At 47.3% G+C, this 576,716-nt stretch overlaps 3 protein-coding genes across 10 annotated transcripts; 2 read left to right on the plus strand and 1 right to left on the minus strand.

The window, feature by feature from the left end:
- Nucleotides 1-34,582: 34,582 nt before the first annotated feature.
- LOC138267440 (microtubule-associated protein futsch-like) lies at nucleotides 34,583-199,289 on the minus strand. 4 transcript variants are annotated; one of them, XM_069216377.1, is made up of 11 exons: nucleotides 199,163-199,289; nucleotides 154,145-154,299; nucleotides 152,470-153,162; nucleotides 121,428-121,539; nucleotides 93,283-93,575; nucleotides 78,842-78,950; nucleotides 77,727-78,071; nucleotides 64,150-64,478; nucleotides 55,718-55,832; nucleotides 36,049-36,525; nucleotides 34,583-34,786 (listed from the first exon to the last, which is right to left on the minus strand). In XM_069216377.1, exons 2-10 carry the CDS (start codon nucleotides 154,290-154,292, stop codon nucleotides 36,081-36,083), a joined length of 2,589 nt encoding a protein of 862 aa, XP_069072478.1. In that variant the 5' UTR covers nucleotides 154,293-154,299; nucleotides 199,163-199,289; the 3' UTR covers nucleotides 34,583-34,786; nucleotides 36,049-36,080. The 4 variants fall into 4 exon arrangements, with proteins under 4 accessions (XP_069072478.1, XP_069072479.1, XP_069072476.1 ...); XM_069216378.1 differs by lacking the exon at nucleotides 199,163-199,289 and adding an exon at nucleotides 157,648-157,713; XM_069216375.1 differs by lacking the exon at nucleotides 199,163-199,289 and adding an exon at nucleotides 157,580-157,666.
- Nucleotides 199,172-321,482, plus strand: LOC138267441 (SURP and G-patch domain-containing protein 2-like). 4 transcript variants are annotated; one of them, XM_069216381.1, is made up of 9 exons: nucleotides 199,172-199,262; nucleotides 222,240-222,282; nucleotides 234,990-235,033; nucleotides 248,443-248,543; nucleotides 251,993-253,489; nucleotides 256,430-256,541; nucleotides 257,327-257,607; nucleotides 292,617-292,725; nucleotides 320,299-321,482. In XM_069216381.1, exons 4-9 carry the CDS (start codon nucleotides 248,450-248,452, stop codon nucleotides 320,678-320,680), a joined length of 2,475 nt encoding a protein of 824 aa, XP_069072482.1. In that variant the 5' UTR covers nucleotides 199,172-199,262; nucleotides 222,240-222,282; nucleotides 234,990-235,033; nucleotides 248,443-248,449; the 3' UTR covers nucleotides 320,681-321,482. The 4 variants fall into 4 exon arrangements, with proteins under 4 accessions (XP_069072482.1, XP_069072480.1, XP_069072481.1 ...); XM_069216382.1 differs by having other exon boundaries at nucleotides 199,260-199,483; XM_069216379.1 differs by lacking the exon at nucleotides 234,990-235,033.
- A 129,596-nt stretch (nucleotides 321,483-451,078) lies between these two features.
- Nucleotides 451,079-488,563, plus strand: LOC138268074 (SURP and G-patch domain-containing protein 2-like). Of its 2 annotated transcripts, XM_069217434.1 has the most exons (11): nucleotides 451,079-451,216; nucleotides 452,567-452,668; nucleotides 452,927-454,336; nucleotides 455,104-455,404; nucleotides 455,515-455,981; nucleotides 456,855-456,966; nucleotides 463,866-464,293; nucleotides 465,239-465,297; nucleotides 466,553-466,608; nucleotides 481,063-481,120; nucleotides 488,347-488,563. In XM_069217434.1, exons 2-10 carry the CDS (start codon nucleotides 452,569-452,571, stop codon nucleotides 481,094-481,096), a joined length of 2,967 nt encoding a protein of 988 aa, XP_069073535.1. In that variant the 5' UTR covers nucleotides 451,079-451,216; nucleotides 452,567-452,568; the 3' UTR covers nucleotides 481,097-481,120; nucleotides 488,347-488,563. The 2 variants fall into 2 exon arrangements, 1 of the variants encoding a protein (XP_069073535.1); XR_011199919.1 differs by lacking the exon at nucleotides 465,239-465,297.
- The last annotated feature ends 88,153 nt before the right edge of the window (nucleotides 488,564-576,716 follow it).

Genomic DNA, 576,716 nt, shown 5'->3' on the forward strand with positions numbered 1-576,716 from the left:
ATGAAACGTGATGTAGAAATGGTGAGTGAAGATCAGATTTTGCAAATGAAATGTGGGTCCTCGAATGGTCCGATCGAAACAATATTGGTGAATTGGTTAAAATTCTGTTTGATTCTGGGGCAAAAATAACTCTGATACCAAAAACATTTTACGACCAACATTTGAGAGGGAAGGTCAAGTTGATGAAGCCAGATGTAAAACCTAAAGTGTATGGTGGAGAACCAATTACACTGCTAGGGTACTTCTGGGGAAGCATTGAATTTAAAGAACACATTATACCTGCAAAGATTTATATTTCTGTAAGACTCGCTGATCAGTTGGTTTCATCAGCGTGACCTATATGTGTATCTGGATCCAAATGAAGATCCACCTGGCAAACTTAAAGATATTCCCAAAGTTAAATATGTGTTAGAGGATGGGAGTAGGTGGGTGAACAAATTCCCTGATGTATTAAGTACAGATTTAGGTGTCTCAAGAATTATGTGCATGAGATCAGACTTACCTAATGCTCAACCAAAAATGAGGTGTCCTGTTAATAGTGAAAGAAAATATTAAGGAAGAGATTGATAAATTGTTTAAAAACTGTATAATTCAGGACGTTGAGGCATCGGAATGGCTAGCACCAATGGTAATGGCACGGAAAGCTAACGGAAAGGCCAGACTGTGTGTTGACCTGATAGAAATAAATAAGTCTATGATTGTGGACCATTATCCCCTTCCAAATATTAGTGAAATGTTATGCTCACTCAGTGGTGCCAAACATTTCTCAACACTTGATCTAACATCAGCATACCATCAGATAAGGTTGCACCCCTCTTCCCAAGAACTCACCGCCTTTGTTACAAAGTTTGGCACATTCAAATTTCTTAGGATGCCTTTTGGCCTGATATCAGCAGCCTCTGTTTTTCAGAGAGCAATGGAAAAGATATTGAAAGGAATAAAAGGGGTTAAGGTATACCAAGATGATCTTCTGGTGTTTGGGGTTGATTTGAATAAACATGGTCAGAGGTTGGAGGAAGTTTTGAGCAGGCTAAAGACAAGTGATATGGGTTGAAATCTGAAAAGTGTAAAATCAATGTGTTAAGGATAGAATATTTAGGTCATGAAATTTCTGAAATGGGCGTTTGACCAAGAGCTGGATTAGTTGATACTATTGAGAATCTGCCTGTCCCAGAGAACAAAGAAGAGTCGGTGACATTTCTGGGAATGGCAGAATTTTACAATATGTTTGTGTCCAAATGCGCAGAAAGAACGGGGTGCATGAGAATGATGTTGAACAAAGGGAAAGAAGTTAACTGGAGTGAACAGTGTGAGAGAGAATTTCAAGAATAGTCTGCAGAAAGCATCCAACTTGGGAAGCTTTGATACGAAAGAAAAGACTGTTAATGACTGATGCCAGTTCTAAGGGACTGGGTGCTGTTGTGATGCAGAAATTGAAAGGGAAAAGTAGGACAATACCTTTCATATTGAGAAGTCCGAAGGGAACTGAATGTAACTATTCGGTTGTGGATAAAGAGGCACTAGGAATATACTGGACAGTTAGCAAATTAAGGAAATTTCTGTGGGGACGCAAGTTCAAAATAATAACTGACCACAAAGCCCCTCAAGGCAGTATTTATGAAAAAATGAATTGATATGGTATCATATAGGATTTCAAAATGGGTCGTAGCTCTACAAACGTTTGAGTATGAAGTTTCTTACATGCCAGGAGTGGTGAATGTACAAGTGGATTGTCTCTCAAGATTATGTGGAGAACATGATCTCAAAGATATAGAAGATTGGGACAATGTAGATGAAGATTACTTTGCTGGTGAAGATTTAGATGAAGAGGTGAAGGTGTGTCTGATAACGATTGCAGTAATTCAGGAGTCGGAGTGGAAGGGTAATAAAGGATGATAAATTACAGAAAGTAATGGAAATGATACCAAGTGGATATGGTACTAGACAAAACTGTGAAGGTGACTTGTTAGCTGATCTGCAAGTTAGAAATGAGTTGGCTGTCATGGATGGAGTATTGGTGAGGGTCAGCAAATTGATTCCACCTTATAGTTTAAGAAAGAAATTAGTAGACCATGACCGTGCCAATCACATGGGTATTTCTAAAACCAAAGAGCGGGTTGGAGCTACTTACTGGTGGCCAGCAACAGATGTCACAATAGAGAGAGAGGTGAGAGATTGTCAGATGTGTGCCCAATCTGACAAAACTTTAAACTGCAGGATGCAACCAATGGTTATAAGGGGAAAAAACTTCAGGGCCTTGGGTTCACATAGCTTTAGATATACTAGGTCCAGTCAGATTAAAATCAGCTGATCGCTAGTTCATAGTGTGCACTGACATGTACTCGAGGTGGCCGGAGGTTTAGGTAGTGAACTCTTTAGAGTCAAAAGACGTAATTTGCTTTCTTGAGGAACTGATTGAGAGGGAGAGCTTTCCTTCTTCTATCCTCACGGATAATGTGTTCAATTTACCTCTGAATCAGTGGAATCTTTCTTGAGGAATAGAGGCATCATGCATAAACAAGCATTTGCAATGCAACGGGTCTCGCATTTCTCCAAGTTAGAGCTATTAGCAGTTGTAAACTCCCAACAGGACTTTATTTGCCTCATTAAATGAAAAGAAAAAAAAATAGCGCGATCGCTGTGCTAAACAAGCGAGATCGAGCTGTGAAAAAAAAGAGAAAAAGTAGCCCACAAATTGGACGGAAAACAGCGAGCCTCGTTTGTTTTCAGTACTTGGTCGCTGCGCTCGAGGAGAGCTAACCACCGGAAAAGGCATGACATATGCATGCCTTCCACTAATGAAAGCAAGCAGATTTTAAAAGGCAAGCCCACGAACCAATGAAAGACACTGACGTGACATGGACGGGGCTCTGAGCCCTTTTCTAACTACTACAGCGTCTCGCAATCGCATGCTACGCAGGCTCGACCCTAAAAAGCGCTGTTGTACCATTCTTAATCCAATGGGGTGATTGAGTGTTTCATCAAGCGACTGAAAGAGTGTTTACAACTAGCTCAAGTACAAGGAGTGGAGTTGGAATGTGTAATCAGGAGGAAAGTACGCAAGTTTTGGATGACACCACATTCCACCAATGGGGTAACATCCTTTCAGTTGTTCAGATGTAGGTTGCCAAGTAGTGAGGTTGCACCTGGATGGATACAGGAGAAAAGAAAGGAAATTGATGATCATGTAGATAATATAGAATGGTGGAGAGAAAGAGAAAATAAAATAAAGAAACAAAAGAATGATACATTATGATGTAGGTAAAGCTGTAAAAGAAAACACTGTGAGCGTGGGTAATTGGGTAACAATAAGGTCTCCAAGGCCTGAGAAGAAATCTTCTAAGTTTAGAGGATTTTTTAGTCATAAAGGTATTTAGAAATGCAGTGAAAACAAGTGATCACGGAATTTGGAACCTTCACAGCGTAGCAAAATGCGAATTCATTGATCCAAGCACTAGTACTTTGCCAGAGTTTAAAGTGGGTAGTGAGGTCAGCTTTAGAACAAAGAAATGTAAGGACGCCAGTGCATTTACAGGACTATGTGTAATTTTATCTAATTGCTGGTATTATTTATTGAGCAATGTATAGGCATGTGTAATATATCATAGTTCATGTTCAATGTTCCATAAAGTAATTAATACATTTAGGTTATGCTGTGGGAACGTATGGTGAGGGAGGTGCTGTGGTAACCAGATACAGAGCTTACTGTGTCCATGGAAACTGGGTAACTGTAGGAAAGTATCCTCTTTTTGGCATGGTTATCCCCACTTTTTGCCTGCTCTCAGTGTGTTTTAACTGTGTTCACTGGGATCCTGCTAAACAGGACCCCAGTGACTGTGCTCTCTCCCTCTAAATGTGGTTGCTTAGTACTGAGCACACCCCAGAATTGGCATACTGGTGCCCACATATAAGTCCCTAGTATATGGTACGTCGGTAATCAGGGCATTGGGGCACCAGGGGTTCCCCATGGGCTGCATCATGCATTATGCCACCCATGGGAGCCCATGCAAAATGTCTGCATGCCTGCCATTGCAGCCTGCGTGTAAAGGTGCATGCACCCTTTCACTACAGGTCACTGCAAGTCACCCCTATGGTAGGCCTGTGGAATCGCATTTTACAGTTCTTAGGTATGCTATGCCTTGTGGCCACTGTGATACACAATGAGAATCTCTGCACAGGCCTATCATTAAGTAAAGAGGCCTACAAATGTAATTCGCTACTGCTAGGAACGCATTATGTTGCAAGGCTTGCTCTCTGAACAGCCATCATGAAATATCATCGTCATTGCATGCTAGCTGAAGCAATCTCCCTTCTGGAAAGTACCAGTCTGAGTACGTGATGTTCTCAAGTTCTGTCACAAGATGGACCATGTGATATTAGGCACGTAGGCCACTTTGTGTAAAATCCTTTTCTATGCTTTTTGTTACTATATATGGTATGATAGGAAAAACTACCTTCAGCCATAATGGAGAAGTAGTCATACGTCAATGCCAAAGAACCAATAAGACGTTGAATTATGTTTGTGGTTTAATACTATAAAAGATCGTGTATTACTTCCTTGTATTAGGCTGTTCGTGTACACTAGTACAGAGCATCCTCCATGTACATGTCTTTCTATTCTATCCCTAATAAATTCATTATGTTTATCTAGAAGAGCTGGCTAACGGTCGTTTGTATCCTGAATGGGTGCTGAATAATTAGGCTTCTACAGGCCCTCCTAGCCCAGAGGGCAGGTTGCAGGTACCTGTGTGTGAGGGGAACATGCATGAGCAGAGATGCCCCTACAAACTCCAGCTCCATTACAATGGACTTCGTAAGTGCTGGGAAGCCATTTTACCCGTGTACTGGACACAGGTCACCACATGTGTCGGGCTACATAATGGTAACTTCGAACCTGGGCATGTTTGGTGTCAAACATGTCGAAATCATACCCCAATACTGTTGACAGTATTGGTTGTATGATTCCATGCACTATGGGGGCTCATTAGAGGACCCCCAGCATTACTTCTACTAGTCTTCTGGGGTTTGGCTGGCAGCCCGCGCTGCTGCCACCCTTCAGACAGGTTTCTGCCCTTCTGCTGCTTCACCAGCTTGGGCAGAGGAAGATAGAACAAAGGTTTTCCTGTGAGAGATTTCTCCCTCGGAAATAGGTGTTACATGGCTTGGGAGAGGTAGCCTCCCAAAGCTACCGGTTTGCTTTGGAGGGCACCTTCTTACATAAACCCATTTGCACCAGTCCAGAGACTTCCCGTCCCTGCTCTGGTGCGAAACTGGACAATTGAAAGGGGAGTGACGACTCCCCTATCCATCACATACTTTCAACAGTATTGGACTATGATTCCGACATGTTTGATACCAAACATGTCCAGGTTCAGAGTTACCATTATGTAGATGGACATAGGTAGTGACCTATGTCCATTACACGCGTAAAATGGCATCCCCGCAGTCACACAGTCCAGGAAAATGGATCTGGAGTTTGTAGGGGCACGTCTGCTAGTGCAGGGGAGCCTTCGCACACAGGTACCTGCACCCAGCCCTCTGGGCTGAGAGAGCCTTCCATAGAGGCGACTTACAGTGACCAGGTGCAGTGACCTGTAGTGAAAAAGGGTGGATACACCCGTTTCGCGCGGGCTGCAATGGCAGGCCTGTAGAACCCTTCGCATGGGCTCCCTATAGGTGGCAGAATAACTGCTGCAGCCAATAGGGATCCTCTGGAACTCCAATGCCCTGAGTACCTAGGTACCATGTACTAGGGACTTACCTGGGGGGACCAGTATACCAATTGTGGGAAGAAAAAAGTACAGTTTTCATTAAAGAGCAAAGATACTGGGGTCCTTGTTAGCAGGATCCCAGTAGACAAAGTCAAACATACTGACAAAAGGCAGAAAATGGGGGTAACCATGCCAAGAAAGAGGGTACCTTCTTGCAGTAGTTATCAACATCCTCCTCTCTGACAGTAAGGAGCCTATCCCTACCCCTGTCAGAGAAAGAGAGCCAAGGGATAGCAGCCCACTGTCTCTGGGGGACCACCTGTACTTTATAAGTCCTCTCCAGAGCAGAAACCACTTATGGGTGTCATCCCCCACCTTGTGGTGGGGGGGGAAATCAGCTTTACTAAGGGTTCCGAAATCAGGAGTGTTCTCTGACCCTAGGCTCCCTGAAACCAAAGTTGCTGCTGCCACCATAGGTCACTAACCCCAACGACTGCCTATCTCTTTCTACTGCCAAGGCCTCCATATCTAGGGCTAGCTGTTGCTATTGCAGCCTCAGCTTGGCCTCCTCCAGTCTCTGTTTCCTGACCTCCCTGTCTACGGAGTCTTCTTCTGAAGTTGAGCAGCATGTACCCTCAGATACCGAGGTGATATGTGAGTGTCCAGAGGAGGATCTGTCCCTAATTTTACAAACCTTCTGGACTAGTCCTCTGGGTACAAAGGGGGACCTACTAACATGGCTTCCCCTCAAACTACCTGTAGTGTTCCTGGCTGCACTATGGGGTTTACTGGGGACCCTGTGGTCCTCTGAGGGACCCTCCTGACCTTCCTCAGTGTCCAGATCTTCTCTTTTGAACACTGGGGGATAGTCTACATCCTCCTCCCCCTCCTCCTGGCCACCAGGTTGGTCCTGGTCATCCTGGAAGAGAAGGCCTAGGAGCAGACAGTTGGTAGGGTTCCTCCCTGTCTTCAGGTTCCACTTTTTGCACTTCTACCTCAACTCCTGAAAGGTGAGGCTCACATAAGGAGCGTCCATAGCCTGACATGTGCTTTGTCCTGAAGACATGTTTTTGTTAGAGTGGTGTATGGTGTGCCTAACCTCCCTAACTTCTAGTCTCTCTCTGAGAGAAGTTTGGAGCAAGGGCTATGCCTAGACCCCTCTCTTACCCAAACCCAAGAGACTGTTTCCTGAAACTAGGTATAAGTGTAGATCCCTAGCTAGTAAGTGGTCTTTCCTGTGGAAAGTACCCAGTGACAGAGTGGTAAAGCAATTCCAAGTGTTTATATCACCGCTGCACCACAATGTAGGAAGCTGGCCTGGTGTGCGGTGGGTAGCCAAGGTACTTACACCTTATATCTGATATACCCTCTTAGTGAAGTGTAGGCAGTGTCTAGAAGCCAGGCTCTCTAGAGGTAGCTGTGGATGAGCAGCCAAGGCTTATCTAGGAGACATGCAAAGCTCATGCAATACCACACTTAGTAATCACACACATGAAAGGAAAAATTCAGGCCCTCATTTTGAGATTGGCAGTAAAAAACGTGTACCATCGCCGCGATGGCCACCAAAAGACCTACGCCGCGGCTATCAGCCATCTGCTGTATTATGACCACAGCCAGATTTCCACCAGAAGAATTGCGGAAATCCGGCTGTGGCCATGCCGGCGGATGGCAGTAAGGTGGTGCTGCTGCCACTAGCAGCGCCACACCAGTAGTCTGCCGCAAGGCGTATTATGACAAATAATATGGCCTGGTGGTGTTCTGCTGGCGGGCGTGCTGGTGGCAGCAGTGCCCCATCCCGTCTCCAGCCGGAGAACTCCCTGAACACAAGTCGGTTCTCGACAGGGGAGGTGGTGAGGGGCGTTGTGTGCATGGATGCGGGTGTGTGTGCATGTATGGAGGTGTGAGTGCGTGTATGTTGTGTTATGTGAATGCGTGTATGTATGAAAGTGTGCAGATGTGTGTGAATGAATTTATGCATGTGTGCATGCATGTGGGAATGGGTGTGTGTATGCGTGTGTGAAGGGGTGGTCGTGAATGTAGGGGGGTGGGTTTTTTTTGGAGAGGTGGAAGGGGTCGGGGGGCTAACTGGAGCGAGGTGGGAGACCCCTATCAGTGACAGGGATTTCCTTCCCTGTCACTGATTGTGCCTACCGCCATGGTTTTTGTGGCATTAAGGAAGCCATGGAAACCATAGCGGTAAGCGGGGCTGGAGATGGATATATCCAGCCTGGCGGCTGTTGCCGTGGCGGTCAGTGTGGTACATTGGCGGGTTGGCTTCATAATATGTCATAATATGGCGGTAAGTACCACCAGCCTGTTGACAGTACTTACTGCCATACTAACACCGACCGCCGGGGTCGTAATGACCCCCTCAGTGTTACAAACATAAAGGTACTTTGTAATTGTGATAGTAATAGTATTTATACAGCGCTTACTACCCCGGACGTGGCATCAAAGCATTTTTCGGCAAGTAGCTCGCTACTCTGGAACCCGAAAGGAATTAGTGGTGGATTAGTGTAGGGAAATATGAGTAGTTTTAGTATTATTTTATGAGTTAATTTGAGCCGCAGATATGCAAGTTTGTTAGTTGGATTGACTGGAATAATGGAGGGGTGGAGGAGGGAAGAATCCAGAAGTGTTAATTGGGAGTTTATATTAATAGGATTTAGGCTTGGGATGAGTAAAGGGGGGATGGAGGAGGGAAGAGTCTGTGGAAAGGTTTAAGGAGATCATAGTAGCAGGAGGGGTTTTGGATGAGTTAAAGGTGAGATACATGAGGGAGAATTTAGTAGGGTTGCTTGGGAGATCGTTGTAGTAAACTGAAGTTTGGGTGAGTAAGATGTGGAAGAGGAGGGAAGAGCTTCGGCAGGGTTATTTAGGAGTTGAAAGTAGTAGAATGGATTTGGGATGAGTGGGAATGGGAGATAGATTGACAGAGACATGACATATGGTGATGGGTAGACAAAGTAAAGCTTACAAGAGTAAAAATATTATTTTTTATTTATATTTTTTTTATATATATATATAGACAAACATTTTTGATCATTTCTATTTAATTTATTTCTTTATTATTAATATATATATTGATTTATTAGAATTGTATTTATAGATTTTATTTTATTTTTTTCTCTAGTACAGTAGGACTAGAGTAATAAATAGATATGTAAGTACATAGTAAGGGAATATGTCCAAGAAATATATTATAATATAAGAGGAAAAGTAGTATTGTATAAACACAGACTTTCAAGATTTGTAATATTTGAAGTTAATAAGTGTACTTTTCTAACATTTACTTATCTTTACTCTATTTGTGAATAGTCAGATACCTATGATAATAAACATTTGATCAGTGTGATATAAAATAAGAGCAGGGATTCATAAGTATCTAATATAACAACTTATCTCCGAGCTATGCAATGGCCTATGAACATGTTAAGCATAGAATAACTTATATGGAAAATGTCACTTACCCAGTGTACATCTGTTCGTGGCATGTTGCGCTGCAGATTCACATGCTGTGCTGTGCACTGTTCCTGCCATCTAGTGTTGGGCTCGGAGTGTTACAAGTTGTTTTTCTTCGAAGAAGTCTTTTCGAGTCACGGGACCTCCCTTTCAGCTCCATTGCGCATGGGCGTCGACTCCATCTTAGATTGTTTTCCCCGCAAAGGGTGAGGTAGGAGTTGGTGAAGTAAGGATACTATAGGTGCCCATGCAATGGAGTGTACCTATATGTACATATGGTGTAGTAAAGGAATATTTATTTACATATTTACAAATTATAATTTTTATGCAACTAAAACGCCTACAGGCTCCCGGGGAGGTGGGAGGGCTCATGTGAATCTGCAGTGCAACATGCCACGAACAGATGTACACTGGGTAAGTGACATTTTCCGTTCGATGGCCTGTGTAGCTGCAGATACACATGCTGTGCATAGACTACATAGCAGTAATCTCCCCAAAAGCGGTGGTTAGCCTGTAGGAGTTGAAGTTGTCTGAAATAATGTTCTTAGTACAGCCTGTCCTACTGTGGCTTGTTGTGCTGCTAACACATCTACACAGTAATGCTTAGTAAATGTATGAGGCGTAGACCAAGTGGCTGCCTTACAAATTTCTGTCATTGGTATATTACCAAGAAAAGCCATTGTGGCACCTTTCTTTCTAGTGTAGTGTGCCCTTGGAGTAATGGGTAATTCTCTTTTAGCTTTTAGGTAACAGGTTTGTATGCATTTGACTATCCATCTGGCAATGCCCTGTTTGGATATAGGGTTACCTGCATGTGGTTTTTGGAAAGCTATGAACAATTGTTTTGTTTTACGAAATTGTTTTGTTCTGTCAATGTAATACATTAGCGCTCTTTTTATGTCTAACGTATGTAATGCCCTTTCTGCTACTGAGTCTGGCTGTGGGAAGAAGACTGGGAGTTCTACCGTTTGGTTTGGATGAAACGTGATATGACTTTTGGTAAGAATTGTGGATTTGTACAGAGAACCACCTTATGTTTATGTATTTGTATAAAGGGTTCTTGAATAGTAAGCGCTTGTATTTCGCTAACTCTTCTAAGTGAAGTGAAGTGATGGCTATTAGAAAGGCTACTTTCCAAGTTAAAAATTGGATTGGACAAGAATGCATGGGTTCAAATGGTGGGCCCGTGAGTCGTGTTAATACAATATTAAGATTCCACGAAGGCACTGGTGGTGTCCTTGGGGGTATGATTCTTTTTAGTCCTTCCATAAAGGCTTTAATAACTGGGATTCTAAAAAGCGATTTTGTATGTTTAATCTGCAGATATTGCAGTGAGATGTATTTTAATGGAAGAGAAGGCCAGATTGGATTTTTGTAAGTGTAGTAAGTAACTTAAATTGTTTTGTGTGGAGACGTCTAGTGGCGTAATCTGATTAGCCTGGCAGTAACAAACAAATCTTTTCCATTTGTTAGCGCAACAATGTCTGGTTGTGGGTTTTCTTGCTTGTTTAATGACCTCCATACACTCTTTAGAAAGGTTTAGATATCCAAATTCAGGAGCCAGATTGCTAGGTTGAGCGATGCTGGATTTGGGTGTCTGATCTATTGTTTGTTTTGTGTTAACAGATCTGGTCTGTTTGGTAGTTTGATGTGGGGTACCACAGATAGGTCCAACAGTGTGGTGTACCACGGTTGGCGAGCCCACATTGGTGCTATAAGTATCAGTTTGAGTTTGTTTTGACTCAGTTTGTTGACCAGATAAGGAATGAGCGGGAGAGGGGGGAAAGCGTAAGCAAATATCCCTGACCAGCTGATCCATAGAGCATTGCCCTTGGATTGAGGGTGTGGGTACTTGGACGCAAAGTTTTGGCATTTTGCGTTTTCTTTTGTTGCAAATAGATCTATGTTTGGTGTCCCCCAGTGGTAGAAGTGATCTTGTAGAATCTGGGGATGTATTTCCCATTCGTGAGTTTGCTGTTGATCTCGACTGAGATTGTCGGCCAACTGATTTTGAATGCCTGGTATGTATTGTGCTATCAGGCGAATGTTGTTGTGAATTGCCCAATGCCAAATTTTGTGTGCTCAGAGACACAGCTGTGACGAGTGTGTCCCCCCGTTTGCTTAGATAATACATTGTTGTCATATTGTCTGTCTTGACAAGAATGTGTTTGTGGGCTAGAAGTGGCTGAAACGCTTTTAATGCTAGAAATACCGCTAGCAGTTCCAAGTGATTTATGTGGAGTAGTTTTTGTTGATTGTCCCATTGACCTTGTATGCTGTGATTGTTGAGGTATGCTCCCCACCCAATCATGGAAGCGTCTGTTGTGATAATGGCGTGAGGCACGGAGTCTTGCAAAGGCCGCCCTTTGTTTAAATTTACAGGGTTCCACCATTGAAGCGAAGAGTGTGTTTGGCGGTCTATCAACACTAGATCTTGGAGTTGACCCTGTGTCCATTGTTTTGCTAGGCACTGCTGTAAGGGCCCCATGTGTAGTCTTGCGTTTGGGACAATAGCTATGCATGAGGACATCATGCCTAGTAGTTTCATCACAAACCTTACCGTGTATTGTTGGTTTGGTTGCATGCTTGATCTTGCATTTTGAAACGACTGAACTCTTTGTGGACTTGGAGTGGCAATTGCTCTTTGTGTGTTGAGTGTTGCTCCAAAGTATTGTTGTATTTGGGATGGTTGTAGATGTGATTTTTGGTAATTTATAGAAAACTCTAGTTTGTGTAGAGTATCTATGACGTATTGCATGTGAAATTGACATTGTTGCTGAGTGTTGGCTTTTATTAGCCAATCGTCTAAATATGGGAATACGTGCATCTGCTGTCTTCTTATATGAGCTGCTACTAAGGCTAGGCATTTTGTAAATACTCTGGGGGCTGTTGTTATTCCAACGGTAGCACTTTGAATTGTTAATGTTTGCCTTGTATTACAAACCTGAGGTATTTCCTGTGAGATGGATGTATGGGTATGTGAAAATACGCATCCTTGAGATCCAGTTTTGTGATGTATTCCCTTTTTTTTTAGTAAGGGAACAACGTCCTGAAGTGTTACCATGTGGAAATGATCTGATTTAAGGAAGAGATTCAGTGTTCTGAGATCTAAGATAGGCCTTAGTGTTTTGTCATTTTTTGGAATAAGGAAATACAGGGAGTAAACGCCTGTTCTCTTCTGGTGATAGGGTACTAGCTCTATGGCTTGTTTTTGTAGCAGTGCATGGACCTTTATTTGTAATAGGTCTAAGTGTTGTTGAGACAATCTGTGCGGTTTTGGTGGAACATCTGGAGGGAATGTTGTGAATTCTATGCAATAACCATGTTGGATAATTGATAGGACCCACGTGTCTGTGGTAATGTGTGTCCAATTGTGGTAGTATTTGGTTAGCCTCCCCCCCACTGGTGACAAGTGTTGGGGGAAGTGTGACATTGAAGTCACTGTTTGCTAGGGCTTGGTTTGGAGGGCTGGAATTTCCCTCTTCCTCTTGGGAAATTGTCCTCTGTAGGAACCACAAAACCACCCCTCTTGGGTACTTCGCCTACTTGTTTGGGAGGTGGATGGTTCAGATGTCGGTTGTCGAAACCCTCCTCTAAACTGTGGTTTCCTAAATGTGCCTCTGTATTGTGAGGAGTAGAGCGCGACCATGGCTTTGGCCGTGTCCGTGTCTTTTTTCATTTTCTCGATTGCGGTATCCACCTCCCAAACAACTGATGTTGATTAAACGGCATATTCAGTACCGCCTGTTGTATTTCTGGTTTAAATCCAGAACTTCGCAGCCATGCATGCCTTTGAATTGTTACAGCTGTGTTGACAGTCCGTGCAGCTGTATCTGCAGAGTCTAGGGAAGACCGTATTTGGTTGTTTGATATGGCCTGTCCCTCTTCAACCACTTGTTGGGCACGTTTTTGGTGTTCCTTGGGCAAATGCTGGATGATGTCTTGCATTTCGTCCCAGTGTGCCCTGTCGTAGAGTGTAAATAGGGCGTGCAAGTTTGCAATTCGCCATTGATTGGCTGCTTGTAATGCCACTCTTTTCCCCGCTGCGTCGAACTTCCGACTCTCTCTATCAGGGGGTGGGGCATCCCCTGATGATTGTGAATTCGCCCTTTTTCTTGCAGCCCCTACAACCACTGAGTCCTGAGGGAGCTGTTGAGTTATAAACACTGGGTCTGACGGGGCGGTTTATATTTCTTTTCGACCCTTGGCATGATGGTCCTCCCTTTTACAGGCTCTTGGAAGACCTGTTGTGCGTGTTTGAGCATGCCCGGTAGCATTGGTAAAGATTGGTAGGATGCATGCGTGGATGCCAGAGTGTTGAACAGGAAGTCATCCTCCACTGGTTCAGAGTGCATTGTTACGTTGTGGAACGTAGCTGCCCTGGCTAGTACTTGCGTATATGCTGTACTGTCCTCTGGTGGTGAAGGCTTGGTTGGATAACACTCTGGGCTGTTGTCCGATATAGGTGGGTCGTATAGATCCCAGGGATCCGCATCATCTTGAGTCATCCCAGTATGTGTGGGTGACTGTGCCATCGGTGTACCCACTGGTGACAAGTGTGGTGATTGCAGTGGGGATGGTTGTGGTGAGAACTGTGGTGGTGGTGATTTATCTCTAACCACTTTGGCCTTCGGTTGCATTTCAGTCTCTTGAAAAGCTAATTTTCTTTTAGATTTGAGTGGAGGGATGGTTTGTATCTTCCCTGTGTCCTTCTGGATTTCTAACCTTTGTTGTGTTTGGTCATGTTCTTCTAAATCCAGATCTTGCTCAAACCTGTGCTTTTCTTTGAGCTGCATAGAAAGCCCTTGTTCTTCAGTGTAGGAAGAGCGTTTCGGCTCCAAAGCCGTTTTTTTCGGTACCGAAATTCCCAGTGAAATTGTCTTTTTCGGCTCCGATAAGCTCTTTCGAGGCTTTCCCGACTCTATTACTCTATGCCGACTTTTTTTGGTGCCGGATTCTCGACTGGAGTCGGAAGTCTTCGGCAAATCTTTGGCTTTTTTCAGTGCCAATGTTATTTGGTCACATTCTTTTCTGTGGGTAGAGCCATGGCCTGCTCGTGGTGGCGTCCCCGTGGCCTTGAGTGTGGGACAGGGCAGGTGTACTCACTGTTTGCCGCGTTGAAGGTCGATCACCGTCGGATTAATCGGAGTCCGATTCTTGGATGGAAATTCTCATTTCCTCTTCCTCAACGTCGAGATGTTGTTTCGGCTTCAACGCCATTTGTAGTCGTCTTGCGCGTCGATCCCTTAAGGTCTTCTTGGATCGAAACGCTCTGCAAGCTTCACAAGTATCCTCTCTGTGTTCGGGCGACAAACACAGGTTACAGACCCGATGCTGGTCTGTATAAGGATACTTGGCGTGACACTTAGGACAGAAACGGAAGGGGGTCGGGTCCATTAGTCTACGACGACGGGTGTGTTCGGGCCGACCAGGCCTAGTTGGAATGCGGAAGCCCCAAAGGCCCGCCGAAGCGGTCTTGATGTCGGTGCCGATGCGATAAACTAAACCGGTGCCGAACGTAAACAATACCAACGATTTTTCGATTCTTTTCTAAGTTTCCCGATTCGAAATACGGAACGAAGAGGAAGAAAATAAGTTACTTATCTGTAACTGTAGTTCTCCAGTATTGGAATCTTTCATAGATTCACATGCTTGAATCATTCCCTGTTGTCGAGATGGGAGTCCCCGGTACAATTTACACAAGTAGTGTCAAGATATATTAACAAAGGAAAGGCCCTAGGCCTCTTCAATTTAACAGTCTATCAGAGTCATTTTGTGAAAAGGACCAAACTTGAGCATCCACCAATCAGGCAACAGCACCCTCTAGAATCCTCCTGAGAGAAGCTCCAGCACCTCAGATTTTCCAAGCACAAGTGCGTACAATATAGGAAAAAAAGAGAGAGAGAGATGTGAAGTGAGCTTCTGCGGGGAGGCGGGTGGGTCGCATGTGAATCTATGAAAGATTCCAATACTGGAGAACTACAGTTACAGGTAAGTAACTTATTTTCTTACTCCAGTATTGGAACTTTCATAGATTCACATGCTTGAATCAGAGTAGAGAGCAGTAGCTATGCACATTGTAGTATAATAACATATTTGATCGAAAACACCTTGATAAATGAAACCTCATATTCCTGCATATAAATCTATGTAACTATAAAGGTATACACCTATATATATAACATTATATATATACGTACACATATAGATATCCAGAATGACAGAGCAAAAAGTATCCCAAAACACGTATGTAATATGAATACTATCCTTAAAATGACCACTTATCTGTCTATCACAATGTTGTCTTACTCGTTTACTTTTTTTTTTTTTTTTTACTGTGTAAGCGAATATAAGGGATATAAACAATGTGCATACCTGTTCTAGGATGGAGGGCTGGAGAAGAGATGGATCACCTTCACCTGAAGAGATTCCTGAGAACCGCTTGACCCACTGCTACCTCTCCCTGAGATACAGATTCCAAGCAGTAGTGTTTTGTGAATGTATGACAGCTCCTTCATGTTGCTGCTCTACATATGTCTTGTAGTGAAACTCCGGCGAACAGCGCCGCTGACGATGAGACTGCCCTCGTGGAGTGAGCATGTACAGGTGAGTGCAGAGGTTTGCCCGCTGCTTGATGGCAGAAGAGAATGGCCGAGGTGATCCATCTGGAAATACTCTGCTTGGAGAGTGGATGTCCTTTCCTAGGAGCACTGTATGCTACGAATAGCTGATTAGAGCGTCAAAGATCTAGTCCTGTCCAAATAGAATTGAACACATCTTTTAACGTCTAAGGAGTGTAATGCCCTCTCAGCCGGAGTAGATGGATGAGGAAAAAAGGATTTGATGACTAAAGGTTCATTGATGTGAAAGTCTGAAGGAACCTTTGGAATAAAATGCGGGTTAGTGTGCATTATCAGTCTGTCGTGTTTAAGCTGTAGGAATGGCTCTTGAATGGAGAGAGCTTGCACCTCACTGACTCGCCTAGCTGATGTGAGAGCTACCAATAAAGCAACCTTCCATGAAAGGAACTTGAGAGAAGCACGATGGATCGGCTCAAACGGATGTTTCATCAGGTGTGCTAAGACGATATTTAGTTTCCACGAAGGAGGTGGTGGTCTGAAAGGAGGGAAAACTCTTAAAAGCCCCTTCAAGAACCTCTTAATCAGACGAGAGGAGTAGAGGGAGGGTGAAGCATCCGAACGTCTGTATGCAGCTATCGCTGCTAGGTGAACTTTAATGGAAGAATATGCCAGGCCAGCTTGAGCTAGCTGCAGTAGGTACGGTAATATTTCCTCTGGTAGTGAGACTAATGGGTCAATCTGTCGTTGATGACACCAGACACAGAATCGTCTCCATTTACAATAATAAGTTTTATTAGTGCTATCCGCTCTGGCTTTTGACAAAATATCCCTACACTCCTGTGGGATATTCAAATGTGCGAACTCCCTGTGGTCAGGAGCCATGCTGATAAACGCATCGACTTCGGATCCGGGTGCCAAACCTGGCCTTTGTTCATTGTTAACAATTGGGGTAATGGCTCCAGCGGAATGTGAGGCTTGATTGACAGAAGAAGAAGCTCCACGAACCAATGCTGACGCGGCAAGTATGGAGCTATTAATATCAGAGTGCACGGCTCTGCTTTCATCTTCGTGAGGACCCGTGGGATCAACGGAATTGGAGGAAAGGCGTAAGCAAAGATGTCTGACCAGACTATCGAAAACACATTCCCCCAAGATCCCTTCTGGTGATGCCAACTTGCGAAGAACTGGCATTTGGCGTTGTGCTTGTTTGCAAACAGGTCTACTGTTGGTGTTCCCCACTGGGAAAAAATGTGGTCCACTATCGACTGGTCTAGCTCACACTCGTGGCAGCTTGACTTCTGCCTGCTGAGTGCATCTGCTGTCTTGTTGTTTATTCCCGGCAAGTGTACCGCTGATAGTGTGATGCCTTGCTGCGAGGTCCAATTCCAAATTGTTTGGGCTTCTCTGGAGAGAGTGAGCGATCTTGTGCCTCCTTGTTTGTTGAGGTAATGCATCGTGGTGGTGTTGTCTGTCCTTATTACCACTTGCGATCCTGAGATCTTGGGAAGAAACACCTGTAAGGCCAGGTGCACTGCTCTGAGCTCCAGCCAATTGATATGCATTGATGCCAGATGCGGTGGCCATTTGCCACTTATTTGCAGATCCTGAAGCACAGCTCCCCAGCCTTCCAGGGATGCATCCGTCGTTATGGTCCACAGAGCTGGCTGCTGTAGAAACAAAATGCTGATTGATAGATGATGGCTTAGAGACCACCATCTCAGAGCCCTGAGCATTGTTGGAGTTATATGTATCTGATCCTCGAAAGTGCCTGACACTTAGAGCCATTGACAATTCAGTTGCTCCTGTAAGGGGTGCATCTTTAGACAGCATAGAGGAACTAGAGGTATGCATGAAGACATCATGCCCAACAGACTTGAACAGACGGACAGTAACCTTGCTTCTTTTCTGTATGGAACCTGTTAGAGTCAGTAAACTTTGTTGCCTCTCTAATGTGGGACATGCCATGGTGGATTGTGTGTCCAGTTTGCCCCTAGAAAGGTAATATTGTGTGCTGGCAGAGGCTTGGATTTCTCCCAATTGATGGTGAGTCCGAGGTTGGTTAGCAAGGAAATGCACTTTTTTGTTGGTCTGTGCGCTCCTGCGTAGGTCTTTGCCTTTATGAGCCAATTGTCTAAGTATGGAAACATTTGGTGTTTTCTCCTTCTGAGAAAGGCTGTGATTGGTGCTATACATTTGGTAAATATTCTGGGAGCTGATTTCAGTCCGAAAGGAAGGACACGGAATTGAAATGGCTGCCGGCTACGGTGAATCTCAGGTATTTTCTGTGGGCAGGGTGGATGTCTATGTGGAAGTATGCGTCTTTCAGGTCTAGCGTAGACATAAAATCTCCCTGGTTGAGACGCAGGAGGACGTCTTGTAGGCTGATCATACGGAACGATTGCTTTTTAAAGTAGGCATTTAGCTCCCTTAAATCGAGGATCGGCCTCCAATCCTTCCACTTTTTCCAAATGAGGAAGAACCTGGAATAAAATCCTGTTCCCCGCTGGGCTCGAGGTACCTTCTCTATAGCTCCTTTGAGAAGCATTTTGTCGATCTCCTTTTTGAGTTGTTGAGGGTATCTTGAAGGAGTCCTGCGGGAGGGGGGTTGGAGGGAGGTAGTTGTGTAAATTCTAAAGTATGGCCCAGTTTCACTAATTGTAGGACCCACTTGTCTGATGTGATGGCTTGCCATTGTTTGAGGAATAGAGATATCCTCCCGCCCAGAATGAAAGGAGGAGAATTGGACGTAGCCGGAGCCTCGGATGCATCAGGCTCTACGAGCCGAATCTTTGGCCGGGCGGTTTGAGCGTCCACGACCTTCAGGTCTACCATAGGCTGGTTGTGGCGGCTGCCTCTGTGAGTAGTATTGGCGATATTGTTGGGAAGAGAAAGGATAGGTGGAATATCTGTGCTGTTGATATCCTCCTCTGTATGAGGGTTGGCCACGCCCTCTAGGTCGAAAGGAAGACTTTAGATATTGCAGGGTCCCTAGTGACCTTGCTGTGTCTATGTCCGATTTGATGGATTGTAAGGCGTCATCAATGTGTTTCCCAAATAACGCCTGGCCATCAAAAGGTAAGTCCAAGATTTTATTTTGCACCTCTGGACGGAAAGAGGTAGCTTTAAGCCAACCTTGCCTTCTAAGCACTGCTGCACCGGCGAGCTGTCGGAAAGCAGTGGTTGCTATGTCCATTGCACAGACGATAAGTTCTGCAGACGTGCGTTGACCCTCCTGTACAGTTTTGTTTGCCTCTGATCTTGTATCTTCCGGCAACTGGCTAATATAAGGTGCAATGTCCGCCCAAAGTTGCCTATCAAACCTAGCCAGTATACCCAAAGAGTTGGCAGCTCTTACCACTACGCTAGCCATAGAGGAAAATCTTTTACCTATATTATCTAGCCGTCTACCCTCTTTGTCTGGGGGTGCGGAAATCGGGGCAGAAGGATTCTTAGATCTACTTTGTGCTGCCTGAGCTACCACCGAATCCGGAGGAGGGTGTCCAGTTAGACATGTTGGTGCATCGTCCGGTGCTTTGTATTTCTTATCTAAACGAGGCAGTACTGCAGTAACTGTAGCCGGATTATGCATGACTTTAAGACCCTCTTCCCACAGGTAGTTAACCATCGGGATAGATCGCACGGATTTCTGAAAAGGCTCCTTAAAGTCGTAAAGGAAACAGTCTGTTTGCTTGGTTGGCATTTGTAAAGAAATGGCTCCCTGTTGCAGTTACCCCCCACTTTTTGCCCGATACTGATGCTGACTTGACTGAGAAGTGTGCTGGGACCCTGCTAACCAGGCCCCAGCACCAGTGTTCTTTCACCTAAAATGTACTTTTGATTCCACAATTGGCACACCCTGGCATCCAGGTAAGTCCCTTGTAACTGGTACCCCTGGTACCAAGGGCCCTGATGCCAGGGAAGGTCTCTAAGGGCTGCAGCATACCTTATGCCACCCTGGGGACCCCTCACTCAGCACAGACACACTGCTTGCCAGCTTGTGTGTGCTGATGAGAACAAAACGAGTAAGTCGACATGGCACTCCCCTCAGGTGCCATGCCAACCTCACACTGCCTATGCAGTATAGATAAGTCACCCCTCTAGTAGGCCTTACAGCCCTAAGGTAGGGTGCACTATACCATAGGTGAGGGCACCAGTGCATGAGCACTATGCCCCTACAGTGTCTAAGCAAAACCTTAGACATTGTAAGTGCATGTAGGAAGTTGGCTCTGTATGTGCTATTTCAAAGTAAGGAATAGCATGCACAGAGTCCAAGGGTTCCCCTTAGAGGTAAGATAGTGGCAAAAAGAGATAATACTAATGCTCTATTTTGTGGTAGTGTGGTCGAGCAGTAGGCTTATCCAAGGAGTAGTGTTAAGCATTTGTTGTACATACACATAGACAATAAATGAGGTACACACACTCAGAGACAAATCCAGCCAATAGGTTTTTGTATAGAAAAATATCTTTTCTTAGTTTATTTTAAGAACCACAGGTTCAAATTCTACATGTAATATCTCATTCGAAAGGTATTGCAGGTAAGTACTTTAGGAACTTCAAATCATCAAAATTGCATGTATACTTTTCAAGTTATTCACAAATAGCTGTTTTAAAAGTGGACACTTAGTGCAATTTTCACAGTTCCTAGGGGAGGTAAGTATTTGTTAGGTTAACCAGGTAAGTAAGACACTTACAGGGCTCAGTTCTTGGTCCAAGGTAGCCCACCGTTGGGGGTTCAGAGCAACCCCAAAGTCACCACACCAGCAGCTCAGGGCCGGTCAGGTGCAGAGTTCAAAGTGGTGCCCAAAACACATAGGCTAGAATGGAGAGAAGGGGGTGCCCCGGTTCCGGTCTGCTTGCAGGTAAGTACCCGCGTCTTCGGAGGGCAGACCAGGGGGGTTTTGTAGGGCACCGGGGGGGACACAAGCCCACACAGAAATTTCACCCTCAGCGGCGCGGGGGCGGCCGGGTGCAGTGTAGAAACAAGCGTCGGGTTCGCAATGTTAGTCTATGAGAGATCTCGGGATCTCTTCAGCGCTGCAGGCAGGCAAGGGGGGGGTTCCTCGGGGAAACCTCCACTTGGGCAAGGGAGAGGGACTCCTGGGGGTCACTTCTCCAGTGAAAGTCCGGTCCTTCAGGTCCTGGGGGCTGCGGGTGCAGGGTCTCTCCCAGGTGTCGGGATTTTGGATTCAAAGAGTCGCGGTCAGGGGAAGCCTCGGGATTCCCTCTGCAGGCGGCGCTGTGGGGGCTCAGGGGGGACAGGTTTTGGTACTCACAGTATCAGAGTAGTCCTGGGGTCCCTCCTGAGGTGTCGGGTCTCCACCAGCCGAGTCGGGGTCGCCGGGTGCAGTGTTGCAAGTCTCACGCTTCTTGCGGGGAGCTTGCAGGGTTCTTTAAAGCTGCTGGAAACAAAGTTGCAGCTTTTCTTGGAGCAGGTCCGCTGTCCTCGGGAGTTTCTTGTCTTTTCGAAGCAGGGGCAGTCCTCAGAGGATGTCGAGGTCGCTGGTCCCTTTGGAAGGCGTCGCTGGAGCAGGATCTTTGGAAGGCAGGAGACAGGCCGGTGAGTTTATGGAGCCAAGGCAGTTGTCGTCTTCTGGTCTTCCTCTGCAGGGGTTTTTCAGCTAGGCAGTCCTTCTTCTTGTAGTTGCAGGAATCTAATTTTCTAGGGTTCAGGGTAGCCCTTAAATACTAAATTTAAGGGCGTGTTTAGGTCTGGGGGGTTAGTAGCCAATGGCTACTAGCCCTGAGGGTGGGTACACCCTCTTTGTGCCTCCTCCCAAGGGGAGGGGGTCACAATCCTAACCCTATTGGGGGAATCCTCCATCTGCAAGATGGAGGATTTCTAAAAGTCAGAGTCACCTCAGCTCAGGACACCTTAGGGGCTGTCCTGACTGGCCAGTGACTCCTCCTTGTAGCTTTCTTTGTTCCCTCCAGCCTTGCCGCCAAAAGTGGGGGCCGTGGCCGGAGGGGGCGGGCAACTCCACTAAGCTGGAGTGCCCTGCTGGGCTGTGACAAAGGGGTGAGCCTTTGAGGCTCACCGCCAGGTGTTACAGCTCCTGCCTGGGGGAGGTGTTAGCATCTCCACCCAGTGCAGGCTTTGTTACTGGCCTCAGAGTGACAAAGGCACTCTCCCCATGGGGCCAGCAACATGTCTCTGGTGTGGCAGGCTGCTGGAACTAGTCAGCCTACACAGACAGTCGGTTAAGTTTCAGGGGGCACCTCTAAGGTGCCCTCTGGGGTGTGTTTTGCAATAAAATGTACACTGGCATTAGTGTGCATTTATTGTGCTGAGAAGTTTGATACCAAACTTCCCAGTTTTCAGTGTAGCCATTATGGTGCTGTGGAGTTCGTGTAAAACAGACTCCCAGACCATATACTCTTATGGCTACCCTGCACTTACAATGTCTAAGGTTTTGTTTAGACACTGTAGGGGCACAGTGCTCATGCACTGGTACCCTCACCTATGGTATAGTGCACCCTGCCTTAGGGCTGTAAGGCCTGCTAGAGGGGTGTCTTACCTATACTGCATAGGCAGTGAGAGGCTGGCATGGCACCCTGAGGGGAGTGCCATGTCGACTTACCCATTTTGTTCTCACTAGCACACACAGGCTTGTAAGCAGTGTGTCTGTGCTGAGTGAGGGGTCTCTAGGGTGGCATAAGACATGCTGCAGCCCTTAGAGACCTTCCTTGGCATCAGGGCCCTTGGTACTAGAAGTACCAGTTACAAGGGACTTATCTGAATGCCAGGGTGTGCCAATTGTGGATACAATGGTACATTTTAGGTGAAGGAACACTGGTGCTGGGGCCTGGTTAGCAGGGTCCCAGCACTCTTCTCAGTCAAGTCAGCATCAGTATCAGGCAAAAAGTGGGGGGTAACTGCAACAGGGAGCCATTTCTTTACACAAGCCCCCCCCAGCCCACAGGCCAGGAGACTCAGCCCAAGCTGGGAGAGTCTTCCTAGTCTGTCAGGCGAGGAAGAGTAGGAGAAATAGGCTGGTTAGTTGCAGGGCCTACTCTGCCTTACATCCTTCTGTTCAGGTCATTCCCTTTGGGGAACTGACCTACTTCCACAGTGATAGGACCTAGTCTGAATTGCCTCTTGTCTGCCTCTTCAATGTCTCCACCCATTCTTTCTATTTTGGTCTTAGAGGTATCCACCTCTGCTAACCTTATCTTGGCCAGGGTTACCCCTAGCTTACCCAGAGAGGTTACCCAGAGCTGGAGTAACCCCACCATGACTAATAGGGTCAGGGGGCCTAACTTGCTATTTGGCATGGGGTCAGACCACCATGCTAAGGATAGTGCAGCCATAAAGGCTAACACCCAGCAGAGGCCACTGACAGCTGTCAGTGCCCAGAACCACACCTTTAGCTCTTCACCTAAAAGGGAAGGGGCTAAGTTACAGGCCTCTTTGGGTTCAGGTTGCCGGTCTGCTGTATTAGAGTGGGGGGTTACCACATCTTGTAGTAAACACCCTTCTTCCACTCTTTCTTCTGTTAGCTGAGGAGCCACCCACTCAGGTTTAACAGTTGCCTGACTAGCCAGGACTTCTTGTGGGTCAGGTTGGACTTTATCAGGGCCATTTTTGGAGTTCTCCCCTACTGGAGTAGAATCTCCTTGGCTTGCTGTAACCTTGGCTAAAGGTTGTCCACCCTTCCTACTCTGTTTTCTTTTCTTCTTCTTCTGGGGCCTGCTTGCATTTACTGCAGAGGCAGGACTTCCAGAATCCTTGGGAGAGGACTGGCACTGGACCAGTTCCTCTCTTGGGCTCTGACTAACCTCTGGGTAGTCATTTCCAAGGAGACAATCAAGGGGGAGGTCTGTACTGACTACTACCCTTCTCCAGCTAAGAGTGCCACCCACTTCTTTGGGCACTAAAGCCACAGGCCTCTTAGTGACCCTGTCTAGGCTAACTCTTACCCTGGCAGTCTCACCTGGGATGTACTGGTTTGAGAGCACCAGCCTGTCATGCACAATAGTGTGACTGGCACAAGTGTCTCTCAGGGCAGTGGTTGGGATTCCATTCACCAGTAGGTGGTGGAAGTGTCTACTTCCCTCTGGAATCTCCAACTCACCTGTTGGGCCCTGTTTCCAGTTGAAGGCTAGGAAGACCTCCTCATCTGAGGAGTCATCTCCCATGGCTACACTGGTTACCCCTGGAATTTTGTTCTGGGGTTTGTTTTTGGGACAAGAAGTGTCCTTGGTGTGGTGCCCAGACTGTTTACAGTTGTGGCACCATGCCTTAGTGGCATCCCAGTTCTTACCCTGGTACCCACCCTTGTTTTGGGTGGTGTCTTGGGGCCCACCCACCTGTTCTGGTTTTTGGGGGCCTACAGAGGACTCTTTTTCTTTGTTTCTAGTGTCACCCACTTTCTCCTGGGGAGTTTTTGTAACCCCTTTCTTTTGGTCACCCCCAGTGGAAGTTTTGGTTACCCTAGTCTTGACCCAGTGGTCTGCCTTCTTTCCCAATTCTTGGGGAGAAATTGGACCTAGGTCTACCAGATACTGATGCAACTTTTCATTGAAGCAGTTACTTAAAATGTGTTCTTTCATAAACAAATTATAAAGCCCAACATAGTCACACACTTCATTTCCAGTTAACCAACCATCTAGTGTTTTTACTGAGTAGTCTACAAAATCAACCCAGGTCTGGCTCGAGGATTTTTGAGCCCCCCTGAATCTAATTCTATACTCCTCAGTGGAGAATCCAAAGCCCTCAATCAGGGTACCCTTCATGAGGTCATAAGATTCTGCATCTTTTCCAGAGAGTGTGAGGAGTCTATCCCTACACTTTCCAGTGAACATTTCCCAAAGGAGAGCACCCCAGTGAGATCTGTTCACTTTTCTGGTTACACAAGCCCTCTCAAAAGCTGTGAACCATTTGGTGATGTCATCACCAGCTTCATATTTTGTTACAATCCCTTTGGGGATTTTTAGGATGTCAGGAGAATCTCTGACCCTATTTAAGTTGCTGCCACCATCGATGGGACCTAGGCCCATCTCTTTCCTTTCCCTTTCTATGGCTAGGAGCTGCTTTTCCAAAGCCAATCTTTTGACCATCCTGGCTAACAGGGGGTCATCTTCACTGAGAGCATCCTCAGTGATTTCAGAAATGCTGGACCCTCCTGTGAGGGAAGCAACATTTCTGACTATCATTTTTGGAGACAGGGCTTGAGAGGCCCTGGTCTCCCTATTTAGGACTGGAAGGGGGGAATTGCCCTCCAAGTCACTAATTTCTTCCTCTGTGAAGTCATCCTCAGAGGGGTTGGCTTTTTCAAACTCTGCCAACAGCTCCTGGAGCTGAATTTTGGTAGGTCTGGAGCCAATGGTTATTTTCTTTATATTACAGAGAGACCTTAGCTCCCTCATCTTAAGATGGAGGTAAGGTGTGGTGTCGAGTTCCACCACATTCATCTCTGTATCAGACATTATTTTGCTAAAAGTTGGAAGGCTTTTTAAAGAATCTAAAACTGTTTCTAGAATCTAATTTCAAACTTTTAACAAACTTTTAAACTCTAAAAAGAAATGCTAAACAGGATCTAACACAAGGCCCTAGCAGGACTTTTAAGAATTTAGAAAAATTTCAAATTGCAAAAATCAATCTCTAATGACAATTTTGGAATTTGTCGTGTGATCAGGTATTGGCTGAGTAGTCCAGCAAATGCAAAGTCTTGTACCCCACCGCTGATCCACCAATGTAGGAAGTTGGCTCTGTATGTGCTATTTCAAAGTAAGGAATAGCATGCACAGAGTCCAAGGGTTCCCCTTAGAGGTAAGATAGTGGCAAAAAGAGATAATACTAATGCTCTATTTTGTGGTAGTGTGGTCGAGCAGTAGGCTTATCCAAGGAGTAGTGTTAAGCATTTGTTGTACATACACATAGACAATAAATGAGGTACACACACTCAGAGACAAATCCAGCCAATAGGTTTTTGTATAGAAAAATATCTTTTCTTAGTTTATTTTAAGAACCACAGGTTCAAATTCTACATGTAATATCTCATTCGAAAGGTATTGCAGGTAAGTACTTTAGGAACTTCAAATCATCAAAATTGCATGTATACTTTTCAAGTTATTCACAAATAGCTGTTTTAAAAGTGGACACTTAGTGCAATTTTCACAGTTCCTAGGGGAGGTAAGTATTTGTTAGGTTAACCAGGTAAGTAAGACACTTACAGGGCTCAGTTCTTGGTCCAAGGTAGCCCACCGTTGGGGGTTCAGAGCAACCCCAAAGTCACCACACCAGCAGCTCAGGGCCGGTCAGGTGCAGAGTTCAAAGTGGTGCCCAAAACACATAGGCTAGAATGGAGAGAAGGGGGTGCCCCGGTTCCGGTCTGCTTGCAGGTAAGTACCCGCGTCTTCGGAGGGCAGACCAGGGGGGTTTTGTAGGGCACCGGGGGGGACACAAGCCCACACAGAAATTTCACCCTCAGCGGCGCGGGGGCGGCCGGGTGCAGTGTAGAAACAAGCGTCGGGTTCGCAATGTTAGTCTATGAGAGATCTCGGGATCTCTTCAGCGCTGCAGGCAGGCAAGGGGGGGGTTCCTCGGGGAAACCTCCACTTGGGCAAGGGAGAGGGACTCCTGGGGGTCACTTCTCCAGTGAAAGTCCGGTCCTTCAGGTCCTGGGGGCTGCGGGTGCAGGGTCTCTCCCAGGTGTCGGGATTTTGGATTCAAAGAGTCGCGGTCAGGGGAAGCCTCGGGATTCCCTCTGCAGGCGGCGCTGTGGGGGCTCAGGGGGGACAGGTTTTGGTACTCACAGTATCAGAGTAGTCCTGGGGTCCCTCCTGAGGTGTCGGGTCTCCACCAGCCGAGTCGGGGTCGCCGGGTGCAGTGTTGCAAGTCTCACGCTTCTTGCGGGGAGCTTGCAGGGTTCTTTAAAGCTGCTGGAAACAAAGTTGCAGCTTTTCTTGGAGCAGGTCCGCTGTCCTCGGGAGTTTCTTGTCTTTTCGAAGCAGGGGCAGTCCTCAGAGGATGTCGAGGTCGCTGGTCCCTTTGGAAGGCGTCGCTGGAGCAGGATCTTTGGAAGGCAGGAGACAGGCCGGTGAGTTTCTGGAGCCAAGGCAGTTGTCGTCTTCTGGTCTTCCGCTGCAGGGGTTTTCAGCTGGGCAGTCCTTCTTCTTGTAGTTGCAGGAATCTGATTTTCTAGGGTTCAGGGTAGCCCTTAAATACTAAATTTAAGGGCGTGTTTAGGTCTGGGGGGTTAGTAGCCAATGGCTACTAGCCCTGAGGGTGGGTACACCCTCTTTGTGCCTCCTCCCAAGGGGAGGGGGTCACAATCCTAACCCTATTGGGGGAATCCTCCATCTGCAAGATGGAGGATTTCTAAAAGTAAGAGTCACTTCAGCTCAGGACACCTTAGGGGCTGTCCTGACTGGCCAGTGACTCCTCCTTGTAGCTTTCTTTGTTCCCTCCAGCCTTGCCGCCAAAAGTGGGGGCCGTGGCCGGAGGGGGCGGGCAACTCCACTAAGCTGGAGTGCCCTGCTGGGCTGTGACAAAGGGGTGAGCCTTTGAGGCTCACCGCCAGGTGTTACTGCTCCTGCCTGGGGGAGGTGTTAGCATCTCCACCCAGTGCAGGCTTTGTTACTGGCCTCAGAGTGACAAAGGCACTCTCCCCATGGGGCCAGCAACATGTCTCTGGTGTGGCAGGCTGCTGGAACTAGTCAGCCTACACAGACAGTCGGTTAAGTTTCAGGGGGCACCTCTAAAGTGCCCTCTGGGGTGTGTTTTGCAATAAAATGTACACTGGCATTAGTGTGCATTTATTGTGCTGAGAAGTTTGATACCAAACTTCCCAGTTTTCAGTGTAGCCATTATGGTGCTGTGGAGTTCGTGTAAAACAGACTCCCAGACCATATACTCTTATGGCTACCCTGCACTTTACAATGTCTAAGGTTTTGTTTAGACACTGTAGGGGCACAGTGCTCATGCACTGGTACCCTCACCTATGGTATAGTGCACCCTGCCTTAGGGCTGTAAGGCCTGCTAGAGGGGTGTCTTACCTATACTGCATAGGCAGTGAGAGGCTGGCATGGCACCCTGAGGGGAGTGCCATGTCGACTTACCCATTTTGTTCTCACTAGCACACACAGGCTTGTAAGCAGTGTGTCTGTGCTGAGTGAGGGGTCTCTAGGGTGGCATAAGACATGCTGCAGCCCTTAGAGACCTTCCTTGGCATCAGGGCCCTTGGTACTAGAAGTACCAGTTACAAGGGACTTATCTGAATGCCAGGGTGTGCCAATTGTGGATACAATGGTACATTTTAGGTGAAGGAACACTGGTGCTGGGGCCTGGTTAGCAGGGTCCCAGCACTCTTCTCAGTCAAGTCAGCATCAGTATCAGGCAAAAAGTGGGGGGTAACTGCAACAGGGAGCCATTTCTTTACAGCAGGGTAGCCATAAGAGTATATGGTCTGGGAGTCTGTCAAAAACGAACTCCACAGCTCCATAATGGCTACACTGAATACTGGGAAGTTTGGTATCAAACTTCTCAGAATAATAAACCCACACTGATGCCAGTGTTGGATTTATTAAAAAATGCACACAGAGGGCATCTTAGAGATACCCCCTGTATTTTACCCAATTGTTCAGTGCAGGACTGACTGGTCTGTGCCAGCCTGCTGCTGAGAGACGAGTGTCTGACCTCATGCGGTGAGAGCCTTTGTGCTCTCTGAGGACAGAAACAAAGCCTGCTCTGGGTGGAGGTGCTTCACACCTCCCCCCTGCAGGAACTGTAACACCTAGCAGTGAGCTTCAAAGGCTCAAGCTTCGTGTTACAATGCCCCAGGGCACTCCAGCTAGTGGAGATGCCCGCCCTCGGGCCACGGCCCCCACTTTTGGCGGCAAGGCCGGAGAAAATAATGAGAAAAACAAGGAGGAGTCACTGACCAGTCAGGACAGCCCCTAAGGTGTCCTGAGCTGAAGTGACTCTAACTTTTAGAAATCCTCCATCTTGCAGATGGAGGATTCCCCCAATAGGATTGGGGATGTGACCCCCTCCCCTTGGGAGGAGGCACAAAGAGGGTGTACTCACCCTCAGGGCTAGTAGCCATTGGCTACTAACCCCCCAGACCTAAACACGCCCTTAAATTTAGTATTTAAGGGCTTCCCTGAACCTAAGAATTGAGATTCCTGCAACTTACTGAAGAATTAGACTGCTGAGCTGAAAACCCCTGCAGAAGAAGAAAGAAGACACCAACTGCTTTGGCCCCAGTCCTACCGGTCTGTCTCCTGCCTTCTAAAGAACCCTGCTCCAGCGACGCTTTCTCCAGGACCAGCGACCTCTGAATCCTCAGAGGACTGCCCTGCTTCCAAGAGACCAAGAAACTCCCGAGGACAGCGGTACTGCTCCAAAAAAGACTGCAACTTTGTTTCGAAGGAGCAGATTTAAAGACCCCTGCAACTCCCCGCAAGAAGCGTGAGACTTGCAACACTGCACCCGGCGACCCCGACTGGACTGGTGGAGAACCAACACCTCAGGGAGGACCCTCCGGGGACTCCGAGTCCGTGAGTAACCAAAGTTGTCCCCCCTGAACCCCCACAGCGACGCCTGCAGAGGGAATCCCGAGGCTCCCCCTGACCGCGACTGCCTGAACTCCATTTCCCGACGGCTGGAAAAGACCCTGCACCCGCAGCCCCCAGCACCTAAAGGAACGGAACTCCTGTGCAGGAGTGACCCCCAGGAAGCCCTCTCCCTTGCCCAGGTGGTGGCTACCCCGAGGAGCCCCCCCCTGGCCTGCCTGCAACGCTGAAGAGATCCCTTGATCTCTCATTGATTTCCATTGAAAACCCGACGCTTGTTTCTACACTGCACCCGGCCGCCCCAGTGCCGCTGAGGGTGTACTTTTTGGGGGGACTTGTGTCCCCCCCGGTGCCCTACAAAACCCCCCTGGTCTGCCCTCCGAAGACGCGGGTACTTACCTGCTAGCAGACCGGAACCGGGGCACCCCCTTCTCTCCATTGAAGCCTATGCGTTTTGGGCACCTCTTTGACCTCTGCACCTGACCGGCCCTGAGCTGCTGGTGTGGTAACTTTGGGGTTGCTCTGAACCCCCAATGGTGGGCTACCTTGGACCCAAACCTGAGACTTGTAAGTGATTTACTTACCTGACAAAACTTACCTCCCCCAGGAACTGTGAAAATTGCACTAAGTGTCCACTTTTAAAACAGCTTATTGTGTTTTATATAAAAAGTATACATGCTAATGTAATGATTTAAAGTTCCTGAAGGACTTACCTGCAATACCTTTCAAATGAGATATTACATGTAGAATTTGAACCTGTGGTTCTTAAAATAAACTAAGAAAAATATATTTTTCTATAACAAAACCTATTGGCTGGATTTGTCTCTGAGTGTGCGTTCCTCATTTATTGCCTGTGTGTATGTACAACAAATGCTTAACACTACTCCTTTGATAAGCCTACTGCTCGACCACACTACCACAAAATAGAGCATTAGTATTATCTCTTTTTGCCACTATCTTACCTCTAAGGGGAACCCTTGGACTCTGTGCATACTATTCCTTACTTTGAAATAGTGCATACAGAGCCAACTTCCTACAGCATTGATAAAGCAAAACGTTTGGCAGCTCTTTCTAGAAGATTGTGAAACCCTCCTATGTCTTCTGGTGGGGACTCCACCTTAGATTGAGAAGGAGAAGGAGGAGCAAGGATGATGTATTCGTCCCACTCGGAGTCAGTGTCCAGGAGCTCCCCTTCTTCCTGATCTCCCTCTGAGATGTCCGTATCCTGAGGAAGTGTCATATCAGGAGTAGCCACATTCGTGAGAGGTAAGGAAGTTGGCCTCTGATATGGAGTGATAACCCCAGAGACGGGCAATGGGGGAGGTTGTTCTTCTTGAGGGGGAAACTGCCTGCTGTAATCAGCCAACATCGCTCTGAGGTCAGTCAATAGGAGGACGGAATATATGCTCCCTGTTAGTATTGCTGTTGTTCTGTATAAAATTGGGGGTCATAGGCTTCCTCATACTCCTCCTCTTCCTGATACTTTACGTTCAGTTGGGATGAACTGTGGGCTGTTCCAAATGGCCCCTCATCATCTGAGTCTTCGTCTCCCTCTAAAAGGTGCACTGGAACAAGGGAGGACACCTTACTAGGTGATGTATGAGTCAGCGTCAGCTTTTCCACACTTTTTTGATGTTTCTCCCTCGTCGACGGTGTCGTTGATGGCGCATACATAGACTTCGTCATGGACGGTGTCGTAGACACTGGGCGCATGGAGATTTAAAATAGAAGAAAGTCTCGTCGACGGTAGGGCTGACACTGACATCAGCGCCGTCGCCGATGACGATGTGTAGACGGTCGTCGACGCTGATGTCGTAGCTGCAGTTCTCATCGACGGTGGGGTACCTGTCCTCATTGACGTTGTCGCCGGCGGAGCAGTCGACGGTGGAAGCGCAGAACTGGATGTCGTCGTCGGAAAAGTACTCACTGGCGGTACTGTCGACGATGAATCCGTCGTCGACTGCTTTTTTCCCCCAGTTACAGAGGATAGCTTCTTAAAAGGCACAGATGGTGGTACAGAGGAAGATTTTCTGTGCCACTCTGAACTGGTAGAATGACTACTCCCCTCTTTCCTGGAAACTGTCTTAGGGGAGGAAGATGGGCTGCGGCCCTTATAAGACCCTGAAGCAGTCTTTTTGTGGGCTTTTCTTAAGAGTTAAGAGGGAGATCTTGAGCCTGATCCCGCCCTCTTTGATGATCTCTTGAATGTTGAAGATTCATCACTCTCAGAATCAGAAACTGGATTTTTTCTGTGTTTTAGTTTCTGCAGCCATATCAATAATAATCTGCCTTCCCTGTCCTTTAATGTTTTAGAGGAAAAGGTACAACAAATCTTACAGTCTTTAGCTGAATGGTCTGGGTAGAAGCAGTAAATGCAGTCCTGGTGAGGGTCTTCAGAATGAAGCCTTTTCTTTCCACAAGTCTTGCAGTCTCTGAAAAGACCCTTCTTCTCCTTGTCAGACATAGTTGGAAAATAGTTGACAAACCAAGTTAGATAAGTTTCTCTGAGAGGAATTGTTGAAAAGGTGTGAAGAAAGAGCAGAGCTCTGAGGAGACTCTCTAGCATGACGTGCGTTAGAAAATCTGAGGTGCTGGAGCTTCTCTCAGGAGGATTCTAGAGGGTGCTATCGCCTGATTGGTGGACACTCAAGTTTGGTCCTTTTCACAAAATGACTCTGATAGACTGTTAAATTGAAGAGGCCTAGGGCCTTTCCTTTGCTAATATATCTTGACACTACTTGTGTAAATTGTACCGGGGACTCCCATCTCGACGACGGGGAATGATTCAAGCATGTGAATCTATGAAAGTTCCAATACTGGAGTAACACGTCCTAACCCGATGGCAGAAAGAAAACAATCTAAGATGGAGTCGACGCCCATGCGCAATGGAGCCGAAAGGGAGGAGCCACTCTGTCCCGTGACTCGAAAAGACTTCTTAGAAGAAAAACAACTTATATATATATATATATACACACACACACACACACATATATGTACTTACACATACATATTTAAACCATGAGTAAATATACATTAGTTAAACAGGTTTAAATAGTATGTGTGTAGTTTATTGTTATGACATAGTAGCAATACATATTTTCTAAAGAACTATATATAACTAGAAAATACACATAATCAGATACAAATATCAACACAGGCATATGCAGTCCATAGCTGTTTGGATATGGTGCTTATGAAGGAAAGAGCCAACTCTTGAGTAGTCTTCTGAAGACAAGATAGTTATCTGTGGATCTTATAGTTGTGGGTAATGAATTCCATAGTTTGGCTGCTTGAAAGGAGACAGATGTACCACCTATAGTCTTTTTCTTGTATGGTGGTGTTCTAAGGTGGGGTGCCAATCTTGAACTGAGGTTTCTTTGTTGAATGTATTTGGTTATTTTGTTTCTGATAAAAAGCGGTCTTGTTCCATGGATAGCTTTGTGGGTGATACAAAGCATCTTCTGGCAACAGGTAGCAACAGGAAACCAGTGTAGTGCTCTCAAGGCAGTGGAGATGTGGGCTTGTGGCTTTTAATGTAAAAGTAGCCTGGCTGCGGAGTTCTGAATATGTTGTCGTTTTTTCATAATAGATAGAGATGATCCACGGTAGAGGCCATTGGCATAATCCAGTTTGGATAGTACAAGCGAGATAGTAGCCTGCACCTTGTGTGGAAATTCGAGGTGGGTGAAGATGCGTCGTAGAGTCTTCAAGGTGATGAAGCTTGTTCGTGCCAGTGTGTCCACTTGGGTATTCATTGTTAACTTGGAGTCCATGGTGATTCCAAGGTTTTTAACTTCCTTGCATAACTGAGGAGGTGGTCCAAGATAGTCAGGCCAGGCGCACAGTGGGTCATAATTTTTCCAGTCACCATATGAGTATTTCTGTTTTGGAGACATTTAGTTTGAGATGGCTCCAAGACATCCACTGATCAACGGCTCTTAGGCAACTGAAGATTAGTGAGTTTTCAATGTTTTGGGGGCATTCTAGTTTTAGTAGTAATTGTGTGTCATCTGCACAGTTGTAGAATGTGAAAGGAAAATCATTGATCAGTTCTGGTAATGATATCATGTAGATGTTTAAAAGCAAAGATGAGATGATTGATCCTTGGGGGACCCCTGCTTTTCTGAGGTAGGGTTTGGACGAGAAGGGGGTAGAATAGATATTAGTTCTTTTTTGAAGGTAGGATGTAATCCAGTCGAGAGCAGTCCCTTCTGTGCCTGCTTCGTGGAGTCTTTGAATTAGGGTGTCATGGTCAACCATATCAAAGGCAGCCGAGAGGTCCAAGAGAAGTAGTGCAGCAACTCCATTGCGGTAGACTGTGTTTGTCAAATCATCCCAGTTTGCTATAAATGCCGATTCAGTGCCGGGTCAGAGAAGGAATTTGCTGGCCTCTGGAAGAAGCCTGAGATTTTGACAGCTTTAGGTTGTCTGGGAATTCAAGAGCTTCGCCTCATCTACCCTTCAGATGATTGAGGGCTGCAAAGAGCCACCATCATGTTAAGCTCTTAGGCACCACATACACAAGGAATGTAGGTCACAGAGCAACATTTGCCCTACAGCAGTCAGAACACAGCTTAAATCTTCCGGATTTACAAACTGACTAATTCTATTTTCTGGCAAAGAGAATGGAAAAGAGAGTGAAAAATACAACAGCCTGCCAAGTTCTGATAATCACAGTGTTGGAAACAGCAAAAAACAGAAGCGGACATCACCACTGGCATGTTACCTACCAGACTGGCAACTAGTGTTGCAGCGACTCCCCATCGTGCCAGAAGAGTGAATTGCTTTTAAAACCTTTTACCGTGTGCTGTGGGAAAGAGTTAGAATGATCTTGTGTTTAAGGATAAGTGGTTGGGTGTTAAGACCTATTGAGACACCACTCACTAGATGAGACCTATCAGGACATCTGTCACTAGTTGAGATCACCTGAAAGTCAATGGACCCTTTCTAATGTTACTGAAGAATTGGCTCGACTTGACACCATTTACTCAGTAAGACCTACTGTGACCCAATTACCCTGCCCCTTTTTGTCTACATGTCAGGCATATCCATACTATCTCAGAAAAGTTAACTGCTGAAGTCAACTCTGTGTTCCTATCAACTGGACAATCAAATATAGCGTTTTAAAATGGGAGTCCAGCAAAACATTTAGGAAAAAAAAAAACGGCACAAAAGATGTGGGCGTTTCTTAAATGTATACGCTGAGGAGCATTAGCTGAATTCAGTGATGGTCTTTTATTCACATGAATTGGTTTCCTAGAAATTTAATCATCTTTATAGAATGAGGTGTTTAAATTGATGCGCAGACACAGGTTTGTGTATTTTCAGTTTTATTAAAACCATGCATTGCCATACAATGACCACTCCAGGTTTGTTGTCAATGTGAAGCAAACAGAGATACAAAACAAGCTGTTCAAATATAACAAAATTAACAAACTTTGGTTCAAACCAAAGTCTACGTACATGACTGGCGGAAAATTCTGAGTTTTCAAGGGTTTAGTCTTCACGGAAGAGATCCTGTAACAAAAAAAAAAAGCCATTTGTTCAAGTTATTTGCATGTACATTTAATTTCATTTAACTGTGTCATATTAGGTCCTGCCCCATCTTTATTGCGATATTTGAGAGCAGAGGCACACTAGTGTGATCAGACTACTGCTGATAGATTAATTTAGTGACCGACTGGTGCTTTTTAGGGAGTCCACCCACATTTCATCAAACAAAAGTAATTGGTCTATTACATCTGGACGAGAGGGAGTCAGTGGAGCTTGGATGGACAGCAATCAGAAAGCCCCCTGCTGGAGGTAAATGAATAACAAGGTAATGAAAGTATTTCACCCTGCCTCAATTGTTGAGGTGCTCCACCCTTTCCCAGTATCATGACCAAGTGATTTGGGAGCCCATTTTTTTTAAAGCAAAATGACGCTGGTCCCACACACCAAATCAAGTCACCTCATGTGGCTCCTAAATAGATATTATAATACTATAAGGTTGTCAGCGCTGCATGGTCAGTGCTTTACAATATTGATACTGAAAAGAAAATAATTAATGGGGGTACTATTTTTTATTTCAGTCCTTGTACATTATCACCCTCAGATTACATACTGCAGAATCGTATACAACTGAATCGATTTAAAACATTTAGTTTTTATTTTTGTATATCGTTACGATAGGGAGATGGGTACTTCAGAGCACTTGGCGAATGGAAAAAGTGGGCTGAGGAGGTCTAAGACTTATAGCACTTGCTCAAGGTCATGAGCTTTGAGGAAGAGTTGCGTTTTCTGATAATTTGGGAAGATTTGAGTTTCTCCCCCAGGTGATGAGGCGGAGGTAAAGAGTTCCAAATACATTTTAATTTATGGAAAAGACACTGTATTCCATTTTTGGATGGGCGTTTTAAGACGGCTTGTTTTGAATCAGCAGTTTCAGAAACAGTTATTAGCTGTATATTTTTGCACAGAACCCACCAAGCTCTTCTGGCTCAAACTCCATTTCTACTTGAGTTCTGGAAACTCCTCTTCAGACACAAGTGAATTGTGAGACATGAGCTCCGAAGATCGACATAAAGCATTACTGGATCCCTGAGCTTTAGGCCTCTATCTTGAGCATGAGGCGTGGGATCCTAGGGCATGATGCATAACTCTACCTTTGGGAATAGGGTGTGGAGCCACTGGCTATTGTGGATAGAGGGGTAAGGCGTTTAATCCTGGGGTACAAGATATAGATGCTTACGGTCCTGGGGTGAAAGTGGTTGAGGACACGGATATAACTTAAGACTTACGATCTTGGCGTGCAGAGCGCTGAAACTTCAAATCACGGGTTTTCCGAATCTTCATCATCTGAACAACAGCTAACCATAATAGAGTAGTCTGGTTCAGGCTCTGGGGGCTCAGAGCTCTGGGGCATTTCCTGTACAGCCTCCAAAGGCTGTTGTGCTGACTGCAGCGGCTCAGCAGCTTGTGGCACAATCTCTACAGGCTTCGAGCACTGTGGTGCAGGCTGTGCAGGGGCAGGCCGCGGTGGTGCAGGCTCTTCTGGCTCAACGATATAACAGTCGTCATCACTGTCTTCCAATACCAGAGGTTGGACAGCTGGAGGTGTGGGATCTGGGTCTTTCGAAGTCTGTGATTCCAAATCTTGAAGTGCAGCTTTACCGAGGTTGTTGGTTTTCTCTGGATCCGGCCTCCAGTTGTTGCGGAATTCTGTGTGCTTCATTTCATAAAATTTATAAGCAGAACTATGTTTCTCATTCAAAAACCTGTGGAGCAAACAAAATGAAAAATGTTTAGCTACAAAAAGCTATATATATATATATATATATATATATATATATATATATATATATATATAATTTCGCAGAAGGGCAGGAAGAAGACTGTTGGAGAAGCATGTCAACCTAAGTGAGAGTGAGTGAGTGGTATATGGTGCACATCAGGCACGTAAGCTGATCAAGTGATTCTGACACTGCTAAAGCCATCCCTGCATGTCGAGGGATATTTTGCTGGACTGATTAATTCATGCGTGTGAACCTTTGTGCAGACAACCCTGGTGTATGGGACAGGGACACCCTTGCACAAATGATCTTTATTTTCTGGGTGACGCTTACCTCAACTCATTCCTTCACAACATGAGCCCAGCATGTCAGGGAGTCCTGCTTATTTAGTTAACCTCTGCACCTTTTAAAGAATTCATGCTCTTCATTAACCTACCATAAGTTCGCCTGAACACTCGACTATGAAGAAAGGAGAGGTTTCTCATTAAAATGAGAGCAGGCTATGGCCCTTACTCTCTACGTTTACTGAAACCAAAATAAAATCATTCCATCTTTAGAAAAAAATTACAAGCTTTGGCAAAGTCAAAATGTCTTACCTTCTAAATGTTGCCTTTGCCAATGCTATGGAGCATCGGACAAAATAAATCTTTTAGGCGACACTGTGCACCATTGCCAAAAAATAAAAGAAAAAAGGGGAGATAATGTGAACTTGCACATGCTTCACAAGATGCTGCGACCATTGTGTATGTGGCTGCATGCGTGATGACACGTGCATGCGTTCAACACACATGCGCACATATGAATTGAAGCAGTAGGTGTTTTTTTTTTTTTTTGGTTCAAAGATGGTACATGCCAGCTGGAGTAGTAAATTTAAGAAAATATTTTCTACTTCCGCATTTATGAAAATACAGTGACGCAGTAGTAAATGGCAGCTGCCAAGCCCCCAAGACAACTGAAAAACAAGATTGGGTTGGAATGGGACAGGTGGGGGAGTAACACACAAACTAGTGTGGAAGAATTCAATGCTGAGGGGTGGGGGGGCAGCAGTGGGAAGGAGAGGAGAACACGTTTAAAATGATGAAATAACCTGGTGGGAGAGAGGAAGAAAGTGGAGGCGAGACAGAGGGACCCGGGACATGTAGAGGAAGAGGAGGCAAGACAGAGGGACCCGGGACATGTAGAGGAAGAGGAGGCAAGACAGAGTGACCCGGGACATGTAGAAGAAGAGGAGGCAAGACAGAGGGACCCGGGACATGTAGAGGAAGAGGAGGCAAGACAGAGGGACCCGGGACATGTAGAAGAAGAGGAGGCAAGACAGAGGGACCCGGGACATGTAGAAGAAGGAGGCAAGACAGAGGGACCCGGGACATGTAGAAGAAGAGGAGGCAAGACAGAGGGACCCGGGACATGTAGAAGAAGAGGAGGCAAGACAGAGGGACCCGGGACATGTAGAGGAAGAGGAGGCAAGACAGAGGGACTCAGGAGATGTAGAGGAAGAGGAGGCAAGACAGAGGGACCCGGGACATGTAGAAGAAGAGGAGGCAAGACAGAGGGACCCGGGACATGTAGAGGAAGAGGAGGCAAGACAGAGGGACTCGGGAGATGTAGAGGAAGAGGAGGCAAGACAGAGGGACCCGGGACATGTAGAAGAAGAGGAGGCACGACAGAGGGACCCGGGACATGTAGAGGAAGAGGAGGCAAGACAGAGGGACCCGGGACATGTAGAGGAAGAGGAGGCAAGACAGAGTTACTCGGGACATGTAGGCAAGATAGAGGGGCCCGGGACATGTAGAGGAAGAGGAGACAAGACAGAGGGACCTAGGACATGTAGAAGAAGAACAGGCAAGACAGAGCGGCCAGGGACGTGTACAGGAGGCTAGACAGAGGGACCCGGGAAATGTAGAGGAAGAGGAGGTAAGACAGAGGGACCCGGGACATGTAGAGGAAGAGGAGGCAAGACAGATGGACCCGGGGGCATGTAGAGGAAGAGGAGACAAGACAGAGGGACATGTACAGGATGAGGTGGCAAGACAGAGGGACCCAGGACATGTAGGCCAGACAGAGGGACCCTGGACACGTAGAGGAAGAGGAGGCAAGACAGAGTGACGTGGGACATGTAGAGGAAGAGGAGGCAAGACAGAGGGACCCGGGACATGTAGAAGAAGAGGAGGCAAGACAGAGGGACCCGGGACATGTAGAGGAAGAGGAGTCAAGACAGAGGGACACGGGACATGTAGAGGAAGAGGAGGCAAGACAGAGGCACCCGGAACATGTAGAGGAAGAGGAGGTAAGACAGAGGGACCCGGGACATGTAGAGGAAGAGGAGGCAAGACAGAGGGACCCAGGACATGTAGAGAAAGAGGAGGCAAGACAGAGGGACCCGGGACATGTAGAGGAAGAGGAGGCAAGACAGAGGGACCCGGGACATGTAGAGGAAGAGGAGGTAAGACAGAGGGACCCGGGACATGTACAGGAGGCTAGACAGAGGGACCCGGGACATGTAGAGGAAGAGGAGACAAGACAGAGGACCCGGGACATGTAGAGGAAGACGAGGCAAGACAGAGGGACCCGGGACATGTACAGGAGGCTAGACAGAGGGACCCGGGACACGTAGAGGAAGAGGAGGCAAGACAGAGGACCTGGGACATGTAGAGGAAGACGAGGCAAGACAGAGTGACCGAGGGCATGTAGAGGAAGAGGAGGAAAGACAGAGGGACCTGGGACATGTAGAGGAAGAGGAGGCAAGACAGAGGGACCCGGGACATGTACAGGAGGCTAGACAGAGGGACCCGGGACATGTACAGGAAGAGGAGACAAGACAGAGGACCCGGGACATGTAGAGGAAGACGAGGCAAGACAGAGTGACCGAGGGCATGTAGAGGAAGAGGAGGAAAGACAGAGGGACCTGGGACATGTAGAAGAAGAGGAGGCAAGACAGAGGGACCCGGGACATGTAGATGAGGGGGATTAGCAGAATGTGTGGGAGAGCGCAAGAAAACATGGGCACTCCCACGGAATAATAAAAGAAAAGTTACTTCACACTGTAGATGTGAGAGAGCAAGAAAACATATAGACCCTCATGAAGTGCTAAAGGAAAAAGGGAGCTGCCTGAATGCGAGCAGTGAAAGGACTCAAGTTATCCAATCAAAAGGATGGTATAGAGGCTGTGCTCCACTGGAGGGACAAACACAAGAAGAGGAAGGGAAGGTATTGAATAAGAAGCAAGAATGAGAGTGACAAGAAAGCCATCCAATAGTATGCGATGGGATAGAGCTCTGAGCCCACTGTACGTTTCTGGTATTGTCCACAAAAGGTCTGTTTGACAAAAGGCAGCTAAATGCTGTCTGTAGGCTAGACCAACCAAATTAACGTGTTTAAAACTCATCTTTGCACTGGTCTCCCGAGTACGGCAAAATATTTTCGCCCCAGTGATAGGTTTTTCCCCTGCTCCACCATCAAGAATTCCATATAGGCATATAAAATGATGATAAACCGGAAAACACATGCCAGTCCACCTGACAGTCTGGATGCACCAGCACCGTGAAAGACCATGAAAACCAAGGAAGTTCCTCGGAATGCCCATGAAGAGCCCCCCCACATACTGGGAGAAAGCTCTCAGCACCTCGCACAGACTTGTATTGTACTGGCAACATAACCCCACTTTAGAACGACACAGTCTGTACTCATATGGTGGTGGTAATTCCATCATGCTGAAAAGACTAGGGACTAGGTGCAACTGTTGCCACAGGATCCTTCCCTTAGGTGGCTGATAAACATGGGTCAATCTATGTTTATCTAAGGCATACCTTCTGGTTATATCACCGACTTCCTGAACATCTGCCAACAATGCCTATGTTTTGGGCATCTAACAATAAGAATAATGCCAGACATGTTCAACATCTAACGCCGAAAAGACGGAACACAGTTCGTAACTTGAGTCCCATACATATAACCATAAACATTCTTTGGCAAAGCAGCTAACGGTTAGCAGCGCTATGCACCATCTTGCCTTAAGAGAATGTTCACCTTCATTTCTTATATAATTGCAAACTAAGGGAAAAGTGTTTATCTTGAAGCTACTGACTACATTCCCAACCAGCTTTAGTGGGTGCTAAATGAAGCTGCTGGCTGACTTAAGGAGTGGGACCATGTTTCAGCAACTTAACTTAAGCTATGCTGGTTATTAGTGTGTAGAAAAGTGCAAAGTGCTCAAGATTGCTCTCATCTTCGTAAAATCAGAATGATGAAATGTAACTAAGTGGTAAGGAGAAACAAATAGATTTCTTGTCAGTTGGCAATAACCATTTAGAAAGTACGGATTTCTTGAAGACATTTCTCATTTGGGAATACTCTTTCTTTAAAATTAGTACAAAATGTACATTAATCAAGAAATGCCATCTTGCCAGCTTTATCTACAAGAAAGTGCCTTCCCCTCTCCATGCCATATAACTGTATTTGCAAACCCGATTTGCCTAAGGTCATCCATCAAGACACACACACACTGGTCTCCCTCCCACCTGAACATACCTTCTGTTGAATATGGATTAGTTACTTACCTGTAAATCCTAGTTCTCTTCCAGGGGTATCCTCATCAAAGTCATAAACATTGAATATTCCCGCCCTTGTGCGGGGACCCCGGAGCATATATATATAAAATACATACATATTATCATGTGTAAAACAGCAATGCAGGCTATAATCATAAATAGGCTAAAATGCTTTATTTCTATGCAAGTTTTTTTTTTTTTTTTTTTTATATTATAAAATCACAATAGATCATAAATATCTACCTAAGCCCCAAAAACTGGACTTAGGGAAGTAAACAGCAGTAAATATCAGAGAAAAATAGAAAAAACCACATTGAAAAACAATGAAGCATTCTTAGCCAATAGGCTGCATGCAGGTTAACACAGGAGAACCATAAAAACTTTGGCACCGTGCCTTTAAGACCCTGAGCACCTCCAGTATCCCACCATGCCTCAGGGGTGAAGGGAAGGTGACAGTTGGTTCACAGTTAGGTCAGTACTTTTTTACGGTGACAATCTGTGTAACTGATCAGAAAGATAATCTGTCCTGCACTTCTAGGAGACTTAAGTCCGGGGAGGAGGGTGGGTTGTTTATGACTTTGATGAGGATACCCCTGGAAGAGAACTAGGATTTACAGGTAAGTAACTAATCCTTCTCTTCCAGGGGATCCTCATCAATAGTCATAAACATTGAATAGATTAGCAAGCCCATCCCTAAACTCTGCGGACTGTCCGAAAGAAGTGCAGGAAAGAATACATATTCATGCAAATAGATTTCTAAGAGAGGCCTGCCCCACCTGGGCATCCGCTCTTGCATCCGAGTCTAAACAGTAATGCTTAGTAAAGGTATGCACAGACTTCCATGTAGCAGCCTTACAAATCTCGGAAATTGGTACATTGTTAAGGAGGGCAGCAGTAGCCGCTTTTCCCCTTGTGGAATGCGCTTTTGGCCTAGCCAGTAATTGCTTATTAGCCAGTTGGTAAGTGTTAACAATACAAGACACAATCCATCTTGATATAGTTCGTTTAGACGCTGCCTCTCCTGTTCTTAAATGACCATAATTCAGAAACAAATGGTTAGAATGTCTAATCGGTTTTGTTTTGTCCAAATAGAATTTCAGCACTCTTTTTAAGTCTAAAGAATGCAATGCTTTCTCAGCCGGAGTCTCCGGATTGGGAAAGAAAGTCGGTAAAGATATAGTCTGATTGATATGGAATTCTGACACCACCTTCGGAAGGAAAGATGGGTGAGTTCGCAGAACCACTCTATTATCGTGAAAAACCGTGTACGGTTCTCTGCAAGACAGAGCCTGAATTTCGCTGACCCTCCTCGCTGAAGTAATGGCCACCAAAAAAGCCGTCTTCCACGTAAGGTGCTGTAAAGAGGCCTTGTGGATATGTAAAGAAATGGCTCCCTGTTGCAGTTACCCCCCACTTTTTGCCTGATACTGATGCTGACTTGACTGAGAAGAGTGCTGGGACCCTGCTAACCAGGCCCCAGCACCAGTGTTCCTTCACCTAAAATGTACCATTGTATCCACAATTGGCACACCCTGGCATTCAGATAAGTCCCTTGTAACTGGTACTTCTAGTACCAAGGGCCCTGATGCCAAGGAAGGTCTCTAAGGGCGGCAGCATGTCTTATGCCACCCTAGAGACCCCTCACTCAGCACAGACACACTGCTTACAAGCCTGTGTGTGCTAGTGAGAACAAAATGAGTAAGTCGACATGGCACTCCCCTCAGGGTGCCATGCCAGCCTCTCACTGCCTATGCAGTATAAGTAAGACACCCCTCTAGCAGGCCTTACAGCCCTAAGGCAGGGTGCACTATACCATAGGCGAGGGTACCAGTGCATGAGCATGGTACCCCTACAGTGTCTAAACAAAACCTTAGACATTGTAAGTGCAGGGTAGCCATAAGAGTATATGGTCTGGGAGTCTGTCAAACACGAACTCCACAGCACCATAATGGCTACACTGAAAACTGGGAAGTTTGGTATCAAACTTCTCAGCACAATAAATGCACACTGATGCCAGTGTACATTTTATTGTAAAATACACCACAGAGGGCACCTTAGAGGTGCCCCCTGAAACTTAACCGACTGTCTGTGTAGGCTGACTAGTTCCAGCAGCCTGCCACACCAGAGACATGTTGCTGGCCCCATGGGGAGAGTGCCTTTGTCACTCTGAGGCCAGTAACAAAGCCTGCACTGGGTGGAGATGCTAACACCTCCCCCAGGCAGGAGCTGTAACACCTGGCGGTGAGCCTCAAAGGCTCACCCCTTTGTCACAGCCCAGCAGGGCACTCCAGCTTAGTGGAGTTGCCCGCCCCCTCCGGCCACGGCCCCCACTTTTGGCGGCAAGGCTGGAGGGAACAAAGAAAGCAACAAGGAGGAGTCACTGGCCAGTCAGGACAGCCCCTAAGGTGTCCTGAGCTGAGGTGACTCTGACTTTTAGAAATCCTCCATCTTGCAGATGGAGGATTCCCCCAATAGGGTTAGGATTGTGACCCCCTCCCCTTGGGAGGAGGCACAAAGAGGGTGTACCCACCCTCAGGGCTAGTAGCCATTGGCTACTAACCCCCCAGACCTAAACACGCCCTTAAATTTAGTATTTAAGGGCTACCCTGAACCCTAGAAAATTAGATTCCTGCAACTACAAGAAGAAGGACTGCCTAGCTGAAAAACCCCTGCAGAGGAAGACCAGAAGACGACAACTGCCTTGGCTCCAGAAACTCACCGGCCTGTCTCCTGCCTTCCAAAGATCCTGCTCCAGCGACGCCTTCCAAAGGGACCAGCGACCTCGACATCCTCTGAGGACTGCCCCTGCTTCGAAAAGACAAGAAACTCCCGAGGACAGCGGACCTGCTCCAAGAAAAGCTGCAACTTTGTTTCCAGCAGCTTTAAAGAACCCTGCAAGCTCCCCGCAAAAGGCGTGAGACTTGCAACACTGCACCCGGCGACCCCGACTCGGCTGGTGGCGATCCAACACCTCAGGAGGGACCCCAGGACTACTCTGATACTGTGAGTACCAAAACCTGTCCCCCCTGAGCCCCCACAGCGCCGCCTGCAGAGGGAATCCCGAGGCTTCCCCTGACCGCGACTCTTTGAACCTAAAGTCCCGACGCCTGGGAGAGACCCTGCACCCGCAGCCCCCAGGACCTGAAGGACCGGACTTTCACTGGAGAAGTGACCCCCAGGAGTCCCTCTCCCTTGCCCAAGTGGAGGTTTCCCCGAGGAACCCCCCCCTTGCCTGCCTGCAGCGCTGAAGAGATCCCTTGATCTCTCATTGACTTCCATTGCGAACCCGACGCTTGTTCTAACACTGCACCCGGCCGCCCCCGCGCCGCTGAGGGTGAAATTTCTGTGTGGGCTTGTGTCCCCCCCGGTGCCCTACAAAACCCCCCTGGTCTGCCCTCCGAAGACGCGGGTACTTACCTGCTGGCAGACTGGAACCGGGGCACCCCCTTCTCTCCATTATAGCCTATGCGTTTTGGGCACCACTTGGAACTCTGCACCTGACCGGCCCTGAGCTGCTGGTGTGGTGACTTTGGGGTTGCTCTGAACCCCCAACGGTGGGCTACCTTGGACCAAGAACTGAACCCTGTAAGTGTCTTACTTACCTGGTAAAACTAACAAAAACTTACCTCCCCCAGGAACTGTGAAAATTGCACTAAGTGTCCACTTTTGAAATAGCTATTTGTGAATAACTTGAAAAGTATACATGCAATTGAAATGATTCAAAGTTCCTAATGTACTTACCTGCAATACCTTTCAAACAAGATATTACATGTTAAATTTGAACCTGTGGTTCTTAAAATAAACTAAGAAAAGATATTTTTCTATAACAAAACCTATTGGCTGGATTTGTCTCTGAGTGTGTGTACCTCATTTATTGTCTCTGTGTATGTACAACAAATGCTTAACACTACTCCTTGGATAAGCCTACTGCTCGACCACACTACCACAAAATAGAGCATTAGTATTATCTATTTTTACCACTATTTTACCTCTAAGGGGAACCCTTGGACTCTGTGCATGCTATTCCTTACTTTGAAATAGCACATACAGAGCCAACTTCCTACATTGGTGACAGCGGTGGGATACAAGACTTTGCATTTGCTGGACTACTCAGCCAATACCTGATCACACGACAAATTCCAAAATTGTCATTAGAAATTCATTTTTGCAATTTGAAATTTTTCTAAATTCTTAAAAGTCCTGCTAGGGCCTTGTGTGTTAGGTCCCTGTTTAGCATTGTCTTTTAGAGTTTAAAAGTTTGTTAAAGGTTTGAAATTAGATTCTAGAAACAGTTTTAGATTCTTTAAAAAGTCTTCCAACTTTTAGCAAAATAATGTCTGATACAGAGATGAATGTGGTGGAACTCGACACCACACCTTACCTCCATCTTAAGATGAGGGAGCTAAGGTCTCTCTGTAATATAAAGAAAATAACCATTGGCTCCAGACCTACCAAAATTCAGCTCCAGGAGCTGTTGGCAGAGTTTGAAAAAGCCAACCCCTCTGAGGATGACTTCACAGAGGAAGAAATTAGTGACTTGGAGGGCAATTCCCCCCTTCCAGTCCTAAATAGGGAGACCAGGGCCTCTCAAGCCCTGTCTCCAAAAATGATAGTCAGAAATGTTGCTTCCCTCACAGGAGGGTCCAGCATTTCTGAAATCACTGAGGATGCTCTCAGTGAGGATGACCCCCTGTTAGCCAGGATGGTCAAAAGATTGGCTTTGGAAAAGCAGCTCCTAGCCATAGAAAGGGAAAGAAAAGAGATGGGCCTAGGTCCCATCAATGGTGGCAGCAACTTAAATAGGGTCAGAGATTCTCCTGACATCCTAAAAATCCCCAAAGGGATTGTAACAAAATATGAAGATGGTGATGACATCACCAAATGGTTCACAGCTTTTGAGAGGGCTTGTGTAACCAGAAAAGTGAACAGATCTCACTGGGGTGCTCTCCTTTGGGAAATGTTCACTGGAAAGTGTAGGGATAGACTCCTCACACTCTCTGGAAAAGATGCAGAATCTTATGACCTCATGAAGGGTACCCTGATTGAGGGCTTTGGATTCTCCACTGAGGAGTATAGAATTAGGTTCAGGGGGGCTCAAAAATCCTCGAGCCAGACCTGGGTTGATTTTGTAGACTACTCAGTAAAAACACTAGATGGTTGGTTAACTGGAAATGAAGTGTGTGACTATGTTGGGCTTTATAATTTGTTTATGAAAGAACACATTTTAAGTAACTGCTTCAATGAAAAGTTGCATCAGTATCTGGTAGACCTAGGTCCAATTTCTCCCCAAGAATTGGGAAAGAAGGCAGACCACTGGGTCAAGACTAGGGTAACCAAAACTTCCACTGGGGGTGACCAAAAGAAAGGGGTTACAAAAACTCCCCAGGAGAAAGTGGGTAACACTAGAAACAAAGAAAAAGAGTCCTCTGTAGGCCCCCAAAAACCAGAACAGGTGGGTGGGCCCCAAGACACAACCCAAAACAAAGGTGGGTACCAGGGTAAGAACTGGGATGCCACTAAGGCATGGTGCCACAACTGTAAACAGTCTGGGCACCACACCAAGGACACTTCTTGTCCCAAAAACAAACCCCAGAACAAAATTCCTGGGGTAACCAGTGTAGCCATGGGAGATGACTCCTCAGATGAGGAGGTCTTCCTAGCCTTCAACTGGAAACAGGGCCCAACAGGTGAGTTGGAGATTCCAGAGGGAAGTAGACACTTCCACCACCTACTGGTGAATGGAATCCCAACCACTGCCCTGAGAGACACTTGTGCCAGTCACACTATTGTGCATGACAGGCTGGTGCTCTCAAACCAGTACATCCCAGGTGAGACTGCCAGGGTAAGAGTTAGCCTAGACAGGGTCACTAAGAGGCCTGTGGCTTTAGTGCCCATAGAAGTGGGTGGCACTCTTAGCTGGAGAAGGGTAGTAGTCAGTACAGACCTCCCCCTTGATTGTCTCCTTGGAAATGACTACCCAGAGGTTAGTCAGAGCTCAAGAGAGGAACTGGTCCAGTGCCAGTCCTCTCCCAAGGATTCTGGAAGTCCTGCCTCTGCAGTAAATGCAAGCAGGCCCCAGAAGAAGAAGAAAAGAAAACAGAGTAGGAGGGGTGGACAACCTTTAGCCAAGGTTACAGCAAGCCAAGGAGATTCTGCTCCAGTAGGGGAGAACTCCAAAAATGGCCCTGATAAAGTCCAACCTGACCCACAAGAAGTCCTGGCTAGTCAGGCAACTGTTAAACCTGAGTGGGTGGCTCCTCAGCTAACAGAAGAAAGAGTGGAAGAAGGGTGTTTACTACAAGATGTGGTAACCCCCCACTCCAATACAGCAGACAGGCAACCTGAACCCAAAGAAGCCTGTAACTTAGCCCCTTCCCTTTTAGGTGAAGAGCTAAAGGTGTGGTTCTGGGCACTGACAGCTGTCAGTGGCCTCTGCTGGGTGTTAGCCTTTATGGCTGCACTATCCTTAGCATGGTGGTCTGACCCCATGCCAAATAGCAAGTTAGGCCCCCTGACCCTATTGGTCATGGTGGGGTTACTCCAGCTCTGGGTAACCTCTCTGGGTAAGCTAGGGGTAACCCTGGCCAAGATAAGGTTAGCAGAGGTGGGTACCTCTAAGACCAAAATAGAAAGAATGGGTGGAGACATTGAAGAGGCAGACAAGAGGCAATTCAGACTAGGTCCTATCACTGTGGAAGTAGGTCAGTTCCCCAAAGGGAATGACCTGAACAGAAGGATGTAAGGCAGAGTAGGCCCTGCAACTAACCAGCCTATTTCTCCTACTCTTCCTCGCCTGACAGACTAGGAAGACTCTCCCAGCTTGGGCTGAGTCTCCTGGCCTGTGGGCTGGGGGGGGCTTGTGTAAAGAAATGGCTCCCTGTTGCAGTTACCCCCCACTTTTTGCCTGATACTGATGCTGACTTGACTGAGAAGAGTGCTGGGACCCTGCTAACCAGGCCCCAGCACCAGTGTTCCTTCACCTAAAATGTACCATTGTATCCACAATTGGCACACCCTGGCATTCAGATAAGTCCCTTGTAACTGGTACTTCTAGTACCAAGGGCCCTGATGCCAAGGAAGGTCTCTAAGGGCGGCAGCATGTCTTATGCCACCCTAGAGACCCCTCACTCAGCACAGACACACTGCTTACAAGCCTGTGTGTGCTAGTGAGAACAAAATGAGTAAGTCGACATGGCACTCCCCTCAGGGTGCCATGCCAGCCTCTCACTGCCTATGCAGTATAGGTAAGACACCCCTCTAGCAGGCCTTACAGCCCTAAGGCAGGGTGCACTATACCATAGGCGAGGGTACCAGTGCATGAGCATGGTACCCCTACAGTGTCTAAACAAAACCTTAGACATTGTAAGTGCAGGGTAGCCATAAGAGTATATGGTCTGGGAGTCTGTCAAACACGAACTCCACAGCACCATAATGGCTACACTGAAAACTGGGAAGTTTGGTATCAAACTTCTCAGCACAATAAATGCACACTGATGCCAGTGTACATTTTATTGTAAAATACACCACAGAGGGCACCTTAGAGGTGCCCCCTGAAACTTAACCGACTGTCTGTGTAGGCTGACTAGTTCCAGCAGCCTGCCACACCAGAGACATGTTGCTGGCCCCATGGGGAGAGTGCCTTTGTCACTCTGAGGCCAGTAACAAAGCCTGCACTGGGTGGAGATGCTAACACCTCCCCCAGGCAGGAGCTGTAACACCTGGCGGTGAGCCTCAAAGGCTCACCCCTTTGTCACAGCCCAGCAGGGCACTCCAGCTTAGTGGAGTTGCCCGCCCCCTCCGGCCACGGCCCCCACTTTTGGCGGCAAGGCTGGAGGGAACAAAGAAAGCAACAAGGAGGAGTCACTGGCCAGTCAGGACAGCCCCTAAGGTGTCCTGAGCTGAGGTGACTCTGACTTTTAGAAATCCTCCATCTTGCAGATGGACGATTCCCCCAATAGGGTTAGGATTGTGACCCCCTCCCCTTGGGAGGAGGCACAAAGAGGGTGTACCCACCCTCAGGGCTAGTAGCCATTGGCTACTAACCCCCCAGACCTAAACACGCCCTTAAATTTAGTATTTAAGGGCTACCCTGAACCCTAGAAAATTAGATTCCTGCAACTACAAGAAGAAGGACTGCCTAGCTGAAAAACCCCTGCAGAGGAAGACCAGAAGACGACAACTGCCTTGGCTCCAGAAACTCACCGGCCTGTCTCCTGCCTTCCAAAGATCCTGCTCCAGCGACGCCTTCCAAAGGGACCAGCGACCTCGACATCCTCTGAGGACTGCCCCTGCTTCGAAAAGACAAGAAACTCCAGAGGACAGCGGACCTGCTCCAAGAAAAGCTGCAACTTTGTTTCCAGCAGCTTTAAAGAACCCTGCAAGCTCCCCGCAAAAGGCGTGAGACTTGCAACACTGCACCCGGCGACCCCGACTCGGCTGGTGGCGATCCAACACCTCAGGAGGGACCCCAGGACTACTCTGATACTGTGAGTACCAAAACCTGTCCCCCCTGAGCCCCCACAGCGCCGCCTGCAGAGGGAATCCCGAGGCTTCCCCTGACCGCGACTCTTTGAACCTAAAGTCCCGACGCCTGGGAGAGACCCTGCACCCGCAGCCCCCAGGACCTGAAGGACCGGACTTTCACTGGAGAAGTGACCCCCAGGAGTCCCTCTCCCTTGCCCAAGTGGAGGTTTCCCCGAGGAACCCCCCCCTTGCCTGCCTGCAGCGCTGAAGAGATCCCTTGATCTCTCATTGACTTCCATTGCGAACCCAACGCTTGTTCTAACACTGCACCCGGCCGCCCCCGCGCCGCTGAGGGTGAAATTTCTGTGTGGGCTTGTGTCCCCCCCGGTGCCCTACAAAACCCCCCTGGTCTGCCCTCCGAAGACGCGGGTACTTACCTGCTGGCAGACTGGAACCGGGGCACCCCCTTCTCTCCATTATAGCCTATGCGTTTTGGGCACCACTTGGAACTCTGCACCTGACCGGCCCTGAGCTGCTGGTGTGGTGACTTTGGGGTTGCTCTGAACCCCCAACGGTGGGCTACCTTGGACCAAGAACTGAACCCTGTAAGTGTCTTACTTACCTGGTAAAACTAACAAAAACTTACCTCCCCCAGGAACTGTGAAAATTGCACTAAGTGTCCACTTTTGAAATAGCTATTTGTGAATAACTTGAAAAGTATACATGCAATTGAAATGATTCAAAGTTCCTAATGTACTTACCTGCAATACCTTTCAAACAAGATATTACATGTTAAATTTGAACCTGTGGTTCTTAAAATAAACTAAGAAAAGATATTTTTCTATAACAAAACCTATTGGCTGGATTTGTCTCTGAGTGTGTGTACCTCATTTATTGTCTCTGTGTATGTACAACAAATGCTTAACACTACTCCTTGGATAAGCCTACTGCTCGACCACACTACCACAAAATAGAGCATTAGTATTATCTATTTTTACCACTATTTTACCTCTAAGGGGAACCCTTGGACTCTGTGCATGCTATTCCTTACTTTGAAATAGCACATACAGAGCCAACTTCCTACAGGATAGGTTCAAAAGGAGGGCCCATAAGTTTTGACAGGACTACATTCAGTTCCCATGGAGGAGAAGGTCTCCGAATGGGAGGAAAAACCTTTTTCAAGCCTTCTAAAAAATCCTTGACTACAGGTATCGTAAAGAAGGATTCCTGAGAAGGCGACTTACGATACGCTGTAATTGCAGACAAATGAACCTTAATAGAAGATACCTGCAGACCAGACTTCGCCAGATGAAGTAAATAGGATAGTATGACGTCCTCCTGAGCTCGTATGGGATTTATACCTTGTTGAGAGCACCAGATGTAAAATCTCTTCCACTTAAAAGCGTAAGAACGCCGCGTGGAAGGTCGTTTTGACTCTTTCAAGATGCTCATGCACTCCTGTGAGAGCCCTAGGTGCCCATACTGTAGGAGTTCAGGAGCCATGCTGTCAAGCTCAGAGAGGGAAGGTTGGGATGTAGGATTCTGCCTTCCATTCTGCTCAGGAGATCCGGTCTGCACGGCAACCTCCTGTGAGGTCTTTCCGATAAGTTGAGTAGGTCCGTGTACCAGAATTGGCGGGGCCATTGTGGCGCTATCAGAATCATTCTGGTTCTGGAGTTGTAAAATTTGTTGATTACTGCCGGTATGAGGGGAATCGGTGGAAAGGCGTAGAGAAATGTCCCTGACCAGTTGATCAACAGGGCATTCCCTTGAGATCCCGGACGGCAGAACCTGGACGCGAAGTCTGGGCATTTCTTGTTTGTTTCGTCTGCAAAGAGATCCAACTGAGGTCGACCCCATTGACCGAAGATGTCCTCGACGACTTCGTGTAGCACCCAGTCGTGCGCGTCTTCCAGATGTCTCCTCAGGAAATCTGCCTCTACGTTTTGCTGACCTGGCAGGTGTACCGCTGTGATAGACATTCCCCTGGCCAGGAGCCAATGCCATATCGTTTGGGATTCTCGAGACAGAGGTAGTGATCTTGTTCCCCCCTGTTTGTTCAGGTAATACATTGTGGTTGTATTGTCTGTCTGAATTAGGATAGATTTCCCCTGAACCAATGGAGAGAAAGATTTGAGAGCCAGATGGACTGCTCTGAGTTCCAGTAGATTTATGTGATAGTTCTTTTCCTTGTCGGACCACAGACCCTGAGCTTGGAAGGAACCCAGATGAGCACCCCAACCCTGAAGAGACGCATCCGTTACCAGAGTGTCGACTGGAATTGTCTGGTGAAACGGAGAACCTATCGACAGGTGAGGTCTGTGCATCCACCATTGTAGTGATTGAAAAGCCACTGCTGGTAGTCGAACTCTGTCCTCCCAGTGACCAGTCTTTTGGCTCCAATTGTTCTCTAATGCCTCCTGAAGGGGCCTCATGCGTAGCCTGGCATTCGGGACAATGAAGATGCATGAAGCCATGGAGCCCAGAAGCGATGTCACCTGACGAGCTGTAGGTGCATCGGCTGTTAATAGATGTTGACACTTCCTGTGGATTGATAAAAGTCGTTCCTCCGAAGGATACACTCTTTGGAGCTCTGTGTTTAGTATCGCTCCCAGGTAGTGGAGGTTTTGTGTTGGAATCAAGGTTGACTTGTCGTGGTTGATTTGAAGACCTAGAGACTCGAAAGTTCTTAGAACGATATCTCGATGTTTTCTCGCCTGATCCGGAGATGAGGCCTTCACTAGCCAGTCGTCCAGGTAGGGGTAGACGAATATTTTTTGTCTTCGAAGGTGTGCCGCTACCACTGCTACACATTTTGAAAAGACTCGGGGTGCAGACTTCAGGCCGAATGGAAGGACTCTGAATTGGTAGTGCTGTGACGCTATCTGGAAACGTAAAAATTTCCGATGTTTGGTTGCTATTGGGATGTGAAAATATGCATCCTGTAGGTCGATGGAGCACATCCAGTCTCCCTGATGCAGTTGCGGGACAATCTGGTGAAGGGCTAGCATCCTGAACTTTTGTTTTCTTATGTACTTGTTCAGGAGCCGTAAGTCCAGAATTGGTCTGAAGAGGCCCTGTTGACCTTTTTTCGCCACCAGAAAGTAACGGGAGTACACCCCTTTTCCTTTTTGTGCCGGAGGAACCTTTTCTACAGCTTTCTTTTGTAGGAGTGCGAGAACTTCCTTGCGTAGCAGGCTGAGATGAGAAGGAAAACACCTTGCTGGCGGCAAGTGTGGAGGAGGTTTTTTGAAAAGGAGAGAATAGCCATGTTCGACAATATTGAGCACCCATTTGTCTTTTGTGATTGAGTGCCACTCGCGAAGATGATGCGTAACACTTCCCCCCACCGGAGTGGTGCACAGTGCTGAGGGAAGCAATGCCTCATTGCTTTGATGGTGTCTTTGCTGTAGACTGTTGAGGTCTACTTGACCCTCTGTCTCTTGTGGGTCTACGTGCCTGAAACAGGGGACGTCCCTGTCGTTGTTGTGGCCTTTGAGACCAGTGAGGGGTTTGAACCCTCTGCTGGAATGGTCGTCTGTCATACGGCCTGTACCTCCGCCTGAAGTCTTTTTTACGTTCCAGGCCCACTGCCCTCATCGTGTCGACTTCCGTTTTCATTCGGGCCATCTCTTCATCCGCGTGGGTACCGAACAACGAACTCCCGCTGAATGGGAGGTTCAAAATGCGCTGCTGTGCTTCCTGTTTCAGACCCGTGAGCCGTAGCCAGGAAGACCTCCTAGCGCAGATTCCGTGCGCATACCCATGCGCAGCCAAATCCACCCCGTCCGCCGCCGCGCTGATGACCTGGTTAGATACTAGGCCCCCTTCCTGCAAGATTTCCTGGAAGTCCTGTCTATCTTCCCTGGGCAACTTTTCTGTAAATCTGTGGAGTGAGTCCCACAGAGAGCGGTCATATCTGCCCAGAAGTGCTGAGGCGCTGGAGACCTTCATAGCAGATGCCGCCGTACCGCACATCTTTCTCCCCAGAGAGTCTAGGTGTCTGCTCTCCTTATCCGGGGGGACTGTGGAAGATGATGCCACAGAGTGTGTTTTTCTAGCTGCGGCTAAGATCACAGAGTCCGGTGGCGGATCCTTCCGCAGGAATAAAGGATCTTGTTCCGGAGCTTTGTATTTCTTTTGAATCCTAGCCGGGGCAGACTTGAGAGTGGCTGGAGACAGAAAAGTGTCCATAGTCGGTTGCAGCAAACCCGGTACTAGTAGCAGCAGTTTTCTCGAGACTGATCTGTGTTGTAGGGTCTCAAAGATAACCGAGGATGAGGTGGCCGGCTCCGGTACCTCAATATTTAGCTTCTGCGCTCCCCTTAGAAGAACCTCATTAAAAGTGGTGATATCATCCACCGGGGAAAACCTAGCAGGTGGAGAATCTGTGAGTGTGGGGGAGTAGCGCCCCACAGACGATCCTGAAGAAGACCAAGAAGGTGATCTTCTGCGTGGTGTTCGTGACCTGGTTCTCCTTCGGGAACGGGACCTGCTCCGAGAGGCTGTAGCAGAGTGTGCAGGTCTTGTGGTCGGCTGACGAGAAGCAGAACGAGCCCGTCCTGCTCTAGCTGTAGGCGATGGCGTTCTCGGTAATGAGGCAGTAGGAGAATACATCCTCGAGTATTGTGAATCCGGGGATGCTGTGATGGGAGAAACATGCCCCGATGCTCTGGAATGGGATGATGCACTCCTTATAGAGACCACCGGTGAGGGAGCTTTGTCCGCTGGCTCTACTGCCTGTGACACAGCTGAAGGTTGTGTCGACGTCGATTGCATCCTCGACGTCGAAGGTTGCGATGGCTGGTCTGCTCTCGACGTCGAAGGTCTTGACGTCGGAGGTCTTGCCGTCGAGTGTCTTGACGCCGATCGCCTATCGCGGGACCTGGACCTACTCGCCGTCGTGTGTCTCGACGTTGAGTGGCGAGTGGTCGACGGCGGATGTTCATGCCGTCGAGGTGTTTTTGGTGTCGTGTCCTTCGACGCCAAGGGGTGAGACGTTCTCAACGGCGAACGGGAGCGCCGGAGATGACTCGACGCCGAACGGCGGCCTGCCGTCGACGGAGATGTACCCCTGTGTCCATGCTTCGACGTTTTGTCCCTCGACGTCGGTCTGGTCGCCGTCGACGGCGATCTATGCCGGTGAGACGGTGGTGCCGATGACGTCGATGGAGAACAAACAGGTACAATCCTACCTGTCGACGTCGATCGGGCCATTCCTTCTGCTGTAGGTCTGGGAAGTGAAGAGGATGTTGACTTTTTCCTCTCCTGAAGCCCATGTAGCCTGATCTTCTCTCTGTCTTTGAGAGTCCTCCTTGACATGTTCTTACAATACTTGCAGGTGTCAGGACAGTGACTCTGTGGCAGGCAGACAATACACAGAGAGTGTGGGTCTGACTGGGCTTTCTTCTTCCCACAAGAGGGACATTTTACAAAAAGAGATGGCATTTTTCTGTCAGAAAAAACCTTCCTAGCTCAGACAAAGATGTTACTTGTCGAGTGAAAAGTGAAAAAACGCTTTTTTAAAGAATTTTTCTGAGGAAAACTCAGAAAAACTGAGAGCTCAATGCTCCAGGATCCTCTCAGAAGAAGCCGGAAAAAAGAACTGACCTAACTGTGAACCAACTGTCACCTTCCCTTCACCCCTGAGGCATGGTGGGATACTGGAGGTGCTCAGGGTCTTAAAGGCACGGTGCCAAAGTTTTTATGGTTCTCCTGTGTTAACCTGCATGCAGCCTATTGGCTAAGAATGCTTCATTGTTTTTCAATGTGTTTTTTTCTATTTTTCTCTGATATTTACTGCTGTTTACTTCCCTAAGTCCAGTTTTTGGGGCTTAGGTAGATATTTATGATCTATTGTGATTTTATAATATAAAAAAAAAAAAAAAAAAAACTTGCATAGAAATAAAGCATTTTAGCCTATTTATGATTATAGCCTGCATTGCTGTTTTACACATGATAATATGTATGTATTTTATATATATATGCTCCGGGGTCCCCGCACAAGGGCGGGAATATTCAATGTTTATGACTATTGATGAGGATCCCCTGGAAGAGAACCACTCTGTCCTAAAATGTCACCACAGGGAGTGGGGTGGGCAATGCATAGGGGGCTGGAGTGGAGCAGCACATTTGCCTGGCACAAGAAGATTGTCTTTAATACTCACCAGAACTCTGGGTTTTTGGAGAGCAGGTTTAAATCAAAGCCGCCTTCAATACTGGGCCCAACTTCAACAACAAACCGAGCCAGATTTTCTGCAGTTTCTTTGATTCTGGCATCAACTGTGAGAAATGGCAAAATATATATGTCAACATTTCTAAACAACATATATGTATATTAATTATTACCGTCCTCCAAAAGGTAACTGCAGAACTTACGCTTAAAACAAAATACAATGGAAATCCAGGCCTAGCATTCACCCTGAAAAAGCTTCAAGCTGGTCTTGGCTTTACACAGTTAACTTTTTGCAGTTTCCAGATTCTGATAGCCAACCATTAAAACTAAAATGCTGGCTCTTACCTACACTAGTACAACCTACTAAATGTACAGAAGAATGAGTTACTTACCTTCGGTAACGACTTTTCTGGTGGATACATTAGCTACCTGTGGATTCCTCACTCATTGAATTCTCCCCCTTGCGCCAGCATTCAACGGAAATCTTCTTCCTAGCTTCCGCACGTCGACGAGGACGTCACAATTGCCCACGCGACGCCGTCTGACGTCATACAGGCAATAAGAGGTCCTCGCCGACGTGCCAACGTCAGTACCAACATTTTTTACGTGCCTCTGAGACGAATAGGCCATTGAAACAATCAATCATGTAACAATATTTATTAACATTAAAAGATAAAAACATCATTCCAAAATGTCAATTTTTTTTATTTTTTTTTTTAGAACATAAATATATACATTATATCTGAAGGCCCTCAAATACCAAGAGGAGCACACCCAAGGATAGCTTGGTAAGACCAGACAGGCAACGGGGAGGCGGGAGGGACCGTGAGGAATCCACAGGTAGCTAATGTATCCACCAGAAAAGTTGTTACCGAAGGTAAGTAACTCGTTCTTCTGATGGATACAACTACCTGTGGATTCCTCACTCATTGAATAGAGTCCCAAAGCAGTACCGCACTCGGTGGAGGGTGCCTGAATGGTCAAACCAAGAAATCCTGCAGCACTGACCATGCAAAATGGCCATCCCTCCTAACCTCCGAATCCAAGCAGTAATGCTTCGCAAAAGTGTGGAGGGATGACCAAGTTGCGGCCTTGCAAATGTCAACCACAGGAACACCCCTAGCCAAGGCCGAAGAGGCCGACTTAGCTCTGGTGGAATGAGCTCTTATTCCATCAGGGGGTTCTTTCTTTGCCAGAGAATAACACAGCTTAATGCAAAGAATGACCCACCTGGAGAGTGTTCTCTTGTGGACTGCCCTTCCTCTCCTCTTTCCCACGTACCCGATGAAGAGTTGATCCTCCAACCTAAACTCCTTTGTTCTGTCCACGTAGAAGCTCAGCGCTCATCTCGGTTCTAAACGATGCAGTCTTTCAACCTCTTTCGAAGGATGAGGTGGAAGATAAAAAGAGGAAAGGGTAAGGCCCAGGACCATAGCCGCAGAGCTTCTCTGCAGAGAAGGTACGACCCTACTCCTCCCTGTTTGTTTATATACCATATCGCAGTAGTATTGTCCGTCAGGACCTGAAACGACTGACTGCGAATGGAAGGGAGGAAGGCCTTGAGAGCCAAACGTATCGCCCGCAACTAACAGATTTTATATGAAACATCTGTTCCACTGGAGACCAATGACCTTTGACCTCCAGGTCCCCCAGATGAGCTCCCCACCCTAGAGTGGAAGCATCCGTTATTACTGTGGTCACTGGCGGAGGTTGTGAAAACGGTCTTCCTTGAGAAAGATTGCCGTCCGCAATCCACCATCTTAGATCCGCTGCAGCGTCCCTGGAGATCTTTACTGATCCCCCAAGATCCCCTTTGTGTTGAGACCACTGCTTCCGGAGGCACCACTGAAGAGCCCTCATGTGCCAGCGAGCGTGAGTGACCAACAGAATGCAAGAAGTGAACAGACCGAGCAGACGCAGGACCTTGAGGACTGGAATGACCGCTCCACTTTGAAACATTGGAACCAACGCCTGAATGTCCTGAATCTGCTGAGGCGGAGCAAAGGTGCGATTCAATGTTGTATCCAGTACTGCCCCTATGAACAGGAGGCGCTGAGAGGGCTCTAGGTGAGATTTGGGCACATTCACAGAAAAACCCAGGTCGAACAACAACTGGGTTGTCGACTGTAGGTGACGCAGCACGAGCTCCGGAGACTTGGCTTTTATCAACCAGTCGTCCAGGTAAGGAAATACCGCTATCCCCTTCCTTCTGAGCTCTGCCGCAACCACCGCTATCACCTTTGTGAAGACTCGAGGTGCTGAAGTAAGACCAAACGGGAGGACCGCAAACTGATAGTGCTGCGACCCCACCACAAACCGGAGATACTTCCTGTGCGTCTTGAGTATCGGGATATGAAAGTAAGCATCCTGCAAGTCGACAGACACCATCCAATCTCCATTGTTCAACGCCAAAAGCACCTGAGCTAGGGTCAGCATCTTGAACTTCTCCTGTTTGAGAAACCAATTCAAGATCCTCAGGTCCAGGATTGGCCTCAAACGACCATCCTTCTTGGGGATCAGGACGTATCTTGAGTAACAACCCTGACCCCTCTCCTGCTCTGGAACCAACTCCACTGCACCCTTTGAAAGGAGGACTTGAACCTCCTGTTCTAGTAACAGGAGATGCTCTTCTGAACAGCAGGAAGGGCGGGCGGGATGGGGGGAGGAAACTCCCGAAAGGGAAGGGCATACATAGCCTTTCCCCACAATGCTGGTGACCCAGGAGTCTGATGTTATAACCTCCCACTTGCGGAGAAAGTTCAATAACCCCCCCCCCCCCCCTACAGGAGTGGTATGAGAAGGAATTGCTGGAAGACTAAGGCTGCTTCCCATGCTGCACCCCTCCAGAGGAAGAGGAAGAGGCAGAGTGCTGCTGGACGGCTCCCCTGGTTCGGATCCTACCCCTCCCCCTGTACGATCTGTAGGAGAGAGCAGTGGAGGGTTGTTGCTGAAATCTGCCTCGAAAGGAGGAGGATGAACCACGACCAAACCCCCTAAATCTTCTAAAGAGTCTGGACGAACCAGAAGAGGAGGCCTGCAAGCCTAAAGACTTCGCCGTGGCCCTACTCTCCTTAAACCTTTCTAGGGCAGAGTCCGTCTTGGAGCCAAATAGTTTATCCCCATCGAAGGGAAGATCCAACAGGGCTGACTGGACATCCGACGAGAAACCAGAGCTACGAAGCCAGGCTTGCCTCCTTGTAGTAACAGCAGTACCCATAGCCCTGGCTACAGAGTCAGTCGTATCCAGCCCAGACTGGATCACTTGGGTCGCCGCAGCTTGAGCATCTGAGACCAGGCTCAACACCTCCTGAGGCACCTCAGCATGAGACGACTTTATTTAATCCATCAGGGCATAGATGAATCTTCCCAAAATACATGTAGCATTAGTACGTTTTAAAGCCATGCTGCATGAAGAAAAAGCCTTTTTGGAAGAATGATCCATCTTCTTTGAGTCTCAGTCTGAAGGCACACCCGGAAAAGAACCTGGGGCAGACTGGGATGAACATGAAGCCTGAACCACCAGGCTCTCAGGGGTTGGGTGCCTGGACAGAAAGTCTGGGTCCGCAGGAGCCACTCGATATCTGCGAGCCACCGATCTATTAACTGCCGAAGGTGACACCGGCTTCTTCCATATTTCCAGGATTGGATCTAACAGCACCTCATTAAAAGGCAGAAGTGGCTCTGCAACCGTTGAAGCAGGATGTAATACTTCTGTTAAAATATTAGGCTTAGGCTCAGACACCGGCAAAGGAAGGTCCAAAAAATCAGCTGCTTTCTTTATAACTGAGTGGAATGAAGCAGCCTCCTCTGTATACTCTCCAGGCGATGTTAAGTCCCATTCTGGAGAGGTGTCCAAACCACTAGCTGTATCTAAACCATGGAGGTCCCCCAGAGGTTCCTCAATCTCTCCTTCCTCCAATGCCTGCTTATGATATTCCTGCTCCTCAAGAAGGCGAAGAGCAAGCCTCCTCGAATGCAACCTGGCCTCAATTCTAGGCGTCGACATGGCTTCAGCAGACGTCGAAGCTTAGCGCCGATCCTCGGATCCATCTGACGCCGGATCCATCGGCGCCGTGGACTTCTTCGGCGCCGTATGAGGCAGAGGGCGGACAGGAGAAAGCCTGCAGATCTACTCGGCGTCACCGACTGTGAAGCGGACGCCATAGGAGCCGGCGCCGAGCTAACACTTCCCATAGGAAGGAAGGGCATGAAAGGTGCCGGTCGTAACGGAGCCGGAGCACCCATCTTGAAGGCCAAGGGGCCAGAAGGACCAGCTGGTTCACCACCTGGAGCCATCTGCTGAAAGATAGCAAACATCACATTCAAAAATGCAGAACTGTCGGCTCCTGGGGCCGGGAAAGCCGGATACTGAGGAGCCTGGGCTCGAGGTGACATCGGCGCCGGCCCCGGCGTCTGAGAAGCTGGTGAGAATTCCTGACGCTGAGGAACCTCAAACACAGATGATGGATTCACAGGCGACGTCGGCGAAGCTGGTGAAGCTGGTGATGCAAGAGGCGTCTGCGGCTGTGGAGAGATGGTGGTGCTAACTTCCCATGTTTTTCGGCGTCGAGCTGAAGGCGGGATCGAACGCGATCTCTCCCTACTCGACCGGCGCCGAGATTCACGGCGACGCTGGGAGTCACGATGACGCCAAATGGGACTTCGGAGAGGATGACTTGCGTCGATGCCGCTTTTCTTTTTTCTTGGACTTTGCCAAAAAGAGCTTTGCCTCTCGCTCCTTTAACGCCTTCGGATTCATCCGTTGACAAGAGTCACATTTGTCAACGTCGTGGTCGGAGCTGAGACACCACAAACAGTCTGTATGTGGGTCCGTCACCGACATTTTGCCTCCGCACTCATTGCAGGGCTTAAAACCAGACTTTCTTTGAGACATTCTTTCTTTCTCAAAGAAAGAAACAGTAACAATAACTGTAACTACGCAGAGTAGCAACAGTAGCTCCCTCGAAGAATAACCATCGTTAGAATGGCACGGAAAAAAGGGAACTGATGGCACGTCGGCGAGGACCTCTTATTGCCTGAATGACGTCAGACGGTGTCGCGTGGGCAATTGTGACGTCCTCGTCGACGTACGGAAGCTAGGAAGAAGATTTCCGTTGAATGCTGGCGCAAGGGGGAGAATTCAATGAGTGAGGAATCCACAGGTAGTTGTATCCATCAGAATGTTGTGATACAAGAGACTTCCTCTGAAGATTAACAATCTATAAAAATAACTGCCTGGCCCAGATTGGACTTGCAAAGCTTTCACTACTTTCAGGGAGGTCAAGGTGTCGTCAGCGTGAAAGTAAAGCAAATAACAGCTCAATCCAGGATATCAACGTGATGCCTCTTCTTGTAAAAGCACAATCTACAATATCAGTTTTGACCAAATTTCTCAGTTACCTGAGGTAACTATTACTTGTTAATTTCAGTTTAATATATATATATTATATATATATATATATATATATATATATATACACACACACACACACATACATATACATACATATATATATATATATTTATTTTTTTCACTGAACAAAACAAAGATTACAGAGACATAGTTGGGTTCTGAATTTACTTGTACAAAACCACAAAAATTCAGCAGCTATAGTCAGAGTTACTTCAAGTAACTATAACTCGCGCCCTTGTCAAGCACATTTTTCTTATCAATAATTGTATTGCAAATGTTGCAGTCATAATATCAAAGATGCCATACAAGATGCAGTCAATTATATAATAGGCGGAGTAATTAGCTGTACATTGCAAAGGCGCAAATTATAGTTACCTTAGCTATAACTGCTGAATTTCTATGTTTTGTATGAGTAAATTCAGAACCTAACTACAACGTCCCTATAACCTTTGTTTTTTTCCCAGTGAATTTCTATGTTTGTTTTAAATGTAAATTAATTTTAATTACTATATGTTATTCCAACCCCGACGCACACAGCCATGTAGCCAAGCCCTTATAACCACCCAACCCTGCACCACGCACAGCCTTTGGCCTTGTGCAGCAGAGGTTGTCCACAGGGCCTGTCGCTGTCAAGGCATCTGTGAGTGGGTGCATGAGTATCTAAGTGGGTCTGAAAGTGGATGTGTGAGTCTATGAGTAGGTCTGAGTGGGTGCGTGAGTGTCTGAGTGGGTGTGCGAGTCGGCGCATGAGTGAGTGCATGTATAATCAAATAAATTAGTGTATGAATTTAAAAAAAAAGTTTTTTTGCATATTCGCAAATATCTTTGAATATTCGAGGATATCCTCGAATATTCAAGGATATCACGCATGGTGAAGAAAAATCGTTTTAAACCCATAATTTGATCCTAAAACACCCCTATATCACACCACTGGGTTCAGGGTACCTTTACCTAAACCCTTATGCCACTTATTTCTATTTTCAGACCGAAGACCCTCTCCAATAACATAAAACGGCAGCCACAAGTTTCTAGTCAGGTTGTGGCTAGCCAATTACAGCACTTCTACTTGCGCGTGCATTTGTGAAAATTCGCAAATGTTCACGATTTATGCACAAAGGATCCGCACCCCAAGATACACAAATGTATTTTCTCTTTAATATCTCAGAAACTACTGAACAGATTTACACCAGATAAGCGAAAGCGTGATCTGCGTATTGAAAGCTGTCTTTCTGCCGAATTTCGTGTCATTCCGTCCAACGATTTAGGCTGTAGTTATGTCTAAATGTCCTATGGGAATTAACAAGGTAAACACAACTTTTTTGACCCTCCCTTTTTCTCGAACCCCGCTTGACAGAGATCACCCTGAAACTTTTCATGCACAACAAGACTCACTGGGGCACTTTTTTTTTGTAGAAACTTTCGTGAAGATTTGTCAAATGGTTCCAAAGATACAGGCAAGTAAAAAAACACTTTTTCTATGGAAACATGGTCCTAACTATAACAACCTAGTGACGACTGCCACTATGTAATGAATAGATATATATTTGTACTCTCTGAATAAAGTTGAGATTAAGGAGTCAGATAGAGACAGGTTGTTATACCTATTAAGGAAACTGTGTAGCAGAAGCGCAGTAATGCCTTTGCTGCATTCTAAATTTTCTTAAAATGTCATGAACACTAATAATCTGAAAAACATTTTGGCCCTTACTGAAGCTAACTTGTTCCTGTTGATGTTTCTCTACCCCTTAATCCCCAGGCTCACATTGAAAGTGCTTCCTTGTCATGCATGCTAGTTCTTCCATATGCTCACTTGCCTTTCAGTTGTGTGCTGTGCACTCGTTTGTTGCTTTCTCTATATCACCCCGCTGCCCCGTCCTACATGTATCCTATGATGTATTGTGCTGCTACCTCTACACGCTGTGTTCCCTGAACTCTTGTCAAGCTTTTGCAGCTTCTGACACTGGCAGACTTCTGCTTTCATATGCATGACTTCGGGGCTCCCAAAACGGAGCACAGCCAATTAAGCAGGAAATAAACAAGCAGGCAAAAGGTCTCGCCTAGGCGGGGTATAGACTTTGTCAATGTGTTTAGCCATGTTGTACAGCAGAATGGACAACGGAAGGACAAATGGGTAGGGGCAAGCAACACAGACAATGCGAGTAGCAAGAGAGTGGGAGGATCACAGAGGGTGGAGAAGTACATGAGGGTGCTGGCTGAAGAAGATACGTGCTGGTAGATTGCTTAACCACAAAGAAAAAAGAAGCACCTACAAAATGAGCAGCAGGAGGACACAAGTAATCCCTTCATGCTCAAAGGGCGGGAAAAATACACGAAGAGGAAGGGAGCTTAGAGCACCTGACCAATAAGAAGCTAACAAATAAGAATGAAAATGAAGCCAAACAATGAGACGCAATGGGCAGCCTCTAAGTCCACTGTTAGAAAACTGTATGTCTTAGGCGAGACCTACAAATGGCAGTGGAATCTGAACAACCCTTGATGATCACAAAGGAAAAGCTTTCCAGGTAAACCATTATTAGCAAACCCAAGAGTTAATTGGTGTCCAATTGGGATCCTTGTGTTGTCTGCTGGCACCAGGCTTATTAATGCCCACTAATCATTAAGCATAGGTGTGTTGGTCTTTTCCTAATCGTGCAAGAGAAATGGGAGTAGTTACTGGAATGCCCGCTGTTTGAAAGGTGTCCCTAGTGAAAGTAAACAAAAACAGCCAGAATGGAGAAGTAAGAGATAAGCAACATGCTTATCAAAACTGTCCAGCATCCCTTCAGTCTGCACAGCGATGAAACAAGACTGAGCTGTGGGAGGAAGAAGTCAATTTGCCACAAAGGCTTCTGAGACCAGATCTCACTCTAAGGCCAGTGTTGAACCAAGGGAGGACGCGGCACATATGAAACTTAAGGAGTCAGACATTCAACAGTAAAAACCTATGCACGTGATGTCCCACTTACACTGACAAATACTCTTAAAATGAAAACAATAACTATACCACATACCATCTGAGAACTGCAGCTGAAGCGCCGACTCTGGCTTCACAGGAGTTTTTCGGGTCATGTTTTTCAGCTTTTTTACCTTGGCGGGAGGCCTTTGCTTTCGAGCGGAACTTTTAACGCTGACTTGCACCTCTTTCGGCGAAGGCTCTTTGAGCTCAGTCTGCGTCCCTATGGTTGTTCTGGTCATTCTTTTCTTCTTCGAGGTAGCAATGTCTCGAGCTAGTTTCTTCTTCACTGCTCCGATTTTACTTGCAAGGATTATGACTCTCACCGAGTAATTTGCGAGCTCGTCAGCTGACCTCAAGTATTTTTGCCATTCTAATACCTTTGACCTATAATTTTTATATTATACAAGAAAATAAAGAGTTGGATTTTTCAGATAGGCATACATTTATAGAACTATGTACATACATCATTTATTCAGTGAGCATTCAGGAAAAAATACATTATGAATGTTGCCTCCAAACGATAAAGTTACCTTTAAGTATTCAAACGATATTTGCCTATTTTCAGTCTGTGACACTGTTGAGATAAGAAACCGCTGCAAAGAACGGTTAAAACCAAAGCTGTGCCTCACTAACTTTAGCATCCATACTTATTGTGCAGGTTTAGAACACCAAAAAATCTATCAGAGAGAAGAGGGGGGAACCCACAACTTCCAAGTAGTAATCTGAAAATAAGATTATCAAAAATCTAATTGAGGTGGATCTGTGCCAGAATGAAGAATATATTCATGAGATTATGTCAACTAACATTACACGTGCAAGAGCCGCAAAACAATTACTTTGGGAAGAAAACTCATCTAAAAATCCTAATGGATACCAACCCTGATCTTTATCTTGGCCACAATGCTATGAAAATCTAAACCGGTGCTAACTGAACCATGCGACAGCCCTCGAATACACACAACTCCAACTCTACGCTAACCCATCCTGGTTTGTACCTTGTCCTTTTTAAACAATCATTCCCTCTTGTATGCCACATTGCTTTCTTTACGGCCATAAAAAATGATTTCAGCATTATTTTATTTTTGTTAATGTTACCACAATATTATGTGTCTGAGTACATTTCTTCGCAATGGTTTCTTCGAACTGGCATTTATGCATCAAAGGGTCCTTGTAGGGGACACCAACCGATGAGCTGCACTTTTACTGCAGCAGTTCAAAGCAGGGACACTATCTCATCAGAGCTCTTCAAATGCCCAGCCAACCTTTAGTATCGTTAGCCACAGAAAAGAGCCCCCACTGCGAGTATTAACATGGGCCCCCGAGGGAGGTGCATAAACGTTCTATCACTGGACCGTGCTGCACCACAAAGGCTCGCCGGGCCACCTGGGCCACCGCCTCCAACTCGTCTCTTCAGTTACACCAAAGTGAATCCAGCTGAACTGAAAGATCAGAGCAAGCTTAAAGAGACTACCAGCAGCACAATGATGGGATGTGAGCAGCTCACGGTTTCCAGTGTGGAGGGTTTGCTACACCTTGGCAGTGAGGTGCAAACTAACTGCCTCAATAAGAATATTATAGTAGGTAGGAACCAGCTTTGCACCTCACTGCAAAAAAGCAGTGCATGCATGGGACAACAGATCTCCATCCCAGCATTAGCTTGGGATAGTGTAGGAAGTTGGCTCTGTATGTGCTATTTCAAAGTAAGGAATAGCATGCACAGAGTCCAAGGGTTCCCCTTAGAGGTAAAATAGTGGTAAAAATAGATAATACTAATGCTCTATTTTGTGGTAGTGTGGTCGAGCAGTAGGCTTATCCAAGGAGTAGTGTTAAGCACTTGTTGCACATACACATAGACAATAAATGAGGTACACACACTCAGAGACAAATCCAGCCAATAGGTTTTTACATAGAAAAATATCTTTTCTTAGTTTATTTTAAGAACCACAGGTTCAAATTCTACATGTAATATCTCATTCGAAAGGTATTGCAGGTAAGTACTTTAGGAACTTCAAATCATCAAAATTGCATGTATACTTTTCAAGTTATTCACAAATAGCTGTTTTAAAAGTGGACACTTAGTGCAATTTTCACAGTTCCTAGGGGAGGTAAGTATTTGTTAGGTTAACCAGGTAAGTAAGACACTTACAGGGCTTAGTTCTTGGTCCAAGGTAGCCCACCGTTGGGGGTTCAGAGCAACCCCAAAGTCACCACACCAGCAGCTCAGGGCCGGTCAGGTGCAGAGTTCAAAGTGGTGCCCAAAACACATAGGCTAGAATGGAGAGAAGGGGGTGCCCCGGTTCCGGTCTGCTTGCAGGTAAGTACCCGCGTCTTCGGAGGGCAGACCAGGGGGGTTTTGTAGGGCACCGGGGGGGACACAGGTCCACACAGAAATTTCACCCTCAGCGGCGTGGGGCGGCCGGGTGCAGTGTAGAAACAAGCGTCGGGTTCGCAATGTTAGTTTATGAGAGATCTCGGGATCTCTTCAGCGCTGCAGGCAGGCAAGGGGGGGATTCCTCGGGGAAACCTCCACTTGGGCAAGGGAGAGGGACTCCTGGGGGTCACTTCTCCAGTGAAAGTCCGGTCCTTCAGGTCCTGGGGGCTGCGGGTGCAGGGTCTCTCCCAGGCGTCGGGACTTTAGGTTCAAAGAGTCGCGGTCAGGGGAAGCCTCGGGATTCCCTCTGCAGGCGGCGCTGTGGGGGCTCAGGGGGGACAGGTTTTGGTACTCACAGTATCAGAGTAGTCCTGGGGTCCCTCCTGAGGTGTTGGATCGCCACCAGCCGAGTCGGGGTCGCCGGGTGCAGTGTTGCAAGTCTCACGCTTCTTGCGGGGAGCTTGCAGGGTTCTTTAAAGCTGCTGGAAACAAAGTTGCAGCTTTTCTTGGAGCAGGTCCGCTGTCCTCGGGAGTTTCTTGTCTTTTCGAAGCAGGGGCAGTCCTCAGAGGATGTCGAGGTCGCTGGTCCCTTTGGAAGGCGTCGCTGGAGCAGGATCTTTGGAAGGCAGGAGACAGGCCGGTGAGTTTCTGGAGCCAAGGCAGTTGTCGTCTTCTGGTCTTCCTCTGCAGGGGTTTTCAGCTAGGCAGTCCTTCTTCTTGTAGTTGCAGGAATCTAATTTTCTAGGGTTCAGGGTAGCCCTTAAATACTAAATTTAAGGGCGTGTTTAGGTCTGGGGGGTTAGTAGCCAATGGCTACTAGCCCTGAGGGTGGGTACACCCTCTTTGTGCCCCCTCCCAAGGGGAGGGGGTCACAATCCTAACCCTATTGGGGGAATCCTCCATCTGCAAGATGGAGGATTTCTAAAAGTCAGAGTCACCTCAGCTCAGGACACCTTAGGGGCTGTCCTGACTGGCCAGTGACTCCTCCTTGTTGCTTTCTTTGTTCCCTCCAGCCTTGCCGCCAAAAGTGGGGGCCGTGGCCGGAGGGGGCGGGCAACTCCACTAAGCTGGAGTGCCCTGCTGGGCTGTGACAAAGGGGTGAGCCTTTGAGGCTCACCGCCAGGTGTTACAGCTCCTGCCTGGGGGAGGTGTTAGCATCTCCACCCAGTGCAGGCTTTGTTACTGGCCTCAGAGTGACAAAGGCACTCTCCCCATGGGGCCAGCAACATGTCTCTAGTGTGGCAGGCTGCTGGAACCAGTCAGCCTACACAGATAGTCGGATAGGTTTCAGGGGGCACCTCTAAGGTGCCCTCTGGGGTGTATTTTACAATAAAATGTACACTGGCATCAGTGTGCATTTATTGTGCTGAGAAGTTTGATACCAAACTTCCCAGTTTTCAGTGTAGCCATTATGGTGCTGTGGAGTTCGTGTTTGACAGACTCCCAGACCATATACTCTTATGGCTACCCTGCACTTACAATGTCTAAGGTTTTGTTTAGACACTGTAGGGGTACCATGCTCATGCACTGGTACCCTCACCTATGGTATAGTGCACCCTGCCTTAGGGCTGTAAGGCCTGCTAGAGGGGTGTCTTACCTATACTGCATAGGCAGTGAGAGGCTGGCATGGCACCCTGAGGGGAGTGCCATGTCGACTTACTCGTTTTGTCCTCACTAGCACACACAAGCTGGCAAGCAGTGTGTCTGTGCTGAGTGAGAGGTCTCCAGGGTGGCATAAGACATGCTGCAGCCCTTAGAGACCTTCCTTGGCATCAGGGCCCTTGGTACTAGAAGTACCAGTTACAAGGGACTTATCTGGATGCCAGGGTCTGCCAATTGTGGATACAAAAGTACAGGTTAGGGAAAGAACACTGGTGCTGGGGCCTGGTTAGCAGGCCTCAGCACACTTTCAATTGTAAACATAGCATCAGCAAAGGCAAAAAGTCAGGGGGCAACCATGCCAAGGAGGCATTTCCTTACACAACCCCCCCCCAAACGAAAGAGGATGAGACTAACCTTTCCCAAGAGAGTCTTCATTTTCTAAGTGGAAGAACCTGGAAAGGCCATCATCATTTGTTTGGGACAAAACCGCCCCTATCCCATGTTCAGAGGCATCAGTCTGCACAATGAACTGCTTAGAATAATCTGGAGCTTTGAGAACTGGTGCTGAGCACATTGCTTGTTTCAGGGTGTCAAAGGCCTGTTGGCAGTCCACAGTCCAGTTCACTTTCTTGGGCATTTTCTTGGAGGTGAGCTCAGTGAGGGCTGTCACAATGGATCCATATCCCTTCACAAACCTCCTGTAGTACCCAGTCAAGCCAAGGAATGCCCTGACTTGAGTCTGGGTTTTTGGAGCTACCCAGTCCAGAATGGTCTGGATCTTGGGTTGGAGTGGCTGAACTTGGCCTCCACCTACAAGGTGGCCCAAGTAAACCACAGTTCCCTGCCCTATCTGGCATTTGGATGCCTTGATAGAGAGGCCTGCAGATTGCAGAGCCTTCAAAACCTTCTTCAGGTGGACCAGGTGATCCTGCCAGGTGGAGCTAAAGACAGCAATATCATCAAGATAAGCTGTGCTAAAGGACTCCAAGCCAGCAAGGACTTGATTCACCAACCTTTGGAAGGTGGCAGGGGCATTCTTTAAACCAAAGGGCATAACAGTAAACTGATAATGCCCATCAGGTGTGGAGAATGCTGTCTTTTCTTTTGCTCCAGGTGCCATTTTTATTTGCCAGTACCCTGCTGTCAAGTCAAAGGTACTTAGAAATTTGGCAGCACCTAACTTATCAATGAGCTCATCAGCTCTTGGAATTGGATGGGCATCTGTCTTGGTGACAGAGTTGAGCCCTCTGTAGTCCACACAAAACCTCATCTCTTTCTTTCCATCTTTGGTGTGAGGTTTGGGGACTAAGACCACTGGGCTAGCCCAGGGGCTGTCAGAGCGCTCAATCACTCCCAATTCCAGCATCTTGTGGACTTCCATCTTGATGCTTTCCTTAACATGGTCAGACTGTCTGAAGATTTTGTTCTTGACAGGCATGCTGTCTCCTGTGTCCACATCATGGGTACACAGGTGTGTCTGACCAGGGGTTAGGGAGAAAAGCTCAGGAAACTGTTGTAGGACTCTCCTACAATCAGCCTGCTGTTGGCCAGAGAGGGTGTCTGAGTAGATCACTCCATCTACTGTGCCATCTTTTGGGTCTGATGACAGAAGATCAGGGAGAGGTTCACTCTCTGCCTCCTGATCCTCATCTGTTACCATCAACAGATTCACATCAGCTCTGTCATGGAAGAGCTTAAGGCGGTTCACATGGATCACCCTCTTGGGGCTCCTGCTTGTGCCCAGGTCCACCAGGTAGGTGACCGGACTCTTCCTTTCTAGTACTGGGTAAGGGCCACTCCATTTGTCCTGGAGTGCCCTGGGAGCCACAGGCTCCAGAACCCAGACTTTCTGCCCTGGTTGGAACTCAACCAGTGCAGCCTTTTGGTCATACCAAAACTTCTGGAGTTGTTGGCTGGCCTCCAGGTTTTTGGTTGCCTTTTCCATGTACTCTGCCATTCTAGAGCGAAGGCCAAGTACATAGTCCACTATGTCCTGTTTAGGCTCATGGAGAGGTCTCTCCCAGCCTTCTTTAACAAGGGCAAGTGGTCCCCTTACAGGATGACCAAACAGAAGTTCAAAGGGTGAGAACCCTACTCCCTTCTGTGGTACCTCCCTGTAAGCGAAAAGCAGACATGGCAGGAGGACATCCCATCTCCTTTTGAGTTTTTCTGGGAGCCCCATGATCATGCCCTTTAATGTCTTGTTGAATCTCTCAACTAAGCCATTAGTTTGTGGATGGTAAGGGGTAGTGAATTTATAAGTCACTCCACACTCATTCCACATGTGCTTTAGGTATGCTGACATGAAGTTGGTACCTCTGTCAGACACCACCTCCTTAGGGAAACCCACTCTGGTAAAGATACCAATGAGGGCCTTGGCTACTGCAGGGGCAGTAGTCGACCTAAGGGGAATAGCTTCAGGATATCTGGTAGCATGATCCACTACTACCAGGATATACATATTTCCTGAGGCTGTGGGAGGTTCCAGTGGACCAACTATGTCCACACCCACTCTTTCAAAGGGCACCCCCACCACTGGAAGTGGAATGAGGGGGGCCTTTGGATGCCCACCTGTCTTACCACTGGCTTGACAGGTGGGGCAGGAGAGGCAAAACTCCTTAACTATGCTGGACATATTGGGCCAGTAGAAGTGGTTGACTAACCTCTCCCACGTCTTGGTTTGTCCCAAATGTCCAGCAAGGGGAATGTCATGGGCCAATGTTAGGATGAACTCTCTGAACAGCTGAGGCACTACCACTCTCCTAGTGGCACCAGGTTTGGGGTCTCTGGCCTCAGTGTACAGGAGCCCATCTTCCCAATAGACCCTATGTGTTCCATTTTTCTTGCCTTTGGACTCTTCAGCAGCTTGCTGCCTAAGGCCTTCAAGAGAGGGACAGGTTTCTTGTCCCTTACACAGCTCTTCCCTTGAGGGTCCCCCTGGGCCTAAGAGCTCAACCTGATAAGGTTCAAGCTCCAAAGGCCCAGTTCCCTCAGAGGGCAGAACTTCTTCCTGAGAAGAGAGGTTCCCTTTCTTTTGCTGTGTTGCAGTTGGTTTCCCAACTGACTTTCCTGTTCTCTTGGTAGGCTGGGCCATTTTTCCAGACTCCAGCTCTACTTTTTCACCCTGTGCCTTGCATTGTGCTCTTGTTTTCACACACACCAGTTCAGGGATACCCAGCATTGCTGCATGGGTTTTTAGCTCTACCTCAGCCCATGCTGAGGACTCCAGGTCATTTCCAAGCAGACAGTCCACTGGGATATTTGAGGAGACCACCACCTGTTTCAGGCCATTGACCCCTCCCCATTCTAAAGTAACCATTGCCATGGGATGTACTTTTCTCTGATTGTCAGCGTTGGTGACTGTGTAAGTTTTTCCAGTCAGGTATTGGCCAGGGGAAACCAGTTTCTCTGTCACCATGGTGACACTGGCACCTGTATCCCTCAGGCCCTCTATTCTAGTCCCATTAATTAAGAGTTGCTGTCTGTATTTTTGCATGTTAGGCGGCCAGACAGCTAGTGTGGCTAAATCCACCCCACTCTCAGAAACTAGAGTAGCTTCAGTGTGGACCCTGATTTGCTCTGGGCACACTGTTGATCCCACTTGGAGACTAGCCATACCAGTGTTACCTGGATGGGAGTTTGGAGTGGAACCTTTCTTGGGACAGGCCTTGTCTCCAGTTTGGTGTCCATGCTGTTTACAGCTATGACACCAGGCCTTTTTGGGATCAAAGTTTTTACCCTTGTACCCATTGTTTTGTGAAGAGGCTCTGGGCCCACCCTCCTGTGCAGGTTTTTAGGGGCCTGTAGAAGACTCTTTACTATTTTTAGTTTTGGTTGTCTCATCACCCTTCTGCTGGGGAGTCTTTGTGACCCCTTTCTTTTGGTCACCCCCTGTTGAAGTCTTGGACACCCTTGTCTTGACCCAATGGTCCGCCTTCTTTCCCAATTCTTGGGGAGAAATTGGTCCTAGGTCTACCAGATGCTGATGCAGTTTATCATTGAAACAATTACTTAACAGGTGTTCTTTCACAAATAAATTGTACAGCCCATCATAATTACTTACACCACTGCCTTGAATCCAACCATCTAGTGTTTTCACTGAGTAGTCAACAAAGTCAACCCAGGTCTGGCTCGAGGATTTTTGAGCCCCCCTGAACCTAATCCTGTACTCCTCAGTGGAGAATCCAAAGCCCTCAATCAGGGTACCCTTCATGAGGTCATAAGATTCTGCATCTTGTCCAGAGAGTGTGAGGAGTCTATCCCTACACTTTCCTGTGAACATTTCCCAAAGGAGAGCACCCCAGTGAGATCTGTTCACTTTTCTGGTTACACAAGCCCTCTCAAAAGCTGTGAACCATTTGGTGATGTCATCACCATCTTCATATTTAGTTACAATCCCTTTGGGGATTTTCAACATGTCAGGAGAATCTCTGACCCTATTTATGTTGCTGCCACCATTGATGGGTCCTAGGCCCATCTCTTGTCTTTCCCTCTCTATGGCTAGGATCTGTCTTTCCAAAGCCAATCTTTTGGCCATCCTGGCTAACTGGATGTCCTCTTCACTGGAGTTATCCTCAGTGATTTCAGAGTTGTTGGTCCCTCCTGTGAGGGAACCAGCATCTCTGACTATTATTTGTGGAGTCAGGGCTTGAGAAGCCCTGCTCTCCCTAAGTAGGACTGGAGGGGGGGAATTTCCCTCCAAGTCACTATCTTCATCCTCTGAGTTGCCATCCTCAGAGGGGTTGGCCTTTTCAAACTCTGCCAAAAGCTCCTGGAGCTGTACTTTGGTAGGTTTGGGGCCCATTGCTATTTTCTTTAGTTTACAGAGTGACCTTAGCTCTCTCATCTGTAGATGGAGGTAAGGTGTGGTGTCGAGTTCCACCACATTCACATCTGTGCTAGACATTATGCTTCTAAAAGTTGGAATACTTTTTAAGAAACTAAAACTGGTTCTAGAATCTAATTCAAACTTTTACCAAACTTTTAAACTCTAAAAGAAATGCTAAACAGGATCTAACACAAGGCCCTAGCAGGTCTTTTAAGAATTTAGAAAACTTTTCAAATTGCAAAAATCAATTTCTAATGACAATTTTGGAATTTGTCGTGTGATCAGGTATTGGCTGAGTAGTCCAGCAAATGCAAAGTCTTGTACCCCACCGCTGATCCACCAATGTAGGAAGTTGGCTCTGTATGTGCTATTTCAAAGTAAGGAATAGCATGCACAGAGTCCAAGGGTTCCCCTTAGAGGTAAAATAGTGGTAAAAATAGATAATACTAATGCTCTATTTTGTGGTAGTGTGGTCGAGCAGTAGGCTTATCCAAGGAGTAGTGTTAAGCACTTGTTGCACATACACATAGACAATAAATGAGGTACACACACTCAGAGACAAATCCAGCCAATAGGTTTTTACATAGAAAAATATCTTTTCTTAGTTTATTTTAAGAACCACAGGTTCAAATTCTACATGTAATATCTCATTCGAAAGGTATTGCAGGTAAGTACTTTAGGAACTTCAAATCATCAAAATTGCATGTATACTTTTCAAGTTATTCACAAATAGCTGTTTTAAAAGTGGACACTTAGTGCAATTTTCACAGTTCCTAGGGGAGGTAAGTATTTGTTAGGTTAACCAGGTAAGTAAGACACTTACAGGGCTTAGTTCTTGGTCCAAGGTAGCCCACCGTTGGGGGTTCAGAGCAACCCCAAAGTCACCACACCAGCAGCTCAGGGCCGGTCAGGTGCAGAGTTCAAAGTGGTGCCCAAAACACATAGGCTAGAATGGAGAGAAGGGGGTGCCCCGGTTCCGGTCTGCTTGCAGGTAAGTACCCGCGTCTTCGGAGGGCAGACCAGGGGGGTTTTGTAGGGCACCGGGGGGGACACAGGTCCACACAGAAATTTCACCCTCAGCGGCGCGGGGGCGGCCGGGTGCAGTGTAGAAACAAGCGTCGGGTTCGCAATGTTAGTTTATGAGAGATCTCGGGATCTCTTCAGCGCTGCAGGCAGGCAAGGGGGGGATTCCTCGGGGAAACCTCCACTTGGGCAAGGGAGAGGGACTCCTGGGGGTCACTTCTCCAGTGAAAGTCCGGTCCTTCAGGTCCTGGGGGCTGCGGGTGCAGGGTCTCTCCCAGGCGTCGGGACTTTAGGTTCAAAGAGTCGCGGTCAGGGGAAGCCTCGGGATTCCCTCTGCAGGCGGCGCTGTGGGGGCTCAGGGGGGACAGGTTTTGGTACTCACAGTATCAGAGTAGTCCTGGGGTCCCTCCTGAGGTGTTGGATCGCCACCAGCCGAGTCGGGGTCGCCGGGTGCAGTGTTGCAAGTCTCACGCTTCTTGCGGGGAGCTTGCAGGGTTCTTTAAAGCTGCTGGAAACAAAGTTGCAGCTTTTCTTGGAGCAGGTCCGCTGTCCTCGGGAGTTTCTTGTCTTTTCGAAGCAGGGGCAGTCCTCAGAGGATGTCGAGGTCGCTGGTCCCTTTGGAAGGCGTCGCTGGAGCAGGATCTTTGGAAGGCAGGAGACAGGCCGGTGAGTTTCTGGAGCCAAGGCAGTTGTCGTCTTCTGGTCTTCCTCTGCAGGGGTTTTCAGCTAGGCAGTCCTTCTTCTTGTAGTTGCAGGAATCTAATTTTCTAGGGTTCAGGGTAGCCCTTAAATACTAAATTTAAGGGCGTGTTTAGGTCTGGGGGGTTAGTAGCCAATGGCTACTAGCCCTGAGGGTGGGTACACCCTCTTTGTGCCCCCTCCCAAGGGGAGGGGGTCACAATCCTAACCCTATTGGGGGAATCCTCCATCTGCAAGATGGAGGATTTCTAAAAGTCAGAGTCACCTCAGCTCAGGACACCTTAGGGGCTGTCCTGACTGGCCAGTGACTCCTCCTTGTTGCTTTCTTTGTTCCCTCCAGCCTTGCCGCCAAAAGTGGGGGCCGTGGCCGGAGGGGGCGGGCAACTCCACTAAGCTGGAGTGCCCTGCTGGGCTGTGACAAAGGGGTGAGCCTTTGAGGCTCACCGCCAGGTGTTACAGCTCCTGCCTGGGGGAGGTGTTAGCATCTCCACCCAGTGCAGGCTTTGTTACTGGCCTCAGAGTGACAAAGGCACTCTCCCCATGGGGCCAGCAACATGTCTCTAGTGTGGCAGGCTGCTGGAACCAGTCAGCCTACACAGATAGTCGGATAGGTTTCAGGGGGCACCTCTAAGGTGCCCTCTGGGGTGTATTTTACAATAAAATGTACACTGGCATCAGTGTGCATTTATTGTGCTGAGAAGTTTGATACCAAACTTCCCAGTTTTCAGTGTAGCCATTATGGTGCTGTGGAGTTCGTGTTTGACAGACTCCCAGACCATATACTCTTATGGCTACCCTGCACTTACAATGTCTAAGGTTTTGTTTAGACACTGTAGGGGTACCATGCTCATGCACTGGTACCCTCACCTATGGTATAGTGCACCCTGCCTTAGGGCTGTAAGGCCTGCTAGAGGGGTGTCTTACCTATACTGCATAGGCAGTGAGAGGCTGGCATGGCACCCTGAGGGGAGTGCCATGTCGACTTACTCGTTTTGTCCTCACTAGCACACACAAGCTGGCAAGCAGTGTGTCTGTGCTGAGTGAGAGGTCTCCAGGGTGGCATAAGACATGCTGCAGCCCTTAGAGACCTTCCTTGGTATCAGGGCCCTTGGTACTAGAAGTACCAGTTACAAGGGACTTATCTGGATGCCAGGGTCTGCCAATTGTGGATACAAAAGTACAGGTTAGGGAAAGAACACTGGTGCTGGGGCCTGGTTAGCAGGCCTCAGCACACTTTCAATTGTAAACATAGCATCAGCAAAGGCAAAAAGTCAGGGGGCAACCATGCCAAGGAGGCATTTCCTTACAGATAGCATTTCAATCAATGTCCCTTAAAGATATAGCGGTCACAATGCCACAAAAAGTAGCAAGTTACAAACTGGACATTGTTGAGGGCATGCTGTGGTTCTTGGCACAGCAGTCTGGACATGGCCACGGCCTCCACGTGCACTGTATAGGTTGCCCCCAGGTAGTCTGTAGCCACTCAACTCTCTCTGACCGCACCAATAGTCGCGGGTGATAAACCGCTCCGCTGCCTCCCACCCTTTGTGACTCACAAGGGTTTGCAATGTGTACCCTGCAATTCAAAATGAAGGTTACAGATTACAAACTACTTTTGTGCATCGCAATTAGGACTTTGTATCTGCTGTAGCTTTATCTCCTGCCTATTAGGCTTGTTGGCGTCCAGGTGGAACTTCAACTGCAACTTTGTTTTGTCATTAGTGACCTGGGGTTGCCTCTTTCAGGAGCTGAGCAAAAGCTGATGATCAGAGGGCGAGTCCTACACATGAGTTTAAGTTTGCTGAAGAAATGGGTGCACTGTATGGCTGAATTGCTGCTAAGCGAATTCCATGTGCTGCATCTTGGGGTGATGAGTTTAGGGTGAGGCAGCACTGGAGTCTCATACAAATAGTGCCACATTTTCTCTCATCTTTATTTTAAAACTGATATTAACCTGTGTTTGGCCAGGACTGAGCTGCCACGTGTGAGGGCTTCTTTGCGCTGCTCAGTGGGGCCTTTTATCTACTGCTTTGAATTGGCCCCTGTTCAGAGCCAAATGTCTGCTGTGTATTCTCAGCTGGACTGAAGATCTTTCGTTTCTGCATTTAGAGGTGTCCCTGAAACCCTGACCACACGTGCTGTCTTGGCATTATTTCTAACACATGCCTTGTCTTCCACCTGCATGACAATTCAGACCCTTGTGCTAACATGCTCGCCTGTGATCTAAAGTACCTAGAGCAGTGGTTCCCAACCTTTAGACATCTCTGGACCCCCACTTTATCATTACTGGAGCCTGGGGACCCCCACTGAATCTTTATTGGTACCTGGAGACCCCCCACTGAGTCATTACTGAAAGCTGGGGACCTAATCTGTAAATATTACTTAATTTTCTAAGCAGTCGCGGGCCCCCTGAGGAGGCTTCGCCGACTCCCAGGGGTCCCCTGGCCACAGGTAGGGAACCACTGACCTAGAGAGACATATATTCAAGAAAAGCATCCACTGAAAAAGCAGGTAATTTATTCTAGCTGTAGCATCCAAAGTGAGATGGTGTACAATCAAAGTTATTATAGGTCTCATCGCTTATAGCTGCTACCTCCTTGTGCTTAACCTCAGGTCACAGCGTAGGAGGCTCAGTGAGGCCATAGTACAAACGTAGCCCTTTTATTGTCCCATTCAAAATATACTCATACTGAAAATATACTGCCCTTTTCCTTGTGGTAAACCTCACTAAATCACCATTCAGGTGCCACCAATATACTGATGGCCATCAGCTGCGGGTGTGTATTTGTGGAACTACTCGATTTCAAAAAATTCCCAAAGACTCAACTCTTGTGCAAAGTTATGCTGCCTTGTTGAACTAACCTGCCTGCATTCCTGCCATGGCCACACAGTTGGTTAAGCATACCAGAACACACGAGTGTTACACGTGGTCCTGTATAAAGGTGTATAACTGTACGGCAGCGATGCCGAAGCCTTTGCTTTCTATCACGCTCAGGTGGAAAGATGCCATAGTTTGAAAATAGAGTAGAGACAAAAGATACACTTTACAGAATAACTAGTGCATGTTACTGATCAGTTCAGATAAAGGTAGAAGTAACATCATAGCAACCTGATGCCTACACGTGGATCATGCTTAGAAGACGTCCGCTTAGTGTCTGAAGAAATCCTTTTTGAGCGAGATTTGCGGCGGCGACGGCCTCGCTGCCCACCATTTTGTGATACATCGTCTTTAGACTCAGAATCTTCCTCGTCTGAATCATAGATCTGAGACAGCAGCAGCAGTGCACTGCGGGGCTCTGCGGCTTGGTCAGTAGGACTTTGAGATTTGGAGCTGGACTTAGTTGGCACAGGACTTTTCGAACTAGGAAGCTCACCCGCTTGCTTGGCCTTGCTAAACTCTGCTAACTTCATTTGGTAGAATTCATATGCTGGGTGGTCTTTTTGATTTAGAAACCTATGAAACAGAAAAAGCATCAAGCAGTTATACATTCCTCCATACATAAGGAGCTAGGTAAAAATCTAATTAACACAACAATGTGATCTAAGATTGCATTCATATACAACAACCAATAAAAGGGTGATTAGATGTTATTTAGGGCACATAACAAGTACACCTTAAGGATGATATATTTTAAACCAGTAGTCTTTAATATGTGAGCCTCCCAATACCCACCACCTATTGGTACTGGCACGTGAATTGAAACTTTTAGAGTAACTTCTAATGTTTCAAAGACAAAACAATGGCACTGAGCTAATATGCGCAGCAACATTTTCATTTCAAAAGATAAAACAAATTTTCTCCAAGATGTCTCCTCTGTTCTAACCTGAAATATTTTGGGGTGCTCACAATATTCGTCATTTTATGTAATAATTTACAGAAAATAGGCCGATTTGTTTTGCAGGACCTCTGACTAAATACAGCTGGTCAGTAACTAATAGAGGAACACGACTGATATATGAATCCATGAACTTCATTTCTCAAAGACAATACACTTGGGTGAAAGACTGCTGTGGCCCTGGGTAAAACCTGCCATCATAGAGCTAGCTCAGCATCCTTCTGACAACAGCACAAGCATCTTCCACTGAGCGCGGCGACTGTAAACTGTAGAATTTAAGAAGCCCAGCTCACTTTGTGGGGTGCACTGGCACAAATATTGTTATCATCCTATCCCAGAGGAGATGAGCACTGAACAAACCAACTACAAAGGCACTAGGGCTACTTACCAAAATTGTGGGTTAGCAGCTTCGGCTTTAGTAAATCGTTCTTTTTCTGGTCCCATCCTAACAATGAATCGAGCCAATTTCTCTGCAGCGTCCCTAGTTTTAGCATCAACTGCAAATGAAATTAAAAAAAATATTTTTGAGCGCTTCAACATGTTAACAGCACAAATGCTTGGAAATAGCAACCAACGTAGCTGAAAAATGCCTGCTGATGCTGCAAGCTGAACATGCACAATGCAGGATCATTTACTGGCATGGGAGGATGCTGTGGCAACGGCTGGGGGAGCAAAAAAGTATATAAAATTACAAATACACAGCATTGCCTGAGAACCAGGTGAAAGGTTACAGGGCTTTTCAACACTGCTCACTTCACTGTTTATGAACTGCAGTGCTAAAGAATGGACTGCTCTCTTAGTCTGTACTCATGTGCTGCTTGTAAACTGCTTTCTACCACTCTCTGCATGAAGTGTGTCGTTGCAGTCACTGGACAGATACTGCAGTGATTACATACTGTTCACCGAAAGGTCCCCTCCATATGCATTATTCACTCACAGGCCCCACGCACTCACACTTCACTGCTAATAACTATTCAGTTAGCCTCTGGACCTCTTGAGAAATGTTACCTTATAAAGCCTCTGCTTCTGTACTGCACTGCGTATTGAAGGTTTACTTGTAAAGCATCTGAACCGATGCTGCACTGAAGGAGCTGCTTGCCTCTGCCCTCTCACTGCACTGCTTATTAAATGTTTACTTGTAAAGCAGCAGATTCTGAACTCATGCTACAGTGCGTATACGCTGTTTACTTATCTCTGCACTCATGCTACACTGTATGAGCTGTTTACTTATCTGCACTCACACTGCACTGTTTATTAAAGCAGCAGATTCTGAACTCATGCTACAGTGCGTATACGCTGTTTACTTATCTCTGCACTCATGCTACACTGTATGAGCTGTTTACTTATCTGCACTCACACTGCACTGTTTATTAAAGCAGCAGATTCTGAACTCATGCTACAGTGCGTATACGCTGTTTACTTATCTCTGCACTCACTGCACTGTTTATTAAAGCAGCAGATTCTGCACCCACACTGCACGTCGTTTACTTACTTTCTGCCGTAAGACTGCACTGCTTATGGACAGTAGTTATACATCCTCTGTACCTGCTTACTTACATCTCCTTTCTATTTGTAGTGCAGTTTTTTACTACAGACTGTGCACTCACACTGCACCGCTTCTGAACTCTTCCCTTACAAGCCAGCTACACTCACACTGCACTTGCTGGTTACTATGCCCGGCTTTATAGCTTTTCGCTTCTGTCCCTCCACATCATGTGCCAAGAAATCCAAGCCACCTGCTGCAATCCTGCCGACATCTATTCTATCGGTGTAGGAGCCGCCACTCTCGGTTATTCCATCTCCAGATTCAGCTCAAAAAACAACAGCTACTCTAAAGCGTTCTGGCTCTCAGAGGCCAGAAAATCAACGATGAGTGCAATGATCTCTCATCCTGGTAATCGGAGCCATGCAACCTCTGCTGCCTGCGTTTGCATGCTGTTCCTTCTGTTTGAAAACGCTGCAGTCAGTGGTTTGTTCTGCAGAGGGCTGGAGGGAGCCTCCACACCAAAGACCTGGATGCTTCTCCTGTGCCTTGGCATTGTCAGCAGAGTCAGCAGCAGAGAGCAACGAGAGGGAGAAGGCGGCAGCGACAAGCAGCTTGGGAGAGACCCGTGATCGAGCGAGACTGCGATGGGTGGAAGCCTCAGGAGCGCGGGGCCTGCAGATTGTGGGTGGAGTGGTCCATGAAGATTCTCTCCTGATCGGGCTGATGGGCGCAAGACTGGGACATACCCCGGAGGCAGGCTACCTCTGGCAATCTCCCTCTCAAAAGACAGGACCAGAGGGGAGGAGGAGATGCTGAACTGGAGAGTCCCGTATAGGCCAGAACCCCAGGTCTAGTCCTGGTCCAACCCTGGATGGAGGATGCTTCCTCAGACTGAAGATACAGGATGGAGCGGTGCATGGCATATCTGTACAACACCTCGATAATGAGAATTACGAAAAAACGCAAATCTACACATCCGAATCTGCAGATGCATGGAATTTCTTTATAAGTGCCCACCAATTCCAGCACTTAAATGTTCCACTAATGGTTTACCTGCAGACGTCAGAGGTGATGCGAGACATCTTTGCCTGACTGCGAAGCCTAAGCCTACAGTGCTATAGTTCAACCTCAGACAAACTTCTAACAACACGCACCATGAGCAGACTTCAGTGGAGCCAAAAGGCTGCCATGTTTCAAAAGCAATAAAAAGCTTAATACAGCTTTGATATTAGAATGATATTTCCAAAACGCGTAGCATTGCCCTGTTTACGTACTTTTTAAAATTATTCTACGTTGCCCAGTTTGGTCACCTGATTTCACTTATTTGCTCTATTTAAACCGTGTAGTTGAATTATTGTGACCTCCTTTGCAAGAAGCTCGATCCTGGGTTACACTGCAACCGCACAGGGAGCAGCTTTCAATAACATCTACATTGGCACACGTATGGCAGGGTGGGGGCATCTGTTACTTGGCAGCAGTGCTGTGGGAATCACAAAACCCAAGGGATGGGAATATGTTTACCAAACTCCCCTGTGTGTGGCTGCTTGTCTGAAAGGTTGGAGACTCCAGGGAGGCGCTTCACCCCAGACACCCTTATTTTAGAATGCATTATTTTCAGTAACGTTTTACGTAAGCTATACTGTAGTCTTCCTTCTGGTAAACTCACTGAACATCCCCTAAGCCACGGATGTATCTGCCCTTCAAAGCACACGGTCCCCATGCATCTGTCCCTGAGAATGCACGGCCCCCATGCATCTGCCTGTGAGAATGCATGGTCCCCATGCATCTGTCCCTGAGAATGCATGGTCTCCATTCATCTGTCCATGAGAATGCACAGTCCTCATGCATCTATCCCTGAGAATGCACGGTCCCCATGCATCTGTCCCTGAGAATGCACGGTCCCCATGCATCTGTCCCTGAGAATGCACGGTCTCCATGCATCTGTCCATGAGAATGCACAGTGCCCATGCATCTGTCCCGGAGAATGCACAGTCCCCATGCATCTGTCCCTGAGAATGCACGGTCCCCATGCATCTGTCCCTGAGAATGCACGGTCCCCATGCATCTGTCCCTGAGAATGCATGGTCTCCATTCATCTGTCCATGAGAATGCACAGTCCTCATGCATCTATCCCTGAGAATGCACGGTCCCCATGCATCTGTCCCTGAGAATGCACGGTCCCCATGCATCTGTCCCTGAGAATGCACGGTCCCCATGCATCTGTCCCTGAGAATGCACAGTGCCCATGCATCTGTCCCTGAGAATGCACGGTCCCCATGCATTTGTCCCTGAGAATGCACGGTCCCCATGCATCTGTCCATGAGAATGCACGGTCCCCATGCATCTGTCCATGAGAATGCACAGTCTCCATGCATCTGTCCATGAGAATGCACGGTCTCCATGCATCTGTCCATGAGAATGCACAGTGCCCATGCATCTGTCCATGAGAATGCACAGTGCCCATGCATCTGTCCCAGAGAATGCACAGTCCCCATGCACCTGCCTCTAAGAACGCACGTCCCCATGCATCTGCCCCGCAGAATGCACGTTCCTCATGTATCTGTCCCTGAGAATGCACGGTCCCCATGCATCTGTCCCTGAGAATGCACGGTCCCCATGCATCTGTCCCTGAGAATGCACGGTCCCCATGCATCTGTCCCTGAGAATACACGGTCCCCATGCATCTGTCCCTGAGAATACACGGTGCCCATGCATCCGTCCCTGAGAATACACGGTCCCCATGCATCTGTCCCTCAGAATACACGGTGCCCATGCATCCGTCCCTGAGAATACACGGTGCCCATGCATCCGTCCCTGAGAATACACGGTGCCCATGCATCTGTCCCTGAGAATACACGGTGCCCATGCATCTGTCCCTGAGAATGCACGGTCCGCATGCATCTGTCCCTGAGAATGCACGGTCCCCATGCATCTGTCCCTGAGAATGCACGGTCCCCATGCATCTGTCCCTGAGAATGCACGGTCCCCATGCATCTGTCCCTGAGAATGCACGGTCCCCATGCATCTGTCCCTGAGAATGCACGGTCCCCATGCATCTGTCCCTGAGAATGCACGGTCCCCATGCATCTGTCCCTGAGAATGCACGGTCCCCATGCATCTGTCCCTGAGAATGCACGGTCCCCATGCATCTATCCCTGAGAATACACAGTCCCCATGCATCTGTCCCTGAGAATGCACAGTGACCATGCATCTGTCCCTGATAATGCACAGTCACCATGCATCTGTCCCTGAGAATGCACGGTCCCCAGAGAATGCACGGTCCCCATGCATCTGCCCCTGAGAATGCACGGTCTCCATGCATCTGCCCCTGAGAATGCACAGTGCCCATGCATCTGTCCCTGAGAATGCACAGTCCCCATGCATCTGTCCATGAGAATGCACGGTCCCCATGCATCTGTCCATGAGAATGCATGGTCTCCATGCATCTGTCCCTGAGAATGCACGGTCTCCATGCATCTGTCCATGAGAATGCACAGTGTCCATGCATCTGTCCCTGAGAATGCACAGTGCCCATGCATCTGTCCCTGAGAATGCACAGTGCCCATGCATCTGTCCCAGAGAATGCACAGTCCCCATGCATCTGCCTCTAAGAACGCACAGTCCCCTTGCATCTGCCCCGCAGAATGCACGGTCCTCATGTATCTGTCCCTGAGAATGCACGGTCCCCATGCATTTGTCCCCAGAGAATGCACGGTCCCCATGCATCTGTCCCTGAGAATACACGGTGCCCATGCATCTGTCCCTGAGAATACACGGTGCCCATGCATCTGTCCCTGAGAATGCACGGTCCCCATGCATCTGTCCCTGAGAATGCACGGTCCCCATGCATCTGTCCCTGAGAATACACGGTCCCCATGCATCTGTCCCTGAGAATACACAGTCCCCATGCATCTGTCCCTGAGAATGCACAGTCACCATGCATCTGTCCCTGAGAATGCACGGTCACCATGCATCTGTCCCTGAGAATGCACGGTCACCATACATCTGTCCCTGAGAATGCACGGTCCCCATGCATCTGTCCCTGAGAATACACGGTGCCCATGCATCTGTCCCTGAGAATGCACGGTCCCCATGCATCTGTCCCTGAGAATGCACGGTCCCCATGCATTCGTCCCTGAGAATGCACAGTCCCCATGCATCTGTCCCTGAGAATGCACGGTCCCCATGCATCTGTCCCTGAGAATGCAAGGTCCCCATGCATCTGTCCCAGGGAATGCACAGTCCCCATGCATCTGCCTCTAAGAACGCACAGTCCCCTTGCATCTGCTTCTAAGAACGCACAGTCCCCTTGCATCTGCCCCGCAGAATGCACGGTCCTCGTGTATCTGTCCCTGTGAATGCACAGTGCCCTTGCAAGGGCACTGTGCATTCTCTGGGGAGATTCATCTGCCCCTGAGAATGCAGAGTCCCCTTGCATCTGCCCCTCAGAATGCACGGTCCTCGTGTATCTGTCCCTGTGAATGCACAGTGCCCTTGCATCTCCCCAAAGAATGCACAGTGCCCTTGCATCTCCCCAGAGAATGCACAGTGCCCTTGCATCTGCCCCTGAGAATGCAGAGTCCCCTTGCATCTGCCCCTCAGAATGCACGGTCCTCGTGTATCTGTCCCGGTGAATGCACAGTGCCCTTGCATCTCCCCAGAGAATGCAGAGTGCCCATGCATCTGCCCCTCAAAACGCACGGTCCTCATGTACCTGTCTTTCAGAATGCACAGTTCCCATGTGTCACAGCCCTTCAACAGTGCGCACTCCCCAAGAGCTGGGCTCACTGCTGGAATTAAAGGGTCGCTGTGGGACCAGGCTGATGTTTGCTGGCAGAACTCAGTGTTGTGTCGGTAATCTAGCAGCAGAAGAGCTGAGAACAGTGTGTAAAGCTCACTATTGGTGTGACGGAGGCCTGCAGATTAGAGTAGTGGAGCATTAGTAAAGCTGCGTGTGACTAGGGCAAAACAATAAGGATGTGAGAAAAATATCTGACGTTTTGTGGAAAAACAAATCCACATTTCAATACAAACTAAATCAGAGGTGTCAGGCGCAGGCCGAGAGCTCGATTCATGCCAGATTTTCTGGCTATCTGACCGTTCATATAATCATTCTAAATGGAGCTCATGTATAAAGTCTGCCGCATTGATGCAGCGCTTAGAGGTTTATTCGGTACCTCTGAATCAATGCACAGAATTCATCCAGGCAGACACCTTGCTGGATAGAACCCTCTTGTGGCTGTGCCAGTACCACAGAAAGTTGGCAAACAATAAACAAAGCTGTTAAAGGGTTCATCCACAATAGGTCTGCAAGGCAACTAGAACGATGAATGGGATTTGAGAAGCGAAGACTGACCAGCAAGACCGTAGCACTAGCACAGTGGCCTGGCTGGCCGAAGTGTGCCCCCACATGGAGATGAACAGCATGTGAGCATCCAGAGCAGAGGCCTTCATTTCTGCTGATATATCCAAAGTTTAGAGGGCTGTGGGTCTTCCAGAAGGTGGAAAAAATTCCGCCATCTTAGTCTTCGAAAACATGCACGTTTCTTTATTATGTGTAGTGTGATTCTGCTTCAGTGTACGGTCGATGGGTCAGGCAGCGCCTTCCCTCCCACCATGGAAGGTGGCAGGCCTCAAGTTACGAGGGGCACATATGGCTTTATTATTTTCCGAAGCCATGTGGCAGTGTGTGGACAGGTGGCTGTGTAGATGTTTACTGTGGTTTCAAACTTGATTCTTTGCTGGATAGTGAGTGTGTGGTGCTTCTTTACGAGAGCTATCGACCTGGGAGAATTTAGGGTTCCAGTGACCAGTATAGGTACACCGATGTTGGCCTTTTATTGCTGATGAATGTGTTTTTTGTTATTCAAAGATAGATTAAGGGTGATGACTGCTGGTACAATTGCAACTTTCTTTCTCCCCAAGGAAGCCATGAATTTTCTCTGGGGACTTTAAGTGTTAGTGGCAACTTTGGGAGACCTTTAATTCTTCCGAGGATCCTGTAACACTTTACTAGTTTACCAGTTTGGCTGCCACTGCATCTATTTAAAGGCACAGATGACGCTTTGCTAGACCTACCATCGAGCTACCACAGGTACCATTTCACAGATGCCAGCTCTATGCCGAAGGGTGGAGTAGGCATCTCAGATTATGAACCTTATTACATTGCCATCCAGCTCCAGTGGACTACAAGATGGCTTGCAGACCCTCCTCTCCCTCCCAACCTTTCAACAATAATCGATAAAGCATGCATGGCGCAGGAGGACATAACAGAATGATGCTGCCACATAAATTAAGTAGAAGAATACTCAAGGAATGTTAAGAGTCTCTATACAGCTGGATTAGATGTTTGACAAAGATAGGCCTGGGAGAGTTGTACTCCCTGAATGTATCAAGTCGCTGCATGATTGGAAAGTGTAGTCAGAGCAGATTAAAGACGAATACCCCGAATAACGACAGACAGTCACTGTGTTGTTAAATGCAGGAGCACATGCCATCTGATTTTACGTATTCCAGAACTGTGGGCTGCAAGATGTGAATGAAGATTACTGTAATAATTAGGAATCATAGCGAATCTTTGTGTATATTATGGTCTCTGGAGTGTTGCAGGGGAGCTAAAAGGATTGAATGAAGGCAGCGAGTTGCAGACTTCTCATGTCAGTCACTGACTTTTTAGGTTGAGTGCACAAGCTCTTTTTGACCTGTTTTAAGAATTCTGTGGGCTTTTAACAACACCCATGACTTTCACTTGTTCATGAGCTTACGTTTGTCCCGTCTTGAGGCGGTTTTGCTACCGCCTTGCAGACTGATCCTGTTACATGGATTATTGCACGATTGCCGACATACTTTAGCATGGGTGAACTATTTATTTATTTTGTCTCGCCCCTTGGTGCTCTCCATGGCGGCCATGGGGCTCACAGCACGAACAGCGCAGAACGATGTGAACTCCATCGGTGGTATTGAAACGTTGGTCACATTGTTCACACTGTTACCTAATCAGAGTAATTTCTTTTGGCTCTCCCCTTCACGCTCCATAGCTTTCACAAAAACACTCGTAATTGATAAATGCTTTACATTAAAAAAAACACAGAAATCCTCAAAGGGGCTCTCTTGACATAGCGGGAGACCTGATACAACAATATTCACTGCACTTGGGAAACTTGCCCCATAATGCTTTGCAGGCCATTACTTTTAGAAAACATTTGTGCTCATAACTCGGCCTTTGGCGGTCCTAGGACAATGGAACCACCTTCAAAACACCCACAACAATGTGTTCTTTCTGTCTACATCTCTGGGTCACCACACCAGGTTAGTGGGGAGCCTAAAATAATAACCCCTCCCACCATTCAGAGTCTGTTTAAGCTCTCTCGTGTCTTTTGTTTTACAGGTGAGAGCAGTCTGTGTTTTATGGGCCTTGCTTGTAATATCATTACAGTAGGCCTGTTAGCTCAGAAAATGTGTAAAGCACTATGCCTTCTAGGAGCTAAATATATGGTTACACTGCATTACCTGCTGCCATTTTCTTTTCATGTGGTTATGCCCTCTGGGGGCTAACTATATGGTTCCATGACCATGTTTCATACAAATGCTATTTTCATTGTGGTGTCCTCTAGGGGCTGTTCTAAGCATTACAGTCAACATATCAACATAGTACAATATTCACAGCACGGGAACTCATCCCATAATGCTTTGCAGGGCATTGCTTTTACAAAATATTTTTGCTCATAATTCAGCCTGTTGTTGTCCTAGGACAATGGGACCACCTTCAAAACGTTCACGACAATGTGCTCTTTCTGTCTTCATCATCTCTGGGCCCCCACACTAGGTTAGTGCGGACCCAAAATTAATGACCCCTCCCACCATTCAGTATCTTTTTAAGCGCTCTCATGGTTGTAACTTTTGTTTTACAGCTGAGAGCAGTTTGTGTTAAACGGCCTTGTTTGTAATTTCATGGCCTGTTAACCCTAAAAATGTGTAATGTGCTACTCCCTCTAGTGGCTAAATATATGGTTACAGTGCATGACTGTCATTTTCGTTTCATGTGGTTATGCCCTCTAGAGGCTAACTATATGGTTACATAACCATGTTTCTTACAAATGCAATTTTCATTGTTGTGTCCTCTAGGGGCTATTCTGGGAATTGCAGTCTAATGCTGTAAGGAAATGCCTCCTTGGCATGGTTGCCCCCTGACTTTTTGCCTTTGCTGATGCTATGTTTACAATTGAAAGTGTGCTGAGGCCTGCTAACCAGGCCCCAGCACCAGTGTTCTTTCCCTAACCTGTACTTTTGTATCCACAATTGGCAGACCCTGGCATCCAGATAAGTCCCTTGTAACTGGTGCTTCTAGTACCAAGGGCCCTGATGCCAAGGAAGGTCTCTAAGGGCTGCAGCATGTCTTATGCCACCCTGGAGACCTCTCACTCAGCACAGACACACTGCTTGCCAGCTTGTGTGTGCTAGTGAGGACAAAACGAGTAAGTCGACATGGCACTCCCCTCAGGGTGCCATGCCAGCCTCTCACTGCCTATGCAGTATAGGTAAGACACCCCTCTAGCAGGCCTTACAGCCCTAAGGCAGGGTGCACTATACCATAGGTGAGGGTACCAGTGCATGAGCATGGTACCCCTACAGTGTCTAAACAAAACCTTAGACATTGTAAGTGCAGGGTAGCCATAAGAGTATATGGTCTGGGAGTTTGTCAAACACGAACTCCACAGCACCATAATGGCTACACTGAAAACTGGGAAGTTTGGTATCAAACTTCTCAGCACAATAAATGCACACTGATGCCAGTGTACATTTTATTGTAAAATACACCCCAGAGGGCACCTTAGAGGTGCCCCCTGAAACTTAACCGACTATCTGTGTAGGCTGACTAGTTTTAGCAGCCTGCCACAAACCGAGACATGTTGCTGGCCCCATGGGGAGAGTGCCTTTGTCACTCTGAGGCCAGTAACAAAGCCTGCACTGGGTGGAGATGCTAACACCTCCCCCAGGCAGGAATTGTCACACCTGGCGGTGAGCCTCAAAGGCTCACCTCCTTTGTGCCAACCCAGCAGGACACTCCAGCTAGTGGAGTTGCCCGCCCCCTCCGGCCAGGCCCCACTTTTGGCGGCAAGGCCGGAGAAAATAATGAGAAAAACAAGGAGGAGTCACTGGCCAGTCAGGACAGCCCCTAAGGTGTCCTGAGCTGAAGTGACTCTAACTTTTAGAAATCCTCCATCTTGCAGATGGAGGATTCCCCCAATAGGGTTAGGATTGTGACCCCCTCCCCTTGGGAGGAGGCACAAAGAGGGTGTACCCACCCTCAGGGCTAGTAGCCATTGGCTACTAACCCCCCAGACCTAAACACGCCCTTAAATTTAGTATTTAAGGGCTACCCTGAACCCTAGAAAATTAGATTCCTGCAACTACAAGAAGAAGGACTGCCTAGCTGAAAACCCCTGCAGCGGAAGACCAGAAGACGACAACTGCCTTGGCTCCAGAAACTCACCGGCCTGTCTCCTGCCTTCCAAAGATCCTGCTCCAGCGACGCCTTCCAAAGGGACCAGCGACCTCGACATCCTCTGAGGACTGCCCCTGCTTCGAAAAGACAAGAAACTCCCGAGGACAGCGGACCTGCTCCAAGAAAAGCTGCAACTTTGTTTCCAGCAGCTTTAAAGAACCCTGCAAGCTCCCGGCAAGAAGCGTGAGACTTGCAACACTGCACCCGGCGACCCCGACTCGGCTGGTGAAGATCCGACACCTCAGGAGGGACCCCAGGACTACTCTGATACTGTGAGTACCAAAACCTGTCCCCCCTGAGCCCCCACAGCGCCGCCTGCAGAGGGAATCCCGAGGCTTCCCCTGACCGCGACTCTTGGAATCCAAAATCCCGACACCTGGGAGAGACCCTGCACCCGCAGCCCCCAGGACCTGCAGGACCGGACTTTCACTGGAGAAGTGACCCCCAGGAGTCCCTCTCCCTTGCCCAAGTGGAGGTTTCCCCGAGGAACCCCCCCCTTGCCTACCTGCAGCGCTGAAGAGATCCCGAGATCTCCCATTGACTTCCATTACGAACCCGACGCTTGTTTCTACACTGCACCCGGCCGCCCCCGCGCCGCTGAGGGTGAAATTTCTGTGTGGGCTTGTGTCCCCCCCGGTGCCCTACAAAACCCCCCTGGTCTGCCCTCCGAAGACGCGGGTACTTACCTGCAAGCAGACCGGAACCGGGGCACCCCCTTCTCTCCATTCTAGCCTATGTGTTTTGGGCACCACTTTGAACTCTGCACCTGACCGGCCCTGAGCTGCTGGTGTGGTGACTTTGGGGTTGCTCTGAACCCCCAACGGTGGGCTACCTTGGACCAAGAACTAAGCCCTGTAAGTGTCTTACTTACCTGGTTAACCTAACAAATACTTACCTCCCCTAGGAACTGTGAAAATTGCACTAAGTGTCCACTTTTAAAACAGCTATTTGTGAATAACTTGAAAAGTATACATGCAATTTTGATGATTTGAAGTTCCTAAAGTACTTACCTGCAATACCTTTCGAATGAGATATTACATGTAGAATTTGAACCTGTGGTTCTTAAAATAAACTAAGAAAAGATATTTTTCTATACAAAAACCTATTGGCTGGATTTGTCTCTGAGTGTGTGTACCTCATTTATTGTCTATGTGTATGTACAACAAATGCTTAACACTACTCCTTGGATAAGCCTACTGCTCGACCACACTACCACAAAATAGAGCATTAGTATTATCTATTTTTACCACTATTTTACCTCTAAGGGGAACCCTTGGACTCTGTGCATGCTATTCCTTACTTTGAAATAGCACATACAGAGCCAACTTCCTACAAATGCCAACAGTTTATTTCTGATAAAGGGATTTATTGGGTTTACATATAATTGTATATGTTTTAATAATCTCTCCTTATTGCAATTATGACCATGATTCAGGCCAACTTAACATCCTTATTACACTATGACTGTTTGAACACTCTTAATAGGTTTGGGTGACCCTTCTAGTTTATTTCTTTTGTTACTCCTCTGTGGCTGTCTTGTGTCTTTTTTGGGGGAATTGTGTTAGCCAGCCAGCAACTCTGATGGTGGGGTGGTGAAAGTGCTATTCTACTGGAATTAGCATGGCAGATTTAAATTAGGATGCTAAGTGGTAACGTTTTCATTTTTGGCTGCAGAGAGAGGAAGAAGGTAAATGGAAGTGCTTTAGTTATACGCAAGGCCACTGGAATTGTGTGGCAGTCAAACACAAAATTATGAGGAAGTGTTGACCAATTTAGGTGACAAGAAAAGTCCAGTTTTTAATTTACAACACCAATAGCTCTCACTCAAGAAAATGTGAGACAATTTGCATTGCAAATGATGTTTTATTTTTTGTCGATTGCCATGCCCACTGTAAGGTTTCTTGTAAGGGAGTAGAGAGAACTTGTGATGGCAAAAAAAGTATAAGGGTTGTGTCTGGAAGTATGCTGTGCATCATTTCACTTTAAGCTTTGGCTGTGCTGGTCAGGTACTAACGCATTTAGCAAATTGCGCATAAAAGTGCTAATTGACAATTTCAATTAAGTCTTTCAGTAATGGTTAAAATGGGCAGACTTCTGTTTAGGGTGTAGAGCTGTAATTTCAAACACACTACAATTACACAGTTTGATTTTATCATGAATGGAAAAAGAGTCAAACTAATTGGGATCTCTGAGTGGCCTTTTGAGTCTACGCCTTACCAGCACCATTGGCACCATTTTTTGTGTAGACCTTTTTGTAGAAGCAAAAAATTAACAATACCAAGATCCTGCTGTTTTCACCAGAAGATATACATTATGCATTAAACACTGGAGAGACTGGTAGAAAGAGTCACACCAATATGATTTGTTTGAATACACTTTATCAGGACAGAGATTGGTGATGTCGTGTTGTCTGCCTACTTCTGGTAAGACTGAGCTTGCAAGATGAACCACTCCATCTGGAGCTTTGCAAAGATGCAGGTGCAGAAGGAGATCATATGGAACTGCTAAACATCGGACTAACTGCTCTGGAATCCTTCTGTGTGTGCAAAGGGCTGAAACAGTGCCTCCTCTCCTGCCAGTCTCCCTCCTCCATTCACTAGGCCACTTTTACTGGCCCTTTTGCATTGGTTCAGAAATCTATGTATCCTGCTCTTCCTCACTGGTTCTCTCAGTGGGCTACATGGCCGCCGCTTCATCCAGTCCCAGGGCCTAGACGGGGCCAAACAGAAGAAATTATTTCAGGCTGCGGCAAGGTGGTTGCGAGTAGACCAAACTTGTTATAAGGGCAATTGGATGCCATCTCGAAGGGTTGGGCATCTGATAAGGCTGGGACAGAGTTAAGGATACTGTAAGGTGTTTTATCAAGTCTCGACAGGTCTACAAGTTGGGTATTTTTCCTGGTCCATGATCTACAGGATAAGTTTAAGGGTGATATCTGTGGGAATAGTGATCTTACCCATCTCAAATTAAATAACCATAAGGGAAGGCTAGAAGAAACTCCGTAACTCAGACATTATCTCCATTACCCGATAGTCTATCGTCCTCCAGGCCAACATGATGGAAATACTATAAGAAAACCGTGCAGAGTGGAACATTTGTAGAGGCCAAATGAAATAGGGCATTAAAGATGGTGTTTAAAACAATAGGAACCTGAGAAGTTCTCTTACTCCTGTTCACAGGAAAGATAACAATACAGAACAGCTGATAACAGCTTTGAGGCATGGATAAAGTGTACGAGGTGCTCAACACCTTATGGAAGGGGAAGGACAGAACGTAAACGCGCTGAACCCAAAGGATCCTTCACCCATATACTCAGGAAATCTCCCTCTTCGAATGCAACTCAGTGGAATGTCCCACACCTCCTACGGCATGACTTCAGCACTAGTATGAGAACTACTAAGCCCTGAACAACTGTGGGGGAAACTAGGAGGTAACTGCTTCAGCACCATGCCACCACACCTTACATTCAACACTCTGTGACACATATGAACCTGCGCTCTTAGTAACACAAGTGGGTGCCTACCACACAGCCTTCTTCCCTCCACTGCTGTGCACAACCCTGGAACACTGATCTCAAAGGGGGTCTTTATCCATAGCCACCCTTGGCAGTACAAAAACGGGAAGCACTTGCAAAAACAGTCAGAAAATATTTGCGTGTTCATATGTTATCTTTTTTTAAACTGTGGATTTGTGTAAATGAATTGATTATTTGAAGCTTATTTTACATATGTGACTCATGTAGAAAGACTATCCCCAACCAGGGCACAGACAAAAGAAGAAAGTTGGTATAAATGAGAGGAGATTAATGAGCCAAGACACTTTGAGCAGAAACACTTACCTTTCAGGGTGAGGGTGTCCTCTTGAGGAATCTTCTTAACTGATGCTGCAGGAGCATCAGGAGTTGCTTTTCTTTTGCGTGGAGGGGGAAGCGTTGGGGGAGTGAAGCAGTCGGTTTGCGGGGTGGTGGCAGAGTCAGAGCTTTTTTGAAGAGCCTGCGGAGATTCCGGTATTGGTTCTTTCGATTTGGAATCTTCTTGTTTGATTTGCGCAGAAGAGCTAAGCGACTCCCGAAATTCAAATAACTTTGCCTTAAGGAGTTCGTAAGCTGCAGTCCGACCTGCTTTTAGGAATCTGTGAAACAGACACATGGAACATACTTAATAATATACAGCACTCCATTTGAGCCTTATATTTCTGTGCTTGGAGAAGACCATAAGCATACTGAGAGGCAATACCAGAAAATAAGTTGCTGAAATTAATTTAATTAAAGAGGTGAATAGAATAAGGAGGCCAAGGACAAGCAATTGCCTTTCCTGCAGACGTTCACATATGACAACATACAAACACCACAAGGTGTCGCTGTGCAGTGCATGAGTGAGGAACTATAGCCGTCTGTGGTTGATTTCAGGAAGCCAACCTGCCTCATCTTCCTGGGTATTGCAGTAGACTCCTTCCCAGACCATATGCATAAAGGGTGCCCAGATTTGGGGCTGGTACACATTATGTGACGCAGAGAAAAATATCCTATGTCTTTGCTGTTTCTGTCACAGTTTAGCAAATTAACAAAGATGCCTGCTTCAACACCCCTACCCTCAAGCCCTGCATATGACTACATCACTTTGATGTTCCTTGATCACACTCTCAATCTGAAATACTGTCTCACATGCCATCTCCTTCGCTTCTCATCTTTGTTCTTTTTTCATCTCGTTTCTACAAAACGTGTAGCAATGTCGTGTGGAAAGGACATTTCTTTCCACACGACAAAAAAGCCTGAATTGCAGGACATTTTTATGTTGGCTTCAAGGCCTTGGTCACCAAATCGAAAACAATCCCCTCTTACTTCTTCCCTTGTTTTATAACTTTTATATTTTAACACAAATTAATCTTGAATTGTTTCATCGGTCTAAGTTCTAAATTTGCAAGTGGACTTCAGTTTTCTTAGACTTGTTAAATAATCCTCAACAGATCTTCTCTCTACCTCAATCCAAAATTATACTTCTCAAGTATCAGACTGAAACAAGGTAAAACAACAGGCTGGCGGTGCTCCCATGGGCATTCTGACCGCGGAAACGGAAAACCGGCGGTGTACCGCCGGTTTCCCGCTGCCCTGGGGAATCCTCCATGGTGGCGCAGCTTGCTGCGCCGCCATGGGGATTCCTAGCCCCATACCGCCATCCTGTTCCTGGCGCTTTTGGCCGCCAGGAAGAGAATGACGGTATGGGGTGTCGTGGGGCCCCTGGGGGCCCCTGCAGTGCCCATGCCATGCGTAACAGGGCCCCACAAAGATTTTCAGTGTCTGCCATGCAGACACTGAAAATCGCGACGGGTGCAACTGCACCCGTCGCACCCCTTCCACTCCGCCGGCTCCATTCGGAGCCGGCATCCTCATGGAAGGGTGTTTCCCGCTGGGCTGGCGGGTGGCCCTCTGGCGGTCGCCCGCCAGCCCAGCGGGAAACCCAGAATACCCGCGGCGGTCTTTTGACCGCGCAGCGGTATTCTGGCGGGCCCCGCCAGGCCGGCGGCTACTGCCGCCGGCCAGGGTCAGAATGAGGCCCTGTATGTCTAATGGATGAATGCATACTTTATAATCGTTTAAAGTTCTTATTTCCGCTGCCCTTTAGTACCTAATCAATGTAATAATAAAAATTTATTTCACTCTGCACTTAAATTTGTCCCACCTACTGGTGTATAGTTCGCAAATATTTTTTTCTACTAGCCTCATCATAGTGTTGGTTCACCAGGCGCGGGCAGTGTCACATTTTGCATTGTTCCTTGGTCTTACTATCCAATTTTAGATTGCACCTGATCTATCATGTTTAATCACAAAAAATCATCACTTGCTTTCTGTTGCTTGGGCAATATTCAAGGCACTCAGCACGGTCCACAGAGCTTCCTAAGGAAAATGACTGCTATACCTACAAGTTAAAGTCAAGCAATACTAACCAACAGTACACTGCGCCAAAGCTTGCACCACTTATCTTCATACCACCTTACCATAAGAATCCGAAGGAGGCACTGCTTTCTCAGTAGAAGTCACCAAGCTCTGGAACTCAGTACCAACCAGCATTAGAAGCAACCAGGAGCATAAACACTTCTGAAGACACTTGAAAACGTAGTTGTTTTCTAGATAACTGCCCCTCCTGCATCCAGGCAACAGCGCCCAGAAAACAGCTGCACCCTGAGGGCGAAACTCAGCTTACAACCCAAGAATTGCAAACAACTCAACTAGCAAACTGCTTTTGATATGCAGGTAAGCTGAGAAGGGCTGAACAATGCTTCGCTGTGGCAGTTTCTGGTTACTGCTCTGGTTTAAAACAATGCCAAAGAATGCAGCACGCTCAGTCTAAGTAATTCATTTATTAAGGCACTTCCCAGATATCAAATAGAAGGCACACAAATATATGAAAATAAATATAGAACTCAAATGAAGTAAAATGTGTGTATATACAAGAATATTCACAACAGCTAAGCACTCAAAGAAAGAATGTGCAATGCATCAACACTTAAAAATATATATATATATATATGGAAAATGTCACTTACCCAGTGTACATCTGTTCGTGGCAAGTAGTGCTGCAGATTCACATGCTATGCATAGCTCTTCCGACATCTAGTGTTGGGCTCGGAGTGTTACAAGTTGTTTTTCTTCGAAGAAGTCTTTTTGGAGTCACTGGATCGAGTTACTCCTCCTCTCGGTTATAGTGCATGTGGGCATCGACTCCATTGTTAGATTGTTTTCCCACAGAGGGTGAAGGAAGGAGTGATAGACTATAGAAATACAAAGAGATATCCATGCTAATGTAAATGTATATACATATGTACCCATGTTAAAAACTTAAAGGACTACAGGCTTCCGTGGAGGAGGGAGGGTGCATGTGAATCTGCAGCACTACATGCCACGAACAGATTACACTAATGTAAGTGACATTTTCCGTTCCATGGCATGTGTAGCTGCAGATACACATGCTATGCATAGACTACAAAGCAGTCAGTCCTCCCAAGAAGCGGTGGCTAGCCTATAGGAGTTGAAGTTGTTTGAAATAATGTCTTAATGCCTACAGTGGCTTGTTGCTGTGAGAAAACATCAACACAGTAGTGTTTTGTAAATGTATGGGGAGTTGACCATGTAGCTACCTTACATATATCAACCATTGGTATGTTTCCTAAAAATGCCATTGATGCACCTTTCTTTCTTGTAGAATGTGCTTTAGGAGTGATCAAAAGTTGTCTTTTTGCTTTGATATAGCATGTTTGCATGCATCTAACAATCCATCTTGCTAAACCTTGTTTTGATATAGGATTGCCTGTATGTGGTTGTTGGAAAGCAACAAAAAGTTGCTTTCTTTTCCTAAAATCTTTAGTTCTGTCTATATAGTACATAAGAGCTCTTTTGAGATCTAGGGTATGAAGAGCTCTTTTTGCCACAGAGTCTGGCTGTGGAAAGAAGACTAGCAATTCCACTGTTGGGGTTGATGTGAAATGGAGATACTACTTTTGGTAGAAATTTTGGATTTGTTCTAAGTACAACCTTGTGTTTGTGCACTTGGAAAAAAGGTTCTTCAAGAGTGAATGCTTGTATTTCACTAACTCTTCTAAAAGAAGTAATAGCTACAAGGAAGGCGACCTTCCATGTTAAAAATTGAATTTGACAAGAGTGCATGAGTTCAAAAGGTGGGCCCATGAGTCTGGCAAGTACGATATTTAGATTTAACAATGGAACAGGTGGTGTTCTAGGTGGAATAATGCGTTTTAATCCTTCCATGAAGGCTTTAATAACAGGAACTCTAAACAGAGAAGTATGTTGAATAGTCTGTAAGTATGCAGATATTGCAGTAAGGTGCATCTTGGTGGATGAGAAAGCTGAATGTGATTTCTGCAAATGAAGTAAATAGCATACAATATCGTGTATAGATTCTGTAAGTGGATCTGTGTTTTTAGATTGACAGGAGTAGACAAATCGTTTCCACTTGTTTGCGTAGCATTGTCTAGTAGTAGGTTTACATGCTTGTTTAATTACTTCCATACATTCTGGTGGAAGATTTAGGTAACCAAATTCTATGACTTCAGGAGCCAAATCGCTAGGTTGAGAGCATTGGGGTTTGGATGCCTGATTTGACCTTTGTTTTGTGTTAAAAAATTTGGTCTGTTTGGGAGTTTGGAATGAGGTACTACAGACAGATCTAGTAGTGTTGTGTACCAATGCTGGCGTGCCCATGTTGGTGCTATGAGTATCATGGTGAGTGACGTTTGATGTAGTTTGCCGACTAGAAAGGGAAGGAGTGGGAGAGGGGGAAAGCATAAGCAAATATCCCTGACAAATTGATCCATAGAGCATTGCCCTTGGATAGGGGGTGTCTGGATGCGAAGTTTTGTCATTTTGTGTTTTCGCTTGTTGCAAATAGATCTATGTCTGGTGTTCCCCACTTTGGGAAGTACTTTCGAAATACTTGGGAGTGAATCTCCCATTCGTGTGTTTGTTGGTGATTTCTGCTGAGGAGATCTGCCAACTGGTTGTCTATACCTGGAATATATTGTGCTAGTAAAGTAATTTGATTGTGAATTGCCCATTTCAAAATTGTTTGGCTAGAAGGGACATCTGAGATGAATGTGTCCCTCCCTGTTTGTTGAAATAATACATGGTTGTCATGTTGTCTGTTTTTATGAGAACATTCTTCTGTTTGAGAAGAGGTTGAAACGCTTTTAGGGCAAGAAACACAGCTAGTAATTCTAAGTGGTTTATGTGTAGCTATTTCTGTTTGACATCCTATTGCCCTTGAATGGTCTGATTGTTTAGGTGAGCTGTTGTAATTATGGTCTGAGGCACAGGGTCTTGAAACGACCACCCCTTCTTTAGATTGTTGTGATTCCACCATTGAAGGGACATATGTGTTTGGCGGTCCATCAACACTAGATCTTGAAGTTGACAGTGTGCTTGTGACCATTGTTGTGCAAGGCACTGCTGTAAGGGCCTCATGTTTAGTCTTGCATATGGGACTATTGCTATGCAAGATGCCATCATTCCTAGAATCTTCATGATAAATCTTACATTGTATTGTTGATTTGCTGTATGAGTGGTATTAGATTTTGGAAAGCTTGTATCCTTTGTATATTTGGATAAGCTAGGGCTAGTTGAGTATTTAGGATAGCACGAGGTACGGTTGTACTTGTGCTGGCTGAAGGTGTGACTTTTGGTAGTTTAGAGAGAACCCCAGGGTGTGCAGGGTTTCTATCACATAACGAGTATGTTTTAGGCATTGTGTAAGATTGCTTGATTTTATCAGCCAATCGTCTAGATATGGAAAGACATGGCTGTGTTGTCTTCTTAAGTATGCCGCTACTACTGCTAGACACTTTGTGAACACCCTTGGAGCTGTTGTTATGCCAAATGGCAACACCTTGAACTGGTAGTGTTTTCCTGCTATGACAAACCTGGGGTATTTTCTGTGAGCTGGGTGGATGGGTATGGAAAATGTCACTTACCCAGTGTACATCTGTTCGTGGCATGAGTCGCTGCAGATTCACATGCTGTGCACAGTCCGCCGTCTGGTGTTGGGCTCGGAGTGTTACAAGTTGTTTTTCTTCGAAGAAGTCTTTTTGAGTCACGAGACCGAGGGACTCCTCCCACTTCGATTCCATTGCGCATGGGCGTCGACTCCATCTTAGATTGTTTTCCCCGCAGAGGGTGAGGTAGGAGTTGTGTAGTAATAGTGCCCATGCAATGGAATGAATACGTATGTACATAATAAAGGTTAAAGTAATATATTTACAAATGTACAAATGTTGAAGATCTACTTCTAAACGGCTACAGGCTCCCGGGGAGGCGGGTGGGCGCATGTGAATCTGCAGCGACTCATGCCACGATCAGATGTACACTGGGTAAGTGACATTTTCCGTTCGATGGCATGTTGTAAGGAAATGCCTCCTTGGCATGGTTGCCCCCTGACTTTTTGCCTTTGCTGATGCTATGTTTACGATTGAAAGTGTGCTGAGGCCTGCTAACCAGGCCCCAGCACCAGTGTTCTTTCCCTAACCTGTACTTTTGTATCCACAATTGGCAGACCCTGGCATCCAGATAAGTCCCTTGTAACTGGTACTTCTAGTACCAAGGGCCCTGATGCCAAGGAAGGTCTCTAAGGGCTGCAGCATGTCTTATGCCACCCTGGAGACCTCTCACTCAGCACAGACACACTGCTTGCCAGCTTGTGTGTGCTAGTGAGGACAAAACGAGTAAGTCGACATGGCACTCCCCTCAGGGTGCCATGCCAGCCTCTCACTGCCTATGCAGTATAGGTAAGACACCCCTCTAGCAGGCCTTACAGCCCTAAGGCAGGGTGCACTATACCATAGGTGAGGGTACCAGTGCATGAGCATGGTACCCCTACAGTGTCTAAACAAAACCTTAGACATTGTAAGTGCAGGGTAGCCATAAGAGTATATGGTCTGGGAGTTTGTCAAACACGAACTCCACAGCACCATAATGGCTACACTGAAAACTGGGAAGTTTGGTATCAAACTTCTCAGCACAATAAATGCACACTGATGCCAGTGTACATTTTATTGTAAAATACACCCCAGAGGGCACCTTAGAGGTGCCCCCTGAAACTTAACCGACTATCTGTGTAGGCTGACTAGTTTTAGCAGCCTGCCACAAACCGAGACATGTTGCTGGCCCCATGGGGAGAGTGCCTTTGTCACTCTGAGGCCAGTAACAAAGCCTGCACTGGGTGGAGATGCTAACACCTCCCCCAGGCAGGAATTGTCACACCTGGCGGTGAGCCTCAAAGGCTCACCTCCTTTGTGCCAACCCAGCAGGACACTCCAGCTAGTGGAGTTGCCCGCCCCCTCCGGCCAGGCCCCACTTTTGGCGGCAAGGCCGGAGAAAATAATGAGAAAAACAAGGAGGAGTCACTGGCCAGTCAGGACAGCCCCTAAGGTGTCCTGAGCTGAAGTGACTCTAACTTTTAGAAATCCTCCATCTTGCAGATGGAGGATTCCCCCAATAGGGTTAGGATTGTGACCCCCTCCCCTTGGGAGGAGGCACAAAGAGGGTGTACCCACCCTCAGGGCTAGTAGCCATTGGCTACTAACCCCCCAGACCTAAACACGCCCTTAAATTTAGTATTTAAGGGCTACCCTGAACCCTAGAAAATTAGATTCCTGCAACTACAAGAAGAAGGACTGCCTAGCTGAAAACCCCTGCAGCGGAAGACCAGAAGACGACAACTGCCTTGGCTCCAGAAACTCACCGGCCTGTCTCCTGCCTTCCAAAGATCCTGCTCCAGCGACGCCTTCCAAAGGGACCAGCGACCTCGACATCCTCTGAGGATTGCCCCTGCTTCGAAAAGACAAGAAACTCCCGAGGACAGCGGACCTGCTCCAAGAAAAGCTGCAACTTTGTTTCCAGCAGCTTTAAAGAACCCTGCAAGCTCCCCGCAAGAAGCGTGAGACTTGCAACACTGCACCCGGCGACCCCGACTCGGCTGGTGGCGATCCAACACCTCAGGAGGGACCCCAGGACTACTCTAAGACTGTGAGTACAAAAACCTGTCCCCCCTGAGCCCCCACAGCGCCGCCTGCAGAGGGAATCCCGAGGCTTCCCCTGACCGCGACTCTTTGAATCCTAAGTCCCGACACCTGGGAGAGACCCTGCACCCGCAGCCCCCAGGACCTGAAGGACCGGACTTTCACTGGAGAAGTGACCCCCAGGAGTCCCTCTCCCTTGCCCAAGTGGAGGTTTCCCCGAGGAACCCCCCCCTTGCCTGCCTGCAGCGCTGAAGAGATCCCGAGATCTCTCATAGACTAACATTGCGAACCCGACGCTTGTTTCTACACTGCACCCGGCCGCCCCCGCGCCGCTGAGGGTGAAATTTCTGTGTGGGCTTGTGTCCCCCCTGGTCTGCCCTCCGAAGACGCGGGTACTTACCTGCAAGCAGACCGGAACCGGGGCACCCCCTTCTCTCCATTCTAGCCTATGTGTTTTGGGCACCACTTTGAACTCTGCAGCTGACCGGCCCTGAGCTGCTGGTGTGGTGACTTTGGGGTTGCTCTGAACCCCCAACGGTGGGCTACCTTGGACCAAGAACTAAGCCCTGTAAGTGTCTTACTTACCTGGTTAACCTAACAAATACTTACCTCCCCTAGGAACTGTGAAAATTGCACTAAGTGTCCACTTTTAAAACAGCTATTTGTGAATAACTTGAAAAGTATACATGCAATTTTGATGATTTGAAGTTCCTAAAGTACTTACCTGCAATACCTTTCGAATGAGATATTACATGTAGAATTTGAACCTGTGGTTCTTAAAATAAACTAAGAAAAGATATTTTTCTATACAAAACCTATTGGCTGGATTTGTCTCTGAGTATGTGTACCTCATTTATTGTCTATGTGTATGTACAACAAATGCTTAACACTACTCCTTGGATAAGCCTACTGCTCGACCACACTACCACAAAATAGAGCATTAGTATTATCTATTTTTACCACTATTTTACCTCTAAGGGGAACCCTTGGACTCTGTGCATGCTATTCCTTACTTTGAAATAGCACATACAGAGCCAACTTCCTACATTGGTGGCAGCGGTGGGATACAAGACTTTGCATTTGCTGGACTACTCAGCCAATACCTGATCACACGACAAATTCCAAAATTGTCATTAGAAATTCATTTTTGCAATTTGAAATTTTTCTAAATTCTTAAAAGTCCTGCTAGGGCCTTGTGTGTTAAGTCCCTGTTTAGCATTGTCTTTTAGAGTTTAAAAGTTTGTTAAAAGTTTGAAATTAGATTCTAGAAACAGTTTTAGATTCTTTAAAAAGTCTTCCAACTTTTAGCAAAATAATGTCTGATACAGAGATGAATGTGGTGGAACTCGACACCACACCTTACCTCCATCTTAAGATGAGGGAGCTAAGGTCTCTCTGTAATATCAAAAAAATAACCATTGGCTCCAGACCTACCAAAATTCAGCTCCAGGAGCTGTTGGCAGAGTTTGAAAAAGCCAACCCCTCTGATGATGACCTCACAGAGGAAGAAATTAGTGACTTGGAGGCCAATGTCCCTCCTCCAGTCCTAAATAGGGAGAACAGGACCCCTCAAGTCCTGTCTCCAACTGTGTTAGTCAGAAATAGTGAGTCCCTCACAGGAGGGTCCCACATTTCTGAAATCACTGAGGATGCTCTCAGTGAAGATGACCTCCTGTTAGCCAGGATGGCCAAAAGATTGGCTTTAGAGAGACAGCTCCTAGCCATAGAAAGGGAAAGACAAGAGATGGGCCTAGGACCCATCAATGGTGGCAGCAATATAAATAGGGTCAGAGATTCTCCTGACATGTTAAAAATCCCCAAAGGGATTGTGACAAAATTTGAAGATGGTGATGACATCACCAAGTGGTTCACAGCTTTTGAGAGGGCTTGTGTAACCAGAAAAGTGAACAGATCTCACTGGGGTGCTCTCCTTTGGGAAATGTTCACTGGAAAGTGTAGGGATAGACTCCTCACACTCTCTGGAAAAGATGCAGAATCTTATGACCTCATGAAGGGTACCCTGATTGAGGGCTTTGGATTCTCCACTGAGGAGTACAGGATTAGATTCAGGGGGGCTCAAAAATCCTCGAGCCAGACCTGGGTTGACTTTGTTGACTACTCAGTGAAAACACTAGATGGTTGGATTCAAGGCAGTGGTGTAAGTAATTATGATGGGCTGTACAATTTATTTGTGAAAGAACACCTGTTAAGTAATTGTTTCAATGATAAACTGCATCAGCATCTGGTAGACCTAGGACCAATTTCTCCCCAAGAATTGGGAAAGAAGGCGGACCATTGGGTCAAGACAAGGGTGTCCAAGACTTCAACAGGGGGTGACCAAAAGAAAGGGGTCACAAAGACTCCCCAGGGGAAGGGTGATGAGACAACCAAAACTAAAAATAGTAAAGAGTCTTCTACAGGCCCCCAAAAACCTGCACAGGAGGGTGGGCCCAGAGCCTCTTCACAAAACAATGGGTACAAGGGTAACAACTTTGATCCCAAAAAGGCCTGGTGTCATAGCTGTAAACAGCATGGACACCAAACTGGAGACAAGGCCTGTCCCAAGAAAGGTTCCACTCCAAACTCCCATCCAGGTAACACTGGTATGGCTAGTCTCCAAGTGGGATCAACAGTGTGCCCAGAGCAAATCAGGGTCCACACTGAAGCTACTCTAGTTTCTGAGGGTGGGGTGGATTTAGCCACACTAGCTGTCTGGCCGCCTAACATGCAAAAATACAGACAGCAACTCTTAATTAATGGGACTAGAATAGAGGGCCTGAGGGATACAGGTGCCAGTGTCACCATGGTGACAGAGAAACTGGTTTCCCCTGGCCAATACCTGACTGGAAAAACTTACACAGTCACCAACGCTGACAATCAGAGACAAGTACATCCCATGGCAATGGTTACTTTAGAATGGGGAGGGGTCAATGGCCTGAAACAGGTGGTGGTCTCCTCAAATATCCCAGTGGACTGTCTGCTTGGAAATGACCTGGAGTCCTCAGCATGGGCTGAGGTAGAACTAAAAACCCATGCAGCAATGCTGGGTATCCCTGAACTGGTGTGTGTGAAAACAAGAGCACAATGCAAGGCACAGGGTGAACAAGTAGAGCTGGAGTCTGGAAGAATGGCCCAGCCTACCAAGAGAACAGGAAAGTCAGTTGGGAAACCAACTACAACACAGCAAAAGAAAGGGAACCTCTCTTCTCAGGAAGAAGTTCTGCCCTCTGAGGGAACTGAGCCTTTGGAGCTTGAACCTTATCAGGTTGAGCTCTTAGGCCCAGGGGGACCCTCAAGGGAGGAGCTGTGTAAGGGACAAGAAACCTGTCCCTCTCTTGAAGGCCTTAGGCAGCAAGCTGCTGAAGAGTCCAAAGGCAAGAAAAATGGAACGCATAGGGTCTATTGGGAAGATGGACTCCTGTACACTGAGGCCAGAGACCCCAAACCTGGTGCCACTAGGAGAGTGGTAGTGCCTCAGCTGTTCAGGAAGTTCATCCTAACATTGGCCCATGACATTCCCCTTGCTGGACATTTGGGACAAACCAAGACGTGGGAGAGGTTAGTCAACCACTTCTACTGGCCCAATATGTCCAACAGGGTTAAGGAGTTTTGCCTCTCCTGCCCCACCTGTCAAGCCAGTGGTAAGACAGGTGGACATCCAAAGGCCCCCCTCATTCCACTTCCAGTGGTGGGGGTTCCCTTTGAAAGAGTGGGTGTGGACATAGTTGGTCCACTGGAACCTCCCACAGCCTCAGGAAATATGTATATCCTGGTAGTAGTGGATCATGCTACCAGGTATCCTGAAGCTATTCCCCTTAGGTCGACTACTGCCCCTGCAGTAGCCAAGGCCCTCATTGGTATCTTTACCAGAGTGGGTTTCCCTAAGGAGGTGGTGTCTGACAGAGGTACCAACTTCATGTCAGCATACCTAAAGCACATGTGGAATGAGTGTGGGGTGACTTATAAATTCACTACACCATACCATCCACAAACTAATGGCTTAGTTGAGAGATTCAACAAGACATTAAAGGGCATGATCATGGGGCTCCCAGAAAAACTCAAAAGGAGATGGGATGTCCTCTTGCCATGTCTGCTTTTCGCTTACAGAGAGGTGCCACAGAAGGGAGTAGGATTCTCACCCTTTGAACTTCTGTTTGGTCATCCTGTAAGAGGACCACTTGCTCTTGTTAAAGAAGGCTGGGAGAGACCTCTCCATGAGCCTAAGCAAGACATAGTGGACTATGTACTTGGCCTTCGCTCTAGAATGGCAGAGTACATGGAAAAGGCAACCAAAAACCTTGAGGCCAGCCAACAGCTCCAGAAGTTTTGGTATGACCAAAAGGCTGCACTGGTGGAGTTCCAACCAGGGCAGAAAGTCTGGGTTCTGGAGCCTGTGGCTCCCAGGGCACTCCAGGACAAATGGAGTGGCCCTTACCCAGTACTAGAAAGGAAGAGTCAGGTCACCTACCTGGTGGACCTGGGCACAAGCAGGAGCCCCAAGAGGGTGATCCATGTGAACCGCCTTAAGCTCTTCCATGACAGGGCTGATGTCAATCTGTTGATGGTAACAGATGAGGATCAGGAGGCAGAGAGTGAACCTCTCCCTGATCTTCTGTCATCAGACCCAAAAGATGGCACAGTAGATGGAGTGATCTACTCAGACACCCTCTCTGGCCAACAGCAAGCTGATTGTAGGAGAGTCCTACAACAGTTTCGTGAACTCTTCTCCTTAACCCCTGGTCAGACACACCTGTGTACCCATGATGTGGACACAGGAGACAGCATGCCTGTCAAGAACAAAATCTTTAGACAATCTGACCATGTTAAAGAAAGCATCAAGGTGGAAGTCCACAAGATGCTGGAATTGGGAGTAATTGAGCGCTCTGACAGCCCCTGGGCTAGCCCAGTGGTCTTAGTCCCCAAACCTCACACCAAAGATGGAAAGAAAGAGATGAGGTTTTGTGTGGACTACAGAGGGCTCAATTCTGTCACCAAGACAGATGCTCATCCGATTCCAAGAGCTGATGAGCTCATAGACAAATTAGGTGCTGCCAAATTCTTAAGTACCTTTGACTTGACAGCAGGGTACTGGCAAATAAAAATGGCACCAGGAGCAAAAGAGAAAACAGCATTCTCCACACCTGATGGGCATTATCAGTTTACTGTTATGCCCTTTGGTTTAAAGAATGCCCCTGCCACCTTCCAAAGGTTGGTGAATCAAGTCCTTGCTGGTTTGGAGTCCTTTAGCACAGCTTATCTTGATGATATTGCTGTCTTTAGCTCCACCTGGCAGGATCACCTGGTCCACCTGAAGAAGGTTTTGAAGGCCCTGCAATCTGCAGGCCTCTCTATCAAGGCATCCAAATGCCAGATAGGGCAGGGAACTGTGGTTTACTTGGGCCACCTTGTAGGTGGAGGCCAAGTCCAGCCACTCCAACCCAAGATCCAGACTATTCTGGACTGGGTAGCTCCAAAAACCCAGACTCAAGTCAGGGCATTCCTTGGCTTGACTGGGTATTACAGGAGGTTTTTGAAGGGATATGGATCCATTGTGACAGCCCTCACTGAACTCACCTCCAAGAGAATGCCCAAGAAAGTGAACTGGACTGTGGAATGCCAACAGGCCTTTGACACCCTGAAACAAGCAATGTGCTCAGCACCAGTTCTCAAAGCTCCAGATTATTCTAAGCAGTTCATTGTGCAGACTGATGCCTCTGAACATGGGATAGGGGCAGTTTTGTCCCAAACAAATGATGATGGCCTTGACCAGCCTGTTGCTTTCATTAGCAGGAGGTTACTCCCCAGGGAGCAGCGTTGGAGTGCCATTGAGAGGGAGGCCTTTGCTGTGGTTTGGTCCCTGAAGAAGCTGAGACCATACCTCTTTGGGACTCACTTCCTAGTTCAAACTGACCACAGACCTCTCAAATGGCTGATGCAAATGAAAGGTGAAAATCCTAAACTGTTGAGGTGGTCCATCTCCCTACAAGAAATGGACTTTATAGTGGAACACAGACCTGGGACTGCCCATGCCAATGCAGATGGCCTTTCCAGGTTCTTCCACTTAGAAAATGAAGACTCTCTTGGGAAAGGTTAGTCTCATCCTCTTTCGTTTGGGGGGGGGTTGTGTAAGGAAATGCCTCCTTGGCATGGTTGCCCCCTGACTTTTTGCCTTTGCTGATGCTATGTTTACGATTGAAAGTGTGCTGAGGCCTGCTAACCAGGCCCCAGCACCAGTGTTCTTTCCCTAACCTGTACTTTTGTATCCACAATTGGCAGACCCTGGCATCCAGATAAGTCCCTTGTAACTGGTACTTCTAGTACCAAGGGCCCTGATGCCAAGGAAGGTCTCTAAGGGCTGCAGCATGTCTTATGCCACCCTGGAGACCTCTCACTCAGCACAGACACACTGCTTGCCAGCTTGTGTGTGCTAGTGAGGACAAAACGAGTAAGTCGACATGGCACTCCCCTCAGGGTGCCATGCCAGCCTCTCACTGCCTATGCAGTATAGGTAAGACACCCCTCTAGCAGGCCTTACAGCCCTAAGGCAGGGTGCACTATACCATAGGTGAGGGTACCAGTGCATGAGCATGGTACCCCTACAGTGTCTAAACAAAACCTTAGACATTGTAAGTGCAGGGTAGCCATAAGAGTATATGGTCTGGGAGTTTGTCAAACACGAACTCCACAGCACCATAATGGCTACACTGAAAACTGGGAAGTTTGGTATCAAACTTCTCAGCACAATAAATGCACACTGATGCCAGTGTACATTTTATTGTAAAATACACCCCAGAGGGCACCTTAGAGGTGCCCCCTGAAACTTAACCGACTATCTGTGTAGGCTGACTAGTTTTAGCAGCCTGCCACAAACCGAGACATGTTGCTGGCCCCATGGGGAGAGTGCCTTTGTCACTCTGAGGCCAGTAACAAAGCCTGCACTGGGTGGAGATGCTAACACCTCCCCCAGGCAGGAATTGTCACACCTGGCGGTGAGCCTCAAAGGCTCACCTCCTTTGTGCCAACCCAGCAGGACACTCCAGCTAGTGGAGTTGCCCGCCCCCTCCGGCCAGGCCCCACTTTTGGCGGCAAGGCCGGAGAAAATAATGAGAAAAACAAGGAGGAGTCACTGGCCAGTCAGGACAGCCCCTAAGGTGTCCTGAGCTGAAGTGACTCTAACTTTTAGAAATCCTCCATCTTGCAGATGGAGGATTCCCCCAATAGGGTTAGGATTGTGACCCCCTCCCCTTGGGAGGAGGCACAAAGAGGGTGTACCCACCCTCAGGGCTAGTAGCCATTGGCTACTAACCCCCCAGACCTAAACACGCCCTTAAATTTAGTATTTAAGGGCTACCCTGAACCCTAGAAAATTAGATTCCTGCAACTACAAGAAGAAGGACTGCCTAGCTGAAAACCCCTGCAGCGGAAGACCAGAAGACGACAACAGCCTTGGCTCCAGAAACTCACCGGCCTGTCTCCTGCCTTCCAAAGATCCTGCTCCAGCGACGCCTTCCAAAGGGACCAGCGACCTCGACATCCTCTGAGGATTGCCCCTGCTTCGAAAAGACAAGAAACTCCAGAGGACAGCGGACCTGCTCCAAGAAAAGCTGCAACTTTGTTTCCAGCAGCTTTAAAGAACCCTGCAAGCTCCCCGCAAGAAGCGTGAGACTTGCAACACTGCACCCGGCGACCCCGACTCGGCTGGTGGCGATCCAACACCTCAAGAGGGACCCCAGGACTACTCTAAGACTGTGAGTACAAAAACCTGTCCCCCCTGAGCCCCCACAGCGCCGCCTGCAGAGGGAATCCCGAGGCTTCCCCTGACCGCGACTCTTTGAATCCTAAGTCCCGACACCTGGGAGAGACCCTGCACCCGCAGCCCCCAGGACCTGAAGGACCGGACTTTCACTGGAGAAGTGACCCCCAGGAGTCCCTCTCCCTTGCCCAAGTGGAGGTTTCCCCGAGGAACCCCCCCCTTGCCTGCCTGCAGCGCTGAAGAGATCCCGAGATCTCTCATAGACTAACATTGCGAACCCGACGCTTGTTTCTACACTGCACCCGGCCGCCCCCGCGCCGCTGAGGGTGAAATTTCTGTGTGGGCTTGTGTCCCCCCTGGTCTGCCCTCCGAAGACGCGGGTACTTACCTGCAAGCAGACCGGAACCGGGGCACCCCCTTCTCTCCATTCCAGCCTATGTGTTTTGGGCACCACTTTGAACTCTGCACCTGACCGGCCCTGAGCTGCTGGTGTGGTGACTTTGGGGTTGCTCTGAACCCCCAACGGTGGGCTACCTTGGACCAAGAACTAAGCCCTGTAAGTGTCTTACTTACCTGGTTAACCTAACAAATACTTACCTCCCCTAGGAACTGTGAAAATTGCACTAAGTGTCCACTTTTAAAACAGCTATTTGTGAATAACTTGAAAAGTATACATGCAATTTTGATGATTTGAAGTTCCTAAAGTACTTACCTGCAATACCTTTCGAATGAGATATTACATGTAGAATTTGAACCTGTGGTTCTTAAAATAAACTAAGAAAAGATATTTTTCTATACAAAACCTATTGGCTGGATTTGTCTCTGAGTGTGTGTACCTCATTTATTGTCTATGTGTATGTACAACAAATGCTTAACACTACTCCTTGGATAAGCCTACTGCTCGACCACACTACCACAAAATAGAGCATTAGTATTATCTATTTTTACCACTATTTTACCTCTAAGGGGAACCCTTGGACTCTGTGCATGCTATTCCTTACTTTGAAATAGCACATACAGAGCCAACTTCCTACACATGTGTAGCTGCAGATACACATGCTGTGCACCGACTAGTAAGCAGTTATCTCCCCAAAAGCGGTGGTTCAGCCTGTAGGAGTTGAAGTAGTTTGAAATAATGTTCTTAGTACAGCCTGACCTACTGTGGCTTGTTGTGCAGTTAACACATCTACACAGTAGTGCTTGGTAAATGTATGAGGCGTAGACCATGTTGCTGCATTACATATTTCGTTCATTGGAATATTTCCTAGAAAGGCCATGGTAACCCCTTTCTTTCTGGTTGAGTGTGCCTTTGGTGTAATAGGCAGCTCTCTCTTTGCTTTAAGATAGCAGGTTTGAATACACTTAACTATCCACCTAGCAATGCCTTGTTTTGAAATTGGATTTCCTGTATGAGGTTTTTGAAAGGCAATAAATAGTTGTTTTGTTTTTCTAATTAGTTTCGTTCTGTCAATGTAGTACATTAGTGCTCTTTTGATGTCTAATGTATGTAGTGCTCTTTCAGCTACAGAATCCGGTTGTGGGAAGAACACTGGTAATTCCACTGTTTGATTCAAGTGGAACGGTGAGATAACCTTTGGTAAAAATTTAGGATTTGTTCTTAGAACTACTTTATTTTTATGTATCTGAATAAATGGTTCTTGTATGGTAAATGCTTGAATCTCGCTCACTCTTCTTAGAGATGTGATGGCAATCAAAAATGCAACTTTCCACGTTAAGTATTGCATTTCACAAGAATGCATGGGCTTCAAAGGTGGACCCATTAGTCTTGTTAAGACAATGTTGAGGTTCCATGAAGGAACAGGTGGTGTTCTTGGTGGTATGATTCTCTTTAAGCCTTCCATAAACGCTTTAATGACTGGTATTCTAAATAGTGAAGTTGAATGAGTAATTTGTATGTAAGCTGATATTGCGGTGAGATGTATTTTTATGGAAGAGAAAGCTAGATTTGATTTTTGCAAATGTAGCAAATATCCTATTATATCCTTTGGAGATGCGTGTAATGGCTGAATTTGATTATTGTGGCAGTAATACACAAATCTTTTCCACTTGTTTGCGTAGCAGTGTCTAGTGGTAGGTTTTCTAGCTTGTTTTATGACCTCCATACATTCTTGTGTGAGGTGCAAGTGTCCGAATTCTAGGATTTCAGGAGCCAAATTGCTAGATTCAAAGATGCTGGATTTGGATGTCTGATCTGTTGTTTGTGTTGTGTTAACAGATCTGGTTTGTTGGGTAGTTTGATATGAGGTACTACTGACAGGTCTAGTAGTGTAGTGTACCAAGGTTGACTCGCCCATGTTGGTGCTATTAGTATGAGTTTGAGTTTGTTTTGACTCAACCTGTTTACTACATATGGAATGAGAGGGAGAGGGGGAAAAGCGTATGCAAAGATCCCTGACCAGTTCATCCATAGAGCATTGCCTTGGGATTGATCTTGTGGGTACCTGGATGCGAAGTTTTGGCATTTTGAGTTTTCCTTTGTTGCAAATAGATCTATTTGAGGCGTTCCCCAAATTTGAAAGTAATTGTTTAGTATTTGGGGGTGAATTTCCCATTCGTGGGTTTGTTGGTGATCTCGAGAGAGATTGTCTGCCAACTGGTTCTGAATCCCTGGAATAAATTGTGCTATTAGGCGAATGTGGTTGTGAATCGCCCAATGCCATATTTTCTCTGTTAGGAGGCACAACTGTGTCGAGTGTGTCCCTCCTTGTTTGTTTAGATAATACATTGTTGTCATGTTGTCTGTTTTGACAAGGATGTATTTTTGTGTTATTATGGGTTGAAATGCTTTCAGCGCTAGAAATACTGCTAACATTTCCAAGTGATTTATGTGAAACTGTCTCTGATGTATGTCCCATTGTCCTTGGATGCTGTGTTGATTGAGGTGTGCTCCCCACCCTGTCATGGAAGCATCTGTTGTTATGACGTATTGTGGCACTGGGTCTTGCAAAGGCCGCCCTCGGTTTAAATTTGTACTGTTCCACCATAGAAGCGAGATGTATGTTTGGCGGTCTATCAACACCAGATCTAGAAGTTGACCCTGTGCTTGTGACCATTGTGATGCTAGGCACTGTTGTAAGGGTCGCATGTGCAATCTTGCGTTTGGGACAATGGCTATGCATGAAGACATCATGCCTAGTAGTTTCATTACCATTCTGACTTGTATCTTTTGTGTTGGATACATGGCCTGTATTACTTTGTGAAATGTTTGAACCCGTTGTGGACTTGGAGTGGCAATCCCTTTTGTTGTGTTGATTGTCGTTCCTAAGTATTGCTGCGTTTGACACGGCAAAAGGTGTGACTTCGTGTAGTTGATGGAGAAACCTAGCCTGTGAAGGGTTTGTATGACATATTTTGTGTGCTGTGAACACTGTTTTGCGTGTTGGTTTTGATTAACCAGTCGTCTAAGTACGGGAACACATGTATTTGCTGCCTTCTGATATGTGCAGCTACTACTGCCAGGCATTTTGTAAAAACTCTTGGCGCAGTTGTTATTCCGAATGGCAACACTTTGAATTGGTAATGTATTCCTTGGAATACGAACCTTAGGTATTTCCTGTGTGAAGGATGTATTGGTATATGGAAATACGCATCTTTTAGATCTAATGTTGTCATGTAGTCTTGCTGTTTGAGCAGTGGGATTACGTCTTGTAATGTGACCATGTGAAAGTGGGAAGTGTGGCTCAATGGTTAGAGCGGCAGACCCTGAAGCAGAGATCTGGCTCAAGACCAGGGTTCAAGTCCCGCTTCGGCAGGTCTTGGGCTCAATTCCCCTTGACCAGATAATTCTCGCCTCGGTGCCTAATCTAATTCATGGGTCCCACTCTGCAACTCTGGGCAATAGCTTGCTTAATCTCCACAACGGCCCCAACAGCGCTTGGATGCCTGGCTTCACCCTGGGGGTGCTCAGGAGTGGGCGCCTCACAGGGAAAAGCCAGGAGGGGTTCCATAGTGGTATGAGTACAGCGCCTTGAGACCCTAACGGGTGAGTAGTGCGCTATACAAGTGCTAATTTACATTTTTTTTTACATTTTAGTTATTTAGTGTTCTGAGATCTAGTATTGGTCTCAGAGTTTTGTCCTTTTTGGGTATTAGAAAGTACAGTGAGTAAACTCCTGTGTTTTTTTGTTGAATTGGTACTAATTCTATTGCGTCCTTTTGTAGCAATGCTTGAACTTCTAGTCCTAGAAGATCTATATGTTGTTTTGACATATTGTGTGTTTTCGGTGGGACGTTTGGAGGGAATTGGCGAAATTCTATGCAATAACCATGCTGGATAATTGCTAAGACCCAAGTGTCTGTTGTTATTTCCTCCCAAAGTTTGTAAAATTGGCTTAGTCTTCCCCCCACAGGTGTTATGTGATGGGGTTGTGTGACTTGTGAGTCACTGCTTATTTTGAGGGGTTTTGGGGCCTTGGAATTTTCCTCTATTTTTTGGGAATTGGCCCCCTCTAAATTGCCCCCGAAAACCTCCCCTCTGATATTGACCCTGGTAGGTAGGCCTTGTTTGTGAGGTTGTGGTTTCTGTGGGTTGACCTCGAAACCCTCCCCTAAAAGGTGTTTTTCGAAATGTGCCTCTGCTCTGCGGGGAGTAGAGTGCGCCCATGGCTTTGGCTGTATCGGTGTCCTTTTTGAGTTTTTCGATGGCAGTGTCTACCTCCGGCCCAAACAATTGCTGTTCATTAAACGGCATATTGAGCACAGCCTGCTGGATTTCCGGTTTGAACCCAGAAGTGCGCAGCCATGCGTGCCTTCGTATTGTGACTGCAGTGTTTATTGTCCTTGCAGCTGTATCTGCTGCATCCATGGAAGACCGTATCTGATTATTTGAGATACTTTGTCCCTCTTCCACCACCTGTTGCGCTCTTTTTTGGAACTCCTTGGGTAAGTGTTCGATGAAATGTTGCATTTCATCCCAACGAGCCCTGTCGTATCTTGCCAAAAGTGCTTGTGAATTGGCAATACGCCACTGATTTGCTGCTTGTGCTGCAACTCTTTTTCCCGCAGCATCAAATTTGCGGCTCTCTTTGTCTGGAGGTGGTGCGTCACCTGAGGTATGAGAGTTGGCTCTCTTACGAGGTGCCCCCACAACTACTGAGTCTGGTGTTAGTTGTGTTATAATATATATTGGATCCGTGGGCGGTGGCTTATATTTTTTCTCCACCCTCGGAGTTATGGCTCTGCCTTTAACTGGATCCTGAAAAATTTGTTTTGAATGTCTTAGCATTCCTGGGAGCATGGGAAGGCATTGATACTGGCTATGGGTGGAGGATAGGGTGTTAAAGAGAAAGTCATCCTCAATTGGTTCCGAATGTAAGGAGACATTGTGAAACTCAGCTGCCCTTGCGACCACCTGTGTATAGGATGTACTGTCCTCAGGTGGTGACGGTTTTGTAGGATAAGAGTCTGGGCTATTGTCAGACACTGGAGCATCGTAGAGGTCCCATGCATCGGGATCATCCTGACTCATTGTGGTATGAGCTGGTGAATGCATCAGTGGTGGAGTTGTTGCTGGTGATGCATGTATTGATGGTGGTGGAGACGGTGGTGGGGTTGTTTTCCTTGCCACCTTTGCCTGTGGTTGCTTGTCCTTTTGTTGAAAGGCAAGTTTCCTCTTTATTTTGATTGGGGGAAGAGTGGTTATCTTCCCTGTGTCCTCATGAATATGAAGCCTTCTTTGTGTGTAGTCAGGCTCTACAGCTTGAAGCTCCTCTCCAAATCTATGTAATTGGGAGGTTAATCCTTGTTCCTCTGTATAGGAACTACTTTTCGGCTCCGAAGCTGGCTGTTTCGGAACCGAAACCTTTTCGGAAGTCTTTTTAGGCTCCGAAGAAACCTTCTTTGTTTTCGGCGTGGTGTCTCGGTGCCGAAATTCTTCGGTGCCGCTGTCTCTGTGCCGAAGTTTCTCAGAGCCGCTGTCTCGGCTCCGAGGTTGCTGTGTGGCGGTATCTCGACCGGAGTCGGATGTCTTCGACACCAGCATGCCCTTTTTCGGTGCCTTGGATGGGTCACCTATTTTTCGGGTTAAGCCATGGCATGTTGGCGGTGTCGTCCCCTGGGCTTTTGTAGACTTCTCGTGAGTCTTGATTTTCGACGTCTTACTCACGGTTTTGGTTGTTTCTTCGGCGTCGAGTTCTTCCGAATCCGACTCGCGGACGGAGAAAGCTTCTTCTTCCTCCACGAAACGATCTTGACCTGTCGGCGTGGACGCCATTTGTAGTCTCCTGGCTCTTCGGTCTCTCAGCGTCTTTCTCGACCGAAACGCTCGACAGGCTTCACAAGTATCCTCCTTGTGCTCGGGGGACAAGCACAAGTTACAGACCAGATGGTGATCCGTATACGGATACTTGTGATGGCATTTTGGGCAGAAACGGAATGGGGTCCGTTCCATGAGCCTTGGCCACGTGGCCACGTGGCCGGGCCGACCAGGCCCCGACGGGGGATCGAAAAAACCCCGAAGGGCCACCGGAGCTCTTCAAAATTCGGTGTCGATTTGTTCTAACTAACCCGATACCAAACGCAAACTATACCGACGTTTTTTTTCTCCCCGAGATTCTAACTAACTTTCCGACCCGAAACACGGAGCGAAAAGGAACACGTCCGAACCCGATGGCGGAAAAAAAACAATCTAAGATGGAGTCGACGCCCATGCGCAATGGAATCGAAGTGGGAGGAGTCCCTCGGTCTCGTGACTCGAAAAGACTTCTTCGAAGAAAAACAACTTGTAACACTCCGAGCCCAACACCAGACGGCGGACTGTGCACAGCATGTGTATCTGCAGCTACACATGCCATCGAACGTGGAAATACGCATCTTTGAGATCTGGAGCAGTCATGTAATCTTGTTTTTGCAGTAGTGGAATAACATCTTGCAGAGTTACCATGTGAAAATGCTCTGACAGGATGTATAGATTGAGGTGCCTGAGGGTGCCGTCTTTTTTGGGAAATAGGAAGTATAGTGAGTATAGTCCTGTTCCTTGTTGAGAACGGGGAACTAATTCTATTGCTTGTTTTAATAGTAGAGATTGTACCTCTTGTTGTAACAGAACTGTATGTTCGGGAGACAATTTGTGATATCGTGGTGGAGATTAATTCTAGGCAATAGCTATTGTGTATAATTGATAATATCCAATTGTCTGTGGTGATATTTTGCCAATGAGAGTGGAATTGCTGTAGTCTTCCCCCCACAGGAGATGTGTGGAGTGGAAGAGAGGGAAGGAAGTCAGTGTTTAGGTTGTGTTGTCTGTTTAGAGGTTTAGAATTTACCTCTATTTCTGAAATATTGACCTCTATAAGGATCCTCAAAAACCCACCTCGTTGATACCGGGTTTGTTGTCCCTGTTTTATTTGGGAGGTGGAAGCCTCTGAGGATTGTGGCTTAAAACCTCCTCCAAACTGTGGTTTGCGAAAGGAACCTCTATATGGGGTGGTGTATAAAGCTCCCATCGCTTTCGCAGTATCGGAGTCCTTCCTCAGATTTTTAACAGTGGTGTCCACTTCTGGGCCAAAGAGGTGCTTTTTATCAAAAGGCATATTAAGTATTGCCTGTTGAATTTCTGGTTTAAAACCAGAGGGGCGCAGCCATGCATGTCTTCTGATTGTGATGGCAGTGTTTACACTCCTTGCAGCTGTATCAGCAGCATCAAGGACAGATCTTATCTGATTATTGCTGATTGCTTGACTCTCTTCTATTACTTACTGTGCCCTTTTCTGGTGCTCTTTCGGGAGATGCTGTATAAAATATCTTGCATTTCATCCCAATGGGCCCTATCATACCTGGCTAGAAGTGCCTGAGAATTTGCAATTCTCCATTGATTCGCTGCTTGAGTAGCAACTCTTTTCCCTGCTGCGTCAAATTTTCTACTCTTGTTATCAGGAGGCGGTGCGTCTCCAGAAGACTGGCTATTTGCCCTCTTTCTTGCTGCACTGACTACCACTGAGTCTGGAGGGACCTGGTGAGTGATGTAATCTGGGTCAGAAGGTGCAGGCTTATACTTCTTATCAATTCTAGGGGTGATAATCCTAGCTTTTACAGGCTTGATAAAAATTTGGTCTGCGTGTTTAACCATTCCTGGTAACATTGGGAGACACTGGTACTTGGAATGTGTATAAGACAGTGTATTAAATAAAAAATCTTCTTCTAATGGCTCAGAGCGCATGGTTACTTCATGATAAGCTGCTGCCCTGGATATTACGTGGGTGTATGCAGTGGTGTCTTCTGGAGAAGGTTTTGATGGGTAAATGCCTGGATCATTGTCTGGGATGGGATCAGGGTCATATAGATCCCATGGTCTGCTGTATCTCCATGTGAGTATAAAGAATGTGTTGGAGAAGGCAGTGGTGGTGGGCTGTTCTGAGGTGAGAAAGAGAGCTGTGGATATTGAGGAGTAGAAGTATGGAGAGGTAGTGGCTTCTCCTTTTGTTTTTGCACCTTTGCTGGTGGCTAGTTCCTCTTGGAAAGCCAGCTTTCTTTTGGTTTTTAGAAGGAGGTGCAGTGAAGATTCTTCCTGTCTTCTTATGAATATGGATTGTGGACTGTTTCTCATCCATAACTTGTAAAATTGGTTCAATCTCAGGCTCTTCCTCAGAAATCTTACGAGATTCCATGATTGGTCTTTTATTCTGTCTTAATTTTTTGGAAAGTCCTTGTTCCTCTGTATATGAGGATTTTTTTCGACTCCAAAGTGTGTAGTTTTTTTCAGTCCCGAAAAGGTAGTTGAAGGTCTCAGCTCCGAAGCCGATTGCCAAATTTTTAACTCTGAGGAATGGGTTCTTTTACTGGAGTCCGAAACGGTGCCTTTAACAGATTTGCTCGACTCCGAAGTGGACGGAGGAGTGGCCTTTTTTGGCGCTGACCCCGAAGGACAGTCACCAACAGTCTTTTTTCGGGCTGAACCATGGCCTTCCGGCAGTCGTGTACCCAAGGCCTTTAAATGTCTTTTGTGCAGGGGTGTAGGGGAAGACGTACTCACATGCTGGCCAACTGTGATGGGTCTGTCTGCTTCCGAATCCTGTTCGGAGTCTGCGTCTCGGATGGAGACTGCTGTCTGCGCCTGCTCTTCTTCCATGACGTCGAGATGTTTGCTGCTTTTCAACGCCATTTCAAGTCTTCGGGCTCTGTGATCTCGGAGAGTCTTCTTTGATCGAAAAGATCGACAGGCCTCACAATCTTCCTCCTGATGGTCTGGAGAAAGGCACAAGTTACAAACCAAATGTTGGTCTGACTAGGGGTACTTCGCGTGGCACTAAAGGCGGAATCGGAATGGAATCCGATCCATCAGGCTTTCCACGCGGTAGGCCCGAGCAGGCCAGAGTTGGGTGCATGCGCCCCGGAGGGCGGAAAATTAAGGTTCCGACGGTACTACCGGTTCGATGCTAGATGGGAAACGCGATCGAAACAATACCGACGAATAAGAAGGTTTTGTGTGGTTTTCCTAATCGAAATTTCATCGAGGAAACACGTTCGAACCCGACCGCAGAAAGAAAACAATTTAACAATGGAGTAGATGCCCATGCGCAATGGAACCGAGAGGAGGAGTCACTCGATCCCGTGACTCCGAAAAGACTTCTATGAAGAAAAACAACTTGTAACACTCCGAGCCCAAATCTAGATGTGGAAGAGCTATGCATAGCATGTGTATCTACAGCTACACATGCCATTGAACACATATATATATATATATATATATATATATCCTAAATAATCATAAATGCATCACCAATTATTTTTTTTCATCATCCTCGCTAGCAAGAATGGGGAACCCAGAATCAGCCAAGGCAGGAGACTCTCAAATTGAGATCATAGAGATCCTGGGCAGCGAGTCCGCTCCACAGGTGAGTTCCTGTCTTGGTGCCAAATCTCTCTGTCTGTTATACCTTAAAACAAGCTCCAGGAGAGACTTCTAGAAACCCCCTCCCCTCTGTTATGAAATAAATTAAACTCTGGCGGTTCTTTGTCTGCGTTGAAAACATGCAAGAGAGTTAGCCAGCCTTGTCATACTTATTTCTGAAGCATAACTGTACATTCCTCTCATAGGAACATTCTCAGCCTTGTGCACTCATACGGAGTCTGCATCCCGCATAATATGTTCCAGCATGGTATGAGAAGAGTGCTCTGTGGAAAACAAGGTCCTTGTGGAAGAACATCGACTGCATATGAAGCAGGCAACAAAATTGAATCACTCACACAAAATGGAGTTGATGGTCAAACATGGAGTCGGTGGTTGAATACACATAGCATTACATATGGTTATGTACTTGCATATATAACAGTTATGGCCCACTGTGATACTAGCAATACGCAGTGCTCAGCAACAAATAATAACGTATATCTTTTAAATTCACACAAGACACGTCTGCTATGTGGCTTGGCCATCACCGTACCACCAAAAACAGACATTACCACATGAACAGGCATGGAATAGCAGAAGAGATCTGTCACATATGGCTGGACAATTCAGTACTCTAATATAGTCCACCAATTCAGGTCCCAAATATCTATACAATCTGACGGCGTCTTTACATTTCATAAAGACACTCAGATATGGGATGATGAAAAAAAATGTCTCGACAGATTCCCTCCACTTCTCTCTCCCTCCAACTATGCCAGCTGAGAACCACAACTATACACAAAATCTCAGATTGAACAACCCAATACATTAACCAACTAAGCAGACTCTGTCATAAGAAGGGAGCCTCAAAGCTGTTCAAAGCTACCAGCATATTGAAAACCTTAAAACTGCCTGTCTGTCTCTCACACTTCAGCATCCAACACACTGCTATATGCTGCATCCCATAACACGATAAATGCACCTTGGTGGTCATCATGAACAAAATATGGAAACACTTCCCACACAGGATCAAAACACAGACAATATCCTTCCAACCACATAGCCTACACGGTGTAGCATGCTACTCATATAGGCAAGCACTTCAGCGCCCCACGTAGGCGTGGTAAGCGCTATATAAATTATGCAATACAGGAAGCATCAGTGGAAGGACACAAACTGTGACAGCCATGAGAATAAAGGGACAAGAACAGCAAAAAATAGCATTACTATGTGAAACTGTTAACTTTCATAACCACAGTCTCCAAGATAGGACAGGGCAAAGCAAGCTTAAGTATGATTACAGCACAGAAAACAGAGACCAACACACCATTTTGGTAGGTTTGGAGACCAGACTACTGTCTTCTCCATAGATTCCCAGGGAAACCCAGCTCTCACAACAAAGTTGTAAACTGTGATGTCTAAGTTTTTCCACAAGGAAGTGAGGTTGCACAAATAATTATTATCCAGCAATATTTCAATTAAGTCTACCCATAACCTAATTGTATTAGGCCTAAATAGAGTTCACATAGCTACAGAAAGTTTCTTATCTAATGATAATAAAAGATCAATTGCAAAGTGTTTACATATCTAGCACTCCAAACTACACCAATTACTGACATCACCCACCTTTGGATTAACCCAAAATAAAAATATAGTGGGGGCTGATGCAATTGTGGTTAATACTACACCCAGTTAGACCAAATTTCCCTTTCCGTGTTTATCTGTTCATATGGATCTTCAGTGTTTTTTAGCTTGTTTGTAACATTACAGGGAAGGACGAGCCATATGCAAATCAGTTGGGAGAACAGCAAAGGGGGCATTCAGCCCAAACTTGCAGGCAATGCCCTGTTACGCGTACAAAACAGTGAGACATGAACAGGCTAACCTTTACATGTTACATACACTACAAGTATAGATAAAACTGCCATGGATATATGTAACTAAGGGCCAGATGAAGCAAAATGCTAATTTGCGACTTGCAAATTGCGAGTCCCTGCGACTCGCAATTTGCAACTCGCAAATTGGTATGCAGTACGGTGTCTCAGACACCGTCTGCGACTCGCTATGGGGTCGCAATGACCCACCTCATTAATATTCATGAGGTGGGTCGCTAATTGCGGCCCCATAGCGAGTCTAGGCACTCGCAAACATGGAGGCCTGCTGTCGTCAGCAGACCTCCATGTTCGTGACTGCTTTAAATAAAGCAGTTTTTTTTTTTTTTAAGTGTAGCCCGTTTTCCTTAAAGGAAAACGAGCTGCACTTAAAAAAAAAAACGAAACCTTTCGTTTCGGTTTTCTTTCAGGGCAGGTAGTGGTCCCTTGGACCACTACCTACCCTGAAAAAATATTTGTGGGTCCATTCACAAAGTGGAAGGGGTCCCATGGGGACCCCTTCCAATTTGCGAGTGGGTTACCATCCACTTGAAGTGGATGGTAACTGCGACACCATTTGCGACCGCATATCCGCATATGCGGTCGCAAATGGTATTGCATACCACTCAGAATCGCAAATAGGAAGGGAACACCCCTTCCTATTTGCGATTCTGAAATGCATATTGCGAGTCGGTACCGACTCGCAATATGCATTTCTGCATTGGGAAATGCGAATAGCGAGTCGCAAACGGCAATTTGTGCCGTTTGCGACTCGCTATTTGTTTCCTGCATCTGGCCCTTACTGAAGAAAATATACAAAGATTGTATCAGCATATATTTCGGAGCCATGAAATGAAATGCCATGCCAAAGATTCCACAATTATTGCAGTGCAGCCATGGCAAACCTAGATAGATGCTGTCAAGTGAAGTACATCAAAACCATCTCTACGAAGGCGGGGATGGGCAAGCACAATGCATGGTCTACTTACGAAAAATGTGGGTTATTTGCCAGCTTATCTGCATGGAATGCATCCATTCCAAGTCCCATATCCACCACAAACCGGGCAAGTTTCTCAACGCAATCCTTGGTATTTTCATCTACTGCAGGTAACAAAAAAAATCATGGTCAAATATGGAATTTTTCTCAACTTCTCATAGAGAAAATTACAGCTTGGGATATTTTGCCAATTTATTGCATCTTCATCGAAAAATATAACATCCAAGAAGTTTGCATAGCCCTTTGTTGACACTGAAGAGCACCAGAAGAAAATCTGGTCACTAATCACAATACATCCATTTGTTTCAATTTCAAAACAGATGATATATATGGAAAATGTCACTTACCCAGTGTACATCTGTTCGTGGCATGAGTCGCTGCAGATTCACATGCTGTGCACAGTCCGCCGTCTGGTGTTGGGCTCGGAGTGTTACAAGTTGTTTTTCTTCGAAGAAGTCTTTTCGAGTCACGAGACCGAGGGACTCCTCCCACTTCGATTCCATTGCGCATGGGCGTCGACTCCATCTTAGATTGTTTTTCCCGCAGAGGGTGAGGTAGGAGTTGTGTAGTAATAGTGCCCATGCAATGGAATGAATACGTATGTACATAATAAAGGTTAAAGTAATATATTTACAAATGTACAAATGTTGAAGATCTACTTCTAAACGGCTACAGGCTCCCGGGGAGGCGGGTGGGCGCATGTGAATCTGCAGCGACTCATGCCACGAACAGATGTACACTGGGTAAGTGACATTTTCCGTTCGGTGGCATGTGTAGCTGCAGATACACATGGTGTGCACCGACTAGTAAGCAGTTATCTCCCCAAAAGCGGTGGTTCAGCCTGTAGGAGTTGAAGTAGTTTGAAATAATGTTCTTAGTACAGCCTGACCTACTGTGGCTTGTTGTGCAGTTAACACATCTACACAGTAGTGCTTGGTAAATGTATGAGGCGTAGACCATGTTGCTGCCTTACATATTTCGTTCATTGGAATATTTCCTAGAAAGGCCATGGTAGCCCCTTTCTTTCTGGTTGAGTGTGCCTTTGGTGTAATAGGCAGCTCTCTCTTTGCTTTAAGATAGCAGGTTTGAATACACTTAACTATCCACCTAGCAATGCCTTGTTTTGAAATTGGATTTCCTGTATGAGGTTTTTGAAAGGCAATAAATAGTTGTTTTGTTTTTCTAATTAGTTTCGTTCTGTCAATGTAGTACATTAGTGCTCTTTTGATGTCTAATGTATGTAGTGCTCTTTCAGCTACAGAATCCGGTTGTGGGAAGAACACTGGTAATTCCACTGTTTGATTCAAGTGGAACGGTGAGATAACCTTTGGTAAAAAGTTAGGATTTGTTCTTAGAACTACTTTATTTTTATGTATCTGAATAAATGGTTCTTGTATGGTAAATGCTTGAATCTCGCTCACTCTTCTTAGAGATGTGATGGCAATCAAAAATGCAACTTTCCACGTTAAGTATTGCATTTCACAAGAATGCATGGGCTCGAAAGGTGGACCCATGAGTCTTGTTAAGACAATGTTGAGGTTCCATGAAGGAACAGGTGGTGTTCTTGGTGGTATGATTCTCTTTAAGCCTTCCATAAACGCTTTAATGACTGGTATTCTAAATAGTGAAGTTGAATGAGTAATTTGTAGGTAGCTGATATTGCGGTGAGATGTATTTTTATGGAAGAGAAAGCTAGATTTGATTTTTGCAAATGTAGTAAATATCCTACTATATCCTTTGGAGATGCGTGTAATGGCTGAATTTGATTATTGTGGCAGTAATACACGAATCTTTTCCACTTGTTTGCGTAGCAGTGTCTAGTGGTAGGTTTTCTAGCTTGTTTTATGACCTCCATACATTCTTGTGTGAGGTGCAAGTGTCCGAATTCTAGGATTTCAGGAGCCAAATTGCTAGATTCAAAGATGCTGGATTTGGATGTCTGATCTGTTGTTTGTGTTGTGTTAACAGATCTGGTTTGTTGGGTAGTTTGATATGAGGTACTACTGACAGGTCTAGTAGTGTTGTGTGCCAAGGTTGCCTCGCCCATGTTGGTGCTATTAGTATGAGTTTGAGTTTGTTTTGACTCAACCTGTTTACTACATATGGAATGAGAGGGAGAGGGGGAAAAGCGTATGCAAAGATCCCTGACCAGTTCATCCATAGAGCATTGCCTTGGGATTGATCTTGTGGGTACCTGGATGCGAAGTTTTGGCATTTTGAGTTTTCCTTTGTTGCAAATAGATCTATTTGAGGCGTTCCCCAAATTTGAAAGTAATTGTTTAGTATTTGGGGGTTGTAGGAAGTTGGCTCTGTATGTGCTATTTCAAAGTAAGGAATAGCATGCACAGAGTCCAAGGGTTCCCCTTAGAGGTAAAATAGTGGTAAAAATAGATAATACTAATGCTCTATTTTGTGGTAGTGTGGTCGAGCAGTAGGCTTATCCAAGGAGTAGTGTTAAGCATTTGTTGTACATACACATAGACAATAAATGAGGTACACACACACTCAGAGACAAATCCAGCCAATAGGTTTTGTATAGAAAAATATCTTTTCTTAGTTTATTTTAAGAACCACAGGTTCAAATTTAACATGTAATATCTTGTTTGAAAGGTATTGCAGGTAAGTACATTAGGAACTTTGAATCATTTCAATTGCATGTATACTTTTCAAGTTATTCACAAATAGCTATTTCAAAAGTGGACACAGTGCAATTTTCACAGTTCCTGGGGGAGGTAAGTTTTTGTTAGTTTTACCAGGCAAGTACGACACTTACAGGGTTCAGTTCTTGGTCCAAGGTAGCCCACCGTTGGGGGTTCAGAGCAACCCTAAAGTTACCACACCAGCAGCTCAGGGCCGGTCAGGTGCAGAGTTCAAAGTGGTGCCCAAAACGCATAGGCTCCAATGGAGAGAAGGGGGTGCCCCGGCTCCAGGCTGCCAGCAGGTAAGTACCCGCGTCTTCGGAGGGCAGACCAGGGGGGTTTTGGAGGGCACCGGGGGGGACACAAGCCCACACAGAAATTTCTCCCTCAGCGGCGCGGGGGCGGCCGGGTGCAGTGTTAGAACAAGCGTCGGGTTCGCAATGGAAGTCAATGAGAGATCAAGGGATCTCTTCAGCGCTGCAGGCAGGCAAGGGGGGGCTTCCTCGGGGAAACCTCCACTTGGGCAAGGGAGAGGGACTCCTGGGGGTCACTTCTGCAGTGAAAGTCCGGTCCTTCAGGTCCTGGGGGCTGCGGGTGCAGGGTCTTTTCCAGGCGTCGGGACATAGGTTTCAGAGAGTCGCGGTCAGGGGAAGCCTCGGGATTCCCTCTGCAGGTGGCGCTGTGGGGGCTCAGGGGGGACAGGTTTTGGTACTCACAGTCGTAGAGTAGTCCGGGGGTCCTCCCTGAGGTGTTGGTTCTCCACCAGCCGAGTCGGGGTCGCCGGGTGCAGTGTTGCAAGTCTCACGCTTCTTGCGGGGAGATTGCAGGGGTCTTTAAAGCTGCTCCTTTGGATAAAGGTGCAGTCTTTTTGGAGCAGGTCCGCTGTCCTCGGGAGTTTCTTGTCGTCGTCGAAGCAGAGCAGTCCTCAGAGGATTCAGAGGTCGCTGGTCCCTTTGGAAGGCGTCGCTGGAGCAGAGTTCTTTGGAAGGCAGGAGACAGGCCGGTGAGTTTCTGGAGCCAAGGCAGTTGTTGTCTTCTGGTCTTCCTCTGCAGGGGTTTTCAGCTAGGCAGTCCTTCTTCTTGTAGTTGCAGGAATCTAAATTCTAGGTTCAGGGAGAGCCCTTAAATACTAAATTGAAGGGCGTGTTTAGGTCTGGGGGGTTAGTAGCCAATGGCTACTAGCCCTGAGGGTGAGTACACCCTCTTTGTGCCTCCTCCCAAGGGGAGGTGGTCACATCCCTAATCCTATTGGGGGAATCCTCCATCTGCAAGATGGAGGATTTCTAAAAGTTAGAGTCACCTCAGCTCAGGACACCTTAGGGGCTGTCCTGACTGGCCAGTGACTCCTCCTTGTTATTCTCATTATTTTCTCCGGCCTTGCCGCCAAAAGTGGGGGCCGGGGCCGGAGGGGGCGGGCAACTCCACTAGCTGGAGTGTCCTGCGGTGCTGTGACAAAGGGGTGAGCCTTTGAGGCTCACCGCCAGGTGTTACAGCTCCTGCCTGGGGGAGGTGTTAGCATCTCCACCCAGTGCAGGCTTTGTTACTGGCCTCAGAGTGACAAAGGCACTCTCCCCATGGGGCCAGCAACATGTCTCTAGTGTGGCAGGCTGCTGGAACCAGTCAGCCTACACAGATAGTCGGTTAAGTTTCAGGGGGCACCTCTAAGGTGCCCTCTGTGGTGTATTTTACAATAAAATGTACACTGGCATCAGTGTGCATTTATTGTGCTGAGAAGTTTGATACCAAACTTCCCAGTTTTCAGTGTAGCCATTATGGTGCTGTGGAGTTCGTGTAAAACAGACTCCCAGACCATATACTCTTATGGCTACCCTGCACTTACAATGTCTAAGGTTTTGCTTAGCCACTGTAGGGGCACAGTGCTCATGCACTGGTACCCTCACCTATGGTATAGTGCACCCTGCCTTAGGGCTGTAAGGCCTGCTAGAGGGGTGTCTTACCTATACTGCATAGGCAGTGAGAGGCTGGCATGGCACCCTGAGGGGAGTGCCATGTCGACTTACTCATTTTGTTCTCACTAGCACACACAAGCTGGTAAGCAGTGTGTCTGTGCTGAGTGAGGGGTCTCTTAGGGTGGCATAATACATGCTGCAGCCCTTAGAGACATTCCCTGGCATCAGGGCCCTTGGTACCAGAGGTACCAGTTACAAGGGACTTACCTGGGTGCCAGGGTGTGCCAATTGTGGAATCAAAAGTACAGGTTAGGGAAAGAACACTGGTGCTGGGGCCTGGTTAGCAGGCCTCAGCACACTTTCAATTCAAAACATAGCATCAGCAAAGGCAAAAAGTCAGGGGGTAACCATGCCAAGGAGGCATTTCCTTACAGGGGTGAATTTCCCATTCGTGGGTTTGTTGGTGATCTCGAGAGAGATTGTCTGCCAACTGGTTCTGAATCCCTGGAATAAATTGTGCAATTAGGCGAATGTGGTTGTGAATCACCCAATGCCATATTTTCTGTGTTAGGAGGCAAAACTGTGTCGAGTGTGTCCCTCCTTGTTTGTTTAGATAATACATTGTTGTCATGTTGTCTGTTTTGACAAGGATGTATTTTTGTGTTATTATGGGTTGAAATGCTTTCAGCGCTAGAAATACTGCTAACATTTCCAAGTGATTTATGTGAAACTGTCTCTGATGTATGTCCCATTGTCCTTGGATGCTGTGTTGATTGAGGTGTGCTCCCCACCCTGTCATGGAAGCATCTGTTGTTATGACGTATTGTGGCACTGGGTCTTGCAAAGGCCGCCCTCGGTTTAAATTTGTACTGTTCCACCATAGAAGCGAGATGTATGTTTGGCGGTCTATCAACACCAGATCTAGAAGTTGACCCTGTGCTTGTGACCATTGTGATGCTAGGCACTGTTGTAAGGGTCGCATGTGCAATTTTGCGTTTGGGACAATGGCTATGCATGAAGACATCATGCCTAGTAGTTTCATTACCATTCTGACTTGTATCTTTTGTGTTGGATACATGGCCTGTATTACTTTGTGAAATGTTTGAACCCGTTGTGGACTTGGAGTGGCAATCCCTTTTGTTGTGTTGATTGTCGCTCCTAAGTATTGCTACGTTTGACACGGCAAAAGGTGTGACTTTGCGTAGTTGATGGAGAAACCTAGCCTGTGAAGGGTTTGTATGACATATTTTGTGTGCTGTGAACACTGTTTTAGCGTGTTGGTTTTGATTAACCAGTCGTCTAAGTACGGGAACACATGTATTTGCTGCCTTCTGATATGTGCAGCTACTACTGCCAGGCATTTTGTAAGAACTCTTGGCGCAGTTGTTATTCCGAATGGCAACACTTTGAATTGGTAATGTATTCCTTGGAATACGAACCTTAGGTATTTCCTGTGTGAAGGATGTATTGGTATATGGAAATACGCATCTTGTAGATCTAATGTTGTCATGTAGTCTTGCTGTTTGAGCAGTGGGATTACATCTTGTAATGTGACCATGTGAAAGTGGTCTGATTTTATGTAGGTATTTAGTGTTCTGAGATCTAGTATTGGTCTCAGAGTTTTGTCCTTTTTGGGTATTAGAAAGTACAGTGAGTAAACTCCTGTGTTTTTTTGTTGAATTGGTACTAATTCTATTGCGTCCTTTTGTAGCAATGCTTGAACTTCTAGTCCTAGAAGATCTATATGTTGTTTTGACATATTGTGTGTTTTCGGTGGGACGTTTGGAGGGAATTGGCGAAATTCTATGCAATAACCATGCTGGATAATTGCTAAGACCTAAGTGTCTGTTGTTATTTCCTCCCAAAGTTTGTAAAATTGGCTTAGTCTTCCCCCCACAGGTGTTATGTGATGGGGTTGTGTGACTTGTGAGTCACTGCTTATTTTGAGGGGTTTTGGGGCCTTGGAATTTTCCTCTATTTTTTGGGAATTGGCCCCCTCTAAATTGCCCCCGAAAACCTCCCCTCTGATATTGACCCTGGTAGGTAGGCCTTGTTTGTGAGGTTGTGGTTTCTGTGGGTTGACCTCGAAACCCTCCCCTAAAAGGTGTTTTCCGAAATGTGCCTCTGCTCTGCGGGGAGTAGAGTGCGCCCATGGCTTTGGCTGTATCGGTGTCCTTTTTGAGTTTTTCGATGGCAGTGTCTACCTCCGGCCCAAACAATTGCTGTTCATTAAACGGCATATTGAGCACAGCCTGCTGGATTTCCGGTTTGAGCCCAGAAGTGCGCAGCCATGCGTGCCTTCATATTGTGACTGCAGTGTTTATTGTCCTTGCAGCTGTATCTGCTGCATCCATGGAAGACCGTATCTGATTATTTGAGATACTTTGTCCCTCTTCCACCACCTGTTGCGCTCTTTTTTGGAACTCCTTGGGTAAGTGTTCGATGAAATGTTGCATTTCATCCCAATGAGCCCGGTCGTATCTTGCCAAAAGTGCTTGTGAATTGCCAATACGCCACTGATTTGCTGCTTGTGCTGCAACTCTTTTTCCCGCAGCATCAAATTTGCGGCTCTCTTTGTCTGGAGGTGGTGCGTCGCCTGAGGTATGAGAGTTGGCTCTCTTACGAGCTGCCCCCACAACTACTGAGTCTGGTGTTAGTTGTGTTGTAATATATATTGGATCCGTGGGCGGTGGCTTATATTTTTTCTCCACCCTCGGAGTTATGGCTCTGCCTTTAACTGGATCCTGAAAAATTTGTTTTGAATGTCTTAGCATTCCTGGGAGCATGGGAAGGCATTGATACTGGCAATGGGTGGAGGATAGGGTGTTAAAGAGAAAGTCATCCTCAATTGGTTCCGAATGTAAGGAGACATTGTGAAACTCGGCTGCCCTTGCGACCACCTGTGTATAGGATGTACTGTCCTCAGGTGGTGACGGTTTTGTAGGATAAGAGTCTGGGCTATTGTCAGACACTGGAGCATCATAGAGGTCCCATGCATCGGGATCATCCTGACTCATTGTGGTATGAGCTGGTGAATGCATCAGTGGTGGAGTTGTTGCTGGTGATGCATGTATTGATGGTGGTGGAGACGGTGGTGGGGTTGTTTTCCTTGCCACCTTTGCCTGTGGTTGCTTGTCCTTTTGTTGAAAGGCAAGTTTCCTCTTTATTTTGATTGGGGGAAGAGTGGTTATCTTCCCTGTGTCCTCATGAATATGAAGCCTTCTTTGTGTGTAGTCAGGCTCTACAGCTTGAAGCTCCTCTCCAAATCTATGTAATTGGGAGGTTAATCCTTGTCCCTCTGTATAGGAACTACTTTTCGGCTCCGATGCTAGCTGTTTCGGAATCGAAACCTTTTCGGAAGTCTTTTTAGGCTCCGAAGAAACCTTCTTTGTTTTCGGCGTGGTGTCTCGGTGCCGAAATTCTTCGGTGCCGCTGTCTCTGTGCCGAAGTTTCTCAGAGCCGCTGTCTCGGCTCCGAGGTTGCTGTGTGGTGGTATCTCGACCAGAGTCAGATGACTTCGACACCAGCATGCCCTTTTTCGGTGCCTTGGATGGGTCACCTATTTTTCGGGTTAAGCCATGGCCTGTTGGCGGTGGCGTCCCCAGGGCTTTTGTAGACTTCTCGTGAGTCTTGATTTTCGACGACTTACTCACGGTTTTGGTTGTTTCTTCGGCATCGAGTTCTTCCGAATCAGACTCGCGGACGGAGAAAGCTTCTTCTTCCTCCACGAAACGATCTTGACCTGTCGGCGTGGACGCCATTTGTAGTCTCCTGGCTCTTCGGTCTCTCAGCGTCTTCCTCGACCGAAACGCTAGACAGGCTTCACAAGTATCCTCCTTGTGCTCGGGGGACAAGCACAAGTTACAGACCAGATGGTGATCTGTATACGGATACTTGTGATGGCATTTTGGGCAGAAACGGAATAGGGTCCGTTCCATGAGCCTTGAAGTCGCACGTGGCCGGGCCGAACAGGCCCCGACGGGGGATGGAAAAAACCCCGAAGGGCCACCGGAGCTCTTCAAAATTCGGTGTCGATTTGTTCTAACTAACCCGATACCGAACGCAAACTATACCGACGTTTTTTTTTTCCGAGATTCTAACTAACTTTCCGACCCGAAACACAGAGCGAAAAGGAACACCTCCAAACCCGATGGCGGAAAAAAACAATCTAAGATGGAGTCGACGCCCATGCGCAATGGAATCGAAGTGGGAGGAGTCCCTCTGTCTCGTGACTCGAAAAGACTTCTTCGAAGAAAAACAACTTGTAACACTCCGAGCCCAACACCAGACGGCGGACTGTGCACAGCATGTGTATCTGCAGCTACACATGCCATCGAACATATATATATATATATGTATATATATCCCTTCTATATTCGCCTGTTGAAAAACGTTATAAAATGAAATCAGACACCTGACGGCAGCAATAACTGGGGTGTACTTCAAGCCACCAACTACTACTCTTAATCTGAGTAAGACGAGACAGCTGGTGTGGATTTTAACCTGCAGTTGTGTAACAGTTTTAAGGTCTCCTTGAAAGTGGGAAGATATTCATCTTGCAGCTAATGTGAAGGAGCTGAAACCGCTACTAATAAAACTGCAAAATCAAAGATCCTGGATGACAGAGTGGAATAAGTGTTAGCAAAGCCAATAGGTCTCGCCTTTGAAAGGCATTAATTAATGTTTTAGATTTCACGCTGCTTGTTTTTGAAGCTGAACAGCATCGCCAAAAAGGAAAAAAAGGAAAAATGATCATCCTTGGTAAAGAAGAACATAGGCACAATGTCCTGACTCGATGTGATGATATATATATTCATCACCATGCATGCACACATATGCGTTATAATGTTGGTGTGTCCTTTTTTGTTTAGTTTGAATGAACTATTCCAAGTTCGGGGACACCCATCATGGAGCTGAAAATTAAATAAGACAAAAGGCGAGTGTGCATTACAGAGGCAGGACTGGCCCAGTGGCAATTTTCAGTTGCTAGGCCATCCAGAAAAGAAGAAAACAAAATTTACAACTGTGGGATAATGAATAATATTGTGCTCAAATTATACTGCTCTGCAGGATGGGTTATATTATTGTGCAGTGCAGCATCTATTCCTATGTATTACACAAAGAAAACACAAGTAAACAGAATTGCACGTTCCAATGGACCAAACCAAGCAAAAAGTAACCCTTGTTAGACATGATATCACCAACGTGTCCTGACTTTGTGCGCAAAAGCAGGTAGTCCCCTCCTTATAATGGGAAGTATTAAACTACAAGCCTGGGATTGCAGTCTGCTGCTAGTCTGAAGCCCAGGATAGCATCAGGTGTCCTTATCATGTCAGGCCACTTGGCAACTATTTCATGGTGCCACAGATTGGGCAGGTAAATAATTCCAGCTGGTAAAGTCATGTTGGCTAAAAAGCTATGACTGGCTGAAGGTGTTGTGTATGAGGCCCCATTGCAGTTATGCCATCGGCATACTAACCACTCTGACTCAAGCTAGGAAGTGCCTGAAGTTAATTCAAATCATGGTTTGGAACACCCTCATCTAAAAATAAACAACATTCTTATTAAAATAAAATGCAATTTTTAACGGCTCTTACACAAGAGAAAGTATGTGAGGTGGTTCTGCTCTTTGGTAATGAGAAAATCAGTTGCCTTTTTTTCCTGTTTGTAATGGGCAATAGTTGAGTTCCTTAAGGAAAGGAATATTACTGTTAAGACAGCCCAGGGCTAGGCATCCGCCGTGTCACAAGAAACTCGAGTGCTGCTTGTTTGTTACTAAGGAGAAAAGCCAGGGTCAGCGTGGCTGGTTGCTACTGTAGAGCATGATGCTATTTATCTGACCATCAGAAAATTTGCACAGATTTGATTAGCTGTTTATCAGTGATTGTACACAGCACCTGCAGTGATATTTGTATTTTGAGCACTGACTCCGGTCGCACCACTTTGCACTTGGCTTAGCTGTCCACCTGACGGTCACAAGTTAAAGACTCAATTTTGTATTCAGCTTAGCCTTAGCTTCACTACCACGTTAAAAGGTGCAAGTATTTTTCTGTACAAAACACATTATGCAATGTGCTTTCTCATTCACGTTTATTCTGCGTGTCTGTGTGTTCTTTCTCCCCAAGGGCTAGGACATAACGGGGACGAGTAAGTCAGTCAGCAGGATAAGGATGTACTAGGATGATGTTTATGGTACGGCAGGGAACGGTTTAGTTTTGGGAGGGACACCTTATGAACTTGGCCATTTCCAACGTGTTTCTTTCAAAGCTGACCTGAAGTAGCTCTGAATAACAGGGAGCGGGGGAGGTTTTCTAGAACTCCCCCCTCTGGCTTGTTTTAGGTATATAAGAGACCCAGCATTGACAGTGGGAGATTCAGAGACTTCGGTCAGGATTTTAACGTTGAATGTCTGACACCCCATGAAGGTAGATCTCTCTCTCTTCCGCAGCCGATCTCGGAGTCTTCGGCTTGAAGCTACTGAAGAAAGATGAAGAACCAGATGGGCCCCATGGTGATGAATTTTTATTAATTATTTGCTTTGCATTGTGTGTGTGAGATATATAATATATATATATATATATATATATATATATATATATATATATATATATATAGGTATTTGTATCTTTGCATGTATATACTTGCTGTTTATAGATTGAAGATTCTTTGTACATGTTCTCACTTTATTGTTGCGCACATTTTAATGGTACACCTTCGGTTGCACTGACCTTCCTGACGAGCCTTGCAGAGTGATTTAAAAAATGTGTTCTTTAGACTAAGAAGTGCATTCCAGAGATTCATTTTGACTCTTTTCAGTGTGTTTATTTAGCTCGATCAGCACGAAAGCAAAAACACTTTGGCGTAGGTCGGCCGGGGGGAAGGAATTATAAGTTGAAAGTGTACGTTTAAAAGTGAAAATATGTTTGGAAAGAAGTCTAAAGCATCTGCACCAAAAAACGTGTGTGAAAAGAGTGTTTCTCAAATTCCTGGAAGGTGCCAGGGACCCTACGATGTATTAGCTAATTAATTAGCTATTTTATCTGAGAAATGGGATGAATGCTTCAATAAAGCAGAACCATCAGATCTTTTGTCTTGTTTAAGAAAAGTTCCTGTTGAAGAGAATGATCTTTCAGTTCTTGGCAGACGGGGTGGATACTTTTGTCTGCCTACAGGAAAATGCATGAAAAATGTAAACAGAGAGAGAGAACCAACAATTAGAAAAGCAACTTGTTGACTCAAAAAATACTGTAACCATGTTGTCTTGTCAGAATAAATTATTGCAAGATAAGGCAGATATGTATCAAACCATCGCAGAACGTGCTGCAGTCAAAGTGGCTCAAAATAAATATCGTAAACGTAGAGGAAGGATATATCAGAAAAAAGGTTCATTTAGTCATTGCTAATGCTGGCTTGGACTGTTGCCCAGATTCGTCTTGGGATACCGACATTTGGACTGGCAGTGACCTTTCAAACTCTAGAGATGAGGAGAGTAAAAGAGGTGGGGGCCAGGGGGACCTAGAGAAGCAGAATGCAGTGCGTGCACAGCCAATATTTAGACGAAAATTGCAGCACTCGACACAAAATCCGGCAGGGGTTGAAATGAATTCCTTAAAAGATTACACACAGCAAGAAATCAATGATATCATAGAAGGATTTAAGAAACGGGCGGGAGAGTCAGTACTTACCTGGATGGTGCGATTGTTCGATTGTAGCGCTTCGAGGTTGATGCTTGATATAGGAGACTCTTCAAATGTTGTACTCATAGCTCAGACCCCCTCATAAGAGAGCAGTTTAGAAGTTTTCAGAGTCTACACCAAATCACCCTGCTGCAGTTAGCCTCTGAGGGGTGTAACCATAAGTACCCAACAGAATCAGATTAGCCACCTAATGATAAGCCCTGGTACACCTTAAGACACGCAATGCAAAGTCTTAAAGAGGAAAGTATGAAAGCTGCAATTTTCCTGAATAATACACACCATCTGCTAGATGGAAAACTCGCTGTTTCAGTGCGCAACAGAATTATTCGCCTTGCTCCGCCAGCCTACAAACAAGTAATCATGACTTTCCTAATTAATCAGACAGGGGAGGCTTTTAAAGCTGTGCTAGAGGCTGTCAGAGAGTTAGGGGATTTAAGACAATGGGACAAACCTGAGAGATCTTCAAGATCTGAGGGTCGAACTGATAACAATAGAGTGTCCAGGACAGACATGTTTATGGCATTACTAAACGATGGTGTCAGCAAAGAACAGGGAGATGTAACGTAAAAGGAGTTTGGATTGTAAGGAAGGTAGCAGAAAGATAAACAAGCAAGATAATAAACATGGAACGCAGAGCCAGCCACCGTTACCAGAGGAAGGAAAAGAAAGGGAGAGAAATGTTTCCTCACAAGAGAGGGAGGAAAATGTGGACAGTCACTGGTTAACTCTTGAGAACAGGGATGGAGGCGAGCTTGCTCGCAAATGTGAAAGCATATATCTAGACCTCGCTTGGGCAAAAGTTGACAGATTTAAAATCAGACTAGGAAACTGGCCAAGCTCAGGTAAAAAGTTGGGCTTGTCAAGATAACAGACCTCATGTTGATTTAGAAATACACTGGAGACATAAAAATGTGCGAGCCTCAGTTGACACCGGGGCGGAGGCCCCTTTGATTTATGGAAACCCTAGAAAGTTTAATGGACTGCATTACACTATCACAGGGTTGGGGGAAAGGCATACCCCTGCTGGGCAAACTACAGTACAAATGAAAATAGGGAGAACACCAAAAAGAGACTATACCTTGTTGATTGTACCTCTTTTAGAGTACATACCGGGAATTGACATTTTGAAAGGAATGACTGTATCTAGATGATGGTTATCATCAATTTGGAACAAAAAGATACAGTTCAGTGGCAGCTATAAGAGTGGGTTGTTTAAAAATTCCCCCAGTCAAGGTGCCCCCAGCCACCAAAGTAATTTGTTTGAAACAATACCATAGTCCAGGAGGGCATGATGAAATAAGTGAAACCATAAAGACATGATTGAGGCTGGCATAATAGCTCCAACTACTACTGAATGGAACAGTCCCTTATGACCTGTGCGTATATACCTAACGGGTGGAACAGGATGACAATTGATTACCATGAGCTGAATAAACATACACCCCCTTTGACAGCCGCGGTCCCAGACCCCATCACTTTGACTGAACGAATACAGAAACATACAGGGACACGGTATGCCACCATTGATATTGCCAATGTGTTCTCCTCTATACCCTTGGCGCCAGAATGTCAGGAACAAGTCTCATTTTCGCATGGCGGTAGACAATTCCGCATGCTATCTTTGAGACCTGAAATACCAATGATGTAGTGGGTGAGGAGTTCATCTAACTCGCACACTAAAGGACATGCACAAGAGGCTAGTATCATATGATGGAAATGGTACATACAAGACAGGGCTCAAGTAGGACCGGCAGGCATTGTAGCCCTATATGAACAGGGGTCACAAGCCCCTCTACAGGATGATCAGAGGGTGCAGGAGGTCCCACAGGTAAGAGTCACCAGTGAGATGGGGTACGCCATTTGAATCCTTGTCCTCTGAGGATAGGAAGCATGTATGGTTTACTGATGGTTCATCCAAATACATGGGTACCAAAAGACATTGGAAAGCGGTGTCATATAATCCAGTTACCAAAAAGTTGTTGACCACTACAGGAGAAGGGAAAAGTAGCCAATATGCAGAGTTGTATGCTGTGTATCAGGCTCTAACGCAAGAGCTACCTGGAATTTGTCATATTTACACTGATTCTTGGTCCACTGCCAATGGTTTAGCCACCTGGCTTCCCACATGGCATGCACATAACTGGTTTATCCACTCAAGGAGGTGTGGGGCAAAGAGTTGAGGCAAGAAATTTGGGAAATGCTAGAACAAAGTACAGTTACTGTATATCAAGTAGAAGTTCCTTGTCCCATTGATTCACTAGAATGCTGGGTCACTTCCCTTGCAGACGACAAAGCCAAAATCTCAGAGACAGACGTGGCAACACAGGATTCTGACTTGGTGGAGATGGCTAAATGGGCGCACCAAAAATGTGGACACCTGGGAGAAAAAGCCACTTATAGGTGGGCAGAGATTAGAGCAGAGGTCTTCAAACTGGGGGGCCTCAAGTGATCCCAGGGGGGGCGCCAAACTCTGGCCAAAAGAAATATTATACAGGTAACATGCCTTTGTTTTAAGCAAAAGCATGTTATTGCAGTTTAAAAAAGGTAACAGTACTTAACTGCAATGTTTAAATAGGTCTAGACATACTTAAACATTGCCATCTTTCTAAAATAATTGTGAAAAATTCTGAGGGGAGCCCCAAAGATTTAGATTTTTCAACTGGGGGGGCGCGGCATTAAAAAGTTTGAAGACACCTGGATTAGAGGAATGCACATTCCCCTAGTTGTGATAAAAACTGTGATTTTGCAATGTCCTATTTGTCAGCACACACAAGAGATCTGTCCCGCAAACAGTCAAAGGTCAATTGGGGAGAGGAAAGTTACCAGGATAGATAAGGCAAATTAATTACACTGGACCACTACTAATTAGTCTCGGGTGTCAATACGCCTGCACCATAGTGGACACTTACTCTGGGTACCTGATTGCTGTCCCTTGTAAACGTGCCACTCAGCACAACACCATCAAAACGTTTGACTTGTTAATGTTCTACTATGGAGCACCACTCCAGGTCCAGAGTGACAATGGGTCACACTTCAAAGGAAAATTGGTGCAGGTCTACTGTTCTCAGCACAATATCGAGTGGATGTTTCATATCCCTTATTATCCACAAGCCTCAAGACTGATTGAGAGAATTAATGGTTTACTGAAAGCTCAGTTGCGAATATTATCTGATGGAACTTTGAAAAACTGGAGAGAGCATTTAAATGAAGCCCTCCAGGTTCTGAATAACAGCCCATTGACAAATGCTGAAACACCCCTGATGTGAATGTTAACTCCAACTTTGCAGATATAACCACGTGACCACCAATACCATCACGTACTGGGAAATAAAACCTGGAGCTTTAGCTCCTTACAGAGCCACACCCAAATCTGCAGGTCTTGACGTACATGCTTTACAAGCTTACAGACTGAATTCACGAGACATGGCACTGTGTGAGACAGGTGTTTGAATACAGATTCCCCCGGAGCATTTCGGATTGATTGCTCCCAGATCTGGGTTGGCCCTCAAAGGTATTCAGATCTTAGGGGGAGTGATTGATGCAGATAATCAAGGAGAAATCAAAGCTATTCTGTTGAATATTGGAGAAGTTGATTTATTCATACAGATCGGAGACAGAATTGCCCAACATGTCATAGTTCCAGTGTATGGAGGATTGGTGAGGAAGGGGACTGCCTCAGCCCATCTTACTGTAGGTGGGGAGGGAGGTTTTGGTTCAACTGACAAAAAACACTGGTGCTGAAACGTGGGTGGAATCCCCAAATGGCCCTGCAGAAATTATAGCAAAGGGCCCCAATAATGTCCTGCTGATCATGAAACCAGGAAACTAAAAATGGGAACATATTCCAGCTGACAAATGTTATTTGCAAGAATGATCATACTTGTTTCTTTTACAGATCATACTACAGCTTGCCTTTGCCGTGAGGTCTCCTTTCTGGCGTGTGCGGTGGGGAGGGGCCCAACACCCCCAACTTCAACCTGATTGATCGATCATTTTGTGCAACACCTTTACTACATCTGAACGACAATATATGATTTATTTGGCGTAAACCGTGCTCAACAGATCTGACTTCTGCATGGGCACCATGAGAAGCACTGTGGATGTTTTGCCAACCTGTTTAATCGCCATGCCAACACCAACAAGCATCTTGTTCGAAATGTTCAATGCCACTAACCAGGATAAAGATGTGCAAGAACATGGTGTGGAAACCCACTTCAGTCCCTATGAGTATTGTAAGGACTGTCAGGAGGCAATCGATGAGAAGTTGGACAATCTCAATAAGATAACTACATACAACATTACTACCGGTGATATGTGTTACTACATGTCCTGCAATTCTCGTGATGTTGGGGAATGCATTCAATTGCGTTTAGAAAAGGAAACATCAACTTCTCAAGACCTATGGTGGGAACACAAAGTTTTGTGCTTTTACCGAACTGATCAACATTGCAAGAATATGTCCAATCATATGGCTTGTTATCATGTGGTGACTGCTGCCAGTCACATTAAACATGTCAAGTTGCCAGTTGGCTGGCTGTTCTCGTGTGGGAACCTCACTTTTACCTACATTCCAGCTAACGTAACAGGCGGACCGTGTACTTCTAGACGCCTGGGACTCACAATGTTTCCATCTAACTCTATACATACTCGTTATCCTAGAGACGCTATGCAATTAAATGAAGATTGTGATTCAGATATTCAATTATTATCCAAATTCAAATATATTAGCTTAAGTCTTTCTATTGTAGGCGTGCCTGGCTTAGTTGTATATAACACCAGACTGATCAACAGGTTAGCATGTCTAATAGCTAATAACATTACCTGTACTTCTATTGCTTTATCTGAATTTTTATTAGAAGTGCATGGTACTCGAAAAGCTGCATTACAAAACAGGGCTGCCATAGATTATCTGTTGTTGAAACATAATCATGGTTGTACAGAATTTGAAGGCATGCGTTGTTTTAACATTTCGGACCACTCTAAATCTATTTAGGCCCACACTGATACACTACATACATTAGTGAAAGGAGTAAAACAGGATGTGGATCAGGGATGCTGGGACTGGTTGTTTCAGTGGTTACCTGATTTTGGACAACTGCGAAAAGGTTTGGGTGGAATTTTTGAGGTAATAGCTCATATCATTATGTTGCTGTGTACAATGTATCCCTAATTTACTTGCAATGTTTAGACCGAAAAAAAGTTGATTTTAAACCTATAGGTTATGAGAGCCATTGGTCAAATGATGGAGTGCAGTGATATTTGTATTTTGAGCACTGACTCTGTGTCGCACCACTTTGCACTTGGCTTAGCTGTCCACCGTCACATTAGCGGTCACAAGTTACAAACTCCATTTTGTATTCAGCTTAGCCTTAGCTTCATCACCACGTTAAATGTGCGAGTATTTTTCGGTACAAAACACGTTATGAAATGTGTTTTCTTGTTCATGTTTTTATTCTGCGTGTTCTTTCTCCCCAAGGGCTAGGACATAACGTGGAGGAGTCAGTGAGCCAGTAAGATAAGGATGTACTAGGATGATGTTTATGGTACGGCAGGGAACGGTTTCGTTTTGGGAGGGACACCTTGGGAACTTGGCCATTTCCACCGTGTTTCTTTCAAAGCTGACCTGAAGTAGCTTTGAATAACAGGGAGCGTGGGAGGTTTCCTAGAACTCTCCCCTCTGGCTTAAGGTATATAGGAGACCCTGGATTGACAGTGGGAGATTCAGAGACTTCGGTCAGGATTTTGACGTTGGATGTCTGACAACCCAATGAGAGTAGATCTCTCTCTTTCTTCTGCAGCCGATCTCAGAGTCTACGTCTTGAAGCTACTGAAGAAAGATGAAGAATCAGATGGGCCCCATGGTGATGAGATTTTTACTAATTATTTGCTTTGCACTGTGTATATATATATATATATATATATATATATATATATATATATATATATATATATATATAGGTATTTGTATCTTTGCATGTATATATTTGCTGTTTATAGATTGAAGATTCTTTGTACATGTTTTCACTTTATTGTTGCGCACATTTTAAAGGTGCACTTTCGATTGTACTGATCTTACTTCACGAGCCTTGCAGAGAGATTTAATAAATGTCTTCTTTAGACTAAGAGGTGCATTCCAGAGATTCTTTTTGACTCTTTTCAGTGTGTGTATTTTGGCTCGGTCAGCAATAAAGCAAAACAGCACTCAATGCTACTGTTTTTTGTCCTTTCTAAGCGTTGCAAAGATTAGGTGTTCCAATGAAGAAGATTGGTGATGCAATGCAGTTTATCAAAAGAAAGTGCAATGCACTAGGATGTTAGCAGTGTTACAGAAGTGTAGCACCTACTATCAATTTCAGTGAGAAAATGCAGAGTTTCAGGTCTCTTTCAGAAGAAACGAGCTGACGGGGCTTTTTGTAGTCAGATTAGCACATGAACACGAGGCTGCTTATCATGGCACTGTAAGGTTTGGAGGAGGAAGCAACGTCTTGCTGTTGTTTGTAGTGTTAAACAGTGTACACGTTATTGATTCATGGTGTGCACAGAGGGTGCTGTCCGAGTATGGAGTGAGCATTTATTCCATCCCATTATCTACTGTTGTTACCATCACTGTTGCATAGTAAAACTATGGACAATGCATTTTGCAGTGAGTGCTGGACACATTTTTCTGTGTTTCAGAATATAAGAGCCTTCAATTTGCAAGAAAACTTTAAAATGTTCCCAGCAAAATCAATGCAGCTAGCAGTTGCTATGGTAGACATGCTGGGACGGTGTTGCCGCTGCAACATCCTGTGATTCTGGGCAAGTCACTTATCTCTACGTACCTAACTTTAAAGTTAGCCACAAGCGCACTGCAAATGTAACAAGATAGGAATAAGGTTTAAAGGCCTGTTTACAGAAAACGAATTTGTGGAAGAATGCAGTGAACACAGCTTGGCAATGGGATTGAGGAAATGAAACATAGCTTTGGCAATGGGAGGGAAGAAGATAACCTGGAGTGCCTAGCCAACAGATAGAAATCCTGGAAATGTGACTTACAAATGACAATGTCAACGACAAGCAACAGGCGAAATGCATTCCTAGGTCAACTTTCTGAATCTCCCCGAGATGTCTTTAGCATACGTCGACAGTTTTGCTGTCTGGTAGGCTGCGACCTACAAATGTGAGGGATGCTCAGGAGATACAACATTCTGGTGGGTAGCTTTTCCAGATAGTGAGGGGTGAGTGCACACATCCGTTCAATGAGTATGGCTACAGAAACTGGCTGACGTCCTTGAAGGGACTCAAGTTTCTTTACTGTAAAAAGAGTGTTTAGGGGACCATCAACAAAACCTCATCTGGGCCCCAAAGTGCAACTGTGCTAAAAAGAGCTGAGGTCCTGAAGGATCAGTTGTGTAAAAAAAGGTGTAAATAAGAGAGCTTATGTGAATATGGACTTGATACAAACCTGGAATGAGTAGTGTAAGTGCATAGATCCAAACCGCTTAAGTTTGTTTCAAAGACAGCCTACAGGACTTTGAGAGACCACTAATGTAGGAAGTTGGCTCTGTATGTGCTATTTCAAAGTAAGGAATAGCATGCACAGAGTCCAAGGGTTCCCCTTAGAGGTAAAATAGTGGTAAAAATAGATAATACTAATGCTCTATTTTGTGGTAGTGTGGTCGAGCAGTAGGCTTATCCAAGGAGTAGTGTTAAGCATTTGTTGTACATACACATAGACAATAAATGAGGTACACACACTCAGAGACAAATCCAGCCAATAGGTTTTTATATAGAAAAATATCTTTTCTTAGTTTATTTTAAGAACCACAGGTTCAAATTCTACATGTAATATCTCATTCGAAAGGTATTGCAGGTAAGTACTTTAGGAACTTCAAATCATCAAAATTGCATGTATACTTTTCAAGTTATTCACAAATAGCTGTTTTAAAAGTGGACACTTAGTGCAATTTTCACAGTTCCTAGGGGAGGTAAGTATTTGTTAGGTTAACCAGGTAAGTAAGACACTTACAGGGCTTAGTTCTTGGTCCAAGGTAGCCCACCGTTGGGGGTTCAGAGCAACCCCAAAGTCACCACACCAGCAGCTCAGGGCCGGTCAGGTGCAGAGTTCCAAGTGGTGCCCAAAACACATAGGCTAGAATGGAGAGAAGGGGGTGCCCCGGTTCCGGTCTGCTTGCAGGTAAGTACCCGCGTCTTCGGAGGGCAGACCAGGGGGGTTTTGTAGGGCACCGGGGGGGACACAAGTCCACACAGAAATTTCACCCTCAGCAGCGCGGGGGCGGCCGGGTGCAGTGTAGAAGCAAGCGTCGGGTTTTCAATGTTAGTCTATGAGAGATCTCGGGATCTCTTCAGCGCTGCAGGCAGGCAAGGGGGGGATTCCTCGGGGAAACCTCCACTTGGGCAAGGGAGAGGGACTCCTGGGGGTCACTTCTCCAGTGAAAGTCCGGTCCTTCAGGTCCTGGGGGCTGCGGGTGCAGGGTCTCTCCCAGGCGTCGGGACTTTAGGTTCAAAGAGTCGCGGTCAGGGGAAGCCTCGGGATTCCCTCTGCAGGCGGCGCTGTGGGGGCTCAGGGGGGACAGGTTTTTGTACTCACAGTCTTAGAGTAGTCCTGGGGTCCCTCCTGAGGTGTTGGATCGCCACCAGCCGAGTCGGGGTCGCCGGGTGCAGTGTTGCAAGTCTCACGCTTCTTGCGGGGAGCTTGCAGGGTTCTTTAAAGCTGCTGGAAACAAAGTTGCAGCTTTTCTTGGAGCAGGTCCGCTGTCCTCGGGAGTTTCTTGTCTTTTCGAAGCAGGGGCAGTCCTCAGAGGATGTCGAGGTCGCTGGTCCCTTTGGAAGGCGTCGCTGGAGCAGGATCTTTGGAAGGCAGGAGACAGGCCGGTGAGTTTCTGGAGCCAAGGCAGTTGTCGTCTTCTGGTCTTCCTCTGCAGGGGTTTTCAGCTAGGCAGTCCTTCTTCTTGTAGTTGCAGGAATCTAATTTTCTAGGGTTCAGGGTAGCCCTTAAATACTAAATTTAAGGGCGTGTTTAGGTCTGGGGGGTTAGTAGCCAATGGCCACTAGCCCTGAGGGTGGGTACACCCTCTTTGTGCCTCCTCCCAAGGGGAGGGGGTCACATCCCTAATCCTATTGGGGGAATCCTCCATCTGCAAGATGGAGGATTTCTAAAAGTTAGAGTCACCTCAGCTCAGGACACCTTAGGGGCTGTCCTGACTGGCCAGTGACTCCTCCTTGTTATTCTCATTATTTTCTCCGGCCTTGCCGCCAAAAGTGGGGCCTGGCCGGAGGGGGCGGGCAACTCCACTAGCTGGAGTGTCCTGCTGGGTTGGCACAAAGGAGGTGAGCCTTTGAGGCTCACCGCCAGGTGTGACAATTCCTGCCTGGGAGAGGTGTTAGCATCTCCACCCAGTGCAGGCTTTGTTACTGGCCTCAGAGTGACAAAGGCACTCTCCCCATGGGGCCAGCAACATGTCTCGGTTTGTGGCAGGCTGCTAAAACTAGTCAGCCTACACAGATAGTCGGTTAAGTTTCAGGGGGCACCTCTAAGGTGCCCTCTGTGGTGTATTTTACAATAAAATGTACACTGGCATCAGTGTGCATTTATTGTGCTGAGAAGTTTGATACCAAACTTCCCAGTTTTCAGTGTAGCCATTATGGTGCTGTGGAGTTCGTGTTTGACAGACTCCCAGACCATATACTCTTATGGCTACCCTGCACTTACAATGTCTAAGGTTTTGTTTAGACACTGTAGGGGTACCATGCTCATGCACTGGTACCCTCACCTATGGTATAGTGCACCCTGCCTTAGGGCTGTAAGGCCTGCTAGAGGGGTGTCTTACCTATACTGCATAGGCAGTGAGAGGCTGGCATGGCACCCTGAGGGGAGTGCCATGTCGACTTACCCGTTTTGTCCTCACTAGCACACACAAGCTGGCAAGCAGTGTGTCTGTGCTGAGTGAGGGGTCTCCAGGGTGGCATAAGACATGCTGCAGCCCTTAGAGACCTTCCTTGGCATCAGGGCCCTTGGTACTAGAAGTACCAGTTACAAGGGACTTATCTGGATGCCAGGGTCTGCCAATTGTGGATACAAAAGTACAGGTTAGGGAAAGAACACTGGTGCTGGGGCCTGGTTAGCAGGCCTCAGCACACTTTCAATTGTAAGCATAGCATCAGCAAAGGCAAAAAGTCAGGGGGCAACCATGCCAAGGAGGCATTTCCTTACACAACCCCCCCCCAAACGAAAGAGGATGAGACTAACCTTTCCCAAGAGAGTCTTCATTTTCTAAGTGGAAGAACCTGGAAAGGCCATCTGCATTGGCATGGGCAGTCCCAGGTCTGTGTTCCACTATAAAGTCCATTCCCTGTAGGGAGATGGACCACCTCAACAGTTTAGGATTTTCACCTTTCATTTGCATCAGCCATTTGAGAGGTCTGTGGTCAGTTTGAACTAGGAAGTGAGTCCCAAAGAGGTATGGTCTCAGCTTCTTCAGGGACCAAACCACAGCAAAGGCCTCCCTCTCAATGGCACTCCAACGCTGCTCCCTGGGGAGTAACCTCCTGCTAATGAAAGCAACAGGCTGGTCAAGGCCATCATCATTTGTTTGGGACAAAACTGCCCCTATCCCATGTTCAGAGGCATCAGTCTGCACAATGAACTGCTTAGAATAATCTGGAGCTTTGAGAACTGGTGCTGAGCACATTGCTTGTTTCAGGGTGTCAAAGGCCTGTTGGCAGTCCACAGTCCAGTTCACTTTCTTGGGCATTTTCTTGGAGGTGAGCTCAGTGAGGGCTGTCACAATGGATCCATATCCCTTCACAAACCTCCTGTAGTACCCAGTCAAGCCAAGGAATGCCCTGACTTGAGTCTGGGTTTTTGGAGCTACCCAGTCCAGAATGGTCTGGATCTTGGGTTGGAGTGGCTGAACTTGGCCTCCACCTACAAGGTGGCCCAAGTAAACCACAGTTCCCTGCCCTATCTGGCATTTGGATGCCTTGATAGAGAGGCCTGCAGATTGCAGAGCCTTCAAAACCTTCCTCAGGTGGACCAGGTGATCCTGCCAGGTGGAGCTAAAGACAGCAATATCATCAAGATAAGCTGTGCTAAAGGACTCCAAGCCAGCAAGGACTTGATTCACCAACCTTTGGAAGGTGGCAGGGGCATTCTTTAAACCAAAGGGCATAACCGTAAACTGATAATGCCCATCAGGTGTGGAGAATGCTGTCTTTTCTTTTGCTCCAGGTGCCATTTTTATTTGCCAGTACCCTGCTGTCAAGTCAAAGGTACTTAGAAATTTGGCAGCACCTAATTTATCAATGAGCTCATCAGCTCTTGGAATTGGATGGGCATCTGTCTTGGTGACAGAATTGAGCCCTCTGTAGTCCACACAAAACCTCATCTCTTTCTTTCCATCTTTGGTGTGAGGTTTGGGGACTAAGACCACTGGGCTGGCCCAGGGGCTGTCAGAGCGCTCAATTACTCCCAATTCCAGCATCTTGTGGACTTCCACCTTGATGCTTTCCTTAACATGGTCAGACTGTCTGAAGATTTTGTTTTTGACAGGCATGCTGTCTCCTGTGTCCACATCATGGGTACACAGGGGGGTCTGACCAGGGGTTAGGGAGAAAAGCTCAGGAAACTGTTGTAGGACTCTCCTACAATCAGCTTGCTGTTGGCCAGAGAGGGTGTCTGAGTAGATCACTCCATCTACTGTACCATCTTTTGGGTCTGATGACAGAAGATCAGGGAGAGGTTCACTCTCTGCCTCCTGATCCTCATCTGTTACCATCAACAGATTGACATCAGCCCTGTCGTGGAAGAGCTTAAGGCGGTTTACATGGATCACCCTCTTGGGGCTCCTGCTTGTGCCCAGGTCCACCAAGTAGGTGACCTGACTCTTCCTTTCTAGTACTGGGTAAGGGCCACTCCATTTGTCCTGGAGTGCCCTGGGAGCCACAGGCTCCAGAACCCAGACTTTCTGCCCTGGTTGGAACTCAACCAGTGCAGCCTTTTGGTCATACCAAAACTTCTGGAGCTGTTGGCTGGCCTCAAGGTTTTTGGTTGCCTTTTCCATGTACTCTGCCATTCTAGAGCGAAGGCCAAGTACATAGTCCACTATGTCCTGTTTAGGCTCGTGGAGAGGTCTCTCCCAGCCTTCTTTAACAAGGGCAAGTGGTCCCCTTACAGGATGACCAAACAGAAGTTCAAAGGGTGAGAATCCTACTCCCTTCTGTGGCACCTCTCTGTAAGCGAAAAGCAGACATGGCAAGAGGACATCCCATCTCCTTTTGAGCTTTTCTGGGAGCCCCATGATCATGCCTTTTAATGTCTTGTTGAATCTCTCAACCAAGCCATTAGTTTGTGGATGGTATGGTGTAGTGAATTTATAAGTCACTCCACACTCATTCCACATGTGTTTTAGGTATGCTGACATGAAGTTGGTACCTCTGTCAGACACCACCTCCTTAGGGAAACCCACTCTGGTAAAGATACCAATGAGGGCCTTGGCTACTGCAGGGGCAGTAGTCGACCTAAGGGGAATAGCTTCAGGATACCTGGTAGCATGATCCACTACTACCAGGATATACATATTTCCTGAGGCTGTGGGAGGTTCCAGTGGACCAACTATGTCCACACCCACTCTTTCAAAGGGCACCCCCACCACTGGAAGTGGAATGAGGGGGGCCTTTGGATGCCCACCTGTCTTACCACTGGCTTGACAGGTGGGGCAGGAGAGGCAAAACTCCTTAACCATGTTGGACATATTGGGCCAGTAGAAGTGGTTGACTAACCTCTCCCACGTCTTGGTTTGTCCCAAATGTCCAGCAAGGGGAATGTCATGGGCCAATGTTAGGATGAACTCTCTGAACAGTTGAGGCACTACCACTCTCCTAGTGGCACCAGGTTTGGGGTCTCTGGCCTCAGTGTACAGGAGCCCATCTTCCCAATAGACCCTATGTGTTCCATTTTTCTTGCCTTTGGACTCTTCAGCAGCTTGCTGCCTAAGGCCTTCAAGAGAGGGACAGGTTTCTTGTCCCTTACACAGCTCTTCCCTTGAGGGTCCCCCTGGACCTAAGAGCTCAACCTGATAAGGTTCAAGCTCCAAAGGCTCAGTTCCCTCAGAGGGCAGAACTTCTTCCTGAGAAGAGAGGTTCCCTTTCTTTTGCTGTGTTGCAGTTGGTTTCCCAACTGGCTTTCCTGTTCTCTTGGTAGGCTGGGCCATTTTTCCAGACTCCAGCTCTACTTTTTCACCCTGTGCCTTGCATTGTGCTCTTGTTTTCACACACACCAGTTCAGGGATACCCAGCATTGCTGCATGGGTTTTTAGCTCTACCTCAGCCCATGCTGAGGACTCCAGGTCATTTCCAAGCAGACAGTCCACTGGGATATTTGAGGAGACCACCACCTGTTTCAGGCCATTGACCCCTCCCCATTCTAAAGTAACCATTGCCATGGGATGTACTTTTCTCTGATTGTCAGCGTTGGTGACTGTGTAAGTTTTTCCAGTCAGGTATTGGCCAGGGGAAACCAGTTTCTCTGTCACCATGGTGACACTGGCACCTGTATCCCTCAGGCCCTCTATTCTAGTCCCATTAATTAAGAGTTGCTGTCTGTATTTTTGCATGTTAGGCGGCCAGACAGCTAGTGTGGCTAAATCCACCCCACCCTCAGAAACTAGAGTAGCTTCAGTGTGGACCCTGATTTGCTCTGGGCACACTGTTGATCCCACTTGGAGACTAGCCATACCAGTGTTACCTGGATGGGAGTTTGGAGTGGAACCTTTCTTGGGACAGGCCTTGTCTCCAGTTTGGTGTCCATGCTGTTTACAGCTATGACACCAGGCCTTTTTGGGATCAAAGTTTTTACCCTTGTACCCATTGTTTTGTGAAGAGGCTCTGGGCCCACCCTCCTGTGCAGGTTTTTGGGGGCCTGTAGAAGACTCTTTACTATTTTTAGTTTTGGTTGTCTCATCACCCTTCTGTTGGGGAGTCTTTGTGACCCCTTTCTTTTGGTCACCCCCTGTTGAAGTCTTGGACACCCTTGTCTTGACCCAATGGTCCGCCTTCTTTCCCAATTCTTGGGGAGAAATTGGTCCTAGGTCTACCAGATGCTGATGCAGTTTATCATTGAAACAATTACTTAACAGGTGTTCTTTCACAAATAAATTGTACAGCCCATCATAATTACTTACACCACTGCCTTGAATCCAACCATCTAGTGTTTTCACTGAGTAGTCTACAAAGTCAACCCAGGTCTGGCTCGAGGATTTTTGAGCCCCCCTGAATCTAATCCTATACTCCTCAGTGGAGAATCCAAAGCCCTCAATCAGGGTACCCTTCATGAGGTCATAAGATTCTGCATTTTGTCCAGAGAGTGTGAGGAGTCTATCCCTACACTTTCCTGTGAACATTTCCCAAAGGAGAGCACCCCAGTGAGATCTGTTCACTTTTCTGGTTACACAAGCCCTCTCAAAAGCTGTGAACCATTTGGTGATGTCATCACCATCTTCATATTTAGTTACAATCCCTTTAGGGATTTTCAACATGTCAGGAGATTCTCTGACCCTATTTATGTTGCTGCCACCATTGATGGGTCCTAGGCCCATCTCTTGTCTTTCCCTCTCTATGGCTAGGATCTGTCTTTCCAAAGCCAATCTTTTGGCCATCCTGGCTAACTGGATGTCCTCTTCACTGGGGTTATCCTCAGTGATTTCAGAGGTGTTGGTCTCTCCTGTGAGGGAACCAGCATCTCTGACTATTATTTTTGGAGTCAGGGTTTGAGGGACCCTGTTCTCCCTAGATAGGACTGGTAGGGGGGAATTGTCCTCCAAGTCACTATCCTCTTCCTCTGAGTTGCCACCCTCAGAGGGGTTGGCCTTTTCAAACTCTGCCAAAAGCTCCTGGAGCTGTATTTTGGTAGGTTTGGGGCCCACTGTTATTTTCTTTATTTTACAGAGTGACCTTAGCTCCCTCATCTTAAGATGGAGGTAAGGTGTGGTGTCGAGTTCCACCACAGTCACATCTGTGCTAGACATTTTGCTTCTAAAAGTTGGAATACTTTTTAAGAATCTACAACTGGTTCTAGAATCTAATTCAAACTTTTACAAACTTTTAAACTCTAAAAGAAATGCTAAACAGGATCTAACACAAGGCCCTAGCAGGTCTTTTAAGAATTTAGAAAACTTTTCAAATTGCAAAAATCAATTTCTAATGACAATTTTGGAATTTGTCGTGTGATCAGGTATTGGCTGAGTAGTCCAGCAAATGCAAAGTCTTGTACCCCACCGCTGATCCACCAATGTAGGAAGTTGGCTCTGTATGTGCTATTTCAAAGTAAGGAATAGCATGCACAGAGTCCAAGGGTTCCCCTTAGAGGTAAAATAGTGGTAAAAATAGATAATACTAATGCTCTATTTTGTGGTAGTGTGGTCGAGCAGTAGGCTTATCCAAGGAGTAGTGTTAAGCATTTGTTGTACATACACATAGACAATAAATGAGGTACACACACTCAGAGACAAATCCAGCCAATAGGTTTTTATATAGAAAAATATCTTTTCTTAGTTTATTTTAAGAACCACAGGTTCAAATTCTACATGTAATATCTCATTCGAAAGGTATTGCAGGTAAGTACTTTAGGAACTTCAAATCATCAAAATTGCATGTATACTTTTCAAGTTATTCACAAATAGCTGTTTTAAAAGTGGACACTTAGTGCAATTTTCACAGTTCCTAGGGGAGGTAAGTATTTGTTAGGTTAACCAGGTAAGTAAGACACTTACAGGGCTTAGTTCTTGGTCCAAGGTAGCCCACCGTTGGGGGTTCAGAGCAACCCCAAAGTCACCACACCAGCAGCTCAGGGCCGGTCAGGTGCAGAGTTCCAAGTGGTGCCCAAAACACATAGGCTAGAATGGAGAGAAGGGGGTGCCCCGGTTCCGGTCTGCTTGCAGGTAAGTACCCGCGTCTTCGGAGGGCAGACCAGGGGGGTTTTGTAGGGCACCGGGGGGGACACAAGTCCACACAGAAATTTCACCCTCAGCAGCGCGGGGGCGGCCGGGTGCAGTGTAGAAGCAAGCGTCGGGTTTTCAATGTTAGTCTATGAGAGATCTCGGGATCTCTTCAGCGCTGCAGGCAGGCAAGGGGGGGATTCCTCGGGGAAACCTCCACTTGGGCAAGGGAGAGGGACTCCTGGGGGTCACTTCTCCAGTGAAAGTCCGGTCCTTCAGGTCCTGGGGGCTGCGGGTGCAGGGTCTCTCCCAGGCGTCGGGACTTTAGGTTCAAAGAGTCGCGGTCAGGGGAAGCCTCGGGATTCCCTCTGCAGGCGGCGCTGTGGGGGCTCAGGGGGGACAGGTTTTTGTACTCACAGTCTTAGAGTAGTCCTGGGGTCCCTCCTGAGGTGTTGGATCGCCACCAGCCGAGTCGGGGTCGCCGGGTGCAGTGTTGCAAGTCTCACGCTTCTTGCGGGGAGCTTGCAGGGTTCTTTAAAGCTGCTGGAAACAAAGTTGCAGCTTTTCTTGGAGCAGGTCCGCTGTCCTCGGGAGTTTCTTGTCTTTTCGAAGCAGGGGCAGTCCTCAGAGGATGTCGAGGTCGCTGGTCCCTTTGGAAGGCGTCGCTGGAGCAGGATCTTTGGAAGGCAGGAGACAGGCCGGTGAGTTTCTGGAGCCAAGGCAGTTGTCGTCTTCTGGTCTTCCTCTGCAGGGGTTTTCAGCTAGGCAGTCCTTCTTCTTGTAGTTGCAGGAATCTAATTTTCTAGGGTTCAGGGTAGCCCTTAAATACTAAATTTAAGGGCGTGTTTAGGTCTGGGGGGTTAGTAGCCAATGGCCACTAGCCCTGAGGGTGGGTACACCCTCTTTGTGCCTCCTCCCAAGGGGAGGGGGTCACATCCCTAATCCTATTGGGGGAATCCTCCATCTGCAAGATGGAGGATTTCTAAAAGTTAGAGTCACCTCAGCTCAGGACACCTTAGGGGCTGTCCTGACTGGCCAGTGACTCCTCCTTGTTATTCTCATTATTTTCTCCGGCCTTGCCGCCAAAAGTGGGGCCTGGCCGGAGGGGGCGGGCAACTCCACTAGCTGGAGTGTCCTGCTGGGTTGGCACAAAGGAGGTGAGCCTTTGAGGCTCACCGCCAGGTGTGACAATTCCTGCCTGGGAGAGGTGTTAGCATCTCCACCCAGTGCAGGCTTTGTTACTGGCCTCAGAGTGACAAAGGCACTCTCCCCATGGGGCCAGCAACATGTCTCGGTTTGTGGCAGGCTGCTAAAACTAGTCAGCCTACACAGATAGTCGGTTAAGTTTCAGGGGGCACCTCTAAGGTGCCCTCTGTGGTGTATTTTACAATAAAATGTACACTGGCATCAGTGTGCATTTATTGTGCTGAGAAGTTTGATACCAAACTTCCCAGTTTTCAGTGTAGCCATTATGGTGCTGTGGAGTTCGTGTTTGACAGACTCCCAGACCATATACTCTTATGGCTACCCTGCACTTACAATGTCTAAGGTTTTGTTTAGACACTGTAGGGGTACCATGCTCATGCACTGGTACCCTCACCTATGGTATAGTGCACCCTGCCTTAGGGCTGTAAGGCCTGCTAGAGGGGTGTCTTACCTATACTGCATAGGCAGTGAGAGGCTGGCATGGCACCCTGAGGGGAGTGCCATGTCGACTTACCCGTTTTGTCCTCACTAGCACACACAAGCTGGCAAGCAGTGTGTCTGTGCTGAGTGAGGGGTCTCCAGGGTGGCATAAGACATGCTGCAGCCCTTAGAGACCTTCCTTGGCATCAGGGCCCTTGGTACTAGAAGTACCAGTTACAAGGGACTTATCTGGATGCCAGGGTCTGCCAATTGTGGATACAAAAGTACAGGTTAGGGAAAGAACACTGGTGCTGGGGCCTGGTTAGCAGGCCTCAGCACACTTTCAATTGTAAACATAGCATCAGCAAAGGCAAAAAGTCAGGGGGCAACCATGCCAAGGAGGCATTTCCTTACAACTAATATACCGTTATTTGGATGCAGTGCACAGATGATGTGTGGTTCAATAGCAGCACCATTAAGGTATTTTACACACACTCAAAACCTATCATTAGTTTGGAAAACACTTTGAGGTCAGTAACTACATATGGGAAGGACTGTTGAATAGCATGCTTTGGGACAAGGAACCCTCTTTCTGCTTCTCAAAAGGTAATTTGATTCTAAAGGCAGGCATAGTTAGCAATGCTTTATGGTCTGCTTTCCAATAAAAGCCTTGAGGATCGGTCCTCCTTTCCGTTACAAGTGTCTCACCCCGACTAGGAAGGTCTCTGCCGAGTTTCTTAAGTATCCCAGAACAGGGTTTGTTCCAAAACCATGACCTAGCACCAGTCTCCATAAGTGTATAGCTTTGAAAACTAAAGTCTCATTCTATTATATATTGGTACATAGCCATATTCAGGCTACACATATTGTGCAGTCGTACCCAAGCTGCTCTGACATCTCAAAAATAAAAACCGCAGAGATGGCCATAAGTTGTCTATACAGGCGCCTGTTACTTTCATTTGCAAAGCAGTATCTAAGGCTGTGCTCTTGTGCGCTCTGCAACCACCATGTATTACAAGTCGGCTCTAAAGCGGCTGCCAGGTTCTTTCCAACAATGCCGAAGACCGTGTGTGAATAGGCTAGGTTTGGACATTGTACCTGGTATGTTATGTGTATTTGTAAAGCGTGCAAGGAAAACTGTTATTTCCTAGTTTTTTCTCATGGTTGGCCTTTTACTAGGATGTGCATCAGTGAGGTGGTTTGATTTAGGAGTAGGGAGAGGCGACTCACCAGTGTAACTAGGTTCTTGTTCATTCACCTTCTCCTCTTTTACGGGGGAATGGCTGTCATCTTTAGTGTGTGGTGTGGCTGCCACTTCTGTGTTCAATTTCCCCTCAGCCTTTATTATTTCAGCTGATCCATGGCGCTTCTCAGAAGAATGACTGGCATGCTCTTCGCTGCGGCCAACCCGATTGTCCCTGGTCTCGGAGCGACTGCTAGAGACTGCATTCTTGCTCCTGGCTGAGCAGACAGCTTGGCGATGGTCTGAATGCCCAGATGAAGAACTGTCTTTTTTGTAATCCCCATCTTTTACTCGCGAGTGGCTGTCAGCAGCAGATCCCTTAGTCTTGATGGTGCTGACAGAATGCCCATGGGCTGCATGCTTGTCAGAAGATGTCTCTTTTTGGATGTCCAAGCTCGAGGACACTGGACAGCTTTTGGAAGGCTGCTTGTTACTGCTTGCATGGCTGACAGATTTCCGAGAGTCTGGATGCCCAGGCGAGATAACGTTTTTTTTGGAATCCAAGCTCGATGGAACAGATTGGCTCTTGGAGGCTTCTTTACATTTCTCGATGGGGCTGCCAGATGTAGTGTCCCCTTCCTTAGGACCCGAACCCTTGATGGGTGAAATGTTATCACAGGCCTGCTGTTTGTTATCTGAAAAACTTGTTTTGTCACTCTGGGGTTGTGGGTCAGCTTGACCTGTTGGTAAGATGCAAACAGTTGAATTAGAACACGGTTATTAAAAGGGGAGCTAAAGCAAAAGAGTAACATGTCCCTCCCAGATCTATGCCCTGCAGAGGTTACCATAAATAAACTAATGCTCGATAAGGGGTTAAGTGTAAAGGTCAACAACATTTGTCAGCTCAAACAGATACAATGCTTTTCTTCTACAATGGGCATAAGTGGATATGGAATAAAAAAAAGAATCAGAGGCCTCCACCGTGATATTTGTTGTACATCCTTGCAGCTGATGTACTCAAGGATGTATCAACTGAATTATCATCAACTGTATTTATCATTTCTTCATAAAAGATGGTTCACAAACTATAAGCATCTTGGTTTCTTATTGGTCAAAAATATATGCCTTCTGCTCACTAAAGGACTACACAGAATAGGCATAGACCCATACAATATATTTACATCAGTCACTGTAGTCCAAACCAAGAGGGTGGGTGTTGGAAGCCACAGAATCAAAGAAATGGAATGAAGCTCTAACTTTGTAGAGTTTGGAAGAGCCCGAGACAGGAAATATACTGAAATACACAAGACAAAGGTTTCATTCTGTTGGAAGACACTGACTTCTAATATGCTGAGTAAGAGATATTTGATAAACAATTGCAAATTTAAAAAAATCTCTACAAGAATTTCAGGATTTCACACACAAACATATCAAGTGTTGGGAAGCAAATGTCTGTACAAATACCAACTAAGTTCCATAGTTAAACTAAAGCTAAACCTTTAAATGTTCCCAAATATATGTTCGTTTTCTGAGGAAATAACTACTGAAAGATGTATGCTTTCACCCAGTAAGTTTTGCCTTCTCTCAAAATTTGCCTTGGGCCCTTTTTTGCCTTTCTTATTTAAATATTATGATAGCCAGACCGGTGGCACGCCTCAAATTCAGCACATATCAGTGTCCAGAGGATGCTTAAGCTTTAGCTTGCCAGTGTAAGACACTCACCAGATCTGCTCAGGAGGCCCAAGCTGAGCGAGGGAGGCACAATACTCTGGAGGCCTTGTATATCAGTAGATGTAATTGGGGGTCCGCTGTACTTTCCAACCAGATCGAGCATCAAGTCATTGAAAATGTCAAACGGGATAAAGTCCATTTTTCACCTAAAGAAAGAAATAGAGAGTAAATGTAACAAATAAAGTTATGCTCCCAATATTTATACTGCACCAAATTGTGAACCTTCTCTACTGACTGATCTCTTCATTTTTTTTTCTTAAAGAAAGAGGCGAACAATGAAAAATGTCCTTTATAAAATTATAAAAAGCAGTAAGGTAGTCAATGGTCAGTGCAATACAGAGGACATGAAATGATATACAAGAAGTCATGCCTAGCAATCCCTGTGACTCCTGCCCAGGTAAGAAGCGAGGGATGGCAGAACATGTGTAAACCGACACCTTGTATCCACCTAGAAGCGTAAGGAAGAAAACCTGTTACGCATCAAATGCAATTCTGATACACCATACCAAAGGGAGTGGAATTCCCTTTCTAGCAAGCATCAACTAACAAAGACTCAGCACAACAGATATGAACATACCCTGCACACCCATTGAATACTGCCCAGATATTCCATATGACTGGGTATCAGTAATCATACACTGCCCAGAACTTCACTTGATACTTAAATGTAAATGTAAATTAGCACTTGTATAGTGCACTACTCACCCGTTAGGGTCTCAAGGCGCTGTACTCATACCGCTTTGGAACCCCTCCTGGCTTTTCCCTGTGAGGCGCCCACTCCTGAGCACCCCCAGGGTGAAGCCAGGCATCCAAGCGCTGTTGGGGCCGTTGTGGAGATTAAGCAAGCTATTGCCCAGAGTTGCAGAGTGGGACCCATGAATTAGATTAGGCACTGAGACGAGAATTATCTGGTCAAGGGGAATTGAGCCCAAGACCTGCCGAAGCGGGACTTGAACCCTGGTCTTGAGCCAGATCTCTGCTTCAGGGTCTGCCGCTCTAACCATTGAGCCACACTTACAAGCAACTGTGCACCAACTGTTCCACTAGATAACAATGACTTACAACAAACTGCAATACACAGATCAGTAAGCACACACAAACAGTGCACACAAGTTCTGCATATGAGCAGTTTGTCAACGAGCTTCCAACAGTCCAGACCACACCAGTAAGCAATAACAACCACTGAAGAACACAAAAAAGAGTGGTCTGTGATGAAATCCATGAAGGCCAGCATGTGACGGTATCCGAACCAGACAGCGCTGAGGCCCTACCAACTGTAAAAGAGCTACCCAAATTCCAGTCAACATACCTTACTGCAACATTATAGGTCTATGCAGCATTCAGTGTACAGGTAGATCACTTCCATAGCGAGGACAAATATTCCAGGAGACAGTGGCTTAAGAAAAAAATTATTTTATCAAAATATAATTTTCATCCTCTAGCTCCTATGGAACAAAAAGTATGTGGTAAGTGGAGTTAGCACTCTGCAGCTGTAGGACTCTAGAGAGAGGCTATGTAGGGAGGAGGAATGTGTAGGACGCATTTGCTTGTTCATGTCTATCTGCCAATATTAGGTCGAGCCTAGGCAGCATGCATGTGCTATCAACATGCTGTAATCTACATCTGTGGGCTTGCACCACACCCATCACATACCCATCACTTTCATTCATTCCATGGCCTGTCAAAATTCCTTTGGTTTCTTTGGTAAATATTTTACCTTTGCCCCGTCTTTTGTCTGTTTTGTTTCCGCCATGTAGACCGACCCTGTAACATGGATTATTGCACGATAGTCCATATACGTTTGTGTGGTCACACTACTTTTTTATTTTGGTTTGGCTTGTTAGTTTCCTGCTCGTGTTCTGCTCCGTATCGGCAATGGTTTGTTTCAAGGTACCTGGCTCGTGTCCATAAAACACGCTCAGCTGTCGCCATTTCACAACCAGAAGCTCTGTATGCGTGTGAAAACGAACTTTAGTTCTTCATACACTTTTGGAGCCAATGCAACTCAGTGCCATGCTTAATGTTTAATATTATTGTTCTTTTTTAACTAACTGCTCCTTGTTTTATGGTGTCTTTTCTTTAAACTGCTGATGCTGAGACTCAAACCTGGCTTCCCAGTTCCACAGTCAGCAGCTCTAAATGTATACCACATCCTCTCTTCAAGACAACTGGCATTTTTTATGGGTAGGTGTAGCAACTGCATAGCTCTTCAATCCCTGGCAGCACAGCACCCAGGATGATGTGCTGCACGGTTAAACACTTATAAGGTCCCAAAAGGTGAGACCTACTGGCTATGCCAATACTCGTTTTCATTAACAGCGATGCGCCTGGTAAGTGCCTGGAAAAGGAACTGGTCTGGACACCAATAAAGTGATTCAAAAGAGGTGGACCATGCACTGACATTGCTCGTCACCGTTTATTCAATGTCTTGTATCCCCAATTTCTGATGTAGCCAATTTCCTGTGTGAATTATTCAGGCTGTCCTAAAGTAAACTGGTGAAGTAACATGTAGGTAAGTAAGTATCTTGACAAGGAGAGGGATTGCTGAACTGAAACTGCATTTATTATATAGTTCTTGTTACCCGATCGAGGCGTTAAAGCGTATACAGAGTATATGCATAAATGACCCCACAATGAGCAAGTGTACTTAGCTCAGTCCTGGTCCCTCTGGCTGAAATGACCTTCAAGGAATGATGTTGACATCCCATGTCCGCGTTAGGTAACCTGGCAAGCAAGACATCATAACTGAAAGACCATGTCTGGCAGAAACTGGCAGTGCCTAGCTACAGTGCTTGTTGGTTCTGCTACTGTTCCCTAGGTTTGATTACTGTGTGGGATACGGTGAGCAGTAATATATATGACGCGGGGGGGAGGGGGGATAAGGGGGGCTATCCTAACCTGTGCTTTTAGCCAGAGCATCTTGTCTTGCACAACCTACAGTTTGATAGTAGTATACTTTTGTCATTTGTAGCATGCAACTTGCAAACTACACCTGGCTAACAGCAGAGCAAGTGCACCTGTCCTTTAGAAGCGTGTCAGCTCTAGATTCCCCAGTGGGATTACCCGGCGACTCCAGGGCATGGGAACCCTGTTTCCAGACCTGGGCTGTCATTGACGAAAAGGATTCTGGGAATTGTAGTATTGGTGCCCTACAATGGACTAATATGAACACTGCATTTGATACCGATTGACTGTATAATGGAAAGCTGGGCCTAGCCCCACAGCAGCCGCCAGGTGGTATGCTGTCGTAGGGTTACAATACACTCGGGTAGGTTTGGGGACCCGGAGGCGCTGCCTGGGGAATAGTATTCTAGTGATGGCAGATACCATCAGTGCGTGTCATCGCAGGTGTATGTAAACCTACCACAACTCCCGGATCTCGCCCGGGGAGGGGGAATCCTTGAAACGGCGGAGCGGAGGACTTACCTCCCGCCAGGCTGTTTCAACCACCCGATCTCCTCAGCTTCGGTGCCTACTCTGACTGACTTCCATACCTGAAACAGCATTGGCGACTTCGGCGAGTGAAGGCAAAGGGAGCCAATAGGAGAGCTGGTTTACACTGATTGACATGCATAGGGCGGAGCTGAAGGGGTCTGCTCGCATTTCTTCAGCGACAGATTAGAATTACCAAATCCCGCCCCGGAAAAAACGCTCCTCCCATCCCGGAAGTGACCCCTCAATACTGCCCTGGAAGAAGTCGCTGTAATTGCACCGGAAGCGGTCAGTTAAACACATACGGATCCGTTATTCATGCGTTCATGACTGTAAATAGTTTTGTAGCCTAATGAGTAGGTTATCCGCTGCCGAACGAAACCAGCCTGTCGCATGCTGGTCACCTGCTCCCCCCTCGCTTTGTTTTCGGTGACTTTAAGAATACTGATACCATATGGTGACCCCTTCACGATAGTCCACTCCTTCAAAGCCACGCAAACCACGAACAAGAGGGTGATGTTAGCATGGGGCGGCGAATCCCCTCGAAGGGCTGCGGAGGCAACAAATGTCCCATGAAGATTTTTGAACGATGGAACAATGTAAAGACAACTCTACAAGGTCAAAATATGACTTTACATCTCGTTTGGTGGTCATATCGCCAACACTTTTGGATCTTCTGTGAGAAGTGGAGCATTTTAAAGTACATTGGACTGGACACATTCACACCACGTTAGAGGCACACAATCCACAGGTGGCTCGAGTCACACACAGGTCTCTGTCTCAGCTCAAACGCTCGAAAGAGAGGGGCCTTCAGTCTTTGTACCTCATTCTCGAAGCCCCTGACCCCACACCCTCCTACCTACACTGACACTATTTAATCTGGCTTCAGACAGCACTGAGACTACAATTCTGCAGACCATTTATGAATCGCTCTGCATCATTTGCTCTGGAAACTCGTGACTTATTGTTCTCGATCTTTCAGCTGCTTTAGATACAGTCTACAACTATGCGTCGATCAGCATCATGAGGACCTAAATGGACCATTGAGGAGTATTTCTTGGCTGGTTTATCTCTTGATGAGCCGTTCAAAAGTAGTGAAAATTTGACCCTACAAGGAGTGCAGAATTATTAGGCAAATGAGTATTTTGACCACATCATCCTCTTTATGCATGTTGTCTTACTCCAAGCTGTATAGGCTCGAAAGCCTACTACCAATTAAGCATATTAGGTGATGTGCATCTCTGTAATGAGAAGGGGTGTGGTCCAATGACATCAACACCCTATATCAGGTGTGCATAATTATTAGGCAACTTCCTTTCCTTTGGCAAAATGGGTCAAAAGAAGGACTTGACAGGCTCAGAAAAGTCAAAAATAGTGAGATATCTTGCAGAGGGATGCAGCACTCTTAAAATTGCAAAGCTTCTGAAGCGTGATCATCGAACAATCAAGCGTTTCATTCAAAATAGTCAACAGGGTCGCAAGAAGCGTGTGGAAAAACCAAGGCGCAAAATAACTGCCCATGAACTGAGAAAAGTCAAGCGTGCAGTTGCCACGATGCCACTTGCCACCAGTTTGGCCATATTTCAGAGCTGCAACATCACTGGAGTGCCCAAAAGCACAAGGTGTGCAATACTCAGAGACATGGCCAAGGTAAGAAAGGCTAAAAGACGACCACCACTGAACAAGACACACAAGCTGAAACGTCAAGACTGGGCCAAGAAATATCTCGAGACTGATTTTTCTAAGGTTTTATGGACTGATGAAATGAGAGTGAGTCTTGATGGGCCAGATGGATGGGCCCGTGGCTGGATTGGTAAAGGGCAGAGAGCTCCAGTCCGACTCAGACGCCAGCAAGGTGGAGGTGGAGTACTGGTTTGGGCTGGTATCATCGAAGATGAGCTTGTGGGGCCTTTTCGGGTTGAGGATGGAGTCAAGCTCAACTCCCAGTCCTACTGCCAGTTCCTGGAAGACACCTTCTTCAAGCAGTGGTACAGGAAGAAGCCTGCATCCTTCAAGAAAAACATGATTTTCATGCAGGGCAATGCTCCATCACACGCGTCCAAGTACTCCACAGCGTGGCTGGCAAGAAAGGGTATAAAAGAAGGAAATCTAATGACATGGCCTCCTTGTTCACCTGATCTGAACCCCATTGAGAACCTGTGGTCCATCATCAAATGTGAGATTTACAAGGAGGGAAAACAGTACACCTCTCTGAAAAGTGTCTGGGAGGCTGTGGTTGCTGCTGCACGCAATGTTGATGGTGAACAGATCAAAACACTGACAGAATCCATGGATGGCAGGCTTTTGAGTGTCCTTGCAAAAAAAGGTGGCTATATTGGTCACTGATTTGTTTTTGTTTTGTTTTTGAATGTCAGAAATGTATATTTGTGAATGTTGAGATGTTATATTGGTTTCACTGGTAATAATTGAAATGGGTATATATTTGTTTTTTGTTAAGTTGCCTAATAATTATGCACAGTAATAGTCACCTGCACACACAGATATCCCCCTAACATAGCTAAAACTAAAAACAAACTAAAAACTACTTCCAAAAATATTCAGCTTTGATATTAATGAGTTTTTTGGGTTCATTGAGAACATGGTTGTTGTTCAATAATAAAATTAATCCTCAAAAATACAACTTGCCTAATAATTCTGCACTCCCTGTATGTCTCTAATCATGTCAACCTACAATAAGTGTTTTGTCATTGCACGAACCGCTCACCAACCCTATTTAACCTCTATCTGGAGCCACTTTGTGAGACCCTTAGGAACCCTGTGATCCTGTTTCATCTATATGCTGGCAGTACCCAGACTTCAAGGTCTCTTCTTCGGACAACATTACCTTTCTTTCCAACACATTGTCAAGAAATCATACATAAAGATTTTATTCTCCAAGTTGTTTTCACAGTAGAAGGTAATTGAGCTGAACATGGCTCAGTTTTTCCAACTGTGCATCGGTATAAGACTTTGGTAGCAGTACAGCTGACACATGTTTTGCCTCTTACATGGCTGAAAGGCCTGGGGCTTTCTCAAGGCTCTTGTGTTGAAATATCACTTGTTCCATGTCCAGCGATATTCATAATGGTAGCCAACTTTAAGAAAAATATAACAAGTCCAGGGCTGAATCCCAAGTGATAACAGGTGTTATATCACTGGATGTTTCAAATCATCACTTAAAAAACGGACCGCCTCATCGTGATTTATAATCTTGGGTGGATTCACTTACCTTCTCAGAAATTCTTGAATCTGAGGAATAGGTGGTCCAAACCTCAACCAGTGATCCATCCCCCTAAGGAATATGCATATTATGAAACAGGTGGGCAGGGCTGGACTATGGTGCAAAGCACTTTAAGAATTCATACATTGATGCCAACTCGCCACCTTAAACCTAACCCTGCAAAGACAGAATTACTCCATATATCACTGAAGCAATCCAACCTAAAACTGTACAAGAATGGATACATTCCCTCTGTGTCCTGGAATGCCAATCCATAATTGTTCAGAATGTCAAGTCTCTTGCCATCATGCTTGACAATTGTCTCAACTTCCAGAATGAAATCATGACCACGAGTTCCCCGTTCTAACTAAAGTTACTCAGGGGGGTCAGGTTGTTCATTCTAGAACAGCACCTAAAAACTCATTTGTTCAGGTGCTGGCTCTTTCTAGGCTACACTATGGTAACTCACTGCTCTCAGGCTTCCACAAAGCACACTTTGCCCTCATCAGCACAATTCTACATGCTGCAGCCTGCTTTGTGACTGTACACAAAATCTGACCACATTGTACTTTTCCTGCTATTCCTCCAATAGCTTCCAAGTAAGGCAAGAGCACAATTTAAAATTGCCTGCGTCACATACACAAGGCCCTGCATTCCACTTTGCCCATCTACTGAACTAGAACATTGAAAAGCCCAGACACAAAACGGGGTTCAAGAAACTCACACTACCTTCACCTGGAACCTTCTACCTTCAAATAAAAATGATACATTAACCCAATAATCTTGGGAGGCACTGCTAGATCCTGGAACTCCTTCCGACCTTCCATATCACTCAATTCCATCTTACATCTAAAAAGGAACTTACAATTTTTTTCTTTGAAAGACACTTGGGCTAAATCTGCTATGTCTCATACACTCTTCACTGTCTTCGACCTGCTCTGTATTTCAAATAGTTTATTGTGTTGATAGTTTGTAAATGTATTTTTCTAAAGCGCTCTGACGCTTCTGGGTCAACTCACACTATATCAAATCACAAAAATAAGTAAACATTTTAATGATCACCTCACCAACCGTTGCCCCAATCCTAGTTAATACAAATGTGAACAGCTTGTCTGCACCACCGGTCTGTGTGCAGCTGAGCTCTACACTACACCTTTGTCTCTTTGAAGTCATTTAACCTTTCAGGAGAGACCTTTGTTTTGCAACTACCTATAATTGCCATTACTGAAATGTTAATGTCTCCTGGTATCGAAAATAAAAAAGAGTGACTGTAGGAAGTTGGCTCTGTATATTCTATTTCAAAGTAAGAAATAGTGTGCACAGAGTCCAAGGGTTCCCCTTAGAGGTAAGATAGTGTCAAAAAGAGATAATTCTAATGCTCTATTTTGTGGTAGTGTGGTCGAGCAGTAGGCTTATCAGAGGGTAGTGTTAAGCATTTGTTGTACACACATAGGCGATAAATGAGGATCACACACTCAAAGACAATTCCAGGCCAATTGGTTTTTATATAGAAAAATATATTTTCTTAGTTTATTTTAAGAACCACAGGTTCAAGATTTACAAACAATACTTTAAATGAAAGGTATTTCACTCAGGTACTTTAGGAACTTTGAACTATCACAATAGCATGTACAGTTTCGGCAAAAATGGCAATAAGCTATTTTAAAAGTGGACACTGCAAAAATCAACAGTTCCTGGGGGAGGTAAGTAAATGTTAAGTTCACAGGTAAGTAAAACACTTACGGGGTTCAAAGTTGGGTCCAAGGTAGCCCACTGTTGGGGGTTCAAGGCAACCCCAAAGTTACCACACCAGCAGCTCAGGGCCGGTCAGGTGCAGAGGTCAAAGTGGTGCCCAAAACACATAGGCTTCAATTGAAATATGGGTGCCCCGGTTCCAGTCTGCCAGCAGGTAAGTACCCGCGACTATGGAGGGCAGACCAGGGCGGTTTTGTAGGGCACCGGGGGTGGGGGGGGGGCACACAAGCAGGCACAGAAAGTACACCCTCAGCGGCACAGGGGCGGCCGGGTGCAGAGTGCAAACAGGCGTCAGGTTTCAAATAGAAATCAATGGGGAGACCCGGGGGTCTCTTTAACGATGCAGGCAGGCCCAGGGGTGGCTCCTCGGGGTAGCCACCACCTGGGCTAGGCAGAGGGTCACCTGGGGGTCGCTCCTGCACTGGAGTTCGGTTCCTTCAGGTCCTGGGGGCTGCAGGTGCAGTGTGGTTTCCAGGCGTCGGATTCCTTGAAGCAGGCAGTCGCGGTCAGGGGGAGCCTCTGGATTTCCTCTGCAGGGGTCGCTGTGGAGGGTCAACTCTGGCTACTCACGGGCTCGCAGTCGCCGGGGAGTCCTCCCTGTAGTTTTAGTTTTCCACAGTCGCCGGGGAGTCCTCCCTGTAGTTTTAGTTTTCCACAGGTCGAGCCGGGGGCGTCGGGTGCAGAGTGGAAAGTCTCACGCTTCAGGCGGGAAACGTGTGGTCTTTAAAAGTTGCTTCTTTGTTGCAAAGAGTTGCAGTTTCTTGAACAGGGCCGCTGTTCTCGGGAGCTTCTTGGTCCTTTGGATGCAGGGTAGTCCTCTGAGGCTTCAGAGGTCGCTGGACCCTGTTGGATGCGTCACTGTTGCAGTTTTCTTCGAAGTAGGGAGACAGGCCGGTGGGGCTGGGGCCAAGTCAGTTGTCGTCTCCGTCTTCACTGCAGGGCTTCAGGTCAGCAGTCCTTCTTCTTCTTTAGGTTGCAGGAATCTGGTTTCCTAGGTTCTGGGGAGACCCTAAATACAGAATTTAGGGGTGTGTTTAGGTCTGGGAGGGCAGTAGCCAATGGCTTCTGTCCTTGAGGATGGCTATACTCTCTTTGTGCCTCCTCCCTGAGGGGAGGGGGACACATCCCTATTCCTATTGGGGGGAATCCTCCAAAATCAAGATGGAGGATTTCTAAAGGCAGGGGTCACCTCAGCTCAGGACACCTTAGGGCTGTCCTGACTGGTGGGTGACTCCTCCTTGTTTTTCTCATTATCTCCCTAGACTTGCCGCCAAAAGTGGGAGCTGTGTCCAGGGGGCGGGCATCTCCACTAGCTCGAGTGCCCTGGGGCATTGTAACACGAAGCCTGAGCCTTTGAGGCTCACTGCTAGGTGTTACAGTTCCTGCAGGGGGAGGTGTGAAGCACCTCCACCCAGAGCAGGCTTTGTTTCTTACCTCAGAGGGCACAAAGGCCCTCACCACATGGGGTCAGAAACTCGTCTCTCAGCAGCAGGCTGGCACAGACCAGTCAGTCCTGCACTGAACAATTGGGTAAAATACAGCGGGCATCTCTAAGATGCCCTCTGTGTGCATTTTTTAATAAGTCCAACACTGGCATCAGTGTGGGTTTATTATTCTGAGAAGTTTGACACCAAACTTCCTAGTATTCAGTGTAGCCATTATGGAGCTCTGGAGTTTGTTTTTGACAAACTGACAGACCATATACTTAATATGGCCACATTGTACTTACAATGTCTAAGAATAGACTTAGACATTGTAGGGGCATATTGCTCATGCATCTGAGCCCTCACCTGTGGTATAGTGCATCCTGCCTTAGGGCTGTAAGGCCTGCTAGAGGGGTGACTTACCCATGCCACAGGCAGCATTTTGTGTGCATGGCATCCTGAGGGGGATGCCATGTCGACTTTGCCTTTTTCTCCCCACCAACACACACAATCTGCAATGGCAGTGTGCATGTGTTAGGTGAGGGGTTCCTTAGGGTGGCACAACATATGCTGCAGCCCTTAGGGACCTTCCCTGGTCACAGGGCCCTTGGTACCACTGGTATCTTTTACAAGGGACTTATCTGTGTGCCAGGGGTGTGTCAATTGTGGAAACAATGGTACATTTTATGTGAAAGAACACTGGTGCTGGGGCCTGGTTAGCAGGGTCCCAGCACACTTCTCAGTCAAGTCAGCATCAGTATCAGGCAAAAAGTGGGGGGTAACTGCAACAGGGAGACATTTCCTTACAGTGACCTTAATTCCTTTGACTCAGATTTTTTTAAAGACTGTGTAATATCTCAATTAAGTATGTAAAACATATATTTATTTAACATTGTGTAGTAATTTAGTTCCTGAAAGAAATGTACACTTTTATCCTTTGGTGTTAAAGGGAGCGAGAAGGCCATACCCATCCAGTGGCTCAATTGCAAAATGTGTAACCAAGAAGAACGAGTTACTTACCTTCGGTAACGACTTTTCTGGTGGATACATTAGCTACCTGTGGATTCCTCACCTCATGAATACTCCCATGGCGCCAGCATTCTACGGAAATCTTCTTACTAGTCTCTGCACGTCGACGAGGACGTCACTGTCTCGCACGCGACGCCGTCTGACGTCATACAGGCAATAAGAGGTCCTCGACGACGTGCGGACGTCAGTACCAATCATTTTTTACGTGCATGAGAACAACCAGGCAATGCAATGAAAGAACAAAGCAACATCCATTATAATGTAAAAATACACCACATTGTATGAATAACTGTAAATCTTTTTATGTACATATATATATATATATATATATATAAAACTCTCTCTTTTAAAATATATACACACACCAAGTATATACATAAAGATATATAGACATATACCTACATATATATAAATATATTATATATATACATCTATTGCACCCTCAAAGACCAAGAGGAGCACACTCAAGGATTACTTGGCAAGACCATAAAGGCAACGGGGAGGCGGGTGGGACCGTGAGGAATCCACAGGTAGCTAATGTATCCACCAGAAAAGTCGTTACCGAAGGTAAGTAACTCGTTCTTCTGATGGATACAACTACCTGTGGATTCCTCACCTCATGAATAGAGTCCCAAAGCAGTACCACGCCCGGCGGTGGGTGCCTAAATGGTCAAACCAAGAAATCCTGCAGCACTGACCGTGCAAAATGGCCGTCCCTTCTAACCTCAGAATCTAAACAGTAATGTTTTGCAAAAGTGTGAAGGGACGACCAAGTTGCGGCCTTGCAGATGTCGACCACAGGAACACCTCTGGCTAAGGCCGAAGTGGCCGACTTAGCTCTGGTGGAATGAGCTCTAATGCCCTCAGGAGGATCCTTCTTTGCCAAAGAGTAACATATTTTAATGCAAAGAACAACCCACCTGGATAGTGTTCTCTTGTGGACTGCCTTTCCTCTCCTCTTGCCCACGTATCCAATAAACAGCTGATCCTCCAGCCTGAAATCCTTTGTTCTATCGATAAAGAAGCTCAACGCTCTCTTTGGGTCCAGACGGTGCAGTCTTTCTTCCTCTTTGGAAGGATGAGGCGGAGGATAGAACGTGGACAAAGTAATTGCCTGAGCCAAATGGAAGGGTGAAACAACCTTCGGGAGGAAAGCAGCCTTGGTCCTCAACACCACCTTATCCCCATAAAAAGTTGTATAAGGGGGTTTTACTGATAAGGCCTGCAACTCACTCACTCTCCTTGCTGATGTTATAGCTATCAGGAAGACTGTTTTTAAAACCAAATACCTCAAGGGGCAAGAATGCATAGGTTCAAAAGGGGACCCCATAAGGAAAGTCAGGACTAAGGACAAATCCCATTGCGGCATAACGAATGGCTTTGGAGGATATTGATTTAGAAGACCTTTCAAGAATCTGATAACAATAGGGGATTTAAATAAAGATGGTTGGTCTGGAAGACATATGAAGGCTGACAAGGCCGATAAATAACCTTTAATGGTAGCCACTGCACAGCCTTTCTGCGCCAGAGATAGAGCAAAAGACAAAACGTCCGATAGATGAGCATGTAAAGGATCAATCTGCCTCTCTCCACACCACGCAACAAATTTAGACCACCTATTAGCGTAGATAGATTTAGTGGAGTGTCGCCTGGCCGCTAATATAACATCCACTACCTCAGGCGGGAGAGAGAAGGAACTCAGGTTGCCCCGTTCAATCTCCAGGCATGTAGGTGCAGACTCTGGAGGTTGGGGTGTAGAACCTGCCCCTGCGACTGTGAGAGGAGGTCTGCCCTGAAAGGGAGACGGAGCGGCGGGCACGTTGAGAGTTGGAGAAGGTCGGAGTACCACACCCTCCTTGGCCAATCCGGAGCTATTAAGATTACTAGAGCCCGGTCTTGGCGAATCTTCCTCAATACTCGAGGAATCAAGGGTATGGGAGGAAACGCGTAAAGCAACTGGCCGCACCAGGTCATTTGAAACGCGTCCCCCAACGCTTCCTGCATCGGATACTGAAGGCTGCAGAACAACGGACAATGCGCGTTCTCTCGAGTGGCGAACAGATCTACCCGAGGAAACCCCCACTTGTGGAAGATTAAACGGACTTGATCTGGATGGAGACGCCACTCGTGGTCTGCCGAGAAGTGGCGACTGAGACTGTCCGCACGCACGTTCAAGACTCCGGCCAGATGGTTTGCTATCAAGCAAATCCGATGGTCCTTTGCCCAGGACCATAGTCGAAGAGCTTCTCTGCAGAGAAGGTACGACCCCACTCCTCCCTGCTTGTTTATGTACCACATCGTGGTAGTATTGTCCGTTAGGACCTGTACCGACTGACCACGAAGGGAAGGGAGGAAGGCCTTGAGAGCCAGACGTACAGCCCGTAACTCTAACAGATTGATGTGAAAAATCTGTTCCTCTGGAGACCAAAGACCTTTGATCTCCAGATCCCCCAGATGAGCTCCCCACCCTAGAGTGGAAGCATCCGTTATGACTGTGGCCACTGGTGGCGACTGCTGGAACGGCTTTCCTTGTGAAAGATTGTTGCCTGCAATCCACCACTTCAAATCCACAGCAGCATCTCTGGAGATCTTGACAGTACCCTCTAGATCCCCTCTGTGTTGAGACCACTGCCTTCGGAGGCACCACTGAAGAGCCCTCATGTGCCAGCGAGCATGCATGACCAACAGAATGCAGGAGGCAAAAAGACCGAGCAGACGAAGGACCTTGAGGACTGGAACTACCGCTCCATTTCGAAACATTGGAACCAAATCCTGAATATCTTGAATCCGCTGAGGCGGAGGAAAGGCCAGACCCAATGTTGTATCCAGTACTGCCCCTATGAACAGGAGGCGCTGAGAGGGCTCCAGGTGAGATTTGGGCTCGTTCACCGAAAAGCCCAGGTCGAACAACAACTGGGTTGTTGACTGCAGATGACGCAACACAAGCTCCGGGGACTTGGCTTTGATCAACCAATCGTCCAAGTAAGGGAATACTGCTATCCCCTTCCTTCTGAGCTCTGCCGCAACCACCGACATCACCTTCGTGAAGACTCGAGGTGCTGAAGTAAGACCAAACGGAAGGACCGCAAACTGGTAGTGTTGCGATCCCACCACAAACCGGAGATACTTCCTGTGTGACTTGAGTATCGGGATATGAAAGTAAGCATCCTGCAAGTCGACAGACACCATCCAGTCTTCCATGTTCAACGCCAAAAGCACCTGTGCTAGGGTCAGCATCTTGAACTTTTCCTGCTTGAGGAACCAATTCAAGATCCTCAGGTCCAGAATTGGTCTCAAACGACCATCCTTCTTGGGAATCAGGAAATACCTTGAGTAAACTCCTTGACCCCTTTCCTGCTCCGGGACCAACTCCACCGCGCCCTTTAAAAGGAGGACTTCTACCTCCTGTTCTAGCAACAGGAGGTGTTCTTGTGAACAATACGAAGGGCGGGGCGGGATGAGGGGCGGAAACTCCCGAAAGGGAAGGGTGTAGCCTTTTCCCACAACACTGAGAACCCAAGTGTCCGACGTAACAGTCTCCCATTTGGTGAGAAAATGCTGTAATCTTCCCCCTACAGGAGAGGAGTGAGTGGGAAATGGTGGAAGCCTAAGGCTGCTTCCCCTGCTGCACCCCGCCAGAGGATGAGGAAGAGGCAGAGTGCTGCTGAGAGGCTCCCCTGGTGCGGACCCTACCCCTTCCCCTAAAAGATCTATAGGGGTGGGAAGAGGCAGGTTGCTGATATCTTCCCCGAAAGGAAGAGGAGGAAGAGCCACGCCCAAATCCACGAAACCTCCTGAAGAATCTGGAAGAGGCCGTGGAAGAAGGAGCTTGGAGTCCCAACGACTTAGCCGTGGCCCTGCTCTCCTTAAAACGTTCCAAGGCCGAATCAGCCTTAGCCCCAAACAGTTTGTCCCCATCAAACGGGAGATCCAACAATGTGGACTGTACATCTGCCGAAAAGCCCGAGTTACGGAGCCAGGCCTGTCTCCTTTCCACCACAGTTGTGCCCATTGCTCTGGCTACCGAGTCGGTGGTATCCAGTCCCGTCTGGATAATTTGGGTCGCAGCAGCCTGGGCATCAGAGACAAGATCCAAAAGACCCTGGGGAAGCTCTGTAAACGAAGAGGAGATGTCATCCATCAGAGCATGAATATACCTCCCCAGGATACAGGTCGCATTAGTGGCCTTTAACGCCAGACTGCAGGACGAAAAAATCTTCTTGGACTGCGCCTCTAGCTTTTTTGAGTCTCTGTCCCCAGGCACCGTCGGGAAAGAACCAGGCGCTGACTTGGACGAACAGGAGGCCTGCACTACCAAGCTCTCCGGCGTAGGGTGCCTAGATAGGAAACCAGGATCAGTTGGAGCCGTCCGATACCTCCTGGCCACGGCTCTGTGAACTGCTGGGGAAGATGCCGGCCTCTTCCACACCTCTAAAACCGGATCCAGCAGAGCGTCATTAAAAGGTAACAGAGGCTCCGCCGCGGCTGAGGCCGGATGCAACACCTCCGTCAAAAGGTTTTGTTTTGCCTCCACCACCGGCAAAGGCAGGTCCAAAAAACTAGCTGCCTTCCGTACCACTGTATGAAAGGAAGCAGCTTCCTCAGTATATTCCCCCGGGGACGAAAGGTCCCACTCAGGGGAAGTGTCCAGCCCACTGGCCGACTCCAGTCCACGCAGCCCATCACCCGAGTCCTCTAGCTCTCCTTCCTCTAGGGCTCGTTGGTACTCCTGCTCTTCTAGTACCCGGAGAGCACGTCTCCTCGAATGAAGTCGTTGTTCAATACGCGGAGTCGACAATGCCTCCGCCGAAGTCGAAGATCGGCGCCGATCTTCAGAAGCCACCGACGCCGCGTCCGGCGCCACATGTAACTTCGGCGCCGACGAAAGAGCAGCTGAAGCAGATGGACCCACCGGAGTCACAGGCCGAAATCCCGACGTCGACGGGATGGAAATCCCCGGGGCCAATCCTTCAGAAGCCACCGGAGCGGCCACCGGCGCCGACACTGGCGCCGAGCCCACGTTCCCAAACGGGAGAAAGGGCATAAAGGGTGCCGGCCGAAGAGGCGCAGGATCACCCAAAGAAAAGGCCAAAGGCCCAGCCGGAGCACCCCCTGGAGCCATCTGTTGGAAGATGGCATACATCGCATTCAAGAATGCGGAACTATCGGCTCCAGGGGTGGGAAAAGCCGGATACTGGGGTGCCTGTCTCGGAGGCGACCCCGACTCCGGCCTCGGCGTCTGCGCCGGAGAAAACACTTGAGGCTCCAATACCTCAATCACCGACGCCTGTCCAGGCGAAGTTGGTGACGCCGGAGAGGGCAACGGCGTCGAAGGATGCGGCGTCACCGTGGGGCTGACCTCCCATGTCTTTCGGCGCCGATCCGGAGACCTGGAACGAGCCTCCCTTGAATGACGCCGAGATTCTCTACGGCGCCGGGAGTCTCGATGACGCCGATGTTTTGGAGAAGACTTCTTGTGATGCTTCTCCTTTGACTTGGCCATAAACAGCTTCGCCTCACGTTCTTTAAGGGCCTTCGGATTCATGTGCTGACATGAATCACAAGTCGAGACGTCGTGGTCGGAGCTCAAACACCAAAGGCAATCGGAATGAGGATCCGTCACCGACATCTTGCCTCCACACTCACGACAAGGCTTAAATCCAGACTTTCTCTGCGACATTATTTCCACGGAGAAAGAGTACGCAGCAAGATATACACTGTAACCGCAAGAGTAACAGTTGCTCCCTCGAAGATAACCGTTTCGAATGCACGGAAAAAAGGGAACTGACGTCCGCACGTCGTCGAGGACCTCTTATTGCCTGTATGACGTCAGACGGCGTCGCGTGCGAGACAGTGACGTCCTCGTCGACGTGCAGAGACTAGTAAGAAGATTTCCGTAGAATGCTGGCGCCATGGGAGTATTCATGAGGTGAGGAATCCACAGGTAGTTGTATCCATCAGAAACTTGGGTTCAGCCCCCAGCTTCCTTTGCTGATATTTTTGATAATATGCATGCAAATCAATTTACTTCACTGTGATTCAGTTTGAGAGTCATCTAAGACAACATTGAATACATTACTTTTAAGGATGTGTGCTATGTAAAAACCTCAAATATGCCAGTTTTAATGGATCAGGTTTAATATCAATATTATTGCCCATTTATACAGTTAAAATTACAATCCGCCATCTCTACAGTTGCTGCTGCCAGGGTATTGTAGTTGGAGAAAAGTCAATATTTAAAAATTATTAATTTTAATGTCAAGGCGGTGATCTAATGTAACGTAGTAAAGTGGAACACTAGCATTAGAAAAATAACTTATTTTTAAATTTTATGTGACTTTTTCATGTTCCTACTTGACATTTGTTGAGTCATTTACATGGCCAGAGACTCCTGGGCAACTCTCTCTTATCTTACAGGGAGCACCAACACGTAGCTAAGTGTCTTGTGCATAATAAAAATAAATATTAATTAAGGATTTATGGTTGCGAAAGGATGCTGCCACAAATTTTTCCCATAAGTGCAAATGAAAATATTGTAGAAATAACTGCTATGTTAAAACTCCAATGTCCTTCGCCATCCTTTTGCTAAATAGCAAAATATGCTAAGGTCCCAACATGAGATCGTTCTGCATTACCAGAGCCTGAATGTGACATCAGTACTAACCTGTTCTCTAAACACCTCTGCTACCCAAAGGATGCTGTAAAAGTCATTTGTTTTTCTTCGCCTGTGCACATCAACAAAAGTCCTGTTTGTTCCCTCCCTTCAAGGAGGGTAGCTGAATGTGCCACTTCCAGCCAACATCATGTTGGGTGGAAGGAAGTAGTTTCTGCCCTAGCATCCAGGTTCACCCTCCACTGATTCTTACCAGCCAGGTTTTGACTTCAATTTCTCCTTTTTTTTTGGTCTTAAGGCGGCGATCAGGAGCACCCGTAGAGGCAGATTCTCACCTTACTGGTGTAATGTGAGCTCTCTCCTTTCCAGGCGTCAGCATTCTGTAAGTGTCTCTAGCTGAGACACATTTTCCCCCATCCCCATACTGCTACAATTTGGTAAGAACTAATATCCCCCCGTAGTAGAATAGTCCCATCTGTTGTGGGTTGCTTGAAAGGAATACTAAGCAGGACCAAAACAAGGACTTTTTTGGCTAAACGAGTTCCAAAAATGAGCATCTCGCCAGTGGGAAAAAGAAGTGCAATATAGCTTATGATAAGCACGTTTGGCAAAACTGCTCTCCCAAAGCCTCCTTCCTTCTCAAACGTGTTGACGGTGTTTATCTCAGTCCCACCTTATTAGACCCACTTCATTGTGGAGAGCACTGCATCTGCTATCCTCATTATGAACACCAGGATGTGCTGAGGTCAGTAGGATCACATTTTAGTGTGCAACTTGTAATTTATCCAGGTTCAGGGATATTCTTCATTCAGAACCCAAATGTTTCCTTTCACTTTGTTAGTGCCCTGTCGATGACCTACCTTTCCTTGCAGAAACATACGTTCATAATAGTATGATTGACACAGTTGTATACATAAACATGCACAAGTAAGAACGGAATAAAGCAAAGATATGCACATATCAGGACAGAACAAAATTCATAGTATCCACCCTAGTCTGTATGTAACAACTTTCCAAACTGTATTTGTGGAGGTAGAATTAATGCACAGAGCTGCCTGTTAGAACTGTCAGATAGCACAACCATGTCTTCTGCTGTCCTCACTCACTCTCGTAACTTCGATCAGCCATCCCCGTCTTGGTGTAACCAGGCAGTTTTAGTTAATGCTCCAATACTGTTAACTTATATGTGGAATTTGTGTGCCTATGGTCCTCTGTTTGGATTCTTCAAAATAATTTGTCCTGGAAGTCTTAGTAAATGGATATAATGGCTGCGGTCACAAAGGAGCTTGTGACAACCTCCACGCTGGTTTATCAATCAATCAATCATAGTATTTGTGGAGCGCGCTACTCACCCGTGAGGGTCTCAAGGTGCTTTTGATGGGGGTAGGGGGGGGGGACTGCTACTGCTCGAACAGCCAGGTCTTGAGGAGTCTCCCGAAAGTCAGTAGGTCCTTGGTCTGCCGTAGGTGGATGGGGAGGGTGTTCCAGGTCTTGGCCGCGAGGTAGAAGGACCTGCCTCCGGATGTTGTTCTGTGGATGCGTGGGACGGTGGCGAGGACGTGGTCGACGGAGCTGACGGTTTGGGATGTAGAAGGTGAGAAAATTGTTGAGATATGCTGGTACGGCGTTGTGGAGTGCTTTGTGGGCGTGGGTTAGGAGTTTGAATGTGATCCTTTTGTTGACGGAAAGCCAGTGTAGGTTTCTCAGGTGGGCTGTGATGTGGCTGTGGCAGGGGATGTTGAGGATGAGGCGTGCAGCGGCGTTCTGTATCAGTTGCAGTCTTTTCTGGAGAGCTGCCGTGGTTCCCACGTACAGGGTGTTGCTGTAGTCCAGTCTGCTGCTGACGAGGGCCTGGGTAACCGTCCTCCTGGTTTGGGTGGGGATCCACCTGTAGATTTTACGGAGCATGTGCAGGGTGTTGAAGCAGGAGGATGAGACGGCGCTGACTTGCTGGGTCATGTAGAGCGATGAGTCAAGGATGAAACCCAGGTTGCAGGTGTGGTTGGTGGGCGTTGGTGCGGGTCCCAGTGAGGGTGGCCACCAGGAGGCATCCGAAGCAGAGGGGGTGGGGCTGAAGATGAGGACCTCCGTCTTGTCTGAGTTAAGTTTTAGTCGACTATTCTTCATCCAGTTGGCTATGGCCTTCATTTCCTCGTGGAAGTTGGTTTTAGCTGTGGCGGGGTCCTTGGTGAGGAAGAGGATCAGCTGGGTGTCGTCGGCGTAAGAGATGATGTTGAGGTTGTGAGATTGGACGATTTTGGCGAGCGGTGCCATGTAGACTTTGAAAAGAGTCGGGCTGAGGGAGGAACCCTGTGATACGCCGCAGATGGTCTTGGTGGCTTCAGATAGGAATGGTGGGAGGCGGACTCTCTGTGTTCTGTCGGTGAGGAAGGAGGTGATCCTCCTTCCTTATGTATGGACAGTCTCTCCAAATGAGTAAGAATACATCGAGATACACCTAAAGTCTTGATAAGAGGTGGTTGTTCTATCTGTTGGGGAGAAATACCTAGTTCCTTTTCAGTTCAAGTTAAATAGGCAATGATGGGAGTCAAAAACTGGAAGGAGCTGACAGCAGTCCCACGGAGCCATGTGTAATTTTCAACTACAATAAGCACTTTAAGCGAACATCACACGCTGCCTTGTCCTTCAGTACTTCCCAGGGACCTACGAAGTACATTACCGTTCACTTGTGTTCCATTTTATTATCTTCTACTGTACGAACAAGACATTATCATTTACACTGACACAGGATACAGTTTTACTCTCTGCGCTATTTCTCTACCCGGAACCTTCTCCATTCCACTAAGACTATTGCCTTGAAGAAGTCACTGACGTGACAAAACACGTGTTGGCTGTTCTTGTTGGACTTGCCTCTCCACTCACAGAACTGTTGTTCAAAATAAAAGATGTTGCCTACAAATACGTGAATTCTATCCTTTCATCAACGGATTCTCCATACTTTGAACTTATTGGTGTACTCCACTTCTGTTTTTACATATTGTGTTCTGTGGTCATATCTGTCTATAGACTTTGAAAAGCCCTGTAGCACACCGCAGATGGTCTTGGTGGCTTCAGATAGGAATGGTGGGAGGCGGACTCTCTGTGTTCTGTCGGTGAGGAAGGAGGTGATCCTCCTTCCTCATGTATAGACAGTCACTCCAAATGAGTAAGAATACATTGAGATACACCTAAAGTCTTGATAAGAGGTGGTTGTTCTATCTGTTGGGGAGAAATACCTAGTTCCTTTTCAGTTCAAGAGAAATAGGCAATGATGGGAGTCAAAAACTGGAAGGAGCTGACAGCAGTCCCACGGAGCCATGTGTAATTTTCAACAGCCTCTTCATCAAAACAATAAATTGGTAAGATTGGCCAACACAGTCACTGTTGCCCTGAAAAGACTGTCACCTATATAAACCATGAGGGCAACCCTCAATCAAGATCTCTGAACAATGTGGCAGGGGCTCTGGGGAAATTGGCAGTGTCATCTTCTCTCACTCTTAGCTGTTCACGTCAAAGACCTGGACAATGTGAAAGCAAACCGTCTGAACAGAATGTTCTGTTCATCACAAAATGTCGCTTTTCAAGATGATCTTCCTGACACTATGCAAGAGATTTGCTTCCCTCTTATTTGGATCGCTTTGCCTCCGAGAGCAATTCTGTTTCCCAAATTTTGCTTATGCTTTCCGAAGGCTAAGGGAGCAGATGCACTTCTAATTAAATTGTCAAAGAAACTGTTTTTTTAAATCCCTCCGTTTCCATTGATTCCACAGATGTGTCTGAAGGAGGAAGCAGAACTCATTAAAGGGGTTCTTTATTGGCTGGACAGATTGTGGTTCCTGCTTCTCAAGCCTCTAGCAGTACGCCGACCTTGGATTCTTCCTCCGGGTCCTCCCCGTTTGAAACCATCCATTCTTCCTCTCACGTTGTCTCTGTTATTGAAGTTTAAAGTTAAGAAAATGACTGCCTCCTACATTATGTTGGTATTAAATTTCTGTCTTACAATGTTGCTTTTCTAGTTGTGATTACTTCTTCTCCTGGGTTAGGTCAGATATCTGCGTTGATGTGCCTGGCACCTGTTCTCTGTGTTTTTTGGATCATGGGGTGGTTTTCAAGCCTGAGTCTTCCCTTTGCTCCCAAAATTCACATTGTTTTTTGTGTATAAAAAGGAACTGTTCTTCCTGCTGAGAGAGCGTAGCTTATATAATCTATATTAACATGAAATGTTTATGAATCAAGGTGTGATAATGGCGCATAGAAACTGTAATAATGTTTTTTTTTTGCTTAAACGTGCACTTGAAATGTGACCACGGGGAGTGGCCGCCAATGTATACCTGGACTAATAAAATGACTAAATGTTTATGAATTATTAGAATTGAATAGTTTTATACTAATTATTAATGATTACGTTATTGAAATTGTGCTAGAATCCTTGTAGGCCTTAAGTTAGCATGAACCGAAGCTTAGCCGCCTGGCTCTCTTATTAAATTGTATTTTTCCTAACGAACAGTGTGCTGACTCGCAAAAGGACATGACCTCTTGTTTTCTTCAAACTAGAAGCTGAATGTAACCATAGTAGATCCGTTCTCACGAAATTCATATTGCCTTTAGAAAATGTTAGTCAAAATGCAACAGTGTAGATTAATGTAATGTACAAGGTTGTTCAAACCGGTGAAGACAATGGAGCTACTGACCAAAGATGTGCAAAGAATTACAGAAGGATGAAATCATACCGGACGTGCTACCTCTGAAGACGACAATCATATGGACCAATAAAATGTCTGCAAACTAATATGGGGTGAAAAATTAATGACATAATCTGTTTTCTAACTGGGTAAAGATAGTGGGGTATAACCATGGACCAATGAAATTTTAGGGGAATGTACATCGAAAAAAGGGATAAAAACCCATGGCACAGGGAGCCATTTAGGTGGGTTAGGGAACACTATTGATTTTATCCAGAAACTTTGTCACTCTGTTTGGTGACTTTCTTTGGTTTTACTTAAACAATCCATTTCTTAGATTGCCCATTTTACACTTTACCTCCTTATGAGGGAAGTGCCCTTTTGCCCCGGAGCTGAATTCTGACTGATGGCGATTTGACTGTTGTCCTGAAGACGAAGCCTGAACCTGAGTGCTGACCTAAACTTTGGAGGGTAACTATGACAATGAAATTGTGATCTGTCTGTTTGCTTTTCCTTTCTAGGTACCAACTGCTTACTTTTGACAGGGACCATAGTTAGATGTTTTCCAAATTGGTGTTCTAAATTTTTTTGCATGAAGCCCAACATGCTAATGCTAATGAGAAGTTAGGACAGGGGTTCATTAAACCGACGCAAATAGACAAATGACTGAATCTATGCTTTGTTGGACTGACGCGATGATGACACTCTGCTAAAGTTGACCTATGTTGACGCTGTGTTATGTTCTAATAATTGCGTTCCTTGTGTTGTTTAAGTCTTATTCAAATTGCCAAATTATGACAATGTTATTGAGTGTTTTGGTTTTGAGATTAACTTACATGCTTTTAGAATTGTAAACAAAAGGGAATAAACTTCATAAAATTCTACTAAACTGGTGTGGTTATTCATGACTGCAAGGTCATGGTAGCGTCTTGAGTTGATTAATGACTTTGACTAAAGTGAAATGCATTGTGGTAATAAATATTGATGACATTATTAATGTATTGATTGACATATTGATTAGCTATCTCGTTAAGGTGTCTCTCAACTGGGTCAAAAGATTCATTGGCCTAAAACGAGTCCTAATGTGTAATAAATTATCATAGAGGGACGCGTTAACAGTTCTGGTAGCAGAGCGACGGTTTGGCCCTTTGGGGCCCTAGGACGAAGAATTACTGTTTAGATTGTTTTTCTGAGATTATGCAAATTGGAGAGATGATGTGTTTCTAAATTCACCATGACTTTCCAGGGATCTCGGAGCCTGCCTAAGTGAGTTCGGAATGTTCTCGGCGTTTTAGCATGTGTGGTGTAGAATTTGCGCTTGCTCAGCTTATGCATTTTGCAGGTGATTTGTGAAGTTTGTGTGTATTTAGGCCAGGTAATGTTGTTTTAGTAGGAGTGGGCGTACTCCATAGTATGAGAGTAGGGAAGTCGGCGTACTTCATATGAGTGTGGCGCTTTGTGCTCAAAATTATCCACATGGTTGGTTGGTAATGTACGGACCCGTCGTGGTCTAAGACTCCGGAGTATACAGGGAGTGCAGAATTATTAGGCAAATGAGTATTTTGACCACATCATCCTCTTTATGCATGTTGTCTTACTCCAAGCTGTATAGGCTCGAAAGCCTACTACCAATTAAGCATATTAGGTGATGTGCATCTCTGTAATGAGAAGGGGTGTGGTCTAATGACATCAACACCCTATATCAGGTGTGCATAATTATTAGGCAACTTCCTTTCCTTTGGCAAAATGGGTCAAAAGAAGGACTTGACAGGCTCAGAAAAGTCAAAAATAGTGAGATATCTTGCAGAGGGATGCAGCACTCTTAAAATTGCAAAGCTTCTGAAGCGTGATCATCGAAGAATCAAGCGTTTCATTCAAAATAGTCAACAGGGTCGCAAGAAGCGTGTGGAAAAACCAAGGCGCAAATTAACTGCCCATGAACTGAGAAAAGTCAAGCGTGCAGCTGCCACGATGCCACTTGCCACCAGTTTGGCCATATTTCAGAGCTGCAACATCACTGGAGTGCCCAAAAGCACAAGGTGTGCAATACTCAGAGACATGGCCAAGGTAAGAAAGGCTGAAAGACGACCACCACTGAACAAGACACACAAGCTGAAACGTCAAGACTGGGCCAAGAAATATCTCAAGACTGATTTTCCTAAGGTTTTATGGACTGATGAAATGAGAGTGAGTCTTGATGGGCCAGATGGATGGGCCCGTGGCTGGATTGGTAAAGGGCAGAGAGCTCCAGTCCGACTCAGACGCCAGCAAGGTGGAGGTGGAGTACTGGTTTGGGCTGGTATCATCAAAGATGAGCTTGTGGGGCCTTTTCGGGTTGAGGATGGAGTCAAGCTCAACTCCCAGTCCTACTGCCAGTTCCTGGAAGACACCTTCTTCAAGCAGTGGTACAGGAAGAAGTCTGCATCCTTCAAGAAAAACATGATTTTCATGCAGGACAATGCTCCATCACACGCGTCCAAGTACTCCACAGCGTGGCTGGCAAGAAAGGGTATAAAAGAAGGAAATCTAATGACATGGCCTCCTTGTTCACCTGATCTGAACCCCATTGAGAACCTGTGGTCCATCATCAAATGTGAGATTTACAAGGAGGGAAAACAGTACACCTCTCTGAACAGTGTCTGGGAGGCTGTGGTTGCTGCTGCACGCAATGTTGATGGTGAACAGATCAAAACACTGACAGAATCCATGGATGGCAGGCTTTTGAGTGTCCTTGCAAAGAAAGGTGGCTATATTGGTCACTGATTTGTTTTTGTTTTGTTTTTGAATGTCAGAAATGTATATTTGTGAATGTTGAGATGTTATATTGGTTTCACTGGTAATAATAAATAATTGAAATGGGTATATATTTTTTTTGGTTAAGTTGCCTAATAATTATGCACAGTAATAGTCACCTGCACACACAGATATCCCCCTAACATAGCTAAAACTAAAAACAAACTAAAAACTACTTCCAAAAATTTCAGCTTTGATATTAATGAGTTTTTTGGGTTCATTGAGAACATGGTTGTTGTTCAATAATAAAATTAATCCTCAAAAATACAACTTGCCTAATAATTCTGCACTCCCTGTATTAATAAGTGTAGGATACACTTGGGTTTATGTTATAATTTGTGCGGTTTAATAGGTCAATCGGGCGTGGTTGACAAGTCGAGTTTGAGTTGTGTGTATGAAACCTTCGATGGAGATTTGGCAAGTTCTAAAGTGCACTAGGACAAACCATTGACAAGTCGAGAGTAGGATTTGCGGGTCGAATTCTGCTTGCGAGTGTGGGAATTGAGAAGGAGAGAGTAGCGGCCGAGGCTTCAAGTGAAATCTCTGTAAAGTTCTGAAGCGAATGTGTTACCCTTTCCGTATTAAACCGGCAAATTTGAGTCGTTGTTGTTAAAGCTACTTGCAGTAATTTTGCATTAGTTTGGTGTGAATCCAGTGTGAGGAGGACAAGCCGCAAGACTTTGTGAGCTGCAGTGCGTGTGGGTGTGATGTCAGTGGTACCGCGTCAGTTGCCGAGAGGGGTCGCGCACGGATTGACTGCCGTACGTGAAAGGCAATAGGTTGAGAAAGGTGGGTGAAGAGTGTCCTGGGAATTAAATTCATTTCCTGATTAAATACAAACAAGAGAAAAAGACGTAAAAGATTAATTTTATCAAAGCTTTTAGAAGCGCTCTGAAAGGAGATGCATACATTATGGCGAGTGAAGGGGAGCCTACACCACCTGAAGGTACTCCAGCTTATATAGTAATGGAGAAGGGTGTCGCGCCTTGCTTATGGATGAAACAATGGTGCAAATTAACAGAGAAGGAGGGATGTTTAGCGTTTCCGGAACACGGAACGTTCAATACAAGAATTTTGGAGAATTTGAGGTGGATGTTAAGCGTACAAAAGCCACCTCCAAGGCCAGCTCAGTATGAGGCATTAGCAGTCTGGGATTTAATGGCCATATGACAAAGACAGCAGAAATTTGAAAGGAGAATGAAAAGGGCAGAATAGACTTTAGCTGAGGCTAGATGGAACAATGAGAGCAAAATGTGGAGAAGGGGAATAGTTGACGGACTCAAATTATTCCCAGCAATAACACAGGGAGATGAGACGCAGGGAAAGAAAGCCACTTGTAAGACAGACAACTACTCTAGTAAGCCTAAAGAGACTAAGAGATCTTGGATAGAAGAAGATGATTCAGATTATGAAGAGTTTTTAAATCAGTTGTTGCATGATCGCCCGCCACCTTGTGCAGTAAATGACAACGTCCCGAGCACTAGTGAGAAGTCTGGGAAGTGAGCACTAGTCTGGGAAGCAGACGTAGGATAAGGGAGTTACAGATACAGTGCAGACTAGTGATACAATTTTGACACAAAGTGGTGTCAGTGTACCCACTGCGCCAGACATGCAGATACAGTTGCAACCTCCACCACAGATACGGAGAATCTATCCAGACGTCCCAGTACTAGAGACGACTACGAGTCTGATCGTGCCGCCTGATCCGATATACACAAAATCGAGGTTAGTGCAGCTCGAGCCAACTCCGCAATTGCTGCCCCAGCCGCAGCAACCGCTGATTCCGGTGTATAATCCAAAAGCAGGACCTCCGCTGGTACCTGCTCCGGCCACAGTGAGTCAAGCTTTGGGAGTTACTGCTCCACGAAGTTTGGGACCAGGTCAGACACCAGCTGCCATATCATAACCAATTACATTTGGTCCACCAGTACCACTGTATACACAACATAAGGCTGACACATGCGATCAGGGAGTGAGGACCCCAGAAATAACAAGATGAGGGTTCACAGGAACTCCCCAGCCCAGTTTACCAAGAGAACAAGCAGCAGAAGGACTCAGATCTTTGTTAGACCTCAGTCCGATTGGAGCCCCTCTAGAGGCAATGAGACAAGCAGGGTTAAGTGTGTTAGCCCCACAGACAATGAGTGCAGAGACATCACAGTCACTGTTGATGGAGTCAGGAAACATCTAGTTGCAAGGCTTTTCCGTGCAACAACTAAATCAGTGGTTGGGAAATAGCAAAACTTCACAACCTGTTACAGTGACTGCAGAAAGATCAGAGAGAGATGATTACTTAAACTTTGTAAGACTGGGTGTGGAAGCTGCTGAACTAGTGGAAGGGACAATAGGGGTGAACAGATTAGAATCATACACAGAAGCAGAGTTAAGGTATCTGTGCCCCAAGATTACTAAGGAAGGAGGCAAGGTGCACCAGAGGTTGGCGAACCTGGCAGACAAACACAATATCGACATTGAGAATACTAAACATTTGAAAAGAAGTTACAGACTAGACTTCGACTCTAAAGATTTTGATCACATGAGATCAGCCGGAATAAAAGCGCATCTTAAAGAAATATTGCAAAGCGCGCAGATCTGGGGAGCCTTAGAAAAGTGGGAAGGCAGATTGTAGGAAGTTGGCTCTGTATGTACTATTTCAAAGTAAGAAATAGCATGCACAGAGTCCAAGGATTCCCCTTAGAGGTAAGATAGTGGCAAAAAGAGATCATTCTAATGCTCTATTTTGTGGTAGTATGGTCGAGCAGTAGGCTTATCAGAGGGTAGTGTTAAGCATTTGTGTACACACACAGGCAATAAATGAGGAACACACACACTCAAAGACAATTCCAGGCCAATAGGTTTTTGTATAGAAAAATATATTTTCTTAGTTTATTTTAAGAACCACAGGTTCAAGATTTACAATCAATACTTTAAATGAAAGGTACTTCACTCAGGTATCATAGGAACTTTGAATCAGCAAAATAGCATGCACAGTTTTGGCAAAAATGGCAATAAGCTATTTTAAAACTAGACACTGCAAATTTCAACAGTTCCTGGGGGAGGTAAGTATTGGTTAGTTTTGCAGGTAAGTAAACCACCTACAGGGTTCAAAGTTGGGTCCAAGGTAGCGCACCGTTGGGGGTTCAGAGCAACCCCAAAGTTACCACACCAGCAGCTCAGGGCCAGTCAGGTGCAGAGTTCAAAGTGGTGCCCAAACCGCATAGGCTTCAATGGAGAAGGGGGTGCCCGGTTCCAGTCTGCCAGCAGGTAGGTACCCGCGTCTTCGGAGGGCAGACCTTGGGGGGTTTGTAGGGCACCGGGGGGGACACAAGTCAGCACAGAAAGTACACCCTCAGCGGCACGGGGGCGGCCGGGTGCAGAGTGCAAACAGGCGTTGGGTTTGTAATGGAGTTCAATGGGAGACCCAGAGGTCTCTTCAGCGAAGCAGGCAGGCAAGGGGGGGGCTCCTCGGGGTAGCCACCACCTGGGCAAGGGAGAGGGCCACCTGGGGGTCGCTTCTGCACTGGAGGTCGGATCCTTCAGGTCCTGGGGGCTGCGGGTGCAGTGTCTTTACCAGGCGTCGGGTTCTTTGAAGCAGGCAGTCGCGGTCAGGGGGAGCCTCTGGATTCCCTCTGCAGGCGTCGCTGGGGGGGCTCAGGGCGGTCAACTCTGGCTACTCACAGGGTCGCAGTCGCCGGGGAGTCCTCCCTGTAGTGTTGGTTCTCCACAGGTCAAGCCGGGGGCGTCGGGTGCAGAGTGGAAAGTCTCACGCTTCCGGCGGGAAACGTGTGGTCTTGAAAAGTTGCTTCTTTGTTGCAAAGTTGTTTCTTCTTTGGAGCACAGCTGCTGTCCTCGGGAGTTCTTGGTCCTTTTAGATGCAGGGTAGTCCTCTGAGGCTTCAGAGGTCGCTGGACCCTGGGGAGCGCGTCGCTGTTGCAGTTTTTCTTGAAGTGGGGAGACAGGCTGGTAGGGCTGAGGCCAAAGCAGTTGGTGTCTCCGTCTTCTCTGCAGGGCTTTCAGGTCAGCAGTCCTTCTTCGTCTTCAGGTTGCAGGAATCTCTCTTGCTTGGTTCTGGGGGCCCCTAAATACTCAATTTAGGGGGGTGTTTAGGTCTGGGGGGTTAGTAGCCAATGGCTACTAGCCCTGAGGGTCGCTACACCCTCTTTGTGCCTCCTCCCTGAGGGGAGGGGGGCACATCCCTAATCCTATTGGGGGAATCCTCCATCTACAAGATGGAGGATTTCTAAAAGTCAGAGTCACCTCAGCTCAGGACACCTTAGGGGTTGTCCAGACTGGCCAGTGACTCCTCCTTGTTTTTCTCATTATCTCCTCCGGCCTTGCCGCCAAAAGTGGGGCTGTGGCCGGAGGGGGCAGGCATCTCCACTAGCTGGAATGCCCTGTGGCGCTGTAACAAAGGGGGTGAGCCTTTGAGGCTCACCGCTAGGTGTTACAGCTCCTGCAGGGGGAGGTGAGAAGCACCTCTACCCAGTACGGTCTTTGTTACTAGCCACAGTGACAAAGGCACTCTCCCCATGTGGCCAGCAACATGTCTGGTGTGTGGCAGGCTGGTAAAACTAGTCAGCCCACACTGGAAGTCGGGTATGTTTTCAGGGGGCATCTCTAAGATGCCCTCTGGGGTGTATTTCACAATAAAGTGTACACTGGCATCAGTGTGCATTTATTGTGCTGAGAAGTTTGATACCAAACTTCCCAGTTTTCAGTGTAGCCATTATGGAGCTGTGGAGTTCGTGTTTGACAGACTCCCAGACCATATACTCTTATGGCTACCCTGCACTTACAATGTCTAAGGTTTTGCTTAGACACTGTAGAGGCATAGTGCTCATGCACCTATGCCCTCACCTGTGGTATAGTGCACCCTGCCTTAGGGCTGTAAGGCCTGCTAGAGGGGTGACTTATCTATGCCATAGGCAGTGTGAGGTTGGCATGGCACCCTGAGAGGAGTGCCATGTCGACTTAGTCATTTTCTCCCCACCAGCACACACAAGCTGGCAAGCAGTGTGCATGTGCTGAGTGAGGGGTCCCCAGGGTGGCATAAGACATGCTGCAGCCCTTAGAGACCTTCCCTGGCATCAGGGCCCTTGGCACCAGGGGTGCCAGTTACAAGGGACTTACCTGGATGCCAGGGTGTGCCAATTGTGGAAACAAAGGTACAGGTTAGGGAAAGAACACTGGTGCTGGGGCCTGGTTAGCAGGCCTCAGTACACTTTCAAATCATAACTTGGCATCAGCAAAGGCAAAAAGTCAGGGGGTAACCATGCCAAGGAGGCATTTCCTTACACCCCCCCCCCCCCACCCCCCCAAACGAAAGAGGATGAGACTAACCTTTCCCAAGAGAGTCTTCATTTTCTAAGTGGAAGAACCTGGAAAGGCCATCTGCATTGGCATGGGCAGTCCCAGGTCTGTGTTCCACTATAAAGTCCATTCCCTGTAGGGAGATGGACCACCTCAACAGTTTTGGATTTTCACCTTTCATTTGCATTAGCCATATGAGAGGTCTGTGGTCAGTTTGAACTACAAAGTGAGTACCAAAGAGGTATGGTCTCAGCTTCTTTCAGGGACCAAACCACAGCAAAGGCCTCCCTCTCAATGGCACTCCAACGCTGCTCCCTGGGGAGTAACCTCCTGCTAATGAAAGCAACAGGCTGGTCAAGGCCATCATCATTTGTTTGGGACAAAATTGCCCCTATTCCATGTTCAGAGGCATCAGTCTGCACAATGAACTGCTTGGAGTAATCCGGAGCTTTTAGAACTGGTGCTGTGCACATAGCTTGTTTCGGGGTGTCAAAGGCCTGTTGGCATTTCTACAGTCCAATTTACCTTCTTTGGCATTTTCTTGGAGGTAAGTTCTGTGAGGGGTGTCACTATTGATCCATATTCCTTCACAAACCTCCTGTAGTACCCAGTCAAGCCAAGGAATGCCCTGACTTGAGTCTGGGTTTTTGGAGCTACCCAGTCCAGAATAGCCTGGATCTTGGGTTGGAGTGGCTGAACTTGGCCTCCACCTACAAGGTGTCCCAAGTAAACCAGAGTTCCCTGCCCTATCTGACATTTGGATGCCTTGATAGAGAGGCCTGCAGCTTGCAGGACCTTCAAAACCTTCTTCAGGTGGACCAGGTGATCCTGCCAGCTGGAGCTAAAGACAGCAATATCGTCAAGATAAGCTGCACTAAAGGACTCCAAGCCAGCAAGGACTTGATTCACCAACCTTTGGAAGGTGGCAGGGGCATTCTTTAAACCAAAGGGCATAACAGTAAACTGATAGTGCCCATCAGGTGTGGAGAATGCTGTCTTTTCTTTTGCTCCTGGTGCCATTTTGATTTGCCAGTACCCTGCTGTCAAGTCAAAGGTACTTAAGTATCTGGCAGCACCTAGTCGGTCAATTAATCCATCTGCCCTTGGAATGGGATGGGCATCTGTCTTGGTGACAGAATTAAGTCCTCTGTAGTCCACACAAAACCTCATCTCTCTCTTTCCATCTTTGGTGTGAGGTTTGGGGACTAAGACCACTGGGCTAGCCCAGGGGCTGTCAGAGTGCTCAATGACTCCCAATTCCAGCATCTTGTGGACTTCCACCTTGATGCTTTCCTTAACTTGGTCAGACTGTCTGAAAATGTTGTTTTTGACAGGCATGCTGTCTCCTGTGTCCACATCATGGGTACACAGGTGTGTCTGACCAGGGGTTAGGGAAAAGAGCTCAGCAAACTGTTGTAAGACTTTCCTACAGTCAGATTGCTGTTGGCCAGAGAGGGTGTCTGAATAGATCACTCCATCTACTGAGCCATCTTTAGGGTCTGTGGAGAGGAGATCAGGGAGAGGTTCACTCTCAGCTTCCTGGTCCTCATATGTTACCATCAACAGATTCACATCTACCCTGTCATGAAAGAGCTTGAGGCGGTTCACATGGATCACCCTTTTGGGGGTCCTGCTAGTGCCTAGGTCTACCAGGTAGGTGACCTGACTTTCTCTCTAGCACTGGGTAAGGGCCACTCCGTCTGTCCTGAAGTGCCCTGGGAGCCACAGGCTCTAGAACCCAGACTTTCTGCCCTGGCTGAAATTCACCCATAGCAGCCTTTTGGTCATACCACATCTTCAGGAGTTGTTGGCTGGCCTCAAGGTTTTTGCTTGCCTTTTCCATGTACTCTGTCATTCTGGAACGTAGGCCTAGTACATAGTCCACTATATCTTGTTTAGGCTCATGAAGAGGTCTCTCCCAGCCTTCTTTTACAAGAGCTAGTGGTCCCCTGACAGGATGGCCAAACAGAAGTTCAAAGGGGGAAAACCCTACTCCCTTCTGAGGCACCTCTCTGTAGGCGAAAAGCAGACAAGGCAAGAGGACATCCCATCTCCTTTTGAGCTTTTCAGGGAGCCCCATGATCATGCCTTTCAATGTCTTGTTAAATCTTTCTACAAGGCCATTGGTTTGTGGATGGTATGGTGTGGTGAATTTGTATGTCACCCCACACTCATTCCACATATGTTTCAGGTATGCTGACATGAAGTTGGTACCCCTGTCAGACACCACCTCTTTAGGTAATCCCACTCTTGTAAAGATACCAATGAGTGCTTTAGCTACTGCGGGGCAGTAGTGGACCTAAGGGGAATTGCTTCAGGGTATCTAGTAGCGTGATCCACTACTACTAGTATGTATTGGTTTCCGGAGGCTGTGGGAGGTTCAAGTGGACCCACTATGTCCACACCCACTCTTTCAAAGGGGACCCCCACCACTGGAAGTGGAATGAGGGGGGCCTTTGGGTGTCCACCTGTCTTACCACTGGCTTGACAGGTGGCACAGGAGACACAAAACTCCTTTACTTTCTGGGACATCTTGGGCCAATAGAAATGGTTAACTAACCTTACCCAAGTCTTGGTTTGTCCCAAATGCCCAGCAAGTGGAATATCATGAGCTAAGGTTAGAATGAACTCTCTAAGCTCCTGAGGCACTACCACTCTATTAGTGGCACCAGGTTTGGGATCTCTTGCCTCAGTGTAGAGGAGTCCATCTTCCCAATAGACTCTATGTGTTCCAATGATTTTTCCTTTGGTCTCTTCAGCAGCTTGCTGCCTAAGGCCTTCAAGAGAGGGACATGTTTCTTGCCCCTTACAGATCTGTTCCCTTGTGGGTCCCCCTGGGCCTAAGAGTTCAACCTGATAAGGTTCCAACTCCATGGGCTCAGTTCCCTCAGAGGGCAGAACTTCTTCCTGGGAAGAGAGGTTCTCTTTCTCCTGTTGTGTTGAAGCTGGTTCCCCAGTCTTCTTTCCTTTTCTCTTGGAGGGTTGGGCCCTTTTTCCAGGCTCCAACACCACTTTTTCACCCTGAGCCTTGCACTGTGCCCTTGTCTTGACACACACCAGTTCAGGGATACCCAGCATAGCTGCATGGGTTTTGAGTTCTACCTCAGCCCATGCTGAGGACTCCAGGTCATTTCCAAGCAAACAGTCTACAGGGATATTTGAGGAGACCGCCACCTGTTTCAAGCCATTGATCCCTCCCCACTTTAAAGTTACCATAGCCATGGGATGTACTTTAGTCTGATTGTCAGCGTTGGTGACTGGATAAGTTTGTCCAGCCAGGTATTGACCAGGGGAAACCAGTTTCTCTGTCACCATGGTGACACTGGCACCTGTATCCCTCAGGCCTTCTACACTAGTCCCATTAATTAAGAGTTGCTGCCTGTATTTTTGCATATTAGGGGGCCAGGCAGCCAGTGTGGCTAAGTCCACCCCACCCTCAGAGACTAGTGTAGCTTCAGTGTGAACCCTGATTTGCTCTGGGCACACTGTTGATCCCACCTGGAGACTGGCTATTCCAGTGCTAACTGGAGTAGAGTTTGAAGTGGAACCTTTCTTGGGACAGGCCTTGTCTCCAGTTTGATGTTCCTGCTGATTACAACTACGACACCAGGCCTTCTTGGGATCAAAGTTTTTACCCTTGTACCCAAAATTGGATTGTGAAGAGGCTTTGGACCCTCCCTCCTGAGCATGTTTTTGGGGCCCTGTAGAAGACTCTTTACTTTTTCCCTTGGATGTCTCAACGCTCTTCCCCTGGGGAGTCTTCGTGACCCCTTTCTTTTGGTCACCCCCTGTGGAAGTCTTGGTCACCCTAGTCTTGACCCAATGGTCCGCCTTCTTTCCCAATTCTTGGGTAGAAATTGGCCCTATGTCTACCAGATGCTGATGCAGTTTATCATTAAAACAATTACTTAACAGGTGTTCTTTCACAAATAAATTGTACAGCCCATCATAATCATTTACACCACTGCCATGAATCCAACCATCCAGTGTTTTGACTGAGAAGTCAACAAAATCAACCCAGGTCTGGCTCGAGGATTTTTGAGCCCCCCTGAACCTAATCCTGTACTCCTCAGTTGAGAATCCAAAGCCCTCAATCAGGGTAGCCTTCATGAGGTCATAAGATTCTGCAACTTTTCCAGAGAGTGTGAGGAGTCCATCCCTACACTTTCCAGTGAACATTTCCCAAAGGAGAGCGGTAGGGCTGGGGCCAAAGCAGTTGGTGTCTCCGTCTTCTCTGCAGGGCTTTCAGGTCAGCAGTCCTTCTTCGTCTTCAGGTTGCAGTAATCTCTCTTCCTTGGTTCTGGGGGCCCCTAAATACTCAATTTAGGGGTGTGTTTAGGTCAGTGGCTACTAGCCCTGAGGGTGGCTACACCCTCTTTGTGCCTCCTCCCTGAGGGGAGGGGGGCACATCCGTAATCCTATTGGGGGAATCCTCCATCTGCAAGATGGAGGATTTCTAAAAGTCAGAGTCACCTCAGCTCAGGACACCTTAGGGGTTGTCCTGACTGGCCAGTGACTCCTCCTTGTTTTTCTCATTATCTCCTCCGGCCTTGCCGCCAAAAGTGGGGCCATGGCCGGAGGGGGCGGGCATCTCCACTAGCTGGAATGCCCTGTGGCACTGTAACAAAGGGGGGTGAGCCTTTGAGGCTCACCGCCAGGTGTTACAGCTCCTGCAGGGGGAGGTGAGAAGCACCTCCACCCAGTACAGGCTTTGTTACTAGCCACAGAGTGACAAAGGCACTCTCCCCATGTGGCCAGCAACATGTCTGGTGTGTGGCAGGCTGGTAAAACTAGTCAGCCTACACTGTAAGTCGGGTATGTTTTCAGGGGGCATCTCTAAGATGCCCTTTGGGTTGTATTTCACAATAAAGTGTACACTGGCATCAGTGTGCATTTATTGTGCTAAGAAGTTTGATACCAAACTTCCCAGTTTTCAGTGTAGCCATTATGGAGTTGTGGAGTTCGTGTTTGACAGACTCCCAGACCATATACTCTTATGGCTACCCTGCACTTACAATGTCTAAGATTTTACTTAGACACTGTAGGGGCATAGTGCTCATGCACCTATGCCCTCACCTGTGGTATAGTGCACCCTGCCTTAGGGCTGTAAGGCCTGCTAGAGGGGTGACTTATCTATGCCATAGGCAGTGTGAGGTTGGCATGGCACCCTGAGGGGAGTGCCATGTCGACTTAGTCATTTTCTCCCCACCAGCACACACAAGCTGGCAAGCAGTGTGCATGTCCTGAGTGAGGGGTCCCCAGGGTGGCATAAGACCTGCTGCAGCCCTTAGAGACCTTCCCTGACACCAGTGCCCTTGGTACCAGGGGTACCAGTTACAAGGGAATTACCTGGATGACAGGGTGTGCCAATTGTGGAAACAAAGGTACAGGTTAGGGAAAGAACACTGGTGCTGGGGCCTGGTTTGCAGGCCTCAGCACACTTTCAAATCATAACTTGGCATCAGCAAAGGCAAAAAGTCAGGGGGTAACCATGCCAAGGAGGCATTTCCTTACAAAGATGGTCAAAGAAAAGAGATAAGGAGAAAGGTGACAGTACGAGGTCAAGTTCGACTAAAGCCCCACCAGATACCGGAACAGTAAAGATATTACCAATGAGAGAAACAGCTGGAGGAGTTCTAGTCCATGTACCGTGGACTAGGGGAGACATTTTGTCATTTACAAATGATTATCCCAGGTTGAGGGAGAAACCAATAGAGTTGTATCAGCAGACGGATAGGTTTGTGAAGCTTTCGAAATGTCTCTGGGAAGACCTAAATACCTTGTTTAAGATCATTGTTCCACCTGACTTATGGCGTGAGTGCAAGAGAGGTGTAGACTGGCCGACACAGGAGCCGGCAAGGAATAAGGTGACTGGAGCACCATCTGAGGAGGTGATGAAGTACTATCATAAAGTGATTGAGTTTTTGAAGCAGAAGGTGTTGCCGAAAGTGACTGATTGGCAGAAAATCGACCGGACCTCACAGGAGGTTAAAGAGTCCATCCACGCTTATTATGAGAGATTGTTGAAAGCATTCAAACATTACAGTGGCACTGAGACTATTGAGCTGTTTAGGTCCGTTGAAGGGCTGAGACCAGAGGTTAGTCAGATGATTAAGAATCATTTGATCTGTTGGCAGGCGAAGCCGATTGACGAGGTGTTGCAATATGCAAAATACTGTAGTGACGAAATTGAGCTGAAGCAGAGAAAGTTGAAGGAGAAAGTGATAGTGATGCAGATTTAAGCAGCGCAGGCAGGCATGCAAGGGAATGGGATTCAGCAGATGATCCAACAGCAACCACAAGGGAATGGCATGTTTCAGGCACAACCGAGAGGCCGAGGTCGAGGTTATGTGAATCGCGGTACAGATTTGAACACTGTTGTGGTTCAGAATGATGCACAGGGGATGAAAAAGATGTCATCATGTCACGCGTGCGGGGGCGTGGGACATTGGAAGCAGGAATGCCTGAATGCGGTGCATGATGGTGTTGTTCAACAAAGCACTGATGTCGGTACATTTCAAAATGTACGAGGTCCAAAAATGAGAGGTCAAAATCAGAACTTCCAAAATAACATGGTTCAGATGCAGGGGCTACAGCCCATGCAGCAAATGCAAATGCCGCGTGTTCAACCAGCACAAATGCAGCAAGTACAACAGCAGGCTCCCCTGGTACCTAGACAGCAAATGCAATTACCATTAGCTCCAATGGGACAGCAACAGGTGATGCTTCCTCAGCAGGTCACAGGACAAGTAATGAGTCAAAATAATACAGTGCAGCAATTCCCATTGCGTGGTGAAGATGGAATGAATGATGAATGGTCGGATGATAGCTCAGACAGTGAAGAGTGCAGGCTTGCAGCGTCTCTAGAAGTAGATCAGAGGGGACTTGCTGATTGCGTCCAGAACAAAAGATGACTGTAGGTATGACACAATTGCCCTACTGAACCATTTGGGAAAGAATGGACATTATGGGGGTTATTACAAATTAGGAGGAGGTGTTAATCCGTCCCAAAAGTGACGGTAAAGTGACGGATATACCACCAGCCGTATTACGAGTCCATTATATCCTATGGATATAACACCTCCTCCAAAGTTGTAATAACCCCCTAAGTGTCTCCAAAGAAGCTGCAGTACTGTCAGAAAGAGGTGAAATACTTAGGATACTTGATTGAGAAAGGGTCCAGGAGAATATCAAAAGAAAGAGTGACAGCCATACTGCAGATGAACCCCCCGACAACAAAGAGAGACGTCAGGATGTTTTTGGGAATGGTGGGCTACTGTCGCCAATGGATACCCAACTTTTCGATTGTCTCTAAACCACTGATAAAGCTGACAGGCAAAGAAACTAAGGATGACCCGTATACTATAACTCTGTCCGAGGAAGAGCTTGAGTCATTCATGGAATTGAGAGAGTGCATGTGCAGGGCACCAGCTTTAGGTATGCCTGATTACACAAAGCCTTTTCTACTGTTTTGTCATGAACATGATGCTTGTTCTTTGTCTGTCTTGACACAGGTCCATGGAGATGCAAACCGCCCTGTAGCATATTTTTCAGCTACCTTAGACCTAGTCGCAGCAACCTTACCGGGTTGTTTGCGCGCAGTTGCAGCAGTTGGTCAAAGCCTTACACAGTGTGAAGGCATAGTGATGGGGCATCCCTTAACAGTAAAGGTTCTGCATTCAGTTGAAATTCTGTTGACTCGAACTAAAACTCAGCACATGACAAATGCTCGACTTACCCGATATGAGACGATTATTCTGGGATCACCTAATGTCTCCTTGAAGAGATGTACTGTATTGAACCCGGCAACTCTACTTCCTGTTGAAAATACTGAGATTAATAATGAAGAGGAAGTGGAGCATGACTGTCTTGAGGTAACAGAACTATGTACCAAACCCCGACCTGACATTCAAGATACGCAGTTAAAAGAAAATGACTGCATTATGTTTGTTGATGGATCTTGTTTGAGAGACTCAGTCGGAATACTAAGAGCCGGTTATGCTGTGTGTACAATCGCTGGTATTATAGAGGCTTCCTGGCTCGAAAGAGTGTATTCCGCACAAGTGGCAGAATTAATTGCCCTTACTAAGGCATGCCACGCAGCTGAAAACCTGAAAGTCACTATCTATACTGACAGCAGATACGGATTTGGAATTGTACATGATTTTGGCCAATTGTGGTCACAGAGAGGTTTCATGACCTCTTCTGGTTCTCCAGTGAAAAATGGCGAACAGATTAAGGATTTGTTACATGCGATTCAGTTACCTCTTGAAATTGCCGTGGTGAAATGCAATGCTCACGTTAAGTCACAAGACTTTGTGTCCATGGGAAAAGGCTATGCAGATCAAGTCGCAAGATTTTGCGCATTGAACTGTATATCGTTCAAGGATCAGTGGGAATTATTACCGCAAACTGAAAATGAAACATGCTTGAACTTTGCATTAAGAGTAGTCGATACCTTAGATGAGCTAAAATCACTGCAGGGCCGTGCTAGCAGAGAGGAAAAACGCTTTTGGCAGAGAATGCAATGTGTATAAAGAGCTGACAACTTATGGGTCTCAGAGGAGGGGAAACTGGTTTTCCCAAACAGCCTTTTGTCACAGTTTGCAAGGCTTTACCATGGACAGGCACATCTTGGGAGAGATGCAATGATCAGTTTATTTAAAATTGACTGGTTCAACCCGAAATTCAGACAAGCCGCAGAGGTTACCTGTCACAGGTGCATCATCTGTCAACAGATGAATGCAGGAAAAGGGACTGTGGTAACTTTGAGCCACATAGGGAGACCTGGAGGTCCGTTTAGCAAGATGCAAATGGATTTCATTGAAATGCCAATGTGTGGAGGGTTGAAGTAAGTGTTGGTGATTGTGTGTGTTTTCAGCCACTGGATTGAAGCTTACCCCACACGTAGGAATGACAATCTGACAGTTGCAAAGCTATTACTTAGAGAGCTAATACCAAGGTTCGGGTTTCCGGTCTCTTTAGAATCAGATAGGGGCAGACACTTCGGCAATGAGGTGATTAAGCTCTTGTGTGCTGCATTAGACATTGAACAGAAGCTGCATTGTAGCTACCGCCCGCAGCATCAGGACTTGTAGAACAGATGAATGGCACTTTGAAGTCAAGAATGGCAAAAATGTGCGCAGCTACCAATATGAAATGGCCAGATGTATTGCCCTTAGTGCTGATGTCGATGAGAACCACCCCTGATAAGAAGACAGGACTATCACCCCATGAGATCCTCATGGGCAGAGCTATGAAGTTGCCCGCAGTACCTGCAAATGCTCTTGTGAATATCACGGATGATATGGTGTTGGACTACTGCAAAGGGTTGGCTGATGTGGTTCACTCTTTTTCCCATCAGGTGGAGGCCAACACATTGCCACCGATCAGTGATCCAGGTCACACCCTGCAAACCGGTGACTGGGTGGTTGCCAAGAAGCACGTGAGGAAGTCGTGTTTGGAGCCGCGCTGGAAGGGGCCATATCAAGTAATACTGACAACAAAAACTGCTGTGAAATGGACAGGCATTCCATACTAGATACATGCCAGTCACACAAAGAAGGTAACATGTCCGACTGATGAGGAACTTGAAGTTTCCGACTCAGCAATTCCAGAGAAGGAAGTCTCAGGGCCGGAAAACAGCCAAAGGGGAACTGAGACTGCAGGAGAGCCCACTGAGGACGGCCTAGTCCCTCAAACAGTAAACGAGTTCGAGCGAGGTGACGGTGAGCCTATCTCAGTAGAGGCAGCAGGAGAACTAAGTCAAGGAGAGGTTCTCCCAGAAGTAGACAGATACGGGTTAGAGCTTGAACCCTTTACAGACCCAGAAGAAGAAGAAGGGGAAATAGTAGAGGGAGGTCAAAGTACACCGGCATCTCCCGAGCCAGTTGCAGGTCCGTCAAGAGAAAACACCATAGCACAAGAGGAGGGTGCTGATCAGAATCCTGAAAGGCTAAGCAGGAAGAAGACGCATAAAGGTGATAACTGGCCAAAGAAACAAACTTCAAGAGAAAAGGTTGTACCAGGCGAAACAATAACGGAAGAAATCGATACAACCAGAATAGAGGATCTAAGTGAAGGAGAATTGCAAAGTGAACACAGGCTGAAAAGAAAAAGAGTCGCAAATAGAAGGTACGCAGGTCCTGAATGGGCATATGCAACGACATCTGAATGGCAACAAGAATTGTTAGCGTTTTGTTTTGATCGAGAAGTACCAGGCCAATATTACGGTACCTGAAATCACTTTGAGGAAGAGACTGAGTTAAAATTAAAATCAAAATTGAAAGCTGAAAAGCTGAGAAAAGAGACTAATAAATTACCGGATGTGACACTGATAACCTGAATTGTCTTTGAAACTGATTATAACAAGCTGCTAAACCTGATTTGACAAAAGGGTCCTGGAGTGAGTGAAACGCTGTAAATACACGCGGAGAGAAAGAGAGACTTTGCATCAAGAAAAAAAAAAAAGAGCTTTTAAATCGGCCTCAAGTTGATTGTTTGAGTTATAGTGCTATCTGATTCTTTACAGACCATGGCTTATAATAGAGGTAGTAGCAAGAAGGGTAAAGTGTGTGGTTGGTTAAGTGTTATATTAGGTATTGTGTGTGCAATAATAATTGTGGGTGTGATTGTGGGAATGCTGTGGTTGGATAAGAAAGCGACTAACAATGCTTCAAAACCTGAGACTACAACACTAACACAGTGGGAAAAGTTTGAGCAAGATACAAAACACTTGCATGAGGGAACAAATTCAAAGGGGGAACTTTCCACTAATGTCTTCTATCGCTTGCTGAATGAGTATGTTGAAACCATGGATGCGAGAAATTGTTATGTGTGCACAAAGATTCCTTCATCAGTACAGGAGGGGGTCACTTATCATAGCTTACCATTAACTTACGGGATAAGCTGTAGTCTGTTACTAACAAGATTCTATGACCAGGAGCATGTGCAATACATTTATTCAAATTTGGATGTGGTGTTTTCCTTTGTGCCTGTGATTGAGTTTCTGAACAAATTAGCTAAGGAGCATAGTATAAAATTAGTTAGAGGTTTCTTTGAACCGACACTGACATTTGGGACAGCTTATGCACACCGCAACAATCTGACCTGCTTATTAACGCCTGTAGAGAAAAGCTTTTTAGATCACACTGATGATAGACGCAAAGCACTGAAGGAAAGATTAGAAAAGGGGCTAGAGAAATGCACATATGCAAATGATTATGCTTACACTGCAATAAAGACGCAAGACAAATTAGCTATAGATGCATTACATGTAGGAAGGCTTTGTATATATAGGCCAAAATCTGATCATGACACTTTATTTGTGGGAACGAGTGAATGCAGGCATGTGTTTTTGTTTCAGAGTAAGTGGACATTCATGTTAAATGGACAGGATCCAGCGATCCCTGGGATCTATTATATCTGTGGACTTAATGCTTATTACCGTCTTCCTAAGGGATGGTATGGGACATGCTATTTGGGGATAGTCTTCCCAAAGATATACCAGATTGATGACTTAAAGCAAATACCTAAAATGTCTGAATTACAACATGCTAGACAAAAACGAGAGACAGCGGCTGCTGTCGTTGGTGATATTTTTGGAACCATAATTCCTTCAGTAGGAGTTATTTTAAACTCCATAAAGATTTGAAAGTTGTCTACTATTGTGGATAACATGCTGACAAATTTTATAGGGGCTATACTCCTGATGGATACTGAACTTGCTGCAGAAAGAGCTATGACTCTTCAAAACCGGCTTGCTTTAGACATTCTTTTAGCAAAGAGCGGCGGAGTCTGTAAGATGCTCAACGAGCGTCATTGTTGCTCATTTATTCCAGATAATAGTAAAAAGATTGGAGGTATGCTTACTAACCTAACTAGAGATAGTGCAGATTTGAAGGAACTGAAGGAACCTGGAGTGTGGGAGAAAGTTGGAAAAAGAATTGCCATAGTAGGGAGCTGGTTTAGCAATATTTGGAATGGGGTTCTTGCAAAAATATTAGGGGGTCTATTCCTGATCTGTTTATTAGGTTTATGGGGAGCATGCAAAAGTAATGACAAAATTAAAAGAAATTGGACAAAGAGAAACAGGAGAAATGAGGAAAGTGAAAGGGAGAAAATGTTTAATGAAATTTGGGAAAGTTCACACAAGGGGCAGGATGTTGAAATGCGCATTATTAAAAGTGAAAGGTCAAAAGGGAAAGGTTTATGTGATGACGAACGTCATCAGAGGAGGGACTGAGAGAGCGTAGCTTATATAATCTATATTAACATGAAATGTTTATGAATCAATGTGTGATAATGCCGCATAGAAACTGTAATAATGATTTGTTTTTTTGCTTAAACATGCACTTGAAATGTGACCATGGGGAGTGGCCGCCAATGTATACCTGGACTAATAAAATGACTAAATGTTTATGAATTATTAGAATTGAATAGTTTTATACTAATTATTAATGATTACGTTATTGAAATTGTGCTAGAATCCTTGTAGGCCTTAAGTTAGCATGAGCCGAAGCTTAGCCGCCTGGCTCTCATATTAAATTGTATTTTTCCTAACGTACAGTGTGCTGACTCACAAAAGGACGTGACCTCTTGTTTTCTTCAAACTAGAAGCTGAATGTAACCATAGTAGATTCTTTCTCACGAAATTCATATTGCCTGTAGAAAATGTTAGTCAAAATGCAACAGTGTAGATTAATGTAATGTACAAGGTCGTTCAAACCGGTGAAGACAATGGAGCTACTGACCGAATATGTGCAAAGAATTACAGAAGGATTAAATCATACCGGACGTGCTACCTCTGAAGACGGCATTCATATGGACCAATAAAATGTCTGTAAACTAATATGGGGTGAAAGATTAATGACATAATCTGTATTCTAACTGGGTAAAGATAGTGGGGTATAACCAGGGACCAATGAAATTTTAGGGGAATGTACAACGAAAAAGGGATAAAAACCCATGACACAGGGAGCCATTTAAGTAGGTTAGGGAATGCTATTGATTTTATCCAGAAACTTTGTCACTCTGTTTGGTGACTTTCTTTGGTTTTACTTAAACCATCCATTTCTTAGATTGCCCATTTTACACTTTACCTCCTTATGAGGGAAGTGCCCCTTTTGCCCCAGAGCTGAATTCTGACTGATGGCGATTTGACTGACGTCCTGAAGACGAAGACTGAACCTGAGTGCTGACCTAAACCTTGGAGGGTAACTATGACAATGAAATTGTGATTTGTCTGTTTGCTTTTCCTTTCTAGGTACCAACTGCTTACTTTTGACAGGGACCATAGTTAGAGGTTTTCCAAATTGGTGTTCTAAATTGTTTTGCATGAAGCCCAACATGCTAATGCTAATCAGAGGTTAGGACAGGGGTTCACTAAACTGACGCAAATAGACAAACGACTGAATCTATGCTTAGTTGGACTGACGCGATGATGACACTCTGCTAAAGTTTACCTATGTTGACGCTGTGTTATGTTCTAATAATGACGTTCCTTGTGTTGTTTTAAGTCTTATTCAAGTTGCCAAATTATGACAATGCTATTGATTGTTTTGGTTTTGAGATTAATTTACATGCTTTTAGAATTGTAAACAATAGGGAATAAACTTCATAAAATTCTACTAAACTGGTGTGGTTATTCATGACTGCAAGGTCATGGTAGCGTCTTGAGTTGATTAATGACTTTGACTAAAGTGAAATGCATTGTGGTAATAAATATTGATAACATTATTAATGTATTGATTGACATATTGATTAGCTATCTCGTCCTAAGGTGTCTTTCAACTGGGTCAAAAGATTCATTGGCCTAAAGTGTAATAAATTATCATAGAGGGGCGCGTTAACCCTGCCTCCTTTACTTCTCCTATAGATGAAAGGTTAATTGTCTGTATGTTAAACTGTCGTGGCCCATTCATTTTGACTGAGATTGTCACTTTTTTCTCATCCCACTTTTAGCCATGTCTATTTCCTTCTATATAGTGCAAACTAAGGTGTGCGTGGGAGGGGGGGTAATTTAGCTTTCCTGTCTTTGGAAGTGGGTTTCGCCTCGAGGAAGCAGTGAGTGGGACAAGGACAAAGAGGACTAAGACTAATGAAGTTTATTTGAGGTTCTGGAAGGGCCAGGACGTGATACTTATTGTTAGTGAAAATGTCTCCTTACTCATTTACAATGCATGCAGCCTCTCTTTACGTGACTAATCAATTGCGAATGCTTTGGATAACTGTAAAACACCATACTTTCATTTTAGATTTGTTACCTTTAATTCAGGGGCTGAAAATGCCGAATTATGGTGATTTTCATCACCTTACTGCTATCACGATACGATACTTGACTTGGCATGAAAATATGAGACAGGACGTGAAATACTGGCCAGGACAAGTACTCAAGGATGCCTAAACAGACATGGGGGGTTTGGAACGTTTTCGGCTCTATGCGAAGCCAACAAAATACCCCATCGACATTATAGCGAAAGATAGAACTGCCGAGAGGACGCAACACCTGATGCCTGCAACCTCGTGTCCACTCTGTTTTTCAACGGAGGCACCGCTATCTAATGTAATCAATAGACGACTGCGTATTCGTTACAACTATATATACTTTAAAAAATAACAAATAAATGACGCTGCTGTGAAGGTCGAGCCTAACGGCTACACTTCAACATGGCCGCCGCCCTTTCACCTCACGCAACGCTTACCTATCACATATACGCCTCGTGTTTCTATGGTTACGGCGCCATTTTTTACCTGGAAGCAGTTAGGGGCCGGAAGCGTGGTACTTCCCCTTAGGTTGAGGTGGTTTGGGGACGCGAGCGACAGGCGGTGAACTCCGGGGGTGTTGGTAATGGTAAGCCTCGGCGCCCCGTATGTTTTGGGGGAGGCGCGGACAGCAGTGACCTATTCAGGCTGTCAGAGCAGCGCCGACACCTATTGGTCAGTCTGTGGACAGAGTACAGCCAATCAGAGTGGCGTGCTGTCAAAAATGACGTGTAAATCACGCACACGTGACGCAGCGGCGCTGTATTGTCACCTCACCCCTTCATGGCTGCTGGGGTTTGGCCATGTGAGGTAAGTACTGAGGGGACGCTTCCGCCTGCCTCGGTCGCAGACCCCCCGCTTCCGCTTTTTGTCATCAGTTTTCCAATGTGGAGAGCTCTGACTGCAGCTGGCAGCTTAATGAGGCAATTATACTGTGGCACAATTAAGTTGTTTTCTTTTGAAGAAACAACTAAACATAATGGGCCTAATACTTTGTTTCTTCAAAGAAACATGATGTCGAACATTAAAACGACTTTAACATTACATTTAAGGTATTACCTTAAAACAAAAGGATGCAGTAAACAAACTGTTAGAACGTGTGGTTTGGTATCTTTCGCCCCCAGTAAACGATATATAACTTGGTCCTGGAAAACAAGAAATACACAGATGATAGTTACTTTTATGTGTTGTCGAACTGCATTTGCGAAACCCATGAAGTTTAGTGTTCTGAATATTTACCAATTATAATCATTAGTCTTAGGCATAATGGCCCTCATCATATTCATTACTTATAAAGTGTTTCCTCACTTCCAGATCAGAGAAAAAGATCTGAATGGATGCTTCTAGGTGACTCCAGTTATCCACCCGGATTTATTAACCGCTAACATTCTTCCTGACAGTAGCAAGCCTAATTGCAGTCTGGCGTGGGTTAGCTGGTCATATTGACTGATGAGGACAATTAGAAGTAAGGATAATGTTTCTTTGTTCATATTTTAAAATCTATCCCTTTTAATATATTAAAAAAGCATGATGTCGTAGAGCACTATCATGTACAGGCAGACATTTTCCATCGAAATGACTACAAACTTTCCCACAGACGTGCAGTTGTAATGATATAGATAGCGTACAAAGGATCATGTGTGGAAATCAGGTTTCGGCAAATATTTGTCATTTACACACCACCGAGTAAAGTATTCAGATTTGTTTAAGATCCTACTTAAATCTTTGTTTCCTTCTTACTTCAGAATTTTTAAAAAGGGGTTTCCTAACGACTATATTTTGAAATACTTGTTCAGTTCATTTACAAGGTGATTAAAGTTTGTATGCCCAGTACTATTTTCAAACGGTTCACTTAAATTCTCAAACTGTGCAGTCTGAAAAAGAAAAGTAAACACATATCTCCAGGATAAAATAAGTAGCAATTTGTATGAAGACAAAGGCTGACATTTGACCTAATTATTTTAACGCATAGCAAATGTGACAAGATAAAAAATAAAAACAAGATTAAAAGGGATCTTTATTTCTTTTTCACTTTCTGAATGAACAAACACCTTTTCTTAGACAACTCTAACTCTTTTACTAGACCAGGCCAGTAGGCCCTAACAATTGCTTTCCCCGATAAAATGTGACTTGCCATAAGGAGTGGGTGAGTAGACTTTTCGAGGTCTGTTCATTTTCAAAAACTTCAAATCTGTAGAATCAAGAGCTTCAAACTAAAATTCTGTTGAGACTTTAGGACTAGTGGGATGTCCCAGGGGGAGAAAAGTATGCACCAAAGATTTAGAAATTGAAAAATCCTTTTAAAACCTAGTAACAAGATTGCTTCCTGATGAGCCTTTCATGTTGAAATTGCTAAATTCATCAGAAATCCTTCATACAGAATTTGAAGGATAGAAGACAAATTGCAGTGAAGCAGTGACAAAGACCTAGAGGAGCATCTACTTTGAAAAACCCCTCAGTGCCTAAAGTGATACCTCCGAATGGCTTTGGGTAGGTGTTTGGAGATGTCTGTTCTGCAGACAATTCCTCTCGATTTCAAGAACACCAGAGGTACGCACTCAGTGGCATAACTAAAGCCCCCGCAACCTCTGCTTTGTGGCGGGCCTCCGAGTTCCAGGCACTGTGCATGGACCTCTGGCCTGAGGGCTCCTGCATGGGTCTAGAGTGCGGGGGCGGTTACTGAGTTTAAAAATAACTTATGGGTTTAGAAGGGTAAACTTTTTTGTGCATCCAGCGGTTTTCAGGCAACAATAAAAATGTAAACTCTGGTGATTAATGTTATTGCTGGTGAGACATCCAAATTTTGTCTAGTGGCAGCTTTTAATCACCAAGTAGCAGAGATGGATAATGTGCCTGCTGCAAAGAACGTGTACCATGCAGATCACAAACCTATGAGGAGCGCTTCAATAAAGAAAAAGAAATGTGCTGTTTTACTGTGTTTATATCGCCTTAATCATGGCTTCTGTATTTTAGCTTCCTCAGTTAAGATCATTATGTTATAAATGTTGGTTGAGGCTGGGCATACCAGAGCCCTGGTGGGAGTTTCATCACCCACCCCTTCCATAAGAAGGAGCATTTGTAAGAACCTTTAAATTACAGGTTAATTTCTCTTCTGAACACTGAAGCAAAATGGATATGCAGGAGTCCTGTTGTCTGGTCTTGAATCATGGGCAAATGGAAAAAAATAATCCTGATACAGGCCTTGAAAAATCATAAAAACGTTACTAGACCTGCAGGTCGAGTAACTTAAATAATCTACTCAACCTAACTGTAATGTACTTGACCAGTAAACGCATCTCAAATTGTGTGATCCTAGGCAAATAGTTTACAGAGTCGCCTTTTTCTTCATTCTCACATATGATTGCACCTTCAAATATGTGAGCTAAGCATTTCTGCAGAACAAGAAAATCTCTCTTGTTTAAGTAAACTAAAGTTTGCTGGATGTATCACAAGAATCTAGCCCACATATACAGCGGACACATGACCCATGACTTTTTTTAGTTTACTAACAACATTGCCATCAGGGCAGGAGTGTTCCTCAGTTTGTTGGCATTTGCTGCCCTTTATGTTGCTCCTGGGCATACCTAATGGACATTCACCTCCCTCCCGTTAACCAGTGTTGGACCTGGCTCTTTTTGCAGGGTCCTCCCCAAACTTTTTGCCTTCCTCCTCCTGATTTTCTGACCTCTTTTTGTTGGCTCTAGGACTATGGGCACTTTATCACTGCTGATCAGTGCTAAAGTGCATGGGCTCTCCCTTCTAAATTTGGTATGATTGGCTTACGCCTGATTGGCACATTTAATTTACCCTCAAGTCCCTTATATAGTTGTATTCCCTGTACACAGGGTCTGTAATTTAAATACTACTACTGGGCCTGCATCGCAGCTTTCGTCACCACAGAAATAGCCTTTCAAACCTGACTCAGGCCTGCCACTGCAGGGCCTGTGTGCGCAGTTTACTGTCACAGTGGCTTGGCATCTAAATTTACTTGCAAGACCTGGAACTGCACTTTTACTACATATTGGTCACCCCTAAGGTAGACCCAAGGTAACCCTATGGGCAGGGTGCTGTGTAGGTAAGAGGTAGGACATATGCCTTATTGTGTGGCCTGTCCTAGCAGTGACAAACAGCTATAGCCATATGGGGTATGTTTTCGCCGTCCAAGAGGGCTGTGGGGAGAAAGAGCGTGATGGAGCCTCGTCGGCCATGTTTCGCACAGCCCAGCCCAGGAACGAACTGCCTGGTACCCCTGGGGCACAAGCAGGCTCTTTCTTGGGTGGAGTGACTGTTGTGACCCGGGCCAAGAGGAGCTGGCTCAAGGTCGAGATGCCAAGAGGCTTCCCTGGGTTGGGCCATCTCCAAAGGAAGAAGGCAGCAGTCTTGGAGGCCCTAGAGGGCCCAGGTCGCACTGTTGTAAAAGGCGGTGGTTTGTGAAAGACTGCAGCCACACCACACAGACGAGGGCGGCTGTCGTGTGGGTTCTTCTTTTGCCTCTATGGGAGAGCTGGCAGAAGCTGCCTCTCCCAGAGCCGCTGCGCCGCAACTTCATGGGCAGTGGCCTCCTTTTGGATCCCTGCATGGGTAAGCCCAAGGAGGGCTCCCCCATCATTCCCTTGCTGGGGACACCCCACCCCTGCTGGGGGTATTCTTTGTGAGTGCAGCTCTATGAGAGGAGCGAAGATCACTGCATCTATTGTAAAAAGATCAAGAGCTCCTATGTTGACGTGATGAGTTTTGCTCTCACCATATGCTTGCTACAGTTCGAACAGACATGCTACAGCATTTGTGTAGAAGGTGTTTATGGTGACTCCTGTTGATGCTGCACCGTCACTGCAGGACTGCTGTCCTCATTGTTTCTGCATTATTCTTTTTATGACCTGATTATGTTCATGTTTGGGCGGGGGGCATCCATATTTTCATGGTCTACTCTGTATTCTATGCAGTGGTAGGGTGTGTTATGACATATTCAAGACGGAAATATTTTCCCTTGTGTTGCATTTATGATGGTGATGGTCTGACAAGTGCCCGTTTGGCACAATTTTACTGACTCATGTTGTGTTGGTCTATGTTTTTTATGCACTATAGTTGCTCCTCATTTATGAGGCTGTGCACATAATTGTCTCTGCCTCTGTCACTTCTAGAGTCTGTATTTGGCATTCTTCCTAGTTTCCTTTATCAGTGCATAACACCTTTGTGACCATAGCAGTTTACTAATTGTAAAATAGATCCTCTGGAGGATGGGCTTTTTTCACTTCTGGGAGGACTCTATAATGTAATTTACTGATGGTTTAACAGCCTTTAGAGGTTTGAATTCGACCATACCCCTTGGGGTAGCATTTTCCCTTGGCCTGCTATGGAACACTTAGAACTTAACCCCATAAAGAATTCAAATCCTCAAATCCGCCGGTACTCAGATCACCAACATAGACTTGGGCTTTCCTAAAATGTGACACAGGTTTGTATGCAATACCTGCTAAACTAGCCTTCTTGTTTTCTCTTGCACACTTTTTTGGATGTAGAGCGCTGCTATAAAAACTTTGGAGCGCACATTGGGCATTACGCATGGCAGTAAATCGCTACACTTAGATTGACACTGCATCCACAACCGTTCCACTTCCATGCACTGGAAAATTAACTCCTACTTGGTCGCCTTCTTAAAGAGTGGTCGAAGGCTTTGGCAAAAGGCACAGAAATATAAATATAACAGTATGGTATCTCAGACAACTTTCAGTCATGGAGGCTTAGCAGTAGTCAGTATACTGGCTTTAGCTATGCTGATCTACAAACAGCTATGAAGACAAGTTATATGCCTTCTTCATAAACTACAATATTTAATGCTTTAGTTGCATAGCACGTTCCCAGGACCTGGGTATATTTGTTATATTCAAGGATCAGGACACATACTGTAGAATTGGACCAGTCCCTAAAGCCAGGTGTGTTCATTTCCACCAAAGGAAGCTCAGAAGCACATTGGAATTCTGCAAAATGGTACAACACTGTTTAGTTGTCTCAAAATAAAGTTGGATCCCACAGGGTCAGTGAGGCTCTTAAAAAAACACAGTAAAGGTAATGATTTGGTGGTGAATCTGTCAAAGATATTGTAATGTTTAGAGATGCTGGGGATGGTGGCAGGGAGAGGGGAGAAATATATCAGTGCTGAATGGTTTCTCTATCAACAGAGGATTTTGAGGATGCCTTGCTGTTATTGTTCAGGGATCTAGTAAGGTACAGTGGGGTAGATCGAGTGTGTCAAAACCAAAATTGTTGTCTAAAAAGGTGTTTTGCTTTTCACTAATGACTGAGCTGACAAACATCTCTGGAATGCACCTCTTAGTTCAAAGAAGACATTTATTATTTCACCACAAGGTTCCTAAAAGGATATTAGCATGTTGAAGGCACACGTTCAAAAATAGTCACAGCAATGAAAGGAAAACATACCAAAATGATTCTCCACTGAAATGTACACAGCAGATATATGTATTTATATTATAATGGAAAGCAAATAATGAAGTAAAAAGGTGTCACTGTAGGGTCTGACAAGTTCTTCATCTTTCTCATGCCAGCAAGACAATGACTCAGTTCGACAGAGAAAGAGATCTCCACCCTCACTGGAAAGATACCAGGCATCCGGCGTCCAGAATCCTGATTGAGGCCACTCGCACTCTCACTGTCGCACTGGGTCTTTTTATATCTTAAAAAACAAAACAAAAGGAGCTTTCTGGAAAAAAACCCATTCATTTTGCAATTCAAACATGATGGCTCGTTCAGGTCAAGGTTGAAAGAAACAGGTTGGAACTGGCCAGTTTCCCAAGGTGTCTCTCCCAAGCTTAAGCCGTTCCATGCTGTAACATAAATATCAGTCTAGTACTTCCTTATCGTGCTGACTGACTAATTCCCCCATATTATGTACTAGCTCTTCAGTGATAATATGTCCTAGCTCTTCGGTGAGAAAGAGCACGAAAACAAGACCGAATGCACAGTTTACAACGTGGAAAATCACTGTCCGCCTTTAACATGGCAGGTCTAATGCTACGATAAAGTCAATAGGCATAATGAATCCAAGGCCAAACTGAATACAAAATAAATGTAGCCTGTAACCGGTGAACACTTGACAGCTAAGCCAGGTGCAAAGTGGTGCAACACAGTCAGTGGTCAAAAACACATATTTCTCTACAAACGGTAATCTGTGAGATTTCAAGCAGTAAAAAAAACATCTGCACTCTTAACACAGTACAGTAACAACCCACACTTAAAGGGTTTTGGGGTTTAGCATATATGTTTCCTATTGCCTTTGTTGTAACTTTTATACAAACAGATCAGAACTATGGCATCTGGCGTAGCTTTTCCCAATTAACCAATCGGGTTAGTAGCATTTATTAATAACGCTTCATTGCAGGAAGAAACTAAACACATACATTTTTAGAGGCTCATATGAATGTCCAGTTCAACTTTGATATCATAAGAAAACATAAACGCTTTTGTGGGTATCATCTTATACATTGTTTGTAATCCCCATCCTCTTTTTGTCCTTCTTATGTATACGATAAAGATTTCAGGACTTAGGTAGTAAAATCTCACAGTGTGAAATTTAGATCCATAAGTTAAAATAAGAAAACAATTCAGGAAGATCAGACCGATACATTCCTAGAACAAAATTAAATACTGGTGCAGTGAAACTAATAAGGCCCTTAACAACGTTTGCCACTAAGTCTTAATAATGCAGTATCTAACTTGGACTGTTTCAGTCCATGTTCACGCAAAAGGTTTACAAATAATGAACTATCATACAGCCACCTCTTTTATATGGTGAATACGTAGCTGTTATACGACTGATAACTCGTAATTCACAAAGAAACCTCCCCACCCTTTCTCATACTTGGGTATCTGATTGTTCAGTTGATGTATTATTTTTCATAGGAGGCCATATGAAACATTTCTCACATACATGTCTCTACTGATGGGCAGTTTTTCGATTCTCCATAGCTGTAGCATACATATCTTGGCCACAGCCATCGCCATACGGACCCGTCCCCCAAATTGCAGTGTAATCTCTGGGTGTGCAGAGGTGTCATGGAATATTGAAGTCGAACCACTTAGTTCTCCAGAGATAACTACGACCTTCTTCACTTTCTGCCAAATGTCCACCCAATATTTTCTCAGCCTTCGACAATCCCAGACTATGGTGGTCATTACGTTTTTGGTGGGATGCCACGCCGCCTACCATACCGGCGGTCAATGAAAGATCACCAGTGTTGGCGGCCGGCATCCTGCCAAATAATGATACATGGAGCCTCACCACCATTGATGGCAGTGAGGGCAGTCATGCGCCATTCTGGCGGTCGGTGGCGGGGTTGGATGCTGTTCACCGCCACGTCAGACCATACACCACCATGCCTATAATAAAGCAGTTATAGGCGTGGCGGTGTATGGAGAGGTGGCGATGGTGGCAGAGCAGCATCCAGGGTGCCTGTTCCCTCCCGGAGCAGCACGACAGGAGAGGTAAGTGCTGTCGAAGGGGGTGTGTGAGTACATGGGGGTGTGCGTGAGTGTATGTGGGGGGTGTCAGTGTATGCATGCGTGCATGTAAGTGACTGGGTGCATGTGGATGTCGGGGTTGGAGTTTGGGAGGACCTGTATGTTGGGGATGGTGAGGGTTGGGGGGACCTACATGGGGTTTTAGGGCTGGAGGGTTGGGGGGGTCAGGTTTCGGGGGGAGGTGGCTGTTCTAGGGGTTTGGGGGGTGGGTAGGGATAGTGGAAAGGGGGGAGGGGTCTGGCGTGTCACATACAGGTGAGAGGAATGATTATTCCTGTCACCCATATGCTTTCCGCCAGGGATTACCTGGCGGGGTAACTCGCCAGGGAATCCCTGGTGGAAATTGGTTCATAATCCCAAAGCATGTCTGGCCTCCACCGCCGGGTCGATGTGTCAAATCTGGCCTAGCGGTGGATGATAGTGAACTGCCTGCTTTGCAGCTAGTTCACTACTGTGTTCAGAATATGGCGGTCTGGACCACAATGCCATTGGCGGTAATGACCGCTGGCGTGGCAGTCCAGACCACCATGTTCATAATGACCACTTATATGCCTGAATTAGAGTTTGGTGGTTGGGGTTACTCTGTCACAAATGTGATGGATATCCCGTCCGCTGCATTACAATTACATTATATCCTGTGGACATCGTAACATGGCGGGCGGGATATCTGTCACGTTTGTGATGGAGTAAGCGGTCTGCCAAAATCTAAATTAGGTCCTATGTGTATTATGTCACAAGTTGTTTGATCACGGTCATTGAGGGATTACCCTTGCGACCTTTAGTCGTAACAGTGTCCAGTGCCACTGATATATGATTTTGTAGTACCCTGATTTTAGCCTTGCTAATCACAAGATTTACCATGTGTCTTTAAGCTTTCTAGCCTGTCCTCCTCATCTGTATATGCTACTTGCAGTCTTTGTGACCACTACTTCTTTAGCTGGGACGTTAATGGATTTGAGCATGCCCCCTTGTAAATAGCTGTTAGAGTCCTGAGCCCACACACCTGTTTGTTTCCCTTTTCTGCAGATATGTCAGTATTTTTGACAATATGTTTTGCTGAGTATGTCGAAGACGGCGAAAATATTGGGCAGACATCCCCAGACTCCTGAAAGAGGTTTTTTTGTGCTCCCATAAGATCTGGTGACAGCTGACCTAAAACTGGGGTATAACCTGAAAGGTGGGTGTTGTGTATAAAGGGCGAAGGTATGTGTCTCAATCAATCATAGCATTTGTAAAGGGCAGCACTATCACCCAATATGGTTTCTGGGTGCTGAGGGTGCTGTGTCTGTCGTACAGCCACATCTTGAGTCTCCTTCTAAAGTCTGCCAGGGAGGGAGCTGTTCGGAGCTGGAGGCATAGACTGTTCCAGGACTTGGCTGTTGTGTAGAAGAAGAAGCGGCCTCTGCTGCATCTGCGATGAGTGCAGGGTGTGTGCAAGGTTTAGCGAGGTCGAGGGTAGTTGTCTTGCTGGGACGTAGAAACTCAGCCTGTGGTTTCTGTATGACGGCCTTAGGTTGTGCAGAGCCTTGCATGCGAGTTGACAATTTTGAATTGGCATCTCTTCTGGACGGAAAGCCAGTGGAGGTTCCTGAAGTGTGGGGTGATGCTTGGGGAGGTTGATAATGAGTTTGGCTGTGGTGTTCTGTAGGGTCAGTAGTCTTTTAAGTAGCTGGAAAGACACTCCTGCAATATGCATTTCACAGGAGCAGATGGTAAATTCATAGACCTGGTCATGGTGCATTTGATAAATTACTTGATATATGCCATCAGGTTATTATGTATTCTATGACTTGGACTGTTGTGGTTAAATGTTTTTAATTTTTTTCTTGAAGGACCTGCCATTTTATTTGCCTTTTTTTCTTTTAACTCTCTTAGATGTTAGCAGATGTTTATGTTGTAATGATTTCAAAAATATAAATCCTTTCTAATTGAAACAAGATGAAATCTGCAGGAAACGGGGCTTCTTTGCAGAAGCCCCTCCACCCCTTTTTGCCCCGTCTTTGAACTACTAGGCAGTGATTTTTGGCTATGATAGTGCACTGAGGCCTTATAAAAAGCCTTCAGTGTTAGTGCCTTTTCCTTAAAAGTAAAGTATGTCTAATTGTGTACAATTGGAATAGGACTTCAGCACCCCTGTAAGTCCTTAGTAAATGGTACCCCTGGTACCTAGGGCAAGGGTACTAAAGAGGGTCCCTAAGGACTGTAGCAGATTTCTTTCCACCCTAAGGGACCCGCACACAAATTGTATTCCGCCTGCCTTCACAGACTGCGTGTCAGGGTGCTGACCCTGAATAAAACACAACATGGCACACACATTGTGTGCCATGCCAAAGTCACTGCATGTATTATGTTAGTCACCCCTTGTAGGAGGCTGACCCTCTATGTAGTGTGCAAAATTAGGCACACTGTGCAGGGAGTCCAGGCAACCACACATTGGTTTCCAGAGGCAAAAATCAGATCACCTACTGCTCCAATTTTTGAGGTAGCCTGGTCGAGCAGTTAGGGTAATCCAGGAGGAGTGCTAAGCATTTGTTATGCTCACAGTATCAATCATGCACCACATACACTCAAGGAATACCTCAAGACCAATTTTGTAAAAATACTTCAGATTTTTATATACTTTTAAAGACCAAAGTGGTTAAGATACTTTACGTACTTTTTGAGTTATGATTTTTTAAAGAAGCTAGTCTTTCTGTGTGTAGTTACACATTATAGGAATCAATAGGCAGTCACTTAAAAAATGCATTAAAAATCATACAGTTGGATTACCACTTTTCTTTTGCAGGATGGTCGAAGCAGTCAGTGGGCACACTGTGCCAGCTGGCGAGCCTTGGGCGGCTCCAGGTTCTGGCTGGAGCAAAGTTGAAAAGTCTTTTGGCACAGGACCACTTGGAGGGGCCACCTGGAATGGAGATGGTTTGCCAACATAAAGGTGGTTCCTCGGGGTCTCCTTGGGCTGTCGAGGCTGCAAGGGGTTAGGGACCCTTGGAGCACAGCTGGTTCCTCGTTGCAAGGCACAGGGCGAGTTGATGATAAAGGAGCAGTGCGCAGTGGAGCCCTTTGGAGCTAGAGGTGAATCTCGTTCAGGGCTGCTTACAGGACAGCACGCAGGCATTCTGGAGGGTGGTCCAGAGTGTTCCTGGAGTCCCTCGACTGGGACTTCCTCCTGATCCTTTTTCAGCTCCGAGGGAGCTGGTTTTCTGGTTGTCCGATGTCCGCTAACCAGTAACCAGGGTATTGATGCAACTCAGCCACTGGAGGGGGCAGTGCCACCAAACTTGGGACACTTGTAGGTCCCATCTGGGCTGTCGTTGGTGTGTCTTCGGGTCTGGGTGCGACTTCCGGTTGCGGAGATATCGTCCGGTCAGTGAAGTGATCCTCACTGGCTTGTTGGTTCTTGCTTGGTTGTTGACTGGTGCTTCCACTCAGAAGGGAGATTGGGCCGATTTGAGAAGCCTGGAAGTCCCCTGGGTTTCTTGGGGTCAGTCCAGTGTCCAGCTCCTCCTCAGCAGTGATTTTCGGATCCTGGGTGCAGCATGCAGGGTTTGGTGCCCTTTCTTGTGCAGCAGGTCCACACTTCTCTTGCTTTGGATTTTCTTGGTGCTGGTCTTATTTGTCCTTTTGAATCTGATTTCTTGGTCTAGGGATTCCCACTAAATATTGAATTTAGTGGGCGTTTTAGGGGAACCTGGTAGTGTCCAGTGGGACGCTTACCTATGGATGGGTCTACCCACCTCAGTGACCACTTCTTGTGGGATCACTCGCTTCCCTAAACCTGATTAGTTATTGTCCTTCCATCCAAGATGGAGGAAAATCAAATAGAGGGTCCACTTAGCAGGCAACACCTTAGGGGTGGTGCATGCCAGGTGAGGCCACTCCCCATAATCTTTGTGTGGGTTCCCACCTTTACTCCCTCCAGAAGTGGCGGTTTACAAAGGGGGAGGCCATCTGCTGCTAGCAGCATGTCTGGGGGCCGAGTTTCAAGGGCGGTAGCCCTTTGAAGCTCACTGCCAGGGCAGTGCACATACCTGAGGGAGGGGGTGTTAGCTCCTCCACCCAGGGAGGGCATTGTTTTACAAACCAGAGGGACAGGGCTTTCTCGCAAGGTGTCTATATTGACTGTCTGGAGGTGGCAGGCTGGCTGGAACCAGTCATCAACCATGCCAGGTTAGTTAGCTTTTGCAGGGGCACCTCTAAGGTGACCCCTAGTTACCTTTCCTTATAAATCCAATACTGGTACCAGTTTGGTATCAAGCAACTCAGAATGATAAATCCAAACAACCCACGGTTCAGAGTTGCCATTATGTAGCTGGGAAACTCATGTTGACCAGTGTCCAGCATATATATTAAAATGGCTGCTCTGTTCACTCACTATGTCCCAGGTTCGGCAAGGACACAGTGGGGACATATTGCTCATGCAGCTATGACCTCCCATAAAATATGGAGCACCCTGCCTTAGGGCTGTAAGGCTGCTAGGGGGATGTCTTACCCATAGTAAATGTAGTGTATGATGGACAGGGCACACAGGTAGAGTGCCAAGTTGAGTTTGTATTTTAGATTTACACCAGAAAACTCAGCCTGCTATGGTAGTGCTGAGAGCATCTGGATGCATGGCCCTAGAGGGCGGCACAATCAGTGCTGCAGCCCTTGGGGGCTTACCCTTAGTACCCCATGCCCTGGGTACCTAAGTACCTTTTACTAGGGACTTATAGTGGTACCTGAAGGTATATCCAATTATCTTTACAACGTCTTAGGGAAAACACTGGCACTAGGAACCTGTTTAGCAGGATCCCAGTGCACTCCAGTCCAAGTTGCATTCATAAACCCGTCAAAAAGTGTTGTGGGGGGAGAGGGGGCTTAAGTGCCTTGAGGCAGAGTGTATTATAATACATGTGAGGGCATGTCTGCATGGGCAGATATGCCCCTGTGATGTCTAGTTCTTTTACTAGATATTGCAAGTGACCAGGCTGCCACCTTAGAACATATACTGAACACTGGTCATCACAAGGGACCCAGATACATAAGGGCTGCACAGAAAATAATGGTGTTTGGTATTCAACACCTCATTGTAATAAATCCATACTGATGCCAGTATTGGATTTATTATGACATGCACTCAGAGGGCACCCTAGAGGTGCCCCCTGAAAACCTATTAGTCTTCTAGTGTGCTAGCTGACTGGTATCAACTAGCCTGCCAACCCCACAGATGAGTTCTGAACCCCTGGAGGTGAGAGCCCCTGGTCTCTGAGGTCAGAAACAGTACTGACTCTGGCAGGAGGTGTTATCACCTCTGCCAATAGGATGACTAGTAAATATGCATATAAAAGGCTAGGGACTTAAGGGCGTGGCTTCGGGCGTCAAGATGGTGGTCGCACTCTGAGAGTGCTCTGGACCCCTCCGTCATCCGCCCATAGCCAACGCGGTCCGATTGAGCAGAAAGACGCCGATTCGGGCTCCCATGTGACCCTGGGTCTCATAGGGAGTCGTATACGGCAAACGAACGAGGATCCTGCATCCCACGCTCGCGCGGAGATCCGGCCGATCTCGGGAAGGGAAAAGAAGATGGCGGGCGCGACACGACGCACCCGACTGGGATGAGATCGGGCCGATCGCACTGCTGATGGCGAACGCGGCGGATTGAGGGAACGGCGAGAGCCCCTGGGGAGCCTGGACCGGGCCCGACGATGGATCCCTGTGGCCTGAAGGCCGATGAAACCCTGGCCGAGAGGGAGAGTGCCGGGTGAGCGGCCCTGCCCCGCGGGTACAGGCCGGGAGGCCGAGACCCCCCCATTTGTCCAGCCGTGCCCACGAGACGGAGGTGAAGCGGCCGGGCGGGGACAGGAAGCTTGCCGCCGCGGCTGATGCCCTTCCCCCGCGGATACCTGTAGCCGGTAGGCCAGTGAAACCCCGGCCGAGGGGGAGAGCACCGGGTGAGTGGCCCTGCCCTGTGCGCTGTCCCGCGGGAACGGGCCGAGGGGCCGAGACCCCCCATTTGTCCTGCCAGGCCCGCAAAACGGAGGTGAAGCGGCCAGGCGAAGACGAGAAGACCGTCACCGCGGCTGATGCCCTTCCCCCCGGCTGGGAGTCGGGCGGGGACCCCCGGGAAGACAAAGACACACCTCAAAGGCCCAAGAGAGAAGGAGGAAAGGGGGGGGGGGTCGGTGATCTGTGATACCCCCCTCTCCTGTCTCTGTCACAGCGAAGGGGACACGCGGTGGCCCACCTCTGGCTCCCCTTCAGACCTTCACCCAGAGGGGGCTCGCCAAGGCCCATAGCAAGAGATAGGAGCAGACCAAGATCCGAGAAGTGGAGGAACACGTCCCAGAACAGCCTGAAATTTAAGGCCTTGAACAATAGAAAATTGACCCTTGTCGAAACAGATCTGGAAACCAGAGGCCAACGTGTGGCGAGACGGGACCTTCCACTGAAATACTAGATCCTGGATATGGGGGGACTTGGGCCCTGATCTATGGCGAGTCCCTCCCATCTGAGCAGAGGGAACGAGGAGGGGAGCACCGGACGAGAGCCAATGACCCGGCCCTCCAAAGGTGCCAGTAAGAGACACTTCCACAGAGCCCAAGGGAGAGTAAAAGAAACTAGGGGACGCCATTGAGGCAGTGGCATCCTACCGTCCCTGCGCGGAGCAACGCGGTAAAACATTCCCTGGTCCAAGATACTTGAAGGCAAACTGAAATCTTGGGCTTGAAAACATAGTACGGAGAGTGCGATACACTCGACCCTCACCCCAGGCGCCACGATGGGAAAGGACAAGGCGAACAAACAACCTCCACCCTCCCAGCAAAAAATCGATCAGTTCACGACGACGACGGGCCAACGAAGAAGGGGGAGACACAGCTAGCGGGGGTCCGGCCCCAGACGGAGTGAGCGCCATCCTCCAAGCTATCCAATCATCGCAGACGGCCGTGGAAACCAAAATCGGAGAAGTGCGTGTGGATATGGGCCTCATCAGACAAGACCTTAGAAATGCAGTAAACCGAATCATGGAGGTGGAATCCCGAGTTTCTCAGAATGAAAACGATTTGTCTGACCTCAAAACCAAAGTGGCTCAGCTGCAGACTCGAACCAGCGAGCTTCACCGTCGTGCAGAAGATGCTGAAAACCGGGCAAGACGCAACAACTCAAAGTTCTCATGGCTGGGAAAGCATACTTCTTCGAATCACCAGAGGAGGCATGGGACTGGCTGACGGAAGAGTGCATCGGGGCCCGAAAAGGTCCCCCAGGATCTACCGGGAAAGCCCCATGTGTCGAACCCTCCTCTTCAGAGGGGCCCCGGAGGAGCCGGCGGCGCACCAGATCCCTGAGAGGTAGGCGGAAAGACCTGAACACTCCTGCAGACAATGAGGCGGCCCAAGACTCGGACCCACAGACTGAGGGTGCTTCTGATGCTCTCCCGGGGCCTCAGACACCGTCCCAGGTGGCAGAGGACGGTCGCCTAAGTCAATCCCCGATGCTCGCCTGACAGGGTATGTGCAACCCCTTCGCTAGACGCGGGGGAGACAGGCCGCACTTGGTGTGCTCGGGCAGGCCCCGGTGGGACTGCCATTGACGACACCGGAGACTTCCTAATGTATGGTGTCGGACGCTCGATTTGTGACCGTTAATTGCAACTGATCCGAAGGAAAGGAGGGGTCCACCACTCCACCCCAATGACAGCTCTATTGGCTGTCGGGTTCCAGTTGGGTATTCAGGCGACAGATGCTTCCGGGGTGGGAGTATGGGGAAGGGGGGATTTTGGGGGGGAGGAAGTTTGATTTAGTTTTAAAGGGCTACGAGTTAGTTAGCCTGGTTTGTAATCTTAAGATTCCACCGAATTGTTTGAAATGGTCGTCCCTAGGCTCACACCCGCACACCAAACCTTGTATAGCACCTGCACATCTCACGCTTGGCCCTCAATGACCCAGGTCCTTTCCTGGAATGTAAACGGCCTATTAGACAAGATCAAGAGGTCAGCCGTATTCCACAGTCTCCGTAGATACTCCCCCTCCGTGGTCCTCCTGCAGGAGACCCACCTCCTTGGCTCCAGATGCCCAATGCTTGCGCGAGGAGGATATGATAGAGTGTATCACGCGGGATTCTCCAGAGGCTCTAGAGGGGTGGCCATCCTACTTCACCGATCTCTACCCATGGTGATCACAGCCACACAGTCCGACCTGCAGGGTAGATTCGTAGTGGTCACGGGGACTCTTCAGGGGCACCCGCTAAATCTTGTATGCGCCTATGCCCCTCCAGCGGGTCTTGACACCTTCCTACTTTCGCTCCACCGAGTGACTTCAGGACTTCCCCAAGGAACCACCCTACTGGGAGGCGACTTCAATGTGGTTCTTGACCCAATTCTTGACGTATCTGGAGAGATCACCACCAGTAGATCTAAGAGGGCTTCAACCCTAAGCAGCTGGGTGGAGAGCCTCGGCTTGTGCTAGGTGTGGCGCACCTGGCACCCCAGAGAGCGCCAATACACACACACATCGGCGGCCCACCAGACGCAATCCAGAATAGACCTTGTGTTTATGCCAGCCCTGGACTTCTTAAACGTTGCGGGGGCGGAGATTCTCCCTCGAGGGGTCTCGGACCATGCGCCAATACGTATCCGACTGGGCGGATTAGACCCCACCAGGCGGCCTATGTGGCGTTTGAACGCTTGGCACCTACAGGATGAAGATTACACGCAGGAGCTCAGGAGTCACCTTAGTCAATACTTTGAATTAAACGTAGGTTCGGTTCGATCCCCAAGAATAATATGGGCCGCTGGTAAGGCCACTCTTAGAGGGCACGCCAAACACACCCTTCGGTCCCGTGAACGAGACCAGAACTCCCAGATCTCTGAAATGGAAGCCAAGGCCCTAAGACTGGAACGCCAGCACGCAAACTTGGCTTCGGCCTCTACCATGAGGCAACTGACTAGAGTGAGAGAGGATATCAAACACATAATGCTGGAGACCGCCAAACACATGTGGAGAGCCTCATCAGCCCGAATTTATGGATGGGGGGGATAAAAACGGGAAGCTGCTGCACTGGCTAGCCACCGCCCCATGGCCAACAGAATTATACCCGAGATCCTAGAGGACTCAGGCTCTCTTGTTAAAACATCTGCAGAAATTGCACATAGCTTCGCCTCCTACTATACTCGTCTATATGCCAAGCACCCGCACCCCGCCATTGAGAGAGAGACCCCACTACTAAACGATATTACCCTTCCTAGGGTGTCCCCAGAGGCGAGAAACAGACTGGAGGAGGCCATTAGCCTCGCAGAGATCAGCAATGCAATATCCAGCCTGGCAACGGGCAAAACCCCAGGCCCAGACGGTTTCCCAGCAGAACTATATAGTAAATACAGCGACATCCTGGGTCCCCACCTACTTAATATGTATGACGAAGCTGAAAACCAAGGCCGTTTCCCCACTGAGATTGACCAAGCGACGATTGTGGTGATCCCCAAAACCCAACCCCCATCACGACACTGCTCTGCGTACCGGCCCATCTCACTCCTAAATGTTGAAATCAAGATACTCTCCTCGATCCTTGCCTCCAGACTGAAGGAGGTAATGCCCACGCTGGTGCACCCTGACCAGTGTGGCTTCATGCCTACCCGTAGTACTAGGCACTGCATCAGGCGGTTGCATCTGGCCTTGGCGCACCACAAAACTAAGTCACACAAGCACTTGGCACTACTTTTACTTGATTTTGAAAAGGCTTTTGACACAGTGGACTGGTCTTACCTCGAACAGGTCCTGCATAAGGACGGGCTCGGACCTAAATTCCGAGGACTAGTGAAACTCCTATACTCTAACCCTACTGTCCGAGTCCGGGTGAACAGAGTAGTCTCCGACCCGTTCCCCATTGGACGTGGCACTCGGCAGGGATGCCCGCTATCCCCTCTACTCTTTGCGCTAGTAATAGAACCCTTGGCGATACTACTGAGAAGCGATCCACTGATTGAGGGCTGGCACTGGCCTCTCGGTTTGGAGGACCGAGTGGCATTGTACGCGGACGATGTTCTCCTATATATGTCTAACCCATCCAAAAGCGGCCCACGCGTCCTGGAGATCCTGAGACTTTTCGCAGAAGCCTCGGGACTGACCCTGAACCCGGCCAAGTCCTTGCTAATTCCCCTACACCGCTCTCGAGACTGTATAGACTGGCAACGAAACATCCCAGTTCGGAGAAACAGCTTTAAATACCTAGGAATACATATTTCACTTCTTCCTGAGTTAGCGTGGGAACTTAATATCACGCCACTAACAAAGAAAGTCAAAGCCGATCTCTTGCGCTGGAAGGCGCTTCCCCTGAATCTACTCGGCAGAATAGCGCTGTACAAGATGATGATCCTCCCCAGGCTCCTATACCTCCTGCAGAACTTTCCACTGCCCATCCCCACGAGATGGTTCAGGGAGATGGACTCCTTAGCGCGCCAATTCATATGGGGCGGCACTCGCGCACGATTGTCGCTTAAAACATGTCAGAGGGACATACACGACGGGGGCTTGGGTTTGTCCAATATCCAATATTACTACCTAGTGATGCACACACTCGTAATTAATGACTGGGTGGGGGTTGGGTGGACAGACCCCGCATATCAACTAGAACTACAGACAATGGGCTACCCACGGATCTTCGGCACCCTATACGGGAATCCGATCCCCCGAGATGTCCCAGACGTGACCAAAGTGGTACTACAGGGATGGCAGACGGCTCAGAAAGTGACGGGGTGGTGGAGTCGTCTTACCCAACAGACCCCGCTATGGCACGGGAGGCAGCTGGTACATGTGGCAGGCCTGGAGGGCTTTCAGAACTGGGACAACATAGGAATCTCTACTTTGGGTGATATCTGGGGAGGGTCACATATGCGATCCTTTCAGGACCTCCAGAAACAATACGCTTTGAACAAGACACAGTTCCACCGGTATCTTCAAGTGCGTCACGCCCTACTAGTCCACATACAAGCAGGGGACATCATACCAGAGCATAGTCCCATGGAAGCCAAGGCTCTGATGGGAAACCTGGGTAGAGGAGGGGTTTCCCAGATATATCGCACCTTAACTACCGTTGCTGCGGACCCCCAAAGAGGACTTCGCCAAAGGTGGGAGGATTGGGTGGGTCCCATGGAGGAGATGGACTGGACAGAAGCTCTGATGGCTTCCCGCTCTCTTACTATGGCCACGCGCCTTCGATTAATACAAACCTACTTTCTTCATACCGCATATCTCACGCCTGACAAACTACACAGAGCGGGCCTCCGCCCCTCGGCGGAATGCCCCCGTTGTGGGAGCCCCACAGCTGACTTCTTCCCCATGGTATGGGTATGCCCGATAATAGCGGCTTATTGGGAAGAGGTTGTGCAGGAGATCTCTGGGGTACTACAAGAAGAGGTGGAGAGGTTGCCGTTGCCCCTCCTTCTGGGGGTTATGGGAGACATTGGGCTGCGAAGAGCAGACCGGACATTCTTAGGGGTGGCATGCCTGGTGGCCAAGAGGGATATATTGGCAGAGTGGAAGCCCAGGAATGTACCGACACTGACTAAATGGAGACGGGGAGTGGACTGGTGTGCGCAACGAGAGAAACTTGTATATGAGGCCAGAGGTTGCGTAAATAAACCTAACAAGATCTGGGGGAAGTGGGAGTGCTTGGCAGGCTTTTAGGTTTCTTGATTGTGTATGATATTTTCCTTTTTAACAATGTGTAGCGGGGTCTTAGGATTCAACCATAATTGTTTAATGCCCGTTGGCATCATGTTGAGTTGTACACTTTATGGTTTCATGCAAAATCAATAAAATCTCTTTATCAAAAAAAAAAAAAGGCCAGGGACTTTAAAGTCCCTGCTGCCTTTGGTATGCGACCCCCAGCTATCCCCACAACTAGGAGAGGCAACCCCCTTCCCTGAGGCCTTTCTGTTTCAAGGACAGGTGGGAAATTCCTATACAGGAGTGGTGTTGCTCTGCCAGGCTGGACACACCTCTAGGGTGACCAGCCTGAGGTGAACGCAAAATTAGGAATCCCACCATCTTGTGTGTGGTAGAATTAGGAATTCTGGGACAGGGTGATTCCCAGGCCCCAAAGAAAGTGGTCATCTGGGGGTGTAATGACCCAGGGGTAAGAAGCTTGTTGGCTACTGCCCTTCACTCCCCTTAAAGACCTTGAATTGAGTATTTGGGGGATCCCCTGGTACCAGGACTTCAGATCCCGCCGAGCTCAAGGAAGAAGTTGGACACTGAGGAGTCGCAAAAGCAAGAATAGAAGACCAGCAACTGACTTGGCACCAACCCTGCTGGCCTGCCTGCTGTCTTTAACAATTGCACCTAAGACAACTCGTTCTGCAGCTCCCTATGCCTCCAGAAGCCTAGGAGGGGATCTAGCCTTCACTCAAGGCCCAGGAACTCCAGTTGAGTAGCAGAGCTGCTCCCCTACATCCTATTGGCAACCCAGAAGAGCTGTTCGAACTCCTGATTGCCAAAACCCAACATCGGAAAGCACCACTGCACTTGTGCCCCCTAGCATGATTTGAAGTGACCAGTGGTGCCGATGTGGTCCCCCGGCCCTCCAGATCTGAAGCTCATCTTTGGTTTGCCAACTGTGGACTTCCCAGTGCTGCCTGCAGCCTCTTTGTGTAGACCCCCCATACTGCGAGTGCCTCCAGTGACAAAAGCCCAACGCCTTAGGACACCTCTGCACCTGGCCACCCTGGCCTGAAAAGAAGAGGACCAAAGGTGTCCTTACGTCCTGAGCATCGTGAGACCAGAGCCCCCCAGACTGGCCCCACCCAGTCCCTGATTGCAGCCTCTTTTACACTGGACTGATCTCCATTGAAGTGAATGGGACACCCGATGCTGAAACACACCTCTGTATCTGAAAGCCCAAGAGCCCACCGAGGTGACCTGTTGATGTGGCCTTGGACCATGGCCCATACTAACCTTAAGTCCTGAAGAACAGTTCTGTAAGTCGCTGACAAGTGTCCGAATGCAATACATGTTTCCCCCCCAACCCCTCTACCCCCCATAGGATAACATTACACCTTGAGAAATTTCGAACTTTGGAAACCTATTAAAAATAATATCTCGAAATGTACTTACCTGACTCTAATGATCTTGGTATCTAAATTCATATAAAACAAAGTGTTATTTTTATAAATTGGTGTCTGATTTCTTTATTGATTGTGTATTTCGCTTACTGGCTCTGTGGGTGCAATAAATGCTTGACACTATCCTCTGATAAGCATTACTGCTCGCACACACTACCATGAAAGAGAGCTTTTAGGGTTATTTTAATCCCTGCCAGCCAATATGGGAGGGACTACATGCATTGTGTCACCCTACAATGGTACACTGCATAGATGGCCAGCTTCCTACAAAGTCCACATGATTGTAAGCCCTATTGACTCTTGGACCACCTAAAAAAAGTTTTGTACTGGGCATTTTGTCATGCAGAGGTATTTCTGCATTGTTTCTCACTAACCTTTCAGTGTAGGGTAAGTAGGCTTCCATGGTATGTGGAGAAAAATACAGAGTAATCGCTTAGTGTAGTGTTAATTCAGAATCAGTGTCCCCTCTGAAAGCATTACCTTTTTCATTTAGCCCCTCTCACATGGAAGAGCCCCTGCAAGTCAAGTTATGAAGAAGCCTCCAGTCCTGAGACGACCATCCTGTGAGGAAACAACTGGTGGAAGTTGTATAAACCAGAGGAGAAGGATACCACCAGGAAAATATATATGTATAAAAATAAAAAAACTTATCTCCAGGAAAAAATGTTCTAGGATTGGAGCCCGAAGTCATAGACAACAAATGAAGTGCAAAAATTGTCTTACGACGTTGCTTTTAACACACATAATCCTAAAAAGATCAGAGGTGGTGGTTAGGGATCTCTACTGCTGAGCGCAAAAAAAAAAAAAAAAAAAGAAAGAACCGGGGGCTCAACTGAGACAGTGATGGATACCAGAATTGTGGTGGTGCTTGGCAGCCTGAAAATGACAGATTGTTTTTTATATTACACGGTATTATGTGCTTACAGGAACAACTTTATTTCATTCAGTTTGATGAGCTTTTGGTTAGTGTGGTAATTTTGCTAATAGAAAAAGAAGAAATAAAATAAATGTAGTGTTTACAAAGATCTAGTATTGTTGCATTCACAAAGATCCTATAATGGCGAACGCGGACACATGCCACAGTAATTTAGCACAGTGAACAAAAGGATCAACTGTCTCATATTATCCATTGACCTAAGAGGCCAACTGACCGTCTACAGTTTTTAAAACGAACTATGGATCATCTGCAGAAGTGACCTGATGAAAGGGATTGTTAACTGAATCTGCTTTCTGAATTCATGAGAATAAACTTGATGAAGGAGCAATGTCATCAGTCTAGTCTGTTTTACTCTCAGTCTAAAATTGTGCTTTGCAAAAATGTACATCCACGTTGACTTTTGAGATATCTGGAAAGAACTTGGCTAATCCTTGAGGACTGAGTCTATGCCAAAGTTCTAGCATTATCACAGAGTATGTTAATACGTTCCATTTATAGTATATAAATAAAGTATATAACTTCATCTTAAGTGTATGTCATAAAAATGGTCCGGCCCTCCTGACTGCAATTGAGTATTTATACTATAAATTATTTTCTCCTTTTATTCTTGCAGATCGGCTCTTGGTATCAATTGACATAGCACAATACCTAACCAGTAGCAGCAGACTTTTTTTTTTTTTAATTCTGTAGTTCACTGGCATTTTTCACAGCATAAGGTATAAGTTGCCTCAAGACATTTCTGCAGAAGTGAAAACTGGTGATGGATCGGTGCTCTTGGTTCTGGAAAGAGTACCCCAAAATCCTACCTTTCTTTGTGAAATGTAAGGATACTTGGGGGACTATAGTGTTTGATGTAGTTCATGACCCTCATCCTCTGCTAGGCTATGTGTAACTGTGGTGATCCCTTGATTCTTCAGCTGAGCTGTGTGTTTCACAATTGTTGATGTACTGCAAGTGGTGCATGTACAGTAATTGTACCAATTCTTTTTGTTCTTTTACAGACAAATTTACTGGTAGAGTTGAGTAGAACACATCCTGTGTCAGGTACGTTGCTTTTGCAGTTTTGCTTTGATTTCTTTATTATTATTATTATTATTATTATTATTATTATTTTTTTTTTTTTTAGTATCCTGTTTAATAAAGGCCTTTTCTGCTGCAGTGCTCACAATCTGTGTCTGCTGTGCAGTATAAATACTGTCTGTTTCCCTGTGGCCAAGCTTTATTACAGATTTACTTGGTGTGTGGCTAACCTTTTCAAGTGCAATACAATGGCCCCCTAAATTATGCGAATAAACAGTCATTATTTAGTCCGGTCTTCAGTGCTCCATCCGTTAGCAGCCCTCAGTCACTGGCCAGTTCATGTAGAAACCAGCTGGATACACAGTGCAGTTTGCTTGGATGTGAGGTAGTTGCAGACTGTCCCTTTCGTGGGTGCTTAGGCATTTCAAGTTTCACTCTGCTCCACTTACCAACCGCTCCCATGACTCATATGTTTATGATTTTATCGAGATCCTTGAATTTAGACCTGGGATAAATGTGTGTGCATTAATTAAACACAGAGACAAAGGGTAGATCAGTCAGTGCAGCTATGATCTGAAATAATACTGAATTGTGCAGATTTTCTATTATCTTCCCCCAGATTGTCAATTTTGTTTCTTCTGTGAATAACCAGTGCAACTCCTTAAATAACACATTGTGTCACTTTCCAGAGCAAAGGTATGAACTTGTCCCAGTTTACTCTGAGTCCTCGTCCTGTAAAACTGGTCTAGCACTGATAGCACTTCACCTGATATTATCTCCAGGGCGAATAAGAGTAGGGAGTAGGGCAGTCTTGTGGAATACTGTAGGAAGCTGGCTCTTTTTGTAGTATACCAAAATGAGGTATACTGTGCAGAGTCCAGCAGTCCCAAGGTGCTCTCTTACGGGGGAAAGTGGTTGAGTAGCCTTAGGCTTCTCAGCGACGTTTACCACATGCACATAGTCAATAAATTATACACATAATTCAGTAAGGAGATCCACACCAATTTATAAAAATAACAGGTAGCTTTGTATATATTCAGGTACCAGAATCAACAGGATTAGGTAAGTACTTTTTGTAATAGAAAGTATCACAGTTTTGAAAAGTCAACAGTGCAGTTTTGTGGAGCTGCAATGTTGCTCTATACGGGAGAAAACATATACGCCAAACAAGTACTACACAACAACTTAAAGGATCAATCTTCCAGACTTACGGTGAGTATAGGATAGGGTCCTAGACCACACCAACAGATCACCTCCGGTGGCACTGTGGCATATAGGTGCAGTTCAGCATCAGGTGCTGCATGGAAGTCAATGGGGATCGGTCCATTCTGAAAGATGCTGCAGTTAGGGACTTGGGGTCTAGTTGGGATGAACCAACTTGGGGTTTTAGTTCTTGTGATGCTTAGGGACTTAAGGGCACCGGTGGTCCTTTGCTCCTTGCTCCAGGGCAGCCGGGTGCAAAGGTGTCTTGGACCGTCAGGTTCCTGTCACCAGTGGTGGTCGCAGTGGAGAGGGGCCTGCCGAAAGGGGTTGCAAGCTTGGACGAGGGGTCCAGTCTGACCAAACCAGCAAGTGGGCTCGGGTCTTATGAGACTTGGGAATGTAGGGATACCTGTGGTCCTCTTCTCCTTGGTCTGGGTGTCCAGGTGCAGTGGACCGTTGGGTTTCCGTGAGCAGGGGTGGTCACGGTAGAAGGGGTCTGCAAAAAGAGGCAGCATACGCCATCAGGAAGTCTACAGTGGGCTTTGTCTTTGAAGGACCGTGAAACCACACTGACACCGGTGGCCCACTTCAGCTAGGCCTAGGATGCTCGGGTGCAGCGGTGCTGTCTGCTGTCTGATTTTTTGGCGATACAGGTCCTCTCAGTTCAGCTTGGATGCCTGCAAGATGCAGAAGAGCAGCTCCGCTACTCCGCAGGAGTTCCTTGTTTTTCGGTGAAGGCTGGCAGCCCTCCTGGGCTTTTGGAGGCACAAGCAGCTGCAGGACAAGGCAACTTTGGCATAATTGGCGAAGTCAGCTGGCAGGGTTGGCGCCAAGTCAGTCACTGGTCTTCAGTTCCCGCTTTTCTGTCTCTGGAGGGTCCTCCTCCTTTCAGGTTGGCAGGATCTGATTTCCTGATGCCAGGGGCTCCCTTAAATTCTGGATTTAGGGGAGGGTAGGGTGGTAGCCAATGGGGTACCTATGCTTGGGGTCACTACACCCCCTATATGGCCACTTCCTGTGGGAAGTGGGCATAACCCTGTCCCAGAGTTCCTAGTTCTGCAATCACCAAGATGGCAGACTTTTACATTTCGTGTCCACATCAGGCAGCTCACCTTAAGAGTGGGACTGACCTGAGGGGTGGACGCGCCTCTCCGACTACTAATTTTCCTGCATGTCCGGGTGCCAAATGGTCCTGGGGGGGGTTCAGAATCTCCTCTGAGGAAAGTCAGATCTACGTATCAAGGGCGGTGGGCTTCTCTGAAGCTCCCTGCCTTGGAATGCAGATATGCAGGTCATCCTGTTGGGAGGGGAGTTTTAACACCCCTGCCAGAGCAGGCTTTGTTCCTGACCACCCGAGATCAACGGCTGTCACCCTTGGGGGTCAGAAACGTGTCTGTCGGTGGCAGGTGGATAAAACTAGTCAGCCAGCACTCCATCAGTTGGTTGGGATTTCAGGGAGTACCTCTAAGGTGCCCTCTGGGTGCATGTATTAATAAATCCATCACTGGATTCAGTGAGGCTTTATTAATACGAGATGTTTGATACCAGAGAAGCCATCATGTAGCTGGGGAACTTCTATTGACCGGTGTCCTGCACATGTACTTAAAATACCTTCCCTGATCACTCACTAGGTCTAAGAATCAACAAAGACAAGTTATACAAAAATATACTGTATTGCATAAAACATCATTAGACCAAGCACAACATGTATCAGTAATACCCTGCTCCATGAGCAGTTGTCAGAATTTTACTCAGGTTACTAGTACTCTGCGAAAATAAGCAGTAGTCAGGTAAACACATAGAGTACTACTATTCTGCAACACCAGCATTAGTCAGGTCATCATTTTCACACAAAAAAAAAAAGCTCATGTCATAATAAACAGATCATCATGTATGCACTTAAAAGAGAAATGTTTCCTCCTTGCACAGGTCCTAAAAAGCACACCCTCCTAAAGGTATATCCGGCAGATCCTGATAAATACATATGTCACCACAACACAGTCAACACGACATATGACGACATATTAGGTTGCAATCTGCAGAAACAAACCCTGAGGGAAAAACATCACATGGATAACCCTTCCATGGTCCCTTGTACAAGACATTTACAGCGCATCTGTGCCTCTCATATGTATATCGGGGCACACTTCGTCCTCACAGGAGCTCCTGCGCTCTTATTCCACTCAGGTGGGACACTCTCCTGTTGCCGGTAATGGGGCCTTTGTTGAGGTGTCTGTCCCGCATGTAGTTGCCCCGGTGCCCCCCATAGATGGTGCACAGGGACAAACACACCTAGTGTGGTGGCGGGGAGGCCTCGCTGGGTCCTCCCTGTGGAACAATGTTTCCAGGCCGCTGGACATGTTGGCGTGGGGTGGCTTCCCTCAAACTACCTGGTTCCCAGTAGGGCGGCCGGTTTGGTGGGGGAAAGGACCCGCCACACTTACCCTGTTGCCGTGGAGGGACCTCGCTGGGTTCCCTTTTCATCGGTGGGAGAAGAGAGACAGCCGCCCGGGGTCCTCGCGGGGGCCGCCGTCTCCTGGGCTCTGAATCCTGGTAGGTAAGGGACTCTTGGCAAGGGTTCCCTCCCATCCTGCCACTGGGCCAAGGAGAACAGCTCCCCCCTCCTGCGGGAGACCTTAGGCGATCCTCACACTCAAGTGCTTACTTCGGCACAGCAGCTGTCCACAGCCACACAGTGCAGCTGCTCTTTCTCCTGTCCTGGTCTCGCATGCCAATCCGCTTTACTGGGCCACAGCGGTGATGGCCCACAAGCTGCACACAACAGGCAAGTGAGGGGTAGCGTGACCGTCCGAGCAGCCCCGATGGCAGGAGTGAGTACCTGCTTGGCCCTACGGGCCCCACTCGGAGCAAGCTCGTCCACACTAGTTCCCCTGCTCCTTTAATCTCACCCATGTTGGGGGGGGAGGGAAGCGGGATTGGGGGCGGGGCACTGGGTGATACAGGTGCTTCCTTGCACCCAAGCAGGTGCTAATTTCAAAAGATAAAAGTGCTGCTCCTCACGAGCTGATGCCTCTCATGCTAGTTTTTTGTAAGTAGGCCAAGGAGTGGGGCGCATCGCTCCCCGTGCGCTCAGCTCCTTGGGAGGCACCGGAGGGGACACAGAGGGGCAGACAGGCCAGCACACAAGTGGCGGTTCCTTCTAGCAGCCCCACAGAACCTTGGCAGTCCGGGAAAAGGCTGGCAGCAGGGCACCATACAGAAAAGTAATCCAGATGAGTTATTTGGACCACCAAGCAGACACCAGGTAGCAGGCCAACAAAAGAAGAGCTGTCCAAATGAATACTTTTATGCAGTCACGCAGTCCCTCTGATAGAGGTTCTGTCTCAGGTCCAAAAAGTGCTGTAAAAATGTGGGGGACAGCCCCCTGCACTTATACTCATTTTGCGCAGCTTCAAGTAAAGGGGAGAGGGGGTTTCAACCAGCACTAACCAGTTCCAAGAAACATCCTTTACAGATCCACGTGTGCCTCGCCTCTACCTTTCTTAGCCCAGGACACCATTCATTATGTAGATGTTCTCTTGTTACACCTCCAACCTACCTGTGTACAGGCTGTCTGAGAAGTATGCACAAAGTCCAGCTGTCACTCTGCCCCAGACATGGAGTGGAGTCAAGCTGCAAAACACCTTAGTCATAAGCACAGAGAAATGCTCACTTTCTAAAAGTGGCATTTCTATAACGGTGATAAAAAAAAAAACACGTGCACCAGTAAGCAGCATTTCTCACTACCATTCCACAATACCAAACATGGCTACGCCACCTCTCATAGATCAGACAATACCACTTATACAAAGGTTAGGGCATTTCCAATGCAATCCTATGAGAGGAGCAGCGCTCATAATAGTGGGAAACTAAATGGTCTGTCACTACCAGGATATGTAGTACATAAAGACATATGTCCTACCTTTTACATACACAGAACCCTGCCTGTAGGGCTAGGTAGGAGGGCCTTCTTTAGGGATGACTTATATGTAGTAAAAGGGGAGTTTCGTGCCTGGCAAGTACATTTAGATGCCAGGTCCTTGTGGCAATGACGGTGCTCGCAGGCCTTGCAGTGGCAAGACTGAGACCCTTTTGAAAGGCTACTTCTGTGGGTGGCGCAAGATGCGCTGCAGGTACACTAGTAGCAATTAATTTTACAGGCCCTGGGTATAAGGGATACCAATGTACAAGGGGCTTATAGGTAAATTAAATGTGCCAGTCCGGTGTAAGCCAATCATACTAAGTTTAGAAGGGAGAGCACATGCACTCTAGCACTGATCAGCAGCGATAAAGTGCCCAGAGTCGTAGACCAAACAAAAAGAGTTCAGAAAATCAGAAAGAAGGCAAAAAGTTTGGGGATGACCCTGTAAAAAGGGCCAGGTCCAACAGGGACCCTCTTTGGTATCCATGCCCTAGGTACCTTGAGTATGATTTACTAGGGACTTACAGGTGGGGGGTGGTGGGAGTATTGCCAGTTGGGTAACAATTGTATAGTTTTAGGGAAGGAGATCTATTTGGCACTAGAGACCTGGATAGCAGGAAACCAGTGTACTTTAGTCAAAATTGCATCAAATAACAGGCAAAAAAGACCGGGTGGCATGTAAAAAAGGGGCACTTTTCTACTAGTACCTCTCTCTAATGTGCAGCTCTCAATTACAGGGAGGTGTTGACACGCGCCATTGGTTTTGCGTTAAGTAGTTGGACCCTTTAATATATTTGATTCTTGTAGGAAAGTACCATCTTTCTTGGCATGTTACCCCCACTTTTGCCTGTATGTCAGTATGTTTTTGCCTACTTCACTGGGATCCTGCTGGTCAGGACCCCAGTGTTCATAGTTTATGGCCTAATGTGTGTGTATAGTGCTTAACTGTGTCACTGAGGCTCTGCTAACCAAAACCTCAGTGCATATGCTCTCTCTGCTTTTAAATTTGTCACTATAGGCTAGTGACTTCATTTAGCAATTTCAATTGGCAAACTGGACCCCCCTTAAAAGTCCCTATTATATGGTACCTAGGTACCCAGGGCATTGGGGTTCCAGGAGATCCTTATGGGCTGTAGCATTTCTTTTGCCACCCATAAGGGAGCTCAGACAAACCCTTCCACAGGCCTGCCATTGCAGCCTGCGTGAAATAGTGCACACACTATTTCACAGCCATTTTCACTGCACTTAAGTAACTTATAAGTCACCTATATGTCTAACCTTCATTTACTGAAGGTTAGGTGCAAAGTTACTAAGTGTGAGGGCACCCTTGCACTAGCAAAGGTGCACCCACATAGTTCAGGGCCAATTCCCTGGACTTTGTGAGTGTAGGGACGCCATTACATGCATGCACTACATATAGGTCAATACCTATATGTAGCTTCACAATGGTAACTCCGAATATGGCCATGTATGGTGTCTACGATCATGGAATTGTCCCCCCATTCCAAATCTGGTATTGGGGAGCCAATTCCATGCATCCTGGGGGCTCCACCATGGACCCCCAGTACTCCCAAACCAGCTCTCTGAGGCTTTCAATGCAGCTACAGCTGCTGCCACCTCACAGACCGGGTTCTGCCTTCCTGGGGTCTAAGCAGCTCAGTCCCAGGAAGGCAGAACAAAGCATTTCCTTTGGGAGTAGGGCGTTACACCATCTCCATTTGGAAATAGGTGTTACAGGCTGGGGAGGAGGAGCCTCCCAGCCTCTGGAAATGCTTTGAAGGGCACAGATGGTGACCTCTTTGCATAAGCCAGTCTACACCGGTTCAGGGACCCCTTGTCCCTGCTCTGGCTCGCGAAACTGAACAAAGGAAAGGAGAGTGACCACTCCCCTGTCCATCACCACCTCAGGAGTGGTGCCCAGAGCTCCTCCAGTGTGTCCCAGACTTCAGCCATCTTGTTTTCCAAGGTGTGGGGACACTCTGGAGGCCTCTGAGTGGCCAGTGCCAGCAGATGACGTCAGAGACCCCTCCTGATAGGTCCATACCTGATAAGGTAGCCAATCCCCCTCTCAGGGCTATTTAGGGTCTGTCCTGTGGGTTTCTTTTCAGAGTCTGCTTGCAAGTTTCCATCAGGAATCCTCTGCAACTACTACTTCGTCCTCTGACCTTAGATCGACCTCAGAGTGCTCCAGGAACCGCTGTAACAGCAACAAAGTATCCAGAAGGGCTACCTTTCCACTGAAACTTCAGCTCCAGCCAGTAACTGCAACAGTTTCCACGGTGTGCAGGCTCTGGGGACTGCCTGCACCAGAAGGACCGAAGAAATCTCCTGTGGAGTGACAGTCACTCTCCTGCTGAAGCAGGCACCTTCTAAGTCGACGACTGGTTCTCTTGGACTCCTCTCCTGGCTACGAGCGTGCTCCATGGAACACAGAGGGTGAACCCCATCGACACAGACTGCCCTGAGGTCCTGCTGTCCCAATTTGGAGGAGGTAAGACCTTGCGTTCTCCGAGAATGACAGTGCCCCTGTGCACAGCGTCTTCTTCACCTCCTGAGGCCTCTGGGCACTATTTGCAAAATTCCTTTGTGCACAGCCTGGCCCAGGTCCCCAGCACTTTATCCTGCGACGCTCAACTTGCTGAGTTGTTCCCCAGCGGCGTGGGACCTTCCTTGGTAGTGCTGCACCAACCTCATTTTGCACGTCCTTTGTCTCCGTGTCCTGGGACTTCCATGGGTGCTCTCTGGTGTCCTGAGGGCTCTCTAAAGTGCTGAGAGCCCCTTCTTCCTCCTCACACAGAGTTGAGGCCCCCAGGTCCCTCCTGGGTCCAGATAGCGCCACTTTTACGCAAAACGCGACTTTGCCGGAACCAAGGCTTGTTGGAGGAATCCAGCGCCAAAATTCGCCTGCATCCAACTTCTCTCTGTGGGACATCCAGTGCATCACGCAGGCACCCGCTGACATCTTCCTTGGGTGCATTTCTACAGTCTTCGTCCAACCGGGGACTCTTCTTTTGTACCCTCTTCTGGGTTGGCAGGGGCTCCTGTCCTTCCTGGAACTTCTTTTGACTTCAGGACTTGGTCTCCTTCCCGGAATCCACCATTTGTTGTTAACAGTCTTGCTTGGTTCGTGCAATAACTCTAATCACGACTTGTAGTGAGTCCTAGGGAAACTTGCAGTACTTTACTCCTGCTTTTCTGGGCTCTGGGGTGGGGTAATTTATTTACCTTTACTGTATTCTTATTCTCTCAGCGATTCTGCACACACTACACTTGTCTAGGGGGGATTCATGATTCGCATTCCACTTTCTTGGTTTGTGTTGCCCCTAAACCTATTTGCTTCCATTACATTCTATTGCATTTCCTATTGTTTGCACTATCCTATGTCTAATTACTTACCTTATTTTGGTGTCCAGTGTATAATACTTACCTCCAGAAGGAGTATTGCTTCTGAGATAATTTTGGCCTTGTGTCACCCAAATAAACTACCTTTATTTGTGGTGACACTTAGTATTGTCTTTATTTGTGTATAAGTACTGTGTAACTATAAGTGATATTGCAGGAGCTTTGCGTGTCTCCTAGTTCAACCTAAGCTGCTCTGCTACAACTACCTCTAGACAGCCTAAGCTGCTAGAACACTGACTACATTTCACTAATAAGGGATAACTGGACCTGGTGTACGGTGTAAGTACCCAAGGTACCCACTACAAACCAGGCCAGCCTCCTACAATTCTTATGAATAAATAAATCCAGGATTTGTAAAGTGTGTAGGATCACCTGTGAAAGGTCTCAAGGCACTGGATTGTAGGCATGGGGAGATTAAGTGATTTGCCCAGAATCAAAGGGTGTGGAACCGACATATATAATGTAGGACTCCACATAAAAAAAAAAATCCCAGTTCATAATATCAAACTTGTTCGAGGTATCCAGAGAGACAAAAGCAAACTCTTAATTTTAATCTGATGATTACTCCACCTCAAGAGTATGTCACTTCAGATTTAGGATTTTCCACCTGTGCAACATTAACACACACTGATTCTTATGTTTTAGGCCAATGACATCTGTCTTTTCACTAATACTTGCCGAACATGTTTGAATTCTCATTTAGCATTGATGGTGAGCGGAGTGCTTGTAATCAATGTAGTCTTTTTTTGGTTTGGTACGTTTATGGATCTTGCTTCTTGTGTGGACTATGTGTCAACAGTCTTTTCTAACCCAGGAGTTTTCAGTAGCCTTTCAGCGAAGTTGTCCTTCTAGGATGAGAAGAACTCTACAGGGTACCGAGTCCCACATGCAATTTCTCAGCATTACAAAGTTTAACAGCATATCAGTTCCTCTTTTCTCTAGGCCACATGTGTGTGTGTAATCCCTCTGATCCTCCAGGGAGCATCTCAGTACTCATAACTGTGTCAGTATCAATCTCTGCAGAGTATACAGTTTCTTTGTCAAGAGCTGCCAACTAATCGGAACATATTACACTGACCCCATCTTGTGTGTGTACAGTATGTGAGTATTATCCTCTATACATCACACACAAAGTTATCCTATCAGCTCTTTAATCTCGTACTCAAATTATATGGTATGGGACTGATATAGATTCTACTACCGTGGATACTAATAACACAGTTTTAGTTGTTTTATGTAAGAACCACACCCACTCTAGTAGTGTCATGCTTCATCATCGGGTCGCATCCTGGGCTCTAAAAAACAGAATTGGCTCAACCATGTTCCTGGGAGAACTTGCGATAAGGGACATGTCGTAAAAGTCAAGACGAACATATGATCACAACTCCTGATGGAATGTTGATGTACATAAAATAAGAAAAGGACATAACGTATATGATCATTCTGTGCAGTGCAATCCATGGGGGTTAATTGCAAAACAAAAGTGAAAAGGGTCTAGTGTAGTCATTAGTCAGTGTTGCCATACCCAACTGCAAACTCTTCTATTTTACATAGGAAGACCAGGGGGATGCCCCTGTAGTCACACACCGCAATGCAAAATATCCCATAATAGGCAGAGAAGATAAAATAAGAAGGTGTAAAATGGTTAGTCACACTTACTTTAATGTGAGCATAATGCCAGGTGCGCCTCAGTGAAAGAAAGTACTGAAGCACAAACCTCCTTCAGTAATGGGTTCCTAACATACGGAATCACAATGGTTAACAATATATAAAAAAAGGAAGAAAAAAATGAGAATAGAAAAAGCAAGAAGGAAAACATTTTTTTTTTTTTTTTGAAAAATAGGAAAAATACAAACAATGGAAAGAATAAGAACGTAGAAAAATAGGCCAACAAACACAATCTCTAATAACCTCAACAATACTGTAAATAAATATTTATTTAAAAATACCTTTATGTGTGTCACAATTTATAGAAATGATATAAAGATTTTTTTTTTATATATATCCTGGGAAACAGAACACTAAAAAAGAAATATGCACTCACACAAATCAATCATCCAATTAAAAAGGATAACCGAGACAACTGGTACAAAACAAGGACAAGGAACACAATCAGAATATAGTTCCCTTAATTACAAAACACTCCCCAATATAGCGAAATATCAAATGACACAGTAGCAATAAAAATCTACCATGACAGGATACTAGTATTCATATAATGTGTTTTGATGATATCTATACAGTCCTAATTTGCTAGATAGTGTCTATGTTGCGGGAGTATATTTCTTCTTTCCTAAAAGAGTTATTGCAGTCTGATCCTTATTGCCAAAGGGAGAATGGCGGAAAAAACATAGCATCCAATATATCGAACTTGTCCAAATCAGTGATGTCTTTGTCTGGGTCAAGGCGTGCTGACGTGCGTTTCGGTGAACCGTGACCCCAAAAATAGGTCACCCACCTTCCTCGGGGCACAAATATTTCACATATATATAGTTTTCCCAGCGGAATAATGAGAAATCATCAAACACATACCTAAAAATGTTAAAAGTCAATTGTATCTGTTGGCTTAGAAAGTAGATGAAACAGAGACAAATAGCGAAAAAGATGTAAATAGAAAAGAAAGAGAAAAAGGCAACACTAAAAAATAAAAATAAAAACATACAGCAGATGTGTCAATACATAACCATAACCTCAACTGGTGATGGACTTTATACAGAAAAGAAACCAACACTAAGAAAACAGAGATTAAGGTGAAATATTTATTTATGTTGCTTTATATTTCCATTTACCTTTATGGAATATTCTTTGATAATCTCCTTAATCCTGTGTCCAGAAAAGGGTTAATAGATGTGTGTTTACAAAACAGACCACAGACTTAGGTGAAGTCAGCTAACATACTCTAGTGCATGTGTTGCCAAAAGGCACTTAGTACTCTCCAACAGGGCTCTTGAGGCTCCACTCCTAATGATATAATGAGGGGTCCCTAATGAATCATTAGAGAATGTACCTCCTAGACAGGGGAAGCCAAAACAGCTAAATACATTTTTCAGACTTAGCTCGTCCCTATATAGTCCCAATCACATTCCTTTTATATTAGGACTTCTTGTACTTACACTGTAATAAATTCTACATAAGCCCCACCTCATAGGTGCTAATCCGAAACATTCGCAGTAAGGACATGGTCCCTTCTCATAAACTTCCTCCTCTTCCACTCCGACTAACACAAAGGTCTGCAGTTGAAGCGGAGTTGACCTCTTGTGTTTAAGCGATCCAACAAATGCCGCAAATAAAGACCGTCTCACAAGATATTATGAGCCTTAACTAAAAGTTTACAACCGGCGCCAGCAATGTAGGACCTCCAAAGATACCTAAACCACAAAACTGCCTCAGTGAAAGAGCCACTTACTTCCTCAAGGGGTCATGTCACTTTTCAAAACCTAAGAATAACCATGTCTCTTCCTGGTTGCCCGCTTGTTTCCATTATGAGCTTGGTAAATATGTAAGGCTCTCAGTGAGACCCAAATTCGATGCTCATTTCCTCTTGACATCACTTGCTCATCCCAGCATAGTGTGTGAATGTGCATATCTGCGAGGGGATCATGGGAAACATTATATGCTAAGAATAAGTTTAGTATTTGCACAATTAATAGTGCAAGGAAGGAGTCTCCAGATCCTATTAAACTTAAACCTTCAAACAAGCAATAAAAAAGCCTTTTTAAATACTTAGCGTTCAAGCCGTGGTTTAGTGTCATCATAAGTAAGAAAAGGAAAAAGTAATCCTCATTCACATTAATATTTTGGATATGGCTCCAAACACATGAATTGGCTAGTAGCACAATTCTTGCAAATTAAAGCATAGATACAGAAAATTCTGTGATCAAAGTATAGGTTCATTCTGTCTGCAAGGGGGTATACAGTTAAATGGTGCACCATAAGGATTATACTAATGACGTTTTTGTATGGTATTCAGTTGATTCCGTGGGATCTAGTTATTAAGGCCAAACTTATGTGTTTGTAACATATAAACCCCCATTTACTGCTCATGTTCAAAGTGTGTTTTATTCATGTCAGTACTGGAAGTTATTTTCTCAATGTTAGATCTTTGTATGATTTTTTTCAAGATAATAGGTCATCATACATGTCGTAGTTATTCGACAGCAAATGTTAATTCAGTATTCAATGATTCTTTTTTTGATTTTTCTAGATGTCATACCTTTTCTACTGCAGTCTGCAGGAACAATAAATAAGGTAGATGACATTAGAAGAATTGCAGTTTGGATGGTTTGTTTGTTCCTGGGGGAGTATCAAACCCAATTCTATTTCTTTACTCTGTAATGTGATGTGAACAAACACACTGAACATTGTCCTTAAGGGTAGTGGCCTATAATAATGAGGGAGATGCCACAAGGCTCTTAGATCATTTTACAACCCTGGTTTAGTTCCTTTATGAACCAGCAGTTCCATTGTACTAGTATTCCTTCAAAAAAGAAAACAGGAGTTTATCAAACTTCAGACTATTGCAGTTCAAAATACACCAATGCTTATTGATAATATTATTTACACTCTTCTGCATAACACCAGGCACAACATTGTCAATTTTGCAGAAAGTTGTTTCCTGGAAAAATAAGTTATCAGCCCACTAGGAAAATTAATGATAATATCCACATTCCACAACCTTCAATAGTGAGGTAAAGGTGGATCTGATAATCTTATTCATTTCACTAACTTACTCACTAGGGCGTGCTTCCCAGTTGATTTACTATCTTTCCTCAAATGCCATGCTGAAATGGCAGCACAAAAATTGTATAATGACCTGTAAGCAAATCTATCTGAAGCCTTTTGAGATAAAAAATAAATCTCATATTGTAATTCAGCCTCCACAGGATCTACAACACATTTGTTGCACCATCACACCCATCTCTTCCAACAAGAAGAATATTGATTTGGGGTATTTGTCAACAAGGATTGTCTGATGAAAGACTGTTACAGTAAGCCCAGCATATCCCAGGCCACAATGTGCAGTTGCCCCTGTAGCACCAAGGGATGTTGAAGTCCTATTCAATCTTACAGCCTCTCGAGAAAGGACAGAAGTCTCATTGGAGAATCACACAACATAGCTTGAAGGACCAGGAATAAGGACGGAGCTTTCATAAGAATCAACTCTGCCCTCTAGTTCCTCACCCGAGCTGCCACTAGAGGAATCATCATGCATGGGAGAAGGACATACTCGAGTTTCCCATTCCAGTCTTAAATAAACACATCTGTGGCCACTGCATTTGGGTCAGGCTTCCAACCGAAAAACCTCTCCAGTTGGTTGTTCAAGCAGCAGGCAAAAAGATTTGTGTTGTAAGGGCCTCATCTGTTCTGTAAGCTGTGGAATATTTGAGTTTGCAGCCTCCAAATCACTGGCGTTTCAGGAATTCTACTCTGCTGCATTAATTCTCTGACTCAGTAGATAGTCTGACATTGAAATCTTGTGCTGCAAGCCAAAGTGCAAAAAATCCTTCACTATTTTTTCTAGCTTCTTGGATTACGTTCCACCCAACATGTTGATATGATGTACCACCAAGACATTGGCCATCTGCAAAAGGGATGCAACAATCCGTCTTCTGAGGATATAAAGTCCTTATGGCACAGGAACCCACCAGAAGCTCCCGGCAATTTATGTGAAGCTCCTACTTGGATTGTGACCTGTGGTATCCAGTAGAAACAGAACTACTTCTGAGTCCCCCCAACCTCATCGGCTGGTGTCTTATTCCATGGCCAGCTCCTGTTGTGAACCAGTTATGGTTCTGTCATTGCTGTCATGAGTTTCAGCCACCAAGACCGCTCTGCTTTGGCTTCCAGGGATAGTTTCACCTGATCTGCATATGAGAGACCTTTGTCTAGATGCTGAGTCTTTAGCCTCTGTGATACCATGGGAAGGAGGGGACCTGGAAATGTTGCCTGGATTGTTTCAAGAACGCTCTGCATTTAGTCACAAGTAGAAATCTACTTTTGTTTGTTCACAAGATACCCTAGTTCCAGCAAAGCATGTATCATACAAGGCAGACATGTTATCGATTTTTGTCTGGTCCTGAGCCATGAGTGATATATCATCTAAGCTGACAACTAATCACATTCCTCTGGTGTGTATTTGTTTATACTAATGACTTCATGATCTTTATAAAACACCAAGGGGCTTGGGACACCCTGAGAGGGTGAACTGCAAAATCGTACCATTTATTGTTTTTTTCCAATGAAACTATAAAAGTCTCCTGTGAGGAGCAAACGTTTTTATAGTGGGGTACACGTCCCTGAGGTCCAAACTGAACATCCCGTCGTGGTCCTGAAGTAGATCTATGAGAAGGTGGATACCCTCCATTTTAAAGTGTCTGTAGAGGACTCAAACATTGGACTTTAAATTCAGAACTAACCTGGAAACCCTGTCTTTTTTGTTCACCAGAAAAATATTGCAGCAAATACCAGTCAGGTGAGGACGTGTCCGACATCTTGCTTGTTTCTGCAATTCTTTGATCTTTGCTCTGTTCCTGATGGGGAAAGGTTTGAGCTGTGGTGGAAATGTGTGTTGACTAGGGGAACCACAACTCTATTTTGGAACCTTATACAGTTTACAACACCCTTGCATTGTTTGTTAACTGACTCCACTTGTGGCTGAAAAACTATACCCCCACACCCCAAAGGTCCTTCAAAATTAAATTTATTTCTGGTATCATATTTACCTGCAGTATTTGATCCTAGATTGTTTGTTGGTCATTCTGTATCCTCCCCGAATATACGAGCCCTGAAAGGGAAGAAGGTTCTCATTGCATTATTGAACCACCGCCTTGTCTGCGGTTTAAGAAACCTCTCTAAGGACGTTGGTGATTGGATCAGCTCAGTGATTCTCTCTTACTGTTTGTCCTTTCCAAAACGGCCAGATTGGAAAACTTTCTTTAAAGATATTTAAGCTTTATCTAAGTTAGTAAATGAATGCGCAAATTTCACCAAATCTTTGGCAAAGGAGTCTCCACATAAAAGGCCATTGGCCCTGCCTCCGCTGTTGCAAGTTCACTGAACTTTGAGCCTGTCCTCATAAGGATCGATCATCTTCATTCAAAAGCATAATTGACATTTTCAAGTTGACAGATTTCTTGTTGTGCTGAGACGGCCAACACACCCGGGACTATGAATGTACCGTAGTCCTTGTATTAAACTGCCATTTTCAAGATTTATGATAGTGGGCCTGAGAGATCTAACATCTTATCTTGGCAGGCCGACCAGGACCTGTCAATTACTTTTTAGGAAAGTTGTCATGTTAGGTTCTTGCTCTAATGTTTCGGGTACTTTGCCATTGAGGACAGGCTGCAGGCATTTGGCTTCGAGATGACTGTGCACTTCTCTTTTGAAAGCTTTACACATCAAGATTGGACATAATCTGCACCTGGTGCAAAGGGGTCCAATCGGAAGACCTTGGATATACAGTGTCATCTGGATCAAAAGCAGGCAAAACCAAGGGCTCCGTAGAGGACCCCAAAGGTGTAGTTGCACCTTGACAGGGTGGCCCCTTCAGTCTTTTGAGGTTGGTTATGCAATTTCACTGGGAGTCGTCCAGTTGGGTTGAATGGTCGGTTGCAATGTCTGAATCCCCGTCAACTTGTTTCCCCGGTAATTTAGCCTCACTGGTCGAGGGACCCAAAGCAAAATATTGATGGTCCATGAGTATGCTTTAGACAATTTGTCCAGAGCTTCCGAATGCGGCCATCTATTTGTTTTTGACTTGGCCTTATGCTTTTCAGTCTTGGGGTTCATTGGACTGTGCTGCGGGATATGCATGCAGTATCTTCCTTGGCCTTACTCTGAACTTACTTCTTCAAGTGCCTGGTGAAGGGTTGGAGTGCAACCTCCAAGGCTCTATTTACAGATTGTTGTACTGATTCAGGCTTCTGAAACGTGTAGCTCGTGAGCTACTGGTAGCTCTCCAGCTACCTGTGAGTAGCTCTCCTGTGTGCAGTCCAGCCTACTAAATTAGAACCTTTTGTTTGGTTGAATTAATATATGTATACTAAAATTGAATGGCGTGTATTTATTATGAAAATGTTTGTACTGTACTCTCGGAACCCATAATTTTCAAAATCTTTTTAAAGCTAACATCTGAATCATGCAGCCTTCACAGCCTCATTACTAACATTATTACCTTGGTGCCAGGGGGCATTGTACCTGTGGCTAGTATGTTTTCCCCTTGTTGAGGCATTCCAAATTGATTAAGCCTTTTTTTACATTACTGTTGGTAATCATGCACTGAGGTGATGACGGCTGGTAGCCGTGCATATGGTGGTCCCTAATGTAATTGTCTGAGGTGTACAACACTAAAATTACTAGTAGCTCATGATGATTGTCATTGAACATAAATAGCTCTTGATAGTGAAAAAGTTGGAGACCCCTGTTATCTAATTCCTCCACCAAACTCTCCTCCATATAATATTGATAATCACACAATTTCTCATAGTTGTCTACACCATAAGGATCAGACTCTGCCATACTTAAGCTCTAATTAGGCCGGTATGGTAGTATATAAAACAACAGGGGTGACAATATTGGAAGATGGTACTGAAGTACTCAAAGGAGAGAACTACTCCAAATATTGCCACAGAAATATTAATGATAGTGTTTTGAGGTCATCAACATAACAGGCTTCTCAGGAATATCTTGTATTCAATTATTTTACACCCTAGGTTTGTCCTTCTTGGGCGTGGAGAAAGCTTTACTTGTCGGCATGCTTTTTATATTAGCGCCTATACAGAGTCTGCTCAAATTCTTCTGGTAGCCAGTGTGCTGCGTAGCTTCCAACCCGCAATTGTTTTGATTGTACCATTGAGTGCAACATTGCTCTGCAGCATAGAAACTGAAATATGACTGTGTGTGTGTTGGTCGTTAAAGTAGTCCCAGCACGCACATGGGCGCACTGCTTCCTGAACTCAGAGACCTGCTTCAGAGTGTAACACAGAAACTCGTGAGTGTCAATCAATATTTGTAAAGCACGACTACTCACCAGTGAGGGTCTCAAGGCGCTGGGGGGAGGGACCTCACTCGAAGAGCCACGTCTTGAGGTTCTTCCTGAAGATGGTGAGCGACGGGCTTTGTCTGAGGTGCACGGGCAGGTTGTTCCAGCTCTTTCCTGCAGTGTAGGTGAAAGAATGTCCTCCGGTGGTGGTTTTGCGAATGTGAGAGACGGTGGCCAGGGTCATCTGGGCAGAGTGGGGGGATCCCACAGGGGTGTGGAAGGAGACCCAGTAGTTCAGGTAGGCTGGTCCTGCATTGAGTATGGCCTTGTATGTGTAGGTGAGACGCTTGAAGGTGATTCGCTTCTCGACCAATCGCCAGTGGAGGGTCCTCGGGTGTTGGGAGATGTGTTCTCGGCGAGGGAGGTCCAGAATGAGTCTGGCGGCTTTGTTGGCGAGTTGAAGTGTTTTGGTGTTCCTAGTTGAGGTGCTGGCATAGAGGGCGTTGCCATAGTCGAGCTTGCTAGTGACTAAGGTGTGGGTGACTGTCCTGCGACAGTCTGTTGGGATCCATCTGAAGATCTTCTGAAGTTTGCGGAGTGTGTGCCAGCAGGAGGCGGTGACAGAGTTTACCTGGCGGGTCATGGATACGGAGGAGTCGAGGATGATTCCTAAGTTGTGGGAGTGCTCTGTCGGTGCACGGTGGGGGGGCACTGAGGGATGTGGGCCACCAGGAGTCATCCCAGGCTGAGGTGGCATTTCCGAAGATGATGAGCTCAGTCTTGTCACCTTGAGGCAGCTTTCTCTCATCCAAGTGACAACTGCTTCCATTCCTGAGTGGAGGTTCCTTTTTGTCTGGGTCTTTGCTAAGGTAAATGATGAGTTGTGTCTCATCGGCATATGACACGATGTTCATACCAGGGGTTCTGACGATGGCAGCAAGAGGGGCCATGTATACGTTGAACAGTGTGGGACTCGGTGAGGATCTTTTAGGGGGTCCGCAGTTGACTCCTGTGAGTCTGGAAGTGTAGGGCGGTAGTCTGACCCTCTGCGTCCTCCCAGAAAGGAAGAAGTGGATCCATTCCAGGGCTCTTCTGCGGATTCCTGTGTCGTGGAGTCTGGTGCGCAGAGTGCTGTGGGCGACCATTTTGAATGCTGCTGAGAGGTCGAGGTATATGGGTGCTGCGGTGTGGCCGTGGTCTAGGAGTAATCGAATGTTGTTGTTGGCTGCCAGGAGGGCTGGCTCCATGCTGTGGTTGCTGTGGAAGCCGGACTGGGAGCTGTCCAGGGAGTTGTTGGCTCGATGAAATTCTGTAGTTGTGCATTCATTGCTTTCTTCAGTACTTTGGCGGGGCAGGGTAGCAGAGAAATGGGCCGGAAATTCTTTCGTTCTGATGGGTCGGCCGAAGGTTTCTTCAAGAGAGGGCGTATTTTAGTGTGTTTCCGGTCCTCAGGGAAGTTGCCCGTGTTGATGGAGCAGTTGATTGTGTTACGGAGCTCAGAGGTGATGGATGTGCTGGCTCTGATGTATATGAGGTGTGGGCAGAGGTCCGAGGGGGTTCCGGAGCGGGTGCTGTTCTTGATGTTGACTGTTTCCTCTGTGGTGAGTGTGGACCAGCTGTGGATGGTATGGGTGGTTTCTGGGGGGATGGGTAGGTCGCAGGTTCCGGGGCCAGGGTTTTCCAGGCGGATGCTGTAGTAGATGTCCTAGATCTTGAGGTGGAAAAAGGAAGCAAGTTTGTCGCAGAGGTCCTGCAGGGGTGTGGAATTTATTAAAATATCTACTTGTCCAGGGGACAGGTTGCTTCTCAAATCTACTTGTCCTGTAAAAAGATCTACTTGTCCCTTTGGTGCCATGTAGTGTGGCGACAAACTATGGCAGCAATCTCATTATGTAAGAGCTCTGATAATAGCCTCTCTGATTATGCCAGGGCTACTACCATAGTAGGGCTTGAATACTTGCAGTTTCAATCCCTACTGTAGCAATTTCCTTATTTTGCCACCTTTCTGCAGATCTGCATACTGGGGCTGGAGGAAGCAGTAAGCAATAGTTCCAGGGCTGGAATGCCTTTGAGACTGCAAACCTACTAACCTGCATGCTTTAAAGATTTTCACCAGCTTCTCTCAAATATTTTCCCCTATTAAGAAAGGTTGGACATCTACTCCTGACAGTGGCAGAATTAGAACTTAGAGGGAAAATGAACTTGCAAATGGTCAATAGATTTTCACATGAGCAAATCTACACATGCTTATTTACCCATGCTAAAATACAATTCACAAATATTTTATAGGGGTACGACATATACTATGGGTGCACTTTTGTAACTTTCTTTAAGAATTTGGGGCCACATGTAGGTAGGTTCAGATTTGCGACCCGCAAATCCGAATGTAGGATGGTGTCCCTGACACCATCTGTGATTCGCAAGGGCTTCGCAAATGCCCACCTCATGAATAATCATGAGGTGGGTCACAATTTGCGACCCCCTTGCGAATGGCGGCCCTCACAGGGATGGTGGCCTGCTGGAGACAGCAGACCACCATGTCTGTGACTGCTTTTCAATAAAGCTTTTTTTTTTTTTTTTGTAATGCAGCCCGTTTTCCTTAAAGGAAAACGAGATGCATTACAAAAACGAAAAATGAAACGTTTTCGTTTCATTTTTTCAGAGCAGGCAGTGGTCGACAGGACCACTGCCTGCTCCGAATTTTTTTTTACAGTGACATTCACAATGGGGAAGGGGTCCCATGGGGACCCCTTCCCTTTTGCGAACGTGTTAGCACCCATTTGAAATGGGTGCAAACTGCGATTGGTTTGCGCCCGCGTTCGCGGTCACAAATCAATCCTACATTGCACTGCGAGTCGCAATTAGGAAGGGAACACCCCTTCCTAATTGCGAGTCGCAAACCCGTTTTGCGATTCGGTAACCAGGTTACCAAATCGCAAAACTGGGTTTGTGCATCGCAATGTGCTTTTTGCACATCGCAAACAGCGAAAGTCGCTGTTTGCAACATGCAAAAAACTACCTACATGTGGGTCTTGGTCCCTAATTAGGTCTGGTGTTAACAAAGACATTTTGTTTTTATTAAACTTCTATTTCTCTCTCTTTCGGCTGGCTTTACTGTGAGTGATCGCATTCTGCTCTTCCACAAGGAGCATATTGGCACACAAAGTAGTTTTGTTCAGTGTCAGGAACTACAGTGGCAATCAGTGACGTAACAAAACTGGAGGGTGCACCTTTGCAAAGAACATGGAGGAGCCCCCTCTCCAGACTCACTCAGGGCAGGTGCTGTGCTGAAGGGGCCCCCTGGAGGGCGGCTGCGGGGCCTTTGTTATGCCACTGGTGGCAACGTGTGCTTTTAGAGTTCAAAAACCTTTGGGTTTTTTTTTTGCCAGTGTTTGTTACAATGTTGAGGGCCTGGTAGCTCCCACAACAATAAAGTGTTACAAAAGCCATGTCAAAACAAGACACGCATTGATGAAACTAAAAGACTTATAAAAATATGTCAGATCAGTTGGCTTTGTCAGTGTTTGTTTATTTTCATGCTTCCCATAATCGTGTTGAAAATGGTTACACTGATTTTCCATTAGAAATATTTTGGGAAATACTAGCATGCATCAACACATTTTAATAAATGACACTTCATTTGCATCTAATCAGAGAGCATTCTGGGAGCATTATACTTAGCCCTATAGCCTAAACTTTTCCAACATGCGTATACACGTTTTTTTTTTTTTGTACTGGAACCAACGTCAGTAGTGAAGTGTGACCTTAAAACATTTATTTACAGCACTCACCCTAATAATGAAGGCTTTCAAATAATGAACCATAAATACAAGTTCAAACAGCATTATCTTTTGGAAACACATTACCTCAACTGCAGAGAGTTCCACTCTCTGTAAACAGGCAGCCAAAGGGTTTGTGCTGCAGAGGGTTGGGCCTACTTGTCCCAAGGACAAAGTAAACATAAAAACTTGTTGCCCTTGACCCCAAACAAGATGTCCCGGGCGTCGGGCGATAGGAATTCCACATCCCTGTCCTGTAACAGGGGGGGGGTGCTGGTGGGAGTTGTGTGAGGAGGAGTTGATGTGCTCCCGGAGTACGTCTTTCCTTGCGTTCTTGATTTTTCATCGGTGTGGGCGGTGGTTGCAGCTCCTGAATAAGGCGAGGGCTTCGCTGGTTTGGCTGTTCCTCTATTTTTTTTCCTCCAAACCTCTGCAGGTACGCTTTGAATCTTGGAGTTCGGTGGTGAACCTGCTGGCTTTCTTAGGTACATCTTTGGCTGATGTCAGCCGGAGAAGGGCTAGGGTGTCGGCACATTCGGTGAGGCATGCGTTGAGATTGCACACTGCTGTGTTGTTGGAGGGAGGGATTTGGCGGCGAGTGATGAGGCGAGTTGCTTGTTGATGATTTCGTTCCATTTCTTGTGGGGGTCCTGGAGGTGCAGCTGCTGGGTGCAGTGATTGTGAAGTGTATGCAGCGGTGATCGGTCAAGCCTCGGGTGGGGATGGTCTTGATGGTGATCCGGTTGATTGAGGTGAAGATGGGGTTTAGTGTGTGTCCTGCAACGTGTGTGGGTGCGGAGTCCAGCTGTGGCCGAGGGTGGCGAGGTTGTCGAGTTGAGCAGTGGTGTTTGGGTCAGTGCGGTCCTCCAGGTGGATATTCAGGTCACGAAGCAGCAGGTAGTCGACTGACCCCAGGGGGTAGCAATGTCTACGATGTCATCTATGAACACTGGACAGGGGCTGGGTGGCCTGTACACCAGGAGGCCGGGTGGCCTGTACACCAGGGTGCCGCAGATGGAGGAGTTGTGGTTGGAGTGGACCAGGAAGTGAAGGTGTTCCACGGTGGTGCAGTGTTCTTCTGGGACTGCCTTGACACGTAGTGAGGACTTGTGTACGATGGCGAGTCCTCCGCCGGGGAGGGAGAGCCGGTCCCTCCTTAGGATGCTGTAACCGTTAGAAATGGCGTTGGTGATGTCTGGACACAATGGTCCAGGTCTCGGTAAGGAAGACTATGTCCAGTTGGGTGGTGTCAATCAAGCCCCAGAGTTCGGTGACGTGTTTGTGGAGGGAGCGGATGTTCAGGAGCAGGCTGTTGATGGGGTTGTCGAGGTTGTTGGTATCTTTGTGTGCGGAGAGTACCTTCGGCTTGTTAAGGCTGGCGCTGAAGTTGCAGTTCCTGCGGGTGAAAGGTCCGTGGGTGTCCTTGGGGGAGATGGTGCTGCAGTTTCTGAGACTTCCGGTGTTGAGGTCTCGGAGTTGTAACGGAGGCAGTCCCAGGGGGTGGTTTAATGGATATACAGAGTTCTTGGCCCTGGGCGCGGTCCAGGCATGGACGGGCACAGACCTGCTTGCCTTTGGCGTGCCAGCAGTCACCGTCAGCTGGGGGGAGGTGCTTCTTAGGGAGAGGGGGGCAGAGGAAAGAGAGGAGAAAGGAAAAATGGGAGAATATAGAGAGAAAGGAAGCAAAAGCAAGAATAAAAAAGCGACCGAGAGAAAGAAATACTTGTGATGGCCACTGTACAACCAGGGATGAGGCGCAGGGACGAGCCTGCAGGTGGAGGAGGGCCTCGAACTGAGAGTCAGGAGACTTTCAGTTCGTCCCAGCAAAGGCAGAGGCAGCAGCAGCCAAAGGAGCTGGGGAGGGCAGCAGACGCTAACCAGGAGGTGACATTGTACTGTAATAACACAGCGCAATTGTAGGAAGTTGGCTCTGTATATACTATCTCAAAGTAAGAGATGGTGTGTACAGAGTCCAAGAGTTCCCCTTAGAGGTAAGATAGTGGCAAAATTAGATAATTCTAATGCTCTATTTTGTGGAGCAGTAGGCTTATCAGAGGGTAGTGTTAAGCATTTGTTGTACACACACAGGCAATAAATGACTTAACTCCAGGCCAATAGATTTTATATAGAAAAATATATTTTCTTAATTTATTTTTAGAACCACAAGTTCAGGATTTGAATTAAATACATAAAATGCAAGGTACTCCACACAGGTAAGTTAGGAACTTTGAAATAGAGCAGTAACATACACAGTTTTAGTTAAAATGGCAATTAGCTATTTTAAAAGTGGACACAGTGCAAAAATCAACAGTTCCTGGGGGAGGTAAGTAGTGGTTAGTTTGTCAGGTAAGTAAGGCACTTACAAGTCTCAGTTCCTGGGCATAAGTAGCCCACCGCTGGAGGTTCAAGGCAACCCCAAAATTAACACACCAGCAACTCAGGGCTGGTCAGGTGCAAAGGTCAAAGAGGTGTCCAAAACACATAGGTGCCTATGGAGAACAGGGGTGCTCCGGTTCCAGTCTGCCAGCAGGCAAGTATCTGCATCCTCGGAGGGCAGACCAGGGGAGTTTTGTAGAGCACTGGGGGAGACACAAGTAGGCACACAAAACACACCCTCAGCTACACAAGGGCAGCCAGGTGCAATGTGCAAAGCAGCCGTCAGGTTTTGTATTGGATTCAATGGAGAGACCTGGGGTCACTCAAGCGGTGCAGGAGGGCACAGGGGGGCTTGTCATCGGCTGAGCTAGGCAGAGGGTTGCCTGGGGGTCACAATCTGCACTGAGGTTCGGTTCCTTCTGGTCCTGGGGGCTGCAGGTGCAGTGCTTGGTCCAGGCGTCGGGTTCCTTGTTACAGGCAGTCGCGGTCAGGGGGAGCCTCTGGATTCTCTCTGCATGCATCGCTGTGGGGGGCCAGGGGGGTCATCTCGGGCTACTCACGGGGTCGCATTCGCCTGGGAGTCCTCCCTGTGGTGTTGGTTCTCTGGATCTCGAGCCGGGATGTCGGGTGCAGAGGGTAAAGTCTCACGCTTTCGGCGGGCAGAGTGAAGTCCTTAGAAGTTGCAGGAAAGTTGCAATATTGTTGCTGTTGTTGAGCAGAGCTGCTGCTCACAGGAGTTTCTTGGTCCTTAGGTTCAGGGCAGTCATCTGAGGCTTCAGAGGTCACTGGTCCCTGTCGGATGCGTCGCTGTTGCAGTTTTCTTCGAGTCAGGAGACAGGCCGATAGGGCTGGGGCCAAAGCAGTTGTCATCTCCGTTGTCTCTGTAGGGCTTTCAGGTCAGCAGTCCTTCTTCTTGCTTCAGGTTGCAGGAATCTGATTTCCTCAGTTCTGGGGTACTCCTAAATACTAAATTTAGGGGTGTGTTTAGGTCTGGGGGGCAGTAGCCAATGGCTACTGTCCTGGAGGGTGGCTACACACTCTTTGTGCCTCCTCCCTGAGGGGAGGGGGGCACATCCCTAATCCTACTGGGGGAATCCTCCAAAACTAAGATGGAGGATTTCTAAAGGCAGGGGTCACCTCAGCTCAAGGCACCTTAGGGGCTGTCCTGACCGGTAGGTGACTCCTCCTTGTTTTCCACATTATCTCCTCCAGCCTTGCCACCAAAAGTGGGGGCAGTGGCTGGAGGGACAGGCATCTCCACTAGCTGGGATGCCCTGTGGCACTGTAACAAAAGGGGTGAGCCTTTGAGGCTCACCGCCAGGTGTTACAGTTTCTGCAGGGGGAGGTGAGAAGCACCTTCACCCAGTACAGGCTTTGTTCCTGGCCATAAGAGTGACAAAGGCACTCTCCCCATGTGGCCAGCAACATGTCTGGTTGTGGCAGGCTGGCAGAAACTGGCCAGCCCAACACTAGAAGTCGGATTGGTATTCAGGGGGCATGTCTAAGATGCCCTCTGGGTGCATTTTACCGTAAATTCCACACTGGCATCAGTGTGCATTTTTTGTGCTGAGAAGTTTGATACCAAGCCATTATGGAACTGTGGAGTTCGTGTTTGACAAACTCCCAGACCATATGCTCTTATGGCTACCCTGCACTTACAATGTCCAAGGTTTTGCTTAGACACTGTAGGGGCATAGTGCTCATATGCCCTCTCCTGTGGTATAGTGCACCCTGCCTTAGGGCCTGCTAGAGGGGTGACTTGCCTATGCCACAGGCAGTGTGAGGTTGGCATGGCACTCTGAGGGGAGTGCCATGTCGACTTAGTCATTTTCTCCCCAACAGCACACACAAGCTGTGAGGCAGTGTGCATGTGCTGAGTGAGGGGTCCCCAGGGTGGCATAAGACATGTTGCAGCCTTTAGAGACCTTCCCTGGCATCAGGGCCCTTGGTACCAGGGGTACCATTTACAAGGGACTTATCTGAGTGCCAGGGCTGTGCCAATTGTGGAAGCAAAGGTACAGTTTTGGGAAAGAACACTGGTGCTGGGGGTCTGGTTAGCAGGGTCCCAGCACACTTCCAATCATACCTGGCATCAGCAAAAGGCTAAAAGTCAGGGGGTAACCATGCCAAGCAGGCATTTCCTTACAACAGTTTTTTACACATTTAATTTTTGCTCACTTTGTTGTAAAGAGGCCACTTGGTCCTCTGGATGCATTATTATATTTTTAATAAATAATACTTTTTCCCTGAAGTTTGGGAGTGCTGTAATTATCTCTTGAGAGAGAAAAACGTTTGCTTCTCTGCACACCGAATTATGGCTATTATACTTGTGCCATTAATAACTTCAGTTAGTACAGTGAATCCAGCCAGCACTCCCTACCCAAAGACATGTGTAGCAAGTATTTTCTTCCTTAATTACAAATGTGTTAAAGATAAAGAACTCCTAACACTAGATGATAAAATAATAAATAATTTTACATTTTGTAAGTAAAGCTTTGCTTTTTTTTCTTTTCCTACAGATGAAAAATGGACTTTATTCCGAATGAGATTTTCAAAGATTTGATGATTGATCTGGTTGGAAAATATAAAGGACCACCAATAGCTCCTTCTGACGTGCAAGGTACTATCCATTACGGGTCTTGATTGACTCATTCATGCAAGGCAATTACAGTTTGTAACAGGGTGTGTAAATGTGTAAGCAACATCACTGACCTGTTAAAACTTCAAACTTCCTCTAGACAAATACAGCTCTTTCTCGGGGGACTATTGTTGGACACCCCACTTCTTACCTGCCTTTCTTTTGTGCTCTCTGTCCTTGGCCTCCACTGACTCTTTCTCTCAAATTCAGTTATTGTTCCTGAGCATGTGTGAAAAGAAGGACGAGAGATGGTGGCAGGACTCTCCACAGCTCAAGTGGATCCCAGTTTGCATCCTTCTCCCCGATTCACTCTTAGTCTGATGTCTGCCTCTCTTCATCTCCAGGTCTCTCTTTAATCAGAGCTGACCATACCACGCTCTTCTTCCCTTCCCCCTTTCCCCCCTCAATCAGTAATTAGATTTGTTAAGTGTACTAATCCAGGTGCTGTTGTTGCTTCTAAAGTATCAGTCGAATGACCACATCTTGAGATCTCTTCTGAACTCCTGAATGGAGGGGGGTGCTCCTAGGTTGGTGAGAGAGGCTGCTCCATACCTTTGCTGCTAGGTAGGAAAGAGAGTGATCACCGAAGGTGCAGGGGTGAATTTGAGGTGTGTTTGTGAGAGAGAGCGAGGCGGAGTGAAGGAGTCTGAAGGAGTGGTGGAAATTCAGGCAGTGGTTGAGGCAAGCTAGTCCTAGGTCATGTAGGGATTTGTACACAAATGTCAGGAGCTTGAAGTGGTATTGTTTGTGTACGTGGAGCCAATGGAAGTTTCTTAGGTGGGGAGTGATATACGTTTGCTTTGAGAAGTCTAGGATGAGTCTCGCGGCTGAGTTCTGGATGATCTGAAGTCTTTTCATGAGTGTAGTGGTGAGTCCGGCGTAGAGCGTTTTGCCATAGTCTAGTTGGCTGGTTATGAGGGCATGTGTCTGGTGCTGAGAGGGAGCCATTTGAAGAATGAGGTTGAGGAAGCAGGAGGTAGAGACTGCATTGACCTGGAACTTCATGTTGAGATTGTTGTCTGTTATGATACCTAGGTTTCTGGGGGGTGGAGATCCCAATTAGTCTGGCCAAGAGTCGTTGTCCCAGGGTGAAGTGGGTGTTACCAAACAGTAGTACCTCAGTTTTGTCGCTGTTGAGTTTGAGGCATCTCTCGCTCATCCTTATTGCCATGCTGTTCATGCAGTTCTGGAAGTAGTTGTGGAGGGGTCTTGGGAAAGGGAAAGGATGAGCGTTGTGTCATCCGTGTAGCAGATTATGTTGAGTCTGTGGTTTCTGATGATGTTGGCCAGGCGGTTCATGTGGGTGTTGAAGAGGGTGGGGCTGAGTGATGATCCCTGGGGGGCGCTGCAAAGGATGACTTTGGGCTTTGAAGTGAAGGGCAGGAGGTGGACTCTCTGTGATTGGCCTAATAGAAAAGAGTCAAATCCATTTCAGGACTTTCCCTCTGATTCGTATTTGGTGGAGACTTGTGAGGCTTAGGGTGGCAGAGTTTCCTTGTTCTAGGATGTGTTGGATATCATCTGTGGCTGCGATCAGGGCAGATTCTGTGCTCTGGTGCTAAAGCTGGATTGTGAAGTGTCCAGGAGATTGTTATCTTCTAAGTAGGTAATGAGCTGTTGGTAACTGGCTTTTTCGAGTACTTTTGCTGGGAATGGGAGTAGGGAGATATGCCTGTAGTTTCTGAGTTTGTTGGGGGTCAGTGGAGGGTTTTTAGAGCAGGGATTTGACTCCTTCATTTTCCCAGTCTTCCAGGTAGGTAGCTGTGCTGATGGAGGAGTTGAGGATGGCGGCAAGTTTGCTGTCAGTGGTGCTGATTCCTAGGCAGAACATGCGGTGAGGGCAGGGGTCTGTGGGGGCTCCAGAGTGTGTGGATGTCATGAGGTCATCTGTGTTCTGCGTGGAGACATGTTTCCAGTTTGTGATCGAACAGTTGGGGGGGGGGGGTCCCGAGGAACTCAAAAAATTGCTGGTGTCTGCAACAGAGGGTTGGGGGTGCAAAGCTTTTGTAGATGGAGGTTACTTTATCCTGGAAGAAGTCGACAGGGGAGTTGCATAAGTTCTGTGAAGGGGTGGTGCAGTGCTCTTAAGACGAAAGGTTGGAGAATTCTTTGACAGTTTTGAAAAGCTCTTTGCTGCAGTTGGAGCTGTTTGTATGTGGTTTGCTTGGGCTTATTTCTTGGCGTCAATAATGCGTGTGTGTTATTGACTGAGTGCAATATTGAAAGCAGATCGGTCAACAGGGTCCTTAGTGGAGCACCACCTTCTTTCGAGCTCCTTGTACCTGCTCTTGGTTTTTCGAAGTTCTGGTGAATACCACCTTGCTTGCTTGGAGCAGTTGTTTGGTTTGCTGGTGGTGAGTGTGTCTGCGCTGTTTGAGATCCATGTGGTGAAGTTTCTGTCTGCAGTGTCCTTGTCTGTTGGGGTGTCTGGATGGTGTGTTTTAGGGGCATTGCACCGTTGGGCTTTAGATATCTTGCCCCAGCTTTGATGGGAGGTACAGGGTGGCCTGGCGGAGAAATGATGGGCTGCATTGAAAATTAAGTGTACGATGAAATGGCCTGTCCAGGTGTGCTCTGAAGTATGGTCATAGGAAATTCTATTGCTAGAGGTGAATATGGGGTTCAGTGTATCCTGCACTGTGCGGGGGTAGGTGACAATTTGGTTAAGTCCAATTATGTTTATGCTCTGCAGGAGATTGGTGGTGTTGGAGTAGTTCGGATCAATGCGTTGGAAGTTCAGATCTCCGAGAATTATGTAGTGTTCTGTGTCAATGGCTTGGGTGACTGTGAGTTTGGGGATGATTTCGCATCAGTTTTGTCATCGACCAGAGGGAAACCAAACCTGCCAGGCAGCCTCTGGTTCAGTGTGAGGCCTTCAGCTACCCCTGTACTCTTAGCAACAGCACTTTGCATGGTGTTGACCAGTATATATAACGTAAAAAGTAAAACTAGAGCCCAAGACTGAAATTGTTGGGTTGGCAAACAACTTGAATGTATTCACGGTATAACACATGACATCAGGTATCTATGTCCATCCCTGTCTGACCATGAAAAAAATGAAGTTGCTTACCTTACACACGCCAGTACCTTTTAGGCCATGTACACATTATCTGAGAGTTTGTAAAAAGATAGGAATGGCTGCTGTGGTGATTTGCCGCAGCAAAGGATTGGGTATTTTTTATTTTAGTGTATGGTTCTGCTCACTGCAGTAAAAACCTTTGTGTTTGTCTGAGCTGTCACATTACCTAGAGTTTTAGCTCTCTGCGGTCATTGAGTTTTTGATGCATCTTTGTGCATGGCATTTAGTATAGTGCAACTCTCCATCAGTCACTCACTAGCAGAGATATTATTCCTGTTGTGGCTCGCTCTCTTCTTGGCATGAACCTTTTCAATTCTCAAGCCTTCTATTATACTTTCTATTTTGCCATCAGATCTACCGTTATCAGAGGCCGAACAAAACAGAACGGATTCTCCAGATGAAGAGCTGTACGCCTGTGAGCCAGATCTTCAAATCGATTACTCCTCCTTGTCAACACAGGATGACTCTCACAAATCTGACAGCCCCACCGACTGTAATAACCAATCATCCACAAATCAATCACAGTCACAGAGCTCTGGTTTCACAAAAGACAGTATCTCACCAGAGCATCTCAAGTGTGATGAATATGTCAGTCCCAATAAGAGTCCAGAACAAATTTACAATAACAAGGAACCCTCACACTTGAATTCTCGAAAAGAGACTTCTTCACTAAAGCATACTGACCATGGACGATCTGGCAGCCCCTCCAAGAGTAAAAAGCAAGACTCAAACAACCGCTCCGTATCTTCGAGCATGAATCAGAGAAAAAATGCTTCATCTCTAAAGCATGCCAGCCATCGACAATCTAGAACCCCTGTTGAGTGTAAGGGGCAAACTTCTGATAGCCGCTCAGGGTTAAGGGGTAGGGATTACAAAAAAGATAATCATTCTTCTGGGCATTCCAAACATCGACAATCTCGCAGCCCCACTGAGATTAAGAAGGAAGCCCCTAGCAGCCGCTCTGAGACCAGGAGCAGTCGAGGGAGTCACAAAGAAGATCATGCTAGCCATTCATCTGAGAAAAAGAAGAATGTAATTTCTGACAACAAGAAAGGTGTAGGGAGTGTGAGCAAGGGAGAGGCAGCTTTAGGGAATAAAATAGAGGATAAGATTAGACCAGAAAAGGGAGACAACAATTTCCAGACTCTGAAAGATAAGATTAATGATCCAAATTTCCTTGTCATATGTGGGGAGCAGCTGATTAAATGGGTTGAACTAGCCAAAGAGCATGATGTCAAAAGTGACTTGGTGCGTAGTAATCTGTACACTGAAACCTTCAGAAATCTTATCACTGCATTTAAATGCAGACCTACCTCAGAGCATCATAAACATTTCTTCTCAAAAGTCGGAGAGGACTTGTGCCACCCCGCCTTTCAGAGACCCAGCTTGGATAGTGAGCTATTGGCAATGTTTCACAAGGGCAACAACTCGGAGGCCAGAGAGTTCTTGAAAAAGATTTACCCTCTTGATAAGGACTTGGAAAAGATCCAGTACCTTATTATGAAAGCCACAATCCCATTATTTTTGATTTGTAATGCGTATGAAGTAGGCAGCAATGCCACATCGCCCAAGCCTGACCTTCGGACTACAGTTTTACCATGTCGTCTTTCCTTGGTTCTCTTGGGTCAGATTTTTTGTCTGATTTCATCTTTGAGGCAGGAGAGGGTTCTGGAAGCTCTTGGTGTACATGGCAAGCCTCCCCAACCTTCACAGTTCCCAAATTTGGACAGCGGGTGTTTGTTTGGAAAAGATTACATGGCCAAGCTTGATTTGTTCATGAAAAAGAGTCTTCTGCCCAGAAAGGACGAGAATACCCTCCAAGCCAACTCCAAAGACGTTGATCCCCAAGGTAAGCAAAGTTTGCTTTCTCTATGTTTAAATATTTTTAAATTGTGTATATTTAAAGTAGGGCATTTTGTGGTCATACATAAGCTAATATACTGCATCATCATCCTGCCACTTTAATTATTCTGGCAGAAAGTATATCAGTTTCCAGCATGCATAGCAGAAGAACCAGAAACACCAAAACGTCAAGGAACCCTCACTATTTTCTCTTTCACAAAACCAATACATATTTTCCTTTTCACTAATGTTGTTGCTGTCCTTTTAACTACAACATTTATGTCCTCTGCTGAAAAGAAAGACATCGTTTTGAAAAGTCTGTTACAACAAATCTTCTGTCTAGCAGGTGGTTATCTTAGTTGTTCAAATAACATGGCTGTCTAACATGATGGCGTTTACATTTGGAAAATGTGGGTTGTAAATTGTTGGACACATTGCAGCTGGCACACCTGACACTGCAAGCAGCTGCAAATGTGGATCTTATTTCAATCTCTTCATGTCATACTTTCTAAAGGCAGACCTTCCTTTCTTCTTTGCTATTCTTCTGTGTTCTTCACATCTCCCTTGCAAGATTTCATCACAATTTTTTTTCCTTACTATTTTTCATCTGTCCTACTAATTTTACTGTTCCCATTATTGGATTATCTCTGAATTCATAAACCGTAGAATAGTCCCACGTGTGTCCATGATTGCGGAACACACTTTTTAAATATATTTACAATTACAGTTTGGAATGCCCAGAGGAGGCAGCTTTTTTGTCTTTATTTTTTTTATTCAATAGCCATTTAAACGTCTTTAATGTATGTTAGTCTGAAACTATAAAGAACACCACAGTCACCCTAAATAAAAAGCAGGAAATGCATCTCCGTGCCTAGGATACAGTAAGAGTAAGTAACCCCTCTTCTAATATTTTCAGAAGCAGCACCTACACCCTTGTGCGCAGCTGGGTCAGTGAGGTTGTTTTTTTTCTTTTTCTGCTCACTAAGCTAGAAATCCCTTAATATTGATGTTTTTTATAGTTGTGTTTGACCTCGAATCTTTCATTCTTTTTTGTACCCTAACTTGAAATCCAATGGCTTTTTAATGAATTTCTTTTCCTCCAATAGGCTCAAGTAGGAGCCTTATTCTACCTTTTTTCTCCAAGCAGTCTTCATCTCTTTCTATTGTTCAGTCACTGCTGTCCCTCTTCTGAAATGGGAAGGGTGTTTAGGGAGGGCCACAACAAAATTGCCAAAAGAGACCCCTCCCAATGGAATGAGGTCTGTGTTTCGATGCAGAACATGCAGAGGGAAGGGGGGGGGATCATTCTTCTTTATCCTCTGGTCATGAACAGCCCCTAGGGTGGTTTAACCTCTTACCTTTGGTGTTAGTCCAGCTGTCATTCTTGCTCGTTATGAGAAGACTAGAGATAAATGCCAAACCGGAGCCTCAAACTGCTCTGTGGTCCAGTGACACCCCCTTACAAAAACAAGCATTATGAGGCGCTGAAGGAGCTTTACGCGAAACCCCTATATCATGAGGTGCAGTGCTCAGAAAACATTATTGTATTGGTACATGCATATCTTCAATGCATGCCAAACAAAATAGTGAAAATATTTAAAGTATAAAAAGATGCAACTGTATAGCAGAACAGGTGGAAGTTTGAAACCTAGGTAGAGAAAACTCAAAGCACCATGCAGAGTAATTGGAAGGATTACTTAAGTTTGCAGAGGATTTCACTGAAACTTTTATGAATATCCAAAACCTAAGGTACTTGTTAGGAACCTGTAAATATTCTCTCAAGATTGGTTGTCAAAAATGAAAACCTTTTCTTAAGGAAACAGATTGCTTCTGTCAGTGTATGTTTCTATTGACAGGTAAGAGAGAGGCAGGATAGATCTACATTGCTATATGGCTGACTGGTGAGTTAGAGCTGTTTGGTAGAAGCCGCATTTTAGCACTAACAGTATAGAAATCGACAGCTCTCTCTAATGAAAACAGTGGACAACGCCAAAGTAGTAATGGTGGACATAGGCTGTCCGATAACAGGGGATATCTGCTGCAGGTGGGTCTGATCAAATTACCGCTTGGGAAGACTATCAGGAGACAAATATGAATATGGTTATAAGAGTGACACCATGCTGGGAAACTTGTACCATTTCTTGTACAAGGCATAGAGGGCAACAAGACAACACAAAATGTAAACCGGACTAAACTAATGCAGCATGGTTCAAAAGCTCTGATGCTGTACACAAGTAACACCAAAAGTAGGCCAAACAAATAGGAAACATTATTTTGTTAACTATCATTAAGGCTAAAAGACATTAGTGTTGCAGACTCTGCATTTAGTAGTATGAACATCAAGCAGAAAACATAGAAATGAGGTTAATAGGCAGTGTAAGCCTGTGCATTAACCTCAGATTGTTCAGGATATGGTTAGAAGGACCCTGCCAGTGACATAGTTTCGGGTTGTCTACATAAATGTGCATAAATTAATTCTGAATGAAGTTAATTTACATAGAACTTCTCCTGAGCATCTGGCATGGATCTGGCCCTTCAGGAATTTATATTGGACATACTGATCCAGCAGTACGCATTAGACATGTTGGAAAAAGTGCACAATGGCCTTCACAGTAAGGCTAAATGCTGCATCAGTGTTATGTGGAAGGGGTGTCTTGTCCTGTTGTCTCAAAGTTCAGTAGTCTTTGTAAATTTGTAAACTATGCGTGTAACTGAGGACCATGGGCTCCTCATCAGTATTTTAATGTACCCTATCAAGTAAATATTTCCTAATTGATTCAAACAAAAAGATAAGATAGTTTCAGTGTGTCTTATTCTAAACAATGCTTTGGGAAAGAAGATGCACTTCTTGAGTGGTGCTTTTCACAAATGACAAAACAATTGACCACAATTCCTAAAAGTTAAAATAAATTGACATGTTGTTTTTTTCTCCTTTAATGACCTACAGTAGATGCAAAAACCCAGGTTTCCATTGAGAAACTTGCTCGATTTGTTGCAGAAATGGGCCTCGGAATGGAAGCATTCAACATTGACAAATTGGCAAGCAATCCAAATTTTTGGTAAGTTGACAGCGTTGTGTGCCTTTATGGTCACAGTTATTGAAGTATTGAAGGGATTGTGCTCTGTAAAAAAAAAGAGTTTTGTCATCTCTTTACTGCTTCGCTGTAATAGTTTGGACCACAAATCTCAAATATTTGCTAATCTAATTAGTTTGTGTAAGAGCTGTTTGTGTTGTAGCCCTGTGTATAATTTTAAAGTATGTGAATTTGGAGTACTGTTCTTTCTGGTGATGCGTACAGATACTGGTGTTGCGAGAGGGCTGATGTTTGCAATGTGGTGAAATATCCATAAAACTATTTGTAGATGGTTTATTGGTTTCATTGCACGAAGAAACATTTCAGAACACTATCAAGATAAGTCAGAGGGTCAGAAGTGGGGCTAGAGGAAGGAAAGCTGTAATGCAGAATACAAATGAATACTTCTAGTCTTTCCTAACAGTGAAGAGTATAGAACTACTTCACTCTGAAAGAGTCATTATTTTTATTTATTTTTTTAATAACAACAACACTGGGATTAATTTCTTAGCTGAAAGTACATCCAGCAATCAAGACTGCAGTGAGGTGGTGGGGGCAGTTCACAAAAAAACCACCTCTTGCGAGAGGTTCATATAAAATGCTGATGTTGTATCTTTGTTGTATAATTTCAGTACTTATCATTTGAGTGTGTTCTAGTTCAGTAACTTCCAACAACCTGCTTTACTGAACAAAGCAAATAAAGACCCTTGTGAGTTGCACCATATAAACAAAAAATATACATGCCTGTTTTCTATGTGCTTGTTTCACAGGTTCCTAAATGCAGACCAGAGTCCAGCTTACAAACTCTATCAGACAAAGTTAGCTGAATTTAGAAAATTGTTTAATTCCTCTCTGTCTGACACGCAACAAGATACCAAACAATCACTGCCTGCATCCCCGCAACCCTTTAACACCGGAGGTGGGTCATCTGCCAACCTATCAACAGACTGTTTCACTGCCCCACTTCTCCCTCCCCCACGAAAAAGAAGATCGGGACAGAATGATCTCCCAGTACCCACCAAAAAGACTGTTCAAGACGAGACCCTGAAAGGCAAGTATTTCTATACCCAAAGAAAACGAATGCCTGCTTCATCCCTTGCTGTTATGAAACATCTCTTGCGTGTCCCATGTTTTCCTTACTGGCTCTAGATTTGGCTTACAGTGTCCCTTTTGCTTTGTAATGCCATTTTTCGTTGCTTATTTTAGGCTTCTATTTATCACTTACATTATGCCACTTCGGAACAACTATACTTACGTTAGGTTAAAAAAAAAAAAAAAAAAATAAGGGTGAAAGCTTGTTTTGTGATGCTATAGTTCTTCAACGTTGATATCCGTCATAGATTCAGATGCAACCCTACAGCCTCCCTAATCCAACATTTTTTCTTACTTTTTCTTTCCCCCAACCACGTCTGCTATGAAAACCTGAAAGAGCTGAGGATAGGCATGGACAGGAGAGATGGTAAAGAAGGTCCAGGCGATTGAGAAATTAGAGGCAAAGTAGTAGAACACTTGTCAGACCTGTAGCATCGTTACACCAGCGATCAGTCACGCAGAGATTGTTTCTGTGCAGATAAAAACAGTTCAAAATAGAAGCTCATGATCAGCCATGTCCTATAGCATGTGTAAGCCTGCTGGCTTTTGAAGCAGGTTCTGTCTTGCATTTTCTCTATTTGAACTGTGCCTTGCACATGTCATTTGCATTGGTTCTTGACCCTGTAAATGTTTTAGTACAATTTCATTTATCCCATGATGTATCAGAGGTCTCAAACCAGACTTCACTGTGGTGCCTCAGTTGTCTTTGTACCTGGGTTTCTTTCAGATTAGGTTCCTTTCGATTCTTCAGTAGGTATTTAGGACAAACCTGTATTAAATCCAGCCGGTAGCTTCCACAAGGGATTCATTTTTAAAGGGTACTTTGTAGAGACTTACATCAGGGTTCTCCTTTCCAACATCCTCCTCCAGGTCTTATTTGGTCCAGGCCAATTCCTTCTGGGTTTCTCTCTTAGTTTATATTTTAACTCCTCTCTTTAACTTACCTGCAAACATTGCCTTGTATTTCTTTAAAGTTACATCACTGTATTTGTTTTTTTTTTCTTCAAAGTTATAGCTCCCAGTTATGATTGGATGTTTAGTTTATTTTGTGCTATTTACTTTGACTGGATAGATCTGAGTAAAGTACTCAAATGAGTGACTTGGTTATCCAGTTGACATGGATCAGTACTGCAGAGTCTGGGCCATTAGTGGTAAGAAGTCACTGCCAACTAACCACTGATTGCCGGGAAACCAAAGCGTCACACAGAAGACCTGCCAGAGACCAAAATATGAGATTACAAATGGAGGAGAGAAGCAATGCTCCAAACATCCACAATGGTAGCGTCCTTGTGGAAGTTGGACACTATGTGGTCAGTGTTGGAGATATTTCCAATCAAGTGTTACTTTCCTTCTGTAACTCTGCTAAGCTTCATTGCAGATTGAGACATCTAGTGTCAATGCAAATGGCACACCTCATTCAGAAACAGATGGTGAGGCCTCTAAGAAATAACCTTTTTGTAGTGTTATATTGTTGGGCCTTGCCCTTTTTGCAGGGTCATCACCAACCGTTTTGCCTTTATCCTCCTTTTTTTGTGACCTTTTTATTGGCTCTAGGACTACGCAGGGACCCAGAGACGTTTTTTCTGTCACAGTGGGAGCCGTGTGCGCCCCTTCTTCCCTTTGGGGTGTTGGGGGACAATCCTGTTTTGTCGGAGCATTGGATTGCTGGAACTTTTGGTGGGAAGGGGCGGAGTCCTCATCGGAGGCCCCAACCCTGCCATATTTGTTTGTGCCAAAGCATTGCCGTACATCCTATAGTAGCGATCTGGATCATCCCGAGATTACTGAATTGGTGAAGGACCCACGGGGTGAGGGGTGTTCTGTAGTGGTCTATGTGTATTTCTACCCCTGGTGTTTTTACTGTGTCTCATGCCTTGATGAGTAACGCTGTCTCCTGGTTGGAGCCGCACATATATTTCAGTGATTACATTGTAGGCATTGGGAGGGTGTGCTTTGGGTATGACCTGTATTAGAGACAGTAATGTTTCATGACAAATGTCTTATGCAGATGTTTTATAGTACCTGTGCTTGTTCCCTTTTATTGGCATGTATGATAAGGCCTGATATGACTGGTGTCATTCGGGAAGGTTTTCATTCTATGTGCATTTACCTTGGTGATACTGTTTTACCTGACACTGGCAACATGGAAATGCTTCTCCGCATTTGTGCATTCAGAATAATGATGATCTGACAACTGCTTATTTTTCAGAATACAAGTAACTTATGGGTTTACCTGATTACTGGCTGCCTTCGCACAGTACTTGTAACCCATGTGATATTCTGATGACTACTTGTGTAGCAGGGTATTACTGATACATATAATTTTTGGTAATATTATGTTTTTTGCAATACAGTTTATTTTATTTAACTGGTTGTGGAGTCTCCGTTGTGGTGTACTAACTGGGTAACGTGCTGTGTGTGTTGTGCAAACGCTTTACACATTGCCTCTGGGATAAGCCTGACTATCCGTGCCAAGCTACCAAGGGGGTGAGCAGGGGTTATCTTGAATATGTAGCTCTCCTACCCTGACTAGAATGGTGGTTCATACCTGGCTGAGGTATATACCCGAGCCAACCAGGATCCCCATTTTTAACATATATTAACAGCTAAATTCGAATTGTGAAACTAGTTTGCCTTTGCCAGTAAGAAATTGTGACCCTGCCTCCTGCGCAGTTGCTACTTTAAGCACCTTCTTGAGTAAGATCTTATTACAAACTATTTATTGTATTTACGAGCTAGGCCCTAAACATTCTAGAACTCTGAACCCAATGGCTAACTTTAGCCTATGGAGAACTACTTAGGTCTACAAGGTGTTCTTCAGGTATTAGTAGTTTATTTACTTTTGTACAGTCGTTGGGACAGTGGTGCCAGACACTGAAAAAGAAAATATTCAGTTAAAAAGGCGTCCTCCTTAATGTTTCTGCAGCTCTGAGTGCAAGGCTCAGAAACTCAGTAGGTTGAAGATCCTACAGTCGGGCTCCCAGCAAAAGCACACACACAAACAGTAAGTCAGAACAGCACAGCCCAAAACTGGAACATTCCTAGAACAAGGACCCCACCTTTGTCACAGTGGTCTGGTTACAAAAGGCAAATTCTTCACAATGTCTCAAATCTGCATAATGAAGCTACCGGGTGTCCAGTAGCCAGTGTACAGCAGAGCACGGTTCAAGTTAGATTACAAAGAATGTGCAGGTTGCCAGCTGTTCGACATCCTGAAAAGAAACCATTATTATGGACTTGCGCAGGGCGACCCTTATTGGCTGAGGTGTTGCAATAATAAACCTAAAAGCTCTCTTTTGTGGTAGTGTGTGTGGGCAGTTAGGCTTACCAGAGGATAATGTTAAGCATTTATTACACACACAGTGCCAGTAAGCGAGACGCATGATCAATAAAGATATCCACTACCAATTTATAAAAATAACACAGATATGAATTTAGTACCAAGATCATCAGAATCGGGTAAGTTCTTTTTAAGTTAGCAGTTTTGAAGCATACAGCAAATACACTTACATTGACTTTAATGCAGTAATGTTATCCTGTGGGAAAAAAAGCATCTACTGCATACAGGAATTTGGCAACAAATTACATCACTTTTTCTGGTGTTAATGTAAGTATGGGCTGGGCCTAAGGCAGCACCAATAGGTCACTTTGGGAGGCACTGGGGCATCCGTGTGCAGGGGTGCTTTACAGCGTCTCGTGCCCTAATGTTACCCTCTGGAGAAGAAACATACTGCATACTGGTACTTTGCAATGACTTACAGGACTGTTCTTCTGGAGTTAAAGTAAGTATGGAGCAAGGTCTGAGCCAGCACCAACAGGTCACGTTGCGAGGCACTGGAGCATCTGCGTGCAGAGGTGCTTTTTAGCCTCAAGTGCCCTAATCTTATCCTATGGGGAACGGTCCCGTTAGAAAGATGCTGCAAATAGGGAATGAGGGACCAGACCGGGCAAACCCACAGGGGGAGGGCTCAGGTCTTGACGGTCTTGGGCCTGCAGGGACACATTCGATCCTCTTGAACTCTGGCTGGGGGTGGCTTTTGTGAAATGGTGCTTTGTCTGGCAAGGTTCACGCTGCTGAAGACTCAGTTTTGTAGTTGCCTGTGAAAGCAGGCAGTAAACATATATAGAGACCCAACCCAGAAGGGGAAAACTCCCACTGAGACCGATGGAATACGTGGGAGCACTGTTGGAATCAGCGATGTGAATGCTAGAAAAGGATAGGAGTGGTGGGGTCTTGGTAAGTTAAAAATTCCCCCCTCTGGATGATATTACTAGTTTAATATGTCTCACAGCGGTGGTATGATTAAAAAGGGGTGTCAGGAGGGTGGGTATATTATGTACCTGTCCTCCTTACTGGTCTACATGTTTCGGAGTTTACCGCTAAACTTCTCTTTAGGACCAAAGTGATCTCCCTGGTATCACTCCTCGTGCGCTTACCACTAGTGGAAGTACTCTTACTATTTACTGTGGTAAGGTGATATATATAAATTAAATTAAATACTACCCATCAGTGTCAATGTTCTGGGCAAATCTGTGGAAGAAAAGAGAAGATAGAAGACGTAAATGCATCTCTCAGGGGTGGATACCCTTGTCACCGACACCCAACCAAATGGCAGCAGTAGTTCATACATAAAAACGAATACAAGACGTACTACATATAAGAAACACTACAAAACACTTAAAATACGTGAGGCACCTCTAGGAAAACACACGTGGTGCATGCGTGACCTACTTTCAGTGTTTATGCTACCCCCTTTGTTTAGCATATGAAAGCAGGTTAGGACTGGGGGTGCCAATTCTGGAGGGTCTCAAGACCCCATGGGCACCATTTGTCCACTTCTTCTCCGGGCTGTAGGACTCGGGTGCATTGGAGAATTTAGACATTGGGTCACGGCGGTGAAGAGGCTCTTGTGTCTTACTTTTCCTGCCGACAGAGGTTCCAGGCAGGGACTGGCGGGTGGGAGGGGTGATATTACGGTTAAACCCAAAGAGGGGCTCAGTTCTTGAGGGTCTCTGTGTTCTAGAGACACTGTTGCTTCTTCTGGACTGAGGCTGTGGGGCTCGGTGCAGAGGTCTTTGGTCCGGCTGGTCATGGCGGTCAGAGGCACTCAGGTCTTGGTGCCTGCAAGATGCAGGGAAGTAACTCTGCTACTCCATGGGAGATGCTGACTGTTTGGCAAAGTGCTGGCAGTCCTCCCAGGCTTTTGCAGGTCACACAGTGGTAGGATAAGTCGTAGCAATTGTTGGGAGCAGTAGACAGACCGGTAGCATTGGAACCAAGTTATTCACAGGTCCCCAGTTCTTGCTTCTTCGATTCCTCTTTGTCCTTCTTTTGGAGTCAGTCAAATCGGAGGTCCTGACATTGGGGGTGCCATCTAAGTACTGTATTTAAGGGCATTACAGGGAGTATCAGGTAGTAGCCAGTGGGCCATCTACCTTTAAGATGACTACACCCTCTAGATGACAATTTCCTGTGGGAATTGGGCATAGCCCTTGTAGGAAGCTGGCCTGGTGTGTGCTGAACCCCTGTGGTGTGATCACCTTATACCAGGTATCCCCTATTAGTGAGGTGTAGGCAGTGTCTAGAAAGCTAGGGCTCACTAGAGGTAGTGATGAATGAGCAGCCAAGACTTAACTAGGAGGCTTGCCAAGCTTATGCAATACCACTATAGTCACACAGCACTTACACACATGAAAGAACCACTGTGTTACAAAAATAAAGGTACTTTATTATAGTAACACAAATACTAGAATATTAAATATGCAATTCTCCCAACTGGAGGTAAGTAAACACACTATTATATACTGTAACAGGCGAGGTGCTGATCCCGGGTCCGAAGCTCCCGTCGGGGAAGAAAATCGATACCCCCGGGGCACGGAGGAGGATTCCCCTAGAATGACGTATGACGCGGAGGGCGTCATAAAGAGGAAAAGAGAAGACGGACGACAAGAGAGGTCGGAGGAAAAGGAGGAGCCGAGAACGCGGAAGAGCCGAGGAGAGGAAACCACCACCATCCAGGAGCCGGAGGAAGAGCGAGAGAACACCGGGGCAGGAGAGCAGAGCACGAAAAGAGAAACCACCTTCACCCAGGAGCTAAAGGGAGAGGAAGACACCGCCAGCAACGTGATCGAGACGGAGGGAGAGACCCGGAAGGCGGGACGCCTCGAGGACAGGAGGAACCAGTGGGCGACCCCCAACCCGACCGAAGAGAAATCGGGGGACCACCTACTTGCCGGCCGCGCCCCTGGAGGGACGTGGCCCTCCCAGGTACGACTATACCCTGCCTGGCAGACTCTGTCAGGTTGGCTCACAGGGAAAAGAGGGAGGTGGGGGGCGAAAAGGGAGGACGGGGAGGTTTCTTCAAAGGAAGGGCATAGACCTGCAGAGAGAGGGGAAACCCGTTTACTTAACCCACGGACTGGGACACCTCCGGAGAAACCCTAGAAAGAAGAGAAGGGGTTGACCGGGACACAGGGGAGAGAAGGCACAATAAATAAATAGAGAAACCCACCACAACCAGCACCGCCGCCCTACCTGTTTCACCACCCCTACTAACCCCTATCTGACCCTTACCTTAGCCCTACTTCAATTTTCACTTACCTGATTATTTTTTATTTTTTTCCTTTCTTTTGGGGAATACGGGCGACCGGAGGACGGGAAACCAGACCGCCTCAAGACGGAGCCAAGACACCACCAGAGCCTGGAAAGAGAAAAGAAAAGGGGCTTTGAGGAAATAGAAACTAGGGCTGATCTTGTGAAGAGGAACAAGAGAGGACTGGCCAAGATATAAATAAAACAATAATATTCCCTCAATTAGCAGTGCCTGTCGTATTCTTCCAATATCTTGCATATGTCAGATAACGAACCCATTTACAGTGGTGTCAGAAGTGGGATATTGGAACAAGCGACAGGAGAATTCTAGAAGATGGAGGGTGCACCCACAATGGCCGACATGATGCAGCAACTGGCTGAGGGCCAACGCCATCTGCAAATTGTATGGGAGGAACAACAGAAGGCTGCCAAGGTGGAAAGGGAGGCTCTGCAAAATGCACTTAAAAGTCAGGCCACTATCATGGCCAACAATCAGTTGGTACATGACAACGCCATAAAAACTTTGACTGATACCATTGCCGCAACTAGGGTACATCCAAATGTACCGAGTTCCGTTTTGCAGAGATATCAGGAAGGCGAAGATCCCGACGCCTTCTTTACTAACTTTGAACGCGTTGCCCTTTCAGCCACCTGGCCGCAGGACAGATGGGGTCAATATATCGCTCCCTTGTTAACCGGGACACTTCAAGCAGCATATCAAGCGGTTAACCCAGGAGGAACAACGCCCTATCCGGACATCAAGAAGAGTATCCTAGAAAGGGTCGGTTTTGATACAGAACATTATCGGGTTCGCTTCCGGAAGGCCAAGTGGGGCCCCGCTGAGAACCCTCGAGCCTTATATTTCCGGGTCAAAGACCTAGGGCTCAAATGGCTTGGACCCATAGGGACGAATAGGGAAGACGTTATCGAGGCCGTCCTCCTAGAACAATATTTAGATGCCCTACCCACCAATACTCGTAATTGGATCAAGCAACACCCAAACCCCGACACGAATACTACTATTGAGCTGGCCTGCGCTTTCCACCGCTCCCTCGAATTCAAAACACCACTCCCGCGGTTGTTACCTCAACCCGTTAGGCAAAACCCAGGACAATCCGCAGCCACAGGGAAAAGGCTAATAGAGGAACCGGGAAGATTACGAGGGATGGAAAAACCATATGGGCAGCAGCCCCAATGTTTTAGTTGTGGGGAGTGGGGACACATTGCCCGCTTTTGTCCTTTGAAGGCCGGGAAACCCGAACCCATGGAAATAGGGATTACGAGAGGCCGGGTATTCTACACCGGGGGGAAAGAAACTCAATACAAAAAAATAGTGTCCATTAATGGAAGGGATACGTTGGCGCTCATCGACTCCGGATGTAGCCAGTCCGTAATTAGAGCGGACCTAATTACTGAGCATAACCTTGATCCGGATTTCACGGTATCCATATGCTGTATTCATGGGGAAACAAGGGAATACCCCCTAATATGGACTACCCTTTTTTGGGAAGGAAAAGAGACCCCCATACGGCTGGGGGTAGTTGAAGGTTTGGTGGAAGAAGCCATCTTAGGAACAGACTTTAAAGACTTTCCGATCCTCTTAGACAGCACACAGAGTAAGAATGACCTGGATGCCTGGTTGGGAAGTGCCCCTTTTTCTGAACTAAACATACCAACCCCGGTGATCCGCTATAAACCCACTAAAAGAGAGAAACGAGAAGCCAGGAAGTCCTATGAAAGAGGAGATATGAACCACGATAGTCTTAATGCACAGGTACTCGCCCTCGTTGGTCTTCCACCCTTCCGCTGTAGTCAAAGAGACGATCCCAGTCTGATCCATGCCTGGAAAAGCGCCAAACCTCGAACCATAGAGAATAAGGGTCCCTCCTTTATAATAAATAGAAATCTGCTATATCGGGTCACCAGTAACGAGAGAGGGGAAAAGAAACAATTATTGGTTCCCGAACCCTATAGGCAGCAGGTGTTGCTCCTAGCCCATAGTCAGCCGGGGGGTGGTCATTATGGGAGAGAGAAAACCGAGGAGTACCTATTAAGGAAGTTCTATTGGCCTGGGTTTTTTTCTCATATCAGAAAGTTCTGTCAACAATGCCCTAGATGTCAGTTGATCGATCCCGGACCCCAGAAAAAAGCTCCCCTACATCCTCTGCCCATTATTGACGTACCTTTCTCTAGAATAGGAATGGATTTAGTCGGACCACTTCTACCGTCTTCCAAGGGATACCGATATATCCTAGTATTGGTCGACTACGCCTCTAGATATCCGGAAGCTATCCCCCTGAACAGTATTAGCACCAAAAGTGTCGCCAATGCCATGATAAGTTTCTTCTCACGAATAGGGTTTCCCCGAGAAATATTGACGGACCAAGGGACCCAGTTTATGTCCAACCTAATGGCTCAGATCTGTCAAATATTAGGGATACGACAGCTCAGGACAGCGGTTTATCATCCCCAGACAGACGGATTAGTAGAGAGGTACAATCGCACCCTGAAGACCCTCCTGAGAAAGACGATTTCCGAGTCAGGTAAAGATTGGGACAAGAAACTTCCTCTAGTTTTATATGCGGTCAGAACCCATGAACAAGCCTCTACAGGGCATAGTCCATTCGAACTGCTGTTTGGGCGACAGCCTAGAACCCTATTGGACATGGCAGCTGAACTATGGGAGGAAGACGAAAACGGGGAAAAGCCTCTCCTAGAGTACACTAGCGAGTTAAAGTCTCGACTACAAACAATATGGGAAGATGTGAGAGGGCATATGGAAAAAGCCCAGGAGAAACAGAAACGATACTATGATAGGAACACGCAAGTGCGATCTTTTGTAGAGGGAGACCGAGTATTAGTGCTTTTACCCAGTTCAGACAATAAACTCTTGGCAAAATGGCAAGGACCCTATAAAGTAATAGCAGCAGTAACTCCCGTTACCTATAAGCTACAACTATCAACTAATCCCAACCGATTTCAGATCTTTCATGTTAACTTACTAAAAAGATGGGAGGAATCACAGGTGGATCAAAATATGAACTGTTTAATTAATACAGTAAAAGAGCTAGAAATAGGGTGGTGCCCCACGGACCCCCCCCCAAGGGGCGAGGTACCCCTCCGAAATGCAGAGTTAACAGTGCAACAGAACCAACAACTAAACCAACTCCTCAATAAGCAGCCCCACATGTTTTCCCCGATGCCAGGTAAAACAGATCTAATCCACCACCAGATTATAACCCAACCGGGAAAAATAATCCGGTTACGCCCCTATCGCATTCCCGAAGCAAGGAAGGTCATAGTTGAAGAGGAGGTAAAAAGGATGTTAGACATGGGTATTATAGAGCCGTCCCAAAGTCCCTGGTGCTCCCCGGTTGTATTAGTGCCAAAACCGGACGGATCTATACGGTTCTGTATCGACTTTAGACAAGTCAATGCCGTGTCCCAATTTGACACGTATCCTCTTCCCAGGGTAGACGAACTTCTAGAACGGCTGGGTAAAGCTAAATACATGTCTACCCTGGACCTAACCAAGGGGTACTGGCAGATTCCTTTAGCTAAAGCAGATAAAGAAAAAACGGCGTTCTCCACCTCTTCCGGTTTATATCACTTTAACGTACTTCCCTTTGGACTACATGGGGCCCCCGCCACTTTTCAGAGACTGATCGATACTATATTGCGACCACATACCAGATACGCAGCCGCCTATCTAGATGACATCGTTATTCATAGCGAAACCTGGGAAGACCATTTATCCCATTTAGAACTGATCATTAAAGCACTGGCGGCGGCCGGATTGACCGCCAATCCTTCCAAGAGCCGACTGGCCTTCAATGAAATTCCCTATCTGGGGTATCATATTGGAAACGGGAATATCAGACCACAAATTAGTAAAATTGAAGCCATTTTACGCATAAGAGCACCCAGTACAAAAAAGGAGATCCGTTCCTTCCTCGGACTAGTGGGATATTATCGTAGATTCATACCCCACTACTATACAGTAGCCGCCCCTCTCACTGACCTGTTGAGGAAAGGTCAACCTAAGAACATCACAAGTTTAACTATTCTACAATCCCATAGCTATCGTACCTTACAACGATGTCTAACCACGCAACCGGTATTAAAATTAAAATGTCCTGAGTTCAGCCGTCCCTTCCACCTCCAAACGGACGCATCGGACGTAGGCCTGGGTGCAGTACTTTTTCAAAAAGATGAAAATGAGATAAGCCATCCAGTGGTCCTCATTAGTCGCAAGCTATTTCCACGGGAACAGAACTATCCCATAATAGAGCGTGAGTGCCTGGCCATTAAATGGGCTGTGGAAAGTCTTCAGTATTATCTCCTAGGGAGGTCCTTCCTTTTATACACCGACCACGCACCTCTTACCTGGCTCTCGAGGTATAAAGATACCAACGCTCGCATTTTAAGATGGTTTATGGAGCTTCAACCTTTCTCCTTCCAGGTTTGTCATCTCCCTGGGGACCTTATGGGGCAAGCGGACTATCTGTCTCGATTTCCGGGACCTGGGGGGCTCGAACAGCCCCATCCAAGGGAGGGGATGTGTAACGGGCGAGGTGCTGATCCCGGGTCCGAAGCTCCCGTCGGGGAAGAAAATCGATACCCCCGGGGCACGGAGGAGGATTCCCCTAGAATGACGTATGACGCGGAGGGCGTCATAAAGAGGAAAAGAGAAGACGGACGACAAGAGAGGTCGGAGGAAAAGGAGGAGCCGAGAACGCGGAAGAGCCGAGGAGAGGAAACCACCACCATCCAGGAGCCGGAGGAAGAGCGAGAGAACACCGGGGCAGGAGAGCAGAGCACGAAAAGAGAAACCACCTTCACCCAGGAGCTAAAGGGAGAGGAAGACACCGCCAGCAACGTGATCGAGACGGAGGGAGAGACCCGGAAGGCGGGACGCCTCGAGGACAGGAGGAACCAGTGGGCGACCCCCAACCCGACCGAAGAGAAATCGGGGGACCACCTACTTGCCGGCCGCGCCCCTGGAGGGACGTGGCCCTCCCAGGTACGACTATACCCTGCCTGGCAGACTCTGTCAGGTTGGCTCACAGGGAAAAGAGGGAGGTGGGGGGCGAAAAGGGAGGATGGGGAGGTTTCTTCAAAGGAAGGGCATAGACCTGCAGAGAGAGGGGAAACCCGTTTACTTAACCCACGGACTGGGACACCTCCGGAGAAACCCTAGAAAGAAGAGAAGGGGTTGACCGGGACACAGGGGAGAGAAGGCACAATAAATAAATAGAGAAACCCACCACAACCAGCACCGCCGCCCTACCTGTTTCACCACCCCTACTAACCCCTATCTGACCCTTACCTTAGCCCTACTTCAATTTTCACTTACCTGATTATTTTTTATTTTTTTCCTTTCTTTTGGGGAATACGGGCGACCGGAGGACGGGAAACCAGACCGCCTCAAGACGGAGCCAAGACACCACCAGAGCCTGGAAAGAGAAAAGAAACGGGGCTTTGAGGAAATAGAAACTAGGGCTGATCTTGTGAAGAGGAACAAGAGAGGACTGGCCAAGATATAAATAAAACAATAATATTCCCTCAATTAGCAGTGCCTGTCGTATTCTTCCAATATCTTGCATATGTCAGATAACGAACCCATTTACATATACTCAATAGCAATCCTTAAATAGTGTAGAAAGCAATAAGCATTGGTAAAAGTAATACTAAATAGTGAGGGCCCTAGAAGAGGGCCAAACCACGTACAAAAAAAAAAGTGGAACGTGAAAGGCAGTCCCTCACCCAAGGAAGTAGGATCGGTAGATGGAGGCTAGAGGAACTAGGAACCCCAAGAGGTGAGTACCAGAGTGCCCCCAGCGAACAGGAGAGCAGATGTAAGTACCTGGTTTTCCCCAAAACTTTGCAAAAGGATTATGCAAGACCCAACTAAGACTGGAAGAACCGAAAGCTGGATCCTGAAAGAAGATGACCTGCAAAGGAAGGGGACCAAGTCCAGTTAGAGATGGAGTGTCCGGTTGTGGCAGGAGCCACTACCCACCCTTCTGTGGATGCAGGACCAGGTCGATGGTGGACAAAGAAGGTCAGCAGTGCAGCACAGGAGCTGAAAAGGAGTCCCAGGAGTGATGCAATTGATGTCCTACATCGGCAGTCATGAGGCAGTTGGTTAGTGGTGCCTGGGAAATCACCAACAAGCCTTGGCAAATGAAAGAGACGGAGAAGAAGGTTTGCAAGGCTGAAGAGGACCAGCAAGGTCCAAGGGAATTTTACCCAAGGAGGGGAGTCCGGGGTGACCCTCAGCAGTTGGGAGAGTCACAAGAAGAGGAGGCAGCCCCCACAGGCAACCCACTGGCAGCAGGCACAGGGGTCACGGTGAGGCCCACTCAGCACACCTTGCTGGTGCAATAGGCAGGAGACTGTGCTTTGCCGGAAGGAGTGCTGGGAGCCAGAGCTACACCGAGCCTAAAGATCCCTTGGAGGAGGAACAAACAAGCCTTGGTAGCTACAAGAGTCGTGGTGTACAGGGGTACTGTCCTGCAAGGAGAGGCAAGGGCTCACCATCTCCCAAGTTGGAGAGTTGGTAGAGAGAACCAAGGGGATCACTCCAGACCACTACCTGTGATGAAGGATCCATACAGTTGCATAGGAGAGAGGTTCTACGCAGCTGGTCGCCGTTGCAGTTGGTGCCTGCGGATGCAGGGGAGTGACTCCTTCACTCCAAGGAAGATTCCTTCTTGCTTCTTGTGCAGGCTGAAGACTCTTCACCCTCAGAGTCTGCACCGCTGGGGAAATGTTGCAGTTGCTGGAAGGAGAGCCGAAGAAACAATGTTGCAGAGCGAAGTAGTTGCTGAAGTTGCAGATTGTCGGCTCCTGGAGGGTCTAGTTGCAGTCTCAGTGGCCAGATGATGAAGTAAATGATGCATAGGAGTCCCGCTGGAATCTTGCGCATCGAATCGGAGGACCCACCCAAGAGAGAGACCCTAAATAGCTCAAGAAGGGTGATTGATCACCTAGCAGAGTGACCACCTATCAGGAGGGGGCTGTGACATTATCTACCTGACCTCGCCACTCAGATGCTCCCAGTGGCCTCTGTCCACATTGGATTCAGGATGGCAGAATCGAATGGCGCTCTGGGCACCACCCTTAGGGTGGTAAAAGAGAGGGGACTGATCACTCCCTTTTCCTTTGTCCAAGTTTGCACCTGAGCAGGGACCGGGGATCCCTGGACTGGTGCAAACTGGTTTGTGCAAGGAGGGCACCAAATGTGCCCTTCAAAGCATACCAGTGGCTTGGGGAGACTCTCTCTCCCAAGCCATGTAACACCTATTTCCAAGGGAGAGATTGTTACCTCCCTCTTCCACAGGAAATCCTTAGTTCTGCTTTCCTCTGCCTGAGCTGTTCAAGCAGCTGGAGGGCAGAAACCTGTCTGAGGGGTGGAAGCAGCGTGGTCTGCCTGGAAAACCCCAGAAGACCAGTAGGAGCAATTCTGGGGGTACCCAAAGGAGCCCCCAGAGTGCATGGAATCATACAACCAATACTGACAACAGTATTTAGGTATGATTCCAACATGTTTGATACCAAACATGCCCAGGTTCAGAGTTACCATTATGTAGCTGGACACAGGTGTCCAGTACACTGGTAAAATGGCTTCCCCGCATGTACGAAGTCCAGTGTAATGGAGCTTAATTTCATAGGGGCACTTCTGCTCATGCAGGGGTGCCCTCACACACAGGTACCTGTACCCTGCCCTTTGGGCTAGGAGGGCCTACCATATAGGTGACTTGCAGTGACCTGTAATGAAAAGGTGCATGCACCTTTTCATGCAGGCTGCAATGGCAGGCATGCAAACACATTTTGCATGGGCTCCCATTGGTGGCACAATGCATGCTGAAGCCCATAGGGAACACCTGGTGCCCCAATGCCCTGGGTACCTAAGTACCATATACTGGGGACTTATATGGGGACACCAGTATGCCAATTGTGGGGTGTATAAAGTCCTAAGTGACCAAATTTGGAGGGATCCTGGTTAGCAGGATCCCAGTCAAAACATACTGACAACAGGCAAAATGTGAGGGTAACCACGCCAAAGAGAGGGTACTTTCCTACAACCCTGGTGCAGAAGACCTAATTCCACCAAAAACCAAGATGGTAGAATTTTCCTAGTCGTGTGCACTTCAGGTAGCCCACATTAGGGTTGGTACCAGCCTGATGGTGAACACACCTCCTGACTAACTAATTTCCCCGTGTGTTGTGGTTCCAAATGGGCCCTGAGCAGGTGGTGGCATTTCCTCTGTCTGAGGAGGCCAGGGTTGCATATCAAAGGTGGTGAACCCTCCTGCCTTGATATGCTGATTTATCAGTCATCCTGCTTGGAGGAGGTGACAACACCTCCTGCCAAAGTAGGCAATGTTACCGACCTCAGAGAGCATGGGTTCTCAGCTTCAAGGGGTCCGAAACGCATCTGTGGTAGCAGGCTGGACAGGACCAATCAGCCAATACACTGCAGGTGAGTAGGTTTTCAGGGGGTACCTCTAAGGTACCCTCTGGGTGAATATATTAGTACCTCCATCACTGGAATCTGTGTGGGTATATGAATATAAGTGTTTGATGCAAAACACCAAAGGTTTCCTTGAAGCCATTATGTAGCTAGGAAATTCCTTTTGACCAGTGCCAGTAGATATCGTAGGATGGCTTCCCTATTCACTTACACTATCAGTAATTGAACTGGCCGGCACATGGGCATAGCTCCTGTGCTGGGTATATGTCTTCAAATGTAACATAATGCACCCTGCCGTAGGGCTCTAGTGCCTACTGTAGGGGTGACTTACAAATATTCCTGCAGTGTTAGGAGACATGGCACACAGGGTGTGTTCCATGTCGTGTCTTCACTTTATAGAGTGCCTTGTCCCGCAGCCTGCTGTGGCAGTCTGTATGAGTTTGGTGCTTGGTCCCTTAAAGTGGCTCAAGCTATGCTGCAGCTTTTAGGTACTCACTTTAGTACCTGTGCCCTGGGAACCAGGATTACCACTTCAGGGGTGTGGAATTCCTATAGCCCGACGTCCAGGACACATTGTTTGGGGTCAAGGACAACAAGCTTTCATGTTTATTTGTCCTAGGGACAAGTAGCCCCAACCCCCTGCAGCACAAACCATTTTGCTGCCAGTTTACCAGGAAGGGAACTGTCCGCAGTTGAGTAGGATTTAATATTTGTGTCCGTAGGTTAATGCTGTTCAAATTTGTAGTTATGGTTCATTAATGCAAAGCCTTAATTAGGGTGAGCACTCTAGATAAATGCTGTGAGCTCAAACTGCACTGCAGACTGTGGTTCCAGTAAAAACCAGCATTTTTATTGCAATAGGTCTCGCGTTTTCTTGAGTTAGAGCTACTGGCATGGTAAATTCATAACCAGACTTTTCTTGCCACATAAATTGGTCAACCCTGCCTCATAATTTTGTCTTTTCCTGCCATATAATTCCAGTGGCCCTGCATAAAACGAAAGCACTTCCGTTTACCTTTTTCTCTATCTGCAGCAAAAAAATGAAAATGTTGCTGTTTAGCAACGGTTAATTGGGCAAAGCTTAATTGAAGCAGGCTGGCATTGTGTTTACTGCGATATGCGCTTACAAAATACACGATTTTCACTTTAAGTAGAACCACAGAACACATTGGCCACAAGGAAAATAAATATTTTTTAAAGGCTAATGCCTGCGTATTGATACAATTGTATCTTTTAATATTTATGTTTACATGTTGTTTTACTGGTGTGTCCCATATGGTGTTTGGCTGCAAGTTACACACTTTAGGTGTGATTCACTACACAGAGTTTTATAGCATCTGATAACATCGCTGCTGTCTACAGAGCAAGCCAGCCAGCCAGCCAGTCAGTCATTTACAATCTTTCATCTGAGTGATGCTTCCCTTTAGTGAACACATGCTAACGTTTCTGCTCTGTGTTTTTGTTTTTCACGTTAAACTTTCGTCTCCCCAGCAGTCTTTTTTACGTTAATTTGCTGTATTTGACAGTGTTTACGAGTAAAGAGTGATTCATGTCCTTGTGTTCAAAAATGTTTTCTACAACCTAACATCTTGCTGTTTAAACCTCCTGCCTGGCAGCTTGTTTATAGTGTGGAGCGGACATTTTTACATGTTAGAATTTGCATTTTCTAATACATTATTCTTTATTTTGCCCACAGTAAATCAGTGAGGCAGAAATATCACTGCTGGCCCTTTAACAAAAATTGTTTGTGCTGTGCATCGGAACACACTGCCTCAAATTAAGTACTGCAAACATAATAAGTGTGCCTTCTTTAGATCCAACTGTTACTCTGCATTGAAGCATGAGTGTGGAATTCCTGTTGCCCGATGCCCAGGACATATTGTTTGGGGTCAAGGAGAACAAGCTTTCAGGTTCATTTTGTCCTTGGGGCAAGTAGGCTCAAACCCTGTAGCACAAAGCCTTTGAGTTCCAATTTACAGTACCACGTTACAGAGCAGTAAAAGGAACTTTCTACAGTTGAGGTAATATTGGTGTCCATATGTTAAAGTGGTTCAAACTTGTATTTAGGGTGAATTAATACAAAGCCTTTATTATTAGGGTGAGCGTTGTAAATAAATATTGTTAGCTTGGACTGCACTACTAGCAGTGGTTCCAGAAACAAAACAAAAAAAGTGCACACACGTTGGAGCGTATAATGGTCGCATAATGCGCTCTGATTAAATGCTAATATTTGCAGAAGCTGGAAAGTAAGGTTGATGCTTTTTTGCTTTCAAAATACAATGTTCACAAAAAATTGCAGCTAGGAAAAAAAACGTTTTGCTTAACTAGTTAAATTTAAGCATCATTTAGTAAAATGTGTGATGCATGTTAATATTGCCAAAGAATATTCATAATTGAAAGTCAGCGTAACCAATTTCAACAAGAATATAGGAAACATGAATATAAACAAGCATTGGCAAACCAATAGATCCAGCATTGGTGATCAGTCTTTTTAGTTTTGTCAGTGCGTGTCTTGTTTTGACATGGCTTTTTTAAAATGTTATTGTTGTGGGAGCTGCTGGGCCCTCACCATTGTAGCAAATATTAGCAAAAAGTAAAAATATTTGTTGGTTTCAAAAAGCACACATTGCTACTGCAGTTCCTGGCACTGAACAAAACAACTTTGTGTGCCAATATCCTCCCTGTGAAAGAGCAGATTGCGAGCATTGTAATGTAACATAGATTTGTAAGCACAGAACTTGTCACCCAGCTGCTGAGTAGAAGCGGGTTCTGGAAGCAGGATCAGTCACAGTGAAGTCCACTGATAGATGGCTTGAGAGAGAGAGAGAATTTTAATAAAACACACTGTATAGTTTAACGCCAGACATAATTAGGGGGCCAATTCTTAAAGAAAGTCACAAAAGTGCATTCATGGCATAACTCTTTGCATAAGTGCAGGTTTGCGTATTTCATGAAATCACATGAAATACACCAGGAAATAGTAATCTTAGAAAATATTTGTGAACTGTATTTTAGTACGAACGCAGGTGTAGATTTGTTCAAGCGAAGATCTATTGAGCTTTTACAAGTTCACTTCCCCTTTAACTACTTTTTTTCCCCAATCCTGGAAGACATTTTACTTTTGACCCTGGTCAGGAGTAAATTTCTAACCTTTTTCAGAAAATGGGAAATGATTAGAGAAGAGCTGGGGAAACACTTAAAACATGCAAATTAGTAGGTTTGCACAGAGTCAAAAAGGCATCCCAACCCTGGAACTATTGTTCACCGCTACCTCCAGGCCCGGTATGTAAGTCTGCGGAAAGATGACAAAATAAGGAAACCGCTTGTATTCAACCCCTACTATAGTAATATCCCTGGCATAATTAGTGAGGCTATTATCAGAGCATTTATATAATAATGAAAGTGCTACCATAATTTGTCACCGTGCTACATGGCACCAAAGGGACAAGTAGATTTTTTTACAGGACAAATATTTTTATGAAGCAACCTGACCCATCGACAAGTTATTTTATTAAATTCCACACCCCTGAGAGGAATGATTTATTTTTTCTTGATAGCGAAGCCATAAACTTTGTGTTCGATGGCATCTGTCGCTGTAGATACGCATGTTTTGCATAGCTCGCCATCTGGTGTTGGGCCGGAGTGTTACAAGTTGTTTTTCTTCGAAGAAGTCTTTCGAGTCACGGGACCGAGTGACTCCTCCTTTTGTCTCCATTGCGCATGGGCGTCGACTCCATCTTCAATTGTTTTTTTTCCGCCATCGGGTTCGGACGTGTTCCTGTCGCTCCGAGTTTCGGAACGGAAAGATAGCTAATTTCGGAAGATTTTCGTCGGTATTGTTGCGTTCGGGATAGGCGTAGTTAGATTCAACACCGCGTCTAAGATCGAAGAGCTCCGGTGCCCTTCGGGGTAATTTTTTCGATCCCCCGTCGGGGCCTGGTCGGCCCGACCGCGTGCAGAAGAACGCCGATGGAACGGACCCCGTTCCGTTTCTGTCCCAAATGCCACAATAAATACCCCTATACAGACCAACACTTGGTCTGCAACCTGTGCCTGTCACCTGAGCACAGTGAAGACACCTGCGAGGCCTGTCGTGCGTTCCGGTCCCGAAAAACACTCTGAGACCGTCGAGCCAGAAGACTTCAGATGGCGTCCGCGCCGACAGCCCACCGGGAGTTCAAGGAACAAGAAGAGGAGGGAACCTTTTCGATCCAAGAATCGGACTCCGAAGGATTCGACGATACACAAACCGTGAGTAAGACGTCGAAAACCACTCAGAAGAAGATTTACAAGGCCCAGGGGACGCCACTGCCACCAGGCCATGGCTCGACCCATAAATTCGGTGACCGACCGTCGGCACCGAAAAAGGCCCAAACAGTGCCGAGATCGTCCGACTCCGGTCGAGACACCGGCACGCAGCCTTCTCGGGACCGAGAAAGTGCTGGAGACAAGCATCGACACCGAGATACCGGTGTAGACACGGCTCGACGCCGAGACAGCGGCACCGAAGAAGATCGACGCCGAGAGGTTTCGGCCCCGAAAAAGAAAAAAGTCACCTCGGAGCCGAAAAAAGATGCAGACAGGGTTTCGGTGCCAAAACAAACTGCAACCGACCCAGTTTCAGGCTCTTATACAGAAGAGCACTCGCTAACCTCCCAAATGCAAAAGCATAGGTTTGAGGAAGAGCTACACTCAACTGATGTAGACCATACGCAAAAGCGTATTTTCATACAGCAGGGGACAGGAAAAATAAGCACCCTTCCCCCTATTAGAAGAAAGAGAAGATTGGAGTTCCAAACTGAACAAACACCACAAACAAAAGTGGTGAAAAAAGTTACCCCACCACCCTCTCCTCCACCTGTGATTAACGTCTCACCAGCACAAACTCCATCACATTCCCCAGCTCACACCACCATGAGCCAGGGTGACCAAGATCAAGACGGATGGGACTTATACGACGCCCCAGTGTCAGATAACAGTCCGGAGGCATACCCTACGAAGCCATCTCCACCAGAGGACAGCACTGCGTATTCTCAAGTGGTGGCTAGAGCAGCACAATTTCACAATGTAAGCCTCCACTCAGAACAGGTCGAGGATGACTTTTTATTCAACACACTCTCCTCCACCCACAGCTCCTACCAAAGCCTGCCTATGCTCCCTGGTATGCTCCGGCACGCAAAAGAAATCTTTAAGGAGCCGGTCAAAAGTAGGGCAATCACACCAAGAGTGGAAAAAAAGTATAAGGCGCCTCCTACAGACCCGGCTTTCATCACTACACAGCTGCCACCAGACTCTGTCGTTGTAGGAGCAGCTAGGAAAAGGGCCAACTCCCACACATCTGGAGATGCACCACCCCCAGATAAAGAAAGCCGCAAGTTCGATGCAGCTGGTAAGAGAGTCGCAGCACAAGCTGCAAACCAGTGGCGCATCGCTAACTCCCAGGCACTACTTGCGCGCTATGACAGAGCCCATTGGGATGAGATGCAACATCTCATTGACCATCTGCCCAAGGACCTACAAAATAGGGCAAAACAAGTGGTTGAGGAGGGACAGACCATTTCCAACAACCAAATCCGCTCCTCCATGGACGCTGCAGATACAGCTGCACGGACAATTAATACATCTGTAACTATCAGAAGGCATGCATGGCTCCGAACGTCTGGATTTAAACCAGAGATTCAGCAAGCAGTTCTCAATATGCCTTTTAACGAAAAAGAACTGTTCGGTCCAGAAGTGGACACAGCGATTGAGAAACTCAAAAAAGACACGGACACTGCTAAAGCCATGGGCGCACTCTACTCCCCGCAGAGCAGAGGGAATTACAGCACATTCCGTAAAACACCCTTTAGAGGGGGGTTTCGGGGTCAGAGCACACAAGCCAGCACCTCACAGGCAACACCGTCCAGTTACCAGGGACAGTACAGAGGAGGTTTTCGGGGACAATATAGAGGAGGGCAATTCCCTAGGAATAGAGGAAAATTTCAAAGCCCCAAAACCCCTACTACTAAGCAGTGACTCACATGTCACTCACCCCCTCCACACAACACCAGTGGGGGGAAGAATAAGTCATTATTACAAAGCATGGGAGGAAATCACTACAGACACTTGGGTTCTAGCAATTATCCAACATGGTTATTGCATAGAATTTCTACAATTCCCTCCAAACATACCACCAAAAGCAAAAAATTTGACAAAACATCATTCCAATCTCCTGGAGATAGAAGTGCAGGCACTATTGCCAAAGAATGCAATCGAATTAGTGCCAAACACACAAATAAACACAGGAGTTTACTCACTGTACTTTCTGATACCAAAGAAGGACAAAACGCTGAGACCAATCCTAGACCTCAGAATAGTGAACACATTCATCAAATCAGACCACTTTCACATGGTCACACTACAAGAAGTATTACCATTGCTAAAACTACACGACTACATGACAACTTTAGACCTCAAGGACGCGTATTTCCATATACCAATACACCCATCGCACAGGAAATACCTAAGGTTTGTATTCAAAGGAATACATTACCAATTCAAGGTACTGCCTTTCGGATTAACAACCGCACCAAGAGTCTTTACCAAATGTCGAGCGGTAGTCGCTGCACACATCAGAAGGCAGCAAATACATGTGTTCCCATAACTAGACGACTGGCTAATCAAGGCCCATTCGTTAATAGAGTGCTCAAATCACACAAATCAGATCATACAAACCCTCTTCAAACTAGGGTTCACCGTCAACTTCACGAAATCCAACATTCTGCCGTGCAAGGTACAACAATACCTAGGAGCCATAATAGACACAACAAAAGGAGTAGCCACTCCAAGTCCCCAAAGAATTCAAAATTTCAACACCATCATACAACGCATGTATCCAACACAAAAGATACAAGCAAAGATGATATTACAACTCCTAGGCATGATGTCTTCATGCATAGCCATTGTCCCAAACGCAAGACTGCACATGAGGCCCTTACAACAGTGCCTAGCATCACAGTGGTCTCAAGCACAGGGTCATCTTCTAGATCTGGTGTTAATAGACCGCCAAACTTACCTCTCGCTTCTGTGGTGGAACAACATAAATGTAAACAAAGGGCGGCCTTTCCAAGACCCAGTGCCACAATACGTAATAACAACAGATGCTTCCATGACAGGGTGGGGAGCACACCTCGATCAACACAGCATACAAGGACAATGGAACGTACATCAAACAAAACTGCATATAAATCACCTAGAACTTCTAGCAGTTTTTCAAGCACTAAAAGCTTTCCAACCAATAATAGTTCACAAATACATTCTCGTCAAGACAGACAACATGACAACAATGTATTATCTAAACAAGCAAGGGGGGACGCACTCCACGCAGTTGAGCCTGCTAGCACAAAAAATTTGGCGTTGGGCAATTCACAACCAAATTCGCCTAATAGCACAATTTATACCAGGGATCCAAAATCAACTCGCAGACAATCTCTCTCGAGATCACCAACAGGTCCACGAATGGGAAATTTACCCCCAAATTCTGAACACCTATTTCAAACTCTGGGGAACACCTCAAATAGACTTGTTTGCGACGAAGGAGAACGCAAAATGCCAAAACTTCGCATCCAGATACCCACACAAACAGTCCCAAGGCAATGCCCTATGGATGAACTGGTCAGGGATATTTGCTTACGCTTTTCCTCCTCTCCCTCCTTACCTGGTAAACAAACTCAGTCAAAACAAACTCAAACTCATATTAATAGCACCAACTTGGTCAAGGCAACCCTGGTACACAACGCTGCTAGACCTATCAGTAGTACCCTACATCAAATTGCCCAACAGGCCAGATCTGTTGACACAACACAACCAAAAGATCAGACACCCAGATCCAGCATCGCTGAATCTAGCAATCTGGCTCCTGAAATCCTAGAATTCGGGCACTTACAACTTACCCAAGAATGTATGGAAGTCATAAAGCAAGCCAGAAGGCCATCCACCAGGCACTGCTATGCAAGTAAATGGAAGAGGTTTGTTTGCTACTGCCATATTAATCAAATACAACCATTACACACAACTCCAGAACATGTAGTGGGTTACTTGCTTCACTTACAAAAATCTAACCTGGCTTTCTCTTCCATTAAAATACACCTTGCAGCAATATCTGCATACCTGCAGACTACCTATTCAACTTCCCTATATAAGATACCAGTCATTAAAGCATTCATGGAGGGCCTTAGGAGAATTATACCACCAAGAACACCACCTGTTCCTTCATGGAACCTAAATGTTGTCCTAACTAGACTTATGGGTCCACCTTTTGAACCCATGCACTCCTGCGAAATACAGTTCCTAACCTGGAAGGTTGCATTTCTCATCGCCATTACTTCCCTAAGAAGAGTAAGCGAGATTCAGGCGTTTACAATACAAGAACCTTTTATACAACTACACAAGAATAAGGTCGTCCTAAGGACTAATCCTAAATTTTTGCCAAAGGTTATTTCACCGTTCCATCTAAATCAAACAGTGGAACTTCCAGTGTTCTTTCCACAGCCAGATACCGTAGCTGAAAGGGCACTACATACATTAGATGTCAAAAGAGCATTAATGTATTACATTGACAGAACAAAGAACATCAGAAAGACTAAACAACTATTTATTGCATTTCAAAAACCTCATGCAGGAAACCCAATATAAAAACAAGGTATAGCCAGATGGATAGTTAAATGCATCCAAACCTGCTACCTTAAAGCTAAACGACAGCTGCCCATTACACCAAGGGCACACTCAACCAGAAAGAAAGGTGCTACCATGGCCTTTCTAGGAAACATCCCAATGCAAGAAATATGTAAGGCAGCCACATGGTCTACGCCTCACACATTCACCAAGCACTACTGTGTAGACGTGTTATCCGCACAACAAGCCACAGTAGGTCAAGCCGTATTAAGAACATTATTTCAAACTACTTCCACTCCTACAGGCTGAGCCACCGCTTTTGGGGAGATAACTGCTTACTAGTCTATGCAAAACATGCGTATCTACAGCGACAGATGCCATCGAACTGAAAATGTCACTTACCCAGTGTACATCTGTTCGTGGCATCAGTCGCTGTAGATTCGCATGTGCCCACCCGCCTCCCCGGGAGCCTGTAGCAGTTTGGAAGTTACCTTAAACTATTTGTATATGTATCATCTCAACTTAAATAGGTACATACTTAGTCACTCCATTGCATGGGCACTATTACTACAATTAAACTCCTACCTCACCCTCTGCGGGGAAAAACAATCGAAGATGGAGTCGACGCCCATGCGCAATGGAGACAAAAGGAGGAGTCACTCGGTCCCGTGACTCGAAAGACTTCTTCGAAGAAAAACAACTTGTAACACTCCGGCCCAACACCAGATGGCGAGCTATGCAAAACATGCGAATCTACAGCGACTGATGCCACAAACAGATGTACACTGGGTAAGTGACATTTTCATTTTAGCTTACGAGACCCACAATTGCCTTGTTAACACACACGAAAAGTAGGTTTTTTGTAGGTTCAGCTGCCGCTTTACACCGCACGTTAATAACTGCTGCATATACTTTTACGAATACTGAATCATAAAGCAGGCTAATTTGAAATTGCAAAGAAGCAAATTTTCTGTTGTTTGTGTTGCACTTTCGTTTGGGCTTGTTATGGCTTTCCCAAGTGTCTCTTTTGGTCATACTAAATGCAGCGTTGCAAGCAAGAGATGCAGCTTGGAATTATTATAAGGCAGTGCAGAGGATTAATGTGGCTGCTGCAAAGAACGTGTTGTAGGCAGATCACAGACTGCATTCAATCTTCAAATGTTAAAATAACTCTGGTGATTAATGTTATTTCTGGAGAGAGAACGTACTTTTCTCTAGTGGACGCTTGACCTAATCATAAGGTAGCGCAGAAGGTTAATGTGCCTGCTGCGAGGAACATGAACTAGGCAGATCAGAACTAACAACTAATGTAACAAGCTCACACCAGGGGCGAGCAGCGGAAACTTCACTCGAAGGACAGATAGGGATTGTTTTTGTTAAAGCTCTTTTCCCCTTTGAAGATGTTTCTGAAAGCGATTGAAACCAGGGGCCAGCTCAGCCCCTTCGCTCCTGATAGCCGGGGAGGATTTTGGTTTGTGCTCCGTTTCTAAGCAGTACCGTAGTATCCCCATAGAGAAAAACAAATACATGAGCTGCTCAGAATGAAATATTCCAAAAACACAGGCTGATCTTCCCATGCTCTTAACCCCTCCGCTGCCAGGCCTTCTTTTGGCTATTTGGGGCAGTTCGCGCTTAGGCCCTTATACCTTTTTGTCCACATAAGCTACCCATGCCAAATTTGTGTCCTTTTTTCTCCCAACATCCTAGGGATTCTAGAGGTACCCATACTTTGTGGGTTCCCCTGAAGGAGACCAAGAAATTAGCCAAAGTACAGAGAAAATGTAGTTTAAAAAAAAACGTTTTGGAAAAAACGGCTGCAGAAGGCGGCTTGTGTTTTTTTTTTCCCCCTGAAAATCGCATAAACAAAGGGTTTGCAGTGCTAAAATTCCCATCTTCACAGCTTTCAGGAACAGGCAGACTTGAATCAGAAAACCCAATTTTTCAACACAATTTTGGCATTTTACTGGGACAGACCCCATTTTTACTATTTCTTTGTGCTTTCAGCTTCCTTCCAGTTAGATCCAATGCTGGATCCCAAACAGCTAAACATTTCTGAAACGTAGACAAAATTCTGAATTCAGAAAGGGGTCATTTGTGTAGATCCTACAAGTGTTTCCTACAGAAAACAACAGCTGAACTTAAAAAATACTGAAATTGAGGTGAAAAAAACAACCATTTATCTCCACATTTTACAACACATATAGGGCTTGTAGGTTCATCAAGAACACTAGGTACCCAGAACCAGTAAATGAACTGCACCTTGCAATGGGTTTTCATTCTTTACCGGGTATACAGCATTTCCTTTGCTGAAATATAAAGAGTGAAAAATAGGTATCAAAGAAACCTTTGTATTTCCAAAATGAGCACTAGATAGGGTGTTGCTAAGCAGTGGTTATTTGCACATCTCCGAATTCTGGGGTGCCCATACTAGCATGTGACTTACTGGGCATTTCTCAAATAGACGTCTTTTTTTTTTTTTTTTACACACTGTCTTACATTTGGAAGGAAAAAATGTGGAGAAAGACAAGAGGCAATAACACTTGTTTTGTTTTTCTGTGTTTCCCCAAGTCTCCCGATAACAATTGTACCTCACGTGGGTAGGCCTAATGCTTGCGACCGGAAACGCAACATGGACACATCACATTTTTTACATTGAAATCTGACGTGTTTTTTGCAAAGTCCCTAGCTCTAGATTTTGGCCTCTAGCTCAGCCGGCACCTAGGGAAACCTACCAAAGTGTGCATTTTTTTAAAATAGACACCTAGGGGAATTCAAGATGGGGTGACATGTGGGGCTCTCACCAGGTTCGGTTACCCAGAATCCTCTGCAAACCTCAAAACTTGGCCCCAAAAAAAAAAAAAAAACTTTTTCCTCACATTTCGGTGACAGAAAGTTCTGGAATCTGAGAGGAGCTACAAATTTCCTTCCACCCAGCGTTTCCCTAAGTCTCCCGATAAAAATGGTACCTCACTTGTGTGGGTAGGCCTAGTGCTCGCAACAGGAAATGCCCCAAAACACAATATGGACACATCACATTTTCCCAAAGAAAACAGGGCTGTTTTTTGCAAAGTGCCAAGCTGTGGATTTTGGCCTCTAGCTCAGCCGGCACCTAGGGAAACCTACCAAACCTGTGCATTTTTTAAACCTAGACACCAAGGGGAATCTAAGATGGGGTGACTTGTGGGGCTCTCACCAGGTTCTATTACCCAGAATCCTTTGCAAACCTCAGTTTGGCCAAAAAAAACACGTTTTCCTCACATTTCGGTGACAGACTTCTGGAATGTGAGAGGAGACCCAAATTTCTTTACACCCAGCCTTCCCTCAAGTCTCCCGATAAAAATTGTACCTCACTTGTGTGGGTAGGCCTAGTGCCCCAGAAAGGAAATGCCCTAAAACACTATCTGGACACATCAAAATTATCAAATACAAAACTACCTGTTTTTGCGGGGGTGGGCACCTGTGTTTTTGGTCCTGGGCTCAGCAGCCATACAGGGAAACCTACCAAAGCAGACATTTCTGAAACCTAGACACCCGAGGGAGTCCAGGGAGGTGTGACTTGCGTGGGTTCCCCCAATGTTTTCTTACCCAGAATCCTCAGCAAACCTCAAATCTAGCTATAAAATCATTTTTTCCCACATTTCAGTGTAGGATCACCTCACCGGGACAAATTTCCTACCACCCAACGTTCCCCTCAGTCTTCCGGTAAAAATTATACCTCAGTTGTGTAGGTGGGCCAAGTGCCTGTTACAGGGTAGAGCCAAAAACATGTCGAAATTGAAAGGGAACCAAAGCAGGTCCAAAAGGGAAGTTTGAAAAAAAAAACCATTTTTAGGCTGACAAGTGGGGCAGAATTGTTATCCGTATACATAAGACAGTGCTGGGTGGTAGGAATTTTGTGGATTCCTGCAGATTCTGGATGGTTCCATCACAAAAATGTGTGATTTCCAGCAAAGTTGGAGGTTTGCAGGGCATTGTGGGTAAGAAAATGGTGCAGAGTGCATGGTTTGGGTCGGGGGGCAATTGTCCTATCTGCCCACTGGTGGGCAGAACAACTTTGGCCCCATTTATGTGGGGTGGGAGTTTGGCCATACCCAACCCCCCCTCTTATTTTGAAAACAAAATCTTCCCTGGTCTCTAGTGGGCTTTCTGCCACCCTTGGGGGCAGATAGGCCTTCCAAAAATAGGGCGATCTGCCCCCAACAGGGGGACAGATATGGCCAACAGTAATGTGCCCCCATGTGGAGTGACCCTTGCCCAAGGGTCTGCCCCCTCCCCAAACAAAACACACACACACCAATCCCTGGTGCCTAAGTGGTTTCTGCTGCGCCCCCCCTAATAGAACTAGGCCGATCTGCCCCCAAGGGGGGCAGAAATGGCCTAAAATAAATTTGCCCCCCAGAGGAACGACCCTTGTGTGAATTTGATGCAAAGAAAATAAAACTCCCTGGTGTTTAGTGGCTTCTTCTCCTCTTGGGGGCAGAGTGGCCTAATAAAAATAGGGGGCAGAAATGGCCCAAATACAATTTGCCCCCCAGGGGAGCGACCCCTGCCTAAGGGGTTGCTCTCCATATATAAAAAAATAAAGTAAACAAAAAATATATATCCCTGGTGTCTAGGGGTTCCTCCCCCCCACCCCGGGGGCAGATCAGCCCGATTATGTCTAGTGGACATTTCTGATGCCCGATGGCATTGCGATCGGGCAGCAGAAATGCTGAGAGAGACATCAAAGGAAAGGAAAGGCCTTCCCTTTGATGCCTTTCTCGGCCACTCCACGTGATCGGAGGAGAAATGCAAAAGCATTTCTTCTCCAATCCACGGCCAGGCCTCTGATGAGGTCAGCGCGCGATCGTGCACTGATGTCATCAGACGCCATGGGGGGCATGTGGGGGTGCAGGGTTGGAAGGGGAAGCGCTTTCCCTTCCATCTCTGCCCAGGGGAGGGGGGTGCGAGCAGTGCTGCCCAGGACATAACCATTACATCCAGGGCACCCAAGGGGTTAAAACCGAGGCTGTTGTGAGAGTAAGCAAAGGCATAAAAGAGAAATAAGTACAACACACACCAAAGACATGATCAGTAAACAACGAATTAAAAAATGTTACGGTTTCACATAAGCAAGCCAACTGCCGCCATGATCATCCATCAGCGTGAAGAGACAAAAACTGAAAAATAAGTTTGTTTGCAGTCAAACATATCGGCAAAAGTGCACTTAGCCACGTAACAGGGGTGATGGCCAAGGCAGTAAGAAAACCGCCCTAAAGAGGGACAAGCGTAATGCATTTACCAACTAAAAGAAAGGATTTTTGAAAGGCAAGCCCATGACGAGTGATGGTGATGGGCATGCAGTGGGTGTGATTAAAAACCAAGATACACAACAACACGTCGGAAAAGCAGCGCTTGCTCGCTGCTATGCTCAACCTAAAAATGTGTACACACGTTTGAAAAGTTTAACAATCTGAGGCTATGTATAATGCTCCCAGAATGCTTTCTGAATATATGTAAATGCTTGCAGAAACTTGTGAATACGATTGTTGATTCCTTGCTTTCTAAATAAAATGTTCAGAGAAAAATGCAAGTATGAAAAAACATTTTGCTAAATTTCTGTGAAAATGTAGGAACTTTTTCTTTGAAGCATCATTTAGTAAAATGTGCTGATGCATGCTAGTATTTAAAAAAAATATTCATAATGGAACATTAGAGTGGCCAATTTCAATACGATTATGGGAAACATGAAAATAAACAAGCTCTGGCAAAGCCAACCGATCTGACATTGGTGGTCAGTCTTGTGGTTTTGTTAGTGCGTGTCTTGTTTTGACATAGATTTTGTAAATCTTTACTGTTGTGGGAGCTGCCAGATCCTTACCCAGGTAACAAATATTGCCAGAAAGCAAAAATAAAATGGTTTAAAAAAACACACATTGCCACAGTAGTTCCTGGCACAGAACAAAACTACTGTGTGTGCTGGTATTCTCCTCGCGGAAGAGCACAATGCGATCACTCAAGGTAAAGCCAGCCGATGCATGGATAGAGAGATGCGATCACTCACGGTAAAGCCAGCCGATGCATGGATAGAGAGATACGATCACTCACGGTAAAGCCAGCCGATGCATGGATAGAGAGATGCAGTAACTCAAGGTAAAGCCAGCCGATGCATGGATAGAGAGATGCGATCACTCACGGTAAAGCCAGCCGATGCATGGATAGAGAGATGCGATCACTCACGGTAAAGCCAGCCGATGCATGGATAGAGAGATGCGATCACTCGCGGTAAAGCCAGCCGATGCATGGATAGAGAGATGCGATCACTCACGGTAAAGCCAGCCGATGCATGGATAGAGAGATACGATCACTCACGGTAAAGCCAGCCGATGCATGGATAGAGAGATGCAGTAACTCAAGGTAAAGCCAGCCGATGCATGGATAGAGAGATGCGATCACTCACGGTAAAGCCAGCCGATGCATGGATAGAGAGATGCGATCACTCACGGTAAAGCCAGCCGATGCATGGATAGAGAGATGCGATCACTCACGGTAAAGCCAGCCGATGCATGGATAGAGAGATGCGATCACTCAAGGTAAAGCCAGCCGATGCATGGATAGAGAGAAATTGAATTTTAATAAAAACAAAAGGTTAACGCCAGACCTAATTAGGGGCCCAGTTCACTAAAGTGCACCCATGTCTTTGCATTAGTGCAAAATAATGGCTTTCATAAATTCACAAGATTTTACAGATTTAGACCAGGAAAATCGTACACCCAGAAAATATTTGTGAAAATCTACAGAGCGCTGACAAGTTCACTCTCCCTCCTCCTACTACTTTCTTTTACCACCCCAGGAAGAACCTCTACTTCTGCCCTTGTCAGGAAGAAGACATTTCCAACCTTTTCCAGTAAGGAAAAAGATTAGATAAGAGCTAGTGAAACTCCTTAAAACATGAATGTTAGTAAGTTTGCACAGACTCCAAGGCATTCCAGTCCTGGAACTATTGTTTACTGCTTTCTCCAGCCCCAGTGTTGATCTGCGGAAAGGTGGCAAAATAAGGCATTGCTAGTATTCAAACTCTACTATAGCATGATCCTTGGCATAACCAGAGAGGCTATCATCAGATCTCTTATTTATTGAGATTGCTGCCACAATTTGCCACCGCACTACATGGCACCAAAGGGACAAGTAGATATATTTTTTTTTTTACAGGACAAGTAGATTTTTATAACCACCTGTCTCATGGAAAAGTAGATATTTTATGAAGTTCCACGCCCCTGCACTTACTAGGGATTTACAGAAGTGCTAAAGGCCTTGCAAGTTGAGAATCAAAGTGACCAGTTACCTTGTTTTGGGAAAAGAACACTGGCACTGGGGACCTGGTTAGCAGGAACCCAATGCACTCCAGTCAAAGTTGCATCAAATACCAGGCAAAAAGTGGGGAACTATTGCAACAAAAACTCAGTTTCCTATAACACCCAGTTCATAGGTGTAGGAAGTTGGCTCTGTATGCACTATTTCAAAGTAAGGAATAGTATGCACAGAGTCCAAGGGTTCCCCTTAGAGGTAAGATAGTGGCAAAAAGAGATAATACTAATGCTCTATTTTGTGGTAGTGTGGTCGAGCAGTAGGCTTATCCAAGGAGTAGTGTTAAGCATTTGTTGTACATACACACAGGCAATAAATGAGGAACACACACTCAGAGACAAATCCAGCCAATAGGTTTTGTTATAGAAAAATATATTTTCTTAGTTTATTTTAAGAACCACAGGTTCAAATTCTACATGTAATATCTCATTTGAAAGGTATTGCAGGTAAGTACTTTAGGAACTTTGAATCATTACATTAGCATGTATACTTTTTACATAAAACACAATAAGCTGTTTTAAAAGTGGACACTTAGTGCAATTTTGACAGTTCCTGGGGGAGGTAAGTTTTTGTTAGTTTTGTCAGGTAAGTAAATCACTTACAAGTCTTAGGTTTGGGTCCAAGGTAGCCCACCGTTGGGGGTTCAGAGCAACCCCAAAGTTACCACACCAGCAGCTCAGGGCCGGTCAGGTGCAGAGGTCAAGGAGGTGCCCAAAACGCATAGGCTTCAATGGAGAGAAGGGGGTGCCCCGGTTCCGGTCTGCCAGCAGGTAAGTACCCGCGTCTTCGGAGGGCAGACCAGGGGGGTTTTGTAGGGCACCGGGGGGGACACAAGTCCACTCAAAAAGTACACCCTCAGCGGCACTGGGGCGGCCGGGTGCAGTGTAGAAACAAGCGTCGGGTTTTCAATGTAAATCAATGAGAGATCAAGGGATCTCTTCAGCGTTGCAGGCAGGCAAGAGGGGAGCTCCTCGGGGTAGCCACCACCTGGGCAAGGGAGAGGGCTTCCTGGGGGTCACTCCTGCACATGAGTTCCGTTCCTTTAGGTGCTGGGGGCTGCGGGTGCAGGGTCTTTTCAGGCCGTCGGGAAATGGAGTTCAGGCAGTCGCGGTCAGGGGGAGCCTCGGGATTCCCTCTGCAGGCGTCGCTGTGGGGGCTCAGGGGGGACAACTTTGGTTACTCACGGACTCGGAGTCGCCAGAGGGTCCTCCCTGAGGTGTTGGTTCTCCACCAGTCGAGTCGGGGTCGCCGGGTGCAGTGTTGCAAGTCTCACGCTTCTTGCGGGGAGTTGCAGGGGTCTTTAAATCTGCTCCTTGAAACAAAGTTGCAGTTCTTTTGGAGCAGTGCCGCTGTCCTCGGGAGTTTCTTGTCTTTCGTGAAGCAGGGCAGTCCTCAGAGGATTCAGAGGTCGCTGGTCCTTTGGAAAGCGTCGCTGGAGCAGGTTTCTTTGGAAGGCAGGAGACAGGCCGGTAGGACTGGGGCCAAAGCAGTTGGTGTCTTCTGTTCTTCCTCTGCAGGGGTTTTTCAGCTCAGCAGTCCTCTTCTTCTTGTAGTTTCAGGAATCTAAATTCTTAGGTTCAGGGGAGCCCTTAAATACTAAATTTAAGGGCGTGTTTAGGTCTGGGGGGGTTAGTAGCCAATGGCTACTAGCCCTGAGGGTGGGTACACCCTCTTTGTGCCTCCTCCCAAGGGGAGGGGGTCACATTCCTATCCCTATTGGGGGAATCCTCCTTCTACAAGATGGAGGATTTCTAAAAGTCAGAGTCACCTCAGCTCAGGACACCTTAGGGGCTGTCCTGACTGGCCAGTGACTCCTCCTTGTTTTTCTCATTATCTCTCCTGGACTTGCCGCCTAAAGTGGGGGCTGGGTCCAGGAGGCGGGCATCTCCACTAGCTGGAGTGCCCTGGGGCATTGTAACACGAAGCTTGAGCCTTTGAAGCTCACTGCTAGGTGTTACAGTTCCTGCAGGGGGGAGGTGTGAAGCACCTCCACCCAGAGCAGGCTTTTGTTTCTGTCCTCAGAGAGCACAAAGGCCCTCACCACATGGGGTCAGAAACTCGTCTCTCAGCAGCAGGCTGGCACAGACCAGTCAGTCCTGCACTGAACAATTGGGTAAAATACAGGGGGTATCTCTAAGATGCCCTCTGTGTGCATTTTTTAATAAATCCAACACTGGCATCAGTGTGGGTTTATTATTCTGAGAGGTTTGATACTAAACTTCCCAGTATTCAGTGTAGCCATTATGGAACTGTGGAGTTCGTTTTTGACAGACTCCCAGCCCATATACTCTTATGGCTGCCCTGCACTTACAATGTCTAAGGTTTTGCTTAGACACTGTAGGGGCATAGTGCTCATGCACATATGCCCTCACCTGTGGTATAGTGCACCCTGCCTTAGGGCTGTAAGGCCTACTAAAGGGGTGACTTAGCTATGCCATAGGCAGTGTGAGGTTGGCATGGCACCCTGAGGGGAGTGCCATGTCGACTTAGTCATTTTCTCCCCACCAGCACACACAAGCTGGCAAGCAGTGTGTCTGTGCTGAGTGAGGGGTCCCTAGGGTGGCATAAGACATGCTGCAGCCCTTAGAGACCTTCCCTGGCATCAGGGCCCTTGGTACCAGGGGTACCAGTTACAAGGGACTTACCTAGGTGCCAGGGTTGTGCCAATTGTGGAAACAATGGTACATTTTAGGTGAAAGAACACTGGTGCTGGGGCCTGGTTAGCAGGGTCCCAGCACACTTCTCAGTCAAGTCAGCATCAGTATCAGGCAAAAAGTGGGGGGTAACTGCAACAGGGAGCCATTTCTTTACAATAGGTCCCACACTTACTCTTGGAACCTTAGTTATGGGACACTGATTATGCCTTTAACAGCAACAGCCTTCAGGCAGCCATCCCATGATGGGTGCAGGCGAAAAGATCTGTCACCTGAACTACAGTTAATTGCTGCACATTCTCCTCTAGTGTGTTGAGGGATAGTAGCCTAACTTTGTGTGCACCTCCATTTGAGTTTGGAGGATGATTTTCCTGTGCTGGCCTTGCGGTAGAGATCGGAGCACATAACTTATCTCCGTCTTTTTTTGTGTCCCCTGCTTTTTATGCCTCACCCTTCATTTGCTTCGATTTTATGCTTTGGGCTAACCCATAGGTTTCTTTGCAGTAGGAGGTCCACGCTGCCACTTTTTATGCTTGGAGATCATTTTAATGGCGTAGAACTTCACAGTGAGACTTGGTTGTCATGTGATCTTCCCACAAGTTTTGAAGAAGGGTGACTAAACATACCAGTACGTATGAGTCACTGACAGTAATGACTCTTTTTATTTGTGGTCCGTAGGACCCCCCCTTCTCCAGAAAACGCTTATGTTTGTCTCAGTGACCTTTGCCCTTTACTCTAGAAAGAAAGGCTGGGGCTTTGAGAGTCACAACGTAGAAGTATAATGGTTGGGAACACGGGTTGCATTGGGGGAGGGTGGACAGCCTTCTATTTGTTTTCTGGAAATGGCAATTTGTTTTTTGTGGCCTTTCAGGACTTGATGTGTCTAGTCTGGAGGGTGGGGACAAAGGGATACCATTCATTCACTACAGTGAGTACTTTCGTGAGCAGGGCAGCCTGAGTACAGCAGTCGTCCTTGTTGAAGCGCAGTTCAGAGTCTGAGGAGCATGAACATTTGTAAAAGGCTGTTTCCTGCTGGCTAAATCCGCTGAACGACAGCAAGATTTAAGGTACATAGTTTTTGCTTTAAAACACTTGGCAAAACATTCCTCTATGCCACTTGCACTTCCAGCATTTTGAAACAGTTTCAAATAGGACTGGATGCTAATCCCCCAACTTTGTGCTGGTCAACACTGAAATGATAAAAAAAGAAAAAATGATATATTTTTTGATTTTTGTGTTTTTAGTTGATGCTAAAACACGAGATGCAGCAGAGACATTGGCACGATTTGTTGTTACCATGGGACCAGAAATGGAACGATTTACCATGGCTGAAGCTTCCAAGCCAGAATTTTGGTATGTATTCCTTATGGACAGTGTTTTTTGTTTCTTTAATAAGTGTCTTTATTTATTATAACATTGAGCTTTTCTACACATGCAGTGAATTCCCTCTTGCTACTTATGTGTTACAAAAAAGACATAATGTCAGAAGGGTTGCCATGGCATGGTGGCTCGCTCTCTGCACCTTATTTTTTTCAGAAGCAGGCCTCCAAAGTGGGGGTTTGGTTCTGCAAAACACAAAAAAGCAATGGCCTTCAAGTGCAAAAGGTGGCCTACTTATTAGGGACATTTTGGCTTATTTCCTGTTTGCAGCTGCAGACAGGAAATTCATCTTTGAAACTCTCTCCCTAAATAGGGTGACCAACTGATCCTGAAAACCAGATGGTGCAGTGTTAGTGGCGTAACCCAAATATTTACAGAGCTGCAGAATGTAACCACTTGCCACCCCTGTTTTGCTGCAGCAGCCACAGAGTTGTTAAATGGAGATCTGTGACAAAACAAATGGTTGGGCATAGTAGGGGTTTAGGGGCGAATGCCAGGGAATATATTATTTTGAGACAGAGGGATCTGATAACTTGACAGCCTAATATGAGACTTCTCCTTTCTGAATCGAGTATTAAATAAAGCTCTTACTTGGATGCCTTTTAGGATTGACTTAGAGCTGAGACTCAGGTGATGCAAGTTTAGGATTGACTTAGAGCTGAGAATCAGGTGATGCAGGTTTGAAGCTGGGAAAGGAAGTGATGCTATGTGAAGACAGTGTTTTTTAGCATCCTCATAGTCTTTCTTCAGTGGTAATAGTCACTGAAAGTAACGAGGTTTCGGTGTTTGCTTGATCCTTCGGTAATGAGATCTTCTTGCTTTTTCGACTTCTGAAGTTCCATAATCTTTTCTCCCCACACTTTATACTTTTCATAGCCCACTGATAATTCTTTTACACCCATGATCAAGAAGTCATTTTGTAATGCTCACATATGTTCACGAATACTCAAAATGTTGAGGCTTCCTTATTGGCCAAAAAGAACAAACCAGATCATTTGAACATTTTTCTTCAGGAAAGTTTTACCTTTGCTAATTTTGTGCAGACTTTCTCTGCAAGATATTCCTGAACTCGGTCATTCAAACCTAGTGGTTTTCCTTTACGAAAATTCTTAGTGGGCTTACCTTGCAGTCCTTCAGACCTGCACATACGTTGGGAAACTTTTTGTTCTTCTTGATGACTCTGCAGTGTGTTGTATTTTATGGAGTTATTTGTTGTTGCTGCCTCACTGTTAAACTACTACTTTGAGTAGTGGTTAGTCTGAGGGCGATATCTGTACTTCTGAGATGTTGGAAGTCTTCCTGTTCTCGTAAGATCCAAGATGGCCACTGCCGTGAACAGTTTTGGAGGAATAATCCTCCCCTTCAAACCTGGAAACGCGGCAGGCCACAAGATTTTCTGCCACAAGGTCCCAGGGCACTAGCAGCTCTACCATAATTGTGGTTAATTATCCCACTAGCTTCAGTATCCTGCCTGAATTTGAGGGGCATAGTAGTTCTGTGGGCGCCATATGTGACTATCCTGAATGCCCAATGGGGCAAGAGAAAGAGAGTCATCATGTGAGACTGAAGAGTACTCGCTCTGGAGCGAATTGCGATTAACAGGGGCTTCAGGTTCCTGACAGATGGGCACCGGCTTGTGATATCAGAGACTGCTGAGGCTCTGCTGTTGTAAACTCATGGGTTACCATGAATCTTAATCAGGCGGGTAGAAACTTGTGGGGCAGAAAGGGACATTTGCCAATTTACAGCAGCTTTCTTCTTTCACCACACTGTGAATGAGGCCTTTGCACAGCCTTAGTGTCACTACAGCCTAGGACCAAAGGATTGCACATCTTTTCAGCAGACACTGTGTATACTCTGTGCTCTTGAATGAAATCTGTTAAATCTCCGCTACATTTTCCTTTAAGTAAATGAAACAGAAAGAAGAACTGCCAGCATTTGACAAAACTCCAATATGCATTTCCAAGCATAAAAGTTATTTTGAAATGAACTAACATAAAAGCTTGAAGAAGTAATCTGAATGTGAACTTGCCTGACTCTTGGAGACCTTAAACAAATCCCATTCAAGCCAATTTAACCTGAAATCAACTTTCCTGTAGCCGCCAAGAACAGTTTCCTCTACAGTCAAAAACTGGTTCTATGTCAAATGGGATGGTAGGGAAAGCTAACGGAGCAGACGCCGCTGTGGCCTGGCTCTGTGCTACAACAGGTGGCACAACTGGAGGGATTTAGGAAGTGGTACATGATAGGCATATCCACTTTGGCGATGTAATGACTGACATGGCCTTGAAGTCCTTCCAAGCGTTTCAGCAAGACTTCTGCCTTCATTGTAGCCAGTTCACAGCTACTTACAGCTCCGCCACACTCTTACCCCCTACATCAGCAACCTTGACTCCCTCCCTGATTATAATCCTCTTGAGGGTAAACTTCTTGCAGGGGATCTAGGAGATCATAAATTAGCCAAACTATATTGCACTATAATCTTCCACAGCCCACACACACTGTCCTCCCTTAGAATAGCCTGGGAGACAGACCTTGGAACCCTGGACAACAGCGACTGGTCCGGCTCCCTGAGATCGCCTTGCGAGGCAGCCATTTTAGCATGCCTGCGACTCAATCAGCTTAAATACCTACATAGGGCCTACTATTGCAAATAGCGCCTGTGGTGCATGATAGTGGTGGAATCTCAACCTTGCTTACGTTGTCTAACGGTAGAGTGCTCCTTCCTCCACACAGTGTGGGGATGTACTTCCTTGAATAAATTGTGGGATGGGTTGACCTCCAGTCTCTACAGAGTGTTCTCCTGGACAATACTTTTGAATCTAAGACTGACTCGCGTGCATGTCACTGAAGGCCTTGCGGGCAGTAGGTACAAATGGCGCTCCTGTTCTTGAGTCTGACCTTCACGAAGAGAGATATTGCCAGAGAGTGGAAGGTTGGGGCTCCCCCGCTTCTCTGGCGCTGTGGAAGAGATTATTAGATCACTGCCTGGGCTTAAGGGGGTGTGGGTTATCTGGCCAGGGGATGTCCTCAAAACACAGCAAAGTTTGACAACGATGGGCAGATTATTGGTGGATTATTTTGCAGCCAGTCCACACAGAGCACTTCTTGATTGATGAATACCTCCGAATGTATGGACATGCAGCTGGGAGAAATGGAATGACACTATGCAACATTCTCCAGATTAATGTTATTACTTGCATTTGGGTGGTGAGGTGGTGCGGGAAGGTATTTCTATGCACATCTTGTGTTAATGCATTTGTGTACTTGAGACTTTCTCCCTTTTGTATATTCGTCAGTCAGTTTGGCTTGTCATCTTTGGTAAAACTCAATAAAATGTGTCATGAAAAAACAAACTGGATGATTTATTTACCTGATAATGGAACTGCCTTTAACTTTGCCAACTTATTTTTTAGAAAATCCTGAAGGTTAGCTTTGAAGTAATCACCAACTACATGTAGAGGTTAACCTGTACCCTCCATCATTACAAAGCCACATGTTAATCATTTCTTTCCTGAGATTCTAGTAACTTAGTGCAAAGTCTCTAGTTTATCAAAAAAATATTCTTTTGCAGATGGTGTCATTACTGCTTGAAGGTACTCTAATATGTCTGTGCCTTTAATTTTGAAGAGCGTACTTGCTCCTCTAAAGCAGTGGGTTTTTGGCCCATCCTTAAACTCAGACCAAATATCTCTTTTTAAAAATACTAACCTGGATTCCTCTGACCTCGTCCAAACTTGGTTTTCTAGCGAAGACTATCAAAAATAATGTTGCTCTACAACTAGGTTCCTGCGTGGTCAATATCTTCATTTTAAACTCTTTTCAATCAGGATTAGGACGTAGATGTAATACAGATGACTTCTACCCAGATGGTATTATGTAATGATGTGATTACATCTTTGTGAAGCACTCAAGACATTCTTCTTCACATGGCTGGGAATCGGTGTTTGGGGAAGGGGCTACATTGGTTTTCCTCCTTCCTTTTTTAAGCTCACCCTTTTGGAAGTGGATTTCTTCAGGACTACTTAACTAACTCAAGGCTCCGGCGTCTCACATGCTGTGGTCAGCATCTGAATACAATCACAGGGAACTGTGATAATTAATGGAAACACATATATCCACCATTCTCTCGTAGGGGATTTCCATGTATAGTCATAAGCACTGAATAGTTCCGCGCGCCTGCGGGGACCCCGGAGCACTGTCTTGTAGTATATTCTTAAGTGTAGATATTAGCCTTTCTTGAGAAAAGGTCTGTTAAGCCACTTAAGAATATCAATGTGCAGCCTAGGTGAAAAGCTACACAGGCCAAATTGTTTCATTCTTGAGGTTGGAAAGAAAGAAAGCTGTAGTACAGATACACCTTCAAACACATATTTATTCTAGAAATGTAGTAAAAAAATATTCTCAAACTTTATTTACACCTTCAAATAAGAATGAAAAACAATGCAGGGCAGTGTAGCCCATAGGCTGCCATTATACAGGATGTAAATAGAGCTGTGCCTTTAAGAAAGGAAAGTCTTCCTGTATCCCATCATGCACAGCAAAAGGCAGTTGCCTCAGTTCTTTTTTCCGGCTCCTTCTGACAGGACCCCGAAGCATTGAGCTCTACCTTACAAAGCTTTTTTTGACAAAAATTCAATTAAAATCCTTTGGATTTCAATTTCACTCGACGTTTTCCATCTAGAGTGAACATTTTCTAACTTTTCCTGTCAAATTCTGACAGAAATTTAAAGTTTTTCTGTCCTCAGAATGCCTTCTCTTTTTGACAAGTGCCCTAGCTGTGGCAGGAAAAAGGCCAAAACAGACCTACACCAAGTCTGTATTATTTGCCTACCATCAAGTCACAAACCTGATGCCTGTGACATTTGCAAAACTTTCTCCAGAAGAACTCTTCACGACAGGGAGAAAATTCGGCTTCAGGCAAGAGAGGACAGGAGAAGAAGAGGGCAATCTGCCACAGAGCGAGAAGAAGGTCAGTCTTCTACCAGGGCTCTCACTGTGTCCTCTGGAGCAGCTGCCAGACCTGCTCACAAACGTCATAGGTCTCCGACGACGTCTAGAGCATCGACGTCGAGACCAGGAACGGCGCCAACATGCTCGCTGTCAAGGACCGGCTCACCGTCGAGGAAGAGACATCGCTCGACGTCGACAGCCATATCGCCGTCGAGACGGCGTAGACACTCGTCGTCAAGAAAATCTTCATCCAGGTCGCCGTCGACGCGACGAGGACGGTCGTCGTCGGTGGACAGTACTCGTCGTCGAAGACGATCGCCGTCATCCCATCGACGTCGAGGGAGATCACCGTCGAGAGGCTCTCAACGACGGGAGGGGTCAACGCCAAGAGGTACTCGTCGTCATTGTACTTTGACGTTGAGAAGTGTGTCGACGTCGAGGAGGCACTCAGAGGCCCCGGAGGGTTTATACCACCTCAGAATCCTCGGCTTCTCTCATTCTTCTACCACCTTCACCTCAACCGTCTCCTCAGCCGTCGCCCCTACCACAGACACCTCTGGCACCTACAGCTCCTCCGCCGGCTCCTCCTACAGAGTCCGCTCCAGTGACTCCAGCAGAATCCACAAGATATTCCCGACACTCTTCGAGACAATCTTCTTCCTCTCGACATCATCGTCGACGTGAATCTGTTCAAAGATCTCCTCGTTCCCACCATAGACATTCCTCCTCATCCACAAGGGATTACTCTCCGACTTTATCTGACTCACCGTCTCCGAGAGTTTCTCCCGGACGTGAACACCTTCCAAGCGGTCCTAGTTCGCGGTGCTACCAAACTAAACATCCCACTGGCAGTACCCGCTCCAACAACCTCTGTTATTTTCGAGACATTGCACCAGCGTTCATCTTCAAGACCATTACTGCCGCTGGTCCCAGGGCTACTTGAACCGGCAATGGACATATTTTTAACGCCGTCCACAGCTAAAACTGCTCCTTCCAGGCTTATAAAGAAATATCATCCTCGGGAGCAGGACCCTTTGTTTCTGGGGTCGGATCCGGTGCCTGACTCAGTGGTTATAGTGGCTGCTAAAAAGTTGCATTCTACATCTCCGTCTTCCTCCACACCACCGGACAAGGAGAGTAGAAAGATTGATGCCGCAGGCCGCAAAGTATGCTCTACCTCAGCCATCACGATGAAGGTAGCTAGTGCTACTGCACTGTTAGGCAGGTATGATCGTGCCCTTTGGGACTCCGTGCTGCAATTTGCGAAACATCTCCCTAAAGAGAAAAAAAGAGGATTTTTTGGAGATCGTTAGTGAAGGTGCCATGGTCTCCAACCAAGTGAACAGTGCCGCTGCAGACTCCTCGGTGCTATCCGCCCATAATTATGCTCATGGAGTGTCCTTAAGAAGACACGCCTGGCTACGCCTGACGTCACTTAAACCAGAGGCGCAACAGAGAATTCAAAACTTGCCCTTTTCGGGTTCCACTTTGTTTGGTTCTCATGCTGACGACGAGATGTCGAGAATGAAAACGGAACTAGACACTCTGAAAGCGGTGGGCATCGAGAGACCAAGAGAGCAACAGAAAACATTCCGTACCTATCACCGTAGACTCTTTACACAGAGATATCAAACGCCACAGTGGATGTCTTCAAGATCCCAGCAACAGCATCAGAGAACCTTCTCGACCCAACGGAAGCCAAAAAGGGGTCGCTCTACACCGCAAACCCAGACAGCTCGTCCGGCACCGGCGTCTAAGCCCTGAATCCTCGCTTCCCCCTCCTCCGTTACCCACTCCGGTAGGGGGAAGTATCTCAAATCATCTGGACGAGTGGCAACGCATCACATCAGATGCCTGGGTGTTGAATATTGTGCGGAATGGCTACTCTCTCAGGTTCATCAGCCCTCCGCCGTCTATTCCACCCAAACCAGTGAGTCACCACCTCAACGCTCTCCAATTAGAAGTAACAACCCTATAACAAAAGAGAGCAATAGAAACTGTCCCGATCAACCAGCACGGAAAGGGAATCTACTTGAGGTATTTTTTGGTACCAAAGAAAGACAAACACGAGTTTCATCCCATTCTAGATCTAAGGGTAGCAAACAAATGGATTCGCAGAGAGAAATTCAGGATGCTATCCTTACACCAAATCTACCCCCAACTTCGTCAAGGCGACTGGCTCTGCGCAATAGATCTCCACAACGCCTACTTTCACATTCCGGTGATCGAGAAGCATCGAAAGTTTCTAAGATTCGTCGTCGGAGAAAGTCATTACCAATTTACGGTACTACCTTTCGGCCTCAAATCAGCACCGAGAACGTTTTCCAAATGCATGGCGGTGGTGGCAGCCCATTTAAGGAAACATCGGATATTCGTCTACCCCTATCTAGACGATTGGCTCATAAAAGCTTCCACGTATCTAGAAGCTCAACAGCATTTCAACTGGACTCACCAGCTTCTCCAGAGTCTGGGCCTTCAGGTCAACCTCGCCAAATCCACAGCAACACCTGTTCAGAGGCTGCATTACTTAGGTGCCATCATAGATACCACGCAAGGAAAGCTGTTTCCTTCGGAGGAACGACGATTATCAATCCTCCAAAAGTGGCAGCAGCTCGAGAAAATGCCTCAGACCACTGCAAGAGCGATATCCTCTCTCCTGGGCTCGATGGCGTCTTGCATCTACCTCATTCCCAATGCTCACCTCCATATGAGACCCTTACAGGCATATCTGGAGGATCAATGGTGTCAACTAGTGGACGATTGGGAGAACAGCGTCCTTCTTTCTCTCCACGCCATACAATCCCTCAAGTGGTGGTGTTCGCCGAACAATCTTCTGGAGGGGATTCCAACAACAGCCGCCAACCCAAACCATTGTCACAGACGCATCGCTGCTCGGATGGGGAGCGCATATGGATCACCTTCGAGTACAAGGCACGTGGTCACAGAGAGAGTGACTGTATCACATCAACCTTTTAGAGCTTCGCGCAGTCCATCTGGCGCTCAAGGCCTTCCTCCCATCACTGAAGGCGAACACTCTGCTTCTCCAGACGGACAACATGGCCACCATGTATTATTTAAACAAACAAGGAGGCACCAGATCCAGAACTCTGTCGACAGAGGCTCAAACAATCTGGCACTGGCTTCTAGCCAGGAACCTCTCGCTAGTGGCAACTCACCTTCCGGGCATACAGAATGTTTAAGCGGATGCCCTCAGCCGAGCAATGGACGAAAACCACAAATGGGTTTTGCACGACGACGTCGTCCATTCCATTTTTGCCATGTGGGGTACCCCTTCTATAGACCTATTCGCAACCCCAGAAAACAAAAAATGCCAAAACTTCGCCTCCAGATACTACCATCCAGGAACGTTGGGGAATGCCCTGTGGATAAACTGGTCAGGAGCATTTCTTTATGCCTTTCCACCGCTTCCCCTGATACCGGCAGTCCTCCTAAAGCTGTCCAGTGCTCACACCAAGATGATTCTCATTGCCCCAGAATGGCCACGCCAGTGGTGGTTTCCAGACCTCCTTCACCGGTCACTCAAACCACACATCAGGCTACCTTGTCGCCCAGACCTTCTCACGAAATTCCGAGGCCAGATAACTCATCCCAACCTCTCATCGTTGAATTTGGCAGCATGGCTCCTGAGTTAGTACAATATGGTCACCTGAACCTACCTCAGGACTGCATGGAGATTCTAAAGGAGGCAAAGCGCCCCTCCACAAGAACAGCTTATGTCTGCAAATGGAAAAGGTTCTGCATGTGGTGCTTGCACAACAACGTCGACCCAATATCATGCGGAGAGGAGGCTATTCTTCCATACTTGCTAAGTTTGGCGAAGTCTGGGTGGCAATTGTCATCAATAAAAGTATACCTGGCGGCCCTAACGGCATATAGAAAGAGCCCTTCCCAATCCTCTTTCTTTAGGATTCCAATCATAAAAGACTTCCTGTAAGGTTTGAAAAAGGTCTTTCCTCCCATTAGAAGGCCATCTCCTCCATGGGAGCTGAATATTTTCCTTTCGCGTCTGATGCTACATCCTTTTGAACCAATACATAAAGCATCACTCCAACATCTTACGTGGAAAAATGCTTTTCTGGTCGCAATCACATCAGCTCGTAGGGTCAGTGAGATCCAGGCCCTTTGCGCTCAAGAGCCTTATACGGTTTTTCATTCTTCAAAAGTAGTAATGAGGACACATCCAAAATCTTTGCCTAAAGTCGTTTCAGACTTCCATGTGAACCAAACCATTTCATTATCAACTTTCTTCCAAAATCCGTCTACCCCTGCTGAGAGAACCCTACATTCTCTCGACGTAAAGAGGGTTTTAAAATTTTACTTGGATAGGACAAAATGCTTGCGCAAATCACAGCAGCTGTTTATTAACTATGGCCCAGTTAGAACAGGTTTAGCCACTTCCAAACAATCCTTATCCAGGTGGATTGTCTCATGTATCGTATTCGGTTATCAGTTAGCAAATAAATCTCTCGATGGCAGGCCAAAAGCCCATTCCACTAGAGGGAAGGCAGCGACTGCTGCCTTGATGAGAAATATTCCTTTGACAGAAATATGCAAAGCGGCTACCTGGAAATCTGTCCATACTTTTACTAAGCATTACTGCCTTGATTCAGATGCTAGGGCAGATGCGCAGGTTGGACAGGCCTCTCTCAAGAATTTATTTGCATAATTTATGGTTTCAGTATTGTTCGGTCTTCTCCACCGCGGTTATGGGGATGGGCTTGCTAATCTATTCAGTGCTTATGACTATACATGGATATCCCCTACGAGAGAAGGAATGGTTTCTTGCCTGTAACTCCAGTTCTCTCGTAGGGGTATTTCCATGATAGTCATAAGCAACCCTCCCTCCTCCCCGGTGGAGTTGACATAAGGATATCTGCAATAATGATAACGATGTTGTTAATTCAAAGAATGTTCATGTTTCTTCATGTCATGTTACAAGCCTACAAAAAAGAACTGAGGCAACTGCCTTTTGCTGTGCATGATGGGATACAGGAAGACTTTTCTTTCTTAAAGGCACAACTCTATTTACATCCTGTATAATGTCAGCCTATGGGCTACACTGCCCTGCATTGTTTTTCATTCTTATTTGAAGGTGTAAATAAAGTTTGAGAATATGTTTTTTACTACATTTCTAGAATAAATATGTGTTTGAAGGTGTATCTGCACTACAGCTTTCTTTCTTTCCAACCTCAAGAATGAAACAATTTGGCCTGTGTAGCTTTTCACCTAGGCTGCACATTGATATTCTTAAGTGGCTTAACAGACCTTTTCTCAAGAAAGGCTAATATCTACACTTAAGAATATACTACAAGACAGTGCTCCGGGGTCCCCGCAGGCGCGCGGAACTATTCAGTGCTTATGACTATCATGGAAATACCCGTACGAGAGAACTGGAGTTACAGGTAAGAAACCATTCCTTTTGCTGCATCTGAACACTGAATTCCCTAATGGCCACTATTTCCTGAACTTTGGGCAACTTCTTTTTCTTTCACACTTAAATTCAACCCAAACAAACTTGAATTCTGTCAAGAACAGGAACCTTTTCTGTACAACTCCGTGCTCTGCTGTCAACAGGAATCTACCCCCCTTCAACTCCTGACATGAATTCCCATGTCTTTAGTTTGTATAATATTTCTATAAACTTTGTCTTCTTAGAAATGTAAATTGTCTTTGCACATGTAAAAGATATCTAGCAATCTACTTCCTGACTTGTTAAGGAAATCAGAAATTTGAATCCTAAATCGCCCATCTTTGTAAAGCTTCACTACCTAACCCTGTGTCCCGCTTTTCTTTTGTGTAAAACTCTACTTCACGTCTCTGTTTTAACTCCAGGGCCAGTCCCGCCTGACCCACTGTGAGTGGTTCCAGCTTTACAGCTGGCTTTTTCCAGGTGTAGTGTGAATAGAGATGTCTTGCTGCAACCCTGCTTTAAAGTTCACTCCAGGATGGCAACCTCCTGCAGTGTTTCACCCGCCCGTCACCCTATCCCAGCTCATTCCATGCATACTGCTTCCCCACATAAGTAAATAGCAACTGTAAGCTAGTCTTCTCTTGCTGAGCCCCCAGAATTTTGAGAAATCCCATCGAAAAAAAGCAAACTGTTGCTATTCTGGCAAGATTTGAAAACTTGCTTATACTACTATTTTTCATATTGTTGTTGGTATGCAAAGTACTCTCCATTTTTCTGTGTCTTCTCTTTGTGCTTATGTCACTGTTCTCTGTAAAAAAAAAAAATTGTACTTCTGGCTACATCCTCTGTACAATATTGAATAATTTTTTTCGGGTGATGCAACAATTACTTGGGCTGGGTTAATGGTGCCGTCATTTAAAACACACTGACTATAAAACACAGCTCTTCTTTTTTGGAGTGTGTGTAGGAAACTGGCTGTGTATATATTATATCTAAATTAGATATAGGCCCTCATTCTGACCTTGGCGGCCGGCGGAGGCCGACCGCCAAAGTCCCGCCGTCAGGTTACCGTTCCGCGGTCGAAAGACCGCGGCGGTAATTCTGACTTTCCCGCTGGGCTGGCGGGCGGTCGCCTTCAGACCGCCAGCCAGCCCAGCGGGAAAGAGGCTTCCACGATGAAGCCGGCTCGGAATCGAGCCGGCGGAGTGGAAGCTGTGCGACGGGTGCAGTTGCACCCGTCGCGTATTTCACTGTCTGCGCAGCAGACAGTGAAATACATTTAGGGGCCCTCTTACGGGGGCCCCTGCAATGCCCATGCCAGTGGCATGGGCACTGCAGGGGCCCCGCGACCCCCCCCTACCGCCATCCGGATCTCGGCGGTCCGACCGCCGGGATCTGGATGGCGGTAGGGGGGGTCGGAATCCCCGCGGCGGTGCAGCAAGCTGCGCCGCCGCGGAGGATTCAATGGGGCCGCGGTACACTGGCGGGACCCCGCCAGTGGTGCCGGTCCGACCGCGGCTTTACCGCCGCGGTCGGAATCCCCATTGGAGCACCGCCGGCCTGTCGGCGGTGCTCCCGCGGTCCTCCGCCCTGGCGGTCAAAGACCGCCAGGGTCAGAATGACCCCCATAGTGTGCACAGAGTCCAGGAGATCCCCAAGAGGCTTGACAGAGGCAATAATAGATAATACTTATGCTCTTTGTTGTGGTGGTCGAACAGTTAGGCTTATCAGAGGGTAGTGTTAAGGATTTGTTGTACACACACAGAAAATAAGAGAAACACACACTCAATGACTTCACTCCAGACCAATAGGATTTTTATATCGAAAAATATTCTTTCTTAATTTTTTCTAGAACCACAAGATTCATTTAGCAGGTAAGTACATTAAATGAAAAGTACTTTGCATAGGTATAATCAGGACTTTGAATGGAACCAACAATGTACACAGTTTTTCTTAAAATGGCTATTTTATAAGGGGACACTGCAATTTTCAACAGTTCCTGGGGGAAGAAAGTACAGTACAGTTTTGGAGGGAAGTAATCGACTTAGAGGTTCAGTCTCCAGGGCATAGGTAGCCCACCGTTGGGGGTTCAAGATAACCCCAAACACCCAGCCCCTGCAACACAGGGCCGGTTAGGTGCAGAGGTCAAACAGGAGCCAAAATGACGCAGGTCCCTATGGAGACGGGATACCCTGGTTGCGGTCTGCTTGCAGGTAAGTACCCACATTGTTGGAGGGCGGACCAGGGGGGTTTAGAGGAGCGCTTGGGGGGCCCCCCAAGTAGGCACCAAACACGCACCCTCAGCGGCACAGGGGCGGCCGGGTGCAAATGGAGCTCAATGGGCGGACCAAGTGGTCACTTAGGCGCTGCAGGCAGGGCACAAGGGGGCATCTCGGGCAAGCCACCGAATGGAATTGGAGGAGGGCCGCCTGCTGGTCACTGCTGCACCGGTGGTCGGTTTCTCTCGAGTCTGGGGGCTGCGGGTGCAGTGCTTCAGATATCTTCAGATATCTTCGTCCCAGGCAGCTGCAGTCAGGGGGGTCCTTTTCAGGGGTCGCTGGTCCTGTAGAACCTGTTGCTTCTTCTTTCGCATATTTTTGAACCAGGAGAGGGCCAGTAGGGCTGGGACCAAGTTAATTGTTGTCTCCTTCTCTTCTCTGCGGGGTTTTCAGCTCAGCAGTCCTCCTTTTCTTGAGGTTGTCAGGAAGCTAAATCTCTTTGTTCGGGGAGCCCTTAAATACAAGATTTAGGTTCATTTTTAGGGTTAGAGGGCAGTAGCCAATGGCTACTGTCCCTGAAGGTGGCTACACCCTCCTTGTGCCCACTCCCTTTGGGAAGGAGGGCACATCCCTATCGGTCCTAATCCTCCAAAGCAAGATGGAGGATTTCTCAAGGAGGGGGTCACTTGAGCTGTGGACACTTTAGGGGTGGTCCTGGCTGAGCTGGTGACTCATCCTTGTTTTTCTCATTATCCTTCCAAGCTTGCCATCAAAAGTGGGGGCTTGTCCGGGGGGGCGGGGATCTCCACTAGCTGGAGTGCCCTGGGACGCTGTAACAAAGGGGGTGAGCCTTTGAGGCTCACTGCCAGGTGTTACAGTTCCTGCAGGGGGAGGCGTGCGGCACCTCCACCCAGGGCAGGCTTTGTTTCTGACCACAGAGTGCACAAAGGCACTCGCCCCATGTGGTCAGAAACTTTTCTGGAAGTGGCAGGCTGGCACAGACCAGTCAGCCTTACACTAGCAGTTGGGCTAACATGCAGGGGGCATCTCTAAGATGCCCTCTGGGTTTATTGTGCTGAGACTTTTGTTACCAAACTTCCCAGTATTCAGTGTAGCCATTATGGTGCTGTGGAGTTCGAAATGACAACCTCCCAGACTATATACTCAGTATGGCTACCCTGCACTTACAATGTCTAAGAATTGGCTTAGACACTGTAGGGGCATAGTGCTCATGCACCTATGCCCTCACCTGTGGTATAGTGCACCCTGCCTTAGGGCTGTAATGTATGCTAGAGGGGTGACTTACCTATGCCACAGGCAGTGGTTTGTGGGCATGGCACCCTGAGGGGAGTGCCATGTTGACTTTGTCTTTTCTCCCCACCAGCACACACAAGCTGCAAAGCAGTGTGCATGCACTGAGTGAGGGGTCCCTTAAGGTGGTATAATACCTGCTGCAGCCCTTAGGGACCTTCCCTGGTTACAGGGCCCTTGGTACCAGGGGTACCTTTTACAAGGGACTTAACTGTGGGCCAGGGCTGTGCCAATTGGGTAAACAAAGGTACAGTTTTAGGGAAAGAACACTGATGCTGGGGCCTGGTTAGCAGGCATCAGCACACTTTCAAAGTCGGCATCAACACTAGAGACAAAGTGTGGGGTAACCATGCCAACAGTGGCATTTTCCTACAGGATATCAGTCCTAAATGAAAGGAATGTTTGTCTTCCTTCTCGTCCTCCTTCCCTAATGCTTCAGAGTTTCCCACGTGCTGCAGATATGAACAGAACACTTCTCCAAGATCATCCCTCCACACTCATTTAAACCTGCTCCCACCGCTGCATCACCCATCGCCCCCACCTCCCATCTCCCCCACCAAGTTTCTGGCTTCAGCCTCCTGGATGGTTCTGTTTGCTCTTCCATTGTTTCCCTTGCTGAAAGGGTGATTGTATATGCTTGCTTGGGTTACAATGAGTCGTTCAGTGTTCAGTCAGTCATCAACTTTACTCAGCCACTACAGAATAGCTATTAAAGTACATAAATATAATACATATTCAACATAATCATATCCTAATTCATATTACAGATGCTAGCTAACCATAATAGATAAAAAAGATAAATATATAACACTAACGCAGCCCACCAACCCCCTAATTTCAAAATAACAACTATCATAAAAGAAATTGCACTTATCCGGCTTCACCAGGGATAGAAACAAGACTTTTCCCAACTTGTATGGCATTTAAAATATATAATGCTACCCTATAACAAATGTGGATTGCTAAGTGTTAATAAAAATTCCAGTGCCGCCAGATGAGTTCTTATACTCTATTTTCTAAAAAGAGGTTTACGATAAAAGAAATTCTAAGATGTTCATAAACTTGCAAAATAACATAAAGTGCAAAGTGCTTTCCTTACTTGTCCCATCACAGGGGGCATCTGGCTGTCTCATAGGGATAGGACCTCATACTAGGAAATGCTACTAAATGATGCGCTATTCCAAGTCTTGGGGGGTCATTCTCAGTCTGGCGGGCGGCGGAGGCCGCCCGCCAGACTTCCCCCCTCCAAAATACCGCTCCGCGGTCGAAAGACCGCTGAGGGTATTTTGGCTTTTGCACTGGGCTGGCGGGCGACTGCCAAAAGGCCGCCCGCCAGCCCAGTGCAAAAGACCCTTCCCACGAGGACGCCGGCTCAGAATTGAGCCGGCGGAGTGGGAAGGTGCGACGGGTGCAGTGGCACCCGTCGCATATTTCAGTGTCTGCAAAGCAGACACTGAAATGCAAAGTGGGGCCCTCTTATGGGGGCCCCTGCAGTGCCCATGCCAGGAACAGGATGGCGGTATGGGCTGTCAGAATCCCCATGGCGGCGCAGCGAGCTGCGCCGCCATGGCGGATTCTAATGGGCAGCGGAAAACCGGTGGGAGACCGCCGGTTTTCCGCATCTGACCGCGGCCAAACCGCCGCGGTCAGAATGCCCTGCGGGGCACCGCCAGCCTGTTGGCGGTGCTCCCGCCGACCCTGGCCCCGGCGGTCCGTGACCGCCGGGGTCAGAATCACCCCCTTAATCTTGTCAGGACGAACGATGCTGCATATTAGTAACACCAAGTAGATAACCTTCTTTACTTGCCTCCAGTGAAAGGGACATATATATATATACCAATAGTGGATTTAATGGATTCATTTGTTTTACTGCCGCCCACCCTATTTTGCCAAAAAGTGCCTTCTATAAATTTCTTTGATAATATCAACACTTCCTCTGGGTCTGAATTTATAGTTATGTTGAACACAGATTTGAAAGAAGAGTCAATAAAGGCAAGCCGGGAATGCACAGAGCGTTATCCATTTTTAAACAATCTAGGATAATTTGCTTAGTGAAAACGGTTTCCTCCTTGGACCAAATACTACGCCATAGGAGCAAAGGGCTCACCTGCATCACGTCCTCCAAAAATTGGAGACCCACCTCTTGATGTACAATCCAATTAGATGCTGAAGTAGGTAAACATAGAAAATGTTTTAAAAAACAATTTTCCTCAAATTGTAAAGCGGTGCTTTTTGTGTACCCCCCATACTCCTGCTCTATGCACTACTGTGGATAATGCTCTAGCCCTATAGATGTTTACTATAGTGGATATGGGGCGACTCCCTAGATTACTAACAAAACTAAAAATAGCTCACAAGTTCCTTGCTAGTTTATCCTTACCCGAGTGAATATGTTGTTCCCATTGCTCAAGAACAATACACCCAGATAACTAAATGAATTGACAGTAGTAATCTCCAGATTATGGATATAAAAACTCCTGCATTTCTTTACCTTTTGGCCACAGGCCATAGTAAAAGTTTATATTTGTTAATCACCATAGCCTTTGAGGTCATGAACTGTTCTAAGTTTTGAAGCCCACTGGGGTCCTAGAAATCAGGCCAACATCATCAGCATAACGTAATGTGGGTACGGGCCACCCTGCCACATAGGGGGGGTCCACCTAAATCTCCTGCAGGAACTTATCCACCCCATTAGTATATATAGGGAACAGTAACAGGGCGAGTACACAACCTTGGCGAATATTTCTTCCAATCTTAAAAGGGGTGGTGCATTCTTCCAGTTGCCCAAAGCGGACTTTGCATGTTAAATATGCATATAGGTGGGCAATAAAGTCAATGATATACCTTGGGGCACCCATATCTAGTAATGTGGTCCAAAGAAGGGCAGGCACTACTAATCGAAAGCACTACTAAGATCTGCAAAGAGGAGGGACAGAGCCCCTTTTGTGGCCTTTGTATACTTCCCTATGATCAGATCTAGGTTAACACATTGCTCAATAGTGCCCAGTCCTGTCCTAAATCTGAACTGGATGGGTGAAAGAGTATTATTATCCAATGCCCAGACGTTAAGTCTTGCCAAAATGACCTGTAGGAAGTTGGCTCTGTATGTACTATTTAAAAGTAAGAAATAGCATGCACAGAGTCCAAGGGTTCCTCTTCGAGGTAGGATAGTGGCAAAAAGAGATAATTCGAATGCTCTATTTTGTGGTAGTGTGGTCGAGCAGTAGGCTTATCAGAGGGTAGTGTTAGGCATTTGTTGTACATACACAGGCAATAAATGAGGAACACACACTCAAAGACAATTCCAGGCCAATAGGTTTTTATATAGAAAAATACCTTTTCTTAGTTTATTTTAAGAACAGTAGGTTCAAGATGTACAAACAGTACTTTAAATGAAAGGTATTTCACTCAGGTATCTTAGGAACTTTGAATCATCACAATAGCATGTACAGTTTTGGCAAAAATGGCAATAAGCTATTTTAAAATTGGACACAGTGCAAAATTCAACAGTTCCTGGGGGAGGTAAGTATTTGTTAGTTTCACAGGTAAGTAAAACACTTACAGGGTTCAAAGTTGGGTCCAAGGTAGCCCACTGTTGGGGGTTCAGGACAACCCCAAAGTTACCACACCAGCAGCTCAGGGCCGGTCAGGTGCAGAGGTCAGAGAGGTGCCTAAAACACATAGGCTTCAATGGAAATAGGGGTGCCCGGTTCTAGTCTGCCAGCAGGTAAGTACCCGTGACTTTGGAGGGCAGACCAGGGGGGTTTTGTAGGGCACCGGGAGGGACACAAGCAGGCACAGAAAGTACACCCTCAGCGGCACAGGGGCGGCCGGGTGCAGAGTGCAAACAGGCGTCGGGTTCGCAATGGGTTTCAATGGGAGACCCAGGGGTCTCTTCAGCGATGCAGGCAAGGGGGTGCTCCTCAGGGTAGCCACCACCTGGGCAAGGAAGAGGGCCGCCTGGGGGTCGCTGCTGCACTGGCGGTCAGATCCTTCAGGTCCTGGGGGCTGTGGGTGCAGTGGGTTTACCAAGCGTCGGGTTCTTTGAAGCAGGCAGTCGCAGTCAGGGGGAGCCTCTGGATTCCCTCTGCAGGCGTCGCTGTGGGGGCTCAGGGGGGTCAACTCTGGATACTCACAGGCTCGCAGTCGCCGGGGAGTCCTCCCTGTAGTGTTGTTTTTCCGCAGGTCGAGCCGGGGGCGTCGAGTGCAGAGTGGAAAGTCTCACGCTTCCGGCAGGAAACGTGTGGTCTTTAAAAGTTGCTTCTTTGTTGCAAAGTTGCAGTTTCTTTGGAACCGGGCCGCTGTCCTCGGGAGTTCTTGGTCCTCTTAGATGCAGGGTAGTACTCTGAGGTTTCAGAGGTCGCTGGACCCTGGGGGACGCGTCGCTGTTGCAGTTTTTCTCGAAGTGGGGAGACAGGCCGGTAGGGCTGGGGCCAAAGCAGTTGGTGTCTCCGTCTTCTCTGCAGGGCTTCAGGTCAGCAGTCCTTCTTCGTCTTAGGTTGCAGGAATCTAGTTTCCTAGGTTCTGGGGAGCCCCTAAATACTCAAATTAGGGGTGTGTTTAGGTCTAGGAGGGCAGTAGCCAATGGCTACTGTCCTTGAGGGTGGCTACACCCTCTTTGTGCCTCCCCCCTGAGGGGAGGGGGGCACATCCCTATTCCTATTGGGGGAATCCTCCATCTGCAAGATGGAGGATTTCTAAAAGTCAGAGTCACCTCAGCTCAGGACACCTTAGGACCTGTCCTGACTGGCCAGTGACTCCTCCTTGTTTTTCTCATGATCTCCTCCGGCCTTGCCGCCAAAAGTGGGGCCGGGCAACTCCACTAGCTGGAGTGCCCTGGGGTGCTGTAACAAAGGGGGTGAGCCTTTGAGGCTCCCCGCCAGGTGTTACAGTTCCTGCAGGGGGAGGTGAGAAGCACCTCCACCCAGAGCAGGCTTTTGTTTCTGTCCTCAGAGAGCACAAAGGCCCTCACCACATGGGGTCAGAAACTCGTCTCTCAGCAGCAGGCTGGCACATACCAGTCAGTCCTGCACTGAACAATTGGGTAAAATACAGGGGGCATCTCTAAGATGCCCTCTGTGTGCATTTTTAAATAAATCCAACACTGGCATCAGTGTGGGTTTATTATTCTGAGAAGTTTGACACCAAACTTCCCAGTATTCAGTGTAGCCACTATAGAGCTGTGGAGTTCGTTTTTGACAGACTCCCAGACCATATACTCTTATGGCTACCCTGCACTTACAATGTCTAAGGTTTTGCTTAGACACTGTAGGGGCATAGTGCCCATGCACATATGCCCTCACCTGTAGTATAGTGCACCCTGCCTTAGGGCTGTAAGGCCTGCTAGAGGGGTGACTTACCTATGCCATAGGCAGTGTGAGGTTGGCATGGCACCCTGAGGGGAGTGCCATGTCGACTTAGCCATTTTCTCCCCACCAGCACACACAAGCTGGCAAGCAGTGTGTCTGTGCTGAGTGAGGGGTCCCTAGGGAGGCATTAGACATGCTGCGCCCTTAGAGACCTTCCCTGGCACCAGGGCCCTTGGTACCAGGGGTACCAGTTACAAGGGACTTACCTGGATGCCAGGGTTGTGCCAATTGTGGAAACAATGGTACATTTTAGGTGAAAGAACACTGGTGCTGGGGCCTGGTTAGCAGGGTCCAGCACACTTCTCAGTCAAGTCAGCATCAGTATCAGGCAAAAAGTGGAGGGGTAACTGCAACAGGGAGCCATTTCCTTACATGACCCTACTAAAAATGTTCATGGATGAGTCCAACAATGATATTGGGCGATAGTTTTTTTGGAGCATTCTTTATCACCTTTCTTGTATATAGGTATAATAATGGACATGGTCCAGGACATCGGGATAACTCCAGTCATGGCTATATTAAACAACCTAGTCAGAATGGGTACCCATAAATCACTCTTATTTTTAAAAACATCCACCGGCACCCCATCCGGGCCTGGGTCCTTACCCCTGGCACTAACTGACATAGCTGATAAAACCTCATCCATGGTAATATGTAATTGGTTGGGTTACCCCAACCCCAGTTGCTTAGATATATCTACTGGCCCACTCCTTTTCTTAAAGACCTCTGAAAAGTGATCCACCCATGCTACACAGGATACACTGGAACCCAGTTCAGGAGGCGCCCTTTCGGACAAAAAGGGGACATTTATTATTTCCCAGAAAAATTTAGTATTATTTGTATTCGTCGCCAGCGCCAAATTTGACCATGCCTCTTCCCTCAACTCTTTCTTTCTTCGCTCCAGGACTTTGCTGTATTTTACCCGCTGTGACCTAATTGCCACTGGGTCTCTTGGTGATATATGAAGGGCTAGTTTAAGATCCCCCCCGTCTTTGGTACGTGCCTGGTCAAACCACCCTTTAATCTTCTTAGTCTGAGGGTAATATGTCAGAAGACCCTTAGTATGTACAATAACTTAACTAAAACTATTAAGCAACCGTGAGGGTTCAATTTCCTCTTGTAGGCAGTAGTTAATTTCGGGCACACACCCTCATACAATATTTAAAGAATGTCAGCTCGATCTGTATCTTTCCATTTCAGTCTCACCCCATTTGTTCTATGTGCCTCTACCTGATTTGCAATAATTTGGAACCCATCCTTAAGGCTCTAAAATACTGTTGAAAGAACAATCTGAGCATGTTCACTCAGTTATGACTTTGCAATAGGGGTATCACATACATTATTAGCAAATGATGACACTATAATATGATCAATTACAGATGAAGAATTAGTACCTCTAAATGATGGTAGTACGTCGCCATTAACGCCATGTTTACATTTCATTAACATCAGATCATTTTTAGACAAAATCATTTTGAGCGCCTCTCCATAGTCATTATGACAAAAATGGTCATAACCTACCCCTGCATGACTGGTAAGCCCACAGGTTCGAAATACTGGTAGGGAACATGATTGGATATTAAAATCTCCGACCCATAAAATAATAAAATTAGAATGAATAAAACTTAAAAATGTATGTAAATTCTGATCTAGAGCATGAACTACTCTTCAGTGGGTAGATTAAAAACACTATTAAAATAGTTAATTAATACCACATCAGTCATACTCCTTATGCTTCAGCCACAACAATTGAAAGTTTGAGGTCTCCCAGAAGGTCTTTTTGACCACTACAGGGAGTATACTTGAAATAAGCACCTGGTGCCCACCCTTAGCCTTCCCAAATTGGGAACGAGTAGCTGGCAAGAAATATGAGGTAAATCCTTGAGTATGGACTGGGGAAACTCACCATGTTTCTTGGATACATACAAGGTCAAGTTTATTAATGATGTTACCCCACTCCTCTGTCTCAATCTTACTATGTAGACCTTGGACATTCCATGTAGCAAAGTTATGGCGCTCTTTATTATTTCTCTTTATACTATCCACATGTCCCCTATAATTTTGTCAATCATTATCTGAAAGTGTACTCGAGGCCTGATATCTGTTTCTTAGTGGCCCAGAGGAGGTGTGGTGTAAATTTTTAATTGGCTCGGAATAGTGGTGTACCGGGGGGTGCCCTGATTGTACAGGTTGCAAATGTCGATCAAATACACCCAACGGAAACAATAATGGAGTATTGCAATGATGTGGATAAAAAGTTGACCTAAATAAAATGTCCCTTACAAGTCTAGGGCTCCTAAAGTTGATAATCATACAATCTCCCCCACACTCTTTCTCTGACTGTACCACCCAGCCTACTCGTCGAGTTAGGATGATCTGGTGGGCATCATCTATTGTGAATAAATTGTTTTGGACCATCCAATGCAGTACTTTGTTCTTCTGAATCCCTTGGGGTTCGCTCTGACCAGGCCGTAAAGGAGGAACATTAGCCACGATAATAACATAGGGGCAACACTCTGGTGGTAAATTAATAGTTGGACAATCCTCCCTCAGTTTCAACAGGGCTGACATAGTATTCTGTGAATTCAAGAGGTTACCTGACTGGGACATACTAGGTGCTTTAGAATTTATAGTAGATCTTAAGCAGTCCGGTGGAAAGCCGTACGGCTTCTTACTAATAATTGTATGCTGCCCACTAGATTGGCCTACACAACAGGCCACCCTTTGCTTCTCTATAGAATTATGCCTCCGGCTAGGGCTCGGAACTAAACCAACTTTGTCTATAGGCTCCTGTGGTGTAGCCATGGGACCTAGCTCATTTTGTGCAACATTCAGTAAACAGTCGTTTGGGGGATAGCAGCCACCAGGGGCATAGAAACTTTCTGACACATGGCCATTATTTTCCACACCTCCCCTTCAAGTTTGTCCAGTTTATCTCTAAGTGGTTTAAGCAAATCATTAAAAGCAGATATAAGATTATTCCAGTATATGGGTTCAGGATTTGCTGGCATTATAGGGCCCAGGTCGCTATCAGCCCCCTTTCTGCACTGTTTCCTCCTTTTTACGGTAGGTGAGTTATTGAGTAATCTAGGGGTAGCAGTAACTGTAGCCATACACCCTCGGTGGTCATCACCATTCCTTATGTCCTCCAGTTCTAAAGTGTGATTTTTATCAGTTACCAGGGCTATTAGTCTGGGACGTCCCTCTATATCTTCACTCGGCCCAGCTGCCCCCAGGGATAAGCGCCTTTCGGCATGATCAACTTCCTTGAAGATAACTCCCACCGCCCATACTAAAAAGGGAATCGATTGTTGAACAACGAAGTTCAGTATCTACCTTCTGAACTACAGTTTTCTGTTTACCCATAGTTTTTTAATATATATTAACACCCACTACAATAAATCTATTTGGAACTGCAGAAGAGTGGGAATCCAATATAGGACAACAATATTAGAACACTTAAACATCTCAAATACTTGCTCAGCAAGCCTTATGGTCACACAACGTTTTATAAACAGCCTAATCAAATGTTAATAGATCCCAAAGCCAAGAGGGTAGGCCCAGCCCAGCTGTGGACGGGTGCAGACGGGCCCGCTCTTGGCCCGGTCTTCGCCCAGGCAAGTTCTGGGCGCTACAGAGCGTCGTAGGCAGCCTCCTCCCACCTATTTGCCTGGAAGGTGTGGTCCGGTTGAGCTCTTCGCCCCCTGTGGCCAAGAGCAGAGTGTTGCGCACAGCAGAAGCACAAGTTTCAATTTGTGCACCCTCAGGCGCTGCAGAGCATCGTAGGCGGCCTCCTTCTGCCGATGTGCCTGGGAGGTGTGGTCCGGTTTAGCCCTTCGCTCCCCTGTGGCCAAGAGCAGAGTGTTGCGCGCAGCAGAAGCACAAGTTTCAATTTATGCGCCCTTAGGCTCTGCAGAGCGTCGTAGGCGACTTCCTCCCGCCGATGTGCCTGGGAAGTGTGGTTCGGTTGAGCCCTTTGTCCCCTGTGGCCAAGAGCAGAGTGTTGCACGCAGCGGAAGTGCGAGTTTCAGTTAACAGTGCTCATTGTATTGCGTGCAGCAAGTAGGCCTCAGTGGATGTCTCTTGTAAAACCAGTTTGTCATTTTAAGGAATCTATGAATTTGCAGGGTTTTGCCTGTGTTGAGTTTCTGACGTTGGTGGCAAAACCATTTCTTGCCTGTCAGACACCAGTAATAAAGAAGTCTCTTGCCATAGCAAGATGGAAGCTTTCATATTTAAGTAAGAGGGATGATTCAGTGATGGCCAATGTTAAGACTTCTGCAACCATGATCCGAACTGGTAAAATTATTACCTACCACAAAATGAGGTCTCCACTGTACCATTTAGAGAGGGGGAAAGGTCTTACGTAAGCCACCTACAGGTATCTTTTGCAGATAAAGGACAGAGTTGTACGATTTGGACCCTGCAGCAGAGGTCACCCTTTATAAACCCAATCTGGAATGAAAGGCACCTGAGAAGGTGGTCATGCCTTGGAACACCCGTGAATTTGACCACACTAGCTTAGATCAGGCTCCTGGAGCCCACCTCTGTTGGGGAGTTTTGATAGAACTTTGGCTAAATCCCCCTTGTCAGCAGTTGTGCAAGTCTCCCTCAAAAGGTCCGAGGCCAAATAAACTGTACTTTTGTTACTCTAGACCAGTGCAGCTTCACTCAGCTTGCCTGAAGAAAAATCTTACCATAAGAGGGAGGAGTGCAAGATTCTACAAATCAAACTGGTACCCAGTATGTGTGCCTTTATATGCAGCAAATTAATCTTTCATTTGTCTGTCATTGGGAAAGGAAATACCCTTAAAGTAGTTACAAATAAACAGACACACTGTAAACCTTAAAATTCGTGCCATGAACTGAGATGACCTTCTTGATGGCATACTTCTTTACAGCTCAGCCGTCCCAAATCGTTGGATGCTACTTGGACCAGTAACTAAAACAAAAATACATTTTATTGCACAAAGAGTATTTTGGCATGCAGAGTGGCTCAGTAGCAAATGGTTGAATTATTTCTAAAAACCACTGTTTGGACATATAACATTAATACCTGAATTTCTAATAGCGATTTCAGAGTCCCCCATCACACGCTCACTATCTTTACCCTGATCCAGGTCAGGCATACTAGGTACCAAAGTCTATGTTGGAGAAATTGCACCGACCTTATTGGTGGGGTGTAACCGCTTCAGATGTTTGTGCAAAATATTTGAAGACTGTTTATGTTCTTGTATAATCATTCAGTTTGATCCGTCTGTTTGTTCCAGCAACATACTATCTCAAAGTGTAAACTACACTTAAATATCCTATACAATTGGGGCCCGCTGTTAGTTTAAGCGTTCCAAAGTGTTGTTGTCAAACCCCACTTTTAAGTGCGAAAGATATTTTTACAAGAATTGGAAAAAGACACATCTTGGTGACTTGGCTATAGGTGGTAGAGAGGACCTTGAATTTAATCCTAGCGTTGAATGACATCCAATGGAGTGCTTTCAACAAGGGAATTATATAGCCATACATATGTTGGGTTAGGCACAGTCTAGCAGCCTGGTTCACCAGCCCTTGTAACCAGGTAATGGGTTTCTTGGGAATATCATTGTGAATGATAAATTATGTTGCAGTAGTTCATATGTGCCATGACCGAAGCTCTTATCAGCTACTCCTGTGCTGTGGTTGGTTGCAGGAGTGGTAGGTTTTAAAGTATAAGGAGATAGCTGGACATCAATACGCTTAAACACTGCTTTCACCTGAGAAGTGAAAGAAATATCAGTGTAAAAAGGTATCTCTGGATTGCTAGGATGATTAGGTAAGTAGGGCTCAATGCCTGGGTGCCAGTTTGAATTTAACAAGTCATGCTTAATTGTTCAGCTAGGTAGGATCTACGTTTTGGCTCCATTCCTGCTGCAGAACTTGTCTTCATCCAGAAGCATTATGTGATAAGGTTGCATTACCGGGAGTGGGGTCTAGCTTCAAGCGGATTTGCAGATCGTGTGTTTGTGTGTACACATGGTTTTTTACTTGTAGCTGTGCTAAGGAACGTTCATAGAAATTTAATTAATGACGCGAAAGGGGTGGAAATTAGGGTACTCCATGGGCTATGCATGAAATATGGGAGCCCCTAGCCTAATCTTTTAACTGTTGTTGGTGAGGAATGTTTCAATCCCAGGTGTACCTGCACATTGTTCCATCTTTTCCAGTAAGATAGTGTGATTTGTTGTGTCAAAAGCTGTAATGTTTGGAGAGGAGATCTGGCCTGACTTTCACAAAGACTCACTCACATCACCTCTGCATATCCGAACCCTGGCCAGTGGTTGTGGAAAAGATGCTCGAGTTCAGCTCATTCTTGTAATTGCATGGGGGTGATTGGTGGCTGTTTACAATTGAGTCATTCAGCTTCATCTTTTTTATTTTAATAAATGGGGGTATTCAGTATAATTTAGAGTGTTTTTGGGGGGATAGGTAAATTCGATATAGAGGCTGTAGAATTTCTTTGTTTGTGTATTTTGTGTTGTATTATAGCTGCAGCTTCCCCCACAATCTTTTGTTGTTTTCCCTATATTCTTTTGATAGCCTCTTCTACGAGTTTCACTAGTCATGATTTCAGCATGGTCTTTTTGGTAGCAGCACCAGGTTGTGGTTGAAAGATCTGTTATCCATTTTGGCTCTATCTTTGTGCTTCCCCCATCTTCTGTGGTACCAGCTTTTTAACAGTAATGGTGATGTTATGTTAACTGTTCTCTATTGACAAACCTGAATTGTTGTTCAGAGTTGTTGGGTCAAGCTGTGTGTCCAGCTGCTTTGTAAGGTATTGAGGTTGTTCAGATGCCTCATAGGTTTGAATGTTTGTTTAGTTCTTATGTGTGGGCTTTGTTGTTAGGTTCAGGAGGAGTACGGGTAAGAATGCTGAGTTCACAATTTTAGTGGGTGGATCTGACAGCTGCTCTGTTAATGCTGTAGGTAAAAATTACATTTAGTGCGTGATTCAGTGTACATATGGGACAGTTAAATTAGTCAAAATGCAGTCTGGTTTACAGTGCAGGCTAATGGGGGTCTGTTGTGGTCATCGACCCAGTGTATTGCGTCATCAGCATTTAGGGGCAGTGGTTTGCAGGTGCCAAGTCGGTTCAAGGATTTTGTCCAGGAATTTGAGAAAATATTCTAGCAGTTGGTACACTGATGCGAGGATGATGGGGCTATTTGTATATATTGTACATCTTGCTCCCAAGCCTATGAATGGTAAATAGAATGGGGTGGTTTTTTTATTGCAAGTCAGTCAGGCAGAGTATCCTAGGCTGCCATCCCTTCCTTTTCAGTTTAATTGTGGTGCTGATTTTGAATCCTGGATAGATGAAGCTATACAAATTTACAGTTCATGTGTCATTAAACCATGTCTCATTGAGTTGTTTGTATCTACATTTTGTGGGGTTTCTGTTACTTTGGTGACAGCTGTGCGCTAGTATCAACAATGAAGGTTCCTGGATTTGTTTTAACAGTTTGTTGAAGTGCTTCTTGGTGTTTTTTAAGCAGGAGGTTAGGTAGATGACATAAAACAATCATCCTTGATCACCAGAACACCTTGCTAAGGTTTGTGTTGGCATTAATATTGATCCAGTGCCAACAGAAACACTATTAATTGTTTTTATAAAACACTACATGTTAATCACTCTCTTAGATACAGAGTTTTCAGCAATCACTCATTTATTCATGTTCTTCTTTTTGTTCTTGCCAACATTTAGTCAGTATATCTCCCTCCCTCCACGTTATCTCTTTCTCATGGCCCCCCTTTCATTTGTAACACTCCCTTGCTCTATTGTATCTTTTTCTCTCTTTCTCTCTTCACCCCCGTCTCCCAGCTCTGCAAATATTGTTGCACCTCCACCATACTTTAATTATTACTAAGTGTGAACTTCTTAATATAAGTTCGGTAAGAATATATACAGTATTCAAATTGAACACTTTTTTTTGGGGGGGGGGGCATAATGCCATATAGCCACAAGCCACTCCCCGTGCAGTCTGGGCTATGCTCAATCTGAAAAGGAACAAAATCTACCCTTGACAGCTTCAGCATCTTGGAGCTAATTCATAATGAGTAGCTTTTGAGCCCAGTGGGCACAGTGAGCTACAGAGTCTGCCTCTGGACATCTCTGTCACACTTGAGATTTCTCATTGTGAAAACTAAAAAGTGATGGGTGGAATGCTTGAATTAATCTCAATATTTATGAGAAGTCATGTCATTTTTAAATACGCTTTGTTTGTCTCACAGGTTTTTAAATCATAAAGACCACCCAGCATACAAATTCTACCACATGAAGTTAACAGAGTTTAGCAAGGCCAAGCAAGCTCCGAGTGATGTTTCTAGTCCAAAATCTCCTGTACAGACTGACCCAGATAAAACAAACTCTACGAGCACCGGATCCCAAAATTCTACTGGCCAAACTGCAGAACCCCAAAGTGCACTGCTGCTGCTGGCTGAGCTTTACGATTCAGACGAGGAAGATTCACAGACTGAAGACAATGTGTCTAAAAACAGCAGGCATCAAAGCAGTCGACACCATAAGTCTCGGTCACGGACTGATTCTGCATCTAGAGACACAAGGTGGACGTCTTCCAGACGTGATTCACGTTCTGGCATTAGGTTGTTATAATACGTTTCTCTTAATTCTCAGCAAACGGATGCTTATGCACTAGAAATTCAATAATGTTTCAATATATTTTTGTTCTGAGTTTTTTAACAAAAGATTTTTCCCCAATTGATTTGGAGTGCAAAGTTAGTTGTAAGTTGATCCTCGATTGTATCAGAGTGCTTATAGTGCACCGTGTTTTAAGATACTTCTAAAGCGCTACATACACCTGCAGCCTACTTCAGTGTGCTAAGAGATTTGTAGCTGATCGTGTAAGGAATGAAGGCTGAAAGGTTTTTGTACATCATGGTGACCTAAAGGAAAATATGCGCTTTTGACAACTTCCTGTGAGTCTGATAACTTTGCTACCTATGCTGTTTTGAATTTTGGAGCGCACTGTGAATTATTTGCCACTGTATCGGCCCCGTGCTGAGCAGATTTTGCTTTCAAACTTCTTATTATGGATATGGGTCACGGTTAAGGTAAATGTGATTGAGGATGGTAGGGCTTCATCCTGGAAACATCTGGTAAGTATGGCTTGTAAGTTATAGACAACATTACCTTCTGCATCTCCTTCAGCACAAATTTGAGAGCTTGTTAATAAAAATCCAAGACTTTAGAAGTACTTTTTATTTTTTTAATTTTTGTTTTTTTAATCTAAGAATCGTTTATTGCAAACCAGTAATTTGTGATGTTGCACTATCATGATGGATCTTAGAATAATTAAGAGCATTGGTGTTCCAAGATGCAGGGGTACATGCTTACATGTTTCCTATTTATAATTGAATAACACAGTTAAAATTTCAATTAAAATGTTTACTGTTCACCTAGCTGTGTGACTATCTTATCCATATATATATGTGTGTGCTTTTCTGTCCCAGGATTAATGTAGCAGAAGAGCTGTATCATCTTTTAGTTATTGGTGGATTATTCTTAATCTCTTTAGAGTCCATCAGCCAAGACTTTGGGTACCTATGGCCAAAGATCACAGTCTATTTGTTTTTGATTTATGCCCCACCTAACATGCCAGGATCTGCAATCCTGTCGCCGTCAGTCTCCGCTCCCATGTTTCTTACTAATCAGCCTGGACTCCAGGGGCCTTTAGCCATCATTCTTACTAACAAGATGTTCAAAACCCTAGGCTCTGAACACCTCTCGTCAAAGATCACAGGTCACACATTTTGACCCATTCCAACACCTTAGACTCCTAGTGCATGTAACCAAAGATTGCAGGCCTTGTATTACCATGCCTAACGCCAAACAGTACAGACTCAACCACCTGTACCTAAAGACAACAAGCCAAGACATACACCTTGCTCAACAGCTCAGTCTCTGGGAACTGTAGCCCTATATCTTAGCCTTCTTGTTTCAAACATATGCTATACCCAACACGACAGACTCTAGCACTTGAAGCTTAAGAGGGGCACAGGAGTTTGTCAGTCACTTAGCCTGTAGACCAGCTGCCTGAGATTCAAAACGTTCATCATCTTGATGTCCTAGTTAAATGAGGAGATTTTTTTAATTTAAAATTTTTTTTATTCTTTAATTTGTTTTGGCTAGTTTGATATGTTATGTATAATTAAAACTATGTTATGCAAATGTATAAAGCGCATGGCTACCCAAAGTCTTCCCAGCGCTGAAGGGAATTAGCGATGCACGGGAGGTGGGGGACTAAATGCATGGTTAATACTAATTAAAGAGCCATGCGTTAAGCATTTTTCTGAATCCAGGCTTGTTATCTAGGCATCTTAATTCTGTGGATAACGAATTCCAAATCGTAGAGATGAAGTACGAAAAGTACCTTCTGCCCCACCTGGACTTGAGAATTCTGGGCCCTTTCAGGAGTCATCCTTTGGTGGACTTTCGAGTCTTAGAGAGCATGTAAGGGGTCAGAAGTGTCCTGATTATGGGGGGACCTTTGGAATTAAAGCCTTCTGTGTGCCAGGCAGTGTTTTGAATGTTATACTCTCTCTTCAATTGGAAGCCAGTGTAGCCAGGCCATGACCTCCTTTACTGAGGCGGATTTAAGCATCTTGTATAGGCTCCTTCCAGCAGCATTTTAGACAGCCTGTAATCTTGTTGTGACATATTTTGGAGAGCCTATATAAAGTGATTTGCAGTAGTCCAACTGGGATAACACCAGGGGTTGGACCGCAATTCTTCTAGATATGCTCGGGGTGAGATGTAAGATTTTACGTAGCGTTCTTGGAGTACCAAGGCATGTAGATGCAAGCCTTTTTTTTTTTTTGCCTTTTCGTCCATGAAAAGGGATTTATCTAGCCAATATATTTTATCATTGTTGATACTAAAGCACATAACTATACAGACTGAGCATCAGTTCTCTGGATGCCTTTTTTAGATGGACCAAATAATCTGTTTTAACAGAAGCAACCCCCTCCTTCTCAAGATATGAAGGCAGTGTTTTCTGAATTTCCCATCAGGCTAACAAAGTGACACATGGCTGGCAGTTTAACCTACTCAGAAATCAGACTTTAATGGCATGCCATGTTTCCTCAATGCGCTTTCCTGTTCTAATTTGAACCATAAAATGTGATGGGTAGTGTGCAGTGATTCATTTCTGCCACTGGTAATAACTCTGGTGGTTCTCCAATCCATCATTCTTCTGCCCACTATGACACACTAGACATTCTAGCCATGTTCAAATCAGTCTTTCTCTTGGCCCAGCCTGAAATGCTAATGCAAGGTCCCCTGCAGGCAGGAACACATCAAGCCCAGACTGTAGGAGGCTGGCTATCTATGTAGTGTACCAGTGTAAGGGGACACTGCAGATAGATGGGTTAAAATAATAACCCTAAAAGCTCTTTTTTGTGGTAGTGTGGGTGAGCGTAGGCTCAGCTCTTATCAGATGATAGTGTTAAGCATGTATTGCACACATACAGCCAGTAAGATGGACACACACTCAATAAATGAATCCAACACCAATTTATAAAAAAATAACACCTATTTTTTCATGAATTTAGACCCCAAGATCATCAGAATCAAGTAAGTACTTTTCAAGATATGAATTTGTATATGAGAAAAACACTCATCTTTGGCGCAATTGTCGAGGACAGCAGGCCGGCGGGGTTGGGGCCAAGTCAGTTGCTGCTCCTTAGTTCTTGCTTTTCATGGCTCTTCGGTCCTTCTTCTGTAGTCCATCGAATCTGAATTCCTGGTATCATGGGGTCCTCTAAATACTCAATTTAGGAACGTTGGGGAAAGTGAAGGGCAGTAGCCAATGGTCTACGGATCCCTGGGGAGACTACACCCCCTAGATGACCACTTCATTTGGGGAGTGGGCATCAACCCGTCTCAGAATTCCTAATTCCACCACACACAAGATGGTGGAATTCCTAACTTTGTGTTGAAATCAGGCTGTTCACCTTAGAGGTGTGTCCAGTCTGGCAGTGCAACACACCTCCTGAGAGCTAATTATCCCACCTGTCCTGGTGCCAAATGGGCCTCAGGGCAAGGGGTTGCCTCTCCCACGTCTAGAGGGAGCCAGGGTTGCATACCAAAGGTGACAGGGACTTTGAAGTTTCGGGCCTTGATATGCAGATTTACTAGCTGTAGGAAGCTGGCCTGGTGTGTTGTGGGTACCCAAGGTACTTACACCTTATACCAGGTAAGTGTAGGCAGTGTCTAGACGCCAGGCTGTCTAGAGGTAGCTGTGGATGAGCAGCCAAGGCTTATCTAGGAGACATGCAAAGCTCATGCAATACCACTGTACTCACACATCACTTACACACATGAAAGAAAACATTCAGTTGTACAAAAATAAAGGTACTTTATTTTTGGAACAAATCACCACAAAGGGCAATCCTCCAATAGGAGGTAAGTAATACACTAAATATATATATTAGTAATTGGAAATAGGCATAGAAAAGGTTAGAAAATAGTGCAAATAGCAATAACCAATAGTGACCCTAGGGGGAGCACAAACCATATACTAAATAAATAAATGGAATGCTAACACAGGAGCCCAACCTAGGTCAGTAAAATTTGTAGAGGGAAGCTGGGAGTACCAGAAAACCACAAAGGTAAATAACACAGTTATCCAGTATTGGATCTTTCATAGATTCACATGCTTGAATCTCTCCCGTCGTCGACGTGGGAGTCCCACAGTATCCTAAAAAGCAGTACATAGCAATAATCAGAACTGACCATAGAGTTTGTAATGCAGAACAGGCCTAAATTTAACAGATTGTCCATGTCATTATATAAGATGGACCATACTTGAATCACAGCCAATCAGACTAAAGCACCCTCTAGAACACTCCCAAGAGAAGCTCCCTTCCTCTGATTTTCACCGCACGTCGAGTGTGAAGGGAGTCTCCCTTAGCGCTATTCAGTTATTTCCACAGTTTATTCTTCAGAGAAGGTTTGGATTTTCTTCTTTCCAAAATTATGTCTGATTCTAAAGGCCTCTTTTTTCCCTGTGGGAAAAAGAGAGTTCATGTGGATGATCCACATAAAAACTGTATTTATTGCCTTCATCCCACTCATAAGGCAAAGGACTGTAAGATCTGTTTTACTTTTCCACCAAAAACTCTGAGAGACAGAGAGGGAAGAATGTTATTGTGGCTACAGAAAACCAAAGCTCAGAGAACATCATCTGATGAGGACAGTGACTCTGCCCCTAAATCCCATAAGAGGGCTAGATCTCTTGCGGGAACTTCTAAGGAGAGCAGGAAGTCCCTAAAAATGCATCATCACTCTAAGGAATCCAAAAAGAGTGAAAGAAGAAAGCAACCCTCTTCATTGGTAGCTCCCTCTGCTCCAGCTACCCCCTGTAAGCCACTGAAACAAAAGGGGCACAAATCTCCAGTTGTTTTGTCATCAACAACGAAGTCACCGTGGTCACTGTATCATCGACAAGACCATCAGGGTCGACGACCTTCTCCCCGCTGGGGCCAATTTAGTCTGCGAGGCCCTAGGAGACGTCCAAGACTTCACCAGATGCGTCGTCGACTGCATCACTTCTAGTGACTCTTCCATCGGCGACGCTTCCATCGGCGACTCATCATCGACGCTTCCATCGACCTCGCCTTCATCGTCGACACTTCCAACGTCAACACCTCCATCGGTCAACAATCCCTCCATCTAAAGTTCCATCGTCGACGATACCGCTGTCGACGCTCCTGTCGACAAAGACAATGTCAACGAGCATCAAAATTAGAACATAGCACAAGCCTGCCATGACTTATGCGACGAACATTTCACCTCTTCTCCCAAGTCACCTTTTAGACATGGAGGACTCGGGTGATGAAGGACCTTTTGGACAGGCTCATAGTCCCTCGGAGCTCCATGTCAAATACCAGGAAGAGGAAGACAAATACTATAACGATCAGACTTAACAGGTTGAGGGATACCTCTTTATGCTGTTCCTCCGCCTAGAGCTGATCCTTCTACATCCGAGGACGAAACAAGGGAAGAGGGTGAATTACCATCTCAGCATGACGAATGGCAGGATTATGTTATTCCTACTCCAGCCCCGCCTCAATATCCTCCCCTTCTGAAGACATTGGGTGGTTTCACGCGATTATGGAAAGAGCAGCAGAGAGGTTTCATTTACCCATCTCAGTAAAGCATTCTGATTGCTTCTTGTACGACTTCAAGGATCAAGCACGAAAATAGATAAGATCGATTCCTATCATTGACCACTTATGGCATAAGGGTGTCAGGGTCATGAAAAACCCTACAACGGTGCAAGCGGTCCTGCCACGGATTGATAAGAAGTACAGGGCTCCGTATGATACTCCTGCATGTCTCACAGGACACCCTTGGCCAGACTGTGTGATATCACAGGCTGCGCAGAGGCGTTCTAAGAATCCAGCAGCCCCTATCTCGGTGCCACCTGACAGGGATGGTCGATGCCTTGACACGATTGGGAAAAGGTTTTCTCTCATGTCGGTCGTTACAGTAAGAGCAGCTAATGGCTTGGCCATCTTAGCACAGTACGATAGGCAGATGTGGTCAGATATTAAGCCTTTCCTGGATCTCATCCCTGAGGGAGAGGCAAGAAGCAAAGAAGATTTTACAGGAGGAGGAGCGGGCCTCTTCTGAAATTATTGGTAATGCCATGGACATAGCCTCAACCGGTTTTCGGCAATTGGCAGGCGCTGCCGTTCTGAGACACCAAGGATGGTTGATTGCCACTTCATTTCGCCAGAGGTACAAACATAGGTTTTGGACATGGCATATGACGGAGACATGCTTTTTGGCAAGCATATAGATGAGGCTTTTCTTGCCATTTAAACTGACACTGATACTGCTAAGTCCCTGGGTTCTTTACAATATAGGAAACTGCCTTTCCGAGGGGCAAGGGGGTGTGGTTCTTCCTCCTACACAGGATCATATTTCCGTTCTCAACAGCTTCAGCCATACCAGCAATACAGACCATCACAATCGTTAAGACAACCAACTACGGCTGGTTTTTCTAGACAGGGTGCCCTTCGAAAATCCTCGCATCAGCCTAGATACACAGAACGTAAACAATGACCCTGCAGTAGTACCAGCTACTCTCCTATCCCAACATCAAGTAGGAGCGAACATAACCAGATATCTGTGCAATTGGAAGACTATCACCTCGGACCAATGGGTTTTGGACATCTTGGCCACACCCCAGAATTCACGGTCAGGCCACCAATATCAAAAAGGTCTGTTTCAGTCAGGTTGTACAAATCGCTCCTAGGTATGATATCTTCCACCATCAATCTGGTGCCATATGCACGTCTCAAAATGAGGCCATTACAAGAAGAATTGCAGGTTCGGTGAAACCAATCACAAAGTTCGTTTGAGGATTGCATTCTGGTAACACCAAGAATGATAAGGACATTTGGTTGGTGGATGTGCCAGTCTCATCTTTCTCAAGGTCTTACGTTCATTCCGTTAGTCCTACAATTTATCATTACCACAGACGCTTCCATGGAAGGTTGGGGAGGACATCTCCAAGATCTCCAAATCCAGGGGAAATGGTCAGATTGCCAGAGGCTAATGCATATCAACAGCCTAGAACTCAAAGCCATTTTCTTCACATTGCAAGCTTTTCTTCAGAGGATAGGAGGTTCTTGAGTGCTGGTGTGGACAGACAACACAACCAGCATGTATTATATAAACAAATAGGGAAGCACGAAGTCTTTAACACTTTCACAGTTTCCAGGAACTATGGGATAGGCTTACAAGACACATTTCTCTGAGAGCTGAGCATGTTCCAGGGGTGCGCAACACGCTAGCGGACGCACTCAGCAGAACCCACAGGGATTGTCACGAATGGGAGCTGAATCAAGTTCAGCTAGACAAAATTTTTGCAACATGGGGGAAGCCAGCGCTAGACCTATTCGCAACAAACAACAATGCCAAATGCCGATTCTACGCGAGTCGGTATCCCCTAACAGGGTCTTGGGGGAATGCCCTTTTGATGCGATGGTCCGGGATCTGTGCGTACGCTTTTCCCCCATCCCAATGATCCAAAGGGTTATAGCCAAGATGAAGAGAGGAAACCCTGTCACCTAATACTAATAGCTCCTAAATGGCCCGGCAATGCTGGTACACAGAGCTGCTTCTTATATCGGAAGCCGCACCAATACGCCTTCCTCCAATCCCAATGCTATTTTCAATGCGTCAGGGGAAGATTCTACATCCGGATCCGAGGTCACTACACTTGCATGCATGGCTCTTGAATTCCTTGAGTTTCAGTATCTTGAACTAGACCCAGAATGCAGAGATATGCTGTCTAACGTTAGAGCAATCAGCACAAACAAAACGTATCGACTGAAATGGAAGAGGTTCTGTTGTAGGTGTCAGCAGCACAACCTATACCCTTATGAGGCTTCTCCAGGGCAGATTCTACCATACCTGTTGCTACTGGCAAAATCTGGGCTTATGCACTCTTCAGTTAAAGTGCATCTGGCAGCAATTTCGACATACAGACGTTCTTCGGACACAGCCTCACTTTGCTGGTCACGTCTGATTAAGCAGTTCATGAGGGGTCTATTCAGAGATTTTCCTCCATTAACGTTGCCTCTTCCCGAATGGCACCTTAATATGGTGCTTTCTCAACTAATGAAGCCTCCGTTTGAACCCATACATAAAGCGGATCTTAAATGCCTTACTTGGAAGGTAGCTTTCCTTTTAGCGATCATGTCCACCAGAAGGGTCAGTGAAATTCAAGCCTTCACAATACAGCAACCTTTTCTGGTTTTCACAGACGATTACGTCATTCTCAAAATAAATCCAAAGTTAATTCCTAAAGTTCCTTCTCAATTTTTATCTGAATCAGCCAGTTATTCCCTGAACATATCTCCCTAATCCGACATCTCATGCGGAAAAGTCCTTCCACACATTGGATGTGAAGAGATGTCTTAAGTTTTATCTCCAGCGAACTAAGACTTTTTGCAAATCTGATCAATTATTACTTTCCTATGGACCTAGGTGTCTGGGTTCCTCAGTGACAAAGGCAATGATAGCTAGATGGCTATCGGCAACTATTCAGTTCTGCCACTCCAGCGGAGAAACCCCTGCAAAGGCGACCTAGAGCGCATTCAATGAGAGCAGTTTCAACCTCTGCGGCTCTGTTTGCTGGGGTTCCGCTGGATCAAAAATGCATGCCGTGCTGCTATTTGGAAGAGTACTCACTCCTTCGCGAAGCACTATTGCCTTCACGCTACCCATAAGACGGATGTGGCCGTGGGCCAACCAGTTCTCCTTTGCCTGTTCCAGTAAAGGTGATCCTCTTGGTAATGTAGAATTTTGTTTTCTATTGTTGTTATCATTGTTATATCTCTTGATCTCTTCAAGTTCAACGTCTATGCTTTCGCCATAGTCTTCATATGATTTGTATACTTACTTACCACTTCGTTTAAAAAAAAAAAAAAAAAGTTTATATGAATAAATATATTAGGAGTGAGAGAGAAGGGGAAAGCACAATGTTTTTTCATTCCCTCAACCCATGTTAATGTTATGATACTGCTTGTTACTCTGATTCAAGCATGTGAATCTATGAAAGATCCAGTACTGGATAAGAAATAAGTTACTTACCTGTAACTGCAGTTAACTAGTATTGGTATCTTTCATAGATTCACATTCGACCCGCCCTCCTCCCCTTAGAGGCTCCCTTTTACTGACTCAGGTTACATTCTTCACTCTTGCGCTGAAAATCTGAGGAAGGGAGCTTCTCTTGGGAGTGTTCTAGAGGGTGCTGTCGCCTAATTGGCTAAGATTCAAGTTTGTCCATGTCGTTATTTAAAATGGACCAATCTGTTAAATTTAGGCCTGTTTTGCATTACAAACTCTATGGTCAGTTTGGTTATTGCTATGTACTGCTTTTTAGGATACCATGGGACTCCCACGTCGACGACAGGAGAGATTCAGGCATGTGAATCTATGAAAGATACCAATGCTGGATAACTGCAGTTACAGGTAAGTAACTACTTTCTAACCCCTCTACCCTGCCCCCAGTGACCAGGAATGCAGGAGTAAAACACTGGATTTTCCCCAAACCACCCAAAAGGAGGAAAAGAAGAAAAAGAAGACACCCAGACAAGACTGCAAGAAAATTAGCAGTGGATTCCTGAAGAAAGAAGACCTGTGGAGAGAGGGGACCAAGTCCAAGAGTCACAGTGGAGTCCAGGAGAAGTAGGAACGACTATCCACCCAGCTGTAGTTGCTGGAGTTGGTCGACGGTGATGAAGAACAGGTCAGCACTGCAACCCCAGAGCCGGAGAAGTTCCTGATGGATGCAGATGATGTCCCATGTTGGAATAAAGATTGCAGACAGGTGTCGGTGCAGGAATTCCATCAACAAGCTCTGACAAAGGCGAACTCGCGGTTAGTGGAAAAGTGGTGCTGCCGGAGACCAGCAAGGCGCAGGAGGACTCAACCCAGGAGGGGGAGTCACAGGAGACCATCGGCGTCGCAGAGAGTCCACAGGAGCAGAGGCAGCACCCACAGGATTTGCAGAAGAAGCCTAACCCGCACTACAAAAGAGGATCCCAGGCTTCCGAAGAACCACGCAGGAGGCTGTGATTTGCAGGATGGAGTGCTGGCGGCTGGAGCTACACGTTGCCTGAAGATCCCTTGGAGGAGATGCACCCAAGCCCTGGCAGCTGCAAGGGATGCGGTGCACAGGGGTACAGTCCTGCGTGAGAAGGCAAAGGCTTACCTCCATCCAAGTTGGATAGCTTGCAGAGAGGACCAAGAGGACTACTCCGGACCACCACATGTGATGCAGGATCCACACAGCTCAAGATGAGGGGAGATCAGCGCAGCCAGTTGTAGGTGCCTGCGGTTGCAGGGGAATGACTCCTTCACTCCAAGAGAGATTCCTCCTTCTTATTATGCAGGCCGAAGAGTTGCAGTCTTCTGAGGATGCACAGCCGGGAAAATGTTGCAAGGCTGGCAGGAGACTTGGAAACAAAGTCTTCTTCATTTTAGCAGCGTTTTTGGTTCCTGGAGGGTCCAGTCACAGTTCCAGTGGCCAGAAGTCGAAGTGGAGGTTACAGAGGAGTCCTGCTGGAATCTTGCAAGCCAAATCTGAGTACACGCCCAAGTGAGAGACCCTAAATAGCCCTGAAAGGGGGATTAGTCACCTAACCAGGTTAGCACCTATCAGTAGGGGGCTCTGATGTCACCTGCCTGGCCTGGCCACTCAGATGCTCCCAGAGTTTCATGCCAACCTTGGAAACAAGGTGGCAAAACCAGGGACCCTTTGGAGGAGCTCTGGGAACCACCCCTGGGGTGGTGATGGACAGGGGGATGGGGTGGTCACTCCCCGTTCCATTGTCCTTTTTCACACCAGAGCAGGGACTGGTGATCCCTGAACCGGTGTGAATGGGTTTATTCACAAAGGGCACCAAATGTGCCCTTCAAAGCACACCAGGAGCTTGGGAGGCTACCCCGCCCAAGCCAGCCACACCTATTTCCAAAGGGAGAGGGTGTTACCTCCCTCTCCCAAAGGAAATCCTTTGTTCTGCCTTCCTGGGCATGATCAGATCGAGCAAAACGAGGGCAGAAACCTGTCTGAGGGATGACAGCAGCTGGGCTGCCTGGAAAACCCTGGTAAACTGGTGGTAGCCATGCTGGGGGTCCTCTAAGGAGCCCCCAGAGTGTATGGAGTCATACTTCCAATACTTGCAACAGTATTGGGATATGATTCCAAAATGTTTGATACCAAACATGCCCAGGTTCGGAGTTACCATTATGTAACTGGACACAGGTAGTGTACACACGTAAAATAGCGTCCCTGCACTCACAAAGTCCCTGAAAATGGATCTGGAGTTTGTGGGGGCCTCCCAGTTAGTGCAGGGGTGCCCTTACACTCTGGTACCTGCACCCTACCCTCTGTGCTGAGAGGGCCTACCACAGGGGTGACTTACAGTGACCTGTAGTGAAAACTGGTGCACGCACCCATTTCACACAGACTGCAATGGCAGGCCTGCAGAACCCTTTGCATGGGCTCCCTGTGGGTGGCAGAATAACTGCTGCAGCTCATAGGGATCCCCTAGAACCCCATGGGGGGACCAGTATGCCAATTGTGGGAAGAAAAAAGTACAATTTAGAGGAGAGAACAAAACTACTGGAGTCCTGGTTAGCAGGATCCCAGTAGAAGCAGTCAAACATACTGACAACAGGCAGAAAATGGGGGTAACGTACATTCCTACACAACTCCCCCCAAAACAAAGGACAAGAAGGCTAGCCTTGCCCAGATGCGTCTTCAAGTGGAAATATCTGGAGAGTCCATCTGCATTGGAGTGGTTACTCCCAGGTCTATGTTCCATTGTATAGTATATTCCCTGCAGGGCTATGGACCAACTCAACAATTTGGGGTTTTCTCCCTTCATCTGTTTTAGCCATAGAAGGGGCTTGACTGTTTGAACAATGAATTGAGTGCCAAACAGGTATGGCCTCAGCTTCCTCAAGACCCAGACCACAGCAAAGGCCTCCCGTTCTATAGCTGACCAATGCCTCTCTCTTGGGGTCAACCTTCTGCTTCTAAAAGCAACTGGTTGATCCTGGCCCTCAGTGTTGAGCTGAGAAAGAACTGCCCTCACCCCTAACCATCAGTTTGGGCAATTAATTTCTTAGATTAGTCAGGGCTTTTTTAACACTGGTGCAGAGCACATGGCCTGTTTGAGTTCCTCAAAAGCTTTGTGACCGCTAACTGTCCATAATACTTTTTTAGTCATTCTTTTAGATGTGAGGTCATTAAGAGGGGCTACAATCTAGCCATAATTCTTAATGAGTCTCCTGTAGTATCCAGTGAGGCCTAAGAAGGCTTCCACCTGGGTTTGTGTAGTGGGGGGATCCAGTCTAAAATAGTCTGGATCTTCCCCTGCAGTGGTTGAATCTGGCCTCCACCTACCAGGTGGCCCAGATACACAACCTTCCCCTACCCTATCTGGCACTTAGAGACCTTGATAGTGAGGCCTGATGTTTGCAGAGCCTCCAAAACATTCCAGAGGTGGACCTGGTGGAGCTAAAGGCAACTATGTCATTGAGATAGGCTGCACTATAGGCTTCCAAACCTTGGAGGACTGTATTCACCAGCCTCTGAAAAGTGGCAGATGCGTTCTTCAAACAAAAGTGCATAGCAGTAAACTGAAAATGCCCTCCAATGGTTGAGGATGCAGTTTTTGGTTTTGCGTCCTCTGACAATTTGATCTGCCAATATCCTGCAGTCAAGTCAAAGGTGCTTGGATACTTGGCAGATGCCAGTGTATTTATGAGCTCATCTGCAATAGTAATAGGGTGAGCATCAGTCTTTGTGACTTTGTTGAGCCCTCTGTAATCAACACAGAACCTCATCTCCCTTTTTCCATTTTGGGTGTGTGGTTTTGGTACCAGCACAACTGGGCTACCCAGGGACTGTCAGAGTGCTCAATCACTCCTAGGTCTAGCATCTTTTGTACTTCTGCTTTGATTCAGTCCCTAACACGATAAGGTTGCCTGTAAATTTTACTTTTAACAGGCACACTGTCCTCTTTGTCAGTGGTGTGTTCACACCATGTAGTCTTACCAGGTGTCAGAGAAAACCGTTCAAAGAACTGGCTTAGGAGGTTCCTGTAGTCTTCTTTCTGAGACTCTGGAAAGGCAGTCTGCTAGGATAATTCCATTCACTGAGCCATCAGCTGCAGTGATGGAGAAGAGATCAGGGAGAGGGTCTCTCTCTTCTTTCTGTCCCTCATCAGTTGCCATGAGCAAAATCAATGCCCCCATCTGAGAATAAAACAGCCTCAGTAGTATCCCTAACCAAGCCAACCCCCCCCCCCCAACACACACACACACACACACACACACACACACACACACACCCCCAAAGGCCCCCCCCCCCCCCAGCTATGCCCTTGGAATGACTATTGCTTCCTGACCCACTACTACTGTTGTTACTAAGGGCACTAGTGGTAGGAGTAGGGGGTTTTAGTTGTGGGTGGCTTGGTGCTTTTCTTAGGGCAGGAGCTGTCTCATGGCCCTTGTTCCTACAGACATAGCACCAAGGCTTCTTGTTATGGGAGGAAGAAAAGGATTTGGACCCACCCCCAGAGAAATTTTGTGGGCCTGGTGAAGACTCTAGATTTGTTTTTGCCCCCACCCTTATCCTGAGACTTAGCTGCTTCCTTTTTCTTGTATTTGTCATCCCCTGTGTGAGCTTTTCTGCTCACCCTTGTTCTGACCCATTTGTCTGCCTTCTTTCCCAAATCTTGGGGAGAGGTCAGATCTGAGTCTACCAAGTTCTGGTGCAACAAATCAGTCTCACAATTATTGAGGATATACTGTTTCAGAATTAGATTATACAAGCCTTCAAAGTCACTGACTTTGCTACCATGTAACGAACCCTCCAAAGCTTTTAAAGAGCAGTCCACAAAATCAATCCAATCTTGGGAGGACTCTTTCCTGGTTTCCCTGAACTTAATTCTGTACTGTTCAGAGGTACGACTAAACCCATCCAAAAGAGCATACTTTAACACTGTGTAATTGTCAGCATCCTCCTCTCTGACAGTAAGAAGGCTATTCCTACCCTTGTCAGAGAAAGAGAACCAAAGGATAGCAGCACACTGTCTCTGGGGGACCCTCTGACCTTTCCAAAGCCACTTTGTAGGGGGGTCAACTTTGCTAAGGTTTCTAGAATCAAGAGTCCTCCCTGACCCTAGGTTCCCTAAGACCGAGGCTGCTGCCCCCATAGGGTGCTAACCCCAATCCTTGCCTCCTTCGCTCTACTGCCAAGGCCTCCTTATGTAGGGCTAGCCTTTGCTGTTGCAGCCTCAGCTTGGCCTCCTCCAGCCTCAGTATCCTGAGCTCCCTATCTGGAGAATCAGTTCAGTAGCATTTCCCCTCAGATATTAAGGTAAAATGAGAGTGGCAAGATCAGGATCTGTCTCTGGTCTTACTAACCCTCTGGACTAGCCCTCTGGGTACAAAGGGGGGCCTACAGACATGGCCACCCTTGGCACTACATGTAGTGTTCCCAGCTACACTATGGGGTTTACAAGAGACCATGTGGTCCTCTGAGGGACCCTCCTGACCTTGCTCAGTGTCCAGACCTTCTCTTTCTAACACTGGGGGGTTAGAGTCTACATACTCTTCCTTCCCCTCCTGGCCACTGGCATCTTCCTGGTCATACTGGAGGAGAGGTCCTAGGAGCAGACTCTTGTTAAGGTTCCTCCCTGTCTTCAGTACCTACTCTTACACACTTCCCTCAGTTCCTGAAAGGTAAGAACCTCCTAGTGAGAACCCGTGGTCTGAGATGTGCTAGGTACTGAAGACATGTTTGTGTTAGAGTGGTTTAGGGTGTGCCTAACCTCCCTCACTTCTAGTCTCTCTTAGAGAAGTTTGGAGCAAGGGCTATGCCTAGACTCCTTGCTTATCCAAACCCTAGAAACTATGGTGGTCATTCTGACCTCGGCGGTAAAAGGCGCCTACCGCCGGTCAGAAATCCTCCATAATTCCGCTGCGGTCGCGGTAACCCGCCACGGTCATTCTGACCCGCAGCAGCCAAACCTCCGAAAATCCGACAGCCACAACAGACCGCCAGACCAGCGGTCGGCGGAAAAGTGGAGGTGACCAAACCTCCACCGTCACGCCAACAGAAATACGCCCATGCCATTACGACCCACGAATCCATGCGGCGGTCATTCAAAGCGGTTTTCCATTGGCGGTACACACCGCCGCGGTCAGAATACACACAAACGAACAAAACTCTGCCACATTGGCCGATTTGAATTCCACACACCTGATACACATACACACACCACTTCCACACACACAATACAATATAAAACACACACCCACATCACCCACAAACCCCTACGACAACAAATTCAGAAAGAAGCACTGAGAGACACATCAGCGATCACAGAATACCATCACACAGAGGCACACTACACCATCACCCACACAATATCCACACACAAAACAACACACACCACCACACTCAACACACTTAACTACACATACTCCACCCCACACATCATACACACCACTCCATGGCACCCCAAAGACAGCCCCGCTTCTCAGACGAAGAACTCAGGGTCATGGTGGAGGAAATCGTTCGGGTAGAGCCCCAGCTCTTCGGCACACAGGTCCAATACACCAGCATTGCCCGGAGGACGGAGCTATGGCAGAGGATTGTCGACAGGGTCAACGCTGTGGGACAGCACCCCAGAAATCGGGAAGACATCAGGAAGTGATGGAACGACCTACGGGGGAAGGTGCGTTCCATGGTATCCCGGCACAACATCGCCGTGCAGAAGACTGGCGGAGGACCCCCACCTCAACCCCCACAATTTACAACATGGGAGGAGGAAGTCTTGAACATCCTGCATCCTGACGGCCTCGCAGGAGTCGGCGGAGGAATGGACACTGGTAAGTTGAAGCTTCACTACTGCTTCCCCCCCACCTGCATGCCAAATCATACCCCAACCCTCACCCCCATCCTCGAACCCCACCCTCACCCCCACCCCCATCCTCGAACCCCACCCTCACCCCCACCCCCATCCTCACCCCCACCCTCACCCTCACCCCCACCACCATCCTCACCCCCACCACCATCCTCACCCCCACCCCCAGCACACCTATTCCCTGCCAATGTCTCACCATCACAACCCACACATCCCAAAACCTAGGCCTGCATGCGTCCACTAAGCATGGACACCCATCACCAAAGCATGCCCAATGCATATACACATCCCCCCCACAAGCCACCCTCACCAAAGCCCCCACACACGAATGCCAGCACTTGGGGACACGGGAACCCACAGATACACCCATATGCCACACATTGAAACTATAACCATACCTATATACCCCTGCAGGACCCGACCGCCAACACACCGCCACGGAGGGCCCAGAATTCTCCACACCCCCCACCCAAGAGGCCGTCAGCGATGACAGCAGCTCTGTCGACCTGGACACCGATGACCAGCCCGGACCATCGGGGACCTCTGGACAGTCGGTTCCCCTCAGACAGCCACAGGCCACCACAGACCCAAACCCCTCTGGGAACACCAGCACAGCTCCCACCCAGCGGGCCCATGCCTCTGTCTCCAGGGCGCGTCAATCTGCGGTGTGTCTACCACTACATGGCACCCAGGATAACCCACCACCCCAACAACAACAGGGACCTGGGGGCAGTGGTAGTGGGCACACCGGCCAGGGGGCAGAGGCCCAGGGAAACAGGGCAACTCGGAGGGCAGCTGTGCGACAGGGGGGGGACGGGCCCAGGGAACCCACTCTCCACGAGGCCCTCACCACCATCATGGGAGCATACAACCGCTCCCAGGAGACGATGGCGACGGTACTGGCCCGGTTCCAGGAGATCCAGGTACTGCAGGAGGAACACTATCGGGGGTACAGGGAGGACATCAGAGCCCTCACCTCCACCCTGGTTACCATGGTCGGGCTGCTGCAGGACCTCATCAACACCAGGACGGACACTCAACACCAACAAAGGGCCCCTGCCACTAGCCTGGACCAAGAACAGCCAACCACCTCCGCCGGCGCTAGTGGTCAGGAGGCCCCCGCACAACAGCAGCCCACCAGACCCCCACCTCCTGCAGGAGAAGAACCACCCCGCAAGAGGGCCCTGAGATCTCGCAAGAAGACAGAGTAGGATGTCAAGACCCCCGCCAGCAAAGGATACCACCTGATGTCATCCCACTGTCCCACATTGTCACCCTGTCCATCCTTGAACTGCCCATGCTCCATCTCTCCACAGGCCTCTGGACAATGCACCTGTGTGACTGTTACTCTGGACTCTGCCATGGACATTCCTTCACCATAGCCCCCACCCACTTGAAACCACCCATCCCATTTTGAGCACTTAAACACCCATTTAGCACAAAACTATCTGGAGTCTGGCTGTGATTTCAAAATATTGTAATTGACATGACAGTGCAAATATGTCCTTGTACATAGTGAAGTCAACAAACAGCTGCCACAAAGCTGTAGTCCATGGGGAAACGAAGCACAGGACTCGTAGTGGGGACCCCAGATCTGAAATAGGGAGGGAAAAGCCACAACTCAGTCATCATACACTGGGGCAAATAGACAGGCAGCAGAGATGCAGGAGAGTAGTTCACATTCACTAAATTATGTTTGAATTGTTACCTGTGTCCTATTGGAAGTACTGTTCAATGATTCTGTCCCTGTTGTCTGTTTCAGCCCCGTCGTCTTCCTCCTCGTCACTCTCCACAGGTTCCACAGCTGCCACTACACCACCGTCTCGACCATCCTCCTGCAGGAAAGGCACCTGGCGGCGCAAAGCCAGGTTGTGAAGCATGCAGCAGGCCACGATGATGTGACACACCTTCTTAGGTGAGTACATTAGGGATCCACCTGTCATATGCAGGCACCTAAACCTGGCCTTTAGGAGGCCAAAGGTGCGTTCGATCACCCTCCTAGTACGCCCATGGGCCTCATTGTACCGTTCCTCTGCCCTGGTCCGGGGATTCCTTACTGGGGTCAGTAGCCACGACAGGTTGGGGTACCCAGAGTCCCCCAATAGCCATACACGGTGTCTCTCTAGCTGTTCCATCACGTAAGGGATGCTGCTATTCCTCAGGATGAAGGCGTCATGCACTGACCCAGGGAACTTGCCATTTACATGCGAGATGTACTGGTCAGCCAAACACACCACCTGGATGTTCATGGAATGGTAACTTTTTCTGTTCCTGTACACCTGCTCCCTGTCTCTTGGGGGAACCAAAGCCACATGGGTCCCATCAATGGCACCAATGACGTTGGGAATATGTCCAAGGGCGTAGAAATCACCCTTCACTGTAGCCAATTCGCCCACCTCAGGGAAAATGATGTAGCTCCTCACGTATTTCATCAGGGCAGACAACACTCTGGATAACACCTTCGAAAACATGGGCTGAGACATCCCAGAAGCAATTCCCACTGTTGTCTGAAATGACCCACTTGCCAGGAAATGGAGTACTGACAGGACCTGCACCAGAGGGGGAATCCCTGTGGGTTGGCGGATGGGCGACATCAGGTTGGGCTCCAGCTGGGCACACAGTTCATGTATAGTGGCACGGTCAAGCCGGTAGGTCAGGATAATGTGGCGTTCTTCCATTGTCGACAGGTCCACCAGCGGTCGGTACACGCGAGGATTCATCCGTCTCCTCGCCAAACCCAGCGGACGGTGCCTAGGAAGGACAACATGGAGCACAGAGTCAAGCAACCCACAGGTACGTACTCACAGCTTGCACAGTAAACGATTCTCTATGCAGTGAATGGCGTGTCTGAGTGGCTATGCAAGGCCTAGGCCTGTGTGACGCAGTTGAAATTGAGCCATGTGGACCCTCGAAATGGCGGCTGCCTGACCTGTGAAGTGTGACAATGGGATGTGAGGTCAATGCGCTGGCGTGGCACACCGCGGCGGTCGGCGGGCGAAGACCGCGGCGCGAAGCCGCATTGGTTAACATTGAAGCCTATGGGTTTCAGGAGCCAATGGCGAAGGGCGCCGGTGGTGGCGGTACGCACCGCCGCGGACGTGACCGCCATTTCCTATCTACTTATCCACTTGCGACTTGAACTTTCACAGGAGAGGACCTATACTGCAAGTGTTGCTGTGACCTCGGTCTGGAAGGGACAATGGCTGCTGCGACTGGGGAAAGGGCCCCTGCCTTCACTGGAGAGGAGTTGGAGAAACTTGTGGATGGGGTCCTCCCCCAGTATGCGCTACTCTACGGTCCTCCAGACCAACAAGTGAGTTTAATTCAATATGGATTTGGGGCCACTGGCTGGCTTGGGGGCCTGGCGGGGGGCCTGGCGGGGATGGGGGGCATGTTGGGCCTGGCGGGGGGCCTGGCGGGGATGGGGGGCATGTTGGGCCTGGCGGGGGGCCTGGCGGGGATGGGGGGCATGTTGGGCCTGGCGGGGGCCTGGCGGGGATGGGGGGCATGTTGGGCCTGGCGGGGGGCCTGGCGGGGATGGGGGGCATGTTGGGCCTGGCGGGGGGCCTGGCGCAGATGGGGGGCATGTTGGGCCTGGCGGGGGGCCTGGCGGGGATGGGGGGCATGTTGGGCCTGGCGGGGGGCCTGGCGGGGGGCCTGGCGGGGATGGGGGGCATGTTGGGCCTGGCGGGGGCCTGGCGGGAATGGGGGGCATGTTGGGCCTGGCGGGGGGCCTGGCGGGGGGCCTGGCGGGGATGGGGGGCGTTGGGCCACTGGCAACGAAAATGCAGACAAACTTGAACGTGGTATTTCTCCCTCCCTGTACGTGTCACATAGGTCCGCGCCCATGAGAAGATCGGGATTTGGCGTGCCATCGCCAAGGAAGTCCGGGCCCTGGGGGTCCACCATCGACGGGGCACCCACTGCCGCAAGAGGTGGGAGGACATCCGCCGCGGGACCAAGAAGACCGCCGAGTCTCTGCTGGGGATGGCCTCCCAACGTAGGCGGGGTGCCTGCCGTCAACTGACCCCCCTGATGTTCCGGATCCTGGCGGTGGCCTACCCTGATTTGGATGGGCGCGTGAGGGCAGCACAGCAGACACAAGGGGGTGAGTACAAGCATCATCTACTCTGTTGTCGCGCAGTGGAGGTGTCTGGGTGGGGGAGGAGGGCTGTGGGTCCCCCTAGGCCAGGGCGATATCTGTAGGCTGGGCACCCCCGTAAGCCCCTGTGTCCCCAGCCACCACCCTCAGTAGTGTGTCAGTACAGCCATCCCTGGGCCGTGTCATCCATGGGTGCAGTTGTCAACTCTAGGCGTGTAGGGCATGTTCCACGGAATGCGTAGCGGACCCCAAGTGCGCAACTTAGTGCAGGGGGCATCTGTGTCTGTCATGTCCGCTAACTGTACCGGTGATCCATGTACTCAAAATCTCTTTATTTCTCTCTCCCCCCCCCCTTTTTGTTTGTCTTTCTGTGCTTGTGTGCATCAGCATCATCAGGCGGAGGAGAAGTGGCATCGGGGCAGGAGGGAGCTGCATCTCACATGGCCCAGGAGGGCCATGCCACAGAGTCTGACTGGACCAGTGAGACGGAGGGCAAGGGGAGCTCCACGACGGGGACGACTGGACCCTGCAGCGACACGGACACGTCCTCGGAAGGGAGCTCCCTTGCGGGGGTGGCAACATCCGTGCCCCCCGCCATTACAGGTACAGCCGCCACCCAGCGCACCATCTCCGCCCTCCCAGCAGCCCCTCAGCGTTCGCCCCGTGCCCCCCGTTCGCCCCGTGCCCGCTCTGCCAGGAAGCCGGGCACCTCAGGCCCTGCCCCTGTTACCCCCGCTGCCCTCAGTGAGGAGGTCATTGACCTCCTCCGAACGCTCATTGTTGGGCAGACTACCCTTTTGAATGCCATCCAGGGGGTGGAGAGGGAGGTTCATCGCAGCAATTCGTACCTGGAGGGCATTCATTCGGGTCAGGCTGCCCATCAGCGATCGTTCCAGGCTCTGGCCTCAGCACTGACGGCAGCCATTGTCCCTGTCTCCTGCCTCCCTCTACTAACTCCCTCCTCCCAGTCTCCTGTTCCTCTGCCTGTCCCACCCACACCATCAGACCAGCCTGCACACACCTCAACACCCAAGAGCAGCTCATCCAAACATAAGCACCACAGATCACGCAGACATTCACACAAGCAACATTCCGATGCAGACATGCCAACAGTCACTACCACCTCTGTGACCCCCACCTCCTCGTCTCCCTCCTCCCTCCCTGTGACGTCTACACTCACACCTTCATTCACCTCACCATCAGCCAGTGTTTCCATCACCAGCATACCCTCCACTCCAGTCCGCACACGTGCAGTCACCACCCCCACTGCCATTTACACGTCCCCTGTGTCCTCTCCCACTGTGTCTGTCACCCCCTCTTCCACACCACACAAACGCAGCCACCCACCCACCCAACAGCCATCCACCTCACGACAGCCTCCCGCTCCTGCACCTGCACCCAAAGACAGCAAACTTGTCTCGCCTACAACCACATCCTCTCCCTCCACTCCCATACCCACTGTACCTACCACTCTCCATTGTCCCAAGAAAATCTATCTCTCTACTGCTACCTTCTTTCCTGACCCTGAGCCCCCCCCCCTCCTTCTCGTCGGGGTAAAAAGAGCACCTCAGCCACCACCAGCCCTGCAGCCCCCTTGACAAGGGTGCAGGGGTATTGGAGCCCACCAGCCCGCAGGTCTGGATCTTCGCCCAGCAGCAAGGGGACAGCCAGCCCACCCCTTGGGAAGAGGAGCAGAAGGCGGAAGGGCCGCCGCCGGAGCCCGGATTCGATATCCCCCCAGGACACTAGCCAGCCACCGTCAACAGCCACAACTCCAAAGGGAGGAAAGGGCCACAGACTCCCGACTAAGGAGGGCAAGGGCAGCAAGGCGGAGAAGTCAGGCAGCAGGCCTGCTGCCCATGGAGGACCCGTCACAGCTGCCCAGGAGGAGCCCGCAACCCCCATAGCTGCTGCCCCGGGAGGAACCGGCACAGCTGCCCCGGGAGAGCCCACCACCCCCATAGCCGCTGCCCAGGGAGGACCCAGCCCAGCTGGCCAGGAGGGCCCCACCACCCACAGCCCAGGTGGGCATTGAAGGAGCACCATCCCCGCTGCCCAGGAGGGCACCACCAGGCAATGAGCAGTTGGCCATAGAATGGCCGCCGTCTCCAGCACCGCTCCGCTGGGGACCGCCGTCTCAAGAACCGCTGAACTGGGCCCTTCGAGGCAAGAACCGCTGAACTGGGCCCTTCAAGGCAAGAACCGCTGAACTGGGCCCCGCCGTCTCCAGCACCGCTCCGCTGGGGCCCGCCGTCTCAAGAACCGCTGAACTGGGCCCTTCATGGTAAGAACCGCTGAACTGGGCCCTTCAAGGCAAGAACCGCTGAACTGGGCCCCGCCGTCTCCAGCACCGCTCCGCTGGGGCCCGCCGTCTCAAGAACCGCTGAACTGGGCCCTTCAAGGCAAGAACCGCTGAACTGGGCCCTTCCAGGCAGGAACCGCTGGCCCTTTGGCAGACGTGGCAGGGCAGGATCTGTCTCGGGCAGGGTTGCAGGATGTCCTCTGGCCAACATGCCTCCTCCAGTGGCAGTGGAGTCTGTTATGGACTGCTTGGACTGTGGCTTTGCTCTCCCCAGGATGGCCCAGTGGGCAGGCCACCCACTGTATGGACTGTTTGGACTGTGGCTTTGCTCTCCCCAGGATGGCCCAGTGGGCAGGCCACCCACTGTATGGACTGTTTGGACTGTGGCTTTGCTCTCCCCAGGATGGCCCAGTGGGCAGGCCACCCACTGTATGGACTGTTTGGACTGTGGCTTTGCTCTCCCCAGGAAGGGCCAGTGGTCATGGAGTCCCCTCGTGGATATGGCGTCGTGTACTCAAGTGGCTGAGGTGCCCCCCCTTCCCTTCCCCCTGAGGTGCCTGTCCTTTTTTCTTTCTGATGCCCCTGCAGTGTTCTCTCCGTGGAGTTCTTGTCGTGGGACTGGGCCTTGCCCCTTTGCTCAGGACCCCTGTGGTCCACGGACAGTGGTTGGACTACATTTAGTGGCTGTATATATTTTGTACATAGTTTATTTATTTATTTGGATTACTGCTGTCCATTTTTCAATATATCTGCCCGTTTGAGATCTCTTCTTTTGGTCTTTGCATTATTTCGGAAGGGGGGGGTTTGTGGGTTGTGACAGTGATCTGTGGGAATGCATTGATGTGTGTGTTGTAGTGGGTGTGGGTGGGTGGGTGTGTGCCGGTAATCTTTTCCCTCCCCTGTGTCGTAGGTGCAGTACTCACCGATGTCTTCCGCGCCGCCGGGCGTGCTCCTGGTACAGGAGCAGGTATAGGAGTGCGGGGATGACCTGCAACTCGGGTTCCATACTGCCGGAATCTCGCGTGCTGTATGTGGAGGTGAGCGTTTTCCCGTTCGTAGTCTGTTTCCGCCGTGTTTTTATCGGCGGTGCTCCCGCCCCGGAAAAGGTGGCGGATTGGTGGGTCGTGATAGGGTGGGCGGTACATTGTCTGCCGCCTGGCAGTTGGCGGGGACCGCCGCGCTGTTTGTTTGTTCCGCCGTGGCGGCCGGAGTGTTAATGCGGCGGGCTGTGTTGGCGGTTCCCGCCAGGGTCAGAATTGCATATTTTGGACCGCCGGCCTGTTGGCGGGTTGGCCGCCGCTTTATCACCGACCGCCAGGGTCAGAATGAGGGCCTATGTCCTGAAACTAGGTAAATGTGTAGATCCCTAGCTAGTAAGTGGTCTTTCCTGTGGAAAGTACCAAGTGACAGAGTGGTACAGAAATTGTAAGTACTTATCCCACCGCTGCACCACCAATGTAGGAAGCTGGCCTGGTGTGTGGTGGATACCTATGGTACTTACACCTTATACCAGGTCCAGATATCGCCTGTTAGTGAAGTGTAGGCAGTATCTAGAAGCCAGGCTCTTTAGAGGTAGATGTGCGTGAGCAGCCAAGGCTTATCTAGGAGACATGCAAAGCAGCTCATGCAATACCACTGTAGTCATACAGTACTTACACACATGAAAGAAAACACTCAGTTGTACAAAAATAAAGGTACTTTATTTTTGGCACAAATCACCACAAAATACTAGAAGGGCAATCCTCCAATAGGAGGTAAGTAATACACTAAATATAAACACGAGTAATCAGAAATAGGCATAGAAAAGTTTAGAAAACAGTACAAACAGCAATAACCAATAGTGACCCTGTGGCAGCCCAAACCATATACTAAAAAAATAGAATTTGAATGCATGACCCTCACCCAGGTAAGTGGAATCTGGAGAGGGGAGCTGGGGGAGCTAGGAAACGCCAAAGATAAGGACCACAGTGCCCTCCAGCGACCAGGAAGAAAGGAATCCGTTACTGTTTTTTCCCAAACCACCAAAAGGGCTGAAAAGAATAATAAACTACTCAGACAAGACTGCAAGAAACCAGTAGTGAATTCCTGAAGAGGAAGACCTAAAAAAGAAGAGGACCATGTCCAGAACTTGGAGAAGTGTCTGGTGGTGGCAGGTGCCCCTACCCTCCCGTCTGTGGTTGCAGCCCTGGAGTTGGCGAAGAGTTCCTGGAGGATGCAGTCGACTTCCCACGACGAATGGAATATTGCAATCTGGCTGTGGCGTGGAAAAGCCACCAACAAGCCTTGGCAAAGGCAAGGGTCACAATAGACGAAAAGTGGAGCTGCTGGGAAACACCACCCCACGGGTAGGGGGAGTTCCAGGGGATCCTCAGCAATGCAGAGAGTCCACAGAAGAAAAGACAGCCCCCACAGAGGACCCACTGGAAGTGGTCCCAGGATTCGCAGAGGAGCCCACGCAGCACAACTGAAGAAGGGTGCCACACCGCAGGAGAAGGCACGCAGGTGGCTGTGCGTCGCAGGGAAGACTGCTGGGGCTACATGGAGCCTGAAGTACCCTTGGAGACAATGCCATTAGGCCTGGGTAGCTGCAAGGGACGTAGTGCACAGGGATATTGTCCTGCGTGGGAAGGCATGGGCTTACCGTCACCAAAGTTGGACAGCTGCTAGAGAGGACCAAGGGAACTACTGCAGCTCATGACCCGTGATATGCAGGATCCACACAGCTCGAGATGATAGAAGACCCACGTAGCCGGTCATCATTGCAGTTGGTGCCTGCAGATGCAGGGGAGTGACTGGAGTCTTGCTCGTCGAATCTGAGGACCCACCGAAGAGGGAGACCCTAAATAGCAACGGAAGGGAGATTGGTCTCCTAGCCAGGTTACCACCTGTCAGGAGGGGGCCCTGACGTCACCTGCCTGACCTGGCCATTCAGATGCTCGCAGAGGCCTCTTCCCACCTTAGATTCAAGATGGCAGAATCAAAGGACCCTCTGGAGGAGCTCTGGGCACCACCCCTGCATCTTTGAAGAGACCCCCGGGTTTCCCCATTGATTCCTATTGAAAACCCGACGCCTGTTTGCACTCTGCACTTGCTATTTTTGCCAGAACTGTACATGCTATTGTGATGATTCAAAGTCCCTAAGATACCTGAGTGAAATACCTTTCATTTAAAGTATTATTGTTTGTAAATCTTGAACCTGTGGTTCTTAAAATAAACTAAGAAAATATATTTTTCTATATAAAAACCTATTGGCCTGGAATTGTCTCAGTGTGTGTTCCTCATTTATTGCCTGTGTGTGTACAACAAATGCTTAACTTTACCCTCTGATAAGCCTACTGCTCGACCACACTACCACAAAATAGAGCATTAGAATTATCTCTTTTTGCCACTATCTTACCTCCAAGGGGAACCCTTGGACTCTGTGCACACTATTTCTTACTTTGAAATAGTATATACAGAGCCAACTTCCTACACTTACAGTGACCTGCAATGAAAAGGATGCATGCACCCTGTCACGCAGGCTGTAATGGCAGGCCCGCAGAACTCTTTGCATGGGCTCCCCATGGGTGACATAATACATGCTGCAGCCCATGGGGACCCCTGGTATGACGGGGCACCAGTGTGCCAAATGTGGGGTGTGTGTGGGTCAAGCAACCAAATTTAAAGGGAGAGAGCATAGTCACTGGTGTCCTAGTTAGCAGGATCCCAGTGAATAGAGTCAATAGAGTCAAGGCATACTGACAACAGGCCAAAAAGAGGACAGTTTCCTACACCCTCCCAACCAAACGAAGGACAATAAGGCTAACCTTGGCCAGATGAGTCGCCATTGTCTAAGTGGAAATATCCAAAGAGTCCATCTGCATTGGAGTGGTTACTCCCAGATCTATGTTCCACTGTATAATCCATTCCCTGTAGGGATATGGACCACATAACCAATTTGGGATTTTCACCTGTCATCTGTTTTAACCATAGAAGGGGCTTGTGGTCTATCTGAACAAGGAAGTGAGTGCCTAACAAGGATGGCCCCAGCTTCTTCAAAGCCCAAACCACAGCAAAGGCCTCCCTTTCTATGGTTGACCAACGCTTTTCCCTGGGGAGTGGGGGTCAACCTTCTGCTTATAAAAGATACAGGTTGCTCTTGGCCCTCTGTATTAAGTTGTGACAAAACTGCCCCAACCCCTACCTCAGAAGCATCAGTCTGAACTTTGAACTGCTTGGAGTAGTCAGGACTTCTTAAAATAGGTGCAAAGCACATGGCCTGTTTAAGATCTTCAAAAGCTTTTTGACAGCTAGCTGTCCGCAAAACTTTCTTAGGCATCCTTTTTGAGGTGAGCTCATTAAAAGGGGCTACAGTGGAGCCGTAGTTCTTAATGGTCCTCCTGTAGTACCCAGTGAGGCCTAGAAAGGAAGACTCTCACCTGGGTCTGAGTAGTTGGGGGAGTCCAATTCCAAAATGGTTTGACCCTTCCCCTGCAATGGCTGAATCTGGCCCCCACCTACCAGGTGGCCCAGATATACCACCTTCCCCTGCCCTATCTGGCACTTAGAGGCCTTGATAGTGAGGACTGCTTTTTGCAGAGCCTCTGAAACATTCCACAGGTGGACTAGATGATCCTCCCAGGTGGAGCTAAAGACAGTTGTATCATCAAGATAAGCTGCACTGTAGGCTTCCAATCCTTGGAGGACTGTATTCACCAGCCTCTGAAATGTGGCAGGTTCAATTTTCAGGCCAAAGGGCATCACTGTAAAGTGATAGTGCCCTCCAGTGGTTGAAAATGCCGTTTTGGGTTTAGCATCATTTGATAATTTAATCTGCCAATAGCTAGCAGTTAAATCAAATGTGCTCAGATACTTGGCATATGCCAGCGTAACTATTAGGTCATCTGCCCTAGGGATAGGGTGAGCATCTGTTTTTTGTTACAGTGATGAGCCCTCTATAGTTAACACAAAACCTCATTTCTCTCTTTACATTTTGGGAGTGAGGTTTTGGGACCAGAACCATTGGACTAGCCCAGAGGCTGTCCGAGTGCTCAATGACTCCCAGGTCTAGCATCTTCTGAACTTCGGATTTGATGCAGTCTCTGACATGGTCAGGTTGCCTGTAAATGTTACTTTTTTATTGGCAAACTGTCCCCTGTTTCAATGGTGTGTTCACACCCAGTGGTTTGGCCCGATGTCGATGAGAGGAGTTCTAAGAACTGTCCCAAGAGATTCTTGCAGTTTTCTTTTTGTGACTCAGAAAGGCAGTCAGCAAGGACTACCTCATCAAGTGAGCCATCAGCTGCAGTGTTGGAGAAGAGGTCAGGGACAGGGTCGCTCTTCCTGTTCCTCATCAGTGGCCATGAGCAGGGTCCTATCAGCCCTGTCATAGTAGGGCTTTAGGCAGTTCACATGAAGCACTTTGAGGGGGCTTCTGCGAGTGCCTAGGTCTACCAGGTAGGTAACCTCACCCTTTTTCTCCACTAATGTGTGGAAACCCCTCCACTTGTCTTGGAGTGCCCTAGGAGCCACAGGCTCCAATGCCCACACTTTCTGTCCTGGCTGGTATACTGTCAGTACACCCTTCTGGTCATGCCATTGCTATTGCAGTTCCTGGCTGGCTTGAAGGTTTTTAGTGACCTTCATATACTCCGTCATCCTTGAACTGAGGCCAAGAACATAGTCCACTGTGTTTTGCTTGAGAGGCTTTAGAGGTTGCTCTCAGCCTTCTCCTACAAGAGCAAGATGACCCCTAACAGGGTGCCCAAACAGAAGTGCAAATGGGCTGTGTCCCACACCCTTCTGAAGGACCTTCCTATAGGTGAAGAGGAGGCATGGCAATAGCACATCCGATCTCCTCCTCCGTTTTTCAGAGAGTCTCATGATCATGCCTTTGAGAGTTTTATTAAACCTCTTTACCAAACCATTGGTTTAGGGGATGGTAAGGGATGGTGAACTTCTAAGTAACACCACATTCCTTCCACATTGCTTTCAGGTATGCAGGCATGAAGTTTGCATCTCTGTCTGACACCACCTCTTTAGGAAAACCCTCTCTTGAAAAGATTCAAAGAAGGGCTTTGGTCTCTGAAGGAGGTGTAGTGGTCCTAAGAGGAATAGCTTCTGGGTACCTCGTGGCATGATCCACCACCAAAATGAATCTGTTCCCAGAGACTGTGGGAGGATCTAGGGGTCCAACAATATCCACAGCAACCCTCTCAGTGGTACCCCAGCCACTTAAAGTGGAATTAAGGGGGCATTTGGGGTGCCACCTGTCTTGCCACTGGCTTGACAGGTGACACAGGAGCGACAAAACTCATTTGTGTCTTCTGACATATGGGGCCAGTGAAAGTGAGGGACAAGTCTGTCCCAAGTTTTGCTTTGCCCTTGCCCTAGGTTACCTGCCAGGGAAAGTCATGTGCTAGGTTTAACAAAGGTTCTCTGTACTGCAGAGGGACCACCAACCTGGTGGAACCAGGTTTGGGGTACATGGCTGTGAGTACCATAACTTGTCTTTGCAATACACCTTGTGGGTGACACTGACATCTGCCTCTTGAGGGACAGCTTGCTGCTTCAAGTCCTCCGGTGTGGGACATGTTTATTGTGCCCTGCTGAACTCCTCCCTGGCAAATACCCCTGCACCTAAGAGCTCAGCTGTGTCAGCTTGTAGCTCCTCTGTGTAGGTTCTGCCAAGAGAGTGGCTTCTTCACCCTATGTGGTTGAATCCTCACTGGAGGACGGAGTAAGGGGCAATTTCTTGTCCTTTCTTCTCTTAGGTTTGGGAAGTTCTTGGGCCATTGTTCCAGGCTCCAGGTTTCCCTGCTCTTTGTTCTTTGCCTGTGCTCTAGTCAAGGCAAAAATATGCCGTGGAATGCCCAGCATTGCTGCATGGGCCTCTTACTCCACTTCAGCCCAAGCTGAAGTCTCCAAGTCGTTCCCTAGTAGACACTCTACAGGTAGGTCTGTGGTCTGAGGACCAGTAACCCCTCCCCTAGCTGAAATCAGCAACTGTTGTGGGGTGGCACACTGTCACACTGTCATGAGCAGCTTGGTACTGGTGACTAAGTAGATGTTGCTCAGGAGACACCAGTTTCTCAGTCACCATAGTGACGCTGGCACCGGTGTCCCTGTAGGCCTCAGCCTCAACACCTTTTATAAAAGGATGCTGCCTGTACTTACCCATGTTAAGGGGACAAGCTGCTGTCGCATAGGCTCTCATTATTCTAATGAGACTACTGGATTTTGAGTGGCAGAATCGCCTGCGGTGTGGGAGTCTGAGTCTTACCCACTACAGGTGACACCTGTCGCCCCAATCTGGGTTTTGCTCCGGCTAACTAGCAGTACCTCATCTCTACCCAAGGGCAGGGATGTTGGGCAGCCGAGCGCATGACAATTGATTTCTCAGGGAAACCGTGGTCACTCAGGTCTCATCTGTTTCTCTCAGTTACATTAGTCTCACATACACAATGACAAATAGAGGCAGTATATATTTCAATAAGGTTTTAATGAAGCGGCTGCGTCTTAGATAGCAAAGCATGTACTGCAATAACCAGGACGATACAGCATGATAAGATTAGAATTGTGACAAGGAGAGTGAAGCAGAGAAATAACGCTACCATATTGTCACTAGAGTCAATAGACTAATTCCTACCTAGGCTGTAATAGAGCACAGCATGTTAAGCTCTAATTCTGCCCTTCAGGTTCCCCTGGGAAGACATCATCCCCCATACCTGAGCAAAGGCCTGAAGTCTGCATAAGCAGCTTTAGCAAAGCATTCAGCATACAGTTGTGGTTCTCTGGCTGGAATCTCCCTCTAACGTGTAAGGGACAGGGAAGTGTTTTTATTATAAAACAGCTGATGTTCTGAGAAAATGTCCCTACGTAAGGATGTGTGTTTTCTACGAGTGTCAAAGGCAAAACCTTTACCACGTTCACCGGCACCCTATCTTACTACAGCCTTGAATGAAGCACAGAGTGAACAAGAATGTCTTGTTTGAGAACGTAGTGCTGGCCTAGGCAAAAACAGCTAGATACAGAGAAATAAAACAAGACCGCAAAAGTGGCTATTGTAAGAATAATAAAATGAAGCTGAATAAAATATATCTAGGTTTAAGTGCACAGCGGCAGGCCTAGTGTGCTAAAATAACGTGCATGAAGGTATAACTAATATGGCTACACAACACTCTCCCCTTGTTGGTTGAACATGGTTCAAAGCCTAACTATATATAAAAGCTACTAAAACTCAACCTAAGATATATATTTTAAAAAATGTCAATAATGACAAGTTAAAAGGGCACATGAGCATATATAAAAGGACAATTTAAAATGTTAACATGTGGCTTACAAAGGGACCGAATTTCAAGAGTCAGAGTCAGAGTCATGTTGAAAATTGCCAATTGAATCCGGGACAATGAGGACAGGAAATCTTTCACTTCGGCAGGTGTTAAAGTTGGAAAGGCATCACCGAGAAGGACCAAGGAGCAGTCGTGTTCCATAGCCTCAGCCAAGGCAGCAGCATTCCGTGATGTGCCCAATACTGAGTTAAGAGCCACATCCTCCAGGAAGGGCAACTCAAAAGCAGCTTCCCGTAGTAAATGCACCTTAAACGTGCATGTCTGGTAATGAACCCTCAGCAAGAACATCAACAGATCAGCGTCCAATGAAAGCAAGCCCTGTATAGAAAGACAAACTTCCAGTGCATGTTCGAAAGAGCACCAAAGGCACAAACACGGGCTGCACACAATGCAAAACCGGTCTAAGTGACAGAGACCAGTCGCACTCCAATTCCTGCAGGAGTTTTGCTCCAAAGTACTGTATCATGCGTTCACAACACAGCTGCGCTGATGGGAGCACTCTCATTCCTCCTTGTGGCGACGGGACAGCCATTGCTCATGAAAAGTAGCAACAGCAAAATGCTAACTATTCTAGCCAAAGTTATTGGAAATCCCCTGAAAATACTGGAGAATGTTGAGTGAATGGCTGATGGTATCAAACCGAATATAATGAGAAGGTGTGAACGAAACCAGAACCAACAGCCTTAAAGAAATGTGCAATTCCAGTATTACTGGACGCATTAAATATTCGTCCCACGAGTTCACCAAAGTGTCTCGGAAAGTTGGTACTTAAAAGGGACTGTATCTCTGCTGACGACCTTGCCACCTGAAGTGCATAGGTCTTGCATGCAGATGTGAGGACCACATGTTTTTGAAGCAGTATAGCTTTCAGTCTGCTCAACTTGTCAAAATTCACATTAGACGTAGCAATATGGGGCCAAATGTCAGCTACCTCTTTTAATCTAGTCTGTGGATAAAGTACATTCCTGCAGCATGTAAAAATCTTAGAGACCGAAACCACATAAACTATTCCGGCTCGCATCCCACAACAGTCTTCACCATTGAGGAGAACCTAGCTGTATTTGAAAGCACCTGGAACATAGGTCTAATCAAGGGGACTGGAACTTCCTTCAGATAACAAGCCAAGTTTGCTGCAGGCGCGTTACACGCCCCATGCAAGAACAGCTTTTTACAAACCATCAAATGGCTGACAAAAGTCTTGCATTCACTACCACTAAGAAAGACCTCTTTCATGCCACTGAGACAATTGGATGAGGGTAGCTCCCACACCTCATGGATGAAACTATCTACCAGCCTTTCATATCTGCCTACTGGAATGTGTTTTAAACAGGACATGAATTGTAGTGTGGAAATAAGCAGATTAATAACCCCGTGTATTAGCCACTCAGCAGATGGTATTTCAGCCACAGTAAAAGGCAACTTTTCTAACTTTTCGATGTTTAGCATGACATAAGTTGCTTCTTTCTTAGCCATTAGTTGTTGTTGTCGCCTTAAAGTAAATGTAGAAAATATTTCCCTTGTGCTGACATGTTGCCAGGGAACACGACCCGCCTTCAATGTTTGAAGTGTCCAACCCAACTGCATAATGGACCTTAGTTGACTCTGTCCATGGTGTAAGGAAGACATATCTGTCTATTTGAAGTCTATGGTAGAAAAGATGATGTTATTTAAGGTGTTTATCCGGTCAGAAAGGGTATTCCCCACACACTTTTTAAGTCAACCAACTTCAGCCAATATTCATAGCCTTCTTTAGTCAACCGGGAAACAAAGGAATCCGAATAAATACATTTTGTGTTTGTCCTTAGTATGCATACATTTTCTGTTGGTAGCAATTTAAGATAATATGACTCAGCATTTTTAACATCGTGCTCAGAAAAATATGAAAACTTTTCCGAATATTTTTTAGAACTCCCTTGTCGTGGAGCCGGACAATGTTCCCATTGCGTGTAATTAAAAACAGTCTTTGGGGTACTTGCTCTGTGGATGAAATGGTGCCCATAGTAATTATAGCAAAACATATCACCATAATTTTCTTTAGATTGATAAACATCTTTGTTTTCAAATACAGTATATTACTGCAATTCAGTCCTCCTAGAATCAACAGTATTTACATCCCAATCATCAGAAACAACTCTGGGTATTATTATATCGTTCATTGAAAGTTTAAACAAACATGGTATTTGAATGACCTCTGTGGGGCCGTATATATCAAATGTTACTTTATCCCAAACAATCCCATCAGGAATTGGTATGGCAGAAATATTCACAAAAGACAAGTCTCTGCGGACCTTGTGAGAAGAAAAATGTAGTTTTATGACCTCATCCTCCAGTTCAACGGTTGATCTTTCAGGAAGAAAATGACCATGTATTAATAAAAATAATGATATGACAAACCCAATCCAAAGCAGGAAAGCTAGTACAGTCAAGGAAAGCCACAGATTGTTCCATGGAAGAATGAAGTAAGTTACTTTAAGCCAATTTATCAGCTTACCTGTTTTTGACAGTTCAGGTGTCGAAGATCCGAATGAGTCCGAAGCGTTGTCGTTGTTGTCGGCAAAATATCCAGAAGCAGTTTGTTCAAAGGCTGGAGCCATGTTTGTAGGTGGAGTGGGTATTTCCCACGGTGGCTCAGAATAGATGACGCCATCTGTCTGTGTTGAAGTTGTGTCAAATCCATCAGTAATTTCTGTATTGTTTGATGTCAGTGGAACCAATGCAAGATCATTTTCCACCCTCCCCAAGCTCGGAGAGGTATCAGTGTTGCTGCTTACAACTTGTAAAGGAACGTCTTGACCAGTAGTGAGAGGGATTCTGGAACTACTGGCTGTTTCTTTTGGTCGGCTGTGCAGGATCGGCCACATGGTGTAACTTGACATTGTCAATAGATACAAAGCGGTTTTCTTTGGCACCTGCCAATGGTGTTAGGATGACAGTTCTGGTGCCGTGTATTCCCAAAACTGGGACTGGTGCACGATAAGAAGGGCCAAACTCCTTTTTTACAGCAACCTTTTCACGTACTAGATCCCTGACTTTAGGAATCCAGCCTGTAGGCATTACAGGTACATCCTTAATTCCTGTGAAGGCAGAACTGTCAGAAGTGTTGTCATCATGGAACTGTTGCAATTCCTGTAATAAAGTGACATGTTCATTTATGTCAAAGGGTGCTTCTGCTGTCTCCAAGCCAGGACCATCAAGATCTGGAACATACATTTGAGTTCCAAACAGGCACTTATATGAAGCACAACCCCCCTCATGGACCTTCTAGGCAGATTAAGTGCTCTCTGGACTCCATGCTGGTAATTAAGCCAACTACGACCCGTACCTAAGACTCTGGCTGCTTTAAATCACGTTTTAGTCGCTCCACAACACTATTTCCCTCAGGATGAAATGGAGACGAGTACTGGAGTTGGACCCCCAACGAAGCCATGGTGTCCCTGAATGCCCTTGAGGCAAAAGCAGGGCCCTGGTCTGAGTTGAAAGCCACATCTGCATATGCACAGATAATGACTCGCAATTCTTTAATAACAGTCCGAGCGTCAGCTGAATGTTGTGGCCACACCCATAGAAATCTGGAGCAGGAGTCAACAGCGACTAAGATGTATTTGTATGCGGTGTCCGGTGTTAGGGGATCACAATGGTCCAAGTACACACATTGTAAAGGTTTGTTGGAAATTAGGAGGGGTGTCTGCGGTGGACGCTTAGCAGTGGAAACTTAAATTTGTTGGCAGATGTCACAACAAAGGACATACTGCTTGGCCTCTTTGTATAGGCCTGGCGTGGATGTAATGCTTTAGCATTTGGAACGCTGGCTTTGGTGACAGCCTCAAGGGCTAGAATTGGGGAGACGACAATAATGCGTTTGCCCTGAGCTAGAGGTCTTTCTTTAATGACAGCCATCTGTTCAGCAGTGAGAATTTTCTCAGTCAGAGCAAAGCGTTGTTCTGCTGCAGAGTACAAGTGTGATTTGTATGCAGTCTGGTCTCTCCCTCGTTAAAGGTGACCTAGGTGAAACCAGTGGCACCAGCAATTACCCTGATGACCAAGTGTGTTTTGTTGTCCCTTGTATGTAAACGTTTTGCTACAAGCATGTCTGTCAGCAGGTCTCTGAGAATGCGTGTATGTTCGACTATCCAGAATTTACTTGGAAAATCAGGACGTATTAGGTCATATAAAGGTTTTATGCTTGTTGCATAGTCAGGAATGTAAGTTTTGCCAAAATTTAGGAAACCCAATAGAGATTGGAGTTTTTTTAATGGTGTTTGGAGGTTGTAATTGTGCACATTTTTCTAAGAACTGTGGCGCTAGGTTCTTTCCTTCACTCAATAGCTCATATCCCAGAAACAGGAGGCTGAGGAAGGCTATTTTTGTTTTTGTTTTTAATTGAATTTGTAGCCAAATTCAGCAAATCCTACAACAATGCGGGCTACCCATCTTAAATGTTGTAGCAATTCATCATACGTGAGATAGATATCATCTACATAGAACAATGCTTCAGGATCAATATCGTGCAACATTGAAGTCACATGAGCCGCGAACAGTCCTGGACTGTTCTTGTACTCTTGGGGTAAACTACAGAATTTATTCTGGGAGCCTAGTGTGCTGCAACTTGTTAAGTCTCTACTCTCAGGCGCTATATTTTGACAGAAGAAGCCATTGGAAATATCCAGTGTTGTTTTGTATTTTTTACGCACTATGTTGTTCATCAGTGCTGTGCTATGTGAGCTTTGTATAGCATATGTGCATGTATGACTGTTTAAATGTCTGTAGTCTAAGACTATTCTGTATGAATGGTCTGGTTTAGCTACTGGGAATAAAGGATTATTTATTGGGGAGAAACAGGGTTCAATTACACCCTGGTACTCCAGTTGTGTGAGAATTTCTCTCACAGGTGCTTTAGCATCATGTTTTATTGGATATTGAGGTTGAAGTTGGGGTTAATTTTTAATGGGAATTACGTGGTAGGGGGATTCTTTGTCCCAACCTACGTGGTTGCGATATAACGTGGGTACCTGCGCCAATGCCCTATCAATGGCGTAGGATTCTGCGAGCTCTTCGGGAACAAGAGGCGAGAAAGAAGGTTTGATGACATCTTCTCCATATGGGCAGGTACGGACAAATTCAGGTGGCCAGTCTTGTTCGGCCAACAAGATATTGTATATATTTACCACGCGATCCCAAAAGATTGCGTCTATTGTGCGTTCAATGTCTCCTTCTAACTGTAACGTTACTTTGTACACCCTATCTGGCGTGGAGAGACACATGTCTGCAGTTTCTACTTGTAGAAAATCATCTACTAGGTTGCTATTGTTACCTCTGCCGAGCTGTCTAATAGCGCTAGTGCCCACTTCTTCTTCTTCAAGAGGGCCCTCTTCTTGAGCGGCATGTCGGATTGCAAATGCTGCCACTTTTTTCTTTTTAAATTGGTGTTTTTGTTGGGGAGGTTTCTGTTCCTTTTTAACAGAAACCTCTGAGCGTTGTGATTCCTGTCTCGGTTTCACATACTCTGTTCTTCGCTCTGACCGTTCACCTCTCTCACTGCATTTTTCCGATGAGTCCTGAAAGGAACGAGATTGGCGTGTATCAGTATATTGATTTCTGTCAGGCGTTTTTATATTATCTCTATTTCTGAGATTACATCTATTCTACGGGGTCTCCGCACGCAGAGATTCTCCCTTTTCTTTTTTAGGAGTTTGTTGTTTTTTATCCCAGCGTTTCTTATTATCCCCAGGAGCTTGCATGGTAAAATCTTCATTAGATGTACCCTGGAATTGTAGTTTTGTTGGTCTGGCCCCCAGACTATCTCGACCAATACTAGAGTAGGTCTCCATAATAATCTTTGGCAGCTCACATTCTTGATCCTGTTGAGGAACATCCCGGAGCCGCATGCGCACAGTTAAGGTGACCGCTTCCCCTTTAAGGTTACTTAAAATAATTGAGGATACTGTTTGCATTACAAACTGTTCTAATCGTCTGTATATTGCCATCAGATCAGTATACAAGCAACGGACTACTACTACTGCTAGGTTTGCTACTGCAGGGTGTGGTGTATAAGTGGCCAATAAAGGCCAGGTAGCATCATCATTACTTAGAGGACCTAACCTAACTGGTAAAATCGTGTGGGGTAGGGCGCCATCAAGCCAATTATTATGTTCTTGAAAAGATAAAAGTATTTCTAAATATGCGTACGCTCTGTATTGTCCAGGTACGTTTGCAGGTGTATAGTGATGAAATGTGTTTGTGTTCCCATAAATTGCTGGAAATGTGACCCAAGAATAAAAGAGTTCTGTCTTGTAAGCTGCATCTGTATCAACAACAAATGTGACTGGACCCCCTGGGCCGTTAGGCCATGTGCCAATAAATTAGTAGTAAGGGGTTGTCTCATATTAACTGCAATTGCTACCTGCTGCGGATTCGCCATATTAGATGGTAAATTTGTTCAGAGATAAGTACACCAAATGGGGATTTTCCTTTTAGAGTTCAGGCTTGAACAACCTCCAGCATCAGATAGGTGTTCCCTACTTTGCTGAGGAGGAAATCCTCAATACCACGAATGTCTCCGTATATAGTACTGAGGTGTCTTTGTATATAGTGAGACAGAGATACTCGGGAGGACCCGAAAATTAGAGCCTGACCAAACGTTGGCGGCGCCATGTCGCGTAGGCTCTCATTATTCTAATGAGACTACTGGATTTTGAATGTCAGAATTGCCTGCGGTGTGGGATTTTGAGTCTTACCCACTACAGGTGACACCTGTCGCCCCAATCTGGGTTTTACTCTGGCTAACTAGCAGTGCCTCATCTCTGCCCAAGGGCAGGAATGATTGGGCAGCCAAGCGCATGATATAATTTATTTCTCAGGGAGACCGTGGTCACTCAAGTCTCATCCGTTTCTCTCAGTTACATTAGTCTCACATATACAATGATAAAACATGTGGTTCTAAAAATTCTGGACCCATGTAATTTACTTTGCCACAGCAGTACGATTTTAGTATCAAAAGACCGATAATGACTAGTACACTAAGCATGAGCATTTTCGCTCAATTCCAGCAGCGTTTTCACCTCGAAATCGCCATTTTCGTCCTGCACTCGTGGCTCCCATTTTATACACGGCAGCCATTTTTAAAAGTTGCCCTCACATAGGCTTATAATACAGTCAGATTTGATTCCAAGGACACGTACACCTTGATTGACTTTTCTCTGACCTGGGCAAGCTGGAACCATTGCCTCAGGCCAAACCTGTTTGGTCAGTCCCTCTCCCAGTGGCCGAATCAGATAGCATAATGGCACACCATGCCATAAAACCCTTATTATCGCTCACACACCCTGCCTAATCTTGCTCACACCTGCACCTGCTCTTTTCTTCTTCTTACTTTACGAGGGGGAGGTGCCCGTTTTTATTGGGGGTCCACACTTATCTGATGTAAAATACTAGGCCTTGCCGGGTAATTTATTATGGGTTGGATGACATGAAATATGAGGTTTCATCATGACACTGTTTTTTCCTTTGTAGTGAAAACATGTGAATGACCGACCAAAATGTCAAGAATGTTTGCCTGAAGCTTAAAAAACTGTATATAAGGAAACCTGACTTTGCATTGAAACACAGTCTCCTGAGAACATACAAACCGTGCTACCGTTGTACTTCTAGGACGCTTGTTACTTGGTTGCAGCCAATAAATTCGATCTTTGACTTCACCTAGAAGACTCTGAGTTTCTGTGGTCTGAATCAGGAAAGTACCCGAGGTCTTTGGGTGTACCCTGGCACCACTAGGTTACCGGATCAGTACCAGTTCTGAAAAACCCAGTACCTCAAACAGAGGCAGTATATGTTTCAATAAGGTTTTAATGAAGCAACTGCATCTTAAATAGCAAAGCATGTACTGCAATAACCAGGACAATACAGCATAAGATTAGAATTGTAACAAGGAGAGTGAAGCATAGAAATAACGCTACCATATTGTCACTAGAGTCAATAGACTAATTCCTACCTAGGCTATAATAGAGCACAGCATGTTAATCTCTAATTCTGCCCTTCAGGTTCTCCTGGGAAGACATCATACCCCATACCTGAGCAAAGGCCTGACGTCTGCATAAGCAGCTGTAGTGAAGCGTTCAGCAATCAGCATACAGTCGTGGGTCTCTGGCTGGAATCTCCCTCTAACGTGTAAGGGACAGGGAAGTGCTTTTATAATAAAACAGCTGAGGTTCTGAGAAAATGTCCCTACAACAGTATGTATGTTTTCTATGAATGCCAGAGACAAAACTTTTATCACGTTCACCAGCAACCTATCTTACTATAGCTGTGAACGAAGCACAGAGTGAGCAAGAATGTCTTGTTTGAGAACGTAGTGCTGGCCTAGGCAAAAACAGCTAGATAGAGAGAAATAAAACAAGGGCACAAAAGTGGCTATTGTGAGAATAATAAAATGAAGCTGAATAAAATATATCTTGGTTAAAGTGCTCAACAACAGGCCTAGTGTTCTAAAATAACGTGCTTGAAGCTATAACTAAAATGGCTACACAACAATGCATGGGTGTAAGGAAATGCCTCCTTGGCATGGTTGCCCCCTGACTTTTTGCCTTTGCTGATGCTATGTTTACAATTGAAAGTGTGCTGAGGCCTGCTAACCAGGCCCCAGCACCAGTGTTCTTTCCCTAACCTGTACTTTTGTATCCACAATTGGCAGACCCTGGCATCCAGATAAGTCCCTTGTAACTGGTACTTCTAGTACCAAGGGCCCTGATGCCAAGGAAGGTCTCTAAGGGCTGCAGCATGTCTTATGCCACCCTGGAGACCTCTCACTCAGCACAGACACTCTGCTTGCCAGCTTGTGTGTGCTAGTGAGGACAAAACGAGTAAGTCGACATGGCACTCCCCTCAGGGTGCCATGCCAGCCTCTCACTGCCTATGCAGTATAGGTAAGACACCCCTCTAGCAGGCCTTACAGCCCTAAGGCAGGGTGCACTATACCATAGGTGAGGGTACCAGTGCCTGAGCATGGTACCCCTACAGTGTCTAAACAAAACCTTAGACATTGTAAGTGCAGGGTAGCCATAAGAGTATATGGTCTGGGAGTCTGTCAAACACGAACTCCACAGCACCATAATGGCTACACTGAAAACTGGGAAGTTTGGTATCAAACTTCTCAGCACAATAAATGCACACTGATGCCAGTGTACATTTTATTGTAAAATACACCCCAGAGGGCACCTTAGAGGTGCCCCCTGAAACTTAACCGACTATCTGTGTAGGCTGACTAGTTTTAGCAGCCTGCCACAAACCGAGACATGTTGCTGGCCCCATGGGGAGAGTGCCTTTGTCACTCTGAGGCCAGTAACAAAGCCTGCACTGGGTGGAGATGCTAACACCTCCCCCAGGCAGGAATTGTCACACCTGGCGGTGAGCCTCAAAGGCTCACCTCCTTTGTGCCAACCCAGCAGGACACTCCAGCTAGTGGAGTTGCCCGCCCCCTCCGGCCAGGCCCCACTTTTGGCGGCAAGGCCGGAGAAGATAATGAGAAAAACAAGGAGGAGTCACTGACCAGTCAGGACAGCCCCTAAGGTGTCCTGAGCTGAAGTGACTCTAACTTTTAGAAATCCTCCATCTTGCAGATGGAGGATTCCCCCAATAGGGTTAGGATTGTGACCCCCTCCCCTTGGGAGGAGGCACAAAGAGGGTGTACCCACCCTCAGGGCTAGTAGCCATTGGCTACTAACCCCCCAGACCTAAACACGCCCTTAAATTTAGTATTTAAGGGCTACCCTGAACCCTAGAAAATTAGATTCCTGCAACTACAAGAAGAAGGACTGCCTAGCTGAAAACCCCTGCAGAGGAAGACCAGAAGACGACAACTGCCTTGGCTCCAGAAACTCACCGGCCTGTCTCCTGCCTTCCAAAGATCCTGCTCCAGCGACGCCTTCCAAAGGGACCAGCGACCTCGACATCCTCTGAGGACTGCCCCTGCTTCGAAAAGACAAGAAACTCCCGAGGACAGCGGACCTGCTCCAAGAAAAGCTGCAACTTTGTTTCCAGCAGCTTTAAAGAACCCTGCAAGCTCCCCGCAAGAAGCGTGAGACTTGCAACACTGCACCCGGCGACCCCGACTCGGCTGGTGGCGATCCAACACCTCAGGAGGGACCCCAGGACTACTCTAAGACTGTGAGTACAAAAACCTGTCCCCCCTGAGCCCCCACAGCGCCGCCTGCAGAGGGAATCCCGAGGCTTCCCCTGACCGCGACTCTTTGAATCCTAAGTCCCGACACCTGGGAGAGACCCTGCACCCGCAGCCCCCAGGACCTGAAGGACCGGACTTTCACTGGAGGAGTGACCCCCAGGAGTCCCTCTCCCTTGATCAAGTGGAGGTTTCCCCGAGGAACCCCCCCCTTGCCTGCCTGCAGCGCTGAAGAGATCCCGAGATCTCTCATAGACTAACATTGCGAACCCGACGCTTGTTTCTACACTGCACCCGGCCGCCCCCGCGCCGCTGAGGGTGAAATTTCTGTGTGGGCTTGTGTCCCCCCCGGTGCCCTACAAAACCCCCCTGGTCTGCCCTCCGAAGACGCGGGTACTTACCTGCAAGCAGACCGGAACCGGGGCACCCCCTTCTCTCCATTCTAGCCTATGTGTTTTGGGCACCACTTTGAACTCTGCACCTGACCGGCCCTGAGCTGCTGGTGTGGTGACTTTGGGGTTGCTCTGAACCCCCAACGGTGGGCTACCTTGGACCAAGAACTAAGCCCTGTAAGTGTCTTACTTACCTGGTTAACCTAACAAATACTTACCTCCCCTAGGAACTGTGAAAATTGCACTGTCCACTTTTAAAACAGCTATTTGTGAATAACTTGAAAAGTATACATGCAATTTTGATGATTTGAAGTTCCTAAAGTACTTACCTGCAATACCTTTCGAATGAGATATTACATGTAGAATTTGAACCTGTGGTTCTTAAAATAAACTAAGAAAAGATATTTTTCTATACAAAAACCTATTGGCTGGATTTGTCTCTGAGTGTGTGTACCTCATTTATTGTCTATGTGTATGTACAACAAATGCTTAACACTACTCCTTGGATAAGCCTACTGCTCGACCACACTACCACAAAATAGAGCATTAGTATTATCTATTTTTACCACTATTTTACCTCTAAGGGGAACCCTTGGACTCTGTGCATGCTATTCCTTACTTTGAAATAGCACATACAGAGCCAACTTCCTACATTGGTGGATCAGCGGTGGGGTACAAGACTTTGCATTTGCTGGACTACTCAGCCAATACCTGATCACACGACAAATTCCAAAATTGTCATTAGAAATTCATTTTTGCAATTTAAAATTTTTCTAAATTCTTAAAAGTCCTGCTAGGGCCTTGTGTGTTAAGTCCCTGTTTAGCATTGTCTTTTAGAGTTTAAAAGTTTGTTCAAAGTTTGAAATTAGATTCTAGAAACAGTTTTAGATTCTTTAAAAAGTCTTCCAACTTTTAGCAAAATAATGTCTGATACAGAGATGAATGTGGTGGAACTCGACACCACACCTTACCTCCATCTTAAGATGAGGGAGCTAAGGTCTCTCTGTAATATCAAAAAAATAACCATTGGCTCCAGACCTACCAAAATTCAGCTCCAGGAGCTGTTGGCAGAGTTTGAAAAAGCCAACCCCTCTGATGATGACCTCACAGAGGAAGAAATTAGTGACTTGGAGGCCAATGTCCCTCCTCCAGTCCTAAATAGGGAGAACAGGACCCCTCAAGTCCTGTCTCCAACTGTGTTAGTCAGAAATAGTGAGTCCCTCACAGGAGGGTCCCACATTTCTGAAATCACTGAGGATGCTCTCAGTGAAGATGACCTCCTGTTAGCCAGGATGGCCAAAAGATTGGCTTTAGAGAGACAGCTCCTAGCCATAGAAAGGGAAAGACAAGAGATGGGCCTAGGACCCATCAATGGTGGCAGCAATATAAATAGGGTCAGAGATTCTCCTGACATGTTAAAAATCCCCAAAGGGATTGTGACAAAATATGAAGATGGTGATGACATCACCAAATGGTTCACAGCTTTTGAGAGGGCTTGTGTAACCAGAAAAGTGAACAGGTCTCACTGGGGTGCTCTCCTTTGGGAAATGTTCACTGGAAAGTGTAGGGATAGACTCCTCACACTCTCTGGAAAAGATGCAGAATCTTATGACCTCATGAAGGGTACCCTGATTGAGGGCTTTGGATTCTCCACTGAGGAGTACAGGATTAGATTCAGGGGGGCTCAAAAATCCTCGAGCCAGACCTGGGTTGACTTTGTTGACTACTCAGTGAAAACACTAGATGGTTGGATTCAAGGCAGTGGTGTAAGTAATTATGATGGGCTGTACAATTTATTTGTGAAAGAACACCTGTTAAGTAATTGTTTCAATGATAAACTGCATCAGCATCTGGTAGACCTAGGACCAATTTCTCCCCAAGAATTGGGAAAGAAGGCGGACCATTGGGTCAAGACAAGGGTGTCCAAGACTTCAACAGGGGGTGACCAAAAGAAAGGGGTCACAAAGACTCCCCAGGGGAAGGGTGATGAGACAACCAAAACTAAAAATAGTAAAGAGTCTTCTACAGGCCCCCAAAAACCTGCACAGGAGGGTGGGCCCAGAGCCTCTTCACAAAACAATGGGTACAAGGGTAAAAACTTTGATCCCAAAAAGGCCTGGTGTCATAGCTGTAAACAGCATGGACACCAAACTGGAGACAAGGCCTGTCCCAAGAAAGGTTCCACTCCAAACTCCCATCCAGGTAACACTGGTATGGCTAGTCTCCAAGTGGGATCAACAGTGTGCCCAGAGCAAATCCGGGTCCACACTGAAGCTACTCTAGTTTCTGAGGGTGGGGTGGATTTAGCCACACTAGCTGTCTGGCCGCCTAACATGCAAAAATACAGACAGCAACTCTTAATTAATGGGACTAGAATAGAGGGCCTGAGGGATACAGGTGCCAGTGTCACCATGGTGACAGAGAAACTGGTTTCCCCTGGCCAATACCTGACTGGAAAAACTTACACAGTCACCAACGCTGACAATCAGAGAAAAGTACATCCCATGGCAATGGTTACTTTAGAATGGGGAGGGGTCAATGGCCTGAAACAGGTGGTGGTCTCCTCAAATATCCCAGTGGACTGTCTGCTTGGAAATGACCTGGAGTCCTCAGCATGGGCTGAGGTAGAACTAAAAACCCATGCAGCAATGCTGGGTATCCCTGAACTGGTGTGTGTGAAAACAAGAGCACAATGCAAGGCACAGGGTGAACAAGTAGAGCTGGAGTCTGGAAGAATGGCCCAGCCTACCAAGAGAACAGGAAAGTCAGTTGGGAAACCAACTACAACACAGCAAAAGAAAGGGAACCTCTCTTCTCAGGAAGAAGTTCTGCCCTCTGAGGGAACTGAGCCTTTGGAGCTTGAACCTTATCAGGTTGAGCTCTTAGGCCCAGGGGGACCCTCAAGGGAGGAGCTGTGTAAGGGACAAGAAACCTGTCCCTCTCTTGAAGGCCTTAGGCAGCAAGCTGCTGAAGAGTCCAAAGGCAAGAAAAATGGAACGCATAGGGTCTATTGGGAAGATGGACTCCTGTACACTGAGGCCAGAGACCCCAAACCTGGTGCCACTAGGAGAGTGGTAGTGCCTCAGCTGTTCAGGAAGTTCATCCTAACATTGGCCCATGACATTCCCCTTGCTGGACATTTGGGACAAACCAAGACGTGGGAGAGGTTAGTCAACCACTTCTACTGGCCCAATATGTCCAACATGGTTAAGGAGTTTTGCCTCTCCTGCCCCACCTGTCAAGCCAGTGGTAAGACAGGTGGGCATCCAAAGGCCCCCCTCATTCCACTTCCAGTGGTGGGGGTTCCCTTTGAAAGAGTGGGTGTGGACATAGTTGGTCCACTAGAACCTCCCACAGCCTCAGGAAATATGTATATCCTGGTAGTAGTGGATCATGCTACCAGGTATCCTGAAGCTATTCCCCTTAGGTCGACAACTGCCCCTGCAGTAGCCAAGGCCCTCATTGGTATCTTTACCAGAGTGGGTTTCCCTAAGGAGGTGGTGTCTGACAGAGGTACCAACTTCATGTCAGCATACCTAAAGCACATGTGGAATGAGTGTGGAGTGACTTATAAATTCACTACACCATACCATCCACAAACTAATGGCTTGGTTGAGAGATTCAACAAGACATTAAAAGGCATGATCATGGGGCTCCCAGAAAAACTCAAAAGGAGATGGGATGTCCTCTTGCCATGTCTGCTTTTCGCTTACAGAGAGGTGCCACAGAAGGGAGTAGGATTCTCACCCTTTGAACTTCTGTTTGGTCATCCTGTAAGAGGACCACTTGCTCTTGTTAAAGAAGGCTGGGAGAGACCTCTCCATGAGCCTAAGCAAGACATAGTGGACTATGTACTTGGCCTTCGCTCTAGAATGGCAGAGTACATGGAAAAGGCAACCAAAAACCTTGAGGCCAGCCAACAGCTCCAGAAGTTTTGGTATGACCAAAAGGCTGCACTGGTGGAGTTCCAACCAGGGCAGAAAGTCTGGGTTCTGGAGCCTGTGGCTCCCAGGGCACTCCAGGACAAATGGAGTGGCCCTTACCCAGTACTAGAAAGGAAGAGTCAGGTCACCTACCTGGTGGACCTGGGCACAAGCAGGAGCCCCAAGAGGGTGATCCATGTGAACCGCCTTAAGCTCTTCCATGACAGGGCTGATGTCAATCTGTTGATGGTAACAGATGAGGATCAGGAGGCAGAGAGTGAACCTCTCCCTGATCTTCTGTCATCAGACCCAAAAGATGGCACAGTAGATGGAGTGATCTACTCAGACACCCTCTCTGGCCAACAGCAAGCTGATTGTAGGAGAGTCCTACAACAGTTTCCTGAACTCTTCTCCTTAACCCCTGGTCAGACACACCTGTGTACCCATGATGTGGACACAGGAGACAGCATGCCTGTCAAGAACAAAATCTTTAGACAGTCTGACCATGTTAAGGAAAGCATCAAGGTGGAAGTCCACAAGATGCTGGAATTGGGAGTAATTGAGCGCTCTGACAGCCCCTGGGCTAGCCCAGTGGTCTTAGTCCCCAAACCTCACACCAAAGATGGAAAGAAAGAGATGAGGTTTTGTGTGGACTACAGAGGGCTCAATTCTGTCACCAAGACAGATGCTCATCCAATTCCAAGAGCTGATGAGCTCATAGACAAATTAGGTGCTGCCAAATTCTTAAGTACCTTTGACTTGACAGCAGGGTACTGGCAAATAAAAATGGCACCTGGAGCAAAAGAGAAAACAGCATTCTCCACACCTGATGGGCATTATCAGTTTACTGTTATGCCCTTTGGTTTAAAGAATGCCCCTGCCACCTTCCAAAGGTTGGTGAATCAAGTCCTTGCTGGCTTGGAGTCCTTTAGCACAGCTTATCTTGATGATATTGCTGTCTTTAGCTCCACCTGGCAGGATCACCTGGTCCACCTGAAGAAGGTTTTGAAGGCTCTGCAATCTGCAGGCCTCTCTATCAAGGCATCCAAATGCCAGATAGGGCAGGGAACTGTGGTTTACTTGGGACACCTTGTAGGTGGAGGCCAAGTTCAGCCACTCCAACCCAAGATCCAGACTATTCTGGACTGGGTAGCTCCAAAAACCCAGACTCAAGTCAGGGCATTCCTTGGCTTGACTGGGTATTACAGGAGGTTTGTGAAGGGATATGGATCCATTGTGACAGCCCTCACTGAACTCACCTCCAAGAAAATGCCCAAGAAAGTGAACTGGACTGTGGAATGCCAACAGGCCTTTGACACCCTGAAACAAGCAATGTGCTCAGCACCAGTTCTCAAAGCTCCAGATTATTCTAAGCAGTTCATTGTGCAGACTGATGCCTCTGAACATGGGATAGGGGCAGTTTTGTCCCAAACAAATGATGATGGCCTTGACCAGCCTGTTGCTTTCATTAGCAGGAGGTTACTCCCCAGGGAGCAGCGTTGGAGTGCCATTGAGAGGGAGGCCTTTGCTGTGGTTTGGTCCCTGAAGAAGCTGAGACCATACCTCTTTGGGACTCACTTCCTAGTTCAAACTGACCACAGACCTCTCAAATGGCTGATGCAAATGAAAGGTGAAAATCCTAAACTGTTGAGGTGGTCCATCTCCCTACAGGGAATGGACTTTATAGTGGAACACAGACCTGGGACTGCCCATGCCAATGCAGATGGCCTTTCCAGGTTCTTCCACTTAGAAAATGAAGACTCTCTTGGGAAAGGTTAGTCTCATCCTCTTTCGTTTGGGGGGGGTTGTGTAAGGAAATGCCTCCTTGGCATGGTTGCCCCCTGACTTTTTGCCTTTGCTGATGCAATGTTTACAATTGAAAGTGTGCTGAGGCCTGCTAACCAGGCCCCAGCACCAGTGTTCTTTCCCTAACCTGTACTTTTGTATCCACAATTGGCAGACCCTGGCATCCAGATAAGTCCCTTGTAACTGGTACTTCTAGTACCAAGGGCCCTGATGCCAAGGAAGGTCTCTAAGGGCTGCAGCATGTCTTATGCCACCCTGGAGACCTCTCACTCAGCACAGACACTCTGCTTGCCAGCTTGTGTGTGCTAGTGAGGACAAAACGAGTAAGTCGACATGGCACTCCCCTCAGGGTGCCATGCCAGCCTCTCACTGCCTATGCAGTATAGGTAAGACACCCCTCTAGCAGGCCTTACAGCCCTAAGGCAGGGTGCACCATACCATAGGTGAGGGTACCAGTGCCTGAGCATGGTACCCCTACAGTGTCTAAACAAAACCTTAGACATTGTAAGTGCAGGGTAGCCATAAGAGTATATGGTCTGGGAGTCTGTCAAACACGAACTCCACAGCACCATAATGGCTACACTGAAAACTGGGAAGTTTGGTATCAAACTTCTCAGCACAATAAATGCACACTGATGCCAGTGTACATTTTATTGTAAAATACACCCCAGAGGGCACCTTAGAGGTGCCCCCTGAAACTTAACCGACTATCTGTGTAGGCTGACTAGTTTTAGCAGCCTGCCACAAACCGAGACATGTTGCTGGCCCCATGGGGAGAGTGCCTTTGTCACTCTGAGGCCAGTAACAAAGCCTGCACTGGGTGGAGATGCTAACACCTCCCCCAGGCAGGAATTGTCACACCTGGCGGTGAGCCTCAAAGGCTCACCTCCTTTGTGCCAACCCAGCAGGACACTCCAGCTAGTGGAGTTGCCCGCCCCCTCCGGCCAGGCCCCACTTTTGGCGGCAAGGCCGGAGAAGATAATGAGAAAAACAAGGAGGAGTCACTGACCAGTCAGGACAGCCCCTAAGGTGTCCTGAGCTGAAGTGACTCTAACTTTTAGAAATCCTCCATCTTGCAGATGGAGGATTCCCCCAATAGGGTTAGGATTGTGACCCCCTCCCCTTGGGAGGAGGCACAAAGAGGGTGTACCCACCCTCAGGGCTAGTAGCCATTGGCTACTAACCCCCCAGACCTAAACACGCCCTTAAATTTAGTATTTAAGGGCTACCCTGAACCCTAGAAAATTAGATTCCTGCAACTACAAGAAGAAGGACTGCCTAGCTGAAAACCCCTGCAGAGGAAGACCAGAAGACGACAACTGCCTTGGCTCCAGAAACTCACCGGCCTGTCTCCTGCCTTCCAAAGATCCTGCTCCAGCGACGCCTTCCAAAGGGACCAGCGACCTCGACATCCTCTGAGGACTGCCCCTGCTTCGAAAAGACAAGAAACTCCCGAGGACAGCGGACCTGCTCCAAGAAAAGCTGCAACTTTGTTTCCAGCAGCTTTAAAGAACCCTGCAAGCTCCCCGCAAGAAGCGTGAGACTTGCAACACTGCACCCGGCGACCCCGACTCGGCTGGTGGCGATCCAACACCTCAGGAGGGACCCCAGGACTGCTCTAAGACTGTGAGTACAAAAACCTGTCCCCCCTGAGCCCCCACAGCGCCGCCTGCAGAGGGAATCCCGAGGCTTCCACTGACTGCGACTCTTTGAATCCTAAGTCCCGACACCTGGGAGAGACCCTGCACCCGCAGCCCCCAGGACCTGAAGGACCGGACTTTCACTGGAGGAGTGACCCCCAGGAGTCCCTCTCCCTTGATCAAGTGGAGGTTTCCCCGAGGAACCCCCCCCTTGCCTGCCTGCAGCGCTGAAGAGATCCCGAGATCTCTCATAGACTAACATTGCGAACCCGACGCTTGTTTCTACACTGCACCCGGCCGCCCCCGCGACGCTGAGGGTGAAATTTCTGTGTGGGCTTGTGTCCCCCCCGGTGCCCTACAAAACCCCCCTGGTCTGCCTTCCGAAGACGCGGGTACTTACCTGCAAGCAGACCGGAACCGGGGCACCCCCTTCTCTCCATTCTAGCCTATGTGTTTTGGGCACCACTTTGAACTCTGCACCTGACCGTCCCTGAGCTGCTGGTGTGGTGACTTTGGGGTTGCTCTGAACCCCCAACGGTGGGCTACCTTGGACCAAGAACTAAGCCCTGTAAGTGTCTTACTTACCTGGTTAACCTAACAAATACTTACCTCCCCTAGGAACTGTGAAAATTGCACTGTGTCCACTTTTAAAACAGCTATTTGTGAATAACTTGAAAAGTATACATGCAATTTTGATGATTTGAAGTTCCTAAAGTACTTACCTGCAATACCTTTCGAATGAGATATTACATGTAGAATTTGAACCTGTGGTTCTTAAAATAAACTAAGAAAATATATTTTTCTATACAAAAACCTATTGGCTGGATTTGTCTCTGAGTGTGTGTATCTCATTTATTGTCTATGTGTATGTACAACAAATGCTTAACACTACTCCTTGGATAAGCCTACTGCTCGACCACACTACCACAAAATAGAGCATTAGTATTATCTATTTTTACCACTATTTTACCTCTAAGGGGAACCCTTGGACTCTGTGCATGCTATTCCTTACTTTGAAATAGCACATACAGAGCCAACTTCCTACAATGGGTGGCAAAGTCGATGCCTCCATCAGAGATTAACACTGCTTCAGTGGTCTCTGTAACCAACCCAGACCCCACTACAGTCCCTAAAGTGAGCCCAGCTACACCCTTAGACTGACTACTGTTAGTAGTTCCACTATTACTGCTATTGCTAGGGGCACTAGAAGTAGAAGTGTGGGGTTGGTAGTGGCTTGGTGCCTTTCTTAGGGTAGGGGCTGTCTCCTGGCCTATAGCCTTTGTTTTCACAGACATAGCACCAAGGTTTCTTGAAGCTGGAGGAAGAGGATTTGCCACCACCCCCAGAGGAATTTTGTAATGAAGACTGGATTTTTCCTTGTCTCCTCTCTTCTCCTGATGCTTACCTGTATCTTTCTTTTTGTGGTCACCCCGTGTGGGCTATTCTACTCATCCTGGTTTGGACCCATTTGGCTGCCTTATTTCCCAATTCTTGGGAGGTCAGATCAGAGTCCACCAGGTACTGATGCAACAAATTAGACACACAGTTGTTCAAAATATGCTCTCTCAGAATTACGTTGTATAAGCCCTGATAATCACTGACTTTCCTTCCATACAATCAGCTTTCTAGAGCTTTCACAGAACAGTCCACAAAATCTACCCAATCTTGGGAGAACTCTTTCCTGGTCTCCCCGAACTCTATCCTGTATTCAGTGGTTAGACCAAACCCATCCAGAAGAGATGTTTTGAGCACTGAGTAATTGCAGCCTTCTCCGTGACAGTAAGGAGTCTATCTCTCCCCTTGTCAGAAAAGGAGAGCCACAAAATAGCTGGTTACTCTCTTTGGGGGTGGGGGGGCCCTCTGTGAATTACAGACCCTCTCCAAAGAAGTGAGGTTTCTGGACCCTCGGCTCCCCGAAACTAAAACTGCTACCATCATGGTGTGCTAACCCCAAACCCTGCCTCTCTCTCTCCACTGCCAGGGCCTTTCTGTCCAGGGCTAGCTGCTGCTGTTTTAGCCTCAGCTTGGCCTCCCCTAGTCTCAGTTGCCTGAGCTCCCTTTCTAGGGAATCCTCACCTGAAGTTAAGCAGTATGTCCCCACAGATACTGAGGAGGCATGAGAGTGGGCAGAGTAGGATCTGTCCCTATTCTTGGTCACCCTCTCAACCAATCATCTGGGTACAAATTTGGCCTACTAGTATGGTTTTCCCTTCCACTACCAGTAGTGCTCCCCGCAGCGCTGGTAGGTTTACTAAGGGCTCTCTGATCCTCTAATGGACCCTGTTGACCCTCCTCAGTATCTAGATCCTGTCTTTCTAACACTGGGGGTGAAACTCTGCATCATCCTCCTCCTCCTGACTGCCAGCATTGTCCTGGTCAGCCTGGAGCAGCAGGCCTAGGAGCAGACTTGTGTTAGGGTTCCTGCCTGTCTTTAGTTTCCTTTCAGAACACAATTGCTTGGGCTCCTGGAAGGTGAGACCAACATATGGGGAGTCCATTGCCTGTGATGTGTTCCCCACTAAAGACTTGGTGTGTGGTTAGAGTGGTGTAGGTATTCCTAACTATCCTAACTCTTAGTCTCCCTACAGAAGTTTGGAGCAAGGGGTACGGCTAAACTCCTATTTTACCCAAACATGGAGGACTAATTCCCGTCACTAGGTACAGTGTACCCCTAGTCAGTAAGTGGTCTTTCCTGTGGAAAGTACCCAGTGATAGAGTGATTAGGCAATTGCAAGTGCTTATCCCACCACTGCACCACCAATGTAGGGAGCTGGTTTGGTGTGTGGTGGGTGCCTAAGGTACTTACACCTTATTCCAGATAACCCCTATTAGTATAGTGTTATCACTGTCTAGAAGTCAGGCTTTCTAGAGGCAGCTGTGGATGAGCAGCCAATGCTTATCTAGGAGACATGCAAAGCTCATGCAAATACCACTGTAGTCAGACAGCACTTACACACATGAAATAAAACACTCACTGTTACAAAAATAAAGGTACTTTTTTTAGTGACACAATTACCAAAAGCACTAGATATGCAACACTACAGTATGGGGTTAAGTAAACACACTAAATATGTACACTAGTGATCAGAAATAGGCATAAATAGCAATAGAAAACAGTGCAATAGGAACAAACAACAGTGACCCTAGGGGGAGGCCAAACAATATACAAAAAAAAAATGGATTGTGAATGCAGGACCCCCATCCAGGTAAGTGGAATCTGTGGAGGGGAGCTGGGTGAACTAGTAAACCCCAAAGGTAAGTACCACAGTGCCCCCAGCGACTAGGAAGAAAGGAGTAAGTTACTGGTGTTTCCCCAAATCACAAAAAAGACTGAAAAGAAGAATAATGCACCACCCAGACAAGACTGCAAGAAAACAGCTGTGGATTCCTGAAGAGGAAGACCTGAAAAAGAAGGGGACCAAGTCCAGAACTCAGAGAAGTGTATAGTGGTGGCAGGAGCCACTACCCACCCATCTGTGGTTGTAGGAGTTGGTCGATGGTAGAACGATGATGATCAGCAATGCAGTCCTGGAGTCGGTGAAGAGTTCCTGGAAGAAGCAATTGACTCCGGATGGAAGATTGCAGTCTGGCTGTGGCGTGGAAAAACCATCAACAAGCCTTGGAAAAGGCAAGGTTCGAGGCAGACAAAACGTGGAGCTGCTGGAGACCAGCAAGGTCCAGGAGGCTCAACCAACAGGGGGAGTCCCAGGAATCCTCAGCAGTGTGGAGAGTCCACAGAAGAAAAGGCAGCCCCCGCAGAGGACTCACCTGAAGGGGACCCAGGAGTCGCAGAGGAGCCCATGCAGCGCAACTGAAGAAGGGTCCCACACCATAGGAGAAGCACACAGAGGGTTGTGCGTTGCAGGGAAGTGTGCTGGGGCTACATGGAGCCTGAACATCCCTTGGAGGATATGCAAACAAGCCTGGGTAGCTGCAAGGGACGCAGTGCACAGGGGTACTGCCCTGCGTGGGAAGACAAGGGCTTACCTTCACCAAAGTTGGACAGCTGGTAGAGAGCACCAAGGAGACTACTCCAGACCACCACCCATGATCCAGGATCCACCCCGTTCCGGATGAGAGATGCACTCAGCCGGTCATCGTTGCAGTTGGTGCCTAAAGATGCAGGGGGACTGACTCCTTCACTCCAAGAGAGATTCCTTCTTCCTTCTCATTCAGACTGAAGACTTGCCGCCCTCAGAGGATGCACAGTCGGAGAAATGTTGCAGAAGCAGGAAGGTGCCGTGGAAACAATGTTGCAAGCTTATTCTTCACAGTAGATGCAGATTGTCAGGTCCTCAAGGGTTCGGTGGGCGTTCCAGTGGCCAGAAGTTGAAGTAAACGAGGCAGAGGAATCCTGCTGGAGTCTTGCTCGTCGAATCTGAGGACCCATTCTAGAGGGAGACTCTAAAAAGCCCTGAAAGGGGGATTGGTCACTGTTCGAAACGGGATCTGTAGTTGGCAGTCGGTTTGCATCCTGTCCAAGTAGGAACCCTCACTCTAGTCAGGATAAGGGAGATACCTGCTCAGATAACCCCTGCTCACACCGTTGGTAGCTTTGCACAAGCAGTCAGGCTCATCTCAGAAGCAATGTGTAAAGCATTTGCACATAACACACAGTAACACAATGAAAACACTACAAAAGGACACCACACCAGTTTCAGAAAAATAGCCAATATTTATCTATATTAAACAAGACCAAATACGATAAAAATCCAACATGCAGTAATAAAAAATATGAATTCGTCAAGATTTACTCATAAATACAGTTTCTTGAAGTCAGTAGCTCCACCTGGGACTATCACAGCCTTGTGATCAACAAAACCAACAGTTCAGGCCGGGCGCGTCGCCACGGGCCAGCTATGGTGTCGGGATGACCCGCAAACAGTACCTTGGATTTGTAGGGCGTTGTGATACTCGCGGTGAGCTCCGGAGAGCGGCGTCACGTGTCGGTTCCAGAGTTGGTGCAAGACTCGTCGGGCCTTTGAAGTCAAATGTGTTGCAGATCGAACTCTGGGCTGATGAAGTCAGGAGCACTGGCATGGATGGCGTCTGGGTTGCGGTGCAAAGTGGGACAATGCGACGTGCGGTGCCCACAGGTCACAGTGCAGGCAGCGACTAGGTGACGGCATCCAGCGGCGTTGGTGAGACCAGGGTTGCAGTGTGAAGCGGGCGGTGCAACGTGCAATGTCCACAGGTCACTGTGCAGGCAGCAGCACCATCATTGCGGAAGCGCTGTCGTCTGTAGGCCCAAGCAAGCGGTGCAGGATGGACGGTGCTTTGTGACCCTCACGAGCGGTGCCCACAGGCCACGGTGCAGGCAGAGATGCCTGGTGATGATGGCAAGGAGGCCCAAGCTGCGGTGTGAGCAGGCGATGCCGGAGTGCGGGCCCACAGGTCACGGTGCGAGCAGCAGCTTGTTGAAGTTGTCTGCTGAAGGCATCAGTGAGACCGGGGTCGCGGTGCAAAACGGGGCAATGTGAATCCATGCGGCGTCGGCAGGTCGCGGTGCAGGCCAGCGGTGTCGCAGTGGTTTCTCCTCTTGAACAGCACAAATCACACAGTTCCCAGTGCGGTAGATCAAGGAAACTGAAGTCTTTGGTGTCTCTGAGACTTCCAACAGGAGGCAAGCTCTAATCCAAGCCCTTGGAGAACTTTCTCAAGCAGGACACACAGCAAAGTTAACCCTTTGCACTCTTCAGGCAGAAGCAGCAACTACCGGCCAGTCCAGCAAAGCAGCACAGCAAAGGGACAGTATTCCTCCTCATGCTCTTCAGCTCTTCTTCTTGGCAGAGGTTTCTCTTGATTCCAGAAAGATTCTAAAAGTCTGAGGTTTTGGGTCTTCTTTTTATACCCTGTTCTGCCTTTGAAGTTGGCAAACTTCAAAGCAAAGTCTCAAGTGTTGCAAGATACTTCCTTGGCCAGGCCTCAGACGCACACCAGGGGGTCGGAGACTGCATTGTGTGAGGGCAGGCCCGTCCTTTCAGGTGTGAACGACCACTCCTCCCTTCCCTCAAGCTCAGATGGCTCATCAGGATATGCAGGCTACACCCCGCCCCCTTTGTGTCACTGTCTAGAGAGGTGCAAAACAGCTCAACTGTCAAACTGACCCAGACAGACAGTCCACAAACAGGCAGGGTCACAGAATGGTTTAAGCAAGAAAAGGCCTACTTTCTAAAAGTGCCATTTTCAAACAGACAATTTAAAAAACAACTTCTGTAAAAGATGTATTTTTACTTTGAGAGTTCAGAGACCCTAAACTCCACATTTTTATCTGCTCTCACAGGGAATCTGTGCTTTAAGGATATTTAAAGGCAGCCCCCATGTTAACCTGTGAGAGGGATAGGCTTTGCACAGTGAAAACCGAATTTGGTAGTATTTCACTGTTAGGACATATAAAACACACTAGTATATGTCCTACCTTAAACACACACGGGACCCTGCCCCTGGGGTGCCTGGCATGTAGTAAAAGGGAAGGTTTAGGCCTGCCAAGAGGGTACACTTGCCAAGTCGAATTGGCAGTTTAAAACCGCACACACAGACACTGCAGTGGCAGGTCTGAGACATTTACAGGGCTACTAATTTGGGTGGCACAACCAGTGCTGCAGGGCCACTAGTAGCATTTGATTTACAGGCCCTGGGCAACTCTAGTGCACTTTACCAGGGACTTACCTGTAAATCAAATATGCCAATCATGGATAAACCAATCAGCAGTAAAATTTACACAGAAATCATATGCACTTTAGCACTGTTTTGGCAGTGGTAAAGTGCCCAGAGTCCTAAACCCAATAAAAAAGGGTCAGAAAAATTAGGAGGGAGGCAAAAAGACTGGGGATGACCCCACAAAAAGAGTCAGGTGCTACAGTCACCTAGCCAGGCGACCACCTATTAGGAAGGGGCTCTGACGTCACCTGCCTGACCTGCCCACTCAGGTGCTCCCAGAGGCTTCTGCGCACCTTGGATTCAAGATGGCAGAATCAAGGGACCCTCTGGAGGAGCTCTGGGCTCCACCCCTGGGGTGGTGATGGACAGGGGAGTGGTCACTCCCCTTTCCATTGTTGAATTTCACACCAGAGCAGGGACTGGAGGTCCCTGAGCCAGTGCAGACTGATTTATGCAAGGAGGGTACCACGTGCGCCCTTCAAAGCATATCAGTGGCTTGGGAAGGCTACCCCCATCCCCCAAGCCATGTAACACCCATTTCCAAAGGAAATCTTTTGTTCTGCCTTCCTGGGCTTGATCTGATCAAGCAGCAGGAGGGCAGAAACCTGTCTGAGGGGTGGCAGCAACTTGGGCTGCCCCAGAAACCCCAGAAAGCTGGTAGGAGCAATGCTGGGGGCCCTTTAAGGACCCCCCCCCCGAGTGCATGGAATCATACTTCCAATATTGGCAACAGTATTGGGATATCATTCTGACATGGTTGATACCAAACATGCCTAGGTTCAGAGTTACCATTATGTAGCCGGACATAAGTAGTGACCCATGCCTTAAATTGGCATCCCCGCACTCAAAGTCCCTGAAAATGGAGCTGGAGTTCGTGGGGGCACCTCTGCTCATGTAGGGGTGCCCTCACACACAGGTACCTGCACCCTGCCCTCTGGGCTAGGAGGGCCTATCATAGGGGTGACTTACAGTGACCTGGTGCAGTGACCTGTAGTGAAAAATGTGCATGCACTCTTTCATGCAGGCTGCAATGGCAGGCCTTGCAGATACGTGTTGCATGGGCGCCCCCTGGGTGGCATAATACATGCTGCAGCTTATTGGGGACCCGTGGTGCCCCAATGCCCTGGGTACCAGGGACTTATAAGGAGGCACCAGTATGCCAAATGTGGTTTTTGTGTGGTCCAAGTAACTACATTTACAGGGAGAGAGCATAGTCACTAGGGTCCTGCTTAGCAGGATCTCAGTCAACACAGTCAAAACATACTGACAGAGGGTACTTTCCTACACTAGCCATCCAGTTGGTGGAGGTGATAACCTCGGAGAGCAGGGGCTCTTACCTCCAGGGAGTCAGAAACTCATCTGTGGTGACAGGCTGGTCAATACCAGTCAGCCAGCACACTAGAGGACTAGTAGGTTTTCAGGGGACACCTCTAAGGTGCCCTCTCTGTGCATGTCATAATAAATCAAATTCTGGAATCAGTATGGATTTATTAAGATAAGGTGTTTGTAGGAAGCTGGCTCTGTATATACTATATCAAAGTGAGATGTAGTGTCCACAGAGTCCAGGAGTTCCCCAGAAGCTTGAAAGAGGCAAAAATAGATAATACTAATGCTCTATTTGTGGTAGTGTGGTCGAGCGGTTAGGCTTATCAGAGGGTAGTGCAAAACATTTGTTGTACACAAACAGACAATAGAAGAAGCACTCACTCAATGACTTAACTCCAGACCAATGTTTTTTATATAGCAAAACTATATTTTCTTAATTTATTTTTAGAACCACAAGATTCAAGTTGCAGGTAACTACTTCAATAGATTTGTATTTCACACAGGTATCAACAGTAATTTGTTTAAAATCGATAAGTTTTACAGTTTTTGAATTATTGGCAATATGTTTTAAAAATGGACTCTGTGCAATTTTCAGAAACAGTTCCTTGGGGGAAGAAATGTTAGGTCGTTTTGCAGGTAAGTACAACACTTACAGTTTCAGTTTCTGGGTTTTAGGAAGTCCACTTCTTAGGGTTCAAGTTAACCCCAAACACCCACCACCAGCAATACAGGGCCGGCCAGGTACAGAGGTCAAAGATGAGCAATTTTAACGTGGGCTCCTATGGAAACAAAGAACTCAGAATCCGGTCTACTTGCAGGTAAGTACCTGCGACTCAGAGGGTAGGCCAGGAGGGATTAGAAGAGCACTGAAGGGGCCACAAATAGGCACCAAACAAACACCCTCAACGGCACAGGAGCGGCCGGGTGCTGGGTGCAAACAGGATGTTGGGTTTTCAATGCTGGCCTATTGGGAGACCCCGGGGGTCACTCAGAGGCTACAGGCGAGGCCCGGGGGGTGTCTCGGGCACATCACTGGTCAGACAGAGGAGGGCTACCTGCTGAACGTTGAGGCACCGGGGCCGGTTTCTCCAAGGCCTGGGGGCTGCAGGAGCAGTGTGTTCTTAGATGTCGGATATCTTCATCCAGAGCTTTGCGGTCAGGGGGGTCCTCGGGATTCCCTCTGCAGGCGTCATCATGGAGAGGTGGAGAGGTCATCCCAGGGTGGGCACCTGCTCACAATCGCCTGAGGACCCTTTCTTGCTGGGTGGACCATCTGGACATGGACTGTGGGCGTCGGGTGCACAGGGGGCAGGACTCATGCATCTGGAGTGAGGTGAGAGTCCTTAGTTGCACGTTTTCTTAGACAGAGCCACTGTCCTTGGGAGTTCTTGGTCCTTTTGGGTGCAGGGCAGTCCTCTGGAGTTGGGCAGAGGTTGCTGGTCTCTCTGGACACGTCACTGGTCTTCTGCAGGTTCTTTGAAGCAGGAGACAGGCCGGTAGGGCTGGGCCCAAAGCATTTGTCATCTTCCTTCTTCTCTGCTGGGTGTTTCAGCTTAGCAGTCCTTCTTCTTCTTGTAGGTCGCCAGGAATTTGGTGAGCTGGGTTCAGGGAGTCCCTTAAATCCTAGATTTAGGGGCATTTTAAGTGTCAGAATGCAGTAGCCAGTGGCTACTGTCCATGATGGTGGCTACACCCTCCATGTGCCCACTCCCTTTGGGGAGGCGGGGCACATTCCTATCCCTATTGGGCCCTGTCCTCAAAACCAAGATGGACGATTCTGCAGGGAGACGGTCTCCTCAGCTCTGGACACCTTATGGGTGGTCCTGGCTGGGGTGGTCACTCCTCCCTGTTTTCCCTAATTTTCCCGCAGGACTTGCCGCCAAAAGTAGGACTTTGTCCAGGGGGGTGGGCATCTCCACTAGCTGAAGTGCCCTGGGGCACTGTAATCTGAGGCTTGAGCCTGTGAGGCTCACTGCCAGGTGTTATAGTTCCTGTAGGGGAGAGTTGTGAAGCACCTCCACCCAGGACAGGCTTTGTTTCTGACCACAGAGTGCACAAAGGCACTCACCCCAAGTGGTCAGAAACTTTTCTGAAAGTGGCAGGCTGGCACAGACTGGTCAGTCCTACACTAGCAGTTTGGCTACCATACAGGGGGCATCTCTAAGATTTTAATTAAATTCCACACTGGCATCAATGTGGGTTTATTGTGCTGAGAAGTTTGATACCAAACTTCCCAGTATTCAGTGAAGCCATTATGGAGCTGTGGAGTTTGTAATGACAGACTCCCAGACCATATACTCAATATGGCTACACTGGACTTACAAGGTATGTCGGCTTTGTCTTTTTCTCCTCACCAGCACACACACTAGCTGCAAGGCAGTGTGTATGTGCTTGGTGAGGGGTCCCCTAGGGTGGTGTCAGGGGTGAATGTCTGGGTCAGGATTTTAGTATAAAAGAAACTCTGATTGTTGTTGACTCGTCTTCTTTTATTGACTATAGATAATTCCGCAGTTTTATTGTTCTTCTCTTTTAGTCTCTCTTTTTCCTGTTCTTTCTTATCATCTGTTCATTTTCAGATTCTTGTTTTTCTTTGTCTCTCTATCGGTGGTTCTGTTTTCCTCTATGTAGGAAGTTGGCTCTTTATGCACTATTTCAAAGTAAGGAATAGTATGCACAGAGTCCAAGGGTTCCCCTTAGAGGTAAGTTAGTGGCAAAAAGAAATAATTCTAATGCTCTATTTTGTGGTAGTGTGGTCGAGCAGTAGGCTTGTCAGAGGGTAGTGTTAAGCATTTGTTGTACACACACAGGCAATAAATGAGGAACACACACTCAGAGACAATTCCAGGCCAATAGGTTGTTGTATAGAAAAATATATTTTCTTAGTTTATTTTAAGAACCACAGGTTCAAGATTTACAAGTAATACTTCAAATGAAAGGTATATCAGGTAGGTACTTTAGGAACTTTGAATTAGCAAAATATCATACAGTTGTCACACAAATGGCAAATAGCTATTTTAAAACTGGACACTGCAATTTTCAACAGTTCCTGGGGGAGGTAAGTGTTTGTTAGTTTTTGCAGGTAAGTAAACCACCTATGGGGTTCAAGTTTAGGTCCAAGGTAGCCCACCGTTGGGGGTTCAGAGCAACCCCAAAGTTACCACACCAGCAGCTCAGGGCCGGTCAGGTCCAGAGGTCAAAGTGGTGCCCAAAACGCATAGGCTTCAATGGAGAAGGGGGTGCCCCGGTTCCAGTCTGCCAGCAGGTAAGTACCCGCGTCTTCAGAGGGCAGACCAGGGGGGTTTTGTAGGGCACCTGGGGAGGGGGACAAGTCCACACAGAAAGTACACCCTCAGCGGCACGGGGCGGCCAGGTGCAGTGTGCAAACAAGCGTCGGGTTTTCAATAGGAAGCAATGGGAGACCAAGGGGTCTCTTCAGCGATGCAGGCAAGGGGGGGGGGGCTCCTCGGGGTAGCCACCACCTGGGCAAGGGAGAGGGCCACCTGGGGGTCGCTTCTGCACTGGAGGTCGGATCCTTCAGGTCCTGGGGGCTGCGGATGCAGTGCCATTACCAGGTGTCGGGTCTTTGAAGCAGGCAGTCGCGGTCAGGGAGAGCCTTGGGATTCCCTCTGCAGGCGTCGCTGTGGGGGTTCAGGGGGGGTCAACTCTGGCTACTCATGGTCTCACAGTCGCCGGGGAGTCCTCCCTGAAGTGATTGTTCTCCACAAGTCGAGCCGGGGGTGTCGGGTGCAGAGTGCCAAGTCTCACGCTTCCAGCAGGAAACGGGTGTGGTTTCAAAGTTGCTTCTTTGTTGCAAAGTTGCAGTCTTTGGTGAACAGAGCCGCTGTCCTCGGGAGTTCTTGGTCCTTCTAGATGCAGGGCAGTCCTCTGAGGCTTCAGAGGTCGCTGGTCCCTGTGGAAAGCGTCGCTGGAGCAGTGTCTTTAGAAGTGGGGAGACAGGCCGGTAGAGCTGGGGCCAAAGAAGTTGGTGTCTCCGTCTTCTCTGCAGGGTTTTTCAGCTCAGCAGTCCTCTTCTTCTTAGGTTGCAGGAATCTAGTTTCCTAGGTTCTGGGGTGCCCCTAAATACTGAATTTAGGGGTGTGTTTAGGTCTGGGAGGGCAGTAGCCAATGGCTACTGTCCTTGAGGGTGGCTACACCCTCTTTGTGCCTCCTAACTGAGGGGAGGGGGGCACATCCCTAATCCTACTGGGGGAATCCTCCATCTGCAAGATGGAGGATTTCTAAAAGTCAGAGTTACCTCAGCTCGGGACACTTTAGGGGCTGTCCTGATTGGCCAGTGACTCCTCCTTGTTTTTCTCATTATCTCTCCTGGACTTGCTGCCAAAAGTGGGGGCTGTGTCCAGGGGGCGGGCATCTCCACTAGCTGGAGTGTCCTGGGGCATTGTAACACGAAGCCTGAGCCTTTGAGGCTCACTGCTAGGTGTTACAGTTCCTGCAGGGGGGCGGTGTGAAGCACCTCCACCCAGAGCAGGCTTTTGTTTCTGTCCTCAGAGAGCACAAAGGCCCTCACCACCTGGGGTCAGAAACTCATCTCTCAGCAGCAGGCTGGTACAGACCAGTCAGTCCTGCACTGAATTGGGTAAAATGCAGGGGGCATCTCTAAGATGCCTTCTGTGTGCATGTTTTAATAAATCCAACACTGGCATCAGTGTGGGTTTATTATTCTGAGAAGTTTGATACCAAACTTCCCAGTATTCAGTGTAGCCATTATGGAGCTGGGGAGTTCGTTTTTGACAGACTCCCAGACCATATACTCTTATGGTTACCCTGCACTTACAATGTCTAAGGTTTTGCTTAGACACTGTAGGGGCATAGTGCTCAGGCACCTATGCCCTCACCTGTGGTATAGTGCACCCTGCCTTAGGGCTGTAAGGCCTGCTAGAGGGGTGACTTACCTATGCCACAGGCAGTGTGAGGTTGGCATGGCACCCTAAGGGGAGTGCTATGTCGACTTAGTCATTTTCTCCCCACCAGCACACACAAGCTGGCAAGCAGTGTGTCTGTGCTTAGTGAGGGGTCCCTAGGATGGCATAAGACATGCTGCAGCCCTTAGAGACCTTCCCTGGCATCAGGGCCCGGTACCAGGGGTACCAGTTACAAGGGACTTACCTGGGTGCCAGGGTTGTGCCAATTGTGGAGACAATGGTACATTTTAGGTGAAAGAACACTGGTGCTGGGGCCTGGTTAGCAGGGTCCCAGCACACTTCTCAGTCAAATCAGCATCAGTATCAGGCAAAAAGTGGGGGAGTAATTGCAACAGGGAGCCATTTCCTTATACTCTATGTGACAGACTCTTTTATTTCTTCTTTTCTACAGGTCTCTCCGTGTTTGGTGCGTCACTGTAGTAGCCACGTCCCAGGACGTGGCAGGCGGTGTTGGCCTTTTCCTGCTTTGTCTCGTCTGTGGCGGAAGGCTCTGTGACCCGGGTTTCCTCTGTTGCTTTGTACTCTCTGCTCAGTTCCTTCGGTTGGGTTTCTCCTCTGTCCTCTGGTCTGGTACCCTCTTTCTCCGTCATCCCATCCCGGTCCAAGACACCGCTTGTCTCTTTCGGCGTCTTTTCTTCCTCTCTTCGCCTCCCAGCATAATCCTCTACTTCCGGGTTTATGCATGTCAGGAGAGACGTCTCACCTTCCATAGTGCCCCCGGGGGACCCGTTTCTCAGCCCTGTGTGAATAGCGGGATTGCTTGTAACAGCCAATCTGTTACAGGTGGCATAATACATGCTACAGCCCTTAGAGACCTTCCCTGGCCACAGGGCCCTTGGTACCATGGGTACCTTTTACAAGGGACTTAACTGTGTGCCATTTGTGGAAACAAAGGTACAGTTTTAGGGAAAGAACACAGAGGCTGGGGCCTGGTTAGCAGGGTCACAGTCCACTTTCAATCAAAGTTGTCATCAACACTAGGCAAAAAATGGGGGTGGGGGGTAACCATGCCAAAAGTGGCACTTTCCTACAGTGTTTGATATCAAACACCATTATTTTCAGTTCAACTTGTGATGACCAGTGTCCAGTACATCTTCTAAGATGGCTACCTGGTCACTTGCAATATCTAGTAATCGAATTAGACATCACAGGGGCATATGTGCTCATGAAGACATATCCTCACATATATTATAATGCACCATGCCTTTGGACTCTTAAGGTCTGCTGTAAGTGTGACTTACATGCATTAACTTTGGCATGGCACACAATGATTGTGTCATGTCTTGTTTGCTCTCTGGGCGTGCACCCTGACATGCAGTCTGGGATGGCAGGCTGAGTGCTATTTGTGTGTGGGTCTCTGACGGTGGCATATGATATGTTGCAGCCCTTAGGGACCCTCTTTAGTACCCATGCCCTAGGTGCCAGGGGTACCATTTACTAGGGACTTACAGTGGTGCTAAAGTTCTATGCCAATTGTAAACAATTAGACATACTTTACTTTGAAGGAAAGGGCACTGAGGTCAGTTTAGCAGACCTCAGTGCACTGTCAGAGTCCAAAGTCAGCATCTAGTAGCTCTACAAGGGGGTAAAAAGTGTGTGGCATCTGCATAGAGGCCCAGTTTCCTACACAGACCATTTTCAGTCTTTTGTGCCTCATCAGTGATCAGCTTTAATCCATTACCCAAGTGACCACGCGTTACTGGTCTAGGTATATCTACTTTTAAGGCATCTCACTTATAATAACAACAAAGTGATAGGTTGAAAGATAAAACTAATCTCAGCCACTATTAATGATTTGGTAAGTGATTTGTAAAATGTAACTGCAAAATATGTCTGTGGCAGTCCTGAAATCCATGACTCAAGTCCCACCAGTTCAGCCCAGAGTTCTTTGGTTAAAGTGCAGATTTGTTGACTCTCTTGTTGAAACAAAAGGAGCCAAACTCAAAAGGAAAGTCTTTAGCCTACTATGATGTAAATAAAGCACATTCAGTAAATATTACCTGAAGAATAAAATATAGAGAGAAAGAAGCAAGGAATGTCCATGACTTCCTAACTGATGCAAGAGATTCACTCTGAAATTGCCTTTAGCAGCACTGCTGATGAACAGCTGGGCTTTGGCCCATGCCCTTTCCGTATTATTATGAAACATGAGAAGCACAGCCTTAAGTGTAAAAAAAAAACAAACAAAAAAAAAACTGGCATTTGTTCCTTTGTGAACACTCCAGACTTTGACTAACTTAACCAAACACAACACAGTTTCTTACAGATGCCTTGACCCCACTGCCTTTGTGCACGCAGTTTAGTTTTCCAGCTTTGCGCAAGTCGGAAAAGCTGGGAAACATCTTCCAGAAACTATGCTATTATAGCTATCTATGAGCATTTTTAAATTATGTTGACCCTGTTTTTCCTTCCAGCTTGTGATCTATGATCTTCAATTCTCACCAGCTTTGTTTAGATATCATCATTCATTTTCTCAGCATAATACTGTTGTTTCCCTCAGAACATCTTGTCTGAGCTATAGCTTGAATTATACTGCAGTCTCGAATCATGCACACACAGCTTCTTCCAAAACAGTTATTAATCCATTTGTGTCCTCTGTCCAGATGTATGTGAGCTAAGCAAAAGATTCTGCTTCTAGACTCTAGGTGCATGTAAATGCCACCTCCTACGGTCCACATTTCAGTGCATAGTTTTCTTTGCCCACTATGCCACTCCAGACAGAAAACCATATGCACATTATTCTTAGTTCTGCTAAGATAGGCCCCTTACTACACGGGAATACAAGCAAACCCAGGCTGACTTTGGTCTTTTTAGCTTAATAAATGAGGTACATCTTGCATATAATGGTACCATGAGCACAAGACCTACATCTAGGAAGAGCTGTCTCTCTTAGGGCAGCTCATCTAAAAAACAAGCATTTGCAATGCAATGGGTTTCGCGTTAGCTCAAGTTAAAGCTATTAGCATTGTAAACTCCTAACCAGACTTTTCTTGCCACATAAAGTGAAAATTAAAAGTAAAACACTTTCACATAAACGAACCAATGGCCACCATGAGTGCAAAGGAGACACTCAAAAGGAAACAGAAGTTTGCTCGCAGTGAAACGTATCGGCAAAAGTACAATCATCCATGTAACTGGCAAAAGTGCAAATATCCATGTAACAGGGTTGATGTCATGCAAAGCGCTCGACTAGTGCCCAGCGAGATCGCGCTGCCTATGAAATAAAGAGAAAAAGTAGTCCAGAAACCATATGGAAAACATGGAGTCTAATATGTTTTCAGTAGTTGTCCAGTGCGCTTGAGGCCGGCTGAACACTGGAAAAGGTATGACGTATGCATGTCTTTCACTAATTAAATCAAGCAAATTTTAAAAGGCAAACCCACGAACCAACTAAACTGATGGGCGTGGTTAAAAGCTCACAGAGAGATTACACCAGGGACAGAGCGATTTGTGCTTGACCCTAAAAAAACAAATACATGTGTCCCTTCTAGCAAAATCAGAATTGTGCATTAGAATGTGCTGAATAGAGGAGGACAGGGTGGGCCTTTAATCAGTGGTGACATGTCTGCAGTCGGTTCTAGTGCTTTTGTCTGGAACTGTACATCACAGCCATGGCTGACTGTGCTGTGTCCTGTTCAGTGGTACACCAGGACCATTCTACTCCTTTTTTAACTGATTTTTTTTAAAAAACATACGGAAGGAATAGCTGCCCATTCAGATTTACTGGAGTACAATTGTCATTGCATCCTTCATTCAGTGCCATCTTCTTGTATACACAACACAGTGATCCACCTGGAACTAATTTTCTTAGAGTATTAAGGAAAAAATAAAAAGAGGAAAAATCAATGCATAGACTTGATGTGCAGTCTAGCCTTGTGAGTGGTTTTAATATGGACATAAATTGAGCATACACCAACAGCAGTTGTCCAGATAGCTGATAAATTACATACATTTTCAAATATACAAATGTCATAGCACTGTTTTTTTTATGGCCGATGGAGACAACAGAGGAGAGGGTGGATAAAAGAAACACAGACAAGGTTAAGGTGGGGGGGGGGGATTAGCAACACAGATGGGAAGAATAAAGGAAATATAATAGTAGGTGGATCACAGGTAGCGGTGGATGGAGGCGGAAGGAGCCCCTTAGGGTAAATACGCCTGCCAGCGACAGTGCATCTGCTGTCAGCAGGTGAGACCTAGAAAGGCAAAACCATGTGTCCCAGTAGAAAAATATATCGATGGGAGAGAGTAATAGTTCTATACATACGGAACAACTTTTGAAAATGTGTTTCTTTTACCACACAACTAGTATCCTTAGTGACTGCAGATAACTCCAACCAGTTAAGTTTGTGTGCAATGGGATCAACCACATTGTATACCTGTTTGCACTGTTGAGTTCTCTTTCGGACAAGAGTTGACATAGACACCCGGGCGGTTTAAATGACCACACGATCAGGGGCCTTGTCCAGCGCTGCCTAAGTGCGGTGAAGGAGGCACGTGGCACCTAACTCGAGTCAGATAGAAGGGCACTTGCAGGGTGACCACACAAGTCTTGCCATGTGTAGGATTCTACCCGGAGGCGCCGGTTTGTGCGCCGCAGCTCTTGTGATCACATCCCGCAGAGCCTTCGGGGGTGAAGTCCCCGGTATAACACTCGGGGTTGCGCTGGCAGGCAATCGAAGTGTCATGATATACTCGGAGGTCCACGGGTTGGGATTGTCCTGCAGGAGCGGGAACAGGTGCTAGGGCTCAGGCCTTTCAATGTGCCCAAGCAGCGTTTCTCGGATATTGCGCTGCAGCCCAGAAAAGGCCTGTGCTGAGATATCACCCTGCGTAAAACCAAATGTGGCGCCCCTTTTTTCCTCATCCTCTTTCATTGTCAGTATGTCAACATTTTGGAAGGGGTATGAGGAATGTGAGGGGACAAATTAAGGAGTTCCATGAAAGAAAAAGAAAATAGACGAATAGTGGACATGGGAGCTAGCAGCCTTTAAACAGTGTTTAAACACACTCCTTCGGGCCCAGGTCTGTGAGACTGCTGCAGGCAGCTCCTGCATCCCTCGGGGGGCCGGCCCCTGGGTGTAGGCCTAACTCGCACGTGCTGAAGGCTGACCCGGCTGCAGCCCACCAGAAGGAGCCAAGAATGTAGCCTGCACCACTGAGGTGCTATAGCAATATTCTGACAGTCGTGCACAACTGGTGCATGGCAAGGAAATAAAAGAGGGGTTAACACTGCTTAATTTGTGCTTGTTGTTTCTGGTGCTGAGCACCGGCACTTATTTGTGCGGGCCGGCACTTATTCTTCTGCCTCAAGCATTTTCTGCGAGCAATAGACACGTATGGGAATCACGGAAGAAGGAAAAACTAAAAAGCGTCATTAAGGGAGAAAGTAAAAAGTTGCAGGATGAGCTGAAGGGGTAGGGAGTGGCCGTAAATGGATTAAAGAGGCCCGAGGTGGCTTCAGGATTACGCTGCCTCAGTATTCAGTGCTGGCAGATTTAATTACAGCAGCCTCGTTTAAGAGAAGGGCTTTGAGCACCGGCACCTCTTTATTTACAAATTAAGCACTGGGTTAACACACTATGCACCACGAACTGTAGCACCTCTGAACCAGAGCTTGTGTAGCACCAGACACCCAACAACCTCAAATTATCTTACTTCACATGTAGCCTGGCTGCAAATACTTGTCTGAAGCCATACAAATAGATACCTGCCACACCTCTCCGCATAGCAATAAAGTTAAAATGTAGCCTGTGTACCTCTGACCATTTTCTCCACAAGGGGTACACGGTATACAACCAGCCTGAGTGGGGACCTTAAATGTGCAAACACACTACCTAAAACTTTTAAAGCACAATCAACGGCATACTTGCACAGCCAAAAGTAAAGGCCCAGTGTGAAGCGAAAAGTGAAACAACTCTCTCTTGATCATGTGATATAACAACACGGGAGACACTTTTCCAGCATGAATCCTTTTCTGGATTCACATGCTGTGCACTATTCTGCCATCTAAGGGTTGGGCCCGGAATTCTCCCCCCGTGGGTGTCATCGGCCACCATTTGGTGGTATGTCCATCCCCTGTGTGGCATCAGATGGTGCCCCGGATGTTCCTGAGCATAGTCCCCATCTTCAGATTCTTGTTTCCGCTGTTGGGTCTGGAAGCAATGGAGGAGCTTTGAAATTTTTCTCGAGAAATCTAAAGTTTTAGGAAGAAAGTCAACTGATTCGCTGAAGAACGCAGTAGGGGCGGCAGCAAGAGAGAAGGGGACACTTCTATTTTCCAGCCGACAGGGGACCCTGCCGGTTCCAGCCACGTGCTCTGAGAATGAAAGATGGGCGTGGGGGTCATGAAAAAACACCCCCTTTAAATTCTGCCCCAACTGCCACCACAAGTTTGCCCTGAGAGGCCTCCACGGGGTCTACAACCTTTGTCTTCTGAAAGACCACTGAGATTAGGACTGTGAGGCCTGCAATGCATTTGTACGCAGAACACTAAAGGTACATGGAAGACAGACGCTGGAACACTACACCACCATGGCCAGCACTCACAAGTCTCGCTGAAGTACCTCGGCCTGTCCAGTGGAGACAAGGAGAACATTGAAGAAGCCGAGACAGCAGATGGAGAGGAGTCAGATGTTGAAATCTATGCGGCTGACGCTGAGAAAAAACAAGCAGCGGACACAGAAAAGAAGAAGCGTGAGTTAACAGAACCATCAAAAGGCTCTGTCCCAAACCCTTGGACAGCAAGTCGCACAAGGCAGCCTCAGCGTCGTGGTACTCCTCGACTGAAGGTCAGTCAAAACCCAAGGAACCACATGGATCCCAACTGAGGATACCGATGAAGGCAAGGCACTGTTAAAACCCTCAACGATTCCTTCCACTTGAGAGGGAGTGAAAGAGAAGACCAAGACTCTGGAGACCTTACACCCATCGATGCTGAACAGCAAGCGCAAAAAGTTGAAAGAAACAAGAGAAGACTCGAGGCCGAAATGGCCGCACTCCTGCAAAGGAAGGAGGAGTTCAGTGACCCTTGAAGGGTTTTCAGATCCCCGGCAAGCCTTCAACTTCAGCCGAGGAGGACCAGTCTGCATTGGAGGCCCCAGCAACACCAGAACCTCACCAAAAGGAGCAGGGAGAGTTCTATAAACTAGAGGAGGCCGAAGAAGCAAAAGGCTTTGATGAAGAATTGTGGTACAATCTCAACACAGAGTCCCTAACATGAAGTTGTAGACAAAACCCTTCAAGGCCAACTCCACTGGATGATCTATCCCTCTATAACAGCCTCATAAAGAGGGCTGCGGAGACTTATGAGGTCCAAATAGAGTAGGAAAAATGAGACCCATGTTTTCTACTTGAGATCTTAATGTCATCAAACAAGGGGAACCTTTGTTTACCCATGCTCCCCAGCATATTGGACCAAGGGAAAGAGGCATTCCGTGAACCAGCCACTGCAAGGGCTGTTACACCCAGAGCAGAAAATAAATATAAGCCATCTACTCAAGATCCCAAGTACATCCAAGGAAACGCTCCTGCAGATTCAATCATCGTTGCAACTGCCAGGAAGAGAAAAATTGCACAGATTTCCACAAGCTCACTGCCTGAAAAGGAAAGTAAGAGACTGGACCTGGTGGGAAAGAAAGTGGAGAGGGAGGTTGCAACCCAGATTGACAACTCAGATGCCTTGTTGAACAGGTATGGACATCAGCAATAGAATGAGATGGCATCCCTTATGCAGCACCTGCCAGAGGAGTACAAGAAGAGGACCAAGACAGTGATGCAAGAGGGGAGAAACATTGCAAACACCTTCCAGAAATTTGCCTTGGATGCAGCAGACACTGTCAGCCGGCAGATGTGCACGGGCATCACACTAAGAAGACATGCTTGGCTCAGTGTGTCCGAGGTCAAGCCATAGGTACAAGCCTCTATATTTAACATGCCATTCACTGGAGATGCTCTTTTTGGACAGGTGGTGGATGAGTCCCTGAAGCAGCTCAAAGAAGATAATGAGCTGGCAAAGGCAATGGGGGCACTACAATTCAGGGGTTCCATCAGAAGTCTAGGAACAGCACCCCGAAAGCCCACTGGCAGAGCACCATTCACAGCGGGCTCACAGCAACAGCAGGCTCAGGGCAACTCACACCAAGCCACACAACTAACATCATACCAATAATGTCAACACCCTGCTAGGTAGCCCTTTCTTTGGTCGAGGAAGGGAAACAACAGGCAAGTGACCTGCCCATTAACAACACATGCCACCACAAAACACCGTGGGATGCAGAATAGGAGATTACCCACAAGAGTGGGGGAAAAAAAATCACCTCCGATATTTGGATTTTGAATGTGATATGTCACAGATACTGCACAGAATTAATCAATGAACCGCCAATAATTCCCCGAAAACCTGAGAAGTTTCAAGGACAAGAGAACATACAATTCAGAAAAAAAGTCATGGAGCTATTACAAAAGAAAGCCATTGAAAGGGTGACAACAAGGGAAGCAAACAAAGGAAATTACTCACCTTATTTCCTGGTCCCAAAACAAGATCTAACTCTAAGACCAACCCTGGACCTCAGATTCCTAAGCAAATTCATTCATTCACTCCTAAAGAAGGGGCATTTAGCCTTAGGTCTAAAGGATGCCTACCTACACATATCTATGAACCAAGAATACAACAAAATACCTCACATTTGTGTTGGACAAGGTGCAGTACCAATTCACAGTGCTATGATTCAGCATGAAATCAGTGCCACTGGTCTTCACAAAGGTCCTCACAGCGGTAGCAGCACACCTAAGCAGGCAAGGTATTCATGTCCACCCATACTTTGATGATTGGCTAGTAAAGACACAATCAAAACAAAAATGTCAAAAGGATATTCAAACAGCGATCGCCACACTACAGTGCCTGAGCTTCACAAGAAACCACAAGAAGTTGTCACCACAACCAGAACAGGTAAAAGTGTTTCTGGGAGCAACCCTAAACTCTAGGACAGAACGAGCATACCCAGAACCAAATAGAGCAAAGGTGATCACAGAGCAGACTCACGTCTACCACAGGGGTCGATCTTTGACAGTGAGGACTGTCATGAAATTAATGTGCATGAGGGCATCATGGATACCACTCAAAATACATGCAAGCCTGCACATGCACAGATCTGCAGCAAATGGTCACAAGCTACCAAGAGTTGAGAGGATCTAGAGGTTGTCACAGCAAAAATACAAAAGGAGATACAATGGTGGAAATAATAAAACGTGACCTTAGGGAGACCATTCAAAACACCAACTTCAACGGTGACCATCACAACGGATGCATCCCACAAAGGTTGCAGAGCACACACAGGCAACCTAAAGGTACAGGGACAGTGGAACAGCACAGATGCGCTGCAACACATCACCTACCTGGAAATGAAGACAGCTTTCCTAGCCCTAAAGGCTTTCCAAGCGCACATAACAAGGAAGACTGTCCTTTTACAAAGACAACACAACAGCCATGTTTTATCTCAACAAAAAAGGAGTCATGAAATTGTTCACCTTGAGCAAACTAGCCCAATGAAAATGGAAATGGGCAATAGAAAGTAAGATCACACTACAAAATGTGCGCCTACCAGGGAAACAGAACATGGAGGTGGACAGACTAAGCAGTCAAGAAAGCAGCTCCCATGAGTGGGAACTAAAACAGAAAACACTGGAGAAAATATTCAGAGTCTGGGGGAAACCAACAATAGACCTATTCACAACAGCCACAAACGCGAAATGCCAACACTTCGCCTCCTGGTTTCAACACCAACAGTCAGAAGGGAATGCCCTGTCGGTGAACGGGTCAGGGAGATTTGCATATGCTTTTCCTCCGGTTCCCCTGGAACCGATGGTGCTGGAAAAAGCCAAACAACCAGAGACAAACCTCATCCTCATAGCTCCACAGTGGGCCAGACAGACCTGGTGCTAGGACCTAATGGAGATGTTCAAGGGACAAATGATCGCACTCCAAGCAGAACAGATCTGCTAACAATGCATGAGGGCAGAATGTACCATCCGGAGACAGCAGCCCTCAGACTAGCAGCCTGGCTCCTGGATGCATAGAATTTGGACATCTACAACGGCTGCCCACGACAGTGAAAATCCTTAAAGAGGCAAGAAAAGCTACCTCCAGAAAATGTAATGCTGCAAAACGGAACAGATACATTCATTGGTGCCCAAATAACACAAATATGGAGAAAAGCACAAAGCAGAAAACCGTATTGACAGACTTCACTCACCTGTTAGACACTGGGTTAATATATTCATCTTTAAAGATACACCTGGCAGCAATAGTAGCCTACACCAGGGGTACTTCAGGTAACAGCTTCTTCACGTCAGCAGTGGTGAAGAGATTCTTTGAAGGCGCTAGAAGGAGTGTGCAACCAAGATCAGTTCCAGTATCATTGTGGAACATAAACACCGTACTAATACAATTAATCATAAAGCCATTTGAACCTATGCACAAGACAGATCTCAAATCACTCACATTCAAGACAGCGTTTCTAAATCACATCACTATGCAGAGTGAGTTAACTACAAAGACTAACTATACAGGAACCATACCTGCAAATACACAAAGACAAGTTAGTTCTCAGAACTAACCCACAGTTTCTACCCAAGCTGTGACCCAATCAATCAATTAGGGAATTTGTAAAGTGCACTGCTCACCCATGAGAGTCTCAAGGCGCTGGGGGGGGGGGAGGAGCTGCTACTGCTCGAACAGCCAAGTCTTGAGAAGTTTCCTGAAGGTAAGGTGGTCCTTGGTCTGACGCAGGTGGGTGGGAAGAGTGTTCCACGTCTTGGCGGCAAGGTGCGAGAATGATCTGTCGCCGGTGGTTGTTCTGTGGATGCGTGGGAAGGTGGCAAGGGCAAGGTCGGCGGAGAGAAGCTGTCTGGTCGGGGTGTAGAAGGAGAGCCGTCTGTTGAGGTATTCTTATCCGGTGTTGTGCAGTGCCTTGTGAGCGTGGGTGAGGAGTTTGAAGGTGTTTCTCTTGTTGACGGGGAGCCAATGCAGGTCTCTCAGGTGGGCTGTGATGTGGCAGTGGATGTCCAGGATGAGGCGTGTGGAGGCATTCTGGATGCATTGCAGTCTTTCTGGAGTTTGGCCGTGGTTCCTGCATGGAGGGCATTGCCATAGTCCATTTTGCTGCTTACGAGGGCCTGGGTGACATTTCTTCTGGTTTCAGTGGGGATCCATTTGTAGATCTTCCGAAGCATGCAGAGGGTGTTGAAGCAGCAGGAGGAGGAGATTGCGTTGACTTGCTGGGTCATAGTGAGGAGTCCAGGATGAATCCCAGGTTGCGTGCGTGGTCGGTGGGTTTCGGTGCAGTTCCCAGTGTGGCAGGCCACCTGGAGTCAACCCATGTGGAGGGGGTGGAGCCAAAGATGAGGACTTCAGTCTTGTTGAAATTAAGTTTGTCAGCTGTCCTTCATCTATTCGCCAATGGCCTTCATTCCTTCATGACGGTTGGTCTTGGCGGTGTCCTTGGTGAGGGAGAGGATCAGCTGGGTGTCATCGGCATATGAGATGTTGAGGTTGTGAGATCGGGCGATGTTAGCGAGGGGAGCCATGTAGATGTTGAAGAGGGTCGGGCTGAGTGACGAACTCTGGGGTACACCGCAGATGATTTTGGTGGTTTCAGAACGAAATGGAGGGAGGTGGACTCTGAGTTCTGCCGGTGAGAAAGGAGGTGATCCAGTCCAGGGCTCTGTCGCAGTTTCCTGCGTTGCTGATGCGTGTGTGTAGGGTGTGGTGGCAGACAGTGTCGAACGTGGCTGAGCGGTCCAGGAGGATGATGCCGGCGGTTTCGCCGTTGTCCAGTATGTCCTGATGTCGTTGGTGACGGCGATGAGGGCTGTTTCGGTGCTGTGGTTGCTGCGGAATCCGGATTGGGATGGGTCCAGAGTGCTGTTCTCCTTGAGAAAACGGGTCAGTTGTTTGTTGACAATTTTCTTTATGACTTTTGCCAGGAAGGGGAGCAGGGAGATGGGCGGGAAGTTCTTGAGGTCCTTTGGGTCCGCCTTAGGTTTCTTGAGAAGAGCGTTGATCTCGGCGTGTTTCTAGCTCTCCGGGAAGGCGGCGGACTCAAAGGAACTGTTGATGATCTTCCGGAGTTGGGGTGCGATGACGGAGCTTGCTTTGTTGAAGATGTGGTGAGGGCAGGGGTCGTATGGTGAGCCGGAGTGGATGATGTTCATGATTTAGATGGTGTCATTGATGAGGGTCCAGGAGAGCAGGAGATTGGTGGGTGGTGAGTCTGTGGTGTCGGTGGTTGACGGGGGGGTCTGAGTGCTGATGCTGTCATGGATCTCTGCGGTATTGTGGTGGAAGAAGGTGGCTAGTGAGTCGCAGAGGTCTTGTGATGGCGGGATGTCGTTGACGTTGGAGCCGGGGTTGGAGAGCTCCTTCACGGTGTTGAAGAGCTCCTTGTGGCTGTGTGCATTGTTGTTGATGCGTTCTTTGAAGGTGGTTCTCTTGGCGGTTCGGATGAGTTGGTGGTGTCTGCGGCTGGCGTTTTTGAAGGCTGTGTGGTTGTCCAGTGTCTGATCTTGGCGCCACTTCTTTTCAATTCTTTGGCATGTTTGCTTAGATTCTTGGAGGTCGGCGGTGAACCAGAAGGCCTTTCTGTTGGTGCGTCTGTTGGAAGGATTTTTGATCGGGGCAGGAGTGTTGGCACAGTCATCGATCCATTGCCTGAGGTTGCGGGCAGCTGTGTCAGTGTTGGTGGTGTCCATAGGTGGGTTCCAGGAGAGGGTAGTGATTAGCTGGTCTTCGGTGACCTAGGGCCATATGTACGAAAGCTTTTTCCCATAGACACAGAATGGATAAAATCCTTTGGTACATCTGGCCCCTAGTTCCATCCGCTGTGGGGAATTCGTTGCGGGTGATGGTGTGTTGTGGGCTTCTCGAAGGAGAAGTGGATGCAACAGTGGTCTGTCCAGTGGAGTTTGGTGATGTGGCTGAAGGACACGTGTTTGCTGGCAGAGGAAATGGGGTCAAGTGTGTGTCCTGCGGAGTGGGTGGGTGTCGTGACAAGCTGTTTGAGGCCAAGGTTGGAGAGGTTGTCGAGCAGGGTGGTAGAGTTGTTATCGTTGGTGTTCTCGAGGTGGAAGTTCAAGTCCCCAAGGAGTTTGTAGTCTGTGGATGCGAGAGCATGCGTGCTGATGACGTCGGTGATGGAGTCGCTGAACTGCTGTCAGAGGGTGGTGTTTGGGTCAGTGTGGATCTGGAAGTGCAGGTGTTCGGCAGTGCTGAAGGTGTCTTCGGTGCTGGTCGTGATCCTGAGTGTGTTCTTGTGGACAATGGCGATGTCTCCTCCTGGTTTGTTGGAGCGGTCCCTGCGGGTAATCTTGTAGCCGCCCGGGATGGCTGTGGCAATGTCTGGCACTGAGGAGGGCTTCATCCAGATCTTGGTCAGGAAGACAATATCTGGGGAAGCTGAGTCGAGTAGATTCCAAAGTTTGACGGTGTGTTTGTGGACCGAGCGGGTGTTGAGTAGGATGCATCTGAGATGGTTGCATCCTGCCTTGGTGGGTGGGTTGTTGGCGTGGAGGCTGGTGAAGATGCAGTTCCGGCAGGAGAAGGGTCTGCGGGTGAGCTTGCGGGGTGGCTTGATGGCATGTGGGTAAGTGGCCAGTGTGGAGGGTGGTGGCGTCGTAACGAAGACAGGTGTAGTGGCAGTGGGAGGGGAGAGGCCCGGGGTTCCGGTGCTGGGTGCGGTCCAGGCGCAGAGGGGTGCAGACCGGCTTGCCTTTGGCACACCAGCAGCTCGCCCTCTCATTAGGTAGGGAGGGGGGAGGAGAGGACAGCTGGGAGGTGGGACGAAAACAGTGTGAAAAAAAGGGGTGGGGCCACGGGCAGCTGCGGCAGGAGTGCAGGGTGAGAGAGAGGAGGGGGCGAGGCAGCAGCGGCAGGGGAGAGAAAGAGGCGGGAGAGTGGGAGAGAAAGTGGAGGGAAAAGCGCAGAAGTAAAGTAAAAGTCAAAAAGAGCACAGAGGAGAGCGAACAGCAAAAAGGGGCACAGGGAGGCAGACACGGACAAGAAGGCACACAAACAGAGAAGCAGAGAAAACGAGGAGAGAGGCAGCCTAGTAGGAAAGCAGAGCTCTCCCACTAGACACTAGGGATGAGGCGCAGGCAGACCCCTGCGGGTCAGGAAGGCCTCGAACTCCTGACAGGGTTCAGGAGTTTAGAGGAACGAGGGCTCTACTTAACAGTTGGAGCTACGGGAGGCAGAGCAGTTCACTGACCAGATCAGTGTTATTGCACCCACTTTCATGTCAACCATAGTATTCAGCTGCCATCTTTCTTCAAAGAGCCAAAGACACAGACAGAGCCCTACACATGGTGGATGTAAAGAGGGCTTTAATGTACTATCTACAGGAAACAAAAACGTTTTGTAAAGGAAACCAGTTGTTTGTCTCATTGGCCAAAGCAACCAATTGTTCCCCAGTAACTAAAGGAACAATCTCAAGATGGATTGTGGAACAAATACAGACATGCTGTTCTAGTGTGGGGATGGCACTGCCCACATTCCCAAGAGCGCACTCAACAAGGAAAAGGGGACAACACTGGCATTCCTAGCAAACATACCCATAGACGGAATCTGCACAGCAGCAACCTGGGTGTCACTACACACTTTTGCAAAGTATTATTTTGTAGACATTCAGATGTACAAAGAGGGGCAGATGGAACAAAAGTGCACAAAAAACACCTGTTGCAAACACTTGCATTTGATCCCAACCAACCCATGGGAAGGAATACCCCTACATAAACTAATATACAGCATGTGAATCCAGAAAATGTTTTGTGCTGCAAAACTAAATGGTTACCAACCAGTAGGAGTAGTTTTGCAGGTTGAAGAGTTTTTGGATTCACATGCGACCCACCCATGTCCCCGAAATGGGAGATGTTGCAACGAGGTGGGAAATAAAAGAACAAGCATGAAGTATACTAGAAAAGGAAAAACAAAAGAATCCGATGAGGACGACTACACACAGGAACATCCGGGTGCCAGCTGACATCACACTGGGGATGAACGTACCACCAGATGGTGGTCAACAAAGCCCACGGAGAGAAAAAAAAGACAATTCTGGACCCAACCACTAGAACGCAGAATAATGCACAGCATGTGACTCCAGAAAACTCTTCAAGCTTCAAAACTACTCCTACTGGTAAGTAACAATTTAGTTGTTGTGGATTACATTTGAATGGTGTTTATTATTGTTATTATATATATCTCATGACATTATCATAAAAATATATTGTGAAGTGGTTTTATTGGATGGTAATGCTATTAGAAGATATAGGTACCTTCCAACAAAACAAAACCAGGATATGGATAGAGTTGCACTGGCTGAACTCTGTCACAGGCCCTCTTGATATCACAGTCTGCAGTGAGGCTTTCCTCTGCTCTTAGACATAAGTCATTTGGTTTGAAATTCCAGATGGCAGACTGAGATGGGGGACAGTTCTTTTGCTTTCACTTATGTCGGCAGCTGTATTGCTGCTACTTCTAGTCATTGGTCTAGCACTGTCAAGTCCATTTTGCTGAGGTCTGCTCTGTTTTGTCTGATTTTTCTAGATTTGCCTTCAGGTCAGCGACGCACGACCTGAGGTCCTCCTTGGTAAGTGCTCCTGTTGACTTTGCAGCCCTGCTGTTGTCCTTTGAGGGTACATAGGTGCACGTGCTCAGGTGGAGGTATGTGGTTATGTTTTGTTGGTACGTTTTACGTTGGTCCTTGCACATCAGTTCAAAGTATCAGTTGTGCTCCAGGGAAGCTATGGCTTTGCCCTGGTTCCCAGGAATCTCGCTGCCGTAGTATCTGGCTGGCTAATTCCCCTTTGGCAACCTTTCCATGGGATGCTGCTCTGTGGCTAACCACTCTGGCAGGGTTGTGCAACCATCATCGCCATTCATTGGCGGTCCCTTTGTTTGCATGCACCCTATGTACTTATTGTGATGATAAATACTCCCTTCTCTGGGCAGTATCTTCCAGTCAGCCTGCTAGCAAATCTTCCTCGAGTGCTGTCTGAAGACCACTCTAATTTTTCTGTGCATGTAACGAGATGACGGGCTTTTACTCGCGTATTACACAGTCATGCGGTTCAACATGGTGTGCACTCAACATTCAGATATGCCAGGGCCCCTCCGTCAACGCCACAGTTGTCCCTCATCATGTCACATTTAGGATTAAGGCCCTTATTACAACCCTGGCAGTCAGAGACCGCCAGGGCTGTTCCGTCAGAAGCACCGCCAACATGCTGGTGGTGCTTTCCTTGGGATTACGACCGCGGCCGGACCGCCGGGACCGACGTTTTCCCGCCGGTTTCCCGCCACTTTGGTCCCGGTGGTTGTAATCCCCCAGGGCAGCGCTGCTTGCAGCGCTGCCCAGGGGATTACGAGTCCCCCTCCCGCCAGCCTTTCCATGGTGGTATGAACCGCCATGAAAAGGCTGGCGGAAAAGGGAGTCGCGGGGCCCCCTGCCACGGCCCCATGGAGCTTTTCACAGTCTGCATAGCAGAGAGTGAAAAGCACAAGTTGCACTCGTCGCACCGCCAAATGGAGCCGGCTCCCGTGTTGCGGCCAACATCCCCGCTGGGCCGGCAGCGATCTCGAAATGGCCACCGCGCGGCGGATACAACTTGGCGGGCGGCAAAGTTTTAATGAGGGCCTAAGTGTCTTCAGTTCTTGGCGCACTTCCCATTAAGCCTCTGTTTGCAAATGGCTGCATGGAGGGGCCTCCAGTCTATCTTTATTCACACTTTTTGCGCTCTCTCTCTCTCATGACCCTGTCAGTCGCCAGACATGTGAGTCATGACCACTGCCTGGGTGATGGGCAATGGCCAGTCTTTCTTGTTTTTGTTTAGGCTGGCTCTGTGACTGGTGCCCTCCATGGCTCGTGGCCAGTGGAGTAATGGGAAATCAGCCTTGTCCCATCGCAATCATGGGGCGAAGTCCTTCTTCCATTCCCCGTTTCTGATTGAATTCTTTATTTCACAATGCCTACCCTATCAAGAGAAGCATGTGATATGGAGTTGCGTCTGTTGTGTGTTGTGAGAAAGTAGCCTCTTTCTAGCATGGTTCCCCCCCACTTTTGGCATGTTTGTGAGTGTATATCAGTGTGTTTTTACTGTGTCACAGGAATCCTGCTATCCAGGACCCCAGTGCTCATAGATAAAAACCTGTATGTCAGTGTGTTTTGCCTGTCTCACTGGGATCCTGCTAGCCAGGACCCCAGTGCTCATAGTTTGTGGCCTAATGTGTGTGTTGTCAGTAGTGTTCAGCTGTGTCACTGAGGCTCTGCTAACCAGAACCTCAGAGCTTATGCTCTCTCTGCTTTTAAATTTGGCACTGTAGGCTAGTGACTTCATATACCAATTTCAGTTGGCACACTGGACCCCCCTTATAACTCCCTATAATATGGTACCTAGGTACCTAGGACTTTGGGGTTCCAGGAGATCCTTATGGGCTGCAGCATTTCTTTTGCCACCCCATAAGGAGCTCGGACAAACCCTTCCACAGGCCGCCATTGCAGCCTGCGTGAAATAATGCACACACTATTTCACAGCCATTTTCACTGCACTTAAGTAACTTATAAGTCACCTATATGTCTAACCTTCACTTGCTGAAGGTTAGGTGCAAAGTTAATAAGTGTGAGGGCACCCTTGCACTAGCAAAGGTGCCTCCACATAGTTCAGGGCCATTTCCCGGGACTTTGTGAGTGCGGGGACGCCATTACACGTGTGCACTACATATAGCTCAATACCTATATGTAGCTTCACAACGGTAACTCAGAATATGGCCATGTAACATGTCTAAGATCATGGAATTGTCCCCCCATTCCAAATCTGGTATTGGGGAGCCAATTCCATGCATCCTGGGTGCTCCACCATGGACCCCCAGTACTGCCAAACCAGCTCTCTAAGGCTTGCACTGCAGATACAGCTGCTGCCACCTCACAGGCAGGGTTCTGCCCTCCTGTGGTCTGAGCAGCTCAGTCCCAGGAAGGCAGAACAAAGCATTTCCTCTGAGAGCAGGGTGTTACACCCTCTCCCTTTGGAAGTAGGTGTTACAGGCTGGGGAGGGGTAGCCTCTCCTAGCCTCTGGAAATGTTTTGAAGGGCACAGATGGTGACCTCCTTACATAAGCCAGTCTACACCGGTTCAGGGACCCTTTGTCCCCTGCTCCGGCACAAAACTGGACAAAGGAATGGGGAGTGACCACTCCCCTGTCCATCACCACCCTAGGGGTGGTGCCCAGAGCTCCTCCAGTATGTCCCAGACTTCAGCCATCTTGCTTTGCAAGGTGTGGGGACACTCTGGAGGGCTCTGAGTGGCCAGTGCCAGCAGGTGACGTCAGAGACTCCTCCTGATAGGTCCATACCTAATAAGCTAGCCAATCCCCCTCTCAGGGCTATTTAGGGTCTTTCCTGTGGGTTCTCTTCAGATTCTGCTTGCAAGTTTCCTTCAGGAATCCTCTGCAACTACTACTTCATCGGATCAAAATGCCTGCTCCAGGAACCACTGTAACAGCAACAAAGTATCCACAAGGGATACATTTCCTCTGTAACTTCAGCTCTAGCCAACAACTGCAACAGTTTCCACGGTGTGCACGCTCTGAGGATTCCCTGTCTTCATCCTGCACCAGAAGGACCGAAGAAATCTCCTGTGGGGTGACGGAATCACTCCCCTGCTCACGCAGGCACCTTCTAAGACGACAACCAGTACCCTTAGACTCCTCTCACAGCGGCGAGCGTGCTCTTAAGGACACAGAGGGTGGACCCCATCAACATAGACTGTCCTGAGGTCCTGCTGACGCAATTTGGAGGAGGTAAGACCTTGCCTTCCCTGAGAGCGACAGTACCCCTGTGTACTACGTCTTCTTCACCTCCTGAGGCCTCTGTGCATTATTTGCAAAATTCCTTTGTGCACAGCCTGGCCCAGGTCCCCAGCACGCCATCCTCCGATGCTCAACTCGCTGAGTTGTTCTCTGGCAACGTGGGACCTTCCTTTGTTATGCTGCACCAACTGCATTTTGCACCTCCTTTGTCCCCATGTTCTGGGACTCCTGTGGGTGCTGCCTGGCATCCTGAGGGCTCTCTAAAGTGCTGAGAGCCCCCTTTTCCTGCTCACATAGAGTTGAGGCCCCCAGGTCCCTCCTGGGTCCAGCTAGCGCCATTTTGACACAAAACGCATATTCGTCGTAACCAAGGCTTGTTGGCGACTTCCAACACGAAATCACATCTGCATTCATCTTCACGTCGTGGGACATCTTTCGCATCATGCAGGAACCCACTGGCATCTTCCTAGGGTGCATTCCTAAGTCTTCAACTAACCAAGGACTCTTCTTTTGCACCCTCTTCTGGGTTGGCAGGGGCTCCTGTCCTACCTGGAGCTTTTTTCGACTTATGGACTTGGTCCCCTTCTTTTGCAGGTCTTCAGGTCCAGGAATCCAGCAGTTGTTGTTTTCAGACTTGGTTGGTTACTCCAAAAATCCATTTCACGAGGTGTAGTGTGTCCTAAGGAAACTTGCAGTACTTTACTCCTGCTTTTCTGGGCTCTGGGGTGGGGTACTTTACTTACCTTTACTGTATTCTTACTCTCCCAACGATTCTGCACACACTACACTTGTCTAGGGGGGAATTTGTGATTCACATTCCACTTTCTTAGTATATGGTTTGTGTTGCCCCTAGACCTATTTTCTCCCATTGCATTCTATAGCATTTCCTATTGTTTGCACTATCCTATGACTAATTACTTGTCTAATTTTGGTGTCTAGTGTATATATTGTGTATAATACTTCCCTCCAGAAGAAGTATGGTCTCTAAGATATTTTTGGAACTGTGTCACTTAAATAAATACCTTTATTTTTGGTAACACTTAGTATTGTCTTTACTTGTGTATAAGTACTGTGTAACTATAAGTGGTATTGCAGGAGCTTTGCATGTCTCCTTGTTCAGCCTAAGCTGCTCTACTATAGCTACCTCTATCAGCCTAAGCTGCTAGAACACTACTTCACTAATAAGGGATAACTGGACATGGTATAAGGTGTAAGTACCCAAGGTACCCACTACAAACCAGGCCAGCCTCCTACATTGGTGGTGCAGCGGTGGGATAAGTACTTGCAATTGCTATACCACTTTTGTTACTGGTGCTTTTCACAAGAAAATACTTAGAGCATGCATAGTATATACCTAGAAGTAATTTTCTAACTTTTTTAAAGTTCTTTAAACTTTGCAAACGTTTTTACAAAGTCCTTGTAGGAAAATGGCTCCCTGTTGCAGTTACCCCCCCCCCCCCCACTTTTTGCCTGATATTGATGCTGACTTAACTAAGAAGTGTGCTGGGACCCTGCTAACCAGGCCCCAGCACCAGTGTTCTTTCACTTAAAAATGTACCATTGTTCCACAATTGGCACACCCCTGGCACACAGACAAGTCCCTTGTAAAAGGTACCAGTGGTACCAAGGGCCCTGTGACCAGGGAAGATCCCTAAGGGCTGCAGCATGTGTTGTGCCACCCTAATGGACCCCTCACCTAAAACATGCACACTGCCATTGCAGATTGTGTGTGTTAGTGGGGAGAAAAAGACAAAGTCGACATGGCATCCCCCTTAGGATGCCATGCACACAATATACTGCCTGTGGCATAGGTAAGTCACCCCTCTAGCAGGCCTTACAGCACTAAGGCAGGGTGCACTATACCACAGGTGAGGGCATAGCTGCGTGAGCAATATGCCTCTACAGTGTCTAAGTCCATTCTTAGACATTGTAAGTACAGTGTGGCCATATTATGTATATGGTCTGGGAACTCCACAGCACCATAATGGCGTCACTGAACACAGGAGCCGGACGTCGTTGCCTTAGGTGCCTGCAGACACAGGGTAGTGACTCCTTCACTCCAAGGGAGATTGCGTCTTGCTTCTTTGGTGCAGCTGAAGTCTTGGCAAAACCAGGGGGCGTACAGCCATGGAGATGTTGCGATTGCTGGAAGGAGCCAAAGAAACAATGTTGCAAGGTGAGGGCATCTCAGGAGTTGCAGTCTTGTTTGGTTCCTGAAGTGTCCCGTTGTAGTTCCGGTAACCAGGAGCAGAAGAGGCTGATGCAGAGGAGCCCTGATGGAGTTTTGCACAAAAATCTGGGCAACCACACGCAAGGGAGTCCCTAAACAGCCTAAAAGGGGGTTTGGTCACTTTGCACAGATGCTCCCAAGGGCCTCTGCACATCTTGTTTCCAAGATTGAAGAATCGAGTGGCCACCTGGAGGAGCTCTGGGCACCACTTCTGGGGTGGTGATAGACAGGGGAGTGGTCATTCCCTATTCCTTTGTCCAATTTTGCATCAGAGGAGGGACCGGGGGTCCCTGGACTGGAGCAACCGATTTATGCAAGGAAGGCACCAAATGTGCCCTTCAAAGCAAACCGGTGGCTTGGGAAGGCTATCCTTCCCAAGCCTTGCAACACCTTTTTCCTAGGGAGAGGGTGTTGCCTCCCTCTCCCACAGGAAATCCTTTGTTCTGCCTTCCCCCTGCTTGAGCTGGTCAAGCAACAGGAGGGCAGAACACTGTCTGAGGTGTGGCAGCAGCATGAGCTACACACCAACCCTGGAAGACAGTTAGGAGCAATCCTGGAGGGGTTTTTCTAAGGAGCCCCCAGAGTGCATGGCATCATGCCACCAATACTGGCATTGGTATTGGGGTATGATTCCCACATGTTTGATACCAAACAGGCGTAGGTTCGGAGTTAACATTATGTAGCTGCACTGCAGGTAGTGTGACCTGTGGCCAGTACACAGGTAAAATGACTTCTTATATTTACGAAGTCCAGTGTAATGGAACTGGAAGTCGTAGGGGCACCTCTGCTCTTGCAGGGGTGCTGTCACACAGAGGGACCTGCACCCTGCCCTTTGGGCTAAAAGGGCCTGCCATAGGTGTGACTTACAATGACCTGGTGCAGTGACCAGCTGTGAAAGGGTGCATGCGCCTTTTCACATAGGCTGCAATGGCAGTCCTGCAGTAACAGTTGGCATGGGCTCCCATGGGTGGTATAATACATGCTGCAGCTCCTGGGTGCCCCCTGGGTATCTGAGGACCATATACAAGGAACTTACAGGGGTACACCAGTATGCCAATTGTGGAGTGTAAAAAGGTACCAGGGTGACCGACTTTGGTGGTGATTGCACAATCACTGGGGTCCTGGTTAGCAGTCTAAACACACTGACAGATAGGCAATAAATGGGGGTAACCATGCCAAAAAGAGTGATTTTCCTACACCCAATACTTTTTTTCACTATTCGGATCCAGGACAACATGTACGTTTCGTTGATCCTTCCATCCTAGTACAGATAGTCCTTTTTTAGCCACATAAAGTTTCCCTCTAGCGTGCCTGCCTTTAAAGGAAACTAATAACTACCTGTAACATAACATATCTATTTTCACGCCTGTATAACTTTCAGGATTTTGGCAAATGGCAACAATTGTGCACCAGTTTTTTTCTATAAATTTATTTTCCACACTTGGTAAAATGTGAGCCTGAGTCTGCTCATATCTTAATAGGAATACCTCCTATTATCTATTCACATACAGGCTTGTTTTTTGTACTGTCATGTATGTTTAATACTAACTTCTCTTGCAAATTCATGACATTTTGCGACTTTGCGTTCTTTGCTTCCTTGTCACTCTCGCTTTGGCTCCTGCAATCACATATGCATTTTACAATTTTGCTTTTCTTTTTGCATAGTCTTACAAAACGTCTGCTGATTCTACAATTGCTATACTTTTGTTTGAAAGCAGGACATGTTCTGGCATAGGCCAAATGTTCCTTGCTATCACGCTGAAGAAATTTATATCTGGTAATACCAATGCACACTTTTGGTGCGAAGTATTTGACAAGGTCTTGTGGTGCGGCAGTAAAAACGCTTAAATCCCCGCTTGAAGTGACTTTTGGCATTTTACTGTACGTTTTCAATCCTATCAGATCCAACGAGTGCAAAATAATAAAAATTGTTATAATCTGGTGTAATTTTGTTTGTTTCATGTATAGCATTGATATAATTTTCTTTCCATTCCACCCATTTTAAAATAGGTTCAGTTCCTGAAGACCAAAATGCTTGTAGCGGATTAATAGTAAACTTTTGTTGAGCCATATTGTGTTGGATGCAGTGGAACTATGTATGCTGCAATTTACGGTCCTATGCAATCAGAGATACTATGCAAAGTACTGTATAATAATGAAAGACTTCTTGTATGTTTCCTTCCAAAGTTCAAAAATGTAAATATACAAATAAACAAAATGTATTTATTCTTTTATATATACTATTAATTTTATTTTGTGATGGTGTGTTCTCACATGTTTCCCGTTACCGAACAATGCGTCTTTTCTCATCTGATTCCAATAATGTCCTAAAATGGCTGCCAATTAGGTCACGGAGCATAATGTGACCTGCGCTATGTAACGTGACCTTAAATACATGCTACATTAATCTTACAACAGAATTCCGATGCACATGATGTCTTGCGCAAAGTACACAGGCAGTATTTACCTTGCGCATAGTGAAATCCTGGTGCCGTTCGAATGGTGAGTAAAATCCTCATGCCATTCACGGTCCAGCTCCTTGCTTTTCCGAATATTTACTATTTCTTCATTAAAACGTGTCACACATGTTTGTAAATACTTACTTTGAATGTGTGTGAGTCAGGTTAAAATTTGACAGGTTGCTTGGTTATCTTCTCAACAATCCATCCGACATTCCAGTATCTTAAAATGCAGGTTCTTCGCCAGCTCGTCGCCAAATTGTTGTCAGTTCTTCCCAGCACACATAGTAGTTTATTCCTTTATTTTAAGGTATAGTGATACAGGAAACAGGTCCACCGCATTCCAGTGCCACAGCAACTGCCCTTGACCGCAACTGACAGTCGAGCTTCACTATGTCATTTACTTGGAACGCGGAACACACCCACGTAATACAGAATACAAAATTACATTTCCCAAATAAACACATGTAGGAGGCTGGCCTGGTTTGTAGTGGGTACCTTGTGGTACTTATACCGTATACCAGATCCAGTTATCCCTCATTAGTGAAGTAGTAGTGTTCTAGCAGCTTAGGCTGATAGAGGTAGCTATAGCAGAGCAGTTTAGGCTGAACTAGGAGACATGCAAAGCTCCTGCAATACCACTTATAGTTACACAGTACTTATACACAAGTAAAGACAATACTCAGTGTTACCAAACATAAAGGTATTTATTTGGGTGACACAGTACCAAAAATATCTTAAAGACAATACTCCTTCTGGAGGTAAGTATTATATACAATATATACACTAGACAATAAAATTAGACAAGTAATTAGTCATAGGATAGTGCAAACAATAGGAAATGCTATAGAATGCAATTAGCGAAAATAGGTCTGGGGCAACACAAACCATATACTAAGAAAGTGGAATGCGAATCACAAATTTCCCCCTAGACAAGTGTAGTGTGTGCAGAATTGTTGGGAGAGTGAGAATACAGTAAAGGTAAGTAAATTACCCCACCCCAGAGCCCAGAAAAGCAGGAGAAAGTACTGCAAGTTTCCCTAGGACACACTACACCTCGTGATATGGATTATGGCAGTAACCAACCAAATCTGCAAACAAGAACTGCTGGATTCCTGGACCTGAAGACCTGCAAAAGAAGAGGAGCAAGTCCAGAAGTCGAAAGAAGTTCCAGGAAGGACAGGAGCCCCTGCCAACCCAGAAGAGGGTGCAAAAGAAAAGTCTCCGGTTAGTCAAAGACTGCAGGAATGCACCCTAGGAAGATGCCAGCGGGTTCCTGATTCAGACATGATTTCGTGTTGGAAGTCGCCAACAAGCCTTGGTTACGACAGATATGCGTTTTGCGTCAAATTGGAGCTGGCTGGACCCAGGAGGGACCTGGGTGCCTCAACTCTGTGTGATGAGGAAAAGGGGGCTCTCAGTACTTTAGAGAGCCCTAAGGATGCCAGGCAGCACCCACGGGAGTCCAAGGACATGGGGACAAAGGAGGTGCAAATCGCAGTTGGTTGAGCACAACAAAGGAAGGCCCCACGCCGCCGGAGAACAACTCAGCAAGTTGAGCGTCGCAGGATGGAGTGCTGGGGATCTGGGCCAGGCTGTGCACGAAGGAATTTTGTAAATAGTGCACAGAGGCCTCAGGAGGCGAAGAAGACGATGTACACAGTGGTACTGTCGCTCTCAGGGAAGGCAAGATCTTACCTCCTCCAAATTGCATCAGCAGGACCTCAGAAAAGTCTATGTTGATGGGGTCCACCCATCGCCGCTGTGAGATGAGTCCAGGGGTACCGGTCATCATCTTAGAAGGTGCCTGCGTGAGCAGGGGAGTGACTCCGTCACCCCCACAGGAGATTTCTTCAGTCCTTCTGGTGCAGGATGAAGACAGGAAATCCTCAGAGCGCGCACACCGTGGAAACTGTTGCAGTTGCTTGTGGATACTTTGTTGCTGTTACAGTGGTTCCTGGAGCAGGCTTCAGTTGATCTGAGGTCAGAAGATGAAGTAGTAGTTGCAGAGGATTCCTGAAGGAAACTTGCAAGCAGAATCTGAAGAGAACCCACAGAAGACACCCTAAATAGCCCTGAGAGGGAGATTGACTATCTTATCAGGTATGGACCTATCAGGAGGGGTCTCTGACATCACCTGCTGGCACTGGCCACTCAGAACCCTCCAGAGTGCCCCCACACCTTGCAAAGCAAGATGGCTGAAGTCTGGGACACACTGTAGGAGCTCTGGGCACCACCCTTAGGGTGGTGATGGACAGGGGAGTGGTCACTCCACTTTCCTTTGTCCAGTTTCGCACCAGAGCAGGGGACAAGGGGTCCCTGAACTGGTGTAGACTGGCTTATGCAAGGAGGTCACCATCTTTGCCCTTCAAAGCATTTCCGAGGACGTGGGGAGGCTAACCCACCCCAGCCTGTAACCACTATTTCCAAAGGGAGTGGGTGTAACACCCTACTCTCAGAGGAAATGCTTTGTTCTGCCTTCCGGGGGCTGACCTGCTCAGACCCCAGGAGGGCAGAACCCTGTCTGAGGTGGCAGCAGCTGTAGCTGCAGTGCAAGCCCCAGAGAGCTGGTTTGGCAGTACTGGGGGTCCTTGGTGGAGCCAACAGGATGCATGGAATTGGCTCCCCAATACCAGATTTAGAATGGGGGGGGGACAATTCCATGATCTTAGACACCTTACATGGCCATATTCGGAGTTACCATTATGAAGCTACATATAGGTATTGACCAATATGTAGTGCACACGTGTAATGGCGTTCCCGCACTCAGAAAGTCCCAGGAAATGGCCCTGAACTATGTGGAGGCACCTTTGCTAGTGCAAGGGTGCCCTCACACTTAGTAACTTTGCACCCAACCTTCAGCAAGTGAAGGTTAGACATATAGGTGACTTATAAGTTACTTAAGTGCAGTGAAAATGGCTGTGAAATAGTGTGTTCACTGTTTCACGCAGGCTGCGATGGCAGGCCTGTGGAAGGGTTTGTCTGAGTTCCTATTGGGTCGCAAAAGAAATGCTGCATTCCATAAGGATCTCCTGGAACTCCAATGCCCTGGGTACCTAGGTACCATATACTAGGGAGTTAAAAGGGGGGTCCAGTGTGCCAATTGAAATTGGTGTATGAAGTCACTAGCCTATAGTGACAAGTTTAAAAGCAGAGAGCATAAGCACTGAGGTTCTGGTTAGCAGAGCCTCAGTGACACAGTCAAGCACTACTGACAACACACACATTAGGCCACAAACTATGAGCACTGGGGTCCTGGCTAGCGGGATCCCAGTGACACAGTAAAAACACACTGCTACACACTCACAAACAGGCCAAAAGTGGGGGGTAACCATGTTAGAAAGAGGCTAATTTCTCACACAACCCCACCTCCCCCAACGAAGGATAATAATTCTAACTTTGGCCAGTTTAGACTTTATTGTCTAAGTGGTGATAAGTGGAGAGTAGATCTGTAATAGAGTGGTTACTCCCTTAATCATCCACTATATGGTTACTTCCCTGTGGGGATGTAAACCACCCTGTTTGGAGATTTTTACTTAACCAACAGTGTTAGTGTAAATTCTCCGAGTTCCTATGCGTATGTTTTAAAGTTGGGCAGTGAAATTGGGTCCACTGGGCCTATGTAAAATGCAGGAAATGCTAGACTGGGATGCTGTCTCAATAAAGCCATACCTGGGCAAACCCTTTGTCCATATGGCTGTAAGAGAGAACAGGGTTTCTGTTTCTCTTGAGTTGGAGCAGGGCAGGGCTGCTGTCCTATAAGCTCCACACCAGGACAGGGCTACTGTCCTAGGTGTTTAGAGGAAGTGCAGGGCTGCTGCATTAAAGTTTCTCTGGGAGGGCTGGAGGGATGCTACATATTTACTAAACTGGTACAGTTTTTCACATCTGGATTAGTAGTTCCACAGAGAGGTACTTTTACCTCTGGGACTCCAGCTGTGGTAGCTGATGGCTCCTTTGGTACAGGTTCCACACCAGGAGAGGTTACTCCCACCACAGGAATGGTATCCTTAGTGGCAGAGTGGGGAATGGATACTTTGATACCCTTCTTACCTGTTGGTGGAGAGGGATCCTGAGTTTTCAGGCCTTTTTTTCCTCCTTTGCTTTTTCATTTCACCAGAAATTAGAGTAAGCAATTCCTCGGGGATACACAGCATGAATGCATGGGTACTAAACTCTACCTCAGCCCAACCTGAGGCCTCTAGGTCATTGCCTAAGAGACAATCTATAGGTAAGCTAGGTGATACCACCACCTGCCTAGGGCCAGTAACTCCACCCCAACTAGGTTGAACTACCACTAAGGGGAGAGACTCAGTGGAGTTATTGACATCAGTAACTTGGTACTACTGTCCAAGTAGGTGTTGTGCAGGTGACACTAGGTTTTCCGTCACCAAAGTGATACTGACACCTGTGTCCCTGTAGGCCGGGTCCTCAACACCATTTATTATGATTGACTGCCTGTACTTATCCATGTTAAGGGGACAAGCAGACAATGTGGCAAGGCTAATGCCACCAGGTGTGACAGAAACTGTCTTGGGACTGTCTACCCCAGTTTCTATTATGGTCCCAAAAGTGAACCCTACTACACCTTTAGTTTGACTATTGCCAGTAGTCCACCTCTATTACCACTACTGCTAGGGGCACTAGAGTCTGATGTCTTAGTGGTGGTAGGCTCAGGGGCTTTACCTGAGCAGGACTTATCCCCTGGCCAATGGCCTTTACCTCTGCACACATAGCACCAAGGCTTTTTCTGACTGTGTGAAGAGTGAGAAGAAGATGAAATGGTTTTATCCTCACCCCCAGAGGAATGTTCTGGACCTGAAGAAGGATCTTTGTGTTTACTTTTACCCACATGCTTGTCCTGAGATTTTTCACTATCTTTCTTTTTGCTGTCCTTGTCACCCCCTGTATGAACTTTTCTGTTCACCCTTGTTCTGACCCATTTGTCTGCCTTCTTTCCCAATTCTTGGGGAAGAGGTCAGATCTGAGTCCACAAGATACTGATGTAACAAGTGTAGGAGGCTGGTCTGGCTTATAGTGGGTACCTTATGGTACTTACGCCTTGTGCCAGGTCCAATTATCCCTTATTAGTAGATTAGTAATGTTCTAGCAGCTTAGGCTGATAGAGGTAGCTATAGCAGAGCAGCTAGGCTGAACTAGGAGATATGCAAAGCTCCTACTACACCACTTATTTCATATAGCACTATATCAAAAGAATCACAATTCTCAGTGTTACTAAAAATAAAGGTACTTTATTTTAGTGACAATGTGTCAGAAATATCTCAGAGGATATACTCCCTTAGGAGGTAAGTACAATACACAAAATATACACACAAACCTAAATCAGGTAAGTAAACAGAAAAGTAGTGCAAACACTGTAGAATACAACAGGATGCAATAGGCCTAGGGGCAACACAAACCATATATATACTTTAAAAGTGGAATGTGAACCACAAATGGACCCCAGGCCTAGTGTAGTGTGTAGAGGGTCGCTGGGAGTGTAAGAAAACACTAAGGGTGTCCAAGATACCCCACCCCAACACCCTGAAAAGTAGGAGTAAAGTTACCCTTCTTCCCCAGACACACACTAAAGTTGTGATAGGAGATTCTGCAAAGACAACAACTGACTGCAAAGCACTGAAGACGGATTCCTGGACCAAGTCCAAGAGTCACGCATGTGTCCAGGGGGGACAGGAGCCCACTAAACCCCGGATGAAGGTGCAAAATGGCTGCCTCTGGGTGGAAGAAGCTGAAGATTCTGCAACAACGGAAGATGCCAGGAACTTCTCCTTTGCACAAAAGATGTCCCACGGAGTGCTGAAGGATGCAGGGTTGTTTCCACACAGAAAGACCGCAAACAAGCCGTGCTAGCTGCAAAGGTCGCAGTTGAAGAAAATGGGTGTTGCCCGGGCCCAGGAAGGACCAGGAGGTCGCCCCTTGGAGGAGGAGACAGAGGGGGCACTCAGCAACACAGAGAGCCCACGCAGAAGCAGGCAGCACCCGCAGAAGTACTTAAACACGGGTTCAAGATAACTGAGCACGGCGGTCGTCTCAACACTACAAAAGAGGATCCCACGAAGCCGGTGGTCAACTCAGCGAGTTGAGCAATGCAGGACGGAGTGCTGGGGACCTGGGCTATGCTGTGCACAAAGGATTCCTTGCAAAGGTGCACAGAAGCCCTAGCAGCTGCAGTTCACGCAGTACACAGGATTACTGTCTGGCGTGGGGAGGCAAGGACTTACCTCCACCAAATTTGGACAGATGGACCACTGGCATGTCGGGGTCACTTGGATCCAGCTCCTGTGTTCCAGGGACCACGCTCGTCACAATGAGAGGGGACCCAGAGGACCGGTGAAGCAGAAGTTTAGTGCCTGTGTTAGCAGGGGGAAGATTCAGTCGATGCACAGGAGATTTCTTCTTGGCTTCCAGTGCAGGGTGAAGGCAGACAGCCCCCAGAACATGTACCACCAGGAAACAGTTGAGAAAGCCGTCAGGATTATGCGCTACAATGTCACTGGTAGTCTTCTTGCTACCTTGTTGCACTTTTGCAGGTGTCCTGGAGCAGTCAGCGGTCGATCCTTGGCAGAAGTTGAAGAGGGAGATGCAGAGGAACTCTGGTGAGCTCTTGCATTCGTTATCTGAAGATAAACCCACAGGAGAGACCCTAAATAGCCCTCAGAGGAGGATTGGCCACCTAACCAGGTAAGCACCTATCAGGAGGGGTCTCTGACGTCACCTGCTGGCACTGGCCACTCAGAGGCCTCCACTGTGCCCTCACTTCTCTGCATTCAAGATGCAGAGGTCTGGGACACACTGGAGGAGCTCTGGGCACCACCCCTGGGGTGGTGATGGACAGGGGAGGAGTCACTCCCCTTTCCTTTGTTCAGTTTCACGCCAGAGCAGGGGCTGGGGGATCCCTGAACTGGATTAGACTGGCTTATGGAAGGAGGGCACCATCCGTGCCCTTCAAAGCATTTCCAGAGGCTGGGGGAGGCTACTCCTCCCCAGCTCCTAACACCTATTTCCAAAGGGAGAGGGTGTAACACCCTCTCTGAGAGGAAATCCTTTGTTCTGCCTCCCTGGGACTGGGCTGCCCAGACCCCAGGAGGGCAGAAGCCTGTCTGTGGGTTGGCAGCAGCGGTAGCTGCAGTGAAAACCCCAGCTAGTTTGGCAGTACCAGGGGTCCATGCTGGAGCCCCGAAGATGCATGGGATTGGCACCCCAATACCAGATTTGGCGTGGGGGGACAATTCCATGATCTTAGACATGTTACATGGCCATATTCGGAGTTACCATTGTGAAGCTACATATAGGTATTGACCTATATGTAGTGCATGCATGTAATGGTGTCCCCGCACTCCCAAAGTCCAGGGAAATTGCCCTGAACAATGTGGGGGCATCTTGGCTAGTGCCCGGGTGCGCTCACACTTAGTAACTTTGCACCTAACCTTCACTAGGTGAGGGTTAGACATATAGGTGACTAATAAGTTACTTAAGTGCAGTGTAAAATGGCTGTGAACTAACATGGACGTTATTTTACTCAGGCTGCAGTGGCAGTCCAGTGTAATATTGGTCTGAGCTCCCTATGGGTGGAAAAAGAAATGCTGCAGCCCATAGGGATCTCCTGGAACCCCAATACCCTGGGTACCTAGGTACCATATACTAGGGAATTATAAGGGTGTTCCGGTGTGCCAATCAGAATTGGTAAAAATGGTCACTAGCCTGCAGTGACAATTTTAAAAGCAGAGAGAGCATAAGCACTGAGATTCTGGTTAGCAGAGTCTCACTGACACAGTTAGGCACCACACAGGGAACACATTTAGGCCACAAACTATGAGCACTGGGGTCCTGGCTAGCAGGATCCCAGTGAGACAGGAAAAAACAAACTGACACACAAGTAAAAATGGGGGTAACATGCCAGGCAAGATGGTACTTTCCTACACAACCCCCTCCAAATGAGTGACAATAAGGCTAACCATGCCCAGATGAGTCTTCATTGTCTAAGTGGAAATATCTGGAGAGTCCATCTGCATTGGAGTGGGTACTCCCAGGTCTATGTTCCACTGTATAGTCCATTCCCTGTAGGGAGATGGACCACCTCAACAATTTAGGGTTTTCACCTTTCAGTTGTTTAAGCCATAGTAGAGGTTTGTGGTCTGTCTGAACAATAAAGTGAGTACCAAACAGGTATGGTCTCAACATTTTCAGTGCCTAGACCACAGCAAAGTCCTCCCTCTTTATAGCAAACCAACGCTTTTCTCTAGGGGTCAACCTCCTCCTGATGAAAGCAACAGGTTGATCCTGGCCCTCAGTGTTAAGCTGTGATAGCACTGCCCCAACCCCCAATTCAGAAGCATCAGTCTGGACTATGAACTTTTTGGAGTAGCAAGGGCTTTTTAGGACAGGTGCAGAGCACATGGCCTGTTTGAGCTCATCAAAAGCTTTTTAACAGCTAGCTGCGCACAATACCTTTTTAGGCATCTTCTTACTAGTGAGGTCATTAAGAGGAGCTGCAATGGAGCCATAATTCTTGATGAACCCCCTATAGTACCCTAGAAAGGCTCTCACCTGGGTTTGAGTTGAAGGGGGAGCCCATTCCATAATGGTCTGGATCTTCCCCTGCAGTGCTGCGATCTGTTCCCCACCTACCAGGTGGCCCAGATAAACCACTTTCTCCTGCCCTATCTGGCACTTTGAAGCCTTGATAGTGAGTCCTGCCTTTTGCAGGGCCTCCAAAACGTTCCATAGGTGGACCAGGTGCTCATCCCAGGTGGAGCTAAAGACAGCTATATCATCTAGATATGCTGCACTAAAAGCTTCCAATCTTTGCAGGACTGTGCTCATCAACCTTTGAAAAGTGGCAGGTGCATTTTTCAAACCAAAGGGCATCACAGTGAACTGAGAGTGCCCTCCACTGGTGGAAAATGCAGTTTTAGGTTTAGCATCTTCTGATAGTTTCATCTGCCAATAACCTTAAATCAAAAGTGCTTAGATACTTGGCAGAAGCCAGTGTATCTATTAGCTCATCTGCCCTGGGTATAGGGTGAGCATCAGTCTTGGTTACTTGATTGAGACCTCTGTAGTCAACACAAAACCTCATTTCTCTTTTACCATCCTTACTGTGAGGTTTTGGGACAAGCACCACTGGGCTAGCCCATGGGCTTTCTGAAGGCTCAATCACTCCCAAGTCCAGCATTTTCTGTACCTCTTGTTTTATGCAATCCCTGACATGGTTAGGCTGCCAATAAGTTTTACTTTTGACAGGTAAACTGTCTCCAGTATTGATTGTGTGCTCACACCAAGTAATGGTACCTGGTATCAGTGAAAAGAGTTCAGAAAATTGGCTTAGGAGATTTACACAGTTGTCCTTCTGCCCAGCAGTAAGGCAATCTGCAAGCACCACTCCCTCCACTAAGCCATCATCTTCAGTGGTGGATAAGAGATCAGGGAGAGGGTCACTCTCTTCTTCCTGTCCCTCATCAGTTGCCATGAGCAGGGTTAAGTCAGCCCTGTCGTAGTAGGGTTTTAGGAGATTGACATGGAGCACCATAAGGGGACTTCTGGAAGTGCCCAGGTCTACCAAGAAGGTAACCTCACCCTTTTTCTCAACAATGAGATGGGGTCCACTCCATTTGTCCTGGAGTGTTCTTGGGGCCACAGACTCCAATATCCACACCTCCTGTCCTAGGTGGTACTGGGTCAGGTCAGCCTTCTAGTCATGCCATTGCCTTTGCAGCTCTTGGCTGGCCTGAAGGTTTTTACTGGCCTTTTTCATGTACTCAGCCATTCTGGATCTTAGGCCAAGTACATAGTCCACAATGTATTGTTTAGGAGCTTTTAAAGGTTGTTCCCAACCCTCCTTCATATGTGCAAGGGGACCTCTCACAGGGTGTCCAAAGAGGAGTTCAAATGGGCTAAGGCCCACTCCTTTCTGGGGTACCTCCCTGTAAGCAAAAAGGAGGCATGGCAACAGGACATCCCATCTCCTTCTGAGTTTTTCAGAGAGTCCCATAATCATACCTTTGAGAGTTTTATTAAACCTCTCAACCAGACCATTTGTTTGGGGATGATAAGGAGTAGTGAACTTGTAATTTACACCTCACTCCTTCCACATAGCTTTGAGGTATGCAGACATGAAGTTACTACCTCTGTCTGACACCACTTCTTTAAGGAAACCCACCCTGGAAAAGATTCCCAGGAGGGCCATTGCCACTGCAGGAGCTGTATTGGTCCTTAAGGGAATTGCTTCAGGAAACCTAGCGGCATGGCCCACTACCACAAGGATAAACCTATTGCCTGAAGCTGTTGGAGGGTCAAGGGGGCCAACTATGTCAACCCCTACCCTTTCAAAGGGCACACCAACCACAAGAAGTGGAATTAAGGGGGCCTTAGGTGTCGCGTTGGCTCTCATTATCCTAAATGAGACTACTGGAGTTTTGGGTATCATGGTCGTTCTTGGTGTGGGGGACTAAGTCTGACCCATGAAGAAGGATCCCTGTCACCCTCAATCCGGTTTTGCTCCGCAAAAGCTACATAAAATGGCTACACTACACCCTCCCCTTGTCGGTAGAAAGTGGTTCTAATTGAAGCATAAAAAATGCCCTATATATAAAAAATCTACAAAAACACACATTTTGACAAGTCCAGAGGACACCAAAGCACAAAAACGCTAAATTTAAAAATAAGCATGTGACTGAAAAGCCAAAAGGTATCAAACCGAATATGGAAGAGAAGGTGTGAGCAAAACCAACACCTACGGCTTTGAAAAAATGTGCCAGTCCAGCTGTGCTGGACGCATTAAATATACGTCCCACGAGTTCACCAAAGTGGCTTGGAAAGTTGGTATTTAACAGGGACTGTATTTCTGCTGATGACCTTGCCACCTGAAGTGCGTAGGTCTCGCGTGCAGATGTAAGTGCCACATGCTTTTGAAACAATAGAGCCTTTAGTTGACTCAACTTGTCGAAATTCACCTTGGAAGTAGCAACGTGAGGACAGATATCTGCACATTCCCGCAGCAAGTAACGACCTTGGTGACCAAAACTACGTAACTATTCCGGCTCGCATGCCACAACAGTCTTCACTATTAAGGAGGACGTAGCTGCCGTTTGAAAGCACCTGGAATGTGTTTTTAATCAAGGGGACTGGAACTCCCTTTAGATAGCAAGCCAAATTCGCAACCGAGGCATTATATGCCCCATGCAAGGACAGCTGCTTACAAACTATCGAATGGCTGACAGAAGTCTTGCATTCACTACCGCTAAGAAAAACCTCTCGCAGGCCATTAAGACATCTGTATAAAAAGGGAAGCTCCCACACCTCATGTATATAACTGTCTCCCAACCTTTCATATCTGCCCATCGGAACATGTTTCAAACAAGAAGTGAATTGTAATGTGGAAATAGGAAGATTAATAACCCTGTGTATTAACCACTCCGCAGAAGGAATCTCTGCCACAGTAAAAGGCAATCTCTCCAATTTTTCAATGTTTAACATAACATAAGTCGCCTCCTTCTTCGCCATCATTTGTTGTTGACGTGTCAAATTAAAGGAAAAAATATCTCCCTGGGTCTGATGTGCTGCCACGGAACGCGACCCGCCTTCAGTGTCTGAAGTGTCCAACCCAACTGCATAATGGACCGCGTTTGACTCTGTCCATGATATAAAGAAGACATGTCAGACCGGATAATGTCTATAGCAGATGATACAATATTGTCAATGGTATATATACGGTCGGACAGGGTGTGAATCCCATTATCTACAACGGCCAATGCCTGTTTCAAGTTTTCTTGATCTATCTGCTTTAACCGGGCGGCAGCCTCCTGTTGGGAATGTTTCCATATTTCATTGTATACTTCGTATAAAAAACGTTTCCTATGGGGTGTTTTCGGGCCTGACAAAAAATCTTGCAAGTCAGTGTGATTAGACAGTAGCGTGAGATGTGTCTTAACTGCATCCAGCGTGGATGATTTTAACCATTGTTGACATAATTTTCCCAGTGGCATTTATGTATTTCTGCCAATCTTTCATTTTGGTAGGGACAGGTATGCCAGGCATATTAAATTCTCTAATTGTCGCTAAGCCCAAACAGCTAGTCTGTTGCACAGTGTCATTTAAGAAAATCATTTGGACAGGAATGAGACATGCTCTAAACAATGTTTCTCTACCCTGCGTCTGCCAATGTTTTGTTCCCCAAACACTTTTCAAATCAACATTTTTTGACCAATATTCATAGCCCTCAATAGACAGTTGGGAAACAAAAGAATTTGAATATAGGAATTTCGTATTAGTCAACAATATTTGCTTATCTTTATACAGAGTTATTTTAAAATAATATGACTTAGCATTCGTTTGATGATGCCCAGAAAAATACTCAAATTTATCATAATATGTTTTAGAACTCCCTTGCGGGGGAGTCGGGTAATGCTCCCATTGCATGTAGTCAAATATTGTCTTCGGACTACTGGCTTTATGAATAAAGTGGTGCCCATAATAATTGTAACAAAACATGTCACCATAATTATCCTTAAACTGGTAAACATCTTCATTCTCATAGACAGTATAATATTGTAACTCTGTCAACATGGAATCAACTGTCTTCACGTCCCAGTCATCAGATACAATGCCTGGTATTACTATATCATTCATTGATAACTTAAGAACATAGGGTATTTGAATTATCTCAGTGGGACCATATATATCAAACATTACTCTGTCCCACACAATCCCATCTGGAATTGGCACAGTGGAAATGTTCACAAAGGACAAGTCTCTTTGAACCTTATGTGATGAAAAATGTGGCTTCAACACCTCTTCCACCTGTTCAACCGTTGATTTCTCAGGAAGAAAATGACCATGTATTAACAGAAAAAAGGTAACAACAAACCCTATCCACAGAAAAAAGCCATCAGAGTCATGAAAAGCCACAAATAGTTCCAAGGAAAAACAAAATACGTATCTTTAAGCCAATACATCAGCTTACGTGGACCTGGGTCAGGTGTTGAAGAGGATAAAGAGTCCGATAGACCATCGTCGTTGGTGTTAAAGCATCCGGAGGCATTTCTTGCAAAACGTGCCGCCGTAAACAAAGGAGTAGTAGGTGTCTCTCGCGGTGGTACACTGTAGATAACACCACCAGCAACATCAGCAGTCACTGTGACTCGATCAAATGTTTCCAAATTATTTGTCGTTAGTGGAACTATCGCAAGATCATCTTCCACCCTCCCCAAGCTCGGAGAGGCAACAGCGTTGGTGTAAATCACTTGGAGCGGAACATCTTCCCCAGTAGTGAGAGGGATTCGGGAACTACTGGGTGTTCCTCTTGGTCTGCTGTGCAGAATCAGCCGCATGTTGTAACTTGACATTGTCGATGGAGACAAAGCGATTTTCTTTGGCACCTGGCAACGGTGGTAAAATCACAGTTCTTGTTCCGTGTATTCCCAGCACAGGGACTGGTGCTCAATAGGAAGGGCCAAATTATTTTTTTACTGCGACCTTTTCACGCACAAGATCCCCAACTCTGGGAATCCAACCAGTAGGCGTCACTGGCTCATCCTTAATTCCTGTGGAGGCAGCACTTGCAGAAGAGTTATCTTCATGGAACTGTTGTAAGTCCTGCAAAACAGTGACACGATCATTTATGTCAAAAGGCGTTTCTGCCGCCTCCACACCAGGACCATCTAGATCTGGAACAAACATTTGTGTTCCGAACAGGCACTCATATGAAGTACGACCCCACCCGGGACCTTCTAGGCAAGTTATTTAGTTCTTTCTGTACTCCATACAGGTGGGTTAGCCAACTACGACCTGTACCTAAAACTCTGGCCGTTAAGGATTGCTTTAAATCACGATTTAAACGCTCCACGACAGAATTTCCCTCGGGATGAAATGGAGACGAGAACTGGAGCTGGACCCCCAAAGAAGCCATGGCGTCCCTGAATGCCTTAGAGGCAAAAGCCGGGCCCTGGTCCGAATGGAAAGCCGCAACTGCATATGTACCGACAAAGATACGCAAATTTTTAATAACAGTTCAAGCGTCAGCCGAGCGCTGTGGCCACACCCACACAAATCTGGAGCAAGAATCTACAGCTACCAAAATATATTTGTATGCACTATCTGGTGTCAGCGGACCACAGTGGTCCAAGTACACACACTGTAAGGGTTTATTTGATATTAGAAGGGGTGTCTGCGGCGGGCGCTTAGCCGTTGAAACTTTGATCTGCTGACAGATGTCACAACAAAGGACATACTGCTTCATCTCTTTATAGAGACCAGGCCACCAGTAACGGGCCTGCAACAGCGAAATCGTGGCAGCCACACCAGCATGTGCAGATGCCACCCCCTCATGCGCTGCAGTAATCAATTGAGGTCGTACAATTTTATTGGGCATCTCTCGTACACCTACGCCTGGTATTTTAACCTCAGCATTCAGCATACTACCCATTGAGTAATGATATTTAGATGGAAATCCTCTAGGATAAGGCGTGCCGTCAGCCGTAGCTTTTATGGCTGCCAAAATCTCTGTGTCTGGTTTGGAACTCGAACGAGTAACTGCGGCCACAGTGGCAACTGCCACTGCCGATTTCGCGGCTTCATCAGCCAAAGTATTCCCAGCAACGTGTATTCCAACGCGCTGGTGTCCAAGAGTATGTACAACATGGACTTTAGGCAGCTTCTCCTTTAGGTCTGCTACCTTCCCCCACAGTAGTCTGTGCTTTATGGTGTTGCCCTTTGAATCTCTGAACCCATTCAACCGCCAGTAATGCAAATATTCATTAAAAGACTGTACACAATAATATGAATCACAAACAAGCAGTGTAAACTGTGCCGGATCCGTATGTTCGAAGGCCAGCAACAGAGCTTTCAGCTCAGCCAACTGTGCCGTACAGTCCCCCAATGTTTGTGTATAAGTATGTTGGGGGCAGAACTTCTCCCCCTCCATACGGCCGCTCACCACTGCACATGCAGCAGAATACTGGTGTTTTGTCCCCACCGCTGGTTGCGCAGAGCCATCGGTGTACATGACTACTTGATATTGATCAATAGGCAACATGTCAGCGGGAACTGGGTATTCAATTTCATATTGGAGAAATTCCTGTGTCTGTAGCTTTGGGTCAAAAATGTAATCTACATCAGTGGCTGTTAAAGACGTAGCCCATTGTATCCATCGCGGGTGTAATGCTTTCGCGTTAGGAACACTCGCTTTCGTAACAGCCTCTAGGGCCGGAATGGGGGAAACAACGATAATGCGTTTACCCTGGGCAAGAGGTCTTTCTTTAATAACAGCCATCTGTACAGCAGTGAGAATCTTCTCTGTTGGTGCAAATCGTTGTTCTGCAGTAGAATACAAGTGAGACTTGTATCCTATCGGGACTGTCTCACCCTCAATAAAGGTGACATACGTAAACCCAACGGCCCCAGCTACAACCCTGATGACCAAATGTGTCTTATTGTCCCGTGTGTGTAAATGCTTTGCAGCTAGGAGATCAGTTTGCAAGTCTCGAAGAGTATGTGTATGCTCAATCGTCCAGAATCTACTTGAAAAACCTGGGCGAATTAATTCGTACAATGGTTTTATACGTGTAGCATAATCAGGAATGTAAGTTCTGCCAAAATTTAGAAATCCCAACAATGATTGGAGTTTCTTAATCGTATTAGGAGGTTGCAATTGCGCAATTTTTTCTAAAAAGTGGGGCGCTAGGCTCTTACCTTCATTCGACAGCTCATATCCCAAGAAAATGACGCTGAGGAAGGCAATTTTCAACTTTTTGAAGTTAAATTTGTAGCCAATTTTGGCAAACCCCACAACAATGCAGGCTACCCGTCTTAAATGTTGTAGTAACTCGTCATCTGTGAGATATATATCATCGACATATGACAGTGCTTCAGGGTCCAACTCATGCAAAATGTCAGTCACACGAGACGAAAACAGTCCTGGGCTATTCTTATACCCCTGAGGCAAACAACAGAATTTTTTCTGAGAGCCAAACGCACTAAAGCTGGTAGAATCCCTGCTTTCGGGTGCTATATTCTGGCAGAAGAAACCATTCGAGATATCCAAAGTTGTTTTGTACTTTTTACGCACAATGTTATTCATTAGTGCTGCGCTATGTGAATTTTGTATAGCATATGTACTTGTATGTCCGTTCAAATGTCTGTAGTCCAACACTATTCTATAAGAATGGTCCGGTTTAGCTACAGGGAATAAGGGATTATTCATCGGCGAGACACAGGGTTCAATTACTCCCTGGTACTCTAATTGTGTAAGTATGTCTCTCACCGATGCCCTTGCTTCATATTTTATGGGATATTGCGGTTGTGGCTGAATCTCGCCCTTAATCGGAATTACATGATAAGGAGAATCCCTATCCCACCCCACATGATTTCTATATATGGCGGGTGCTTGTGCTAGAGCCCATTTAATGCTATAGGACTCTGCGAGTTCCCCTGGAACAAGTGGTGAGAACGAAGGTTTAATAACCTCCTCCCCAACTGGACAGCTTCGAACAAAGTCAGGGGGCCAATCCTGTTCGGCCAGCAAAATGTCATATATCTTGACTACACGATCCCAAAAGATTGCGTTTATAGGGCGTTCAATGTCCCCTTCCAATTGTAAAGATACTGTATATACCCTATCGGGATCAGAGACATGCATATCTGCTGTTTCGACTTGTATGAAGTTATCAGTTGCTTTCACCTCCAGATGCTCTAGAGGATTCCGGCGAACTATTCTGACCTCTGCCGCACTGTCTAACAGTGCCAGTGCCCATGTCTTGTTCTTCAAGAGAACTCTCTTCCTGTGTGGCATGTCTAACTGAGACTGCCGCCACCTTTTTCTTTTTAAATTGTTCTTTTTGTTGGACTGGTTTCTCTTCCTTCTTGACAGAAACCTCTGAAGAGCGTTGTGATTCCTGTCTTGGTTTCACGTACTCTGTTCTCCGCTCTGATCGCCCACCTCTCTCATTTCTCTTTTCCGATGAGTCCTGAAAGGAACGAGATTGGCGTGTATCAGTGTATTGATATCTATCAGGCGTTTTCAAATTATCCCTATTTCTAAGATTATACCTAGTCTGCGGGGTCTCCGGTCTCTGAGATTCTCCCTTTTCTTTTTTAGGTGTCTGTTGTTTTTTCTCCCAGCGCTTTTTATTACCCTCAGGTTGTTGTTTAGTAGTGTCTTTACTAACCTTTCCCTGAAACTGTGGTTTAGCCCCAAGGCTAACACGACCGATACTGGAATATGTTTCCGCTATTATTTTAGGCAGCTCCCGCTCCTGATCTAGTTGCGGGACGTCACGAAGACACATACGCACCGCTAGTGCTACTGCCTCCCCTTTTAGATTACTCAATATAATTGAGGAAACCGTGGCAAAATTGCCCATCAGTTGCATCCCCAAATCTAAGGCTGGGGCAGCCCCATATTCATCCTGAATTTGTTTAAGCACTTCCGGTAAGTTCGCCAATGTTGGTGTACCGTGTCCTGTTGTGTAGAGCGCGGCAAACACCGTGCCCCATGTATTACAATGTTCCACTGTGGGAACCATTCCAAACGGTAAACACATTGTTAATATCCTATGTTTATCCTGAGGTCCCATGTGGGGAAATACTGCCTCCAGCGTATAAATTTTTTGCGTCAGCCAAAATGGAGTCTCTTCCCGTTTGGCCGGAACCTTACCCATAATAGAGTGTACAGTCGCCGGATTGATACCGGGAGCGACTGCATGTTGTTGAGCTGGAGCAGCACGCGCTGGGTTTGTGTTTAGTGTCTGCATCACAAATTGTACTAAGCGTCTATATGTAGCCGTTACGTCTGTATATAAACGACGAACTTCAGCCACCGCCATGTTAGCAACCGCTGGATGTGGTGTATATGTGGCCAATAAAGGCCAGGTAGGACCATCATTACTTAGTGGACCTAGCCTAACAGGTAATATGGTATGGGGTAGGGCGCCATCAAGCCAATTATTATATTATATCTAAATATGCGTACGCCCTGTATTGGCCAGGGGCGTTCGCCATCGTATAAGTGTGAAATGTATTTGAATTCCCATCAGCTGCTGGAAATGTGACCCAAAAGTAAAAAAGTTCTGTTCTATAGGCTGCATGGGCGGCCACCACAAACGTGACTGGACCCCCCTGGTTCGTTAGACCATGTGCTAGCAAATGTGCTGTGAGCGGTTGTCGCATATTAAGTGCTATTTGTATTGCCTGGGGATTCGCCATTATGAAAACAGCGATGGTTCAGAGAAGGCACACCAAAAACGGGGTTGTTTCCTTTCAGAGTTCAAGCTTGAACAACTATCCGCTATAACTAGGATTTACCTATATCACGGTGGCGGAAGCCCTCAGTGCCACGGACGTCTCCGTTAAAGGAACCGAGGAGTCATTGTAATATATGAGACCGAGAGAGTCAGGCGGACCCGAAAATTAGAGCCAGACCAATCGTTGGCAGCGCCATGTCGCGTTGGCTCTCATTATCCTAAATGAGACTACTGGATTTTTGGGTATCAGGGTCGTTCTTGGTGTGGGGGACTAAGTTTGACCAACGAAGAAGGATCCCTGTCACCCTCAATCTGGTTTTGCTCCGGCTAACTAGCAGTGCCTCATCTCTCCCAAGGGGAAGGGATGATTGGGCAGCCGAGCGTATGACGTCTTAGAACTTCTCAGGGAAGTCGTGGTCGCTCAGATCCCAACCAGCTCTCTCATGCATGGTATGGTCTCATATACAAATGACAAAGGCAGTTTAAGTTTTATAGATTGATTTAATAAAACAACTGCATTTTAGATAATAAGGCGTGAGCCGCAATAACCAGAACCATACAACACAGTAGGATTGAAATAGTTACGAGAAGAGTGAAACATAAGAATAACGCTATAATAGTGTTAACAGATTACGTTCTCTCTTATTAAGTTCTATTTTGAGCACAGCATGTTAAGCTCTAAGCTTGCCTTTCAGATTCCCCTGGAGGACATCAACCCTCATACCTGAGCAAAGGCCTGTGTTCTGGATCAGCATCTGCAACAGGGCAGGCAGCATCTAGTTGTGGTTCCCTGGTCGGAATCTCCCTCTTACGTGTATTAGGACTAGGAAGTGTTTTTATAACTAACATGTCGATGTGCTAACAAACGTCCCTACGTAAGAATGTGTATCGTCTACAAACCAAAGACTAAACTCCTACCACGTCTATCGGCAATGTACCAGACTGTATCCTTGACTGAAGCACAGAGTGAGCAAGAATGTATTATTTGAGAACTCTGGTGTTGAAGTAGGCCAAACAGTGTGATATAAGAAAATAAAACAAGACCGTGGAACTGGCTATTGAAAAATAACAGTACAAGGCTGAATAAAATGCATCTAGAGCAAAGTGCACAAAGGCCTAATGCTTGAAGCAAACGTGCAAAAGCTACATAAAAATGGCTACACTACAAGGTGTGCCACCAGTCTTGCCAGTGGCTTGGCAGGTCACACAAGAGCGACAAACCACTTTAGTGTCCTCTGACATATGAGGCCAGTGAAACAATGGAACAAGTCTGTCCCAAGTTTTGCTCTGGCCCAAATGCCCAGCCAAAGGAATGTCATGTGCCAAGGTTAGAAGAAACTCCCTATACTGCAAAGGGATGACCAATCTCCTGGCAGCTCCAGGTTTAGGGTCCCTTGACTCAGCATACAGGAGGTTGTCTTCCCAATACACCTTATGGCTATCACTGACATCCCATTCTGCTGTTTGACAGCTTGCTGTCTCCAACCCTCTAGTGTGGGACAGGTCTGCTATGCCACACTCAGCTCTTCCCTAGCAGGCCCCCCTGCACCCAAAAGCTCAGCAGTGTCTGCTGCCAGCTCCTCTGGTGTAGGTTCAGCACATGGAGAGGATTCCTCTTCTTCAAAGAGGGAATCTTCTGGAGAGGGAGGGATAGTGGGCAAGGATTTACCCCTACTACCCCTAGCTTTTGGGAGCACTTGGTCCATTGTTCCAGTATCCAAGTTTTCCTGTCTTTTTTAATTCTTGGCCTGAGCCCTTGTCAAAGCAAAAATATGCCCAGGAATGCAAAGCATTGCTGCATGAGCCTCCAACTCCACTTCAGCCCAAGATGATTTCTCCAAACCATTGCCTAGAAAACAATCTACAGGTAATTCAGTGGCTACCACAACTTTCTTTGGACCAGTAACCCCCCCCCATGCCCCCAGTTGAGATTCACAACAGCCATGGGGTGGCTAAGTGTGTTATTGTGAGAATCAGTCTCTTGGTACTGCTGACCCAGTAGATGTTGATCAGGGTGGACCAGTTTCTAAATCACCATAGTGACAGTGGCACCTGTATCCCTGTAGGCCTCAACCTCAACACTATTTATTAGGGGAAGTTGCTTGTGCTTACCCATATTAAGGGGACAAGCAACCAAGATGGCAAAGTCAATACCACCATCAGAGACTAAAACAGCCTCTGTGGTCTCCCTAACAAGACCAACCCCAACTGCACTACCAATGGTGAGCCTAACTACACCCTTAAATTGGCTATTTGTAGTAGACTTCCCACTACCACTGCTATTACTAGGGGCACTAGAGGTTGCAGTTGGGGTCGTGGTAGTGGGAGCCTTTGTGTTTTTCTTTTGACAAGTGGAATCACTTGCCCAATGGCTTTTACTTTTACATAAATAACACCATGGCTTCTTTTGATTGTGGGAAGAGGATTTGGACTCACCACCCCCAGAGGATTTTTGTGGGCCTGATGAAGACTCAGAATGTTTTTTATCTTTGTTCTCACCCTTGTCAGAAGACTTACCATCCTTCTTCTTGCCATCCTTGTCACCCTCTGTATGACATTTTCTGTTCACTCTTGTTCTGACCCATTTGTCTGCCTTCTTTTCCATTTCCTGGGGAGAGGTCAGATCTGAGTCTACCAAGTACTGGTGTAAGAAATCAGACACACAATTGTTCAAAATATGCTCTTTCAGGATTAGATTATACAGGCTTTCATAGTCAGTCACCTTACTGCCATGTAACCAACCCTCCAAGGCCTTCACTGAACAGTCTACAAAGTCTGTCCAGTCTTGAGAGGACTCTTTTCTGGTGTCTCTAAACTTAATCCTGTATTGTTCAGTGGTTAAGCCAAATCCACCCAAGAGTCATCTTTCAAAACTTTGTAATTATTAGCATCACTTTCTCTGGCAGTAAGGAGTCTATCCCTACCCTTACCAGTGAAAGATGGCCACAAGATAGCAGCCCACTGCCTTTGAGGGACCAACTGTACCATACAACCCTCTCAAGTGCAGCAAACCACTTGTTAATGTCACCCCCCTGCTTGTAAGGGGGACTATCTTATGCAGGTTTCTGGAATCTTGTTCACTTACAGGATTGCTATCAAAAACACTGCTGCTGCCACCATGGGGAACTAACACCAACCTCTGCCTTTCCCTCTCTACAGCTAGAGATTCCCTGTCTAAGGCCAGCTGCTGCTGTCTTAGCTTCAGCCTGGCCTCTTCCAACCTGAGCTTTCTGAGTTCACTTTCCATAGTGTTATCCTCAGGGTGGAAGGCTTGGGAATTCTGAGACACAGAGGAAATGTGGGAATTGGTAGAGTGAGACCTGTCTCTAACTGGCTGGACTCTAGTATCCTGGCCTTTAGGAGTGAAAGGTGCCCTATTAGTGTGTGACCCCCTCCCACTACCAGTGTCACTAGATGGCCTGTTAGCTGGCAGGTCTTTGGATGAACCCTCCCCAGCATCCGCAGGGGACTCCTCTGAGTCTTGCTGGGTACCACCCTCCTCTACATCCTGGGATGGGCTACGCTGGAGGTCACTTTCTAGGAGAAGGCTAAGGAGAAGGCTAAGGAGAAGATCTTTGCTAGGATTCTTACCAATGCTTAAACCTATTTCTATGCATAGACCCCTCAAACTTTTAAAGTTTAAACTACCATAGGTTGACTGGACAACTGTGGGAGTAAATTCTACTGCAGACATGATTGTTAGAAAGGGTTTAGGACAGAGGAAAAAAGTTTAGTAACTTTTAGAGAAAAGAGAAAAACTTTTTCAAACTTTTCAAAACTTTTTCAAACTTTTCAGAAACTTTTTAGAAAGTTTAAAGAAAGAAAGTTAAACTGTTTAGGTTAAACTGTGTATATTCTGAAGTATTTGGTATATGTTTTTCTTATGAAAAGCACCAATGACAAAGTGGTAAAGCAGTTACAAGTACTTATCCCACTGCTGCACCACCAATGTAAGAGGCTGACCTGGCTTATGGTACTTACACCTTGTGCCAGGTCCAGTTATCCCCTATTAGTAGATTAGTAATGTTCTAGCAGCTTAGGCTGATAGAGGTAGCTATAGCAGAGCAGCTTAGGCTGAACTAGGAGACATGCAAAGCTCCTACTACACCACTTATATGATATAGCACTATATCATAAAAATCACAATACTCAGTGTTACTAAAAATAAAGGTACTTTATTTTAGTGACAATGTGTCAGAAATATCTCAGAGGATATACTCCCTTAGGAGGTAAGTAAAATACACAAAATATACACACAAACCAAAATCAGGTAAGTAAACAGTTAGAAAAGTAGTGCAAACACTGTAGAATACAACAGGATGCAATAGGCATAGGGGCAACACAAACCATATACTCCAAAAGTGGAATGGGAACCACGAATGGACCCCAGGCCTAGTGTAGTGTGTAGAGTGTCGCTGGGAGTGTAAGAAAACACTAAGGGTGTCCAAGATACCCCACCCCAACACCCCGAAAAGTAGGAGTAAAGTTACCCTTCTTCCCCAGCAACACACTAAAGTCGTGATAGGAGATTCTGCAAAGACAACAACTGACTGCAAAGCACTGAAGACGGATTCCTGGACCTGAGGACCTGCAAAGAAAGGGGTCCAAGTCCAAGAGTCACACAAGTGTCCAGGGGGGGCAGGAGCCAACTAAGCCCCGGATGAAGGTGCAAAAAGGCTGCCTCCGGGTGGAATAAGCTGAAGATTCTGCAACAACGGAAGATGCCAGGAACTTCTCCTTTGCACAGAAGATGTCCCACGGCGTGCTGGAGGATGCAGAGTTGTTTCCATGCAGAAAGACCGCAAACAAGCCTCGCTAGCTGCAAAGGTCGCAGTTGAAGAAAATGGGTGCTGCCCTGGACCAGGAAGGACCAGGAGATCGCCCCTTGGAGAAGGAGACAGAGGGGGCACTCAGCAACACAGAGAGCCCATGCAGAAGCAGGCAGCACCCGCAGAAGTACTTGAACACAGGTTCAAGAAAACTGAGCACGGCAGTCGTCTCAACACTACAAAAGAGGATCCCACGAAGTCGGTGGTCAACTCAGCGAGTTGAGCAATGCAGGATGGAGTGCTGGGGACCTGGGCTATGCTGTGCATGAAGGATTCCTTGCAAAGGTGCACAGAAGCCCTAGCAGCTGCAGTTCACGCAGTACACAGGATTACTGTCTGGCGGGAGGCGGCAAGGACTTACCTCCACCAAATTTGGACAGATGGACCAATGGACTGTCGGGGTCACTTGGATCCAGCTCCTGTGTTCCAGGGACCACACTCGTCACGATGAGAGGGGACCCAGAGGACCGGTGAAGCAAAAGTTTGGTGCCTGCGTTAGCAGGGGGAAGATTCCGTCGACCCACAGGAGATTTCTTCTTGGCTTCCAGTGCAGGGTGAAGGCAGATAGCCCCAGAGCATGCACTACCAGGAAACAGTCGAGAAAGCCGTCAGGATTAGGCGCTACAATGTCGCTGGTAGTCTTCTTGGTACTTTGTTGCACTTTTGCAGGCGTCCTGGAGCAGTCAGCAGTCGATCCTTGGCAGAAGTCGAAGAGGGAGATGCAGAGGAACTCTGGTGAGCTCTTGCATTCGTTATCTAAAGATAAACCCACAGGAGAGACCCTAAATAGCCCTCAGAGGAGGATTGGCCACCTAACCAGGTAAGCACCTATCAGGAGGGGTCTCTGACTTCACCTGCTGGCACTGGCCACTCAGAGGCCTCCACTGTGCCCTCACACCTCTGCATTCAAGATGGCAGAGGTCTGGGACACACTGGAGGAGCTCTGGGCACCACCCCTGGGGTGGTGATGGACAGGGGAGTGGTCATTCCCCTTTCCTTTGTCCAGTTTCACACCTGAGGAGGGGCTGGGGGATCCCTGAACCGGTGTAGACTGGCTTATGCAAGGAGGGCACCATCTGTGCCCTTCAAAGCATTTCCAGAGGCTGGGGGAGGCTACTCCTCCCCAGCCCTTAACACCTATTTCCAAAGGGAGAGGGTGTAACACCCTCTCTCAGAGGAAATCCTTTGTTCTGACTTCCTGGGACTGGGCTGCCCAGACCCCCGGAGGACAGAAGCCTGTCTGTGGGTTGGCAGCAGCTGTAGCTGCAGTGAAAACCCCATAGAACTAGTTTGGCAGTACCCGGGGTTGATGCTGGAGCCCTGGAGTTACCACTGTGAAACTACATATAGGAATCAACCTATATGTTGTGCACACGTGTAATGGTGTCCCCGCTCTCACAAAGTCCGGGGAAATTGCCCTGAACAATGTGGGGGCAACTTGGCTAGTGCCAGGGTGCCCTCACACTTAGTAACTTTGCACCTAACCTTCACTAATTGAGGGTTAGACATATAGGTGACTAATAAGTTACTTAAGTGCAGTGTAAAATGGCTGTGAAATACAGTGGACGTTATTTCACTCAGGCTGCAGTGGCAGTCCTGTGTAAGAATTGTCTGAGCTCCCTATGGGTGGCAAAATAAATGCTGCAGCCCATAGGGATCTCCTGGAACCCCAATACACTGGGTACCTAGGTAGCATATACTAGGGAATTATAAGGGTGTTCCAGTGTGCCAATCAGAATTGGTAAAAATGGTCACTAGCCTGCAATGACAATTATAAAAGCAGAGAGAGCACAAGCACTGAGATTCTGGTTAACAGAGTCTCAGTGACACAGTTAGGCACCACACAGGGAACACATTTAGGCCACAAACTATGAGCACTGGGGTCTTGGCTAGCAGGATCCTAGTGAGACAGGCAAAAACAAACTGACACACAAGTAAAAATGGGGGTAACATGCCAGGGAAGATGGTACTTTCCTACAACAATTCAGACGCACAGTTATTTAAAATATGCTCTCTCAGGATCAAGCTATACAGGCTTTCATATTCAGTCACCTTACTGACATTTAACCAACCTTCTAGGGCATTCCCAGAATAGTCTACAAAGTCTGTCCAGTCCTGTGATGACTCCTTTCTGGTCTCTCTGAACTTAAGTCTGTACTGTTCAGTGGTTAAGCCCAGACCATCTAAGAGTGCATTTTACAGAATTTGGTAGTTATCTGTATCATTCTCTCTGACAATAAGAAGTCTGTCTCTCCCTTTGCTAGAGAAGGATAACCAAAGAATAGCAGCCCACTGTACATGAGGGACCCTCTGAACTTTACAGGCACTCTCAAGTGCAGCAAACCACTTGTAGATGTCATCACCATCCTTGTAAGTAGGGACAACTTTGTGCAGATTTCTAGAGTCAAATGAAGGTTCCCTAACATTTGAATTTCTAAAACTGCTGCTGCCACCATCGGGAACTAACACCAAACTTTGCCTCTGTTTCTCCACAGCCAGGGATTCCCTGTCTAAGGCCAACTGTTGCTGCATTAGCTTCAGCCTGACCTCCTCTACCCTCAGCTTTCTGAGTTCCCTATCTAGGGACTGGTCCTAAGGGTTGGAATTGTGGGATGCCTCTGAAACAGAGGTAACATTAGAGTGTGCAGAGGTAGATCTACCTCTAACAGGGGCCACTCTAGTGACCTAGCCTCTAGGGGTGAAGGGAGCCCTACTTGTGTGTGAACCCTTCCCACTACCAGTTGTACTAAGTGGCTTACTGACAGATAGATCTTTGGAAGTACCCTCCCCGGGATTGTCAGTTTGCTCCTCTGAGCCTTCCTGGTTGGAATCATTCTCTACCTCTTCCCCTGTCTGATCTGCCACTTTCAGACGTGTTTCTGACCACATGGGGTGAGAGGCTTTGTGCACTCTGTGGTCAGAAACAAAGCCTGTCCTGGGGGGAGGTGCTTCACACCTCCCCCTGCAGGAAGTGCAACACCTGACGGTGAGCCTCAAAGGCTTAGGCCTCGAGTTACACTGCCCCAGGGCACTCCAGCTAGTGGGGATACCCCTCCCCCGGACACAGCCCCACTTTTGGCGCAAATGCAGAGGGAAAATTAGGGAAAACAAGGAGCAGTCGCCACCTCAGCCAGGACCACCCCTAAGTGACCCCTCCTTGAGAAATCCTCCATCTTGGTTTGGAGGACATGGACCAATAGGGATAGGAATGTGCCCTCCTCCCCAAAGGGAGTGAGCACAAGGAGGGTGTAGTCAGCCTCAGGGACAGTAGCCATTGGCTGCTGCCCCTGACTCTATAACGCCCCTAAATTTAGTATTTAAGGGCTTCCCTGCACCCTCCTCATCAGATTCCTGACCACTTCAGAAGAAGAAGTACTGCTGAGCTGACAACCCTGTAGAGAAGAGGAGACAACAACTGAATGGGCCCCAGCCCTACCGGCCCGTCTCCTGCTTCAAAAAGCTGCAAAAGAAGAGTGTTGTGTTCTGCAGGTCCAGCAACCCCTGAAAAGCCTCCAAAGGACTGCCTGCATCCCAGAGGACAAATAAACACCTGTGGACAGTGGACTTGTCCAATAAGGAAGAAGAAGAAACTGCTTCTAAAGGACTCCCACCTCACTCTAGAAGTGTGAGTCCTAAACCATTCTGCACCCGACGCCCATGGTCTGTGTCCAGGTGGCCCAACTAGCCAGAGAGGATCCCCAGGCAATTCTGACAGAGTGTCCACCATGGGCTGACCTCTCCACCCCTCCACTACAGCACCTGCAGAGGAAATCCCCCTGACTGCGATGCCCGGGACGAAGATATCTGATGCCTGGAAAAGCACTGCACCCACCCACGTTATTTTGGCTCTTGTTTGACCTCTGCACCTAACCGGCCACGTGTTGCTGGTGCTGGGTGCTTGGGGTTATCTTGAACCCCCAACGGTGGGCTACCTATGCACCAGAGACTAAACCTGTAACTTTGTTACTTACCTCAGAAACTGTACTTTACTTTCCTCCCCCAGGAACTGTTAAAAATTGCACTGTCTACTGTTAAAATAGTTTTCTGACATTTTAAATAAAACTGTATGTATTGTAGATTTGATTCAAAGTCCTGAACTTACCTATGCAAAGTATATTTCATTTAATGTACTTACCTGCAAACTGAATCTTGTGGTTCTAGAAATAAATTAACAAAATATATTTTTTCTATATAAAATCCTATTGGCATGGAGTTAAGTCATTGATTGTGTGTGTTTCTTCTATTGCTTGTGTGTGTACAACAAATGCTTAACACTACTGTAAAGAAATGGCTCCCTGTTGCAGTTACCCCCCACTTTTTGCCTGATACTGATGCTGACTTGACTGAGAAGTGTGCTGGGACCCTGCTAACCAGGCCCCAGCACCAGTGTTCTTTCACCTAAAATATACTTTTGATTCCACAATTGGCACACCCTGGCATCCAGATAAGTCCCTTGTAACTGGTACCCCTGGTACCAAGGGCCCTGATGCCAGGGAAGGTCTCTAAGGGCTGCAGCATATCTTATGCCACCCTGGGGACCCCTCACTCAGCACAGACACACTGCTTGCCAGCTTGTGTGTGCTGATGACAACAAAACGAGTAAGTCGACATGGCACTCCCCTCAGGGTGCCATGCCAACCTCACACTGCCTATGCAGTATAGATAAGTCACCCCTCTAGTAGGCCTTACAGCCCTAAGGCAGGGTGCACTATACCATAGGTGAGGGCACCAGTGCATGAGCACTATGCCCCTACAGTGTCTAAGCAAAACCTTAGACATTGTAAGTGCAGGGTAGCCATAAGAGTATATGGTCTGGGAGTCTGTCAAAAACGAACTCCACAGCTCCATAATGGCTACACTGAATACTGGGAAGTTTAGTATCAAACTTCTCAGAATAATAAACCCACACTGATACCAGTGTTGGATTTATTAAAAAATGCACACAGAGAGCATCTTAGAGATGCCCCCTGTATTTTACCCAATTGTTCAGTGCAGGACTGACTGGTCTGTGCCAGCCTGATGCTGAGAGACGAGTGTCTGACCTCATGCGGTGAGAGCCTTTGTGCTCTCTGAGGACAGAAACAAAGCCTGCTCTGGGTGGAGGTGCTTCACACCTCCCCCCTGCAGGAACTGTAACACCTAGCAGTGAGCTTCAAAGGCTCAAGCTTCGTGTTACAATGCCCCAGGGCACTCCAGCTAGTGGAGATGCCCGCCCCCTGGACACAGCCCCCACTTTTGGCGGCAAGTCCAGGAGAGATAATGAGAAAAACAAGGAGGAGTCACTGGCCAGTCAGGACAGCCCCTAAGGTGTCCTGAGCTGAGGTGACTCTGACTTTTAGAAATCCTCCATCTTGTAGAAGGAGGATTCCCCCAATAGGGATAGGAATGTGACCCCCTCCCCTTGGGAGGAGGCACAAAGAGGGTGTACCCACCCTCAGGGCTAGTAGCCATTGGCTACTAACCCCCCAGACCTAAACACGCCCTTAAATTTAGTAATTAAGGGCTTCCCTGAACCTAAGAATTTAGATTCCTGAAACTACAAGAAGAAGAAGACTGCTGAGCTGAAAAACCCCTGCAGAGGAAGAACAGAAGACACCAACTGCTTTGGCCCCAGTCCTACCGGCCTGTCTCCTGCCTTCCAAAGAACCCTGCTCCAGCGACGCTTTCCAAGGGACCAGCGACCTCTGAATCCTCTGAGGACTGCCCGCCTTCAAGAAAGACAAGAAACTCCAGAGGAAAGCGGCACTGCTCCAAAAGAACTGCAACTTTGTTTCAAGGAGCAGACTTGAGGACCCCTGCAACTCCCCGCAAGAAGCGTGAGACTTGCAACACTGCACCCGGCGACCCCGACTCGACTGGTGGAGAACCAACACCTCAGGGAGGACCCTCCGGCGACTCCGAGACCGTGAGTAACCAAAGTTGTCCCCCCTGAGCCCCCACAGCGACGCCTGCAGAGGGAATCCCGAGGCTCCCCCTGACCGCGACTGCCTGAAACTCCATTTCCCGACGGCTGGAAAAGACCCTGCACCCGCAGCCCCCAGCACCTAAAGGATCGGAACTCCTGTGCAGGAGTGACCCCCAGGAGGCCCTCTCCCTTGCCCAGGTGGTGGCTACCCCGAGGAGCCCCCCCCTTGCCTGCCTGCAACGCTGAAGAGATCCCTTGATCTCTCATTGATTTACATTGAAAACCCGACGCTTGTTTCTACACTGCACCCGGCCGCCCCAGTGCCGCTGAGGGTGTACTTTTTGTGTGAACTTGTGTGTCCCCCGGTGCCCTACAAAACCCCCCTGGTCTGCCCTCCGAAGACGCGGGTACTTACCTGCTGGTAGACCGGAACCGGGGCACCCCCTTCTCTCCATTGAAGCCTATGCGATTTGGGCACCTCTTTGACCTCTGCACCTGACCGGCCCTGAGCTGCTGGTGTGGTAACTTTGGGGTTGCTCTGAACCCCCAACGGTGGGCTACCTTGGACCCAAACCCGAGACTTGTAAGTGATTTACTTACCTGACAAGACTAACAAAACTTACCTCCCCCAGGAACTGTGAAAATTGCAGTGTGTCCACTTTTAAAACAGCTTATTGTGTTTTATGTAAAAAGTATACATGCTAATGTAATGATTTAAAGTTCCTGAAGTACTTACCTGCAATACCTTTCAAATGAGATATTACATGTAGAATTTGAACCTGTGGTTCTTAAAATAAACTAAGAAAATGTATTTTTCTATAACAAAACCTATTGGCTGGATTTGTCTCTGAGTGTGTGTTCCTCATTTATTGCCTGTGTGTATGTACAACAAATGCCTAACACTACTCCTTTGATAAGCCTAATGCTCGACCACACTACCACAAAATAGAGCATTAGTATTATCTCTTTTTGCCACTATCTTACCTCTAAGGGGAACCCTTGGACTCTGTGCATACTATTCCTTACTTTGAAATAGTGCATACAGAGCCAACTTCCTACATTGGTGGATCAGCGGTGGGGTACAAGACTTTGCATTTGCTGGACTACTCAGCCAATACCTGATCACACCACAAATTCCAAAAATTGTCATTAGAAATTGTTTTTGCAATTTGAACTATTTTTTCTAAATTCTTAAAAGACCTGCTAGGGCCTTGTGTTAGATCCTGTTTAGCATTTCTTTTAGAGTTTAAAAGTTTGGTAAAAGTTTGAATTAGATTCTAGAACTAGTTTTTAGATTCTTAAAAAGTATTCCAACTTTTAGAAGCATAATGTCTAGTGCAGAGATGAATGTGGTGGAACTCGACACCACACCTTACCTCCATCTTAAGATGAGGGAGCTAAGGTCACTCTGTAAAATAAAGAAAATAGTAATGGGCCCCAGACCTTCCAAACTACAGCTCCAGGAGCTGTTGGCAGAGTTTGAAAAGGCCAACCCCTCTGAGGATGGCAACTCAGAGGATGATGATAGTGACTTGGAGGGTGATTCCCCCCTACCAGTCCTATCTAGGGAAGATAGGGCCTCTCAAGCCCTGACTCCAAGCATAATAGTCAGAGATGCTGGCTCCCTCACAGGAGGGACCAACTTCTCTGAAATCACTGAGGATAACTCCAGTGAAGAGGACATCCAGTTAGCCAGGATGGCCAAAAGATTGGCTTTGGAAAGACAGATCCTAGCCAGAGAAAGGGAAAGACAAGAGATGGGCCTAGGACCCATCAATGGTGGCAGCAACATAACTAGGGTCAGAGATTCTCCTGACATGTTGAAAATCCCTAAAGGGATTGTAACTAAATATGAAGATGGTGATGACATCACCAAATGGTTCACAGCTTTTGAGAGGGCTTGTGTAACCAGAAAAGTGAACAAATCTCACTGGGGTGCTCTCCTTTGGGAAATGTTCACTGGAAAGTGTAGGGATAGACTCCTCACACTCTCTGGAAAAGATGCAGAATCCTATGACCTCATGAAGGGTACCCTGATTGAGGGCTTTGGATTCTCCACTGAGGAGTATAGAATTAGATTCAGGGGGGCTCAAAAATCCTCGAGCCAGACCTGGGTTGATTTTGTAGACTACTCAGTGAAAACACTGGATGGTTGGGTAACTGGAAATGAAGTGCATGACTATGTTGGGCTTTATAATTTATGAAAGAACACATTTTAAGTAACTGCTTCAATGAAAAGTTGCATCAGTATCTGGTAGACCTAGGTCCAATTTCTCCCCAAGAATTGGGAAAGAAGGCAGACCACTGGGTCAAGACTAGGGTAACCAAAACTTCCACTGGGGGTGACCAAAAGAAAGGGGTTACAAAGCCTCCCCAGGAGAAAGTGGGTGACACTAGAAATAAAGAAAAAGAGTCCTCTGTAGGCCCCCAAAAACCAGACCAGGTGGGTGGGCCCCGAGACACAACCCAAAACCAAGGTGGGTACCAGGGTAAGAACTGGGATGCCACTAAGGCATGGTGCCATAACTGTAGACAGACAGGGCACCACACCAAGGACACTTCTTGTCCCAAAAACAAACCCCCTAGCAAAATCCCAGGGGTGACCAGTGTAGCCATTGGGGATGACTCCTCAGATGAGGAGGTCTTCATAGCCTTCAACTGGAAAAAGGGCCCAACAGGTGAGTTGGAGATTCCAGAGGGAAGTAGACACTTCCACCACCTACTGGTGAATGGAATCCCAGCCACTGCCCTGAGAGACACTTGTGCCAGTCACACCATTGTGCATGACAGGCTGGTGTTCTCAAACCAGTACATCCCAGGTGAGACTGCCAGAGTAAGAGTTAGCCCAGACAGGGTCACTGATAGGCCTGTGGCTTTTGTGCCCATAGAAGTGGGTGGGACTTTTAGCTGGAGAAGGGTGGTAGTCAGTACAGACCTCCCCCTTGATTGTCTCCTTGGAAATGACTACCCAGAGGTTAGTCAGAGCCCAAGAGAGGAGCTGGTCCAGTGCCAGTCCTCTCCCAAGGATCCTGGAGTTCCTGCCTCTGCAGTAAATGCAAGTAGGCCCCAGAAGAAAAAGAAAAGAAAACAGTGTAGGAAGGGTGGACAACCTTTAGCCAAGGTTCCAGCAAGCCAAGGAGATTCTGCTCCAGTAGGGGAGAACTCCAAAAGTGGCACTGGTAAAGTCCAACCTGACCCACAAGAAGTCCTGGCTAGCCAGGCAACTGTTAAGCCTGAGTCGGTGGCTCCTCAGCTAACAGAAGAAAGAGTGGAAGAAGGGTGTTTACTACAAGATGTGGTAACCCCCCACTCTAATACAGCAGACAGGCACCCTGAACCCAAAGAAGCCTGTAACTTAGCCCCTTCCCTTGTAGGCGAAGAGCTAAAGGTGTGGTTCTGGGCACTGACAGCTGTCAGTGGCCTCTGCTGGGTGTTAGCCTTTATGGCTGCACTATCCTTGGCATGGTGGTCTGACCCCATGCCAAATAGCAAGTTAGGCCCCCTGACCCTGTTGGTCATGGTGGGGTTACTCCAGCTCTGGGTAACCTCTTTGGGTAAGCTAGGGGTGACCCTGGCTAAGATAAGATTAGCAGAGGTGGATACCTCTAACCCCAAAATAGAGAGAATGGGTGAAGACATAAAAAGCACAGACAAGAGGCAGTTCAGACTAGGTCCTATCACTGTGGAAGTGGGTCAGTTCCCCAGAGGGAATGACCTGAACAGGAGGATGTAAGACAGAGTAGGCCCTGCAACAAACCAGCCTATTTCCTCTACTCTTCCTCGCCTGACAGACTAGGAAGACTCTCCCAGCTTTGGCTGAGTCTCCTGGCCTGTGGGCTGGGGGGGGCTTGTGTAAAGAAATGGCTCCCTGTTGCAGTTACCCCCCACTTTTTGCCTGATACTGATGCTGACTTGACTGAGAAGTGTGCTGGGACCCTGCTAACCAGGCCCCAGCACCAGTGTTCTTTCACCTAAAATATACTTTTGATTCCACAATTGGAACACCCTGGCATCCAGATAAGTCCCTTGTAACTGGTACCCCTGGTACCAAGGGCCCTGATGCCAGGGAAGGTCTCTAAGGGCTGCAGCATATCTTATGCCACCATGGGGACCCCTCACTCAGCACAGACACACTGCTTGCCAGCTTGTGTGTGCTGATGAGAACAAAACGAGTAAGTCGACATGGCACTCCCCTCAGGGTGCCATGCCAACCTCACACTGCCTATGCAGTATAGATAAGTCACCCCTCTAGTAGGCCTTACAGCCCTAAGGCAGGGTGCACTATACCATAGGTGAGGGCACCAGTGCATGAGCACTATGCCCCTACAGTGTCTAAGCAAAACCTTAGACATTGTAAGTGCAGGGTAGCCATAAGAGTATATGGTCTGGGAGTCTGTCAAAAACAAACTCCACAGCTTCATAATGGCTACACTGAATACTGGGAAGTTTAGTATCAACTTCTCAGAATAATAAACCCACACTGATACCAGTGTTGGATTTATTAAAAAATGCACACAGAGAGCATCTTAGAGATGCCCCCTGTATTTTACCCAATTGTTCAGTGCAGGACTGACTGGTCTGTGCCAGCCTGCTGCTGAGAGACGAGTGTCTGACCTCATGCGGTGAGAGCCTTTGTGCTCTCTGAGGACAGAAACAAAGCCTGCTCTGGGTGGAGGTGCTTCACACCTCCCCCCTGCAGGAACTGTAACACCTAGCAGTGAGCTTCAAAGGCTCAAGCTTCGTGTTACAATGCCCCAGGGCACTCCAGCTAATGGAGATGCCCGCCCCCTGGACACAGCCCCCACTTTTGGCGGCAAGTCCAGGAGAGATAATGAGAAAAACAAGGAGGAGTCACTGGCCAGTCAGGACAGCCCCTAAGGTGTCCTGAGCTGAGGTGACTCTGACTTTTAGAAATCCTCCATCTTGTAGAAGGAGGATTCCCCCAATAGGGATAGGAATGTGACCCCCTCCCCTTGGGAGGAGGCACATAGAGGGTGTACCCACCCTCAGGGCTAGTAGCCATTGGCTACTAACCCCCCAGACCTAAACACGCCCTTAAATTTAGTATTTAAGGGCTTCCCTGAACCTAAGAATTTAGATTCCTGAAACTACAAGAAGAAGAAGACTGCTGAGCTGAAAAACCCCTGCAGAGGAAGAACAGAAGACACCAACTGCTTTGGCCCCAGTCCTACCGGCCTGTCTCCTGCCTTCCAAAGAACCCTGCTCCAGCGACGCTTCCAAGGGACCAGTGACCTCTGAATCCTCTGAGGACTGCCCGCCTTCAAGAAAGACAAGAAACTCCAGAGGACAGCAGCACTTCTCCAAAAGAACTGCAACTTTGTTTCAAGGAGCAGACTTAAAGACCCCTGCAACTCCCCGCAAGAAGCGTGAGACTTGCAACACTGCACCCGGCGACCCCGACTCGACTGGTGGAGAACCAACACCTCAGGGAGGACCCTCCGGCGACTCCGAGACCGTGAGTAACCAAAGTTGTCCCCCGTGAGCCCCCACAGCGACGCCTGCAGAGGGAATCCCGAGGCTCCCCCTGACCGCGACTGCCTGAAACTCCATTTCCCGACGGCTGGAAAAGACCCTGCACCCGCAGCCCCCAGCACCTAAAGGAACGGAACTCCTGTGCAGGAGTGACCCCCAGGAGGCCCTCTCCCTTGCCCAGGTGGTGGCTACCCCGAGGAGCCCCCCCCTTGCCTGCCTGCAACGCTGAAGATATCCCTTGATCTCTCATTGATTTACATTGAAAACCCGACGCTTGTTTCTACACTGCACCCGGCCGCCCCAGTGCCGCTGAGGGTGTACTTTTTGTGTGAACTTGTGTCCCCCCCGGTGCCCTACAAAACCCCCCTGGTCTGCCCTCCGAAGACGCGGGTACTTACCTGCTGGTAGACCGGAACCGGGGCACCCCCTTCTCTCCATTGAAGCCTATGCGTTTTGGGCACCTCTTTGACCTCTGCACCTGACCGGCCCTGAGCTGCTGGTGTGGTAACTTTGGGGTTGCTCTGAACCCCCAACGGTGGGCTACCTTGGACCCAAACCTGAGACTTGTAAGTGATTTACTTACCTGACAAGACTAACAAAACTTACCTCCCCCAGGAACTGTGAAAATTGCACTGTGTCCACTTTTAAAACAGCTTATTGTGTTTTATGTAAAAAGTATACATGCTAATGTAATGATTTAAAGTTCCTGAAGTACTTACCTGCAATACCTTTCAAATGAGATATTTCATGTAGAATTTGAACCTGTGGTTCTTAAAATAAACTAAGAAAAGATATTTTTCTATAACAAAACCTATTGGCTGGATTTGTCTCTGAGTGTGTGTTCCTCATTTATTGCCTGTGTGTATGTACAACAAATGCTTTTAACACTACTCCTTTGATAAGCCTACTGCTCGACCACACTACCACAAAATAGAGCATTAGTATTATCTCTTTTTGCCACTATCTTACCTCTAAGGGGAACCCTTGGACTCTGTGCATACTATTCCTTACTTTGAAATAGTGCATACAGAGCCAACTTCCTAAAACTACCCTCTGATAAGCCTAACTGCTCGACCACACTACCACAAATAGAGCATTAGTATTATCTATTATTGCCTCTGTCAAGCCTCTGGGGAACCCCTGGACTCTGTGCACACTATATCTCACTTTGATATAGTACATACAGAGCCAGCTTCCTGCAATGTTCTTCCAAGACAATATATTAGTGTTTGGGAAAACAGAGAGACACATGATGATAGATAACAGAATTTTTTAGAAGTTTTAGTAAGCAAAGGTCTAACTGTAGGGTTGAGCAAATGCAAATTCGCTGAAAGGACTTATTTAGAGCCTGTAATCGGTGAGGGGGGTAAAACCCAAATTGTCATTGATCAATGCTATTACTAATTCTCCAGCGCCTACAAGCAAAGATGACATCAGATCATTTCTAAGCATGGCAGAATATTGCATGAAGTTCATTCCGAATTTTGCGGATAAGGTTTACCACATTAGGCAATTGCTCAAGAAGAATAAGAAATTTCAGGGGGCATCTCTAAGATGCTGCCTGAGAGCATTGTACAATAAATGCAACTCTGGTATCAGGGTCGGTTTATTGTGCTGAGAAGTTTGATACTAAACCTCCCAGCCTTCCGTGAAGCCATCATGGAGCTGTGGAGTTTGGGATGACAGACTCACAGCCCATGTACCTAATATGGCCACACTGCACTTACAATGTCTAAGAATGGACTGAGACACCGTAGGGGCATAGTGCTCATGCAGCTATGCCCTCACCTGGGGTATAGTGCGCCCTGCCTTAGGGCTGCAAGGCCTGCTAGAGGGGTGACTTACCTATGCCAGAGGCAGTGGTTGGTGGGCATGGCACCCTGAGAGGGGTGCCAGGCTGACTTTACCTTTTTCTCTCCACCAGTACACACAAGCTGCAATGGCAGTGTGCATGTGCTTGGTTAGGGGTTCCTCAGGGTGGCACAATACATGCTGCAGCCCTTAGGGACCCTCCCTGGTCACAGAGCCCTTGGTACCACTAGTACCTTTTACATGCGACTTAGCTGTGTGCCAGGGGTGTGGCACTGTGGGAACAATGGTACAGTTTTAGGGAAAGAACACTGGTGGTGGGGCCTGATAAGCAGGATCCCAGGACACTCTCAGTCAAGTCAGCATCAATAGCAGGCAAAAAGTAGGGGGCTAACCATGCCAAAGAGGGCACTTTCCTTCAGGTGGTGAAAGGAAATCATAAACATTTGTCCAGTACAAGAAGGGTTACTTATTCAAGTGGAAGTGTGTAGAAAGCTGGCCTGGTGTGTAGTGGGTACCTAAGGTACTTAGACCTTATACCAGGTCCAGTTATCCCCTCTTAGTGAAGTGTAGGCAGTGTCTAGAAGCCAGGGTCTCTTGAGGTAGCTGTGGATGAGCAGCCAAGGCTTATCTAGGAGACATGCAAAGCTTATACAAAATCACTGTAGTCACACAGCACTTACATACGTGTAAGAAAACATTCAGTTGTACAAACATAAAGGTTCTTTATTTTTGGGACACAATACCACTAAGTACTAGAAGGGCGACCCTCCAATAGGAGGTAAGGAATACACTAAATATATACACTAGTAAACAGTAATAGGCATAGAAAAGGTTAGAAAACAGTGCAAATAGCAATAACCAATAGTGACCCTAGGGGGAGCTCAAACCATATCCTGAATAAATGGAATGCGAGCACAGGACCCCCCCTATGTAAGTGGAATATGTAGAGGCGAGCTGGGAGTACTAGAAATCCACAGAGGTAAGTAACACAGTACCCCGAGCGACCAGGAAAGCAGAAGTAAATCACTGGAATTTCCCCAAACCACCCAAAAGGAAGGAAAAGAGGAAAAGAAAACACCCAGACAAGACTGCAAGAAACCAGCGGTGGATTCCTGGAGAAGAAAACCTGTGGAGAGAGGGGACCAAGTCCAAAAGTCACAGTGGAATTCAGGAGTAGGAGTTACTATCCACCCAGTTGTACCTGCAGGAGTTAGTCGACGGCGAAGAAGAACAGGTTAGCACTGCAACCCTGGACCCGGAGAAGAGTCCCTGATGTTTGCAGAAGATGTCACGCTGGAGTGAAGATTGCAGACGGGTGTTGGTACAGGAATTCCACCAACAAGCTGTGGCAAAGACAAACTTGCGGTTAGAGGGAAAGTGGTGCTGTCGGGGACCAGCAAGGCCCAGGAGGGGAGTCACAGGGGACCCTCAGTGACAAAGAGGACCCACAGAAGTGGAGGGAGCAAAAATAGGAGTCCCACTGGATGGGGACACAGAAGTTGCAGAAAGAGTTCATGCAGCACTACAGAAAGGGATCCCATGCCGCAGGAAAACCACGCAGAGGGCTGTGCATCGCAGGGCGGAGTTCTGGGGACAGGAGCTACAAGTCGCCTGAAGATCCCTTGGAGGTGATGCAAACAAGCCTTGGCAGCTGCAAGAGACGTGATGCACGGGCGTATTGTCCTGCGTGGGAAGGCAAGGGCTTACCTCTGCCAAAGTTGGACAGCTGGCAGAGAGGACCAAGAGGACTACTCCAGACCACCACATGTGATGCAGGATCCACGCAGCTCAGGATGAGAGGGGATTCACGTAGCTGGTCGTCTTTGCAGCAGGTGACTGTGGATGCAGGGGAGTGACTCCTTCACTCCAAGGGAGATTCCTTCTTCTTCTTGTACAGGCTGAAGACTTGATGTCTTCTGAGGATGCACAGCCAAGGAAATGTTGCAAAGCTGGCAGGAGCCATTGAAATAAAGTTGCAGAAGAGTCTTCTTCGTAGATTGCAGCATTGTCGGTTCCTGGAGGGTCCAGTTGCGGTTCCAGTGGCGAGAAGCCGAAGTGGAGGTTGCAGAGGAGTCTTGCTGGAATCTTGCAAGCCGAATGTGAGGATCCATCCCAGACGAAGACCCTAAATAGCCCAGAGAGTGGGCTAGGTCACCTATTCAGGTGACCACATATCAGAAGGTGCCTCTGACATCACCTGCCTGGCCACTAAGGTGCTACCAGAGATCTCTGCCAACCTTGGATTCAAGATCACAGAACCCTCTGGAGGAGCTCTGAGCACCACCCCTGGGGTAGTGATGGACAAGGGAGTGGTCACTCTCCTTTCCATTGTCCAGTTTCGCACCAGAGGAGGGACCGGGGGGTCCCTGAACTGGAGTGTGGACTGGTTTATGCATGGAGGGCACCAAATGTGCCCTTCAAAGCAAAACCAGTGGCTTAGAGAGGCTACCCCTCCCAAGAAAGTCACATCTATTTCTAAAGCAAGAGGGTGTTATCTCCCTGTCCCAAAGGAAATCATTTGTTCTGCCTTCCTGGGCTAGATCAGATCAAGCAGCAGGAGGGCTGAAACCTGTATGAGGGGTGGCAGCAGCTTGGGCTAGTAATAAACAACGATGTATACATTGTGTCATATCAGGGCCAAAGGTTAGAGTTTGTGGGTTCCAGAGCAGAAATGTGTTCATCAATAGCAATTTGACTTCTTTTTTTAATTATGCCATTGAGGGGTTCAGTCTGAGAACAGGAGGCAGGGAGTTCCAAATTCTCGGGGCAATACCCAAGAATGCTTGGTTGTAAGCTTTCTTTTTGTAGAATTTTTGTTGTTTCATCAGTAAGGTTCTGGTGCTTCTGGAGGATCTACAGCCACCATATAACTCCAGTTTTTCTGCGAGGTACATCAGAGTGTTGAAATGAAGGACTTTGTGGGTCAAGCAGGCAATTTTTAACTGTATTCTTTCCTCCTATGGGAGCCAGTTAAGAGATTGCTTATTTTCTTTTAGATCCTGTGAGTGTCATAAAGACTCCTGTTATAGTAACGAGACTGCTGGATTTGAGCGGCAGCACCACCGAGCATGGGGGACTGAGTCTGATCCTGCGCCGGGTGGCAGTTGTCGGCACAATCCTTCCAGCTAGCTAGCAGCACCTCACCAGTACCCAAGGATAGAGGTGATTTGTGGCAGCCCTTCTCATGAAATCTAGATTTCTCAGGGAAAACAGTGGTGGTACAGATCTTACCTCTCAGTCACATGTCTCACACATACAAAGACTATAGAAACAGGACTAGGTTCAATAAGTTGTATTTAATCCACTGGATTCTATGTAAAAAAAAGTATGAATTTTGATTACAAGGATGATAAAACAATAAAAGCAATGCAGTGACAAGGAAAGTGAAACATAGGAGAAGTCCCACCATACTGTTACAATGATAGTTCTAGAATCCCTACCTACACTACTAATATTCTATACAGGAGCATGGTAGTGTAAACCCTAATCTGTCGATCAGCCCCCCCCAGGAGAACCTCATACCTCTGATTGAATGTAAAGAAGAAGTCTGTTGGTCTGCTGCGAATCCTCCCACATGGTAGAGGGACTGTGTTAGTTCTCAGCAGAAACTTGCAGAGGCGATGTACAGTGTATAATAGCAACTGGGTTGAATTCCCCTCTAATCGTATTTGGGGCAGTGAGGTGTTTTATAATAATAAATCTGGTGTTATGAGAAACTACCCTGCCGTGACAATCCGTATGTTTCTGTGTATAAGAGTCGGAAACATGATGAATGCTTTGTGCCTGCAATAACTCGTAACGTATCACATTCAGCCTTTAGCAAAGCACAGTGAAAATATTGTGCAAAGAAATGAACACCAGAAGTCTGCGTGAAAGAACAACTGATAAAATAATAACATCTCCACTAAAATGAAGCTCTGGCTAAAATAATAACAACAAAAAAAGGAATGTATCAAAATGAAAGGGCACAAGCTGCAGGCTTAAGCTAAAATAACGTACCTGTATAACTACTAAAGTAACCTCATGGCATGATAAGCCTAGCAGCAGTTGTGAGAGGCTCTAAGTGGAGCCAACTTAGATCTAGGGTAGGGCGCATAGGGTTGCACTTCCATAGTCCAACCTGGAAATCACTAGAGCTTGAACAGTAGACTTGAAGTCGTTTAAGGGTAGTGTTAGACCTGGTAGATTTTTGGCATGTCTCCCCTGTCTTTTTGCCTTCTGACCTCCTGTTTTTATGGTATACTAGACTCTGTTTCTGCTGGTTTATCTCTGTGCACTTTACCACTGCTAAAGTGCAAGTGCTTCCCATATAAATGCTATTGGTGATTGGTTTATCCATGATTGTCACATCTGATTTACTGGTAAGCCCCTAGTAAAGTGTACCAGAGCTGCCCAGGGCCTGTAAATCAAATGCTACCAGTGGACCTGCAGCACTGATTGTGCCACCCACATAAGTAGCCCTGTAAACATGTCTCAGACCTGCCACTGCAGTGTCTATGTGTGCAGTCTTGCACTGCCAATTCGACCTTGCAAGTGTACCCACTTTCCAGACCCAAACCTTCCCTTTTACTACATGTAAGGCACCCCTAAGGTAGTCCCTAGGTATCCCCATGGGCAGGGTGCAATGTATGTCAAAGGTGGGACATGTACTGGTGTGTGTTACATGTCCTAACAGTGAAATACTGCCAAATTCAGGTTTCACTGTTGCAAGGCCTATCTCTCTCATAGGTTAACATGGGGGCTGCCTTCAAATAACTTTTATGTACAGTTTCCCTTTGAGAGCAGATAGACTTGGAGTTTGGGGTCTCTGAACTGACAATTCAAAAATACATATTTTAGTGAAGTTGTTTTTTGGATTGTTAGAGTGAAAAGGCCACTTTTAGAAAGTAGGCATTTTCTTGCTTAAACCCTTCTGTGACTCTGCCTGTTTGTGGATTCCATGTCTGGGTCAGTTTGACAGTTGGGCTGTTTGCACCACTCCTCTAGCAGTGACACAAAGGGAGCTGGGGTGTAGCCTGCATATCCTGATGAGCCATCTGAGCTAGAGTGGAGGGAGGAGTGGTCACTTACACCTGAATGGACTGTGCCTGCCCTCACACAATGCAGTCTCCAAACCCCTGGTGTGTGTTTTTGGGCCTGGCCTGGGCAAGGCAGGATCTTATCAACAGCAGAGACTTTCCTTTAAAGTTGGGCAACTTCAAAGGCAGAAAGGGGTATAAGTAGTGGACCAAAAACCCCAGACTTTTAGAATCTTTCTGGATCAGGAGGAACCTCTGCCGAGGAGAAGAGCGGAAGAGCTAGAGGAGGAATACTGCCCCTTTGCTGTGTGTGCTTTGCTGGGTTGGCCTGCAGCTGCTGCCTCTGCCTTAAAAGAGAGCAAAGAGTGAACTTTGCTATGTATCCTGTTTGAGAGAGTTCTCCAAGGGCTTGGAGTAGAGCTTGCCTCCTGTTGGAAGTCTCAGGGATACCAAAGACTTCAGTTTCTCTGCCTGCAGCACTGGGAACTGTGTGTTCTATGCTGTTCAAGAACAAAAGCCACTGGCCACTGGCCTGCACTGTGACCTGCTGATGCCGCACGAAGCCGCACTGCCCCACTTCGCACCGCAACCCTGGTCTCACAGCTGCCGCCATATGATGCCACCACTGAGCCATGTGCTTGCACCGTGACCTGTGGGCCCGCACTCCGGCATCGCCTTGCTCACACTGCAGCTTAGGAATCCTAGACACTGCCTGCACTGTGGCTTGTGGGCACCACCTGGGAGGAACAAGAAGCACCATCCCATACTGCAGCCCAGACCCACTGATGCCAGCACCATCGACTCCAGTGTCCTCAACAGATATCCCTGTCTGCACTGCGACCCGCGGATGCAGCACAGAGCCTATCCTGCGCCACACCACTGACTTGGACCTATTGACGACAGCGATTCAGCAACGACGACGCTGCTGCCTGCACTGTGACCTGGTGACACTGCACGTCGCACCGCCCCGCTTCACACCGCAGACCTGGTCTCACCGACACTGATGGGACGCTGTCACCGAACCGCTGCCTGCACTGTGACCTGTGGGCACCGCCCGTCGCATCGCCCTGCAGCCCTGATGCCATCCACACCAGCGCTCCTGACTTCATTAGCCCGGAGTTCGATATCCAACACATGTGACTTCAAGGGCCCAACGGCCCCCGCACCGACCTCCGGAACCGACGCCTGCAACGCCGCTCTCCGGATCCCATTGCGAGGATCACGATGCCCTACATTTCCAAGATACTGTTTGCAGACACCGTAGCTGTCCCGACAAGTTGTGGCCGGCCTGAAATGGTGGTTTGGTTGATCACAACACCGTTATAGACCAAGGTGGAGCTATCGACTTCAATAAACTGTATTTAAAAGTAAATTCTTGCAAAATTCATATCTTTATTAATGTATGTTGGATTTTTCTCATTTTGGTCTTGTTTTACATAGATAAATATTAGCTATTTTTCTAAAATGGTGTGGTGTCCTTTTGTAGTGTTTTTACTGTATTACTGTGTGTTATATGAAAACACTTTACACATTGCTTCTGAGATAAGCCTGACTGCTCGTGCCAAGCTACCAAGGGGGTGAGCAGGGGTTATCCGATCTAGGTATCTCCTTTATCCTGACTAGAGTGAGGGTCCCTACTTGGACAGGTGCAAACCGACTGCCAACTAGAGGCCCCATTTCTAACAGGTACAAAGGGTTTTATTTTCCTTAAGATGTTCATCTGGAAATTAGCTCCTTTGGTGATGGTACTGATTTGCTCCTGTATTTTCAGGTTCTTGTCCAGTGTTATCACTTGTGATCTTGTGGAATCAATAACATGTGGTGAGCAGTTAAAAGCTGTTAGTTGCTTCATCCATTCTTCGATAAAGGGTAAATGATTGGATGGAGAGATTAAGAGGAATTCTGTTTGAGAGCATTTCAGTTAATGTGAGGTGATTACAGGTCAGCCAGTTTTGGGCTTTTTGTAGAGTTATGCTGGGGATTTGATTACTTCTTGGGAAGAGATTTTCAAGTACAGTTGGGTGTCATCAGCGCACGTGATAGTGGATATTGGGTAATTTCAGAATTTCAGTTAAAGGCTCCATGAACAGGTTAAAGAGAGTGGGCAAGAGTGGGGAACCCTGAGGTACCCCTTAATGTGACCAGAGTGGGATTAGACAGGGACTGATTAACCTTGATTCTTTGAATTCTTTTGTGGAGAAAAGAGGCAAACCAGTTGAGGGCAGACCCTGATAGCCCCATCCTACTTGCAAGTAAACCTAGGAGTCTGTCATGTTTAACCGTATCGAAAGCTGACGATAAATCAAGGAGGATTAGAAGGCAAGATTCATTCTTATCTAGCACTTTCAGTGCATCATCCACTATGTATGTAAGAACCGATTCAGCGTTGTGGCCCTGTCGGAAGCCAGATTGTAATTGGCCTAAGAGTCAGAATTGTTCAATATGGTTGCATAGTTGGACATGGACACATTTTTCAAGGAGCTTTGCCAGAGTCGAAATGTTGGCGATAGGGCAGAAGCATGATCTGTTGCGGATTTCTTCAGAATATGGGTTACCTGTCCAGACTTTAGGCATTTGGGAATAGTGCCTTGAAGTAGTGAGGCATTTACGATCTTGATCTAAAGTGGAAGACTAGGCAATTTTATCTCACAGAAGAAATTTGATGGCAGAGGGTCACTGAAGTGGTTCGAATGTTTCAGTGCTCTAAGAATCTTGAGAATGGCACTTTCATTAAAGGTTTTGAATATGTTCCACACAGCGTTGTTCTTGGGGGTGGGGGGGGTGCTCTGGGAGACATTGAGGCTCAGCTGTCTGGGGAGATGGGAGCAGATATGTGGTATGATCAGCAGGTGCTCTGTTGCTATCTGCAGATCACTTTTGTTCCTTTTTTTTGTCTTTTCCTGGAAGGAGGCAAAATCCTCGCAATTTGGTCACAGTGTAGATCCAGTTGGAAGAGGGTTGGGTTAGCTGTTCGATTGTAGTTTGATTAGTCCAAACAGTTTTTCAGGTCGATTTCTGCCTTGATATTTTTGGTTTCGGAAGAAGTTGGCTTGTCTTACGTCTTTCTGTATTAAGGTTACTATTATACCATGGTTCGAAGTCTTTAGTGGACATTCTTTTTAATCTGAAGGGGCGTGATTGAGTCTAAAATATTAATCGTGGAATTATTGTAGTAATCTGTAAGGTCATGGACATCTGACATGTCCACAGGAGGAGGCAGGATGTTACTGCTGAGGGATGTCCGTTCATTCAGGTTTATGTTACGCATGCGACCTTTCCAGTTGTTTTTTTTTTTTATATGAATATTTGTGACCAAGATTGATCTTCACAAAGGAAAGAATGGCTTCTTATGTCTACATAAATTGAACGGAGCTTTACTTCAGCGATCTTGCCAGTGTAAATGCTTGCCTGCATGAAATATTTAATTGTTTAGTTAATCAAAGGTACGCACTTGGAATTGCAGAGATGGTTTAATGCAGTTGTCTGAACGCTTTAACATTCAGTGACTGGAATGTGTTTGATAGCATGTTGCCTGCGAATCAATGAGATGCTGGCCAAATAAAATGCTAATCTAGGTAGGCGAATAGGATGGACCATGCTGCAGCATCGTGCAAAATTCAGTCCAAAGGACATCGTACTCCAGGGTATCGCAACTGAAGAAGGACTAGAGCAGACGACAAAACTCTCTCACCGTGGCCCTTTTTGGAATGATATTGTTTGTTCTACGAAGAAATTATTTCAGGAAAACTAAACACAAACGCAATATTTTAGAGTTACCAGTACTCAACCCCTATATAAAAACATAGACTAAGCAGGCTCACATCGAGCAATTAAAAAATATATATAATTTTGTTCAGCGGAAACGTCCATTAAACGTAACTTTTGGAGTTTTACACGCTCCTCCGTTTCTGTTTGTACTTCATGTAAGTCTGAGTGATTATACTGAACATAAACGCTACCAATTGGAAACTAACTGAGGCCTGAGGGAAGGGAAAGTGGGGGGCGGGGTTGCCTCTTGGCTGTGAGTGATTAGGCCAAAGCCGGACGTGACGTGGGGCCGCGGGCGTCGTTGCCGGAAGTAGCCGAGTCTTATTCGCTGCCTTCTAGTAAAGGAAAGGCGGCGTGCCCGGGCGCATTTGTACGGAGGTGGTTTTCGAAGGGCGACCTGCGTGTGAGTGCGCGCGGCTCCGTTCTCCAGCTGCGCTCCTACGCGGTAAGTTATCGCTAATGCGAGGGTAGCGAGTTCATTACTCCGGCGGCTTTGCGGAGCCCTCGGCACACGACAGTTCAAAGCACCGAGTTTATTGGCAGTATCAAGCGGCGTTTTGCGATTAGATAGATCCTAGAGATTAATACGCACGGATGCCGCTTTTTCCCTTTATTTTGCTTGCTTCCGACGCCTATAGCATGCCGTTGCTTAGACCGACTCGATGGAGAGACGCGCGCGCCCCCCACAGAAGCCTCAGGAAATGGCGGCCTTGGCTCACGCACTCTCTCACAAAATGGCCGCTGGAGGATGGCGATGCTCGCGACGCCCCGGCTTCCAGCGAGTCTGGCCGCTGAGGGTATTTCTGGGCGAGCGCGAATCCGTTAGGAGGGCCTGCCTGGAACCTGGCGCGAGGCGCCCGAGGGAATCCTCCCGTGCCGTTGCGGCGTGTGCGCGAGACCGCGTGGCCATCTTGGGGTCAGGCGGGTGCCGTTGGCCTATTGTTGAACATTGCGGCCGTTCTGATAGCAGGCCTTTGCCGCTCCTGCGAAAATATGTGCTAGGTTCCTAACGCACGTGGCCAGACCTTAACGTGAAGGGAGGATTTGGGTATTATGTGCATGCACATGATTAGAATGGTTACCTCTTTGTAGACGCGAGGTTTTTTTTTTCTTCAAATGTTGGCCGGTAGTATTGTAAAGGTTCCAACAGCCTGGGAGTGGTATGTTAATTAAAAAAAAAAATTCAATATTTAATGCCCAGTTTGGTAGCTTGAAGCGGTGAAGTGTTCCTATGGGTTAATGTATTGGCGTTGCACGATTTTGACCAATTGGGTTTGGCGGGTAGCTGGTCTCGTAGCGGCTTGCACGACTGTTTGTCCCGGGCACAGCTCCTCTGTCCCTGTGTGCTTCCCGCGCCGATGTTCTGTAGATCTGCTGGGGCGAATAATATTAGTGAGAAGGGTCCAGTTTGCTCCACTTCGTCCATGCGCTTATATGTAGAACTACCTTGAAGCGATGGAGTGCTGTGATGCTGCGAACCGCCTGCTTTCCCCGGTAAAATCCAGCACCCCATCATCGCAACCCAGATTGGCGCTGGTCAGGCTGCCGCATTACTAGGCATTCCTTTGGATGCCGCATAGGAACCAAAAAGTCCATTGGGTTCTGGTGCAGTGTGAACAGAGTAGAACATGTTCTCGTGGGTGGGGTGTTGTCTTTTCGCGCAAGACACAGGGATTGATTGGCCTGTGTGAGAGCTCGTGCACACCGTAGCGCTTGCAATTGATACAATGTGCATGTCTTTTGCACTGTTAATTTTTTTTTGTTTTGTTTTTTCACCATCAATTTTTTATTCCAGATATGGCAAAGGATCAAATTTCACGTGAGATTTTTGATGCTATGATGCAAGAAATGATTGGAAATTACAGCGGAGATCGCTACGACGAACCCCGGCGTTCAGGTAAGAAACTTAACGACTTTAGCCTCGTGTTAGCCCCATCGGCTAGGGGCTAGGCTTGATTGTGATTTAAGGAATGGACACATTTTTATACACTCCGTAATTTTTGGGCTACCGAGGCGCCATTTAGGCAGTTAGAGGGTGAGATTGACAGGATGTTTGCTTCGACATAGAGAATGTGAATGTCGACACTTGTCCTAAAGCCGTGATTGAAAAGTACTTACTTGCGGTCTGAGCTCTTATTTCTCCTTTTACCAACAGGCCCTTCTAGATCCACTCCAAGATCGCAGTCCTACAGATACGAGGAGGATTATCGTGACAATGGCAGGTATCATCGCGAGCCCCCCCTGCGCAGCCCGCGGGATGATTACAGGAGCAGAGCCCCCGAATCTAGAAGGTCGTCGTATCCTGGCCCCCACAGGCGCGAGTATGATGAAGACCTTCACCATGCCTACTCGGACCGCAGAAGATCCGGGAGTCCGTCCCGGAGCAGAGATCGCTACTACCCCGAGCACCGAGACCACGATTTAAGCTATTCTAGGTCCCGCGATGCGTCCTGGTCTGAGGAGCCTGACTACTATCAGGATCATGCCCCCTACAGGGACCGTGGGATGGTGTCTCCTCGGGAGCGCGGTGGGGGCTACAGTCAGCGTGGGTGGGGTCCAAGCCCCCGAGAAGATCCCCGCGGTCCACGAAGTCGGGGTCCAAGTCAGGGACCACGTCCCCGAGGTTCAAGCCAGGGCCTGCCGGTGCGTGGCAGCGGCCCGCCTCCACGGGGTCGTGGTGCATTCCCAACTCGAGGACGCGGCACAACCTTTGTTGCGAGAGGAAGAGGCGGATTCCCATCTAGAGGAAGGCCACTCACACAGAGGGGCCGTGGAGGCAGACAAGGGTTCACCAGGGGTGGCACAGCAGGTGAGAAAGCGCCAGTCAGGGAGCAGAGTTTGAAAGCGCTCATGGAGAAGGCGGATGCCGTGTCCAATTGTGAGAGTCAGGTGATCCGATGGGCAGGGTTCCTTGACGTTAGCGACACAGAGTTCACACCTAAGAACCCTGCTCACAGCACCCTGGAAACAGATACGTGCATCAACACACTGACCTCTTTCCGCTGTTTCTTCAAGCCCGAGCTCCGCTATTTCTGTTTCTTGGCTGTCAGGACTTTGAACCATTCCGCTTTGAAGAAACCCAAGATAGACGGAGACTTCTTTCAGCTGCTGATGGACAAAGGCGCCGTGACCGACAAGTTCTCCTTCAGTAAAATCATAAACCCCCTCGATAAGCACTTGACCATCTTTCAGACTTATCTTCTGAAGAGTGCTCACCCCCTGCTCCTGGCCTGCAATGAACATGAGCTGAACCTGAAGAAAGCCGGCGAGGATGCGGCTGCAGCGACTTCTTCCGAGGAAACCAGTGCAATTGAGAAAAGTATCTCTCTGTGTCGGAAGGGGCTGGTGCTGCTGGGTCAGACATTTGCGGTGGTTACAGCTTTCAGGCAAGAGAAGATCCTGGAAGCCGCGGGTCTGCTCGACGCAGCTCCAAAGCCATCTGACTACCCTAACCTAGACGACTCTCTTCTCTTTGGCAAAGAGTACGTGGCCCGTCTGAAGGCCTGGCTTGAAGAAAGCAAGCACAAGATTAAAGTCAAGTCCGACCAGGTCGTGCCACAGAAAGGTAAGCCTTTTGGTACTTGTGTACTAACAGCGAAGCTTTGGGTCCGTGTATTTTGGGGGGGGTCTTCAACATACAGGCGCACTTGGGTAGTCGGATAGCCATAGTGTTAATAGATAATGCGCTGTGGTTGTTGGCATTCATGATTGTGCCGCGGGCACCGGAGTATCTTAAATGTTGCAGTACAGTGCCAGGTATCCGTAGCGAGCCAGTTGTGATCTACAGAAAGGGGGCGGGTGGCTCCAGCCTCCGGCCAGAAGAAACATTATACAGATAATATGAATTTGTTTTAAGGAGAATCGTGTTATAGCCTTTTTCGAAAGATACCAGTACTTAATGGCAATGTTTAAATATGTCGACATCTATAAACATTGACATCGTTATAAAATAATAGTGAAAAATTCTTTGGGGGTGGGGGGGCGATTTTTAATTTTCATCTGGGGCGCGGAATGTTTGGAGACCACTGCCTTAATGCAAATCGTAGCGTTTCACGGCTGTAAAGCGCTTTGTAAACACCTGGTTGCCCCGGTGTACCACTGCCACAATTATTGGTAGTCTGGAGTTTTATGTGGTCGTGTCGTGGTTTCACTTTTAGAATAGGCAGTTTGTCGCAGGTGTGAATTGTACCGAGTCCAGTCTAACCTTTTTTTAGTCAGCAGTTGGTTAGCGATCTATACCCCCCGCTGTACTTGGAACATACAAAAAAAACAGTATCTCGTTAATTCGTTGCGTGACATGAATGAACAACTAATGAACTGCCTTTTTTGTAGGTTTGAAACCAGAGCCTAAAGTCAAAGAAACATTAGATTCACTCCTGGAGAATGCCATTCATGTTTGGAAGGAGAGTGAGGCTATGCGAGAGAAGGAAGCTGAACTTAAAAAGGAAGCAGAAAAAAAGACTGAAAAAGCAAAGGAAACCGAACCCAAAAAAGAGGAGGACGGAGACGAAAAGGAGGTTGCTGCTGAAGTAAAGGAAGAAGAAAAGGAGGAGGATAAATCGGACACTGATAAAGAGAAGGAGATGGAAGTGGAAACCGAGAAGGAGCCGGAAAAAGAAAAGCCAGACTTCTGGTAAGCAGATTTGCCATTTCCAGGCTAAGCGCGCCTTCCATTCTCCGGCTACTTGTGCAATCCATGTAACTATAAATGCCCTTTTTAACCTTTATATTGTTCAATCCTAGGTTTTTGTTTGATGAAGAGAGCCAAGAGTTCAAATATTACCAGCAAAAGCTTGCAGAAATTCAGAAACTGAAACGCGATGCTGCAGAGGCTAAATTAAAGGCTGAAAAACAGAAGCTGAAGGCAGCTCAGCTTGCAGCAGCAGAAAAGGCTGCTGCAGAGTTGAAGGCAGCAGAGAAAGTTGCAGCTGAGAAGAGGGCTGCAGAGAAAGCGGCGGCCAAAGAGGCTGCTGAGAAAGCTGCGGCCGAGAAGAAGGCAGCCCAGAAAGCAGCTGCTGAAAAAGCATCCACTGAGAAATCTGAAAAGACAGAGAAAGCTGCCAAGGAGCCGGCGGTCAAGAAAACTATTGCAAAGACTGTAACCCCTGCAAAGCAAAAGAAGCAGAAGAAAGCTGCCACAAAGGCTTTGACGGGTATTCTGAAGAAAACCAAGGCAGCAACGTCTACTGACTCAAACGATTCTCAAGAAGGTAAGCCTCTGTCGTATGGATGTGCTCTGGGGTGCGATGGGATGCCAAAGCTGGTCAGGGTGCTCCATATGAGTTTGATGCTTGGTGGATAGCACCTGCTGGTCAGTGTCGTGGACATTCATCTGTTGCATGGGGAATAACATCAAGTGTAAGACCCTGTAGGGGGTGCCTTTGTTTTTTTTATTTTTGTTTTCGTTTTCGTTTTTTTTTTCCCCTTCCTTCATGGTTACCCACACTTTTTTGCCTGTCAGTGTGTTTTTTACTGTTTTCACTGGGATTCTGTCAACCAGGACCCCAGTGACTGCTATCCTCCAAATCTGGTTGCTTACGACTGGTATACTGGTGACCCCATATAAGTCCCTAGTATATGGTACTTGGGTAACTAGGGCATTGGGGCACCAAGAGTTCCCCGTGGGCTGCAGCATGTGTTGTGCAACCCATGGGAGCCCATGCAAAATGTCTGCAGGCCTGCCATTGCAGTCTGCGTGAAAAGGTGCATGCACCCTTTCACTACATGTTGCAGACTCTCCTACCCCAGAGGGCAGGGTGCAGGTACCTGTGTGTGAGGGTGCCCCTACAAGCTCCAGCTCCATTTTTCCTGGGTAATGGACACCCACTACCTGTTGCAGGAAGCTGGCTCTTTAGAGGTAGGTGTGGATGAAATAAAAACATTGTCTTTTTCTGCATCAAATATGCTTTAACAGCCATGATCTTTCTGTGCCAGTGAGGATTGACTCAAGATGCATTGAGAGTTCCTGTGTGTAGTTTCTTTGCAGGTTAATTTGTAGGAAAAAATCAGGAAAATATGTTCTATGATGCTTTCAGAGGCATCCATGATTCCTCCTTCAAGGAAATATTTTTTTCTTTTCACAGTTGATGCGAAAACCAAGGAAACTGCTGAGAATCTGGCACGATTTATTGTTCAGATGGGCACAGGTGCGGAAGACTTCAACATGGAGAGCCTCACTAGTAATCCTGAGTTTTGGTATGTGGTCCATTTATTTGAGATTTTATTAAATATTTGAGGCAATGTATCGTTTTGTAAAACTGTACCTTTGTCTCCACAATTGGCACATCCCTGCCACACAGTTCAGTCACTTGTAAAAGGTAATCATGGTGGCATACTCATGGTGGCCAGGGAAGGTCTCTAAGGCATGCAGCATGTATTATGCCACCCCATGGGACTTCTCACTCAGCACATACACACTGGTGGGGAGAAAGTCAGTCTACATGGCACCACTCTCAGGGTGCCATGCCCACAACCCAATACTTGTGGCATAGGTAAGTCACCCCTCTAGCAGGCCTTACAGCCCTAAGGCGGGGTGCACTATACCACAGGTGTATGCATAGCTGCAGGAGCACTATGCCCCTACAGTGTCTGTCCATTCTTAGACAGCTCCATAATAGCTACACTGAATACTAGGAAGATTGGTATCGAACTTCTCAGCACAATAAACCCATGTCAGTGTAAGATTTAATGAAAATGGCACCCTGTATGTTAGCCCAACTGCTAGTGTAGGACTGACCAGTCTGTGCTAGCCTACCACTTGCAGACACGTTTCTGACCACATGGGGTGAGTGCCTTTGTGCATTCTGTGGTCGGAAACAAAGCCTGTCCTGGGTGGAGGTGCTTCACACCTTCCCCTGCAGGAACTGTAACACCTGGCGCTGAGCCTGAAAGGCCCAAGTCTAGTGTTACAGTGACCCAGTGTACTCCAGCTGATCCCTGGACAAAGACCCACTTTTGGTGGCAAGTCCCCCTGGAAGATTACAAACAGGGAGGTTTGGAGGACAGGGACCAATAGGCCCAGATCACCAGATTCCTGGGTACCTACAAGGACTGCTAAGCTGAAAACACACGCAAAGAAGGAAGACAACCGCTTTGTCCCCAACCCTACCGGCCTGTCTCCAATTTCAAAGAACCTGCAAAAAGGCCAGCGACGTGTCAAGCGGGCCCAGCAATCTTTCAACTCCTGAGGACTGCCCTGCACCCAAAAAAACTCCCAAGGACAGTGGCTCGGTCTGAAGAAACCTACAACTAAGGACTCAACCTCACTCCACATGCGCAACTCTTGATCCCTGTGCATCTGATGTCCACGGCCCGTGTCCAGCTGGTCCACCCAGCATGAGAGGTCCCCCAGGCGATAGCTAGCAGGTACCCTGCCGTAGTTGCCCCCCCCCCCCCCCCATGACGGTGACTGCGGAGGGACTCCCGAGAACCTCACTGACTAGCTTTCTACAAGTACCTTTTTGTTTTTGCAACACCGCATGGTTCATAGGTGTTGTGTGGAAATGGCTCCCTGTTGCAATAACCCCCCACTTTTTGCCTGATACTGATTGTAAGGAAATGCCTCCTTGGCATGGTCACCCCCCCTGACCTTTTGCCTTTGCTGATGCTATGTTTTGAATTGAAAGTGTGCTGAGGCCTGCTAACCAGGCCCAAGCACCAGTGTTCTTTCCCTAACCTGTACTTTTGTTTACACAATTGGCACACCCTGGCATCCAGGTAAGTCCCTTGTAACTGGTGCCCCTGGTACCAAGGGCCCTGATGCCAGGGAAGGTCTCTAAGGGCTGCAGCATATCTTATGCCACCCTGGGGACCCCTCACTCAGCACAGACGCACTGCTTGCCAGCTTGTGTGTGCTGGTGAGGACAAAACGAGTAAGTCGACATGGCACTCCCCTCAGGGTGTCATGCCAGCCTCACACTGCCTATGCAGTATAGATAAGTCACCCCTCTAGCAGGCCTTACAGCCCTAAGGCAGGGTGCACTATACCCACTGGTGCCCCTACAGTGTCTAAGCCAAACCTTAGACATTGTAAGTGCAGGGTAGCCATAAGAGTATATGGTCTGGGAGTCTGTCAAACACGAACTCCACAGCACCATAATGGCTACACTGAAAACTGGGAAGTTTGGTATCAAACTTCTCAGCACAATGAATGCACACTGATGCCAGTGTACATTTTATTGTAAAATACACCCCAGAGGGCACGTTAGAGGTGCCCCCTGAAACCTTAACCAACTACCTGTGTAGGCTGACTAGTTTTAGCAGCCTGCCACACTTGAGACATGTTGCTGGCCACATGGGGAGAGTGCCTTTGTCACTCTGTGGCCTGTAACAAAGCCGGCACTGGGTGGAGATGCTATCACCTCCTCCAGGCAGGAGCTGTAACACCTGGCGGTGAGCCTCAAAGGCTCACCCCTTTGTTCCAGCACCACAGGGCACTCCAGCTAGTGGAGTTGCCCGTCCCCTCCGGCCACGGCCCCACTTTTGGCAGCAAGGCCGGAGGAGATAATGAGAATAACAAGGAGTCACTGGCCAGTCAGGACAGCCCCTAAGGTGTCCTGAGCTGAGGTGACTCTAACTTTTAGAAATCCTCCATCTTGCAGATGGAGGATTCCCCCAATAGGGATAGGAATGTGACCCCCTCCCCTTGGGAGGAGGCACAAAGAGGGTGTACCCACCCTCAGGGCTAGTAGCCATTAGCTACTAACCCCCCAGACCTACCTAAACACGCCCTTAAATGTAGCATTTAAGGGCTCCCCTGAACCTCAGAATTTAGATTCCTGCAACTTACGAAGAAGAGGACTGCTGAGCTGAAAAACCCCTGCAGAGAAGACTGAGACACCAACTGCTTTGGCCCCAGCCCTACCAGCCTGTCTCCCTCCTTCAGAAGAAAACTGCTCCAGCGACGCTTTCCCCAGGACCAGCGACCTCTGAAACTTCGGAGGACTGTCCTGCTTCCAAAAGACCAAGAAACTCCTGAGAACAGCGGCCCTGTTCAACAAAGACTGCAACTTTGTATCCAGAGGAGCAGATTTAAAGACCCCTGCAATCCCCGCAAGAAGCGTGAGACTTGCAACACTGCACCCGGCGACCCCGACTCGACTGGTGGAGAAACGCTACAGGGAGGACCCCCGGCGACTCAGACTGTGAGTAACCAAAGTTGTCCCCCTGAGCCCCCACAGCAATGCCTGCAGAGGGAATCCCGAGGCTCCCCCTGGCCGCGACTGTCTGAATCCAAAATCCCGACGCCTGGGAAAGACCCTGCACCCGCAGCCCCCAGGACCTGAAAGATCGGAACTCCAGTGCAGGAGTGACCCCCAGGAGGCCCTCTCCCTTGCCCAGGTGGTGGCTACCCCGAGGAGCGCCCCCCCTTGCCTGCCCCGCTGAAGAGACCCCTTAGTCTCTCATTGAAATCTATTGGAAACCTGATGCGTGTTTGCACACTGCACCCAGCCGCCCCGCGTTGCTGAGGGTGTACTTTTTGTGCTGACCTGCCCCCCCCCCCCGCCCTACAACACCCCCTTGGTCTGCCCTCCGAAGACGCGGGTACCTACCTGCTGGCAGACCGGAACCGGGTCACCCCCTTCTCCATTGAAGCCTATCTGTTTTGGGCACCACTTTGACCTCTGCACCTGACCGGCCCTGAGCTGCTGGTTTGGTGACTTTGGGGTTGCTCTGAACCCCCAACGGTGGGCTACCTTGGACCCCAATTTGAACCCCGTAGGTGGTTTACTTACCTGCAAGAACTAACAATAACTTACCTACCCCCAGGAACTGTTGAAAATTGCACTTTTAAAATAGCTGTGTTTTATGTGAAAAGTATATATGCTATTGTGATTATTCAAAGTTCCTAAAGTACTTACCTGCAATACCTTTCAAATGAGATAATACATGTAGAATTTGAACCTGTGGTTCTTAAAATAAACTAAGAAAAGATATTTTTCTATACAAAAACCTATTGGCCTGGAATTGTCTGAGTGTGTGTTCCTCATTTATTGCCTGTGTGTGTAAAACATATGCTCAACACTACCCTCTGATAAGCCTACTGCTCGAGCACACTACCACAAAATAGAGCATTAGAATTCTCTTTTTGCCACTATCTTACCTCTACGGGGAGCCCTTGGACTCTGTGCATGCTATTCCTTACTTTGAAATAGCACATACAGAGCCAACTTGCTACACTGATGCTGACTTGACTGATAAGTGTGCTGGGACCCTGCTAACCAGGCCCCAGCACCATTATTCTTTCACCTAAAATGTACCATTGTCTCCACAATTGGCACTCCCGTGGCACACAGGTAAGTCCCTTATAAAAGGTACCAGTGGTACCAAGGGCCATGTGACCAGGTAAGGTCCCTAAGGGCTGCAGCATATGTTGTGCCACCCTAAGGGACCCTTCACTTAACAATGCACACTGCCATTGCAAATTGTGCGTGTTGGTAAGGAGAAAAAGGCAGTCGACATGGCATTCCCCCCCCCTCAGGATACCATGCACACAATACTACCTGTGGAATAGGTAAGTCACCCCTCTAGTAGGCCTTGAAACCCTAAGGCAGGGTGCACTATACCACAGGTGATGGCATAGCTGCATGAGCAATATGCCCCTACAGTGTCTTAAGTCTATTCCTAGACATTGTAAGTACAGTTGTGGCCATATTAAGTATATGGTCTGGGAGTTTGTCAAAAAACGAACTCCAGAGCTCCATAATGGCTACACTGAATACTGGGAATTTTGGTATCAAACTTCTCAGAATAATGAACCCACACTGATGCCAGTATTGGATTTATTAAAAAATGCACACAGAGGGCATCTTAGAGACCCAATGGCAAAGATAAGTCACCCCTCTAGCAGGCCTTACAGCCCAAAGGCAGGGTACACCTATACCATAGGTCAGGGCATAGGTGCATGAGCACTATGCCCCTACAATGTCTAAGCAAAACCTTAGATATTGTAAGTGCAGGGTAGCCATAAGAGTATATGGTCTGGGAGTCTTTCAAACACTAACTCAGCACCATAATGGCTGAAAACATACCCGACTTCCAGTGTGGGCTGACTAGTTTTGCCAGCCTGCCACACACCAGACATGTTGCTGGCCACATGGGGAGAGTGCCTTTGTCACTCTGTGGTTAGTACTGGGTGGAGGTGCTTCTCACCTCCCCCTGCAGGAACTGTAACGCCTGGCGGTGAGCCTCAAAGGCTCACCCCCTTTGTTACAGCGCCACAGGGCATTCCAGCTAGTGGAGATGCCCGCCCCCACAGGCCACGGCCCCACTTTTGGCGGCAAGGCTGGGGGAGATAATGAGAAAAACATGGAGTCACTGGCCAGTCAGGACAACACCTAAGGTGTCCTGAGCTGAGGTGACTCTCTGAGAAATCCTCCATCTTGCAGATGGAGGATTCCCCCAATAGGATTAGGGATGTGCCCCCCTCAGGGTGTAGGCACCAGACCTAAACACACCCCTAAATTGAGTATTTAGGGGCCCCCAGAACCTAGGAAAACTGTCTCCCCCACTTCAAGAGAAATTACAACAGCGACGCATCCCCCAGGGTCCAGCGACCTCAAGCCTCAGAGGACTACCCTGCATCTAAAAGCATTAGCTGTATTCCTCTTCCCCCGCCCCCCCCAGTCCCCCCAGCGACGCCTGCAGAGGGACTTCGGAGGTGGCCCCTGACTGCCTGCTTCAAGGAACCCGACACCTGGGAGAAACACTGCGCCCCCAGGACCTGAAGGATCCGACCTCCCGTGCAGAAGCGAGCCCCCCCCCCCCCCCCCCCCCCCCCCGGACTGGCCCGAAGCTGCTGGTGTGGTAACTTTGGGGTTGCCCTGAACCCCCAACGGTGGGCTTCCTTGGACCCAACTTTGAACCCTGTGGGTGGTTTACTTACCTGCAAAACTAACATACTTACCTCCCCCAGGAACTGTTGAAATTTGTACGTTTATTTTAAAATAGCTTATTGCCATATTTGCCAAAACTGTACATGCTATTTTATTGATTCAAAGTTCCTATGATACCTGAGTGAAATACCTTTAATTTAAAGTATTGCATGTAAATCTTGAACCTGTGGTTCTTAAAGTAAACTAAGAAAAGATACAGGTGTCATTAGTTACTGAGTGACTGCTGTGGTAATGCAAGTGTTTTACACTCCTAGATAAGTGTTGGCTGCTCATCGCAGATACCACTAGATATCCCTGGCTGCTTAGACACACTCCAGGAGTCTTGGAGTCCACGCAGCACAACTGGAGCCTGTAGATCCCTTGGGGGGGGGGGGGGTGGAGGGGGGATGATGAGGCCTTGGTAGCTGCAGGAGACACAAGGCACGGGGTACTGTCCTGCATGGGAAGGCAAGGACTTACCTCCACTAACATTGAGCAGCTTGCAGAGGACCAAGTCAACCACTCCAGACCACCACTCGTGATGCATGATCCATGCATCTCAGGACGAGAGGAGATCCTCTGAGCCAGTCATTGCAGTTGGTGCCTGCTGATGCAGGGGAGGGACTCCTTCACTCCAAGGGAGATTCCTTCTTGTGCATACTAAAGGCTTGCTTCCCTTGGAGGGTGCAAAGCCGGGGAAATGTTGCAGTAGTTGGAAGGAGCTGTGGAAACAATGTTGCAAGCAGTCTTCTTCGAGTGAAGAGGCTCCTGGATGGTCCAGTTGCAATGACCAGAAGTCAAAGTAAAGGATGCAGAGCAGTCCTGCTAGTCTTGCTCGTTGAATCTGATGACCCACCCAAGAGGGAGACTGAATATCCCTTGAAGGGGGATTGGTAACCTTGCCAGGTGACCACATATCGGGAGGGGACTCTGACTTCATCTGCCTGACCTGGTCACTTAAATGCTCCCATTGGCCTTTGCACACCTTGGTTTTAAGATTGCACAATCAGAACTCTCCGGAGGTAGTCTATTCTGTTGCATAATCTGCAGATACGAACAAAGGTTTCTACCCTGCTTAATTGTTTACCCTACTGCCTGATACCGGTGACCTTGCCCTGAACTAAAGTGTTGATGTGCTACTGCAACCTTGTACCTACCTTTGGTTCCATCTGCAACCTAAAACATCGGCATGTTAATTGTTCATATTTTTTTCCTTTGTAGGTTTTTAAATGAAGAAGAGAGTGCAGCTTTCAAATTTTATGAAACCAAGCTCACAGAATTCCGTGAGGCACCAGAGAAGACAGAGTCTTCGGAATCTGTCAAACTTGATGTTGAATCCAAAGACTCTGAAAGTGAAAAATCACCCCAAAAGACGAAAGACTCTAAATCAAAAGATAAGTCTGACGTTTCTGAAGCACAAGAAGGCGATGCTCAGGTATCTGAATCTCAAGATAATGAAGAGAGTGAAGAGAGAACCTCGCAAGATCAAATGGAGTGCGATGCAACGGAAAGTGCTGGTTCAGACGGTGCCTCACAAAGTGCTACTTCTACCCCTGCCCGCTCCCCACTAACCCGCAAGAGAGGCAGACCCATGAGGGGTGGCCGGGGAGGCCCAGCGAAGAGGGCTTGTCCAGCAGAGGAGCCGAAAGGTAAGTAGTATGGCTGCAGTGTCCAGAGCTTTTGCTAGGCTGTGCTTATTATTCATTTGAGGAAAGTGGACTACTCTGGGACTTAAGTCACAACACTACTTGCAAATGTTTAAACCATTTGTTCTGTTGCAATTTTAATGAATTACAAACTCTAATTCGGAATTGTTTTGTGGAAATTCAAGACCCAATTTCATGTACCGAAGGAAATTGCATTGTTCAGAATGCAAAGGTTGTCTGAAGTAAGACCTGGCATCCTGGATTTTATTTTTTCTCGTGTTAATAAATTCTGTACCCTGTTCTTGGCAGCAAGGTATCTATTTTGCTATTGCTTAAATTTTGACTAAATGGGAACTTTTGCGTTTATGATGATTGAATGTATGCTGCTCACATGAAAAAAAAAACTAGATTTTTTTTTTTAAAGGGGCAAAGGAAGAATCCAGTTACAGGAAATATGCTTTGATACAATCTCCGTGAGTCCCTCCCCAGAGCAGTGCTAGCCTGGGAATAAGTATTGATTGGGTGGTTTGCTATAGATGGGGGGACCTTTGACGGGGCCCCAAAACAGGTGGTGTTGGGCCACAATTCAATATCCAGCCTTCCTTCTAAAATATGGACACTTTTCTCAATTGTGCATAAATGACAGATCAAAACTTAACTTCTGTATCCACATCCAGGCACAAAACTAGTGCACTGGTCACTTTTTTTTTTTTCCTTTTTCAAAAAGCACCTCCCCTTGGGGATGTGAAGGAGCTTATGAGGCGTGCCCGACAGGCTTAGGTACAGGGCAGTTGAACCGTGAACCTGCATGGCATTGCGCCGCACTACAGTCGAGCAAAAGAGCCGACTAGAAGCCAGAGAATTGTGGTTGTTCATGATTGCGAAATGTAAATGTTGTCATTGAATGTTCTTCCTTCCTAATTATGTCTTCGGTTTAACTTTTTTTAGTTGAGGAACCAAACAGAGTTGGTAATGAAAAACCAAGTGGACGACCAGCTCTAAGGAAGGTGAGGTGGAACAAATGTCACCCCTCTGTTCAGCAAAACGTCAAAACCCTGGCATGAAAAGACTTCTACATTGTTATGCTTCTCCTGGAGCCAGGGATCCTATTACTCACGCCTCTTTGCTCTGCAGTGATGCAGTGCAGTCTATGAAGGCTCCCTTGGTGCAGACACTTTCTGTCAGTTGGTTGCTTTGTAAGTGTGATGTAAGCATTGAGCCAAACTAAGGCCTGGGTTGAGGCTTCAGGCCTTAAGGGGTGATTCCTGGTGTGGTAGGCCATGACCAGGGCCACCATCTGTGGCATTAGCCACTCAAATACAGCTTGTTTGTCTCATGTAATACAGGTCAGTGTTATCCGTGGTGCTGCATACATACTTATGTTTTTCCCTCCTCTTCCCCTCTGGCGCAAGTATGCGCTTGTGTTCTGCTATTAGCTTTTCTGTGTGCCAAGTTACAGCCTGGTCTGAACTGACACCAGTCCTGAGTAAATTGCACAATGAATGGAGTCAAAGCCTCTGGCCTAACTTTCAGCCTGCACCATTTGTATCAACAGCTCACAATTCCATCCATGAAAACTGCTTTTATGTGTTGGCCATGTGGTTTGGACCATCACTCCAGTTTCTGCGCTGCGGTGGCTCTGCATTTTAGAAGCTGTTGCAAAACCAGGCGTCCATTTCAGTTAATGGCAAGGAATATCCCAGTGCTGGGTTATGGAAGGTGGTTTTCCATGTTCTGTGATGCCGACCCAATATCTGCTGCTTATTTCGCTTAATCTGCCTCACCTGCCTGAATCAAGACAGGTCAATTTAGTGTGACGAACAACGCTGCATGAGATCATGTGAGCGGTAGATCAGTATGTCAGGATTCAACCTATGCATGTATGTCTCATAACTGCTCTGCTTTGATGGCAGGAGCCTTCAGCGACAGTTGTCTAGAGTAGCAAAATTGATATGGCCCAGATCTTGACACAAATTAAGTAGCGGTTACATCTTCAAATTAAAAAGAATGTTCTGGACATCATATGGAAAATTTACCAAAGCGCCTCTTTAGGTACTCATGCCTCAATGCAAATAGTTTTCTCAAACAGTCTTGATGGTCTGCACTTTTTTTTTTCATTTTTATCTTGTATTTTTATTTTTTAAGAATGTGGTTTGCTGCGCCGTGCGTAAGACTTTGCCATAATGCTGACACCTGAATCTATATTCAGCTATTGATATGCATCTTAATCTTTTCATTAATTCTCCCTCGTCTTGCACACAGAAACAAACCAAGCAAAAGGAAGCTGAGCTAAGTGCTGAAGATGATGGTATCAAAGTGTAAGTCCAAAGTTGTGTTTTTTTCCACTTTTTTATTTACTTTCAGTGTTTGGTATCAAGTACATTTTCAAAGGGCAGTACTTATGCTCCATTTCTTTTATGTGCATATGTTGCTGTGATAAGAATTGAAACTAGTTTTGTGTTTTAGTTTTTGGGTTGACTGGAACACTTCTGCCATTTTGTACACTGTATAACTTGTATCCATTCAAAGACACTTAAGTAATATTTGTAGACCCTTTAAGTAGATAATCTGCTTCACATGTAACTTGAAGGCCCCTCAATGACTTACTGCAATGTGTATAATGGGTTTAAGTGCTGGGTTGGGGTGGAATCTGAGTGCCACCAGCCTCCTTTGATGGGCCCTTTTGGTGCCCTTCTTCCATAATCCGGTTTACGCCAGTTCAGGTGGGAAACTACACAAAGGACAGAATTACCACCTTCCCGTCCAGCTCCACCCTAGAGGTGCACATAGCTCTATCTTGAAAATAAGATATGCAGAGGCCCCTGGGAGCATCTGACTGGCTAGACCAGGTAGATGACTTACCTGACCCCCCTCTGGTAGGTGGATCACTTCAGAGTGACTAACTCCTTTTAGGGTTACTTGTGGGCTCCTTGTCGTTGGGTCCTTAGTCGAGCAAGACTATCCAAGAACTCTGCAAGACATCTTTTGCTCCTGGCCTCTGGAACAACTGCTGGTCTGCTTTGAAAATCGAAACATGGCTACTTCTGGTGGGAAGACAGAATGCAAAATTGTTTCTCCTGATCCTGCATGAATTCTGTAACATCCAAGGCTGTGAATCCTTCATGGTCACAAGGACTCTGCACCTGAAAGCACAAAGGAATCTCCCGTGGAGTGAAGTCACTCCCCTGCGTCCGCAGGCACCTCAAGACTCACTAGTGGTCTTTTATGTTCAGCCGTATTCCAGGGTGTGGTGTGTGTGTTTTTTTTTTTTTTTTTTTTTTTCCTTTCCCTCTGTCCTTCGGGCCTTGATACCTTTCGGCACTGGAGACAATGTAGTCTCAATCATTTTGGTTCTGAACCATTCAAAGTATCCTTACATCGGTAATTATTTGGTGTGTAACTTATGCCTTTCGCCAGATCAAGAGGCTACCTGTGAGGCATGTCAATCATTCTGGTCCAAGGAGACTATCTGTGACCAAGCTTGTAGGTTAGAGATGGCACGCAGATCTCCAGATAGCGGGGAAGAACATGCAGGAGGAGCCCCACCAGGAATCTGTCCTAATTTCCGACTTTGGGCGTACAATTTGATGTTGAGACGACCACCACTGCATTCAAGCCATGGTTGATCTCTATTTCATATTGTCCGCCCATCAGCTCAGCACTGAAAGCTGCAAAGGCTGCATCAACGGCTCCGACCTTTTTAACGTCTGTCAGAATCCACCACTAGGCACCGAACACATTGGTTTCAAGCTGACAAGCTTCGGGTCAGAGTTCAGCACTGAAATATAGCCAAAATTTTGGCGCAGAAAACAATGGAACATATTCCTTGAGTGCTTTTGGGTAAAAGACAATCCACCACACCTTCACCTGTTCAGCCCTTATAAGAAACAATGGATGCTAGACAGCGCAAAAGATTTATCTAAGAAGGCACAGGGCGATTTGCAACTTCCCGTACTGTTACTTTAAGAAAGCTAACCTTACAGAAGGAACGGGACACCTCGCCTCCTAAAACGCGCACGCACAAAAAAAACTCCCTAAGACTTTTCAAGAGGGGCTTGTTTGTCCTATTGCTTAGCTTCCACCCCCCCTCCATTTTCAATCTCCCATTTTATCAGCTGAGGGAGACCGCACGCGAAGGCTCAAAGTCACCATTATTTGAGGAACACTATTTAGAGGTCCTACCACTAGATCAGGATCCCTGGGATTCTTATGATCCAGCTAGGCTCCCCCGAGGATACTACCAACAAGTTATTGGTAGGGCAGCTGCATACCATAATGTAATTTTATTGAACAAACCAGCACCTTCTTATTCTTTATCAGATTGCAAATGCTGCAAGACTATAGTGGCAACTACAGCCTTGAAAAAGGCTAATAGCCAGGCTACTGGAGACTCATCCCCCACCAAAAGATTGATGTGGCAGATAAGGGTCTGCACAAACTGCTAATCGCTGTTGGATAACCAATTCCTAATCTCTCTATATGATAGATGTCATTGGGATGCAATGGAGGCTCTCCAATATCTCAGTGGAGCATCGCAGATATGGCCAACAGATTGGTCTGCAATGGTTTGCACTCCAATACAATCTAGTAGATGTGCACTGGATGCTTCAGAAACAGCCCATGGAATAAACGCAAGCGGCCTAATCAGACACATGGCTTAGGTGTTCTGGTTTTAAACCACAAGTACAGCAAGCCATTTTGATTATGCCCTTCAATAAAAATAAAAAAACACCTTGGTCCACAAGTTCATTCTACCTTGGAAAACCTAAAGACATGGACAATGCAAAGGCCATGGGAGCTCTTGAGTCATACGCACAAAGATTATATTTTCCGTTGCCCACTCTATAGAGGGGGTTACAAATCCACTTAATCCGAACCTTCCACCTCTGAAAACAAACCAGCTTCAGTTTCTTATACCAGTCTCATTCAGAGGTCCTAATTTCAGAGGCGGGACAAGAACAGCTCTTGGGACTCTGGTTCCACAGCAAAACATGGATTACCTCAACACCAGTTTGGGGACGTCTGGACTCTACGCTCAATGGACACAAATAACATCAGACCAATGGGTCCTCCGTTACCTAACTTGATTATTGCATTGAGCTCACACCTCTCATAATTCCCTCCTCGTGCACACAGGTTATCTCAACACCTCACTCCCCTCAGGTAAGAGCTCTCCTTTCAAAAGGGGCTATAGGTTCAGTGGACCAGTAAACCCCCCCCCCTTCCAAAAAAAACTATAAAGAGAAGGGAGAATATGCAATATGTCCTCATTCCAAACAAGGACTAGTCTCTTAGGCCCTAAATTCTAATCAATTTGGGGTCCCAACTGCTCACAGGTTATTTACCAAATACCTAGCAGTGGTTGCAGAACATGTCTGACAAAAGATTAATAGCTTCCCATTCCTGGACAACTGGCTTATCAAAGCCAGCACATTGCAACAGTGTCGGTCCCACATACATTACAGTGAATCTTCTTCAATAGTTAGGGTTCACAATCCACTTTGTAAAATCTCATCTACAACCTCTCCAGATTCAACCATAACAAGGGGTCATTCTCTGCAGTCATTTGGGGTTAGCTTACCCCAGTGCAGCTCAGACACAACTTCCAGCATCTGCCTCCTCGGTTTCAAAAGAATTGCACTCCCACAGTCAAAACTATAATTGGACTCTTGGGTATGATATCTTGCATTGCCATGGTACCATATGTCAGACTCCACATGCATCAGCTACAGCAATCAATGTCCGTCTCGTCAGTGATCTGACACAGGGTCGTCTTCAAGGTTCTGGTGTTGCTAGACTGCCAAACTTTCCAGTCTGCAATAGTGGAGCTCAAGAACCTCTTAAAAGGGGTGGCATTTGCCTCAACTCATTCTGACCACTGATGCGTCCTTTACAGGTTGGAGCACATCTTCAAAACTTCACAGTGCAGGGTCTTTGGGTTTACACACATTGTTCCATGCACATCAACTATCTGGGGCTTCAAGTGGTATTTGTAGCCCTCGAAGCGTTTCTACCTCACCTTCCATAGAAAGTTGTCCTTGTCCGGATGGACAATTAGTCCTGCATTATGTACAAAAATGGGGTGACTGGATTGTTCCAGTTATCACAACTGGCACAAACAATATGGAAACGGGCTCATCACCACATTCACCTACTGGCACTATCTCCCAGGAATGTACGACTTTGCAGACCTGCTCACCAGGGCACGTCAAATCCATGAATGGAAACTGCACCTACAAGTCCTTCAAAAATACTTCCAGAGGTGGGGAAATACTCAGATCTTTTCACCACAGGAGAAAACGTAATGCCCAAACTTCACATCCAGATGCCCATACCCTCTCTCCAAGGACAATGCTCTAAGGATGAACTGGTCAGGGATATTTGCTCATGCTTTTCCAACTCCCACTCATTCCATTTCTGGTTCGCAAGCTCACACAGACATCACTAACTATGATACTGGTAGCGCCCACATGGGCACGTCATCCTACGTTCGCAACACTTCTGGACCTCACTAGAAGCTCCCGAGCAGGCCAGATCTTCTCTCAAAGGACCACAGACATATCAGGCATCCAGACCCCAGATCCCTCAACTTAGCAATATGGCTCCTGAAGTCATAGAATTTGGTTCTTATTGTACCTCCTGAATGTATGGAAATTTTGAAGACTGCTCTCGGACTGACAAGCTAGCCAAAGGAAACATTTTGTTTGCTACTTCCAGTCCAAACACATTGATCCAATCAAGGCATCCGTCCCAGAAATTACTTGCATAATTTACAGCAAGCCAGCTTGGCTTACACTTCTCAAGATAGACCTTGCATCTATAGTTACAAAATAGAGAATATATTTCATTGTTCAAATCCCTTTTATTAAAACTTTGCATGGAAGGACCTAAAAGAGTAATTCCACCTGCTCAATAGGCTCATGTCCTATTCAGTTCCTTTCGTGAAAGGTAGCGTTTCTGGTTGCAGTCACATCACTTAGACGTGTCGGTGAGCTTCAGGCATCAACGCTAGAAGAACTTTTGTTTCAAATACATAAGGCTAAGGTGGTCATTCGCACAAATCCAAGATTCCTACCAAAAGTGGACCATTTATTTGCCAGGTTCACGCCCACCAGCCCCTTTATCGCTCTAATTCAGTACTAGAGGGTACTCGTGTACTTAATTGAAAAGAGTTTAGGAAAACAAAACAATTTAATGTGGCTTTTGCTTTGCCATTCAAAGGCACTCCAATTTCAAAAAATTGCATGGATTGTTAAAATCATGCAAATACAATGTTATGCTAGGCCAAAAAGACAATTGCTACAAACTCCTGGGGCACAGGTGCTGCTGTGGCATTTTTAGATAACATGCAGAGCAACTAACTGGTCTACACCACACATTTACAAAGCATTGTGTGGATGTACAAGCACAACAGCAAGCAAATGTATGGCAGGCTGTCCTAAGAGCACTTTTCTTAACCAACAACCAACTCCCACAGGCTAGCCACTGCTTTTTGGAGAGACTGCTTTATAGTCTGTGCAAACTGTGTACCCATAGCCACACATGCCGTTGAACAGAAAATGTTGCTTACCCAGTTTGGATCCAACACTAGATGGCAGGATAATGCAAACCATGTGAATCTACATGCCACAGACCGTAACCTTTCCCTTTCCTTTTCCCCACGTTGAATAAAGAGGAAGTATCCGCCTCCACTCTTGATCTTGCCTGCCCCACTAGTCATCCTTTTGAAAGGGGCAGATGTTATGCTTGCCGCTTTGACGTCGTTGTATATTCTCTCATTAAAACCCTGCAGCATCCTGGAGGAATTGAAACGTGCAGTTATTTGTCCACTATTCAAGAAGCTACTCTAGACCCCAAGTGATCGACAACTGCATACTGTCTCTACTTCCTGGCCAGGGTAAAATATTGTAGAAGATGATCAATGGGATCCTTAAATCATACCTGGGAAATAATAGTTCGATGGCATCTGTCGCTGTAGATACGCATGTTTTGCAATAGCTCGCCATCTGGTGTTGGGCCGGAGTGTTACAAGTTGTTTTTCTTCGAAGAAGTCTTTTGTGTCCATTGCGCATGGGCGTCGACTCTATCCTCGATTGTTTTTTTTCCGCCATTGGGTTCGGACGTGTTCCTGTCGCTCCGAGTTTCGGAACGGAAAGATAGCTAAATTCGGAAGATTTTTGTCGGTATTGTTGCGTTCGGGATCGGCGTAGTTAGATTCAACACCGCATCGAAGAGCTCCAGTGCCCTTCGGGGTAGTTTTTCGATCCCCCATCGGGGCCTGTTCAGCCCGACCGCGTGCTGAAGAACGCCGATGGAACGGACCCCGTTCCGTTTCTGTCCCAAATGCCACAACAAGTACCCCTATACAGACCAACACTTGGTCTGTAACCTGTGCCTGTCACCTGAGCACAGTGAGGACACCTGCGAGGCCTGTCGTGCGTTCCGGTCCCGAAAAACACTCCGAGACTGTCGAGCCAGAAGACTTCAAATGGCGTCCGTGCCGACAGCCCACCGAGAGTTCGAGGAACAAGAAGAGGAAGGTACCTTCTCGATCCACGAATCTGACTCCGAGGAATTCGATGACCCACAAACCGTGAGTAAGACGTCAAACAACACATAAGAAGATTGACAAGGCCCAGGGGACGCCACTGCCACCAGGCCATGGCTCGACCCATAAATTCGGTGACTGACTGTCGGCACCGAAAAAGGCCCAAACAGTGCCGAGACAGTCCGACTCCGGTCGAGACACCGGTACGCAGCCTTCTCGGGACCGAGAAAGTGCTGGAGACGAACATTGACACCGAGATAGCGGTGTAGACCCGGCTCGACGCCGAGACAGCGGCACCGACTAAGATAGACGCCGAGAGGTTTCGGCCCCGAAAAAAAGAAAAGTCAGCTCGGAGCCGAAAAAAGATGCAGACAGGGTTTCGGCGCCAAAACAACCTGCAACCGACCCAGTTTCAGGCTCTTATACAGAGGAGCATTCACTAACCTCCCAAATGCGAAAGCATAGGTTCGAGGAAGAGCTGCAATCTACCGATGTAGACCATACGCAAAAGCGTATCTTCATACAGGAGGGAACAGGGAAAATAAGCACCCTTCCCCCTACTAGAAGAAAGAGAAGACTGGAGTTCCAAACTGAACAAACACCACAAACAAAGGTGGTGAAAAAGGTTACTCCACCACCCTCTCCTCCACCTGTAATTCACGTCTCACCAGCACAAACTCCATCACATTCCCCAGCTCACACCACCATGAGCCAGGGTGACCAGGATCAGGACGCATGGGACTTATACGACGCCCCAGTGTCAGATAACAGCCCGGAGGCATACCCTACAAAGCCATCTCCACCAGAAGACAGCACTGCGTATTCTCAAGTGGTGGCTAGAGCAGCACAATTTCACAATGTAAGCCTCCACTCAGAACAGGTCGAGGATGACTTTTTATTCAACACCCTCTCCTCCACCCACAGCTCCTACCAAAGCCTGCCTATGCTCCCTGGTATGCTCTGGCACGCAAAATAAATTTTTAAGGAGCCGGTCAAAAGTAGGGCAATCACACCAAGAGTGGAAAAAGTATAAGGCGCCCCCTACAGACCGTTTTCATCACTGCACAGCTGCCACCAGATTCTGTCGTTGTAGGAGCAGCTAGGAAAAGGGCCAACTCCCACACATCTGGGGATGCACCACCCCCAGATAAAGAAAGCCGCAAGTTCGATGCAGCTGGAAAGAGTCGCAGCACAAGCTGCAAACCAGTGGCGCATCGCCAACTCTCAAGCACTACTTGCGCGCTATGACAGAGCCCATTGGGATGAGATGCAACACCTCATTGAACATCTACCCAAAGAGCTACAAAAAAGGGCAAAGCAAGTGGTTGAGGAAGGTCAAAACATTTCAAACAACCAGATACGCTCCTCCATGGACGCAGCAGACACAGCTGCAAGGACAATTAATACATCCGTGACCATCAGAAGGCATGCATGGCTACGAACGTCTGGGTTTAAACCAGAGATACAGCAGGCAGTTCTCAATATGCCTTTCACTGAAAAAGAACTGTTCGGTCCAGAAGTGGACACAGCGATAGAAAAACTTAAAAAGCACACGGACACTGCTAAAGCAATGGGCGCACTCTACTCCCCGCAGAGCAGAGGAAACTATGGCACCTTCCGCAAGACACCCTTTAGAGGGGGGTTTCGGGGTCAGGCCACACAAGCCAGCACCTCACAGGCAACACCGTCCAGTTACCAGGGACAGTACAGGGGAGGCTTTCGGGGCCAATACAGGAGGGCAATTCCCTAGGAATTTCAAAGCCCCAAAACCCCTGCAACTAAGCAGTGACTCACATGTCACTCATCCCCTCCACACAACACCAGTGGGGGGAAGAATAGGTCATTATTACAAAGCATGGCAGGAAATCGCTACAGACACTTGGGTTCTAGCAATTATCCAACATGGTTATTGCATAGAATTTCTACAATTCCCTCCAAACATACCACCAAGAGCACAAAATTTATCACAACATCATTCCGAGCTCCTGGAGACAGAAGTTCAAGCACTATTGCAAAAGAATGCAATCGAATTAGTACCAAACACACAAATAAACACAGGAGTTTATTCACTGTACTTAATACCAAAGAAGGACAAAACGCTAAGACCAATCCTAGACCTCAGGATAGTAAACACATACATCAAATCAGACCACTTTCACATGGTCACACTACAAGAAGTGCTACCATTGCTCAAACTACACGACTACATGACAACCTTAGACCTCAAAGACGCGTATTTCCATATACCAATACATCCATCGCACAGGAAATACCTAAGGTTTGTATTCAAAGGAATACATTACCAATTCAAAGTATTGCCTTTCGGTTTAACAGCACCAAGAGTCTTTACAAAATGTCTAGCAGTAGTCGCTGCACACATCAGAAGGCAGCAAATACATGTATTCCCGTATCTAGACGACTGGCTAATCAAGACCCATTCGTTATCAAAGTGCTCACACCACACAAATCATACAAACCCTCTACAAACTGGGGTTCACCGTCAACTTTGCAAAATCCAACATCCTGCCGTGCAAAGTACAACAGTACCTAGGAGCCATAATAAACACAACAAAAGGAGTAGCCACTCCAAGTCCCCAAAGAATTCAAAACTTCAACAACATCATACAACGCATGTATCCAACACAAGATACAAGCAAAGATGATATTACAACTCCTAGGCATGATGTCTTCATGCATAGCCATTGTCCCAAACGCAAGACTGCACATGAGGCCCTTACAACAGTGCCTAGCATCACAATGGTCACAAGCACAGGGTCACCTTCTAGATCTGGTGTTAATAGACCGCCAAACTTACCTCTCGCTTCTATGGTGGGACAATATAAATTTAAACAAAGGGCGGCCTTTCCAAGACCCAGTGCCACAATACGTAATAACAGATGCTTCCATGACAGGGTGGAGAGCACACCTCGATCAACACAGCATACAAGGACAATGGAACGTACATCAAACAAAACTGCATATAAATCACCTAGAACTGCTAGCAGTTTTTCAAGCACTAAAGGCTTTCCAACCAATAATAGTTCACAAATACATTCTCGTCAAAACAGACAACATGACAACAATGTATTATCTAAACAAGCAAGGGGGACACACACTCAACACAGTTGAGCCGGTTGGCACAAAAGATATGGCATTGGGCAATTCACAACCAAATTCGCCTAATAGCACAGTTTATCCCAGGGATTCAGAATCAACTCGCAGACAATCTCTCTCGATCACCAACAGGTCCACGAATGGGAAATTCACCCCCAAACTCTGAACACTTACTTCAAGATCTGGGGAACACCTCAGACTTGTTTGCGACAAAAGAGAACGCAAAATGCCAAAACTTTGCATCCAGATACCCACACAGGCAGTCCCAGGGCAATGCCCTATGGATGAACTGGTCAGGGATATTTGCCTACGCTTTTCCTCCTCTCCTTCCTTATCTGGTAAACAAACTCAAACTCTTATCCTAGAATTCGGGCACTTACAACTTACCCAAGAATGTATGGAAGTCATAAAGCAAGCCAGAAGGCCATCCACCAGGCACTGCTATGCAAGTAAATGGAAGAGGTTTGTTTGCTACTGCCATATTAATCAAATCCAACCATTACACGCAACTCCAAAAGATGTAGTGGGTTACTTGCTTCACTTACAAAAATCTAACCTAGCTTTCTCTTCCATTAAAATACACCTTGCAGCAATATCTGCATACCTGCAGACTACCTATTCAACTTCCCTTTATAGGATACCAGTCATTAAAGCATTCATGGAGGACCTTAAAAGAATTATTCCACCAAGAACACCACCTGTTCCTTCATGGAACCTAAATGTTGTCCTAACTAGACTTATGGGTCCACCTTTCGAACCCATGCACTCCTGCGAAATACAGTTCCTAACCTGGAAGGTTGCATTCCTCATCGCCATTACTTCCCTAAGAAGAGTAAGCGAGATTCAGGCGTTTACAATACAAGAACCTTTTATACAACTACACAAGAATAAGGTTGTCCTGAGGACTAATCCTAAATTTTTGCCAAAGGTTATTTCACCGTTCCATCTAAATCAAACAGTGGAACTTCCAGTGTTCTTTCCACAGCCAGATACCGTAGCTGAAAGGGCACTACATACATTAGATGTCAAAAGAGCATTAATGTATTACATTGACAGAACAAAGAACATCAGAAAGACTAAACAACTATTTATTGCATTTCAAAAACCTCATGCAGGAAACCCAATATCAAAACAAGGTATAGCCAGATGGATAGTTAAATGCATCCAAATCTGCTACCTTAAAGCTAAACGACAGCTGCCCATTACACCAAGGGCACACTCAACCAGAAAGAAAGGTGCTACCATGGCCTTTCTAGGAAACATCCCAATGCAAGAAATATGTAAGGCAGCCACATGGTCTACGCCTCACACATTCACCAATCACTACTGTGTAGACGTGTTATCCGCACAACAAGCCACTGTAGGGCAAGCCGTATTAAGAACATTGTTTCAGACTACTTCCACTCCAACAGGCTGAGCCACCGCTTTTGGGGAGATAACTGCTTACTAGTCTATGCAAAACATGCGTATCTACAGCAACAGATGCCATCGAACTGAAAATGTCACTTACCCAGTGTACATCTGTTCGTGGCATCAGTCGCTGTAGATTCGCATGTGCCCACCCGCCTCCCCGGGAGCCTGTAGCAGTTCGGAAGTTACCTTCAACTATTTGTATATATATCATTTCAACCTTATATAGGTACATACTTAGTCACTCCATTGCATGGGCACTATTACTACAATACAACTCCTACCTCACCCTCTGCGGGGAAAAACAATCGAGGATAGAGTCGACGCCCATGCGCAATGGACACAAAAGGAGGAGTCACTCGGTCCCGTGACTCTAAAGACTTCTTCGAAGAAAAACAACTTGTAACACTCCGGCCCAACACCAGATGGCGAGCTATTGCAAAACATGCGAATCTACAGCGACTGATGCCACGAACAGATGTACACTGGGTAAGTGACATTTTCATTTTTCATCACACCCAAAAGGCTTTCGTGCTGGCTGTAGTACAGAAATGGCACACTTACGGGCCATGCATGATCTTAAGATGGACCTGGAATCAGGGTGGTTCCCCGGCTTTGTTACTGCTCGACTTAAGTGCCACTTTAAACACTAGCTCATACCATGCTAGTGCACTGACTAGAAGTCTGCATTGTATTGAGAGAACGCACTACAGGGGCTTGCCTCCTTTCTGGACAAGCTATATTTTCAAATCAGCGAGGACTCTTATTAATCCAACAGCCATCAGTAGAAATGTTGTGCGCCGCTGGGCTCATTGAGCCCCATTCTTCTCTCTGGTCCCATCACCTTGATCTTCTGGTAGTGCCTAAAGTTCACAGAGAAAGGTGTGGTGGCTGATCATTTGCCTAGCTCTGATGAAAGATCTGTAACATTCTCCCAACCTGCTTAAAGAAAAATGCAAGTTTTTTAGGAAAATGCTAAAAACCTACCCTTTCCCGTAGCCGGTTTGCCGCTCCTCACTTCTAGCACTGGGAAGCCTTGGTTTAGGTAACAATGCACTTTGAAAATTCGGTGGAAAGAATAGAACATGGGGAGGGCTGCTGGAACTGGACCTGGTGATCGGGCACAGGAGATTCTGTCACTTTAGATGTCTGAATAGTTGACACATTCATTTAACCACAGACTTGGTTTGTGGTGCTGAAGTCTGTCTTTCTGTTCACAGGACCTTGGATCAGTACTGCACTGGAGGACAGCCTTAAGAGTCCTCTAAAGAGGAAAGATCATGGCCTGCCCTTTATCTCTACAGGTGCCAGACACCAACACCTTTAAAAGAAAAGGCTTGCCTTTCGGCAGCAACTACTGGGAAACTGTATTGAAACCCTGTCCCTAAGAAAATCAGGGCATGGTCTAATGCCTCCTACACAACAGCCTTCCCCTTTCAAGTATGACCGGGTGTGCACCAGTCAAATCTTCAAGAGTGGTGCTGCTGGGCCAACAACACAGTGCAACACCAACTCTTATCTCCCTAAGGTATGATGGCAGCATTAGGAGGAGATGGAAAAGCTTACAAAGCCAAAAGACCTAAAGCTTAGGATTTTGAGGCCACAGCAGTTGGTATGGTGTAAGTGGCTTGGGAAAAGGCCAAGTCCACTGTTAAACACTTAACAGTAAAGCATATACAAGCACTGAGCTTTGCAAGGACTTTTGCTTCCTTTTCTGACACATCCTTTAACTGTGCTAACAACCTTTGGGGGTGATGGCCTCATGCTTAGTCATAGAAGTGAATGTATAATTAGCCAGGCTGTTTCTGGATTCTCAGCTGCAGATAACTATCAGACTGCTCACTCAATGGATTTGGAAGACTGAGCTCCAGTGTATCCCGACATATGAAAAATTATCACACCAGACTTCTTGGGCTACCATTCCTGTGAAAGCAAAAGACCGCTAAAGGCTTATAGGTGATGCTGGAAAAGCACCCAAATCCAGTTTGGATCCCAAGACATGATGCTTGAACAGTGGGCTGGTGAAGATTCCAGCCATACTTGTGGGAAGTGATGCACTGTTATGAAAGGTGTTCAAGTGTTTACATAAGCATGAACACTGACTCTTACCCACCCAGTTTATCAAAAAACTAGAAAGTTATAAGTATGAATGAATCTTTTTAGGATGACCACCTAACACAGAATGATGGCACTGCCCTGATTCTTTTTCAAGCTTGCAACAGTAGGACCACTTTATTGCCTCAGTAGCTCCATTGAAAACAATGGAGTAGCACTGGGCTTCTAATGCTGCACGAATCCCAGAGCATCAACATTCCAATGTTTTTGTTCACAGCTGTTGCTGTGAACAAGGTGCTCCGTGAAGCTTGTGTTTTGTTTATTAGAACATTCTGCCCTCTAGTGACTATGTTCCAATAGCCTTACACTCCTCCATAGCGGGACTATACCGGCATTAAAGTCCCACCCCCTTGTAAAAGGCCCTCACCTTTGGCAATGCTGGAATAGACCTTTATTGGCTGGTATAGCACGCTACAGTGTGCTATAAGGCTGTAATACGATAATTGATGAGAAGCTGTCTCGGTGTGACTGGCTGGTCTAGAAGTCTGCAGAGTGCATCATGGTACAAAGATTCCTTTTTATTCTGAAATATCTACATCTGCTGTGACAATATGAACCTATGGAGGTTACAGGGGTGTGATAGTATCAGACTTTAGAGAAAAGGATCGGGCGTGTGCTAAAGCTGCACAGCATTAGCATTTTAGGAGCAGATGGTGTTGCACACATATGGCAGAAGATAAATGGATATCTGCTGTGAGGAATGGGAGGATGTACAAATGGGGATTATTAGGACAGCTTGCCAAAAGGTGAAAGGTTTAAACTCCAAACTGCTGATTATAGGTAGCAGCCTTTAGGCAAAAAAAAAAAAAAATCAAGCACTTAGTTCATCGTGAAATTTTGACCAATACGAGTGCCTGACTTCAGGGTCCACAGTAAAATTTGCAAGCATGACATAATCTAATTGTCTAATGGTGGCATACTTATACCAGTTTTGCCGGCAACTAGAATAAACTTTTGAAGGAAGGCATAAACTAGAACATACAGCTTGATGTGGAGGAATCCATCTGCTAGCTCCCAGCCCTTTGTCTACTAAATGTAGTAATTGAGTCTGCACAGCATCGTTTTTTCTTCCATTCAGGCATAGCTACTATTACCACAGTTAATTGAACAGAAGATAGTATTTCATGAGAATATTCCCCTTTTTACTAGACCCTGGTCTGTGAAGGGTCAGAAAAATGATGTAACTTCATAGCTTTCTGCAAACCTTAGTCACGTGCACTTACAAAGTGATGCCTAATTAAGAATGGGGCCCACCTGCTTTGTGTACTTGATTATGAATGCTGGTGGGGAGGATTCAACCATGGACTACATTACTACTAATGACCATTACCCTAGAAAATCAATTCCTGGCTTGTGAAAACTCACACCAGTCAAAATCTTCCCAACTTCTTTGGAGCGGAACAACATGGAGTTGGGGTTCAGAGACTAGTGGAAAGTATGTTGCACCACTTAACTAAACATGGCTACCCCCTATCCGTTCCGATATCTTCGTGCATTTGTTGCATTCATTAGTTGAAAGAAGCCGCTCTTTTAGCATGACTGTTGGCTAGTGCTGATATTCACTTACTTTACATTTCCTTCACAGGGGTGATGCCTCGGGAGATGAAGGGGATGAATGAGAATGCGTGAAGATACAACATAAGGTATATTTACATGCAGCAAACTGTGGGTCCTGATACTCTACACGTTCGACCTGTGGCTTTTCTTTTCGCAACCCCAATCCGCATGACACTGGCATTTTTTGACTATCCTTTGTGCATTTCTTGAGGATTTGTGGGTCTGAGCGCATTTTGTGGGTCTAAGATATTTGTTGAAATAAATATAAAGCAGTATTTTGTTAATTGGTGGTTTTAAAAAACTCTTCCAGAGCAGAGTAATGTGCATTCTGCCATCCAAGTGGTTGGGCCTAGAATTAATGTTACTTTAGGTAACGACCATGGGCAGACTCCATGGCACTACGGTGTGAGTAAACTTAAAAGCCCATTATGTCCCCGTATGACAATATAGATTTAATTTTTTTTTCTGGCTAGAGGGTTTGGGAGTGTAAAAGCTCAATCTTTTGCCGATAAATTAAGGAAAATGGCAGAATTAATTTAACATACAATCTAAACCATCAATGCCTTAAGGTTTTTGGAAAATGGCGAAAGCACAGAAAAGGCTTGTGGGACAAGGTTTCTGAGATGGAAAAGACATTATGAGGGAGATTTAAAAAAAAAAAAAGAGGGTCAAAACAAAGATGATTTAAAAAAAGCCATCACATCTAAAACTCATAACAAGATTTCAAAGGTAGCTGAGGCAGAGGGGATGCCGGAGGCTATTGAATTGACAGTTTGAAGGAGGTTGTCCATTAATATCTAGGAATAGAGATGCTATAGGATGACGATGCTACAGGAAATCATACCACAACTAAAGAGACTATAGCACAGTGGATTGAAGGAAGCATACCTGCACAGCTAGATTAATCTCAGTACAGATCATTCCTTGTGTTTGTCATGGACATGGTATATCGCCAATTTAGATTATTTTTTATTTTTTTAAATACACTGGGGGGCAGAATTTATTCTAAATTGCCTGGCAGTGATGTCCACCCCCTTCAGAAACAGAGGGATTCATATATACCCTTGCCTAGACTGTCTAATAAAGGTAAATTTGCTAAAGCAATGATGAAGGGACATACAATCATATCCTCACTGTACAAGCTAGGATTCTCCTTAAACATAAAAAAAAAAAAACACCACCACAAGAACTGGAGAGGCTTTTTCTGAGGGCTACGTTGAACTCTAGGGAGAAGGCAACCCCATTATACAAAAGAGCCCAGACACTGGAAGACAAAACTCTCTTCTAGCAGAAAGGAGTAGGACCGTAATGAAACTAGATGGAATCCTGCAGACTAATGGTCCTACATACCAGATTGCACATCTGGCCCATAAAGAAATGGCTTTCAAACAAATGGACACTGGCAGCAAGGAGTTGGGAGGATCTTGTGTTTGTTAAACAGGCAGTAAAATGGTTGAACATTTTGAACATAATGGGAATGACCATTCTAGACACCAACATCAACAGTGACCTCCCCAGTGGATGCATCTCTCAGAGTAAGCAGCACACATGGGCTGGCTCAACGTCAGGTGACTGGAGCCCACAGAAGCAGTTAAGTACGTAATAGAAAACTGTTTTCCTAGAGCTCAAGATCATTCACCCACATAAGCAGAAAAAACATCCAGACCTTAACAAGCAGGTGTGACTGGATTGCATGTGCTCAAGACTAGCACAGGGATGTGGCAATGGACCATTCGAAGGCAGATTGACTTATTAGCAAAACACCTGTCGGAGTACTAAACATAGAGGCGCTAAGACAGACAAGGAAAGTGCTCGCACAAGTGGGAAGTAAAGGGTAAAAGTGCTAAACCATGTTTTTCAAAAGTGGGGCAAGCCAACAATAGACTTACTCACAACACCAAAAAAATGTGAAATATCAAGACTGCCCAGGTAACCACACCACCAGTTAAAAATGGAATGTCTGGTCTGGGCTATTAGCATATACTTCACCCCTATTCCATTTATCCCTATGGTGTGAAATTAGTGCAAGCAGTCATCAGTGACTCCAAGCCTGATAGCACCACAAAGGGCAAGGCAGACCTCAGATGTCACAGGGAGAAGTGATACATTTGCTAGGTACACAAGACTTCACAAAGCTGGAAGGACAGAAAAGCCACCTGGAAGCTGTGATCTTCAAGCTTGCAGTGCGGCTTCTGAGGACCTAAAATGGGACACTTAGCTGGAACAGACATGTCCCAGGAAACTAGTCAAAATATCTTAATTGTCTGCTTGACTTCCAGACTTACGCATGTGTTAAGGTGCACTTGGGGCTGCAATTGCAGCGTACAAAAACGGGTAGAAGCCTCTCTAAGGCACACATGATCAATTTTCTTTCAAGAATGAAAAGAATAGCTCCACCTAGAACAGTACCTCTACAGGTGGAATCAAAATCTGGTACTCATCTGAACACCCGCATAAGGTAGATCTAAAGTACCTGATGATAAAGATTATTTGTAGTTGCAATCACTTTACTGTGAATTTTAAGGTAGGGGTTCTCTGTACAGGGAGTGCAGAATTATTAGGCAAGTTGTATTTTTGAGGATTAATTTTATTGAACAACAACCATGTTCTCAATGAACCCAAAAAACTCATTAATATCAAAGCTGAATATTTTTGGAAGTAGTTTTTAGTTTGTTTTTAGTTTTAGCTATGTTAGGGGGATATCTGTGTGTGCAGGTTGACTATTACTGTGCATAATTATTAGGCAACTTAACAAAAAACAAATATATACCCATTTCAATTATTTATTATTACCAGTGAAACCAATATAACATCTCAACATTCACAAATATACATTTCTGACATTCAAAAACAAAAACAAATCAGTGACCAATATAGCCACCTTTCTTTGCAAGGACACTCAAAAGCCTGCCATCCATGGATTCTGTCAGTGTTTTGATCTGTTCACCATCAACATTGCGTGCAGCAGCAACCACAGCCTCCCAGACACTGTTCAGAGAGGTGTACTGTTTTCCCTCCTTGTAAATCTCACATTTGATGGACCACAGGTTCTCAATGGGGTTCAGATCAGGTGAACAAGGAGGCCATGTCATTAGATTTCCTTCTTTTATACCCTTTCTTGCCAGCCACGCTGTGGAGTACTTGGACGCGTGTGATGGAGCATTGTCCTGCATGAAAATCATGTTTTTCTTGAAGGATGCAGACTTCTTCCTGTACCACTGCTTGAAGAAGGTGTCTTCCAGGAACTGGCAGTAGGACTGGGAGTTGAGCTTGACTCCATCCTCAACCCGAAAAGGCCCCACAAGCTCATCTTTGATGATACCAGCCCAAACCAGTACTCCACCTCCACCTTGCTGGCGTCTGAATCGGACTGGAGCTCTCTGCCCTTTACCAATCCAGCCACGGGCCCATCCATCTGGCCCATCAAGACTCACTCATTTCATCAGTCCATAAACCTTAGAAAAAATCAGTCTTGAGATATTTCTTGGCCCAGTCTTGACGTTTCAGCTTGTGTGTCTTGTTCAGTGGTGGTCGTCTTTCAGCCTTTCTTACCTTGGCCATGTCTGAGTATTGCACACCTTGTGCTTTTGGGCACTCCAGTGATGTTGCAGCTCTGAAATATGGCCAAACTGGTGGCAAGTGGCATCGTGGCAGCTGCACGCTTGACTTTTCTCAGTTCATGGGCAGTTATTTTGCGCCTTGGTTTTTCCACACGCTTCTTGCGACCCTGTTGACTATTTTGAATGAAACGCTTGATTGTTCGATGATCACGCTTCAGAAGCTTTGCAATTTTAAGAGTGCTGCATCCCTCTGCAAGATATCTCACTATTTTTGACTTTTCTGAGCCTGTCAAGTCCTTCTTTTGACCCATTTTGCCAAAGGAAAGGAAGTTGCCTAATAATTATGCACACCTGATATAGGGTGTTGATGTCATTAGACCACACCCCTTCTCATTACAGAGATGCACATCACCTAATATGCTTAATTGGTAGTAGGCTTTCGAGCCTATACAGCTTGGAGTAAGACAACATGCATAAAGAGGATGATGTGGTCAAAATACTCATTTGCCTAATAATTCTGCACTCCCTGTAGTCAGGTTGCTGCTCTAGGACTTACAAGGACGAGGGTGGTAATGAACAGTCTCCTCACAGACGTCCATGATGACCAGTCCATCCAACTACCAGTGTTTTTCCCAACACTCGAATATAAACTGGCCCTGCACACCGTGGAAGAATTCCATTTACCAATCAGGAAGAGAACAGTACTTCTGACGTTAAGTGGACAGAACAAACACCAAATGGTAGTCTAGGTGGCGACACCCACACAGGAAGAAAGGTAGAAAACAAATCTCGGACCAAACCAAGAGCTGGAATGATGCATAGTGTGTGAATGTAAAAAAGTGCAGAACTACTTCCACATGTAAGTAGCAGTTTTGCTTGGAGCGTGATGTGCTTCGACGTCGTGTCTGTCCTTAGACTGTTTTTCTGTTCTCCAGGTGGGTCATCTGGCCATCAGTTTCTCAGTTATGCTGGCAGTTACACATCTAGAATTGGCTGCATTAACCCCTGGTATAAGAGCAAAACTTTAATTCTGTCTTGTCATCGTCGTCTTTCTCTGTTATTACTGATAATGTTTTGTCAATCGTGGAGTACCTCTTCAATAGACTTCTTTCCCCCGGTGAAATTGAATCCTATTAATGCACAAGGTAATGGTACTCCTTTTTTCAAACCCCAACCTACTATCTTTAAAATGTCAGACACCAACTGGGGAGAATAATGCACCTTTCGCTAATTGCTATAGACAAGTGTATCTAACCTGTGAAATTATCTCAAGGAAATGAGGCGGGTTAGATCTGTTTTGCGCATCCAGGATGGCATCCGCAAAGGACGTGAGCAAATCAAATTATCAAGGGTATGACTGCTCCTGCTTCGATTACATCTTCTAGTTAGTCGTGTGATTCCTTAGTTTGCCAAATTAAGAATAAGGTCTGGTTAATATGCAGATTATTTGAGAAATTCAAATCTGTTGCTGTTCTGACTTGAGACGAGTTGGGACAGTCTGTCCCTTAGAGAAATTCTCCTTAACATCATTCTATGCAGAAGCTGGTGTTCCAGTGTCTCAAGTTCCCTGAATGGCCCTTGTCCCCCACACGTTCTAAAAATGGGTGCTTGAGCCATTATCAGTTGCCTTTGTCCACTAAATTCATCTACTACATATGCTTGAATCCTAGCATCATGGAAATCTGCTGTAATTCACACTTTAAAGAAATCTAACTCTGACCCATCAAACTTGACAAATTATAGGCCTGTTTCCATACTCCTGCACCAACTAAGATGTTAAAATATCACAACTCCTCTTCCTCAGTATCCTAACACATTTTTTGTGATACCAAAAGATCTTATACAAGACATTCTACTGAATCACTACCATGAGTTTAAAACACTTACACTGCTTGATCTTTGAGCTGTCTGTGACACCATTTCTCATCAGGTTCTTTAACATATTCTGTGTGAAATTCATGTTGGGTAATCACCCTGGATTAGATTGCAGACTTTTAATATTTATCACCACCCCATTTCCAGACTGAAACTAGGGGCACCAACATGCCCGGTTTATTTTCTATGTAACCTGAGAGCCACACATTTATTTACAGGTTGGCTATCACCAGTGTTTGTTTTGGTGTCTTAAGGTGCTCACATTCCCACCATCTCCTACCAAAACATAGGTTCCTGGCACTGATTCTCTTGGCTAGAAAATTCCAATGCCTTATCTTTAGGTAGCTCTAAATGACTTATTGACAGGCGGCAACTTGTTCAAAACCCTTCAGCCAAGTTATTACTTTACATGACAAAGCACTGCTCAGAGTTCCTGAAACTTGAGGCCCTTCACTGGTTGCCAGCCCCTAAGCACATCCAGTTTAAAATGCTACCACATATCCATTGTGTGGTACACAGGGTTGGGCAGTTAGTCTGGAAGGGGTATAGAAAGAAACAAACATTGTGAGAAACGGTCACGGTAGTTGAACCGGTTTTTCTTGCAACCACCCAGAATCTGGTTAGCAAGACATGGTGCCAACTCCGCTGCCTTTCTGGGAGCAAGATTCTGGAATGTTTTTTTTTGTTTGCCCTCTGCTTGATTACGGAGCAATAACCTTCTGTAGAGGGCTGAAAGCCAAGTTCTTCTGTCTGTTCATATTTTCATCTGTATTGGTTTTGTAAAGATTGTAATCAAGCAATTAGCGCCTAGAACCTCTCTGCTGAGCAATATGGCACTTTATATGGAAATAAAAATAGAATTTATAGACTATTACACCTCCCTAGGGGAGGAGTTAGTCTGTTAAAATCACCAGTGGTGGGCATGTTATGACAAAAGGTTAAGTCCCTATCCCATGATGCAGCATTCTCCTCATTCCAAACATGGCAGAACCCCTTGGTGTCCAGAGCTCCCTAGCCCTGTCCTGAGTTGTGGCTACCACAGAGTTTACACACCCCTGTAAAACGGTTTGACAACTCTCTTCCCCTTCCCTGTCCCTAGTGGAGCTTGTCATTGGATTTATTGGGTACTATTACTCACCTGGAAGGGCCTCAAGGTGCTGAGGTGTTTTGTCCTCAGAACTTCAGTTAAAGAGCCAGGTTTTATGGTCCTTCCAGAATTGGGTCAGCGATTGCCTGCCTGAGGTGCAGGGTCAGGGTGTTCCAGCGCTTTACCTTGAGGTAGGTGAAGGATCTTCCACCAGCTGAGGTCTTCCGTATGTGGGGTACGATGGCTAGTGCTTGTTGAACAGAGGTCTGGTGAGGGAATAGAAAGTGATGCAGTAGTTAAGGTAGGTCTGTCCCAGGTCGTATACTGGTTTTCACCACAGAAGGGAACAATGTACGTAAGAACGCATCACATTTGCTTTATTGCTAACTCCAGAGGGGATTGTTCATATTTTGTGTGTAAATTCCACAGAATAGTCAGCCAGCATAGTTTCTGCTGTGCTTGAGCTCAAAGGGATGTTAAATGTCCTTAAGTGTGCTTTTAGAGACATGATCAACTGTTCTTCACTTCTCTTTAGAGGGAATTATGTATGGTTGGCTTAATAGTTTGCTCTCTGGTTCTGCCGTCAGATTTCCAAATAGTCTTTGATAATGAATTAGAGTATGCTGCCTCTCTCCAAACATTGAAGACTTAGGAGTCCCACCCCCCAACCACCACTACCGCACACCTATTTCTAAAGCTTACATTTTCACAAACTTTTTTTTTTTTAATGGGACAATTTTGAAATGCATGTTTCTAATTGTTTTCTAACACTATTTTTTATTTTTTTCAGTCTACAAGAAGACTTCGTCTGAAAAATGTTCTTCCGTCAGTGATGTAATAAATGTATTTTAATGTCCGCTTTGGTTAGTTTAACTTTTTATATTTCTGTTAAATAAATGACAAGTATTTGAATAGCTTGTGGAAGTTTTTGTTGAGGAGAAACCTGTCCTTGTAATGGGTGTAAAAAGTTGTGTCCATAACTACAATAAATCTTGTCATTAATACCATTGTGAGTTTGAAGGTTTTTTTTTTTTTTACTTCCCCTAACGACTATTCTTTCATATGAAAGCCACATTGGGAGCATCTGATTTGTCTAGTGTCATTTTTATAGAGCAAGAATTCAAAACCTTTCTTCAGTAAGTTTTCTTACTTGTTGCTTTTCTACCAGCTGGTGCATAGTAACAGTATCAACTGAAAGGGAGTAGGGTTGCATAGTCTTCATACTACCATGTAGTGGTTGGGTTTATGAAACCAAACTGGTTTTGTGTGTATGTTCGATGGCATGTGTAGCTGCAGATCCACATGCTGCGCATTATCCTGCCATCAAGCGTTGGGCTCGGAGTGTTACAAGTTTTGTCGACTCCATCTTAGATTGTTTTCTTTCCGCCATTGGGTTCGGACGTTTTCCTCTTCGCTCCGTATTTAGAATCTGGAAAGTTAGCTAAATTATCAAATTTGACTGTTGTTCTCATTCGGTTCAGAGTTATTGTATCGGCACAGACAGCAACATCGCTCCGGCGGCCCTTAGGGGCTTCCGCTCTTCACTGGGGCCTGGTCGGCCCGACCACACCATCGTCGAAGACTAATGGACCGGACCCCCTTTCGCTACTGTCCGAAGTGTCATTCGAAGTATCCCTATACAGACCAGCACCTGGTCTGTAATGTGTTTATCACCGGAACACAGGGAGGATACTTGCGAGACTTGCCAGTATTTCGATCAAAAAAGACCCTACGAGATCGACGAGCAAGAAGATTGCAAATGGCGGCGACACCGAGAGAGCAACTCGACGTCAGAGGGGGGAAAGAATTTCCATCCAGGGATCGGACTCTGACGAATCCGAAAGTGAATGAACCTCGACGGTGCAGCAAACTGTGAGTAAACCTGCCCCCTCAAACTCACACAAAGATCTTTAAGGCCAAGGGGACACCACCGCCAACAGGCCATGGCTTAACCCATTGAAAAGAAGGTGACCAAACATCGGCACTGAAAAAGGCCAGAGATTTGCCGAAGACTTCCGACACTGGTCGAGATTCCGGCACTGAACGCTCTCGACAGAGTTTGACTTGCCCAAAGTGAGAGAAATATCATCGGAACCGAAAAAGACTATCTGAAACCTCTGTACCGAAAAAAGCGGCTTCGGAGCCGAAAAGAGGATCTTACACAGAAGAGCAAGGACTTTCCAGCCAAATGAAGGAAAGACATAGGTTTGAGCAGGAATTAAGTATAGACGAACCGGACCATACACAAAGGAGGTTGCATAGCCAGAAAGACTTGAAAAATACAAACTCTCCCTCCAATCAAGTCTAAAAGAAAACTGGCATTTCAGGAGACCAATGCAGCCTAAGGCAAAGGTGGTTAGAGAAACATCCCCACCGCCAAGGTTTTCACCACAACTGTCCCCACCACACTTGCCACAACTGTCTGCAGTGGGAACATCTCCAATGCAGTCACCCACACATACAGGTATTTCACAGGATGATGCTGATGCATGGGACTTATGATGTGTAAGGAGATGCCTCCTTGGCATGGTTACCCCCTGAATTTTTGCCTTTGCTGGTGCTAAGTTATGATTTGACAGTGTGCTGAGGCCTGCTAACCAGGCCCCAGCACCAGTGTTCTTTCCCTAACCTGTACTTTTGTTTCCACAATTGGCACACCCTGGATGCCAGGGAAGGTCTCTAAGGGCTGCAGCATGTCTTATGCCACCCTGGAGACCCCTCACTCAACACAGACACTGCTTGCCAGCTTGTGTGTGCTAGTGGGGACAAAACGACTAAGTCGACATGGCTCTCCCCTCGGGGTGCCATGCCAACCTCACACTGCCTATGCAGTATAGATAAGTCACCCCTCTAGCCGGCCTTACAGCCCTAAGGCGGGGTGCACTATACCATAGGTGAGGGCACCAGTGCATGAGCACTGTGCCCCTACAGTGTGTAAGCAAAACCTTAGACATTGTAAGTGCAGGGTAGCCATAAGAGTATATGGTCTGGGAGTCTGTCAACCACAAACTCCACAGCACCATAATGGCTACACTGAAAACTGGGAAGTTTGGTATCCAACTTCTCAGCACAATAAATGCACACTGATGCCAGTGTACATTTTATTGTTAAATACACCCCAGAGAGCACCTTAGAGGTGCCCCCCTGAAAGCTTAACCAACTACCCGTGTAGGCTGACTGGTTTTAGCAGCCTGCCACACTCGAGACATGTTGCTGGCCACATGGGGAGAGTGCCTTTGTCACTCTGTGGCTAGTAACAAAGCCTGTACTGGGTGGAGATGCTTATCACCGCCCCCTTGCAGGAGCTGTAACACTTGGCGGTGAGCCTCAAAGGCTCACCCCCTTTGTTCCAGCACCACAGGGCATTCCAGCTAGTGGAGTTGCCCGCCCCCTCCGGCCACGGCCCCACTTTTGGCGGCAAGGCTGGAGGAGATAATGAGAGAAACAAAGAGTCACCACTGGCCAGTCAGGACAACCCCTAAGGTGTCCTGAGCTGAGGTGACTGACTTTTAGAAATCCTCCATCTTGCAGATGGAGGATTCCCCCAATAGGATTAGGGATGTGCCCCCCTCCCACAGGGAGGAGGCACAAAGAGGGTGTAGCCACCCTCAGGGCTAGTAGCCATTGGCTACTATCCTCCCAGACTTAAACACACCCCTAAGTTGAGTATTTAGGGGCCCCCAGAACCTAGGAAGATAGATTCCTGCAACCTGAAGATGGACTGCTGACCTGAAGCCCTGCTGAGAAGATGGAGACACCAACTGCTTTGGCCCCAGCCCTACCGGCCTGTCTCCCCACTTCAAGAAAAACTGCAACAGCGACGCGTCCCCCAGGGTCCTGTGACCTCTGAAGCCTCAGAGGACTACCCTGCATCTAAAAGGACCAGGAACTCCTGAGGACAGCAGCCCTGTTCCAAAGAAACCACAACTTTGCAACGAAGCATCATTTAAAGACCACACGTTTCCCGCGGGAAGCGTGAGACTTTCCACGCTGCACCAGACGCCCCCGGCTCGACCTGCGGAAAACTAACACTACAGGGAGGACTCCCCGGCGACTGCGATCCCGTGAGTAGCCAGAGTTGACCCCCCTAACCCCCCCACAGCGACGCCTGCAGAGGGAATCCAGAGGTTCTGCCTGCTTCAAGGAACCAGACGCCTAGTAAAGAGACTGCATCCGCAGCCCCCAGGACCTGAAGGAACCGAACTCCAGTGCAGGAGCGACCCCCAGGAGGCCCTCCCCCTTGCCTGCCTGCATCGCTGAAGAGACCTGTAGGGAGTTGGCTCTGTATGTGCTATTTCAAAGTAAGGAATAGCATGCACAGAGTCCAAGGGTTCCCCTTAGAGGTAAAATAGTGGTAAAAAGAGATAATACTAATGCTCTATTTTGTGGTAGTGTGGTCGAGCAGTAGGCTTATCCAAGGAGTAGTGTTAAGCATTTGTTGTACATACACATAGACAATAAATGAGGTACACACACTCAGAGACAAATCCAGCCAATAGGTTTTGTATAGAAAAATATCTTTTCTTAGTTTATTTTAAGAACCACAGGTTCAAATTTAACATGTAATATCTTGTTTGAAAGGTATTGCAGGTAAGTACATTAGGAACTTTGAATCATTTCAATTGCATGTATACTTTTCAAGTTATTCACAAATAGCTATTTTAAAAGTGGACACAGTGCAATTTTCACAGTTCCTGGGGAGGTAAGTTTTTGTTAGTTTTACCAGGTAAGTAAGACACTTACAGGGTTCAGTTCTTGGTCCAAGGTAGCCCACCGTGGGGGGGTTCAGAGCAACCCCAAAGTTACCACACCAGCAGCTCAGGGCCGGTCAGGTGCAGAGTTCAAAGTGGTGCCCAAAACGCATAGGCTAGAATGGAGAGAAGGGGGCGCCCCGGTTCCGGTCTGTTTGCAGGTAAGTACCCGCGTCTTCGGAGGGCAGACCAGGGGGGTTTTGTAGGGCACCGGGGGGGGGACAAGCCCACACAGAAATTTCACCCTCAGCGGCGCGGGGGCGGCCGGGTGCAGTGTTAGAACAAGCGTCGGGTTCGCAATGTAAGTCAATGAGAGATCAAGGGATCTCTTCAGCGCTGCAGGCAGGCAAGGGGGGGCTTCCTCGGGGAAACCTCCACTTGGGCAAGGGAGAGGGACTCCTGGGGGTCACTTCTCCAGTGAAAGTCCGGTCCTGGGGGCTGCGGGTGCAGGGTCTTTTCCAGGCGTTGGGACTTAGGTTTCAGAGAGTCGCGGTCAGGGGAAGCCTCGGGATTCCCTCTGCAGGCGGCGCTGTGGGGGCTCAGGGGGGACAGGTTTTGGTACTCACAGTCGTAGAGTAGTCCGGGGGTCCTCCCTGAGGTGTTGGATCTCCACCAGCCGAGTCGGGGTCGCCGGGTGCAGTGTTGCAAGTCTCACGCTTCTTGCGGGGAGTTGCAGGGTTCTTTAAAGCTGCTTCTTGAAACAAAGTTGCAGTCTTTTTGGAGCAGGTCCGCTGTCCTCTGGAGTTTCTTGTCGTCGTCTAAGCAGGGCAGTCCTCAGAGGATTCAGAGGTCGCTGGTCCCTTTGGAAGGCGTCGCTGGAGCAGAGTTCTTTGGAAGGCAGGAGACAGGCCGGTGAGTTTCTGGAGCCAAGGCAGTTGTCTTCTGGTCTTCCTCTGCAGGGGTTTTCAGCTAGGCAGTCCTTCTTGTTGTTGCAGGAATCTAATGTTCGATGGCATCTGTCGCTGTAGATACGCATGTTCTGCAATAGCTCGCCATCTGGTGTTGGGCCGGAGTGTTACAAGTTGTTTTTCTTCGAAGAAGTCTTTCGAGTCACGGGACAGAGTGACTCCTCCTTTTGTCTCCATTGCGCATGGGCGTCGACTCCATCTTAGATTGTTTTTTTTCCGCCATCGGGTTCGGACGTGTTCCTGTCGCTCCGAGTTTCGGAACGGAAAATTAGCTAATTTCGGAAGATTTGAGTCGGTATTGTTGCGTTTGGGATCGGCGTACTTAGATTCCACACCGCATCGAAGATCGAAGAGCTCCGGTGCCCTTCGGGGTAGTTTTTCGATCCTCCGTCGGGGCCTGGTCGGCCCGACCGCGTGCTGAAGAACGCCGATGGAACGGACCCCGTTCCGTTTCTGCCCCAAATGCCACAATAAATACCCCTACACAGACCAACACTTGGTCTGCAACCTGTGCCTGTCACCTGAGCACAGCGAAGACACCTGCGAGGCCTGTCGTGCGTTCCGGTCCCGAAAAAACACTCCGAGACCGTCGAGCCAGAAGACTTCAAATGGCGTCCGCACCGACAGCCCAACGGGAGTTCGAGGAACAGGAAGAAGGTACCTTCTCGATCCAAGACTCAGACTCCGAAGGATTCGACGATACACAAACCGTGAGTAAGACGTCGAAAACCACAAAAAGAAACATTTACAAGGCCCAGGGGACGCCACTGCCACCAGGCCATGGCTCGACCCATAAATTCGGTGACCGACCGTCGGCACCGAAAAAGGCCCAAACAGTGCCGAGATCGTCCGACTCCGGTCGAGACACCGGCACGCAGCCTTCTTGGGACCGAGAAAGTGCTGGAGACAAGCCTCGACACCGAGATGCCGGTGTGGACACAGCTCGACGCCGAGACAGCGGCACCGAAACAGATCGACGCCGAGAGGTTTCGGCCCCGAAAAGGAAAAAAGTCACCTCGGAGCTGAAAAAACACGCAGACAAAGTTTTGATGCCGAAACAAACTGCAAGCGACCCAGCTTCAGGCTCTTATACAGAAGAGCACTCGCTAACCTCCCAAATGCAAAAGCATAGGTTTGAGGAAGAGCTACAAGCAACTGATGTGGACCATACGCAAAAGCGTATCTTCATTCAGCAGGGGACAGGAAAAATAAGCACCCTTCCCCCCATTAGGAGAAAGAGAAGGTTGGAGTTCCAGACGGAACAAGCACCACAACCAAAAGTGGTGAAAAGAGTTACACCACCACCACCCTCTCCTCCGCCCGCAATTAACGTTTCACCAGCACAAACTCCATCACACTCCCCAGCTCACACCACCATGAGCCAGGGTGACCAAGATCAGGACGCATGGGACCTATACGACGCCCCAGTGTCAGATAACAGCCCGGAGGCATACCCTACAAAGCCATCTCCACCAGAAGACAGCACCGCGTACTCTCAGGTGGTGGCTAGAGCAGCACAATTTCACAACGTAAGCCTCCACTCAGAACAGGTCGAGGATGATTTCTTGTTCAACACACTCTCCTCCACCCACAGCTCATACCAAAGCCTGCCTATGCTCCCTGGTATGCTCCGGCACGCAAAAGACATATTTAAGGAGCCGGTCAAAAGTAGGGCAATCACACCAAGGGTGGAAAAAAAGTATAAGCCGCCTCCTACGGACCCGGTTTTCATCACTACACAGCTGCCACCAGACTCTGTTGTTGTAGGAGCAGCTAGGAAAAGGGCCAACTCTCACACATCTGGAGATGCACCACCCCCAGATAAAGAAAGCCGCAAGTTCGATGCAGCTGGTAAAAGAGTCGCAGCACAAGCTGCAAACCAGTGGCGCATCGCAAACTCCCAGGCACTACTTGCGCGCTATGACAGAGCCCACTGGGACGAGATGCAACATCTCATTGAACATCTGCCCAAGGACTTCCAAAATAGGGCAAAACAAGTGGTTGAGGAGGGACAGACCATCTCCAACAACCAGATACGTTCCTCCATGGACGCTGCAGATACAGCTGCACGGACAATTACTACATCTGTAACTATCAGAAGGCATGCATGGCTCCGAACGTCTGGATTTAAACCAGAGATTCAACAAGCAGTTCTCAATATGCCTTTTAATGAAAAAGAACTGTTCGGTCCAGAAGTGGACACAGCGATTGAGAAACTCAAAAAAGATACGGACACTGCCAAAGCCATGGGCGCACTCTACTCCCCGCAGAGCAGAGGGAATTACAGCACATTCCGTAAAACGCCCTTTCGAGGGGGGTTTCGGGGTCAAAGCACACAAGCCAGCACCTCACAAGCAACACCGTCCACTTACCAGGGACAGTATAGAGGAGGTTTTCGGGGACAATATAGAGGAGGGCAATTCCCTAGAAATAGAGGGAGATTTCAAAGCCCCAAAACCCCTACTACTAAACAATGACTCACAGGTCACTCACCCCCTCCACACAACACCAGTGGGGGGAAGAATAGGTCATTATTACAAAGCATGGGAGGAAATCACTACAGACACTTGGGTTCTAGCAATTATCCAACATGGTTATTGCATAGAATTTCTACAATTCCCTCCAAACATACCACCAAAAGCACAAAATTTAACACACCATTCCAATCTCCTGGAGATAGAAGTGCAGGCACTATTGCAAAAGAATGCAATCGAATTAGTGCCAAACACACAAATAAACACAGGAGTTTACTCACTGTACTTTCTGATACCAAAGAAGGACAAAACGCTGAGACCAATCCTAGACCTCAGAGTAGTGAACACTTTCATCAAATCAGACCACTTCCACATGGTCACACTACAAGAAGTATTGCCATTGCTAAAACTACACGACTACATGGCAACTTTAGACCTCAAGGATGCTTATTTCCATATACCAATACACCCATCGCACAGGAAATACCTAAGGTTTGTATTCAAAGGAATACATTACCAATTCAAGGTACTGCCTTTCGGATTAACAACCGCACCAAGAGTCTTTACCAAATGTCTAGCGGTAGTCGCTGCACACATAAGAAGGCAGCAAATACATGTGTTCCCATATTTGGATGACTGGCTAATCAAGGCCCATTCGTTCATACAGTGCTCAAATCACACAAATCAGATCATACAAACCCTCTTCAAACTCGGGGTTCACCGTCAACTTTACAAAATCCAACATTCTGCCGCGCAAGGTACAACAATACCTAGGAGCCATAATAGACACATCAAAAGGAGTAGCCACTCCAAGTCCACAAAGAATTCTAAATTTCAACACCATCATACAACGCATGTATCCAACACAAAAGATACAGGCAAAGATGGTATTACAACTCCTAGGCATGATGTCATCATGCATAGCCATTGTCCCAAACGCAAGACTGCACATGAGGCCCTTACAACAATGCCTAGCATCACAGTGGTCTCAAGCACAGGGTCACCTTCTAGATCTGGTGTTAATAGACCGCCAAACTTACCTCTCGCTTCTGTGGTGGAACAACATAATTTTAAACAAGGGGCGGCCTTTCCAAGACCCAGTGCCACAATACGTAATAACAGATGCTTCCATGACAGGGTGGGGAGCACACCTCGATCAACACAGCATACAAGGACAATGGAACGTACATCAAACAAAACTGCATATCAATCACCTAGAACTTCTAGCAGTTTTTCAAGCACTAAAAGCTTTCCAACCAATAATAGTTCACAAATACATTCTCGTCAAAACAGACAACATGACAACAATGTATTATCTAAACAAGCAGGGAGGGACGCACTCCACGCAGTTAAGCCTGCTAGCACAGAAAATTTGGCATTGGGCAATTCACAACCAAATTCGCCTAATTGCACAGTTTATACCAGGGATCCAAAATCAACTCGCAGACAATCTCTCTCGAGATCACCAACAGGTCCACGAATGGGAAATTCACCCCCAAATTCTGGACACTTATTTCAAACTCTGGGGAACACCTCAGATAGACTTGTTTGCGACAAGGGAGAACGCAAAATGCCAAAACTTCGCATCCAGATACCCACACAAACAATCCCAAGGCAATGCCCTATGGATGAACTGGTCAGGGATATTTGCTTACGCTTTTCCTCCTCTCCCTCTCCTTCCTTACCTGGTAAACAAACTCAGTCAAAGCAAACTCAAACTCATATTGATAGCACCAACTTGGGCAAGGCAACCCTGGTACACAACGCTGCTAGACCTATCAGTGGTACCCTGCATCAAATTGCCCAACAGGCCAGATCTGTTGACACAGCACAACCAAAAGATCAGACACCCAGATCCAGCATCGCTGAATCTAGCAATCTGGCTCCTGAAATCCTAGAATTCGGGCACTTACAACTTACCCAAGAATGTATGGAAGTCATAAAACAAGCCAGAAGGCCATCCACCAGGCACTGCTATGCAAGTAAATGGAAGAGGTTTGTTTGCTACTGCCATATTAATCAAATACAACCATTACACACAACTCCAGAACATGTAGTGGGTTACTTGCTTCACTTACAAAAATCTAACCTAGCTTTCTCTTCCATTAAGATTCACCTTGCAGCAATATCTGCATACCTGCAGACTACTTATTCAACTTCCCTATATAAAATACCAGTCATTAAAGCATTCATGGAGGGCCTTAGGAGAATTATACCACCAAGAACACTACCTGTTCCTTCATGGAACCTAAATGTTGTCCTAACTAGACTTATGGGTCCACCTTTTGAACCCATGCACTCCTGCGAAATACAGTTCCTAACCTGGAAGGTGGCATTTCTCATCGCCATTACTTCCCTAAGAAGAGTAAGCGAGATTCAGGCGTTTACAATACAGGAACCTTTTATACAACTACACAAAAATAAAGTCGTCCTAAGGACCAATCCTAAATTTTTGCCAAAGGTTATTTCACCGTTCCATCTAAATCAAACAGTGGAACTTCGTGTTCTTTCCACAGCCAGATACCGTAGCTGAAAGGGCACTACATACATTAGATGTCAAAAGAGCATTGATGTATTACATTGACAGAACAAAAAACATCAGAAAGACTAAACAACTCTTTATTGCCTTTCAAAAACCTCACGCAGGAAACCCAATTTCAAAACAAGGTATAGCCAGATGGATAGTTAAATGCATCCAAATCTGCTACCTTAAAGCTAAACGACAGCTGCCCATTACACCAAGGGCACACTCAACCAGAAAGAAAGGTGCTACCATGGCCTTTCTAGGAAACATCCCAATGCAAGAGATTTGTAAGGCAGCCACATGGTCTACGCCTCACACATTCACCAAGCACTACTGTGTAGACGTGTTATCCGCACAACAAGCCACAGTAGGTCAAGCCGTATTAAGGACATTATTTCAGACTACTTCCACTCCTACAGGCTGATCCACCGCTTTTGGGGAAATAACTGCTTACTAGTCTATGCAGAACATGCGTATCTACAGCGACAGATGCCATCGAACTGAAAATGTCACTTACCCAGTGTACATCTGTTCGTGGCATCAGTCGCAGTAGATTCGCATGTGCCCACCCGCCTCCCCGGGAGCCTGTAGCAGTTTGGAAGTTACCTCCAATTATTTATATATGTATCATCTCAACCTTAAATAGGTGCATACTTAGTCACTCCATTGCATGGGCACTATTACTACAATTCAACTCCTACCTCACCCTCTGCGGGGAAAAACAATCGAAGATGGAGTCGACGCCCATGCGCAATGGAGACAAAAGGAGGAGTCACTCGGTCCCGTGACTCGAAAGACTTCTTCGAAGAAAAACAACTTGTAACACTCCGGCCCAACACCAGATGGCGAGCTATTGCAGAACATGCGAATCTACTGCGACTGATGCCACGAACAGATGTACACTGGGTAAGTGACATTTTCATTTCTAGGGTAGCCCTTAAATACTTAATTTAAGGGCGTGTTTAGGTCTGGGGGGTTAGTAGCCAATGGCTACTAGCCCTGAGGGTGGGTACACCCTCTTTGTGCCTCCTCCCATGGGGAGGGGGGTCACAATCCTAACCCTATTGGGGGAATCAGATGGAGGATTTCTAAAAGTTAGTCACCTCAGCTCAGGACACCTTAGGGGCTGTCCTGACTGGCCAGTGACTCCTCCTTGTTGCTTTCTTTGTTCCCTCCAGCCTTGCCGCCAAAAGTGGGGGCCGTGGCCGGAGGGGGCGGGCAACTCCACTAAGCTGGAGTGCCCTGCTGGGCTGTGACAAAGGGGTGAGCCTTTGAGGCTCACCGCCAGGTGTTACAGCTCCTGACTGGGGGAGGTGTTAGCATCTCCACCCAGTGCAGGCTTTGTTACTGGCCTCAGAGTGACAAAGGCACTCTCCCCATGGGGCCAGCAACATGTCTCTAGTGTGGCAGGCTGCTGGAACTAGTCCGCCTACACAGACAGTCGGTTAAGTTTCAGGGGGCACCTCTAAGGTGCCCTCTGTGGTGTATTTTGCAATAAAATGTACACTGGCATCAGTGTGCATTTATTGTGCTGAGAAGTTTGATACCAAACTTCCCAGTTTTCAGTGTAGCCATTATGGTGCTGTGGAGTTTGTGTTTGACAGACTCCCAGACCATATACTCTTATGGCTACTGTAAAGAAATGGCTCCCTGTTGCAGTTACCCCCCACTTTTTGCCTGATACTGATGCTGACTTGACTGAGAAGTGTGCTGGGACCCTGCTAACCAGGCCCCAGCACCAGTGTTCCTTCACCTAAAATGTACCATTGTATCCACAATTGGCACACCCTGGCATTCAGATAAGTCCCTTGTAACTGGTACTTCTAGTACCAAGGGCCCTGATGCCAAGAAAGGTCTCTAAGGGCTGCAGCATGTCTTATGCCACCCTAGAGACCCCTCACTCAGCACAGACACACTGCTTACAAGCCTGTGTGTGCTAGTGAGAACAAAATGAGTAAGTCGACATGGCACTCCCCTCAGGGTGCCATGCCAGCCTCTCACTGCCTATGCAGTATAGGTAAGACACCCCTCTAGCAGGCCTTACAGCCCTAAGGCAGGGTGCACTATACCATAGGTGAGGGTACCAGTGCATGAGCACTGTGCCCCTACAGTGTCTAAACAAAACCTTAGACATTGTAAGTGCAGGGTAGCCATAAGAGTATATGGTCTGGGAGTCTGTTTTACACGAACTCCACAGCACCATAATGGCTACACTGAAAACTGGGAAGTTTGGTATCAAACTTCTCAGCACAATAAATGCACACTGATGCCAGTGTACATTTTATTGTAAAATACACCACAGAGGGCACCTTAGAGGTGCCCCCTGAAACTTAACCGACTATCTGTGTAGGCTGACTAGTTTTGGCAGCCTGCCACAACCCGAGACATGTTGCTGGCCCCATGGGGAGAGTGCCTTTGTCACTCTGAGGCCAGTAACAAAGCCTGCACTGGGTGGAGATGCTAACACCTCCCCCAGGCAGGAATTGTCACACCTGGCGGTGAGCCTCAAAGGCTCACCTCCTTTGTGCCAACCCAGCAGGACACTCCAGCTAGTGGAGTTGCCCGCCCCCTCCGGCCAGGCCCCACTTTTGGCGGCAAGGCCGGAGAAAATAATGAGAAAAACAAGGAGGAGTCACTGGCCAGTCAGGACAGCCCCTAAGGTGTCCTGAGCTGAGGTGACTCTAACTTTTAGAAATCCTCCATCTTGCAGATGGAGGATTCCCCCAATAGGGTTAGGATTGTGACCCCCTCCCCTTGGGAGGAGGCACAAAGAGGGTGTACCCACCCTCAGGGCTAGTAGCCATTGGCTACTAACCCCCCAGACCTAAACACGCCCTTAAATTTAGTATTTAAGGGCTACCCTGAACCCTAGAAAATTAGATTCCTGCAACGACAAGAAGGACTGCCTAGCTGAAAAACCCCTGCAGAGGAAGACCAGAAGACGACAACTGCCTTGGCTCCAGAAACTCACCGGCCTGTCTCCTGCCTTCCAAAGATCCTGCTCCAGCGACGCCTTCCAAAGGGACCAGCGACCTCGACATCCTCTGAGGACTGCCCCTGCTTCGAAAAGACAAGAAACTCCCGAGGACAGCGGACCTGCTCCAAGAAAAGCTGCAACTTTGTTTCCAGCAGCTTTAAAGAACCCTGCAAGCTCCCCGCAAGAAGCGTGAGACTTGCAACACTGCACCCGGCGACCCCGACTCGGCTGGTGGCGATCCAACACCTCAGGAGGGACCCCAGGACTACTCTAAGACTGTGAGTACAAAAACCTGTCCCCCCGGAGCCCCCACAGCGCCGCCTGCAGAGGGGAATCCCGAGGCTTCCCCTGACCGCGACTCTTTGAACCTAAAGTCCCGACGCCTGGGAGAGACCCTGCACCCGCAGCCCCCAGGACCTGAAGGACCGGACTTTCACTGGAGAAGTGACCCCCAGGAGTCCCTCTCCCTTGCCCAAGTGGAGGTTTCCCCGAGGAACCCCCCCCTTGCCTGCCTGCAGCGCTGAAGAGATCCCTAGATCTCCCATTGACTTCCATTACAAACCCGACGCTTGTTTCTACACTGCACCCGGCCGCCCCCGCGCTGCTAAGGGTGAAATTTCTGTGTGGACTTGTGTCCCCCCCGGTGCCCTACAAAACCCCCCTGGTCTGCCCTCCGAAGACGCGGGTACTTACCTGCAAGCAGACCGGAACCGGGGCACCCCCTTCTCTCCATTCTAGCCTATGCGTTTTGGGCACCACTTTGAACTCTGCACCTGATCGGCCCTGCGCTGCTGGTGTGGTGACTTTGGGGTTGCTCTGAACCCCCAACGGTGGGCTACCTTGGACCAAGAACTGAACCCTGTAAGTGTCTTACTTACCTGGTAAAACTAACCAAAACTTACCTCCCCTAGGAACTGTGAAAATTGCACTAAGTGTCCACTTTTAAAACAGCTATTTGTGAATAACTTGAAAAGTATACATGCAATTTTGATGATTGGAAGTTCCTAAAGTACTTACCTGCAATACCTTTCGAATGAGATATTACATGTAGAATTTGAACCTGTGGTTCTTAAAATAAACTAAGAAAAGATATTTTTCTATATAAAAACCTATTGGCTGGATTTGTCTCTGAGTGTGTGTACCTCATTTATTGTCTATGTGTATGTACAACAAATGCTTAACACTACTCCTTGGATAAGCCTACTGCTCGACCACTCTACCACAAAATAGAGCATTAGTATTATCTATTTTTACCACTATTTTACCTCTAAGGGGAACCCTTGGACTCTGTGCATGCTATTCCTTACTTTGAAATAGCACATACAGAGCCAACTTCCTACATTGGTGGATCAGCGGTGGGGTACAAGACTTTGCATTTGCTGGACTACTCAGCCAATACCTGATCACACGACAAATTCCAAAATTGTCATTAGAAATTGATTTTTGCAATTTGAAAAGTTTTCTAAATTCTTAAAAGACCTGCTAGGGCCTTGTGTTAGATCCTGTTTAGCATTTCTTTTAGAGCTTAAAAGTTTGTAAAAGTTTGAATTAGATTCTAGAACCAGTTGTAGATTCTTAAAAAGTATTCCAACTTTTAGAAGCAAAATGTCTAGCACAGATGTGACTGTGGTGGAACTCGACACCACACCTTACCTCCATCTTAAGATGAGGGAGCTAAGGTCACTCTGTAAAATAAAGAAAATAACAATGGGCCCCAAACCTACCAAAATACAGCTCCAGGAGCTTTTGGCAGAGTTTGAAAAGGCCAACCCCTCTGAGGGTGGCAACTCAGAGGAAGAGGATAGTGACTTGGAGGAAAATTCCCCCCTACCAGTCCTATCTAGGGAGAACAGGGTCCCTCAAACCCTGACTCCAAAAATAATAGTCAGAGATGCTGGTTCCCTCACAGGAGAGACCAACACCTCTGAAATCACTGAGGATAACTCCAGTGAAGATGACCCCCTGTTAGCCAGGATGGTCAAAAGATTGGCTTTGGAAAAGCAGCTCCTAGCCATAGAAAGGGAAAGAAAAGAGATGGGCCTAGGTCCCATCGATGGTGGCAGCAACTTAAATAGGGTCAGAGATTCTCCTGATATCCTAAAAATCCCCAAAGGGATTGTAACAAAATATGAAGATGGTGATGACATCACCAAATGGTTCACAGCTTTTGAGAGGGCTTGTGTAACCAGAAAAGTAAACAGATCTCACTGGGGTGCTCTCCTTTGGGAAATGTTCACTGGAAAGTGTAGGGATAGACTCCTCACACTCTCTGGAAAAGATGCAGAATCTTATGACCTCATGAAGGGTACCCTGATTGAGGGCTTTGGATTCTCCACTGAGGAGTATAGAATTAGATTCAGGGGGGCTCAAAAATCCTCGAGCCAGACCTGGGTTGATTTTGTAGACTACTCAGTAAAAACACTAGATGGTTGGTTAACTGGAAATGAAGTGTGTGACTATGTTGGGCTTTATAATTTGTTTATGAAAGAACACATTTTAAGTAACTGCTTCAATGAAAAGTTGCATCAGTATCTGGTAGACCTAGGTCCAATTTCTCCCCAAGAATTGGGAAAGAAGGCAGACCACTGGGTCAAGACTAGGGTAACCAAAACTTCCACTGGGGGTGACCAAAAGAAAGGGGTTACAAAAACTCCCCAGGAGAAAGTGGGTGATACTAGAAACAAAGAAAAAGAGTCCTCTGTAGGCCCCCAAAAACCAGAACAGGTGGGTGGGCCCCAAGACACAACCCAAAACAAAGGTGGGTACCAGGGTAAGAACTGGGATGCCACTAAGGCATGGTGCCACAACTGTAAACAGTCTGGGCACCACACCAAGGACACTTCTTGTCCCAAAAACAAACCCCAGAACAAAATTCCAGGGGTAACCAGTGTAGCCATGGGAGATGACTCCTCAGATGAGGAGGTCTTCATAGCCTTCAACTGGAAACAGGGCCCAACAGGTGAGTTGGAGATTCCAGAGGGAAGTAGACACTTCCACCACCTACTGGTGAATGGAATCCCAACCTCTGCCCTGAGAGACACTTGTGCCAGTCACACTATTGTGCATGACAGGCTGGTGCTCTCAAACCAGTACATCCCAGGTGAGACTGCCAGGGTAAGAGTTAGCCTAGACAGGGTCACTAAGAGGCCTGTGGCTTTAGTACCCATAGAAGTGGGTGGCACTCTTAGCTGGAGAAGGGTAGTAGTCAGTACAGACCTCCCCCTTGATTGTCTCCTTGGAAATGACTACCCAGAGGTTAGTCAGAGCCCAAGAGAGGAACTGGTCCAGTGCCAGTCCTCTCCCAAGGATTCTGGAAGTCCTGCCTCTGCAGTAAATGCAAGCAGGCCCCAGAAGAAGAAGAAAAGAAAACAGAGTAGGAAGGGTGGACAACCTTTAGCCAAGGTTACAGCAAGCCAAGGAGAGTCTGCTCCAGTAGGGGAGAACTCCAAAAATGGCCCTGATAAAGTCCAACCTGACCCCCAAGAAGTCCTGGCTAGTCAGGCAACTGTTAAACCTGAGTGGGTGGCTCCTCAGCTAACAGAAGAAAGAGTGGAAGAAGGGTGTTTACTACAAGATGTGGTAACCCCCCACTCTAATACAGCAGACAGGCAACCTGAACCCAAAGAGGCCTGTAACTTAGCCCCTTCCCTTTTAGGTGAAGAGCTAAAGGTGTGGTTCTGGGCACTGACAGCTGTCAGTGGCCTCTGCTGGGTGTTAGCCTTTATGGCTGCACTATCCTTGGCATGGTGGTCAGACCCCATGCCAAATAGCAAGTTAGGCCCCCTGACCCTGTTGGTCATGGTGGGGTTACTCCAGCTCTGGGTAACCTCTTTGGGTAAGCTAGGGATGACCCTGGCTAAGATAAGATTAGCAGAGGTGGATACCTCTAAACCCAAAATAAAAAGAATGGGTGGAGACATTGAAGAGGCAGACAAGAGGCAATTCAGACTAGGTCCTATCACTGTGGAAGTGGGTCAGTTCCCCAAAGGGAATGACCTGAACAGAAGGATGTAAGGCAGAGTAGGCCCTGCAACTAACCAGCCTATTTCTCCTACTCTTCCTCGCCTGACAGACTAGGAAGACTCTCCCAGCTTGGGCTGAGTCTCCTGGCCTGTGGGCTGGGGGGGGCTTGTGTAAAGAAATGGCTCCCTGTTGCAGTTACCCCCCACTTTTTGCCTGATACTGATGCTGACTTGACTGAGAAGTGTGCTGGGACCCTGCTAACCAGGCCCCAGCACCAGTGTTCCTTCACCTAAAATGTACCATTGTATCCACAATTGGCACACCCTGGCATTCAGATAAGTCCCTTGTAACTGGTACTTCTAGTACCAAGGGCCCTGATGCCAAGAAAGGTCTCTAAGGGCTGCAGCATGTCTTATGCCACCCTAGAGACCCCTCACTCAGCACAGACACACTGCTTACAAGCCTGTGTGTGCTAGTGAGAACAAAATGAGTAAGTCGACATGGCACTCCCCTCAGGGTGCCATGCCAGCCTCTCACTGCCTATGCAGTATAGGTAAGACACCCCTCTAGCAGGCCTTACAGCCCTAAGGCAGGGTGCACTATACCATAGGTGAGGGTACCAGTGCATGAGCACTGTGCCCCTACAGTGTCTAAACAAAACCTTAGACATTGTAAGTGCAGGGTAGCCATAAGAGTATATGGTCTGGGAGTCTGTTTTACACGAACTCCACAGCACCATAATGGCTACACTGAAAACTGGGAAGTTTGGTATCAAACTTCTCAGCACAATAAATGCACACTGATGCCAGTGTACATTTTATTGTAAAATACACCACAGAGGGCACCTTAGAGGTGCCCCCTGAAACTTAACCGACTATCTGTGTAGGCTGACTAGTTTTGGCAGCCTGCCACAACCCGAGACATGTTGCTGGCCCCATGGGGAGAGTGCCTTTGTCACTCTGAGGCCAGTAACAAAGCCTGCACTGGGTGGAGATGCTAACACCTCCCCCAGGCAGGAATTGTCACACCTGGCGGTGAGCCTCAAAGGCTCACCTCCTTTGTGCCAACCCAGCAGGACACTCCAGCTAGTGGAGTTGCCCGCCCCCTCCGGCCAGGCCCCACTTTTGGCGGCAAGGCCGGAGAAAATAATGAGAAAAACAAGGAGGAGTCACTGGCCAGTCAGGACAGCCCCTAAGGTGTCCTGAGCTGAGGTGACTCTAACTTTTAGAAATCCTCCATCTTGCAGATGGAGGATTCCCCCAATAGGGTTAGGATTGTGACCCCCTCCCCTTGGGAGGAGGCACAAAGAGGGTGTACCCACCCTCAGGGCTAGTAGCCATTGGCTACTAACCCCCCAGACCTAAACACGCCCTTAAATTTAGTATTTAAGGGCTACCCTGAACCCTAGAAAATTAGATTCCTGCAACGACAAGAAGAAGGACTGCCTAGCTGAAAAACCCCTGCAGAGGAAGACCAGAAGACGACAACTGCCTTGGCTCCAGAAACTCACCGGCCTGTCTCCTGCCTTCCAAAGATCCTGCTCCAGCGACGCCTTCCAAAGGGACCAGCGACCTCGACATCCTCTGAGGACTGCCCCTGCTTCGAAAAGACAAGAAACTCCCGAGGACAGCGGACCTGCTCCAAGAAAAGCTGCAACTTTGTTTCCAGCAGCTTTAAAGAACCCTGCAAGCTCCCCGCAAGAAGCGTGAGACTTGCAACACTGCACCCGGCGACCCCGACTCGGCTGGTGGCGATCCAACACCTCAGGAGGGACCCCAGGACTACTCTAAGACTGTGAGTACAAAAACCTGTCCCCCCGGAGCCCCCACAGCGCCGCCTGCAGAGGGGAATCCCGAGGCTTCCCCTGACCGCGACTCTTTGAACCTAAAGTCCCGACGCCTGGGAGAGACCCTGCACCCGCAGCCCCCAGGACCTGAAGGACCGGACTTTCACTGGAGAAGTGACCCCCAGGAGTCCCTCTCCCTTGCCCAAGTGGAGGTTTCCCCGAGGAACCCCCCCCTTGCCTGCCTGCAGCGCTGAAGAGATCCCTAGATCTCCCATTGACTTCCATTACAAACCCGACGCTTGTTTCTACACTGCACCCGGCCGCCCCCGCGCTGCTAAGGGTGAAATTTCTGTGTGGACTTGTGTCCCCCCCGGTGCCCTACAAAACCCCCCTGGTCTGCCCTCCGAAGACGCGGGTACTTACCTGCAAGCAGACCGGAACCGGGGCACCCCCTTCTCTCCATTCTAGCCTATGCGTTTTGGGCACCACTTTGAACTCTGCACCTGATCGGCCCTGCGCTGCTGGTGTGGTGACTTTGGGGTTGCTCTGAACCCCCAACGGTGGGCTACCTTGGACCAAGAACTGAACCCTGTAAGTGTCTTACTTACCTGGTAAAACTAACCAAAACTTACCTCCCCTAGGAACTGTGAAAATTGCACTAAGTGTCCACTTTTAAAACAGCTATTTGTGAATAACTTGAAAAGTATACATGCAATTTTGATGATTGGAAGTTCCTAAAGTACTTACCTGCAATACCTTTCGAATGAGATATTACATGTAGAATTTGAACCTGTGGTTCTTAAAATAAACTAAGAAAAGATATTTTTCTATATAAAAACCTATTGGCTGGATTTGTCTCTGAGTGTGTGTACCTCATTTATTGTCTATGTGTATGTACAACAAATGCTTAACACTACTCCTTGGATAAGCCTACTGCTCGACCACACTACCACAAAATAGAGCATTAGTATTATCTATTTTTACCACTATTTTACCTCTAAGGGGAACCCTTGGACTCTGTGCATGCTATTCCTTACTTTGAAATAGCACATACAGAGCCAACTTCCTACAGCTACCCTGCACTTACAATGTCTAAGGTTTTGCTTAGACACTGTAGGGGTACCATGCTCATGCACTGGTACCCTCACCTATGGTATAGTGCACCCTGCCTTAGGGCTGTAAGGCCTGCTAGAGGGGTGACTGACCTATACTTGCATAGGCAGTGAGAGGCTGGCATGGCACCCTGAGGGGAGTGCCATGTCGACTTACTCGTTTTGTTCTCACTAGCACACACAAGCTGGCAAGCAGTGTGTCTGTGCTGAGTGAGAGGTATTCAGGGTGGCATAAGACATGCTGCAGCCCTTAGAGACCTTCCTTGGCATCAGGGCCCTTGGTACTAGAAGTACCAGTTACAAGGGACTTATCTGGATGCCAGGGTCTGCCAATTGTGGATACAAAAGTACAGGTTAGGGAAAGAACACTGGTGCTGGGGCCTGGTTAGCAGGCCTCAGCACACTTTCAATTGTAAACATAGCATCAGCAAAGGCAAAAAGTCAGGGGGCAACCATGCCAAGGAGGCATTTCCTTACAAGACCCCTGGGTCTCCCATTGCAACCTATTGCAAACCCGACACCTGTTTGCACACTGCACCCGGCCGCCCCCTGTGCCGCTGAGGGTGTACTTTGTGCCTTCTTGTGTGTCCCCTGGTGCTCTACAAAACCCCCCTGGTCTGCCCTCCGAAGTCACGGGTACTTACCTGCTGGCAGACTGGAACCGGAGCCCCCCTATTTCCATTGAAGCCTATATGTTTTGGGCACCACTTTGACCTCTGCACCTGACCTGAGCTGCTGGTGTGGTAACTTTGGGGTTGCCTTGAACCCCCAACAGTGGGCTACATTGGACCCAACTTTGAACCCTGTAAGTGCTTTACTTACCTTTGAACCTAACAAATACTTACTTCCCCGAGGAACTGTTGATTTTTGTACTGTGCATTTTTAAAATAGATTATTGTCATTTTTGCCAAAACTGTGCAAGCTATTGTGATTATTCAAAGTTCCTAAGATACCTGAGTGAAATACCTTTCATTTAAAGTATTGTTTGTAAATCTTGAACCTGTGGTTCTTAAAATAAACTAAATAAAAATATTTTTCTATATAAAAACCTATTGGCCTGGAATTGTCTGAGTGTGTGTTCCTCATTTATTGCCTGTCTGTGTACAACAAATGCTTAACACTACCCTCTGATAAGCTTACTGCTCGACCACACCACCACAAAATAGAGCATTAGAATTATCTCTTTTTGCCACTATCTTACCTTCCCAGTTTTCAGTGTAGCCATTATGGTGCTGTAGAGTTTGTGTATGACAGACTCCCAGACCATATACTTTTATAGCTACCCTGCACTTACAATGTCTAAGGTTTTGCTTAGACACTGTAGGGGCATAGTGCTCATGCACCTATGCCCTCACCTATGGTATAGTTCACCCTGCCTTAGGGTTGTAAGGCCTGCTAGAGGCGCGACTTATCTATGCCATAGGCAGTGTGAGGTTGGCATGGCACCCTGAGGGGAGTGCCATGTTGACTTAGACATTTTCTCCCCACCAGCACACACAAGCTGGCAAGCAGTGTGTCTGTGCTGAGTGAGGGGTCCCCAGGGTGGCATAAGACATGCTGCAGCCCTTAGAGACCTTCCCTGGCATCAGGGCCCTTGGTACCAGGGGTACCAGTTACAAGGGATTTACCTGGATGCCAGGGTGTGCCAATTGTGGAAACAAATGTACAGGTTAGGGAAAGAACACTGGTGCTGGGGCCTGGTTAGCAGGCCTCAGCACACTTTCAAATCATAACTTGGAATCAGCAAAGGCAAAAAGTCAGGGTAACCATGCCAAGGAGGCATTTCCTTACAGTCCACAAGAAAAAAAATCCATGTGATATGCTCACAGGGGTTCTGCAGTTAAAGGCTCTATTGTGGGGCACTGATTTCTGGCTTAAGTGTTTCATTCTGATGCCTGGTGAAACACATACATTTGTATTTGTATGCTTTCCTGAGCACATACTCTGGATGTCCAATCACCCTACATGAGAATCTAAACAGGATCAACTATCAAACTATTGTTACAGAGAAATAACTTTTCCATATTCAGCATGACACCATGTGATTGCTTGCATTATGAAGCTTTATGCGGCAAGACATTTCAAGTTCTGTTGTTTAAAACTAATGGGGAATCATTGTACCTTGGTTCACCGTTAACAACTGAATCCCCATACTGTGGAAGAGTGTCTAATATTGAGAAAGCATTTGCCCCTGAATACATGGCTGTTGTGGTGGAGGGTGGTCATTGGAGTGGTAATTGAGAAAAACACCATTGACTTCCCTTTAGAGGGGGTTATGGCGATTTGGGTTAGTGGTACCATCTGCACTCTTGGGGGTATCAATCAATAGTTTTCTTTTGTGATCCTGTGTGTAGGAAAATGGCTCCTTGCTGGGTTGTGGGCATGGCACTCCCTCTGAGTGCCATGCCCACAACCCACTGCCTGTGGCATAGGTAAGTCACTCGTCTAGCAGGCCTTACAACCCTAAGGGAGGGGGGGGGCACTATACCACAGGTGAGGGCATATATGCATGAGCACTATGCCCCTACAGTGTCTAAGCCAATTCTTAGACATTGTAAGTGCAGGGTAGCCATAAAGAGTATATGGTCTGGAAGTTTGTCAAACACAAACTCTAAAGTTCCATAATGGCTACACTGAGAAACGCACTGAGAGAGCAAGGCTGTGCCAATTGTGGCAACAAAGGTACAGTTTAGGGAAAGAACACTGGTGCTGGGGCCTGGTTAGCAGGATCCCAGTGCACTTTCAATCATAACTAGCATCAACAAAAGGCAAAAAGCTAAGGGGTAACCCTGCCAGGAGAGGCATTTTCCTACAATTGTTCATTATCCTAATCATTGCAAACCATGCAATTTACATTAAATTGCAGTCTTGTTAAACTATTGAAAACTTCACTGCATCTCTTTCATTTCGTGTGTGTGACTGAGACATGTGGCTCGTGTGATAAAAGGGTTATCTCTGTTTAACCACAACTCCCCTGAGATGTCCCACTCTTGAGTCCATGCGTAAAGTTTGCCACAAATCACCTTTTATTGTGGGTTTTTGGTGAGGTACTGCTTGTGAGCTGGGAAGGTTGGGACGACAGTTGCGACTTGTAGGATTGGTATGGTCACCCACAAACAAGTGATGTCATCCTTAAACCAGTAGTCTTGCCTATAGCAAGAGTCCCACTACAGTATGGTGCCCCGACAATGGTGTTTAGGCACTAATTTACGTATGCTCGGAGTATCACTGTCTCCCACACAACAGGTACCCTAAGTACCATTATACGGAGATGCCTGTGGTCTTGGGGAAGATCCTCCTTAGCTGAACATGGAGCCCTTAAATAGGCTGTAGGTTGTTTGAGCTCAAACTCTTAAAAGGACTTTCTCCCCACATGGTGGTCCACCTCTTTACCCACTTCACAATATGGCTAATGCCATAGACCAGTGGCTCCCAACCTCTTGACTTCTGTGGACCCCCGCTTTATCATTAATGGAACCCAGGGACCCCCACTGAATCATCATTGGAATCCAGGGACCCCCCACTGAGTCATTAGTGGAAGCATGGGACCTAATTTAGCTATTTGTTAATATTTTTTAATTTTCTAAGCAGTCGCGGACCCCCAGGGGACCCCAGACCACAGGTTGGGAACCACTGCCATAGACATTCCTAAGAATGCCAGACAGGCATTAACACTACACCAGTAGCGTATGCTTAACAGACGAGGGTGGGGATGTCACATTCATCGTAGAAGCTAATGAAGCTTACCAAACAAACATTGTACTCCTGGGTCACCTTTCCACAAGAAGACTAAAGATCATACACGTTCCACACATACAGAATTGCAAACGTTCCACAACGGTACCATGCATACCAGTATCTTGAAATATCGATTTCTTATCAAGAACATTATACCTGGTCCATACGTAATAGAACCTGTGAGATTAGGTCCCTTAGGTAATGAAGGGCCAATATGGCATATGTTTGCCAAATATACACCACACCCTAGTGTACAAAACATGCAGGCAGCTGATCTGCACAATCTATATATACATTGAGCTAGTAACACTATGTAGACGACTTGTTCAGGTCGTAATGTGAACTCTGAACACAACACCACTGTGTCCAATACCTGCTGGATGCCAATTGGCCACTTCTGGGATTAATCCACAAACAGTACAGTCTACCAGTGTAGTCTATCATGGGCAAAGTGCAACACGGAACGTGAGAAAATCCCATTCTGGATAGCCCAGAAAACAGATCAGCTGTAAGCTGTGTTCCCCATACAGGACCACAGGAAAAATATAGAATTCTCGCAATGTGCCTGCCCTTCTGGATGATTCCCTCAGTGAAGGACTGCGCCACATGGGGTACAGTCTTTGCTGCAATTTATACTACCACACATGGTACACTGACACTTTCCAATTTACTGGAAGTGTTAAAACAAATTCAAAATTAGCACAGGGCTGTGTAACTTCGACGCAGTCTCCTCAATAATACTTTTTTTGTGATATTTATTCATCTTTTACCGAAAAACAGCACAACAGCTTTGCGTAATACAGTAAAAAATATCAACATGAAGGGTTAGAAGTGCACCATCAGATATCCCATATTCACATTGTCTGAGCGCTATCCAGAATTCCTTAATGACCTAAAGGCAGACAGCATGTAAGAAAACAGAGGAAAAATCTATTGGGGAGGGGGTGGGCATGGTTGGAGGGGCAGGGGGAGAGAGCCCCAGGGCATCCAGAAGATAAGTGCCTGAGCTTCCCACATCTAACACCTTGTTTCCATTTAGGCAGGAGGGAGGTCCAATGTGTCCATGCACAACTAGCCACATCCCACTCATCCCCCCATATATCACTAGTCTGCACCCCTCCTTACACCCTGGGGTCCTGCCAAAATAGCCTCAGAACTGAGCTCCGATCCTCCATGACCGCCGTCATACCTACCTCCCCCTACTTTGCATATCGCTCCCCTTATGCCATCCTCCCCAAGAATTCCAGTCACCCAGACCCTTGAACTGCAGCACCCGTCAGCCATTCCTGATCGTCAGTCACATGAGCTCCCAGTAGCCTGCCCATCAATGTTTCCTTCCACAGGCTCACCTCCCAGATGCTCAATCCTACTGTTCCAAACTTCCAGATCCCGCTCAGCATGCTCATCTGTCTGGACCCTACAGAGTCTATACTCCTCAGCCGTTGCCCATTCCACTAGATCTGCCATCCATTTGTCACAGGTCGGAGGAGTTGGGCTGGTCTAATGAATAGCAATGCGCTGCTTTGCCAGTATCCCCCCAGCTGCGCATACCGGCATGTCATTTTGCGATCTTTTTTGGGGCGAGGCAACAATCCCAGCAAACTGCTGCATCGTCATCCCTATTTTAACTGTTGTGGTAACTTTTAGCACTCTCACTCCAAAACGATTGTAAGAACCTGCAGAGCCATGTGACATGTCAGTGTGTGCCCGAAACATTCTATGCAAATGGCGCGGTATCAGATACACCCTATGCAAATAATAAAACTGCGCCAGTTTAAATCTGGCATTACTGGTCCCTTCATGCACCAGCGTGCATGCCCTGTTCCATTCCCCATCCTCCAGTGGTAGCTCCAGATCTGCATCCCCCATTGCACGCCGACATACCTATTTTGTCTATTTCTTTTTAGGGCTGCATACACTCAGGAGAGGAGACCTCGAGCAGAACCTGGATCCAAAAATGTCTTCATCAAATGGGAGTCTGAGGGTTCCTCTGGAAAGGAGGTTAATATCTCTCGAGCTGTACTCGATATACTGGCATAGTGCAGGAACTGTCCCTGTCCCACTCCGACGTGTCGCTGCCTCCTCCAAGGTGACAAAAATGCCAGTCTGATATAAATCTCTTGCATTGCTACAGCCACCTCTTCACCAACTTGTGAAGTCCATTGCATCTGCTATGCACACAAAAGGACGCAGCCGCCCAATTGGAAGCAGGTGCGCATAAGGCACTCGGATCACCCGCGTAACCGCCTGCTCCTCCTCAGTAATACTTATTAACATTAAAGGGGAAGCTGTAGCGTTGGCTATACACCAGTGACTCTGAGAGATTCCACATTTGGACCAGGAGAAACAGCTACCGAAAATAATTTCCGATAGCTATACTAGTATAGCACGGGATAGTTTGGGAGCCAAGCCAAAAAATACAGAGTACCACCCCTAAGGAAGGTGCTAAACAAGCACAGGAGGGTTCTAAAAAGCACTGGGACAAACAAAAGCAAATAAAAAGAAAGATGAAGTCAGAGAGCAGATTCTCTACACCCATGGAATTCCAAAAGGAGATATAATCTCAGAAATAGATTAAATATAAAAACGCCTGGCAGATATACTAATTAGCGTACCTCTCGTTCCTTTCAGGACGCACCAGATAGATGTAGCGAAAGAGTGGGCCGGGCACAGCAACGTCCTGAACTGCGTGAAACGGAAGAAAGACTTACCACAGTCTTCAGACAAAAAAAAGAAGATAAGTCCCCACAACTAAAGCCACATTTTAAAAAGAAAAAGGTGACCGCACTGTCAATTAAAAATGCCAGTAAATTTGAGAACATTGCTGAAGAACAAGATGTGAGCGGTGACCCTGCTAGACAGCGCGGCAGAGGTCACGATATGTCGCCAGAGTCAGAAAGATCATCTGAATGTGACAGCAACTAGTGACTTCATTGCAGTCGAGACTTCGGATGGGCGCATTCTCCCACCTGACACGGTTTATGATTTAAATATCCTAATTTAGGGAGACCTAGAGTGCACCATTAGTGTGATATCCTGCTGGCCAAGAGAGAATGGCCATCAGAGCATATCCGTAAGCTCCCACATGGGGAAGATGTAAGTTTGCCTTCTTTCTCTGATCTTGTTCCAGAGGTGGTAAAAGCAGCCTTCGCTGTTAACTGGGCTTTAGAGCAGGCACCTGCGCTATACCGCAACCATGTAGGTTGGGACAAAGATTTTCCTTGCCATGTAATACCCGTTAGGTCTGCACGCCAGCCTCAGCCACAATATCCTGTTAAACATGAAGGTAAAGCTCCAGTGAGGGAGATCCTCACTCAGCTCGAGTACCAGGGAGTAATTGAGCCCTGTGTCTCTGCAATGAATAACCGGTTATTCCCCATTGCAAAACCCAACCATTCATACAGAATAGTATTAGATTATAAACACTTAAACATTCATACTCGCATATACGCAATACAAAATTCACATAGCACAGCACTAATTAACAACATAGTGTGTAAAAAATACAAAACATTGGATATCTCCAATGGCTTTTTCTGCCAGAACTTAGCTCATGAAAGTTGGGACCTGAGTACATTCCCCGTTGGCTCACAAAAACGCTTCTGTTGTTTGCCCCAGTGCCACAAGAACAGCCCAGGCAACCCATGTAACATCAATATTGCATGATATTGATCCTCAGGCGTTGTCTTATGTGGATGATATCTATCTCACAGATGACAACCTGAAAATTCATCTTGCCAGGGTCGATCGAATCGTTATAGGATTCGCAGCCCTTGGTTACAAATTTCATTTTAGGAAAAATAAAATAGCCTTTCTCAGCGTATTGTTCCTGGGATATGAGCTATCAAACAAGGGCGAGAGCCTGGCCCGCACTTTTTAGAAAAATGTGCTGAACTCCAGCCAGCAAATACTATCAAGAAACTACAATCTTTATTTGGTTTCTTCAACTTTGGCAGAACTTACATTCCTGACTATGCACAACGTATCAAGCCACTCTATGACTTAATACGCCCTGATTTTTCTAGCAGACATTATACAGTAGAACATACTCTCGCCCTTAGAGGATTGCAACAGGACATGCTAGAAGCAAAACACTTACACACCAGTGACAACAAAACAAACTGGTTCATCAGAATAATTGCTGGTGCCATTGGGTTCACTTATGTCACTTTTAAAGAGGGTGACACAGTGCCCATAGTCTATAAATGACATACTCCAATGCAGAACAACGCTTTGCACCCACAGAAAAAAGTCTGACTGCAGTTCAGATGGCTGTCATTAAGGAGAGGACACTTGCCCAAGGGAAAATCATTATTGTCGTTACCCCGGCCGTCACCAAAGCTAGCATTCCAAACGCTAAAGCACTGCATCCATGCTGTATACAGCGGGCAACCTCCCTGCCACCGGTCTTGATCACATATTTGATCCAAAACTTCAGACACAAAAATTTCTCCAATATGAACAGGAGTACCCCGCACCTCTAGACATCTTGCTGCTTGACAGATACCATACTGTCATCTACACTGATGGTTTAGCACAACCAGCCGTAGGTACGAAACATCAATACTTGGCCGCTGTGAGCGGAGTGATGAAGGATGGTATATTCCACCCTCACAATACTGACCCAAGGGGACTGCACAGTTCAGCTGGCCAAACTTCGGGCCTGATTTATACTTTTTTAGCGCTGCATTTGCGTCGTTTTTTGACGCAGAGTGGCACAAACTTACAATTATATTTTGTACATTTGCTCCACTTTTTTGTAAAAAAATGACGCAAATGCAGCGCTAAAAAAGTATAAATCAGGCTCCTAAGGCCCTTACTCTAGCGCTAAAACATACAGATCCAGGACAACTCACTTTGATTGTCTGTGATTCATACTACTGTGTCCAGTCCTACAATGATTATCTCAATCACTGGCGATTAAACAGGTTCAGAGACTCAAAGGGGAACACCATAAAACACAGAACTCTGTGGGGGGAGGGTGGCTGATCTTAAGGATAAGCTACCTAGTGCTCATGTAGTCCATACACTGGGCTATCAAAGTGTAGGAGTATACGTTATTGGCAATACTTTGGCTGATGAAGCCCCAACCAAGACCAGAGAGTAGATCTAATAAAAGTAGTGCTTGAGGTTGTCGCCTCTGTACATGCTGGTGTTGCGGCCACAATAACACTCTCACAGAAACGCTTCTGGTGGCCAGGTCTATACAAACAGACCAAACAATATGTCTCTTGCTTTGATATTTGCCGGTAGATAAAGGGCTAAACATCAAATGCCATTTGCAGACATCCCTCTTAGTGTCCAACAGGCCACTTCAATGTGTGTACCAGAACCATTGTAGTCCATTTCAATCTGATGGTGCATACAAATACATCTTAGTCGCTGTAGATTCTTGTTCTAGATTCCTATGGGTATGGCCTCAGCGGTTGGCTGTCGCTCGAACTGTTATAAAAGACTTCCTTATCTTTATCGGTACATATGCAGTTGCAGCATTCCATTCGGACCAGGTCCCTGCCTTTCCTGTAAGGCATTCAGGGACACCATAGGGACAATGGGTGTGTGTAGGAAAGTGCCACTGTTGGCATGGTTATCCCCTCCCCCACAGACACACACACATTTTCCTTAGTGTTGATGGCAACTTTGATTAAAAGTGTGCTGGGACCCTGCTAACCACGCCCAAGCACCAGTGTTCTTTCCCTAAAACTGTACCTTTGTCTCCACAATTGGCACAGCCCTGGCACAAAGTTAAGTCCCTTGTAAAAGGTACCCATGGAACCAAGGTCCCTGTGGCCAAGGAAGGTCTCTAAGGGCCGCAGCATGTATTATGCCACCCTGGGGACCCCTCACTCATGCGCATGCACACTGCCTCACAGCTTGTGTGTGCTGGTGGGGAAAAAAAGACTAAGTCGACATGGCACTCCCCTCAGAGTGCCATGCCCACAACCCTGTGGCATAGGTAAGTCACCCCTCTAGCAGGCATTACAGCCCTGAGGCAGGGTGCACTATACCACAGGTGAGGGTATAACTGCATGAGCACTATGCTCCTACAATGTCTAAGCCAATTCTTAGACATTGTAAGTGCAGGGTAGCCATAAAGAGTATGTGGTCTGGGAGTTTGTCAAGCACAAACTCTAAAGTTCCATAATGGCTACACTGAATACTGGGAAGTTTGGTATCAAACTTCTCAGCACAATAAATCCACACTGATGCCAGTGTGATATTTATTGCAAAATGCACCCGGAGGGCATCTTAGAGATGCCCCTTGCGGGCCCGCCCAACTGCTTGTGTAGGCTGACCGGTCTCTGCTAGACTGCCACTTCCAGATAGTTTCTGGCTACATGGGGCGAGTGCCTTTGTGCATTCTGTAACCAGGAACAAAGCCTGTCCTGGATGGAGGTGCCTCAGACCTCCCCCTGCAGGAACTGTAACACCTGGCGGTGAGCCTCAAAGGCTCAAGCCTGGTGTTGCAATGCCTCAGGGCACTCCAGCTAGTGGAGATACCTGCCCCCCAGACACAGCCCCCACTTTTGGCGGCAAGTCCGGAGGAGATAATGAGGAAAACAAGGAGGAGTCACCCTCCAGCCAGGACAGCCCCATAGGAGTCCAGATCTGAGGTGACCCCTTCCTTAGAAAATCCTCCATCTTGCTATAGAGGATTAAGCCCAATAGGATTAGGAATCCCCAAAGGGAGGAGGCACAAATATGGTGTAGCCACTCTCAGGGACAGTAGCCATTGGCTACTGCCCTCCAGCCCTAAACAAACCCCTAAATTTAGTATTTAGGGGTGACCCTGAACCTGGGAAAACAGATTCCTGTTGACCTGAACAAGAAGAAGGAATGCTGACCTGAAAACCCAGCAGACAAGAAGGAGACGACAACTGCTTTGGCCCCAGCCCTACCGGCATGTCTCCAGATTCAAAGAACCTGCAACAGCGACGCATCCAGCTGGGCCAGCGACCTCTGCCGACTCAGAGGACTGCCCTGCAAACCCAAAGGACCACGAAAGTCCTGTGGACAGCGGCTCTGTCCAAAGCAACAAGAAGAAAGCATCTTTAAAGGGACTCTCACCTCACTCCTGAAGCGTGAGTCCCCAACACTCTGCACCTGACGCCCCCGGCCCATGTCCAGAGAAACCAACACTGCAGTGAGGACCCCCAGACGACTCACACAGCGTATCCACCCTGAGACGATCTCCCAGTACCCCCACAACGAAGCCTGCAGAGAGAATCCAGAGGATCCCCCTGACCACGACTGCCCTGTAACAAAGAACCCGACGCCTGGAAGAAGCACTGCACCCGCAGCACCCAGGTCCGAGAGGAGCCAACTACTGGTGCAGGAGTGATCAGCAGGCGACCCTCCTTCTTGCCCAGTTGGTGGCTGGCCAGAGAAGCCCCTCTGTGCCCTGCCTGCATCGCGAGAGTGACTCCCGGGTCCCTCCATTGATTTCAACGTAAAATCTGACACCTTCTATGCACACTGCACCCAGCCGCCCCTGTGCTGCTGAGGGTGTATTTTGTGTGCCTGTTTGAGACCTTTCCCTCCCCCGGTGCTCTATAAAAGCCCCCTCGTCTGCTACCCGAGGACGCAGGTACTTCCCTGCTAGCAGAATGGAACCTGAGCACCCCTAGTCTCAATAGGCGCCTATGCTATTTGGGCCACTCTTTGACCTCTGCACCTGACGACCCTGTGTCGCTGGTGCTGGGTGTTTGGGTTTGACTTGAACCCCCAAGGTGGGCTGCCTATGCCCCGTAGACTAAACTTGTAAGTGCATTACCTACCTGACAAACTAACCTTTACTTACCTCCCCCAGGAACTGTTGAATTTTGCAGTGTCCACTTTTAAAATAGCTTATTGCCATTTTATGCCACACTGTGTACATTACTGTTTTACTTCAAAGGTCTATATTTACCTATGCCAAGTACCTTACAATTTATGTACTTACTTTAGTTCTGGATCTTGTGGTTCTAAAATAAATTAAGAAAATAATATTTTTCTATTTAAAAACCTATTGGCCTTGAGTTAAGTCTTTAAATGTGTGTTCCCATTTATTGCCTGTGTGTGTACAACAAATGCTTAACACTACCCTCTGATAAGCCTATTGCTCGACCACACTACCACAAATAGAGCATTAGTATTATCTATTATTGCCACTGTCAAGCCTATTGGGGAACCTTCTAAGAGGAAATCCTGGACTCTGTGCACATTATCTCTCACTTTGAGATAGTATATACAGAGCCAGTTATCTACAGGGCAATAACACTTGTTTTGCTATTCTGTGTTCACCGAAGTCTCCCGATAAAAATGGTACCTCACTTACCTGGGTAGGCCTAATGCTCGCGACAAAAAACGCAACCTTTTTACATTGAAATCTGACGGGTTTTTTGGAAAGTCCCTAATTGCAGATTTTGGCCTCTAGCTCAGCCGGCACCTAGGGAAACCTACCAAACCTGTGCATTTTGGAAAACTAGACACCTAGGGGAATCCAAGATGGGGTGACTTGTGGGGCTCTCGCCATGTTCTGTTACCCAGAATCCTTTGCAAACCTCAAAATTTAGCCCAAAAAAAAAAAAAACACTTTTCCTTCACATTTTGGTGACAAAAAGTTCTGGAATCTGAGAGGAGCCACAAATTTCCTTCCACCCAGCGTTCCCCAATGGTACCTCACTTGTGTGAGTAGGCCTAGCGCCCACAACAGGAAATGCCCCAAAACACAACATGGACACATCCCATTTTCCCCAAAGAAAACAGAGCTGTTTTTTGGAAAGTGCCTAGCTGTGGATTTTAGCCTCTAGCTCAGCCGGCAGCTAAAGAAACCTACCAAACCTGCGCATTTTTAAAAACTAGACACCTAGGGGAATCCAAGATTGAGTGACTTGTGGGGCGCTCACCAGGTTCTGTTACCCAGAATCCTTTGCAAACCTCAAACTTTGGTCAAAAACACACTTTTTCCTCACATTTCAGTGACTGAAAGTTCTGGAATCTGAGAGGAGCCACAAATTTCCTTCCACCCAGCGACCCCCCAATCTCCCGATAAAAATGGTACCTCACTTGTGTGGGTGCGCTTAGCGCCGGTGAAAGGAAATGCCACAAAACACATGGACACATCACATTTTCCAAAAGAAAACAGAGCTGTTTTTTGCAAAGTGCCATGCTGTGGATTTTGGCCTCTAGCTCAGCCGGCACCAAACCTGCTCATTTCTGAAAACTAGACACCTAGGGGAATCCATGATGGGGTGAGTTGTGGGGCTCTCACCAGGTTCTATGAACCAGAATCCTTTGCAAACCTCAAAATGTGGCCAAAAAAACATGTTTTCCTCACATTTCGGTGAAAGAAAGTTCTGGAATCTGAGAGGAGCCACAAATTTCCCACTACACAGCATTCCCCTAAGTCTCCCAATAAAAATGGTACCTCACTTGTGTGGGTAGGCCTAGTGCCCACGAAAGGAAATACCCCAAAATACTATGTGGACACATCAAAATGATCAAATACTAAACTACCTTTTTTTGCAGGGGGGACCTGCGTTTTTGGTCCTGGGCTCAGCAGCCATATAGGGAACCTACCAAACCCAAACATTCCTGAAAACTAGACACACATGGGAATCCAGGGAGGTGTGACTTGCATGGATCCCCCAATATTTTCTTACCCAGAATCCTCAGCAAACCTCAAATTTAGCTAAACAATCACATTTCCCCCACGTTTCTGTGTGGGAACACTGCACCGGGACAAAGTTCCTACCACCTAATGTTCCCCTCAGTCACCTCACTTGTGTAGGTGGGCCAAGTCCCTGTGACAGGGAAGAGCCAAAACATATCAAAATTGAGGGGGAACCAAAGCGGGTCCAAAAGGGCAGTTTGGAAAAAAACATTTTTAGGCTGACTAGTGGGGCAAAATGTTTATCAGTATAGATGAGACAATGCTGGGTGGTAGGAATTTCGTGGATTCCTACAGATTCCGGAAGGTTCCATCACACAAATGTGGAAAAATGTGTGATTTCCAGCAAAGTTGGAGGTTTGCAAGGCATTGTGGGTAAGAAAATGGTGCAGGGTGCATGTGAAGCACACCACCCTCGACTCACCCAGAAGTTTTGTTTTCAGATGCGTCTAGGTCTTGTGGATTTTTCTACAGGGCAGCGTCCCAAAGTCCAAAAAGTGCAACCCAGAACAACTTTGGCCCCATTTATTTGAGGTGGGAGTATGGCCATACCCCCACCCTCTTATTTTGGAAAACAAAATCTACCCTGTTCTGTGGTGGGCTTTTTGCCCCCCTTGGGGACAGATGGGCCTTCCAAAAATAGGCCCATCTGCCCCCAAGGGGGGCAGATATGGCCAACAGTAATGTGCCCCCATGAGGAGCAACCCTTGCCCAAGGGGCTGCCCCCCCCAAACAAAACACACACACACACTAATCACTGGTGCGTAAGTGGTTTCTGCCCCCCCAAGGCAGATCGGCCTAATAAAAATAGGCCGATCTGCCCCCAAGGGGCAGAAATGGCCTAAGATAAATTTACTCCCCTCACGTAAAACTGACAAGAAAAAAAATCCCTGGTTTCTAGTGGTTTCTGCCCACCTTGGGGGCAGATTGGCCTACTCAAAAATAAAATGCTAGTAAAAAGTAATACTATATTAAAATGAGATATAGGTGGTCATTACAACCCTGGCGGACGGTGTTAAAGCGGCAGTAAAACCGCCAACAGGCCGGCGGTAAATAAATTGCAATTACGACCGTGGCGGAAACCGCCGACAAAGACAGCCACTTTAACACTCCGACCGCCATGGCGGTACAAACAAACAGCGCGACGGTCACCGCCAACAGACAGGCGGGAGACAATGTACCGGGCACAGTATCACAACCTACCAATCTGCCACCTTTTCCGGGGCGGATTCACAGCGGATAAAAACACAGCGGAAACAGGAATTTCTAAGGGAAAACGCTCACCTCTACACACCCCACGAGGAACGAGGACACCATGGACCTGGAACTCCAAATTCTCCCTGCGATAGTCCTTCTGCTCCTCTACCAGGAGCACGAACCCCGGCGGTGAAGACCACGGTGAGTACTGCACATACGACACGGGGGAGGGGGGAGGGAAAAAACAGGGACACACACACGCAACACCCCCACCCTCACCCACTACAACACACACAAATGCAAATCTATACATCACAGTAACACCCTCCGAACCCCCCGGAAGAATGCAAAGACAATAGAAAATTAGTGTAACCATTGTAATATATTAAAAACAAGTAGGCAGAAATATATATATACACCATGTACAAAATATACACCAAGCATAGTAGTCCAGGTAGTGCACTAAGATAGTCTGTGGAACACTGGGACCACACTGTATGGGCGAGGCCCACACAAGATCCTCGACCATGACGGAGAGAACACTGCAGGGGCATCAGATACCAAGAAAACAGGCACCTCAGGGGGAGGGAAAGGGGGGGGCACCTCAGCCGGTTGAGTGCACGATGCCAAATCCACGAGGGGGCCACGTGCCCACTGTTCCATCCTGGGGAGTGTAAAGCCACAGTCTCTCAAGTCTCTACAGTGGGTGGTCTGCCCACTGTTCAATCCTGGGGAGTGCAAAGCCACAGTCTCTCAAGTCTCTACAGTGGGTGGGTTGCCCACTGCCATATCCTGGGGAGTGCAAAGCCACAGTCTCACAAGTCTCTACAGTGGGTGGGTTGGCCACTGTTCCATCCTGGGGAGTGCAAAGCCACAGTCTCTCAAGTCTCTACAGTGGGTGGGTTGCCCACTGCCATATCCTGGGGAGTGCAAAGCCACAGTCTCACAAGTCTCTACAGTGGGTGGGTTGTCCACTGTTCAATCCTGGGGAGTGCAAAGCCACAGTCTCACAAGTGGATGACAGTCTCCACTCGTTCTGGAGGGGGCATGGTGCCCAGAGTGCTTCATCCTGTTAAGGACAGAGGTAGTGGATGTCAGTCTCCACTGGTTCTGGAGGGGGCATGGTGCCCAGAGTGCTTCATCCTGTTAAGGACAAAGGTAGTGGATGACAGTCTCCATTGGTTCTGGAGGGGGCATGGTGCCCAGAGTGCATCATTCACCCCGTGACGGACTCAGTTGCGTCAGTGCCCCTGCCGCTCATGGGCTAGCGGTGCTTGAGATGGCGGTGCCCTGTTCAGTGGTGCTTGAGATGGCGGTGCCCTGTTCAGCGGTGCTTGAGATGGCAGTGCCCTGTTCAGCGGTGCTTCAGATGGCGGTGCCCTGTTCAGCGGTGCTTCAGTTGGCTGTGCCCTGTTCAGCGGTGCTTCAGATGGCGGTGCCCTGTTCAGCGGTGCCTCAGATGCCGGTCTCCATTGCAGGGTCTCAGCTGCTGGCGGTCCTTCATGGCCCAGCTGGGCTGGCACTGGCGGTCCTTCATGGCCCAACGGGCCTTTTGCTGGCAGTCCTTCATGGCCCAACGGGCCTTTTGCTGGCGGTCCTTCATGGCCTAGCTGGGCTTGTGCTGGCGGTGGCCTCCTGGGCAGCTGGGCTGGTGTTGGCGGTGGCCTCCTGGGCAGCTGGGCTGGTGCTGGCGGTGGCCTCCTGGGCAGCTGGGCTGGTGCTGGCAGTGGCCTCCTGGGCAGCGGGGCTGGTGCTGGTGGTGGCCTCCTGGGCAGCTGGGCTGGTGCTGGCGGTGGCATCCTGGGCAGCTGGGCTGGTGCTGGCGGTGGCCTCCTGGGCAGCGAGGATGATGGCGGTCTTCTCCGCTGTGCAGCTCTTCCCAGACTTGCCGGGTTTCTTGTGGCCCTTCCCCACCTTGAAAGGTGTCACAGCTAACTCCACACTCCCAACGGGACCGCTGGGAGCAGCTTTGGTGGCTGGAGTCTTCACCCTCTCCCACCGGGCACTGGCCAACGTCTGATGCTTCACAGGTGGGGGACTGTCTGTGCTGTGGCTTCGTGCCACACTGGCTGCCCTGGTGGCCGGTTGTAGGAAGTTGGCTCTGTATGTGCTATTTCAAAGTAAGGAATAGCATGCACAGAGTCCAAGGGTTCCCCTTAGAGGTAAAATAGTGGTAAAAAGAGATAATACTAATGCTCTATTTTGTGGTAGTGTGGTCGAGCAGTAGGCTTATCCAAGGAGTAGTGTTAAGCATTTGTTGTACATACACATAGACAATAACTGAGGTACACACACTCAGAGACAAATCCAGCCAATAGGTTTTTATATAGAAAAATATCTTTTCTTAGTTTATTTTAAGAACCACAGGTTCAAATTCTACATGTAATATCTCATTCGAAAGGTATTGCAGGTAAGTACTTTAGGAACTTCAAATCATCAAAATTGCATGTATACTTTTCAAGTTATTGACAAATAGCTGTTTTAAAAGTGGACACTTAGTGCAATTTTCACAGTTCCTAGGGGAGGTAAGTTTTGGTTAGTTTTACCAGGTAAGTAAGACACTTACAGGGTTCAGTTCTTGGTCCAAGGTAGCCCACCGTTGGGGGTTCAGAGCAACCCCAAAGTCACCACACCAGCAGCTCAGGGCCGGTCAGGTGCAGAGTTCAAAGTGGTGCCCAAAACACATAGGCTAGAATGGAGAGAAGGGGGTGCCCCGGTTCCGGTCTGCTTGCAGGTAAGTACCCGCGTCTTCGGAGGGCAGACCAGGGGGGGTTTTGTAGGGCACCGGGGGGGACACAAGTCCACACAGAAATTTCACCCTCAGCAGCGCGGGGGCGGCCGGGTGCAGTGTAGAAACCAGCGTCGGGTTCGCAATGTTAGTCTATGAGAGATCTCGGGATCTCTTCAGCGCTGCAGGCAGGCAAGGGGGGGATTCCTCGGGGAAACCTCCACTTGGGCAAGGGAGAGGGACTCCTGGGGGTCACTTCTCCAGTGAAAGTCCGGTCCTTCAGGTCCTGGGGGCTGCGGGTGCAGGGTCTCTCCCAGGCGTCGGGACTTTAGGTTCAAAGAGTCGCGGTCAGGGGAAGCCTCGGGATTCCCTCTGCAGGCGGCGCTGTGGGGGCTCAGGGGGGACAGGTTTTGGTACTCACAGTATCAGAGTAGTCCGGGGGTCCCTCCTGAGGTGTCGGATCTCCACCAGCCGAGTCGGGGTCGCCGGGTGCAGTGTTGCAAGTCTCACGCTTCTTGCGGGGAGCTTGCAGGGTTCTTTAAAGCTGCTGGAAACAAAGTTGCAGCTTTTCTTGGAGCAGGTCCGCTGTCCTCGGGAGTTTCTTGTCTTTTCGAAGTAGGGGCAGTCCTCAGAGGATGTCGAGGTCGCTGGTCCCTTTGGAAGGCGTCGCTGGAGCAGGATCTTTGGAAGGCAGGAGACAGGCCGGTGAGTTTCTGGAGCCAAGGCAGTTGTCGTCTTCTGGTCTTCCTCTGCAGGGGTTTTTCAGCTAGGCAGTCCTTCTTCTTGTAGTTGCAGGAATCTAATTTTCTAGGGTTCAGGGTAGCCCTTAAATACTAAATTTAAGGGCGTGTTTAGGTCTGGGGGGTTAGTAGCCAATGGCTACTAGCCCTGAGGGTGGGTACACCCTCTTTGTGCCTCCTCCCAAGGGGAGGGGGTCACAATCCTAACCCTATTGGGGGAATCCTCCATCTGCAAGATGGAGGATTTCTAAAAGTTAGAGTCACCTCAGCTCAGGACACCTTAGGGGCTGTCCTGACTGGCCAGTGACTCCTCCTTGTTATTCTCATTATTTTCTCCGGCCTTGCCGCCAAAAGTGGGGCCTGGCCGGAGGGGGCGGGCAACTCCACTAGCTGGAGTGTCCTGCTGGGTTGGCACAAAGGAGGTGAGCCTTTGAGGCTCACCGCCAGGTGTGACAATTCCTGCCTGGGAGAGGTGTTAGCATCTCCACCCAGTTCAGGCTTTGTTACTGGCCTCAGAGTGACAAAGGCACTCTCCCCATGGGGCCAGCAACATGTCTCGGTTTGTGGCAGGCTGCTAAAACTAGTCAGCCTACACAGATAGTCGGTTAAGTTTCAGGGGGCACCTCTAAGGTGCCCTCTGTGGTGTATTTTACAATAAAATGTACACTGGCATCAGTGTGCATTTATTGTGCTGAGAAGTTTGATACCAAACTTCCCAGTTTTCAGTGTAGCCATTATGGTGCTGTGGAGTTCGTGTTTGACAGACTCCCAGACCATATACTCTTATGGCTACCCTGCACTTACAATGTCTAAGGTTTTATTTAGACACTGTAGGGGTACCATGCTCATGCACTGGTACCCTCACCTATGGTATAGTGCACCCTGCCTTAGGGCTGTAAGGCCTGCTAGAGGGGTGTCTTACCTATACTGCATAGGCAGTGAGAGGCTGGCATGGCACCCTGAGGGGAGTGCCATGTCGACTTACTCGTTTTGTCCTCACTAGCCCACACAAGCTGGCAAGCAGTGTGTCTGTGCTGAGTGAGAGGTCTCCAGGGTGGCATAAGACATGCTGCAGCCCTTAGAGACCTTCCTTGGCATCAGGGCCCTTGGTACTAGAAGTACCAGTTACAAGGGACTTATCTGGATGCCAGGGTCTGCCAATTGTGGATACAAAAGTACAGGTTAGGGAAAGAACACTGGTGCTGGGGCCTGGTTAGCAGGCCTCAGCACACTTTCAATTGTAAACATAGCATCAGCAAAGGCAAAAAGTCAGGGGGCAACCATGCCAAGGAGGCATTTCCTTACACAACCCCCCCCCAAACGAAAGAGGATGAGACTAACCTTTCCCAAGAGAGTCTTCATTTTCTAAGTGGAAGAACCTGGAAAGGCCATCTGCATTGGCATGGGCAGTCCCAGGTCTGTGTTCCACTATAAAGTCCATTCCCTGTAGGGAGATGGACCACCTCAACAGTTTAGGATTTTCACCTTTCATTTGCATCAGCCATTTGAGAGGTCTGTGGTCAGTTTGAACTAGGAAGTGAGTCCCAAAGAGGTATGGTCTCAGCTTCTTCAGGGACCAAACCACAGCAAAGGCCTCCCTCTCAATGGCACTCCAACGCTGCTCCCTGGGGAGTAACCTCCTGCTAATGAAAGCAACAGGCTGGTCAAGGCCATCATCATTTGTTTGGGACAAAACTGCCCCTATCCCATGTTCAGAGGCATCAGTCTGCACAATGAACTGCTTAGAATAATCTGGAGCTTTTAGAACTGGTGCTGAGCACATTGCCTGTTTCAGGGTGTCAAAGGCCTGTTGGCATTCCACAGTCCAGTTTACTTTCTTGGGCATTTTCTTGGAGGTGAGTTCAGTGAGGGCTGTCACAATGGATCCATATCCCTTCACAAACCTCCTGTAATACCCAGTCAAGCCAAGGAATGCCCTGACTTGAGTCTGGGTTTTTGGAGCTACCCAGTCCAGAATAGTCTGGATCTTGGGTTGGAGTGGCTGAACTTGGCCTCCACCTACAAGGTGTCCCAAGTAAACCACAGTTCCCTGCCCTATCTGGCATTTGGATGCCTTGATAGAGAGGCCTGCAGATTGCAGAGCCTTCAAAACCTTCCTCAGGTGGACCAGGTGATCCTGCCAGGTGGAGCTAAAGACAGCAATATCATCAAGATAAGCTGTGCTAAAGGACTCCAAGCCAGCAAGGACTTGATTCACCAACCTTTGGAAGGTGGCAGGGGCATTCTTTAAACCAAAGGGCATAACAGTAAACTGATAATGCCCATCAGGTGTGGAGAATGCTGTCTTTTCTTTGGCTCCAGGTGCCATTTTTATTTGCCAGTACCCTGCTGTCAAGTCAAAGGTACTTAGAAATTTGGCAGCACCTAATTTATCAATGAGCTCATCAGCTCTTGGAATTGGATGGGCATCTGTCTTGGTGACAGAATTGAGCCCTCTGTAGTCCACACAAAACCTCATCTCTGTCTTTCCATCTTTGGTGTGAGGTTTGGGGACTAAGACCACTGGGCTAGCCCAGGGGCTGTCAGAGCGCTCAATTACTCCCAATTCCAGCATCTTGTGGACTTCCACCTTGATGCTTTCCTTAACATGGTCAGACTGTCTAAAGATTTTGTTCTTGACAGGCATGCTGTCTCCTGTGTCCACATCATGGGTACACAGGTGTGTCTGACCAGGGGTTAAGGAGAAGAGTTCAGGAAACTGTTGTAGGACTCTCCTACAATCAGCTTGCTGTTGGCCAGAGAGGGTGTCTGAGTAGATCACTCCATCTACTGTACCATCTTTTGGGTCTGATGACAGAAGATCAGGGAGAGGTTCACTCTCTGCCTCCTGATCCTCATCTGTTACCATCAACAGATTGACATCAGCCCTGTCGTGGAAGAGCTTAAGGCGGTTTACATGGATCACCCTCTTGGGGCTCCTGCTTGTGCCCAGGTCCACCAAGTAGGTGACCTGACTCTTCCTCTCTAGTACTGGGTAAGGGCCACTCCATTTGTCCTGGAGTGCCCTGGGAGCCACAGGCTCCAGAACCCAGACTTTCTGCCCTGGTTGGAACTCAACCAGTGCAGCCTTTTGGTCATACCAAAACTTCTGGAGCTGTTGGCTGGCCTCAAGGTTTTTGGTTGCCTTTTCCATGTACTCTGCCATTCTAGAGCGAAGGCCAAGTACATAGTCCACTATGTCCTGTTTAGGCTCATGGAGAGGTCTCTCCCAGCCTTCTTTAACAAGGGCAGGTGGTCCCCTTACAGGATGACCAAACAGAAGTTCAAAGGGTGAGAATCCTACTCCCTTCTGTGGCACCTCTCTGTAAGCGAAAAGCAGACATGGCAAGAGGACATCCCATCTCCTTTTGAGCTTTTCTGGGAGCCCCATGATCATGCCTTTTAATGTCTTGTTGAATCTCTCAACCAAGCCATTAGTTTGTGGGTGGTATGGTGTAGTGAATTTATAAGTCACTCCACACTCATTCCACATGTGCTTTAGGTATGCTGACATGAAGTTGGTACCTCTGTCAGACACCACCTCCTTAGGGAAACCCACTCTGGTAAAGATACCAATGAGGGCCTTGGCTACTGCAGGGGCAGTAGTCGACCTAAGGGGAATAGCTTCAGGATACCTGGTAGCATGATCCACTACTACCAGGATATACATATTTCCTGAGGCTGTGGGAGGTTCCAGTGGACCAACTATGTCCACACCCACTCTTTCAAAGGGAACCCCCACCACTGGAAGTGGAATGAGGGGGGCCTTTGGATGCCCACCTGTCTTACCACTGGCTTGACAGGTGGGGCAGGAGAGGCAAAACTCCTTAACCATGTTGGACATATTGGGCCAGTAGAAGTGGTTGACTAACCTCCCCCACGTCTTGGTTTGTCCCAAATGTCCAGCAAGGGGAATGTCATGGGCCAATGTTAGGATGAACCCTCTGAACAGCTGAGGCACTACCACTCTCCTAGTGGCACCAGGTTTGGGGTCTCTGGCCTCAGTGTACAGGAGTCCATCTTCCCAATAGACCCTATGCGTTCCATTTTTCTTGCCTTTGGACTCTTCAGCAGCTTGCTGCCTAAGGCCTTCAAGAGAGGGACAGGTTTCTTGTCCCTTACACAGCTCCTCCCTGGAGGGTCCCCCTGGGCCTAAGAGCTCAACCTGGTAAGGTTCAAGCTCCAAAGGCTCAGTTCCCTCAGAGGGCAGAACTTCTTCCTGAGAAGAGAGGTTCCCTTTCTTTTGCTGTGTTGCAGTTGGTTTCCCAACTGACTTTCCTGTTCTCTTGGTAGGCTGGGCCATTTTTCCAGACTCCAGCTCTACTTGTTCACCCTGTGCCTTGCATTGTGCTCTTGTTTTCACACACACCAGTTCAGGGATACCCAGCATTGCTGCATGGGTTTTTAGTTCTACCTCAGCCCATGCTGAGGACTCCAGGTCATTTCCAAGCAGACAGTCCACTGGGATATTTGAGGAGACCACCACCTGTTTCAGGCCATTGACCCCTCCCCATTCTAAAGTAACCATTGCCATGGGATGTACTTTTCTCTGATTGTCAGCGTTGGTGACTGTGTAAGTTTTTCCAGTCAGGTATTGGCCAGGGGAAACCAGTTTCTCTGTCACCATGGTGACACTGGCACCTGTATCCCTCAGGCCCTCTATTCTAGTCCCATTAATTAAGAGTTGCTGTCTGTATTTTTGCATGTTAGGCGGCCAGACAGCTAGTGTGGCTAAATCCACCCCACCCTCAGAAACTAGAGTAGCTTCAGTGTGGACCCTGATTTGCTCTGGGCACACTGTTGATCCCACTTGGAGACTAGCCATACCAGTGTTACCTGGATGGGAGTTTGGAGTGGAACCTTTCTTGGGACAGGCCTTGTCTCCAGTTTGGTGTCCATGCTGTTTACAGCTATGACACCAGGCCTTTTTGGGATCAAAGTTTTTACCCTTGTACCCATTGTTTTGTGAAGAGGCTCTGGGCCCACCCTCCTGTGCAGGTTTTTGGGGGCCTGTAGAAGACTCTTTACTATTTTTAGTTTTGGTTGTCTCATCACCCTTCCCCTGGGGAGTCTTTGTGACCCCTTTCTTTTGGTCACCCCCTGTTGAAGTCTTGGACACCCTTGTCTTGACCCAATGGTCCGCCTTCTTTCCCAATTCTTGGGGAGAAATTGGTCCTAGGTCTACCAGATGCTGATGCAGTTTATCATTGAAACAATTACTTAACAGGTGTTCTTTCACAAATAAATTGTACAGCCCATCATAATTACTTACACCACTGCCTTGAATCCAACCATCTAGTGTTTTCACTGAGTAGTCAACAAAGTCAACCCAGGTCTGGCTCGAGGATTTTTGAGCCCCCCTGAACCTAATCCTGTACTCCTCAGTGGAGAATCCAAAGCCCTCAATCAGGGTACCCTTCATGAGGTCATAAGATTCTGCATCTTGTCCCGAGAGTGTGAGGAGTCTATCCCTACACTTTCCTGTGAACATTTCCCAAAGGAGAGCACCCCAGTGAGATCTGTTCACTTTTCTGGTTACACAAGCCCTCTCAAAAGCTGTGAACCATTTGGTGATGTCATCACCATCTTCATATTTAGTTACAATCCCTTTAGGGATTTTCAACATGTCAGGAGAATCTCTGACCCTATTTATGTTGCTGCCACCATTGATGGGTCCTAGGCCCATCTCTTGTCTTTCCCTCTCTATGGCTAGGATCTGTCTTTCCAAAGCCAATCTTTTGGCCATCCTGGCTAACTGGATGTCCTCTTCACTGGGGTTATCCTCAGTGATTTCAGAGGTGTTGGTCTCTCCTGTGAGGGAACCAGCATCTCTGACTATTATTTTTGGAGTCAGGGTTTGAGGGACCCTGTTCTCCCTAGATAGGACTGGTAGGGGGGAATTGTCCTCCAAGTCACTATCCTCTTCCTCTGAGTTGCCACCCTCAGAGGGGTTGGCCTTTTCAAACTCTGCCAAAAGCTCCTGGAGCTGTATTTTGGTAGGTTTGGGGCCCATTGTTATTTTCTTTATTTTACAGAGTGACCTTAGCTCCCTCATCTTAAGATGGAGGTAAGGTGTGGTGTCGAGTTCCACCACAGTCACATCTGTGCTAGACATTTTGCTTCTAAAAGTTGGAATACTTTTTAAGAATCTACAACTGGTTCTAGAATCTAATTCAAACTTTTACAAACTTTTAAACTCTAAAAGAAATGCTAAACAGGATCTAACACAAGGCCCTAGCAGGTCTTTTAAGAATTTAGAAAACTTTTCAAATTGCAAAAATCAATTTCTAATGACAATTTTGGAATTTGTCGTGTGATCAGGTATTGGCTGAGTAGTCCAGCAAATGCAAAGTCTTGTACCCCACCGCTGATCCACCAATGTAGGAAGTTGGCTCTGTATGTGCTATTTCAAAGTAAGGAATAGCATGCACAGAGTCCAAGGGTTCCCCTTAGAGGTAAAATAGTGGTAAAAAGAGATAATACTAATGCTCTATTTTGTGGTAGTGTGGTCGAGCAGTAGGCTTATCCAAGGAGTAGTGTTAAGCATTTGTTGTACATACACATAGACAATAACTGAGGTACACACACTCAGAGACAAATCCAGCCAATAGGTTTTTATATAGAAAAATATCTTTTCTTAGTTTATTTTAAGAACCACAGGTTCAAATTCTACATGTAATATCTCATTCGAAAGGTATTGCAGGTAAGTACTTTAGGAACTTCAAATCATCAAAATTGCATGTATACTTTTCAAGTTATTGACAAATAGCTGTTTTAAAAGTGGACACTTAGTGCAATTTTCACAGTTCCTAGGGGAGGTAAGTTTTGGTTAGTTTTACCAGGTAAGTAAGACACTTACAGGGTTCAGTTCTTGGTCCAAGGTAGCCCACCGTTGGGGGTTCAGAGCAACCCCAAAGTCACCACACCAGCAGCTCAGGGCCGGTCAGGTGCAGAGTTCAAAGTGGTGCCCAAAACACATAGGCTAGAATGGAGAGAAGGGGGTGCCCCGGTTCCGGTCTGCTTGCAGGTAAGTACCCGCGTCTTCGGAGGGCAGACCAGGGGGGGTTTTGTAGGGCACCGGGGGGGACACAAGTCCACACAGAAATTTCACCCTCAGCAGCGCGGGGGCGGCCGGGTGCAGTGTAGAAACCAGCGTCGGGTTCGCAATGTTAGTCTATGAGAGATCTCGGGATCTCTTCAGCGCTGCAGGCAGGCAAGGGGGGGATTCCTCGGGGAAACCTCCACTTGGGCAAGGGAGAGGGACTCCTGGGGGTCACTTCTCCAGTGAAAGTCCGGTCCTTCAGGTCCTGGGGGCTGCGGGTGCAGGGTCTCTCCCAGGCGTCGGGACTTTAGGTTCAAAGAGTCGCGGTCAGGGGAAGCCTCGGGATTCCCTCTGCAGGCGGCGCTGTGGGGGCTCAGGGGGGACAGGTTTTGGTACTCACAGTATCAGAGTAGTCCGGGGGTCCCTCCTGAGGTGTCGGATCTCCACCAGCCGAGTCGGGGTCGCCGGGTGCAGTGTTGCAAGTCTCACGCTTCTTGCGGGGAGCTTGCAGGGTTCTTTAAAGCTGCTGGAAACAAAGTTGCAGCTTTTCTTGGAGCAGGTCCGCTGTCCTCGGGAGTTTCTTGTCTTTTCGAAGTAGGGGCAGTCCTCAGAGGATGTCGAGGTCGCTGGTCCCTTTGGAAGGCGTCGCTGGAGCAGGATCTTTGGAAGGCAGGAGACAGGCCGGTGAGTTTCTGGAGCCAAGGCAGTTGTCGTCTTCTGGTCTTCCTCTGCAGGGGTTTTTCAGCTAGGCAGTCCTTCTTCTTGTAGTTGCAGGAATCTAATTTTCTAGGGTTCAGGGTAGCCCTTAAATACTAAATTTAAGGGCGTGTTTAGGTCTGGGGGGTTAGTAGCCAATGGCTACTAGCCCTGAGGGTGGGTACACCCTCTTTGTGCCTCCTCCCAAGGGGAGGGGGTCACAATCCTAACCCTATTGGGGGAATCCTCCATCTGCAAGATGGAGGATTTCTAAAAGTTAGAGTCACCTCAGCTCAGGACACCTTAGGGGCTGTCCTGACTGGCCAGTGACTCCTCCTTGTTATTCTCATTATTTTCTCCGGCCTTGCCGCCAAAAGTGGGGCCTGGCCGGAGGGGGCGGGCAACTCCACTAGCTGGAGTGTCCTGCTGGGTTGGCACAAAGGAGGTGAGCCTTTGAGGCTCACCGCCAGGTGTGACAATTCCTGCCTGGGAGAGGTGTTAGCATCTCCACCCAGTTCAGGCTTTGTTACTGGCCTCAGAGTGACAAAGGCACTCTCCCCATGGGGCCAGCAACATGTCTCGGTTTGTGGCAGGCTGCTAAAACTAGTCAGCCTACACAGATAGTCGGTTAAGTTTCAGGGGGCACCTCTAAGGTGCCCTCTGTGGTGTATTTTACAATAAAATGTACACTGGCATCAGTGTGCATTTATTGTGCTGAGAAGTTTGATACCAAACTTCCCAGTTTTCAGTGTAGCCATTATGGTGCTGTGGAGTTCGTGTTTGACAGACTCCCAGACCATATACTCTTATGGCTACCCTGCACTTACAATGTCTAAGGTTTTATTTAGACACTGTAGGGGTACCATGCTCATGCACTGGTACCCTCACCTATGGTATAGTGCACCCTGCCTTAGGGCTGTAAGGCCTGCTAGAGGGGTGTCTTACCTATACTGCATAGGCAGTGAGAGGCTGGCATGGCACCCTGAGGGGAGTGCCATGTCGACTTACTCGTTTTGTCCTCACTAGCCCACACAAGCTGGCAAGCAGTGTGTCTGTGCTGAGTGAGAGGTCTCCAGGGTGGCATAAGACATGCTGCAGCCCTTAGAGACCTTCCTTGGCATCAGGGCCCTTGGTACTAGAAGTACCAGTTACAAGGGACTTATCTGGATGCCAGGGTCTGCCAATTGTGGATACAAAAGTACAGGTTAGGGAAAGAACACTGGTGCTGGGGCCTGGTTAGCAGGCCTCAGCACACTTTCAATTGTAAACATAGCATCAGCAAAGGCAAAAAGTCAGGGGGCAACCATGCCAAGGAGGCATTTCCTTACACCGGTGCACTCCAGATTCCGGTGACTACAGGCACCACTGGTCCCGGAGATGTTGTGGCTGAGGTGCTAGTTTGGGACCTATGAGACGGACGGGGTGGGGGAGGTGTGGGAAAGAGGTCAAGGGTGGACAGGAAAAGTTTTTTGGACACAGTGGGACGGGTAGCTGGAGGGGGTTTGGGAGTGGAGGAAGAGGTGGTGGTTGTAGGAGGTGTACGTTTGGTGACTTTGGGTGAAGGTGCATGCGCTGGAGGGTGTCGTGAGGTGGATGGCTGTTGGGTGGGTATGTGCCTGCGTTTGTGTATCTTGGGAGGGGGGTCACAGACACACTGGAAGAGGACAGAGGGGACGTGTGAATGGTAGTGGGGGTGGTGACTGCACATGACCGGGGTGTGGTGGTGGGTGTGCTGGAGAGGGACATAGTGGCTGTAGAGGTACTGCATGCAGGTGTGAGTGTAGACAAGACTGGGAGGGAGGAGGGAGACGAGGAGAGGGGGACACAGTGGAGGCAGTGGATGTTGGTGTGTCTGCATGTGTGTGATGCTTGTGTGAGTGCCTGTGTGATGTGTGGTGCTTATGTGTGCCTGAGCTTCCCTTGTGTGTTGACGTGTGTGCATGTTGGTCTGTAGGTGTGCTTGGGATAGGCTGAGGTACAGCGGATTGGGTCGGGTTGAGGAAGTTGGAGGGGGGAGGCTAGAGACGGGGACAATGGCTGCCATCAGTGCTGAGGCCAGAGTCTGAAAAGCTTGGTGAAGGGCCGCCTGACCAGAATGAATGCCCTCCAGGAATGCATTGGTTTGTTGCAACTGCCTCTCTACACCCTGGATGGCATTCAAAATGGTAGACTGCCCAACAGTGAGGGACCTGAGGAGGTCAATGGCCTCCTCACTGAGGGCAGCAGGGGTGACTGGGGCAGGGCCTGAGGTGCCTGGGGTGAAGGTGATGCCCACCCTCCTGGGTGAGCGGGCACGGGGCAAAGGCTCAGGGGCTGCTGGGAGGGCGGTGCTGGTAGGGGGGGTGGCGTCTGTACCTGTAGATGCGGGGGGCACAGATGTTGCCGCCACCACAAGGGAGCTCCCATCAGAGGACGAGTCCGTGTCGCTGGTGTCAGCTCCTGTCCCCGCCGTGGAGCTCCCCTCGCCATCTGTCCCACTGATGAATTCAGACTCCATAGTGTCGCCCTCCAGGGCCATGTGGGATGCAGCTCCCTCGTGCTCCGTTGCCACTGCTCCTCCGCCTGATGATGCTAATGCACACAAGAACAGGGAGACCACAAAAAGGGGGGGAGAACGACAGAAGAAAGACATGTTGAGTGCATGCATTACCGCTACCATTGGCGGACACAACAGACACAGAAGCCCCCTGCACTACGCCGCGCTCTTGGGCTCCACTGTTCAATTTTAGGAAAATGGCCTACAAGGCTATGGACGACCTCTGCACACATAGATGACACAGGGGCATGACTACCTGTACTTGGCACTCTACAGAGGTGGGCTGGGGTGCCACATGGCCTGACATACGGAGGGGCCTTGCCTACGGAACTCACCCTGGCCTAGGGAAACCCACAGCCCTCCTCCCCCACCCAGACACCTCCACTGCGTGCAAAGTCAGCAGAATGAGTGTGTACTCACCCCCTTGTGTCTGCTGTGATGCCCTCAAGCGCCCATCCAACTCCGGGTAGGCCACCGCCAGGATCCTGAACATCAGGGGGGTCATGGTGCGACGGGCACCCCTCCCACGTTGGGAGGCCATCCCCAGCTGAGCCTCCTCCGTCTTCTTGCTCCAGCGGCGAATGTCCTCCCATCTTTTCCGGCAGTGGGTGCTCCGTCTGTGGTAGACCCCCAGGGTCCGGATGTCCTTGGCGATGGCACGCCAAATATCTTTCTTCTGGTGTGCACTGACCTACATGAAATGTACAGGGGAAAAAGAGAAGTTATTAGCAACTGCACCGTCGAAGTGATTGGCCCCCATCCCTACCCTTGCCATGTGGCACATGCATTCACCGTCTTTCATGCACGCAGCACTATCCCCCCTTCCTTCTTACATCCAGCCCTCTCCACACAGGCATAGCCCATACAGCATGCTCCCAGTGTACTTACCTGTTTGTCTGGAGGACCGTAGAGTAGCATGTACTGGGGGAGGACCCCATCCACGAGTTTCTCCAACTCCTCTGATGTGAAGGCAGGGGCCCTTTCTCCAGACACTCGAGCCATTGTCTCTTCCAGACCAAGGTCACAGCAGCACTTGCAGTGTAGGTCCTCTCCTGTCGAAGATCAGGTATCGAGTGATTGAAGTGATAGAAAATGGGGGTTACATCCGCGGCGGTGCGTACCGTCACCGCCGGCGTACATCGCCATTGGCTCCTGGGACCCATAGGGTCCAATGTTAACCAATGCAGCATTGCGCCTCGACCGCCTACAGCGACAGTGTACAACGCCAGCGCAGTTACCTCACATCCCATTGTCCCACTTTAGAGGTCAGGTAGCTGCCATTTCAGGGGCCCACATGGCTTCATTTCCAACTGCGTCACACATACCTAGCCCTAGACTCAACACACATACAGGCCACCTTTTGTGTATGATAGGTGTTCTGTGTAAACTGTGGGTACGTACTTCTGAGTTGTTTGACTATGTGATCGCTGTTGTCCTTCATAGGCACCGTCCGCTGGGACATGTGAGGAGATGGCGGCATCCTCCGGTGTACCGACCGTTGGTGGACCTGTCGACAATGGAGGAGCAACATTTGATTATCACCTACAGGCTTGACCGTGCCACAATCCAGGAACTGTGTACCCAGTTGGAGCCAGACCCGATGTCAGCAATCCGCCATCCCACAGGAAACCCCCTCAAGTGCAGGTGCTGTCAGTGCTCCATTTCCTTACAAGTGGTTCCTTTCAGACAACAGTGGCCATAGCATCAGGGATGTCCCAGCCTATGTTTTCCAACGTATTGTCCAGAGTGTTGTCTGCCCTTCTGAAACACATGCGTAGCTACATTGTTTTCCCTCAGGTGGAGGATTTGCCTACAGTGAAAGGTGATTTTTATGCCCTTATGCCCTGGGACACATCTCCAACATCATAGGCGCCATTGATGGGACACATGTGGCTTTGGTCCCCCGCCCCACAGGAGTGAACAGGTGTACAGAAACCAGAAGAGTTATCATTCTATGAGTGTACAGATGGTATGTTTGGCAGACCAGTACATCTCCCATGTGAATGCCAAGATCCCTGGCTCAGTGCATGAGGCCTACATCCTGCGGAATAGGAGCATCCCTTATGTGATGGGTCAACTCCAGAGGCACCATGTGTGGCTATTAGGTGAGCACCTGGAAGCAAGTCAGTGGGAATGGTTGTCTGGGTCTGGGGATATCCCTCCAGGTTAGTGCGTGTCTAACAGTTGTCCCTCAACATTTGCAGGTGACTCTGGTTACCCAAACCTGTTATGGCTACTGACACCAGTGAGGAATCCCAGGACAAGGGCAGAGGAACACTACAATGAGGCCCATGGGCGAACTAGGAGGGTGATCGAGCGGACCTTCGGCCTCCTGAAGGCCAGGTTCAGGTGCCTTCATATGACAGGTGGATCCCTATTCTACTCACCAAAGAAGGTGTGCCAGATCATCGTGGCCTGCTGTATGCTTCATAACTTGGCTTTGCGATGACAGGTGCCTTTTCTGCAGGAGGATGGCCCAGATGGCAGTGTTGTTGCAGCTGTGGAGCCTGTGGACAGTGAAGACGAGGAAGCAGGGGAAGAAGACATGTACAACAGGGACTCAGTGATCCAGCAATATTTCCAATGAGACACAGGTAAGAATACTGAGCTGCCTACTACATGTACTTTAACACTACTACCTCTCTACTGTGTGTCGTTTTCACCCAGTGTATGGTCACTGAGTTGTCACTTTCCCTTACGATTTCACAGATGTGGGTCCCACTGTGTGACATCTGCTTAGATTCCTCATAGACTAGAGCTGTGTGACATAGGTATGTTGACACTCAACTTGAAAGTGCATTTTGTCACTGTAATTGCTAATACACTATTTCGAAATCACAGACAGACTCTGTAGGAAGTTGGCTCTGTATGTGCTATTTCAAAGTAAGGAATAGCATGCACAGAGTCCAAGGGTTCCCCTTAGAGGTAAAATAGTGGTAAAAATAGATAATACTAATGCTCTATTTTGTGGTAGTGTGGTCGAGCAGTAGGCTTATCCAAGGAGTAGTGTTAAGCATTTGTTGTACATACACATAGACAATAAATGAGGTACACACACTCAGAGACAAATCCAGCCAATAGGTTTTTATATAGAAAAATATCTTTTCTTAGTTTATTTTAAGAACCACAGGTTCAAATTTAACATGTAATATCTCATTCGAAAGGTATTGCAGGTAAGTACTTTAGGAACTTCAAATCATCAAAATTGCATGTATACTTTTCAAGTTATTGACAAATAGCTGTTTTAAAAGTGGACACTTAGTGCAATTTTCACAATTCCTAGGGGAGGTAAGTATTTGTTAGTTTTACCAGGTAAGTAAGACACTTACAGGGTTCAGTTCTTGGTCCAAGGTAGCCCACCGTTGGGGGTTCAGAGCAACCCCAAAGTCACCACACCAGCAGCTCAGGGCCGGTCAGGTGCAGAGTTCAAAGTGGTGCCCAAAACACATAGGCTAGAATGGAGAGAAGGGGGTGCCCCGGTTCCGGTCTGCTTGCAGGTAAGTACCCGCGTCTTCGGAGGGCAGACCAGGGGGGTTTTGTAGGGCACCGGGGGGGACACAAGCCCACACAGAAATTTCACCCTCAGCAGCGCGGGGGCGGCCGGGTGCAGTGTAGAAACAAGCGTCGGGTTTGTAATGGAAGTCAATGGGAGATCTAGGGATCTCTTCAGCGCTGCAGGCAGGCAAGGGGGGGGTTCCTCGGGGAAACCTCCACTTGGGCAAGGGAGAGGGACTCCTGGGGGTCACTCCTCCAGTGAAAGTCCGGTCCTTCAGGTCCTGGGGGCTGCGGGTGCAGGGTCTCTCCCAGGTGTCGGGACTTTGGTTTCAAAGAGTCGCGGTCAGGGGAAGCCTCGGGATTCCCTCTGCAGGCGGTGCTGTGGGGGCTCAGGGGGGACAGGTTTTTGTACTCACAGTCTTAGAGTAGTCCTGGGGTCCCTCCTGAGGTGTTGGATCGCCACCAACCGAGTCGGGGTCGCCGGGTGCAGTGTTGCAAGTCTCACGCCTTTTGCGGGGAGCTTGCAGGGTTCTTTAAAGCTGCTGGAAACAAAGTTGCAGCCTTTCTTGGAGCAGGTCCGCTGTCCTCGGGAGTTTCTTGTCTTTTCGAAGCAGGGGCAGTCCTCAGAGGATGTCGAGGTCGCTGGTCCCTTTGGAAGGCGTCGCTGGAGCAGGATCTTTGGAAGGCAGGAGACAGGCCGGTGAGTTTCTGGAGCCAAGGCAGTTGTCGTCTTCTGGTCTTCCTCTGCAGGGGTTTTTCAGCTAGGCAGTCCTTCTTCTTGTAGTTGCAGGAATCTAATTTTCTAGGGTTCAGGGTAGCCCTTAAATACTAAATTTAAGGGCGTGTTTAGGTCTGGGGGGTTAGTAGCCAATGGCTACTAGCCCTGAGGGTGGGTACACCCTCTTTGTGCCTCCTCCCAAGGGGAGGGGGTCACAATCCTAACCCTATTGGGGGAATCCTCCATCTGCAAGATGGAGGATTTCTAAAAGTCAGAGTCACCTCAGCTCAGGACACCTTAGGGGCTGTCCTGACTGGCCAGTGACTCCTCCTTGTTGCTTTCTTTGTTCCCTCCAGCCTTGCCGCCAAAAGTGGGGGCCGTGGCCGGAGGGGGCGGGCAACTCCACTAAGCTGGAGTGCCCTGCTGGGCTGTGACAAAGGGGTGAGCCTTTGAGGCTCACCGCCAGGTGTCACAGCTCCTGCCTGGGGGAGGTGTTAGCATCTCCACCCAGTGCAGGCTTTGTTACTGGCCTCAGAGTGACAAAGGCACTCTCCCCATGGGGCCAGCAACATGTCTCTGGTGTGGCAGGCTGCTGGAACTAGTCAGCCTACACAGACAGTCGGTTAAGTTTCAGGGGGCACCTCTAAGGTGCCCTCTGTGGTGTATTTTACAATAAAATGTACACTGGCATCAGTGTGCATTTATTGTTCTGAGAAGTTTGATACCAAACTTCCCAGTTTTCAGTGTAGCCATTATGGTGCTGTGGAGTTCGTGTTTGACAGACTCCCAGACCATATACTCTTATGGCTACCCTGCACTTACAATGTCTAAGGTTTTGTTTAGACACTGTAGGGGTACCATGCTCATGCACTGGTACCCTCACCTATGGTATAGTGCACCCTGCCTTAGGGCTGTAAGGCCTGCTAGAGGGTTGTCTTACCTATACTGCATAGGCAGTGAGAGGCTGGCATGGCACCCTGAGGGGAGTGCCATGTCGACTTACTCGTTTTGTCCTCACTAGCACACACAAGTTGGCAAGCAGTGTGTCTGTGCAGAGTGAGAGGTCTCCAGGGTGGCATAAGACATGCTGCATCCCTTAGAGACCTTCCTTGGCATCAGGGCCCTTGGTACTAGAAGTACCAGTTACAAGGGACTTATCTGGATGCCAGGGTCTGCCAATTGTGGATACAAAAGTACAGGTTAGGGAAAGAACACTGGTGCTGGGGCCTGGTTAGCAGGCCTCAGCACACTTTCAATTGTAAACATAGCATCAGCAAAGGCAAAAAGTCAGGGGGCAACCATGCCAAGGAGGCATTTCCTTACACAACCCCCCCCCAAACGAAAGAGGATGAGACTAACCTTTCCCAAGAGAGTCTTCATTTTCTAAGTGGAAGAACCTGGAAAGGCCATCTGCATTGGCATGGGCAGTCCCAGGTCTGTGTTCCACTATAAAGTCCATTCCCTGTAGGGAGATGGACCACCTCAACAGTTTAGGATTTTCACCTTTCATTTGCATCAGCCATTTGAGAGGTCTGTGGTCAGTTTGAACTAGGAAGTGAGTCCCAAAGAGGTATGGTCTCAGCTTCTTCAGGGACCAGACCACAGCAAAGGCCTCCCTCTCAATGGCACTCCAACGCTGCTCCCTGGGGAGTAACCTCCTGCTAATGAAAGCAACAGGCTGGTCAAGGCCATCATCATTTGTTTGGGACAAAACTGCCCCTATCCCATGTTCAGAGGCATCAGTCTGCACAATGAACTGCTTAGAATAATCTGGAGCTTTGAGAACTGGTGCTGAGCACATTGCCTGTTTCAGGGTGTCAAAGGCCTGTTGGCAGTCCATAGTCCAGTTCACTTTCTTGGGCATTTTCTTGGAGGTGAGCTCAGTGAGGGCTGTCACAATGGATCCATATCCCTTCACAAACCTCCTGTAGTACCCAGTCAAGCCAAGGAATGCCCTGACTTGAGTCTGGGTTTTTGGAGCTACCCAGTCCAGAATAGTCTGGATCTTGGGTTGGAGTGGCTGAACTTGGCCTCCACCTACAAGGTGGCCCAAGTAAACCACAGTTCCCTGCCCTATCTGGCATTTGGATGCCTTGATAGAGAGGCCTGCAGATTGCAGAGCCTTCAAAACCTTCCTCAGGTGGACCAGGTGATCCTGCCAGGTGGAGCTAAAGACAGCAATATCATCAAGATAAGCTGTGCTAAAGGACTCCAAGCCAGCAAGGACTTGATTCACCAACCTTTGGAAGGTGGCAGGGGCATTCTTTAAACCAAAGGGCATAACAGTAAACTGATAATGCCCATCAGGTGTGGAGAATGCTGTCTTTTCTTTTGCTCCAGGTGCCATTTTTATTTGCCAGTACCCTGCTGTCAAGTCAAAGGTACTTAGAAATTTAGCAGCACCTAATTTATCAATGAGCTCATCAGCTCTTGGAATTGGATGGGCATCTGTCTTGGTGACAGAATTGAGCCCTCTGTAGTCCACACAAAACCTCATCTCTTTCTTTCCATCTTTGGTGTGAGGTTTGGGGACTAAGACCACTGGGCTAGCCCAGGGGCTGTCAGAGCGCTCAATCACTCCCAATTCCAGCATCTTGTGGACTTCCACCTTGATGCTTTCCTTAACATGGTCAGACTGTCTGAAGATTTTGTTCTTGACAGGCATGCTGTCTCCTGTGTCCACATCATGGGTACACAGGTGTGTCTGACCAGGGGTTAGGGAGAAAAGCTCAGGAAACTGTTGTAGGACTCTCCTACAATCAGCCTGCTGTTGGCCAGAGAGGGTGTCTGAGTAGATCACTCCATCTACTGTGCCATCTTTTGGGTCTGATGACAGAAGATCAGGGAGAGGTTCACTCTCTGCCTCCTGATCCTCATCTGTTACCATCAACAGATTCACATCAGCCCTGTCATGGAAGAGCTTAAGGCGGTTCACATGGATTACCCTCTTGGGGCTCCTGCTTGTGCCCAGGTCCACCAGGTAGGTGACCTGACTCTTCCTCTCTAGCACTGGGTAAGGGCCACTCCATTTGTCCTGGAGTGCCCTGGGAGCCACAGGCTCCAGAACCCAGACTTTCTGCCCTGGTTGGAACTCAACCAGTGCAGCCTTTTGGTCATACCAAAACTTCTGGAGTTGTTGGCTGGCCTCAAGGTTTTTGGTTGCCTTTTCCATGTACTCTGCCATTCTAGAGCGAAGGCCAAGTACATAGTCCACTATGTCCTGTTTAGGCTCATGGAGAGGTCTCTCCCAGCCTTCTTTAACAAGGGCAAGTGGTCCCCTTACAGGATGACCAAACAGAAGTTCAAAGGGTGAGAACCCTACTCCCTTCTGTGGTACCTCCCTGTAAGCGAAAAGCAGACATGGCAGGAGGACATCCCATCTCCTTTTGAGTTTTTCTGGGAGCCCCATGATCATGCCCTTTAATGTCTTGTTGAATCTCTCAACTAAGCCATTAGTTTGTGGATGGTATGGTGTAGTGAATTTATAAGTCACTCCACACTCATTCCACATGTGCTTTAGGTATGCTGACATGAAGTTGGTACCTCTGTCAGACACCACCTCCTTAGGGAAACCCACTCTGGTAAAGATACCAATGAGGGCCTTGGCTACTGCAGGGGCAGTAGTCGACCTAAGGGGAATAGCTTCAGGATACCTGGTAGCATGATCCACTACTACCAGGATATACATATTTCCTGAGGCTGTGGGAGGTTCTAGTGGACCAACTATGTCCACACCCACTCTTTCAAAGGGCACCCCCACCACTGGAAGTGGAATGAGGGGGGCCTTTGGATGCCCACCTGTCTTACCACTGGCTTGACAGGTGGGGCAGGAGAGGCAAAACTCCTTAACCATGTTGGACATATTGGGCCAGTAGAAGTGGTTGACTAACCTCTCCCACGTCTTGGTTTGTCCCAAATGTCCAGCAAGGGGAATGTCATGGGCCAATGTTAGGATGAACTCTCTGAACAGCTGAGGCACTACCACTCTCCTAGTGGCACCAGGTTTGGGGTCTCTGGCCTCAGTGTACAGGAGCCCATCTTCCCAATAGACCCTATGTGTTCCATTTTTCTTGCCTTTGGACTCTTCAGCAGCTTGCTGCCTAAGGCCTTCAAGAGAGGGACAGGTTTCTTGTCCCTTACACAGCTCCTCCCTTGAGGGTCCCCCTGGGCCTAAGAGCTCAACCTGATAAGGTTCAAGCTCCAAAGGCTCAGTTCCCTCAGAGGGCAGAACTTCTTCCTGAGAAGAGAGGTTCCCTTTCTTTTGCTGTGTTGCAGTTGGTTTCCCAACTGACTTTCCTGTTCTCTTGGTAGGCTGGGCCATTTTTCCAGACTCCAGCTCTACTTTTTCACCCTGTGCCTTGCACTGTGCTCTTGTTTTCACACACACCAGTTCAGGGATACCCAGCATTGCTGCATGGGTTTTTAGCTCTACCTCAGCCCATGCTGAGGACTCCAGGTCATTTCCAAGCAGACAGTCCACTGGGATATTTGAGGAGACCACCACCTGCTTCAGGCCATTGACCCCTCCCCATTCTAAAGTAACCATTGCCATGGGATGTACTTTTCTCTGATTGTCAGCGTTGGTGACTGTGTAAGTTTTTCCAGTCAGGTATTGGCCAGGGGAAACCAGTTTCTCTGTCACCATGGTGACACTGGCACCTGTATCCCTCAGGCCCTCTACACTTGTCCCATTAATAAAGAGCTGCTGCCTGTATTTTTGCATGTTAGGCGGCCAGGCAGCTAGTGTGGCTAAATCCACCCCACCCTCAGAGACTAGAGTAGCTTCAGTGTGGACCCTGATTTGCTCTGGGCACACTGTTGATCCCACTTGGAGACTAGCCATTCCAGTGTTACCTGGATTGGAGTTTGGAGTGGAACTTTTCTTGGGACAGGCCTTGTCTCCAGTTTGGTGTCCATGCTGTTTACAGCTATGACACCAGGCCTTTTTGGGATCAAAGTTTTTACCCTTGTACCCATTGTTTTGTGAAGAGGCTCTGGGCCCACCCTCCTGTGCAGGTTTTTGGGGGCCTGTAGAAGACTCTTTACTATTTTTAGTTTTGGTTGTCTCATCACCCTTCTGTTGGGGAGTCTTTGTGACCCCTTTCTTTTGGTCACCCCCTGTTGAAGTCTTGGACACCCTTGTCTTGACCCAATGGTCCGCCTTCTTTCCCAATTCTTGGGGAGAAATTGGTCCTAGGTCTACCAGATGCTGATGCAGTTTATCATTGAAACAATTACTTAACAGGTGTTCTTTCACAAATAAATTGTACAGCCCATCATAATTACTTACACCACTGCCTTGAATCCAACCATCTAGTGTTTTCACTGAGTAGTCAACAAAGTCAACCCAGGTCTGGCTCGAGGATTTTTGAGCCCCCCTGAACCTAATCCTGTACTCCTCAGTGGAGAATCCAAAGCCCTCAATCAGGGTACCCTTCATGAGGTCATAAGATTCTGCATCTTGTCCAGAGAGTGTGAGGAGTCTATCCCTACACTTTCCTGTGAACATTTCCCAAAGGAGAGCACCCCAGTGAGATCTGTTCACTTTTCTGGTTACACAAGCCCTCTCAAAAGCTGTGAACCATTTGGTGATGTCATCACCATCTTCATATTTAGTTACAATCCCTTTGGGGATTTTCAACATGTCAGGAGAATCTCTGACCCTATTTATGTTGCTGCCACCATTGATGGGTCCTAGGCCCATCTCTTGTCTTTCCCTCTCTATGGCTAGGATCTGTCTTTCCAAAGCCAATCTTTTGGCCATCCTGGCTAACTGGATGTCCTCTTCACTGGAGTTATCCTCAGTGATTTCAGAGTTGTTGGTCCCTCCTGTGAGGGAACCAGCATCTCTGACTATTATTTGTGGAGTCAGGGCTTGAGAAGCCCTGCTCTCCCTAAGTAGGACTGGAGGGGGGGAATTTCCCTCCAAGTCACTATCTTCATCCTCTGAGTTGCCATCCTCAGAGGGGTTGGCCTTTTCAAACTCTGCCAACAGCTCCTGGAGCTGTACTTTGGTAGGTTTGGGGCCCATTGCTATTTTCTTTAGTTTACAGAGTGACCTTAGCTCTCTCATCTGTAGATGGAGGTAAGGTGTGGTGTCGAGTTCCACCACATTCACATCTGTGCTAGACATTATGCTTCTAAAAGTTGGAATACTTTTTAAGAAACTAAAACTGGTTCTAGAATCTAATTCAAACTTTTACAAACTTTTAAACTCTAAAAGAAATGCTAAACAGGATCTAACACAAGGCCCTAGCAGGTCTTTTAAGAATTTAGAAAACTTTTCAAATTGCAAAAATCAATTTCTAATGACAATTTTGGAATTTGTCGTGTGATCAGGTATTGGCTGAGTAGTCCAGCAAATGCAAAGTCTTGTACCCCACCGCTGATCCACCAATGTAGGAAGTTGGCTCTGTATGTGCTATTTCAAAGTAAGGAATAGCATGCACAGAGTCCAAGGGTTCCCCTTAGAGGTAAAATAGTGGTAAAAATAGATAATACTAATGCTCTATTTTGTGGTAGTGTGGTCGAGCAGTAGGCTTATCCAAGGAGTAGTGTTAAGCATTTGTTGTACATACACATAGACAATAAATGAGGTACACACACTCAGAGACAAATCCAGCCAATAGGTTTTTATATAGAAAAATATCTTTTCTTAGTTTATTTTAAGAACCACAGGTTCAAATTTAACATGTAATATCTCATTCGAAAGGTATTGCAGGTAAGTACTTTAGGAACTTCAAATCATCAAAATTGCATGTATACTTTTCAAGTTATTGACAAATAGCTGTTTTAAAAGTGGACACTTAGTGCAATTTTCACAATTCCTAGGGGAGGTAAGTATTTGTTAGTTTTACCAGGTAAGTAAGACACTTACAGGGTTCAGTTCTTGGTCCAAGGTAGCCCACCGTTGGGGGTTCAGAGCAACCCCAAAGTCACCACACCAGCAGCTCAGGGCCGGTCAGGTGCAGAGTTCAAAGTGGTGCCCAAAACACATAGGCTAGAATGGAGAGAAGGGGGTGCCCCGGTTCCGGTCTGCTTGCAGGTAAGTACCCGCGTCTTCGGAGGGCAGACCAGGGGGGTTTTGTAGGGCACCGGGGGGGACACAAGCCCACACAGAAATTTCACCCTCAGCAGCGCGGGGGCGGCCGGGTGCAGTGTAGAAACAAGCGTCGGGTTTGTAATGGAAGTCAATGGGAGATCTAGGGATCTCTTCAGCGCTGCAGGCAGGCAAGGGGGGGGTTCCTCGGGGAAACCTCCACTTGGGCAAGGGAGAGGGACTCCTGGGGGTCACTCCTCCAGTGAAAGTCCGGTCCTTCAGGTCCTGGGGGCTGCGGGTGCAGGGTCTCTCCCAGGTGTCGGGACTTTGGTTTCAAAGAGTCGCGGTCAGGGGAAGCCTCGGGATTCCCTCTGCAGGCGGTGCTGTGGGGGCTCAGGGGGGACAGGTTTTTGTACTCACAGTCTTAGAGTAGTCCTGGGGTCCCTCCTGAGGTGTTGGATCGCCACCAACCGAGTCGGGGTCGCCGGGTGCAGTGTTGCAAGTCTCACGCCTTTTGCGGGGAGCTTGCAGGGTTCTTTAAAGCTGCTGGAAACAAAGTTGCAGCCTTTCTTGGAGCAGGTCCGCTGTCCTCGGGAGTTTCTTGTCTTTTCGAAGCAGGGGCAGTCCTCAGAGGATGTCGAGGTCGCTGGTCCCTTTGGAAGGCGTCGCTGGAGCAGGATCTTTGGAAGGCAGGAGACAGGCCGGTGAGTTTCTGGAGCCAAGGCAGTTGTCGTCTTCTGGTCTTCCTCTGCAGGGGTTTTTCAGCTAGGCAGTCCTTCTTCTTGTAGTTGCAGGAATCTAATTTTCTAGGGTTCAGGGTAGCCCTTAAATACTAAATTTAAGGGCGTGTTTAGGTCTGGGGGGTTAGTAGCCAATGGCTACTAGCCCTGAGGGTGGGTACACCCTCTTTGTGCCTCCTCCCAAGGGGAGGGGGTCACAATCCTAACCCTATTGGGGGAATCCTCCATCTGCAAGATGGAGGATTTCTAAAAGTCAGAGTCACCTCAGCTCAGGACACCTTAGGGGCTGTCCTGACTGGCCAGTGACTCCTCCTTGTTGCTTTCTTTGTTCCCTCCAGCCTTGCCGCCAAAAGTGGGGGCCGTGGCCGGAGGGGGCGGGCAACTCCACTAAGCTGGAGTGCCCTGCTGGGCTGTGACAAAGGGGTGAGCCTTTGAGGCTCACCGCCAGGTGTCACAGCTCCTGCCTGGGGGAGGTGTTAGCATCTCCACCCAGTGCAGGCTTTGTTACTGGCCTCAGAGTGACAAAGGCACTCTCCCCATGGGGCCAGCAACATGTCTCTGGTGTGGCAGGCTGCTGGAACTAGTCAGCCTACACAGACAGTCGGTTAAGTTTCAGGGGGCACCTCTAAGGTGCCCTCTGTGGTGTATTTTACAATAAAATGTACACTGGCATCAGTGTGCATTTATTGTTCTGAGAAGTTTGATACCAAACTTCCCAGTTTTCAGTGTAGCCATTATGGTGCTGTGGAGTTCGTGTTTGACAGACTCCCAGACCATATACTCTTATGGCTACCCTGCACTTACAATGTCTAAGGTTTTGTTTAGACACTGTAGGGGTACCATGCTCATGCACTGGTACCCTCACCTATGGTATAGTGCACCCTGCCTTAGGGCTGTAAGGCCTGCTAGAGGGTTGTCTTACCTATACTGCATAGGCAGTGAGAGGCTGGCATGGCACCCTGAGGGGAGTGCCATGTCGACTTACTCGTTTTGTCCTCACTAGCACACACAAGTTGGCAAGCAGTGTGTCTGTGCAGAGTGAGAGGTCTCCAGGGTGGCATAAGACATGCTGCATCCCTTAGAGACCTTCCTTGGCATCAGGGCCCTTGGTACTAGAAGTACCAGTTACAAGGGACTTATCTGGATGCCAGGGTCTGCCAATTGTGGATACAAAAGTACAGGTTAGGGAAAGAACACTGGTGCTGGGGCCTGGTTAGCAGGCCTCAGCACACTTTCAATTGTAAACATAGCATCAGCAAAGGCAAAAAGTCAGGGGGCAACCATGCCAAGGAGGCATTTCCTTACAGACTCCAGATTGTTTTATGTTGTAAGTGTGTTTATTTAAGTGCTCAATATTGGAGGGGATAGTGAAATGGTGAGGGGTGATGGTGGAGGAATGTCCATGGCAGAGTCCAGTCTATTAGTCTCACAGGTGCATCGCCCATATGGGCATAGGAAGTGGAGCTGGGGCAGTTTCAGTATGGACAGGGTGACAAAGTGGGACAGTAGGATGACAATCAGGGTGGTCTCATTTCTTGGCGGGGGTCTTGGCATCGTGCTCTGTCTTTGTCCTAGATCTCAGGGACCATTTGCGGGGTGGTTCTCTCTTTGCAGAGGGTGGGGGGCTGGTGTGGTGGTCCTGTGGCAGTGCCTCCTGTCCACTAGCGCCGGCGGAGGTGGTGGGCAGTTCATCGTCCATTCTAGTGTCAGGGGCCCCTTGTAGTGCCACAGTGTCCCTCCTGGTGTTCACAAGTTCCTTCAGCACCCCTACGATGGTGGTTCTGAGTTCCTCCCTGAAGCCCATATACTGTTCCTCCTGCAGGCGCTGGGTCTCCTGAAACTTGACCAGTACTGTTGCCATCGTCTCCTGGGAGTGGTGGTAGGCTCCCATGATGGAGGAGAGGGCCTCGTGGAGAGTGGGTTCCCTTGGCATGTCCGCCCCCTGTCGCACAGCAGCCCTCCCAGTTCCCCTGTGTTCCTGGGCCTCCGTTCCCTGGACCGTGTGCCCACTACCACTGCCCCCAGGTCCCTGTTGTTGTTGGGGTGGTGGGTTATCCTGGGTTCCCTGTAGTGGTGGACACACAGCTGATTGACGTGTCCTGGGGACGGAGGTATGGGCCCGCTGGGTGGGTGCTGTGCTGGTGTTTCCAGAGGGTGGAAGGTCTGTAGTGGCCTGTGACAGGGTGATGGGAACTGACTGTCCCGAGGTCCCCGATGGGCCTGGCTGGTCATCTAGATCCAATTGGACAGAGGTGCTGTCATCACTGTGGGCCTCTTCTGTTGGTGGTGTGGACATGTGTGGACCCTCCTGTCCGGTGACGTTGGGTAGGGGTCCTGCAGGGGTATAAAAGGATGGTTATTACATCTGTGTGTGTCATGGTGTGCAATGGGTGGGTGACCGTGTACCCCAGTGCTTGCATTCCTGTGTGAGACCTTGTGTGAGGATGGTTTAGGGGGTTGTATGGGTATGTGCAGTGGGCATGCTTTAGTGATGGGTGTCCATGCTTTGTTGTTGCATGCAGGGCTTGGTGTTGGGATGGGTGGTTTGTGATATTGGGACATATGTGAGGAGTTGGGGTGCTGGGGGTGAGGGTGGGGGTATGTGATAGCATGCAGGTAGGGTGGGGGTTGTAATAGTTAAGATTTGACTTACCAGAGTTCATTCCTCCACCTACTCCTGCGAGGCCCTCAGGATGCAGAATCTCCAAGACCTGCTCCTCCCATGTTGTTAGTTGTGGGGGAGGAGGTGGGGGTCCGCCGTCAGTCCGCTGAACGGCCAGGTGGTGTCTTGAGACCACGGAACGCACCTTCACCAGTAGGTCATTCCACCTCTTCCTGATGTCCTCCCGATTTCTTGGGTGCTGTCCCACTGCGTTGACCCTGTCCACTATTCTTCGCCATAGCTCCATCTTCCTTGCAATGGAGGTGTGCTGCACCTGTGCTCCGAATAGCTGTGGGTCTACCCGGACAATTTCCTCCACCATGACCCTGAGCTCCTCCTCCGAGAACCTGGGGTGTCTTTGCCGTGCCATAGGGTGGTGTAGGTGATGTGTGGGGTGGAGTGTGTGGTGATATGTGTGCTGATACTGTATGTGTTGTGTGAGGTGCGTGGAAGTTCTGTGGGTGATGGTGTTGTGTGCCTGTGGATGCTGTTGTTCTTGCTGGTGCTCTCTCTCTGGCCTTCTCTCGGTAAATGTGGTTGTAGGGGTTTGTGGGTGATGTGGCTGTGTGTTTTATATTGTATTGGGTGTGTGGGAGTGGTGTGTGTATGTGTATCAGGTGTGTGTATTTCAAATTGTCCAATGTGGTAGTGTTTTGTAAATGTGTGTGTATTTTGAGCGCGGCGGTGTGTACTGCCAATGGAATACCGTGGTTGAAAGACCGCCGCGTGGATTCGTGTGTCGTGATAGTGTGGGCGTATTTCTGTTGGCGTGACGGTGAAGTTTTTGTTTTCACCAGTTTATCACTGACCTTTGGTGTGGCGGACTTGTGTGGGTGTCTGAATTTTGGCAGATTCCGAAATGTGGGTCATAATAGCTGTGGCGGAATTCCGCAGTCGCGGCAGTGTGATGGCGGTCTTCTGCACGGCGGTTTGCGGCTTTTACCGCCAATGTTGTTATGACCGCCATAGTGTGCACAGAGTCCAGGGGTTCCCCAATAGGCTTGACAGAGGCAATAATAGATAATACTAATGCTCTATTTGTGTTAGTGTGGTCGAACATTTAGGCTTATCAGAGGGTAGTGTTAAGCATTTGTTGTACACTCAAGCAATAAATGAGAACACACTCAATGACTTAACTCCAGGCCTATGGGTTTTTATATAGAAAAATATTATTTTCCTAATTTATTTTAGAACCACAAGATTCAAATTGCAGGTAAGTACATTAAATGTAAGGTGCTTGGCATAGGTATAGTTTGAACTTTGAACCAAAACAGTAATGTATACAGTTTTTCATAAAATGGCAATAAGCCATTTTAAAAGTGGACACTGCAAAATTCAACAGCTCCTGGGGGAGGTAAGTACAGGTTGATTAATATGGTAAGTAAAGCACTTACAAGTTCAGTCTCCGGGGCATAGGTAGACCACCGTTGGGGGTTCAAGTCAACTCCAAACACCCAGCAACACAGGGCCGGTCCGGTGTGGAGGTCAAAGAGGAGCCAAAATAACTGGGTGATTATGGCGACTTGGGGTGCTCCGCTTCCGGTCTGCTGGCAGGTAAGTACACGCGTCCTTGTGGAGCAGGCCAGGGGAGGTTAGTAGGGCACTCGGGGGTCCCAAGTAGGCACACAGAACACACCCTCAGCGACACAGGGGCGGCCGGGTGCCGTGGGCAAACAGGGCATCGGGTTTGTAAAAGGAATCAATGGAGGGACCCCGGGGTCACTCAGACGTTGCAGGCAAGGCACTGGGGGGCTTCTCGGGCAAGCCACCAACTGCACAAGAGTGAGGGCCGCCTGCTGGTCACTGCTGCACCAGTGGTCAGTTTCTCATGGGCCTAGGGGCTCCAGGTGCAGTGCTTCTCCAGGTGTCGAATATCTTCGTCCCAGGCAGTGGCGGTCGGGGGTCCTCGGGATTCCCTCTGCAGGCGTCGTCGTGGGGGTGCAGAGAGGTTAGCCCAGAGTGGCCACGTCGTCGGAGTCGTCTGGGGGTCCTCTCTGGGTCGCTGGTTTCTCTGTACACGGGCCAGGGGCGTCGGGTACAGAGTGGTGGGGACACACGCTTCTGGAGTGAGGTGAGAGTCCCTTTAAAGATGGTTTCTTCTTCCTTTGGTTGGACAGGTCCGCTGTCCACGGGAGTTCTTGATCTTTTGTAGTTGAAGGGCAGTTGCAGGACGATTTCTGAGTCAGCAGAGGTCGCCGTGCCCGCAGGATGCTTCGCTGGTGCAGGTTCTCTGAAGTTGGAGACAGGCCGGTAGGGCTGAGGCCAAAGCAGTTGTATTCTTTCTTCTTCTCTGCAGGGCTTTTCAGCTAGGCAGTCCTTCTTCTTTGTAGGTTGTCAGGAATCTGATGATCTGGCTTCAGGGTTGCCCATAAATACAAAATTTAGGGGTGTGTTAGGGTCAGGGGGCAGTAGCCAATGGCTACAGCCCCTAAGGGTAGCTACACCCTCCTTGTGCCCACTCCCACTAGGGAGGGGGGCACATATCCATCCCTATTGGTCCTACTCCTCCAAAGCAAGATGGAGGATTTCTCAAGGAGGGGGTCACCTTAGGGGTGGACCTGGTTGAGGGGGTGACTCCTCCTTGTTTTTCTCATTATCCCTCTGGACTTTCTGCCAAAAGTGGGGGCTCGCCAGGGGGCAGGAATCTCCACTGGCTGGAGTACCCTGGGGGCATTGCAACACCAGGCCTAAGCCATTGAGGCTCACTGCCAGGTGTTGCAGTTCCTGCAGGGGGGAGGTGTGAAGCACCTCCACCCAGGTAAGGCTTTGTTTCTGGCCCCAGAGAGCACAAAGGCTCTCACCCCAGGGGGGTCAGAAACTCATCTCCCAGTGGCAGGCTGGCACAGACCAGTCAGTACTGCACTGAAGGATTGGGTAAAATACAGGGGGCATTTCTAAGATGCCCTCTGTGTGCATTTTTTATGAAATCCAACACTGGCATCAGTGTGGGTTTATTATTCTGAGACGTTTGATACCAAGCTTCCCAGTATTCAGTGTAGCCATTATGGAACTGTGGGTTTCATTTTGACAAACTCCGAGACCATATACTTAATATGGCCACACTGTACTTACAATGTCTAAGAATGGACTTAGACACAGTAGGGGCATAATGCTCATGCAGCTATGCCCTCACCTGTGGTATAGTGCACCCTGCCTTAGGGCTTTAAGGCCTGCTAGAGGGGTGACTTGCCTATGCTACAGGTAGTGTTTTGTGTGCATGGCACCGTGAGGGGGGTGCCATGTCGACTTTGCCTTTTTCTCCCCATCAACACACACAAATCTGCAATGGTAGTGTGCCTGTGTTAGGTGAGGGGTTCCCTAGGGTGGCACAACACATGCTGAAGCCCTGAGGGACGTTCCCTGGTCACAGGGGCCTTGGTACCACTGGTACCTTTTACAAGGGACTTACCTATGTGCCAGGGGTGTGCCAATTGTAGAAACAATGGTACGTTATTAGCGAAAGAACACTGGTGCTGGGGCCTGGTTAGCAGGGTCCCAGCACACTCTCAGTGAAGTCAGCATCAGTATCAGGCAAAAAGTGGGGGGTAACTGCAACAAGTAGCCATTTTCCTATACCCGGTCCAGGTATCCCCTCTAAGTGAAGTATAGGCAGTGTCTAGAAGCCAGGCTCTCTAGAGGTAGCTGTGGATGAGCACCCAAGGCTTATCTAGGAGACATGCAAAGGTCATGCAATACCACTACAGTCACACAGTACTTACACACAAGAAAGACAACACCTGGTTGTACAAAAACAAAGGTACTTTATTTTTTAACACTATCAGAAAATACTAGAGAGACAACCCTCCAATAGGAGGTAAGTAAATACTATATATATATAAAATATGAAATAAGATTAACAAGGCAAGTGCGGTTACGTGGGGCATAAAATCTTTATTTTATTTGATGAAAACAATTTCACATCTTAAGAATTACATCTTAAAATACGGCATGCCTTTAAATAAACGACGACTTTGAAATGGTGATTACGTCAACATCACGGAACTTCCAATGAGAGGCAACCAAGCCGGATTTAAAAGGACATCATGTGATGTGAAATGTTTTTCTAGCATTGAGAAAGGCATATAATTGCTGAAACGCGTCTGCTGTTTAAAACTTGAAATAAATGATTGGTAAAGCCCAAGAGTGCTCCGAGCTGTGTTCCTGTAAGGAATGTTGATGGACATATATATATATATATATATATATATATATATATATATATATAATAAAACAGTAAGAGGCTTAAAAAGGTCAGAAAACAGTGTAAAGTAGCAATAAGCAATAGTAGCCCTAGGGGGAGCCCAAACCATATACTAAGAAAGTGGAATGCGAACCTAGGGTTGTGTAGAGGGGAGCTGGGAGTACTAGGAAACCACACAGGAAATAAATACAGTTCCCGCCAGTGACCAGGAATGCAGGACTAAAACAATGGATTTCCCCAAAACCACCCCAAAGGATGAAAAGAAGAAAAAGAAGACACCCAGAACAGCCTGCAAGAAATCAGCAATGGATTACCGAAGATGAAGTCCTGTGGTGATAGGGGACCAAGTCCAGAAGTGTCTGTGGAGTCTGGGGGGAGTAGGATACTACCCACCCAGAGGTACCTTTTGGAGCTGGTCGACGAAGAAGGAAGACAGGTCAGCACTGCAGCACAGAAGCTGGAAAAGAGCTCCTGATGCATGCAAGAGTTGTCCCACGCTAGAAGTTGGATTGCAGACTGGTGTCGGTGAAGGATTTCCACCAACAAGCCTTGGCAAAGGCAAATTCACGGTTGGAGGAAAAGAGGTGTTGCCGGGGACCTGCAAGGTCCAAGAGGACTCTACCCAGGAGGGGGAGTCACGGGGGACCCGCCACATCACTGAAGGCCCACAGGAGCAGAGGCAGCACCCAGAGGTGTCCCACAGGACAGGGGCACAGAAGTCAATTGTAGGAAGTTGGCTCTGTATGTACTATTTCAAAGTAAGAAATAGCATGCACAGAGTCCAAGGGTTCCCCTTAGAGGTAAGATAGTGGCAAAAAATAGATAATTCTAATGCTCTATTTTGTGGTAGTGTGGTCGAGCAGTAGGCTTATCAGAGGGTAGTGTTAAGCATTTGTTGTACACACACAGGCAATAAATGAGGAACACACACTCAAAGACAATTCCAGGCCAATAGGTTTTTGTAGAGAAAAATATATTTTCTTTGTTTATTTTAAGAACCACAGGTTCAAGATTTACAATCAATACTTCAAATGAAAGGTCCTTCACTTAGGTATCTTAGGAACTTTGAATCAGCAAAATAGCATGTACAGTTTTCACAAAAATGGCAATAAGCTATTTTAAAACTAGACACAGTGCACATTTCAACAGTTCCTGGGGGAGGTAAGTGTTTGTTAGTTTTGTAGGTAAGTAAACCACCTACAGCGTTCAAAGTTGGGTCCAAAGTAGCCCACCGTTGGGGGTTCAGGGCAACCCCAAAGTTACCACACCAGCAGCTCAGGGGCGGTCAGGTGCAGAGGTCAAAGTGGTGCCCAAAACACATAGGCTTCAATGGAGAAGGGGGTACCCCGGTTCCAGTCTGCCAGCAGGTAGGTACCCGCGTCTTCGGAGGGCAGACCAGGGGGATTTTGTAGGGCACCGGGGGGGACACAAGTCAGCACAAAAAGTACACCCTCAGCGGCACGGGGGTGGCCGGGTGCAGAGTGCAAACAGGCGTCGGGTTTGCAATAGGTTTCAATGGGAGACCCAGGGGTCTCTTCAGTGAAGCAGGCAGGCAAGGGGGGGGGGGCTCCTCGGGGTAGCCACCACCTGGGCAAGGGAGAGGGCCACCTGGGGGTCGCTTCTGCACTGGAGGTCGGATCCTTCAGGTCCTGGGGGCTGCGGGTGCAGTGTCTTTACCAGGCGTCGGGTTCTTAGAAGCAGGCAGTCGCGGTCAGGGGGAGCGTCTGGATTCCCTCTGCAGGCGTCGCTGGGGGCGATCAGGGGGGTCAACTCTGGCTACTCACAGGGTCGCAGTCGCCGGGGAGTCCTCCCTGTAGTGTTGTTTCTCCGCAGGTCGAGCCGGGGGCGTCGGGTGCAGAGTGGAAAGTCTCACGCTTCCGGCGGGAAACGTGCAGTCCTTTAAAAGTTGTTTCTTTGTTGCAAAGTTGTATCTTCTTTGGAGCAGAGCCGCTGTCCTCGGGAGTTCTTGGTCCTTTTAGATGCAGGGTAGTCCTCTGAGGCTTCAGAGGTCGCTGGACCCTGGGGGACGCGTCGCTGTTGCAGTTTTTCTTGAAGTGGGGAGACAGGCCGGTAGGGCTTGGGCCAAAGCAGTGTCTCTGTCTTCTCTGCAGGGCTTTCAGGTCAGCAGTCCTTCTTCGTCTTCAGGTTGCAGGAATCTACCTTGCTTGGTTCTGGGGGCCCCTAAATACTCAATTTAGGGGTGTGTTTAGGTCTGGGGGGTTAGTAGCCAATGGCTACTAGCCTGAGGGTGGCTACACCCTCTTTGTGCCTCCTCCCTGAGGGGAGGGGGGCACATCCCTAATCCTATTGGGGGAATCCTCCATCTGCAAGATGGAGGATTTCTAAAAGTCAGGGTCACCTCAGCTCAGGACACCTTAGGGGTTGTCCTGACTGGCCAGTGACTCCTCCTTGTTTTTCTCATTATCTCCTCCGGCCTTGCTGCCAAAAGTGGGGCCGTGGCCGGAGGGGGCGGGCATCTCCACTAGCTGGAATGCCCTGTAGCGCTGTAACAAAGGGGGTGAGACTTTGAGGCTCACCGCCAGGTGTTACAGCTCCTGCAGGGGGAGGTGAGAAGCACCTCCACCCCGTACAGGCTTTGTTACTAGCCACAGAGTGACAAAGGCACTCTCCCCATGTGGCCAGCAACATGTCTGGTGTGTGGCAGGCTGGCAAAACTAGTCAGGTCACACTGGAAGTCGGGTATGTTTTCAGGGGGCATCTCTAAGATGCCCTCTGGGGTGTATTTCACAATAAAATGTACACTGGCATCAGTGTGCATTTATTGTGCTGAGAAGTTTGATACCAGACTTCCCAGTTTTCAGTGTAGCCATTATGGTGCTGTGGAGTTCGTGTATGACAGACTCCCAGACCATATACTCTTATGGCTACCCTGCACTTACAATGTCTAAGGTTTTGCTTAGACACTGTAGGGGCATAGTGCTCATGCACCTATGCCCTCACCTATGGTATAGTGCACCCTGCCATAGGGCTGTAAGGCCTGCTAGAGGGTTGACTTATCTATGCCATAGGCAGTGTGAGGTTGACATGGCTGCCATGTCGACGTAGTCATTTTCTCCCCACCAGCACACACAAGCTGTCAAGCAGTGTGTCTGTGCTGTGTGAGGGGTCCCCAGGGTGGCATAAGACATGCTGCAGCCCCTTAGAGACCTTCCCTGGCATCAGGGCCCTTGGTACCAGGGGTACCAGTTACAAGGGACTTACCTGGATGCCAGGGTGTGCCAATTGTGGAAACAAAGGTACAGTTTTAGGGAAAGAACACTGGTGCTGGGGCCTGGTTAGCAGGCCTCAGCACACTTTCAAATCATAACTTGGCATCAGCAAGGGCAAAAAGTCAGGGGGTAACCATGCCAAGGAGGCATTTCCTTACATCAATGAAGCAGCCCACTCAGCACCTCAGAAGTTGCTCCTACATCATCGGAGGACCACGCAAAGGCCGAGGAGTTGCAGAAGGGAGTGCTGGGGTATGGAGCTACATGTTGCCTGAAGTTCCCCTTGGAGGTGAAGCAAACAAGCATTGGCAGCTGCAAAGAACACGGTGTACGGGGGTGCTGTATTGCGTGGAGTGAAAGGACCACCACCAAAGTACGACAGCTGGTAGAGAGGACCAAGGGGAACAATCCGGACTACCACCGGTGATGCAGGATCCACCTCACTCAGGATGAGGGGAGATCCACACAGCCAGTAGTCGTTGCAGCCAGGTACCTGTCGATGCAGGGGAGTGATTCCTTCACCCTAAGGGAATCCAGTTTCGCACCAGAGCAGGGCCGGGGGGTCCCTGAACCGGTGTGGACTGGTTTATGCACGGAGGGCACCAAATGTGCCCTTCAACGCAAAACCAGTGGCTGGGGGAGGCTACCCCTCCCAAGCCTGTCACACCTATTTCCAAAGGGAGAGGGTGATACCTCCCTCTCCCAAAGGAAATCCTTTGTTCACCCTTCCTGGACTTGATCAGATCAAGCAGCAGGAGGGCAGAAACCTGTCTGAGGTGTGGCAGCAGTTGGGCTGCCCGGACAACCCTGTAAGACTGCTGGTAGCAATTCTGGGGGTCCTCCTAAGACCCCCCGAGTGATTGGGATTATACTTCCAATGTTTGCAACTGTATTGGGGTATGATTCCCACATGTTTGATACCAGGTTCGGAGTTACCATTATGTAGCTGGGCACTGGTAGTGACCTATGTCCAGGTTCAATGGCTTCCCCGCACTCACGAAGTCCAGTAAAATGGGGCTGGAGTTCATGGGGGAACCTCTACGAGTGCAACGGTACCCTCACACACATGTATCTGCACCGTACCCTCTGGGCTGAGAGGGCCTACCATAGGGGTGACTTGCAGTGACCTGTAGTGCACCAGTATGCCAATCGTGGGGATAAAAAGTTACCAGCAACCAAATTAAGAGGAGAGAGCACAGTCACAGGGGTCCTGGTTAGCAGGATCCCAGTGAACACTGTCAAACACACTGACAAACAGGCCAAAAGTAGGGGTAACCAAGCTAGAAAGAGCCTACTTTCCGACAGTAGCCCAAAATATTATTCGGATAAATTCACATATTTTTCTGGACATGACATTAAAGTTGCAGACTCATACTATTTCAAGTTACCACCTTCGAAAATTAGGAAAATGTTGCTAACTAACACAAGATTGATTTACTAAGATTCCTTTGTTTCCCGACTTGCAGTTGAAGGCTACAAATACTGGAAGAACACTATTGAGGTAAAGAGTGTATGAGGAACACAAGATTGGCAAATGCAGGGTACGGAGGCTTCATTTGGAGCATGCCTTATTCCTGTGAAAATGATCTTTTTGAATGATACAATTCAACAGACATCTTGTCTAAGGTTAGCAAAAATGACGGAAATTCATGTGCCCTGTATCCCCACACCAGCAAAATCTACCAATTGGAAGGCCTTCCTCAACGTCACTGATGAAGAATTAGATGCAAAGGTTGGGCGGGTACTTGTAATTCTTCACTTTTCAGTCCCTATTGAGGCCAATAGACACAAATGGGAGTCAGGAGAAAATTCTGAATTCCTCAGGGGGTTTCAAGATTAGCAGGCCGGACCCTTGTTTAATCTCAGGTCAACACTTGGGTATAGTTACTACATACAGTGTGGGTAAGCTGTGCAACAGTGGTTACAGACTAACACCTTAGCAGCAGTTAAGGGACATCTTAATACTCTTTCTGAAGATATAGATTTACAGGACTTCTTGCTAGGTCAAAGAAAGCCACGCTCTAAAAGCTTCATGTATACCATATACAATGAGATCTGGAAGCTTTCTCAAATTGAAGCTGAGGTGCGTTTAAAGCAAATAGATAAAGAGAATATAGAAAAGGCTTTAGCTGTTGTCGATAATGGCATGAACACTCTGTCCAACAGGATTGATTCCCTTAATAATCTAGGGCCACATGTACGAATATTAGGTTTTGCGACTCGTAATTTGCAAGTCGCAAAATCTGATTGACACTGTTTGCTATCCCCAATGGGGTCACACATGACCTACCTCATAAATATTCATGAGGTAGGTCGCAATTTGCAAACCCATTGGGAATGGCCGCCCTCAAAGGAATGGTGGCCGGCTAGGGACAGCAGACCACCATGTCTGTGACTGCTTTTAAATAATCCTTAAGCGAAAACGGGATGCATTTCAAAAACAAAAATGAAAAGTTTTCTGGGCTAGCACCAATTTGAGATTGGTGCTAACTGTGATTGTTGTGTGACTGCATTCACGGTCACAAAACAATCCTACATCGCACTGCAAGTCGCAATTAGGAAGGGAGCACCCCTTCCTATTTGCGACTCTCAAACCTATTTGCCATTTGGTAAATAGATTACTGACTCGCAAAATAGGGTTTGTACATACCAAAATGATTTTTTCTTGTCGCGAACGATTCCAGTCTGCGAATAGGGTCATTTGCAACAAGAAAAAAGGTACGTACATCTGGCCCCTAGTGTCATCTGCATAGACAACATTCAGAATGGCATGTCCTTTTTATACCATGGACAAAGTCAACTGCATTCCATCATGCAGTTAGGTTGGACATGACAGATTTTGAAATATGGCCATGTTCCATGGAAATACATTAACAGTAGTGACCTGTTTGCTGCTTTTAATTTATCCAGGGAACATCAGACAATGGCTAAAAGGGAAGCGAGTTCCGCCATGCTTCGCATAGAAAAATTGGAGAAGTTGCCTTTTACAGTTGCAGAAAGTCCATTGACAGTATGGCTAGTACATGGCATTATAAATCTGCCGGTTTTCACCTTTTGCTTTTTGAAATGTTTGAAACATCTTGCCATGGGCAGATACGAGCGGCTGGGTGATAGCTATAGTAAAGAAGGAAGGGGGTTGCCTTTTTAATATAAATGTTTGAATGGCGAAACAGAGGTCTTTCTTAGCGGAAGCGAACGTGAAACTACTGCTAGTCATTCAATGATTTGCAAACAGGTGTCCCTTCATGGCCTTTGCAATGCAGGGGTTGCAAACTTGGCCTGTTTTCTGAAGGGTACTCCCGTCCCTTTGATTTGTCTGGCATTTCATGTACTTTCGAATGGAAGTTATGTGGTCCTCAAGGAACAAAGATGTTGCGGTATGAGACCAGGAATTGCCTACGCAATTTCAGTCTCTAAGATTGTAACGTGTTGCGGATATGTTTTATTCCCCCCACACAAGAGATAAGAGTAGCAGAAATGTGGCTTTACATTGATACTACAAATGTAAACTACAGTGTATGACAAGCTGAGCGGACTAAAGGTGCTACTGTTCCAGAAACAAGTTGCGTTGACATTGGCTAGAAAACGTCTGCTCTCCAGATAGTGAGATCATCAGACGAGTTACAATCCCTATTAAATACCAACTTCCCCAAGCACTTTGGAGAGCTGGTATCCAGAATTTTCAACACTTCGAGCACTACAGAGATTGTGCATTTCTTTAAGGCTGTCGGGTCTGGATTTGTGTCCATCTTCCAGAATGTCTTCGGAGTCATTACTTCAGCCAACCATTCACACTTTTCCAGTGTGTTTGGTCGCCTCCCTTTGCCTTTGGCATTGATCGGTAGGATACTACTGCTGTTGTTCTTGATTCTCAGTGGTTGTGCCTTCCCAGCTAAGCAGAGTGATGGAGCTACTACCTCCAGCTCAGCTGTGCCATGATCACATGGTACAGTACGTTGGTGCTCCGTTGCTGGAAGAATTGGAGCCTGATTGGTCACTGTCATTCCAACCAGTCCTTTGGTGTGTGCAACCAGTCTTTCACGGCTCCTGGTGCCTCTTCGAACATTTACCTTCAGTGTGCCTTGCTGTTCTGCTAGTGCCTCCTATGGACAAAGAACTGCTGGTGTTCCCGATGAGGGTTCATTCATGGTTGTGCCCCATGAGGCTGAGGCTGAGTCACAAGACCACTTACGAGCCACCCTTGCTGGACTTTTCCTTTGGGCACTTTGGATGGTGCTGTTTTCGTGGGAGATCCTGCGCCTGAGACTGATGTGCACAACTGCTCCATGGATCCGTCTGCCAATCCTGTCATCGATCTAACATCTGACGATGTGGCTTCTTTCCTGAATGGCCCTCCTTTTGATCATGACTACTGTTAAATTAATTTAATTTGACCAATTGCTTATTCTAAAATTTCAAAGTTTGCCAAACATTGCCTTTAAATTTGGCCTGCTGTGCTTGTTATTATCGACATTGTGGCCCTCATTCTGACCCTGGCGGTTCCCTACTGCCAGGGCCAACGGGGGCGGGAGCACCGCCGACAGGCCGGCGGTGCTCCCTTGGTCATTCTGACCGCGGCGCTTTGGCCGCGGTCAGAATGGGAAAACCGGCGGTCTCCCGCTGGTTTTCCACTGACCCTTAGAATCCTCCAAGGCGGCGCAGCTCGCTGCGCCGCCGAGGGGATTCTGACCCCCCTACCGCCATCCTGTTCATGGCGGGAAAGCCGCCATGAACAGGATGGCGGTAGGGGGGGTCGCGGGGCCCCTGGGGGCCCCTGCCGTGCCCATGCCCATGGCATGGGCCCCCTAACAGGGCCCAACTAGGCTTTTCAGTGTCTGCGATGCAGACACTGAAAAGCGCGACGGGTGCTGCTGCACCCGTCGCACGCCTTCCACTCCGCCGGCTCGATTCCGAGCCGGCTTCCTTGTGGAAGGCGCTTTCCCCGCTGGGCCGGCGGGCGATCTGAATCAGATCGCCCGCCGGCCCAGCGGGAAAGTCAGAATACCCCTCGCGGTCAATTGACCGCGGGGCGGTATTCAGGCGGATTCCGACGGGCGGGCGGCAACCGCCGCCCGCCTAGGTCGGAATGACCACCTGTGTCTCTTAGTATGTATTAGCTTTTTTAACAAGTTTTTAATTAGGTTTTAGTTATGTCTTAACATGATTTTAGCTTGTTTTAGTCCAGAGCAATTTTAGCTTGGGTTTATTCATTTTCTCTGGAGTCACCATTATGGCATCACACTTGTTACGGCAATGGGGAGGGTGTAGTGGATCTTATTCAGTTTTAATGGGAGTCAGGAGTTTAGCTTAGCCTTTCTTGGCTTGCAGGCCTGTGCCCCCGTCACCTAGTGACTTTTAACTTACTTCGTTTACTCTGTGTTAGCACGTTCATTTAATTATTTCTTCCAAAATTAATTCCATGTTTATAGTTAGGAAGATGTTTTAGTTTCACGTTATCAGTGCCACTTTGTAAAGGCGTCACTATCAGCAACAAAGATAAATGAGATACGTAGGTATTTACATCATGTACTTTCCCACTTTCGTGTGACAGCAACATATTGTCCATATTCAGGGAATTGTTTATATAATTGCCACCCCAAGCATGCCTTCTTATCTATTGTTTGGAAACATACCTGCGTGAGGGGTCCTACTAGAGCTGTATAAATTAATCTCACACAGACATGATTATCAGAGGGATTCCTACCAGATGCCATCAACGCTATCTATGCTACATGTCGCCTTGATGTGAACCCAGCCTTCGTGTCTCAATGGAGTCTGATCTAGAGACCTCATTCCAAGGTAATGAGGCTTGGGGGGATATTCTCATGGACATTGTACTGGCAGATTAGGTTTAACACACCTAGCTTTCTCTAGATTAGAAATAAGGTTCATCATGCTAGGGTATTAGGGTTTACTTCAAACCTACTTTACATCTTATGTTATTGCAAGATGGTGGGGGTCTTTGTATTAATGACTCATTTTCACAATCCTGTTTCTTGCATTGTTCATTATCCTAATCATTACAACCAATGCAATTTACAGTAGATTGCAGTCTTGTTAATAATACCTACTGAAAACTTCACTGCATCTCTTTCATTGCCTGTGTGTGACAGATGTGACTCATGTGAGAAAAGGGTAATCTCCTTTTAACCACGACTTCCTTTAGATGTCGCACTCTTGAGTCCATAAGTAGAGGTTGCCACAAATCACCTTTTACTGTTTGGGTTTTTGGTGAGGTACTGCTTGTGAGCCGGGAGGGTTGGGACAACAGTTGCAACTTGTTGTAGGATTGGCCTAGTCACCTACAAACAAAAGTGCTGTCATCCTTAAACCAGCAGTCTTGCCTAGAGCAAGAGTCCAACTACGACACTGGGTATATATAGTGTGTAATTAGCTCCTGTTGGGGAACTGCCTATAAGTAATCTAGTTAAGTGATACTGTAATTAAGTACCTTTTTTTTTGCAACACTGTGTGGTTTCTTTCATGTGAGATAAGTTACTGTGTGGCTGCTGTGGTGTGCTTTACACTCTTCCTAGATACGTCTTGGCTGCTCACCACAGCTACCACTAAAGAGCCCTGAATTCCTAGACACTGTCTCACACACTAATAGGGGTTGCCTGCCACAGGGATAAGGTGCAAATACCATAGGTGTCCCCCACACATCAGGCCAGCTACCTACACTGGTGGCAGCGGTAGGCTAAGACACTTTTAATTACCTTACCACTTTGTCATTGGTAATTTTCCACAGGAACATCCACCACTAGTCTTTAGGGTATCCTACACTTAGTAGTTAGGATCACTAGACTTTTAGTTTAGGTAAGTTGGAGGTCTAGTATAGCCCTTTCTCTAAACTCTATAGAAAGTCTAGCTACTTAGAGTAGGTAGGTGCACCCACATTACTCTAGGGAAATGTCTTCAGTAGAAAACACAGTTCAGGTCTCAGACACTCAGAATGAGAATATAACCTTTCAGGAATTGAGGGAGATGTGTGCTTCAAGGAAGCTGAAGACAGGGAGAAATCCCAACAAATCTCTCCTCTTAGGGGTACTTCTCCAGGCTGATAGCCAGAACACTACAGACCAGGAAGAGCAGGAGGTAGAGGCTGACCCTCCAGTCTTAGATAGGGTAGTCCTAGACTACACTGAGGAGGGTCAGGAAGAAACTGGGGAACACACCAGTCCTATAGGGAGCACTCATGGCAGTAAGAAGAGGAGACACGCCAGTGGGTCCACTTTCACTCCCAGGGGTTAATGCAAGGGGTCTCCAGGAGGAGGGATAGGTCCTCCTCATCTGTCCACACCCATGTCTCAAGGACCTCCTATGAGACAGACCACTCTAACTCATGAGGGGGGTCCCTAGATAGGGAATTCCACAGGCTGAAGTTAGACCAGGTCAAACTGAGACTGCAGCAGCAACAGTTAGCCCTAGATAGGGAGGCCCTGGCAGTGGAGAGGGAGAGACAGAGTTTTGGGGTTAGCACCACATGGTGGCAGCAACAACATTAGGGACAGAAAGGTCAGGAAGCACTCCTATGACTCCAGGACCCTAAGTAAAATTGTCCCACCTTTCACGGTTGGTGATGATATCCACAATTGATTCACTGCCTTGAAGAAGGCCTGTAGAGTTCAGAGGGTACAAGTGGACAGCCATCTTGTGGCTTTCCTTTTCTCATAAGGGCAGGGACAAACTCCTCGCTGTCAGAGAAGACAATGAAGATAACTATGAGGCACTTAAGAATGCACTCCTTGAGGGATTTGGCTTAATCACAGAGGAGTACAAGATCAAATTCAGGGAGACTAGGAAGGAGTCCTCCCAGGATCGGGTAGATTTTGTAGACTGGTCTGTCAAGTACCTGAAAGGCTGGTTCCATGGCAGCAATATGCATGATTTACAGGGGTTGTATAATCTTCTTGTGAGAGAGCACATTCTTAAATACTGCACATCTGATAGACTGCATCAATTTGTGGTGGACTCAGATCTGACCTCTCCCCAAGAATTGGGTAAGAAGGCAGGCAAATGGGTTTGCACCAGGGTGGGTAGAAAAACTTCCACAGGGGTTGACCACAAAAAGAATGATTCTTCAGAGAATTAGGACAAGGGTCCTCTTCCTCTTCCCACAAGAAACATCGGTGCTATATCTGTAGACAAAAAGGCCATAGGGCAGGTGACAGAACCTGTCCCAAAAAGAGCACCAAGCCTGCTACTACCACTTCTACCCCTAGTGCCCCCAGCAGTAGTAATAGCAATGGTAGCAGTAGTCTGTCTAAGAGTATAGTTGGACTCACCCTGACGATTGTAGTGGGTTCTGTGTTAGTCAGAGAGACCATTGAGGCAGTTTTGGTCTCTGACCTTGCCACCCTAGCTGCTTGTTCCCTTAATAAGGATAAGTACAGGTAGCATCCCCTTACAAGTGGTGTTGAGGCTGAGGCCTACGGGGACACAGGTGCCAGTGTCACAATGGTGACTGAAAAACTGGTGTCATCTGAACAACACCTACTTGGTCACACTTACCAAGTTACCGACCCTCACAACACTTAGGGGGTCATTCTGACCCTGGCGGTCATCGACCGCCAGGGCCAACGACCGCGGAAGCACCGCCAACAGGCTGGCGGTGCTTCCTGGCCAATTCTGACCGCGGCGGTAAAGCCGCAGTCAGAAAAGGGAAACCGGCGGTTTCCCGCTGGTTTTCCCCTGGCCATAGGAATCCTCCATGGCGGCGCTGCAAGCAGCGCCGGCATGGGGATTCCGACCCCCTTCCCGCCATCCTGTTCCTGGCGGTTCTTACCGCCAGGAACAGGATGGCGGGAACGGGTGTCGTGGGGCCCCTGGGGGCCCCTGCACTGCCCATGCCACTGGCATGGGCAGGTCAGGGGCCCCCTAACAGGGCCCCATAAAGATTTTCAGTGTCTGCTTTGCAGACACTGAAAATCGCGACGAGTGCCACTGCACCCGTCGCACCCCTTCAACTGCGCCGGCTCCATTCGGAGCCGGCTTCATTGTTGAAGGGGCTTTCCCGCTGGGCCGGCGGGCGGCCTTCTGGCGGTCGCCTGCCGGCCCAGCGGGAAAGTCAGAATGACCGCTGCGGTCATTTGACCACAGTACGGTCTTCTGGCAGCTTCCGCCGCCCGCCGGGTTCGGAATGACCCCCTTAGTGCCACCCCATGGCTGTTGTTGACTTTAGCTGGGGGGAGGTGGGAGTTACTGGCCCAAAAAAAGTTGTGGTATCCATTGATCTACCTGAAGAGTGTCTGTTGGGTAATGATTTGGAGACTTCAGCTTGGGCTGAGGTGGAGTCGGAAGCCCATGCAGCAATGCTGGGTATCCCTGGGCACATCTTTACTTTAACAAGAGCACAGGCCAAGAAGGAGGGAGAGGAAGGAGCACTAGAGCCTAGAAAAATGGCCCAGGAAACTTCCAAAAAGAGAGGCAGGCAGGGTAAAAAATTATCTCCTGCTCAGACCTCCAATGAGGATCCCACTCCTGAGGGAGAGGATCCAGCCCCTTGGGTGGAACCTACACCAGAGAAGTTTAAAGCTGATACAGCTGAGCTCTTAGGTGCAAGAGGACCCACCAATGAAGAACTTAGCCTAGAGCAGAAGTCCTGTCCTACTCTAGAAAATCTGAGGCAGCAAGCAGAAGCTCAGGAAACGGGGGATGTCAGTGGGACCCATAGGGTCTACTGTGAGAATAACCTCCTCTGTTCTGAGGGACTCCAAACAGGTGCCACCAGGAGGTTGGTCACTCCTCTAAAGTTTAGGGAGTTTTTGTTGACCTTGGCACATGACATACCCCTTGCAGGCTATTTGGGGCAAAGAAAGACCTGGGACAGACTTGTCCCTCACTTTCACTGGCCCCACATGTCTGAGGATACAAAGGGGTTTTGTCCCTCCTGTGTAGCAAGGCAGGTGGCACTCCAAAGGCCCCCCTAATTCCACTACCAGTAGTTGGGGTACCCTTTGAGAAGGTAGGAGTGGACATTGTTGGCCCCCGGGATCCTCCAACTGCCTCTGGGAACAGGTTTATACTGGTTGTGGTGGACCATCCCACGAGGTACCCAGAAGCAATTCCCCTTAGCACCACTACAGCTCCTGCAGTGGCCAAAGCCCTCCTGGGAATCTTTTCTAGGGTGGGTTTTCCTAAGGAGGTGGTGTCAGACAGAGATGTCAACTTCATGTCTGCATGCCTTAAAGCCATGTGGAAGGAGTGTGGTTCAGCATACAAATTCACCACCCCTTATCACCCACAAACAAATGGGTTAGTTGAAAGATTCAACAAAACCCTCAAAGGCATGATCATGGGACTCTCAGAAAAACTCAGAAGGAGCTAGAAGGTCCTATTGTATTGTCTCCTCTTTCCCTACAGGGAAGTTACACAAAAGGGGGTGGGCTACAGCACTTTTAAGCTTTTGTGTGGACATCCTGTTAGGGATCCACTTGCCCTTGTGAGGGAAGGTTGGGAGCAACCTCTCAAACAGGACATAATAGAATTTGTACTAGGCCTAAGATTCAGGATGGCTGAGTACATGAAGAGGGCAGCTAAAAACCTTGAGGTCAGCCAAGAACTGTAAAAGCAGTGGCATGACAAAAAGTATATACTGACTGTTTACCAGCCAGGACAAAAGGTGTGGTTCCTGGAGCCTGTGGCTCCCAGGGTTCCCCAAGATAAGTGGAGTTGTTCTCACACTAATGCAGAGAAAAAAGGTGAGGTCACTTACTTAGTGGACCTAGGCACTCCCAGAAGCCCCAAGAGGGTGCTTCATGTGAACTGCCTGAAGCCTTACTACGACAAGGCTGACACGACTTTGCTCATGGCCACTGATGAAGGTCAGGAAGAAGAGAGTGACCCTCTCCTAACCTCTTCTCCCACAACCCAGTAGATGTCTCAGTAAAGGGAGTAGTTCTTGCTGACTGCCTCTCTGACCAGCAAAATGATGACTGTAGAAATCTCCTGGGTCAGTTCTCTGAAATGTTTCCCCTGACCCATGGTCAAATCAGATGGTGTGAACACACCATTGACACAGGTGACAGTCTGCCTGTAAAGAGTAACAAAATATATAGGCAGCCTTATCATGTCAGAGAATGCATAAAAGCAGAAGTGCAAAAGATGTTTGACTTAGGAGTAATTGAGCCTTCAGACAGCCCTTGGGCTAGTCCTGTAGTCTTAGGGGGTCATTCTGACCCTGCCAACGACCGCGGAAGCACCGCCAACAGGCTGGCGGTGCTTCCTGGCCAATTCTGACCGCGGCGGTAAAGCCGCGGTCAGAAAAGGGAAACCGGCGGTTTCCCGCCAGTTATCCCCTGGCCATAGGAATCCTCCATGGCGGCGCTGCAAGCAGCGCCGCCATGGGGATTCCGACCCCCTTCCCGCCATCCTGTTCCTGGCGGTTCTTACCGCCAGGAACAGGATGGCGGGAACGGTGTCGTGGGGCCCCTGGGGGCCCCTGCACTGCCCATGCCACTGGCATGGGCAGTGCAGGGGCCCCCTAACAGGGCCCCACAAAGATTTTCAGTGTCTGCTTTGCAGACACTGAAAATCGCGACGGGTGCCACTGCACCCGTCGCACCCCTTCAACTCCGCTGGCTCCATTCGGAGCCGGCTTCATTGTTGAAGGGGCTTTCCCGCTGGGCCGGCGGGCGGCCTTCTGGCGGTCGCCCAGCGGGAAAGTCAGAATGACCGCCGCGGTCATTTGACCGCGGTACGGTCTTCTGGCGGTTCCCGCCAGACGGGCGGCTTCCGCCGCCCGCCGGGGTCGGAATGACCCCCTTGGTGTCCAATCCTCACTCTCAAAATGGTAAAAGAAAGACGATGTTCTGTTTTTACTGCAAAGGCCTCAATACAGTCACCAGGACTGATGCTTATCCAATACCTAGGGCAGATGAGCTGAGATATACTCTGGCTGCTGCCAAGTCTCTCAGTACATTTGATTTGACTGCTAGATACTGACAGATCAAATTATCAGAGGATGCCAAGCCTAAAACAGCATTCTCAACACCTAGTGGGCATTATCACTTTACAGTGATGCCCTTTGGTTTGAAGAATGCCCCTGCAACATTTCAAACGTTAGTGAACAAAGTTCTCCAAGGCCTGGAAGGCTTTAGTGCAGCATATCCAGATGATATAGCTGTATTTAGCTCCAACTGGGAGGATCACCTGGTCTTCCTTGGAAATGTACTTGAGGCCTTGAAAAAGGCAGGCCTCACTATCAAGGCATCAAAGTGCCAGACAAGGCAGGGCAAAGTGTTTTATTTGGGCCACCTGGTAGATGGGGGCCAAATTCAGCCACTCCAAGTCAAAATCTAGACAATCCTGGATTAGGTTGCCCCTACTACTCAAACCCAAGTCAGAGCCTTCTTAGGTCTGACTGGGTGTAGGAAGTTGGCTCTGTATGTGCTATTTCAAAGTAAGGAATAGCATGCACAGAGTCCAAGGGTTCCCCTTAGAGGTAAAATAGTGGTAAAAATAGATAATACTAATGCTCTATTTTGTGGTAGTGTGGTCGAGCAGTAGGCTTATCCAAGGAGTAGTGTTAAGCATTTGTTGTACATACACATAGACAATAAATGAGGTACGCACACTCAGAGACAAATCCAGCCAATAGGTTTTGTTATAGAAAAATATATTTTCTTAGTTTATTTTAAGAACCACAGGTTCAAATTTAACATGTAATATCTTGTTTGAAAGGTATTGCAGGTAAGTACATTAGGAACTTTGAATCATTTCAATTGCATGTATACTTTTCAAGTTATTCACAAATAGCTATTTCAAAAGTGGACACAGTGCAATTTTCACAGTTCCTGGGGGAGGTAAGTTTTTGTTAGTTTTACCAGGTAAGTAAGACACTTACAGGGTTCAGTTCTTGGTCCAAGGTAGCCCACCGTTGGGGGTTCAGAGCAACCCCAAAGTTACCACACCAGCAGCTCAGGGCCGGTCAGGTGCAGAGTTCAAAGTGGTGCCCAAAACGCATAGGCTTCAATGGAGAGAAGGGGGTGCCCCGGTTCCAGTCTGCCAGCAGGTAAGTACCCGCGTCTTCGGAGGGCAGACCAGGGGGGTTTTGTAGGGCACCGGGGGGGACACAAGCCCACACAGAAATTTCACCCTCAGCGGCGCGGGGGCGGCCGGGTGCAGTGTTGAAACAAGCGTCGGGTTTTCAATGTTAGTCTATGAGAGATCAAGGGATCTCTTCAGCGCTGCAGGCAGGCAAGGGGGGGCTTCCTCAGGGAAACCTCCACTTGAGCAAGGGAGAGGGACTCCTGGGGATCACTTCTGCAGTGAAAGTCCGGTCCTTCAGGTCCTGGGGGCTGCGGGTGCAGGGTCTTTTCCAGGCGTCGGGACTTAGGTTTCAGAGAGTCGCGGTCAGGGGAAGCCTCGGGATTCCCTCTGCAGGCGGCGCTGTGGGGGCTCAGGGGGGACAGGTTTTGGTACTCACAGTCGTAGAGTAGTCCGGGGGTCCTCCCTGAGGTGTTGGTTCTCCACCAGCCGAGTCGGGGTCGCCGGGTGCAGTGTTGCAAGTCTCACGCTTCTTGCGGGGAGTTGCAGGGTTCTTTAAAGCTGCTTCTTGAAACAAAGTTGCAGTCTTTTTGGAGCAGGTCCGCTGTCCTCAGGAGTTTCTTGTCCTTTTCGAAGCAGGGCAGTCCTCAGAGGATTCAGAGGTCGCTGGTCCCTTGGAAGGCGTCGCTGGAGCAGAGTTCTTTGGAAGGCAGGAGACAGGCCGGTGAGTTTCTGGAGCCAAGGCAGTTGTTGTCTTCTGGTCTTCCTCTGCAGGGGTTTTCAGCTAGGCAGTCCTTCTTCTTGTTGTTGCAGGAATCTAATTTTCTAGAGTTCAGGGTAGCCCTTAAATACTAAATTTAAGGGCGTGTTTAGGTCTGGGGGGTTAGTAGCCAATGGCTACTAGCCCTGAGGGTGGGTACACCCTCTTTGTGCCTCCTCCCAAGGGGAGGGGGTCACAATCCTAACCCTATTGGGGGAATCCTCCATCTGCAAGATGGAGGATTTCTAAAAGTTAGAGTCACTTCAGCTCAGGACACCTTAGGGGCTGTCCTGACTGGCCAGTGACTCCTCCTTGTTGCTTTCTTTGTTCCCTCCAGCCTTGCCGCCAAAAGTGGGGGCCGTGGCCGGAGGGGGCGGGCAACTCCACTAAGCTGGAGTGCCCTGCTGGGCTGTGACAAAGGGGTGAGCCTTTGAGGCTCACCGCCAGGTGTCACAGCTCCTGCCTGGGGGAGGTGTTAGCATCTCCACCCAGTGCAGGCTTTGTTACTGGCCTCAGAGTGACAAAGGCACTCTCCCCATGGGGCCAGCAACATGTCTCTGGTGTGGCAGGCTGCTGGAACTAGTCAGCCTACACAGACAGTCGGTTAAGTTTCAGGGGGCACCTCTAAGGTGCCCTCTGTGGTGTATTTTACAATAAAATGTACACTGGCATCAGTGTGCATTTATTGTGCTGAGAAGTTTGATACCAAACTTCCCAGTTTTCAGTGTAGCCATTATGGTGCTGTGGAGTTCGTGTTTGACAGACTCCCAGACCATATACTCTTATGGCTACCCTGCACTTACAATGTCTAAGGTTTTGTTTAGACACTGTAGGGGTACCATGCTCATGCACTGGTACCCTCACCTATGGTATAGTGCACCCTGCCTTAGGGCTGTAAGGCCTGCTAGAGGGGTGACTGACCTATACTTGCATAGGCAGTGAGAGGCTGGCATGGCACCCTGAGGGGAGTGCCATGTCGACTTACTCGTTTTGTTCTCACTAGCACACACAAGCTGGCAAGCAGTGTGTCTGTGCTGAGTGAGGGGTCTCCAGGGTGGCATAATACATGCTGCAGCCCTTAGAGACCTTCCTTGGCATCAGGGCCCTTGGTACTAGAAGTACTAGTTACAAGGGACTTATCTGGATGCCAGGGTCTGCCAATTGTGGATACAAAAGTACAGGTTAGGGAAAGAACACTGGTGCTGGGGCCTGGTTAGCAGGCCTCAGCACACTTTCAATTGTAAACATAGCATCAGCAAAGGCAAAAAGTCAGGGGGCAACCATGCCAAGGAGGCATTTCCTTACACAACCCCCCCCCAAACGAAAGAGGATGAGACTAACCTTTCCCAAGAGAGTCTTCATTTTCTAAGTGGAAGAACCTGGAAAGGCCATCTGCATTGGCATGGGCAGTCCCAGGTCTGTGTTCCACTATAAAGTCCATTCCCTCTAGGGAGATGGACCACCTCAACAGTTTAGGATTTTCACCTTTCATTTGCATCAGCCATTTGAGAGGTCTGTGGTCAGTTTGAACTAGGAAGTGAGTCCCAAAGAGGTATGGTCTCAGCTTCTTCAGGGACCAAACCACAGCAAAGGCCTCCCTCTCAATGGCACTCCAACGCTGCTCCCTGGGGAGTAACCTCCTGCTAATGAAAGCAACAGGCTGGTCAAGGCCATCATCATTTGTTTGGGACAAAACTGCCCCTATCCCATGTTCAGAGGCATCTGTCTGCACAATGAACTGCTTAGAATAATCTGGAGCTTTTAGAACTGGTGCTGAGCACATTGCTTGTTTCAGGGTGTCAAAGGCCTGTTGGCATTCCACAGTCCAGTTCACTTTCTTGGGCATTTTCTTGGAGGTGAGTTCAGTGAGGGCTGTCACAATGGATCCATATCCCTTCACAAACCTCCTGTAATACCCAGTCAAGCCAAGGAATGCCCTGACTTGAGTCTGGGTTTTTGGAGCTACCCAGTCCAGAATAGTCTGGATCTTGGGTTGGAGTGGCTGAACTTGGCCTCCACCTACAAGGTGTCCCAAGTAAACCACAGTTCCCTGCCCTATCTGGCATTTGGATGCCTTGATAGAGAGGCCTGCAGATTGCAGGGCCTTCAAAACCTTCTTCAGGTGGACCAGGTGATCCTGCCAGGTGGAGCTAAAGACAGCAATATCATCAAGATAAGCTGTGCTAAAGGACTCCAAACCAGCAAGGACTTGATTCACCAACCTTTGGAAGGTGGCAGGGGCATTCTTTAAACCAAAGGGCATAACAGTAAACTGATAATGCCCATCAGGTGTGGAGAATGCCGTTTTCTCTTTTGCTCCAGGTGCCATTTTTATTTGCCAGTACCCTGCTGTCAAGTCAAAGGTACTTAAGAATTTGGCAGCACCTAATTTATCTATGAGCTCATCAGCTCTAGGAATTGGATGAGCATCTGTCTTGGTGACAGAATTGAGCCCTCTGTAATCCACACAAAACCTCATCTCTTTCTTTCCATCTTTGGTGTGAGGTTTGGGGACTTAGACCACTGGGCTAGCCCAGGGGCTGTCAGAGCGCTCAATTACTCCCAATTCCAGCATCTTGTGGACTTCCACCTTAATGCTTTCCTTAACATGGTCAGACTGTCTAAAGATTTTGTTTTTGACAGGCATGCTGTCTCCTGTGTCCACATCATGGGTACACAGGTGTGTCTGACCAGGGGTTAAGGAGAAGAGTTCAGGAAACTGTTGTAGGACTCTCCTACAATCAGCTTGCTGTTGGCCAGAGAGGGTGTCTGAATAGATCACTCCATCTACTGAGCCATCTTTTGGGTCTGATGACAGAAGATCAGGGAGAGGTTCACTCTCTGCCTCCTGATCCTCATCTGTTACCATCAACAGATTTACATCAGCCCTGTCATGGAAGAGCTTAAGGCGGTTCACATGGATCACCCTCTTGGGGCTCCTGCTTGTGCCCAGGTCCACCAGGTAGGTGACCTGACTCTTCCTTTCTAGCACTGGGTAAGGGCCACTCCATTTGTCCTGGAGTGTCCTGGGAGCCACAGGCTCCAGAACCCATACTTTCTGCCCTGGTTGGAACTCAACCAGTGCAGCCTTTTGGTCATACCAAAACTTCTGGAGCTGTTGGCTGGCCTCAAGGTTTTTGGTTGCCTTTTCCATGTACTCTGCCATTCTAGAGCAAAGGCCAAGTACATAGTCCACTATGTCTTGTTTAGGCTCATGAAGAGGTCTCTCCCAGCCTTCTTTAACAAGAGCAAGTGGTCCCCTTACAGGGTGACCAAACAGAAGTTCAAAGGGTGAGAATCCTACTCCCTTCTGTGGCACCTCTCTGTAAGCAAAAAGCAGACATGGCAAGAGGACATCCCATCTCCTTTTGAGTTTTTCTGGGAGCCCCATGATCATGCCTTTTAATGTCTTGTTGAATCTCTCAACTAAGCCATTAGTTTGTGGATGGTATGGTGTAGTGAATTTGTAAGTCACTCCACACTCATTCCACATGTGTTTTAGGTATGCTGACATGAAATTGGTACCTCTGTCAGACACCACCTCCTTAGGGAAACCCACTCTGGTAAAGATACCAATGAGGGCCTTGGCTACTGCAGGGGCAGTAGTCGACCTAAGGGGAATAGCTTCAGGATACCTAGTAGCATGATCCACTACTACTAGGATGTACATATTTCCTGAGGCTGTGGGAGGTTCCAGTGGACCAACTATGTCCACACCCACTCTTTCAAAGGGGACCCCCACCACTGGAAGTGGAATGAGGGGGGCCTTTGGATGCCCACCTGTCTTACCACTGGATTGACAGGTGGGGCAGGAGAGGCAAAACTCCTTAACCTTCTGGGACATATTGGGCCAGTAGAAGTGGTTGACTAACCTCTCCCACGTCTTGGTTTGTCCCAAATGCCCAGCAAGGGGAATATCATGGGCTAAGGTCAGAATAAACTCTCTGAACGACTGAGGCACTACCTCTCTCCTAGTGGCACCAGGTTTGGGGTCTCTGGCCTCAGTGTACAGGAGTCCATCTTCCCAATAGACCCTATGTGTTCCATTTTTCTTGCCCTTGGACTCTTCAGCAGCTTGCTGCCTAAGGCCTTCAAGAGAGGGACAGGTTTCTTGTCCCTTACACAGCTCCTCCCTTGAGGGTCCCCCTGGGCCTAAGAGCTCAACCTGATAAGGTTCAAGCTCCAAAGGCTCAGTTCCCTCAGAGGGCAGAACTTCTTCCTGAGAAGAGAGGTTCTCTTTTTCTGACTGTGTTGCAGTTGGTTTCCCAACTGACTTTCCTTTTCTCTTGGTAGGCTGGGCCATTTTTCCAGACTCCAGCTCTACTTTTTCACCCTGTGCCTTGCATTGTGCTCTTGTTTTTACACACACCAGTTCAGGGATACCCAGCATGGCTGCATGGGTTTTTAGTTCTACCTCAGCCCATGCTGAGGACTCCAGGTCATTTCCAAGCAGACAGTCTACTGGGATGTTTGAGGAGACCACCACCTGTTTCAGGCCATTGAC

The sequence above is a fragment of the Pleurodeles waltl genome, chromosome 12 (assembly GCF_031143425.1).
Source record: "Pleurodeles waltl isolate 20211129_DDA chromosome 12, aPleWal1.hap1.20221129, whole genome shotgun sequence".
In the NCBI taxonomy this organism is placed as follows: domain Eukaryota; kingdom Metazoa; phylum Chordata; class Amphibia; order Caudata; family Salamandridae; genus Pleurodeles; species Pleurodeles waltl.

What these genes read in the sequence shown, in the direction of transcription:
- LOC138267440 (XM_069216377.1), bottom strand. Translation starts at nt 154,292, where the DNA reads ATGGACTTTATCCCGTTTGACATTTTCAATGACTTGATGCTCGATCTG. An exon ending in GCTGCTAACCCACAATTTTG is followed by an intron (nt 78,072 to 78,841) that starts GTAAGTAGCCCT and finishes TCTGTTTCATAG; the next exon opens with GTTTCTAAATCAAAAAGACC. An exon ending in TCAGCTGCAGTTCTCAGATG is followed by an intron (nt 55,833 to 64,149) that starts GTATGTGGTATA and finishes CATTTCTCACAG; the next exon opens with TTGATGCCAGAATCAAAGAA.
- LOC138267441 (XM_069216381.1), top strand. Translation starts at nt 248,450, where the DNA reads ATGGACTTTATTCCGAATGAGATTTTCAAAGATTTGATGATTGATCTG. An exon ending in GCAAGCAATCCAAATTTTTG is followed by an intron (nt 256,542 to 257,326) that starts GTAAGTTGACAG and finishes CTTGTTTCACAG; the next exon opens with GTTCCTAAATGCAGACCAGA. An exon ending in GCTTCCAAGCCAGAATTTTG is followed by an intron (nt 292,726 to 320,298) that starts GTATGTATTCCT and finishes TTTGTCTCACAG; the next exon opens with GTTTTTAAATCATAAAGACC.
- LOC138268074 (XM_069217434.1), top strand. Translation starts at nt 452,569, where the DNA reads ATGGCAAAGGATCAAATTTCACGTGAGATTTTTGATGCTATGATGCAA. An exon ending in CCAGGTCGTGCCACAGAAAG is followed by an intron (nt 454,337 to 455,103) that starts GTAAGCCTTTTG and finishes CCTTTTTTGTAG; the next exon opens with GTTTGAAACCAGAGCCTAAA. An exon ending in CTCAAACGATTCTCAAGAAG is followed by an intron (nt 455,982 to 456,854) that starts GTAAGCCTCTGT and finishes TTCTTTTCACAG; the next exon opens with TTGATGCGAAAACCAAGGAA.